Below are 576716 nucleotides of genomic sequence, written 5' to 3' on the forward strand. Positions count from 1 at the left end.
CAACCCGAAGAACACCATCCCAACCGTGAAGCACAGGAGTGTCAGCATCATGTTGTGGGAGTGCTTTGCTGCAGGAGGGACTGGTGCACTTCACAAAATAGATAGCATCATGAAGCAGGAAAATGATGGGGATATATTGAAGCAACATCTCAAGACATCAGTCAGGAAGTTAAAGCTTGGTCGCAATTTTTACTATTTTCTACATTGTAGAACAATGGTGAAGACATCAAAACTATGAAATAACACATATGAAATCATGTAGTAACCTAAAAGTGTTAAACAAATCAAAATATATTTTATATTTGAGATTCTTCAAAGTAGCCACCCTTTGCCTTGATAAAAGCTTTGCACACTCTTGGCATTCTCTCAACCTGCTTCACCTGGAATGCTTTTCCAACAGTCTTGAAGGAGTTCCCACATATGCTGAGCATTGTTGGCTGCTATTCCTTTACTCTGCGGTCCAACTCATCACAAAACATCTCAATTTGGTTAAGGTCAGGTGATTGTGGAGGCCAGGTCATCTGATTCAGCACTCCATCACTCTGCTTCTTGGTAAAATAGTCCTTACACAACCTGGAGGTGTGTTGGGTAATTGCCCTGTTGAAAAACAAATGATAGTGGGACTAAGAGCAAACCAAATGGGATGGTGTATCTCTGCAGAATGCTGTGATGTGCCTTGAATTCTAAATAAATCACTGACAGTGTCACCAGCAAAGCACCCCCACTTCTCCTCCTCCATGTTTCACGGTGGGAACCACACATGCGGAGATCATCCGTTCACCTACTCTGCGCCTCACAAAGACACGGCGGTTGGAACCAAAAATCGCAAATTTGGACTCATCAGACCAAAGGAAAGATTTCCACCAGTCTAATATCCATTACTCGTGTTTCTTGGCCCAAGAAAGGCTCTTATTATTGGTGTCCTTTAGTAGTGGTTTCTTTGCAGCAATTTGACCATGAAGGCCTGATTCACGCAGTCTCCTCTGAACAGTTGATGCTGAGATGTGTCTGTTACTTGAACTCTGTGAAGCATTTATTTGGGCTGCAATCTGAGGTGCAGTTAAATCTAATGAAGGTAACTCTGAGTCTTCCTTTCCTGTGGCGGTCCTACTCATGAGAGCCAGTTACATCATAGCACTTGGTTTTTGCAACTGCACTTGAAGACACTGCATTGACTGACCTTCATGCCTTAAAGTAATGATGGACTGTCTCTTTGCTTATTTGAGCTGTTCTTGGCATAATATGGACTTGGTATTTTACCAAATAGGGCTATCTTCTGTATAACAACCCTACAACTGATCAGCTCAAACGCATTAAGGAAAGAAATTCCACAAATTCACTTTCAACAAGGCACACCTGTTAATTGAAATACATTCCAAGTGACTACCTCATGAAGCTGGTTGAGAGAATGCCAAGACCATGCAAAGCTGTCAAGGCAAAGGGTAGCTACTTCGAAGAATCTCAAATATATATTTTACCTTTATTTAACTGGGCAAGTCAGTTAAGATCAAATTCAATTACGTCTCAGGAACAGTGCCCCTGCCTTGTTCAGGGGAAGAACGACAGATTTTTACTTTGTCAGCTCGGGGATTCGATCTTGCAACCTTTCGGTTACTAGTCCAACGCTCTAACCACTAGGCTACCTGCCACCCCATATAAAAATATACTTTGATTTGTTTAACACTTTATTGGTTACTACCCGATTCCATATGTGTTATTAGTTTGTCTTCACTGTTATTCTACAAAGTAGAAAAAAAATAAGAAAAACCCTTGAATGAGTAGGTGTGTCCAAACTTTATATAACTTACAAAATATATATATATATATATATATATATATATATATATTAGGGCATTCCGAAAGTATTCAGACCCTTGACTTTCTCCACATTGTTACATTACAGCCTTATTCAAAAAATGGATAAATAAAATAAAATAATAATCCCCCTAATCTACACACAATATGACAAAGTGAAAAAACAGGATTCTAGACATTTTTTTAAATGTATAAAAAATTAAAAGAAATATATTATTTACATAAGTATTCAGCTATGAGACTCGAAAATGAGCTCAGGTGCATCCTGTTTTCATTGATCATTCTTGAGATGTTTCTACAACTTGGAGACCACCTGTGGTAAATTCAATTGACAAAATTATTTGCGAAGGAACACACCTGTCTATATAAAAGGTCCCATAGTTGACGGGGCATTTCAGAGCAAAAACCAATCCATGAGGTCAAAGGAATTGTCCGTAGACCTCCGAGACAGAATTCTGTCGAGGCACAGATCTGGGGGAAGGTACAAAATAAATTCTGCTTTATTGAAGGGCCTCCATCATTCTTAAACGGAAGAAGTTTGGAAAAACCAATAATCTTCCTAGAGCTGGCCGCCCGGCCAAACCAATCAGGCCTTTACAGTAGAGTGGCCAGACGGAAGCCACTCCTCAGTAAAAGGCACATGACAGGCCGCTTGGAGTTTGCCAAAAGGCACCTAAAGGAATCTCAGAACATGTGAAACAAGATTCTCTGGTCTGACGAAACCAAGCATACAGCCAAAATGCAGGAGTGGCTTCGGGACAAGTCTCCGAATGTCCTTTAGTGGCCCAGCCAGAGCCCGGACTTGAACCCGATTGAACATCTCTAGAAAGACCTGAAAATAGTTGTGCAGCGACACTCCCCATCCAACCTGACAGAGCTTGAGAGGATCTGTAGAGAAGAATGGGAGAAACTCCCCAAATACAGGTGTACTAAGCGTGTAGATCGAGGCTGTAATCACTGCCAAAGGTGCTTCAACAAAGTACTGAGTAAAGGGTCTGAATACTTATGAATTTTTTTAAAATAAGGCTGTAACGAAACAAACTGTGGAATAAGTCAAGCGGTCTGAATACTTTCCAAAGACACTGTATTTATCCCCCCCAAAAGGTTGACCTCTTCTTAAAATTGTTAAATAAATGTTTAACTTCTATGGCTGCTAAAGAATTGGATCAGAATTTGTTTCATCAATAAGGCTGTAATTTGCTCAGTCAACTAACAGATTGGATAATCAGGCCACAAGCTTAACTGGTTCAGTGGTTATTTCAGAGGAACTTTGTCCCGCCTCTGACATCTTTGATCTCCATGGAAACAACTGTGCCCTTTGTGGCAGTAACTCAATTTTCTATAGCTACCGGTTCCATCTTCTCGCTCCCTGCAGTAGGCACCAACTCTATTTCAGCCTCCTCCACTGCAGCGCCATTCATGAGTGGTTTAGCATTTTCGGCTGTGTGGCTAACCGATTCAGGAGACAAAGAGGTTTGTTCAGGTGGCGTGCCTGTTGGACTGCCCTGATCTGCCAGAACCCCATCCATGACTGCCAACTGCTACAGAGGAATGAAAACATTGGAGAAATGTATTCAAGCCACCCGAGAAAGCTTTTACATGTGCCATTAGAAAAATCTATATCCACTTACTCTCTGGAGATCTGTCATTTTCTTCTCACCCTCTGCCTTTTTCTGTGTTATGGTTAACAGGTGATCCAGAATGGACTGCTTTGGCTGCATGCCCTTATCAAAATGATTATACATGCCACACCAAAACCTGTCAAATAAATAATGCAATTGGTATTCTATCAAATTAAACACAAATTCAAATGTTTGAAAAAAATACTCTGTACAGCTATTGCTCATGTACATTGACAATATATTGATTTGCTCATAGTGGAAAACTCAGGAAACCAATGAGAACTTACTTGAAATTCAACGGCAATGTGCTTGGCCTCAGAACCTCCCTCCCTAATGAGCATTTGTGCAGAGGATTTCTGTACTGATGGCGGTTCTCCCAGAGAAACGGCCAAACGGAGAAGGTCCTCTCATAAAGTCTGAAAATTTAAAGGATAAATTGTTCACGAACAGATTAAAACCTCCAAATCGGAAATTACTATTACAGAAAAGGAAATCAGATGTCTGCATAGGCACTGCAGTTTATTTCAGGGACTCCTCACCGCATCTCCTCTCGCTCTCTTTGGCAGTTGCCAATGAAATTTCCAAACTGGCAGGAGTAAACATGGTTGTGGATTTCCAAAAGGTACTTCTCGTTGTACTCAAATCCACAGGGGTACTGCTCCATGAGATTCCAAAGACATTCAATGAACTGGGTGAATACAGGGGACACCTCCTTGGGATCCCCATCCACATGCCCACACCTGCAACTCAATATTATATCTGTTATCTTCTTATGTCCTATGTACACCATGAAGATCTTATGTTAAGATTTATCTGGGTTTTAGCTTGTCCGATAGTTCAGTTGTTTTTGTCTCAAAGTTGTGTAATTTAGTAGACACCAACATGGTTAGATGATTAGCCTTGTTCCAAATATATTAGATGTTAATACCTTTGCGTGAATTTATGACCCATAGATATCCATTCTTTTTCTATCAAAACCTAAAATAAGAAATAAACAGAACGTGAGTTTAAATAGTGTTCAAATTATTATATTTTGTAGACGATAACTGTGCTGTCCAGCACACAAATACTCATATTGTCAAGATACTGTAAGCAAACCACTCTGTTCTCACCATGAGTCCCTTAATGGTACGATAGAAGGGGTCCAAGAGGATGCTGGCCAGAGAACACACCTGGGCTGTGCGATCCCAGCCATCTGAGCAGTGTACAAGCACACTAGCCTTATCCTCAGCCAAAGCCTTAGCAGAGACAAAGGATAGCTCAGAACCACATCATACATGCTAGTTTAAAAAACTAGATGGATACAGAGAAAAAAGGACAATTTGTTTTCATACATTTCTAAGGTTATAGGTACTAAATAAGAATGTGTTGCTGCGTTTATATTGAACTAAGAAGATCGCTACATGGCAGGATGTCTATTACCTTAGCAAGAAATACTCCAGCATCCATCACAGCCTTGATGTGACGCAGCCAACCAGAATTCTCCAGTCCCGTCAAGTAGTCACTCATTGTTGGAGACTTCATAGCACACACTGAAAACAGAAGATGAGAACTAAGCACCTTATAAACTTGACTTTGTCGAGCATGAACTTTGCCTGGTCTTTAGTCCATGCTGCAAAATGACTTTTCACTTTAGTAAATGATTAATAAGTACATCCGATGATTATGGTTCATCGTTTTAATGTGAGAGCAATGACAGTTACCTTCCAAAAGCTTCTGCAGACTGTTCCTCATGACATGGATATTCTCAATGCCCACAAACTGAAAGCGGATGTTTGAGTAGTTGTCCTCATTCTCGTATCCCTTCCCTGCTGCTCTATTGGCCATGGCATTCAACTGGGGAAAAAACAGGATGGTTCAGGTTAGGATGGGGCAAATGAAACATACAGGGGAAATTAGCAATACAATTATCTGAAAGCGTGTTTATTACCTTAGGCCTGGTATCCACCACATACATGAAGGTGCTTTTGGGATTAGCCCGGCTGATTGCCTGTAGCATCTCCTCATCTTCTACACATCGACCACTTAACCCGGACAGGGGCTGGCTACAGCGGCAAATGGCAGCCTGGTAGATGAGGGGGAAACCAAAACAGCTTCACCATGAAGTGCATTTGGAATGCCATTGTAATCATTAACCCTCCTGCTGTGTTCCGGTCGAATTGGACCGATTTACAAGTTCCCACAGAAAAATGTAGTTAATTTAATCTGATTGTCATAAGGTTCCATGACTTTGTCCACACCGGGCATCTGAACACACAAAATACATTTTGATAATTTTCATTACATTTTGTGTGTTTTATTTAACTTTTGTACACCTGTGGTGTTCCCGGTCAAAAATGACCAGTCATTAGAAATGAATGGGTGAGACTACAATTAATGTATAAAATTGAGTTCAGGCACATGCCCATTCATCAGATGGACACGCTTCCTCTCCCAGACCCCCAAATGCATGTGTGTTTGAACACACACACACACACACACACACACACACACACACACACACACACACACACACACCTCACTCCCCTTCTTGGCTTCCATGGCAACCCCCACAGGAACCTTTACCCAATAGAATCTTCCCCCAAACGGGAACCACACCTGTTGGCATTCTCACAAACAATTGCAACATTGTCTCAATAATATATTCAACTTTTCTCACAGCTCTGGTACATAAAGCTTTTTTGAGACCTTGCTCACGATTCATTCTGTGGCAGCACAATGACCAAACGATATACTGTGTGTGAGGCTCTTGACCATATCTTTGATCATGACACTGGTGGGGAGGAGAGTCCTCACCAGTGGACAATATGTTTCATCTGAGTATTTGTAGTCAAAATAATCCAAACATTATGCTTTTTTTTAATTCAAAAACTAGTTGTATGAGTTCAGGTCAATGAGGCCTACAGGCCATAAATAGCAAATAGAAGTTCAAAACATGTGAATGTTCACAAGAACTTAAGTTGATAAAAAGATCTAACAACATTAGGTGATAATATATGTATTATTATGGATTTTTAATCAGTTATAATGGGACGGTAATTTTGGACTGGGAAAACAGAATTAATTAACGTGAAACGAACACAACAGGAGGGTTAACAGATACAGTAAGTATAGCATGAGAGCAGAGATGAGACTGACCTTTGCATTAAATAAGGGAGAGTCTGAACTTACATTACTTTCCTTGTGGTAGTAGGAGAGAGTAGGAATGCGCCCCCTGCTCCTGAATTTGGCACTCCCAAAGACTGTGCCCTTGCTTGCGGTTTTAGGAATGCCCAGTTCTGAGTGATATGTGCTGCAAAGCTAAGCAATCCAGAGGGAACAAAACAATGTGTGCATGCATTAGTTGCAAATGCCTTTGCTTGATGAAAGAGCTAATGCAAAACTAAAGAATTGCATGGGGGAGGCAAGACAGCATTTGTTTGACAAAAAAACGAATCCAATAAAGAGTCTGAAAGGCATATGATTGCTTAACTTACCTCATAGTTCTTGTTGAGGTCTGTCATTTCCCAAAACTCATTGGGCAATCCCATTCTTTTGAAATCCATGGCTGAGTCAATAAAGCCCCAACCATTTCTTCTCTCATCATCATCTTGTTTTGGGTTGTAAAGAAAAGCATACAACTCTTCCACTTTCCCTATAAAAAAAATGTCCAATGTTACTGTAAAGACGAATTGTATAAATATTAACAGTGGATCATAATTGTGTTTTTCCCCGAAAGGGAGGAGGGTTGATCTGGAATGCTACTGTAAGTACCTGGTTGGGAGAGTCTGACCAGGGACTGATGAACATTTTGGCAGTCCCTCTCACTGGAAATGACAAAGTGAGCCACATGGAAATTCTTGCAGGAAATGTGAAGTGGGCATCCCATGGCTGTAAGAGGGAGTTTCTCTACTGTGGCTATGAGATGGTGTAACATCTGGTGAAGATGAGAGAGAAACCAAAAACTATTAATCTTGAGTCCTGGCTTTTAAGTTCCCTACCTTTCAATATTGGCAGAAACCCAGATAGGTGTAGACCTAATATTTGTGGCACCACCCATGCTACCAAGGGGCATATAGTTGCTTACACACCAACTTAGCCTACATCCTATCCAGTGCCTTCATATATGTGAACAGTGACGGTTTACATAGTATGGGAAAGGGCCATGGTTTGCTTTCATACCAGGCAATTACACCCCTTTGGCGCTCAACCCTTGCCATGCTCTCTGAGCAAGTGTCATACCCAGGTTTCCTTGCGAGTGTTACAGGAGGTCTCCACAAAGATTAGATGGGTTGCTGTTAGATAGAGAGTGCCAATGGCTGGCTTCTTTGCAGTGTATCGATCCAACAATTTCACTTCTTCCACCTGTCATTTCAAATAAAAACGACATTAGGACAGATTGAGTCACCACATGCCATTCTCTGAATAACAAATATCAACAGGTGAATATGAATGGCTGAGAAATAATTTCCAAGCACTCTTACTAAAACCAACACCAGGAAATCCTGGAGACCTAGAGGTTCCAACACAATGTGCTGACATGCAGGAATGTAACTTTAGTTAACTAGCTAGCTTACTTGCTGTTGCTTGTTGTGACTGTCCGTCTCATGACAACTATAGTAGCTAGCAAGCTAACAATCAAACATTACTAACTTAACAGTGTTATGTAGCTAAATCAGAGAGCAGGCAGATGATTCCGTTTAAAAACTATCCTATGAAACGTAACAGGCTAGATAACGAAGTCAGGTCATGTTAGCGTAGTTGCTAGCTAACTAACAATAGTTATTGCCAGTTAGCATCACTGGCTAACGTTAGCTAGTGGCCACCTACCTTTGGCGTTAAAATGTGCTCCATCGTCCAATGCCAAGAAATGGGTGCTGGTCTAAACAAGATTCATTTTTTTAAAGCGACTTTTTTCTTATTGTCGGTTGCTATTTCCCGAAGAAACTTTGCACATTCTGTAATTCTGCCTTCCTACCTAGCGCCAGCCAGCCTAGCAATAAAATTTTGGTACGTTCAAGGTCGCCTAATTTGTAAGGAACTTCCTCTACATTTGGAACTTTTAGCAGGGTCCTCCTGTTTCAAGCGAAATGTTACAAAGTTAGTAAAATTTTACAGTGTAGCAGTTTTCAAATTCATGTAGCCATGTGTCATTTGTGCTACAGTAGGACCATTTGCACATGAAAGAAATGCCTACCAGACACATGCATGACTTAGTAGTGTGCCTTTGTACAGCATGTGTATGTGTACAAAATGTCTGGACATCAATTACATGCATTTGCTGAGACAGCTAATTGGCTTTTTCAAACACACCCTCATCACTGTTCCATTTTTGTCAATTTGCTCTGATTTTAGCAAGGGTAAAATACCAAAGTTGTGCTGATGTGAGATATTATTGTACAGCTGCTAAATTGGTACTTTCAATTATATGAAATACAACGCTTGATTAAATCATAAGAACATCCTACTCTTGTTTATGCTTTTGTTGTAATCTCGATGTTGTTTTAAAAAATAATATAACCTAAAGCTTTAATTAATTATGTTTAGAAAATGTTATGAATGCTTTCAAAGAAAATCACTCACTGTATAAACCCCTTTTCAGTACATGACACATACTACGTCACGCACAGAAGCACGGGACTTTAGGACGCAGAAAGAAAGCCATCACCATCTGTACCCGTTATGTATAGCCTATATTTACGTAGTTATTACTTATAAACAACAAAAACGTTTTGGGGTTGTAATACGCTTGCAATGTTATTTGGATTATTGCTTGAAAAATTGCTCAGATTATATTTGGTTGTGATCTTTGCAAAATACCTATTTTGGATGCAGCAGTTGTTAGTTTGAATGCTAACGCTCATTGACAGGCTGGAAGCAAAGCTAGCCAAAGAGCCATTATACTGGTTTATTTGTATTTTTTTTGTAAAACACAGTTGATTTGCGATGATGACACAAACAGTATATTAAGTAGGACATTCATACAGATCTTACAATCTAATTATAATCTAAAAGTATTGTGAAATGCACTCATAAGCAACATTTAAATGTAGTTTTTTTTATTACCCTGGTGGTCTATGAGAACTCCTTGTTTTCTGAAAGCAAATAAACTATGCAAAATATGTTTTGCAAGTGATGGATCAAGTAGCCTGTAGTTTTGTAGACTTTTTGAATGGTCTTCAAGGAGCAAAAACATAGCGCAATGGTCTTCAGCGCAAAAACCTAATGAAAGGGCATCTGGTGGAAGTAAATTGATCCACCATTGTATAGTTAGTTGGCCATTCCTATGGGGGAGGTGAATGGGGATTTGGGGATATACACTGAAAATAAGGTCCGAGGTTAACACAGGTTTAGGAGATCTTATACCTTTTGTTCTATGAGATCATTATCAGTCAGTTAAAATTACTTTCATTAATTATTAAGCCTTTGTGTGCTTTATGTGCTTGTTTTGATTAAATGCTTTAAACATTCACAAAAAGTGATGTTGCAGATTAAGATACTTTCATTCAACAAAATGTATAAGATCTCCTAAACCTGTGTTTACCACAGACCTTATTTTCGGCGTTTATCCAAAAACAGTACAAAAAGCTTATTAATTTTCCCATCGGCTTCGGCCAACGAGCCATGGTGGAGTTAGCCGCCATTAGTCCCTAAAAAAAGACACCATTACTATTGCTCTGGAATGTCAAGATGGATATTTATAATGGGTGTGTTCCTCTGCCCAGGCGTTGCTGATGCATGCCAGATTTTACAGCGCCTGGATATAATATTTTAGATAGGCTACTGTATCAGCTAACCACATCATATATTATAGCAGACGGCACAATCGATGACTGAGACTGCCGCGCAGAAATATCCGCCCACAGAGAGAAGCACGAGATTGAACTTCACTCAACTTTCTAGAGCACTGGTCACCAAACGGTCGATCTCCAATGCATTGCTAAATCGATCGCCAAACATTTCTGTAAAAAACCCAACGATGAAGCCTTGTGTTCCTATTTGGTTTATTCGTTTTGGGCTCTTGGGGGTAGATGCACCTGATTCGACTGCCCTGCGCGCCAGGAAGGCAAACTGTTGACATTTTGAACCATTTCATGTGTCTGAAGGTATAAACTCTGCCTTCCCGGCGGGCCCAGAGAGCAAATCAAGTGCACTATAGGTGTTCAGCTGGCCAATCGAATTGCTCAGATTATCGTGTCTGCAGTATTGTAGCAGGCGTAAGAGAAAGCTACAGCAAAATTGATACTGTGATATTTCAAAACGTTTAAAACCATGACTAGAGAGACTGTCAACGAATACAGAAAATAGTTGCTGTTTTTACGAGTGAGTTCATGTTTAAATTCTTACTCAGCACAGTCAACACTTTGTATTCAACACTTTTATAAGCTATAAAATGTGCATTCTTCCTATTTCCACTCAGTGCTACAACAAGCAGTGCAGCAGTAAAGATTGAGTAGGAGAGTGTATCTATAGGCTTGTGCTGTTGTTATTATTAGCGGCTTGGGTCTTTTTTAATATCGATGAATATTTCACTTTCTCTGTTCATATGAATAAAAACATGAATTTGTGCACGAGGCAAAAATAATGCAGCGAGACTCGATGAGACTCGAGTCGCCCCATCAGCTGGAAGACGGTGTCCCTTTTTGGTCAGTGTCAGTGGAGGAAAGGGAGAGTGGAGGGATGTTGAGAGGCGGACCATCAGTCTGCTGCTCTCTCCCTAAAAGTAAAGAAACCTTAACAGAAAATGACTCAAGTAAAAGTGAGTCACTCAGTAAAATACTACTTGAGTAAAAGTCTAAAAGTATTTGGTTTTAAATATACTCAAGTATCAAAAGTAAATGGAATTGCTAAAATGTACTTAAGTATCAAAAGTAAATGTAAAAGTATAAATTATTTCAAGTTCCTTATATTAAGCAAACCAGACAGCAAAATGTTCTTGTTTTTTTATTGATGGATAGCCAGGGACACACTCCAACACTCAGACATCATTTAAAAACGAAGCATTTGTGTTTAGTGAGTCCACTAGATCAGAGGCAGTAGAGATGACGAGGGATGTTCTCTTGAATTGGAATTTTCCTGTCAAAATGTAACAAGTACTTTTGGGTGTCAGGGAAAATGCATGGAGTAAAGAATATTATTTTATTTAGGAAAGTTGTGAAGTAAAAGTAAAAGTAGCCAAAAATATAAATAGTAATGTAAAGTACAGATACCCCAAAAAACTACCTAAGTATGTCACGCCCTGATCTGTTTCACCTGTCCTTGTGCTTGTCTCCACCCCCCTCCAGGTGTCACCCATCTTCCCCATTATCCCCTGGGTACTTATACCTGTAGTCACTGTTTGTTTGTTGCCAGTTCATCTGGTTTATTCAAGTCAACCAGGGGTTTGTTTCAGCTCCTGCTTTTCCCTCAGTCTCTTTTTTCGCTTCCTCTTGGTTTTGACCCTTGCCTGTCCTGACTCTGAGCCCACCTGCCTGCCCTGACCCTGAGTCGAGTCTGCCTGCCGTCCTGTGCCTTTGCCCCTACTCAGGATTACCGACCTCTGCCTGACCTGGGCCTGGGCTTGCCTGCCGTACTGTACCTTGGCCCCACTACTCTGGATTATCGACCCCTGCCTGCCTTGACCTGTCGTTGTCCTGCCCCTGTTGCAATAAACATTGTTACTACAACATTTGGCACTTGGGTCTTACCTGAAACCTGATAAGTAGTACTTTAAAGTATTTTTACTTTAGTACTTTACACCACAGATGCAGGCACCTCAGCCCAGTAAAATAACAATAAAAGCAAATGATTTAAATGTGTGATAACTCAGCTGTGCCTCACAAGTAATACAACAATGGATCTATTACCGGTCTGATCATATAGCCTACCTCAAATGTTTAAATATAATTTTAAAAAATGGCCCGAACAACAATGCATTGGCAGGTCAATTCAAGCAAAGCCAATATACTGTGATAATGTATTGGGCCTATGGCTTCCTGCACAAACCTCATTGCTACAGTACTGTTTTTAATTGGTTAATGTTGCAACTGCTTACGTTTTTTTTAAAGTAATGTTAAAAAAAATCTGAGAGGTAGATCTCGGCTTGCATTTTGACTCAAAAAAGGTTGGTGGTCACTGTTCTAGAGTGTTTGTAACTGTAGTCTTCGTCCTCCTCGTCTGAGGAGTAAGAAATGTCGGACCAAGATGCAGCGTGGTAAGTATCCATTTTAATAATGATACTTGAAACAACAAACAAAAACAATAAACTGACGAAATAAACGAAAATGCAACAGGCCCGAAATAGTAAACACAGGAACACACGAACAGGAACAATCACCCACAATACAAAACAGGCTACCTAAATATGGTTCCCAATCAGAGACAACGACTAACACCTGCCTCTGATTGAGAACCATATCAGGCCAAACACATAGAAATAGACAAACTAGACATATAACATAGAATGCCCACTCAGATCACACCCTGACCAAACAAAACATAGAAACATACACAGCAAACTATGGTCAGGGCGTGACAGTGTTTCCTGTTAATACTATCAACGTTTCCCTTTACTGTGGCAATTGTGATCGAATCAACACAATATTATATATTAGCAACACAATAATATTTTCAATGCAACATACCGAAACAAAACAAACTATGCAAGAGATTTTGTTGTAGGCAGAACGCATCGGATTACGATTCTATTGCATTGACACACACTACTCAGCTCATACTCTACAGAGACCAGTGCGACATAAACAATCAGAGCTGCAGTAGGCCTATATGCAAATAGACCATTACATATATGGATCTGTGCCATTTACTTTGAACTGAACTGTGTTTACAGCATGAGCGGTCATGAGTAGATGCTTGTTTTGAAATCAAAGCGAGAGCTGCATGTAGCCACGTGTGCACATTTTGATCATATCCTTTGCTAGTTATTGAGTTATTAGCCCAGTTATAGATAATTTGTAGTCAGCAACAGGGGAATGATTGATTCCTACAAGAGCACAAAATGTGTGCATTTCTAGGCATCTTTGAAAAGCAAGTCAAGTAAAGAGCTTTTTTAAAATCTTAACTGGGCAGTGTTGTATTTTGAGACAGGCTTGAATAAGCTAAGTAGCCAATAGGCAAAGGGTAACATAATTTGTCCATTATATGTAATAATGGTATTGGAATAATAATGTATTTTATTTTGTAAAGTGTTTTCTTGCATCAATACAATAACATTTTCAGTCACCCCCTTGTCTGAAGGACAAGTGGATAAACAGGTTAATGTCACGTTCCTGACCTGTTTTTCCTTTTTCTTGTATTTATTTAGTTGGTCAGGGCGTGAGTTGGGGTGGGTTGTCTATGTGTTATTTTCTATGTTGGGATGTTTGTGTTCGGCCGGGTATGATTCTCAATCAGAGACAGCTGTCAATCATTGTCCCTGATTGAGAATCATACTTAGGCAGCCTGGGTTTCACGTGTGTTTTGTGGGTGTTTGTATCTCGTGTCTGTCTTCATGCCACACGGGACTGTTTTCGGTTTGGTCACGTTTGTTGTTTTTGTATGTGTAAGTGTTCAGTTTTACGTTCATTAAATAATGACTACTTTCCACTCTGCGTGTTGGTGCGATCCATGCTCCTCCTCGTCTGAGGAGGAGAACGACTTCGACAGCCGTTACAGTTAATGTCAAGCCCGCAATGTTTTTTTCAAAAGTCTCATGGAATGTAGGCCTACGTTGAACACTACACATTGGCTGCTACTGTAGGCTGAATGATAGAATAGCTATTTCCATGGTAAAATGATATGGGATGCATTTTCTCCATTGTTTTTGATGGTAGGCCACTGGTAGACCTACATTATGATGAAATAGCCACAGTAGCCTACATGGCCACTGTTAAAAAACTGTAACTTAAAGCTGGTACAGCCTCAGTGTTCACAGTAAACACATGCTGGCAGTTGCACAGAATTGTCACAACGTTCAAGCTTGCGCTCAGAGGACCTGAAATTTGCTCAGTGCCAAAATAAATTACAGGGAACATTGGTCATCATGTTATTAGCAGAGATTTGGTATAGCACAAAGAGATTAAATTGCAAACCATTAGCATTCAACTAACAATGCTAGCCAGTTTAGGATTTTGGATGCTAATTTGCAAGCTTGTTTTTACTGAGGCTGACTTGCTAGTAATGTCCCTTAACATTGCAATGGATTTCTCGGATGGGGCATATAGAATATGTATTATTTTCCCCTGCTGTATGATACATTTAAATGTAGAGGGTAGTGATCATTGAAATAAGAATGAATATAACAGGTGTCCCCATTTAAGAGAATGATGGCACAATGGGTGGACAGGCGGCCATTGCGAGTGTATCCATTAGAGCAAAGCAGGAAGTAAAAGCAGGAAGTGTAACCATCAATCTGTGCTGTGATTTGTTGAATCAACTCAAATTACATTTAAAAAAAATACATTCTATTGCATGAGCCAAATCAGTTAGCGTAATTTGAATGAACATTCTACAGTACCATATCAATTATTACATCACTGTCAAATTACCAGGGTTAGAGGTTCCAAACCCATTCTATTCATTCTTATTTCTATAGTAGTGATCCTATAAGGGCATAGAACATATATTGTATCTTGACTGCTATCAAGAAGAAATCTCTCTGAAACACTATTATTACAATACAGCAACAACATTTGATTAGGTTAGTTATGTGTTTATGATATAGAAAGCATACACAAAACAATGTCACTTTCCTTCAGCTCATCCCATATGAAAATATACTACAGTACTTAATATAGAATTCTGTAGTAAACTGTAGAATACTATACTACACACTGTAGTATCACTTGATCATGTGTAGTACTTACTATAAAATGTTGTAGTATAATGTAAAATACTAATACTACAGTATTATCTGAAAAAAACAATGTTGTAAATACTACAGTAATGTCCGCAAAAACACTAAATTGATTTTAACTGCCAATTCCCCTCCCTGTATGCCAATTTGTGCCACCCATAAGTGAGAAACCTACATACAAAGTATAGATCATATATATTTTTTCCTACAAGTTATTGTCACGCCCTGACCTTAGAGAGCCTTTTTATGTCTCTATTTGGTTTGGTCAGGGTGTGATTTGGGGTGGGCATTCTATGTTTTTGTTTTCTATGATTTTGTATTTCTATGTTTTGACCGGGTATGGTTCTCAATCAGGAACAGCTGTCTATCGTTGCCTCTGATTGGGAACCATACTTAGGTAGCCCCTTTCCATCCTTTCAGTGTGGAAGTTGTCTTTGTTTGTGGCACTATAGCCTTAACCTTCACGATCGTTTTTGTATTGTTTTTGTCGGCGTCATCCTAATAAAAAGGAATATGTACGCTCACCACGCTGCGCTTTGGTCCTCTTCATTTGACGGCCGTGACAGTTATAGAAAAGAGCAAAAGCTCTGAACTATCCATTCAGACCCCAGTCCTACCAACCTACAGGTTATGGAAAATTTTATCTTTTAGTATTTACCCATTAGGTTTCCTCAAGTAGAAAGCCTCCACTTGTATGTAAAAGATAATACAACTAAAACACTATGGTAAATACTACAGTATTTTCTGCAGAAATACTACAGTGAATACTACCGAATACTACAGTCCACAAAACACTACAGTATACTACAGTCCAAAAGCACTACCGTAAATACCAAAGCATACTGCAATCTGCAAAAACACAACATTAATTACAGTACTACAGTACATACTACACTATTCACTGTAGTGTTTCTGCTGACTTTAGAACCTAAAACCACTACAGTGAATACTAGTGAATTCTGCAAAAACACTACAGTGAATAATATAGTATTTTTAGTAAACAGTTGAGGGATGGAGCTGGAGAAATGTAACCACTCTCAATCTCTGCATGCAAGAACAGAGTAAAACAAGGTTATATTTTGTTTTTTGATGATGTAAGACAGTTGAACTCAGCTCGTGAAGCATTAATAAGTTGTATTCTTCAAGAATCAATGGGTACATATCATTAATTTAAAAGTAAGAAAATGGATGTAACAATCGCAGATTGAAAGAAAGAAAGTCTACATTGTAGCATTAAACACATCCTCCCTAAACTCCTCCTCACAATTTTTGTTTGCACTGAATGGAGAGGGGTATTCTACAAAGCAGGTTCAACGAGTTCGCCAGCTAATTTGCCTAAATTAAATAATAAAAAATGTACACAGTCTAACCATTATGTGCCTCACACGCAGCCATATGTGAACTATTTGATGCCTCCAGAGCACACAATGCTAATGGTCCAACAGTCTTAGATAGCCACTACATGTACAGACACCAACTGGTCTATTCCATCCCGCAGTCTACAATGCACACAGAATAGTTGTACACAGGTGTCACGATATGATGCGATTACACCTCTATAGACACTTTTTTTTGCCACATGACACAGAAACGAGCAGCAGTAAAATGGTATTTGGAAAACAAACATAGTTGATCATATTGGTGGACACTTTGCATCGTACAGTCATTTGTGAGTCCCCACTTGTTGTACTAAGAGTTATCTATGGAGAGAGTACATACAGTACATTTTGGTAACATGTTTATTATCCACTGATTTCAGTGCATATTTATGTGTAAATAAAATTATTTTCAGCATTTTTGTCCAAACTGATCCTATAATAATGATTCCAAACTGTCTAAAATCCCACCGTAATAAAGGTGACTAATACATAGTGTGACAATCATCCCATAGGCCTATATTGCCAAAATGACTCATGACATTGTAAAATTAATGCCATGGTAGAATGCTAGAACAATAGCCTTCCAATGTTTTGGGCTGCAAACAAGCTATATCTTCAGGATAGCCAGGAGATTTGGAGTTGAAGTATTTGTGATGTATACTATCCTATAACTTTTTAAAAGAGTGTCCTTGCTGGTGTGTGGGGAAAAACAGTGGGAGGGAAGGACAATCTCTTCACACAGAGGAGATTTTTTATTTATTTGTATTTTTTATTTAACCTTTATTTATCTAGGCAAGTCTCTTAGCCTACTAATAGATTGGTAGGCCTTGTCTCTTGAAAATTCGTTTGTGGAAGTGAGGGATAAGTAAATAGCATAAGAGGGTACAGCTGGGGACTGAGAGGATGCACACATAATCAACTACCTTATGACGGTCATTAGTGTTGTTGAGACTAAAAAAGTTTTTACATAGGCCTAACATTTCAGTTCAGCATGCACATCTTTAGATACAATGCCCACCAAACTTAGTTAATGTAATATACTTTGATGCCACACATGAGTCAGCCAACTCGTAGCTTACTTTTTTTGTTGTTTTTTTGTTGCTGAAAATAAATAAATACATAAATAACCAACTTGAATATACAGTTGAAACTGTTTCTGTTGATCAAAGTAACCTGGCTATATGAAGCGGTAGTGATGATCAATTCATTCTCGAGGCATTGTCAAATCTGATCGTCTGCACAGCGGGATAGTAAAAAGACGACCTGGAACGGCACCAGATTATTTCTTTTCCGTTTCACTGGCCTGCCCGGGTGTATGACTTGTTGCTAAGTTACAGTCTGTGGGAGGCAGACAAAAATGATGAAGGGAGGGGATGATGAATGATATTTAGCTATAGTAGCTTGCTAGCTGTGTTTATTATTTGCAGTAATGTTCGTAGATAGACTATAATAGCTAGCTCAATTTGGAACTTTCTGAACAAGACATCATAGCTAAGGTTAATAAATTCGTTTGCATTATATTTGTGGGTCGTTGATTTACCATAAATAAATGGTTTTGGAGCTGGCAGTGCCCGCAAATGCAGGCCCTTTGCTTCACCGCTCCATCCCGCACATTGAGCGTATTTTCCGGGTGAGGATCAGCTACGGATCCGCGGAGTCAAGCTGCGACAGCGCAAATGTCAGCACCAGCAATATCATAATAGTACGTGTCGCGGAGGGCAAGGAAGATGACTACACCAAGGCAAAAGTAAGATAACTTTGCTGGAACGCTACTGTTAATGTTTGCTTTGTGTTTTTTAGCTAGCTACCGGCAACGCGTTAGCCGCATAGAAGCGGTCAACTAGTTAGCTAGATAAGTCAGCTAGCTAGCTAACGTTAGTTGATCTACTCTGGACTGGTGTAGTTAGCTTTCACTACAGGCTAGTGTTTGCTGTTAACTAGCTTGCTTCTTACTGTATTCGCTAGGCTAATATTAAACTAACGTTAATCTCGCTTGTGGTGGATTTGGTAATGTATGACTAGAGCTTCATGTTTACATGTACGTTAACGTTAGTTATTGTTTTCTGGTAGGTAACGTTAGCTAGCTAGTAAGTTTAACTAACGTTACTGCCAACAACATTCTTAGCTAACGTTACTTTCATGAGGCACAATATTAACTGTTTTGTGCTCTAACAAGTGCTAGCTAGCTAAGTTAACTTGTTTGAGTATTTAAAAAATATATATAAATGACTTTTTTTACATAGCTGAAATAATGTTTCTGTTGGAAGCTTTCCAGCCAACTAAGTTAACTGGCTAAGCTAGTCTTTACATGTCTCAGCTACTAGCCAATGTCATCAGAAGGAAGAATTAACGTTAGTACTGTTTAACTAGGTAGATGTGTGTTGTATGGTAAACTATGGTTGTGAATTAACGTTAGCCTAGCTACCTTTTGCAGAAATGTTCCTGAAACAGAGCTTATGCAAAATAAACTATTCGAATCTAACGTTAGTTAGGTAGTTAGCAACGGTAGTTATCTAATCTTATTATTAATCGTTGGTGTCTATGTAATCAGCACTATGAACACTTCTAACAAATTCTGCACACCTAATAGCTACTTCAAAATACCCCTTATTTGACATTTTATGGGGTTTGACTTCCAGGACTTAGGCTACTCATAGTGTTGAACCGTTAATGTTGTGTGCTTCAGAACAATGTTCAGGTGTGTACCTCCATTACTGCAGCATATCTGTACTTTGCATCCTCGCTGTGGGGCCTCAGTTTGGCCAAGCATCTTAGTCCTTCTGACTGCACATGCTCCACTTGTTGCTATGATACAGGGCTGCACAAGCCTGTGCATGTGCAGTGCTTGAGTGGCCTTGCTGTGTCTCAGCCTGTGATGTGGAGGTGGAGAAAAAAAAAAGATGGGGCTTCTTTGTTGTTTCATGCTGCTCTGCTCCTCGACAGTTATGTCATTTTGTTCCAGGAAATTCCAACACATCAGTATTGTTGTGAGGTAGCTACCGGGTTTCCTGCAAATACACAAATGTCTGTGTTGACTTTGTGAGAACACCTATACAATATCTGCCACTTTTGTTATAGAATGGGTTAGCCTCTTCCCAATATGTTTTTTTTAAATATAATGTATAGCCTAGTTATTCTTATGGAAATAAACTACTTTGTCCTTAGGATGAAGTGCAGTAGTTGTGTACTGTCCTGACTCTCACTTTCTATAATAAGAGGTGGGTAAATAAGTATTATTTAGGCTATCCAAGGTTTTAAGCTGTTGTGCACATGTTCATTCGGACGTTAGCTGCATAAGGCTTATCATATGACTAAATCGTAGTAGAAAGACTACTAGAGATGGAAATTTCCTGTTAAGTGGTTATCAAATACCTATTCACAATGTGGAGGTTAAATCTGAAAATAGGATGATGCAATCTGTACAAAACTGGGGGAACGATGTAGCTATGAACTGAATTGTTTGTTTCTTGTGTGCAACTTATTACCTCTGTTTAACATTGTAATTCTCATATTTTTAGGCACGCTACGTTAATCGTGTTTGCCAGGCTGCCTAGAGAAAGATGGGCTCTGTTTTGTGTTAGTCGTGACTGCTAAAAAGCAGTTAGCTGATGACAGGGCTGCGTTGCTAGGCAACCCATGTCATGGGCTGAGCCTCTTGAAGCAGGAATGGAAGTAGCTATCTACTATCTATCTGCAAGACCTGGGAAGTACTGCTTTCAGTAGCACATGCATTTGGTGTCCAGTTTTTTTTTTTTAAGCACTTGCTTCTGTATGCATATTTGGATACAAATTAATAAAGGTTTTTAAATGCTCATGTAATCTCAAATGCATTTCAGTCTTTACATTCTGTCGATTTACAATGGATAAGATTGAGCTATTCATTATTTAATTTAGGGGCTCGAGTGGTGCAGCAGTCTAAAGCACTGCATCACAGTGCTAGAGGCGTCACAACAGACCCTGGTTTGATCCCGGGCTGTAATAGGGAGTCCCAAAGGGCGGCACACAATTGGCCCAGCTTTGTCCTGGTTAGGGTTTGGCCAGTGTAGGCCATAATTTTATATGGGGCGGCAGGTAGCCTAGTGGTTAGAGCGTTGGACAAGTAACCGAAAGGTTGCAAGATCGAATTCCAGAGCTGACAAGGTAAAATTCTGTCGTTCTGTCCCTGAACATGGCAGTTAACCCACTGTTCCTAGGCCGTCATTGTAAATAAGAATTTGTTCTTAACTGACTTGCCTAGTTAAATAAAATAAAAAATACATTTCAATATTTTATTTTATACAATTGCAACATTGGCACCATCATGCATTAGCTTGCACTGATCCAGCAGAGTTCTGAGACATTTTTACAACTCATTGAAACTCTGAAAATAAATACTTGGGCAAATGTTACCAGATATGATGATAATAGGGCTGCATTACGGTAGGCAGCTAATTGTTAAATTACACTTTCCATCCTTACCTTGGAAGGCCACTGTCTCTGCGCTGATCACCTGTGAGTGAGACAACGCTAGCTAGCCAATGGGAGCGTAGTAGAACGCCCCTCTGAATAACTGGGCGTGGTTTTGGCTTAACTGCTTTGGGAAAAGAAAGATGCACCCAGACTATTTGCATTGCCCCCCCCTCTTTTACGCTGCTGCTACTCTGTTATTATCTATGCATAAGTCACTTTAATAACTCCACCTACATGTACATATTACCTCAACTAACCGGTGCCCCCTGTATATAGCCTCGCTATTGTTATTTTACTGCTGATCTTTAATTTTTTTGTTACTTTTTATTTCATTTTTTATAAGGTATTTTTCTTAACTGCATTGTTGGTTAAAGGCTTGTAAGTAAGTATTTGACTGTTTATTCGGCGCATGTGACAATTTTATTTGATTATTTATATTTCAGTTTTTACTTTTCATGGGGAGTTCAGGGGCCTTAGATTTCCCCTAGAGAGGCATTGGGCAACATAGACTGAGCGTTGGCGGTAATCACCTGGTGCAGTTCTGAGTTCCGGTAGACCCTTGTATCACGCACTGTGCTGGGATAGGCACTAAATACATTGGTGAAAAGCATTTTGACGTCGCATAGAGGTGCATAGAATGGAACGACTTTCAGTTGACATGCAGTTTGTCTCAGTATTCTCGGGTGGCCTTGATGGGAATGTGTGTTCCGCAATGGCTCCGATCCCCCCCAGGGAACTTAGCTGCCTTTGTGATGCCACTGATGACTTCTCGTGCTCTGGCCCTTGAGAGATGAGATACAGCTACGATCACCCTTTGGAAGCAGGCTTCGACCGTAGATTTAGAGACATCTAAACTGATGCCGATTCCCCTGCATAAAGGAATATAATGTATATTATGATATTATATAGATTATGATGTAACTGTTATAATAACATAACGCTGAAGCAATTCAATCTTTGCCAACTAGGCCTATCAGTCATGATTTGAGATCAAATCCAAATGATGCTGCAGTAACATGCAGTTTGTCATTACCACCACAAGGCGTCAGAGCTACAATGTACCTTTTTAATGACAGTTGAAAGGTCATGTCAATATAATGTAAACAAGACTGATCGACCATCTAGCAGGATGAATTTCTGGTGAGTTTTATTGCAGATCGCTTGCTGTTTATTTTATAAAATATTTTGTGTAACAGTCTGGCCCTGTTACCCTGTTGTCTGAGCATTATGACAACTTTATTAAAGTGTTTGAAGTATCTACAGTTGAAGTCGGAAGTTTACATTTACTTAGGTTGGAGTCATCAAAACTCGTTTTTCAACCACTCCACAAATTTCTTGTTAACAAACTATAGTTTTGGCAAGTCGGTTAGGACATCTACTTTGTGCATGACACAAGTCATTTTTTCAACAATTGTTTACTGACAGATTATTTAACTTATAATTCACTGTATCACAATTCCAGTGGGTCAGAAGTTTACATACACTAAGTTGACTGTGCCTTTAAACAGCTTGGAAAATTCCAGAAAATGATGTCATGGCTTTAGAAGCTTCTGATAGGCTGATTGACATCATTTGAGTCAATTGGAGGTGTACCATTGGATGTATTTCAAGGCCTACCTTCAAACTCAGTGCTTCTTTGCTTGACATCATGGGAAAATCCAAATAAATCAGCCAAGACCTCAGAAAAAAATGTGTAGACCTCCACAACTCTGGTTCATCCTTGGGAGCATTTTCCAAATGCCTGAAGGTACCACATTCATCTGTACAAACGATAGTACGTAAGTATAAACACCATGGGACCACGCAGCCGTCATACCGCTCAGGAAGGATACGTGTTCTGTCTCCTAGAGATGAACGTACTTTGGTGCGAAAAGTGCTAATGAATCCCAGAACAACAGCAAAGGACCTTTGTGAAGACGCTGGAGGAAAGGGATACACAAGTATGTATAGTCACAGTAAAATGAGTCCTATATCGACATACCCTGAAAGGCTGCTCAGCAAGGAAGAAGCCCCTGCTCCAAAACCGCATAAAAAAGCCAGACTACGATTTGCAACTGCACATGGGGACAAAGATTGTACTTTTTGGAGAAATGTTCTCTGGTCTGATTAAACAAAAATAGAACTGTTTGGCCATAATGATCATTGTTATGTTTGGAGGAAAAGGGGTATGCTTGCAAGCCGAAGAACACCATCCGAACCGTGAAGCACGGGGGTGGCAGCGTCATGTTGTGGGGGTGCTATGCTGCAGGAGGGATTGGTGCACTTCACAAAATAGATAGCATCATGAGGGAGGAAAATTATGGGGATATGTTGAAGCAACATCTCAAGACATCAGTCAGGAAGTTAAAGCTTGGTTGCAAATGGGTCTTCCAAATGGACAGTGACCTCAAGCATATTTTCAAAGTTATGGCAAAATGGCTTAAGGACAAAGTCAAGGTATTGGAGTGGCCATCACAAAGCTCTGACCTCAATCATATAGAACATTTGTGGGCAGAACTGAAAAAGCGTGTGCATGCAAGGAGGCCTACAAACCTGACTCAGTTACACCAGCTCTGTCAGGAGGAATGGGCCAAAATTCCCCCAATTTATTGTGGGAAGTTTGTGGAAGGCTACCTGAAACGTTTGACCCCAAGTTAAACAATTTAAAGGGAATGCTACCAAATACTAATTGAGTGTATGTCAACTTCTGACCAACTGGGAATGTGATGAAAGAAATAAAAGCTGAAATAAGTAATTCTCTCTACTATTATTCTGACATTTCACATTCTTAAAATAAAGTGGTGATCCTAACTGACCTAAGATAGGGAATTTTTACTAGGATTAAGTGTCAGGAATTGTGAAACACCTTAGCCAAATACATTTCAACTCAGTTTATGTAAACTTCCGACTTCAACTGTAGGTCTAATTGTATGTTGTTGGTCTGTGCACGTGTATGGACTACAGTATGTATGGACTAACCCGGACGCTAACCCGGACACTGGGCCAATTGTTTGCCTTGTGATACAGCCCGGGATCGAACCAGAGTCTGTAGTGATGCCTTTAGCACTGAGATGCAGTGCCTTAGACCGCTGCGCCACTCGGGAGCCTCTGCCACATTCATGATTATTTTAAAATGGCACAACAATATTCACCTGAATGAGTCCTGATTTCCTAGTAACCACAGCACAATCATGAGCTGCTTGTCTGCTAGAATGAATGGCAAACAGACTGCCTGGTTGGTTATTTGGGTAGCTGTGTCCTCGCAGAGGGTTTGGAGGTGCCCCTTTTTAATTCTGATGTGCATTTTGAAGTCCTCATCAATGTACATACAGTACCAGTCAAAAGTTTGGACACACCTAGTCATTCAAAGGTTTTTATTTATTTTAAATGTTTTCTACATTGTAGAATAATAGTGAAGACATAAAAACTATGAAATAACACATGTAGTCATGTAATAACCAAAAAACTGTTAAACAAATCAAAATATATTATTATATTTGTGATTCTTCTTCTTCATCTTTTGCCTTGATGACAGCTTTGCACACTCTTGGCTTTCTTTCAACCAGCTTCATGAGGTTGTCACCTGGAATGCATTTATTACCTGGTATGTTAACTGCTCGGCCTCCGACCGCAAGGCACTACAGAGGGTAGGGCGTACGGCCCAGTACATCACTGGGGCCAAGCTTCCTGCCATCCAGGACCTCTATACCAGGCAGTGTCAGAGGAAGGCCCTAAAAATTGTCAAAGACGCCAGCCACCCTAGTCATAGACTGTTCTTTTTGCTACCGTACAGCAAGCGGTACCGGAGTGCCAAGTCTAGGTCCAAAAGACTTCTTAACAGCTTCTACCTCCAAGCCATAAGACTCTTGAACGGCTAATCAAATGGACTATTTGCATTGTGGCTCCCACCCCCTCTTTTACGCTGCTGCTATTCTCTGGTTATTATCTATGCATAGTCACTTAACTCTACGTACATGTACATATTACCTCGACTAACTTATGTACCTGTACCCCTTGTATATAGCCTCGCTACTGTTATTTTACTTCTGCTCTTTAACTATTTGTTCATTAAATTTTTTACTTGACACATATTTTTCTTAACTGCATTGTTGGTTAAGGGCTTGTAAGTAAGCATTTCACTGTAATGTCTACATCTGTATTCGGCACATATGACAAATACAATTTTTGATTTGATTCAATTAACAGGTGTGCCTTGTTAAAAGTTAATTTGTGGAATTTCTTTCCTTAATGTGTTTGAGCCAATCAGTTGTGGTATACAGAAGATAGCCCTATTTGGTAAAAGTCTATTTTATGGCAAGAACAGCTCAAATAAACAAAGAGAAACGACAGTCCATCAATACTTTGAGACATAGTCAGGTAACGCAAAACATTTAAGAACTTTTAAAGTTTCTTCAAGTACATTGCAAAAACCATCATGCGCTATGATAAAACTGGCTCTCAAGAGGACCACCACAGGGTTACCTCTGCTACAGAGGATAAGTTCATTAGAGTTACCAGACTCAGAAATTGCAGCCCAAATAAATGCTTCAGAGTTCAAGTAACAAACACATCTCAACAGGAACTGTTCAGAGGAGACTGCGGGAATCAGCCCTTCATGGTTGAATTGCTGCAAAGAAACCACTACTAAAGGACACCAATAAGAAGACTTGCTTGGGCCAAGAAACACAAGCAATGGACATTAGAATGGTGGAAGTCTGTCCTTCAGTCTGAATTTGAGTTGGACCGCAGAGTGAAGGAAAAGCAGCCAACAAGTGCTCAGCCAATTTCGGAACTCCTTCAAGACCGTTGGAAAAGCATTCCAGATGAAGCTGGTTGAGAGAATGCCAAGAGTGTGCAAAGCTGTCATCAAGGCAAAGGGTGGCTACTTTGAAGAATCTAAAATATATTTTGATTTGCTTAACAGTTTTTTGGGAGTTAGTACATGGTTACATGTGTTATTTCATAGTGTTGATGTCTCCACTATTATTCTACAATGTAGAAAATAGTACAAATCTATAAAAACCCTTGAATGAATAGGTGTCCAAACGTTTGACTGGTACTGTGTGTGTATGTACAGTGGGGAGAAGAAGTATTTAATACACTGCCGATTTTGCAGGTTTTCCTACTTACAAAGCATGTAGAGGTCTGTAATTATCATAGGTACACTTCAACTGTGAGAGACGGAATCTAAAACAAAAATCCAGAAAATCACATTGAATGATTTTTAAGTAATTAATTTGCATTTTACTGAGGGAAGACATGACACTGGAGAAGGATGTCAAACCTACATCAACCACAATATTCAATAGTTACCTGCAACAGACGCATCTGAGTGAACTACAGAGAACCCAAGCTGAGGATGAGTTGTGTAAATAGTAAAAAGAAAAAACGAATACAGACAAGGTGGACAAACAGAAAAGCAGCCCCACCAACTTCAACCATGCTAGCAAGACAGACAAGACCTCTTGATGGCGTATGGCTTGCTAATGAAGGGCAACAGAATAGTCAACAATGCAACAGGAAATTCTGGAGCAAGGACATCAAGGAATCACCAAGTGCATGGCAGCGCACGGCAGTCAGTTTGGTGGCCAGGCCTGTCTAAACCGATAAAGGAGACTGAGACAATGTAAAACTTGTGCAAAGGAAAGCTACAATGCGGCAAAACCTCTGACGCGCCTCTAAATAATAATAATAATTTGGTGGGTGCTTATATTTGTCCTATTAAACACATGTATTGTGTATTATACGCATGTGTGAATTGGAAATGTAATTCCCAACTCTCCCTGAGACATCCTCTGGGGAAAGGGTCACGACCAGGTTCAGCCATGATCAACAGTGACCTTGGCGCAATTAACCTTAAGTGCCTTGCTGACAGATTTTTCACCTTGTCAGCTTGGGGATTTGGACTAGCGACCTTTTGGTTACTGGCCCAACACTGGCTCTACCCTCACGACCACGACAGAAAATAACTTCCAATGGAAGAAGTAGTGGTGGACTACTTCTCTCGCTACATTGAGGTAGCCACTCTGACCACAACCACAACTGTTACAGAGAGGGTGAAAGCAATCTTTGGGAGACATGGGGTCCCTGAGACCATAGTGACAGACAATGGACCCCAATTCTCATGTGACAAGTAGTCCATGTTACCCCCAGAACAATTGCAAAGCAGAGCGGGCGGTGAGAACTGTGAAGGCCTTGCTGAAAATTGAGACGATCCTCACAAAGCGTTCATTGCGTACCATGCCACCCCTATGGCTCATGGTGCGTCCCCTGCTCAGCTGCTGATGTGGCGCAACATCAGAACTCTTTTGCCATTCAGTCCATCTCAACTCAAACCTGAGTGGCCAGACCTCAAGTCCTTTGAGAGGAAGGATAGGGATATAAAGGACAAACAAGCCGCCTGGTTCAACAGACGACGGAGAGCGCAGGAACCACCAAACCTTGTTCCAACGAGTCTGTATCAAGAAGGTCCCCAGCATTGGCATGGTCAGCAGCTCGGCAGACTCTAAAATCCTACAACATCGAGATGCCAACAGGCAGCCTGAGAAGAAACAGGTCTCAGCTACATGTCATCCCACAGAGCGTCCTACCAGACAACCCCACGACCACAAGTTCTGGTTGCATCATAAGACCTCCTTCGAGGATGAACTTATAGAGGCACGAGGGCCAGAATAACCCCCTACCACAGCTTAGAGTTTCAGGCTTCTGCCTTCTGGGGAAAAAAAGAGCTCCTGAAAAATAAATTGGTTAAAGCTGCAATATGTAACTTTTTGGGCGACCTGACCAAATTCACATTAAATGTGAGTTATAGATATGTCATTCTCATTGAAAGTGAGTTTAAGAAGTGGTAGTTCTGTTTTGTGCGTTATTTCTATGCTTCCATTCTTTAGTTTTTGCATCTTTTACTTTGGGTTTTGTACACCAGCTTCAAACAGTTGAATACAATATTTTTGGTTATTGAAAATATATTTCACAGCGGTACTTGCTTGTTTTGTCACAAAAAGAAATTAGTCAAAATATTAGAATTTTAGCAACCAAGAAATGGAGCGATTTCTGCATATTGCACCTTTTAAAAAATATATATTGTAGCGACCCGCACAGACAGCTGTGTGTTATGTGTTAGGCTAGTAGGTGGTTGTGTTGTACTGACCAGTACCCAGTGTTCGCGGGGTCCGACATGTCAATCAACCTGCTATCTGCCAATCACGGAAATGCCTGGAATGTTCTGATGCCGGGCATCCTGGCGGTTGGCGGAGTGGCGTGGTCTTTATGATCTAGTCAGGTCATTACAATATATTTTTAATTTAACCTTTATTTAACTAGGCAAGTCAGTTAAGAACACATTCTTATTTACAATGATGGCCTACACCGGCCAAACCAGGACGACTCTGGGCCAATTGTGCCCCGCCCTATGGGACCTATGGGACTCACAATCACGGCCGGTTGTGATACAGCCTGGATTCGAACCAGGGTGTCTGTAGTGATGCCTTTAGCACTGCAGTGCCTTAGATCGCTGCGCCACTCGGGAGCCCAATGTATCTGCCCTGATCTCAAGAGTTCTTAAAAAGTGTATTGATTTAAATCTGTCTTTACAAAAAGGAGGACATGTAATGGTGCGCATTAATACATGTATACAGTTCTACCACCTCTCCTGTGTCTTTCTTCAGTCCTAAACTCACAGTGGAGAGAGGGAGTGAGAGCTGGCAGTAAAACAGGTAGCCCTACTTTGCAGATACTTTAATTGCAAGAATCAGGATAATAGACATTACTGTTCACCAAATAAGGGTTTTAGAACCCAAAAATCTGCAGTAACGTGTAGCCTAATCACCGGAAATTACCTACCTGCGCAATATATGCTTTGGTAAAGAGGAAGGCGATGTCGGTGTATGTAATTTTTCGTTTTATCGTCCCAGCTCTTTCTTAACATTTACACATGCATTAGACATTAGTGATGGGGGAAAAATCAATACGATTACATATCACAATATTATTTTGGCATGATATTGTTTCGATAATTTGACTCTACTTTTTGGCTAGGTAATGTTAGCTAGCGCTAGTCAGCTGTACCTGGGACAAAACTACTGTATTTGTCATTCAATATCTTGTTCTCGATCTTCTTTTTAAATGGTGAGCCATCATGTTTTCAACACTTTTATTTCCATGACCGATACACTATATAATGCTCTCTCTTGTCTCTGCAGCAGACATATAGTGAGCAATATGTTTCGAAATTCAAATCGCAAAAAAATCGCAGGACGGAATCGCAATGCATATAGAATCGCAATACATATCGCATCGGCACCTAAGTATCGTGATAATATCATATCGTGAGGTCCCTGGCAATTCCCAGCCCTACATGCATTGAATTTTTTACTTTTAGGCAGGGATGACATTTGGCCAGTTTGGCGTTTTTATCGACAATCACCCTTTGTTTTTTTCCAGGATTACATAGTTTCCTTAACTTCGCCAGCTCACCGAAAGAGAGAGCATCTAACGTTGGCTCAACACAAACAGCTGGTTGCGCTGAAGCCAGTCATCGAGTATGACTCTCAGGCTGTGGTGGAGGTGAGGGAGCATGTGGTGGACATCTCCGGTGGCGAGAGGAACGTGATGACAGCATGGTCGATGGTGGAGAAGATCAAAATGGAGAAACACCCTTGCACGGAAGAGGCCTCTGAGCTGACTGAGGCCCAGCAGCCCAGTGGGGAGTCGGAGGAGGGGAACAGCTCAGAGAGTGAGTCAGAGCATCAGCTGCAAGTGAACAGCGGCAGCTGTAAGAGGAAGGAGCTCTTCAGTGCCACCAAGCCTCACCGCCAGCTCTGTCGCTCTCCATGCCTGGACCGGCCCAGCTTCTCACAGAGCAGTACTCTACCAGAGCTCCGCCCTGACGACACTAAGGCCGCCGCAGTCCTCAAACAGGCCAGTGACAAGGTGTACCAAACCAAGATGGAGTTTGCCTTGAAGCTGGGATACTCAGGTGAACAGGTGGAGACAGTGCTGAACAAGTTAGGGGCTGCTGCCCTCATCAATGATATTCTGGCTGAGCTTGTGAGGCTTGGTAATAAAGGTGAACTGGAAGTTCAAGCAAGCAGTAACACAGGCATGTTGGTCTCCCGTGGAGGCCCCTGTGTCAAAGAGGCTGTCAGTCCGGAGGTGTCACTTGAAGATGATTCCGTGGATCCTTATGATAATCTCAGGCCTATTGTCATTGATGGATCAAATGTGGCAATGAGGTAAGTCTCTATTAGAATGTGGCAATGAGGTAAGTCTCTCATTTTGTACCTTACATCGTGCAAAATTAGTTCTGAACCATCTGTTTTTGAATGGCTGTACTTGAATTACCTTTACCAGCAGACCTTTTTACTATGTGGTTGTTTTGTTTTGTAGCCATGGAAACAAAGAGGTTTTCTCTTGCCTTGGTATCCAATTGGCTGTTGATTGGTTTGTGGAGAAAGGGCACAAAGACATCACAGTGTTTGTTCCTGCCTGGAGGAAAGAGCAGTCGAGACCTGACGCCCCTATTACAGGTACTAAAACTCTACTACAATTAGCCACATTTAGACGTACAAGCCCGAGATATTTTCTAAAAAGGTTGTCTATGTTTTGGGGGGAGAGTGTGTGTGTGTGTGTTTTATCAACGTGTGTGACCATTGAGCGCAATTTTCCAGTGCAAAAAAAGCACCCACAGTGAGAAATTATTGTTACCATTTTAAATAGATAATTTTAAATGAACAATTATTTGAGTTTGGATTACGTTGGACTGCAATTTGTTTGTTTACAAATGTAATGGATATGAAAATATCAATGTGTAATCACGCAAACCACAGGTACATAGGCCTACAGAGTTCTGTGTAACAATTTGTACACTGCTGTTCTTGACTGATGTTTTAACTTTCATTTCACAGACCAAGACATTTTGCGGAAGCTGGAGAAAGAAAAGATCCTAGTGTTCACCCCATCTAGAAGAGTCCAGGGGAGGAGAGTGGTGTGCTATGATGATCGCTTTATAGTGAAACTGGCCTGTGACTCTGATGGCATAATTGTGTCAAATGACAACTACAGGGATTTACAGAATGAGAAGCCGGAGTGGAAGAAGTTCATAGAGGAGCGGCTGCTGATGTACTCATTTGTCAATGATAAGTAAGTCATCAAAGCCCTTAGTTACTTGGGTAATGAGTGTAATTAACTACACAATAACTAAGCATATTCCCGTTTTATGTTTTAGATTCATGCCACCTGATGACCCTTTGGGAAGACACGGTCCAAGTTTAGAGAATTTTCTCCGCAAGCGTCCTGTTGTCCCAGAGCACAAAAAGCAACCTTGTCCATATGGTAGGTAGTCTCAACAAATAATTATATTGTATTTTTGTGGTTGTACTGCTGATGTATATATTGTTTAATTTGTGCTCTCTTTTATATCACCTTAAACAGGGAAAAAATGCACTTATGGACATAAGTGCAAGTACTACCATCCAGAGCGTGCAAACCAGCCCCAACGGTCAGTGGCTGATGAACTGAGGGCGTTTGCCAAGTTGTCTGCTGTGAAGACAATGAGCGAGGGGGCCCTGGCCAAGTGCGGCACTGGACCCGCCACAGCTAAGGGGGAGAGTGGCTCTGAGGCTAAACGTGTGACCCCGAAGCGCCAGTCTGACCCCAGCATCCGCTCAGTCGCCTGCGAGCCAGAGGAGAGACTGTCCGCTGTCCGTAAGCCTGAGGCAAATTCTGTTCCTTCCCTTGTGTCTGCCCTCAGTGTGCCCACCATGCAGCCTGCAAAGAGCCATGCGGCTGGTGCCTTGAACACACGATCAGCCAGCAGCCCAGTACCCGGCTCCCTCCAGTTCACCCACAGCTCTCTGGAGCACATGTCTAGTGTACAGTACCCACATCCACCCATCCTAGTCACCAACAGCCATGGGGCTTCTGTCACTTACAGTGAACAGTTTCCTAAGTACGATTCTGTGAGCACGGACCACGGATACTACTCTATGCTTAGTGATTTTTCTAACATGAGCATGAGTAGCATGCACAACGTGGACAGCTTCTGTAGCATGGAGCATGAGCACGGGGTTTATCTGAGAAATCCCAGCCAGCATTGCCCTGAGCCCTGCCTCAGCCACTCTAACAGTGACTCCTTTTCCTCTTATGGGGAATTATACATGAGTTCAGTGGACAGTAGCCTGGATGAGAGCATGAAGGCACAGCAGTCTCCTGCACAGAGCAGACTCCAGGCCTTCTCCCATGGGGGATTCCACCACGAGGCCCTGACCCGGGTGCAGAGCTATGGCCATGAGGAGCCCAAGCAAGGTCCATGCAGGAAGCAGTCCATATCCCACCTGGCACCGCATGTCCAGCACCCTGTTGTTGGGGCCCGGTCCAGCTGCCCAGGGGACTACCCCTTACCTCAGAATGTCCTCCCGTCCCAGTCCTCGCAGCCGGGACGCTCCCTGGGCATGACACGTATGGACAGCATCTCAGACTCCAGGCTGTACGAGAGTAACCCCATGAGGCAGCGCAGACCCCCACTGTGCCGCGAGCAGCATGCCAGCTGGGACCCGCTGCCCTGTGGCAGTGAGTCCTATGGATACCATTCGTACCCCCTGAGTAACAGCCTGATGCAGCCGTGTTGTGAGCGGGTGATGGTCCGCAGCATGCCTGACAAGATGGAGCAGATCTGGAGGTCTCCGTGGGAGAACCCGCCTCAAGCCGAGCACCAGGAGCGCCATGTCATCCCAGAGCACCTGTACCAAACATACCGCAACCTCTGCAACATCTTCCCCGCTTTCGTGGTGCACTCTGTCATGGAGAAAAACCCTCAACTGACCGACCCACAACAACTCGCTGCCGTCATTGTCACGAAGCTGAGGTCTTGCCATTGAGTATTTATTTTATTTTTGAATCTACAATTGTCTGAATAGTATTAGTACTCTACATTTGAAGTAAGTTATTTGATTGTCATCCAAACAATTTGTCCTCATGAAATTCACTAATGACTCACTTTGACTGATGGTTCACTCAACTCACTTTGACTGATGGTAAGATATTGAATTTGAATGAAGTCGTCCATTTTAATACAGAGCAGAATTATTTCACTATACGTAGATCATATTGTGCATATCTGACATTGCTGTAAATACTACGTGACTTTGTTGTTTGTGCAATTATTATTTTTGGGTAAAAGACAGAGGGAAGTGAGTGCAAGCATACCTCAGAGCATGAACTTTCACGTTTAATGGCCTTATATCTGAATGACCTCACTGCTCCAGTCATTGTTTAACGGGTTTCAATTAATATCCTAATGTAGTTGAGTTCAGTCTCCTTTGTGTTTTAAATGTTAAGCACTAAGTATTTAGAATGATATATATTTTCTCAATCTCACTTTACAAAGCTACTATTTTGATAGAACTTGCGAGTGCACGTACATAAGCAAGCCAAACTACAACTGGGAAAGATTATACTTAAAACATCTGTGCACATATAAAACACATGAAAGCCATTTAAAAGACATTTCAAAGCTGCTGAAATAATGCCAAAAATTGAGAATGAACCTTGTCATTATAAAGCGATCGTAGTTTTGATGCAGACAATTGATTGGGTAGTAGTGTAACATCACATCAGTGTTGTAAGACTTAACTGTTGATGTATTGTATGGCTGGCTGTGTTGATTAGTTACCTTAATGTAACTGTTACATGGAAATGATTGGGAACACTTTTGAGCGTGTATATATTCTTGTCTTGCACCTTGGGACCTGGCATGTGACTTGATGGCACATCCAGTGTTTAACCTGACTTATATTTGTAATTACTAAGGAACTGGTGAAGTCTCATCTGCAAAATGCTTTAAAGAAAAGCATCAATTTCCTTATTTATGCTGAGAGACAAGCCATGTAAATGAACACATAAAACGAAAACATCTCTGAATGTTATTTGCCCAAAATATTTTTCGGGCTTTGTTGAGTTTGTTTTTTCATGAACTAAGAGCAGGCCATGTTGGGCCTCTTGTCTCTTCATGAGAAGGTGTGACACACTGCCTAAATGTTTCTTCCTGTGAAACACTCAGAAAGCGAGGCTGCCGTCAGGGTTGTTTCTGGCATTTGGCTTACAGTTTGCGTGCCTACCTTTCCCCACACTACTTTCCCTCAAGTTTGAAAGGCTTCATAATGGTAAAGAAATAAAGACCCCCCCCCACACTTACACTAAGTGACATAAAAGTGGAAATAGACTACTGAAATGTGAAATTTGTTGGTTATAATGTAATCTGTCACGGAATCATGTTTCTTTTCTCAGTGAGTAAAATATCATGATCTGAAATCAAGGTCTTGGGCCATATCCAATGCACATTAGAATTTAGTTTATTTTGACATGGCATGTGCATGTTTCATACTTTTGATGATAGCAGAAAGACCCCCCACCCTCGCCTTTTGAAGTGCCGCAAACGACAAAGCCTAAAATGTCTAGAAATGACATTTGTTTGTTGATACAAATTGTATCTATTTTTTGATTGTAAAATATATTTATGAAATGTATAGTATATTATAAAAAAATGTTTTATTTAAGAAGAAAAAAATACAATGCCATAATGTTTGTGACACTATGTGTCACTGGGAGTAGCCCATTGGTATGTATTATTTCTTACTGGGCACAGTAGTTTATTTACAGGGACACTTACGTGCTACATAGAAGTGCACAGATACCCTGTGTGTAGCTGTAAGCATTGTGTCCTCTCTCTTTGTGTGTGTGTGTGTGTATACTAAAATTACCACTCAATGTACAGTTTTAATGTGCTATTAAACTTGTTGCATTAAAGTTTTTTGCTGTGTTGTAACCCAAGCAGCTTGATAAAAATATATATTTTCTGCTCTTTTCCTACATTGATACCATCCGTATTTAAATGTATTGACATGTATACATTGAAAAACATGCCAAAATCTGGTTACATTTTAGTTGCTTCACAGAAAACTGAATAGATTGAAATGCCAGTCATAATTGCTTGGGTTACGAAACTTTGGGGGTTATTTGTTAAATTCTATAAAGAAAAAAGGATTTTACCCAGATAATACTATATTCAACTCTTAGTCTACTGACACAGTAAAGTCAAGTGACTGTGTGTCAGTATGATTAAGTGAGTATTTGAGACCGGTAATTTGTATTACCTCTGATTGGACAAGGGTAAAACGTGTGGAAAGGGATTTGATGAATAACCCTCTTTTTTTTGGTAACAAGATTATATCTTTATTGATGTATGGTTTACTTTGGTAAATCTGTCACTCTCACAAATGGCACTTGATCTAGCCTTAAGTATTTTAAAGCATGTGAGATATTGGTTTTAGTTATATGTTTCAACTGAGAAATGTTATTTTAGCCCTGAGCATTTGTAATTACATTTGAATTTAAAAGATAGGCCTATGTTTGTGATGACTGATTTCACTCTATCTTCATATTGGTGGTCTCAGCAACTAGGCTTGCGGTTGATTTTATTGTTGGAATTGAACACAGCAGATAGAGGGTTGAAAAGCTACAGATATTTTCAATGTGTAGATTAACCTTGAATCAATGTTCTAAATAGACCAGCTCACCTGAAATTGTAAATTCTCTTATACACCACAATAGCAATTCTCAGGTACTATGAGATTTACTGCGAATTACTTCAGAAACAATATTATTGATGTGTGCTATTACTATAACTGATAAATGCGCTTACAAAGTCAGATTTGTGAATAAGTTCAGGTCTCATGTCCTAAAGCTAAATTGAACTGTCTTGTATTGTGGTTTTGCAATGTAAAAGGGTTATAAGAGTGAGTTGACAACTAGGTCATGTGTTATGAGCTGCAGTAGTTTGTTCTATTCTATGTTGAATGAAACGCATTGCTTTTAAATTGTTTTAAGTAAGAAAACAATTACAAAAAGACAAAAACACTGAACTCTTTGGGTCTGTTGGCTCAAACAAAATGTAAGTCTCTATGACCAAGTGTGTTTGTTTCTTCAAATAAAGCAAAACTATGTTTATAAGGTGTTATTTTGTTGGCCCTATCAAGCATTTCATCTTCTTTCAGATGTCACATTTTTAACAGCATTTTGATATTCTACAGCAGTCCCTCATCCAAGGGCCAGCAGAGGGGTGCAGGATGGCTGCTGACAAGTCACCATTGTATAGTCACTGAGGAGAGCTTGCAAGTATCCAGCTCATGTCTGCAAAGTAGTGTACAGTGTACACTACTCTGTATTCTGTGCTTATGACAAATTAACTTTGATTTATATGCCACTAGATTTAAAAAATATATAATAATAAACTGTTCTGACTGACTATAATTCATAAGAATTTATCAATTGTAATTCAGATACATATTAGTGGCATAAAAGTGAAGAGGGGAACCTTATGTTTGCATTGATCTATTGCTTACTCATAGATGGGTTGGCTGAAAACGTCACAAACGATGTGCGTGCTTCCATGGGGCAGAGGTCAGCTGGTTGTGATTTTACTGGCTAAATTGATAGCAAGAATGATAAACTGCAATGTGTGCAATCGTAAGTGACTCGTTTCATCTTATTACTATGTCTTGTTTTGAGTGATTTCATGTCAATGTTAAAATTCGCTAGCTAGTGAACCAACAACTGTAACGATGTATTTAAAATATAAGTGCTCATTGTGCAAATGTATTTGTTTTCATTAAACAGTGGAGATGAAATATAGCTTACATGTTGTCAACAATGTAAGCCAGCCAACCTCATCTGTTTTGCCCCATGGTTGTGCACGCAATGTTTTTGTTGTTAAACAACCAACCCTTCTATATTTCTAGTTATATTTCTATGGAAGCCAACTGATTTAGAGTATAACTGATGTTTTGTTGTTTCTTAGCCTGCATGTGCATCGTGCTGACTTGTAATCTCCACCTGATGGTCAAACACGGTCATGGTAGAGAAGTCATTCACCATCAGGCCGGTCCTCGGCCTTGGACTTTCCCAAGTGTTCTTTCACTGGACTTTGTCTAAAGAGGCGAGAACACAAAATGCATTGTAAGATGATTATTGCTTATCAATACAATCCTATTTAAATATAATGAAATAACATGGAATCAGAATATCCAATCACATTCATGTTCTGCAAATTGGCATGACAACTGAACTGACCTGTGCAAAGTTGCCAGGGAGAACCCCTGAGTTCCGCGGCCCTCTCGGCCAGGACAAATGGGCTCAGGTACTCTTGGATGTCCTCCATCCTCTCTGGCTGGGCCTTGCATGGGTCAGACACGGTGCCTGGGCACATCGTGTGACCCTGGCATCTGGCCTGCAGCCGCAGCTTCTCATGCAGGCTCTTCAGGGTGTAGATACAGCTAGGTTGAGATACAGCTAGGCTGAGATACAGCTAGGCTGATCTGCGTGCTCAATGGAAGGATTATACCCTGAGTCTGCTCCCTGGGTGTAGATACTACTCAGTCTGAGTAGCTTCTGTCAGGTGTCCAAAGGCATCAGGTGCTCCATGTCCACCAGGATACCAAAAGTTCAAACAGTAAGTCATTTTCAAACATAATGGCAGAAAATATTTTTCATAAGCTGGTACAGCGCAGTAGAGAATACAATAAGTGATGTGTGTTTCTTCCTTGGTTTTGGCCTTTCTGCTGGAGCAGGTGAGGCATGGCCACACGGAGCGTTCAGACATGCTGCAAGGAGTTGCTGCCACCTCAGCTTGATACGATTCATGAAGATCTTGTCCTCCAGTCTGGCATTCCTTTGGCTTTTTTGATTCATAATGTTATCAGGTAAATCGGGCACTGTTTTGTCTTTAAATTTAGTTTATTATTCGGGTAGAACATGATTGTACAGTTGGCGTTGCGGAGGATGACCTCAGAGATCCACCCAGCAATATAGAAGGGTCTGTGTTTCTGGACTTCTTCAGAGAGCTGCTTCAGCTCCACAAACATTTTCTCCAGGAGGAAGTGAATAAAGAGCTGAGAGTTGAGAGCCTTCAGGAGGGGCAGCCAGAAATGCAGGACGACTCGAGGAAGGCCGGGAGCAGTGGGGTAGGCATTTTCTTAAAAAACTAAGGCATTCTTCTCTTAGTAAGGTAAGTGTGTATGGCTTACACTATTTTTGACATGACCCCAGTATTACTACAACATCCATTCATCAATAAATTAATCATAGAATTTACACAGATTTATTTTAAGAACTTTATTCGGGGAAAACAACCTAATCCCAGTCTTACCTGAGGGGTCAACACCAAGTGACTTCAGCTGTACAATGGTTGGAACCATGACTCCATCCTCCATCAATGCATATCTTAGTATTTCACTATGTGGGAAAAAGAACAATGAGGGCCTGGAGCTTTTCCATTTCAATACAATTATTATTTGTTAAATACAATCTGATGCAGTTTGTCGAGTTGACATAACTATTACAATACCAATGAATGTGTTAACTGACTCAGACTAGGGCAAAGTGCTTGATCTGAAGGATCCAGCTCATGTCTGCAGAGGGTGCTGGCCACAAGCTCTTCTGTTTGTCTTCCTCTAGAAATCCTTCAAATCAAATCAAATGTATTTATATAGCCCTTCTTACATCAGCTGATATCTCAAAGTGCTGTACAGAAACCCAGCCTAAAACCCCAAACAGCAAGCAATGCAGGTGTAGAAGCACGGTGGCTAGGAAAAACTCCCTAGAAAGGCCAAAACCTAGGAAGAAACCTAGAGAGGAACCAGGCTATGAGGGGTGGCCAGTCCTCTTCTGGCTGTGCCGGGTGGAGATTATAACAGAACATGGCCAAGATGTTCAAATGTTCATAAATGACCAGCATGGTCAAATAATAATAATCACAGTAGTTGTCGAGGGTGCAACAAGTCAGCACCTCAGGAGTAAATGTCAGTTGGCTTTTCATAGCCGATCATTAAGAGTAACTCTACCGCTCCTGCTGTCTCTAGAGAGTTGAAAACAGCAGGTCTGGGACAGGTAGCACGTCCGGTGAACAGATCAGGGTTCCATAGCCGCAGGCAGAACAGTTGAAACTGGAGCAGCAGCACAGCCAGGTGGACTGGTAGTCCTGAGGCATGGTCCTAGGGCTCAGGTCCTTCGAGAGAGAGAAAGAAAGAGAGAATTAGAGAGAGCATACTTAAATTCACACAGGACACCGGATAAAACAGGAGAAGTACTCCAGATATAACAGACTGACTCTAGCCCCCGACACAAACTACTGCAGCATAAATACTGGAGGCTGAGACAGGAGGGGTCAGGAGACACTGTGGCCCCATCCGATGATACCCCCGGACAGGGCCAAACAGGCAGGATATAACCCCACCCACTTTGCCAAAGCACAGCCCCCACACCACTAGAGGGATAACTTCAACCACCAACTTACCATCCTGAGACAAGGCCGAGTATAGTCGAACAAAAGCAATTTCGATCAAAAGAGTCCATATTAACAAAGGAAATTGAAGGACTAACAGTACAGTTAGATAACAATAAAAACGGTACCATAGAGGCACAGAATAAGTTAGAGGAAAAACAAAAAGAAATGGAGGAACTTATTCAAGAAAGATCCAGTGTAATATATTACAAAAATAAAGCGAACTGGATGGAATATGGGGAAAAATGCACCAAATTCTTTTTCAATCTTCAATATAGAAATGCTACCAAAAAAAACCAATTAAAACTTGTTACAAATGATTGAGTCACGCATGATTCACCAAATGATATTTTGAAAGAGGAAGTAAAGTACTTTAAGAATATATTTTCGTTTCAGGCTCCTCCATCTCCACTAACTGAAACTAATTGTATGGATTTTTTCCCTAATAATAATGTAAAATTAACATCTGTACAGAAAGACTCATGTGAAGGCCTAATTACAGAGGAGGAACTACTTGATGCAATTGGGGCCTTTAAGGATGGGAAAACTCCAGGACTGGATGGCATACCAGTGGAAGTATACAAACATTTTTTTGATATACTCAAAGGACCATTATTAGCTTGTTTTAACCACTCCTATATAAATGATAGATTATCAGACACGCAACAAGAAGGTGTGATATCATTATTACTGAAACAGGACCCAAGTGGTATATATAAAGATCCAGTCCATTAAAAAAATTGGAGACCTCTTACACTTCAGTGTTGTGATGCAAAAATCCTAGCAAAATGCTTGGCGCATAGAATAAAAAAAGTTTTGTCAGATATTATTCATCCTAATCAGACAGGTTTTTTACATGGACGATACATTGGAGATAATATAAGACAAGTACTGGAAACAATAGAACACTATGAAATATCGGGGACACCAGGCCTGGTTTTCATAGCTGATTTTGAAAAGGCTTTTGATAAAGTACGACTGGAGTTTATATATAAATGCCTAGAATATTTCAATTTTGGGGAATCTCTTATAAAATGGGTAAAAATTATGTATAGTAACCCTAGGTGTAAAATAGTAAATAATGGCTACATCTCAGAAAGTTTTAAACTATCTAGAGGAGTAAAACAAGGTTGTCCACTATCGGCATATCTATTTATTATTGCCATCGAAATGTTAGCTGTTAAAATTAGATCAAACATTAATATTAAGGGATTAGAAATCCAGGGCCTAAAAACTAAGGTGTCATTGTACGCTGATGATTCATGTTTTCTTTTAAAACCACAACTAGAATCTCTCCACGGCCTCTTAGAGGATCTAGATACATTTGCTATCCTCTCTGGATTAAAACCAAATTATGATAAATGTACCGTATTACGTATTGGATCACTAAAAAATACACATTTTACATTGCCATGTAGTTTACCAATTAAATGGTCTGACGGTGATGTGGACATACTCGGTATACAAATCTCAAAAGAAAGAAATGATCTCACTCCAATAAATTTTTATAGAAAGTTAGCAAAAATAGATAAGATCTTGCTACCATGGAAAGGAAAATACCTGTCTATTTGTGGGAAAATCACCCTGAATAACTCTTTAATCATATCACAGTTTACCTATTTGCTTATGGTTTTGCCTACACCTAGTGACCTGCTTTTTAAATTATATGAACAAAAAATATTCAATTTTATTTGGAACGGCAAGCCAGATAAAATTAAAAGGGCCTATTTATATAACGAATATGAATTCGGAGGGCAGAAATTATTAAATATTAAATCATTAGACCTCTCACTAAAGGCATCAGTCATACAAAAGTTATACTTAAATCCAAACTGGTTCTCTAGTAGATTGGTACGAATGTCTCATCCTATGTTCAAGAAGGGCCTTTTTCCCTTTATTCAGATTACACCTGCTCACTTTCGGTTGCTTGAAAAGGAAATAATCTCCAAAATATCTTTATTTTTTAAACAAGCCTTAGAAAGTTGGTTGCAATTTCAGTTTAATCCACCTGAAAGGACGGAACAAATAGTACAACAAATCTTGTGGTTAAATTCAAATATAGTAATTGATAAAAAAACTGTATTTATCGAAGAAATGTTTAAAAAATGTATAATTTTTGTGAATGATATCATAAATAGGACTGGTGGAGTAATGTCACACATGCAGCTAACACAGACATATGGAAATGTCTGCTCTACCCAAAATGACAACCAATTAATTGCAGCATTACCACAAAAATGGAAGAGGCAGGTGGAAGGGGATAAAAGTAAGGAACTTGTATGTCGGCCTTATATTAAAGAACATAAATGGTTAAAGAAAAGTGTGATAAATAAAAACATATACCAATTTCATTTAAGGACCAAAAAACTTACAGCTGTGCCATATAAATTGCAAAATAGTTGGGAAGAGATTTTCGATGTACCCATTCCATGGCACATGGTTTATGAATTGATACGCAAAACAACGCCGGATTCAAAACTTCTAATTTTTCAATTTAAATTATTGTACAAAATTCTTGCAACTAATAGAATGTTATATATATGGGGGATACAATCTTCCCAGCTCTGTAGATTCTGCTGTGAGGAGGCAGAGTCATTAGACCATTTATTTTGGTATTGCCCGCATGTAGCTCGTTTTTGGTCACAGGTCCAGGAATGGTTGAAGAATTGCAACATTTGCGTAGAACTAACGCTACAGATAGCAATACTGGGGGATTTGAAAAGCCATAGTCAATCAATCAATAATATAATAATTATTTTAGCAAAAATGTTTATTTTTAATTTACAATCCGTGGAAGCTATGAGAATAGGAAGATTCAAATCTTTTGTGAAGCATCACAGCACAGTTGAAAAATATATGGCAAATAAAAATCCGAAATGGATGATGTTGGAAGATAGATGGGAAAGGTTGAGTGGAGCTGAAGGGTGTGACTAATAACAAGATAAACAATGTAGGGCATACGGGATCTGTGAAATGTGTATAGGTGCGGAGCTATTGTGAAATAGCACAGTTACAAGTGGAAATCAAACTGGATGGACAACAGAAATAGAGGAAGGACTAAGAACAAACAAGAGAGAACTATTATAAAGTAGACTGTGTCTGTAAAATGTGTATAAGATGTATAAATTGAAGGTAAAAACAGAAATGTTTATCAGTTTACTCCAATTGGGGGATCGGTGGTAGGGTTTGCGGGGAATAATAATAAAGGTATACTCTTTAAAAAAAGTATGTATGTCTATGTAGGTATGTGTATGTATATATGTGTAAATGTATGCATACGTGAATGGATATATATATTTACCCCCAAAAATATGGGGGATTGGAAATGATGCAGACAATTACATTGGAAGCAACATTCTTTCCGCAATATTAAGCTGATCCACCCCCCAAAAGAAAAAAAAAAGAAAAAAAGAAAAAAAAAAAAGGCAGAGTATAGCCCACAAAGATCTCCGCCACGGCACAACCCAAGGGGGGGGGGGGGGGGCGCCCACCCAGACCGGAAGATCACGTCAGTGACTCAACCCACTCAAGTGATGCACCCCTCCTAGGGACGGCATGGAAGAGCACCAGTAAGCCAGTGATTCAGCCCCTGTAATAGGGTTAGAGGCAGAGAATCCCAGTGGAGAGAGGGGAACTGGCCAGGCAGAGACAGCAAGGGCGGTTCATTGGTCCAGAGCCTTTCCGTTCACGTTCACACTCCTGGGCCAGACTAAACTCAATCATATGACCTACTGAAGAGATGAGTCTTCAGTAAAGACTTAAAGGTTGTGACCGTCTGCGTCTCTCACATAGGTAGGCAGACCATTCCATAGAAATGGAGCTCTATAGGAGAAAGCCCTGCCTCCAGCTGTTTGCTTAGAAATTCTCGGGACAATTAGGAGGCCTGCGTCTTGTGACCGTAGCGTATGTCTAGGTATGTACGGCAGGACCAAATCGGAAAGATAGGTAGGAGCAAGCCCATGCAATGCTTTGTAGGTTAGCAGTAAAACCTTGAAATCAGCCCTTGCCTTAACAGGAAGCCAGTGTAGGGAGGCTAGCACTGGAGTAATATGATACATTTCTTTGGTTCTAGTCAGGATTCTAGCAGCCGTATTTAGCACTAACTGAAGTTTATTTAGTGATTTATCCGGGTAGCCGGAAAGTAGAGCATTGCAGTAGTCTAACCTAGAAGTAACAAAAGCATGGATACATTTTTCTGCATCATTTTTGGACATAAAGTTTCTGATTTTTGCAATGTTACGTAGATGGAAAAAAGCTGTCCTTGAAACAGTCTTGATATGTTCGTCAAAAGAGAGATCAGGGTCCAGAGTAACGCTGAGGTCCTTCACAGTTTTATTTGAGACGACTGTACAACCATCAAGATTAATTGTCAGATTCAACAGAAGATCTCTTTGTTTCTTGGGACCTAGAACAAGCATCTCTGTTTTGTCCGAGTTTAAAAGAAGAAAGTTTGCAGCCATCCACTTACTTATGTCTGAAACACAGGCTTCTAGCACGGGCAATTTTGGGGCTTCACCATGTTTCATTGAAATGTACAGCTGTGTGTCATCCGCATAGCAGTGAAAGTTAACATTATGTTTTTGAATGACATCCCCAAGAGGTAAAATATATAGTGAAAACAATAGTGGTCCTAAAACGGAACCTTGAGGAACACCGAAATTTACAGTTGATTTGTCAGAGGACAAACCATTCACAGAGACAAACTGATATCTTTCCGACAGATAAGATCTAAACCAGGCCAGAACTTGACCGTGTAGACCAATTTGGGTTTCCAATCTCTTCAAAGGTGGTGATTGATGGTATCAAAAGCAGCACTAAGGTCTAGGAGCGCGAGGACAAATGCAGAGCCTCGGTCTGACGCCATTAAAAGGTCATTTACCACCTTCACAAGTGCAGTCTCAGTGCTATGATGGGGTCTAAAATCAGACTGAAGCATTTTGTATACATTGTTTGTCTTCAGGAAGGCAGTGAGTTGCTGTGCAACAGCTTTTTCTAAATTATTTGAGAGGAATGGAAGATTCGATATAAGCCAATAGTTTTTTATATTTTCTGGGTCAAGGTTTGGCTTTTTCAAGAGAGGCTTTATTACTGCCACTTTTAGTGAGTTTGGTACACATCCGGTGGATAGAGAGCAGTTTATTATGTTCAACATAGGAGGGCCGAGCACAGGAAGCAGCTATTTTAGTAGTTTAGTTGGAATAGGGTCCAGTATGCAGCTTGAAGGTTTAGAGGCCATGATTATTTTCATCATTGTGTCAAGAGATATATTACTAAAACACTTGAGTGTCTCTCTAGATCCTAGGTCCTGGCAGAGTTGTACAGACTCAGGACAACTGAGCTTTGGAGTAATACGCAGATTTAAAGAGGAGTCCGTAATTTGCTTTCTAATGATCATGATCTTTTCCTCAAAGAAGTTCATGAATTTATTACTGCTGAAGTGAAAGCCATCCTCTCTTGGGGAAAGCTGCTTTTTAGTTAGCTTTGCGATAGTATCAAAAATACATTTTGGATTGCTCTTATTTTCCTCAATTAAGTTGGAAAAATAGGATGATCGAGCAGCAGTGAGGGCTCTTCGATACTGCACGGTACTGTCTTTCCAAGCTAGTCGGAAGACTTCCAGTTTGGTGTGGCGCCATTTCCGTTCCAATTTTCTGGAAGCTTGCTTCAGAGCTCGGGTATTTTCTGTATACCAGGGAGCTAGTTTCTTATGACAAATGTTTTTAGTTTTTAGCAGTGCAATTGCATCTAGGGTATTGCGCAAGGTTAAATTGAGTTCCTCAGTTAGGTGGTTAACTGATTTTTGTCCTCTGACGTCCTTGAGTAGGCAGAGGGAGTCTGGAAGGGCATCAAGGAATCTTTGGTTTGTCTGAGAATTTATTGCACAACTTTTGATGCTCCTTGGTTGGGGTCTGAGCAGATTATTTGTTGCGATTGCAAATGTAATAAAATGGTGGTCCGATAGTCCAGGATTATGAGGAAAAACATTAAGATCCACAACATTTATTCCATGGGACAAAACTAGGTCCAGAGTATGACTGTGACAGTGAGTAGGTCCAGAGACATGTTGGACAAAACCCACTGAGTTGATGATGGCTCCGAAAGCCTTTTGGAGTGGGTCTGTGGACTTTTCCATGTGAATATTAAAATCACCAAAAATTAGAATATTATCTGCTATGAGTACAAGGTCCGATAGGAATTCAGGGAACTCAGTGAGGAACACTGTATATGGCCCAGGAGGCCTGTAAACAGTAGCTATAAAAAGTGACTGCATAGATTTCATGACTAGAAGCTCAAAAGACAAAAACGTCTTTTTTTTGTTTGTTGTTAAATTGAAATTTGCTATCATAAATGTTAGCAACACCTGGCTCCAGGTCATCTATAACTCTTTGCTAGGTCAAATCAAATCAAATTTTATTTGTCACATACACATGGTTAGCAGATGTTAATGCGAGTGTAGCGAAATGCTTGTGCTTCTAGTTCCGACAATGCAGTAATAACCAACGAGTAATCTAACCTAACAATTCCACAACTACTACCTTATACAGACAAGTGTAAAGGGATAAAGAATATGTACATAAAGATATATGAATGAGTGATGGTACAGAACGGCATAGGCAAGATGCAGTAGATGGTATCGAGTACAGTATATACATATGAGATGAGTAATGTAGGGTATGTAAACATAAAAGTGCATAGTTTAAAGTGGCTAGTGATACATGTATTACATAAAGCTGGCAAGATGCAGTAGATGATATAGAGTACAGTATATACATATTCATTATATTAAGTGGCATTGTTTAAAGTGGCTAGTGATACATTTTTTATCAATTTCCATTATTAAAGTGAGCTGGAGTTGAGTCAGTATGTTGGCAGCAGCCACTCGATATTAGTGGTGGCTGTTTAACAGTCTGATGGCCTTGAGATAGAAGCTGTTTTTCAGTCTCTCGGTCCCTGCTTTGATGCACCTGTACTGACCTCGCCTTCTGGATGATAGTGGGGTGAACAGGCAGTGGATCGGGTGGTTGTTGTCCTTGATGATCTTTATGGCCTTCCTGTGACATCGGGTGGTGTAAGTGTCCTGGAGGGCAGGTAGTTTGCCCCCAGTGATGCGTTGTGCAGACCTCACTACCCTCTGGAGAGCCTTACGGTTGTGGGCGGAGCAGTTGCCGTACCAGGTGGTGATACAGCCCGACAGGATGCTCTCGATTGTGCATCTGTAGAAGTTTGTGAGTGCTTTTGGTGACAAGCCAAATTTCTTCAGACTCCTGAGGTTGAAGAGGCGCTGCTGCGCCTTCTTCACAACGCTGTCTGTGTGGGTGGACCAACTCAGTTTGTCCGTGATGTGTAGGCCGAGGAACTTAAAACTTTCTACCCTCTCCACTACTGTCCCGTCGATGTGGATAGAGGGGTGCTCCCTCTGCTGTTTCCTGAAGTCCACAATCATCTCCTTTGTTTTGTTGACGTTGAGTGTGAGGTTATTTTCCTGACACCACACTCCGAGGGCCCTCACCTCCTCACTGTAGGCCGTCTCGTCATTGTTAGTAATCAAGCCTACCACTGTAGTGTCGTCCGCAAACTTGATGATTGAGTTGGAGGCGTGCATGGCCACGCAGTCGTGGGTGAACAGGGAGTACAGGAGAGGGCTCAGGACGCACCCTTGTGGGGCCCCAGTATTGAGGATCAGTGGGGTGGAGATGTTGTTACCTACCCTCACCACCTGGGGGTGGCCCGTCAGGAAGTCCAGTACCCAGTTGCACAGGGCGGGGTCGAGACCCAGGGTCTCGAGCTTGATGACGAGGGTACTATGGTGTTAAATGCTGAGCTGTAGTCAATGAACAGCATTCTCACATAGGTATTCCTCTTGTCCAGATGGGTTAGGGCAGTGTGCAGTGTGGTTGCGATTGCGTCGTCTGTGGACCTATTGGGGCGGTAAGCAAATTGGAGTGGGTCTAGGGTGTCAGGTAGGGTGGAGGTGATATGGTCCTTGACTAGTCTCTCAGAGCACTTCATGATGACGGAAGTGAGTGCTACGGGACGGTAGTCGTTTAGCTCAGTTACCTTAGCTTTCTTGGGAACAGGAAATGTGGGAACAGCAGACTGGGATAAGGATTGATTGAATATGTCCGTAAACACACCAGCCAGCTGGTCTGCTCATGCTCTGGGGACGCGGCTGGGGATGCCGTCTGGGCCTGCAGCCTTGCGAGGGTTAACACGTTTTAATGTTTTACTCACGTCGGCTGCAGTGAAGGAGAGTCTGCAGTTTTTGGTAGCGGGCCGTGTCAGTGGCACTGTATTGTCCTCAAAGCGAGCAAAGAAGTTATTTAGTCTGTCTGAGAGCAAGACATCCTGGTCCGCGACGGGGCTGGTTTTCTTTTTGTAATCCGTGATTGACTGTAGACCCTGCCCCATACATCTTGTGTCTGAGCCGTTGAATTGCAACTCTACTTTGTCTCTATACTGACGCTTAGCTTGTTTGATTGCCTTGCGGAAGAAACAGCTACACTGTTTGTATTCGGTCAAGTTTCCGGTCACCTTGCCCTGGTTAAAAGCAGTGGTTCGTGCTTTCAGTTTCGCGCAAATGCTGCCATCAATCCACGGTTTCTGGTTTGGGAATGTTTTAATAGTTGCTGTGGGTACGACATCGCCGATGCACTTTCTAATGAACTCGCTCACCGAATCAGCGTATTCGTCAATGTTGTTGTTGGACGCAATGCGGAACAAATCCTTATCCACGTGATCGAAGCAGTCTTGAAGTGTGGAATCAGATTGGTCGGACCAGCGTTGAACAGACCTGAGCGCGGGAGCTTCTTGTTTTAGTTTCTGTCTGAAGGCTGGAAGCAACAAAATGGAGTCGTAGTCAGCTTTTCCGAAAGGAGGGCGGGGGAGGGCCTTCTGCGACGCGGAAGTTAGAATAACAATGATCCAGGGTTTTACCAGCCCTGGTTGCGCAATCGATATGCTGATAGAATTTAGGGAGTCTTGTTTTTAGATTAGCCTTGTTAAAATCCCCAGCTACAATGAATGCAGCCTCAGGATATGTGGTTTCCAGTTTACATAGAGTCAAATAAAGTTTGTTCAGGGCAGTGGATGTGTCTGCTTGGGGGGGAATATATACGGCTGTGATTATAATCGAAGAGAATTCCCTTGGTAGATAATGCGGTCGACATTTGATTGTGAGAAATTCTAAGTCAGGTGAACAGAAGGCCTTGAGTTCCTGTATGTTGTTATGATCACACCACGTCTCGTTAATCATAAGGCATACATATCCCCCCGCCCCTCTTCTTACCAGAAAGATGCTTGTTTCTGTCGGCGCGATGCGTGAAGACACCAGCTGGTCACTAGTGTAACCAGGGGGTGAGGCGTCATTTAACACAGTAAATTCATCAGGCTTAAGCCATGTTTCAGTCATGCCAATCACATCAAGATTATGATCAGTGATAAGTTCATTGACTATAACTGCCTTTGAAGTGAGGGATCTAACATTAAGTAGCCCTATTTTGAGATGTGAGGTATCACAATCTCTTTCAATAATGGCAGGAATGGAGGAGGTCTTTATTCTAGTGAGATTACTAAGGCGAACACCGCAATGTTTAGTTTTGCCCAACCTAGGTCGAGACACAGACACGGTCTCAATGGGGATAGCTGAGCTGACTACACTGACTGTGCTAGTGGCAGACTCCACTAAGCTGGCAGGCTGGCTAACAGCCTGCTGCTTGGCCTGCACACTATTTCATTGTGGAGCTAGAGGAGTTAGAGCCCTGTCTATGTTGGTAGATAAGATGAGTGCACCCCTCCAGCTAGGATGGAGTCCGTCACTCCTTAGCAGGCCAGGCTTGGTCCTGTTTGTGGGTGAGTCCCAGAAAGAGGGCGAATTATCTACAAATTCTATCTTTTGGGAGGGGCAGAAAACAGTTTTCAACCAGCGATTGAGTTGTGAGACTGCTGTAGAGCTCATCACTCCCCCTAACTCGGATGGGGCCAGAGACAATTACTCGATGCCGACACATCTTTCTAGTTGATTTGTTTCATCCTAACATCGTTGGTGCCGACGTGGATAACAATATCTCTATATTTTCTACACTCGCCAGTTTTAGCCTTAGCCAGCACCATCTTCAGATTAGCCTTAACGTAGGTAGCCCTGCCCCCTGGTAAACAGTGTATGATCGCTGGATGATTCATTTTAAGTCTAATACTGCGGGTAATGGAGTCGCCAATGACTAGGGTTTTCAATTTGTCAGAGCTAATGGTGGGAAGCTTCGACGTCTCAGACCCCGTAACGGGAGTAGTAGGGACCAGAGAAGGCTTGGCGTCAGACTTCGACCCGTTGCTTAATGGGGAAAACCGGTTGAAAGTTTCTCTCGGCTGAATGAGCGTCACCGGTTGAGCATTCCTACAGCATTTCCCTCCAGAAGCCATGAGAAAGTTGTCCGGCTGCGGGGACCGTGCGAGGATTTACACTAACGTTACTATCTGTACTTACTGGTGGCACAGACGTTGTTTCATCCTTTCCTACACTGAAATTACCCTTGCCTAACGATTGCGTCTGAAGCTGGGCTTGCAGCACAGCTATCCTCGCCGTAAGCCGATCGTTCTCCTGTATATTATGAGTACAGCGACTGCAATTAGAAGGCATCATGTTAATGTTACTACTTAGCTTCGGCTGTTGGAAGTCCTGACGAACCATGTCCAGATAAAGCGTCCGGAGTGAAAAAGTTGAATGAAAAAAAGTTCAGTGAGGGAAAAACAAAAAATATAAACGGTAATTAAAAAGTAAAAACCGTAAAGTTGTCAGGTAGCAAAGTAAGGTTGGCAACAAAACGCACAGCAACACATAAACAAGTCTGCAAGTTGTGACCGGAAATGACGAAAAATCAAACGTCTACACAACAAAAGAACACCGCAATGGTGACCAAGCTCACAATTCATGTTCTGGGACCGAATGTATAGATCATAGAATTGAAAAGAGAAGTATAGTCTATGATTGCTTTGAGCCCTATTGCGTCACAACCGAAAAACACACATGCCACCTGTTTATTGCACCCACCCTACCCCTCAACACAACTTAATGGCATCACAGTAAAAGGCTGGGATGAGTACACTACCATATGCTATACAAATTACTCTACAGTGATGTTAATAACAAAATGTCTCTCTTGAGAGGCCCTTGTGTATATGTAACGGATGTGAAATGGCTAGCTAGTTAGCGGGTACGCGCTAGTAGCATTTCAATCAGTTACGTCACTTGCTCTGAGACTTTAAGTAGGGTTGCCCCTTGCTCTGCAAGGGCCGCAGCTTTTGTGGAGCGATGGGTAACGACGCTTCGTGGGTGTCAGTTGTTGATGTGTGCAGAGGGTCCCTGGTTCGCGCCCGTGTCGGGGCGAGGGGACGACGTAAAGTTATACTGTTACATATAGATGTGGGAGAGGAGATGCTGTGACGACTAGAGAACAGACAGAACGTCTTGACCCTCTATTAATATAGTATATTGAGTTGAGTGCACAAGTCTCACAAATCATAGGAAAAGTGTTATGTGGTTATAAATGAATTACATTTATTGGTCACATACACATATTTTGCAAAAGTTATCATGGGTGTAGCGAAATGCTTATGTTCTTAGCTCCTACGGTACAGTAATACCAGGCTGAATCACATCCGGCTGTGATTGGGAGTCCCATAGGGCGGCACACAATTGGCCCAGTGTCGTCCGGGTTTGGCTGGGGTAGGCCGTCATTGTAAACAAGAATTTGTTCTTAACTGACTTGCCTAGTTAAATAAAGGTAACATTTTTTTTTAAACAATACATACAAATCCCAAAAATAAAAAGAAAGGAATAAAGAAATATAGAAATATTATAATGAGAAATGTCAGAATCTGGAATATAAATATAATGTGCCTTCAGGAAAGTATTCGTACCCCTTGACTTATTCCACATTTTTTGTTACAGCCTGAATTTAAAATGGATTAAATAGATTGTTTCTCACCCATCTACACACAATACCCTATAATGACAAAGTGAAAACATGTTTTTAGAAATGTTAGCAAATTTATTGAAAATGAAATATCTAATTTGCATAAGTATTCACACCATTGAAGCAATACTTTGTAGAAGCACCTGTGGTGGTGATTATATCCGTGTCTTTTTGGATAAGTCTCTAAGACCTTTGCACACCTGAATTGTCATAGATTTTCAAGCTGATTTAAGTCAAAACTGTAGCTAGGCTAGAACTAGAACATTCAATGTCGTCTTGGTAAGCAACTGCAGTGTAGATTTGGCCTTGTGTTTTAGGTTATTATCCTGCTGAAAGGTGAATTTGTGTCTGTTGAAAAGCAGACAAACAGGTTTTCCTCTAGAATTTTGCCTGTGCTTATAGCTGTATTCCGTATATTTTTATCCTAAAAAACTCCCTAGTCCTTACCGATGACAAGCCTACCCATAACATGATGTAGCCACCACTATGCTTGAAAATATGAAGTGGTACTCAGTGATGTGTTGTGTTGGATTTGCCCCAAACATAACGCTTTGTATTCAGGAAAAAAAGTTAATTTCTTTACCACATTTTTTGCAGTGTTACTTAAGTGCCTTGTTGCAAACAGGATGCATGTTTTGGAATATTTTCATTCTGTACAGACATCATTTTCCCTCTGTCATTTAGGTTAGTATTGTGGAGTAACAACAATGTTGTTGATCCATCCTCAGTTATCATATCACAACTATTAAACTCTGTAACTGTTTTAAAATCTCCATTGACCTCATGGTGAAATCCCTTAGCAATTTCCTCCCTCTCTGACAACTGAGTTAGGAAGGATGCCTGTACCTTTTTAGTGACTGGGTGTATTGATACACCATACCAAGCCTAATTAATAACTTCACCATGCTCAAAGGGATATTCAGCATTTATTTTTTAAATGTTCTATCAAAAACCTTCCTTGTCATTGTGGTTGAATCTGTGCTTAAAATACACTATTCAATTGAGGGACCTTACAGATATGCGGATGTGTGGGGTACAGAGATGGGGTAGTCATTCAAAAATCATGTTAACCACAATTATTGAACATGGAATGAGTCCATGCAACTTTGTTAAGCACATATTTACTCCTGAATTTATTTAGGCTTGCCATAACAAAGGATTTGATTAGTTATTGACTGAAGACATTTCAGCTTTTAATTGTTTGTTAATTTCAAAGATTCCGCTTTGACATTATGGGGAATTGTGTGTAGATCAGTGACACAAAATCAACATTTTAAAAACAGGCTGTAAAACAATTTTTTTTTAAATGGTGTGAATACTTTCTGAAGGCACAGTGCATTACAGCCTTCTTCTAAAATGGATTAAATAGTTTCCCCCCCTCATAAATATACACACAATACCCCATAATGACAAAGAAAAAACAGGTTTTTAAAAATCACATTTACATAAGTATTCAATCTCTTTACTCAATACTTTGCTGAAGCACCTTTGGCAGCGATTACAGCCTCGAGTCTTCTTGGGTATGACGCTATAAGCTTGGCACACCTGTATTTGTGGAGTTTCTCCCATTTTTCTCCGCAGATCCTCTCAAGCTCTGTCAGGTTGGATGGGGAGTGTCGCAGCACAGCAATTTTTAAGTCTCTCCAGAGATTTTCGATCGGGTTCAAGTCCAGGCTTTGGCTGGGCCACTCAAGGACATTCAGAGACTTGTCCTGAAGCCACTCCTGCATTGTCTTGGATATGTGCTTAGGGTCATTGTCCTGTTGGAAGGTGAACCTTCGCCTCTGTCTGAGGTCCTGAGCGCTCTGGAACAGGTTTTCATCAAGTCTCAATACTTATGGAAATAAGCTATCTGCTTTTACATTTTTAATATATTTGCAAAAATTCAAAAAATCTGTTTTCACTTTGTCATTATGGAGTATTGTGTGTAGATTGATGAGGATTTTTATTTATTTAATCAATTTTAGAATAAAGCTGTAACGTAACAAAATGTAGAAAAAGGGATGGGGTCTGAATACTTAATCATATCTCTGATGATTATATTTCGGATTCTGAGCCTCAGCCTGAACCTATCCAGGCTGTATCACATCCGGACGTGATTAGGCCGGGATAGGCCATCATTGTAAATAAGAATTTGTTCTTAAAGGATTTGCCTAGTTAATAAATTCATAATAAATTAAATTAATAAAATACACCTCCGAGGCCTTAGCACAAAAAAGACATAACGGTGCGCACTGCCTGTGCCACCAACAAATTAAACTGTGGCACCGTTTGGATTATCAGGATTATAAACACAAAATGTCATCACTGGATAATATACGCCATTTAGCACACACTTTTATTCAAAAGAGAGAGCAGGCCCTACATATAAAGCAGAAAAACAACATCACCAATGCACTCACCAGATTTTGTTGTTTGTAACATGCACATGCTCCAACTGATACCATTGCGTGAAGACAAAATCTGACTAACTGCTGTCGTGTCATATTGACACTTATATTCATTATAATGCCATTATTGCTTTTGTATATGATTTTCACTATTAATCAAGCACACTTGGCGCTTATACTGTAATGATTTTTAGGCTACTGATGTTTTCATAATTTGACCGAACATCTTGCTGACCATAGGTCTTGGTGGTTGGTGTTTCAACACATGCTTTCTGTTTGATAGTTGTAACAAAGGCAATAAAATATATTGAACACTTGAATTTGTGTTGTTTTTACATAATTTACATTAACGTAAACTAATAAAATGCTTTTGTGTTATTTGCTCAAAAAATCATATTCTACTGTTACCTAAGACCTTCATAAACACAACCAAATATTTATTTTTGCTTTAGCAAATATCACATGTATTAATTACACTGTTAGAATTAGCTTGAAGGGGCGGTTTTAGTTAATTTTTTATTTTTTATTGTGCAGTGTACAAATAAGAGGCAACGTGAAAAAAACGTTCCCTCCTATGGAAATCAAATGCCCATCCATTTCAGGTTCATGATAGAAATGAGCGGACCAAGGCGCAGCGTGCGTAGAGTTCCACATATTTATTAAAGTGAACCTTCAAACAATAACAATGATAAAACGAACGTGCAGTACGTAATGCACATTAGCACTAAACGAAACGATATCTTACAATGCAGGTGGGAAAGGGCCACACTAAGTATGATCCCCAATTAGAGGCAACGATCATCAGCTGCCTCCAATTGGGAACCATACTCACACCAACATAGAAATTAAAGACTAGAACACCCCCTAGTCACGCCCTGACCTAAAACACCATAGAGAACCCCGAGGGCTCTCTACGGTCAGGGCGTGACAATCCAGCTGATTCATTCTGCCTCCGGCCCTGCAATCACCCTACATTGTTGATTGTGTGAGTATTATTTGTAACAACGATTGCAAACAATACAGCTGCCAACCTGTCATGTGACATAATGTAACATTTGAATATTGAAACAAGTTAACAAAGCAATTCACATAGAGTTAGGACACTATGGCGATTCCTAACTCACGAGCGCTGTTCGATAAAGCAAAACCAGGTCGCCAGTGTGAAGTTATCCTGATCTGTCAAGTATCTGACATCTGACCAGGTTTGCTGTGCTTTCTAGATCGATGTGAGTGTTGTCGGCATACCAATATTTTACATCAAGGAACCGCTGTTTTTTTACCGGAAAACAGCGGTGCAACCTCAACTGAACACAAACTAGCTACAAGCTAAGCTAACGCAGATCAACTATTCTGTGATTATCTAACAAAATAGTCATTTTGCAACAGCATAACATTATATGAAGATCAAATACGTGTATCCCTTACCTAGCCAGACCTAGCTATCTAGCTGGCCGGCCGGACCTAGATTTCTGATATGCTGGAAGGCCAGCCGAAACTAGGTGTCTGACGTCTATATGCCCAGCCCGCCGGACCTAGCTTTCCAGCATGCCGGCCGGCAGGACCTAGCTATCTGGCCGGACGGCAGGAACTAGCTATCTGGCAGGCCAGATATATTTACATTTACATATTTCCGTTAGGGAACGCCTACTAAACGCCATTTAAAAAAAACTTTTGCAAAGGGTAAAGTCTACAACATGTAGTCCACTATGTAGTAATATTTCTTGAATTTTGAATAAAACCCCAGACTGCTATTCAATCATACAGTAATGAGGTGTAATTTATTCTCATACGTCTGCTGGCTGTTGTGGATTATAGGCCTATACAGGAAATCAAATATATTGTAGGCTACTATTATTATAGCTTTTGTACAGTACAGTCTATCTTACTGGTATCGACATCTGGCCCATATTTGTATGAGTGGTTAAAGGCCTATCCTATTTCTGTAATTATTTCAGTAGGTGTCCATATTTGTCCATGGGTCAGGGGAAGTGGAATGAGGCTGGATGCAATGAGGTATTTGCATACACAAAAATTCACTTCATATGAAATTCAGATGATTGTATTGCTTGAAAGTCGACTTCAATAGGCCTGTTTTTCATATGGGTGTTATACATGTGTAGGCCTGACTATGTGTCACAATACAAAACTCCTCTGAGGTTGAATCATTTTTGTAAAACTGTTCTTTATATTCAATCCATTATAGAAATTGAGCTCTAGATGTTTGTTGAAAAGAATAGGCAATAGGCAATGGCAGTTATCAAATAAACAATCCGGTGTGCCTGTCCCCGAAACAGTGTCGCTTAGGTGACTTTAAAAATTGCATTATTATAGCTTGATAAACTGGAGTAAAATTAAATGGCTACTTATAGTAGCCTAGCTGCCTAGTTTTAGGGTATGTGGGAAATTACATCAATCAGAATTCGGAGGGATATCCTGGCTTTAATTTATAGTCCAGGAATTTATACTGAACAAAAATATAAACGCAACATGTTAAGTGTTGATCCCATGTTCATGATTTGAAATAAAAGATCCCCAAATTTTTCCATACTGTCACGTTCTGACCTTTATTTCCTTTGTTGTGTCTTTATTTAGTATGGTCAGGGCGTGAGTTGGGGTGGGCAGTCTAGTTTTGTATTTCTATGTTTTTCCTATTTCTGTGTTTGGCCTGATATGGTTCTCAATCAGAGGCAGGTGTTTTGTGTTGTCTCTGATTGGGAACCATATTTAGGTAGCCTGTTTTGTGTTGGGTTTTGTGGGTGGTTGTCTTCAGTCTTTGTGTGTCTGCACCAGATAGAACTGTTTCGGTTTTCACGTTTGTTGTTTTGTATTTTTGGAAGTGTTCAGTTTATTGTCTTTTATTAAACATGATGAACACTAATCACGCTGCGCTTTGGTCCTCTCCTTCTTCCACAGACGAAAACCATTACACATACGCACAAAAAGCTTATTTCTCTCAAATTTTGTGCACAAATTTTTATTACATCCCTTCTAGTGAACATTTCTCATTTGCCAAGATAATCCATCCACCTGACCAGGTGTGGCATATCAAGAAGCTTATTAAACAGCACGATAATTACACAGACGCACCTTGTGCCGGGGACAATAAAAGACCACTCTAAAATGTGCAGTTTTGTCACACAACACAATGCCACAGATTTCTCAAGTGTTGAGGAAGCGTTCAATTGGCATGCTGACTGCAGGAATGTCCACCAGAATTGTTGCCAAATAATTGAATGTTCATTTCTCTACCGTATGCCACCTCAAACATCGTTTTAGAGAATTTGGCAGTATGTCCAATCGGCCTCACAACCGACCATGTGTAACCACGCCAGACCAGGACCTCCACATCCGGCTTCTTCACCTTCAGGATTGTCTGAGACCAGCCATCCGGACAGCAGATGAACCTGAGGAGTATTTCTGTGCTCCTGCCCAGTTATCAGTGGGGGGAAAAGTACCCAATTGTCATACTTGAGTAAACGTAAACATGTTATTATAAAATGACTCAAATAAAAGTGAAAGTCACCCTGTAAAATACTACTCGAGTAAAAGTCAAAGTATTTGGTTTTAGATATACTTAAGTATCAAAAGTAAATGTAATTGATAACATGTATTTAAGTATCAAAAGTAAAAGTATAAATCATTTAAAATCCTTTACAATAAACAAACCAGATGGCACCATTTAAAAAAATGTTTTTTAATTGACGGATAGCCAGGGGCACACGACGCCAACACTCAGACATAATTTACAAAGCATTTGTGTTTAGTGAGTTCGCCAGATCAGAGGCAGTAGATGACCAGGGATGTTCTCTTGAGAAGTGTGTGAATTAGACCATTTTCCTGCCCTGCTAAGCATTCAAAATGTAACGAGTACTTTTAGGTGTCGGGGAAAATGTATGGAGTAAAAATAACATTATTTTCTTTAGGAATGTAGTAAAGTAAAAGTTGTCAAAAATAAGTACGTAAGTACTTTACACCACTGCCAGTTATGTGAAATCCATAGATTATTATATCTTTTTTTTTTTTTTTTAACCTTTATTTAATCCGTAATCCATAGATCCATAATTTATTTATTTCAATTGACCGATTTCCTTATATGAACTGTAACTCAGTAAAATCGTTGATATTGTTGCAAGTTGCTCTTATATTTTTGTTCAGTATAGTTAAACTATTTACGTTTAACGGGAGTTTTACAAAGGCATAACGGGTCATGAGAATACAGGCGGAGTCTGCTGAAAACTACTTTTAGTATGTCTTCATTGCGTTGGGTGTGGTTTTTCAGTCACAGTGCTATTAGCAGGAAATCAAGCTCTGGACCACGACTTTGAGGCGAAACACAGAAATAGTAAAATACGAGTAGCCTTCTTTAGGTTGTGGGAAAAGTTTGAAATCAAACATTAACTGAACGTGACTGACGCTATTTCAGATTGCGCACCTTATCTAATGGACAAACGTTTTAGTTGACTCCATTGTTGCCATCATCCAATTCCTGACATCAGTGATTGAAGACCGAGAACTGCAAAAATGCCTAAAACGGTGAGTAATTTTTTTAGTGTTTGGGAACAGTTTATTTCCAACGTTCACATATACATAGACGTTATTTAAAACGCCGCTCTGGTCAAAATGTATTCCGGTCTTGTTAGGTCGAGAAAGATAATTTAGCCCATGATAGAAGGTCAAATGTTTGGATTGACTACACTATATGTCTTCATAAGCATCTATTCGACGCAATAAACTAAATTAGGATACTGAATTTGTCTGACTTTGTATCCTAAAGTAGCCTAGAGCTATGGGTTCCGAAAAAGTTTCGCGCGCATCAAATGAATGAAACGTTTATTGTCTAAATCGCTGTCACCTATATTTTCCCTGCAGCATCTCCAAAACTTGTTTTATTAACGATTTCAATGAATTGATAGCTTACAATGTTTCCCAGAGTTATTTTTTGTTAACCTATGTTTGTGTCAATTCTATTAACCGTTATTTTGTGTCAACCTATGCGCTATCGACAATCCCCCCTTCCTGGAACGTGATTGGCTTCCGAATGAACTTTAAAAGAAGTTGAATGGCGCTTCGTTGTGTTCATATCATCTCTATCCCTGTTCATAAACAATTGTCAGACATTTTTTACGTTATTATTCATATCAATGCGGCCTATTAGTTTGGGTTTTGTTTGCTGTGGGTTTACCGGAGGTTCCCATGGCCCATTCGTAGACGTTGTGTTTGTCTTTGTGGTACCCAGTAGTACAACAGCTAGCCTGACAGATGCACTCTTCAACAGTGAACTCCTATGGTAGTCTGTCCTATAGGATTGCTATTGAATGATGCAGGTCAGGTCACATGCAATCTGCTCTATCAAAATGTAGTCTATACAGAATCTAATAGTACTTAAAGTTTGATCTATGGCAAACCTTTGTTAAGTTTACCAGGCCTGTGTGATTAGGTTTTTCCTACATAGCCGAGCCCAGGGAAATTTAGTTCAATGTAGAATCCACTGAATCAGTTCTATTGATGTTACATTGCATTGCATCTGTAATTGATATCATTTCTACATTATCTTTATCAAGTATTTACATCAAATTAGGAACATTGAATATGCTATTCTGTGTAGCATAGGCCTACTACATGATTCGCAAGACAGAAAAGTAAGACATCAGGATTTAAAAAAAAATCACTGCGATCAAATGCGCCTCAGGTAATGACAGTAAAATAAAGTGCAGTGTTGTGACATTTAGCTTTTAAGACTTTTAACTCATGAGAAGATTATAGTTTTATTTATTTGTTATCTTTGTATTTGTATTAACATGTCATTCATGTGTCCCCCTACCATTAGTGTCTTCTTTTGGCATTGTTACAGTTTCCCAAGGAACTGTAATCTAGTGACTCAAGGTTTCTGAGATTACGTCAGTTCCTTTTTAGCTATTTCCTGGCCTGCAGTCTCTTGACACTGCCACTGAAAGCCTTATTTGGTGTTTCACAGTACAGACTCCCCCTTCTCCGCCCTGCACAACTGCAACTGCATGGTCCTCAGCCATCGTTTCAGCACTTGAGAGTCGTTCTAGTAATTTCAGCAAGCCATGACGCCCACCATCTCAGATTGTTCTGAAATTGCTTCTGTAGTTAGAAACAGATAAGACTGGCATTCCTGCAACATTATTTATTGCATTATTTACCATAACTTTAAGGTAGTTGATTGTCCCCGAATTAGCCCTTTTAACCGTATCAGTCCCGATACCCCAGCAAAACCCAGGCTTTTCATTCATCTGCAGCCCTTATATTTAGCCTCACAATGAAGTGTTTTACCATTTTCTTTCTAGGACAGCCAGGGTTTTTTATTTTTATTTAACCATTATTTAACTAGTCAAGTCAGTTAAGAACAAATTCTTATTTACAATGACGGCCTACCAAAAGGCAAAAGGCCTCCTGCGGGGATGGGGGCTGGGATTAAAAATACAAATAAATTAAATAAAAAATATGGGACAAAACACACATCATGACAAGAGACAACACAACACTACACAACATGGCAGCAGCACAACATGGTAGCAGCACAAAACCGGGTACAAACATTGTAGGGCACAGACAACAGCACAAAGTGCAAGAAGGTAGAGACAACAATACATCACGCAAAGCAGCCACAACTGTCAGTAAGAGTGTCCATGATTGAGTATTTGAATAAAGAGATCGAGATAAGATTGGGTTACTAGTAGAACGCAAAACAATTTGACATAAACAGTTGCAGTCATGGTCTGCCAAAGCAAAAACCTGATAAAAATACATTAATATGAATGCTGTAAGTACAGAAATAGTTTGCTCAGTGGGAAATTAATATCCAACCAGTCAGTGACAACTGTGCAGAGTTTATGACAGCAACTGTGAGCTTATTACAGTATTATGACACTCTGTCCTGAGATTTCCTATGGTGTTCTATGTAGAAGAACCCCTTACCTTGTAATAATTCTTGTGTAGCTTGTGAGCGTCATAGAGCAAACATGTTACACGTGCGTGTTTGTGAGATTATCAGCTTTTCATAGATAGCGTAATAGTTTTTAGCTCAAAGACTCAACAGGCATTTTTGTAAAAAGACCCCGCCCCGGGCTCCTTCGGGATCAGCCATTGTCTCACAAACACCTCTCTATCTCAGCCCCCAATGGATACAGAAGAAAAAGATGAATCCAATTGTACAACCAATAAGTCTGTAGCTCAAACACACAATGTTTAAAAGTGGTTAAAAGTCTTAAATCACGCCCGCACAATAGTGTGATTCATTGAATTAATTTATAGGATTCCCATAATATTTAATAATTATAGTACCCAACATCCGATTTGGATCAAACTTCTTCCTACTATTGAGTAAGACAGGAGGAATACAATAAAATAGCCACCAGTGGACACCCTACACCTATCCCACCCCAACAACCAGTATACAGTATAGTAGGTCTCTATGTCTGACAAGTAGTATGGAGCTGCAGCTTGGAGAATTACTTCTTCATCCTGTGTAATGTATTTCCTTTGAATATGGTGTTGTTGTTTTTTTATCCTGTTAAGAGAGATTAGCCATTGTAAGCCAGCAGCATACCACCCTGCATACCACTGCTGGCTTGCTTCTGAAGCTAAGCAGGGTTGGTCCTGGTCAGTCCCTGGATGGGAGACCAGATGCTGCTGGAAGTGGTGTTGGAGGGCCAGTAGGAGGCACTCTTTCCTCTGGTCTAAAAAATATCCCAATGCCCCAGGGCAGTGATTGGGGACACTGCCCTGTGTAGGGTGCTGTCTTTCGGATGGGACGTTAAACGGGTGTCCTGACTCTCTGAGGTCATTAAAGATCCCATGGCACTTATCGTAAGAGTAGGGGTGTTAACCCCGGTGTCCTGGCTAAATTCCCAATCTGGCCCTCAAACCATCATGGTCACCTAATAATCCCCAGTTTACAATTGGCTCATTCATCCCCCTCCTCTCCCCTGTAACTATTCCCCAGGTCGTTGCTGCAAATGAGAACGTGTTCTCAGTCAACTTACCTGGTAAAATAACGGTAAAATAAAATAAATAAATAAATATATAAAATTCGCATTAGTGTGAAAGTACCAGTTTTTGCCCACTAGGTGCCGCTGTTCCTCCTACCGCTACATCATTTTATCAATGTTGCTGGTCTTTTGTGTTTATTAAATGGAACACAACATTTTCTTTGCGACTTTGGGCAGAAAACAAATAGCTTTTGCTAATGATGAAAATAAATTGTGTAGTCATCCTCACAAGTCAAGCCAGTCCTCCATGAAAACATTTTACTTCCTCCATGAAACCATCACCAGATTCACAGGGAATACATTACATAAGGTGAAGACCAATCCTTCAAGGCTCAGCTCTATACTATTTGTTAGACATAGCGAACTGATACTGTATACTGGTTGTTGTGGTGGGTTTGGCATGTGGTGTGGTGTGTCCGGGGTTGGTCCGGGGTTGGCTTCCTCAAGTCTTATTCATTGTTGAGAATCAGATGTTAGGTGCTATATTTATTTAAGATTACTAAAGAATCCTATAAATTAAAAGGACAATTTGGGTGCAAATAGAGGTGCACTGATATAAAATTTTTGGCCGATATCCGATATTTTCCTTGACAAAAAAACAAATACCGATAACCGATATTTACAATTTTAGTGGCCTTTTAAGCATTCTAGTACAGTTAAATAGTTAACACACACACATGGACACAGCGGTCTAAGGCACTGCATCTCAGTGCAAGAGGCGTCACTACAGTCCCTGGTTTGAATCCAGGCTGTATCACAACCGGCCGTGATTGGGAGTCCCATATTGCGGCGCACAATTTGCCCAGCGTCGTCCGGGCCGTCATTGTAAATAAGAATTTGTTCTTAACTGACTTGCCTAGTTAAATAAAGTTTACACACACACACACACACACACACACACACACACACACACACACACACACACACACACACACACACACACACACACACACACACACACACACACACTGACCAAAAAGTAATTTTGTTGGCATTTACGTATGTCCCCATTACCAGTAAAACATAATCAAAACCTATTTCTTTCACTTATTTGCTGTGCTGTTTCGTTGTTCATTTGTTCAGTTTAGAGGTCGACCGATTATGATTTTTCAACGCCGATACCGATTATTGGAGGGCCAAAAAAAGCCGGTGCCGATTAATCGGGCGATTAATCAAAATAAATAAAAGGTATTTGTAATAATGACAATTACAACAATATTGTATGAACACTTATTTTAACTTAATACATCAATAAAATCAATTTAGCCTCAAATAAAATGAAACATGTTCAATTTGGTTTAAATAATGCAAAAACAAAGTGTTGGAGGAGAAAGTAATAGTGCAATATGTGCCATGTAAAAAAGCTAACGTTTAAGTTCCTTGCTCAGAACATGAGAACATATGAAAGATGGTGGTTCCTTTTAACAGGAGTCTTCAATATTCCCAGGTAAGAAGTTTTAGGTTGTAGTTATTATAGGAATAATAGGACAATTTCTCTCTAAACAATTTGTATTTCATATACCTTTGACTATTGGATGTTCTTATAGGCACTTTAGTATTGCCAGTGTAACAGTATAGCTTCCGTCCCTCTACTCGCCCCTACCTGGGCTCGAACCAGGAACACATCGACAACAGCCACCCTCGAAGCAGCGGTACCCATCGCTCCACAAAAGCCGCGGCCCTTGCAGAGCAAGGGGAACAACTACTCCAAGTCTCAGAGCGAGTGACGTTTGAAACGCTATTAGCGCGCACCCCGCTAACTAGCTAGCCATTTCACATCGGTTACACCAGCCTAATCTCGGGAGTTGATAGGCTTGAAGTTATAAACAGCTCAATGCTTGAAGCACAGCGACGAGCTGCTGGCAAAACGCACGAAAGTGCTGTGTGAATGAATGCTTACGAGCCTGCTGCTGCCTACCATCGCTCAGTCAGACTGCTCTATCAAATCATAGACTTAATTATAACATAATAACACACAGAAATACGAGCCTTAGGTCATTAATATGGTCGAATCCGGAAACTATAATCTCGAAAACAAGACGTTTATTCTTTCAGTGAAATACGGAACCGTTACGTATTTTATCTAACGGGTGGCATCCGTAAGTCTAAATATTCCTGTTACATTGCACAACCTTCAATGTTATGTCATAATTACGTAAAATTCTGGCAAATTAGGCGGCCCAAACTGTTGCATATACCCTGACTCTGCGTGCAATGAACGCAAGAGAAGTGACACAATTTCATCTGGTTAATATTGCCTGCTAACCTGGATTTCTTTGAGCTAAATATGCAGGTTTAAAAATATATACTTATGTGTATTGATTTTAAGAAAGGCATTGATTATGGTTAGGTACACATTGGAATAAGACAGTACTTTTTCGCGAATACGCACCGCATCGATTATATGCAACGCAGGACACGCTAGATAAACCAGTAATATCATCAACCATGTGTAGTTAACTAGTGATTGATTGATTGTTTTTTATAAGATAAGTTTAATGCTAGCTAGCAACTTACCTTGGCTTCTTACTGCATTCGCGTAACAGGCAGTCTCCTCGTGGAGTGCAATGTAATCAGGTGGTTAGAGCGTTGGACTAGTTAACTGTAAGGTTGCAAGATTGAATCCCCGAGCTGACAAGGTAAAAATCTGTCATTCTGCCTCTGAACAAGGCAGTTAACCCACCGTTCCTAGGCCGTCATTGAAAATAAGAATGTGTTCTTAACTGACTTGCCTAGTTAAATAAAGGATAAATAAAGGTGTAAAAAAATAAATACAAATTAGGCCAAATCAGTGTCCAAAAATACAGATTTCCGATTCTTATGAAAACTTGAAATCGGACCTAATTAATCGGCCATTCCGATTAATCGATCGACCTCTAGTTCAGTTGTTTCATTCTCAACCAGGATTTCTATGGAATGCCATTTGGGTCTTTGAATGTCAAAAAATATACACGTCAAATACCACTATTTGACGTGTCAAATAACGCAACATCTGTTTCAGTAGCTATAGTTAGCTAGCTAACTATTTAGCTAGGTGTCATCATCTAAAATAACCCTAGTTTATAAGACAGTTCTTATTTGATTAATGGTGGTCGGACCCATCTATGTGAAGCTTGCCACAATAAGGATTAGACATAATAGTGGACTTCAAAATAAAAGTATGGCATAATTCTACTATTTGTATTCATTTGCATTACTGTCAATGACATACTTTTACTTGGAAGGCAAACCGCAAATTCCACTGTTGTGCCTAATCCTTATTGTGGCTTGCTTCACAACACATAACCTGGTGCATTTACATTTACATTTAAGTCATTTAGCAGAGCGACTTACAAATTGGTGCATTCACCTTATGACATCCAGTGGAACAGCCACTTTACAATAGTGCATCTAAATCTTTTAAGGGGGGGGGGGGGGGGGGGGGTCAGAAGGATTGCTTTATCCTAAACAAGCTAGATGAAGCTAGCTGGCTGCTTATAACGTTAGCTTTGGGCAACAGAGTTAAGTTGCTGAATAGCTATTTATTTTCATGAACTGAAGTTCAACTTCAATAGGCGAACATCAAGTGGGAACCTAGCTAATACTTACAAGGATTCCTAAATCATTGCTAAAAATAATGAAAATGACTGCAGGTTCTACTGGTCATTGTTTTCAGGCTGGTTGTATTGGTGCTAGCTAGGTACCAAGCTAAAGCTAGCTACTCCAGAAGTTGCGGTTGAACAAATTATTCTTTATTACCAACGGGGTATTGTAACACATCGTGGCTGGTGTTTGCTTGTTTGCAGACTTTTTTTGTACAGCTTTGACAGTGCTACAGTATCTTTTTTGACACTCATAGACCCAAACGGTGTTCCGTAGTGTGTATGTCGTGAAGCTAATAGCAGTGACGCCATTACTGTGTAACTCCGGTAGGGCAAGATCTGAAAAATAGCTCACTTGGTAGTGTGTACCGGTGCTCGACCAGTCAGCGAAAGCCAACATCACCCACGACAGAGAACGGTTGATTGTCAAGGGCAATATCTTGGCTTTAATGGGTTTCGCCTTTGAGTTGTCTCGCTGAAATTTTGTTACTCGTTCAAATGACTGCTCGATCCACACAGCAGACATTGTGGGCTAGTTTAGGAATCCTGTGTTACACGTATAGCGCACCATTTTACGTGGCGTCATTACGTCATGTGCCTACGTTATATAGGTATGCACGTCAGCTTTGACATCGGTTTTGCACATCGGGGCGTTAAACTAGACATCGGCCGATACCGATGTTGGCATTTTTAGCTAATATCGGCCGATTCCGATATGTTCACTGATATACCGTGCATCCCTAGGTGCAAATCAATTAGCTTAATTTCTCAGAGATCAAATTATATTTAAATAAAATGCTAATCTTATTTGTCTCTAACTACAGAAACGATTTCAGCACAATCTGAGATGGTTGGTGTCAAGCCTCTTTCTTGTGCTTTTTTGATGTGGAATGACCCTTGATGTTTTTAAGCACTTCTACAGGTCACCCCATGTCAGAAACCAAGTTGACTCCTGTCTTGTTAACAGATTACCCAGATAATGTTATAGTACATATGTTATAATATGCTATTTTACATAAAATAAAACTTCTTATTACATTATAAGACCCTTTCATCAATAAAACGTTACTTGCACTCTGGTTAACTTTCCTTTTGATGTACCTTTAGACTATATAACTCTACACATCACTAAGAAATGTGTTGGTATTCTATGAGGTTACTTTCCTTCAGAAATATGATATTCTAATCAACAGCCATTTCTACTTCTTACCGTCCATGCAGTGAACTACTATATTGGCTTGAGTATAATTGTGTTAGCTGAAAAGTGTTAGTTCTTCACAAACAACAAGAAACAGAAACAAATGAAGTGGAAAGACCAGTGCTATGTAAGAAAGGGATTAAGCAGCTCTGTAAATGCACATAGCAGAGTTGAGATTAACAATTTGTAATAAACTAAGCCACAGGCGGTAGAGTGTGTGAAAGGCAGAAATTATGCAAACCTTTGGGGGCTTTAGCCCGTAAATGGAGAGTAACTGTGTGGCAGGTCTGGCACGTCTCTCCCTGTCTGCAGAAAACCAACCAGTGAGTTGTCGTTTGTTGTTTTTTGTGTTTTTTTGTTGTTGATTTTGTTGTAATTTTGTTTCTAACAAACCTTGTGTTTTACATAGGATCTCACCCTTGGTTAGCATAAAGCACTGCAGTATTACTTAGTAAGTGAACGATAATGATTCTGATAATGACCTTGTCAATATGTGCTGAAGTAGTTGCTTTTAAGATGTTTGAATACACAGGAGATGGCATTATCTGTGATTCATGAACCTGTTTAGAAAAAAGGATAAGTCATAGTACAATGAGTTTAACTGACTTGAATCTAATAGAGACTCACACATTCAACCTGAAAAATATCTACATAATTGAAAATGTAGTGATTCTGTAAAACTGACTTTAGTGGTAGTTTAGAACATGTTTGCTCTATGGAGAAGAGAGGTAATAGTTTGAGGCTAACCTAAATCTCAGAATTTCGTGAAATTAGAGTGAGCTTTTAGCTTCTACTTTGTGAATGGTTAAAATTCACCACAAAACAGATACAAGTATATGTTACCAAGAATCTCACCACATAGTACTGTATAGGGATTATTCATCAGTTCCTGATTTCCACATATTTAGGATTTTTAAAATCCCCTTCAAAGTTTATTTGTTTGTATTTCAATCATCATATCAGTGAAATATTTGGCTTTTTTGGCTTTGCCGAATTAAAAAAGACAGATGTCTCGAGGAGATAGTTAAAGGAGGCATTCCGAAATGTTGGAAATAATATTTTTTCTTTTCTCCCAGTTTATAATACTTTGCTGTCATAAAGTGTGCATACTTTACTGAAATACAGTCTATAGCTAAGGTTTTTTATAGCTTTGTTTTCTGCTCAGTATGAACAAACTCCCTTTACAAGACAGAAAAGGCATTGAATGTTCCGAAGGGCAAAATGGAAACATTAACATGTATCCTTGGTCCTGTTATAATGAGTGATGTTTTGCTGCTGTTCTAATAATAGTGTGTGAGAAGTTTTTTGAACTCTGGCCATGCGAGACCCACCCTTACCGGGCAGAACTGCACATTCTTAGTTCCCTTTTCATGTGAGAGATGAACTATTTTTACCCAGAAAAGTCACTTCTTAACAATGACTGGCAGCCAAGAACCTGTTGGCCTGAACTACACAATGAAATCATGTCTAATCGGTAGGCTATGTCATGTTAAGCAGTCTGTTTGGTTGGCTGGGAAAATAGACAGTATAGTGTAAGATTTAGGTGATTCATCAAATCATTAATGCAAATCCATTTTTAGCATAGTGACAGAGACACAATGTAGGCCTTACATGATCTTGTAGGGCAATTAACAAAGTTCAAAGAATCACTGAAGTTAGATTCAACTCACATTTGTGGTGTGACTCAGTTCATAGTTTATACCATAAAATAAATGGCTATGGTAATAGATAGTTATAGGCCCTAACTTGTTTACAAATATAAGTTGTCACTCATGGAATAGCCTTGTATCTTAATCATGGTGAAATATTTCCCAGTGCTCTGCAAATGCACTTAAAGCTTAATTTCACTGGCAAATGTTATGTTCATGTTGCCAAGACATGGATAGAGGAAATTATGAAATATCATCAGGCTAACCACTCCATAGAAAACTGGGCTCTGACTTTGTCAGAAATACACAGTTGCTTTATTCATCTCTCGCCCTACAAAGTTAGGTAAAATCTTTATGAGAAATGTGTCCCAGATATTGTTAAATCATACATTTAAAAAAAACAAGGAATTCAAATATGCACTGTTGAAGTAGAGTTGTGTTTGTTTGAAAACCAACCATGTCAAGGGTTTGTACTATTCACTTGTAGATGGCTGAATGTGTCTGGGTCCTAGTTAGTTCCTGCTCCTACAGACCTTGGCCCAGTCACAGCTCTACTATACAGCCCTCTTGTCTGTGTGACGCCGCCAGGCCTCATTCCAGCCAAAGCTTTACTCTCTCCAGCTCCCTGCTCTGTCCCACCGACCCGCCGGTGATGATAGGAAGTGGCAGGGTGACAAGTGGCCTGACCAGCGAATCGGGGCCTGCTGACACAGAGGGGAAAGAACGCAGCCCTAATCAGCCACACAACTGGAAAATAAGGCATGCTGTTGTGGCTCAGCTCAGGCGTACTGTCACCCCCCGTCCACTCCACACACACTGAAATACAGGCTGGCTGATTGTGCATTTACCTTTTTGAGAGGAAAGAGAACATGGGGCCTTGTCAATATAGCTGTATTAATCACTCTCACAGCATAGGAAATATGTTTAGGGTACACAGCAGGAGAAAGCTTGTATACCATAAAACATCATAAAACAGACATAAGACTTAAACACTTTTTTTTGCATTCCTTTTATGGTCATACTGGCTATAAGTCTGCTGTGAGTGTTGGGCCATGATGTACAGTGCATTCGGAAAGTATTCAGACCCCTTTACTTTTTCCACATTTTGTTACGTTACAGACTTATTCTAAAGTGGATAGAAAAAAATCCTCGTCAATTTACACACAATAACCCATAATGTCAAAGCAAAAACAGGTTTTTAGACATTTTTGCTAATGTATTACAAATAAAAAACATATCTTATTTACGTAAGTATTTAGACCCTTTGCTATGAGACTCGAAATTGAGCTCCGGTGCATCCTGTTTCCATTGATCATCCTTGAGATGTTTCTACAACTTGATTTGAGTCCACCTGTGGTAAATTCAATTGATTGGTCATGACTTGGAAAGGCACCAACCTGTCTATATAAGGTCCCACAATTGACAGTGCATGTCAGACCAAAAACCAAGCCATGAGGTCGAAGGAATTGTCTGTAGAGCTCCGAGACGATTGTGTCGAGGCACAGATCTTGGGGAAGGGGTATCAATAAATGTCTACTGCATTGAAGGTCCAAGAACACAGTGGCCTCCATCATTCTTAAATGGAGGAAGCTTGGAACAACCAAGACTCTTCCTAGAGCTGGCCGCCCGGCCAAACTGAGCAATCGGGGGAGAAGGGCCTTGGTCAGGGAGGTGACCAAGAAGCTGATGGTCACTCTGACAGAGCTCCAGACTTCCTCTGAGGAGATGAGAACCTTCCAGAATGACAACCATCTCTGCAGCACTCCACCAATCAGGCCTTCATGGTAGAGTGGCCAGACCGAAGCCACTCCTCAGTAAAAAGCACATGACAGCCTGCTTGGAGTTTGCCAAAAGGCACCCAAAGGATTCTCAGACCATGAGAACCAAGAATCAACTCTTTGGCCTGAATGCAAAGCGTCACATCTAGAGAACCTGGCACCATCCCTACGGTGAAGCATGGTGGTGGCAGCATCACGCTGTGGGGATGTTTTTCAGCGGCAGTCACTGGGAGACTAGTCGGAATCGAGGGAAGATCAACGGGGCAAAGTACAGATAGATCCTTGATGAAAACTTGCTCAGGACCTCAGACTGTGGCAAAGGTTCCCCTCCCAACAGGACAATGACCCTAAGCACACATCCAAGACAACGCAGGAGTGGCTTCGGGACAAGTCTCTGAATGTCCTTGAGTGGCCCAGCCAAAGCCTGGATTTGAAACCGATCGAAAATCTCGGTAGAGACCTTAAAATAGCTGTGCTGTGACGCTCCCCATCCAACCTGACATAGCTTGAGAGGATCTGCAGAGAATAATGGGAGGAACTCCAAAAATACAGGTGTGCCAAGTTTGTAGTATCATACCCAAGAAGACGTGAGGCTGTAATTGCTGTCAAAGGTGCTACAAAGGACTGAGTAAAGGGTCTGAATACTTACAGTACCAGTCAAAAGTTTGGACACACCTATTCATTCAAGGGTTTTTCTTTATTCATACTATTTTCTACAATAGAATAATATTGAAGACATCAAAACTATGAAAAAACACAAATGGAATCATTCATTAACCAACACTAGTGTTAAACAAATCAAAATATATTTATTTTTGAGATTCTTCAAAGTAGCCACCCTTTGCCTTGATGACAGCTTTACACACTCTTGGCATTCTCTCAACCAGCTTCACGAGGAATGCTTTTCCAACAGTCTTGAAGGAGTTCCCACATATGCTGAACACTTGTTGGCTGCTTTTCCTTCACTCTGCGGTCCAACTCATCCCAAACCATCTCAATTGAGTTGAGGTTGGGTGATTGTGGAGGCCAGGTGATCTGATGCAGCACTCCATCACTCTCCTTCTTGGTCAAATAGCCCTTACACAGCCTGGAGGTGTGTTTTGGGTCATTGTCCTGTTGAAAAACAAATGATAGTCCCACTATGCGCAAACCAGATGGGATGGTGTATCACTGCAGAATGCTGTTGTAGCCATGCTGGTTAAGTGGGCCTTGAATTTTAAATAAATCACAGACAGTGTTCCCAGTAAAGCACCCCACACCATCAAACCACCTCCTCCATGCTTCACGTGGGAACCACACCACACTACTCTGTGTCTCACAAAGACATGGCGGTTGGAACCAAAAATAAAACATTTGGACCACAGGACAGATTTCCACCAGTATAATGTCCATGGCTCGTGTTTCTTGGTTCAAGCAAGTCTCTTCTTCTTTTTGGTGTTGTTTAGTAGTGGTTTCTTTGCAGCAATTCGACCTTGAAGGCCTGATTCACGCAGCCTCCTCTGAACAGTTAATGTTGAGATGTGTCTGTTACTTGAACTCTGAAGCATTTATTTGGGCTGCAATCTGAGTCTGGTAACTCTAATGAACTTATCCTCTGCAGCAGAAGTACCTCTGGGTCTTCCTTTCTTGTGGCTGTCCTCATGACAGCCAGTTTCATCATAGGGCTTGATGGTTTTTGTGACTGCACTTGAAGAAACGTTCAAAGTTCTTGAAATGTTCCGTATTGACTGACATTCATGTCTTAAAGTAATGATGGACTGTCGTTTCTCTTTGCTTATTTGAGCTGTTCTTGCCTTAATATGGACTTGGTCTTTTACCAAATAGGGCTATCTTCTGTATACCACCCCTACCTTGTCAGAACACAACTGTTTGGCTCTAAAGCATTAAGAAGGAAAGAAATTCCACAAATTAACTTTTAACAAGGCACATCTGTTAATTGAAATGCATTCCAGGTGACTACATCATGAACCTCAGTGTTCCTGAGTGGCGCAGCGGTCTAATGCACTCCATCCCAGTGCAAGAGGCGTCACTACAGTCCCTGGTTGGGATTCCAGGCTGTATCACATCCGGCCGTGATTGGGAGTACAGTAGGGCGGTGCAAAATTGGCCCTGCGTCGTCTGGGTTTGGCCGGGGTAGGCCGTCATTGTAAATAAGAATTTGTTCTTAATTTAACTGACTTGCCTAGATAAATAAAGGTTACAAAAAAGTTGGTGGAGAGAATGCCACGTGTGTATAAAGCTGTCAAGGCAAAGGGTGGCAACTTTGAAAAATCGAAAATATATTTTGATTTATCTAACACTTTTTTGGTTACTACATGATTCCATATGTGTTATTTCATAGTTTTGATGATTTCTGTTTTTTATATATATTTGCACAAAAAAATGACTGGTATTTTGCTTTGCTTTGGGGTGTTGCATCATTATGCGGTATTGTATGTAGATTGATGAGGATTTTTTTTTAAATACATTTTTGTACAAGGCTGTAACGTAACAACATTTTGAAAAAGTCTAAGTTTCTGCATACTTTCCAAATGCACTAGTTGTCTGGACTGAGGTGATGATGGCTAACTCATCAGGTTTTGTATGCCTGCTGTTATATGAATCATTCTTCAATCAATTTGTTCATTTTTTTAAAATTCCAGTTTTGGTATCATGATTAAGATAACCCAGTACTAGTATATGTGTTGAATAACCCAAAGCTAGTATATGCAAGTGTTTTTCTGTACATGACCAGCTACTTTGCTCATTTAAATGAATCTGTAGATAGTCTTTCATCATGTGTTTCAACATTCCAGAGTTAAAAACCAAGTCTTTAAATAGGCTACTATTCCTTATAACACTTGTGTAATTACAAAAATGGTAGAGCTTGCTGTTACAAAAATGTTCGTATTAGAGCAACGTTTTATCATAATCACATATTAGCCTACAGTAAATGTCGAATGAGAGCAGAACCGTGAGATAGAGAGCTATCCTCTTTGCTTGCATGTACGTGTGTGTGGGTGTTAAAAAAATCTAAAAGAGAAATTGTGCTGGTGTAATCACATCAATCAAGTGATCTCTGAGAGGCAGGCAGGCAAGCAGAAATGTGATGAATTACAGGATGCAGTCTCAGTGAGCCGCATGTTGGGTGGCTCGCCCTCGCCTTGCGAGGCCCAGCTACCAGAGGATGTGGTTACTTCCTGTAGTGGAGCAGCTTAGTAGAGAAAGAGCTGGGGGAAAACATGTCCCCTTAGTATGCTACAACCAAAAATGTTTTTCTGCTGCAGCTACTCATTCAGAGAGGTATACTCAGAGGCTCAACTCTTTCATTTGACACAGTGCCAGTATAGTAGCTATATAGAGATTGTTTTTACTTCTGTGTAAAATCTTCTCCCAATAAATTCTGTTCAGTGTTCTGTTATCAAATTTCTGTTAGTGAACAAGGTTTAATGCATCATTAAGAGAAAAGACTGATATATTTTCCCTTTGGTTTCTATGGAGTCAGTGTGCCTCTTTTTCTAATATAAGCTGATAATACCTCCCTCAGTAGGTTTCCTGACATTATTATTATAACATTTTTGGGTGGTTTGAGGCTGATCAATAATTTTTGTCCCCTTGTGCAATCGCCTCTCTCCCATACCTTTGAAACATTGTTATTGTCTGCCCCACCCTCCCCTCTCTAGTGAGTAAGGGAGTGTAAATTAACATGCAAGTAGTATTTAATGGAATAGTATGAACATGCAAAAAGTATCTCGAATTAATACAAAAATGTTTCACGCTGCTTTGATAAAAGTTGTAGTTGAATATCAGCCTAAATCGTTGTATCAAATCAAATCAATTTATAAAGCCCTTCTTACATCAGCTGATATCTCAAAGTGCTGTACAGAAACCCAGCCTAAAACCCCAAACAGCAAGCAATGCAGGTGTAGAAGCACCGTGGCTAGGAAAAACTCCCTAGAAAGGCCAGAACCTAGGAAGAAACCTAGAGAGGAACCAGGCTATGAGGGGTGGCCAGTCCTCTTCTGGCTGTGCCGGGTGGAGATTATAACAGAACATGGCCAAGATGTTCAAATGTTCATAGATTACCATCCGACGATACACCCGGACAGTGCCAAACAGGCAGGATATAACCCCACCCACTTTGCCAAAGCACAGTCCCCACACCACTAGGGGGATATCTGTATTATGGTTGTATTATGGCTTTTGTTTACCGCCGTCGAAGTAGTATTTGGAACCTAACTGATGTACTATGATGCATTAGCTGCCTGCTCATTAATCTGTTCCACTGTGATATTTTGGTCACCATTTATTCTGAAACTATGTGTATCCACCCTGCTATAACTCAAAATCTTTCAAGAGATGTTATAAGTTACTCTGACAAAATGTGTAATCAAAAATAGTTTTTGCGAAGTTAGTGTGCTTATTTTCCTGGCCCTGTATTGTCATGTAGGTTCACTCCTGACCTGCTGTGAAAACCCTAATGCCTGGGGTCATAGGCAGATGATGGTTCATTCTAATGCCTATAAGGCCTATTCCCCATTGATCAATCAAAACATTACTTTTGTAGTTGCATAAATCACTGTAAGGAACTCTATAACAGTCTTTCTCAATCGGAGGCATCAAATTTCTAAGCACATTTGTTGTAAATCAGTTATACCATCACATGTAAAAAGTAATATTTATTTTGACCGAATTCATTGGTTGTCACTCATAGCGTACTAACTCTATTATTTTGGTTTCCTCAACAGATTAGTGTGCGAGTTACCACCATGGATGCAGAGTTGGAGTTTGCCATCCAGGCCAACACAACGGGAAAGCAACTCTTCGATCAGGTAAGAACATTGCTTGCTCTACTGAAACAAGGCAAATTACATGTTATTGCTGTGCTTTCATTCATTGCCAATCAGTGTAAATTGCAAGCAGGGGAATGGAAGCCCAGTTGTGGGACTGGAGTGGAGGGTCTATTTTAAGAGGAACTCTCACCCTCTCACTGTTCCTTTCATTGAGTCAAGCTGTGCTCTATGGCGTAGGCTCTAGTCTCTCTTCAGTTGCAGACAGAATGTTAGTCATAGAATCCACTGGCAGCACAAAGGAACTCCATTTCCAAGACAATAAAGGCACGCTTTGTCCTGTTAACTTTTCATTTGCACTTGCTTTCCAAGTGGGCAGAGTAATTTCCCCTGGTGAACATGTGCTCTCTCATTGAAATTACACCATTAGAAATACACTACATGACCAAAAGTATGTGGACACCTGCTCGTCGAACATCTCATTCCAAAATCATGGGCATTAATATGGTCCCCTATTTTATTTATTTGTATTTTTTATTTAACCTTTAACTTGGCAAGTCAGTTAAGAAAAAATTCTTATTTTACAATACAGTACACCCTTTGCAGCTATAACAGCCTCCACTCTTTTGGGAAGGCTTTCCACTAGATACAGGAACATTGCTGCAGGGACTTGCTTCCATTCAGCCACGAGAATTAGTGTCACACCTAGGGTTGTACATTTTGGGGAATATTCAGAGGTGGAAACTTTCCGTGGGAATTAACGGGAATATATGGGAAGTAACTGGAATATATGGGAATTAACAGAAATAAATGCAAATGAATATCAGTACCATTTAAATGTAGATGTTTTTTGCATTGGATATATTTATCATATCATATAGAGACAGAAACATAAACCTTTTACCTTATCATAAGTAGACATAATTGCAAATGATGAAATCCTTCCAATAGAAATAATTAAAAAAACATTTTAGTTACGAATTAAACTTTAATTAAGTGAGTTGACTCTTCACATGGGATGATTTCACTGAACAACAAAATAAAGAGAATATTGAATGATCCTCAATGATCCATTGTATCTCCCAAAAACGTTTTCAACATACATCTGTAAAATGATAGTCTAGAAACTAAAGCTTTGGTTGTCTTCCTCTCATGTCTTCTCCCTGGACCTCCTCAATGTCCACCTCTTGAACATCAGACTCTGAGGCCTCATGTTCACTGTCACTTTCCAACCCTGTTGAGGATCGCTCGTTGTCCGGCTCAAAAAGCCTCAAATTCGCCCGGATGGCCACCAATTTTTCAGCCCTTGTATTGGTCAGCTTGTTGTGTGCTTTGGGGTGTGTGTGTTCCCAAACAAGGACCAGTTGTGCTCTGAGGTGGCTGATGTTGGTGGGATTTGGAGGATGAATGTAGGCAACAGGGGAAAGAGCCTCAGATCCACAAAGTCCCTTCCACCAGGTGGCTGATGAGATATGTTGGCACGACTGCCATATTGCATCTCCATCACAAAGCCCTTGCTTGGAAGTGTACTTCTCCAGAATGCCAAGAACCGTGCCCTCATCCAGGTCAAGGTGGCGAGACACAGTAGTGATGACACCATAGGCCTTGTTGATTTCTGCACCAGACAGGATGCTCTTGCCAGCATACTTGGGGTCCAACATGTATGCTCCGGCGTGTATGGGCTTCAGGCAGAAGTCTTCACGCTTTTTGATGTATTTCAGAACTGCAGTTTCCTCTGCTTGGAGCAACAGTGGGCAGGGCACTACGGATTTCTTCTCTTACATCTGCAAGCAGATTCTGAACACCAGACAGGATGGCATTGTCTCCCTCAATCCATGCAATGGCTACTGCTATATGTTTCAGGAGTTTCAGGCTGCTTACCACTCTCTCCCAAAATACATAATCCAGGAAGATCCTCTTGATGGGGCTGTCCATATTGGCAGACTGTGATATGGCCATTTCTTGGAGAGACTCCTTCCCCTCCAGGAGACTGTCAAACATGATGACAACACCACCCCAATGGGTGTTGCTGGGCAGCTTCAATGTGGTGCTCTTATTCTTCTCACTTTGCTTGGTGAGTTAGATTGCTGCTATAACTTGATGACCCTTCACATACCTAACCATTTCCTTGGCTCTCTTGTAGAGTATATCCATTGTTTCAGTTTTCAGGGGCAGAGTCAATGCATGAGCAGCACAGCCAATGGGTGTGATGTGAGGGTAGGACTCCTCCACTTTAGACCAAGCAGCCTTCATGTTCGCATCGTTGTCTGTCACCAGTTAAAATACCTTCTGTGGTCCATGGTCATTGATGACTGCCTTCAGCTCATCTGCAATGTAGAGACTAGAGGTCGACCGATTATGATTTTTCAACGCCGATACCGATACCGATTATTGGAGGACCAAAAAAAGCCGATGCCGATTAATCGGCCAATTGTTTATTTATTTATTTGTAATAATGACAATTACAACAATACTGAATGAACACTTATTTTAACTTAATATAATACATCAATAAAATCAATTTAGCCTCAAATAAATAATGAAACATGTTCAATTTGGTTTAAGTAATGCAAAAACAAAGTGTTGGAGAAGAAAGTAAAACTGCAATATGTGCCATGTAAGAAAGCTAACGTTTAAGTTCCTTGCTCAGAACATGAGAACATATGAAAGCTGGTGGTTCCTTTTAACATGAGTCTTCAATATTCCCAGGTAAGAAGTTTTAGGTTGTAGTTATTATAGGAATTATAGGACTATTTCTCTCTATACGATTTGTATTTCATATACCTTTGACTATTGGATGTTCTTATAGGCACTTTAGTATTGCCAGTGTAACAGTATAGCTTCCATCCCTCTCCTCGTCCCTACCTGGGCTCGAACCAGGAACACATCGACAACAGCCACCCTCGAAGCAGCGTTACCCATGCAGAGCAAGGGGAACAACTACTCCAAGTCTCAGAGCGAGTGACGTTTGAAACGCTATTAGCGCGCACCCCGCTAACTAGCTAGCCATTTCACATCGGTTACACCAGCCTAATCTTGGGAGTTGATAGGCTTGAAGTCATAAACAGCGCAATGCTTGAAGCATAGCGACGAGCTGCTGGAAAAACGCACAAAAGTGCTGTTTGAATGAATGCTTACGAGCATGCTGGTGCCTACCATCGCTCAGTCAGACTGCTTGTCACGATCGTGTGGAGGATTGACGGACCAAAACGCAGCTTTAGGAAAATAAGCCATCTCCTTTTTATTAACGAAGAAGGCAAACGAAACAAAAAACACTTAAACACTAAACAAAACAAGAAAACGATCGTGAAGCTAAACAACGATGTGCACACACACTGGCTACAAACGTATCACATAGACAACTACTCACAACAAATGAAAGCCTATGGCTACCCTAAATAAGGCTCCCAATCAGAGACAACCGAAATCAGCTGTCTCTAATTGGGAACTCATTCAGGTAACCATAGACTCTCCTAGATAACTAAACATACATAGACAACGCTAGACACATGAACTCAACACAAACCCATATACTACACCCAACAACCCCTTTACCATAGAAACACCCAAAACCAACAAAACACAAACATTCCCCATGTCACACCCTGACCTAACTAAAATAATAAAGAAAACAAAGAATACTAAGGCCAGGGCGTGACATAACCCCCCCCTTAAGGTGCGAACTCCGGGCGCACCATTAACCAGTCTAGGGGAGGGTCTGGGTGGGCTTCCATCCACGGTGGCGGCTCCGGCTCTGGTCGTGGTCCCCACGTCACCACAGTCCCTAACCGCCTCCTTAGCTTCCTCCAAATGACCCCCCTCCACATTAACCCCACTGCATTAAGGGGCAGCTCCGGACTAAGGGGCAGCTCCGGACTAAGGGGCAGTACCAGGGTAAGGGGCAGTACCAGGGTCAGGGGCAGCTCCGAACTAAGGGGCAGTACCAGGGTAAGGGGCAGTACCAGGGTAAGGGGCAGCACCAGGATAAGGGGCAGCACCAGGATAAGGGGCAGCACCAGGATAAGGGGCAGCTCCGGACTGAGGAACGGCAGCTCCGGACTGAGGAACGGCAGCTCCGGACTGAGGAACGGCAGCTCCGGACTGAGGAACGGCAGCTCCGGACTGAGGGACGGCCCATGGCTGGCTGACGGATCTGGCTGCTCATGGCTGGCTGACGGATCTGGCTGCTCATGGCTAGCTGACGGATCTGGCTGCTCATGGCTAGCTGACGGCTCTGGCTGCTCATGGCTAGCTGACGGATCTGGCTGCTCATGGCTAGCTGACGGATCTGGCTGCTCATGGCTGACTGACGGATCTGGCTGCTCATGGCTGACTGACGGATCTGGCTGCTCATGGCTAGCTGACGGATCTGGCTGCTCATGGCTAGCTGACGGATCTGGCTGCTCATGGCTAGCTGACGGCTCTGGCTGCTCATGGCTAGCTGACGGCTCTGGCTGCTCATGGCTAGCTGACGGCTCTGGCTGCTCATGGCTAGCTGACGGCTCTGGCTGCTCATGGCTAGCTGACGGATCTGGCTGCTCATGGCTAGCTGACGGATCTGGCTGCTCATGGCTAGCTGACGGATCTGGCTGCTCATGGCTGACTGACGGATCTGGCTGCTCATGGCTGGCTGACGGATCTGGCTGCTCATGGCTGGCTGACGGATCTGGCTGCTCATGGCTGGCTGACGGATCTGGCTGCTCATGGCTGGCTGACGGATCTGGCTGCTCATGGCTGGCTGACGGATCTGGCTGCTCATGGCTGGCTGACGGATCTGGCTGCTCATGGCTGGCTGACGGATCTGGCTGCTCATGGCTGGCTGACGGATCTGGCTGCTCATGGCTGGCTGACGGATCTGGCTGCTCATGGCTGGCTGACGGATCTGGCTGCTCATGGCTGGCTGACGGATCTGGCTGCTCATGGCTGGCTGACGGATCTGGCTGCTCATGGCTAGCTGACGGATCTGGCTGCTCATGGCTAGCTGACGGATCTGGCTGCTCATGGCTAGCTGACTGCTCTGGCAGATCCTGTCTGGTTGGCGGCTCTGGCAGATCCTGTCTGGTTGGCGGCTCTGGCAGATCCTGTCTGGTTGGCGGCTCTGGCAGATCCTGTCTGGTTGGCGGCTCTGGCAGATCCTGTCTGGCGGGCGGCTCTAGCGGCTCCTGTCTGGCGGGCGGCTCTAGCGGCTCCTGTCTGGCGGGCGGCTCTAGCGGCTCCTGTCTGGCGGGCGGCTCTAGCGGCTCCTGTCTGGCGGGCGGCTCTGTAGGCTCATGGCAGACGGGCTGCTTTGCAGGCTCATGGCAGACGGGCGGCTTTGCAGGCTCATGGCAGACGGATGGCTCAGACGGCGCTGGGGAGACGGATGGCTCAGATGGCGCTGGGGAGACGGATGGCTCAGATGGCGCTGGGGAGACGGATGGCTCAGATGGCGCTGGGGAGACGGGCAGTTCAGGCATCGCTGTGCAGACGGCAGACTCCTGCCGGCTGAGGCGCACTGTAGGCCTGGTGCGTGGTGCCGGGACTGGTGGCACCGGGCTGGGGACACGCATCTCAGGGCTAGTGCGGGGAGCAGCAACAGGACGCACAGGACTCTGGGGACACACAGGAGGCTTGGTGCGTGGTTTAGGCACTGGTGGTAAAGGGCTGGAGACACGCACCATATAGCTAGTGCGTGGAGGAGGCACTGGTGGTACTGGGTTGGGGCGGGGAGGTGGCGCCGGAAATACCGGACCGTGCAGGCGTACTGGCTCCCTTGAGCGCCGAGCCTGCCCAACCTTACCTGGTTGTATGCTCCCCGTCGCCTGACCAGTGCGGGGAGGTGGAATAACCCGCACCGGCCTATGTAGGCGAACCGGGGACACCATGCGTAAGGCTGGTGCCATGTACGCCGGCCCGAGGAGACGCACTGGTGACCAGATGCGTTGGGCCGGTTTTATGACATACGGCTCAACGCTCAGTCTAGCCCGGCCGATACGTGGAGCTGAAATGTACCGAACCGGGCTATGCACGCGTACAGGAGACACCGTGCGCTCTACTGCGTAACACGGTGTCTGCCCGTACTCTCGCTCTCCACGGTAAGTACAGGGAGTAGGCGCAGGTTTCCTACCTGACTTCGCCACACTCCCTTTAAGGCCCCCCCCAAGAAATTTTTGGGTTGTACTCACGGGCTTCCAGCCTTGTCTCCGTGCTGCCTCCTCATATCGCCTCCTCTCGGCTTTAGCTGCCTCCAGCTCTTCACGAGGAAGGCGATATTCTCCCGGTTGTGCCCACGGCCCATTACCATCCAGTATCTCCTCCCATGTCCACGAATCCTGTGTAGGTGGGTCCTGTTTCCGCTTTCCATGCCGCTTGGTCCTGTAATGGTGAGTAGTTCTGTCACGATCGTGTGGAGGATTGACGGACCAAAACGCAGCTTTAGGAAAATAAGCCATCTCCTTTTTATTAACGAAGAAGGCAAACGAAACAAAAAACACTTAAACACTAAACAAAACAAGAAAACGATCGTGAAGCTAAACAACGATGTGCACACACTGGCTACAAACGTATCACATAGACAACTACTCACAACAAATGAAAGCCTATGGCTACCCTAAATAAGGCTCCCAATCAGAGACAACCGAAATCAGCTGTCTCTAATTGGGAACTCATTCAGGTAACCATAGACTCTCCTAGATAACTAAACATACATAGACAACGCTAGACACATGAACTCAACACAAACCCATATACTACACCCAACAACCCCTTTACCATAGAAACACCCAAAACCAACAAAACACAAACATTCCCCATGTCACACCCTGACCTAACTAAAATAATAAAGAAAACAAAGAATACTAAGGCCAGGGCGTGACACTGCTCTATCAAATCATAGACCTAATTATAACATAATAACACACAGAAATACGAGCCTTAGGTCATTAATATGGTCGAATCCAGAAACTATAATCTCGAAAAAACAAAACGTTTATTTCAGTGAAATACGGAACCGTTACGTATTTTATCTAACCGGTGGCATCCATAAGTTTAAATATTCCTGTTACATGGCACAACCTTCAATGTTATGTCATAATTACATAAAATTCTGGCAAATTAGTTCGCAATGAGCCAGGCGGCCCAAACTGTTGCATATACTCTGACTCTGCGTGCAATGAACGCAAGAAGTGACACAATTTCACCTGGTTAATATTGCCTGCTAACCTGGATTTATTTTAGCTAAATATGCAGGTTTAAAAACATACACCTATGTGTATTGATTTTAAGAAAGGCATTGATGTTTATGGTTAGGTACACGTTGGAGCAACGACAGTCCTTTTTCGCGAATGCGCACTGCATCGATTATATGCAACACAGGACACGCTAGATAAACTAGTAATATCATCAAACATGTGTAGTTATAACTAGTGATTATGATTGATTGATTGTTTTTTATAAGATAAGTTTAATGCTAGCTAGCAACTTACCTTGGCTTCTTACTGCATTCGCGTAACAGGCAGGCTCCTCGTGAGGCAGGTGGTTAGAGCGTTGGACTAGTTAACCGTAAGGTTGCAAGATTGAATCCCTGAGCTGACAAGGTAAACATCTGTCGTTCTACCTCTGAACAAGGCAGTTAACCCACCGTTCCTAGGCCGTCGTTGAAAATAAGAATGTGTTCTTAACTGACTTGCCTAGTTAAATAAAGATGTAAAATTTTTTTTTAAAGAAAATCGGAGTCCAAAATTACCGATTTCCGATTGTTATGAAAACTTGAAATCGGCCATTCCGATTAATCGGTCGACCTCTAGTAGAGACCGGTGTGCCTGTTGTCCCTTGTGTCTGTTCTCTTGTAGAATACTGGTTGAGGGGTGGAGATGATGTAATTAATTATTCATTGCCCACGAACATAGTGAGTGTTGCAACTGAGGACAGATGATTTTTACGTGCTTCAGCACTCAGTGGTCCCGTTCTGTGAGCTTGTATGGCCTACCACTTTGCAGCTGAGCCATTGTTTCTCCTAGACTTTTCCACTTTACAATAACAGCACTTACAGTTGACCAGGGCAGAAATTTGACGAACTGACCAGTTGGAAAGGTGGCATCCTATGATGGTGCCACGTTGAAAGTCACTAGGCTCTTCAGTAAGGCCATTCTTCTGCCAATGGTTGTATATGGAGATTGCATGGCTTTGTGCTCAATTTTATAAACCTTCCAGCAACGGATGTGGCTGAAATAGCCAAATCCAATAATTTGAAGGGGTGTCCACATACTTTAGTATATATATATTGTACATCGTGATTTTAAACTGCCTTGACTGAGGTTTGGTGATGGTGTGATGTGCAGGCGTGATGTGCAGGCAGTGGTGGTGTGTATAAACATTGTCTTCTTAATGGGAAACACCCCGACCAGGCTGTTGACACAGCCAATGTAAACACAGCAGATGTTTCTTGAAGGCATTCAGTTGTACAACTGACTAGGTATCCCCCTTTCCCTTTCCTTTCTCCAAGGAATTTAATGCATGAGTGGTTATCAGTCCCTAACCGTCTCAAACTTTTCTGCAATGCCTGTTTGTGTGAGGAGAGGAGAGGTTTTGGTCCCACCAGTTTTACAGTGGCTCTCTCAGACAGAAATATGTCATGGCTGTATGGCAGGCCAGCCTGGCCTCAGAGAATGTCTGTATTGTTTTAGCAAAAGTGCCAGACTCTTGAATCACCCCCAAGGCATCCATCACCAATGTTATTATGGCTGTTGTGTCATCCCTATTTCACTTCATGCTTATAATCACATAGATTTTTTGTTTCTCTTACATTTATTATGATAGATGTTTATATGAAGTGTGGACTTTGCTGTCCTGACATATCTATGTCAAGGCGGCCCACAGACCCCTCCCTGTAAGTGGCAGTTGGTGTAGTGGGCAATCTGGGCAGAGGACTAGATGACTCCCTCCACAGCCATTAGATAAGAGTTTCCACTGTATTTTTACTCGGTCTATCAGACAGTGAGCTGTAGTGGGCAGAAATTTTTATTTTACCTTTATTTAACTAGGCAAGTCAGTTAAGAACAAATTCTTATTTTCAATGACGGCCTAGGAACAGTGGGTTAACTGCCTGTTCAGGTGCAGAACGACAGATTTGTACCTTGTCAGCTCGGGGATTTGAACTTGCAACCTTTCGGTTACTAGTCCAACGCTCTAACCACTAGGCTACCCTGCCGCCCCAAATGCTGGAGCACAAAGTTTAACGTGTGACTCAATTCTTATTTCAATCTAGTTTTGATAATACATACAATGGGTGCCTTTCACTAGTTAGCCTAATAGATCCAAATCTTCTGTTTGTTTGTGTGTGAGTGTGAGAGAGAGATGATCTACTGATATAACAAAAAAAGAGTACCAATGTTTAGGGTAGAACATGAGGAGTTAAGTTATGTTGAGCTTAAACTGTTGTTCACCACGTAGGTCCAAGCAATTACTCCTAGGAAATGGCTGGCAACTGCATTATCCCTCAGGCCAGCATTTATTCATTTATATCCAATTTTGTGAATGAGTTCAGTGTGTTTAAAAATTCAAGCAGTTAGCTTACTATTTTAGCATTGTCGATAGGTTTAGCTTTGAAATGGGTATTTGATTCTGTATTTTTTTTAATCTGAAAATGAAATCAAGCACGTTATTCATTTTAAAGATAAAGATTCCTCTCCTTGTTCAGGCGGTGCTCGGCGGTCGGCGTCGCCGGCCTACTAGCCATCACCGATCCATTTTTCTTTTTCCGTTTGTTTTGTCTTTGGTTCATTCACACCTGGTTTTCATTTACTTTAATTTCTGTGTGTATATTTACTCCTGTTTCCCGCTTAGGTTTGTGCAGGATTATTTTCATGTTGCTCGTTGAGGTTTTCCTCAGTTTATTCACGTGTGCACAGTGTTGTAGGAAAGTAAGGAGCATTGTTTTTTCTCCTTCCGTGAGTGACTGTGTGTTCCTATGTCTTGGCTGTTTATTGGTATTGTACCTGACCCAATTTGGACTTGCCTATTGAAGACGCTACTTTGACATCTCTGCTCTCCTGCGCTTGACTACCTTATCTGTAGCGACTTTGTACTGAGGTAGCAAAGTTGAATATCTAAGTACTAAGCTAAGATGTTTCTGTATTTATTTCCTCAGTATAATTTGATATAACTGTATAGAAAGACTAAACTTGAGAGGATTAAATCTTCAGATTCTTTTAAATTAATGACTGAACCATCATGCACCATTACCTAAGTTAAAACCTGACCTGAAACAAGAATGTCATGTAACACTGTTTTCACAAACAATTTAACACAGTTAACCCCTGTTAAGAGTTGGGTTACATTTAAAAAAAATTGTGTGCCCTAAGGTTGTGAAGACAATCGGACTGCGGGAGGTGTGGTTCTTTGGTCTGCAGTACCAGGATACAAAGGGTTTCTCGACATGGCTCAAGCTCAATAAGAAGGTGAGCGCCTCCATTTAAACAAGGATATAGTGAACAAGGATTCCGTGCCACCTTAAGTAAAAGAGAAACTGCTCCTGGCGCCTCTACTCATCTTTGACCCCTGGCCCTAGGTGACAGCCCAGGATGTAAGGAAGGAGAGCCCACTGCTGTTCAAGTTCCGGGCCAAGTTCTTCCCTGAGGATGTGTCAGAGGAGCTGATCCAGGAGGCCACCCAGAGGCTGTTCTTCCTGCAAGTAAAGGAAGGGATCCTCAACGATGACATCTACTGCCCCCCGGAGACGGCTGTGCTGCTGGCCTCCTACGCCGTGCAGGCCAAGTACGCCGATTACAACAAGGAGATTCACTTGCCAGGATACCTGTCCAGTGAAAAACTGCTGCCTCAGAGGTGAGGCCTCCATCATCTCTAGAGTCTACATAACACCTTTTAATTGCACCTTCGTACTCTCTCATGTTTTTATGGTGTCATATAATTTTGTCTTTGTGTTTTTAGGGTCTTGGACCAACACAAGCTCAACAAGGAGCAGTGGGAGGAGAGAATCCAGGTGTGGCATGAGGAGCACAAGGGCATGCTCAGGTACTGAATCACACACACACATTACTTACTCACCCCTCCTAGCTCTGTTGTCCCTGGCCTGAGAAACATCTCTATTGGTTTCAATTGAAAGTTGAGTATCTCTGCACAGTAGGACATACCACATCATGGTGAAAATTGCTTAAGCTTCTGTCATAGAGTGAATAGATTTGCACTCTGAGAGCTTGATGATGTGAAAGCATGTGCTGTGATGTTTTGAAGCATCCTGACCATCAACTCCTATTAACAACTATGGCAGCTACCTAGCTGGAAGTCTTCAAATAACTTAACTGCTTGTGTTCCTTCTGTGCTTACTTTGGTGCATTTTTTAGATGTAAGTGGCGTATTTTCAAAACTCTTGAAGGCCCAGTGCAGTCAATAACGTGATATTCCTGTGTTATATGTACAGTATATTTCCACACTATGAGGTTGTGAAATTGTGAAAATAATGATAATGCCCTTTTAGTGTAAGAGCTGTTTGAAAAGACCGGCTGAAATTTCAGCCTGTTTTGGTGGGATGGAGTTTTGGCCTGCCTGGTGACATCACCAGGTGGTAAATTAGTTAATAGACCAATAAGAAAGAGTGTTCCAAATCTCTTTGCCAATAACAGCTAGATTTCAGTTTTTCCCTCCCCACTTAGACCACTCCCAGATTTTGTAAATTATTTTTACCATTTGAATTTAAATCAATCACAGTAATGTACTTAATTGTTACCCGGAAAGGATTTGATATTGAGATAAAAACGTCTGCATTGGACCTTTAAAAACTGGAAACTAGTGATGGGAAACCAAGGCTTTCTAAACCCTTTTGGGGCTTTCACCAAATTGTGGTGCCTTTTTTTTTATTACACTGATCTTTTAACACATTATTGACATCTGCTGAACAGGAATAAATTAGCGTTTTTTAAATGTTCATATAGACCTGTTTTCCCATTGCATCTATCAAAACTTTGTGGCGCAATGGATGGGTGTGAGTGTTGGTAAACTAAATTTTGTTAGAGTATGGGGTTTGCATCCCACATTCTACTTCCCCTATTTGCCTCCAGGTACGCTATGTTTTCTAAAACTCTGCATCCGTGGTATTATTTAGGATGCTGAAGACAAAAGATGATCATAGGCTACACTAAATAAAACAAATTATTTGAACAACAGTGGGAAGATGGGTTCACAGTAAATTATTTTTTAACTATAGCCAAGATTCAATCTTGTGCCTATGCTGGTGTCTTATCCCAAATCTCCCTACCTGCTGAGCTACCGTTTAGGTGCTAGAAACTGAAAAACATCTAAGTAAATTGGTAAATAAGGTGTCCAGTAGAGGTTGGTGTTTGAAAGCAACTTTGTATCAAAGAAAGCACCACGGCGAAATCAGTGGGATCTCGCATTTTGCAACAACAGTTTCGAAAAAGCATGTGATCAACCGAAGCTTCAGACGCCATTGATCATGTGGTAATGTTACTTTGAAATGATCCGTCAATGGTATATGCTTCGAAACTAGTAATAAATCAGTAGTGTGACGTTCGAAGCTTCAAACGTCATCATCACGTGGCATTGTTACTTTGATACAAGCATCGTTACATTGTGTCCAATCAGTAGTGCTTTGAAAACTGCATCGGAGCGTCGGACCTCTGGTATCAATCGTCCAATCACTACTCTAAACTGATAACACTTGTAATGCCCCCTATGTTATGTTCAGAACATTTGATTGTGTATTCATTGGAGTTTAACACATCTTTCACCCCTGAGTCATTCATGCAAAATCTAGGTTTTTCGTGAATCTTTTGTGAAATATCATGAGAGCATTTTACCGTAACTTGACATGCACATTTATTTGTTTGCAAACCACAATTTGTTTCATTTTAATCCAATGGCATGTTGTGAGCATGTTGAGAAATACATTTTTATTATCCTACTAGGGATATTGTTAAGTAGTTGGCTATGGTAAAAACAGAAGGAGTTTGAATGGCTGATGAGCTTTCTAAAACTCCCATCCATATAGAAATTAAATATGACATGAAATTACTCGGGATCTATATACAATGCCTTCGGAAAGTATTCAGACCCCTTGACTTTTTCCACATTTTGATAGGTTACAGCCTGATTGTAAAATTGATTAAAATGTCCCCCCCCCCCCCCCCCCCTCAATCTACACACAATACCCAATAATGACAAAAGAAAAACTGTTTTAGCGATTTTTTTTTTTCTTCAATTTTTTTGGCTGGAAATATGACATTTACATAACTATTCAGACCCTTTACTCTGTACGTTGAAGGACCTTTGTCAGCGATTACAGCCTCGTCTTCTTGGGTATGATGATACAAGCTTGGCATACCTATATTTTGATGTTTCTCACATTCTTCACTGCAGATCCTCTCAAGCTCTTTAAGGTTGGATGGGGAGCGTCGCTGCACAGCTATTTTCACATCTCTCCAGAGATGTTTGATCTGGTTTAAGTCAGGGCTCTGGCTGGGCCACTCAACTATATTCAGAGACTTGTCCCAAAGCCTTCCAGTCCCTGCCCCTGCCCCTGAAAAACCTTCCCACAGAATGATGCTGCCTCCACCATGCTTCACCGTAGGGACGGTGCCAGGTTTCCTCCAGATGTGACGCTTGGCATTCAGGCCAAAGAGTTCATTCTTGGTTTCATGAGACCAGATAATCTTGTTTCTCATGGTCTGAGAATCCTTTAGGTGCCTTTTGGCAAACTCCAAGCGGGCTGTCATGTGCCTTTTACTGAGGAGTGGCTTCCGTCTGGCCATTCTTCTATAAAGGCCTGATTGGTGGAGTGCTGCAGAGATGGTTGTCCTTCTGGAAGGTTCTCCCATCTCCACAGAGGAACTCTGGAGCTCTGTCAGTCACCATCGGGTTCTTGGTCACCTCGCTGACAAAGGCCCTTCTCCCCCGATTGCTCAGTTTGGCCAGGTGGCCAGCTTTTTCTTGGTTGTTCCAAACCTCTGCTACTGTGTTCTTCCCCAGGTCTGTTCCTAGACATAATCCTGTCTCAGAGCTCTATGGATAATTCCTTTGACCTCATGGCTTGGTTTTTGTTCTGACATGCACTGTCAACTGTGAGACGTTATATAGACAGGTGTGTGCCTATCCAAATAATTTCAATCAATTGAATTTACCACAGTTGACTCCAATCATGTTGTAGAAACATTTCAAGGATGATCAATGAAAACAGGATGCACCTGAGTTCAATTTCGAGTCTCATAGCAAAGGGTCTGAATACCTACAGAAGCAAAAAAAGTATGTGCACCCTTTGGAAATACCTGGATTTCTGTGTAAATTTGTCATAAAATTTGATCTGATCTTCATCTAGGTCACAACAGTAGACAAACACAGTCTGCTTAAACTAACAACACACAAACAATTATACGTGTTCAGGTCTTTATTGAACACACCGTGTAAACATTCACAGTGTAGGGTGGGAAAAGTACATTTTGGACATTTCCTCTTCAAAAAACTGTTTCAGTTCAGCAATATTTTTGGGATGTCTGGTGTGTTGATTTACTTCTGTGTTTTGGGTCATTGTCCTGTTGCATCACCCAACTTCTGTTGAGCTTCAATTGGCGGACAGATAGTCTAACATTCTCCTGTAAAAAGTCTTTATATACTTGGGAATTCATTATTCCGTCTGATAGCAAGTTGTCCAGGCCTTGAGGCAGCAAAGCAGCCCCACACCATGGCGCTCCCTCCACCATACTTTACAGTTGGGATAAGGATTTGATTTTGGTGTGTTGTGCCTTTTTTATCCACATATAGTGTTGTGTGTTCCTTCCAAACAACTGAACTGTAGTTTCATCTGTCCACAGAATATTTTGCCAGTAGCGCTGTGGAACATCCAGGTGCACTTTTGCAAACTTCAGACGTGCAGCAATGTTTTTTTTGGACAGCAGTGGCTTCTTCCGTGGTGTCCTCCCATGAACACCATTATTGTTTAGTGTTGTACGTATCGTAGACTCGTCAACAGAGATGTTAGCATGTTCCAGAGATTTCTGTAAGTCTTTAGCTGACACTCTAGAATTCTTCTTAACCTCATTGAGCATTCTGCGCTGTGCTCTTGCAGTCATCTTTGCAGAACGGCCACTCCTAGGGAGAGTAGCAACAGTGCTGAATCCAGGCTGCATCACATCCAGTTGTGATTGGGAGTCCCATAGAACGGTGCACAATTGGCCCAGCGTCGTCCGGGTTTGTAAATAAGAATTTGTTCTTAACTGGCTTGCCTGGTAAAATAAAGATTCAATTAAAAATAAATGAAGTTCAGATCAAATTTGATATTTAGAAATTTAGGTCATTCCAAAGGGTTCACATTCTTTTTCTTCTCACGGTATATAAATAAGGTATTTCTGTTTTGTTTTTTATATAAATGTGCAAACATTTCTAAAAACCTGTTTTCGCTTTGTCATTATGGGGTATTGTGTGTAGATTAATGAGGATAAACAAACATTTTTTTTAGATTAAGACAAATGTAAGAAAATATTGAAAAAGTCAAGGGGTCTGAATACTTTCCGAAGGCACTGTACGTCCATTCATTTTTTATAACTGGTACCGTTTACCTTCAGACAAGTCCCGTGGCACGCGTGCGTCAATAGACTATTAAGGATTCTGGAATAGTGACTCGAACAAAACTATTTATAAAGTGATATCTGATTAAATGTATGGTGGTGAAGTTGCATACCACAACACTGATCCCTGCAGACACTAAAGAGTGCATTCAAAATCTACTCAGTACACAATTGACAGAGATACTGCATGGTTGATTTCTGTATGACGTTTACCAGTGCGTGCTGTAGTAAAGTGGCGCTGTTTTGCTAAAAGTACATTTTGTCTTATGCCTAATTGTCTTGATGAAGAGAGTTTAGAACACTTTTTATGCAACTGCTACAGAACTAAAGAAATATGGGATCTGATGAGAAGTTTTGATTTTGATGTAGGTGTCTTCGATACTCATATAGAGGACAATACTAAATGATGGTGGACAATAATATGCATTGTGAACAATAAGATTTGGAAGACAAGCTGCATTGACTATGAAACAACTTTTTGTCCCCTCGAACTCTATTTTTAAACAAATCAAAACAGAACTAGGGCGGCAGGTAGCCTAGCGGTTAAGAGCGTTGGGCCTGTAACCGGAAAGTTGCTGGTTCAAATCCCTGAGCTGACATCTGTCGATGTCCCGTTGAGCAAGGAACTTAACCCTAATTGCTCCTGTAAGTTGCTCTGGATAAGAGCATCTGCTAAATGATTTAAATGTAAACTAAAAAGAAGAAAGCTGGCCTACAGAAACCTCCATGGACACTATTAAATCTGTAAACTATGTAATGTAATTATGAACGCATGTATTGATGTAGAAGCTAAATTGTATTTATATGAACTAGCCTATTATGATTGTAAAAAAAACTTAAATAAGTGATTTTAAAGATGTATGTTGGTGTAGCATGGGGTTGAATGCCATTTCTGCCCCATGCAACATTGTACAAGATCACCTTTTCCACATGACTTGACAACTGATACAGTATCGCCTTTCTCTCTAATTGATTCATCAATGAAATTCAGATTTGTGGAATATATTGCTATATACAACCATTTATTTCAGCAGTGCATTGTACACTACACTATAATTCCAAATGGTAGCACATACAGTGACTTGTTCCACTTTGTCCTATTAAAACACACTGGCTGATGGAGAATTATGATATAGTATTTACAGCCACATCCATATATGATTTGGTTTTACCTTCCAACATAAATTGATGTCAAATTGATACATTTATTTTACAGTGTTCAGCAGTTATCAAACTATATACATGTACGTAAACTAGGCACTACATCATTTTTGTTCAGTAGTTATCAGTTTAGAACAGTTTGATTAAGTGATAGTTAAAGGTATTGTTTACAAATGACAAGCAAATTATATCAAAAGTAATGTGAATATTACATTTTGAAAAGCAGATACCTAGATTGAATATGTATGCAAATTGAAAGAGTGATTTGGTGTAGTGAACAAATTACTTTGACTTTGTTATTTTGTACTCAATCAATTGAAAATGTACTTGTTTTTGAAACATCTGTTTTGATTTTTGTGCTTACAGTTGTGAAAATGTACCACATACTTGTGAACATTGCACGAGTCATTGAAAAAAAAGAAAGGATTTAATGTAATTTGTAATACTTCCACAGAGAGGATTCAATGATGGAGTACCTGAAGATCGCCCAGGACCTGGAGATGTACGGTGTCAACTACTTCAGCATCAAGAACAAGAAAGGATCAGAGCTGTGGTTAGGAGTGGACGCCCTGGGACTCAACATTTACGAACAGAATGATAAGTGAGTGAAATATACCCCACAGGGGTACTCAAACATATGGGACTGAAATATGTTAAACATATGCTGTACAAACTTAGGTACAATGGTTGTTTTCTGATTATGACTAAGTGCAAAATAGTGCAAATATCACTGTTTATATGTTATTTTTGCCTCAACAGGATGACGCCTAAAATTGGATTCCCATGGAGTGAAATCAGGAATATTTCCTTCAACGACAAGAAGTTTGTCATCAAACCCATTGACAAAAAAGCACCAGTATGTAACCACCTCTCTGTTATACAGTATCTCCTAGGGACAAAAAATAATTATTGTTGCCATAATTATATTTAGAAAGATTACTGGTATGGACTGGTCTCATAGATCAGACATAACATAGTAAACATACATCTCGGACACTGTAATTAGTATATGTTACATTTGGTATGGTTACATAAGTTACTTGAGGAAAAAACGAATGTCTAGCAACCCAAAGGTTGCATGTTCGAATCTCATCAAAGACAACTTTAGCTACTTAGCTACTACTTTTTAGCTACTTAGCATGTTCCCCTAATCTTAACCCTTTTAGCTAACCCTTTACCCTAACCTAACTCCTACCCCTAACCCCTAGCACCAGCTAATGTTAGCGTTAGCCACCTAGCTAACATTGGCCACAACAAATGGAATTCTTAACATATACATTTAGCAAATTTGTAACATATTGTACATTTTGGAAATTCGTAACATATTGTACGAATTGCAATTCGTTACATATTATACAAAATGGATGATGGACATCCACAATTTAATACATACCATACGAATGTAACAATTCATACTAAATGGAGTGTGAGATTTATGTATAAAATAATACGGAATGCTCTGAGACCACGTTGGATAGTCAAACATGCTTTCTCTTCTAGGACTTTGTATTCTATGCTCCACGACTGCGTATCAACAAGCGCATCCTGGCACTTTGCATGGGCAACCATGAGCTGTATATGCGTCGCCGCAAACCAGACACCATCGAGGTACAGCAGATGAAGGCCCAGGCCAGAGAGGAGAAGAACCACAAGAAGATGGAGAGGTCAGTGTCACCAGCACCACACACTCAAGCTACTGCTAACATGAGTCTATTTCAAGACATCAGACCTTTGGTTACTCCTGCCTCTGTATTTGTGTCGTCCTTGTACAAGCCCAACAGCAATGCTCAAAAAGAAAGCTGAACATGAAGGGCATTTGTGCATCAATTGATAGTTTCGAACATTAAAATCAGCAGACTGTTGTGGGTGTCAACTGGTGGCCACTGGCCACACATGAGGGTCTTTGTTATGAGTGGATTTTTCTTAAGAAAGTAGCCATCAGAACAATGACAGATCTATTTAGCTAATGTTTAGGTTGGCCTATTGTCTGATAAAGAAGGCTTGACAATGTTAGGAAGTTGTCCATGTTCCCTCCCTTCTATATCCCTGTTTACTCTACGGCCTCTGTCCACCAGGGCACTGCTGGAGAATGAAAAGAAGAAGAGAGAACTTGCTGAAAAAGAAAAGGAAAAGATTGAAAAGGAGAAGGAGGAGCTTATGGAGAGACTGAAACAGATTGAGGAACAGACAAAAAAAGCTCAGCAAGGTTGGAAACACCCTATTTCTGTAGTATGAACAAACTATTATCTTTACTCTTAAAGCTAGGAGTCTTATAAGTGTGGTTGTTCATAGCTTTTTATTGATTGTTGTCGAAATACACATAAGTTGTGTGTGTTCACCCAATACAATGTAAAGCACTGTAAGGCCTAATTTAATCTTTAGTCTTGTTGAGGTAAAACATATTTTGCAAGAGAGATTAATGAAGCCCTAGCTACAGTACACGTAATTCATTCTGTCTATCATCATTACTGTGTGTGCAGAGTTGGAGGAGCAGACACGGAGGGCCCTGGAGTTGGAGCAGGAGAGGAAGCGTGCTCAGGAGGAGGCGGAGCGTCTGGAGAAGGAACGCAGGATGGCTGAGGAGGCCAAGACCGCCCTGCTCCAGCAGTCTGAGAACCAGATGAAGAACCAGGAACACTTGGTGAGTTACACACACACACACACACACACACATTAATGAACAGCACACGCAGTGTCAGCACGTAGCATTGTGCTACAGAGTGATGAGCTGAGTAAAGTGATGATTATTAATTACTGTAGTTCATTCATTGGAATATAACACATCAATTATTATTTGTATTGTATATAAACATGTATTATCATGATAGTTCATAGTATTATTCTAGAAATAGTGAAATGTACGAAAATCATTGTTTAACTTCTAGTTTTCTAACTGTGGTAGTCTTCACATGGTTTGGAAATTAAAATAAGCTAACATCTGAAACTTTCAAATCCAAATTCATGGAAAGAAAGTGAAAATAAAAAAATTGTTTCCACAGGCCACGGAACTGGCTGAGCTGACCTCAAAGATCTCCCTACTGGAGGACGCCAAGCAGAAAAAGGAGGATGAGGCAACGCAGTGGCAACAGAAGGTGTGGTCTCAGCTACTGCTCTCTTCATTTACCTCCCCCACCTTCTCAAATGGTTTAGTCCCATGTGTCATTAAACTATAGTCAATGTTACAGTAATTCATCCATTAGAAAAAAGTAAAAATTAGGATGAACCATAGCCTAACATTAAAGCTTAGCCCTGATTTGCTGATCTGAAGTTATAGCAGTTGGGCACTGTTTGTTTTAAGATATGATATTTTGACTCCCTCTGGTGCAGGGCATTGCTCCATAGGAAGGGCCCCTCCTCTCCTCCCTGTGGGCATGGTGACTCATGCTGTGGTGTGGGCCTGGTTGTAAGGGGAGGGTTCTCTGTCTTTACGTTAGGGAAATCCTGTTTGCCTGGGAGGATATCTTTCACCCCATTGTGCTTTTTTCCCTATTTTAGCATTTGAAAGAAAGCAAATCTAAATGGCAGGTCCCAAATGTCCTGTGATTGTGCTGTCTAGAACAAACCCATTTTCATGCGATGGATTTATGATCTTAGACTGTCACTGATTTGGTGCACCTGTCACCCAGGGAATGAATGTTCATTTTGGGTCCATTAAGACTGTAGAATCTTATGGACGTCATATTTCTTCTGCCAGGGGGCAACAGCAAGAGGGCGCCGCCAGAGAGGGTCGCCTCGCTTCTAGTCCTTACGAAACTATGCAGTATTTTGTTTTTTAATGTTTTATTTCTTACATTGTTAGCCCAGAAAATTTTACGTTTTATTACATACAGCCGGGAAGATCTGTTTGATATCAAAGCGACGTCAACTTACCAACATTACGACCAGGAATATGACTATCCCGAAGCGGATCCTTTGTTCGCACCACCACCCAGAGCATTTGATGTGATCCTAGAGGCAACGTTGCCACAGAAGAGGTAAACCGAGTGGCCTCCTGGTCAGACTTCGGAGGTGTGCACTCCACCCACCGCTTCTGAGTATATTACTCGCCAATGTCCAGTCTCTAGATAACAAGGTGGACGAAATTAGGGCAAGGGTTGCTTTCCAGAGAGACATCAGGGATTGTAACATACTCTGTTTCACAGAAACATGGCTCTCTCGATATGTTGTCGGAGTCGGTACAGCCACAACGACGTCGGTACAGCGTTGCAACGACAGAAATAAAGATCTCTCTGGGAAGAAGGGCGGGGGTCTATGCTTCATGATTAACGATTCATGGTGTAATCATAACAACATACAGGAACCCAAGTCCTTTTGTTCACCTAACCTAAAATTCCTCACAATCAAATGCCGACCATATTATCTCCCAAGAGAATTCTCGTCGGTTATTTTAACAGCCGGGTATATCACCCCTCAAGCCGATACCACGACGGCCCTCAAGGAACTTCACTGGACTCTAAACCATATCCTGAGGCTGCCTTTATTATAGCTGGGGATTTTAACAAAGCAAATTTGAGAACAAGGCTACCTAAATTCTATCAGCATATTGATTCTAGCACTCATGCGGGCAATACACTGGATCACTGCTACTTTAACTTCCGCGGCACATACAAGGCCCTCCCCAGCCATCCCTTCGGCAAATCTGACCACAACTCCATTTTGCTCCTCCTGTCCTATAAGCAGAAACTCAAACAGGATGGACCTGTGACAAGAACTATTCAATGCTGGTCTGACCAATCGGAATCCACGCTTCAAGATTGTTTTGATCACACAGGCTGGGAAATGTTCCGGGCAGCCTCAGAGATTAATATTGATTTATACACTGATTCAGTGAGTGAGTTTATAAGGAAGTGCATTGGAGATGTTGTACCCACAGTGACTATTAAAACCTACCCTAACCAGAAACCGTGGATAGATGGCGGCATTCGCGCAAATCTGAAAGCGTGAACCACCGCATTTAACCATGGAAAGATGACTGGGAATATGGCTGAATACAAACAGTGTAGTTATTCCTTCCAAAAGGCAATCAAACAAGTGAAATGACTGTATAGGGACAAAGTGGAGTTGCAATTCAAAAGCTCAGACACGAGACGTATGTGGTAGGGTCTGCAGGCAGTCACGGACTACGAAAAGAAAACAATCCACGTCACGGACACTGATGTCTTGCTTCAAACTAAACAGCTTCTTTGCCAACTTTGAGGATAATACAGTGCCACCGACGCGGCCCACTACCAAGGACTGTGGGCTCTCCTTCTCCGTGGCCGACGTGAGTAAGACATTTAGAAGTGCTAAACCTAGCAAGATTGCCGGCCCAGACAGCATCCCTAGCCGTGTCCTCAGAGCATGTGCAGACCAGCTGCCTGGTGTGTTTACGGACATATTCAATCTCTCCCTATCCCAGTCTGTTGTCCCCATATGGCCAACATTGTTCCTGTAACAAAGAAGGCAAGGTAACTGAACTAAATGACTATCGCCCTGTAACACTCACTTCTGTCATGAAGTGCTTTAAGAGACTAGTCAAGGATCATATCACCTCCACCTTACCTGCCACCCTAGACCCACTTCAATTTGCATACCGCCCCAATATGTTCACATGAGATGAAATCGCCATCATCACATAACGCTGCCCTATCCCATCTGGACAAGAGGAATACCTATGTAAGAATGTTGTTCATTGACTACCGCTCAGCATTCAACACCATAGTACCCTCCAAGCTTATCATTAAGCTTGAGGCCCTGGGTCTCAACCTCGCGGTGTGCAATTGGGTCCTGGACTTCCTGACGGGCCGCCCCCAGGTGGTGAAGATAGTAAGCAACATCTCCACTTCACTGATCCTCAACACTGGGGCCCCACAAGGGTGTGTGCTCAGCCCCCTCCTATACTCCCTTTTCAGCCATGACTGCGTGACTCCCTCTGCTGTTTCCTGAAGTCCACAATCATCTCCTTTGTTTTGTTGACGTTGAGTGTGAGGTTATTTTCCTGACACCACACTCCGAGGGCCCTCACCTCCTCCCTGTAGGCCGTCTCGTCGTTGTTGGTAATCAAGCCTACCACTGTAGTGTCGTCCGCAAACTTGATGATTGAGTTGGAGGCGTGCATGGCCACGCAGTGGGTGTTGTTGTGGGTGAACAGGGAGTACAGGAGAGGGCTCGGAACGCACCGCTGTGGGGCACCAGTGTTAAGGATCAGCGAGGTGGAGATGTTGTTACCTACCCTCACCACCTGGGGGCGGCCCGTCAGGAAGTCCAGGACCCAGGTGCACAGGGCGGGGTCGAGACCCAGGGTCTCGAGCTTGATGACGAGTTTGGAGGGTACTATGGTGTTAAATGCTGAGCTGTAGTCGATGAACAGCATTCTCACATAGGTATTCCTCTTGTCCAGATGGGTTAGGGCAGTGTGCAGTGTGGTTGCGATTGCGTCGTCTGTGGACCTATTGGGTCGGTAAGTAAATTGGAGTGGGTCTAGGGTGTCAGGTAGGGTGGAGGTGATATGGTCCTTGACTAGTCTCTCAAAGCACTTCATGATGACGGAAGTGAGTGCTACGGGGCGGTAGTCGTTTAGCTCAGTTACCTTAGCTTTCTTGGGAACAGGAACAATGGTGGCCCTCTTGAAGCATGTGGGAACAGCAGCCTGGGATAAGGAATGATTGAATATGTCCGTAAACACACCAGCCAGCTGGTCTGCGCATGCTCTGAGGACGCGGCTGGTAATGCCGTCTGGGCCTGCAGCCTTGCGAGGGTTAACACGTTTAAATGTTTTACTCACCTCGGCTGCAGTGAAGGAAAGCCTGCAGGTTTTGGTAGCGGTCTGTGTCAGTGGCACTGTATTGTCCTCAAAGCGAGCAAAAAAGTGATTTAGTCTGTCTGGGAGCAAGACATCCTGGTCCGCGACGGGGATGGTTTTCTTTTTATAATCCGTGATTGACTGTATTGATTGATATTCCTTCTCCTGAATCAGTTCATACATACCATGAGTCATTAACATTTGTGGCTGCCCCCCTTAGGCCTGCATGGTGCAGGAGGACCTGGAGAAGACCAAAGAGGAGCTGAACAGCAAAATAATGGCATCACACATACAGGAGCCTATGCAGGCCGAGAACGAGCATGACGAGAACGACGAGACCAGCGACCAGGCCAGTGCCGAGTTCACGGGCGGCATCTCCTACAAAGACCGCAGCGAGGAGGAGCGTATGACTGAAGCCGAGAAGAACGAGCGCGTGCAGCAGCACCTGCTGGTGAGTGAGGGTTGCATCACTCTTTGTGATATTGTAGAGATTACAGGAATGGGGCCTATAAACATGTCCCGGTATGCCTGTGTTGTTGTGTGAGCCGTAGTGAGACTTGGCAGTAATGTTATCTTTCCTCTACCAGGCTTTGAGCTCGGAGTTGGCCATCGCTCGAGATGAGACCAAGAAAACCGCAAATGACATCATCCATGCGGATAATGTGAAAGCGGGACGGGACAAGTACAAGACCCTCCGGCAGATTCGGTCGGGCAACACCAAGCAGCGTATAGACGAGTTTGAGTGTATGTGATGTATCTTGTTTGCAACTACTATAACCCCCACAGCAGTGCCATACTTGGTCCATTCATTCTAGACTGCAGACCTGCCTCACACAAGCTACAGTGCCTTTTACCCAAACAAGACCAGAATACATATCAAAAAGCAACAAAAAAAGTACAGCAAAATGTATATGAATAATGGTGCACAAATCACATTACAAGTAATGTTATTCAGAATTATGAAAAGTGGATGTATCAGGGACATTTTTTATAGAAGAATGGTTTAAAGTGAATACAATTTGATAATACATTTTTCCAGCCTTTGAATTTGGGTTATAGATGGAGCGTGTTTTTATTGACTATAATTTAGTTATTTTTGTGATTCATCTCTCACACTGTTTGAAACTAAAAATGAACAAAACAACTCAATGCAGGACAGCTGCAATTACGTTATGGTTGGCCACATTTTAGGTGTCATTATTTCAGAGCAGGTTTGTTTGTTTTGAAGTGGACCTATTACTGTAAGCATTTTCCACAAATTAAGAGAACATCAAACTGTAATTAGATTTTAGTTTTTTATTATATTCTAATCTTAGGCATTTAAAGAGATTGTTGTCTTTCTAAGAGAAGGACATCTTTGTTTGGAAACTCAACAGTATTACTTTTACATAAGATTGTATTAAGTCCATATGAAATAAGCGCTGGAATACCACATGTTCCATTTTCAGAGAGACACATACCTCTGAATGACTCTTTATAGACCAAGTGTATCTGCTATTCCATATAGCCATGCACACTAGTAGCTACCATGATTAGGAGTTTCTTTTTGTATATCAATCCTTTGCTAAATATTTTATTATATGGAATTTGAAGAAATATGGTTCTAAGGCCTGCCTTGAAGGATTTATTTTGTAATTTGGATTTTTCAATAAAACAGGTTGATGTGTAAAAAGATGGATGTCTTATGAAATGTAAAGTTGTTTGCATGCTTCCCATCCGAAACAGTTCAAAATAGTTTGTGTATATATTATGACGACATGTTGTGACGTTTTGGTCTTCTGCAATGTTTGTTTTTTGGGCTGTTCGTGAACACAATTTTAGTTTCTTGAGGTAAACTGAAATTCGGTAACTGAAGTCTATGCGTCTTCATCATTGGTCAACAGTAGGGATTATTCAATCAAGTGTTTGTTGTCAGTCAGCGTGAGACAACTCGTTTTCATGCAAAACAAAATCACTTGAGAAATACTACAACAAACATCTTAGATGTAAAATTGCGCCACTAAAACCTTATTTTAGATTAATTTAGATTATTTTGAGGAAGTGTACACTGGCTACAGCGCCTCAAGAGGGACAACGAGTAGTGTAACGACCCTGGGTTTATAAGAGCGGATATAGACTCTGCCGCTTGAGCATGTTTTTGCGGCACAGTCGATTGCGCGCTGGACTTCGGGCTAGAAGGTCGAGGGTTCGAGACCTGCTCCCTGCCTGTTTCATTACATTATAAACCCAGGGTCGTTACACTACTCCCTCCTTTCAAAGAGCGCCTCCTCGCGTGACTTGCATCTCAACGTCAAATAGGAACGCGCTTACATGCCACGCGCCCATATTGCAGCTACTTTTCATTTTTCAAGCGAAGGTCTTTTAAGGGAGTATGCGAGGCACAGACGTTCACTTCGCCGAGCTGAGTTTGGCTAGGAGCAAACCGAACCTAATATGCAGATGTAGCCTTTTGTCAATTCAATTATATGCATGACTGGAAGCCACCAGCCAGAATCAAAACAAGGATGTTACAGTACAAGGCAGTGCTTTCTCTTCAGCAAACATTTGCTGCTAGTCTTCATTTCAAATGTCATTAAAAGCAGAAACGACACAGTTTGTGTCCCTTTTCCTTATTTTTTTGCATGATCTCAGAAACAGGAATTTTGGGCAAATGCCGGCTGGGCTGGTCCATATTTAGCCAAGTGGGAATGTCCAAATATGTGTTTTTGTGCAGATGTATCATTATTTGGCTGATAATTGGGGCCTCAATGAAAAGAAAAATGGTTTGTAATGTCAAATTTCGAAGTTGCTCCAAATGTCAAATTTCAACATGTTTTTGACACCGTGGGTTGACTCCTGCTCAGTATCATTCCATTTCTCCAAACGTCAATTTTTTTAGTTGCTCCAACCATCGAATTTAATAGGTTATGAGTAAAGGTTTTGGATAGGGTAAAAAAATAAAAAATAAACAAGTGTCAACCTGTGGGATCAAACACACAACCTTCAGATCCAGAGTCAAGCCTACTTGATGGTAATAGCGCTCACAGTTGCCCCTAGTGACCGGTTTGAAGGTATTTCCCGACGTCCTCGGGACATGGATAGACCTTCAATTTCAAAGTCGCTCTTGCCTCTGCCTGCACTGAAACATTCTGTGAGTAGCAGCCATAGACTGTAAAAGCAGGGCATATATTAGTGCATCTGATGTAGATTAGGGGAGATGGGGGGCTATACCGGGGATATAGGCTACTGCATGGGCGATTGGCCATCTGGCAAATCCAAGATGGACCATCTTTTTGTTTGAAAGGTATTTTTTTTATTATATCTGCGTGGTTTTCTCTGTTATAATATATATATTTTGAACATTTGCCGTGATCAGATGGGCCGGCTCGGTTTTCCGATTGGCTGAGCTGAGGATGCGCAAAAAAATCACATTCATAGTCAAACGCGCATCAGCTCAGATAATGTATCATAAAGCACGGAAAGGGAGTTTTCTTGAGGCCGACGCTGCTAAATATGTGACATTTTTATTTTCTAAAAGTTCTTATATTTTTTTATTTAATCATTATTTAACTAGGCAAGTCAGTTAACAAATTCTTATTCACAATGATGGCCTACCAAAAGGCCTCCTGCGGAGACGGGGGCTGGGATTAAAAAAAATATATAGGACAAAACACACATCACGACAAGAGAGACACCACTACACTACATGAAGAGACATATGACCACGTATGACCAGTTTGCAGAGGAGTAGAGTGCAGTGATGTGTCCTACAAGGAGCATTGGTGGCAAATCTGATGGCTGAATGGTAAAGAACATCTAGCCCTCGAGAGCACCCTTACCTGCCGATCTATAAATTACATCTCCGTAATCTAACATGGGTAGGATGGTCATCTGAATCAGGGTTATTTTGGCAGCTGGGGTGGAAGAGGAGCGATTAAGATAGAGGAAACCAAGTCTAGATTTAACTTTAGCCTGCAGCTTTGATATGTGCTGAGAGAAGGACAGTGTGCCATCTAGCCACACTCCCAAGTACTTGTATGGGGTGACTATCTCAAACTCTAAACCCTCAGAGGTAGTAATCACACCGGTGGGGAGAGGGGGATTCTTCTTACCAACCATATGCTCTTTGTTTTGGAGGTGTTCAGAACAAGGTTAAGGGCAGAGAAAGCTTGTTGGACACTAAGAAAGATTTGTTGTAGAGCGTTTAACACAAAATCAGGGGAGGGGCCAGCTGAGTATAACACTGTATCAACTGCATATAAATGGTTTAGAGAGCTTCCTATTGCCCGAGCTGTGTTGTTGATGTAAATTGAGAAGAGTGTGGTGCCTAGGATTGAGTCTTCGGGTACTCCCTTGGTGCAGGCAGTGGCTGAGACAGTAGATGTTCTGACTTTATACACTGCACTCTTTGAGAGATGTTGTTAACAATTCAGGCCAAAGACCCCTCAGAGACACCAATACTCGTTAGCCGGCCCACAAGAATGGAATGGTCTACCGTATCAAAAGATTCTGCTGATCCAAGTGCTGTGACTGTGTCTGTGCTGAGAAATTATGCTAGGTTTAGCAGTGACAGATCAGCAGCTGCTGCAAAAAAACGTGCAGTTGAGGTAGGGAAAAAACAGAAAGACACACATACTGACACAGATTAAGCCTACTGCTGCCAGTTGATATTTTTGCTGTATATTGTATGAAATAGTAGGCTAATTAACACGTAGGCCTAATTAGGGAACAGGGGATTTGGGAGAACACATATGACAGACACTAACTTGCAATAGCGTAAAAAGTTGTTAGATATACTTTAATAACACATAAGCCAATAGCCATCTTTTATACATTATATACGGTGCTACTGCTTTTTATTAAATACAAGCAGTGGCAACCCATCATTCAGGACAAGTGGGGCAGAGCCTGTTTTTTGTATTTTTGTTGCCTGCTTTCCATTTTATTTTGGCATTCATACATTTCACATATCACTTTGCAAACAATGCAGAAAAATGGAGTTAATAAAGCCGAATACAAACATGGTCTCTTTTTTGCTTTCTTGAGTGAGGCAGCTCCGAAATGCAGGTGTTTCAGCCTAGCTCAGTGCTTTTTGTGGTGGTGGAAAATACGGAGCGTAAGGGTTGGTAATGTTCTCTAGTTGCGCCGTGATTAGGTCAGTGTTCTGTCACTCATGGGGACACTACGTCACCGCAAAATCTACGGGGATAGCTAAAGAATTCAACTCCCTTGGGTGCTGCCATAGATTTACATTAGAAAAGGTTGAATACATTGGGCACGCTGTCAATCCAGGATGACTTCTGCAGTGTTCAAAACAACGAAAATTCAGAACTGCGAAATCTCAGACTTCAGTTAGTTCAAGACAACTGGGAAAATGAGCTCCAACTGGGAAAATACGTTTTGAACAGTCATCCAGCTCAGAATTCCAAGTCGTGAACCTGGGCCTATTTCTAGAGCTCAGACCTGAAGATCACTGACGTCATGATTTGACCTTGTTTTTCATAGTTCCCAGTTGTCTTGAAAGCACCATAAATCTTGAGAATGCCAGACTTTGAAGACAAAGTTTGTGCACAAAGGACCGCCACACCACCTCCTATTCAAGTGAGCACAGCACAACAAGGTGAGTCCAAAAAGGTATTGTATTCTGCTGCATAAATTATGTAATATGCCAGGGAGATATATATACTGTAGCTAAGAAAGTAATACTAAGTGTATGTTGTGTAGTAAGCTGTTAGTAGCCCATGTGCCTCACCCTAATCATTTGATCCCTTTCCCCCTCTTAACTTAGCCTACTGTTCTGACTTGGTGGTGCACATGTAGTCTATAGCCTGTTTCAGAGAAATGTAATCATTGAGAGCGTTTATTATCTGCTTACATGACCCCGTTAATTATCCTATGGTTCTGACTTGCTGTAGATGGAGAATACTGTAAGAACGGCCCATGTTTTGGATTCTTTCGCTGTACATTTCAAAAGTGCTAAACAAATAGTTATATTGCCTACGTCCATCCTAGCACGCTCATTAATGTCTTAATTGAAATTAATTATTACATTTTCAGGTCTCTCCAGAGATGTTCGATTGGGTTCAAGTCTGGGCTCTGGCTGGGCCACTCAAGTATATTCAAAGACTTGTCCCAAAGCCTCTCCTGTGTTGTCTTGGCTATGTGCTTAGGGTCGATGTCCCGTTGGAAGGTGAACCTTCGCCCCAGTCTGAGGTCCTGAGCGCTCTGGTGCAGGTTTTCATCAAGGATCTCTCTGTACTTTGCTCCATTCATCTTTCCCTCGATCCTATCTAGTCTCCCAGTCCATGTCACTGAAAAACATTCCCACAGCATGATGCTGCCTCTATCATGCTTCACCGTAGTGATGGTGCCAGGTTTCCTCCAGACGTGACGCTTGGCATTCAGGCCAAAGAGTTCATTTTTGGTTTCATCAGACCAGAGAATGTTGTTTCTCATGGTCTGAGAGTATTTAGGTGCCTTTTGGCAAACTCCAAGCGGGCAGTCATGTGCCTTTTACTGAGGTGTGGCTTCTGTTTGGCCACTCTAGCATAAGGCCTGATAGGTGGAGTGCTGCAGAGATGGGTGTCCTTCTGGAAAGCTCTTCCATCTCCTCAGAAGAACTCCGGAGCTCTGTCAGAGTGACCATCGGGTTCCTGGTCACCTCCCCGACTAAGGCCCTTGTCCTCCGATTCCTCAGTTTGGCCGGCGGCCAGCTCTAGGAAGAGTCTTGGTGGTTCCAAACTTCTTCCATTTAAGAATGATGGAGGCCACTGTGTTCTTGCGGACCTTTAATGTTGTAGACATTTCTTTGGTACACTACCCCCAATCACAATCCTGTCTCGGAGCTCTGCAACCAATTCCTTCGACCTCATGACTTGGTTTTTGCTCTGACATGCACTGTCAAGTGTGGGACCTTATATAGACAGGTGTGTGTCTTTCCAAATCATGTCCAATCAATTGAACTTACCACAGGTGAACTGCAATTAAGTTGTATTGAAAAAAAGGTGCTATCTAGAACCTAAAAAGGTTATTTTGGCTGTCCCCATAGGATAACCCTTTGAAGAACAATATTTGGTTCCATGTAGAACCCTTTTGGGTTCTATGTAGAACCTTTCCATGGAGGGTTCTATCTGGAACCAAAAAACTAGTTCTCCTATGGGGACAGCTGAAGAACCTTTTTGAAACCCTTTTTTTCTAAGAGTGTAGGAAAAAACATAGACACAGATGTACTGCCAGTTCCTTAAAATGTTGGCTCTATATGTAATAGCAATGAACACTTAGGAGTGACAGACAGAGTGAGACAGACAGCATGACACAGTGTCAAAGAGTGACAACAGAAGAGCACAAGGAGAAGCACAGACAGATAGAGACAGAGTGACTGCAGAGAAGATGCAGAGACAGACTACACTACAGGGAGGCAACAGAGGCACAGTTATAGTTGTGAGTTGTATCTCCAGCTGTGTTTTTACCTGTTGTATTTGTCTTAAAACAGGAGCTGGTCAAAAATAAGTGGTTAAAAAAAGAGGAGGACTATGTTTCACCGGTCCCTGGTACAGTAAAAGTTGATAAACGCTGTACTATAGTGTACTGCCTATGTTATGTGTCAGTAGCCTTACTACCTGTGTGTTTAAGTAGCGTGGAGTTGGGGTTTTGGTTGAATCAATGGCAATGTGAAACCAATACAATGTAACATATTATCAAACTCTGATTTGAATTATAGCTCAGAACTATGTGTGACAATGCCCTTAGAAATGTCTGGACCGATTTCTGGTCCCAGTCCATCCCTGTCTGCTTTCATTTTGGCCTGCATGTAAGAAAGCCCTTGAAATAAACTGAACAAAATATAAACGCAATGCAACAATTTCAAAGATTTTACTGTGTTACAGTTCATATGAGGAAATCTGTCAATTTAAGTAAATCAATTAGGCCTTAATCTATGGATTTCACATGACTGGGAATACAGATGTACAGATGTATCCTGGGCCTCAGGATCTCATTGCGGTATTTTTGTGCATTCAAATTGCCATCGATAAAATGCAATTGTGTTCGTTGTCTGTAGCTTATGCCTTCCCATACCATAACCCCACCGCCACCATGGGACACTCTGTTCACAACTTTGACATCAGCAAACCGCTCGTCCACACAACACCATACATGTGGTCTGCAGTTGTGAGGCTGGTTGGATGTACTGCCAAATTCTCTAAAACAAAATTGAAGACAGTTTATGGTAGAGAATTAAATTATCTGGCAACAGCTCTGGTGGACATTCCTACAGTCAGCATACCAATTTGCACGCTCCCTCAAAATTTGAGACATCTGTGGCATTGTTTTGTGTGACGAAACTGCACATTTAAGCGTGGTCTTTTATTGTCCCCCGCACAAGGTGCACCTGTGTAATGATCATGCGGTTTAATCAGCTTCTTGATATGCCACACCTGTCAGATGGATGGATAATCTTGGCAAAGGAGAAATGTTCACTAACAAGGACGTAAATAAATTTGTGCACAACATTTGAGAGAAATAAGCTTTTTGTGCGAATGGAACATTTATGACATCTTTTATTTCAGCTCATGAAACATGGGACCAACACTTTACATGTTCAATTTATATTTTTGTTCAATTTATATTTTTGGACACTAGAGGTCCTTCGTTGACCAAGAATTGAATTCAAAACTTCAGAAAGTGTTTAATTCTCAGCACGCTGTGGAATCTCAGAAAAGTCTTCTCTTGTTTGCATGTAGGCTACCAGAATACGTTAAACCCCTAAATCAAATCCTGTTTTAACACTTGGACAGATGACTTGTTGACTTACGGTTCAGCTCAATATAATGATTTGTATTAATTAAGAACCACTTCCTTTTCTTCCAGGAGTGGCCAAATACATCATGCATCTAAAGTATTCTCACATCAAACCAAATATGGCAACATATATTTAGGACACTATTTTCTGCAGCATAAAGAGATCTCTCCAGGCAAAATCTTTACGAAATATAAAATCGGTAACACTTTATATGAAGGGGGAATATAGTACATAACACCTTTATGATACCAGTCATACCACTTTTATGAGTGTTGCAGTATCATTCGTAACAACCATCACAACCCATTTATTCAACATCATTCATATTTTTTTATTTTTTAAGTTCCCTTGAATTAAATTGTATTCATCCTTTGTACAACAAAAATGTGGAAATTTACTGTCACAGTACCCAACCTCCTGACACATTATCAACTCAACAGGCTGGGAGAAGCACAGGGTAGGCCTTATAGCATAACCCTTGTAGTAGTGTAGGTGTTAAATGCCTTGCTCAAGGCCACAAGGGTGGTATGGAATGGCACCAGCCCTGGGTGTAGATCTTTTACATACATTAGCTAGCTGGGCTTGATTGAGCTTGCTTGGCACAATGGATCAATTGATAAGTCCCAAAAGTGCAAACCCCACCCGCCCATCTGGCAATCCAGGCAGGCTCAAGCAAACGCTAAAAGTATTTGAAAGATTTCAAGTACTATTTGAACCAAGGTCTGTCTTGTGGTAGGCAGAAGACCTGAGCTTGAACCCACCTAGTCAGTAACCTAGCAACCATCTCCTGTACCACCATCAACCAGGTTTTTTGTTGTTGTACTTTAATGAAAAGGGACTTTTATTTTAAAAACTTATGAATTATATTGAATAAATGCATGAATGATACTGCAACATTCATAAAGGTATCATGACTGGTTTTATAAAAATGTTGTGAATAACTTATGGATACCCTTCATATAAAGTGTTATCATCAAAGCAACATAACAACACAAACTATGTACGTTTACTACTTCTTCAATGGATGGTAAACATCCGTATGTTGGGGGGGGGAATTAAATATGACACAGAGAATGTTGATTCAATCATGCATTTTTACCTGGTAGGATGAGAGTAGTTGATCCAGTGTTACAGACACTGGTATATAGGTGCATAAGATGTGTGCATAAGATGTGTGCATAAGATCTGCACCCAGAAAAATACTCTCCTGTAGTTAATTTTTGTTTTGCAGTGAGTTGAATGGAAAAACATAACTGGAGATCATTTTTCAAGAAGCTGAAACACAGGGCTGTGTTATCTGATGTCTGTCTTTGAAGGTTATTGCATTCAATATCCTGCATCTCAGCCTGTTGTAGCATATATGGTAGCATGTGCATATTTCCACACGTCATTGGGCATCACATAGACACAGCTGTAATTTGTACGTAAATTATGTTTTGCTTATGCTGCCTCGTGTTGTTAACCTTTAGCAAATCTTGCTGTAATGAGTCTCCTATTTATGAGGGGAGAGGAGAAAAACATAAACATACTTCTATTAAAAGTCCATGCTTTGCCAATTTATTAAAATCACCGCCTACAGTTGATGTCCCGCAAAGTCAAAATATAAAGACTGTACTCAACTATAATTACCTAATGAAGTGTAAAATCAATGTTTTGTTAGGATGTTGTTATCATTGAGCAAGATTGTCAGGGATACTGAGAACTCCAGAGACCTTGGTCATGAAGGACAGGGTTGCATGGTAACAAGGACACCAGTGGCCATCAATGATTTATATACAGTACCAGTCAAAAGTTAGGACATACCTACTCATTCAAGGGTTTTTCTTTATTTGGACTATTTTCTACATTGTAGAATAATAGTGAAGACGTCAAAACTATGAAATAACACATATGGAATCATGTAGTAATCAAAAAAGTATTAAACAAATCAAAATACACTGCTCAAAAAAATAAAGGGAACACTTAAACAACACAATGCAACTCCAAGTCAATCACACTTCTGTGAAATCAAACTGTCCACTTAGGAAGCAACACTGATTGACAATAAATTTCACATGCTGTTGTGCAAATGGAATAGACAAAAGGTGGAAATTATAGGCAATTAGCAAGACACCCCCAAAAAAGGAGTGATTCTGCAGGTGGTGACCACAGACCACTTCTCAGTTCCTATGCTTCCTGGCTGATGTTTTGGTCACTTTTGAATGCTGGCGGTGCTCTCACTCTAGTGGTAGCATGAGACGGAGTCTACAACCCACACAAGTGGCTCAGGTAGTGCAGTTCATCCAGGATGGCACATCAATGCAAGCTGTGGCAAAAAGGTTTGCTGTGTCTGTCAGCGTAGTGTCCAGAGCATGGAGACGCTACCAGGAGACAGGCCAGTACATCAGGAGACGTGGAGGAGGCCGTAGGAGGGCAACAACCCAGCAGCAGGACCGCTACCTCCGCCTTTGTGCAAGGAGGTGCACTGCCAGCGCCCTGCAAAATGACCTCCAGCAGGCCACAAATGTGCATGTGTCTGCTCAAACGGTCAGAAACAGACTCCACGAGGGTGGTATGAGGGCCCGACGTCCACAGGTGGGGGTTGTGCTTACAGCCCAACACCGTGCAGGACTTTTGGCGTTTGCCAGAGAACAACAAGATTGGCAAATTCGCCACTGGCGCCCTGTGCTCTTCACAGATGAAAGCAGGTTCACACTGAGCACATGTGACAGACGTGACAGTGTCTGGAGATGCCGTGGAGAACGTTCTGCTGCCTGCAACATCCTCCAACATGACCGGTTTGGCGATGGGTCAGTCATGGTGTGGGGTGGCATTTCTTTGTGGGGCCGCACAGCCCTCCATGTGCTCGCCAGAGGTAGCCTGACTGCCATTAGGTACCGAGATGAGATCCTCAGACCCCTTGTGAGACCATATGCTGACACATGCACATTTGTGGCCTGCTGGAGGTCATTTTGCAGGGCTCTGGCAGTGCAGCTCCTTGCACAAAGGCGGAGGTAGCGGTCCTGCTGCTGGGTTGTTGCCATCCTACGGCCTCCTCCACGTCTCCTGATGTACTGGCCTGTCTCCTGGTAGCGCCTCCATGCTCTGGACACTACGCTGACAGACACAGCAAACCTTTTTGCCACAGCTTGCATTGATGTGCCATCCTGGATGAACTGCACTACCTGAGCTACTTGTGTGGGTTGTAGACTCCGTCTCATGCTACCACTAGAGTGAGAGCACCGCCAGCATTCAAAAGTGACCAAAACATCAGCCAGGAAGCATAGGAACTGAGAAGTGGTCTGTGGTCACCACCTGCAGAATCACTCCTTTTTTGGGGGTGTCTTGCTAATTGCCTATAATTTCCACCTTTTGTCTATTCCATTTGCACAACAGCATGTGAAATGTATTGTCAATCAGTGTTGCTTCCTAAGTGGACAGTTTGATTTCACAGAAGTGTGATTGACTTGGAGTTACATTGTGTTGTTTAAGTGTTCCCTTTATTTTTTTGAGCAGTGTATATTATTTTAAGTAGCCACCCGTTTGCCTTGATGACCGCTTTGCACACTCTTGACATTCTCTCAACCAGCTTCATGAGGTAGTCACCTGGAATGCATTTCAATTAACAGCTGTCTCTTGTTCAAAGTTAATTTGTGGAATTTCTTTCCTTTTTAATGTTATTTGAGCCAATCAGTTCTGTTGTGACAAGGTAGGGGTGATATACAGAAGATAACCCTATTTGGTAAAAGACCAAGTCCATATTATGGCAAGAACAGCTCAAATAAGCAAAGAGAAACGATAGTCCATCATTACTTTAAGATATGAAGGTCAGTCAATCCGGAACATTTCAAGAACTTTGAAAGTTTCTTCAAGTGCAGTCACAAAAACAAGCGCTATGATGAAACTGGCTCTCATGAAGACCGCCACAGGAAAGGAAGACCCAGAGTTACCTCTGCTGAAGAGGATAAGTTCATTATAGAGTTACCAGCCTCAGAAATTGCAGCCCAAATAAATTATTCACAGAGCTCAAGTAACAGACACATCACAACATCAACTGTTCAGAGGAGACTGCGTGAATCAGGCCTTCATGGTTGAAATGCTGCAAATAAACCACTACTAAAAGACACCAATAATAAGAAGAGACTTGCCTGGGCCAAGAAACACAAGCCATGGACATTAGACCAGTGGTCTGGAGTCCAAATTTGAGATTTTTGATTCCACCGCAGTGTCTTTGTAGGTGAACGGAGGATCTCCGCATGTGTGGTTCCCACCGTGAAGCATGGAGGAGGAGGTGTGATGGTGTGGGTGACACTGTCTGTGATTTTTTAGAATTCAAGACCCACTTAACCAGCATGACTACCACAGCATTCTGCAGCGATACGTCATCCCATCTGGTTTGCGCTTAGTGGGAGTATCATTTATTTTTCAACAGGACAATGACCCAAAACAGGGCTATTTGACCAAGTAGGAGACCAAGAAGGAGAGTGATGGAGTGCTGCATCAGATGACCTGGCCTCCACAATCATCTGACCTCAACCCAATTGAGATGGTTTGGGATGAGTTGACCCGTAGAGTGAAGGAAAAGCAGCCAAGAAGTGCTCAACATATGTGGAAACTCCTTCAAGACTGTTGGAAAATTATTCCAGGTGAAGCTGGTTGAGAGAATGCCAAGAGTGTGCAAAGCTGTCATCAAGGCAAAGAGTGGCTACTTTGAAGAATCTCAAATATAAAATATATTTTGATTTGTTTAACACTATTTTTGGTTACTAGATGAATCTATATGTGTTACTTCATAGTTTTAATGTCTTAACTATTATTCTACAATGTAGAAAATAGTAAAAATAAAGAAAAACTCTTGAATGAGTAAATGTGTCCAAACTTTTGACTGGTACTGTATATACTAGATGACTGTTAGGGTTTGCTGTTTTGAAGCCACTGCGCCTCCATCTTGGCACTCCCCCACTAGTGTAAATAATATTATAGAAATTAACTTATTAATGGCTACATTTGTTTTTGCAACGTTTATTCTATTACAGACACCTTAATGCATACTTTTAAATGATATGCTAAACATACCAATATTTTTTTTTATATATATAAAAATATTTTCCTTAAAGTATAATGTTTTGAAAGTACAAATGTTACTGTCCCCGTGACAACAAAAAATACTTAAATATATGTAATTCTGTCCTTGAAACATTTAATTGAAAAACTGTAGAATTCCATTCATTCCTATGGAGGACCGCTCCGGGCAGTACCAATATGGCTGACCGGTGGCTTCAAAGCCTCTCCATGGCCAAAACATAACATCAGCAATTCAGGGTTTGTATTCATCATTGGTTGCCATGCAAACCTGTCCTTAGACAAAATGTATTGACACAATACTGCTCTCACATTGAGTATGACATGTTCATCCACTCACAAAGCAGTTGGCTTAGTGGAATAACTTTGTTGTTAGACATGCATTTTCTAAAATGATGTGGTCAGATTTGCTGTGAGCTCGTAAAGGTCAGAGACACCCTCGGTGTGAGGACCATAATAAAACATTTCTTGACCTCGTAAGTTAAAGAACAATAAGGTAATTTGTTTAGTTGTTTGAGATTCTAGTTGCCTTCTCCTGCCACTGTGTACTTGCTCAAGGCACTTAACCCCTAAACTCCTCCAGGGGTGCTGCACTGTTGTTGACCCTATGGCTGACCCTGCTCCAACCTTTGTGCGGATGTGTGTATATTGTCTAGCCTTAACAAACATTAAGAGCTAACCCTGACCATTGTACAACCTAATGTGCTCATAATGTACTTGTATATACACATTCCTAGAGGATGATATGTGGGCCAGTTTTCTGTGAGCTCCTGTAAAAATGTGTTCCCTCCAGCAACAAGAGTAGAACTAATGAAATTATAAAACGTTACATTTTTGTAAGATATTCTAAAACTTAAAGCAGGTTTACAATGGCCACACATCATTATACAGACAGTAGATGAGACAGATGTTCAACATCTTGTAGGTAATAAAGTCTTATAGGTTATTCATATAGTCACATACAGGTGGCTGCTCCAAATGAAATTAAATTAGGTTTATAACTAAGTTTTCTGGAGAGAGATGGCATTCTTTTTTCAATGAAAAACAACAGCATATTCTTATGAGGAACAAATATCTCTCATCATAAGTCATTGAGGAGGCAAACTTGAAGATCTACGATGACTTACAGTTTGACCTTAGGGTTGATGAGACGTGTAATTCTTATAGATGTTAGCTAAACCATTCTCTGCCACCTGCAGAGCTGAGGTTAGGTTATCTATGCTAGGCCTTGGCTCTTCTTGTGGGCTGAGTTCTACTCAAGGCTGATGGTATTCACCAGAGGCCCCCTTACCACTCAGTCCACAATCGACACGCCACAGGCCAACATGGCAAGGTGTTTGCATCTCGGCTCCTTCCTTTTCACTAAGATGGTCAATACACCCCGTATCTCAATGGGAGTCAAAACTTGCCTCATTAAAATCTGGACCCCACACAGCCAAGGCAAAGCCATCAGCATCCACTCGGCCATACACTCCGACTCTGAAAATAACAGGTAAGTGATTTGAAATTGCTTATAGGACCATAACATTATCTGCTAAGGTTAGTTTATAGGTCTCTTGAAACCCTATATTTTATCATCTGCTGTACATTTTAATTATGTATTCATACTGTTCTTTCTCTGTTCTTACCCAGAGCCATATTATAGTGAGTACCTCTACAATGGGTGATAATATAATAACTGCTGATAAATGTTAATTCAGTTGGCTGAAGATGAAAATATTTTAATAGGCTTTGATACAATACATCCAGAAAGACCGCTAAATGTTCGACCTTTTCAAACATATTGATTAAGATAAATTATATGTAGTCTTTATCTGGAAAGTCATGGCTTATAACAAGCTCTGATTTTTACAGCTTGTCGGAGGAAAAAGTCATTATACACTTTATTAACCAAGATGGCATCAAAACCACCACTGCTGTTACTGAAGGACAGACCCTGTTGGATGTTGTCATAGACAAAAACTTGGACATAAGTGGTTTTGGTATGTAAACAGGAAAAATAGACAAGTAAAATATGAATATCTTTAGCAAATATGTATTTGTTGCATTTACAGTATAAATGCCATCTACTATCCAGGTGTCTTTAAGGATTTTCACATATGTCCCTTTATTGTCTCGTCTGTTGTTCTTCAGGTGCATGTGAGGGGACATTAGCATGCTCCACCTGTCATCTCATTTTTGACAAGACATTTTATGAGAAGATGGAACCAACGGTGGATGAGGAGATGGATATGCTAGATCTAGCTTACGGGCTTACCAAGACGTGAGTTTCATTTTGAAATGAGAAAGTGTCCTTCGCTGTCCTTCGCTTGTGGAAATGTTATGATTTACATACGCAATCACAGCTCAATCAAAACAGGCACACACAATAAATGTTGATTTAATCCGGTCCAAACAGAAACAAGTGATAGGGCCTCACTGTTGAACTGACATAGACACAACAAAGTGCAGGAAATTTGATAGTTCAGTAAAACAAATCTGGAGTAGTTTATATAAATGCTCTGAAATCATCTGTCTGCCTCTAATCTGCTTCTGATTGACAGGTCCCGTCTTGGTTGCCAGGTGACAGTGCAAAAGTGGATGGATGGTATGACTGTCCAAGTGCCCCAAGAGGTGAGGGATGCTGTGGGATCTAAAGGCAGCCAGTGATCCTTCATGCAACCTGCTACACCTCTCACCTCTCACCTACTGTACCAAGTCTAATCATCATCATAATCAAACATCTCCAGAAACATATCACTCAGGACCACTGACATGTATTACCCTTTGCTCTACCAATCAACTAGCTTCTGTTGGAGAATCGGTTGTAACAATTACACATTACCTGTACATTGCATACAAAATGGCCTGAAGTGGCATGCATTAAGAAGACATTCCTGTAATTATAAATAGTAAGTTATTAAATGTTACAAACATTGCCTGTAGTTCAATGACATGTCACCTAGCATGCTGGCTTTATAAAAGGAAACCATTGGAAATATGGAAGCACATTAAAGTGGACTATCTTTATTCAGCAGTTCTCTGCAAAGTGCCTTCAGAAAGTATTCACACTCCTTGACTTTTTCCTAAATGTGTTGTGTTACAGCCTGAATTTAAAATTGATTCAATTGAGATGTTTTGTCACTGGCCTACATCCAATACCCCAAAATGTCAAAGTGGCATTATGTTTTTTAAATGAAAAACAATTGTACAAATTAATACATTTTTTAAAAAGTTGAATGAGTCAATAAGTATTTAAATTCCTTTGTTATGGCAAGCCTAAATAAGTTCAGAAGTAAACATTTGCTTACCAAGTCACATAATAAGTAGCATGGACTCACTCTGTGTTCAATAATAGTGTTTAACATGATTTTTGAATCCATACCTCATCTTTGTACCCCACACATACAATTATCTGTAAGGTCCCTCAGTCGAGCAGTGAATTTCAAACACAGATTCAACCAAAAAAAACAGGGAGGTTTTTGAATGCCTCGCAAAGAAGGGCACCTATTAGTAGATGGGTAAAAATAAAAAAAGCAGTCATTGAATATCCCTTTGAGTATGGTGAAGTTATTAATTACACTGGTGTATCAATACACCCGGTTGCTACAAAGATACACGCGTCATTCCTGACTCAGTTGCCGGAGAGGATGGAAACTGCTCAGGGATTTCACCATGGTGTCAATTGTGACTTTAAAACAATTACAGAGTTTAATGGCTGTGATAGGAGAAAACTGAGGATGGATGAACAACATTCTAGTTACTCAACAAAACTAACCTAATTGACAAAGAGAAAGGAAGTAAGCTTGTACAGAATAAAAATTATCCAAAATATGCATTCTGTTTGCGACAAGTTCTAAATTAATACTGTAAAAAATGTGGCAAAGCAATTAGGTAAATGCGATATTTCTGTATTTCATCTTCAATAAATGTTCAAAAATTGAAACATGCTTTCACTTTGTCATTATGGTGTATTGTGTGTAGATTGGTGAGAAGTATTATTATTTTTAATTCCTTTTTAATTTAGGCTGTAACACAACAAAATGTGGACTAAGTCAAGGGGAATTAATACTTTTTGAAGGCACTTTCTAAACCACATAAAATTCCCTTTAAGTAAGTAAAACAAATGTGTTTTCATCCAACTACATTGTGTGAAATGTGACCCACTAATCTTTGTGCAAAACAATAAGTTGTTGCAATTAATAACCCTGCATATTTTAAATATGATGTCTAGAAAGTTGGGACTGAGAATGCATGGAAAAACATATGCAGAGAGTTTTGAGGAGAAATGTGATTTATTATAGGTGGTGCAATAAACATAGGCATATACAGGTTTGTAGCAACTGATAATGTAATAACTGCCAATGATGTAATAGCTGCTAATAATGTAATACATTTTGCATTCATAATGTAATAAATTGCCAATAACCTAATAACGTTATATAGCTAAAAAGCTTTTATTACATTATGCATTGATGAATACATTATGGAGTGGGTAAAAGTTTTTTCATTAATAGTGTAATAACTTTTAACCAATGATGTAATAACAACCTTACAAATAAATACTAAATCTATATTCACTCTTTTTCCTGCATATCAAGGGTCATGTGTAATAGCTGACTACACACCAAACCACATTCCTGAGTCGTTATTTGATATTACTAAGGGAATGTAACCAGTGGGCTAATGTTGGAGAGCTCATACTCATGTTTCTCAACAGACATAAACGGGCAGATCGTGGTATTTAAATCCTGACACACTTAGATATTGCAGATAATACAGTCCCAAAATGTTGTCGTATCTACCAGAACATGTAAAATGAAGCTGTGAAAGTAACTTTGTATTAAAACGTTTCTTGTACTGGTTGACCTGAAAAATAAAAATGTGTAACACTTCCATATGTGGCTCATAAGGGGACTGTAAAGGTAAATAAATTAAAGTAGTGGAAAAAAACACAGATTTTGGCCTTGGTCCAATGGGTTATGTGTGAGTGAGTGAGTGAATGAGTAAGTGAGTGAATCAGTCAGCCAGTCAGTCAGTCAGTCTGTGAGTGAATCAGTGAGTTTGTCTGTCTGTCTGACATGAGTCTGGTTCCATCTCCACTCTGTAAGGCAAAGTAGCCTGGTCAATCCTGGGATAAGGAGGAGTGAAACTCCTGTTGAATATTTTTTTGATCATTAGAATTTGGCTAATCACATGACTGCAAGGTTTGTCTTCAAATTGAGGAGTGTTGTTGTTTTTTCTCTCTGAAGACATTGGATGTTTATAAGGTCAGAATGGAAGTGTAATAGTTACACCCTCCCTTTTGTGGCAATGGATGCAAATACAAACTGTTCCTCAAGTGTGTTATTACAGTATTGTATTAAGTTATTACAATATAGATTTTTTTTACACACTTTATAATGTAATAATCGATAATAATGATTACATTAAGTGCAAAAACGTTATTACGTTATGCGTTCTGCATATTTATTAGTTTATTGGCAATTTATTACATTATCAGCATTACAAATGTAAAAATTATGAACCGCTATTACATTATTGGCAGTTATTTCATTATCAGTTGCTACAAGGTCTGAAAAGGCAATTATTTCCCCTCCTGATTGTTACAGTGATATGAAGGTTCACGCCATATTGGATTCTCGTTAACAGTTGCTGTTCTTAGTGTTCTAGGATAAAACATGCATAAAAACAGACAATGATTAAAGTGGTGCAGTATACATGCGTTATAAATAAAGGTTAAAATCCAGGCATGTCACATGATGGCACAAAACACAGGGTCCTAGTTATTACTGTATGTGTTTAAGACTGTTATACAGTGCATTCGGAAAGTACTCAGACCCCTTGACTTTTTCCACATTTTGTGACGTTACAGCTGTATTCTAAAATTGATTAAATCATCCCCCCCCCCCCCCCCAATCTTCACACAATACCCCATAATGACTAAGCAAAAACAGGTTTTTAGAATTCTTTGCAAATGCATAACAGAGAAAAAACTGAAATATCATATTTACATAAGTATTCAGAAGCTTTACTCAGTACTTTGTTGAAGCACCTTTGGCAGCGATTACAGCCTTGAGTCTTCAAGGTGCTACAAGCTTGGCACCACTGTATTTGGGGAGTTTCTCCCATTCTTCTCTGCAGATCCTCTCAAGCTCTGGCAGGTTGGATGGGGAGTGTCGCTGTACAGCTGTTTTCAGGTTACCTCCAGAGATGTTAGATCGGGTTCAAGTCCGGGCCCTGGCTGGGCTACTCAAGGACATTGGCTGGGCGGCCAGCTCTAGGAAGAGTCTTGGTAGTTCCAAACTTATTCCATTTAAGAATGATGGAAGCCACTGTGTTCTTGGAGACCTTCAATGCTGAAGACATTTCTTGGTACCGTTCCCCAGATCTGTGCCTAGACACAATCCTGTTTCGGAGCCCTACGAACAATTCCTTCGACCTCATGTCTAGGTTTTGCTCTGACATGCACGGTCAACTGTTGCACCTTATATAGACAGATGTCTGCCTTTCCAAATCATGTCCAATCAATTAAATTGACCACAGGTACCAAGTTGTAGAAACATCGAGGATAATTAATGGAAACAGGATGCGCCTGAGCTCAATTTCGAGTCTCATAGCAAAGGGTCTGAATACTTATGTAAATAAGTTGTTTCTGTTTTTGTTTTTAATACATTTGCAGAAATGTCAAAAAAACTATTTTTGCTTTGTCATTATGGGGTATTTTGTGTAGATTGATGAGAATAAAATACTAATTTAATCCATTTTAAAGTAAGGCTGTAACATAACAATACGTGGAAAAGTCAAGTGTTCTGAATACTTTCCGAAAGCACTGTATCAATGCATCTATATATATATCTATATATATATCTATATATATATATATATATATATATATATATATATATATATATATATATATATATGGAACACCTTATGTACACTGTGTGTGTGTGTATATATATACATATATATTATATATATATACATACATATATATACATACATACATACATACATACATACATACATACATACATACATACACACACACACACACAGTGTACATAAGGTGTTCCATATGGTGTTCACATTTTCCTGATTCTAACTTTTATCATTAAAGAAGAATTACAACATAAATCGCATTGAATAGTAGTGAGTTAAAAAAAATGTTTTTTGTTTTTGAACAGTTCAGTGCCATTTTGCACGTGTAAAATGGAGCACCTTATGCACACTGTGTGTGTGTGTGTGTGTGTGTGTGTGTGTGTGTGTGTGTGTGTGTGTGTGTGTGTGTGTGTGTGTGCGTGTGTGTGTGTGTGTGTGTGTGTGTGTATATATATACATACACACACAGTGTAAATAAGGTGTTCCATATATATATACATACATACATACATACATACATACATACATACATACCCACACACACACACACACACACACACACACACACACACAAGGTGCTCCATTTTTTTTAACTCACTACTATTCAATGCGATTTATGTTGTAATTATTCTTTAATGATTAAAGTTAGAATCAGGAAAATGTGAACACCATGCAATCGCTTAACATTATTTGGAACTCAGTTTGGATAATTTTCCATCTCATGTATTTAAATTTTTTACAGGTATTTTGTGTGTTAGCTGAACTATATTTGTAAAAGTGTTTGCTCGTATACAAATTGTGCATGTTATACCTAATTTGTCTCACATTTTTATTTTTCCCCTGACATATTATCCCTATCATCTTCTTGAGCATGTCACAGTCCCTCCAGTAAACACACACATGACATTGAAGGCAAGATGTCTGGTCCTTATTCATAGCTTCAGCCATTTGCTATACAATAGTATTAAGCATCCCCATTCAGTTGGAAGAGGTGCTCTGTCTGAGTGGTTTGCATAAATACCATTCATTTCCTCTAAGCAACAACCCACAGGACATTGCAGAGACTGTTGAAATTGCTTATCAAGCTGACTAGTTTGACAAAATTAACTGCAAGTACTAACCCATTGAGTCTTTACCATCTGACACGGTCTTACTCCCTTGCTTAACTTTCATTACACATTCATCATACATTTATCTGCATTCATCACTAATCCTAATTCCTGCATTTAATCTGCACCATTCTTCATTTAGAATTTAGCAAGAAATACGTAGATATTTACACACAAAGAGGGAGGTAAAGTAACCCTTGATTATCTACATTCTGATAAGCCATTATAAAACACCAAATGATGAGCATTTGTACAATCAGACAACTGATTCCTCACCGTGTGATAGCTTTGTGGCATTTTCTGTTGGTTCAGCCATTTTACTTTGCTACAGGAGTTTACTTACAAGTTTTTTTTTCAATTGCTTTTGCATCCGAGTTGCCATTCTTGTTGTCACTTGAGCTGAAGTATTCTCTCACAGTGTTTCTGACAGTTGCTGGCAGTTTTATTCTTATAGTGTGGCTGATTGTGGTTGCAGTATTGTGGCTGATTGTCCTTGCAGTTTTGGCATTGGTTTTGGATGATGTCTGGGAGAGAGGGGTGCATCCACCACCCAACTGTTCAGGAACCACCTCACCACAGTCAATCTCTGTTTTAGTCTTTGCTCCTTTCTCCTTGTTGTTGACAGATTGTCTGATTGACACAGACTGAAGGACCAGTGGAGTGTTTTGACCATAGAACACTGTCTGGGGTATGTGGACCTGCACACTCTGACTGAGCAGTTCCTCATTTCCCTGATGTTCTGTCCCTGTGTCAGACACCAGAGAGACTCCACACTCTTCCACAGATTGATCAGACTGTTTCTTCATCAGCATTCTGTTAGAGGTGTAAAATGTAATTTTTGTCCCCCTCACCTCTTCTTTGTTGACAGCCTGGTTGTTTGTTTTTCTCAGCTGTATGTGTGTAATGGATATTTCTTTGGTCTGGCCTTTTGACTCTGACGTCTCAAACACTTTATCCTTCTGGCTCTGGTGCACCTGCTCCCCACTCCAATCAGAGATAAAATTCTCACTGTCATCTGGTTGAGAGACAGGGCTTTGACGATTCTCACCTTTTAAACTACAGAGGCTTTGCGTACGCAACTGGTAGTCTTCTCTATTCTGAATGCTAATAGAACGGTAATGCTCCTTGTCTTCCTCTCCCTCATCATACTTATTATACAAGTCCAAAACCTCGGGTGCCTGAGCCACTGCCACTGGGAATGTCATGCTCCAGTCTTTTGGGAATTTCTTCGGGGTGTCTGGGGTGAGAGGGCGTAACCGTGCCGACATGCCGAACAGGAAGGGTAGGGAGCTGGGCTCGTTGGGAGAGGACACAGAGTCAGAGCAGAAGGAAAAGGCACTGTCTATGGAGCTCAGAGAGGAGGCAGATGGTGAGGTGGCTGTGGAGGACAGGCTGGAGAAACTGGACCTGTTGGACATGGCCAGCCTCTGGGCAGGATGCCAGAACCTAGAAGCTACCTGAGGGGACCTCCAGAAGGCATACCTAGATCTGCTGCCACCTACCCTGGGGCTCCTGTCCCCCTTTAGTAGTCCCTTAGCGTGGGGTTTGTGTTTGTGTTGGGAGTGGTCTGCACAGCCACACATCACTGCCGCATCGCAGCTGGACTGACGGGCAACAGGAGTGTGGATCTGGCTTTGGGACCCTGACTGGGGAGAAGCCAGAGACACACTGGGTTCTGAGGAGCAGCGGGCTGAGCGAAGACTCTGGGTCCCCATCAGGGAGCATATAGACCCACTGGAGAGTGAAGACATAAAGTCTAGACTTCCACAGCTATAAGCACTTTCCTCACTCACATGTAGCTTTTTCAAGGAGTCAACCTCATTCAGAAGGCCCAAATTCTCTTTCTTCTCTTTCAAGACCAGTTTCCCTGGAGACAGGAATAAAGGTTCCCTGTTAGGAGAGTGAAGTCCTCCTTGCTTCTCCCAGTCCAAATCATCAGAGAAGTAGAGCTGCTGGTAAGACTCCACTGAAAGAAAAAACACGTAAGGATCAAAGCGAGACCACATGGTTACCATGAAAATGCAAAAAAAAATAAAAATAAACCATATGTTATCTAACAAAGATCTCACCCATGACATTGTCTACAGTTCCTTGTTCACAATTTGGCTTAGTAAAAATGCACTCAACATCTTTACCAAAAATGGCTGGGGTGTTTTCAATGAGTAGTTGGATGAGAGCTGCAACCTGCAATGGAGACATGAAAACACATTGAGGCAGAAACCGTTAACAAATAGGAGATACAGGAGATGAACATACAATATCTGCTCATGCTAACTACAACACCAGAGTCATTAATGAGGTCCAATGAAAATTACTCTCAATTCAGTGTATTATTTCAATTTACACCAACAACAAAAAAACTTATACAGTGAGCTCCAAAAGTATTGGACATCAAATATTTGTTGTTGTTTTGGCTTAAGATTTGAAATGATTCAATTATTATGAGGTTAAAGTGCAGACTGTCAGCTTTAATTTGAGTGTATTTTAATCCATATCGGGTGAACCGTTTAGAAATTAGAGCACTTTTAGTCCCCCCATTTAAGAGGACCAAAAGTATTGGGACAAATCTACATTATGTGCATTATTAAAGTAGTAAAATGTTACGTATTTAGTCCCATATTCCCAGCACGCAATGACTACATCAACTTATGACTCTACAAACTTGTTGGATGCATTTGCTGTTTGTTTTGGTTGCGTTTCAGATTGTTTTGTGCCCAAAAGAAAGGAATAGTAAATAATGTATTGTGTCATATTGGTGTCACTTCTACTGTAAATAAGAATAGAACATTTCTACATTAATGTGGATGCTACCACGATTAGGGATAATCCTGAATGAATCGTGAATGATGAGTGAGAAAAGTTACTGAGGCATAAATATCATGGTAGCATCCACATTAATGTAGAAGTGTTGAGAAACATTATATTCTTATTTATGGAAAAGTGACTCCAAAATGACACAAAACATTATTTACCATTAATTTCTATTGGGCACAAAATAATATGAAACACAACCAAATCAAACAGCAAATGCATCCAACACGTTTGTAGAGTCACAAGCTTAATGCTTAATGCAATCATTGCGTACTAGGAATATGGGACCAAATACCTAACTTTTTACTACTTTAATACACATATAAGTGAACTTGTCCCAATACTTTCGGTCCCTAAAATGGGGGACTATGTATAAAAAGTGATGTCATTTCTAAATGGTTCACCTGATATGGATGAAAATTCAAGCTGACAGTCTGCACTTTAACCTCATAGTCCTCATATCCAAAGTGCTGGAGTACAGAGCCAAAACAACAACAAAATGGTCACTGTCCCAATACTTATGGAGCTCACTGTAGCTTATAACTTACACGTTGATGTTTTAAGAACTCTTGAGAACTGTTTTTATCTTTGTGATGTTTCACAGCAACACAAACGTCAAACACTAGATCAATGTTCTGACGTTTAATTGGCAGAAGAATCGCATTGGCCAAATTGTGTCGCAGACAAAATCATTTACCAGTTAGACATTTTTTGATCCTCTGCAAATTAGACTTAATTTATTTCTTAGCCTTGACATCATGTTGCCTTTTAAAATGATTATTTTAGCAATAAGCTACTGAAGAGATGAGGCCTATTCCAAAAGCTGTACCGAATAAGAAACCACTGGACACACACTGGTTGAATCAAAGTTGTTTTCATTTCATTTCAATGAAATGACATTGAACCAACATGGAATAAATGTTGAATTGACATCTGTGCCCAGTATGAACTGACAATTTCAGCATATATACATTGAATTGTATATTTTGCATAATCATTATATTATGCATTAATACATAAACTCAGCAATTCACTAGGGATTTATTACTGCATGTGTGTGTTTCATTGAAGCCTTAATAAAGTATTATATCTTTGATTATATTTATAAAATAGAATAATAGATAACATGCTCACTCTCATATTATTTTTCAGAAGTTGTCGGGTGCTAGATTCTCATAGTCCATAGCAATAGAGATGGTCAGCACACAATAAATAATCTTCAATAATTCATTTATTTATCTGTGTAAGAAATACAGAGAAATAAAAGAATACATTAATTATTAAAGATTATTTATGGTACTTATAAAATGTCCATAGGGTACTATTGTTGTTGGACAGGGGATCCCTAAGTAGATCTACCTTTTTATTGGACTGACTCTCCTCCTCTGGCCCAGTAGGCACGGGCAGCCACAGCATGTTGGGAGCGATACAGAGAGACAGGTTTAAAGCGTTCATCTGGTTCTCCTGTGAGCTCTCCTGGATGTGATAGAGAAGGGCGAACAGGTAGCGGAGCAAGGTAACATTATCCTCTGGAAGCTGGCTCAATAGCCTGAAGGGGACAGAAAATGGAGTACCATTAATATCCTAACGGCTAATTGAGGCCAGTAATGGAATGGGTGAGTGGCTGATGCACACAATGATTCAAACCTTGAAACCTGTGACTGGCAGAAAGGGGAAAAAAAGGACATATCAAAGAATAGTCTTTAATAGAGGTTAAATGCCCTCAATAGAATAGAAGAGCAGTGGTTTGCAATTCAGCTAAATTCATTAAATCATTTTGTGCATCTAGAATAACACACAGAATTGTATTGCTTGTTTTTTAAATTCCAATAGCCTTCTCAGCACTTCATGTCCTGTTTCAAAGTCATTCAATATCTGTTTTTTATCTCAATATCTTTGAAAAACACACATTAGGCACATTAGAGCAATTTCAACAACACGAAGAGAGATATTTATTGACGTGTTTTTCCCCAAGTAAATTTACTGTATGTACTGTGCAGAAGTACATACTAAAGACAGACAGACTAAAGAATGGTATATGAACAGGACTGAACACATTCACTAGGGTGTTATTCTGTTGTACAATTTTCAATATTGTTCTGTTTCTGCTCACTGTTACCCAAATGTTTCCTATCTAATCTATAAATCAATTTGTTACCCTGTTTTCTTTCCAATTTCATGGTATCCAATTGGTAGTTACAGTCTTGTCTGCAATTCCCGTAAGGACTCGGGAGAGGTGAAGGTTGAGAGCTGTGCGTTCTCCGAAACACAACCAAGCCACACTGCTTCTTGACACAGTGCCCACTTAACCCGGAAGCCAGTCGCACCAATGTGTCGGAGGAAACACTGTGCACTGCGCCCGGCCCGCCACAGGAGTCACTAGTGCGCAATGGGACCAGGACATCCCTGCTGTCCAAACCCTCCCCTAACCCGGACAACACTGGGCCAATTGTGCACCACCCCATGGGTCTCCCGGTCGCAGCCGGCTGCGACAGAGCCTGGACTTGAACCCAGAATCTCATGTGGCACAGCTGAATCTCTAGTGGCACTGCGATACAGTCCCTTAGACCACTGCGCCACTCAGGAGGCTTCAAATCCCATAGAATAGGTAGCCACCTATTCAAGCGGAAAAATCTCAATAAAACAATTGTAAGCAGATCCATTATATCAGAGGTGGGTGCAGAGGGTGGAGTCTTTTGTTTTATCCCTGCTCTAACACAATTGTCTCAGTTTATCAAGGACCATATGACAACTCCTTTATTTTAGCCACTAATCTATTGTTGGTAAACAAGTAAACAGATGTATGAATCTCTCACCCTTTTATCAACTCAATCTTGTCTTCAATATCATCAGCCGCCATGACCTCCATCCACTTTTCATATAGACCAGTACTTAGCACACTGCCAGGGATGTTGCGCAGAAAGTCCTGTTCATTCAAATATAAGTCCTAGCAATCAAAATCTATACAGTACAATATGAAAATGGTTATTTTTTTACTTTTGGTCCTCCATTTTAACATGTTACTGTTACTGCTGGCCATAAAATTTCAGTTTAAAATCCAATGCAGGCAAGTAAATAATCTAAAACATAAGTGAGACTTCAGAAAGCAATTACAGTGATGACTGATGCAGCAACAAACACAGACTCCCCCTCCAGCTCAACACTGTTGCCAGAGTTCAGTCTTTCCTTCAGTTCCCGGCATGTCTTAGCATTGGCTGAGCGCCGGAAGATCCCTGTGGTGGTGGGGCCCTCATGATACAACAGATACAGCATGTCCTGTATGGAGAATAGACCAGACATGTAGTAGTTTGCAGGCGCAATTACAAGCTGTGAATAATTTGCCCACCATGACTGATATTATCCTAATTTGCCCATCATGACTGGAATTATCCTCACTGCTTTCCCAGCAGTAGAGATGAATACTTTATCATTTTTCATATTTGAGGGGGATCACAACTCACCATGATGGGTCTGGGTAGGGTTCCATGATGACAGATGGAGGACAATGAAAGACCAAAGAGCTTGTGAGGAGTTGTGGGGGATTCAGGATATCCACCTCCTTGGCTGCCATGTCCTCTTCTCAGAGCCCAGTCTAACAGAGACTTCTTTCTCTTTATGTGTTTCTGAAAGGAATCTGTTGGAAATTATAAACAGCGCATTCTTTAGAAACTCTGAGTGACAGATAGGTGGTTGTCATTCATTCAAACCTGCTTTTAGCCAAACAAAAATATTAAAATGTCATTTTGAGTAACAAATCAACGCAATTCCCAGAGGGGAACACCAAAAAAATTATATATAATGTCAAATAAGGGTTATTTGGCTCGTAACGATAGCGGAACTCTTTTTGGTGCTACAGTATATACTGTAGAACCCTTTTCAAAGATTCTGAAAAGAACCATGTTCATAAGGTTCTATATGTAACCTTGTTTTGTGATGTAAAGAACTCTTTCTTAAGGTTCTATAAAGAACCATTACCAAAAGTTTCTATACTGAACAAAAAGATGAATGCAACATGTAAAGTGTTGGTCCCATGTTTCACAAGCTGATATAAAACATCCCAGAAATGTTCCATACGCACCAAAAGCTTATTTCTCTCAAGTTTACCGCACAAATGTGTTTACATCCCTGTTAGTACGGATTTCTTTGCCAAGATAATCCATCCACCTGACAAGTGTGGCATATCAAGAAGCTGATTAAATAGCATGAACATTACACAGGTGCACCTTCTGCTGGGGACAATAAAAGGCCACTCTAAAATATGCAGTTTTGTCACACAACACAATGCCACAGATGTCTAAAGTTTTGAGGGAGTGTGCAGTTGGCATGCTTACCGCAGGAATCTCTACCAGAGTTTTTGCCAGAGAATTGAATGTTAATTTCTCTACCATAAGCCACCTCCAAAGTCATGTTAGAGAATTTGACAGTACGTCCAACCGGCCTCACAACCACAGACCACGTGTAACCACGCCAGCCCAGGACCTCCACACGGCTTCTTCTTCTTCTTCACCTGCGGGATCATCTGGGACCAGCCACCCAGACAGCTGATGAAACTGTGGATGTGCACAACCGAAGAATTTCTGTACAAATTGTCAGAAACTTTCTCAGGGAAGCTCATCTGCGTGCTCGTCATCCTCACCAGAGTTTGGACCTGACTGCAGTTCAGCACCGTAACCAACATCAGTGGGCAAACCCCCACCTTCGATGGCCATTGGCATGCTGGAGAAGTGTGTTTTTCACAGATGAATCCCGGTTTCAACTGTACAGGGCAGATGGCAGAAAGCGTGTATGTAGTCATGTGGGCGAGTGGTTTGCTGTCGTCAAAGTAGTGAACAGAGTGCCCCATGTGGCGTGGGCTAAAGACAACGAATACAATAACATTTTATCGACGGCAATTTGAATGCACAGAGATACCATGATGAGAGTCCCATTGTCATGCCTTTCATCCGCCTCCATCACCTCATGTTTCAGAATGTTAATGCACTGTCACAAGGACCTGAACACAATTCCTGGAAGCTAAAAATGTCCCAGTTCTTCCATGGCCTGCATACTCGCCAGACATGTCACCCATTGAGCATGTTTTTGATTGCCCTGGATCGACGTGTACGACAGCGTGTTCCAGTTCCTACCAATATCCAGCAACTTCCCACAGCATTGAAGAGGAGTGGGACAACATTGTACAGTCCACAATCAACAGCCTGATCAACTCCATGCAAAGGAGATGTGTCTCGCTGCATAAAGCAAATAGTGTTCACACCAGATACTGACTGGTTTTCTGATCCACGACCCTACCTTTTTTTAAAGGTATCTGGGACCAAGAGATTCATATCTGCACTCCCAGTCATGTGAAATTCATAGATTAGTGACTAATATATTTATATATTTCAATTGCCTGATGTCCTTATATGAACTGTAATTCAGTAAAATATTTTAAATTGTTGCATGTTGTGTTTATATTTTTGTTGTTCTGTTGTTAGAACCCTATTCTGGTACTACACAATATATATATAATTTGTATGGTGCTGTAAAGTACACTTTCTTATTAAGGTTCTCTAAAGAACTCTTCTCAATTTCAAAGGTTCTATAAAAAAGTTTCTGCCATATAATATTGTTTTGTGTTGAATACAAAATCCATAGATGCTATTTTTGTGTTGGTTGACAAGTTGAATCAGTTGTGCTAGCACTGGAATAGATCAAATACATGGAATGGCAGGCTGTCGCCGAGGAGAGGTTTTGAAGAACTTTAATATCCTACAGTTTCTCTGAAACTTAGCTGAACAAGGACATGGATAATAGCTTTTTTTTTGTGCATCGGCAGCACAGAACGGCAGCGTCTGGTAAGCTCATGAGGGGGGGCGGTATGTGTCTCTTTGTTAACATCATCTGGTACGCAATCTCTAATATGAAAGAAGACTTGATGTTCTGCTCGCCTGAGTTAGAATACCTCATGATAAGCTGTACACCATACCAAGAGTTCTCATCTATATTTCTGGTAGCTGTCTATTTACCAGCACAAACCGATGCTGGCACTAAGATGCTGGCACGCATTCAACAAGCTGTATGAGGCCATAAGTAAACAAGAAAATGCTCATCCAGAGGTGGTGCTCCTAGTGGCCGGTGATTTTAATGCAGGAAAACTGAATGCCGTCTTACCAAATTTCTACCTTCGTGTCACCTGTGCAGCTGGAGGTGAAAAAACTCTAGATCACTTTTACTCTTCACACAGAGATGCTTACAAAGCTCTCCCGTGCCCTCCGTGTGGCAAATCTGACCATAACTCTATCCTCTTAATTCATGATTACAAGCAAAAACTCAAAACAGGGAGTACCAGTGACGCGCTCAATATGGAAATGGTCTGATGAAGTGGATGCCAAGCTACAGGACTTTTTCGCTAGCATGGACTGAAAAATATTCTCGGAACTCATCTGATGGCTTTGAGGAGTTTACCACATCAGTCACTGGCTTCATTAATTAGTGCATCGACCACGTCATCCCCCAAGTGACCATATGTACATACAGTGGGGAGAACAAGTATTTAATACACTGACGATTTTGCAGGTTTTCCTACTTAAAAAGCATGTAGAGGCGTGTAAATTTTTATCATAGGTACACTTCAACTGTGAGAGACGGAATCTAAAACAAAAATCCAGAAAATCACATTGTATAATTTTTAAGTAATTAATTTGCATTTTATTGCATGACATAAGTATTTGATCACCTACCAACCAGTAAGAATTCCGGCTCTCACAGACTTGTTAGTTTTTCTTTAAGAAGACCTCCTGTTCTCCACTCATGTGGACAACTACAAATACCTAGGTGTCTGGTTAGACTGTAAACTCTCCTTCCAGACTCACATCAAGCATCTCCAATCCAAAGTTAAATCTAGAATCGGCTTCCTATTCCGCAACAAAGCATCCTTCACTCATGCTGCCAAACATACCCTTGTAAAACTGACCATCCTACCAATCCTCGACTTCGGTGATGTCATTTACAAAATAGCCTCCAAAACCCTACTCAATAAATTGGATGCAGTCTATCACAGTGCCATCCGTTTTGTCACCAAAGCCCCATATACTACCCACCACTGCGACCTGTACGCTCTCGTTGGCTGGCCCTCGTTTCACACTCGTCGCCAAACCCACTGGCTCCAGGTCATCTACAAGACCCTGCTAGGTAAAGTCCCCCCTTATCTCAGCTCGCTGGTCACCATAGCAACGCCCACCCATAGCACGCGCTCCAGCAGGTATATCTCTCTGGTCACCCCCAAAACCAATTCTTCCTTTGGCCGCCTCTCCTTCCAGTTCTCTGCTGCCAATGACTGGAACGAACTACAAAAATCTCTGAAACTGGAAACACTTATCTCCCTCACTAGCTTTAAGCACCAGCTTTCAGAGCAGCTCATAGATTACTGCACCTGTACATAGCCCATCTATAATTTAGCCCAAACAACTACCTCTTTACCTACTGTATTTATTTATTTTGCTCCTTTGCACCCCATTAATGCTATCTCTACTTTGCACCTTCTTCCACTGCAAACCAACCATTCCAGTGTTTTTTTTACTTGCTATATTGTATTTACTTCACCACCATGGCCTTTTTATATTTTTATTTATTTATATATATATTTTGTTTGCCTTCACCTCCCTTATCTCACCTCACATGCTCATATTGTATATAGACTTATTTTTCACTGTATTATTGACTGTATGTTTGTTCTACTCCATGTGTAACTATGTGTTGTTGTATGCGTCGAACTGCTTTGCTTTATCTTGGCCAGGTCGCAATTGTAAATGAGAACGTGTTCTCAATTTGCCTACCTGGTTAAATAAAGGTGAAATAAAAATAAATAAATAAATAAATTACCTGTATTAACTGCACCTGTTTGAACCCGTTACCTGTATAAAAGACACCTGTCCACACACTCATTCAAACAGACTCCAACCTCTCCACAATGGCCAAGACCAGAGAGCTGTGTAAGGAGATCAGGGATAAAATTGTAGACCTGCACAAGGCTGGGATGGGCTACAGGACAATAGGCAAGCAGCTTGATGAGAAGGCAACAACTGTTGGCGCAATTATTCGAAAATGGAAGAAGTTCAAGATGACGGTCAATCACCCTCAGTCTGGGGCTCCATGCAAGATCTCACCTCGTGGGGCATCAATGATCATGAGTAAGGTGAGGGATCAGCCCAGAACTACACGGCAGGACCTGGTCAATGACCTGAAGAGACCTGGGACCACAGTCTTAAAGAAAACCATTAGTAACACACTACGCCGTCATGGATTAAAATCCTGCAGCACACGCAAGTTCCCCCTGCTCAAGCCAGCGCATGTCCAGGCCCGTCTGAAGTTTGCCAATGACCATCTGGATGATCCAGAGGAGGAATGGGAGAATGTCATGTGGTCTGATGAGACAAAAATAGAGCTTTTTGGTCTAAACTCCACTCGCCGTGTTTGGAGGAAGAAGAAGGATGAGTACAACCCCAAGAACACCATTCCAACCGTGAAGCATGGAGGTGGAGTATTGAGGGGAGGATGGATGGGGCCATGTATCGCGAGATCTTGGCCAACAACCTCCTTCCCTCAGTAAGAGCATTGAAGATGGGTCGTGGCTGGGTCTTCCAGCATGACAACGACCCGAAACACACAGCCAGGGCAACTAAGGAGTGGCTCCGTAAGAAGCATCTCAAGGTCCTGGAGTGGCCTAGCCAGTCTCCAGACCTGAACCCAATAGAAAATCTTTGGAGGGAGCTGAAAGTCCGTATTGCCCAGCGACAGCCCCGAAACCTGAAGGATCTGGAGAAGGTCTGTATGGAGGAGTGGGCCAAAATCCATGCTGCAATGTGTGCAAACCTGGTCAAGAACTACAGGAAACGTATGATCTCTGTAATTGCAAACAAAGGTTTCTGTACCAAATATTAAGTTCTGCTTTTCTGATGTATCAAATACTTATGTCATGCAATAAAATGCAAATGAATTACTTAAAAATCTTACAATGTGATTTTCTGGATTTTTGTTTTAGATTCCGTCTCCCATAGTTGAAGAAAAAATTACAGACCTCTATATGCTTTGTAAGTAGGAAAACCTGCAAAATCGGCAGTGTATCAAATACTTGTTCTCCCCACTGTACATATCCCAGCCATAAGCCATGGGTTACAGGCAACATCCGCACTGAGCTAAAGGCTAGAGCTGCCTCTTTCAAGGAACGGGACACTAACCCGACGCTTACAAGAAATCCCACTACGCCCATCAAACAAGCAAAGTATCAGTACAGTGGCTTGCGAAAGTATTCACCCCCCCTTGGCATTTTTCCTATTTTGTTGCCTTACAACCTGCAAGTCTCTTGGGGTATGTCTCTATAAGCTTGGCACATCTAGCCACTGGGATTTTTGCCCGTTCTTCAAGGCAAAACTGCTCTAGCTCCTTCAAGTTGGATGGGTTCCGCTGGTGTACAGCAATCATTAAGTCATACCACAGATTCTCAATTGGATTGAGGTCTGGGCTTTGACTAGGCCATTCTAAGACATTTAAATGTTTCTCCTTAAACCACTCAAGTGTTGCTTTAGCAGTATGCTTAGGGTCTTTGTCCTGCTGGAAGGTGAACCTCTGTCCCAGTCTCAAATCTCTGGAAGACTGAAACAGGTTTCCCCTCAAGAATTTCCCTGTATTTTGCACCATCCATCATTCCTTCAATTCTGACCAGTTTCCCAGTCCCTGCCTATGAAAAATGGTATTCTCGGGGTGATGAGAGGTGTTGGGTTTGGGCCAGACATAGCGTTTTCCTTGATGGCCAAAAATCAACATTTTAGTCTCATCTGCCCAGAGTACCTTCTTCCATATGTTTGGGGAGTCTCCCACATGCCTTTTGGCAAACACCAAACGTGTTTGCCAGCTTCCTTAGACTAACTAAATAACGTTTTACAGAGGGCAAGATACACAAAACTAATAGTATAATAGAGAAAACATGTGGATTCATATTTAGAAGCAACGTGGAAAGCAGTATTGTTATTTTTTATATATACAGTGGGGCGAAAAAAGTATTTAGTCAGCCACCAATTGTGCAAGTTCTCCCACTTAAAAAGATGAGAGAGGCCTGTAATTTTCATCCTAGGTACACCTCAACTATGACAGACAAAATGAGGGAAAAATCCAGAAAGTCACATTGTAGGATTTTTAATGAATTTATTTGCAAATTATGGTGGAAAATAAGTATCTGGTCAATAACAAAAGTTTATCTCAATACTTTGTTATATACCCTTTGTTGGCAATGACAGAGGTCAAACGTTTTCTGTAAGTCTTCACAAGGTTTTCACACACTGTTGCTGGTATTTTGGCCCATTCCTCCATGCAGATCTCCTCTAGAGCAGTGATGTTTTGGGGCTGTTGCTGGGCAACACGGACTTTCAACTCCTTCCAAAGATTTTCTATGGGGTTGATATCTGGAGACTGGCTAGGCCACTCCAGGACCTTGAAATGCTTCTTACGAAGCCACTCCTTTGTTGCCCGGGCGGTGTGTTTGGGATCATTGATCATTTGGAATGCCCACATGCAGGAATGCCCTGAATTTCCGGTCGCAATTGCACCCTTCTCTGGAGGAATTGTGTGCAACCTGCATGAGTGACAGAGGGTGGCGCTTGCTGTGTGTGGCCGAGGAGCATAAAGCAAGCGACCGCGGGAGACATCCTGTCTTGTTTGAACAGTGTAGAGAAGAGTGTTTTTTTTCCCACTGGTGCTCCCAAAATGAAACTCCAGGTCGCACAGCTAAATGACCACTTAAAGAGTCATTATGGTTGCACATAGAACCATCACCCTTACCAAATAACTCTTGAAGAACCTTGTTTTCTAAGTGTGCAGACACAGACAGGGACAATACAGCCACAAAGGCATACATGAAAAGACAAGGATGTGAGGAACTGATGTGTGGATACAGCCCTTCGACGTGGTATATTGGCCATATACCACAAACCCTCGAGGTGCCTTATTGCCATCATAAACTGGTTACTAACGTAATTAGAGCAGTAAAAATAAATGTTTTGTCATATCCGTGGTATACGGGAATGTTGGCCAATCAGCATTCAGGGCTTGAATCACCCAGTTTATAATCATGAATGAATGATGATGTGACCTGGATAGTCAAGTGGTTTTTAATAAGGCATCATGCAGAGAAATCACCATGCATGGTTTTTCAGATATACTTTCCGCATTTGTGCATAGAAATGACTGTGCAAAACAATTCAATTGGCATTTGAGAATACATGATTCATTATAAAGAGCAGCAAAAAGGTCATCTATAAAATAATTTGTATTGTTTTTTTCTCACAATTTTATGCTATGACAGAGAGACAGTATGCTATGACAGAGCGACAGTATGCTTTGACAGAGAGACAGTATGCTATGACAGAGAGACAGTATGCTATGACAGAGAGACAGTATGCTATGACAGAGAGACAGTATGCTATGACAGAGAGACAGTATGCTATGACAGAGAGACAGTATGCTATGACAGAGAGACAGTATGCTATGACAGAGAGACAGTATGCTATGACAGAGAGACAGTATGCTATGCCTCCAACAAGCAATGGAACATTTAGAACACTGTAATTATTCTAATTACAGGAAGGAGACTCTGATAACATCTGTAGAACTACATGTGCTAGCGTGACAGGAAGTTATTTACTATCTCCATTATGAATTAACCACTTCCGTAAAGAGAGCTAGATAATTGACGTGTAGAAAGTAGAAACAAAATGCACTAAAGAAAATTACATTGTTTACCCCTGTGGTGTATCTCGGGGGGAACTTAAAAATCAATACAGGCCAGCATCTCTTTCTCTATCTCTCTCTGTGAAAGTTAATGAATGATTCACCTGCTCGACCATGTCCTCCCCCTTCAGCCTTTAGCCTAAGGATGAAGCGAGGGCCGGAAGTGTCTTTAAGATGGTGATCAAGGTAGAGGCTCCCATCTACAGTCAGAATGTTGTTGGTGACTGCCGAGGCTTGGCAGTCCATTTCCCTCAAGGAGTTCAGGATAATACTGAAGGGATGCTCATGACCTGTCAGACACGACACGTGTAGATCAGTTTTTTTGTTGTATAGAATTGGAAAATGCATTCACTCCCTGCTGCTACCATTTCTGTTTAGTTAAGGAATAAGGCACAAAGGGGTGTGGTAATGGCCAATATACCACGGCTAAGGGTTGTTCTTACCCACGACGCAGCGCGGAGTGCCTGGAAACCACCCTTAGCCGTGGTATATTGGCCATATACTACAAACCCTCGAGGTGCCTTATTGCCATTATAAACTGGTTACTAACGTAATTAGAGCAGTAAAAATAAATGTTTTGTCATATCTGTGGTATACGGGAATGTCAGCCAATCAGCATTCAGGGCTTGAATCATCCAGTTTATAATCATGAATGAATGATGATGTGACCTGGATAGTCAAGTGGTTAGTGCTGCTGCTCCTGGTACATGTGCATAACGCTGTCACGGTACGACTGAATCCGGCTTATACTGCTCTGTGACCATTATCATTTTATCTTTCCTGGTAATCTGTCATTAGTTTACTATCTGTTCAAACAAACCCAACAAATCGAAAGGAGTGATTAAATTATATGGGAGATACATGATGAATCACAACCTCCTTATAATTACATGGGCTTAAAGACAAAGCAAATGTTTGATAAAAATGCTTGTAGTACCAGTCCTAAGCAAACATTTTTCAAACTGAGATCACCTACATTTCCCAGGGTCTATTTTTTCCAGTGTATCTCAGTTGGTAGAGCATGGTGCTTGCAACGCCAGGGTTGTGGGTTTGATTCCCACAGGGCACCAGTATGAAAATGTATACACTCACTACTGTAAGTCGCTCTGGATAAGAGTGTCTGCTAAAATATAAAAATGAGCATTGACTAAATTATATATTTTTCTACCAGCATTGACTTGAGAAAAATAGGTATCTGCCCTTTAGACAGAACAGCATGCGGTTGTATGAGACATTAATTCCAGACACACAAAGGCCCTCACGAATCCCTCTTCCGATCCCCAGGATTCCTAATATGCCTTGGCTTTGTGAGAGGCTCCTGTAGCCAGGTCGCAAGATTACAGTTTCAAGTCACAAACACTCTATGTGAACACACTAAGATGAGTACAGACAGAACCTGCCCAACTGAAATATTAGTTTGGGTAATCCTTTGACTAGACAGAAACTATGGTCTAAAATCCAAGCCAAGTGTGTCTTCATCCTGACTGTTTTGGAGGCGTGTTTCAGTGCATAGTGATAGTACTATCACATTTCCTCACCGATAAGAGGATATGGGGCTTCCTCTCTCCCTGAGACTACCCAGAGGCGGTAGTCAGTGGGTCTGCCCTATGGGAGTAGAAAAATTATGTTTAGGATGAAGAAAGGAAACTCGGAGTAATCTATAAGCCCAGGCATGGTCAGAGACAGGAAATGCCATTGTAAAGCATATAATGTTGTCAATGATCCTTGTGTTCCTTTTCTGATACTATTCCTGTCTTTTTCTAAAGATCTATGAGTAAACATGTAGGCTAGTGGTAGCAGAATTTGATCTAAATTCTAAAGAGTAAACATAAAAAAAGAAAAGAAAAAGATTTACAACAGGTGTAATATTGCAGAGCTTGGTAATAGTAATAATAATAATGATATATTACTCTATAATTATAGTAAAATGTTTGTCAATACATAATCCAAACAAAACATTTGGATTACGTCTAATAATAGAACAAAGACATAATGAACACAGAAATTGGTGGCAACAACTCACAGTGAGTCTAAATTGTTGGGTGAGGATCCTGATGACTTTGTCAACGTCACATGTATTGTCCACATTCACAGTCGTCTAGATTAAAACACAAATAATTCCTTCATAATCTTATAGAATTGGAAAATATTTTCTGAGGTTACTTGAATAAATGTTATGTTAACTAGAAATAGTCATACATGTAATCATATTTCATTTAGAATGTGAACATTTGGGGAAAATAATCAATAAGCATCCGAGAAGTAGCAGTAGTTGTAGATGAGTGAATTCTCTTACCATTGCACTATTTCCAATGTCCATGAGAAGAACCTTCATGGTGAGATTACTGAGATATTCCACTTCCTTGGATTTTGTGATGTGCCTGTGCCAAATAGCACGTGGCATATATTAGTGCTAATGTGGATGCATCAGATAGGTACAGTACATCATCCTATACATTTAATTTCAGAAATCATTTTCTATATTGTACATCTGGGTTTTGTGAGTATTTCCTTACCATTGTAAAGTGGAAAGCCACTTCTCCTTTGACTCCGATGAACTGATAGGGAAAACAAATGTCATATTTATTTCCCAAAATAGGAATTTAATTAAATGTCAAGTACTAACGAAAAATGATTAGATTGGAGTAGCCTACCTGAGAGTTACCACGTAATTGGTGGTAGGCCAGCCAATGACAAAGGAGTTCTTTGAGCACAGTTTTCTGTCTGCAACCTCTTCCGTGCAGGAAGCCAACCACATCTCACACAGCCTCACTCTCTCCTTCCGTTTGCGGCTTGTGGAAGACCTGCAAGACAACAGGTAAATACAACGATATCAGCAATCTATCAGGACAAATACAACAGTAATTGCAATCATCAATTCCACTTTATATTTTCATTTTGTTAAAGTGCCCCTCTCGTCCTAAGATAAATCTGTACAATTTACATAATGGAGAAAATGATATTAAGTCATTGTTAGTTCTCATCTATTCTATTCATCTTGTTCAGTAAGTGAACATTATTTTTATATGATGAGGACAAACTTTGATTTAGCGATGATGAGTGTGTCACTGAAGAGGAACAAGTGTCTCTCCTGGGTCTGCAGTCCAGTGCTGAGCTGCACGTGCTCTTCCATCACAAACTCTGCACTCTGGGACGTTAGGCTCTGGATCAGCGCTGCTCTTGGTGATGGGACTGGGACGGCATCCCTAAAGACAAAAAACACTCTGTAAAGGGAGCATCATGTCTCTGGCAATGAGACATGATACTGGACATTGTTTCCCATCAAACAGGCATTTACAATACGTTCATCACATCACACAAAAAACACACAGGGGTTACATAAAGTGCCTTCAGAAAGTATTCATAACCCGTGACTTACAGCGCATTCGGAAAATATTCAGACCCCTTCCCTTTTTCCACATTTTGTTGTGTTACAGTACAGCCTGAATTCCAAGGGGATGACATTTTTTTTTCTCACCCGTCGACACACAATACCCCATAATGACAAAGTGAAAACATAATTTTACAAATGTTTGAACATTTATTGAAAATGAAACACAGAAATATCTAATTTACATAAGTATTCACATCCCTGAGTCAATGGATGTTAGAATCACCTTTGGCAGCGGTTACAGCTGTGAGTCTTTCTGGGTAAGCTTTGTACACATGGATTGTACAATACTTGCAAAGTATTCTTAAAAAAAAAAATGTAATGTTGGTTGTCGATCATTGCTAGGCAGACATTTTCAAGTTGATTTAAGTCAAAATTGTAACTAAGCCACTCAGGAACATTCAACATTCAACATCTCCAGTGTATATTTGGCCTTGTGTTTCAGGTTATTGTCCTGCTGAAAGGTGAATTTGTCTCCCAGTGTCTGTTGAAAAGCGGACTAACCAGGTTTTCCTCCAAGATTTTGGCTGTGCTTAGCTCCATTCTCCATTCTCTTCTCCATTAATTTCTTTTTATCCTAAAAACTCCCTTGCCAATGACAAGCATACCCATAACAGGATGCAGCCACCACAATACTTGGAAATATGAAGTGGTACTCAATGATGTGTTGTGTTGGATTTGTATTCAGGACATAAAGGACACACATTTTTTCCGTTTTACTTAAGTGCCTTATTGCACACCGAATGCATGTCTTGGAATATTTTTTATTCTGTACAGGCTTCCTTCTTTTCACTCTGTCATTTAGTATTGTGGAGTATGCTGTTAATCCATCCTCAGTTTTCTCCTATCACAGCCATTAAACTATGTAACTGTTTTAAAGTTACCATTGGCCTCATGGTGAAATCCTTGAGTGGTTTCCTTCCTCTCCGGCAACTGAGTTAGTTGGGGCGGTTCCTCCTGCAGGCAGAGGAGGGTCGTTAAGTGATTGGAGCCACCTGGGCTCAGGGTATAAAGCTGTCACTAATCTCTCTTGCTCTCTCTCTCTGCTCCTCCAGGTATGCTTGTGGGTTGTGGTCAGTGAACACAGTTAAAGGGGTCAAACCAGAACCAACATAGACCTCGAAGTGCTGTAAAGCCCAAATGAGACCTAAAGCCTCCTTTTCAATTACAGAATAGTTTTTCTGATACTTATTAAATTTTCGGGAGAAGAAACTGACTGGACACTCAACCTTGTCATCATTCTCCTGGAGAAGCACAGCCCCAGCACCGATTTGACTGGCGTCTACCTGCAATTTGAAAGGTTTCCCAAAATTTGGTGCTGCCAACACAGGTGCCAAACACAAAAGAGTCTTAACTGCATCAAATGCCTCTTGACACTGGGTGGACCAGATAAATTCAGCCTTGGCCTTCAACAGATTGGTCAGTGGGGACACTACTACCGAAAAGTTTTTACAAAAAGCACGGTAGTACCCCGCCATTCCCAGGAAGCGCATCAGTTCTTTCTTTGTAGAGGGCTGTGGGAACTGCCTCACAGCCTGAACCTTGGCTTCCACGGGACAGACAAATCCCTGACCAACAACCTTGCCTAGGTATGTGACTGTAGCTTTGGCAAACTCACATTTTGCCAAATCAATACCTGTGTCCAACATAGACTGCATCTCTGTTTCCAGTTTTAGTCTCTTCTCCTCAGATACACGATCAAATCTGTGTTTGATAGGCTTAGCATCTCCGATGTCTATATCATGTTCAATTAAGTGGGTTTGTGATGGAGTGTCAGAAAACAAAACAGGGTAGTTTCTAATAAGAGCTACCAATTCATCACGTTTCTCAGAGTCTAAATGATCTACCAAAACCCCAAGGTTTTGCAAAGTCTGGGAGTTTTTCAACCGTCCTTGTAAGACCTCATTTGGCTTACTTGTACACTGACACGTATGACAAGTTTTAATAAACTGAGATACATCCCGCTTTAAACGTGGCCAGAAAAAATAACGAAGTATACGATCATACGTTTTACGAACACCCATATGACCTGCCACATCACCATGTGAAGTTTGCAACACTTTATTTCGCAAAGTAGTAGGTACAACTATTTGAAAGACTGGTTCTCCTAAACCCTTATCATAGTGTGGAACCCATTTCCTGACCAACAGCCCTTCAAGAAGAAAATAACACTGAGCACTATTCCTCACCACTGAATCAGGAACCACTTTATCAAACAGATCAGCCAAAGTAATATCGGCTTTTTGCTCAGCCATCAATGAATCTCTAGAACTAGTCAACTGTTCTGTCTGGAGTTTGACTGGCAACTCAAGACTTTCTGGCTTACTCTCAATCTCCTTACGAGAGGCTGCGCGGGTAACCGCACAAACTGGAAATATCTCAGGAGACACACAGTTCTGATCCGGAGATTCCCTTGCAGGGGACACTGAAGGTTGCTTCTTACAGATGTTTAATTTGCCATCTGCCCACACCTTACTACCTGCCAAGTCATTCCCCAAAATCATGTGTACTCCCTCTACTGGCAACTGAGGTCTAACCCCAACATCTACATCACCCTCTACCAGACCACATTTTAGGGTAACTTCATGTAAAGGACAAGAGAATGGAACTAAACCCATACCACACACCATTACACAACGGCCAGTATCAGACTCTTTAGAGAACGGCAAAACAGATTCCAGAATAAAAGAATCTAAAGCTCCAGTGTCTCTTAGGATCTTGATTTTAACATTCTTGTTGCCATCTACCAGGGACACTACACCATCTGAAATAAAGGCTGAAAAATCACAGCGGGAAAACTGAGAATCAAACTCAACTAGTGGCTGACACAGCTCACCCTGGTGGTCAGAGGCTGTAACAGGACTTGCCATCACAGCAGGTTTAACTTGAACTGACTGTTTTGATTTAAGCAGAGGACAATTTTTCTTCCAATGTCCTTCAACTAAACAGTAGCGACAGGTATTAGCATTAACCGGTGCTTTAAGTCCTCCAGACCCAAACTTCTGCTGAGGCCTTTGGAAAGATGCCCCCCAAAAAGGTGACCTACTATTCCTAGGAGTAAAGTTATTCTTATGGTACATATCACTGTTTGACTCAAAATGGCTTTTATGTGTTAGCCTGTACTCATCTGCAAGGATTGCTGCATCACTTGGAGACTTAACTTTACGTTCATTCATGTATGTAGCAACCTGGTCAGGAACAGAATTTTTGAACTGTTCTAACACAATCAAATTAGACAGACCCTCAAAAGTACTAACTTCAGAAGCTGTACACCAACGATTAAATGCAGAAGTCAAATCACAAACAAACTCAGAATAGGTTTGTGAATCTAACTTTTTCCTGTAACGAAAACGTTGACGATATGCCTCTGGCACAAGCTCGTAGACCTTCAGAACTGCTGATTTAACTTTAGCATAAACTTTACTGTCAGCTACACTCAGTGCTGCAAAAGCCTCACGTGCTTTACCTGTAAGTACACATTGCAACAACGTAGTCATGTCCAAATCTGACCAAGCTCTAGCTTCCGCAATACGCTCAAATAAAGTAAAGTATGTGTCTGGATCTAACTCATCAAATTTAGGCAACAAATGAAGATTCTGTGAAACATCAAACTGTGGTAGTCTTTCCGGTCTATTAGCATTTCTCAATCGCTCTATCTCTAATTGCATTTGCATTTGCTCTAATTGCATTTGCCTTTGCATTTGCAACAGTTCCCTCTGCTGCTCAAAAGTTAATGAAGGGCTAGCCTGAAAACTTGCACCCTCACTACTAGCAGACTGACCGCCAAAAACACCCATTTCCCTAAGACCCTGCTTTAAGCTAGTTTTAACAGTCTCTTTAATTTTTTTATCAACAATCTCAATCTGATAATGTTCAGCAATTTCAATTAACTGCTCCTTAGTACACAACTCTAAGGCTACCTCTGAAGGAGCTTGAACAAAACTACTCAAAATGGAAGACATTTTCCTCAACCAATACAACTATTACAAATGCTCAAAAAAAAACACAACTCACCTGCTGTCAATCTGGGTTCAAGGACAGGAGCCACACCCCACTATCCTCCAAAACTACTAACTAACTGGCCCTGGTCTTCGTGCAGTCACATGTGGTGGGGTTTTATGCACACAAAACCAGTGGAGTGGAAAAGACAACCAGAAACTGGCGGCCCTCCCATAACCACGGAGGTGCTCCCGAGCCGATGTAGGGGAAAAGGGAAAGGGATGCTCTACCCACGTTCACTGCCACCTAAAACAAAAACACCACAAGCCTCCTATGGACACTTGCTGATATGCCTGAACAGGAGAGGACTCCCACCTGAACAAAACCCAGAAAAAAACAGAGTGAATTGCTTAGCTACCAAGCTAACTGAACCAAAAGAACACATGGCTCTCAACGCTCTCTTCAACAAAATTGGCCCAACCAAAACATCCACTCAAACAAAAAAAATTGTCAATCTGAACTAAACTAACCCAAGTTAACTACTATCCCGGATGAGCCCCCACTTGTCACAAGCCGGCTCATAGCCTGTGACAAATGAGAGGACACGAACAACAGGTATAGGCCAATTCAAAAGTGTTCTTTATTATTAAGCAAACTATTAACTTAAACTAAGAAATAGGAATGAGGTGTGGTTGTATCATAATGTAAGGTGTATGTAAAGTGCATGGGTGCATGAATATGTGTGTGTGAACATGACTGAGTGAAAACTATGCAAAACTAAAAAGGAACAAACAAATCATGAGCATACCTGGAGGAGCAGAGAGAGAGAGCAAGAGAGATTAGTGACAGCTTTATACCCTGAGCCCAGGTGGCTCCAATCACTTAACGACCCTCCTCTGCCTGCAGGAGGAACCGCCCCCTGCACTGCAGAGGAGGAGCCGTGACACTATCCAAAGTTGAATTCATAATTTTCCCAATGCTCAAAGGGATATTCAATGTCTGCATTTTTTTGGACCTATCTACCAATAGGTGCCCTTTGTGAGGCATTGGGAAACCTCCCTGGTCTTATTAGAGATAATTGTGTGGTGTACAGAGATGAGGTAGTCATTAAAAAATCATCATCTTAAACACTATTATTGCACACCGAGTGAGTCCATGCAACTTATCATGTGACCTGTTAAGCAATTTTTACTCCTGAATTTATTCATGCTTGCCATAACAAAGGGGTTGAATACTTATTGACTCAAGATATTTCAGCTTTTCATTTTTTATTAATTTGTACAAATATTTCCAAAAACATAATTCCACTTTGACATTATGGGGTATTGTTCGTAGGCCAGTGACACAAAATCTCAATGTAATTTTAAATTCAGTCTGTAACATAGCAACATTTTTAAAAAGTCAAGGGCTATGAATGCATTTTACTTTGTAGATGAGGGGAGTTCTTTACTAATTAGTGACCTTAATTTATCAATCAGGTACAAGGAAGGAGCTAAAAACCTGCAAACACTCAGCCCTCCATGGAAAGAGTTTGTCACATGTCACTACACTCGGGACCCCGAGTGGCGCAGCGGTCTAACATGCTGATTCAAACATTGCACCTACACTCAGTGGCAGATTTAGGTATAGGCGACATGGGCAGCCGCCCAGGGTGGCATCTTGCCGGGGGCGGCACAGGGCGCCTGCACAAAAACATTTATATTAAAAAATTACAAATAATAATAATATTCGGAATGGTGACATTTGCACAATCGGTTTTCTATCGCTCATTTGCAAGTCACGTCAATAATATCATGTCACCGTGTGGGACTGTGGGTCAATTAACCTTGTCAGAGTGGGCACCCTGATTCTAGTTTGTGAGCTAGGTAGGCTACTGTCTGGGAAGGTCTCCCACTCTGAAGTACGAGATGGGGAAGGGGGCGGGGGTAGGTTGACCTCAGGTCTCCCCACTGGAAGTCCGAGGAAGGGGGAGCGGGGGAATCTATCAAATAGCGCACCTCTAACTTTGTACAGTACTAATGTAGTTGTGCAATTTAGTTTGTGTGTTTCTGTAGTATAGTGGAATCGTGGAATAATCAGGTTCTCTTCTTTATAAGTGTGTTATTCTATTTGTGTATTTGAGTGATATAGGATTTGTGCAATTTAGTTTTTTTTTTGTGTTTTTTTGTTAGCAATAGGGTAATAGTGTAATAATTTGATCTTTTTTATTTGTGTATATATATAATACAATTTATATATACAGTTTCCATTTGTCTTTGTTTCTTATTTTTGATATTTATGAGTCTTATTTTTGTATAGATTTTTATATTTAAATCCTTTCCCCCCCCTTTTTATAGTGACTGGCTACCTGCTTTTATTTGTGGCTTAGAATGCTCTGCAAGTAGCCTAGTGGTTAGAGCTTCCTCAGGTGGCAGTTAGCCTAGTGGTTAGAGCTTCCTCGGGTGGCAGGTAGCCTAGTGGTTAGAGCGTTGGGCCAGTAACCGGAAGGTTGCTGGATTGAATCCTTGAGCTGACAAGGTAAAAATGTTTTTTTCTGCCCCAGGAGCATGGCATTCCCTGGGTGCCAAAGACGTGGATATTGATTAAGGCCGGCTAGCAACAGCAAGCTAACTAAATTGGACAAATTAGCTTTTTCAAATTTTAATTTAACCTTTATTTTATCAGGGAGCCCTGAATTACATAAATTACTGTCACGATTTCCGCCGAAGTCGGCTCCTCTCCTTGTTCGAGGCGGCGTTCGGCGATCGACGTCACTGGCTTTTTAGCCATCGCCGCTCCATTTCTCATATATCCATTTGTTTTGTCTTGTTCCATACACACCTGGTTTTCATTCCATAATCACTGCATGTATTTAGTCCTCTGTTACCCTCCATGTCTTTGTGTGTAATTGTTTATTGTTATGTGGATATTGTCAGGCACCATACTTTTGTTATGTTCTGTGTTTTTGGCACGTTTATGTTATGTGCTGTCATTTTTGAACCGTAATTAAAGTGCGCCTGTTTACTACACTCTGCTCTCCTGCACCTGACTCCGCCTCCCGTACACACCCCTAACAATTACAGAACATACACACATCACATATAAATACAAAGAAAGAAAGTAAAATGCGGTCCTAAAATACAAACAAATTCATCAGTATTAAGTTGCTCAATCAGCTTTCTGAATTGCCCTAGTTGCACCAGAACATCACATTTAAGAACATTTTGAAGATTGTTCCATAAATAAGGTGAATGAAAACTAAAAGCTGATTTACTTAACTCAGTAAAGACCAAAGGAATTTCCAGAGTGTGGTAACTCGTATGTCTAAAGTTTAGTTATGATGTTAGGTGCAGTGGGGCTTTATGTAAAAGGACTTTATAAATGAAAACATAGTAATGTACATGACATCAAAGCCAGCCATCCAACTTTCTGTTTGAGAGTGCAGTGATGAGTACTAAAATTGTCTCCCGTAATAAAGTGCAGTGCGCTACATTCATATAGATGATGTTGCCATAGTCTAGGAGCGATAGGAACGTTGACTAAATAATCTGCTTTCTACTATTTAGCGAGAGGTAGGACCTGTTTCTTTCAAAGAAGACCATTTTTATTCTCAGCTTCTTAAAAACCTCTCTAGGGTATGTGGAACGGTAGCGTCTCACCTCGTCAACCACCAGTGAAACTGCAGGGCGCCAAATTCAAAACAACAGAAATCCCATAATAAAATTCCTCAAACATACATGTATTTTACACCATTTTAAAAATACACTTGTTGTCAATCCAGCCACAGTGTCCGATTTTAAAAAGGCTTTACGACGAAAGCAAACCAAACGATTATGTTAGGTCAGAGCCAAGTCACAGAAAAACACAGCCATTTTTCCAGCCAAAGAGAGGAGTCACAAAAAGCAGAAATATAGATAAAATTAATCACTAACCTTTGATGATCTTCATCAGATGACACTCATAGGACTTCATGTTACACAATACATGTATGTTTTGTTCGGTAAAGTTCATATTTATATCCAAAAATCTGAGTTTACATTGGTGCGTTATGTTCAGTAGTTCCAAAACATCCAGTGATTTTGCAGAGAGCCACATCAATTTACCGAAATAGTCATCATAAATGTTGATGAAAATACAAGTGTTATACATGGAATTTTAGATCCACTTCTCCTTAATGCAACCGCTGATTTAAAAAAGACTTTACGGAAAAAGCAAACCATGCAATAATCTGAGTACGGCGCTCAGACGACAAATCAACCCAAAGAGATATCCGCCATGTTGGAGTCAACAGAAGTCAGAAATAGCATTAGAAATATTCACTTACCTTTGATGATCTTCATCAGAATGCACTCCCAGGAATCCCAGTTCCACAATAAATGTTTGTTTTGTTCGATAATGTCAATCATTAATGTCCAAATTCCTCCTTGTTGTTTTGCGTTCAGTACACAATCTAAGCTCACGACGCGCGTGCATCTTTGGGATGTTTTTAACATAAATCTTCAATAATGTTCCAACCAGAGAATTCCTTTGTCTTCAGAAATGCAATGAACTCAAGCTAACTCTCACATGAACGCGCATGGTCAGCTCGTGGCACTCTGGGAGAGACCTTACTCAATCCCCTCTCATTTTCCCCCACTTCACTTCACAGTAGAAGCATCAAACAAGGTTCTAAAGGCTATTGACATCTAGTGAAAGCCTTAGGAAGTGCAACATTTCCACTGTATATTGGAAAAGCAAAGAGTTGAAAACCTACAAACCTCAGATTTCACACTTCCTGGTTGGATTTTTTCTCAGGTTTTTGCCTTCCATATGAGTTATGTTATACTCACAGACATCATTCAAACAGTTTTAGAAACTTCAGAGTGTTTTATCTCCAAATCCACTAATTATATGCATATCCTAGGATCTGGGCCTGAGTAGCAGGCAGTTTACTCTGGGCACGCTTTTCATCCGGACGTGAAAATACTGCTCCCTACCCAAGAGAGGTTAACTAACTCAACAATATACAGTGCTATCCAGATATTTGTAAGCGTGGACACGATATACAGTGCCAAATAAAATACAATTTAATTGGTCATATACACATATTTAGCAGATGTTACTGCGGGTGTAGTGAAAACGAGAGTGTGCAAAGCTGTCATCAAGGCAAAGGGTGGCTACTTTGAAGAATCTAAAATAAAGTATATTTTGATTTGTTTCAGACTATTTTGGTTACTACATGATTCCATATGTGTTATTTTATAGTTTTGATATCTTCACTATTATTCTACAATGTAGAAAATAGTAAAAGTAAAGAAAAAACCTTGAATGAGAACGTGTGTCCAAACTTTTGGCTGGTACTGTATATACAGTGCATTCGGAGAGTATTCAGACCCATTTACTTTTTCCGCATTTTGTTATGTTACAGCCTTATTCTAAAATGGATTAAATAAATATTATTCCTCATCAATATACATGCAATACCCCATAATGACAAAGGAAAAACAGGTTTTTAGAAATGTTTGAAAATCTATTAAAAAACAAAAAACAGAAATACCTTATTTACATAAGTATTCAGACCCATTGCTATGAGACTCAAAATTGAGCTCAGGTGCATCCTGTTTCCATTAATCATTCTTGAGATGTTTCTACAACTTGACTGGAGTCCACCTGTGGTAAATTCAATTGATTGGACATGATTTGGAAAGGCACAGATCTGTCTATATAAGGTCCCACAGTTGACAGTGCATGTCAGAGCAAAAGTCAAGCCATGAGGTCGAAGGAATTGTCAGTAGAGCTCAGAGACAGGATTGTGTCGAGGCACAGATCTGGGGAAGGGTACCAAAACATTTCTTCAGCATTGAAGGTCCCCAAGAACACAGTGGCCTCCATCATTCTTAAATGGAAGAAGTTTCGAACCACCAAGACTCTTCCTAGAGCTGGCTGCCTGGCTAAACTGAACAATCGGGGGAGAAGAACCCAATGGTCACTCTGACAGAGCTCCAGAGTTCCCGATGGTCACTCTGGTCTGATGAAATCAAGATTCAATCTTTTGCCTGAATGCCAAGCGTCATGTCTGGAGGTAACCTGGCACCATCCTTACCTTGATGCATGGTAGTGGCAGCATCATGCCGTGGGGATGTTTTTCAGCGGCCGAGACTGGAATACTAGTCAGGATCGGGGGAAAGATGAACGGAGCAAAGGACAGAGAGATCCTTGATGAAAATCTGCTCCAGAGCACTCAGGACTTCAGGTTGGGGTGAATGTGCACCTTCCAACAGGACAGCAACCCTAAGCACACAGCCAAGACGATGCATGAGTGGCATCTCTGGACAGACCTGAAAACAGTTGTGGAGCGTCGCTCCCAATCCAACCTGACAGAGCTTGAGAGGATCTGCAGAGAAGACTGGGAGAAACTCCCCAAATACAGTGTGCCAAGCTTGTAGCGTCCTTTTCCTGAAAACTCAAGGCTGTAATCGCTGCCAAAGGTGCTTCAACAAAGTACTGAGTAAAGGGTCTGAATATTTATGTAAATGTGATATTTCAGTTTTAAATTTTTTATACATGTAATCAAATTTAGAATAAGGCTTTAAACCTGTTATGGCTGCACGCTGAATATTGAAAAAACTGGAAAATGTGTGCACATTTTCAAACGGCCTCCTAAGAAACTTTTTATTTTCCAATATGCATATATTTACTACTGTTGGATAGATAACAGTCTGTAGTTTCTAAAAAGGTTTGAATTGTTTCTCTAAGTCGAACAGAAATATTTTTACAGCCATTTTCCCAGCCGAATTGAGTTTCCCAAAATGCGATGTGTCTCTTTAAGACCTTCTCTATAAAAGGCCATTTGACTTGGGACCATAGGGACACGTCAGAGGCGTACGTCAGACTGTAATGCGGAAGTGAGAATTGAAAGGGGTCGAATATCTCGTCCCTGGACTGAATAACAGAACTTCTTGTGAGACCTGCGCAGTTAAAATAAAAATCCGGGCGCGAAGGATAATTTGATCTCGGCTTCTGGAACAAGGTAGATAACTTTGAATATGATGCCTGACTACGATATTATTTGCTACATGTCACAAAATCATCCTAAAGTAGGTTTTTTCAATATACTTTAATTATATTATTGCAATTTATTCTGGACTTTAGATGTGAAACGACGGAAGAATTTTTTGAAGAAACGCTTTCTGGCGCAGCAATGCTACCGTGCTAGCTAACCAAAGAGGGAAATCATTCGTTCTGGAACCCAACTAAAGACTCTACTGGACATTGGACCCCGTTACAACATTCTGATGGAGTACCAAGAAAGATAAGACCCAATTTGGGATGCTTTTTCATATATATGTCGAACTGTTGAATGCTAACTCTGCTAACTATGCTAGGCTAGCGCTTGACTAGAATCAATGCTGCCTTATGCTAGCTTATGATGTTAGCTAATATAACGATATATTGTGTTTTCGCTGTAAAACACTTCAAAAATCGGAAATGTTGTCTGTATTCACAAGATATCTGTCTTTCATTAGTTATCCACCATATGTTTTTCTGAAATGTTTTATGAGGTGTAATTAGTAGCCGACGTTGGTGTATGTATTTTCTCTGGCTACTCCCGGCTGGATTCAGACTGTAGCTATGTATTAGCATTTTTGGGTAGCATCAATGTAAAACTGATTTATAGCTAAAATATGCACTTTTTATGAACAAAACATAGATTTATTGTGTAACATGTTATATGACTGTCATCTGAGGTCGTTTTTTCTGGGCTCTTTAGGTTGGTTTTAGTTTATTTCGGTTGGTTGTGCATGCTACTTCAATCATAATTCATACTTCATAATCATAATTCATACGTGTCTGTCCACTTTTGTATTTGGTGGTGAGCTAACATAAATATATGTGGTGTTTTCTCTGTAAAACATTTAAAAAATCGGACATGTTGGCTGGATTGACAAGATGTTTATCTTTCAAATGCTGTATTGGACTTGTTAATGTGTAAAAGTTAAATATTTTTAAAAAATAAATTTTGAATTTCGCGCTCTGCAGGGGTGTCATTTTCGGTCCGAGGTCGGGCTTGCACCCCAAACAGGTTAACGTAACAAAAAATGTGGATATGTCACGTTCCTGACCTATTTATGTTAGTTTTTGTGTGTTAGTTGGTCAGGACGTGAGGTTGGGTGGGCATTCTATGTTATCTGTTTCTATGTTGGTTTCGGTTTGCCTGGTATGGCTCTTGATTAGAGGCAGGTGGTTTGCGTTTGCCTCTAATTAAGAGTCATATTTAGGTAGGGCATTCTCACTGTTTGTTTGTGGGTGATTGTCTCCTATGTCTGTATGTATGTTCGTACCACATGGGACTGTAGCGTTTGTTTGTTTCGTTTCGATGTCGTCCGTTTCCTGTACGTAAGTTTGTTTAGTTATGTAAGTTTATGTTCAGGTTTCGTTCAACGTCGTTTTCTTGTTTTGTAGTTTGAAAGTGTTTTGTTTCGTTTCGTGTTGCCATCATCGTTGTTAAATAAAGATGGCTTATTTCCCAAAGCCTGCGTTTTGGTCTGAGGATCCTTCTCTCCTCACCTCATCCGAGGATGAGGAGAGCGTCACCCGTTACAGAATCACCCACCAACACGCTAAGACCAAGCGGCAAGGGAAAACGAAACGGAGTAAGGGACAGGAGAGAAAGGAGCAATGGACATGGGACGATGTTTTGGATGGAAAGGGTTGCTACACTTGGGAGGAGATCCTGGCTGGGAGGGATCGCCTCCCATGGGAACAGGTGGAGGCATTGAGGAGAGCAGAGGCTACCTGGGAGAGGAACCGGAGCTATGAGGGAACGCGTCTGGCACGGAAGCCGAAAAAGCCCGTAAGTAATTCCCAAAAATTTCTTGGGGGGGGGCTAGGAGATAGTGGGCCAAGGGCAGGTAGGAGACCTGCGCCCACTTCCCAGGCTTACCGTGGAGAGCGGGAGTACGGGCAGGCGCCGTGTTACGCAGTAGAGCGCACGGTGTCTCCTGTACGAGTGCATAGCCCAGTGCGGGTTATTCCACCTCCCCGCACTGGGAGGGCTAGATTGGGTATTGAGCCAGGTGTCATGAGGCCGGCTCAACGCGTCTGGTCTCCAGTGCGTCTCCTCGGGCCGGCATACATGGCACCTGCCTTACGCATGGTTTCCCCGGTTCGCCTACATAGGCCGGTGCGGGTTATTCCACCTCCCCGCACTGGTCGGGCAACCGGGAGCATTCAACCAGGTAAGGTTGGGCAGGTTCAATGCTCAAGAGTGCCAGTACGCCTCCACGGTCCGGTATTTCCGGCACCACCTCCCCGCCCCAGCCTAGTACCTTCAGTGTATACACTACGCACTAGGCTACCAGTGCGTATCCTGAGCCCTGTTCCTCCTCCACGCACTCTCCCTGTAGTGCGTGTATCTAGCCCGGTGCCTCCAGTTCCGGCCCCACGCACTAAGCTACCAGTGCGTCTCCAGAGCCCTGAACCCACTGTATCTTCTCCCCCTACTAATCCTGATGTGCTTGTCCTCAGCCCGGCGTCACCAGTGCCGGTACCACGCATCAGGGATAGAGTAGGCTTTGAGAATACAGTGTGCCCTGTCCCTGCTCCCCGCACTAGTAGGAAGGTGCTTGTCATTAGCACGGTGCCTCCAGTTCCGGCACCACGCACCAGGTCTACAGTGCGCCATATCCGGCCAGAGCCATCCGTCTCCCCAGCGCCATCTGAGCCATCCGTCTCCCCAGCGCCATCTGAGCCATCCGTCTCCCCAGCGCCATCTGAGCCATCCGTCTCCCCAGCGCCATCTGAGCCATCCGTCTCCCCAGCGCCATCTGAGCCATCCGTCTCCCCAGCGCCGTCTGAGCCATCCGTCTGCCAGGAGCCTGCAAAGCCGCCCGTCTGCCATGAGCCTGCAAAGCCGCCCGTCTGCCATGAGCCTACAGAGCCGTCAGCCAGACAGGAGCCGCTAGAGCCGTCAGCCAGACAGGAGCCGCTAGAGCCGTCAGCCAGACAGGATCTGCCAGAGCCGCCAACCAGACAGGATCTGCCAGAGCCGCCAACCAGACAGGATCTGCCAGAGCCGCCAACCAGACAGGATCTGCTAGAGCCGCCAACCAGACAGGATCTGCCAGAGCCGCCAACCAGACAGGATCTGCCAGAGCCGTCAGAGAGCCATGAGCAGCCAAAGCCGTCAGAGAGCCATGAGCAGCCAGAGCCGTCAGAGCGCCATGAGCAGCCAGAGCCGTCAGAGCGCCATGAGCAGCCAGAGCCGTCAGAGCGCCATGAGCAGCCAGAGCCGTCAGAGCGCCATGAGCAGCCAGAGCCGTCAGAGCGCCATGAGCGTCGAGAGCCGTCAGCCTGCCATGAGCGTCGAGAGCCGTCAGCCTGCCATGAGCGTCGAGAGCCGTCAGCCTGCCATGAGCGTCGAGAGCCGTCAGCCTGCCATGAGCGTCGAGAGCCGTCAGCCTGCCATGAGCGTCGAGAGCCGTCAGCCAGCCATGAGCATCGAGAGTCGTCAGTCAGCCATGAGCTGCCCTTCAGCCTGAAAAGGCTAGATACCCAGAACTGCCCATCAGTCCAGAGCTGTCTCTCTGTCCGGAGCTGCCTTTCAGTCCGGAGTTGCCCCTCTATCCTGATCTCCCTCTCTATCTTTATCTACCTCTATAGTCTTATCTATCCCTCTGTCTTGGTTTATCTCTCTGTCCCGGTATTGTCATTATTAGATTTGTTATTAGGAGGATTTTGTGGGGGAAGTAAGAGGGTGGACATTCTTGAAGGGAGGGGGCTAGGATGGATTATGGTGGGGTGGGAACCGCGCCCGGAGCCTGAGCCACCACCGTGGTTAGATGCCCACCCAGACCCTCCCCTAGACTTTGTGCTGGTGCGTCCGGAGTTCGCACCTTGTGGGGGGGGGGTACTGTCACGTTCCTGACCTATTTATGTTAGTTTTTGTGTGTTAGTTGGTCAGGACGTGAGGTTGGGTGGGCATTCTATGTTATCTGTTTCTATGTTGGTTTCGGTTTGCCTGGTATGGCTCTTGATTAGAGGCAGGTGGTTTGCGTTTGCCTCTAATTAAGAGTCATATTTAGGTAGGGCATTCTCACTGTTTGTTTGTGGGTGATTGTCTCCTATGTCTGTATGTATGTTCGTACCACATGGGACTGTAGCGTTTGTTTGTTTCGTTTCGTTTCGATGTCGTCCGTTTCCTGTACGTAAGTTTATGTTTAGTTATGTAAGTTTATGTTCAGGTTTCGTTCAACGTCGTTTTCTTGTTTTGTAGTTTGAAAGTGTTTTGTTTCGTTTCGTGTTGCCATCATCGTTGTTAAATAAAGATGGCTTATTTCCCAAAGCCTGCGTTTTGGTCTGAGGATCCTTCTCTCCTCACCTCATCCGAGGATGAGGAGAGCGTCACCCGTTACAGGATAAAGCCAAATGCACTGTATGGACACCATCCAAAGTACAGTATGCTTAAATCAGACTTATTTTTATGTGCTCTAGAGAACAACATATACTGAGTATTACCTGCATTCAGTACTAATTTCAGGTCATTAAAGTTTTCTGTATACAGTGAAGGCAGAATGTAGTTCAAATAGAGCCTAGGCCAATTGAGAAAAGCCTTTGAATTAGCAGTGAGTGATCAACAGTATCTAAAGCCTTTGACAGATCAATGAAGAGAACAGCACAATGTAGCCTTTTATCCATCCAGTTAACTTCATAATTTATAACTGTCACGTCTGCTCCCGCAGAGGGCGCCAGGCTGCCCTGCATCACACACTCTTATCATCCATTACGCACACCTGCTTACCCTCGTCACGCGCATCAGCGATATTGGACTCACCTGGACTCACTCATCCCCTGTTATTACCTCCCCTATATTTGTCAGTTCCCCAGCTCTGTTCCCCGCTTCTGCATTGATTTACTTTTGTTTGTGTTACTTGTTTGCTGACGCTGTTCCTGTCTCGTTCCATGTCCGTTCTTTATTAAATGTTTGACTCCCCGTGCCTGCTTCGTCTCTCCAGCGTCAATGTATGTGAGAAAATGCAGAAGCCAACACACAAAGCATCGGGGAGTACTGGCGTTCCGGTTGGTATGGTGTCATCGGCTCTGGGTCGCCACCGATGGAACCGGGGGTTCCCAGCCAGCTCGTCGGGCTTCCACGCCCTAGCTTGCTCGAGAGGTTTCCTTACCCCGGTTGGTTCTGGTGGCGCCTAACCCACGTTGGTCCTCAGCCGGATCGTCAGTTCTTGTTCGCCCAGCCGGTCCAGGAGTTTTTTTTGTTTTGTTGGTGAAATTGGGGTCGATTCCGCCGCCGATGGAACCGGGGGTGCCTAAGCCAGCCCGTCAAGCTTTCACGCCCTGGCTGGCTCGAGAGGTTTCTTTGCCACGGTTGGCTCGGCAGCTTCCCATCCCACGTCACACTCCACCGGATCTTCAGGCGCCCTCTCTGCAGCGGGATTGACAGGCATCTTACCTCAGCCGGTTCGTTGGGCTCCCACGCCCCAATCGGCTTGCCCAGCGCCCAGGTCTCAGCCGGTTCGCCCAGGTGGGACTCTGGGTGGCACCCCAAGAGGGAGGGGGGGGGGGTACTGTCACGTCTGCTCCCACTCCCCCCCTCCCGGCGCTTAAGGGCACCAGGCTGCCCTGCATCACGCACTCTCATCATCCATTACGCACACCTGCCTTCCCTCGTCACATGCATCAGCGATATTGGACTCACCTGGACTCACTCATCACCTGTTATTACCTCCCCTATATTTGTCAGTTCCCCAGCTCTGTTCCCCGCTTCTGCATTGATTTACTTTTGTTTGAGTTACTTGTTTGCTGACGCTGTTCCTGTCTCGTTCCATGTCCGGTATTTATTAAATGTTTGACTCCCTGTACCTGCTTCGTCTCTCCAGCATCATTCCATGTGACAATAACTAAGGATGCAACAGAGATAGGGCTATGACCTGGTCTACAACCTGACTGATGTACATTTAGATTACATTTTAAAGATAAGAAAGTTCTTAGCTGAGAATTAATCAAGAATACAAATATTTTAGCTAGGCAAGAACGTTTAGAAATAGGCCAATAATTATTTAGGACACAAGGGTCACCACCTTTTCTTTGTGAAGGGGGAGTACACGGGCCACCTTCCAAACCTTGGCGATAGTACCAGATATAATCGTCAGGTTAAATATATGGGTTAATGATTCAGCAATAAGGGAGGCAGAGAGCTGCAAAATGGATCAAGCATATCAGCTCCCGCATCTAGCACATCACATATAGTAAATTGTTGAAATAAAAACAGAGATTCGCTAGAAGTTGACAGGTTAACCATGGAGTCAGCTAGAGGCTGGCAGAGGGAAGAGCAGTTGATTGACTGACAAAATAAAAATAAAAAAGCCTGAGATAAAACAATGATTTAAAGCAACACTTATAACATTCTTCTCAGTTGTGATGCCAGAGTCAGCCAGAACTTGCTTAGGCAGGGAAGAAGAAGAATTTGGACATTAAAGTGCATTTACTGTTTTCCAAAAATTTTAACATCTGTTTAGAGCGTTGGGCCTGTAACCGAAAGGTTGCTGGATCGAATCCCCGAGCTGACAAGGTAAAAATCTGTCGTTCTGCCCCTAAGCAAGGCAGTTAGGACCACTGTTCCCCGGGCGCCGAAGACGTGGATGTTGATTAAGGCGGAAGACGCATTTCAGTTGAAGGCATTCAATTGTACAACTGACTAGGTATCCCCCTTTCCCTTCCCTTTCTTAATTGTCTGAAAGATTGCCAGTCCACTACAGTCAGTTTTTCTTGCTATGGCTCAGGCGGCGCTGGACAGAAAATCAGGCCTGATTTTTCCTCTGAATGAGCTCAGAAAATTCAGAAGAAAACCAAGGGTTCGATCTATCTTTGACTCTGAATTGTTTCAAAGGGGCGTGTTTATCTGCCGGATGAATAAATATGGAAGATATATTTTCTAGAGCCAACTCAGGGTCAGGAAAACAGGAAATAGTGGCTAAATCAGTTCAACAAACTTTTTAATATGTATCTTCTTAATTAAATGATGATTAGTATTTTGCTGTTTTGTATCTCTAATACATACAATGGGACAATGATCACTGAGATCATATGCAAATACTCCACAAGACAAATATTTATGGAGGTTATTAGTAAGAATTAAATCAATCAATGAAGAGTTAACAAGATTTTTCACATTTAGCGATGTGGGTTTTGAGATCAATTGAGTCAAATAAAAATCAATGCATATACTGTTAAGTTATTAATATATTGAGTTGACCAAATCTCTGGACAAATCTTTTAGGAATCACTGTCACGCCCTGACCATAGTTTGCGTTGTTTGTTTCTATGTTTTGTTTGGTCAGGGTGTGATATGAGTGGGCATTTTATGTTGTATGTCTAGTTTGTCTGTTTCTATGTGTTTGGCCTGATATGGTTCTCAATCAGAGGCAGGTGTTAGTCGTTGTCTCTGATTGGGAGCCATATTTAGGTAGCCTGTTTTGTCTTTGTGGTTTGTGGGTGATTGTTCCTGTTACTGTGTTTCTGTGTTCTGTGTTCACGTTACGGGACTGTTTCGTCTTCGTTCATTTTGTCCGTTTATTGTTTTTGTTTGTTGTTTAAAGTATTCTATTAAAATGGATAATCATCACGCTGCATTTTGGTCCTCCTCTCTTTCGCCCGACGAAGAACGTTACAATCACAGTTTTAAGAGAAATATTCTTTAAAGTTACAGAGGGCTATTGCAAGAAATGACTTTTAACACTTTTTTGAAGAGTTAGAAATTTGGATCCTTTGCTCCGGACAAGGATAATTCGAAGCATAAAGCTGACAAGGAAATCAATAATATTGAAAGTATTTTGAAAATTCCCAAAACAAATCTTTTCCCAATAAAATTCCCCTAACTGTAAACGTTAAGCTCAAATAATGCAACAAAATATTTTTTCAATTATACAAATAAAGTTCTCCTGCCGGACAAGGATTGTCCAGACTTTAAAGAATCCCTAAGCTAATTTCCTGTCATTCAAAAAAATAAAAATGGTTTATGACGTGTTCATATGCTATCTGGGCCCCCAAAAGCTTGTGCAGGGTGTGTCCTATACCAGTGACTACAACGGAGCTACCAGTACCACCTGGGACTACCAGCACATACAGAAAGGTGTCAAATGACAATGATTGAGTTAGTATCAATGTTGAAATCTCTATGATCGTTGCTGCAAATGCAGAATCATGTACTACAGTGTTCATGACTATGAGACAAAAAAGGGCACAGTGAGGGAGGGAATCTAGATGTCTATAGAATTAAGTGTCGATTAATAGTGATCTTTTGTAAACAAAGCCAACCAAAAGGTAGATGGAGACTAAATTATCTTCATTTTTTTTGTAGGAGCTAAGGAGGAGCTAATCCGAGATGGCAAGAGCCCCACAGGCCGTATTTCACAGGGGTTGTTTTTGTTACTCCTCACTATTTAGCTGCTGTTACCATGATAGAGAAGCTCTGAGACCAAATAAAGGCAGGAATTCTTTGCAGATGGCAGCACTAAAGACCTTGGGACTGTGGAGTGCCGTGTGCGTTATGCGTCATTGAGACAGTGAGCTAGAGCAGGGCTTGGAGAAGAGAGGTTCAAACATGGAAACAAATTGCCAGCCCTTCCACAGCTCAAGAGCAGTACAAACGTCATTGGAAAAACTAAATAGATTAAAATGAGAGAATAGAAAACCACATCCATAGGCTATCCATAGGTCGTATATTTTCGCAGGAACTAATTGTGGGGGGGATTTTAAAAATGTTTGCCGGTGCTACAGACATTTATATCAGTCCACTAATACAGGACTAGTAAAGGCCCAGTGCACTACTTTTTTGAGAAAAAATAAAATAAAATAATAATAACAATTGCATGTTTTAGGGGGTACTGCAGCACCCTCAGCACTCCTACCTCCCGTGGCTATGGTCATATGGAGCATATGCATTCTTATGCTGTACACTAACAAAATATACTGTACCATATCATATCCAGTATGGCATAATGTCGTTCAATAACTCATGACAACATAAGCCTGTCACCAGTCTGCTTCTAGTTTGCTTTCTTGGTAAATGCAGTGACAGGGCCTGTGCAAAGCTGACAGTAATACAAATATTGTATCACTGAACAATTACAATTGCTGGAAAAACTTACATTTTTCTGTCAGATGAGACATTTATTATGGCTGAACCATGAGTAAACACAATCAGTCACTGACATGAGAAAAAATTGAGCTATGAAAACAAACACTATATATACAAAAGTATGTGGACACCCCTTCGACTATTTCAGCCACACCCATTGCTGACAGGTGTATAAAATTGAGCACACAGAAATGCAATCTCCATAGACAAATATTGGCAGTAAAATGGCCTTACTGAAGAGCTCAGTGACTTTCAACGTGGCACTGTCATAGGAGGCCACCTTTCCAACAAGTCAGTTCATAAAATTTCTGCCTTGCTAGAGCTGCCACGGTCAACTGTAAGTGCTGTTATTGTGAAGTGGAAACGTCTGGGAGAAACAACAGCTCAGCTGGGAAGTGGTAGGCCACACAAGCTCACAGTATGGGACCGCTGAGTGCTGAAGTGCGTAGCGTGTAAAAATCATATGTCCTCGGTTGCAAGACTCACTACCGAGTTCCAAACTGCCTCTGGAAGAAATGTCAGCACAATAACTGTTCATCGGGAGCTTAATGAAATGGGTTTCCATGGCCGAGCAGCCGCACACAAACCTAAGATCACCATGCACAATGCCAAGCGTCGGCTGGAGTGGTGTAAAGCTCACCGCCACTGGACTCTGGAGTGATGAACCAACGATTCACCATCTGGCAGTCTGATGGATGAATCTGTGTTTGGCGGATGCCAGGAGAATGCTACCTGCCCCAAATGGTCTGGGGATGTTTTCATGGTTCAGGCTAGGCCCGTGAGTTCCAGTGAAGGGAAATTAACGCTACAGCATACAATGACGATTCTGTGCTTCCAATTTTGTGGTAACTGTTTGGGGAGGGCCCTTTCCTGTTTCAGTATGACAATGCCCCCATTCACAAAGCGAGGTCCATACAGAAATGGTTTGTCGAGATCGGTGTGGAAGAACTTGACTGGCCTGCACAGAGCCCTCACCTCTACCCCATCGAACAACTTTGGGATGAATTGTAACGCCGACTGCGAGCCAGGCCTAATCGCCCAACATCAGTGCCTTACCTCCCTAATGCTCTTGTGGCTGAATGGAAGCAAGTCCCTGCAGCAATGTTCCGACATCTAGTGGAAAGCCTTCCCAGAAGAGTGGAGGCTGTTATGGCAGCAAAGGGGGAACCAACTCCATATTAATGCCCATGATTTTGGAATGAGATGTATGACAAGCAGGTGTCCACATACGTTTAAGAATAATGGAGGCCACTGTGTTCTTGAGGAACCTTCAATGCTGCAGAAATGTTTTGGTACCCTTCCCCAGATCTGTGACACATACGTTATGTAGTGTAGCATGAGTAAAAAGGGAAAACAAGTCTGGAGACAAGTGTGCAGACAGACAGACAGACAGACATATGGTTTGACATTATTCATTTGGCTGACCTGCTGTGGCCCTTTGGTTTGCTGAATGCCTTTGTGATGGCTGATTGGCCAGAATGTCTTCGCTGAAGTGCTGTCCTCATTTTCTGTGAGAAAAACATAGCTTTTCCAATCAGGGATGAAATAAACAGATCATTCATTCATGGAGCCAAAAGTGGCTCGGTAAAGGGGTAGTTCCTCCAAATTAACAACAACAGATGATTCCCTACCGTGAACGTAGTCTATGGAACAGGAGAGACTGTTTACATTTACATTTTAGTCATTTAGCAGATGCGCTTATCCAGAGCGATTTACAGTTAGTGCATTTTGTTATTATTTCATTACACATGACCAACCTTCAAAGCATTGGGTTGTGTTTCATAATGACTTGGTTTTCAATGACCTTCATCTATCTAATTTTACCAAGGAGAGCCTTGATTTGACCATGTACTGTAATTTATAACAACAACGCAGCAGGAAAATAAGTTTGCAGACAGTGGCAAAGAAGTAAAGAAATATGATCTGCAGACTACATTCTCTCCTGGCTATAATTGAGAAAATCTACGCATGAGACATCATACTGATGTAATTTGTAGTGAAGTCCAGCAGTCATGGTAAGCCTGATGTCTTTTTAACCAATTTTGCCCACTGGGTTGAGCTCTTGTAAAATAGTTAGTACCAGGAATTGATATCTGTAGGCCTACTCGGTACATGGTTAGTCATATATTTTTCTCATCATCCATGTAGGCTACTGCATCTCATAGAATACAATACAATATAATTGTAGCACTGCAAAAATAAAAGATAACATGTTTTTTCCATCAGTGATGGAAAGCAGAATGTGGTATAGTTGCATCTGTTTCCTGCCTCTTCTAGGCAGCTGTGGGGTGAAGGAAGCCCTCTCCACCACGTCAGTATTATTAGCCCATGGGGTAGAGCTACACAATGCTGCAGGGAGGTTCTAAACTCCTCAATGTTGAATCTGTGTGGTTGAGATATTGTGTTATGTGCTGTGCAAGTATTTTCTATGGTATTGCAAATCTATTTACATTTGATTTATTCACCTTCATTTTCTTTTTCTATTCTTAAATGAAAGCGGAAGTTCAATATTTTCTCTGTTTGTTCGTCCATCTGCATGATTACCATGTGCAATTTAAACCTTTCCTACTTTACAATCCAGCTGGTATGCAGTATAAGTGCACACGGATTGTTATGTAGAAGAATTCATTGGGTAATGTTTGTGTGGGTTTTCATAGTGTCTTCTCCAACCTTTTATATATACAGTGCATTCGGAAAGTATTCAGACCACTTGAATTTTTACACATTTTGTTACATTACAGCCTAATTCTAAAATTCATAAAATAGATTTGTTTTCTCATCGGTCTACACACAATACCTCATAATGACAAAGCAAAAAAAGTTTTTATAATTTATTGCAAATTTATGCAAAATAAAAATGTTGAAATATTTCATTTACATAAGTATTCAGACTTTTTACTATGTACTTTGTTGACACACCTTTGGCAGCGATTACAGCCTTGAGTCTTCTTGGGTATGACGCTACAAGCTTGGCACCCGTGTATTTGTGGAGTTTCTCCCATTCTTCTCTGCAGATCTTCTCAAGCTCTGTCAGGTTGGATGGGGAGTGCACAGCTGTTTTCAGGTCTCTCCAGAGATGTTAGAACGGGTTCAAGTCCGGTCTCTGGCTGGGCCACTCACAAGAACATTCAGAAACTTGTCCCGAAGCCACTCCTGCGTCGTCTTGGCTGTGTGCTTAGGGTCATTTTCCTGTTGGAAAGTCGCCCCAGTCTGAGGTCCTGAGCACTCTAGGGCAGGTTTCCATCAAGGGTGTCTCTGTAGTTTGCTCCGTTCATCTTTCCCTCAATTCTGACTAGTCTCCCAGTCCCTGCCGCTGAAAAACATCCCCAAAGCATGATGCTGCCACCACCATGCTTTACCGTAGTTATGGTGTCAGGTTTCCTCCAGATGTGACGCTTGGCATTCAGGCCAAAGAGTTGAATCTTGGTTTCATCAGACCAGAGAATCTTGTTTCTCATGGTCTGAGAGTCCTTTAGATGCCTTTTGGCAAGCGGGTTGTCATGTGCCTTTTACTGAGGAGTGGCTTCCGTCTGGCCACTCTACCATAAAGGCCTGATTGGTGGAGTGCTGCAGAGATGGGTGTCATTCTGAAAGGTTCTCTCATCTCCACAGAGCAACTCTGGAGCTCTGTCAGAGTGACCATCGGATTCTTGGTCACCTCCCTGACCAAGGCCCTTCTCCCCTGATTGCTCAGTTTGGTCGGGCGGCCAGCTCTAGGAAGAGTCCAAACTTCTTTCATTTAAGAATGATGGAGGCCACTGTGTTCTTGAGGAACCTTCAATGCTGCAGAAATTTTTTGGTACCCTTCCCCAGATCTGTGACACAATACTGCCGTCTCGGTGCCCTACGGACAATTCCTTCGACCTCATGTCTTGGTTTTGCTCTGACATGCACTGTCAACTGTGGGACCTTATATAGACAGGTTGGTGCCTTTCCTAGTCATGACCAATCAATTGAATTTACCACAGGTGGACTCCAATCAAGTTGTAGATACATCCCAAGGATGATCAATGGAAACAGGATGCACCTGAGCTCAATTTCGAGTCGCATAATAAAGCATCTGAATACCTATGTAAATAAGTGTGAGAAAAAAATATAAATATTTTCTGAATGCGCTGTATACAGTGCCTTGCAAAAGTATTCATCCCCCTTGGTGTTTTCCTATTTTGTTGCATTACAACCTGTAATTTAAATAGATTTTTACTTGGATTTCAATGTAATGGACATACACAAAATAGTCCAAATTGGTGAAGTGAATTGCAAAAAATAGCTTGTTTCAAAATTATTCTACAAAATAAAAAACGGAAAAGTGGTGGGTGCGTATGTATTCACCCCCTTTGCTATGAAGCCCCTGAATAAGATCTGGTGCAACCAATTACATTCAGAAGTCACAAAATTAGTTCAATAAAGTCCACCTGTGTGCAATCTAAGTGTCACATGATCTCATGATACACTTGTTCTGAAAGGCCCCAGAGTCTGCAACACCACTAAGCAAGGGGCACCACCAAGCAAGCGGCACCATAAAGACCAAGGAGCTCTCCAAACAGGTCAGGGACAAAGTTGTGGAGAAGTACAGATCAGGGTTGGGTTATAAAAAAATATCCGAAAATATGAACATCCCACGGAGCACCATTAAATCCGTTATTAAAAAAATTGAAAGAATATGACACCACAACAAACCTGCCAAGAGAGGGCCGCCCACCAAAACTCACGGTCCAGGCAAAGAGGGCATTAATCAGAGAGGCAACAAAGAGACCAAAGATAACCCTGAAGGAGCTGCAAAGCTCCACAGCAGAGATTGGAGTATCTGTCCATAGGATACTTTAAGCCATAAACTCCACAGAGCTGGGCTTTACGGAAGAATGGACAGGAAAACCCATTGCTGAAAGAAAAAATAAGCCAACACGTTTGGTGTTCGCCAAAAGGCATGTGGGAGACTCCCCAAACATACGGAAGAAGGTACTCTGGTCAGATGAGACTAAAATGTCGCTTTTTGGCCATCAAGGAAAACTCTATGTCTGGCCCAAACCCAACACCTCTCATCACCCCGAGCACACTATCCCCCTACTATACCACTATGGTGGTGGCAGTATCATGCTGTGGGGATGTTTTTCATCGGCAGGGACTGGGAAACTGGTCAGAATTGAAGGAATGATGGATGGTGCAAAATACAGGGAAATTCTTGAGGGGAAACCTGTTTCAGTCTTCCAGAGATGTGAGACTGGGACGGAGGTTCATCTTCCAGCAGGACAATGACCCTAAGCATACTGCTAAAGCAACACTCGAGTGGTTTAAGGGGAAACATTGAAATGTCTTGGAATGGCCTAGTCAAACCCCAGACCTCAATCCAATTGAGAATCTGTGGTATGACTTAAAGATTGCTGTACACCAGCGGAACCCATCCAACTTGAAGGAGCTGGAGCAGTTTTGCCTTGAAGAATGGGCAAATATCCCTATGGCTAGATGTGCCAAGCTTATAGAGACATACCCCAAGAGACATGCAGCTATAATTGCTTCAAAAGGTGGCTCTACAAAGTATTGACTTTGGGGGGGTGAAGAATTATGCACGCTCAAGCTTTCTGTTTTTTTCTTATTATTTCTTGTTTGTTTCACAATTAAACATCTTCAAAGTGATGGGCATGTTATGTAAATCAAATGATACAAACCCCCCCAAAACTAAATTTTAATTCCAGGTTGTCAGGCAACAAAATAGGAAAAATGCCAAGGGGGAGAATACTTTTGCAAGCCACTGTATATACAGTATTGTGTAGGGTGTTGCATACAATTTCAACCTTGGATTTTCAAGCCGAGTGATGAAAAGAGACCACAAACAAACCCATTAACATGTTAAGTGAGAATAATACATTGAGACTGCCATTGTTGATATGATGCTTTCAGAAAGTGTTCACACCCCTTGACTTATTCCACATTTTGTTGTGTTACAGCCTGAATTCAAAATTGATTAAATTGATATTTCTCACCCATCTACACACAATAACCCATAATGACAACGTGATTTTTTGTTGTTGTTGAAATTTTAGCAAATTTATGGAAAATTAAATACAGAATATCTGATTTACATAAGTATTCACACCCGTGAGTCAATACATGTTTGAATCACCTTTGGCAGTGATTACAGCTGTGAGTATTTCTGGGTAAGTCTCTGAGCTTTGCACACATGGATTGTAAAATATTTGCCCATTATTCTTTAAAAAATTCTTCAAGCTCTGTCAAGTTGGTTGTTGATCATTGCTAGACAGCCATTTTCAAGTCTTGCCAAAGATTTTCAATCTGATTTAAGTCAGAACTGTAACTAGGCCACTCAGGAACATTCAATGTCATCTTGGTAACCAACACCAGTGTATATTTGGCCTTGTGTTTTAGGTTATTGTCCTGCTGAAAGGTAAATTTGTCTCCCAGTGTCTGGTGGAAAGCAGACTGAACCAGGTTTTCTTCTAGGACTTTGCCTGTTCTTAGTTCTTTTCAGTTTATTTTTATCCTAAAAAACACTCCATAGTCCTTGCCGATGACAAGCATACCCATAACATCATGCAGACACCACCATGCTTTGCTTGGATGCTTGGATTTTCCCCAAACATAACGCTTTGTATTCAGGACATACATTTATTTCTTTGCCACATTTTTTTGCAGTTTTACTTTAGTGCAAACAGAATGCGTGTTCTGGAATAAAAAATGTGTCATTTAGTTTAGTATTGCGGAGTAACTACAATGTTGTTGATCCATCCTCTGTTTTCTCCTATCACAGCCATTAAACTCTTTCATGGTGAAATCCCTGAGCGGTTTCCTTCTTTTCCGGCAACTGAGTTAGGAAGGACGCCTCTATCTTTGTAGTGACTAGGTGTGGAGGTACACCATCCAAAGTGGAATAGACAATGTCAGCTTTTATTTTTTTACCCATCTACCAATAGCTGACCTTCTTTTCGTAGCATTGGAAAACCTCCCTGGTCTTTGTGGTTGAATCTGTGTTTGAAATTCACTGCTCAACTGAGGGACCTTACAAATAATTTTTATGTGTGGAGTACAGAAATTAGTTAAACACTGTCATTGCACACAGAGTGAGTCCATGCTAATTATTATGTGACTTGTTAAACTGATTTTTACACCTGAATTTATTTAGGCTTGCCATAACAAAGGGCTTGAATACTCATTGACTCAAGACATTTCAGCTTTACATTTTTAATACATTTGTAAACATTTCAAAAAATATAATTCCACTTTCGCATTTTGGGCTATTGTGTGTAGGCTAGTGACACAAAATCTCAATTTAATCAATTTTAAATTCAGGCTGTAATAAAACAAAATGTGTAAAAAGTCAAGGGGTGTGAAGGCACTGTACATCTACATTGCAGGACGTGTTATATAAAAGCCTGATACAGCTTTCAGCTTGGTTTACAGAAATTAATACAAAACATTTATCTACATTCTAAACATTCATCAAGTCTTTGACAAATTACTTTGATGATGTGCGTGCATCCTAACACACACACACACACACACACACACACACACACACACACACACACACACACACACACACACACACACACACACACACACACACACACACACAATGATTTGAGATTGCACAGTACCTAATGTAGAAAGTGAAATAAAATGAAGTAAGAAGAACTTACCTTCTCCTTCTCTGGAATCCTTGATTCATTGCAGTTTACTTTGGAGTAGGAGCCAATGCTTTGTTGAGGGGTCATCTTTTTAAGCCCAGCAGGTCACAAACGCTGTCAGTGTAATGTCCCGGTGCACTTCGATGCTGCCGTTCACTACAGAGGAAAGTTTTTAAAGGTAGCAAAAAATCATTGTCACACTTTGTTGGACAAAAGAATTTGCTTGTACTGAGAGCCCTCTACAGTGGTACCGTAAGAGGCACCCTTTTCCTGCCCTTTCCCAAATCTCACTGCTTTCTGAGCTGGGCCTCCCTCTTTCCTCCTCACTGACTAAATAAGGATATCCCATCCCAGTCTCCTCACACAGTAGCCAGTGTGCAGCCCACTGAGGATGGGGCAGACAGTCGGTCAGGAGGACCTTCTCAGGTTACACTTTATTATCAAGCCTTCACCCAGGGGGCACTAAGGAGGGAGTTGTGGTGAGTTGAGGCTGCACAGTGCTCTCAACCTCTTCCTGTGGTATGACTGAGGTTGGAAAGGATTCAAGTTCCTAATGCAACAGGTACCGCTCATTGTGTTACACTAGTACAGCCCATTAAGGTTGTTTGGCACCTAAACGACGTGTGATTGTACAAACGTTAGACCTACCTTTGACCTTCATCAATGCATCAATTGAAATATAGAAAATATATTGTAGCTTGGTATCCCTTACAGAAAAACCACATGAAAATCACATGATTTCATATTAAATTTCACATGTGAATCCATGTGTTTTTGGAACACTTCACATGTGGTCACCAGAAATTCCAGTGTTTTTTCCTTAAAGGATCAAATAATTTATTCCCAATTTAAGTTTACACTAAAGCCAAAATTAACAGTAAATTCAATTTTAACAACAAACTAAACTTTCCAAGTAAACCTTAGGCAAACTACAGTTACAGCTAATGAAACCTCATGTTTCAGCATGATAATGCACATCCACATGTTGCAAGGACCTGTACACAATTTCTGGAAGTTGAAAATGTCCATGTTCTTCCATGGCCTGCATTCTCACCAGAAGTCACGTATTGAGCATGTTTGGGATGCTCTGGATCGACGTGGACGACAGTGTGTTCCAGTTCCCGCCATTATCCAGCAACTTCGCACAGCCATTGAAGAGGAGTGGGACAACATTTCATCGGCCACAATCAATGGCCTGATCAATTCTGTGCGAAAGAGATGTGTTGCCCTACTTAAAATAAATTAGGCACTAATGAATTTATTTCAATTGACTGATTTCCTTATATGAACTGTAACTCAATAAACCTTTACAATTGTTGCCTGTTGCGCTTGTCACGTGTGCTCCCTCTCTGGCCTCTAGTTCACCAGGCTGCTCATTATGGTGCACACCTGTCACCATCGTTACACGCACCTGCGCGTCTTCAGACTCACCTGGACTTCATCACTTCCCTGATTACCTTCCCTATATATGTCACTCCCTTTGGTTTAGTCATTGTTTCTTTTTAATTTCTGTGTTTCTTGTTTTGGATTATGTTTATTAAAACACTCACTCCCTGAACTTGCTTCCCGACTCTCAGCGCATCAGGGAGTGTTTTGGTGGGAATGTTGTGTCCGGGAGCCGTTACAGGCTTTCATGCCTCAGCCGGATCGCCAGGCTCCCCTGCTACAGCTGGCTTGTCGTGCTTTTATGCCTTCACCAGATCGCCAGGCTCCCCTGCTTCCACCGGCTCATCAGGCTCTCATTCCTCAGCTGGATTGCCAGGCCCCCATGCCTCAGCCGGTCTGTCAGGTTCCCGTGCATCAGCAGGGGTGACCGGTCTGCTCCTGATCCTCGGGATCGTCCCTTTGGTTGCCGTCCTGCGGCTGGAGCCGATACGCGCCGGGGAGGGGGTACCGTCACGTATGCTCTCTCCGGCGCTCTAAGTCGCCATGTGTCAGGTTTTGGCCAGGACTGTTCTGGTTTTGGTCACTAGATGTCCCCATTGCACCTTTTTTGAACCTTTTGTTTTTTCCTTGCTCTAATTATTGTTTGCACCTGTATGTCGTTCCCTTGTTAGTATTTAAACCCTGTGTGTTCCTCAGTTCTTTGCTCAGTGTTTGTATGTTAGCACCCAGCCCCAGCCCAAGCCTTGTTGTGAACATATATTTTCTCTTGTTAGATTTTCCAGAGGTTCTCTGGTTTTGTTCTTGTGTATTTTGGATTAGTCTTTTGAGGTTTGTTTTTTCACTTGCTGTTTTTACCACTTTGTGGATTTTCTTTGTATTTTGGAAGATATCCATTTTTTCCCTTTTGGCTTTATTTTGGACATTGTGGATTTATATTCTTTGCCTGAATATCTTGTTCTTTTATTAAACCCCCATCTTTAGTACTGCTGTGTCTGCCTCATCTTCTGGGTTCTGCCGATTTATTAGTGACTGTTTCTCGCACCGGGTCCTGACACCATGCTCCCGCGTTTCAGCCGGACTCACAGGTTTCCCGTGCCTCAGCAGAGGTGACCGGTCCTTTTGGTCGGCGTCCTGCAGCTCGATCGGGCACGTCGGGGAGGGGGTACTGTCAGTGTGCTCCCTCTCCGGCCTATAGTTCACCAGGCTGCTTGGTATAGCACACACCTGTCACCATCGTTACGTGCACCTGCGTGTCATCAGACTCACCTGGACTCCATCACTTCCCTGATTACCTTCCCTATATATGTCAGTCCCTTTGGTTCCTTCCCCAGGGGTCATTGTTTCTGTTTCATGTCTGTGTGCTGTTAGTGTTTCTTGGTTTGGATGATGTTTTATTTGATTAAAACACTCACTACCTGAACTTGCTTCCCGACTCTCAGCGCATATCGTTACAGCGCTTATATTTTTGTTCAGTGTATATTATATTATTTGCATGAATGTCATGGTGCGGCCAGTTTATTATGTACACCACCCCATTCACTAAAATAGTTTTCTCCTACAGACAGTGAGTCACGTGGCCTTGGCTTGCTATATAAAGCGGGCAGACAGGCATCTAGTTACTGTTCGATTAAACGTTAGATTGACATAAGCGACTTTGATCGTTGGTGCCAGGTGAGCCGATTCCAGTATCTGCCATTATTGTCCATCTGTCTGTGTGGTGCGCACATTTGTCTATCTCTTTGAACACACTGACAGTGTCATTGTGCAAAATAGTATGCAGCATCATCATCAAAAGTTCAACATTCACCTTCTGCTACCATTTCTGTCAAGCCTTCTATGCATACAGTTTGAAGCATACGTTCGATAAATCCAACGTACAGTATGCACCACACCAAACGCAATGCTGCGAGGAAAACACAGCGTTTCATTGAAAATTCATGTAATTCTGGTGTACCAAAATGCAATGTTGCTGTCGGTATGATCGAAGTGTTACACTTCATGTGTAGCCAGTTGATTTGATAAACATTTTGTGTGTTGAAAGAAATTCCTTCCCCAAAACATTCTCAATTAAATGTTAACTGCAAAGTAGGTTTACCTGGCAGAGTAAGTATATCATTTGCACCTATTATTTGTTATTTGCAAACTTTGCTATGAAAGGAGCAGCAATAGTACAGAACCATCAATAGACCGTCTAGATCAGGCCTGGGCAAAGGCCGGCCCTGGGGCTGTATGTGGCCCGCAACCTGATCCAATACGCCCCACAGAATCATGCTCAGATCACATAAAGAATTTGCGATAGTAATGTTTTTCAAAACGTATGTTATTCAAATTAAAAGCCCTATGAATACTCGCCTTTGTGTAATGATTTAACTCCCACCGCTCGTGGGACATTTATTTTGAAGACACGTATAAATAACAACTGCACGAGGACAGACAGTGACTGACAGGCTGACACACATGACACAGTTACAAATAGAAGCTAGCAAGAAATTGCACAAAAATTTGTTTTTCAAAGAAAAGGAAAGCAGACAATGAATGTAGGCTGGACATTGAAATATTTCTTTATTGAGGAATCAGGGAAAGCTGTGTGCTTAGTGTGCAACGAGAGCATCGCTGTCTTGAAAGACTACAACTTGCCCCGACACTTCCAGACAGCATGTAGAGAAATATAGGAATATGTCTTCTAAGCAGAAAGCAAGTGTATCGAAAGAGTTGCTTTCACAGCTGCAAGAGCAGCAAGGACTTTTCACAAAACTGCATTCAGCAAATGAGGGAATAGCGAGAGCTAGCTATGTACTGACCCACAACATTGCTTAACATAACAAGCCATTCGCTGACTCTGCACCAATACTTTGCCCTGACAAGAAAGACCTGTTTGAAAATGTTTCCCTGTCATGACGAACAGTGACACGGCATGTTGAGGACATCGCAGAGAATATGGAACAACAATTGAAAGACAGGTGAAATCCTTTACTTTATTTCTCCTTGGCCCTGGATGAGAGCACGTGACACGGTGCAGATGTCGATATACTTACGAGGCATAACCCCAGACTTTGAAATTACAGAGGCACTTACTTCAGTGCAGTCAATGAAGAGCACAACCACGTGGCAAGATTTATTGGAGGAGGTTAATAAGTGTGTGGCAAAGCTGGGACTGAGTTTTGAAAAGTTATCCAATTTGACCACTGACAGGTGCCCAAACTTGACAGGAAAAAATGTTGGCCTTTTGAAAAGGATCAAGATCAAGTAGCTGAGCTGCACCCAGATCAGAAAATTATTTTCCTGCATTGCATTATTCATCAGGAGGTACACTGAAAATGAGCCATGTTGTGGATACAGTCACTAAAGTGGTCTTCATAGAGCAAAATCTTAAAACCACAGGCAGTTTGTCTCACTGTTGGAAGAGACAGAGTTGGGTCATGCAGATCTGTGAAAGGGCAGTGTGGAGTGCAATAGAGATTTCATCATCTGTGGATCTGTTGGTGCAGTATCCAACAGTGAGACAAATTGGAGCGGGTCTAGGGTTTCTGGGATAATGGTGTTGATGTAAGCCATGACCCACCTTTCAAAGCATTTCATAGCTACATACGTGAGTGCTATGGGTCGGTAGTCATTTAGGAAGGTTACCTTAGTGTTCTTGGGCACAGGGACTATGGTGGTCTGCTTGAAACACTATGCTGGTCTGCTTGAAACATTACAGACTCAGACAGGGAGAGGTTGAAAATGTTAGTGAAGACACTTGCCAGTTGGTCAGCGCATGCTCGGAGTACACGTCCTGGTAATCCGTCTGGCCCAGTGGCCTTGTGACTGTTGACCTGTTTAAAGGTCTTACTCACATCGGCTGCGGAAAGCGTGATCACACAGTCGTCCGGAACAGCTGATGCTCTCATTCTTGTTTCAGTGTTATTTGCCTTGAAGCGAGCATAGAAGTAATTTAGCTCGTCTGGTAGGCTCGTCACTGGGCAGCTCTCAGCTGTGCTTCCCTTTGTAGTCTAATAATAGTTTGCAAGCCCTGCCACATCCGACGAGCGTCGGAGCCGGTGTAGTACGATTCGATCTTAGTCTTGTATTGTCGCTTTGCCTGTTTGATGATTCGTCAAAGGGCATAACGGAATTTCTTATAAGCTTCCGGGTTAGAGTCCCGCTCCTTGAAAGCGGTAGCTCTACCCTTTAGCTCAGTGCGAATGTTGCCTGTAATCCATGGCTTCTGGTTGGGGTATTTATGTACAGTCACAGTGGGACGACGTCCTCGATGCACTTATTGATAAAGCCAGTGACTGATGTGGTGTACTCCAAAAATGCCATCGGAAGAATCCAGGAAGATATTCCAGTCTGTGCTAGCAAAACAGTCCTGTAGTTTAGCATCTGCTTCATCTGACCACTTTTTTATAGAGCGAGTCAGGAGGATAAAATTATGGTCAGATTTGCCAGATGGAGGGCAAGGGAGAGCTTTGTATGTGTCTTTGCGTGTGGAGTAAAGGTGGTCTAGAATTGTTTTCCCTCCGGTTGCACATTTAACATGCTGATAGAAATGAGGTAAAACTGATTTATGTTTCCCTGCATTAAAGACTCCGGCCACTAGGAGCACCACCTCTGGATGAGCGTTTTCCTGTTTGCTTATGGTGGTATACAGCTCATTGAGTGCGGTTTTAGTGCCAGCATCGGTCTGTGGTGGTATGTAGACAGCTACGAAAAAATACAGATAAACTCTCTAGGTAGATGGTGTGGTGAACAGACATTTTCAGTGAGGAAATATAACAAGTCAAGGCACAGATCATCTCTTACTGACTCTCACCTCTCAGCAATCCTGTGCATAGCGACATCAGAAACTATACCTGACTTCACTACTCTAGTCAATGCCCATCAGAAACTTCACTCCTCATACTGATTAAGGAAGTTTAAATGTAATGTTGAGCTCTCTCTCTTTCTTGTGTTTTTCGGCATACCCGCTAACACAAGAGTTCTGTCCGTGGTGCTGAATGCACAGTGTACTTTTCCCTCCGTGTAGTTCATTGCATGTTTAATAATGAAAATACCTACCAAAAGGAGAACATGGATGTGGTTTATTTCTGTGCATGTTAAAAAAGTAAACTAAGTAGCAAATCTGGACGCGATTTACAGTAGACACAGTTGAAGTCCGAAGTTTACATACACTTGGGTTGGAGTCATTAAAACTCGTTTTTCAACCACCCCACACATTTCCTGTTAACAAACTATAGTTTTGGCAAGTCGGTTAGGCTCATCTACTTTTTGCATGACACAAGTCATTTTTCCAATAATTGTTTACAGACAGATTATTTCACTTATAATTCACTGTATCACAATTCCATTAGTTCAGAAGTTTACATACACTAAGTTGACTGTGCCTTTAAAGAGCTTGGAAAATTCCAGAAAATTATATCATGGCTTTAGAAGCTTCTGATAGGCTAATTGACATAATTTGAGTCAATTGAAGGTGTACCTGTGGATGTCTTTCAAGGCCTACCTTCTAACTCAGTACCTCTTTGCTTGACATCATGAGAAAATCAAAAGAAATCAGCCAAGATCTCAGCAAAAGAATTGTAGACCTCCACAAGTCTGGTTCATCGTTGGGAGCAATTTCCAAACGCCTGAAGATACCACGTTCATCTGTACAAACAATAGTAAGCAAGTATAAACATCATGGGACCATGCAGCCGTCATACCGCTCAGGAAGGAGACGTGTTTTGTCTCCTAGAGATGAACGTACTTTGGTGCGAAAAATTGAGGAGTGGAAAAACATTGCCTGGTCCAACAAATCCTTGCTGATGACAGAATCAGGATTTGGCGTACAGTAGCATGAGTCCATGGCCCAATCCTGCCTAGTGGCGGTGTAATGGTGTGGGGAATGTTTTCCTGGCACACATTCGGTCCCTTGATACCAATTGAGCAACGTTTCCATGGCCTGAAGAATTCAGGCTGTTCTGGAGGCAAAGGGGGTCCGACCGGTACTAGATGGGTGTACCTAATAAATTGAGTCTATGTTCATGTCATTGTCACCAATCACCTGCAATCGATTCAATCAACTGCAATCAATTCAATTCAAATGCTAACTAGCTATGCTTACCATAACACAGAGTTACAGTATCTAGTTAGCATGCTAGATAGCCCGACTGCGAACAATACATCCAAAGTAAGTGTTTGCAACAATAGCAGTCGAGTTTCATCTTCGCGACTGTCTTGAACAACAGTCCAAGCAACATATAAGTTATGTTCATGTAATTGTCACCAAGTAATTGCAATACACTCAAACATAATTAGAATTTAGACGCTAACTAGCTAAGCTAACCATAACACAGAGTTACTGTATCTACTTAGGGAGAGGCTATACGGACACGTCTGATGCCCAAATTGATAACATATGTCAGGCAGTTGAGAGTCAAGTGGAGATGAATGGATTTAGTTCAGTCAGTTCTTCCGTCAGTCATCCTGATAAGCCTAGTTTATGCTGGCTAGCGGGCAACAACAGCAGCAATGCGCTAGTTAAAACTTGTAAAAGAAAGTTATGTTTATTTCAATGGGCAAGGGATTAGTAACTTGTACCATTGCATTTTTTTGCCACCAGGCGTGTCCATATAGCCTCTCCCTTCTAGTTATCATGCTGGCTAGCCCGACTGCGACATTCAAAATAATAGTGCTTGCACTAATAACAGCCAAGTTATCTTAGCGACTGTATTAAACAGTCCAAATAACATCTAGGTCTGTTAGAAGAACACAACATTTATTATGAAATTTACAGGCCAGTCATTACGGAATTCTAGTCTCTCAGCCTGTTTAATTGCCTTTGGTGCTCATGTTAGCATTGCTAGCTAGCTAGGTAGCTAAACCTGCTGCATCTGAAATAAAGTGTTTTCAATGATACCAGACAAATACAGCCTCGGCGACTGTCCAAGCAACCATCCAACAACATTGAAGGCCTATTGTAACTAATAAAAAGCATAACATTTACAAGCATTTCAATATGAAAATATAGGCTATTTGGGAAAGGACACAATTGCTGCCGGAGCTGCAACTGGATGGAATCATGGTAGTTTGATCCTTGAACAACAGAAAAATATTGGAGCAAGCTGGCTATAAATATCATAGGTTTAAAAATATACACATGTTATTAGACAAAGACAACCAGAGAAACATATAGCAGGGAGTTGATCAGAAAACTACAGACGGGTTACATAGTTAGCTGTATAGACGGATTATATAGTTAGCTGTAAATTAAATTTCTTGTTAGTCATCTCAGGGATCCTACTTGAAAATGTCACAGAGAAGCAATTTCTGGATTTGCTCATCACTAAGCAGTCAATAGACATGAAATCCTAAAATTACACTAAAATGGTGTAGGACATCACTAAATAATTTATAACAACCCAAATGGTAAAAGTGGATGCGTTGTCCTTTAAGTATTTACTTCAACCAAACAGTCAGTGTTTTAAGAGAGGGAAGTGAATGTTCTGAGGAAGTGTTTTTTCTTTGAGTTGTTAACTGACTGTTCGCACTCACACACCCTGTGAAATGAAGCTGTGAGTTTATTTATGTATCTCTGACACATTAAAACCTACAAATGTTCAGTTGTCATGGATGAAGCTGCTTAAAACGTTGGCCATTCATTTTTGCCATTTTGTAGACACGCCTCAAATAAGGGAATTATATAAGTTAAAAAGCAGGCAACTGAAAGATACTACAGTGGAAGCTGTTAACCTGTGCCTGACTACACATTAATTTTGACAGTTGTATGATTGCGGAATCATTAATTTAAAAAAATCACCAGGATAATAAGCAGGGTAATTCTGTAGCTATTGTGGCCTTCTATGGTTCAATATACAGTGCATTCGGAAAGTAATTTTCACATTTTGTTACGTTACACCTTTATTCTAAAATCGATTTAGAAAATACACACAATACCCCATAATTACAAAGTAAAAACAGGTTTAGACTTTTTTGCAAATGTATTAAAAATAAAATCTGAAATATTACATTTACATAAGTATTCAGGGGGCTCCCGAGTGGCGCAGAGGTCTTAGGCACTGCATCGCAGTGCTAGAGGTGCCACTGCAGACACCCTGGTTTGAATCCAGGCTGTATCACAACCGGCTGTGATTGGGAGTCCCATAGGGCGGCGCACAATTGGCCCAAAATCGTACGGATTTGGCCAGTGTAGGCCGTCATTGTAAATGAGAATTTGTTCTTAACTGACTTGCCTAGTTAAATAAAGGTTAAATATAAAATTCAGACCCTTTAGTCAATGGTGGTCACACCAGTTACTGACTGGTTTTCTGAACCACGCCACTAAAGGTATCCGTGACCAACAAATGCATATCTGTATTCCCAGTCATGTGAAATCCATAGATTAGGGCCTATTGAATGTATTTCAATTGACTGACTTCCTTATATGAACTGTAACTCAATAAAATCTTAAAAAATGTTTCATGTTGTGCTTATATTTTTGTTCAGTGTATATTATATTATTTGCATGAATGTCATTGTTATGTTCCTGACCGGTTTTCTGTTATTTTGTATGTGTTTGACGGTCAGGGCGTGAATTTGGGTGGGTAGTCTATGTTGTGTGTTTCTATGTTTGTTAAGGGTGACCTGATATGGCTCTCAATTAGAGGCAGGTGGTTTTCATTTCCTCTGATTGAGAGCCATATTAAGGTAGGTGTTTTCACACTGTTTGTGGTGGGTGGTTGTCTCCTGTGTCTGTGTTATGTTACGCCACATGGGACTGTTTCGGTTTTGTTTGTTTGTTTGTTCGGTTTATGTAGTCTGTTCCTGTTTTCATGCGTTCTTCGTTATATGTAAGTTCTTATGTTCAGGTGCGTCTACGTCGCTTGTTGCTTTGTAGTTAATCAAGTAGAGTTCGCTTTGTGTCTTGTTTAAATAAATAATATGTCATCACACAACGCTGCATTTTGGTTCAATCCCTGCTCCTCCTCTTCGGATGAAGAGGAGGAGGAAAGCCGTTACAGAACCACCCACCAGAATACGATCAAGCAGCGTGAGAGGAACCAACCACAGTGGCAAAGAAACCAGTACTCGTCGACATGGGAGGATGTTTTGGACGGCAAGGGTTGCTACACATGGGAGGAGATCCGAGCTGGAAGAGATCGCCTCCCATGGGAACAGCTGGAGGCGAATTAGGAGAGCAGAGGCAGCCGGAGAGAGGAACCGGAGTTATGTAGGTACACGGCTAGCACGGAAGCCCTTGAAGAAACCCCAAAAATTTCTTGGGGGGGGGGGGGCTAAGAGGTAGTGGGCCAAGGGCAGGTAGGAGACCTGCGCCCACTTCCCAGGCTAACCGTGGAGAGCGGGAGTACGGGCAGACACCGTGTTACACAGTAGAGCGCACGGTGTCTCCTGTACGTGTTCATAGCCCAGTGCGGGTTATTCCACCTCCCCGCACTGGTAGGGCTAGATTGAGTATTGAGCCGGATGTCATGAAGCCGGCCCTACATATCTGGCCACCAGTACGTCTCCTCTGGCCGGCTTACATGGCACCAGCCTTACGCATGGTGTCCCCGGTTCGCCTACATAGCCCGGTGCGGGTTATTCCACCTCCCCGCACTGGTCGGGCTACGGGGAGTATTCAACCAGGTAAGGTTGGGCAGGCTCAATGCTCAAGGGAGCCAGTACGCCTACACGGTCCTGTATTTCCGGCGCGGTCCGGTACCTCCCCACCCCAGCCCAGTATCACCAGTGCCTACACCACGCACCAGGCTTCCAGTGCGTTTCCAGAGCCCTGTTCCTCCTCCACGCACTCTCCCTATGGTGCGTGTCTCCAGCCCAGTGCCTCCAGTTCCGGCACCACGCACTAAGCCACCTGTGCGTCTCCAGAGCCCTGTACGCACTGTTCCTTCTCCCCGCACTCGCCCTGAGGTGCGTGCCCTCAGCCCGGTACCTCCAGTTCCGGTACCACGCACCAGGCCTACAGTGCGTCTCAGCCAGCCAGAGTCTGCCGTCTGCCCAGCGGCGCCTGAACTGTCCGTCTGCCCAACGCCGTCTGAACTGTCCGTCTGCCAAGCGCCGCATGAACTTCCCGTCTGTATTGAGCCTTCAAAGCCGCCCGTCGGTACTGAGCCTTCAAAGCCGCCCGTCTGCCATGAGCCTGCAAAGCCGCCCGTCTGCCATGAGCCTACAGAGCCGTCCGCCAGACAGGAGCCGCTAGAGCCTTCCGCCAGACAGAAGCCGCTAGAGCCTTCTGCCCGACAGGAGCCGTCAGAGCCTTCCGCCAGACAGGAGCAGCCAGAGCCTTCCGCCAGACAGGAGCAGCCAGAGCCTTCCGCCAGACAGGATCAGCCAGAGCCTTCCGCCAGACAGGATCAGCCAGAGCCTTCCGCCAGACAGGATCAGCCAGAGCCTTCAGCGAGCCATGACCAGCCAGAGCCGTCAGCGAGCCATGACCAGCCAGAGCCGTCAGCGAGCCATGACCAGCCAGAGCCGTCAGCGAGCCATGACCAGCCAGAGCCGTCAGCAAGCCATGACCAGCCAGAGCCGTCAGCGAGCCATGACCAGCCAGAGCCGTCAGCGAGCCATGAGCGTCCAGAGCCGTCAGCCAGCCATGAGCGTCCAGAGCCGTCAGCCAGCCATGAGCGTCCAGAGCCGTCAGCCAGTCATGAGCTGCCCCTCAGCCCAGAGCGGCCATTTATCCAGAACTGCCCCTCAGTCCAGAGCTGTCTCTCTGTCCGGAGCTGTCCTTCAGTCCGGAGTTGCCCCTCTATCCTGAGCTACCTCTCTATCCTGACCTACCTCTCTGTCCTGAGCTATATCTCTGTCCTGAGCTACCTTATCCCGGTGCTGCCCCTTGTCGCGGTGCTGCCCCTTATATTAAGGTTACCATGTAAATTAAGTGGGTGTAAAATGAGGGTGGTCATTCTAAGGGGGAGACGTAAGCTGGGATTGACTATGGTGGGGTTGGGACCTCGCCCAGAGCCTGAGCCACCACCGTGGTCAGACACCCACCCAGACCCTCCCCTAGACTTTGTGCTGGTGCGCCCGGAGTTCGCACCTTAAGGGGGGGGGGTTATGTCACGTTCCTGACCGGTTTTCTGTTATTTTGTATGTGTTTGACGGTCAGGGCGTGAATTTGGGTGGGTAGTCTATGTTGTGTGTTTCTATGTTTGTTAAGGGTGACCTGATATGGCTCTCAATTAGAGGCAGGTGGTTTTCATTTCCTCTGATTGAGAGCCATATTAAGGTAGGTGTTTTCACACTGTTTGTGGTGGGTGGTTGTCTCCTGTGTCTGTGTTATGTTACGCCACATGGGACTGTTTCGGTTTTGTTCGTTTGTTCGGTTTATGTAGTCTGTTCCTGTTTTCATGCGTTCTTCGTTATATGTAAGTTCTTATGTTCAGGTGCGTCTACGTCGTTTGTTGTTTTGTAGTTAATCAAGTAGAGTTCGTTTTGTGTCTTGTTTAAATAAATAATGTCATCACACAACGCTGCATTTTGGTTCAATCCCTGCTCCTCCTCTTCGGATGAAGAGGAGGAGGAAAGCCGTTACAGTCATGGTGCGGCCAGTTCCTTATGTACACCACCCCATTCACTCCTACAGACAGCGAGTCACGTGGCCGTGGCTTGCTATACGGTATACTCTACACAAATAATATAAAACGCAACATGCAACATATGCAACGATTTCTTCCCATGACTGGGCAGGGGCGCAGCCATGGGTGAGCTTTGGAGGGCAGGCTCACCCACTTGGGAGCCAGGCCCAGGCCCAGCCGATCAGAATCTGTTTTTCCGTGCAAAAGGCCTTTATTACAGAGACATACTCCTCAGTTTCATTAGCTGTGTGGGTGGCTTGTCTCAGATGATCCCACAGGTGAAGAAGCCAGATGTGGAGGTCCTGGGCTGCCGTGGTTACATGTGGTGAGGCCGGTTGGACGTACTGCCAAATTCTCTAAAAACACGTTGGAGGCAGCTTATGGTAGAGAAATTAACATTACTGCAGTTAGCATGCCAATTGCACGCTCCCTCAAAACTCGAGACATCTGTGGCATTGTGTTGTGTGGCAAAACTCCACATTTTAGAGTGGCCTTTTATTGTCCCCAGCACAAGGTGCACCTGTGTAATGATCACACTGTTCAATCAACTTCTTGATATGCCACACCTGTCAGGTGGAGGAATTATCTTGGCAAAGGAGAAATGCTCACTAACGGGGATGTAAACAAATTTGTGCACACAATTTGAGAGAAATAAACTTCTTGAACATATGGAGCATTTCTGGATCTTTTATTTCAGCTCATGAAACATGGGACCAACACTTTACATGTTGTGTTCATATTTGTGTTTAGTATAATTAAGTACCAAGAAAATTACTTGTGTTGTTGAATCTGACATGTTCACACAAACACGACCCACACTCTATCACCAGGGTATTGAGTCCCTGTAATGTTATTGCATTGCATTGAAAAATAGTACTTCAATGACTGCAAACGAATAAGCAATCTATTGTTTGTCACAATAGCTGTGGACTGAACAGTGAACACAGGGGAATGAAAAACATAAACAGTGTGCTTTTACTTTCATCAAGAGATAAAATTCGCTTTCCACGCCATATGCATGGATCTCTGAAACTGAATTGACAAAGTGACTGAAATAATGGAATACTTTGTCAAACTATGCAATTGACCTTAACTAAATTTCAAACTGCCAACTGAAGCGTTTCACAACCATGACATGTTGTCACTTTGGTTTCAGATATTTCCTGCTAGCTAGCCTTGACGCTATCTTCCTCATTTTAGCTTCCTCTTTGTGTCAAGGCTTAGTTATTAACGATCAGACGTGTTGTCAGATGCGCAGTATCATCAGCGTCTCTGTCCCTGTTTGGTCAAAGGAGAGAACTCGACGAAGGATTCATTGGGGCATACACTAAACATCCACCTTTTCAACTAGAGGTCCGGTCACAAAGGTATGACATCATATTGTTTCATGGTTTTATTGATAATTCAGTCAATTGACATAACAAATCTGTACAACTTTGGAATAGATTATACAGTATAATGTATTAATATTTCCAAATGTAATGGCTCTTTGGCTATTGTTTGTATTGGATTTGTGGTTTCACAAAAAATATCAATGGAACTGTTATCTACCCTAAACAAACATTTGATAGTGGGAGGTCCTGGATACTCCACTGGTTACAGTAAAGTACAACAAAACAAAAAAAGGTAATCAGGACAAAACATCACCTGGAGCTAAGAGATAAATGTTTGGTCAGGGAATATTTTAATGTTTAAACATTACACAAATGTCCATTATTTCCTTACTACAGGCTCCTCGTCTGCAACTGTGAGAGAAGGCCCCCCACTTAGTGTATTTGACAAGCTGAGTTGGACACTCAGTATGACAGGGTGTCAGTTTGTCAAATACCCCAAGTGAGGGGTCACTTGTCTGCTGAGCATCTCCCACCAGACTGACTTCAAAGAAGATCACTTCATAAACCTTCAAGTGACTTTCACTGTTACCCCGTTAGACTTTCTCAGGCAAAACATTTGATTGTGTGAAAATGTACTGTGATAGTGTACATGATCCTGCACTGTCACTAATGTCTCATGTATTCGTGTAAGTTTGTATGATGACACTTGGTACACTGTGTAACAAATGTGTGTCCCTGTATTAAATACTGCATAAGTACTGGGTAAACTTGAGGTCCCTAGCATATGTAAAGACGATGTGTATAGACAAATACATAGAAATGGAATAGAGATTGCATTTCTATAGGTAACGTTTCATCAGGTTTCTAAGCACTTTTTGTATGCCTAAATTAAGTACATAAGGGTGACTGACCCACTACCGATGTCAAGTAATCACTGGGTGACAGACTGGCACGGTGAGCGATGGCACATTGCTCTACAATGCTCAGCACAAATTGGTTATCATGGAAGAAATTAAAGGAGAGTTTCTTCTAATATGAAACAAAAGGTTGCTTTCAATTAAGGGAGATATAGAGCAGTTGGAGATATATCACGTATTTATAGGGCGGCAGGTATCCTAGAGATTAGAGCCTTAGACCTTAGCCAACGAGGTGAAAAATCTGTCGACGTGCCCTTGAGCAAGGCACTTAACCCTAAATGCTCCAGGGCTGCTTTTGATAATGGCAGACCTTGGCTGTGACCACACTCTAAGGGTGTTTCAGGGAGAGATGGTATATGCACATTTACAATTCACACATGCATATTAACGTGTGAAATTAATGTGTGAAATAGGACAAATATAAGCACACACCAAATTTATATTTAATTTGCAATCTATGCTTTTACAATGCCTATTATTATTATGTTCAATAACCTGCCTTTGGATACTTCTGTAAAATACCACCCTTTATCTGTCAGACCCACATGCCTTCCTGTGCTCACAAAGCCACATGCGCTTGAGTAAGAGCGGATGTCTGTACTGTCTTGTGATTAGATAGCAGTGTTTGACTCATATACTGCATAGCAACGGCAGTCAATAAATATGGATCGATTGACTGATTTATTTTGAAAGAAATAACACATTAAAGCAAAATTTACTTGTTTCCAACGTGGTCCCAGATGGAATATACAAAATGCAGATAAAACACATAAAACAACAGTAATCCCAACAGTACATGGAGCTATCTATCACCCATCATTATCATTTGTCATCAACACTGAATATCATTGTAATCTACGGACATGGTACCAAAACAACCCAGTATCACTACACTATACACTGAGTGTACAAAACATTATGACTACCTGCTCTTTCTATGACAGACTGACCAAGTGAATCCAGGTGAATGCTATGATCCCCTATTGATGTGAATTTTTACATCCACTTCAATCAGCTTGACGAAGGATTTTTAAGCCTTGAGACAATTGAGACTTGGATTGTGTATGTGTGCCATTCATAGGGTGAATGGGCAAGAAAAATGTAAGTGCCTTTGAGCAGGGTATGGTAGTAGATTCCAGGCTCACCGGATTGTGTCAAGAACTGTAATGCTGCTGGGTTTTTCACACCCAACAGTTTCCCATGTGCATCAAGAATGGCCCACCACCCAAAGGACATCAAGCCAACTTGTGGAATGCTTTCAACACCTTGTAAAGTCCATTCCCCGACTAATTGAGGCTGTTCTGAGGACTCCTGTGTGAACTAGGGCTTTACTACTCCTGTATGAGGACAAAAAATGTAACAAAACCAAATATGGGACTGAGTCACAAAATTCAACAACCAAGACCTTACTCATTATAGCTTATTCAGTCATTATCATAATTTCACTTTAATGGGAATAGTGTTGCTTGCCACATTGTGATAAAGAAGCAGATGCATTCTGTCACATGTTTGTTTATTATTAATTTGTCAGTTGCAGATTTAGTGATTACTCTACTCAACACTCCTTTTATTCTGGTAAATTACCTCAGCTAAATAGAACATGTCACAGATATGGGCTATACCTGTGTATGACTGTTAGTTGTTTTTAAGTGCATCATTTCTGTACAGTCTTTAAAGCCACAGTCTGTATTTTTCTGTAATTATAAATAATGAAATATATTTAGATTTTGCAGAGTTGGCTTTGACCTATAAAGACCTTATTAAGATTAGTAACCTACAACTGTCTTACCCTACCAAAATACCAAGGACCTAGAACCTCAACTTGTTCATATTTTTGTTGTCACTGGAGAATTTCTTCACACATATAGCATCAAGAAGTCCCTGTTACAGCTCTCAATTTGAGTCCCTGTTACAGCTCTCACTCTCTACTGTTACACTGGTGGCAGAGTTGGGATTTGTCCCGTCTTTCTCAGGCATCAGGGAAGTGTTCTCTGGTTCAAAGGTTGGGTTTTGTGCTTGAGGACTCTTCTCCAGAGAGGGGGAATACTGTAACAGGTGTACAGTATTTGAATGTTGTACTGCCTCACAGAGGTCCAGGTTTTTGTGGTAGACTGCAGACTGTTAGGCACTCATCTCTGCACCATAGGGGATACAGTTCAGTCCCCCTTACAGCTTTCACTCTCTCCTGTTAAACTCTATCACCACTTGTATCTTTTTCATAGAGGTGATGAATTAGTCTTTGATTAAATGCAAATCAACTGCATAATGATCAGCATGACATCTGTGCCCTGGGGGTGTACGGCTACTGTGGCCAGATTATCTAATTGACTTATTATAAAAATTTGTCTGTGCACTGTTGATTATGCACGTTTGAACAATTTTTTCATCGGATGATCATCCAAATTGGCATAATTGTAAGTGTTGGCTACCCCTTGTTTTATATACACTGCTCAAAAAAATAAAGGGAACACTTAAACAACACAATGTAACTCCAAGTCAATCACACTTCTGTGAAATCAAACTGTCCACTTAGGAAGCAACACTGATTGACAATACATTTCACATGCTGTTGTGCAAATGGAATAGACAAAAGGTGGAAATTATAGGCAATTAGCAAGACACCCCCCAAAACAGGAGTGATTCTGCAGGTGGTGACCACAGACCACTTCTCAGTTCCTATGCTTCCTGGCTGATGTTTTGGTCACTTTTGAATGCTGGCGGTGCTCTCACTCTAGTGGTAGCATGAGACGGAGTCTACAACCCACACAAGTGGCTCAGGTAGTGCAGTTCATCCAGGATGGCACATCAATGCGAACTGTGGCAAAAAGGTTTGCTGTGTCTGTCAGCGTAGTGTCCAGAGCATGCAGGCGCTACCAGGAGACAGGCCAGTACATCAGGAGACGTGGAGGAGGCCGTAGGAGGGCAACAACCCAGCAGCAGGACCGCTACCTCCGCCTTTGTGCAAGGAGGTGCACTGCCAGCGCCCTGCAAAATGACCTCCAGCAGGCCACAAATGTGCATGTGTCTGCTCAAATGGTCAGAAACAGACTCCATGAGGGTGGTATGAGGGCCCGACGTCCACAGGTGGGGGTTGTGTTTACAGCCCAACACCGTGCAGGACGTTTGGCATTTGCCAGAGAACACTAAGATTGGCAAATTCGCCACTGGCGCCCTGTGCTCTTCACAGATGAAAGCAGGTTCACACTGAGCACATGAGCACATGTGACAGACGTGACAGAGTCTGGAGACGCCGTGGAGAACGTTCTGCTGCCTGCAACATCCTCCAGCATGACCGGTTTGGCGATGGGTCAGTCATGGTGTGGGGTGGCATTTCTTTGTGGGGCCGCACAGCCCTCCATGTGCTCGCCAGAGGTAGCCTGACTGCCTTTAGGTACCGAGATGAGATCCACAGACCCCTTGTGAGACCATATGCTGACACATGCACATTTGTGGCCTGCTGGAGGTCATTTTGCAGGGCTCTGGCAGTGCACCTCCTTGCACTAAGGCGGAGGTAGCGGTCCTGCTGCTGGGTTGTTGCCCTCCTACGGCCTCCTCCACGTCTCCTGATGTACTGGCCTATCTCCTGGTAGCGCCTGCATGCTCTGGACACTACGCTGACAGACACAGCAAACCTTTTTGCCACAGTTCGCATTGATGTGCCATCCTGGATGAACTGCACTACCTGAGCCACTTGTGTGGGTTGTAGACTCCGTCTCATGCTACCACTAGAGTGAGAGCACCGCCAGCATTCAAAAGTGACCAAAACATCAGCCAGGAAGCATAGGAACTGAGAAGTGGTCTGTGGTCACCACCTGCAGAATCACTCCTGTTTTGGGGGGTGTCTTGCTAATTGCCTATAATTTCCACCTTTTGTCTATTCCATTTGCACAACAGCATGTGAAATTTATTGTCAATCAGTGTTGCTTCCTAAGTGGACAGTTTGATTTCACAGAAGTGTGATTGACTTGGAGTTACATTGTGTTGTTTAAGTGTTCCCTTTATTTTTTTGAGCAGTGTATTTATAAGGAAGTGTTTACTTTATGAAAACTCGGATTGTTTTGTATTACTGTAACATATGTTCTGTTTTTCAGGCCAGATTTGTGAAAAGCACATGGGTCTTTGGGAAGACCATATGTCATGTCAGCCGATTCATGCAGTACTGCTCTGTCCATTTGTCAATGCTGTCCCTAGTGTCATTTGCCCTAGACAGACATCAAGTAACTAACTTACTGTACATGCTTACTTTCTTCCTTTACAAAAGATCCACATGGAAAATCACTACCATGTCGGTAGATTACAATGATATTCAGTGTTGATGACAAATGATAATGATGGGTGATAGCTCCATGTACTGTAGGGATTACAATGTGTTTTTGTAACACTTCACATGATAATATTTCACATGTGGATTTTGTGATCACAACCTTTCCCGTGTTAATTCAAATTTTCATGTGAATATCTTTCACGACATTTCACACGTGATGCCCTGCAAACAAAAATTAGACATTAGGATACACACAGTGTTTTTTCAACTTGCATATTTGATACACATTGTGTATGTTTATTTATACAGTAATTATTATTCAGCATGTCCTCACCTACCAAAATCAACTATTGTGTACTTTAGCAGGGCTTCCCTTCCTCCTGGGATTTGAACTCACAACGGCATTCCGATCTTGCTGCTTCGCCACCATGTCTTTTTCGATGACCGATTTCACCTGTATTCCTACACTATGGACTTCAAAGTAGATGTCAGCTTTGTTAAAAACACACTCAAAACAAACGATTATATCATACTGATTCAGAAGTACCATTAAACCAAAAGAATAGGCCCAACCAACATTAGGCAACTATACTGAAAACCCTAACATTTCTGAAATAACTAAATGAAATCCATGAGAGAAAAGTCATAACAACAAAAATAGCAGTGCAGATGGCACTCTTTCTGCTAAGTGCAGTGATGTATTATACGTTATAAATGTGTGGAGGAATGCTATAGACTATGTGGCGCAGCAGAAAGAGCAGTATACCATAAATCCAGAAGAGTTCAAAACCCAGGTGGGGCTGTTTTAAAATGTTGGTACTAAGTGATCATATTGATTAAAGTTTTGTACACTATTTTAGCTGAAAAGCATACAAATTACTTTAAAATCCCCATACCATTTCATTCCCTCACAAAAAACACTTTAAAATCGCATTTTCACAGGTGAAATTGATTTCAATGATATAATGAGTGATAATGAGTGGAATGAGTGGAAAACAGTATATAAACTCAGCAAATAAAGAAACGTCGTCTCACTGTCAACTGCGTTTATTTTCAGGAAACTGAACATGTGTAAATATTTGTATGAACATAACAAGATTCAACAACTGAGACATAAACTGAACAGTTCCACAGACATGTGACTAACAAAGGGAATAATGTGTCCCTGAACAAAGGGGAGGGTCAAATTCAAAAGTAACAGTCCGTATCTGGTGTGGCCACCAGCTGCGTTAAGTACTGCTGTGCATCTCCTCCTCATGGACTGCACCAGATTTGCCAATTCTTGCTTTGAGATGTTACCCCACTCTTCCACCAAGGCACCTGCAAGTTCCCGGACATTTCTGGGGGGAATGGCCCTAGCCCTCACCCTCCGATTCAACAGGTCCCAGACGTGCTCAAAGGTAATTGAGTTCCCGGATCTTCGCTGGCCATGGCAGAACACTGACATTCCTGTCTTGCAGGAAATCACGCACAGAACGAGCAGTATGGCTGGTGCCATTGTCATGCTGGAGGGTCATGTCAGGATGAGCCTGCAGAAAGGGTAGCACATGAGGGAGGAGGATGTCTTCCCTGTAACGCACAGCGTTGCGATTGCCTGCAATGACAACAAGCTCAGTCCAATGATGCTGTGACACACCGCCTCAGACCGTGACGGACCCTCCACCTCCAAATCTATCCCGCTCCAGGCCTCGGTGTAACGCTCATTCCTTCGACGATAAACGCGAATTTGACCATCACCCCTGGTCAGACAAAACCGTGACTCGTCGGTGAAAAACACTTTTTGCCAGTCCTGTCTGGTCCAGCGACGGTGGGTTTGTGCCCATAGGCGACGTTGTTGCCGGTGATGTCTGGTGAGGACCTGCCTTACAACAGGCCTACAAGCCCTCAGTCCAGCCTCTCTCAGCCTATTGTGGACAGTCTGAGCACTGATGGAGGGATTGTGCATTCCTGGTGTAACTCGGGCAGTTGTTGTTGCCATCCTGTACCTGTCCCGCAGGTGTGATGTTCGGATGTACCGATCCTGTGCAGGTGTTGTTACACGTGTTCTGCCATTGCGAGGACGATCAGCTGTTTGTCCTGTCTCCCTGTAGTGCTGTCTTAGACGTCTCACAGTACGGACATTGCAATTTATTAGTCACTTCACCCCCACCTACATGTACAGATTACCTCAACTAGCCTGTACCCCGGCACACTGACTCGGTACCGGTGCCCCCTGTATATAGCCTCATTATTGTTATTCTTATTGTGTTACTTTTTATTATTGCTTTTTATTTTAGCCTACTTGGTAAATATTTTCTTCTTCTTGAACTGCACTGTTGGTTAAGGGCTTGTAGTAAGCATTTCACGGTGAAGTCGACACTTGTATTCGGCGCATGTGACAAAGAAAGTTGGATTTGATTCATGTAGTTTGAGAAGTTTGATTAAGTGATAGTTAACTGCATTGTTAAAAAATGACAATTATATCAAAGTGCAATGAATATTGCATTTTGAAAAGCAGCTACTTAGCTTGAATATGTATCCAAATTGAAAGTGTGATTTGGTGCAGTGAACAAGTGACTTTGTAAATTTGTTTGTTCACGCTTAGAAAAAAGGGTTCTTCGGCTGTCCCCATAGGAACACCCTTTTTGGGTTCCAGATGGAACTAAAAGGGTTCGACATGGAACCAGAAAGGGTTCTTCAAAGGGACATCCGAATAACCATTTTACCTCCGAATGACCCTAGATAGCACCTTTTTTTCTAAGAGTGTTGTACTCAATTGAAAATGTGCTTAGAGTTTTGAAACATGAGACATATTGATGACTTTTGTGCTTAGATTTGTGAAAATGTACCACATACTTGCACCAAATGGCACAAAATTGATTGAGAAAAAAAACTGTAATATCTTTTCACCTCACATGTCAATTGTAAATAATTGATAAATACTTTCTGTGCATTTACAATTTTCTATGGTCTGTGGTTCATTCATTTTAACATCATCACATACCACATCATGTCTCGATGTACTCAATTACTACATTGTAGGCGTACATTGTTTTTCTGATTGGTGATGAAAGGTCTAGGCCTACATGCACAAAACTACCTGACCAGCCTATGTAGGCACAATACAGTAATAGCGTATATTTTATGAAGTGGTTTGTAATGATGGTAAAAGGAATGAATCCTGCCAAAAAGTGCTTATTTCCCATGTTATTTGATCAATAACAATATTTTCTTTGATGTGGATAGTAATTACTATTTGGATTGTTATCAAGTGAATGGAAAGAATCTGATTTTATGGATTTTTGGGGGGCAGAATGTGAATGTATTTGCAGTTTTGAAAAGGCAACTACATTTTGAAAATGGATTTACTGTTTGCATTACACTGTTTAAAACATATACATTGTTCCAAGAATTTTTTTTCAAGCAGCTGAGAAAAACTAATCTTACTCATGCCACCTGGTGCATAATATTGTGAACTACCTCACATTTGACTTTATCATATTTTTACCATGGTAGGGACCTTATTAAATCATACTCCAGTCTCCTTTCACCTCATGTATTTACCTAACAAAAGGCACATCACAATAGATGGTGTAGGTATGACATGGCACAAGTGTGGGGGGTGGACCTTTGCTCTTTTGTCCTCTTGTTCCCGCAAATAAGGGCGAAGGCCCATTTATTTTTATTTAACTAGGCAAGCCAGTTAAGAACAAATTCTTATTTACAATGACAGCCAAACCCTAACCCGGACAATAATGGGCCAATTGTGAACCGCCCTATGGGACTCCCAATCACAGCCGGTTGTGATACAGCCTGGAATCAAATCAGGGTCTGCAGTGACACTTCTAGCACTGAGATGCAGTGACTTAGACCACTGCGCCACTGGAGAGCCAATGACATTTGACCAACTCTTTTAATGGCACTATCCATGAGATGTGCAGTTGTCTAAAAAACACCATTTTGCTTCCAATGAATTTTTTTTACCCTTAAATGTGTGTACATTACTGTATTTATACTTGAGATATTGGTTTTCAACAGCAAAAGGTTCCAACTCCAAAAATAGCTGGAGTGCGTCTTTCGGACCTCTTGGCGTAACGGTTAAGGTGTTAGCTTGACAGTCAGTGGACCCAGTCAGTACACGCGAAGGACTTGGTATAGAAAAGCTTGGGGCACATTCTCCCAAAAGAAGAGTAGTGACCTTAACGCAACCTCATCAAGAGGTTCGGACCTCTTGGTGTAATGGTAAGGTGTTGTCTTGACAGTCGGGTTAGCCCCAAAATGTGCTACAATGTTATGAGTTAAAGAGACAGAATCATTTTAATATTTTCATTGGAGCACCAACTAGAAATGTCATATCACAAGTTAAGACAGCCTTATTTTTTATCATATAGCATGTTTCTCAATCTCAAATTAGATGGTCTTACTTGGAAGTCAGCTTTGTAGTAGTTTACAATTTGTACTGTAACAAAAAACACAAGATACTTTATATATATATTAGCATGGTAAACAAATAATTATTTTGGTTGCAAATACAAGTTGGTTGTCTCATTGACGTGTCTGAAAACATGATATTTAATGTAATGCAAACAGAGAACATCAGAGAGCTGCATCAGCTTGTTTAGGACCATAATATAGCTGTATTTGACCAGACAGGAAATGCATAGTAACTATGTCATAAACATAATTTCAATTTAAAATAAATCAATATCCTGTCTCCTTCAGATGTACAATTATTGTACTTTTTCTTATTTTTGACTGTGGATTGTGATGTCTTCCGATCAATTTCTTGTAAATTGTATGCTATACTTGTTTTGAAAGTAAATTAACATTGCTGGGAAAAAACAATGTTTCATAACAAAAATATTTGATAATGTTACACAATGTAGATACCTTGCGAAAATTAGGCTTAGTAGAAATGTCAGTAGTGCGGCATTAGTCCTGCTTTTCAATTTTGCCTTGCAGAAATACAGCAACTGGCCCTGGTTTTTGTTGAAATGTGTCTATGACCATATTCTTTATTATGTACAGTAAATGCGATTACTTACTGAAATCATCTGCTCCTGACAAACTACATAGTAACAAAATAACCATGAATCTGAATGTAATTTTTTATTTTGTTTATAAAAGTCCAAGACATGTATAAAAAGTAAAACTAATACAACTTGATTCATTCAGTAGACAAATTAAGACTGTTTGTACAGTACTTAAGCATCTAAAATGTATCTTCTGACAAACTTTTCAAATATGAATGCATTATTTTCCTGCATAGCATTTGCTGCATGACAAAATAATTGAAACGTACAGTGGCTTATATCACATTAACATTCACATACACTACATGTGAAACCAGGTAAAAAATGTAATATAATCCATTCAGAATTATAAACAAATATTTACACATCACCACCCGAGAGTTTGAGCAATTTCATTGTTCCAGGTAAGTTCTAGTTCAGTAGTACGCATACTGATTGTGTCAGCCCTCTGGGCTGTATTGGCAGAAGAGTTGTTAGTATTAACAGTAAAATGTGCATCCTGTGACCTGGCGCTGAGTCTGGCTCTGCATGGCATATTCACACAGCAGGAGCAGAGTGTCGAGCCGCTGCAGCAGGTAGAATGTGTGGAGCAAGTCAGGTACTGTTAGCAGAGTGCAGGAGGAAAGGTACCGAAAGACATGATCAAACCCGCACAGGCCTTTGAGCAACTCGTGAGGTACGCCCATCTTCAGCGCCACCTGCTGGTAGTTCTGTACTCCTGGGAATGTTGGGTCCAGCTTCAAAGCCAGAGAATCCACCAAGGCCTGTGGCAGCCTGCCTAGATGGACACCTGGATGGAAGATACACAGGCCAATGGGGAAATTATGGCATTAAAAAAGCAGAGCTATAACACAGTACAGATCCCACTGCCCACTGCCCACCTACAACTGTTTAACCTCCCACCAGAGGTGAACTATTCTGTTATGCCGTTTCTACATTCAACATTTGAAAATGTCTCGTGGACAGTGACAGTGTGCAAATTGTATTCTACTATTCTAACTTGCAACAGTAGTTGAGACTCCGACTGAGTTCCAAAATAATTCATACAAATGTATCTGAGAGCCTTCAAAAGGGGTCAGTTGCCCATCCCTGCTATAAAGGGAAAAATGTTCTCTTCTTGAAAATTTGCCAGTGGTGCCAAGTATGCAGCTAAGTTTCTTGGTACAATGATAGTCTATTTTTCCATGTGGCCTGTAGAACAGTAAGACAATGTATATTGGACTATACCTCTTGGCCAAGACAAAGGAAAGTTTTAAAACTAGCCAGACTTAATGAAAAATGACTTTTAAAAACTACTCCTGTTAGAAATGGCTACATTAACTTTAAAATCCAGAACCATCCAGAACAAAATTGTGGTTCTGTGAATATGTATCTCTACTGAATCCCTAGCCACAACAACAACTGAACTTCACCTAATACAAATATGTGTATTGTGGTCTTTTGACAATCCCCAATGTTTCATTTAGTTTCTGTTGGATGTGCTCCAGCATTAAAATAGGCTTTAGATAGTCAACTGAAGAATATCCCACCTTGCATGATTCGGATACAGTTCTTCAGCAGGCTCAGTGTTTCTTCCATCTACACATAGAAATATTATGAATACATTGTTGCTTTGTTCAGGGAAATATCCTCTACTAAATGAGCGAAGCTGTAAACTTAATTTGGCACATCTAGCTAATTATGTGTGAAATGACAAGTGTGAAAAATATCTTTAAAGGCATCCAGTATCTTGCCTATACTAAGAGGATATCACAACTCATATTTTATGAGATCAGTGTGCGTGCCACACCTTAAATAGTAAAATTAAAGGTGACATTTGCTTATAATATTTGCTGTATGAGCATAAAAGACAGCTAAGTCTAGTGACTGGTTACTCCAACTCTCTACTGCTGAGTAAAAGGTCCTCTGTGTGAGAGGAACAGGTGACACAGCCCTGTCTTTCCTAAGGGTAATTACCGCATTACTGCTGTAGCAGGGTTGATGACTGCTGCTCCAACAGCTGTCAGTTTGCTCCTCTGGGCAGGCAGATGGACTCCCCAGTTGTCTTCCTCCTGACCCATCTCCGGAGGGGCCATCCTTAATCTCGGATATCACAGTAATCCCCAGGCTCACAGAGCTACAGTCTGGGTCTGTGGCACTGTGGAGGGCTGCAGTGCTGTGGAAGTCTAGCTCAGTGCACTCCACTGGTACATGCTGATGGGGAGGGCTATCCTGCAGCTCAGAAGCATCGTAACCCTTACTGCTCTGCAGGGGCTGGAAAAAGGACCCTGCCTCAGACTCCCCAATGTCTACTGGACCCACAGGGGTCTCCATTGTGATTGAGACATCACTGCTGATTGAGGATGGCTCAGAGGATATCTCAGAGGATATCTGAGAGACCAACCCAGAGGAGCAGTTACTGCAGGTGGAGTTACGCACCAGTGGCTGGGTCTCCAGCAGGTTGATTTGGTCCTGAGTTTTAAGGTCAGGGTTTCGTAGAACGAACCCCAGAGGGACAGTCATGTCCACATTGGACTGCAGTCTGGCCAACGTGTCTGCAGTGGTGGTAGAGTTATCACATGCACCTGTAAGAAGACACGTCATCAGATGGTAACATTAGTACCCCAACAAACCCCTAATGAACCATGGATTCGCAAATTTACTATAATATGAGTCAATTAGGGAATGTTTATCCCATTGTGCTAGTGGAAATTGGCCTATATGGATGAAATAATATGTCATTTAGCAGACGGTTTTATCCAAAGTGACTTACAGTCATGCGTGTATACATTTTACATATGGGTGGTCCCCAGAATCAGTGGTGTAAAGTACTTAAGTAAAGATACTTTAAAGTACTACTTTGGTAGTTTTTTTTAGGTATTTGTGCTTTACTTCACTAATTGGGTACTTTTTCCACCACTGCCCGGGATCAAACCCACTACCTTGGCGTTACAAGCACCATGCTCTACCAACTGAGCTACAAGGGACCCATAGAGGCAAATTGAAATGATTTGAACAGAATAACCCACACAGCGCTGTGAAGCGGAGAACCTGAAGTCTGACGTCATGTATAGCATGTTACTGTACAACCGCTGCATTCCAATTTAGGCGCTTATCAATGACAAAATCTGCCATATTCAACACATATATGAGATGACAGGGGCTGTGAGTGGAAAGGGTTAAAGCTCTTATTCATCATGTGTTATGTCTGTTGTAGTAATATATATACTATATACACAAAACATTAAGAACATCTGCTCTTTCCATGACATACAGTAGACTGACCAGGTGAAAGCTATGATCCCTTATTGATGTCACTTGTTAAATCTACTTTAATCAATGTAGCTGAAGGGGAGGAGACAAGTTAAAGAAGGATTTCTAAGCCTTGAGACAATTGAAACATGGATTGTTTATGTGTGCCATTCATAGGGTGAAAATATTGAAGTGCCATTAAACGGGGTATGGTAATAGGTGCCAGGCGCACTGGTTTGGGTCAAGAACTGCAACGCTGTTGGGTTTTTCCTGTTCAACAGTTTCCCGTGTGTATCAAGAATGGTCCACTACCCAAAGGACATCCAGCCAACTTGACACAACTGAAGGTATTCCTAATGTTTGGTATACTCAGTGTAAATAATGTGCTGTTCAATACATCATGGTGGGTGCTGTTCTACTCTTATAGTTACCCGAGTCCTGGCTTTGCTGCTCCAGATTCAGCGTGACCACGTTCACTGGGGATGCTGCACACTCCATGTCACTCTGACTTGTGCTTTGAGGAGCCAGGCATCCTTTCAGAGAGAGAATATCATTCATGAGCTAGACGAGGCACAGTTTGAGGAGGATTACCTGTACCCTGCATGTTACTATAAAAGCGATTCTAACAAACACATTGACAGAACCCACATTATTGCAGTTTCATCAGTAGTTGTGTGAACATCTCATGCAACAAACACTTCATTAAATGAGATATGTGTGCAGATCATGAGATACCTTTAAATATTTTCTTTAGTAAGGTATGTCTGAAGTATATAAACAAGGCAGCGGAGAGGAAGATTGTCATGGTAACCAGGGCAAAAGAAATTGTGGTGATGACAGCAGCATTTTGGGCTGGGCCTTCTGGGCTCCAGACTTTTCCCACATCCACTCTTCTGCTTCCTGCAAAATAGAAGGATTGAGGTTGGTGCTGCATAAGGCTGAGCACATGCTTACACACACAGCATTTATTTCATGTTTTACATTTCTGACTTTGATACATTGGCAAATAATGACAGTAACACTATTCTATGAATAGAATATTACAACAGTGTTGTAATTCTTGAATATCTCGTAACCCAAACAATGCATTCTCTACGGCAACAGATCTCAAAATAAAAACATGGGTAATTATGTTTCCAGTACATGGAGGAAATTTCCGAATATAACAGTACACAACTGACTCATTCAATAATGAGTGGTTCTGAAGTGGTTTTCCTTTCTCAGAGTCCTGGGCCAAGCTTTTCTGAGACTTACGGCTGCACTGCTGCTCAGTGGTGGAGGGACCACACGGCATGCACTCTAATTCCTGCAAGCCATCCATCCGTGTCTTACTGTAGAATCTGCAATTAGATCAAATTAAAGCAGGAAAAAAAGTTGGAAATAGTTGTATTTCAAGTAAACAAGCTAATAAAACTCCAAGTCCACATGTTCTGGATGGAGAGCTTTTATGACTTAAAAGCACAGCTACGTCTTAAGTAAAGATCTGTAGATACTATACGTAAGAATGCAATTAGATAATGTACAGGTACAAACCCTGGCAAGCACTCCCCACAGATAGCATTGCTCTTAGAGGTGCACAGTGACTTCTGGTGCCTGTTTATGCGTTTACACGACTGGCAGAATTTGCAGTTGTGGTAACCTCGGCCCTCTTTATAAGTCTTGACACTACAGGGGATGCAAGAAGCCGACCATCCACTTCCATAACCACAGTCCTGGCGGGAAATAAGAATCAAAATATACAGTGCACATTAGACCTGTTTACAGCTAAGGATTTCACTGAAGTAAATTTGTTAAGATAGTTGCAAAACAGAAATATAAATTAATATGATAATTAGATGTCTAGATTACAAAGTACATGACAGTTTCCCCTTCCAATGACCACATGGGGTTATTTTAGGTCATGGGTAAACCTCCATTGGCAAGCTCTTCCCAGCTAGCAAATTTGGTTCCTTGGAAGTTGTGGGAACGTATGTTTTCAGTTTCACATTGGTTGAGGTAAAGTTAAATGTTTTTAAATGCCCTGAGAACAGAAGTGAGCATTTAGCCTGTTCTGGGAATGTTTATTTTGAAGTTTTGAGAGTGTTTTACTCTGGTTCCTTGAACGTTTTATTAACGCTCTGAGAACAGAAATTCTAGGTTATTTTGAGTTAAAAAAAAAAAATCCTTAAAACTTTCACTGAATGTTTCAATAAAACTTTTAATAACACTGCTATCTTATTTTGGGTACACTTTTTTTTAACTGTAAGCACAGATAGGACACATGCAAATTAATTTCTTTAGGCATTAATCATGCAAACACATTTCTTTTTTATTATGACAAGGCATCAGTGAGATTCAAACCTATAATCTTCTGTTCTCTATCCATGGAATTAGTCTTAGGCACCACCAGGATGGGGATAGCAAGACATGTTTTTTTACCCTTACAAAGTTGTTCAATTTAGTCTATTCAAACAGACCCCATTTCTGAGGAAACAAGCACTCATTATGATCAGGTGTGGCCAATTTGTGGGCGCGGCCAACACACCTTTACAATCTTAAAATAGAGGATAGAGAGAGTGTTGTTGATAATGTAAATGTTTTTAAATAACATTCTTAGAATGTTCTCTGAACAGTCTGTAATACCTACATGTTTCAAGCAGACCACCATAGTCCCTATGCCCAAGAACACCAAGGTAACCTGTCTAAATTACCATTGCCCTGTAGCACTCACATCTGTAGCCATGAAATGCTTTGAAAGGCTGGTCATGGCTCACATTAACACTATCATCCCAGACACAATAGACCCACTCCAATTCGCATACCGCCCCAACAGATCCACAAATGACATAACCTCTATTACACTCCACACTACCCTTTCCCACCTGGACAAAAGGAACACCTACGTGAGAATGCTGTTCATTGACTACAGCTCAGCGTTCAACACCATAGCGCCCACAAAGCTCATCAATAAACTAAGGACTAAACACCTTCCTCTGCAACTAGATCATGGTCTTCCCCAGGTGGGGAGGGTAGGCAACAATACATCCGCCACGTTGACCCTCAACACAGGGGCCCCTCAGTGTTGTGTGCTTAGTCCCCTCCTGTACTCTCTGTTCACCCACGACTGCGTGACCGCGCATGACTCCAACACCATCATTAAGTTTTCCGACGACACAACGGTGGATGGCCTTATCACCTACGATGATCAGACAGCCTATAGGAAGGAGGTCAGACAAAAACTTCTCCCTCAACGTCACCAGGACAAAGGAGCTAATCGTGGACTACAGGAAACGGAGGGCTGTGCACGCCCCCATTCACATCAACAGGGCTGAAGTGTAGCAGGTCGAGAGCTTCATGTTCCTCAGTGTCTACATCACTAAGGATCTATCATGGTCCAAACACAACAACATAGTCGCGAAGAGGGCACGACAACGCCTCTTCCCCCTCAGGAGGCTGAAAAGATTACTCTTTGTAAATAGCCTCATTATTGTTGTTTTATTGTGTTACTGTTTTTTGTATTATTATTTTTGCTAATCTTTTCTTTCTTTTTAACTTTGCATTATTGAGAAAGGGCTCGTAAGTAAGCATTTCACGGTAAAGTCTACACCTGTTGTATTCGGTGCATGTGACAAATAAAAAACGATTTGAACATTGCTAAACTTTTTCTTGTGGTTTTTATAGAAAGTTTTCTTAACGTTCTTGAAACAATCTGAGAACATGTCTTTAAATGGAACCGTGAGGAAATCTGTAAGAAATGTTACGCTAAAGTACTGCAATTCCCACAGAAGAACATTGTTTCGTAACTTTCTCTGCGCTATGAGAACATTCCCAATGTCAAACCTGTTGGAGAACGTTACTAGAACATTAGCAAAATTTAAATTAAATGTAACCATGTTTGAACTTTTAGGAAACGTTCTGTTAAAGTAATGAAATACCAAGTAAATCTAGTTTTGTTGTCAAATTTCTTAATGTGCTGAGAATGTTCCAAAGCCAAGCAACTATCCTACACCATTTCCAGAAAGTTGTGGGAAGATTGTATACAAAAAAAAACATAGTAGAACCACTTTCTCACCAAGCTCTAAGAAAAATATGGTTCTCAGAACGTCATCTTGTAGCTGGGTTAGTAGGCCTGCCAAGTGGACTTGTAAACTTGGAACAAAGTTCTCTCTGCCAGTGGGATTCTTTTAGAGTGAGAGATTGCCACAGACAAACCAAACTCTTTGTGGTTTCATAGTAATGTTAATTACAAATCCCAGTTCTGCAGTAATTTTTGTTGCTCAGATGAGCTGATAGGCTACTACACATGGCTGCAGTGGAAAGGAGATGAATCAGTGTCTGTGTAGCCAGCACCAGGCCTATCTATATTTTGACCTTTGTAAAAATCCAGTAATTTCTCTTTCAATATTCCTGTATAGTTTTATAATACCCACCTCTGACAGCTCTTGTCCCGGTCCACATTGCAGACAAGGGTGGCAGTCCCCACTCAAGTAGTACTGGGTTTCAGAACAATCCATGACAGCAATGTAACTAAAATAAAAATATGCATAATAGTTTATAGCTCAGTAGTTAGCCCATTTTGAAATCTTTATAATGAACAGTGATTAAAATGGAAACAAAATGCATAGGTTGCTGTTTCTTAGCCACTGCATAGAATATTGAATCAAATATATTGCTTGTGCACATGTTGAACCAATATCCTATCACTTGATGTCACTAAAGAACACAAAGAATGTAGACAACAAAACACAACAAGAGGATATACTGTTACAGGCAAAGGATTTCTAAATCTTAAATCAGATAGAGGATGGATGGAGCCTATGTGTTGTATTGAGGGGTAAAAACCTACATAATAATATTGAGAAAAAATACATGCAGAGGTTTTAGCATAACTTGTCCTCTACTTTAACTTACAACACTGCTACTAATATTGACGAAGAATTACTAAACTGTTTTATGAAATACCACAAAGCAAAAAAACACTACGGTTGGACAACTCAGACATTAGCAACTGGAAAGATGATTCATGACCAGCAGTGCGCACCGCATTACAAGCCAATAATAATTTCCCGCCCTGAGTATCACATCAAATGATTCAAAGTTTTTAAAAAACAACGTTTTACCTCAATCCATAAGGTTGTCGAAAATACTTTAGGGCACCTTTTTCTATCGTTTTCACGAGTCTATACTTGTGCACGCTATCGATAGTCTATGCAGTCCCACTTCATCCGATCTGGACATGCCCTGACATGCCTCACGGGCTGCGCGTCTGGTGGCCAAAACCAGCATCAGTGCGCACTAATTAGGTAACTTCTGAAATTGTGCTTGCAATTATCGGATAGGGAATATGGCCCTGTACTTTTGTTATAGTGGTCCTGGATATTGGCTAATTACAGAGAATAAACACATGGTAGTAGACTGACTGTCTGTCTGCCTACAGTAGCCTATCTTTCTGTGTAGCCTGCCTGTTATGTCTGTCTGTGTAATAGCAATGTAATAAACTGCAATGTAATAGGCCTATACTAATATGTGTAATAGATATGGATTGTATAGGATAGTAGTTTAATAGGTTGTCTCTGTGTAATCACTTATTTTACACCTGCTACTTTAGTTTACTGTGTATTTAAATAATCAAAAATAATTCAATTAAATTGATTTTGTGACAACAATTAATACATTTCCATTTTTTTTATCTCTATTAGAGAATTATGGCAATTTTTGACACAGTATGAAAACTAAACCTACAATTTTTAAGATGTACTTTTCAGTAGGATCAAAACTGTTGTGACATAATACCCTTTCCTCATACATTTACAACAAAACACACCAGCATGTAGGCCAGTTTGGGACAAAGTGTTTTACCTTCATCCAGAGTAGCCTAAACCTCTGTCAATGTTTGATACTTCTCTCAGTAGTGTACTTTCAATTTGTGCCATCTCCATTGTTTACTACTAAATTCTTCCATGCTGTGCCAGGCTGACCTGATTACTGCTTGTAACATATTATCTTTTTCCAAGCAAAGCACTGTTCAGTCTACATACTTATCATCACAAAGGACAGGGAGTAATCAAACATTAGAGTGTGGGTTGATTCATATTACATCAGCTTTCACACAGTTTTCATAAATCCCTCAAACTAACCTTTGGGGTACAGAGAATGCATCAATATCCTCCTATTGTAAGAGGAACTCAAAATGCTCAATCCTCTCATTTTACCTGTAGACTAAATCCTTTATTTTAAAGGTGCCAGACAATGTTGAAATGACTCATATCACATACTGTAGCCCAGTTGATGTTTATCAGTTGTGGAGGGCGATGTGGAGAGGAGCCGAGCAGGTCAGAGTGGTAATGGAGGTGAACTGTGTTGGTGTAATGAGTAATCTTTACTTTAGACCTGAAGACTCCCATCATCTCCTTAGAGCAGCAACTAGGCAGAGCAGTCGGCTAACACAACATTATGTAAGTCAAGTAAATATCGGGGTCTGATTGTTGAATATGCCTTGCATAATCTTTAGTTCTTAGACATATCTTCTCAAGAATGTTATGGGAAGCAAAGTTTTGTTTGTTGCCAATATGTATGTTTTAGCTGTTGGACAGGTGTTGTTATGTTTTGTGAGAACTAGAGAATTCCATTGGACGAGGAAACAGAGGTCATGCACAGACAGTCCACCTCAGACTTAGATGTCATCGTTACAGTTGGAGCAGCCTTCTCTATTCTAGTAGACAGCAAGATAGAGAATTCACTCACATTCATAATCTCAACAATGTGCAGTGAATGTTGTGATGATGATATTACACTTTCGTGCTCATTGCAACATCATTTTCCTACCATAACATTTTGTCTTTTAAGAATGCAATACACAAATGATGATACATATTCCTCATATGCTGATTGCAATTTAAGTGTGTGAATGTATGCAACTAGTTTGATTATGTAAGTGATGTTACTTTCTACCACTGTATCCGACCATGGAAAGCAGCTCCTACCACTGTTTCAGAGTGTCTGCAATGTCTCCCTTTAACCCAGCCGGGTGACTGGCTCATTCACTGTGCTTCTCCTATTCTGAAGAAGCATTCAGACCAGCTAATAAAGTGAGTGGCAGACTTTGTATAGTGTGTGGAATGTTATTTTGTAGCTAATTAGTTTATTTTGGTTTTCAAATATTGCTGTTGTTAATAATAATACGCATTTTTCTTCCCAACTTCAACAATGTTTTAAATAATTTTACTCAAGATTTTAGTGGGGAAAACATTTTCTCAACACACAATGTTCTTTTGGTGTCAGGAAATAGTTGAAGACATTATTTCTACAACCCAGACTGTCACCCAGTGCTCACCAACAGGTTTATGTCTAGTCTACTGTCATGTGGTGTTAAGAATGGATTATTTTACTTTGTTTCCCGCCAAAGGACAGGCATTATTTTTGAATATATAAGTAAGTCGATTTCAAAGGATCACTCAAACATGTAGCCATATTTTGCTAAGTCGAGGCTTCTCTATCCAACCATAAACATAAGCCATCAATCAATTGTGGCCATTTTAACGATGCATCATAACGTTGTCTTAGCCACTTGGGAAGGAATCTCGAGTGCTGATAGGAAACAGCCAGTGGTCTTTCACCTAGTGCTGTGTACTTTAAGAACTGTTTTTTGTTCCAGTGGGAGCTGGCCCTCCGAAGGCCATGAATGACTGCCAAACACAGACAGGCAGACACAGAAATGTGTAAGATAAGAACCCTGACTGAAACATTTAACATCTGCAGCCAAAGGGAAAAAGCTATGTTTTTTTAAAGCACATTTTGTTGCTTGCCCAAGTAACCTCACCAGCTCCCCAGGTGACAGACTATCACTGGTTTATTCTCAGCTCCTCATCACCACAGGAACATCAGCCAATCAGATGGTATATGGGACAGGAAATAGGAATTTTCCAGTGTCCTGATAGTATTTTAACCTGCTAACATGTTTTGTCTTAAGTGGTTTCAAGGGTGTAAACAGATCATTACAGTAATCATCCCATATATTCCGAAGCCTAAACAACTTTCAGAAAATTACCCACAAAATGATTGCAGTTTATACAAGTAAGATAGGATGTGCTATTGTCTGATATACAGTATTAGTCAAAAGTTTGGACACACCTACTCATTCAAGGGTTTTTCTTTATTTTACTATTTTCTACATAGTAGAATAATAGTGAAGACTTCAAAACTATGAAATAACACATAAGGAATCATGTAGTAACCAAAAAAGTGTTAAACAAATCAAAATATATTTTATATTTTTCAAAGTAGCCAGTCAGTTATGAACAAATTCTTATTTACAATGACGGCGTACACAGGCCAAACCCGAGCGACGCTGGGCCAATTGTGCGCCGCACTATGGGACTCCCAATCACGGCAGGTTGTGATACGGTCTAGAATCGAACCAGGGTGTCTGTAGTGACACCTCAATCACTGAGATGCAGTGCCTTAGACCGCTGTGGCACTCGGGGGCTTCATGAAGTAGTCACCTGGAATGCATTTCTGTGCCTTGTTAAAAGTTAATTTGTGGAATTTCTTTCCTGCTTAATGCCTTTGAGACAATCAGTTGTGTTGTGACAAGGTAAGGGTGGTAGCCCTATTTGATAAAAGACCAAGTCCATATTATGGCAAGAACAGCTCAAATAAGCAAAGAGAAACGACAGTCCATCATTACTTTAAGAAATGAAGGTCAGTCAATGCAGAAAATTTCAAGAACTTTGAAAGTTTCTTCAGGTGCAGTCGTAAAATCCATCAAGCGCAATGATGAAACTGTCTCTCGTGAGGACCGCCACAAGAAAGGAAGACCCCGAGTTACCTCTGCTGCAGAGGATAAGTTCATTAGAGTTACCAGCCTCAGAAATTGCAGCCCAAATAAATGCTTCAGAGTTCAAGTAACAGACACATCTCAAAAGCAACTGTTCGGAGGAGACTGCGTGAATCAGGCTTTCATGGTCGAATCGCTGCAAAGAAACCACAACTAAAGGACATCAATAATAAGAAGAGACTTGCTTGGGCCAAGAAACACAAGCAATGGACATTAGACCAGTGGAAATCGGTTCCAACGGCCGTGTCTTTGTAAGAGTAGGTGAACAGATGATCTCCGTATGTGTGGTTCCCCACCAGGAAGCATGGAGTAGAAGGTGTGATGGTTTGGGGTGTTTTGCTGGTGAAACTGTTGTTGATTTATTTAGAATTCAAGGCACAGTTAACCAGTATGGCTACCACAGCATTCTGCAGCGATACGCCATCCCATCTGGTTTGCGCTTAGTGGGTCTATCATTTGTTTTTCAACAGGACAATGACCCAATACACCTCCAGGCTGTGTAAGGGCCATTTGATCAAGAAGGAAAGTGAAGGAGTGCTGCATCAGATGAACTGGCCTCCACAATCATCCGACCTCAACCTAATTGAGATGGTTTTCTCGATGAGTTGGACCGCAGAGTGAAGGAAAAGCAGCCAACAAGTGCTCAGCATATGTGCGAACTCCTTCAAGACTGTTGCAAATGTATTCCAGGTGAAGCTGGTTGAGAGAATGCCAAGTGTGCAAAGCTGTCATCAAGGCAAATGGTGGCTACTTTGAAGAATCTAAAATATATTTTGTTTTGTTTAACACTTTTTTGGTTACTACATGATTCCATATGTTTTATTTCATAGTTTTGATGCCTTCACTATTATTCTACAATGTAAACTAAATAAACAAAAACCCTTGAATGAGTAGGTATGTCCAAACTTTTGACTAGTACTGTACTTGTCCATCCTTATTACTTTAACAAAGAAAATATGCCTATGTTGTCTTCGTTTTGGTCAAATGAAGGGCTTTTTAGTGTCTGGACTGTCAGCAGACAGTGCATAATAAAGGGCACAAGTGTCTTTGAAATGTACTATAACAAGACAACGTTACCCCTGGGTGGATTTATACTCCTTTGTTGCAGCATGCCTGTCACTGCAGAGTTAGTGGTTAATGTTGTACAAATCCAGTAAAGATATTGTCTACTTCATTTCTGCTTTTACCACATTAAATCTCTGAGATACTGTATGTGACATACTGTAGATCATCCACTGGCACAGTGAACACTGACCAGAAGCTGTTGATAAATTCTAGTGTTCCATCTGACTGCATCTCCTTTATTCTCATAGGCCCATTGCAGACAATGATTGGCACAAGTGTATTTACACAAAAGGTCCACAGTTCTTACAAACCAGACATGTTTGATGTGGCTTGGCAGGAATAGCCAAAAGTTCAGTAGAATATCAGACTTCTTCTCTTTTGAAAGGAGTGGATGGTGGATGGCTACCGTACCGATGATGTTAATATTTAATCTGTGGGTAGCCTCAGAGTATGGCACAACACAACCACAGATTGACACCAGAAAATGCAGGGGGCCCCACTTGGAAAAATGATATTCCCAAGTTAATGTTGTGTGTTCATATTCAGTAAATTTTAGGTCCTGCAGGCTGTCTTGACACATAATAATGTCATGAAAGCACATTCTAATAGTGTAAGAGGTCCTTAGTTGACACTAAAATGTTGTATTCTATACCCATTGGAAGATTTAAAAAGGTGTTAATTTGTTTGATACAATTACAGATTTTCTCAGGTGACCCCATTTCAATTTCAAGCGACCCCATGTTTGGAAACCACTGCTTACAGGAAGGGTGGCAGTAAGCCACTGGTTACTAATAGCTCAATGCACTGCCCTTTAACATTTCACAAACACAAGTTACCTCTGTTGCTGGCGCTGGTGACCTGCAATACCAGAACCAAACTGAAGAGTTCTCAGTAGCCTCCATCATGGGTTGGTGGAGTATATTTTGCCTAAAATAATGGAATTACACTGTACCTGCTTATAACAGGCTGAACTGAGCAAAATCGTTGACGTTCAGCAGAATCCTGCTTATCTTTTAAGAAGTTTATGAAGCCAAGCTTTTAATGATATCAGACAACAAATCCCTTATGGTTCAAGAGTCCTAAAACAAGACGTCCCTTTGCCAAAAGCTACCTGCCAGGTGTTATGCAGCATACAATCACAATCCTTTATGGGAACAGTCACCAGAAATGTGCATTTGTTTATGAAAAGAAACAACAGAAGTTGAGTAGGAAATGACATGTGAGTAATGGTAAGTAAAGTGAATGGTGATGGGGGAAAAAATAGTAAGGTATCTCAATATCATCAGCTAATAAACTGTAAATACTTGGTAATCTCTTACTAAAAATAGATTGATTAAAATGTTTATCCATATTCAAACATACTAGTGGCTTGTTGACGTTTTGTAAATATGTACAAAGCAGCATCACAGACAGATGTTGGCTTGGAAATTCTACCACACAGTTGGAAAATCCCAAACTAGGTGGAGCTTATTAAAAAGGAGTAGAGTATGGAAGCCTAGTAGTCTTATTATTCACAAACATTAGAATAGAAACAGGGGAAGAAAATACATTTAACGTGAGCTTTCTTCTGTCCTCTTTTTCAATGGTTATGTCTAAATAGCCTACAGGCATTTGGCCAACATCCTCTGTGGATTAGGTTGGATAATGTGAAATGCTGTACATGTATTACAGTATAACTCTGGTTAACTCCAGTTAACTCTGAATATCTAGCTGTCACTTACTGAAGCCTGTTTGTTTTATCTTTGATTTTTCATAATACGTGAAGCCCTGATATTTTCCAGTAAACCTATTTCAGTAGTACGACTGTATGGAAAAAAAATGTATTACTCTGTTCTCTGTTTGTAACCTTGAATTTTGAAAATAAAAAAAGAGCGTAATGCTTTAGCCTTGGCATTTCTCCTCTTGGAAACCTTGCCTTTTTCCTCTCTCCCGCTCCCACACATTCACTCCTTTCCCTTCACCCCGTTTCAGCTGGCCAGCCTTACAATGGAGAACAAAAATCACTGTCTTACATGAGCAAATACATTACTCTTTTTCCTGTCAGATACATCATACTGAGCTAAATTGAGAGAAGTGAGATGAATCCATAAATACATTTAAAGGGTACAGAGAGATGGAATTTCCGTTGACACACTGTTTTTGATTAAATGTGTGAATAACAATGTCTTTATAGCCTATTACCGTAGGGATCCACAGAAATCTAGATACTTCGCTGGAGCTGACATTCTAACCAGTGCATAAGAATGCCAGCGGAGCAAGACAAAATGCAATTTAAATTCACTTTTTCACTACAGACAGTAACATATTTTGGATTGGGGAATAGAAAGCGGTCAGTCTCAATGAGCATTTTTAGAAAGGAGGAAACCAGAGTGCTGTCACCTTATCTTCAATGTGTGAATTGTGCTCCATAGTTCCCATGTTCCACTTGGATAGTTTCAAATATAAAACAACCACTGAAGCGGTGAAGTTTCTAGAATTTTTTTTTGCCAATGAGAAAATGGTCTCATGAGGTAAAAAGCACCAGTGATTTCTTTATGAAAATTACCACATTCAGGTCCCTAAATACTATGATGTCAGAATTACCACATTCAGGTCCCTAAATACTATGATGTCAGAATTACCACATTCAGGTCCCTAAATACTATGATGTCAGAATTACCACATTCAGGTCCCTAAATACTATGATGTCAGAATTACCACATTCAGGTCCCTAAATACTATTGTCACGCCCTGGCCATAGAGAGGCTTTTATTCTCTATTTTGGTTAGGCCAGGGTGTGAATAGGGTGGGCATTCTAGTTTCTTTATTTCTATGTTTCCTTTTCTATGTTTTGGCTAGGTATGGTTCTCAATCAGGGACAGCTGTCTATCGTTGTCTCTGATTGGGAATCATACTTAGGCAGCCTTTTTTCCTTTGGTGTTTCTGGGTAGTTGTCTGTGTTAGTGGCCTGTATAGACCTAGTCAGCTTCACGTTCGTTTTTTGTTGTTTCTTGTTTTGTTGGCGACATTTAAAAATAAAGGAACATGTACGCTTACTACGCTGCACCTTGGTCCGGTCATTTCCACCCTGAAGACGATCGTGACAACTATGATGTCAGAATTACCACATTCAGGTCCCTAAATACTATGATGTCAGAATTACCACATTCAGGCCCCCCCCCCCCTCACACACACAAACGCTTTCAAACTCACCACATACGGTGCTACTAACTATTATCTATCCTGTTAACTAGTCACTTTACCATTACCTATCCAGTATGTATTTTACATACTGTACAGTGCCTTTAGAAAGTATTCTTACCCTTTGACTTATTCCACATTTTGTTGTGTCACAGCCTGAATTCAAAATGTATTAAAATACAGCAATGTGTCATTTACGTACACTACCGTTCAAAAGTTTGGAGTCACATAGAAATGTTCTTGTTTTTGAAAGAAAAGCTAATTTTTTGTTAATTAAAATAACATCAAATTGATCAGAAATACTGTGTAGACATTGTTAATGTTGTAAATTACTATTGTAGCTGGAAAAGGCTGATTTTTAATGGAATATCTACATAGGCGTACATAGGCGTAATCCAAGTTTATCATTTTAAAAGGCTAATTGATCCTTAGAAAACCCTTTTGCAATTATGTTAGAAAGAGTGGGAGGCCCCGGTGCATAACTGAGCAAGAGGACAAGTACATTAGAGTGTCTAGTTTGAGAAACAGGGAGTTCCTCTGTTCAGTGTCTGTGTTCTTTAAAAAATATATATTTTTTAATCTTCTCTTTTTATTGGCCAGTCTGAGATATTGCTTTTTCTTTGCAACTCTGCCTAGAAGGCCAGCATCCCGGAGTCGCCTCTTCACTGTTGATGTTGAGAGTGGTGTTTTGCGGGTACTATTTCATGAATCTGCCAGTTGAGGACTTGTGAGGCATCTGTTTCTCAAGCTAGACACTCTAATGTACTTGTCCTTTTGCTCAGTTATGCACCGGGGCCTGCCACTCCTCTTTCTATTCTGGTTAGAGCCAGTTTGCACTGTTCTGTGAAGGAGGTAGTACACAGCATTGTACGAGATCTTCAGTTTCTTGGCAATTTCTCACATGGAATAACCTTCATTAGCCTTCAACAAGAATAGACTGACAAGTTTCAGAAGAAAGTTCTTTGTTTCTGGACATTTTGAGCCTGTAATCGAACACACAAATGCTGATGCTCCAGATACTCAACTAGTCTAAAGAAGGCCAGTTTTATTGCTTCTTTAATCAGGATGACAGTTTTCAACTGTGCTAACATAATTGCAAAAGGGTTTTCTAAGGATCAATTAGCCTTTTAAAATTATTAACTTGGATTAGTGTCACGACTTGCGCCGAAGTTGGCTCCCCTGCCTGTTCGTGCGGTGCTCGGCGGTCGTCGTCACCGGCCTACTAGCCGCCACCGATCCCTTTTTCGTTGTCTGTTGGTTGTGTCTTATTAGTTTCACCTGTGTCCTGTTGTATGTGTTTGATGAGCGTCCTTATTTATAGTATGTGTCCCCGCCCTTGTTTTGTGCGGGATTGTTTTGTGTTACGTGTGTTGTTAAGGTAGAGGTGTTTATGTTCTGGACCTGCACCCTGTGTTTGGGCTTGTGGTTTTTCTGTGTGCCGTATTAAAGTGCACCTTTTTTCCCTGTGGAACTCTGCACCTGATTCCTTCCTCACCCGCCTAGTCCCGCGTGACAATTAGCCAACACAACGTGCCATTGGAACACAGGAGTGATGGTTGCTGATAATGGGCCTCTATACGCCTATGTAGATATTCCATAAAATATCAGCCGTTTCCAGCTACAATAGTAATTTACAACATTAACAATGTCTACACTGTATTTCTGATCAATTTGATGTTATTTTAATGGACAAAAAATGTGCTTTTCTTTCAATAACAAGGACATTTCTAAGTGACCCCAAACTTTTGAACGGTCGTGTAAGTATTCACACCCCTGAGTCAATCATTTGTAGAAGCACCTTTGGCAGCGTCTTTCTAGGTAATTGTCTAAGAGACTTCCATACCTGGATTGTGCAACATTTGCCAATTACTATTTTCAAAATTCTTCAAACTCTGTCAAATTGGTTGTTGATCATTGCTAGACAACCATTTTCAGTTTTTGTCATAGATTTTCAAGTAGATTTAAGTCACAACTGTAAGTCGGACACACAGGAACATTCACTGTCTTCTTGGTAAACAACTCCAGTGTAGATTTGGCCTTGTGTTTAGTTTATTGTCCTGCTGAAAGGTGAATTCATCTCCCAGTGTCTGGTGGAAAGCAGACTGAACAAGGTTTTCCTCTAGAATTTTTCCTGTGCTTAGCTCTATTCCATTTATTTTTTATCTTGAAAAACTCTACAGCCCTTAACGATTACAACATACCCATAACATGATGCAGACACCACTATTCTTGAAAATATGGAGAGTGGTACTTAGTAATGTGTTGTATTGGATTTGTACCAAATACAACACTTTGTATTCAGGACAAAACATTAACTGCTTTGCCAAATCTTTTGCAGTATTACTTTAGTGCCATGTTGCAAACAGGATGCATGCTTTGGAATATTTGTATTCTGTCCAAGCTTCCTTCTTTTCATGCTGTCAATTAAGTTATTATTGTGGAGTACCTACAATGTTGTTGAGCGATCCTCAGTTATCTCTTATTACAGCCATTATACTCTCTAACTGTTTTAAAGTCACCATTGGCTTTATGGGGAAATACCTGTATTGACTGGGTGTATTGATACACCATCCAAAGTGTAATTGATAACTTCAACAATGCTCAAAGGGATATTCAATGTCTACCAATATGTGCCCTTCTTTGCAAGGCATTGGAAAACCTCCCTGGTCTTTGTGGTTGAATCTGTGTTTCAAATTCACTACTCGACTGAGGGACCTTACAGATATTTGTATGTGTGGGATGCATAGATGAGGAAGTCATAACAAAATCATGTTAAACACTATTATTGAGAGTGCATGCAACTTATTATGTGACTTGTTAAGCAAATGTTTACTCTTGAACTTTTTTAGGCTTACCATAACATAAGGGGTTGAATACTTATTGACACAAGACATTTCAGCTTTTCATGTTGAATTCATTTGTAAACCTTTCGAAAAACATTATTCCACTTTGACATTATGGGGTATTGTGTGTAGGCCAGTGACAAAACAGTCTAAATGTAATCCATTTTAAAAACAGGCTGTAACATAACAAAATGTAGAAAAAGTCCAGTCACTGTAGCTTCCTCAATTAACCATGTTATCTTTACTCTTTATTGTTGTCCGTTATTCACTGCGTATTTATTCCTCGTGTAACTATTTCTAGTTTTTTAAAATCTTTATCTTTAACTCTGCATTGTTGGAAAATGACCATAAAGTAAGCATTTCATTGTTAGTCTACACCAGTTATTTATGAAGCATGTGACAAATAACATTTTATTTGATATTAACTTAACTTCAATGGTCTGTTTCATCTGGGTACTTAAGGGTGAGTATTTGTGGCAAAGTAGCCTATTATAAGTGAATCAAGAAATGGATGAACACCTTTGTCTCTAGTTAAGAGCAATAAATAACAGTTCCCTCCAGAAAAAGGCATCCATTTAGGTGTTAGAGTGACTGAATATTTAGGAAAATAAAAGGTGTTCATTAGTAAGTCAAAATGAAAAGTACAATTTAAGTGAATGTGGGTGTCAAAATAGTGTCAAGTAGGTAGCTAGTGGGCAATTCCACCAATATAGTGCCTTATGTGTAATTTCGTTAAAAATAAATGTATATTTATTTCACTTAATTTTTACATTGTCATGAAGAGCACATTCAACTTCACAAAAAAAGACCTTTTCCTATTTCAAAAGGTTAAATGGAAGCTTGTTGAGTATAACAGTGAGGGGCGATTGAATGCAAGCTTCACAAAATGTTTTAATTGCTAAAATATTTCTGACCTATCTATCTATTGGTAACAGGATTGCCGTGTTATGCTTGACCCATTTAGATTTCCACCACAAAACACCAGACAATGGCCAAAAATGTTAGAAGTAGCTCACCTGCTTTTACCCTATAATTTGACTATTAGATGTTGAATGTTCCTTTTGAAAAAGTTATTTAAAAAGGACTAGTTTCACCATATTAAAACGAGACTTCAGTTCATGTAACAGGGTAGACAAATGTAAATGAATCACTAATCCTCAGAAATGACTTTGCGAAGCAACAAAGTAACTAGGGCTCTACAATGATGGTGAAAACTTGAGGAAGTTGTTGGGTTAATGTTTAAAATCTTCCTACAAGTCGGAAAACACTCCCTAACACTTTATCGAGTCTTAATTCATATTAACCATCAGATGTATTGACTTTTCCATGTGGTCTATATTAAAGGGTACTTCCTTTCAATATAATAGGCTTTTAAAATGTGATATTTAGTAACACAATTTCAACTTAACATTTTAAAGGGACACAAAACACACTCTATTCGTGGAACAGCCCTAGTGTAAAACTGGGCATTTTGTTCCCTATTCTAAATTGGTAAAAACGAATGTACTAATGGTCTAAGTGTGTACTAAGTATAAATAGAAATAGCTTGATTAGCAACAGAACTTGTGGCTCTGGTGCTGCAATGATAGAATTACAGATATGTCAAACCAATGTCTTGCCACCTGCTTCTTGATTGTACATCTTAGCCATTCACTCTTCAGCTGTGTGGTACAAGAGGAAGAGGTTGTTGCCTCCAGAGGGTTCCCCTTTAAAAACAGAATTAAAAGTAAACCTAATATATTATCCAGCATGCTACTGGCAGCCTAATGAGCACAGACCTCAGTCACACATATTTGTTAGGAAACTGGACTGTCCCCATAGAGATGTGGTCAGAGAGTAAATGGGAGGGGGTGGGGGGTGGGGTCCAAAATAGGGGAGGGTTGTCAAACTACCACACAAAAACATTCAAAGCTGCGTACATTTTTTATATGAATTGACAAGAACAAATAGGAATTGCTGATAGGCATTAGAGAGGACAGGAGCATCATTGCTCTTATGTAAGAACAGTTGTTTAGAGACAATACAATTATCCTACATAGACTAGCCTACAACACCACAATGCAATGAATAATTGCATTATTGTTTTCAAGTGAGTACAACATTCTACTCTAGGCTGCTGTGAAAACAGCGGCAAAAGCCCAGTGATTTGAATGTTTCATTGATTTGGATCAGTTGTGGGTCTATTCTCGACAGTTTATAAGACCTAGGAAGGCACAGTAGCCTCTGATACTGAATGTGCTGTCTGTTGCAGATCATCATTCTCCCAAGTCGTGGTATAATAATGTGGCCACATATGCTCGTGACAGGCCCAGTTATTCAGGAAAGATTAACACATGCTCTGCCTCCTCTCCAATCCTAACGGCTATTCCTTGGGCACCTAGAATCGAACGCTTCAATATAGCCTAAATATTTATAATTTATCTAATTAATTACTTTTTATATGTTTATTTTATTTTATTTTATTTCACCTTTATTTAACCAGGTAGGCAAATTGAGAACACGTTCTCATTTACAATTGCGACCTGGCCAAGATAAAGCAAAGCAGTTCGACACATACAACAACACATAGTTACACATGGAGTAAAACAAACATACAGTCAATAATACAGTGAAAAATAAGTCTATATACAATATGAGCAAGTGAGGTGAGATAAGGGAGGTGAAGGCAAACAAAATATATATATAAATAAATAAAAATATAAAAAGGCCATGGTGGCGAAGTAAATACAATATAGCAAGTAAAAAATAACACTGGAATGGTTGGTTTGCAGTGGAAGAAGGTGCAAAGTAGAGATAGAAATAATGGGGTGCAAAGGAGCAAAATAAATAAATACAGTAGGTAAAGAGGTAGTTGTTTGGGCTAAATTATAGATGGGCTATGTACAGGTGCAGTAATCTATGAGCTGCTCTGACAGCTGGTGCTTAAAGCTAGTGAGGGAGATAAGTGTTTCCAGTTTCAGAGATTTTTGTAGTTCGTTCCAGTCATTGGCAGCAGAGAACTGGAAGGAGAGGCGGCCAAAGGAAGAATTGGTTTTGGGGGTGACCAGAGAGATATACCTGCTGGAGCGCGTGCTACAGGTGAGCGTTGCTATGGTGACCAGCGAGCTGAGATAAGGGGGGACTTTACCTAGCAGGGTCTTGTAGATGACCTGGAGCCAGTGGGTTTGGCGACGAGTGTGAAGCGAGGGCCAGCCAACGAGAGCGTACAGGTCGCAGTGGTGGGTAGTATATGGGGCTTTGGTGACAAAACGGATGGCACTGTGATAGACTGCATCCAATTTATTGAGTAGGGTTTTGGAGGCTATTTTGTAAATGACATCACCGAAGTCGAGGATTGGTAGGATGGTCAGTTTTACAAGGGTATGTTTGGCAGCATGAGTGAAGGATGCTTTGTTGCGGAATAGGAAGCCGATTCTAGATTTAACTTTGGATTGGAGATGCTTGATGTGAGTCTGGAAGGAGAGTTTACAGTCTAACCAGACACCTAGGCATTTGTAGTTGTCCACATATTCTAAGTCAGAGCCATCCAGAGTAGTGATGCTGGACAGGCGGGCAGGTGCAGGCAGCGATCGGTTGAAGAGCATGCATTTAGTTTTACTTGTATTTAAGAGCAATTGGAGGCCACGGAAGGAGAGTTGTATGGCATTGAAGCTCGCCTGTGGCATAAACACAGTCACAATGTTTTAATCTGATTAGGCTACTTCAGTGCTTTACCTGGACCGAAAATAGGTTTTGGTACTCATTTTGGGTGCCAGTACTGTTTATATTTAGGGGCAGGAGCTCCACAATACCTTTGAGCTAATATTCTATAAGAGGAACAAGAGCTCAAGCAGTAGAAGATTTGAGGTGCAGGTACTCAGCTCCAGTGAGCTCCTGCCCAAGTCAAGCACTGGTCTACTTCAAAAGTCTCCTGTAGTAATGCGCAATATTCATCCAAAAATATAATTCCAGCATCCTCAAATTGGCTTGACATTAACCAGGTTTCCCCTCCAACGATTTTATGTGAGTAAAGTAGCCGACATGTCTGATACAAAATGTCACCACATCATGGGAAAGCATGCAGTTCATTCAGCTACAGATGAAATAAGTTGTGCACAGTGATGAGGTTGATGCTCCTTTCAAACAATATCATTCAGCTACAGATGAAATAAGTTGTGCACAGTGATGAGGTTGATGATCCTTTCAAACAATATCATTCAGCTACAGATGAAATAAGTTGTGCACAGTGATGAAGTTGATGCTCCTTTCAAACAATATCATTCAGCTACAGATGAAATAAGTTGTGCACAGTGATGAGTTTGATGCTCCTTTCGAACAATATCATTCAGCTACAGATGAAATAAGTTGTGCACAGTGATGAGGTTGATGCTCCTTTCAAACAATATCATTCAGCTACAGATGAAATAAGTTGTGCACCGTGATGAGGTTGATGCTCCTTTCAAACAATATCATTCAGCTACAGATGAAATAAGTTGTGCACAGTGATGAGGTTGATGCTCCTTTCGAACAATATCATTCAGCTACAGATGAAATAAGTTGTACACAGTGATGAGGTTGATGCTCCTTTCAAACAATATCATTCAGCTACAGATGAAATAAGTTGTGCACAGTGATGAGGTTGATGCTCCTTTCAAACAATATCGAGGGTCTAATTCTGGTGACACGATGATCGATGCTGGGCTGCCTTTTGACAAATAAAAGTACTCTTGCAGTTTTGTACATAATAATCTTGTCATGTAGTATCTGCAAGATGTTGGCTAGAGAGCACGTGGCAATACCAGAGTGGGCATATTCGTTATACCTATGCAAAAACAAATGTGACAAAACCATCAGTAGGCCTAGAGTTGAAAATGTGATGGAAACCCATTTAATTATTTATTTTATTCGTTACATGGGAATGACCTGAAGTTAGTACACATAAAACTATGTATTTACGCACAGACTTTTATCTGCTACAAGTCAATTTGATGTTAACGACTCTGATGGGAAAACGTGCCATTGTTTCCCCTAGCTGGTAATTGCCGGGTATTTAGCTGATAATTTTATTTAAGGCAGTGAAATTAAATTATAGAGGGCCAAATTGTCCAGGAAAGGCTGTCTATCATAGCCCACACCCCACATTTTCACTTCAGAACCATTCTCTCAAATCTTGCATACAGGTGTGCCTTGCATGCAAGTGTGCCTGCTTAAAAGAGCAACAGAGGAGCCTTGGCCAAGGTTACTGTTGATTGCGATGATGGAGGCATTTTTCATTAAAGAAAAACAAAAGTTTGAGAAAAAGAGTATGCCTATAGTGAAAAGCCTGCAAGGGGAATTTAATATAAGTTTTCATATTGTAGTGGACTAAAATGAGAAGAATGCAGGCTACCTTATTTAGAGCCTATTTCTGTCATTTGTTAGGTATGGTAGGCACTTGCCTTTGCTGGTAATTGCTGCAATATAGCCTGTACAAAACTTTTGTGAAGGTTTAAACCAGTTCATAACTGCTTTGTTTCATTCTGTTGAGCCATTTTCTTTGGCCAAATTAAGTTCCTGGGAGGACAGACGCTGGGAGATGAGAAACAAGTACAGGAAGTGAATATTTAATAAATAACCGACATGAAACACAACAAGGACAGCGTCTGGGCAGGGGGAACAAAACAACATTAAATGCTAACACCGGGATCAAACTGAGGAATGGACAGATAAAGAGGAGGCAATTAATTAAGTGACGGAGTCCAGGTGAGTCCAATGAAGCGCTGATGCGCGTAACGACGGTGAGAAGTGTGCGTAATGATGGGCAGGATGGCACCCTCGAGCGCCAGAGAGGGGGAGCAGGAGCAGGAGCAGGCGTGACAGTTCCAACTGTAATACTGTGTTTGCCTCCTCATATTTTCCCTATAAACAATGGTTTGACATACTTTTGATATTACCCTAATAACGTTTAGAAGGTTTGGTGTGGCTATTGTTAAGCATTAGCTACTGCAAGCCGATGATATGAAGGTAGTGTGCACAGGTGCTCCAAGTGACTTCGACAGTTGAACTTGAGGTGAGGAAGAATGTTTCAGGAATACCAGAGTTACTCCTATAATCTAACAATATAAAGCTAATCTTGACACAAATATTCGGACCGAAAATGTACGAGTTGGCCTCCAGTACATCTATATTTGTGCAGCAGACGCAATAGCCATCTGACAAAGAAATGCATGTTGTGTCGTAGCATGCTGCCAGCATATCTCACTCTCTCTACCTCTCTGGGACTAGGCCTAAGCTTCTCTCCTTTCATATAGGCTATATCTTTTTTAAATATTAAAATCATACAGTAGACATCTAAGCCTATAGGCCTATGCATGATTTTCCCTGATGCATTTAGTGCTCAAATCTCAGACAGCTGAACCGCAAGGTAGACAATTATTGTTTTAGGAAAGTAGCCTAAAAACCAATAAAATAAAAAGACTATAAAGTTTTGCATATGCTACACATCAAAACACAAATAATAGTATTTTTGTAGTTTGTTATTGGCTGTTTTTAAGGACAAATGTGGCTAATTTTGCCAATATCCCTGCTTTATTAAAATCTTGTCCTGCACCAACATTTTTTCTAAAGGAAGCCTTGAAATGTGCATATTGTTTTATGCAGATTCAAGAATATTTGCTTGAAAATCGGACGCCAATTGGATGGAAACCTATAGACACCTTAAAGACTCTGGCAAGTGTGCTAGTTCAGTGTCACTTTGATTATCATGGTTTACCATGGTTCACTAGAAGCCCCAAACATCTAAAGAATAAGCTACAGACTAGGGTTAAATATTTTCTCGGTTTTTACAAATGTTCCATCCCGAGAATAATCCCTTTCCTCCCGGGTAACCCAGTATTTCCCACCCAAACTGGAAGTGTAATTTTAAAGCATATAAAGCATTTTATAAACTGGGTGGTTTGAGCCCTGAATTCTGATTGGCTGAAAGCCATATATATCAGAACGTATACCACGGGTATGACAAAACATGTAGTTTTACTGCTCTAACTACCTTGGGAACTAGATTATAATAGCAATAAGGCTCCTCTTAGGTTTGTGAAATATGGCCAATATATCACGGCTAATGGCTGTATCCATGACCTCCGCTTTGCGTCGTGCATAAGTACAGACCTTAGCCGTGGTTTATTGGCCATATAACACACCTCCTCTGGCCTTATTGTTTAAATCACATGTCTGGATTTGATTAGAGCTTTGATCGGCATTAAAATTAAAGTCTGACGCTACCAGAGCCCATGCTCAAAAAAGCCCAAATTATTGCACAGTTATCCAATACATAGCCTATGATATAGGTTATTTCACATTACGCGTGACAGAAAAACATAAAAACCCATAGATGTAGCTCTGTAAAAAAAAATAGATGACCACCAAAAGCCAGATGGAGATGTGTAAATTAGACATGCATTCAGTCCTTATATTAGTATCATATACTGATTTTTTTAAATCACCACAACACTACTTAATTTAATTTCTTCACCATGACCCTTATTTGCATCCTGTAGGTAGGGGTAATGAACTTGTAAAAAAATATATAATTTATATATAAACTCAGCAAAAAAAGAAACGTCCTCTCACTGTCAACTGCATTCATTTTCAGCAAACTTAACATGTAAATATTTGCACGAAGAAGATTCAACAACTGCGACATAAACTGAACAAGTTCACAGACATGTGACTAACAGAAATTTAATAATGTGTCCCTGAACAAAGGGGGGGACACATTATTACTGACTGCTACGTTCAAAATCAAAAGTAACAGTCCGTATCTGGAGTGGCCACCAGCAGCATTAAGTACTGCACTGCATCTCCTCCTCGTGGACTGCACCAGATTTGCCAGTTCTTGCTGTGAGATGTTACCCCACTCTTCCTCCAAGGCACCTGCAAGTTCCTGGACATTTCTGGGGGGAATGGCCCTAGCCCTCACCCTCCGATCCAACAGGTCCCAGACGTGCTGAGATCCGGTCTCTTCGCTGGCCATGGCAGAACACTGGCATTCCTGTCTTGCAGGAAATCACGCACAGAACGAGCAGTATGGCTGGTGCCATTGTCATGCTGGAGGGTCATGTCAGGATGAGCCTGCAGGAAGGGTACCACATGAGGGAGGAGGATGTCTTTCCTGTAACGCACAGCGTTGAGATTGCCTGCAATGACAACACGCTCAGTCCAATGATGCTGTGACATTCCACCTCCAAATCGATCCCACTCCAGAGTACAGGCCTCGGTGTAACGCTCATTCCTTCAATGATGAATACAAATCTGACCATCACCCCTGGTGAGACAAAACCGCGACTCGTCAGTGAAGAGCACTTTTTGCCAGTCCTGTCTGGTCCAGCGATGGTGGGTTTGTGCCCATAGGCGACGCTGTTGCCGGTAGTGTCTGGTGAAGACCTGCCTTACAACAAGCCTACAAGCTTGCCTCTCTCAGCTTATTGCGGATAGTCTGAACACTGATGGAAGGATTGTGTGTTCCTGGTGTAATTCGGGCAGTTGTTGTTGCCATTCTCTACCTGTCCCGCAGGTGTGATGTTCAGATGTACCGATCCTGTGCAGGTGTTGTTACGTGGTCTGCCACTGCGAGGACGATCAGCTGTCCATCCTGTCTCCCTGTAGCGCTGTCTTAGGCATCTCACAGTAGGACATTGCAATTTATTGCCCCGGCCACATCTGCAGTCCTCATGCCTCCTTGCAGCATGCCTAAGGCACATTCACGCAGATGCGCAGGGACCCTGGGCATCTTCCTTTGGTGTTTTTCAGAGTCAGTAGAAAGGCCTCTTTAGTGTCCTAAGTTTTCAGAACTGTGACCTTAATTGCCTGCCGTCTGTAAGCTGTTAGTGTCGTAACGACCGTTCAATAGGTGCATGTTCATTAATTGTTTATGGTTCATTGAACAAGCACGGGAAACAGTGGTTAAACCCTTTACAATGAAGACTTGTGAAGTTATTTTGATTTTCACGAATTCTCTTTGAAAGACAGGGTCCTGAAAAAGGGACGTTTCTTTTTTTTGCTGAGTTTATATATATACAGTTGAAGTCGGAAGTGTACATACACTTAGGTTGGAGTCATTAAAACTTGTTTTTTCAACCACTCCACAAATGTCTTGTTAACAAACTATAGTTTTGGCAAGTCGGTTAGGACATCTACTTTGTGCATGACACAAGTCATTTTTCCAACAATTGTTTACTGACAGATTATTTCACTGTATCACACTGTATCCAGTTGGTCAGAAGGTTACATACACTAAGTTGACTGTGCCTTTAAACAGCTTGGAAAATACCAGAAAATGTCATGGCTTTTCGAAGCTTCTGATAGGCTAACTAACATAATTTGAGTCAGTTGGAGGTATACCTGTGGATGTATTTCAAGGCTTACCTTCAAACTCAGTGCCTCTTTGCTTGACATCACAGGAAAATCAAAAGAAATCAGCCAAGACCTCAGAAAAAAAATGTGGGCCTCCACATGTCCGGTTTATCCTTGGGAGCAATTTCCAAACGTCTGAAGGTACCACGTTCATCTGTACAAACAATAGTACGCAAGTATAACTAGTCCTATATCGACATAACCTGAAAGGCCACTCAGCAAGGAAGAATCCACTGCTCAAAAACCGCCATAAAAAAGCCAGTCTCTGGTTTGCAACTGCACATGGGTACAAAGATCGTACTTTTTGGAGAAATGTCCTCTAGTCTGATGAAACAAAAATAGAAATGTTTGGCCATAATGACTATTATGTTTTGAGGAAAAAAGGGGGAGGCTTGCAAGCCGAAGAACACCATCCCAACCGTGAAGCACGGAGGTGGCAGCATCATGTTGTGGGAGTGCTTTGCTGCAGGAGGTACTGGTGCACATCACAAAATAGATGCCATCATAAGGTAGGAAAATTATGTGGATATATTGAAGCAACATCTCAAGACATCAGTCAGGAAGTTAAAGCTTGGTCGCAAGTGGGTCTTCCAAATGGACAATGACCCTATGCATACTTCCAAAATTGTGTCAAAATGGGTAAGGACAACAAAGTCAAGGTATTGGAGTGGCCATCACAAAGCCCTGACCTCAATCCTATGGAAAATTTGTGGGCAGAACTGAAAAAGCGTGTGCGAGCAAGGAGGCCTACAAACCTGGTTGTTACACCTGCTCTGTCAGGAGGAATGTGCCAAAATGCACCCACCTTATTGAGGGAAGCTTGTGGATGGCTACCCAAAACAGTTGACCCAAGTTCAACAATTTAAAGGCAATGCTACCAAATACTAATTGAGTGTATGTAAACTTCCGACTTCAAATGTATATACACAATACCAGTCAAAAGTTTGGAAATACCTACTCATTCAAGGATTTTTCTTTATTTTTACTATTTTCGACTTTGTAGAATAATAGTGAAGAAGTCAAAATTACAAAATAACACATATAGAATCATGTAGTAACCAAAAAAGTGTTAAACAAATCAAAACATATTTTATATGTGAGATTCTTCAATGTTCCCCATAACGACAAAGCATTAATATTTTTTTTTTAATTTTTGCAAATGTATTCAAAACAAAAACAGGAATACCTTATTTATATTCAGACCCTTTGCTATGAGACTCGAAATTGAGCTCAGGTGTATCCCATTTCCATTGACCATCCTTGAGGTGTTTCTACAACTTGATTGGAATCCACCTGAGGTAAATTAAATTGATTGTCAGTGCATTTCAAAGCAAAAACCAAGCCATGAGATCAAAGGAACTGTCCGTAGAGCTCCGAGACAGAATTTTGTCGAGACACAGATCTGGGGAAGGGTACCAAAAAATGTCTACAGCATTGAAGGTCCCCAAAAAACACAGTAACCTCCATTATTCTTAAATGGAATAAGTTTGGAACCCCCAAAATCTCCAAGTTTGTAGCGTCATACCCAAGAAGACTCGAGGCTGTAATCCTTGCCAAAGGTGCGTCAACAAAGTACTGAGTAAATGGTCTGAATACTTATGTAAATGTAATATTTCCATTTTTTTTTATATACATTTGCAATCATTTCTTAAAACCTGTTTTTGTTTTGTCATTTTGGGGTATTGTGTGTAGATTGGTGAGGGAAAAAAAACTATTTAATACATTTTTGAATAAGGCTGTAACGTAATAAAATGTGGAAAAAGTCAAGTGGTCTGAATACTTTCCGAATGCACTGTACATATAACCTGTACAAAAACACTTAGAAGGTGACACATTTGAAGTTCTGGGCCAATTTGACTTAAATTTTGAATGTAACAGAAATGAAACAATGCTTTAACTATGATGGTCAGAGTGATGTAAGAAGAGTTTCCCAATGATGCTCACAGTATGAGCAAAACTGATCTGAAGTTGAGCAAAAAATATATGATGACTTACGATGTGAGATCACAGACAATCTGATATATTTATGACTTTTTAAGTGCATCAAACATTTGGCATTGGAACAGTTGGGGTTATCCAAGGGGAAAAGCCTCAAAAGACCTTTAAAAAAGAATATGTAGGGGATAGATCAGCTTTGAAATGTGCAGATATGTAGAATTGCAATTATATCAGATAGCATTGCTTCCATCATTTGTTGCTTGCAACACAAATATAAATGCAACATGTAAAGTGTGGGTCCCATGTTTCATGAGCTAAAATAAAAGATCTCAGAAATGCAAGCTTATTTGCTCAAATTTTGTGCACAAATGTGTTTACATCCCCTCCTTTGCCAAAGATAATCCATCCACTTGACAGGTGTAGCATATCAAGAAGCGGATTAAACAGCATAATCCTTACACAGGTGCACCTTGTACTGGGGACAATTAAAGGCCACTCTAAAAAGTGCAGATTTGTCACACAACACAATGCCAGATATGTCTCAAGTTGAGGGAGCATGCAATTGGCATGCTGACTGCAGGAATGTCCACCAGAGCTGCCAGAGAGTTGAATGTTCATTGCTCTACCAATATCGTCTTAGAGAATTTGGCAGTACGTCCAACCAGCCTCACAACCGCAGATCAGGTGTAACCACGCTAACCCAGGACCTCCACATCTGGCTTCTTCACCTGTTCTGAGACCAGCCACTCAGACAGCTGATAAAACAGTGGGTTTGCTCAACTGAAGAATTTCTGCATAAACTGTCAGAAACCGTCTCAGGGAAGCGCATCTGCGTGCTTGTCATTCTCACCAGGGTGTTGACCTGACGGCAGATCGGCATCGCAACCGACTTCAGTGGGCAAATGTTCACCTTCGATGGCTACTTGCAAGCTGGAGAAGTGTGATTTTCACAGATTAATCGTGGTTTCAACTGTACTGGGCAGATGGCAGTTTGCTGATGTCAACATTGTGAACAGAGTGCCCCATGGTGGAGGTGGGTTATGGTATTGGTAGACAGAAGGTAAGGTCAACAATTACAATTGCATTTTATCGATGGCAATTTCAATGACAGAGATACTGTGACGAGATCCAGAGGCCCTTTGTCATGCCATTCACCATCACCTCGTGTTTCAGCATGATAATGCACAGCCCCATGTCGCAAGGATCTGTACACAATTCCTGAAAATGTCCCAGTTCTTCCATGGCCTGGGTACTCACCAGACATGTCACCCATTGAGCATGTTTGGGATGCTCTGAATCGACGTGTACGAAAGTGTTCCAGTTCCCGCCAATATCCAGCAACTTCCCACAGCCATTGAAGAGGAGTGGGACACATTTCCACAGGCCACAATCAACAGCCTGATTAACTTTATGTGAAGGAGATGTGTCTCTCTGCATGAGGCAAATGGTGGTCAAATGGTGGACTGGTTTTCGATCCACACCCCTACCTTTTTTAAAAAGGTATCGGTGACCAACAGATACATATCTGTATTCCCTGTCATGTGAAATCGATAGAAATGTATTTATTTTGATAGACTGATTTCCTTATATGAACTGTAACTCAGCAAAATCTTAGAAATTATTGCATGTTGTGTTGTGTTTCAGTGTACATGATGCCACCTTTACACTTACAGGGTAGGTACGGTATGATGGGTGTAAAATGAAGCTGTTTCTTTTACTAGGTAAATACCAAATACTTTCAGATTTATTGCAGTGCAATATAATAAAGTAATCTACTTTTTTTAAAGTGGAAACATTTCACAATTAAGACAAGCAGACAACTCAGAGAGAAGTATATTGAATGAAAATCAACCAGAGGTAAGTAAAAACACATTTGTATTCATGCACACTCATAATCATACAAGCTAGCACAACTGCATTATTTTATTTGGAAACCCAACTTCCTCGCTAAACACCGTTCATTTGAATGGATGGCTAATCCAATCATAAATAACGATATTCTAATTCTAGTTAAAGTAAAAATGCTGACTAAATGACAACATGTAAATGTTCATATCATGATAATCAATGTGTACTCACAAATGACTCTATAAAGAGAATGATGTCTATGGATTGTGGTGAGCTTGTGCATCTTCAGCGAGTGTGTAATCCGCCTCTACCATCATTCATATTAGCAAACGTGCAATCATTGGATAATAAAATGGAGGAGCTCTGATCAAGACTATCCTACCAACGGGACATTAAAAACTGTAATATCTTATGTTTCACGGAGTCGTGGTTGAACGACAACATGGATAACATACAAATGCCTCCGCTAAGACAAGGGGTGGCGGTCTGTGTCTATTTGTAAATAACAGCTGGTGGACGAAATCTAATATTAAGGTTGTCTCAAGGTTTTGCTCACCTGAGGTAGAGTATCTCATGATAAGCTGTAGACCACACGAATTACCAAGAGAGTTTATCTATAATTTTTGTAGCTGTCTACATTCCACCAGAAACCATTGCTGGCACTAAGACCGCACACACTCAATGAGTTGTATACCGCCATAAGCAAACAAGAAAATGCTCATCCAGAGGCGGTGCTCCTAGTGGCCAGGGACTTTAATGCAGGGAAACTCAAATCCGTTTTGCCTAATTTCTACCAGCATGTTATATGTGCAACCAGAAGAAAAAAAACTCTGGACCACCTTTACTCCACAAACCCAGATGTGTACAAAGCTCTCCCTCGCCCTCCATTTGGCAAATCTGACCATAACTCTATCTTCCTGATTCCTGCTTACAAGCAAAAACTAAAGCAGGAATTACCAGTGACTCACTCAATACGGAAGTGGTCAGATGACACAGATGCTAAGCTACAGAAGTGTTTTGCTAGCACAGACTGATATACACAGACTGAAATTCTCCCGATGACATTGATGAGTACACCACAGTCACAGGCTTCATCAATAAGTGCATCGATGATGTCGTCCCCACAGTGACCGTATGTACATACCCCAATCAGAAGCCATGGATTACAGGCAACATCCACACTGAGCTAAAGAGTAGAGCTACCGCTTTCAAGGAGCGGGATTCTAACCAATTTATATATTTTTGAAATCTAAATGTCATGCTACAGACACTTTTTTGCAATTTCACTTGGTTTTGAGAAATTTACCCCACTCGTGATACACTTCGACATTGCTCGTTCTACAGTATGGGTGTCAGGTTTTGGCCAGGACTGTTCTGGTTTTTGTCACTAGATGTCCCCATTGCACCTTTTTTGAACCTTTTGTTTTTTCCTTGCTCTTTTATTGTTTGCACCTGTGTGTCGTTCCCTTGTTAGTATTTAAACCCTGTGTGTTCCTCAGTTCTTTGCTCAGTGTTTGTATGTTAGCACCCAGCCCCAGCCTTTTTGTGTGAAACATATAGTTCTCTTATTGGATTTTCCAGAGGTTCTCTGGTTTAGTTCTTGTGTATTTTTGAGTAGTCTTTAAAGGTTTGTTTTTCCCTGCTGTTTTTACCACTTTGTGGAGTTTCTTTGTATTTTGGAGGATATCAATTTTGTGCCTCTTGGCTTTATTTTGGACGTGGTGGATTTATATTCTTTGCCTGAAGATCTTGTCCTTTTATTAAATATTATCTCTAGTACTGCTGAGTCTGCCTCATCTTCTGGGTTCTGCCAACTATTAGTGACTGTTTCTCTCACCGGGTCCTGACAATGGGGGCTACAGATGAAGGACAGCCACGAGCTGCCCAGTGATTCAAGCCTACCAGACGAGCTAAATTCATTCTATGCTCCCTTCGAGGCAAACAACACTAAAGCATGCATGAGAACATCATCTGTTCCTGGACGACTGTGAGGTCCCGCTCTCCGTAGCCGATGTGAGCAAGACCTTTAAACAGGTCAACATTCACAAGGCCGCAGTGCCAGACGGATGGACATGTACTCCGAGCATGCTTTGACCAACTGGCAAGTGTTTTTAATGACATTTTCAACCTGTCCCTGACCCGAGTCTGTAATACCAACATGTTTCAAGCTGACCACCATAGTCCCTGTGCCCAAGACCACTAAGGTAACCTGCCTAAATGACTACCGACCCGAAGCACTCACGTCTGTTGCCATGAAGTGCATTGAAAGGCTGGTCATGGCTCAAATCAACACCATTATCCCAGAAACCCTAGACCCACTCCAATTTGCATACTGCCCCAACAGATCCACAAATGATCAAATCTCTATTGCACTCCACACTGCCCTTTCCCACCTGGACAAAAGGAACACCTATGTGAGAATGCTATTCATTGACTATAGCTCAGCTTTCAGCACCATAGCACCCACAAAGCTCATCACTAAGCTAAGTACCCTGGGACTAAACACCTCTCTCTGCAACTGGATCCTGGACTTCCTGACGGGCCACCCCCAGGTGGTAAGGGTAGGCAACAACACATCTGCCGCGCTGATCCTCAACACGGGGGACCTCAGGGGTGCGTGTTCAGTTCTCTCCTGTACTCCCTGTTCACCCATGACTGCATGGTTAGGCACGTCGCCAACACCATCCTTAAGTTTGCCGACAACACAACAGTGGTAGGCCTGATCACCGACAACGATGATACAGCCTATAGGGATGAGGTCAGAGACCTGGCAGTGTGGTGCCAGAATAGCAACCTCTCCCTCAACATGACCAAGACAAAGGAGATGATTGTGGGCTCCATGAAAAAGAGAACGACCCCATTCTGATCGACGGGCGATAGTGAAGCAGGTTGAGAGCTTCAAGTTCCTTGATGTCCACATCACCAACAAACTATCATAGTCCAAATACACCAAGACAGTTGTGAAGAGGGCACGACAATGCCTATTCCCCCTCAGGAGACTGAAAATATTTGGCATAGGTCCTAAAATCCTCAAAAAGTTCTACAGCTGCACCATCGAGAGCATCCTGACGCACTACCATCATTTTGACCGCAAGACACTACAGAGGGTAGTATGTACGGCCCTGTACATCACTGGGCCAAGCTTCCTGCCATTCAGGAACTCAATACCAGGCGGTGTCAAAGGAAGGCCCTAAAAATGGCCAAAGTCTCCAGCCACTCTAGTCATAGACTGCAAGCGGTACCGGAGTCTAGGTCCAAAAGGGTTCTTAGCAGCTTCTACTCCCAAAACCAAAAGAGCAGTATTCACGCTAACCTGTTCCAACTGGACAGGATTTAGAAAAGTGGGTGCCAACTAGACCGCAGTTAGGCAGACACACACAGAGAGTCAGAGAGAGAGCGAAAGAGAGAGAGAGCGAAAGAGAGAGAGAGCAAAAGAGAGAGAGAGCGATAGAGTGAAAGAGAGAGAGAGAGAGAGAGAGAGAGAGAGAGAGAGAGACTGAGCCAATAAACTAACTGGCTAGTGTTTCCCATCAAACTAGATAATCTTCCAAAAACACTCCAAAAAGGCAAGTAACCGGAAACAGAAAAGGTTTTGTTTTCATAAATTCCAGCCACTCTAGTCATAGACTGCAAGCGGTACCGGAGCGCCAAGTCTAGGTCCAAAAGGGTTCTTAACAGCTTCTACTCCCAAGCCATAAGACTCCTGAACAGCTAATCAAATGGCTACCTGGACTATTTGCACCCCCCACACCCCCATTTTTACGCTGCTGCTACTCTGTTATTATATATGCATTGTCACTTTACCTCAACCTACATAAAACATATTACCTTGACTAACCTTTACATTGACTCTGTACCGGTACCCTCTGTATATCGCCTCGCGACTGTTATTTTATCGTTGCTCTTGAATAATTTGTCATTTTTTTCTGTTTACATTTTACATATATATTATGTTTTTTCAGTGTATTTTAGTAAGTACTTAACACTTATTTTTCTAAAAACGGCATTGTTGGTTAAGGGCTTGTAAGTAGGCATTTCACTGTAAGGTGAAATTGTGACAAATTCCATGTCCTTGTTGGATAACAACACCCCTATCACAACATGATCAACATAGATGCATCTCTACACCAATATAAACATGGTGTTTATTGGCTGTCTACCATACAAGTCCAAACAGCCACTTCTTTTCTATTTTTCTTTATCATATAATTTAAAAATATATATTTTATAATTTAGAAAATAAAGTAGCCACCTAAAAATCAGAATTTTTGAAAACAGAGGGAAAATCTCTTACATCCCAATACGGCAAAACATGCAGTCAAAACAAAATGTGCGCCAGGTCTACACACTGGTGAAACACAGAACACAAATATCTTATTGACTGCCCACCCTTGAAAGACAGTCCACCAACAAGTTATCGTTACCATGAACGTGTCTGATTTCAAGGGGAAACTCCTGCAATATAAGACTCCAGTGAAGGAGTCACCTATTTGTGGAGCTCGTATTTTGCAGGAAAATGAGAGGGTTATGAGCAGTATAGACCACTAGAGGGGTAGAGACCCAACACATACACCTCAAAGTGCTATAGAGCCCAGATTAAAGAAAGCCTTTCTTTCTCGATGGTGGAGTAGTGTTTATGATAGGAGGCCCACGTCTTTGAAAAGTACCCCACTGGATGTTCGAGCACCAGCTCCTCTTGATACCATTTGAAAGGAAACACTTTGAGGTTTGTGGAAATGTGAAATTAATGTAGGCGAATAGAAAACATTAGATCTGGTAAAAGATAATACAAACAAAAAAACATGTGTTCTCAAAACAGATGTTTGAATCATTTTTGAAATGCAAGAGAAAGGCCAGACATTGATGTAGGATTCTAGGTGTAATTTAGATGTTGTCCACAAGATGGCGGCAGTGAGTGCAACATTTCAGACTGATCCAGTGAAGAATTACATCACTACACAATATTTTGGATCAAATCTGCCAGGAGTTTGGTCAAATGTGCCAAAATGGTCAATTTATACGTTTTCAAGTACAAAACTATAAAGAACATACAAAAATGCTATGGTATTAAAACATTCAAGTTTACACTCTCCCAGGAATGTCATACATGATAGATCATTAGCTTTCCTACAGAACAGACACTAACCATACACACAGCTAGATGGCCAGATGGGTTGGGTGAAGAGCCAGAGACAGAAGTGGGGTCAAACTGTAGAACTCAGTTCCTACATTTGAATATAAAAATGTATTTTATCAAACAAAACTAAGCTACATTTTATCTCTGGGACCCTCAGGATGACAAATCAGAGCAAGATTACTGAATGTAAGTACATTATTTACCTTCAGATGTGAATATATCAAACCAGTTGCCGTGATAAGTGTTTTGTTGTTGTGCACTATTCTCAAACAATAGCATGGTCTTTTTTCGCTGTAATAGCTACTGTAAATTGGACACTGCAGTTACATGAACAATAATTTAAGCTTTCTGCCCATATAAGACATGCCTATGTCCTGGAAAATTGGCAGTTGTTTACAACGTCATTCTAGTCACATTAGTGCATATTGAGCAACAGCTGTCCTGGTCATCTGTCCAATGTCATCTGTGTACTGTACAAAGAGAACGGACGATGGAAATTGATGCACCGGTGCGGAGACTAAGAGTCTTTGTCTTCTGCCTCTTGAAAGTCAGGGCTCCAACAGAAATAATTTTGGGACTGGTCAAATATGTAAGCAGGGCAACAACCTGGGCAAAGTTTTTGCAAAATGCCTAGTAGGGTGAAATGCCTTTGGAGGCCATCCCAGAGAATCGGTGCAGCTCCTGACGAGAAGTTGGCTCAAAAAGGTTATTGATGGCCTCCACTTTTGCCAGGACTGGTCTGACTTTTCCTTGCCTCCACACTTTCCGGAGATGCTTCAATGTTGCTTGGCCGATTTTAATAATTGACAAACAGACTCCTAATGTTCTGAAGATGTCCTTGCCAGGTGGCGCTAAATACCACCACATCGTCCAAATACGCGTGTAGACCGTGTAGTATGATCTGGCATTTCGTAAACCGAACGGAAGACGAAGGTAGAAAAACAAACCGTCAGGACTGACAAAAGCAGACAGCTCTTTGGCGTGCTCAGAGGGACCTGCCAATATCCCTTCAGCAGATCGAACTCGCTAATGTACTTAGCAGCACCAACATGGCTCACACAATCGGCAACCCTGGGCAAAGGGTACAAGTTTGACTTAGTGACGGCATCAAGTGTGCGAAAATCAGAACAAAATGCAAATACGCATCTGGCTTAGGTACTAATATACAGGGCAAACTCCACGGACTGTTGCCTTGTTGTGCAATGCCATGCTCAAGCATGAACTCGCAGAGTTTGCTCGATAGGCATGCTGTTCCCATGCGAATTCAAGATGGCTTTCTGATTCTTTCACAATTTGCGGAACTGTTGTCTGTATCCCTCTGGGCACAAACCCGAAGGATAGCAGCTTTAACAGTGTCATAATCAGAATTCTGATCATGAGAAAAAGCAGAATACACTTTCTGAGCTTTTCCCACAAGAACAATTTGGAGGAAAAGTGATCAGATATTTTGCGGCAATTTTAGGGACGTGGCAATCCGCTCAAACAGAGCAAAATACATGTCCACCTCCATTTCATTGAAAGGCAGTACAAGCCGGCTTTTCGACCAAGGTCGAACTCTGTTGAGGGTGCATCATGGCCGGAGTGCTTCCAGTTCTTGTGCTGCTTTGGTGGTCTCCAATTTTTTCTGTTTTAAATTAAACTAATGGCCAGATCAAGCTCTAATTTATGTTGCTCCAATCTGTCCCCACACTCTTTCCTTATGCTTGAGTTGCAATTTATGTTATCATTTTGCATTTAGTTTTACCTCCCGCAGTTGCAGGTCTACGGGACTCACCCCACTGCCCGTAGCAACCTTTTCATCAGCCTCAATCTTTGACAGGATTCCCTTCTCCACCAAAACAGCCTCAAGCTACTCTATTGCTTTTGACTGGGAAGGTGCTATACTGATGTCAAAATGCTTAACAATGTGGATACCTTGGTACATCGGTCTAGTACTTCCCAATTGGGTTTTCCCTTAAATGCTTTCCACTTCAAAGTCCATGGCTTTATTTACGCTGCAACTTTCCACTGCTTCGAAGTGACTTGAGCGACAAGCAAATGAGCCACTGACAACCAAAACACAACAGCTGGGGTTTTAAAATGGGTTATTAAAGGCATCCATGGAGGGGTTCTACTGAGTGCTGGCCAAGCAACTCCAGTTGGGTCTTAAAAGATCCACACCATGGATACCCACTGAATTTGCCTGATATCAGACAACATAAAAAAAGCACACCAATTTAGGATAGGGAGTGAAAACAAAAGTGGGGAAATCTCAAACAAGGGAAAACACAAACGTAAAGGCTCTGTTCAACAACCTAAAACGGAAAAGCTAAACAGAAGTGTACCTCTTTCAACATCTATTTTTCCAACAGAAGCACAAGGCCAGCAGCCCTTAAATATCAGCTGTGCCAGCACAGGTGAAATACCTTCTGACTAACGAGGACAACGGGTGCAACACCTCCTGATCAACAAGGGTAATTCCAATCAATATGCCACACCCAAAGAGAACCAACCTTGAAATCAAACATGAAAAACTTTTTAATTTTATGAGCAATACATTTGACCCCTATTTGTGCATCACGACATTGAAGACTTTTTAAGAGAATGGGTCTTTGTACTGTTCCTCGGCTCCTGCTTCACATTCTTAAAAAAAGTGGAGGTCCTAACTGACATAAGACAGGGAATTTTTACTAGGATTAATGTCAGGAATTGTGAAAAACTGAGTTTAAATGTGTTTGGCTAAGGTGTATGTAAACTTCCGACTTCAACTGTACATAAATCACTACTTTATTTTAAGAATGTGAAATGTCAGAATAATAGTAGAGATAATTATTTATTTCAGCTTTTATTTCTTTCATCACATTCCCAGTGAGTAAGAAGTTTACATACACTCAATTAGTATTTGGTAGCGTTGCCTTTAAATTGTTTAACTTGGGTCAAACGTTTCGGGTAGTCTTCCACAAGCTTCCCACAATAAGTTGGGTGAATTTTGGCCCATTCCTCCTGAGAGAGCTGGTGTAACTGAGTCAGGTTTGTAGGCCTCCTTGCTCGCACACGCTTTTTCAGTTCTGCCCACGAAATTGAGGTCAGGGCTTTGTGATGGCCACTCCAACACCTTGACTTTGTTGTCCTTAAGCCATTTTGCCACAACTTTGGAAGTATGCTTGGGGTCATTGTCCATATGGAAGGCCCATTTGCAACCAAGCTTTAACTTCCTGACTGATGTCTTGAGATGTTGCTTCAATATATCCACATCATTTTCCTACCTCATGATGCCATCTATTTTGTGATGTGTACCAATCCCTCCTGCAGCAAAGCAACCCCACAACATGGTGCTGCCACCCCCGTGCTTCACGGTTGGGACGGTGTTCTTCAGCTTGCAAGCCTCCCTCTTTTTCCTCCAAACATAACGATGGTCATTATGGCCAAACAGTTCTGTTTTTGTCAGACCAGAGGACATTTCTCCAAAAAGTACCATCTTTGTCCCCATGTGCAGTTGCAAACCGTAATCTGGCTTTTTTTATAGTGGTAATGGAGCAGTGGCTTCTTCCTTGCTGAGCGGTTATGTAGGTTATGTCGATATATGACTTGTTTTACTGTGGATATAGATACTTTTGTACCTGTTTCCTCCAGCATCTTCACAAGGTCCTTTGCTGTTGTTCTGGGATTGATTTGCACTTTTCGCACCAAAGTACGTTCATCTTTAGGAGACAGAACACATCTCCTTTCTGAGCGGTATGATGGCTGAAGTGATCCCATGGTGTTTATACTTGCGTACTATTGTTTGTACAGATGAACGTGATACCTTCACGCATTTGGAAATTGCTCCCAAGGATGAACCAGACTTGTTGAGGTCTCCATTTTTTCTGAGGTCTTGTTTGTTGACAAGAAATTTGTGGAGTGGTTGAAAAACGAGTTTTAATGACTCCAACCTAAGTGTATGTAAATTTCTGACTTCAACTGTAACTGCGGTGCGGTGTCCCCCACACATTGACACATTGACTCTGTACCGGTAATCCCTGTATATAGTTCCGGTATTGTAATTTAATGCTGCTCTTTAATTATTTGTTATTCTTATCTCTTACTTTTCAGGGGATTTTCTTAAAATTGCATTGTTGGTTAAGGGCTTGTAAGTAAGCATTTCACTGTAAGGTGTGTTAAATTCAGCGCATGTGACAAATACAATTTGATTTGATTTGTTTTTTGGATGAAAATGTAATTGAATGGCCTGTAAAGACACACTTAGAAGCATCCCATACGATAAGTGGATCCCCTGAACCTATATTTTGCAAGAAAAAATTATTTTGTTTTTGTTAAGAATATACTGTCAGTCAATATCCAATATCCCCATCCTCGTGAAAAATCTGTCATAGTTACACTATACGCTGATTGTCCGATCACATTTGATCTTCCATCAATACTTAAAAATTTTCAGCACAATAGAAAAAGATACCAGAAAATAATCGATCTGACTAGCTTTTTCTTTTTAAAATAATTTTCTTACCCCCTTTTCTGCCCAATTTCATGGTATCCAATTGGTAGTAACAGTCTTGTTTCATTACTGCAACTTTCATCCAGACTCGGGAGAGGCAAAGGTCGAGAGCCATGCGTCCTCTGAAACATAACACAACCAAGCCAAGCCGCAATGCTTCTTGACACAATGCCCATCCAACCCGGAAGCCAGCCGCACCAATGTGTCGGAGGAAACACCGTACACCTGGCGACCGTGTCAGCGTGCACTACGCCCAGTCCACCACAGGAGACGCTAGTGTGCAATAGGACAAGGATATCCCTGCCGGCCAAACCCTCACCTAACCCGGACGACACTGGGCTAATTGTGCATCGCCCCATGGGTCTCCCGGTCACGACCAGCTGTGACAGAGCCTGGACTCAAACCCAGAATCTCTAGTGGCACCGCTAGCACTGCCATGCAGTGCCTTAGACCACTGTGCCACTCGGGAGGCCCTTGAAGTATATCTTACAAGGTCCGGGTTTTTAAGCGTTCATATATCAACTAGTTCCAATGTGTTCATAATATTTGCGATCATTTTGAGCACCTGAGGGTGATAGTTGGTAGTATGATTACCTTTACAGTCTATAGATGTACTTAATACTGTGTTGTAGTCCCCTACCATTACAATATAATTATTTATATCTTGGAGACTAACACAATTATTACAAATATTTTCAAAGAAGTTCGAGTCGTCATTATTCGGTCCATATATTCAAGTAGTATATTCAAGATGGATTATCTTCCTGTGAGGATATATTTTAATTGATTGCACCTCAAGATTTAAATGCATTTTGATTAGGATGATGACACCATTTTAATTTCTTAACATTTTAAATGTATTACCATCTCACTCTTTTTCCCTGGCCACTTCGTCCTAAGAGAATGATTGAGTTTCCTATAGACAATAAATATGGTAATATTTCTCCTTTAGCCTTTGCTCTTCTTTTCATATTATCAGCCGAACCGTTTGAACTTTAGCTAGCTATACTCTATTCACCAATTACCATGATGCGCTATATTTTGAGATACCCACCACTATCAAATACCATTTTTATATAATTATCCATATTTACCAATACTTACCAGAATCAATACCATAATCCATGTGTACTTACTGGGTTAAATTGACAAAGAACATCAACTGTGTATATAGCTTTTTAGAACATAATACGTGGAATGATACAGGAGCTAGTATACTGTGCGTGGGATGGTATTTTTCAATGACTTGTGTGAGAATACCACAGTTGATTTGAATTATTCACAGTATATGAAAAGGGGACTTTTGTGAAAAGAGGACTTTTAAATGGAAAATAATGTACATGTACCGGCACAAAATTCAGAACATCTCATTAAACAAATACTACATATTGTCACGGCTGTTGAAGGAACTGGACCAAGGTGCAGCGTGGTGAGCGTACATTTTCTTTAATAAATCAAAATGACGCCGAACAAAACTATAAACATTACAAAAACAAACCGTGAAGCTCAAAGGCTATGTGCCCTAAACAAAGTCAACTTCCCACAAACACAGGTGGAAAAAAGAGCTACCTAAGTATGGTTCCCAATCAGAGACAACGATAGACAGCTGTCCCTGATTGAGAACCATACCCGGACAAAACATAGAAAATCATAGAAACACAAAACATAGAATGCCCACCCCAACTCACGCCCTGACCAAACCAAAATAGAGACATAAAAATTATCTCTAAGGTCAGAGCGTGACACACATGGTGTCGGGACAAAGCTGTGGACATCATACAGCAGACATGATGAAATATAGTTATTTGAAGTCAATCACATAATTAATTACAAATTATAGTGCATGCATTGTAGCTGGTTATATTGTGTATGTTTCAGGGGGGTCTGGATAGTCCATGGACTCAGCTGGAGAAACAAAATATGATTATTTTAATAGTTTTTCAATCATATAATTGTAATTCATAGATGAAAGCTCTTCTTTATTCACTGATTTAATCAGTACTCCCTGTTGGGTTATTGCCTGCATATTTCATATTTTGCACATAATAGAACTCCCTGTTCTTAACTCTCAGGCAAAAAATTGTGGAGGACTATACATATTTGAACAGTCAGTTTAGGTATAAACTGGAGCAATATTATCTAATGACAGTTTTTCTTTCAATCACTTTTGCAAAATGTTCAGATGTAAATGATATATTTTCTAAACTCTAAGTCCAAAACTCTAAACTGATAACACATGTAATGTCCATGTTCAGAATCTTTTGATTGTGCATTCAAACATCTTTCACCCCTGAGTCATTCAGGCAAAATCAACCTTTACCTTGAAACACCATAAGAACATTTAGTTTAGCTCCCAATATTCAGATAATGATAGGCTCATCATTTAGGCATTTTAACTTCCATTTAATCCAATAGCAAAAACTACAAGATACACATTTCAAAACTGTTATTTTTGAATTGCTGAATAGAAAGAATTGTAGATAATAAATATAATTGTCCATAGAGTATTTGTCTATAACTTGACATGCCATTTAAAAAAATATATAATTTGTATCCAATGGCTGGTTGTGAGCATGTTGAGAAATATGTTAGTTTAAGGTTTCATTATCCTTATACAGTACATACATAGGACAAATAATCAGAAAGATCATTAGAAATTTTGACCTAGCCTAGAATAGATGGGTGCATAGCTGCGGGGAGTAGGGGTGCTGAGGGTGCTGCAACACCCCCTGAAAAATCTGAAAATAAATAACAAATATTAATTTAAAAAAAAAGATAATACTGGGCCTTTAATAGTCCTGTATTAGCGAACCGATATAGCCATTTGCAGCGAAGCATGGGAAAAAAGATTTGTCCAGCCCTCCCCCTCCCCCTACCCCAAAATTACTTCCCGTGTCTATGGATGGGTGGGGTTGTGATGTTGTATAGAAAGTTAATGGAGTTGATAAATATGATGATACATAATTTAGTACTTGTTTAAATATTCAGAATTTCGACAATGAACTCAGTTTGCTATTTAAAAATACCCTATGTAGTGCATTGACCAGAGGGCTAAATTTCACATACTTGTCCACTTTGGGGTGGCAAAGTCTAATGATGGTTTTCATTAAGGTCCATGTCTGTGGATTATATTCTGGAATGATAGCCATTCCAAAATGTAATGCCGGGCGGCAGGTAGCCTAGTGGTTAGAGCGTTGGACTAGTAACCAAAAAGTTGCAAGATTGAATCCTCGAGCTGACAAGATAAAGAAATCTGTCGTTCTGCCCCTGAACAAGGCAGTTAACCCACTGTTCCTTGGCTGTCATTGAAAATAAGAATTTGTTCTTAACTGACTTACCTAGTTAAATTAAAATTAAAAAATATATTTATCGGAGGTAGATAAATGTGGCTATGACTGCATTATATGTTATGACCCTGATGCGGTTAGTAGGGTCAACAGGATCAGGGTATGAAATGTAATTTTGTATTTTCAGGGAACACTTTTCTCAAGCTAAGGCTATTTGATAAGTTAAGAACTTCATAATGCAACACATTAAGGTATGAAACAACTGGAATGGTAATGACATCTATGGGCCCACCTTGGGGTGTCAAAGGTCATGCATGCATGCATTTTGGGGTATATCGCGCCATTGTGGGCAGTATTGGGATGTGCTCTATTATCACATGGTACCCTGTTAAATACACCAAATTTTACAGAACAAGGAGACCCATTTGGGAGACCCAAGAACTTTTAACTATATAGAGTCGTCATAGATTTTGTCAATAATCAGTCCCAACAACCTATTTTCAAGCCACCATTAATTTCAATGGAAAGGAACTGCATTGATTTTGCATGTCCATAACTGAATAAATAATTGGTGTAATAAGACCAATAATGGCTTAAAATGTGTATTACAACAAGGAAACCCAACCCAAAATTATGGCCTAAGTATGTCAGTTATACAATTGAAGTTGGCCAAATTAGCCAAATGCATTTAACTCAGTTTTTCACTTTATTTTAAGAATGTGAAATGTCAGAATAATAGTAGAGAGAATGATTTATTTCAGCTTTTATTTATTTCATCACATTCCCAGTCGGTCAGAAGTTTGCATACACTCAATTAGTATTTGGTAGCATTGCCTTTAAATTGTTTAACTTGGGTCAAACGTTCCAGGTAGCCTTCGACAAGGTTCCCACAATAAGTTGGGTGAATTTTGGCCCATTCCTCCTGACAGAGCTGGTGTAACTGAGTCAGGTTTGTAGGCCTCCTTGCTCGCACACGCTTTTTCAGTTCTGCCCAAAAATGTTTTAGAGGATTGAGGTCAGGGCTTTGTGATGGCCACTTGAATACCTTGACTTTGTTGTCCTTACGCCATTTTGCACCCCACAACATGATGCTGCGGCCCCGTGCTTCACGGTTGGGATGGTGTTCTTCAGCTTGCAAGCGTCCCCCTTTTCCTCCAAACATATCGATGGTCGTTATGGCCAAACAGTTCTATTTTTGTTTCAGACCAGAGGACATTTCTCTAAAAAGTACGATCTTTGTCACCATGTGCAGTTGCAAACCGTAGTCAGGCTTTTTTATGGCGGTTTTGAAGCAGTGGCTTCTTCCTTGCTGAGCAGCCTTTCAGGTTATGTCGATATAGGACAAGTTTTACTGTAGATATAGATATTTTTGTACCTTTTTCCTCCAGCATTTTCACAAGGTCCTTTGCTATTGTTCTGGGAATGATTTGCACTTTTCGCACCAAAGTACGTTCATCTTTAGGAGACAGAACGCGTCTCCTTCTTGAGCGGAATGACGGCTGCGTGGTACCATGGTGTTTATACTTGCGTACTAATTTTTCCAACAATTGTTTACAGACAGATTATTTCACTTAATCACAATTCCAGTGGGTCAGAAGTTCACATACACTAAGTTGACTGTGCCTTTATACAGCTTAGAAAATACAAGAAAATGATGTCATGGCTTTAGAAGCTTCTGATAGGCTAATTAACATAATTTGAGTCAGTTGGAGGTGTACCTGTGGATGTATATCAATGCTTACCTTCAAACTCAGTACATCTTCGCTTTACATCATGCAAAAATCTAAATAATTCAGCCAATTACCTGAATAGGCCGCTCAACAAGGAAGAAACCACTGCTCCAAAACCGTCATAAATAAGCCAGATTACGGTTTGCAACTGCACATGGGGACAAAGATGGTACTTTTTGGAGAAATATTCGCTGGTCTGATGAAACAAAAACAGAACTGTTTGGCCATAATGACCATCGTTATTTTTGGAGTTAAAAATAGGGATGCTTGCAAGCCGAAGAACCATCCCAACCGTGAAGCACGGGGGTGGCAGCACCATGTTGTGGGGGTGCTTTGCTGCAGGAGGGACTGGTGCACTTCACAAAATAGATGGCATCATGAGGGAGGAAAATTATGTGGATATACGGAAGCAACATCTCAAGACATCAGTCAGGAAGTTAAAGCTTGGTCGCAAATGGGTCTTCCATATGGACAATGACCCCAAGCATACTTCCAAAGTTGTGGCAAAATGGCTTAAGGACAACACAGTCAAGGTATTGGAGTGGCCATCACAAAGCACTGACCTTAATCCCATTGAAAATTTGAGGGAAGAACTGAAAAAGTGTGCGCAAGCAAGGAGGCCTAAAATCCATACTCAGATACACCAGCTCTGTCAGGAGGAATGGGCCAAAATTCATCCAACTTATTGTGGGAAGCTTGTGGAAGGCTACCCAAAAGGTTTGACCCAAGTTAAACAATTTAAAGGCAATGCTACCAAATACAAAATGTTGTATATGTAAACTTCTGACCCATTGGGAATGCGATGAAAGAAATCATTCTCTCTACTATTATTCTGACATTTCACATTCTTAAAATAAAGTGGTGATCCTAACTGACCTAAGACATGGAATTTTTACTAGGGTTAAATGTCAGTAATTGAAAAAGCTGAGTTTAAATGCATTTGGCTGAGGTGTATGTAAACTTCTGACTTCAACTGTATATCACGCCAGTGTAAATTGCTAAATTGTAATTACTTCGCCACTATTAGCCTATTTATTGCCTTACCTCCTTACATCATTTGCACACACTGTATACAGATTTTCTATTGTGTCAATGACTGTACGTTTGTTTATCCCATGTGTAACTGTGTTGTTGCTTTTGTCGCACTGCTTTTCTTTATCTTGGCCAGGTCGCAGTTGTGAATGAGAACTTGCTCTCAACTGGCCTACCTGGTTAAATAAAGGTGAAATAAAAATAAATAAAAATACAAGTGGCATCCATCATTCTTAAATGGAAGAAGTTTGGAACGAACAAGACTCTTCCTAGAGCTGGCCGCACAACCAAACTGAGTAATCGGGGGAGAAGGGCCTTGGTCAGGGAGGTGACAAAGAACCCGATGGTCACTCTGACAGAGCTCCAGAGTTCTTCTGAGGAGATGGAAGAACCTCTCCCAGGGACTGGGAGACTAGTCAGGATCGAGGGAAAGATGAACGGAGCAAAGTACAGAGAGATCCTTGATGAAAACCTGCTCCAGAGCGCTCAGGACCTCAGACTAGGGCGAAGGTTCACCTTCCAACAGGACAACAACCCTAAGCACACAGCCAAGACAACGCAGGAGTGGCTTTGGGACAAGTCTCAATGTCCTTAAGTGGCCCAGCCACAGCCCGGACGTGAAACTGATCTAACATCTCTGGAGAGATGTGAAAATAGCTGTGCAGCGACGCTCCCCAGCCAACCTGACAGAGTTTGAGAGGATCTGCAGAGTACAGGTGTGCCAAGCTTGTAGTGTCATACCCAAGAAGGCTCGAGACTGTAATCATTGCCAAAGGTGTTCAACAAAGTACTGAGTAAAGGGTCTGAATACTTTTGTAAATGTAATATTTCTTTTTTTTTGTCATTATGGGGTATTATTGTGTGTAGATTTATGAGAATAAAAAAAAAATCAATTTTAGAATAAGGCTGTAACGTAACAAAATGTGTAAAAAGTCAAGGGGTCTGAATCCTTTACGAATGCACTGTAGGGCCTACTGTATACGGTGGCTTTAGAAAGTTTTCACACCCCTTGAATGTTTCCACATTTTGTTGAGTTACAGCCTGAATTTAAAATTGATTAAAATTAGATTGTTTGTCACTGGTCTACACACAATACCCCAGAACGTCGAAGTGGAATTTTTTTTCTCTAAATGTTTACAAATTAATTAAAAACTGAAATGTCAATAAGTATTCAACCCCTTTGTTATGGCAAGCCTAAATACGTTTAGAAGTAAACATCTGCTTAACAAGTCACATAATAAGTTGCATGGACTTACTGTGTGCAACAATAGTGTTTAACATGATTTTTGAATGATCGTACTTCATCTCTGTATCCCACACATACAATTATCTTTAAGGTCTCTCAGTCGAGCAGTGAATTTCAAACACAGATTCAACCACAAAGACCAGGGAGGTTTTCGAATGCCTCACAAAGAAGGGCAGCTATTTGTAGATGGCTAAAATAAAAAAAAGCAGACATTGAATATCCCTTTGAGCATAGTGAAGTTATTAATTATACTTTGGATGGTCACCCAGTCACTACAAAGTCACCCAGTCACTACAAAGATACAGGCGTCCTTCCTAACGCAGTTGCCGGAGAGGAAGGAAACCGCTCAGAGATGTCACCATGAGGCCAATGGGGATTTTGAAACAGATACAGAGTTTAATGGCTGTGATAGGAGAAAACGGAGGATGGATCAACAACATTGTAGTTACTCCACAATACTACTAATTGACAGAGTGAAAAGAAGGATGCCTGTTCAGAATAAAAATATTCCAAAACCTGCATCCTGTTTACAATAAGACACTAAAGTAAATCGGCAAAAATCTGTCCTGAATATAAAGCATTCTGTTTGGGGCAAATCCAAAACAACAACACATCACTGCGTAACACTATTTTCAAGCGTGGTGGTGGCTGCATCATGTTATGGGTATGTTTGTCATCAGCAAGGACCAGGGATTTTTTTATGAGAAAAATAAACCAAATACAGCTAAGAACAGTGAAAATCCTAGAGGAAAACCTGGTTCAGTCTGCTTTCCAACAGACACTGTTAGACAAAGTCACCTTTCAGCAGGACATTTACCTAAAATATAAGGCGAAATATGAGTTGCTTACCAAGACAACATTGAATGTTCCTGTGTGCCCCATTACGATTTTGACTTAAATCATCTTGAACATCTACAGCAAGACTTGAAAATAGCTGTTTAGCAATGCTCAACAACCAACTTGACAGAGCTTGAAATATTTTTGAAATAATAATGTACAAATATTTTACAATTCAGGTTTGCAAAGCTCTTAGAGACGTACCCAGAAAGACTCACAGCTGTAATCGCTGCCAAAGGTGATTCTAACATGTAGTCAATCAGGGGTCTGAATACTTACCTAATAAAGATATATTATTGTTTTATTAGATTATAAATATTTTTCTTACATATGTTATAATTTTTCTTCCACTATGACATTAGAGCGTATTTTAGAGCGTATTTTTTTAATCCCACTTTGTAACACAAAAATATTTAGAAAAAGTAAAGGGTTGTGTATACTTTCTTAAGGAACTGCATGTATTGGTTAGTGGCTGCTGACAGTTGTCGAGGGCATAAGCAATGGTCCAATTGCTAAAAGGCAGGATTTTTTTCTAGCCACCAATTGCATCATTTTTATTACATTTCTCAAGCAACCACTGATCTAATGGCTACAAGATATATTTAATCAAATAATCATTTTAAAATCATGATGGTCAGGGACGGAAGAGATTATAATCACCAATATTCCTTTTTGGAGGTAATTTGTGTTTACCTAAATCTTTGTGTTAAATTGCTGGGACAACTCAACAAATGAGAGAGCACACCTTTCCTCTTAGCATGCTGAGTATTGCTACAGAACAGACTATTACAGGTGGAACCTATCAAACCAATATGCTACCAGATTTGTATTTTCTTTGACTTGTATTATTTCCCAGTATGACCAATTTCCGTAAAACACATATGCAGTTATGCTATTTGTAACATTCTTGTTTCAATGATGAGTCAGTTCAGGTAAATAATTAGATCTGATGGCAAAAAATAACAAAATCCCATGGTTTTTAACATGAGGTCCACCCAATAGAATGTTTCATTGTTGTTTGATACAGTCATTTTCAATGAGCATGTGAACATTCCAACTTGTCTCAACATTCCTTTATCAGCCTGCGAACATTCTATTGCATAGACTCCCATACAACAATATATATAAAAGTGTGAAAAACAAAAAATGCTATTCTTTTGGAGTGGCTATCATATATCATATTTGATCAGGAGCTTGTGGGCAATAATTTAATACCATCAAACCTTTGTCATCACAAAGTGGCCAAATATTTCTGCTGGCCCATGGACTAATGTGGTATATCATTATTTGTGTTCTATGGGCTTAATAGAATTATTTACTCCCAAACCATCCTTGCCTGGAGGTGCTGAATTGTGTATCTATTAGGCCTACACTATCAATGAAATGAACCTGTGCAAGAATGTTCTTTTAATATTTGTTGTGTGTGTGCTCATTTTCTCTTTACATGTGTTTTTTTTTGACACATTAGATCACAGGTGTCAAACTCATTCCACGCGGGGCCGAGTGTCTGCGGGTTTTCGCTCCTCCCTTGTACTTGATTGATGAATTAACATCACTAATTAGTTAGGAACTCCCCACACCTGGTTGTCTAGGGCTTTATTGAAAGGAAAAACCAAAAACCTGCAGACACTAGGCCCTCCGTGGAATGAGTTTGACACCCCTGCATTAGATGAAATGTACATAGTTATTACATTACATAATCAAAGGGTGTTCATATAGGTAAGTCATTATGATGTTTGATAAGGAATTATTACATGTTTTGTTATACAACAATCTATGTTTTGGGAAAGACATATATTGGCCCATGCACTCTGCATTTAGGAAAACCCTTTTGAGGGCGCATGTTGGACCAGTTATGGCCCAGTTGGGTGGATTCTTATCCCAGGTGGCACTAATGCTGTTGCTCTTGTTGCTCTTGTGAGTGAAACTTCACCTGCTACTGCCTAAGGAGAGTGGTTGAAAGTTGTTTTGGATAACTGTGTCAGCGATGTAAGCCTGTGGTGGTGGCTGTTGTAAACGCCATGTATTTTTAGTAGCTACAAGCATTGCATGATGAGCAGTGATGTATCATCATGCATAATGGCAAAATTAGACCTGTGCTCTGCCACTGCATGTCCACTACACTGACTCAGCCAACTCCAACCTTTTTATTATAGGCTACGTGGGTTGGTCCCGATTTCAACCCTATCTAAGTAAGTAATTGCATGATTTTCATATTTAATATTCACATTGACTGTCTAGCCTACTCCTATCGATATATTTTGAATGACTTTATGTATGCCTACTGGCCTTAATCCAAGGAATGTATTATTTCGTCACTAGGGAATGTTGCCAAACTCACAGGCTGAAGGCAAAAAGGAACTCAAGGACTTTGGAAGCGAACTTCGTCCATACACAAACTTGCAGCAAACCAAACATTCTTAAAACCAAGCATTCAACTGTTCTATCGGGGTGTTCAGTTGTTTGATGACTTTTGTTGGTGCTTCACTCGTTTGTAGGCTATAACCTTTAAATTAATATTAAACGTTAGGATAGGCCAACTAGAGGAGTTTCATAGGTGAAACAGGCAGCGCTTCTCTCCGGCAACGCATTTGCCATATTGGACACAGACAATTTTTATCATTGCACACTCTCTCAAGAGGAAGAAAAAAGACGATTATAGTCCATCGACAGAACTCCTTTTCGCCTTCATGAATGGTGAGCGCAAATCTGTCATGAAGGATATTTCTGCTGACTATATGTCAAAATGTATGGATCCGTGAGCAAAATGTTAATCAAATGTTTTATTTATGAAATAACGACATATTCGTTTTCATAAACGTTTTTATATAAACTGGGTATATAATGTGTGGTTTAGGCTACAAACTTCTGACAAAAGACTGCTAAATTACGCAATAAGGCAATCCTCCTATTTTTTAGGCTCAGTCCTATTATTGCCTGACTGTTTTGTTAACTGGAATAGGGCTATGACTTTAAATTCTTATTAATGTGGCCTATTTGATAAATTCCGTTTTCTTAAACATTTTTTCAACTCTGACGGCCTATCAGCGTAAACGCCGTTTTTTGGACTATGGAGATTCCAGTTGGATTAGGAGGAGTTTGTGACTCCCCAAACATAGTTTTTCGCGGACCTTTCCAAAACGTTTTCCACAACGTGAAAGCTACACTGCCTAGTAACACTACTGTCACCGAAACCTTGGACTTTTCTAGTTCGTACAGTTTCATGCAGAATAAACACCCCTGGGAGATGCGCCAAACTAACCGGCAATCACCCCGAAAAGAAATATCGTCAGGGACGGCTCGCAATTCTGACATTGAAGTGAGGGAAGATGACAGCATTAGTTTTTCCAGAACACTCGAATCGGATGCAAGTCGTATCCATTTTGCCAAAAGCTCAACAGGAAACAAAACCGGGTTTTCCTCTGTGAACGAATCAGACTATCCAAACGCGAATGGATACGGATCCTGTCGCTCTGGACCGTTAGCCTGCAACACTAAACAACAGTGCTGTCAACCAGCTGTGCCCCATCACGGAGTGGAGTTAAGTCCTAACAGTTACGCCCGTGTGGCGAACAGTTGTTCCAATTCTGCCTGCACCACCATATCAGAAACGGCGAGGGAGCTCTGCAACGCTGTCTCTGTGTCGCTGGGATTGACCATGGACTTGAATGAGATGAATGACCTGGGACCAAATTACGCACCATCCAGTGCAAATGACCAAAGTCAAGGCAACTATTTGTTTCAGGTGCCTCTATTGAATTGTTCTGGAGCTGAAGAAAACGTCTCCATTACAGAATACAAATGCCCTAGTGAGCGCAATGCCAGGCCACTACAAAGTGATAAACGAGTTGAGATGTTTAAAAGTTCCCCAGCAAATGACCTTACAGAAGAAGTGGCGACCATGGAGCACCTTAGCTCCAGACATCCATCCACAGATGAACAGGACTTTAGACTGAATGAAAAGAGTGATGACCCGACTTCAAAAGAAACAGAGAATTCTTTGAATACAAGAGCACGCTCTGCATCTTGTCATTTTGACCCACTGTTGCCAGCACACTTGGCACACTTCAGTCAAACTGACCCAGACAGATTCTCGTCTCATGTCATCCCAGCACATGTCTGTGAAACTGGAGAAACAATGGAGGACAAATATGCTGACTACTTACAACAACAGTACAGTGTCAAGATAAAATATGAGGCCATTAGTAATGAACCTGCCGGAACGTCATGGGGCTATCAGTACAACAGGTATAATGACAATGACAACACACAATATGGACCGAGGCAGGGTATGAATCCATACAGTGCGGGACCAGACTCCGCGTTCATTTGTAACCCTTATGAATATGAGCGGGGTGGTGGTCTGGTGCGCAGAGATCGGCCAACTTCTGAGCAGTGGTACCCGGGCGGGATGCTAGGGAGGATGCCCTATCCCAACTCCCCGTACTTAAAGAATGAGGTCGGGGACTGGCTGGATGTCTCTTACACAGATGCCAGGTAAGAAGGTCATTAAAACTCACAAATTCACAAACACTTTACATTACAGTGCCCTTATTAAGGGGTAATTAACCTACATGTTTAAATGTAGTGTAACAAAGCAATCTTTCACCTGTCACGTTTTACAATGTTATGGGCTGCATAATTCTTCATTCCCTCTTCCAACAGACTATCACAATGTACTTACTCTATAGTAGACTACTGTTATATTTATTATGTATTTGATCAAAAACAAAATCAACGACCCCATTGTCAAATGGTTATATTGCAAATGATATAGTGCTGTATTGTATTATCTTCATGAATGTACAACATCTGGAGTAACAATGACTTCTGCATGAGTTAGACCACTATTGATTCTGAAAAGGATAGCTGTGAACAGTGTTGAAGGAACAGAAAAAAGACCACATTTTACCAGTTCAGATTTTTTAAACATAGAGGAATTGCAACGTTTCACTTCAATATCTTCATGATCACACTCCAGTCAGCTTTGGGGTCTCCCATTGATGCATATGTCTTTCTCTCAGGGACTTTGCAGACAAGGCAAACAAGGGGACTTGTTAGGCACTTGTTCATTGTCATTACAGCAAATAAAGATGTTATCCGCCTACTTTGTAGCCTACTTTGAGCATCTATAGTTATACGCTCTGACTAGTGTATGCCCAGAGTGCTTGTCAGTTTTGCTTTTTTAAACAGGACGTTCTAGGCTTCATGTGTGTATATCTTTTTCCTCTGATTTAATTGGACACAAAGCCACAAGCCACATGATTTAAGTATTTGTTGTGTACAGTTCCATGGAACAATTCTCAACAGTAAAATAGTACATTTGTTAGGCTACTTTGAAAATGAACTGTTTCCAACATAAATTTGGTCAACCTGCATGTAGAATGTGCAACTAATATCATGCAAAATCTCTGCAAAGCAAGCATTGCATTTGTAGTGTCTATATTACACTGAGTACGGTCCTTGAGCACATGTTAGTTGTCTTAATGTTTTACTCACAGTGGTTTGGTGCTTGTGGTAGTTGTAGTAGGATGGATAAAATGACGTGCAAGAGAGCCCTTAATGGACCAAGCATGGTCTGAAGTTCCGTGATCAGGATCATTGCGCAATACTAGAATCCCATTGTTTACTATTCAATATCTGGTTTTACATATTGTTTACGTTTGAGAAGCAGGAATCTCAAATTACCAGAAAACAGGAATTTTACTTCCTTTCTGAGCTAATTTTTTGCAAATATCTGAGCAAATGTTCATGTTGCTCTCACCTGGAGGTTGACACACTCATTTAACGTCCTGCTCTTTATTTCTGAGGAAAGGTTGCTAAATGAGAGCTGTAACTGTATAGTGTAATGTATATGGTGTACATCATTTTCATTCAACAGTACTGTATGTGCTCAGAAATTTGCCCAGAGAGGTAGTCAAAACAATCTCAACTTTAAAGGGGAACTGTAATGTTTCAAGAACTTATCATGTAGCCTACAGAGTAAGAGGAAGACATTATATACAAACTAGATGCTCTGTGAAGATTGACTTCTAAGGGTCAGTAACAATTCAATGAACAGACTTTCTTCTTTTACACACAAGACATCACATACCCTAACACTGAATGGAGGGAGAATCTGTTATCGGTCTGGTCATAATGTTTTTTATTTCACTCCAAAAAAAGCTACCGATGTTCATCGGTAGTAAAAGCTACTCCCATATATTCAGAACAAGAAATGCTATAAAATCATGTTTACAGTATAAACTGTTTACTAACATGATCATATGAGACGTGGACCTCTATTCATTTAAATTCAGGAAATATCTAAAACAAATTTCTTCCTTCCTGCCCTGTGAGAAATCTTTCTCTAAATCAGACTGATTTGCAGTTCAAATGTGGTTACACAATATACAGTAATCACATAATAATACAGTTGGACACATCCATTCCTTCTATAAAGCTTGTTAAAGTAAAATACTAATTGTATGTACCATTTTTAAGCATGAGAAATGATCATGAAGATATTAAGAAATCATTTTTAGATGTGGGTTGAGAGACATGTCTCTGTCTGCAACTTGAAACTCAGCAATACAGCAATTATGTTCAACCAGAAGACAAAGAAGCATCTCTATAATATCTGTTAAAGGGAGAATTATTTCTCAATTTCAGGATAATAGTGCATATTTGGTGGCCTTACTTGTTGATTAATTTTGCCCTGTAGTTTTCTAATTTGCTATTTGCATTTACAAGATGTTTCTAAGATATTGAAGTGGTATTGAAATTATAATCAAACAATTCCATGTATTGTAATGGGTAGCAATAGCATCAGATTTGCAGGTTTGCGTGTATTCCTCATTTCCACATTGTCAGAAATATGTACATTTAGGACTACTTTGATTAATGTCATGAGATAGAGATAGTTCTATATAAGGTAACTATGGTGACGTACTTTACTGTCCGTTTGACAGCAGCCCAACATTATTCATACACATGGCCTTATTTTAGAATCCCTTTGTCTTTCTTGGAGAGCTCATCTGTATACGTTTTAACATGGTCGAATAGGCCCATTATAGCTCATCCCTAGCTTGAGTTCCCATGTGAATTTCATTGTTTATTGAATTACCCCCCATAGACAAAATAGTATTGTCTCTGTCAGAAAATGCTTCACAGTGTGGCATTGACACGTACATTGTTCTGGGCTGCAGTATAACAGCAGTAACTACAATTCAACCAAACATAGACCTAATACATCACATTGAGTGCTTTTAAGAGTGGTATTTTTGTCCATATAAACAGTAACCCCCCCCCTTCTTCTGGTGTACATTGTGTGTGTACGTTCCTAGAAATATAGCCAGCTTATTACTGTGAAGGTACAACCAGACCATGTATTTTCAATTACACATGATGTTCTTGTGTGCGGGCGGCAGGTAGCCTAGCGGTTAAGAGCGTTGGGCCAGTAACCGAATGCGCGCTGGTTTGAATCATCAGGCCGGGAAGATGTAAACATCTGCCATTCTGTCCATGAGCGAGGCAGTAACCCCCAACAACAACTGCTGCCCGGGCGCCAATGATGTCGATTAAGGCAGCCCCCGCATCTTTCTGATTCAGAGGGGTTGGGTTAAATGCAGAAGACACATTTCAGTTGAATGATTTCAGTTGCGCAACTGACTTGGTATCCCCCTTTCCTCATTGTAATAGCTTCCTCGGTTGGATAATTTTATAAGAAATATACTGTATGATCCAAGGGTATATATTCTTTTAATAGACTAGAACTACACTATATTTACAAAAGTATGTGGACACCCCTTCAAATTAGTCGATTCGGCTATTTCAGTCACACCCGTTGCTGACAGGTGTATAAAATCGAGCACATAGCCATGCAATCTCCATAGACAAACATTGGCAGTAGAATGGCCTTACTGAAGAGCTCAGTGACTTTCAACTTGTCATCGTCATAGGATGCCACCTTTCCAACAAGTCAGTTTGTCAAGTTTCTGCCCTGCTAGATCTGCCCCGGTCAAATGTAAAAGTTGTTATTGTGAAGTGGAAACGTCTAGGAGCAACAACGGCTCAGCCGCAAAGTGGTAGTCCACACAAACTCACAGAAAGGGATGGCCGAGTGCTGAAGTGCAAAGCGCGTTAAAAAACCTGTCTGTCCTCAGTTGCAATACTCACTAACGAGCTACAAACTGCCTCTGGAAGCACGGTCAGCACAAAAACTGTTCGTCGGGAGCTTCATTTAATGGGTTTCCATTGCCGAGCAGCCGCATACAAGCCTAAGATCACCATGCGTAATGCCAAGCATCGGCTAGAGTGGCGTAAAGCTCCCCGGAGCAGTGGAAACATGTTCTCTGGCGTGATGAATCACACTTCACCATCTGGCAGTCCGAATCTGTGTTTGGCGGATGCCAGGAGAACGCTACCTGCCCCAATGCGTAGTGTCAATTGTAAAGTTTGGTGGAGGAGGAATAATGGTCTGGGGCTGTTTTTCATGGTTCGGGCTAAACCCCTTAGTTCCAGTGAAGGGAAATCTTAATACTACAGCATACAATGACATTCTAGACGATTCTGTGCTTCCAACTTTGTGGCAACAGTTTGGGGAAGGCCCTTTCCAGTTTCAGCATGACAATGCCCCCGTGCACAAAGCGAGGTCCATACAGAAATTATTTGTCGAGATCGGTGTGGAAGAACTTGACTGGCCTGCAAAGAGCCCTGACCTCAACTCCATTGAACACCTTTGGGATGAATTGGAATGTCGACTGTGGGCCAGGCCTAATCGCCAAACATCCGTGCCCCGACCTCACTAATGCTCTTGTGGCTAAATGGAATCAAGTCCCCGCAGTAATGTTCCAACATCTAGTAGAAAGCCTTCCCAGAAGAGTGGGGGCTTTTATAGCTGCAAAGGTCTGAACAACTCCATATTAATGCCCATCATTTTGAAATGAGATGTTCCACGAGCAGGTGTCCACATACTTTTGGTCAAGTAGTGTTTCACCAACCATGTTACATAGATGTTACAGAGGGTAAAGGGTACAGTGCCTATAGAAAGTCTACACCCCTCTTGGATTTCTTCACATTTTGTTACAAAGTAAGATTAAAATTGATTTAATTGTCATTTTTTTGTCAACGTTCTACACAAAATAAACTAATGTCAAAGTGGAAGAAACAAACAAAAATGTGTTTAAGATTAATTAAAAACTAAACACTAATATACCTTGATTACAGCTTTGAGTCTTCATCAGTAAGTCTCATAGAGCTTTGCATACCCGTATTGTGCAATATTTGCCCATTATTCTTTTCCCAATTTTTCAAGCTCTGTCAGGGTTTTGGGGATAATGACTAGACTGCAATTTACAAGTCTTGCAATATATTTTCAAGCAGATTTTAGTCTAAACTGTAACTTGGCCACTCAGGAACATTCACTCTTCTTGGTAAGCAACTCCAGTGTCGATTTGGCTTTGTGTTGTAGGTTATTATCAAATCACATCAAATCAACCATCCAGTTGGCCATCCGGTTGGCCATTTTGATTAATTGTTCAGCAGTCTTATGGCTTGGGGGTCAGTCTATGACTTTTGTGACTGGAATCTTTGACAATTTTTGGGCCTTCCTCTGACACCGCCTAGTATATAGGTCCTGGATGTCAGGAAGCTTGGCCCCAGTGATGTACTGGGCCGTACACATTACCCTCTATAGCGCCTTACGGTCAGATGCCGAGCAGTTGCCATACCAGGCAGTGATGCAACCGGTCAGGATGCTCTCGACGGTGCAGCTGTAGAACTTTTTGAGGATCTGGGGACTCATGCCAAGTCTTTTCAGTCTCCTGAGGGGGAAAAGGTGTTGTCGTGCCCTCTTCACAACTGTCTTGGTGTGTTTGGACCATGATAGTTTGTTGGTGATGTGGACACCAAGGAACTTAAAACTCTCGACCCGCTCCACTTCAGCCCCGTAGATGTTAATTGGGGCCTGTTCGGCCGTCCTTTCCCTATAGTCCACAATCAGCTCCTGCAGAAATTCCTATTTCATCCTGCTGAAAGAGGAAGTCCTCTCCCAGTGTCTGGTGTAAAGCAGACTGAATCAGGTTAGGATTCCTCTAGGATTTTGCCTGTACTTAGCTCCAGCCCGTTTCTTTTCATCCTGAAAAACTCCCCAGTCTTTGCAGATGTCAAGCATACCATTACCATGATGGAGCCACCACCATGCTGAAAATAAGGAGGCAGTTACTCGGTGATGTGTTGTGTTGGATTTGCTCCAAACATAAGGCTTTGCATTTAAGCCAAAAAGTGTATTTCTTTGCCGTGTTTTTTGTTTGTTGCAATATTAGTTTAGTGCCTTGTTGCATACATATGCATGTCTTGGAATTTTTTTATTCTGTATATTTGTGTTCTTCTTTTCACTCTGTCATTTTGGCCATTATTGTGGAGTCACGACAATGTTGTTGATCCACCCATCACAGCCATTGAACTCTGTCGCCATTTTAAAATCACCAATGGCCTCATGGTGACATCCCTAAGCAGTTTCCTTCCTGTCCTTTAGCTCAGTTCTGAAGGAAGACTGCATCTCGGATGTGTCTGGGTGGTTTGACACATCGTCCATCCATATACATCCTCCACAGCATAATTCTTTACTTGACCATGCTTAAAGAGATATTCAATGTCTGATTTGTTATTTTTACCCATCTACCAATCACTGTTCTTCTTTATGAGGCTTTAAAAAGCTCCCTGGTCTTTAGTTGAATCTGTGCTTGAAATTCAATACTTACATTTAACATTTAAGTCATTTCGCTGACGCTCTTATCCAGAGCGACTTACATTTTACCTTTTTATTTTTTATTTAACTAGGCAAGTCAGTTAAGAATAAACTCTTATTTTCCATGACGGCCTAGGAACAGTGGGTTAACTGCCTTGTTCAGGGGCAGAACGACAGATTTGTACCTTGTCAGCTCGGGGATTTGAACTTGCAACCTTTCGGTTACTAGCCCAACGCTCTAACCACTAGGCTACCCTGCCGCCCCACATACTTGACTGAGGGACCTTACAGATATTTTATGTACAGTATGTGGAACAGAGGAAAGGGCAGTCATTCAATATAACTTGATATATAACAAAATATCATTTCTTAAGCCACATTTGACTTCTGAACTCTTTTGGGCTTGCCTCAACAATGGGGATGAATAGTTATGCAGCGACTCTATGGTAGTTATTTAATTAGTATACATTTTTTTTCACTTTGACATTATGGAGTATTTTGTGTGGATCAATGACACAAAAATTACAATTAAATCTATTTCAATCCCACTTTGTAACACAACAAAATATGAAAAAAGTTAAAGATATAGACTTTCTATAGGCACTGTAAATGTTACAATTGGCCAGCAATAATATATATCATGTATATTCTCAATTAAGAATATATACTGTAGTTCCAAAAAGGTCAGTACAGTGAGTAAATATGAACATGGAAGTGTTGAAAAACAAGATAGACCTCAAAAGGGCTTCTTAGGCAAAGGGTCAATTAAGTTGTCCATTTCTGTTGCAGCAATTATGCTCTGTTTGGTGTGAAAATAGATTTTTGCCTTACTCAGCAGTCACTGACACCTAACACTTGTATATGTGGGCTGCTACTTACCTTTAGCTGTCATCACCATGCCTATTTGCATATTTTTCACTATTAATGAAGATGCAGTTCTACATTTTTCACATTATCGCAGCCAACCGCGTTTCCACCCAATATCACACAGGCGGTATAGTTCTTTACACTGTAAATTTCAGGTTTAAAATAACAATACAAATAGTTACCACCACATTACATTGACCATATTTACTTAACATTTCAGGGTGAGGGTTTGAGTTTGTAGTTACATTGAAAAATAACTACAACACCTGTTCTTTCCATGACATAGACTAGACATAGACCAGGTGAGTCCAGGTGAAGCTATGATCCCTTATTTATGTCACTTGTTAAATCCACTTCAATCAATATAGATGAAGGGGAGGAGACAGGTTAAAAAATGATTTTTAAGCCTTGAGACAATTGAGACATAGATTGAGTAAGTGTGCCAGTCAAGACAAGAGATTTAAGCGCCTTTGAACGGGGTATGGTAGTAGGTGTCAGGCACACCGGTTTGTGTCAAGAACTGCAACGCTACTGGGTTTTTCATGCTCAACAGTTTGCCATGTGTATCAAGAATGGTCCACCACCCAAAGGACATCCAGCCAACTTGACACAACTGTGGGAGGCATTGGAGTCAACAACGTTTTTGACACCTTGTAGAGTCCATGCCCTGACGAATTGAGGCTGTTCTGAGGGCAAAATGGGGGGTGCAACTCAATATTAGGAAAGTGTTCCTAATGTTTGGTATACTCAGTGTATATGCCACTGACTTAGAAGGGGCAAAATTAGACTTAACACAACTCAATATTAGGAAGGTGTTCTTAATGTTTTATTCACTCAATAATTCCTACATTCACTATTCAAAACTAAGAACAAAACTATTCAAAATCATTATGGCATTGTTTTTATACACTCCAATACAAGCGAGTGGCGGCATGTGCGCACTTGTGCTCTTTTTGAGAACAAAGGGCTGGATGCACTAATGGTCAGTAGGCCACTGCTGATGTTGATGACCTAACCATCTGATCCACTCATGGTGAATTTACCTGAGATTCTAAATTACTCTCCAAATTGCACCTTAAGCGTGCAAGTGCTGTGCTAATGACAATTCATATGTCAAAGTCACACACCACTCCCAGTGTATTATCTGGATTCCACAGTCTGAAATGTCTAAGTGTTATGATGCAAGATTTATATCAGATCTGGAACTTACAAACCATATGGCTATTACAGTAGCTCCAATTGGCTTATGGGCTACATTCTTCATATCAGCCCTCCTCTACTCCAGCCAATAAGCTTACATAAAATACAGAATATCTTATTTTGCTCATATTGAGTAGTCATTCACCTAGGCTACATTTCATCGGGGGAAATGTTAGATGTCTGGGTTAGATGGGGTGGGTACAAAGAACATCTGCAAAATGCTGTGGGTACATGGCAGGTCTGTGACAGAGTGAACGGTAATTTCTGAAGGAATACAATACAATATAAAAGTTGGACTTTTTGTTTGGTTTCTTGTTTGTTATCCTCAATGATTTTAACAATACAATTTATATGTGGAGATTTTTCTGTGTTGTCAAAATTGTCAGAACCAGTCTGGGTGAAAGGAATTCCACTTTTCTAACCTTTTCCGTTTCCCCCCTGCTTTGCCATGCCATGCCCCAGTTTACATTCATATTCTTACGCCATGTTGACATCCACAGGATATGCCATCAACGTATTAATGTTCAGAAGTATTATCATCATCACATATCCTCATTTTGGATTTCCAATAATTCCAATTAATTCCTTAAAGGTTTATAGCTAAAGTGGATAAGAGCAGCATAGAGTAACATTTATATCCTTGCATTGATTACATTAATAATTTCATCACACATTTGAAGTACCTACATTTATTACTGATTTATGATTAACCAGATCAGTCACTCTCAATATCTATGGATTAATTAACCAGTATTTCCCCTTGTCATGCAATCCTATGCATTTTGCTGTGGCTAATTCTGTGTTGGTATGCTCAAATAGTATAACAAAACCCTTCGGGACCCCAATCAGGGCCCCTGGGCATGTGCCCTGTGTTCCCCGTCAGTAATCCAGCCATGACAAAAATACTCTTAAATACATTATTTTTTAGAATGTTCAATTCTCCTTCAGTGTCTTGCTTTTATTTGGGTGATTTCTAGTTCTCAAAGATTATATTATTTAAAAATATATAGTTTAATTATCTTTTCTACATACTTCCTGTCTGGCTTTAGGAACAATTTAGTGGTGCGCTGCTGCTTAGTGAATATATGGGAAACACTGAATTACTTCAATCTTCCAGTAACATCAGACCAGGTCATCAGAACAGAATTATACTCATCATATTAAGGCACTGAAACTGAGCTTTGTGCTTTATTCTCTAACAGCTGGCTTTTCTGGCTCTAGATTCTGACCAAGAGCCAGTGGGCATTTAGCCTACTGCTGATACTGTAGAGAGGACTGTTTTGCTGCTTGGTTATAAGCTTTGTCCTTGTGTTTTTTACATAGAGCCTTGACACCTAACGCTATACGTCATTGAGGTATAGTTATGTCTGTACACACTGTCCAATCTCTTCCTGTGCTGACAGCTGCAGTAGAGCACCCCTCTTGCCCCCCTTGGCCCTGGCACTGCTGTTCACACCTTTCCCACACTCTCAAGTCATCACACCCTCTGCCCAGCTCTAATTAGAAATCAGATAAATTCTTACCCAGTTTGGTTCACCCGATGAGGATCTCACTCAGAAACTGTGAATCTGAGGGAGAAAAGTGAAAATGCTTAAATAATCTGGAACTGTGAATCAAATGAACTTTTCACAAATTCTAAAGAACCACACAAATAGGGTATACACTTGATGGCAGTAGTATTGGACATAAGGCCTCAATGTGAGGAGTCGTATAGAATGCCAGCCAGAGGCAATCACGTTTAATTTTGATCAGGGACCATGGTCCAGATTGGGTGTCAGCTTTTGTGTGGGGTGTTAAGTGTCAGTGGCGTATACACTGAGATACCAAACATTAGGAACACCGTCCTAATATTGAGTTGCACCCCCCCCCCCCCCCCTTTTTGCCCTCAGAACAGCCTCAATTTGTTGGGGCATGGACTTTACAAGGTGTCAAAAGCGTTCCATAGGGATGCTGGCCCATGTTGATTCCAATGCTTCCCACAGTTGTGTCAAGTTTGCTGGATGTCCTTTGGGTGGTGGACCATTCTTGATACACATGAGAAACTGTTGAGTGTGAATCAATCAAACCTGTGCGCTTGGCACCTACTACCATACCCAGTTCAAAGACGCTTAAATATTTTGTTTTGTCCATTCACACTCTGAATGGCACACATATACAATCCATGTCTCAATTGTCTCAAGGCTTAAAATCCTTTTTTAACCTGTCTCCTCCCCTTCATCTACACTGATTGAAGTGGATTTAACAAGTGACATAAATAAGGGATCATAGCTTTCACCTGTATTCACCTAGTCAATCTATGTAATTGAATGTATGTGTTTTGTATAGTCAGTGTATATCACCATGTTTATTTTTTAGCAAAAGAACAACTTGCTTAAGCGACGTGCCTTTCATAATGTTAGCAATTGTTCTGTGCTTGTAAATTTGTCATATAATGACAATCAAGCTCTGCTGTTACACTATTGTAGTTTTGATTAATTTGAATATTCCATTAGTCCATTCTCAATGGTTTCACCCCTGAAGGAAAAATTACAGGCCTCAAGCATTAGGTTATGGTCACTTCTGTTAAAATGTCAGGAAACAACTTATCAGAGTGGCAAAAGAAAAAGGCAGAGGGTAATAGGAACACATGTGCTCATTGAATGATGCTGTTGAGTAATTCTGTACTGTTTGTGTGTTTGTTTGTGATATTTCTAAAAGCCTTTAATATGTTCCTAAAGGTTTGAGGGTGGCAGAGACCACATGTTCCCCATGGAGTTCTTCTTCCCGCCCCAGAGGACCTGTCTGATCTGTGCAGATGAAGCATCTGGCTGCCACTATGGAGCGCTAACCTGTGGCAGCTGCAAAGTGTTCTTCAAGAGAGCTGCAGAAGGTAAGACTTGATAAAGTAATATGCCATTGCACCTCTCCACACAGAAGAAAGAGCAGAGCATCAATGGTGGAAATGGGATCCATAAACCAGATCCACCTCTCATGCTTTTTGGAAATAATGTATTAGATATAATGATGCCATAAGAAAAATTGTTCTTAATCTCTATGTATTTCAGAGGAAAATACCCAAGGTCCATAGTATTGACATGGTTTATTTGGAATATGTCCAAACCAATCTATGTAAATTTTTTACAAAATTGCCAGAAGTTACATTCATCCTAGTCTAACCATCTGGGAAATCCTCATATGGAAAGTCATTACATTTTTTCAGTGAATCAACCTGTGAGTCATATGACATATGAAATCCTGTTTCTGAGAAAAAGCTTGATTATGAGCAGGGATGGGCACAGCTAATCGAATATCCAGATATCTGCCCTGACATCGGTATGCTACTTTTCCAACTTCAAATAGCAATTACAGTCACACACCTAACAGAGTTTCTACAAGATCTGACACAGATCAATAAAAAACAATCACCAGAAACTCCCAGCGCATAAACAGGTTAGTTGTTTAGCAACAAAACTGACATTTGCGCAACTATGGGGCAAAACAGACAGTGTTGGCTTAGATTGTTGACAACATGTAAACTACACTGAACAAAAATATGAACGCAAAGTGTAAATGTAAAGTGTTGGTCCCATGTTCCATGAGCTGAAATAAAAGATCCCAGAAATGTTCAATACGCACAAAAAGCTTATTTCTCTCAAATTTTGTCCACAAATTTGTTTACATCCCTTTTAGTGAGCATTTCTCCATTGCCAAAATAATCCATCCACCTGACAGGTGTGGCATATCAAGAAGCTGATTAAATAGCATGATCATTACTAGGGTTGCACATTTTGGGGAATATTCAGAGGTGGAAACTTTCAGTGGGAATATATGGGAATTAATGGAAATATATGTAAATTTATATGAATACCATTTAAATGTAGATGTTTTATGCATTGGATATATTTACCATATCACATGGAGACAGAAACATAAACCTTTTACCTTATCATAAGTAGACATAATTGCAAATTATTAAATCCTTCCAATAGACATCAAAAAATCTATTTAGTTACGAATTGAACTTTAATTAAATGAGTTGATTCTTCACATGGGATGATTTCACTGAACAACAAAAGAAAGGGAATATTGAATGATCTCCAATGATCTATCGCATCTCCCAAAAACGTTTTCAACACACGTAAACTGATAGTCTAGAAACTGAAGCTTTGGTTGTCTTTCTCTCAGGCTTCCATGTCTTCTCCCTGGACCTCCTTAATGTCCACTTCTTGAACATTAGACTCTGAGGCCTCATCTTCACTGTCACTTTCCAACCTTGTTGAGGATGGGTCGTTGTCAGGCTCAAAAAGCGATCCACAAAGTCCCTTCCACCAGGTGGCTGATGAGATATGTTGGCACGACTGCCATATTGCATCTCCATCCCAAAGCCCTTGCTTGGAAGTGTACTTCACCAGACTTCCAAGAACCCTGCCCTCATCCAGGCCAAGGTGACGAGACACAGTAGTGATGACACCATAGGCCTTGTTGATCTCTGCACCAGACAGGATGCTCTTGCCAGCAAACTTGGGGTCCAACATGTACGCTGTGGCGTGTATGGGCTTCAGGCAGAAGTCTTCATGCTTTTTAAAGTATTTCAGAACTGCAGTTTCCTCTGCTTGGCGCAACAGTGAAGTGGACAGGGCAGTACGGATATCTTCTCATACATCTGCAAGCAGAGTCTGAACACCAGACAGGATGGCATTGTCTCCCTCAATCCGTGCAATAGCTACTGCTATAGGTTTCAGGAGTTTCAGGCTGCTTACCACTCTCTCCCAAAATACATCATCCAGGAGGATCCTCATGATGAGGCTGTCTATATTTGCAGACTGTGATATGGCCATTTCTTGGAGAGACTCCTTCCCCTCCAGGAGACTGTCAAACATGATGACAACACCACCCCAACGGGTGTTGCTGGGCAGCTTCAGTGTGGTGCTCTTATTCTTCTCACTTTGCTTGGTGAGGTAGAGTTCTGCTATAACTTGATGACCCTTCACATACCTAACCATTTCCTTGGCTCTCTTGTAGAGTGTATCCATTGTTTTCAGTGCCATGATGTCATTGAGGAGCAGATTCATTGCATGAGCAGCACAGCCAATGGGTGTGATGTGAGGGTAGGTCTCCTCCACTTTAGACCAAGCAGCCTTCATGTTCGCAGCATTGTCTGTCATCAGTGCAAATACCGTCTGTGGTCCAAGGTCATTGATGACTGCCTTCAGCTTATCTGCTATGTAGAGACCGATGTGCCTGTTGTCCCTTGTGTCTGTGCTCTTGTAGAATACTGGTTGAGGGGTTGAGATGTAGTTAATTATTCCTTGCCCACGAACATTCGACCACCCATCAGAGATGATTGCAATACAGTCTGCTTTCTCTATGATTTGCTTGACCTTCACTTGAACTCTGTTGAACTCTGCATCCAGCAAATTAGTAGATTAAGCATGTCTGGTTGGAGGGGTGTATGCTGGGCGAAGAACATTCAGAAATGTCTTCCAATACATATTGCCTGTGAGCATCAGAGGTGAACCAGTTGCATACAGAGCTCAAGCAAGACATTCATCAGCATTTCTCTGACTACGTTCCTCCATTGAGTAAAAAAACTTCTGATTCCAGGAGGACCATGAGCTGTTACTATCGATAAGGTGTCTGATTCATAATTTTCACCTCGAATAGAAGTAGAGGGACTTTTGTCAGAGGTTGCTTGTTGTGAGCTCGGAGGGAACTTTGTGCACTTGGCCAGATGATTCTACATCTTTGTTGCATTCTTCACATATGATTTGGCACAGTATTTGCAAATGTACACAGCTTTTCCTTCTACATTAGCTGCAGGGAAATGTCTCCACACATCAGATAGTGCCCGTGGCATTTTCCTGTAAAGATTAGGAAAAAATTAGTTAAAATAAATACAATTCCATATACAGATACATAGTTAAGCAGTTAGATTAAACAACTCCTTTGTAAGGTAAATGTTATAAAAGGAAACATGTATGGAAACAGGTGAATTAACACTCTTCAGTTAGCAGGCTCAAGCAAGCTAAAACCCACATGGTAACAAAAACTAACTAGCAGAAATTGTTAACAAGTTAGAAATTATTTAAACACACTTTGCTGTAGGCTACTATTTACTAGTTAACAAAAAATAATGTATGTCAGATAAAATATATTCACCCCACCCAGTATTTTAATCAAAACTTACCAGAAAGCATGTAGTCCTTGGCTCAGACAGTGTGGGCTCAATAGCATCTCATTAGTGTGCAAGATCTTGAGAATCAGCTGTACATGTGATGGAAGAGTGCACTTCACATGTGATGGAAGAATGCACTGAGCATGCAGAGGGTTGCAATTCCATTGAATTGGGGATAGTTTAAACAAAATATGCACATCGTGCACCGCTCCCGAGTATACTACTCGCCAATGTACAGTCTCTTGACAACAAGGTAGACGAAATCAGAGCAAGGGTTGCCTTCCAGAGAGACATCAGAGATTGTAACGTTCTTTGTGTCACGGATACATGGCTCACTCGGGATACGTCATCAGAGTCGGTACAGCCACCTGGCTTCTTCACGCATCGCGCAGACAGAAACAAACATCTCTCTGGTAAGAAGAAGGGTGGGGTGTATGCCTTATGATTAACGAGACGTGGTGTGATCATAACAACATACAGGAACTCAAGTCCTTTTGTTCGCCTGACCTAGAATTCCTTACAATCAAATGCCGACCACATTATCTACCAAGAGAATTCTCTTCGATCATAATCACAGTAGTGTATATCCCGTCCCAAGCAGACACATCGATGGCCCTGAAATAACTTAATTTGACTCTATGTAAACTGGAAACCACATATCCTGAGGCTGTATTTATTGTAGCTGGGGATTTTAACAAGGCTAATCTGAAAACAAGGCTCCCTAAATTTTATCAGCATATCGAATGCGCGACCCGGGCTGGAAAAACCCTGAATCATTATTATTATAACTTCCACGATGCATATAAAGCCCTCCCCCACCCCCCTTTTGGGAAAGCTGACCACGACTCCATTTTGTTGCTCCCAGCCTATAGACAGAAACTAAAACAGGAAGCGCCTGTGCTCAGATCTGTTCAACGCTGGTCCGACCAATCGGATTCCACGCTTCAAGATTGCTTCGATCATGTGGACTGGGATATGTTCCGCATAGCGTCGGACAATAAAATTGATGAATACGTTGATTCGGTGAGTGAGTTTATTAGCAAGTGCATCAGTGATGTTGTACCCACAGCGTCTATTAAAACATTCCCCAACCATAAACCGTGGATTGATTGCAGCATTTGCGCAAAACTGAAAGCGAGAACCACTGCTTTTAATCAGGGCAAGGTGACCGGAAACATGACCGAAAACAAACAGTGCAGCTATTCCCTCCGCAAGGCAATCAAACAAGCTAAGCATCAGTGTAGAGACAAAGTAGAGTCGCAACTCAATTGCTCAGACACGAGAGGTATGTGGCAGGGTCTACAGTCAATCACGGACTACAAAAGGAAAACCAGCCACGTCGCGGACCATGATGTCTTGCTCCCAGACAAACTAAACAACTTCCTTGCTCGCTTTGAGGACAACACAGTGCCACTAACACGGCCCGCTACCAAAACCTGCGGGCTCTCCTTCACTGCAGCCAACGTGAGTAAAACATAAACGTGTTAACCCTCGCAAGGCTGCCGGCCCAGACGGCATCCCCAGCCGTGTCCTCAGAGCATGCGCAGACCAGCTGGCTGGTGTGTTTACGGACATATTCAATCAATCCTTATCCCAGTCTGCTGTTCCCACATGCTTCAAGAGGGCCACCATTGTTCCTGTTCCCAAGAAAGCGAAGGTAACTGAGCTAAATGACTATCGCCCCGTATCACTCAGTTCCGTCATCGTGAAGTGCTTTGAGAGACTAGTCAAGGACCATATCACCTCCACCCTACCTGACACCCTAGACCCACTCCAATTTGCTAACCGCCCCAATAGGTCCACAAACGACACAATCACAATCGCAGTCACACTGCACACTGCCCTAACCCATCTGGACAAGAGGAATACCTATGTAAGAATGCTGTTCATCGACTACAGCTCAGCATTTAAAACCATAGCACCCTCCAAACTTGTCATTAAGCTCGAGACCCTGGGTCTTCACCCCCCGCCCTGTGCAACTCGGTCCTGGACTTCCTTACGGGCCGCCCCCAGGTGGTGAGGGTAGGTAACAACATCTCCATCCCGCTGATCCTCAACACTGGGGCCCCACAAGGGTGTGTTCTCAGCCCTCTCCTGTACTCCCTGTTCACCCATGACTGCGTGGCCATGCACGCCTCCAATTCAATCATCAACTTTGCAGACGACACTACAGTGGTAGGCTTGATTACCAACAATGACGAGACGGCCTACAGGGAGGAGGTAAGGGCCCTCAGAGTGTGGTGTCAGGAAAAGAACCTCACACTCAATATCAACAAAACAAAGGAGATGATAGTGGACTTCAGGAAACAGCAGAGGGAGCAGCCCCCTATCCACATCGACGGGACAGTAGTGGAGAAGGTGGAAAGTTTTTAAGTTCCTTGGCGTACACATCACGGACAAACTGAAATGGTCCACCCACACAGACAGCGTTGTGAAGAAGGCGCAGCAGCGCCTCTTCAACCTCTAGAGGCTGAAGAAATTTGGCTTCTTACCAAAAACACTCACAAACTTTTACAGATGCACAATCGAGAGCATCCTGTCGGGCTGTATGACCGCCTGGTACAGCAACTGCTCCACCCACAACCGTAAGGCTCTCCAGAGGGTAGTGAGGTCTGCACAACACATCACCGGGGGAAAACTACCTGCCCTCCAGGACACCTACACCACCCGGTGTCACAGGAAGGCCAAAAAGATCACCAAGGACAACAACCACCTGAGCCACTGCCTGTTCACCCCGCTATCATCCAGAAGGCGAGGTCAGTACAGGTGCATCAAAGCGGGGACAGAGAAGCTGTTTTTCAGTCTCTATCTCAAGGCCATCAGACTGTTAAACAGCCATCACTAACATTGAGTGGCTGCTGCCAACATACTGACTCATCTCTACATACCCTACATTACTCATCTCATATGTATATACTGTACTCTATACCATCTGCTGCATCTTGCCTATGCCGTTCGGCCATCGCTCATTCATATATTTTTATGTACATATTCTTATTCATTCCTTTACACTTGTGTGTATAAGGTAGTTGTTGTGAAATTGTTAGGTTAGATTACGTGTTAGATAGTACTGCATGGTCGGAACTAGAAGCACAAGTATTTCGCTACACTCGCATTAACATCTGCTAACCATGTGTATGTGACAAATAAAATTTGATTTGATTTAAAGACCTAGAATTGCCTTATGTGTATCCCACAAAAAAGGTTCACTGTTATAAGCTAACTTTTTTGATGAATTCAACCAAAATGCCCCCAAATTTTCCCATGAAAATTTCAGAAAAATGCAAAAAAGCTCCCGACCCTTTGCAACCCTAATCATTACACAGGGGCACCTTGTTCTGGGGACAATAAAAGGCCACTCTAAAATGTTTGGTCACACAACACAACACAATGCCACTGTGTGCAGTTGGCATGCTGACTGCAGGAATGTCCACCAGAGCTGTTGCCAGATAATTAAATGTTAATTTCTCTAATGTAAGCCTCCTCCAATGTTGTTTTAGAAATGGCAGTACGTCCAACCGGCCTCACAACTGCAGACCACGTGTTTGGCGTCGTGTGTGTATGGCATCGCAGACCACAACGATGGCAAATTGTCGATGGCAATTTGAAATCGCAGAGATACTGTGACAAGATCCTGAGGCCCATTGTCATGCCATTCATCCGCCACCATCACCTCATGTTTCAGCATGATAATGCACAGCCCCATGTCACAATGATCTATACACAATTCCTGGAAGCTGAAAATGTCCCAGTTCACCAGACATGTCACACATTGAGCATGTTTGGGATGCTCTGGATTGATGTGTACAACAGCGTGTTCCAATTCCCGCCAATATCCAGTAACTTCGCACAGCCATTGAGGAGGAGTGGTACATGATTCCACAGGCCATAATCAACAGCCTTATCAATTGCGAAGGAGATGATCTCAGCTCACTGGTCACCATAGCAACACCCACCCGTAGCACGCGCTACAGCAGGTATATTTCACTGGTCATCCCCAAAGCCAACACTTCCTTTGGCCGCCTTTCCTTCCAGTTCTCTGCTGCCAATGACTGGAACGAATTGCAAAAATCACTGAAGCTAGAGTCTTATATCTATCTACATTTTTTTAAGGTATCTGTGACCAACAGATGCATATCTGTATTCCAAGTCATGTGAAATCCATAGATGAGGGCCTAATTAATTTATTTCTATTGACTGATTTCCTTATATGAACCTTAACTATTTGAAATTGTTGCATATTGCATTCATATTTTTGTTCCGTATATAGTTTCCAAATGATTATTGAAAACATCTTTAGCGGTCCTATGTGTAGCTGGTGTAGGGAGTCAGGCGCAGGACAGCAGATGTGAGTAATAAAGTACTTTACTCAAAAAATACAAATATACAAGGCAACAATAATAGCCCACAAACACGGACCGAATTACAATAAACAATCACTCACAAACACAGGGGAACAGGGGGAACAGAGGGTTAAATAATAAACAAGTAATTGGTTGAGTGAAGCCAGTTGTGATAAGACAAAGACAGAACAAATGGAAAATTAAAAGTGGTTCGGCGGTGGCTAGAAGGCCGGTGACATCGACCGCCGAACGCCGCCCGAACAAGGAGAGGGACCGACTTCGGCGGAAGTCGTGACAACATCAATACATTTGCACAATGAGCACTGGTTTTCTCTCAAATACATCGTTAAAGTTATTGGTTAAATAGCTAGTGAATTTTTGCCATATTAGCATTGACATGAAATCGGTCAAAACACCTCAAAACAAGACATGGTATCAAGAACAAGATAAAACTATCTGAAACGAGCCACCTATGATTCCTCACATGGCAGCTTCTTGTTGCTAGCTATCTGACCATTCAGAATCTTAACAAAGCACAGCTTCTGGCCACAAAGCACGGCTTCCGACGTTGTCAGCCAACCCGTCTAATAGCATTGGCTTAATCGGCTTAATCACCAATCAATCATCTCCAACAACATCTCCCCCCTAACCCTTCCCGTACGTGTCTTGTGTACCTCTGTTTACGGAGCCACACCGCGCAGTTGTGTGATTCGCTAAAATTAAACATGACGAATATAGAATTCTATGGTCACTCCCACTAAGGACAACTTTTAATTGTTGATAACCAAGACTTATATGTGCGGTGCGCAATAGCCTGGGGACGAGGTTAACACAAACATTACGAGCTACCAAGGCAAGCTAATCAGGCCTTTACTGACAATTAGATCTCATTAAAACCTCTTAAACTGATGCCCTCTGCTGGCATTTTCTAAACGATGCATAATATTGAATACTACATTTTGGTTTCGAAAAACTATAACTCCTACGAACACATGCTTAGTACTGTTAGAAAAGTAAGACCGAGATACAACAGGCCAAAACCCCCTGAAATATGTTTTTTTCGTTTTTGTCCCCCAGTGGGGACAATTGGGACATAACACATTTGAATATCCAGGTTTTAAATAAAATATGTCACCAATTACAGTTAAATGGATAAAGTGATTTTTTTTAAATGATACATTTTTCCCCCAGATCTTTTACCTAATGGTGGCGCTCTATACATGTACAAATTCCCATAGGAACACAGGGCTTGTGCTACTTGTCATGCCTTCATTTTGCATCTTACAGGAATTATGTAAAGTACATATGAGGAGAAAGCTGAAGTCTCTTACTATCCATTAATGTAAATATATTTCCTGTCTGATTTCGAGTTTGTCCACTACATAGTATTAGGACGTATTTTGACCACTTAAAACAAGTTACGTCTGGTTTGGGTAGTGAGTCACTGTGCCAAAATGGCTAAATGCCCTAAGCAATCAGAGCTTTCAAGTTATGTTTTGTATTTTTTTGTAAGACAGACTGGGTGGACTGAAGTACCGGGTCCAAAACAACCACTCAGTAATTAACCAACAGGTTAATTACTATTTCAAAATGATTTTGATGTCACACTGTTTCAGATGCAATATATTTTCTCTTTAATTGACCATAATCTGTAATGAAAATAACAGAAAACACCATCTATAAATTCTGCCTTCCAACTCCTACTCTAGGTATTAATTTGTTTGGTTCAGTATTTTCCTTTCACTATTGAAATGTGAGCGGAAGCCCCATAAATGCCAACAAACCATGCCCTGTAAAATTACAGATTTGATTTATTCAATGTGCTACTCAAAGAGCATATCAATTGACTCTTCAACGAAAGAGCTTTTATAGTCCAAGCTCCTGCTTTTTATGATCACCACACTGGACATGACAAAACCTATGACTGTTCCGGTCAGGGGTTGGAACCCAAATTAATTTCCAATCGTTTCGAACAGAAAAATATTTTTTTTCCACTGTTCCGACCAGCAAAATAAAGTTCTGAACCGATTCGAACCCCCAAAAAGTACCAATATTATTATTGATTTCCATTCCTTTTCATGCCTCTGAAATATATATATTTTTAAACATTTAGCTCTACATTAAATTACTTCACAAATCAGTGTAAAAAAAGTACGTCTTACCTTTTTGTTAGTATCATTACCTAGCATTGAAAAAGTCAATCCAGTCTTCTCTAATTAAACATCTAATTTCGGGAATTACGCTTGTAACGTTGTCAATAGGCTACAGTAACCTATGCTTCATAGGGGGAGGGGCAGGTAGCACGCACGCACGCACACACACACACACACACACACACACACACACACACACACACACACACACACACACACACACACACACACACACACACACACACACACATACACACACACACACACACTGTAAAAGATTTCCAGGTGGCAGGCAGATGCTGGAATAACTTCCTGAGCGACAGAGTGAGGGCTTTGCATAGGCGCTTTGTTGTGGGACTGGAAATAAATGCCCGGAACGTAAAATAACGTTATTAACCGGTTCCCATGCTTTTAAAATAACAGTTCCGGAACAGTATAGATCACTTTCGTTTTTGGTTCAGGTTCTGTTCCTCAATTTTTTTTTGTTATTTTCCGGTTTTCGGTTCTGTTTCCTGAACCGGTTCCAACCATTGGTTTCTGTGGTAATCATTTATGACTTACAACCATGTTACAACCATGATGTAACTTTCCTCCTCATTCAAAATAAAATTTTGTATTCTCTTATTCTTATCTCTGTTTGTCTTTGTTAGGTAAACAGAAATACCTGTGTGCCAGCAGAAACGACTGCACCATCGATAAGCTGAGACGGAAGAACTGCCCATCATGTCGACTGAGGAAGTGTTTTGAAGCTGGGATGACCCTCGGAGGTAAATACAACTATCATGTCAATTATTAAGTCAATGAGAATATAAAGTACTTAACGATCCATCCGCCCACCCACTGATCGATTATCATGGACAAAGGTTTGTGTATGTGAAAAACATTAAGAATACCTTCCTAATATTGAGTTGCAACTAGGGCTGTTACGGTGACTGTACTACCGCCACACCGGCAGTCACGAGTAATAACCTCAGTCAAATTCCATCTGACCGTTTAGTAACGGTAACTAGGCTTCTCCAAGCTCTGATGCTGCTGATGGTCATTAGTAGCCTACCAAACTTGCTAACTGCCTGGTACTCAGGACTTTGTCCCTCTAATCACTCTGACATCAAAGCAAATGTAATCAAAAATCTAATCAAACACTTCATGAGAGCTCATGAGCTCATGTTGCACAACATTTCTATAGGATATGCAATTGTGTGAGAAAACAGAGTTTTGATGACCTCTTTTAAAAAGAGGAGGATCCAATCAGCTTTCTATAGGCTAGGCCTACTATATTTATTTCTCAACTTTCCTAATATTAAGCACATTGCTTTGCTTTACAACAGGAGTAAAGCCTACCTGGCTGGCATGAAAATGAACCATGGGAAAAGTGTCCTCCATTCGCTATAAAAGTGCATAAAAAGTACATCATTTTTTTTCCCCTGCCCACGTTCTGAGACAGGTGCATGATAATGGTCCATTCTAAATCAAAACTAATTTCACACATATATTATTTAGTATATTTAAATACAATATTAAATCAAGAATAGTCTGATGGGTAACAATATTAGCCTATCACCTGTGAATGATATTTCACTTGAATGATGCCCAGCTTGTGTGCAATAGAGCAAGAAACAGTGCATGCTTAATTTCTGCAACTTTTTTCAAATCATAGTCCCACACCTCATGTAGCCTAGCCCATAGGCCTAAATGTTTTGATAAGGTTTGTATCACAACTAAAGTGTCCAAATAACTTCTTAAAATTAAGCACATTAATCTGCTTTACAACCGGTGTAGAGCCTAATTGGCGTGTGAGTTTCAAGTATGGGGAAGATAATTTTCACCATAAAAATGCACTTTTATAATAAAGCATTACATGAATAATCGCATTTGTGGTCACTTTTGAGAATGGTGTTTTCCCGCTAATTGATTCCATTTTGGAACATTCATGCTTATAGCCTATGGCCGTGTGTATATTGCTGTGCTTACAATGTGAAGAAATAGCCTAATAGTTCAACATTTTAAGATAAACGTTCTGATCTGTTGCATCAGCCTCATTGCTTAAAAGAAAGTAAACATTTTTTTTGCAAAAATAAAGAATTCCACTTTTTCTCTGGATACGATCTTGTCTCATCGCTGCAACTCCCCAACGGGCTTGGGAGAGGCGAAGGTCGAGTCATGCGTCCTCCAAAACATGACCTGCCAAGCCACACTTCTTAACACCCGCTCGCTTAATCCGGAAGCCAGCTGTACCAATGTGTTGGAGGAAACACCATTCCACTGATGACCGTTGTCAGCCTGCAGATGCCCAGCCCGCCACAAGGAGTCGCTAGAGCGCGATGAGCCAAGTAAACCCCCCTCGACCAAACCCGGACAACGCTGGGCCAATTATGTGCCGCCATATTGGACTCCCGGTCACGGCTGGTTGTGACACAGATTGGAATCAAACCCCTGGCTGTAGTGATGCCACTGCAATGCAGTGGTTTAGACCGCTGCACCACTCGGGAGGCCCAGCCTCATTACTTTTTAAAGGTTATTTGATGCGAGTGGTTGTATTAATTTAGGATCTATCACATCCTACAACTTATTTATCGCACAGAAGGACAAGGTGACCAATAGAATAGGTCAACTTTTGTACTATGGGGGATAGTAGATTGACATAGGCTAGTGCTTCTTCTGTTCGTTAAGCCTACTCGTCTTGTTGGCTGACAAAAAGTAAATGTGGACAGTTCTTATAACATCTTAAATATGCGCCTCGGATTTCGATAAGAAGGACGTGCGCAGTTGAGTCCCCGATGTATCTGTCTTTACTTGTAGCCTTCTTCAGAGCTGAGATAGATGCCTCTGAGAAGAACCCAATCACATGACGGGCATTGGCTAATAAGAATTGCGATATCTGAGAGAGGCATGTGAGTGAGAGGTGCTTTGGAACACACAGCTGGGAGAAGGGAATTATAATTATTGTAATCAGCCCAAGGGCACAATGGCCACTGGCTGTAAAAAGCATGGATTCTAGGGGGATGCCGCCGGGAAATTCGAGGCTTTTATCAAGTGGTGGTCAAATTGTGAATGAGAGACTGATGAAGTGTGTGCAGCCTGTGCAAGAAACAAAGCAGAGCTCATGCCTTTCGTGCAACTTTTTTCAAATCATCCTTAGTCGCATCATACAGCATCATGTTTGTATCACAACTAAAGTTGCATAAATAACTCTAAATTAAGCATATAGCAAGGCCTGTTTCTTTGTTAACCACTCAACACAGAATAGCCGCATGTGCGCACTCCCTCAGAAATTGTTTGGAGAAAACATCCTTTCTATTTCATTCAGCTATGTTAAATTGAATAGTTCATATTATAAAATAATATAAAATAATGCCACAGAATTCTAAGCAAATCTTGTCTGCTAAATTAACTAGTATAGCCCATATCCATATGGCATAGCCAGATCAGGGCCTAACATAAGAACAGCTCAGAATATGCTATTCGGTTCTTCTGAAATATACTACATTTTCTTCATATCATGTTTCTTTAGACTTGTCTAAAAGAAATAATGGACTTATTGTGATGGTGTAGGCTATATTAAATGGATTTATTAGACTTATTAAAATGTAGATGTTCCAAAGGTCTGCATCAGTGGCTTGTAGATTATGCGTGGAAGCCAGGAGATGCTAAATGTGCTTATGTTAATTAATGGTCAATTACGTGAGACCGGCAGTTATTTGCTTGACCATCATGGGCTGACAAAATTTCATGACTGCCACAGACCTAGTACCCTCAGAACTGCCTCAATTTGTTGGGGCATAGACTCTACAAGGTGTCAAAAGCGTTACACAGGGATGCTGGCCCATGTTGACTCCAATGTGTCCCACAGTTGTGTCAAGTTGGCTGGATGTCCTTTGGGTGGTAGACCATTCTTGATACACATGGGAAACTGTTGAGTGTGAAAAACACAGCAGCAGTGCAATTCTTGACACACTCAAACTGGTGTGCCTGGCACCTTCTACCATACCCCGTTAAAATGTACTTAAATATGTTGTCTTGCCCATTCACGCTCTGAATGGCACACATTCACAATCCATATCTCAATTGTCTCAAGGCTTAAAAATGATTCTTTAACCTGTCTACTCCCCTTCATCTACACTGATTGAAGTGGATTTACCAAGTGACATTAATAAGGGATCATAGCTTTCACCTGAATTCACCTGTTCAGTCTATGTCATGGAACGAGCAGGTGTCCTTAATGTGTTGTACACTCGGTGTATATACAGCATGAGCACATTTCTCATTTTAGGGCATACAACTGAACTACAGGGTTCAACTCAGCATGGATGATTTTTCTGCAATGCTCCCTTTCAGTCTAAGTACCTGATTTCTTGTGAATGTTGCAACCAGTACTACACATCTTAGCCAGCTCTCTTGAATCGCTGCATCACAAAGGGAAATACTACTGCTAATCAAGCCTCTGACTGTGCCACCAGGCAATTTAGACCTATTTCATTCACTTTCCCTTACAGTCACCCAGAGCTGTTTGTCGTATTAGGTCTCAAAGATGGACATGTGCTGGACAAATTTCCGTTCTTGTGTTCAATTTTCACTCCCTTCCATTTTCTCATTCTGTTAACGGTGAAAATTGCACAGAGAAGCACAAAGCTGACATGAGACATGTGAATTAAAGGAGCAGAAATGCTGGTAATTTAGCCACCAGACGCTGACAAGCCCATGGGGGAAAATGCGATGTGATGCTGTGATTGTCAGGGAAAGGCACCTCTATTCCAGTTGCAGTTAGAAAGTGCCTTCCTTCCCCTCAAGCACTCCTCTCATAGATTTTTTATGTGCACAGGTAAGTTTGTGACAGTAATTTGAAAGCTCAGACGAAGGCTTCAAATGTGAAAGATTCTTCTCTGATTACGGACTAACGCATTGGTTGAATTTGTTTTACTGCAAAATGGAAGAGACTAGTTAAGTATCATTGCATGGAGGTTTTCTTTTGGAATGCAGAATTCCATATTACGTAATTACTCTCAAAACTGTAAATACTTCTCCAAATAGAACATTGATATGGCAGTTAATTTTACAGATCCACTGAAGCTATTTAATTTAGCAGAGGTATATTGAAAGAGAAAAAGCATTGAAAATATAATCTGGGTGTCATTTTCCTGCTCCTAACCTTCCCATTTGCAGCTAAAAAAAGATGTATATGGTTACAGGACAGACTTTCTATGTCGGCTGAGGCCTAGTAATCAACCCTGGGATTAAATGTGTTGTGTCTAGTAGGGTACAGTAACAGTGAAGGCAATTACACCAACTCCTGGAATATTAGAGGTGCCTCCTGTTTCCCGATTCCCACCCTCCATTCTCTTGCTAAAAAAAAGAAGGATGATTTGAGACTTGAACCTTTTCCCAAATTCCATTTGAGCTTTAAACGTCCTCTCTGCATTTGCCTTTGTGCAGTGCAAATCCCATGATTAATTACATGTTTTTGAGGAGTTCGTTCAGTGCATTCGGAAAGTATTCAGACCCTTTAACTTTTTCAACATTTTGTTATGTTACAGCCTTATTCTAAAATTGATTACATTTTTTAAAGTATCATCAATCTACACACAATACCCCATAATGACAAAGCGAAAAAGGTCTTTAGAAATTTTTGAAAAAGAAAATATTTATTTACATAAGTATTCAGACCCTTTGCAATGAGACTCTAAATTCAGCTCAGGTGCATCCTGTTTCCATTGACCCTCCATGAGACGTTTCTACAACTTTTTTTTTTTATTTTTTTTTATCCCATTTTCTCCCCAATTTTCGTGGTATCCAATCGCTAGTAATTACTACCTTGTCTCATCGCTACAACTCCCGTACGGGCTCGGGAGAGACGAAGGTCGAAAGCCATGCGTCCTCCGAAGCACAACCCAACCAGCCGTACTGCTTCTTAACACAGCGAGCCTCCAACCCGGAAGCCAGCCGCACCAATGTGTCGGAGGAAACACCGTGTACCTGGCCCCCTTGGCTGGCGCGCACTGCGCCCGGCCCGCCACAGGAGTCGCAGGAGCGCGATGAGACAAGGATATCCCTACCGGCCAAACCCTCCCTACCCCGGACGACGCTATGCCAATTGTGCGTCGCCCCACGGACCTCCCGGTCGCGGCCGGCTGCGACAGAGCCTGGGCGCGAACCCAGAGACTCTGGTGGCGCAGTTAGCACTGCGATGCAGTGCCCTAGACCACTGCGCCACCCGGGAGGCCTCATGTTTCTACAACTTGATTGGACACCTGTGGTAAATTCAATTGATTTGACCTTATTTGGAAAGGCACACACCTGTCTATATAAGGTCCCACAGTTGACGGTGCATGTCAGAGGAGCCATGAGCTGGTAGGAATTGTCCGTAGAGCTCAGAGACAGGATTGTGTTGGGGCACAGATCTGGGAAATGGTACCAAAAAATGTCTGCAGCGTTGAAGGTCCCCAAGAACACAGTGGCCGCCGTCATTCTTAAATGGAAGAAGTTTGGAACCACCAAGACTCTTCCTAGAGTTGGCCGGTCACTCTGACAGAACTCTAGAGTTCCTCTGTGGAGATGGGAGAACCTTTCAGAAGGACAACCATCTCTGCAGCATTCCACCAATCAGGCGTTTATGGTAGAGGCCAGACGGAAGCCACTCCTCTGTGAAAGGCACATGACAGCCCGCTTGGAGTTTGCTAAAAGGCACCTAAAGGACTCTTAGACCATGAGAAACAAGATTCTCTGGTCTGATGAAACCAAGATTTAATTATTTGTCCTGAATGCCAAGCGTCACGTCTGGAGAGACCTGAAAATAGCTGTGCAGCAACGCTGCCCATCCAACCTGACAGAGCTTGAAAGGATCTGCAGGGAAGAATGGGAGAAAGTCCCCAAATACAGGTGTGCCAAGCTTGTAGCAACATACCCAAGAAGACTCGAGGTTGTAATTGCTTCCAAAGGTTCTTCAACCAAGTACTAATAAAGCTTCTGAATACTTATGTAAATGTGATATTTCAGTTTTTATTTTTAATACATTTTCACACATTTCTAAAAAACTGTTTTAGCTTTGTCATTATGGGGTATTATGTGGAGATTGATTAAGGAAAAAATCAATTTAATACATTTTAGAATACGCCTGTAAAGTAACAAAATGTGGGAAAAGTCAAGGGGTTTGAATACTTTCTGAATGCACCGTATACACACTCTCTGACAAAACTTTGTGCAGGAAAGTAACAAGCAAGTACAAAAGATTTTAACTATCTGCTAGCATATAATAGTTCCCCATTATCTTCATTAAAATGTGTAAAGATATAAAATGTACTGTTAGACAATTCAGATCATTGTCACGTTCTGACCCTAGTTCTTTTGTATTTTCTTTGTTTTAGTTGGTCAGGGCGTGAGTTGGGTGGGTTCTATGTGTTGTGCTTCTATGTGGGGTTTTCGTTTGGCCTGATATTGTTCTCAATCAGAGGCAGGTGTTTGTCATTGTCTCCGATTGGGAGCCATATTTAGGTAGCCTGTTTTGTAGTGTGTTTTGGTGGGTGATTGTTCCTGTTATGTTGTTCATGTTCGTGTGTTCACTATTTCGGGACTGTAGCGTCTTCGTTTATTTCGTTTGTTTATTGTTTTGTTCTTTCTTAAAAGTATTCGAAATAAATATGAATACTCACCACGCTGCATCTTGGTCTGACATTTCCTACTCCTCAGATGAGGAGGACGAAGACTACCATTACAATCATAGTAATGTTAAGACATGAAACCCGAACAATAACTACTTGCTAGCATGCCTAAACATAAGCCATTCCAGTTGTTAGTTACTCAAGTTTGTTTATGATATATTTAGTTTTATCGGGATCAATTCCATCTAAATTATCTTATTTTATGCATAATGTAGTTATATTTTGTGTTATGTAACATTGTTATATTTAATTCACGTACACTTGTTGGCCAAGCACAAGTTGTACTCTGTGGAAACAGATGAATATACTGCAACCACCATACAATAAATGATTCAAACCTCATTCAAACCAGGAAGAGCTCAATTTGACTATTTTTTGCTATACCTACAAATCAGAAATAATTCCAAATACCATGTGTACATATCTTAATTAATAGATATCCTCTGCTCGTCTGAGTCATTACGTAAAGATTTCGGAAATCAGTATACTGTATATTTTTATCTTTCCTCTAAATTAGGACTAAGTTATTTGCAGAGAAAATGAACTAATGTCATGTCTTGTATGGATGCCTCTGTTTGTATTGGCATCAGTTTGAAGGGGGCGTGGATCTTAAGGGCAGCTCAACCTGACCTACTTACTATTGTATGTGTTATCCAAAGATCAGTGCCAAGATACCACAATTTTTAATATATTTGGGAATGTTTTAATTATTTATCTTTATCTAAATTACAGGAAGGTTTACTTATTACATCTGAAATAGAATGTCATGATTTACCATCATATTAAGATTCAGCTACTGAGGCACTGTTCATTACTCAGATTGAGAAATAAATTAACAATAATACTGGGATCCAAGGGTGAACTGATTGTTCACTCTACATTTCCTTGAGCTAATTTTATTTAGGAAATAGTATTATTGAATGTCCACCACCAAATGTATTGCCACTTTAATTTGTAGTCCCCTCTGCACGATGCATTGTTGTCACGTAGCACTATGAAAAGCACTTTGAAAGCATGCATAGTGCATGGGACCATAATTAATTTGTGGTCATGATAAGCTAGCTATAAAGATGAAGTCACTGGGCCACTCTGCACTGACAGGTATTAAAGGTATATATTTTCTATTTTGGTCAAAGTTCTGCAGTCCCGTCCATAATAAGGTACATCTGTGCACCTGTTCTAGAAGAGATCATTGGTGACCCCATAATTCAGGTGATCCCTTCTGCACCATCAGGATTTTACTTCCAGGTTACCTGGATGTTAATTGCATACACCTGTATGGTTTCCATTTAGATAATAATGACTGTATCTCTGTAAAGCCAGATGGAACTTTTCAACATAATGATCTTACCAAAAGGAAAGTTAAAAAAAGAAAAATATATATATACACTACCGGTAAAAAGTTTTTGAACACTTACTGATTCAAGGGTATTTCTTTCTTTTACTATTTTCTACACTGCAGAATAATAGTGAAGACATCAACACGATGAAATAACACATATGGAATCATGTGGTAACCAAAAAAGTGTTAAACAAATCAACATACAGTAAAATGTATATCTGAGATTCTTCAAATAGCCAACCTTTGCCTTGATGACAGCTTTTCACCCTCTTGGCATTCTCTCAACCAGCTTCACCTGGAATGCTTTTCCAGCAGTCTTGAAGGAGTTCCCACATATGCCGAGCACTTGTTGGCTGCTTTTCCTTCACTCTGTGGTCCGACTCATCCCAAACCATCTCAATTTGATTGAGGTCGGGGGATTGTGGAGGCCAAGTCATCTGATGCAGCACTCCATCATTGTCCTTCTTGATAAAATAGCCCTTACACAGCCTGGAGGTGTGTTGGGTCATTGTCCTGTTGAAAAAACAATGATAGTCCCACTAAGCCCAAACCAGATGGGATGGTGTATCGCTGCAGAATGCTGTGGTGGCCTTGCTGGTTAAGTGTGCCTTGAATTCAAAATGAATCACAGACAGTGTCACGAGAAAAGCACCCCCACACCATCACACCTCCTCCTCCATGCTTTTACGGTGGGAAATACACATGCGGAGATCATCCGTTTACCAACACCGCGTCTCAGAAAGACACAGAGGTCGGAACCATAAATCTACAATTTGGACTCCAGACCAAATGACAAATTCCCACTGGTCTAATGTCCATTGCTTGTGTTTCTTGGCCCAAACAAGTATTTTCTTCTTAATTGGTGTCCTTTAGTAATGGCAGATGTGTCTGTTACTTGAACTCTGTGAAGGATTTATTTGGGCTGCAATTTCTGAGGCTGGTAACTGTAATGAACTTATCCTCTGCAGCAGAGGTAACTCTGAGTCTTCCTTTCCTGTAGCGGTCCTCATGAGAATCAGTTTCATCATAGCGCTTGATGTTTTTTGCGACTGCACTTGAAGAAACTTTCAAAGTTCTTGAAATTTTCCGGATTGACGGACCTTCTTAAAGTAATGATAGGCTGTATTTTCTCTTTGCTTATTTGAGCTGTTCTTGCCATAATATGGACTTGGTCTTTTACCAAATAGGGATATCTTCTGTATACCACCCCTACCTTGTCACAACACAACTGATTGGCTCAAATACATTATGAGGGAAAGAAATTCCACAAAATCATTTTTAGGAAGGCACACCTGTTAATTGAAATGCATTCCAGGTGACTACCTCATGAAGCTGTCATCAAGGAAAAAGGTAGCTATTTGAATTTGGAATTTCAAATATAATATATATATATTGATTTGTTTAACACGTTTTTGGTTATTCCATGATCCCATATGTGTTATTTCATAGTTTTGGTGTCTTCACTATTATTCTGCAATGTAGAAAATAGTAAAGAAAGAAATACCCTTGAATGAGTAGGTGTTCTAAAACTTTTGACTGGTAGTGTATATGTTTTTTTGTCACATACAGGAGTTCCAGTGTGCAGGAAATGCTTCCACTCACCATTTAGAATTTTAAATGTTGATTTTCCTCTTTGCGCTATACCCCCGGTAAACAAATTTTCCAAAAACAGCATAACACATTACAAAGTAAACTATAGCAATCCTCACGCTAAAACATTTAAATAATTTTTTGCTGTGTTGAAGTACATCCATACTAATACTGTAACAATACAGTAAATGATTGCTACATTTGTACGCTGCTAATATTGTCATCAAGGTGTATCCCTGTGACATGGTGTGTCCACTGTCTCTGCCTGACCTTACCAAATGGCCTGCTCTGCCCACTGTTGCCATGGTCATTGATTCGCTAGCCAAGGTTCCAGCCTCCCTCTCACATTGCTTACCTAGTTACAGTTGAAGTTTGCATACACCTTAACCAAATACATTAAACTTATTGCCTTTTAAATTGTTTAACTTGGGTCAAAAGTTTCGGGTAGCCTTTCTCACAAGCTTCCCACAATAAGTTGGGTGAATTTTGGCACATTCCTCCCGACAGAGCTGGTGTAACTGAGTCAGGTTTGTAGGCCTCCTTGCTCGCACACGCTTTTTCAGTTCTGCCCACAAATTTTCTATAGGATTGAGGTCAGGGCTTTGTGATGGCCACTCCAATACCTTGACTTTGTTGTCCTTAAGCCATTTTGCAACAACTTTGTAAGTATGCTTGGGGTATTGTCCATTTGGAAGACCCATTGGCGACCAAGCTTTAACTTCCTGACTGATGTCTTGAGATGTTGCGTCAATACATACACATAATTTTCCATTTTCCTCCCTCATGATGCCATCTATTTTGTGAAGTGCACCAGTCCCTCTTGCTGCAAAGCACCCCCACAACATGATGCTGCCACCTCCGTGCTTCACGGTTGGGATGGTATTCTTCGGCTTGCAAGCCTCCCTCTTTTTCCTCCAAACATAATGATGGTCATTATGGCCAAACAGTTCTATTTTTGTTTCATCAGACCAGAGGACATTTCTCCATGTGCAGTTGCAAACCGTTTTGGAGCAGTGGCTTCTTCCTTGCTGAATGGCTTTTCAGGTTATGTCAATATAGGACTTGTTTTACTGTGGATATAGATACTTTTATACCTGTTTCCTTCAGCATCTTCACAAGGTTCTTTGCTGTTGTTCTGGGATTGATTTGCACTTTTCGCACCAAAGTACGTTCAGCTCTACGAGACAGAACGCTTCTCCTTGAGCGGTATGACGGCTGCGTGGTCCCATGGTGTTTATACTTGCATACTATTGTTTGTACAGATGAACGTGGTACCTTCAGGCATTTGGAAATTGCTCCCAAGGATGAACCAGACTTGTGGAGGTCTACAATTTTGTTTCTGATATATTTGGCTCTTCTGAGGTCTTGGCTGATTTCTTTTGATTTTCCCATGATGTCAAGTAAAGAGACACTGAGTTTGAAGGTAGGCCTTGAAATACATCCACAGGTACACGTCCAATTGACTCAAATTATGTCAATTAGCCTATCAGAAGCTTCTAAAGCCATGACATCATTTTCTGTAATTTTCCAAGCTGTTTAAAGGCACAGTCAACTTAGTGTTTGTAAACTTCTGACCCACTGGAAATGTGATACAGTGAATTATAAGTGAACTAATCTGTCTGTAAACAATTGTTGGAAAAATGACTTGTGTCATGCACAAAGTAGATGTCCTAACCGACTTGCCAAAACTATAGTTTGTTAACAAGACATTTGTGGAGTGGTTGAAAAACACGTTTTAATGACTCCAACCTAAGTGTATCTAAACTTCCGACTTCAACTGTATCTTCCACAACTGGTATGTTTTTTTTATTGGTGGAACATTTGGCTCTAATTGCATCCATGTGTCATCTTTTAAGCATTTGGAACAATTATGGTAATATTCAAGATACATTTCTTCCTGTCCTGTGGCTGGGTTTCTATGCATGGCTTGGCTAAATTATGATTAAACAATGCTCAAGTATTGGCAGTACATGATATGTTTTGGGGATCAATATGCCATGATTTCTCCACCATGCTTCCAATAATGTATTTAACGCGAATAAGCTCTGAGAAGGTTTAAAACAGGTGTTCACATGTATATCATTGCTGGATGGGTCTATTCTGGGCCTGGGCTCATAAAAGCGATATGCCAAGCTAGAACTGAAATTGTTCTCAGAGCCTTGACCCAGTGGTGATAATGATGGCCAAGCCCGTTGAGGCACACACTAAGCAATATTATAATTGTTGCTAATTTATTCTAATTCATGACACATGTGTCTAATACTGTTATTATTATTACTGTGCACGTTTTAAGCATAACGCCCTTTGTTAATGCCACAAATACAAAGCCTGAGAAGATGAAGCCTCAAGTTCTCATGATTGTATCCAGGTTAGAGCTACTATGCATGCGCCACATGTTGAGGGACATCAATAGTCCTTCCTTCAGGGGCTTCTTAAGCCTGGGATCTGTGGAGAAGCAGAGTGAAGATCCCATTTATAAGCAAATCCCTTATCCTGAACTAAACTTCTGACCTGAGAAGTAACTATGCACAGGAAAACTATTCTCACCTTAGACTTCAACAAAACTTTGTAAAAGCAGCGAGAATGTATCCTACCATTCAGTTAGAGTATTTGAAATGCCTATAGGTTATTGATCAGATAGTTAGGAAGCAACTATTTGCATTTCTCTGTCACTCACACTCCTACACAGGTGCCAAGCATATAGAGGCAGCTGAAATAACAGTGTGAACCTAGAGCTCAGCAACTTCAGAGTGTTGGTGTTATCTGGCAGAAATAATTAGATTGAGTGAATGGTGGGTTATATACTTGTCTAGTCTGTGACTATAGTTATACAATTGTTGGTTAGGGCACAGATTGTTTGTGATAATTATTTCACTCGGATTGACTGAGTTAGGGCAGGAGATGTATCACGTCAGTAGGCTACAATTCAAAGGCATGGATAAGACTTGTTCAGTTTCTCAGTGGAGGGTGTCAACAGTCAAACATCTGCCAGAAGCTGAAAGTAAAGCCTCCCATCTCCATCCTCCCCGGGATATAAAGTTGTAGTTGTATTGTTAGTTAAGAAATAATATTTAGATACGTTGCCTAACCCATCTGTATCTTTAGCAGTTCACTTCGGATTGTATCCAAATGACTCACAGTTTAGGTGCTTGTTGTTGATTGTGGGTACACTACTGTACCGTATGCTTACACAAATTATTGCGCCAATTAAAGCAGAGTTCTGTACATCAGAGAGAGGTCTTCTTTTTATTCAACATGATTTAGGGCAAGAACATAACATGATTAGATTTTGATGAGTAAGAGATACACTGGCCTTTCATTTATCCCATGCTTCTCTACCAGATGAGGCCCATCTGGTCAAATGTATTTTTAATGGGATTTTATTTTGGCAGTACCTATTAGAAGACCACGCTGTTCTAGCCTGTTAGTCTCTTACTCTATTCCTGTTGTATTGCACAAAATCATTGCAAAACTGGAATTGTTGTTTACATGGAAACATTCTCCACTTCCATAGTAACCTGAAATGAGATTAGATAATGGCAGACGTTTAAGATCAGAATGTGGAACGTAAACAACTAATAATCCAGACCTTAATTTTCACATTTCAGAAAAGAATGCTGTTTTGCCACAGAACCTTCCTGATACTAGCTTTGTTGGATCAAGGCCCTGAATTGAAATGGACCATAACCCCATCGCAGCTGCAGTACCATAGTACCATACGATAACGTCACTCACATTTAAGGAATTCTAAGCTCTCTTATATCATAATTAAACTAAAAAGTAGGCTTTTCACTATAGCTTACAGTGTGACATCTTATTACAGTCTCCCCTGTCAAGAGTATGCTCTCCCTTGGTACGTCGTACTTTATTATGTTTAAACTTGAATTATTCTCATGTTTTCGCTTCCTCTACCACAGGTGATTCTTGAACCTGAATGTCTTTAAAGTTCAAATCCGCATTAGGGGAAACAGGGCTTCTGTTCGCCTCCAGCGTCTTTGGTATTGTTTTGTTTTGTTGATGAAACGGAGAGGAGCCTCCAGCAGTGTGGTAAAATACGTTCTATACGGAAGAGTATTAGGGCTGAGCAGAAAAAAAATAAATGCTGATGCACTTAGATTATTCTTTTTTTGTATGGATACTATAATACTTGAAAATATCAACATTTCAAGAATCAAGTCGAAATTGTGAGAATAAAATTGCAGTAATATTTCAAGATTAAAGTAGGAGATTTGGTTTATTGCATGCTTCCCTGGCTCCCTGTTGCTGTGTGCCACCATTGAGTTAGATGACCTGGTGAAACTATATTTTAGAATTGGCGTTAGTAACAAAGAAATCCTTGCTCTTTTAACACAAAATTACCATATTCTTATAAGTATTAGGATCTTGAAGATGTTGTGCTGCTGCACATTGGGTCTGTTCAGAAGCAGGAACCACACGGATTTGGAAGAGGTATTGGCCAAAGTGAAATCAACAGAATTGAACAGATACATATTAGGAATTGCATCATTCCTCCTCCTCAGACCTGACCCCTCACCTAGTCAAGTTTTAACCCTGCAATAGTCAAGTGTCACCCCTGCTCCTCTTCAAGCCTCACCCCTCCCCTAGTCAAATATCAATCCTGCACTAGTCAAGTGTCACCCCTCGACCTCAACCCTCACCCCTCCCTTCAGGGCCAGCTCTAGCCTTTTCGGGCCCCTAGGTGAGATTTGGTTGGAACCCAAAACGAATTGTTTTAAAGTTAATTTCCTGCAATTCTACACATTTTGTCATGGGGCGGAGAGAACATTTAGCAGTTTTAAAGCACATTTCCTGCAATTCTACACATTTTGCCATGGGGTGGAGAGAAATTGTTGAAGTTTTAAAGCTAGCGGCCGCTTATGTCGCTTATGCCTGGAGCTGGCCCTACCTCCCCTAGTCAAGTATCAAGCCTGCACCCTCTTCCTCAACCCTCACCCCTGCATTTGTCAGGTATCACCCCTCTGCGTCATCTCTCTCATCTGTGCATCAGTCCGTTCTCACCCTTGCATTACACCACATTCTTTCTTTCTTTTTAAGTTATACTAAACAAAAATATAAATGCAACATGTAATGTGTTGGTCCCATGTTTCATAAGCTGAAATAAAAGATCCAGAGATGTTTCATACGGACAAAGAGATTATTTCTCTAAAATGTTGTGCATAACATGATCATTACACAGGTGCACCGTGTGCAGGGGACAATAAAAGGCCACTCTAAAATGTGCAGTTTTGTCATACAACGCAATGCCACAGATGTCTCAAGTTTTGAAAGAGCGTGCAATTGGCATGCTGACAGCAGGAATGTCCACCAGAGCTGTTGCTAGAGAATTGAATGTTAATTTCTCTACCATAACCCTCCTACAACGTCGTTTTAGAGAATTTGGCAGTACGTCCAACCGGCCTCACAACCTTAGACCACTTGTAACCACGCCAGCCCAGGACCTCCACGTCCGGCTTCTTCAACTACGGGATCGTCTGAGACCAGCCACCCAGACAGCTGATGAAACTAAGGAGTACTTCTGTCTGTAATAAAGCCCCTTTGTGGGAAAAAAAAAATTCTGATTGGCTGGGCTGGCTCCCCAGTGGGTGGGCCTATGCACTCCCAGGCCCACCCATGACTGCACCCCTGCCCAGTCATGTGAAATCTATAGATAAGGGCCTACTGAATTTATTTTCAATTGACTGACTCCCTTATAAGGGAAAGGGAAAGGGGGTATCTAGTCAGTTGTACAACTGAATGCATTCAACTGAAGTGTGTCTTCCGCATTTAACCCAACCCCTCTGAATCATAGAGGTGCCTTAATTGACATTTATATGAACTGTAACTCAGTAAAATCGTTGACATTGTTACATGTTGTGTTTATATTTTTGTTCAGTGTACAATGAGCATGTCTATTTGCCAAAATACATGTCAAGTCAAGCAATTACAAATCAAATCAAATGTTATTGGTCACATAAACATATTTAGCAGATTTTATTGCGGGTGTAGCGACAATATCTTAGGAAAATTATATATTTACATATAAAAACTAGAGGACCTCACTTGCTTGCTAGTTATGTTATTTTATTTACAGGCTAGCTAGCACGTAAATTAGATGAGGTAGGTCTAGTTACAAAGCAATGAGTTATAGCCAATTAATTTGCTTACATTTAGGAAATACGTTTGAAATGTTCATGGATACCTTTAAATTATTAAACCAACCAATGTTATTTAGTGATATTAAGCTATGGTGGTGTACCACAATTCTAAGATTGTAATAGGTTGGCCCAGATCCAGAAAGTGGAGTTGTTGTGTTTACATGCAGCCACTCAAGAACATTTACTGGCTTCTTGGTAAGCAACTCCAGTGTAGATTTGGCCTTGTGTTGTAGGTTATTGGCCTGCTGAAAGGTGAATTCCTCTCCCAGTGTCTATTATAAAGCAGACTGAAGCAGGTTTTTCTCTAGGATTTTGCGTGTGCTTAGCTCCATCTGGTTTCTTTTTATCCTGAAAAAACTCCCCAGTATTTGCCGATGTCAAGCATACCCATACCATGATGCAGCCACCACCATGCTTGAAAATAAGGAGGCAGTTACTCAGTGAAGTGTTGGATTTGCCCCAAACATTAGGCCAAACATTTTATTCCTTTGCCATGTTTTTTTGCAGTATTACTTTAGTGCCTTGTTGTATACAAGATGCATGGTTTTTATTTTGTATATTTTTCTTTTTCTTTTCACTGTCATTTAAGTCATTTTTGTGTAGTCAATACAATGTTGTTGATCCATCCTCAGTTTTCTCCCATCACTGCATTTGAACTCTGTAACTATTTTACAGGTAAGATCCCTGAGTAGTTTCATTCCTGTCCTGCAGCTCAGTTCAGAAGGACAACTGTATCTTTGACGCATCTGGGTGGTTTACAACATAATCCAAAGCATACTTTTTAGAGATATTTAATGTCTGATCACTGCCCTTCTTTATGAGGCTTTCGAAAAGCTTGCTGGTCTTTGTAGTTTAATTTGTGCTTGAAATGCAATGCTTGACTGAGGGACCTTAAAGATGTTGTACATTTGAAGTCAGAAGTTTACATACACTTAGGTTGGAGTCATTAAAACTAAATTTTCAACCATTCCACAAATTTCTTGTTAACAAACTATAGTTTTGGCAAGTCGGTTAGGACATCTACTTTGTGCATGACACAAGTCATTTTTCCAGCAATTGTTTACAGACAGATTATTTCACTTATAAATCACTGTATCACAATTCCAGTGGGCCAGAACTTTACATACACTAAGTTGACTGTGCCTTTAAACAGCTTGGAAAATTACAGAAAATGATGTCATGGCTTTAGAAGCTTCTGATAGGCTAAATGACATCCTTTGAGTAAATTGGAGGTGTACCTGTGGATGTATTTCAAGGCCTACCTTCAAACTCAGTCCCTCTTTGCTTGACATTATGGGAAAATCAAAAGAAATTGAAAAAAATAAAAATAATTGTATACCTCCACAAGTCTGGTTCATCCTTAGGAGTAATTTCCAAATGCCTGAAGGTACCACGTTCATCTGTACAAACAATAGTATGCAAGTATAAACACCATGGGACCATGCAGCCGTCATACCGCTCAGGAAGGAGACGCATTCTGTCTCCTAGAGATGAACGTACTTTGGTATGAAAAGTGCAAATCAATCCCAGAACAACAGCAAAGGGCCTTGTGAAGATTCTGGAGGAAACAGGTACAAAAGTATCTATATCCACAGTAAAACGAGTACTACCTCGACATAACCTCAAAGGCCGCTCAGCAAGGAAGAAGCCACTGCTCCAAAACCGTCATAAAAAAGCCAGACCATGGTTTGCAACTGCACATGGGGACAAAGAGGAGAAATGTCCTCTGGTCTGATGAAACAAAAACAGAACTGTTTGGCCATAATGACCATCGTTATTTTTTGAGGAAAAAGGGAGAGGGTTGCAAGCCAAAGAACACCATCCCAACCATGAAGCACGGGGGTGGCAGCATCATGTTGTGGGGGTGCTTTGCTGCAGGAGGGACTGGTGCATTTCACAAAATAGATGGCATCATGAGGAAGGAAAATTATGTGGATATATTGAAGCAACATCTCAAGACATCAGTCAGGAAGTTAAAGCTTGGTCACAAATGGGTCTTCCAAATGGACAAACACCCCAAGCATACTTCCAAAGTTGTGGCAAAGTTGCTTAAGGACACTAAACAAAGTCAAGGTATTGGAGTGGCCATCACAAAGCCCTGACTTCAATCTCATAGACAATGTGTGGGCAGAACTGAAAAAGCGTGTGCGAGCAAGGAGGCCTACAAACCTGACTCAGTTACACCAGCTCTGTCAGGATGAATGGGCCAAAATTCACCCAACTTATTGTGGGAAGCTTGTGGAAGGCTCCCGAAACGTTTAACCCAAGTTAAACAATTTAAAGGCAATGCTACCAAATACGAATTGAGTGTATGTAAACTTCTGACCCACTGGGAATGTGATGAAATAAATAAAAGCTGAAATAAATAATGATCTCTACTATTATTCTGACATTTCACATTCTTAAAATAAAGTGGTGATGTATGTACAGTTGAAGTCGGAAGTTTACATACACCTTAGCCAAACACATTTAAACTCAGTTTTTCACAATTCCTGACATTAATCCTAGTAAAAATTCTAGTAATTCTACCATTATTCTGACATTTCACATTCTTAAAATAAAGTGGTGAATCTAACTGACCTAAAACAGGGAATTTTTACTTGGATTAAACGTCAGAAATTGTGAAAAACTGAGTTGAAATGTATTTGGCTAAGGTGTATGCAAACTTCTGACTGTATATGCTTTGATTGAAACAAAATACAAGAAAGGCTAAAAGTTTGTTAACATCCCAATCTCCCAACCGCATAATTATTTACCAAGCCATTTCAGGCAATCAATCAAGTTAGAGTAGCTTGTCTAAGGGAAGGGGAAATGGGATACCTAGTCAGTTGCTCAACTGAATGCATTCAACTGAATGTGTCTTCTGCATTTAACCCAACCCCTCTAAATCAGAGAGGTGCGGGGGGCTGCCTTAATTGACATCCACGTCATTGGTGCCCGGGGAGCAGTTGTTGTTAGGTGGTTAACTGCCTTGCTTAAGGCCAGATGGTAGATTTTTCATTTCATTAACTGTCCCAATGCTCTTAAAGGAAAAGTCCACCCATCTTTTGGTACAAAATACAGAAATCATCCCCGTATTGTGCGTTTTGTAGTGTCATCATACAGGAATGATTTCTGTATTTTGAAAGTTACATATCTTGAAAACTTGACAAGCAGAACATTTTGTGACTATGTCAACAATGGACTAATGAAACAAATACCAAAAGATAGTATTTGGGTAGAATTTTCCTTTAACCGCTAGGTTACTTGCTGCCACTAACTTTCTTAGTTGGCATGCTTGCTTGCAATATTGCTAGACTATTGCTAGGCAATATTGCTAGACTTTAGAAAAACAATCAATTACTAAATGTACTGAATAAGACTCACCTTCATTACTTTCAATCTTTTACACAGATTTTAACAGAGATGGAGAGAAGTATATTTTGTTTCTTTCAAAAAGAAACACCAGTCAGGATGACACAGACAGCTCAATAGGTATGCTTAGATATGCAGAAAAATAGTTGGTTTAAATGTCATCTGTCACTTTATGATAATATCATGATATTTGTGTATTAATTATGATGGCACTATACAGTATGTATAGAGTATCTATATATATATCTATACAGTATGTACATTGATAGTGTGTGTTATGATCCCATGTACTGTGCTGTAATTTGAATGTCATATCCTAGGCATGTTAGCTTGTTGATTTACAACAGTCAGAATGACACCCTCTGGAATGTGTAGAATAGAATTAAGCATAATGATTATGGCTCTAGCAGTGTATATATTTTTATTTATTTCATCTTTACAATAATTGTAATACTTTTCTGATTTAATCTCTTCAGTTTGTGTTGGAAAGAGAAGGGCTAATACTGAATAGAAAAAAGTATCCAATCAGAATTGTCTTAGGTGGTCTCTGGGTAGAAAAATCGAGCTAGCTCAGCCAGCCATTAGCTAGGCCTTCAGCGCCATGGAGTGCACAGGTATTACGTTTGCTGTTCTTTCAGCACCATGAGCCTGTCACCTTGGATGTGACAATGTTGTTGAAGCTATTGGTGATAGTGTGATAGTGGTGTTGGTTACCATACATTGTGTAAGCAGTGCATGCTGTGTGTCATGTTGTGTCCATGCTGGTTCTGTCTCTGTGTGTGCAGGAGCCCAAAGCGCGGCCAGGCCTATTTGATTCATTCATAATGTCATCAAAAATCATTGCTCCTCCTTCACTACAACTAGAACGGTCTGACAACAAAATATATAAAGTCGGTCGCATTAAGAGATACTATGTTTTCTGTTATTTTTTAGATTTTTGATTTTGATACAACGTATTGGAAGATTTTTGGTCCCTCTGATGGCCTAGGTCCTATAGTCACGGTTTGCCACTGGGCTCAAGATTGGGGGAAAAGCTGTTTCAGGGGTTTACAAAATGCTAAATTCTCCAACCTATGTACATGAGACACAGCCGCACTCCCGGACCATCCCCCTCAATCCTCACATACTTTGTGCCCACTCTAAAAGGATGGGTGCATGACGCCTCTCTACCTCAAATTGATTCATATATACACTAGATGACTCCCAGGGGGCAATATTTTGAAACCACCGTCACTCCATTTTGGCACCATTGTAGAAAATATTTTGGAAGCTATAGAAATGCATTTATTAATGTCTACATTTGTTTAACCACATTTATTATATTACAGACACTTTAATGCATACTTTGAAATTATATTATGTGAGGTAAACATAAAAATAAAAATTGAAAACATATATAATTTTTCCCCCATAAAGTAAAGTTTTTGGAAAGTACTAGTGTTACTGTTCCTACTACAACAACAAAAATACTTGAATACATGTAATTTTGTCCTTTAAAATGTTAATTGAAATACTGTAGAATTCCATTCAGTTGTAAAGAGGACTCCTTCTTTTGGGGAGTGCCAATATGGCCGACCGATGGCTTCAAAGCCTCTCATTGGCCAATGCATCAGCAATCCAGGGTTTATATATAAACTCAGCAAAAAAAGAAATGTCCCTTTTTCAGGACCCTGTCTTTCAAAGATAATTCGTAAAAATCCAAATAACTTCACAGATCTTCACTGTAAAGGGTTTAAACACTGTTTCCCATGCTTGTTCAATGAACCATAAACAATAAATGAACATGCACCGGTCGTTAAGATACTAACAGCTTACAGACAGTAGGCAATTAAGATCACAGTTATGAAAACTTAGGACACTAAAGAGGCCTTTCTACTGACTCTGAAAAACACCAAAAGAAGATGCCCAGGTTCCCTGCTCATCTGAGTGAACGTGCCTTAGGCATGCTGCAAGGAGACATGAAGACTGCAGATGTGGCCAGAGCAATAAATTGCAATGTCCGTACTGTGAGACGCCTAAGACAGCGCTACAGGGAGACAGGACAGACAGCTGATCATCCTCGCAGTAGCTGACCACGTAACAACACCTGCGCAGGATCGGTACATCCGAACATCACACCTGCGGGATAGGTACAGGATGGCAACAACAACTGCCCGAGTTACACCAGGAACGCACAATCCTTCCATCAGTGCTCAGACTGTCTGCAATAGGCTGGGAGAGGCTGGACTGAGGGCTTGTAGGCTTGTTGTAAGGCAGGTCCTCATCAGACATCACCGGCATCAAAGTCGCCTATAGGCACAAACCCACCGTCGATGGACCAGACACGACTGCAAAAGTGCTCTTCACTGCTGAGTTGCGGTTTTGTATCACCAGGGTGATGGTCGGAGTCGCGTTTATCGTCGAAGGAATGAGCGTTACACCGAGGCCTGTACTCTGGAGCGGGATCGATTTGGTGTTGGAAGGTCCGTTATGGTCTGGGGCGGTTTGTCACAGCATAATCGGACTGAGCTTGTTGTCATTGCAGGCAATCTCAACGCTGTGCGTTACAGGGAAGACACCCTCCTCCCTCATGTGGTACCCTTCCTGCAGGCTCATCCTGACATGACCCTCCAGCATGACAATGCCACCAGTCATACTGCTCGTTCTGTGTGTGATTTCCTGCAAGACAGGAATGTCAGTGTTCTGCCATGGCCAGCGAAGAGCCCGGATCTCAATCCCATTGATCGCGTCTGGGACCTGTTGGATTGGAGGGTGAGGGCTAGGTCCATCCCCCCCAGAAATGTCCGGGAACTTGCAGGTGCCTTGGTGGAAGAGTGGGGTAACATCTCAAAGCAAGAACTGGCAATTTGGGGCAGTCCATGAGGAGGAGATGTACTGCAGTACTTAATGCAGCTGGTGGCCACACCAGATACTGACTGTTACTTTTGATATTGATCCCCCCTTTGTTCAGGGACACATTATTCCATTTCTGTTAGTCACATGTCTGTGGAACTTGTTCAGTTTATGTCGCAGTTGTTGAATCTTGTTATGTTCATACAAATATGTACATATGTTAAGTTTGCTGAAAATAAACGCAGTTGACAGTGAGAGGTCATTTCTTTTTTTGCTGAGTTTAGATCATTTGTACCTCCTCATGTTGTTGTTTTTGGCACTGAGCATGTACAGTGCATTTGGAAATTATTCAGACCCCTTGATTGTTCACCCTTATTCTACATTTATTTTTATTTTTATTCCCTCATCAATCTACACACATTACCCCATAATGATAAATATAAAACAGGTTTTTAGATATTCTTGCAAATGTATTAAAAATAAAATACAGAAATACCTTATTTACATAACACTGAAGCCAAACCGGATGCGTGGGTGCGTCATCGTGCATAAATGTATTTTGTCCCCCCCACACCAAACGCGATCACGTCACGCAGGTTAAAATATCAAAACAAACTCTAAACCAATTATATTAATTTGGGGACATGTCAAAAAGTATTAAACATTTATGGCAATTTTGCTAGCTAGCTTGCACTTGCTAGCTAATTTGTCCTATTTAGCTAGCTTGCTGTTGCTAGCTAATTTGTATTGGGATATAAACATTGTGTTGTTATTTTACCTGAAATGCACAAGGTACTCTACTCCACCAATTAATCCACACATAAAACGGTCAACTGAATCGTTTCTAGTCATCTCTCATCCTTCCAGGCCTTTTCTTCTCTTGACTTTATATTGCAATTGGCAACTTTCAGAAATTAGGTGCATTACCGCCACTGACCTCGTTCGTCTTCAGTCACCCACGTGGGTATAACCAATGAGGAGATGGCACTTGGGTACCTGATTCTATAAACCAATGAGGAGATGGGAGAGGCAGTACTTGCAGCTCAGCGTCAGAAATAGAACTGACTTCTATTTTGGCCCTTGGCAACGCAAACACTCGTTGGTGCGAGTGAGCAGTGTGGGTGCAATAATTGAATAATATAGATTTCTAAATGTATTCTGCAACGCTCGCACACGCGATGCGAGTGGTGTAGTCAGCCTGTAAGTATTCAGACCCTTTGCTATGAGACTCGAAATTGAGCTCAGGTGCATCCTGATTCCATTGACCATCCTTCAGATGTTTTTACAACTGGATTGGAGTCCACCTGTGGTAAATTCAATTGATTGGACATGATATGGAAAGGCACAGACCTGTCTATCAGGTCCCACAGTTGACAGTGCATGTCAGAGCAAAGACCAAGCCGTGAGCTTGAAGGAATTGTCCGTAGAGCTCTGAGACAGGATTGTGTTGAGGCACAGGTGTGGGGAAGGGCACCAAAGCATATCTGCAGCATTGAAGGTCCCCAAGAACACAGTGGCCTCCATCATTCTTAAATGGAAGAAGTTTGGAATCATCAAGACTCTTCCTAGAGCTGGCCACCCGGCCACTGAAATTGAACAATCGGGGGAGAAGGGCCTTGGTCAGGGAGGGGATCAAGAACCTGATGCTCACTCTGCCAAAGCTCCAGAGTTCCTCTGTGGAGATGTAAGAACCTTCCAGAAGGACAACCATCTCTGCAGCACTACACCAATCAGGCCTTTATGGTAGAGTGGCCAGTCAGTAAAAGGTACATGACAGTCCGCTTGGACTTTAGGTGCTTTGGGCAAAGGACTCAGGCTATGAGAAATAAGATTCTCTTGTCTCATGAAACCAAGATTGAACTCTTTAGCCTGAATGCCAAGCATCACGTCTGGAGTAAACCTGGCACCATCTCTACGGTGAAGCATGGTGTTGGCAGCATCATGCTGTGGGGATGTTTTTCAGTGGCAGAGACTGGGAGACTAGTCAGGATCGAGGGAAAGATGAACGGAACAAAGTCAAGAGAGATCCTTGATGAAAACGTGCTCCAGAGCACCCAGGACCTCAATCTGGTGTGAAGGTTCACCTTCCAACAGGACAAAGACCCTAAACACACAGACAAGATAACACAGGAGTGGCTTCGGGACAATCTCTGAATGTCATTGAGTGGCCCAGCCAGAGCCCAGACTTGAACCCAATCAATCATCTCTGCAGAGACTCAAAAATAGCTGTGCAGCGATGCTCCCCATCCAACCTGACAGAGCTTGAGAGGATCTGCAGAGAAGAATGGGAAAACTCCCCAAATACAGTTGTGCCAAGCTTGCAGAGTCATACCCAAGAAGACTTGAGGCTGTAATCACTGCGAAAGGTGCTTTAACAAAGTACTGAGTACTTATGTAAATATGATATTTCAGTTTTTTACATTTGCAAATATGTCTAAAAACCTGTTTTTGCTCTGTCATTATGGGGTATTTTGTGTAGATTGATGAGGAAATACAACTATTTAATCAATTTTAAAATAAAGCTGTCACGTAATAAAATGTGGAAAACTTCAAGGGGTCTGAATACTTTCCGAATGCACTGTATTTGGAAATTGAAAATCAAATGATTTTGAATAAATTAGTGCAAGGGTGAGGGATGAGAAGGAGAAGTGAGGCCTAACTAGAGTAGGGGTGTAAACTGACCAATGCAGGGGTGACGAGGGTTGAAGAGGAGGGGTGACGCCTAACTAGTCGAAGGTTGATACTTGACTAAGTGAGGTCTGAGGAGGAGGAATGACGGAGTTCCTAATATGTATTTACTTTTTTGCCAAAAACATTATCCAAGTACCATCACCGTTTATTTATTTTTCTCTTCACTTGTCCCTAATACTCTTCTGTAGTTCTATTCCACATGCAATGATGTCCATGGGAAAGAAACTGTGTTCGTTTTTTGCAGTAATTTCTTTTTTGTTGTAATATCTCAAACAGATGTGGCAGTTTCACCAATTAAGGATTCTTCATTGGTGAAACTGCTTTAAAAAGAAACTGTATAAAAATAAAAATAAGAAAAAGTGCTTTTTGGTATTTTGCGAATGCCTTGGTGTGCACTTATTATGGCCAGATGTACTACTTGGGTCAGATTGTAAAAATAAGATACTTGGTAATATTAGTAAAGATAAAACTTAAAACTCAGTATCATGGTTAATCTTCAAAAATAGTAGTTGCAAACTTTGCCCTTGTCCTTAGCCTCCACATCGTATCTACCCAGGGCACTAGCTACATCTATAACAACTTGATGCATATTTTTCCAACATAGTTTCAAGGAACCTGCTTCTGTTGATCAATTTCAAAATGTTGCTACTGTAGCTTCATGTTAAGCTGATTTGATTAAAGATGGCTGACATCTAGTTCATCATGCCAGCTCACCTTACTGCTCCAGCATTACAGAATAGAGCCCATTTCTTGTGGTTGTGTTGAGGAAGCTCTAGCTGTTTTCCGTTGGAGAAAGAGCACACTAACAGTGTTGTGCTCAAGCTGAAGTAACATGACCTTGTTTTTCACCAACTTTTACCGAACTGAACTGAACTTTAATCTGAGAAAGCAGGAAACCAATGAACTCAACATGCAATATTATGAGTCTTAATTTGTCCCCCATATAAAGCGCAAGGAAATGTTTTGCATTGTGAAACTGTTTTGTGTTGAAGCAGACTGGTTATATTGCATCTTGATAAGGAGATAACGTTTTAGTCAGGCTCCTACTCAAATTAGTTTTTTAAATGTCCGCCATTTTTGCTCTGGAAACAGGCTGTTGAAAACATGCTGAACTTTTGGTCTTTTTGACCCTTCCAAAGTGGAAGTTTGTGTTTTGGCATGTTAGCAGGTGTCTCTCTGTCTCATGTTTTTTACTGACAACACAGTGACTAATCTTGGCACCTTGGAACAGTATTGCCATTATTTTGGTGAATTACAAATGTAATTTTTATTAAAATTACATAATTTAAATTGTGAGTGTATTTGGTAGTATGTGTGGATGGGGGGAGCATGCTTTTATATACGTGTTCTTGTGTGTTTCTGAGCCGCATGTATTCAGCTGTATATGAGAATATACAGTTGAAGTCAGAAGTTTACATACACTTAGGTTGGAGTCTTAAAACCCGTTTTTCAACCACTCCACAAATTTCTTGTTAACAAACTAAAGTTTAGGCAAGTTGGTTATGACATCTACTTTGTGCATGACACAAGTTATTTTTCCAACAATTGTTTACAGAGATTATTTCACTTATAATTCACTATATCACAATTCCAGTGGGTCAGACGTTTACATACACTAAGTTGACTGTGCCTTTAAACAGCTTGGAAAATTATGTCATGGCTTTAGAAGCTTCTGATAGGCTAATTGACATAATTTGAGTCAATTGGAGGTGTATCTGTTGATGTATTTCAAGGCCTACCTTCAAACTCAGTGCCTCTGGGAAAGTCAAAAGAAATCAGCCAAGACCTCAGAGAAAAAATTGCAGACCTCCACAAGTCTGGTTCATCCTTGGGAGCAATTTCCAAACACCTGAAGGTACCACGTTCATCTGTACAAACAATAGTATGCAAGTATAAACACCATGGGACCACGCAGCCGTCATACCACTCAGGAAGGAGACGCATTCTGTCTCCTAGAGATGAACGTACTTTGGTATGAAAAGTGCAAATCAATCCCAGAACAACACCAAAGGGCCTTGTGAAGATGCTGGAGGAAACAGGTACAAAAGTATCTATATCCACAGTAAAACGAGTCCTATTTCGACATAACCTGAAAGGCCGCTCAGCAATGAAGAAGGCACTGCACTCCAAAACCGCCATAAAAAGCCAGACTACGGTTTGCAACTGCACATGGGGACAAAGATGGTACTTTTTGGAGAAATGTTCTCTGGTCTGATGAAATAAAAACAGAACTGTTTGGCCATAATGACCATCGTTATGTTTGGAGGAAAAAGGGGGAGGCTTGCAAGCCGAAGAACACCATCCCAACCGTGAAGCACGGGGGTGGCAGCATCATGTTGTGGGGGTGCTTTGCTGCTGGAGGGACTGGTGCACTTCACAAAATATATGGCGTCACGAGGAAGGAAAATTATGTGGATATATTGAAGCAACATCTCAAGACATCAGTCAGGAAGTTAAAGCTTGGTCGCAAATGGGTCTTCCAAATGGACAATGACCCCAAGCATACTTCCAAAGTTGTGGCAAAATTGCTTAAGGACACAAAACAAAGTCAAGGTATTGGAGTGGCCATCACAAAGCCTTGACCTCAATCCCATAGAAAATATGTGGGCAGAACTGAAAAAGAGTGTGCGAGCAAGGAGGCCTACAAACCTGACTCAGTTACACCAGCTCTGTCAGGAGGAATGGGACAATATCCACACAACTTATTGTGGGACGCTTGTGGAAGGCTACCCGAAACGTTTGACCCAAGTTAAACAATTTAAAGGCAATGCTACCAAATATTAATTGAGTGTATGTCAACTTCTGACCCACTGGGAATGTGATGAAATAAATAAAAGCTGAAATAAATAATTCTCTCAACTATTAATCTGACATTTCACTTCTTAAAATAAAGTGGTGATCCTAAATGACCTAAGACAGAGATTTTTTACTGTGATTAAATGTCAGGAATTGTGAAAAACTGAGTTTAAATGTATTTGGCTAAGGTGTATGTAAACTTCCGACTTCAACTGTACTTTGCTAATTTCCCTCACAATCTGAACTGTCATTTATGTACAGTTGTATCATGCATTTGGCAATTGTTAACAGCTACACCAGATATTACACTATTCTTCTACCATTACTCATCCATGTTCCATTTCTTGACCATATGTAGCACGTAAACTGAAGAAGATTGGACAGCTGAAGAGCCCGGAGGAGGATCTGCCCACCCAAGGCCCCACTGATGCCATCCAGTGTGTCTCTCCCCAGTCCGGCCTGACCTTCCATTCCCAGCTGGTGTTCCTCAACATCTTGGAGTCCATCGAGCCAGAGGTGGTTAATGCGGGACATGACCATTGCCAACCGGACTCAGCTGCACTGCTGCTCACCAGCCTCAACGAACTTGGGGAGCGCCAACTGGTCAAAGTGGTCAAGTGGGCCAAAGGCATGCCAGGTACAGTACTGGAATAGAAGAATCATACAAAACATATTTCCATGTGATCCTTAGAAGATATCATAATTTGATTTATAACAACTTTGCAATGGCATTGCAGCAATTTGCAGGCAGTGACGGCATTAAGAATTCATCAGAGACATGTCTTGATAATAATCCATTTCCATGTGGTTTTTCATTTTCTTCTCAGGTTTTCGGAATCTGCATGTGGATGACCAGATGACAGTAATCCAGCATTCATGGATGGGGGTGATGGTGTTCGGCTTGGGATGGAGGTCCTACAAAAATGTCAATGCCAGAATGCTCTACTTCGCCCCAGACCTTGTTTTCAATGAGTATGTGCAGCTATGTGATACTGAATTCAATTATTTCTGTGAAATTATCTTATTACCCCCAGGGCCACAACTCAGTGTTGTCCCATTATGTTGGTGGAGATTTCCTACAGTGGCTTCTGTCTGTCATAAGTACGGCAGATGCCAATTTTGTTCCCTCTATGTCTGTCTTGCTCCTTGTCCCTGTCGCTCTCATTTTCTCTCGCTCTTTCTCTCTCTCTACTTGCCTCTCGCTCTCTCTGTCTCTCTCTCACCGATATGTCTAGAATTCCATGTGCACACGGGCTTACAAGCCTGGCTTTCAGTAACATTTATATTTAATTTCCTTATTTGGTGTTCTTTAGTCACATGATAAGCCCTGAGGAAGATTCGATTTTTTCAGCATTACATCACCTATGGTGCAGGTTTTAAGAGAAGTAGTGATATTTAGTTCAAATCTGAATATTACGGGGTACGCAAGTATCGTAAGTGACTAAGGTAGTTCAATGGTATTTAAAGTGTCATTACTAGGGTTGCATAATTCTGGGAACTTTCAATAAATTCTCTAGTTTTCCCAAAATCAAGGTTGTAGGGTTCCCAGAATTAGGAGGGGATAAGCAGGAAATCTGGAACCCAACAACCAGGATTTCTGGAAAACCAGGGCATTTATTGAAAGTTCCCGGGATTTTGCCACAATAGCCATTACTGAGAAATATGTACAGATACAACAGTGCAGAAAATTGTGGAGATATTATTACCCTGCCATGAGGTAAATTAAATATTTTATTATTGGTAATATACTGTAAATGTTACAACTAAAGCACCCTTATTATCATTAGCTAGGTTTCCATCCTATTGGTGACAGATTTTCATTCAAATATTCTAAAATCCGCATAAAAACAATATGCGCATTTTCCCACCAGAGATGTGTTTCCATCAGATTGACTTGTTGCAGATAAAAGTCTGTGCATGATGACATAGTGCACATAAAAATACATTTTGCGGTTAAATCCCATGTACCAAATAAAAAATACCAACACATTTTCAACTCAATTCATGGTTTTCTCACAAAAATGTTTGTATTATATAGCGTGTGCCCATTATGTTATTGGCACGTGCACTCTAATCAATATATTACATGAGATTATTATGGACAAAAGAGTGAGATTATTTTTATTTGTCAAATGGCAGCCAAGCGTTGATGGTCATGACTCCCAAGTTTACTTCGATATAATGTAATATATCAATATTTGCGCATAAAAGCATTTCCACCGACATTTATCGTATAATTAATTTTACCGACACAAAAAGATCCCACCTTGTCTAGCGTATTGAGTTTTGTTGACATTTGGAAAGTTAACCGAAAAATTCTCTGTTTCCAATAGGCCTGTCATGACATTTTTTATCCAATATGTACTTTACTCACATAAAAAGGTTGGATAGAAACCTGGTTAGTGATCCATGTAGCTAAGTAAGTATATTAACATCTATTACTGTGAACTATGTCTGTAAATTATTTATACATTAGATGTACAATGTCATCATAGAAAATCATGTAATCAGGTCACATTTTCAGTTTGTTTGAAAATAATCCTGGGCAGCATTCAGTACCAATCACTGTGATTCTGTATTATCAGACCACACTCAACCCAGCAGGCAAAACTAGTTGAAATGACATCATTACAAACAGATTTCATCCAGCTTTGCCCGCTGGGCAGTAGGTCAAAGGTCACATATGAGCATATAACTATGGTCATAAAGAGGGAGGATTACAATTGTAATCATTGCAACAGTTTCACATAAGGGTCTCACTCTCTTACCCTCTCACCTATTTGCCCCCTCTATCTTTATCTCTCACAACAACACGCTCACAGATTATCCCTCTCTTAATATATTCCCGATAAACTCCCCAACCCCGCTCTGATTTTTCATTGGCTCATTCTCTTTATACTGTATCTCACCCTGACCCTCACTGCCCCACTCCCTCCTCTCTTCCAATAATGGCACCGGATGGGATGGCTGTCATTTTACGGGCTCCTAACTAACTGTGCTATTTTTATTTTTATTTTTCGCATTGTTTATAACTCATTTTGTACATAATGTTGCTGCTACCGTCTCTTATGACCGAAAAGAGCTTCTGGACATCAGAACAGTGATTACTCACCTCGAACTGGACAAAGATTTTTTCTTTAATGAGTCCGAACGCAAAGGATATACTGCTTTGTCGTGCCTTGTAAGAATTTGCAGACGAGTAGTTAAACCACCACTACCCTACGTATTATTTGCCAACGTGCAATCATTGGAAAAGAAACTGGATTATCTATGATTAAGGCTATCCTACCAACGGGATATTAAAAACTGTAATATCGTATGTTTCACGAGACGCGGCTGAACGATGACACGGATAATATAGAGCTGGCTGGCTTCTCCTCGCATCGTCAGGATAGAGCAGCTACGTCTGGTAAGACGAGGTGCGGGGGTGTGTGTCTATTTGTCAATAACTGCTGGTGCGTGGTGTCTAATATTAAAGAAGTCTTGAGGTATTGCTCGCCTGAGGTAGAATACCTCATGATAAGCTGTAGACCACACTATCTACCAAGATAGTTCTTATCTATGTTATTCGTAGCTGTCTATTTACCTCCACAAACCGATGCTGGCACTAAGACAGCAATCAATGAGCTGTATTAAGACCATAAGCAAACCAGAAAATGCTCATCCAGAAACAGCGCTCCTAGTGGCCGGGGACTTTAATGCAGGCAAACATAAATCTGTTTTACATCATTTCTGCCAGCATGTCACATGTGCAACCAGAAGAAGAAAAGAAACTCTAGACCACCTTTACTCCACACACAGAGATGCATACAAAGCTCTCCCCCGCCCTCCATTTGGCAAATATGACCATAAGTCTATTCTCCTGATTCCTGCTTACAAGCAAAAACTAAAGCAGGAAGTACCAGTGACTCGCTCAATACCGAAGTGGTTAGATGACACGGATGCTACACTACAGAACTGTTTTGCTAGCACAGACTGGAATATGTTCCGGGATTCATCCATTGGCATTGAGGAGTATACCACCTCAGTTACCAGCTTCATCAATAAGTGCATTGACGATGTCGTCACCATAGTGACCGTAAGTACATATCCCAACCAGAAGGCATGGATTACAGGCTAAATCCGCACCGAGCTAAAGGCTATGGCTGCCATTTCAAGGAGCGGGGCACTAATCCGGATGCTAATAAGGCATCCAGCTATGCCCTCAGACAAACCATCAAACAGGCAAAGCGTCAACACAGGACTAATATTAAATCCTACGACACCTGCTCTGATGCTCATCGGATGTGGCAGGGCTTAAAAAACAATTACAGACTACAAAGGGAAACCCAGCTGCGAGCTGCCCAGTGACGCAAGCCTACCAGACTAGCTAAATGCCTTTTAAGCTCGCTTCGAGGCAAGTAACACTGAAGCATGCATGAGAGCACCAGCTGTTCCGGACGACTGTGTGATCATGCTCTCCGTAGCCGATGTGAGAAAGACCTTTAAACAGGTCAACATTCACAAAGCAGCGGTGCCAGACGGATTACCAGGATGTGTACTCAAAGCAGGCGCGGACCAACTGGCAAGTGTCTTCACTGACATTTGCCTGACCGAATCTATAATACCTACATGTTTCAAACAGACCAACATAGTCCCTGTGCCCAAGAAAGCGAAGGTAACTTGCTTAAATGATTACCGCCCCGTAGCACTCACGTTGGTAGCCATGAAGTGCTTTGAAAGGCTGGTCAAGGCTCACATCAACACCATCATGCCCTTTCCCAACAGGACAAAAGGAACACCTATGTGAGAATGCTGTTCATTGACTACAGCTCGGCGTTCAACACCATAGTGCCCACAAAGCTCATCACTAAGCTAAGGACCCTGGGACTAAACACCTCCCACTGCAACTGGATCCTGGACTTCCTGACGAGCCGCCCCCAGATGGTAAGGGTAGGCAACAACACCTTTTCCACGCTGATCCTCAACACTGGTGCCCCTCAGGGGTGCATGCTTAGTCTCCTCCTGTACACCCTGTTCACCCACGACTGCGTGGACAAGCATGACTCCAACACCATCATTAAGTTTGCTGACGACACAACAGTGTTAGGCCTGATCACCGACAACGATGAGACAGCCTATAGGGAGGAGGTCAGAGACCTGGGAGTGTGGTGCCAGGACTACAACCTCTCCCTCAATGTGAGCAAGACAAAGGATCTGATCGTGGACTCTCAGAAAAGGAGGGCCACACACACACATCAACATCAAAGAGGCTGAAGTGGAGCGGGTCGAGAGTTTCAAGTTCCTTAGTGTCCACATCACCAACAAACTATCATGGTCCAAACACACCAAGACAGTTGTGAACAGGGAACGAAAACACCTTTCCCCCCTCAGGAGACTCAGGAGATTTGGCATGGGTCCCCAGATCCTCAAAAGGTTCTACAGCTGCACCATCGAGAGCATCCTGACCGGTTGCAACGACGCCTGGTATGGCAACTGCTCGGTATCTGACCGTAAGGCGCTACGGAGGGTAGTGCGTATGGTCCAGTACATCACTTGGGCCAAGCTTCCTGACATCCAGGACCTATATACTAGGCGGTGTCAAAGGAAAGCCCAACAAATTGTCAAAGACTCCAGTCACCCAAGTCATAGACTGTTCTCTCTGCTACCGCATGGTAAGCAGTACCAGAGCGCCAAGTCTAGGACTTAAAGGCTCCTTAACAGCTTCTATCCCCAAGCCATAAGACTGCTGAACAATTAATCAAATGGTCACCGGACTATTTACATTGATTCCGCCCCCCCGTTTATTATCTTTGCAAAGTCACTTTACAAATGACCTCGACTAACCTGTATACCCGCACATACCGGTACCCTCTGTATATAGCCTCGTTATTGTTATGTCATTTTCTTGTGTTACTTTTAGATTATTATTTTTTTTTTTACTTTAGTTTATTTAGTAAATCTTTTCATAACTCTATTTATTGAACTGCATTGTGGTTAAGGGCTTGTAAGTAAGCGTTTCACGGCAAGGTCTACATATACCTGTTGTATTCGGCACATGTGACAAATACAATTTGATTTGATATGATTCTCTCTCGTCCCCAGCCATCGGATGCACATCTCCAGCATGTTCGAGCACTGCATACGGATGAGACACCTCTCCCAGCAGTTTGTCCTGCTGCAAGTCACTCATGAAGAGTTCCTCTGCATGAAGGCCCTGCTCCTCTTCAGCATCAGTGAGTGTTGCTGCCCAGCCCACTTAAAATAATGTAGAGAGCCTCACATTGTGTATTTCCTTTTTTCATTAAATTGATTTCCAAGCAATGTCCTAGTCAAAGCCATTTTCATAATACTGTCGAAATGATCCAGTACAATCAGAGATAGCTTTGATTTATAAAACCAAACAGTGTATTATCAATAGTTGAGCAACAGAAATGCAATATTGTGGACAAAACAACAATACCGTTGCTTGTCTCCTTCGCAGTTCCAGTCGATGGTCTTAAGAGTCAGAAGTACTTTGATGAATTGCGGCTGACCTACATCAATGAACTTGATCGCGTCATTAACTATGGAAGGAAGTCCAACTGCTCTCAGAGGTTCTATCAGCTCACCCGCCTCCTGGATTCCCTCCAACCGGTGAGAGACAATGTGCATCCTCAATAACTGTATTTGATTTATTCTGTTGTCATAGAATGTATCGAGCCTTAATGACAATCTTAAATTACAGTACTAAGATTTAATGACATATTTTATCTAAGTGATAAAAGTCTAACTTTGTCATGTTTAACTAAACAAAAACAGATAATGCGACAGAATTGTAATGGAGTGGGTAACATGTGTGCTATCTCACCTTATTCGCTGAGTGCTCTGCTATATATGACAATGACTTCAAATGAGCCAAGTTCGAGAACATTGGGAAACGATGGCATTCCTCTTTTTTGAGACGTCACCTCATTTCACGTTTTCGGCAGTTATGCCTTCATCAGAGCATCAAGAGATGTGCCAAAGCCATCGTTCTTTACGCAAGTGCCTAGGTGATAATTACAATTGTCCATACCGTTGTGAGGGCAGTGCATAGTGGTATTCAAAACATTAGCCAACAAACAATTGTTACAATATATATATAGAAATACATATACAAATATACAGCACAAATACACAGATCAGCACAATAAATTCAACAAATAGCATTTAGGTATTCATGATGATGTAGGAAATTTGAGATATTTTCTTACAATTAATTACTTCCTAGTGCACAATAAAGACTACAAAAGTAGATGCTTTGGGGTATAAAAAATGTACGTCTGGATAGAAATATTGCGACTGAATGTGGGAAAATATACATGAGCATACAAATGACAGCGCGGCCAAATAGTCTACAAGAATAATCTGAATGAGAACTCATTGTTTAGACCAGGGTTTCCCAAACTTGTTCAATCACAATCTTTCTATGCAGATGTTTATTTCCCATACCCCAATGCATCTATTTTTGTAAGCTTTATTGTGCATTAGTTAGTAACTAATTGCGCCAACATATCTCAAATTTCCTACATCATGAATACCTAAATGCTATTTGTCGAGTATATTGTGCTGATCTGTGTATTTGAATATGTATTTGTATATATAGTAACAATTGCTTGAATACCACTATGTACCACCCTCACACAGGCAATTGTAATTAACACTTATGCATTTGCATAAAAACGATGGCTTTGGCACATCTCTTGATGCTCTGATGAAGGCATAACTGCCGAAACACGTTAGCCTGCCCGGACAAAAATATAAAGGTGAAATGAGGTGACGTCTTAAACATTTTGGAGTGGCGCCGTTTCCAAATGTTAATTTGAAGTGACAGAATTGTAACTTTGTATTTTCTCTGTCCATCTCTCCAACAACCAGATCGTGAGGAAACTCCAGCAGTTTACATTTGATCTGTTTATCCAGGCCCAGTCTCTGCCCACCAAGGTCAGCTTTCCAGAGATGATTGCCGAGATAATCTCAGTGCATGTGCCAAAGATCCTGGCAGGCTTGGCCAAACCAATCCTTTTCCACAAGTAGCAAGTAGCAGGATTTGCCATCCTCCCGAGAAAATCTGATCCGATCCAAGCTGACTCTATAACCCTACAGAGCCAGGGCTCTTGGTTTCTCTGCCATTGTTTTCTCTCTCTCAGCTACTTTTCTTTTTTATCGAATAGCTCAACGTACCATTTTTAAATCATTACATCATCACAGTAGTTTAGCTGCTTATCAGACATAATTGAGATCATTTTCTCAAATAGGCAGCAAGGTTTTAGCATTTATATCAAGAGTTGCAAGGTGTCACCGTGTTGACGGCCCTATCTGTCCTGTATTTCAAGAACAAATATCACACAAGACCAGTGGGGTTATGTCAAATGTAAGAAACAGAAGAATACCATTCGTTGACTGAATGAAAATAAAACGAATAAAACTAAATAATAAAACTAACAAATGCAGAAATTGTTAAAAATATCTATGCATATCTTTACTTTTGGAACTTTCATGAGATTGTGCTATGTTCATTTAAAAAACAACTACCAAAAGGAATGTGGAATTAGTCGTTTACAGCATACTCACATACATACACAATAGTCTATCTGTATTTACTAGCTAAATTGCATATATATATATACAACGCATACATCACTACATTTATTGTACAGTACTTACAACTTTCTTGCTAGTTATTTAGTCAGTGAACAAACAATACATTCTAATGGTACGTCATAATTTCATCTGATTATGGGAAATGTTGTAATAATTCACCCAAACGTGACTTAGTAATTATAGACACACAGAGTGAGACAATTGCAAATAATACATTTTCAGACATATTTAGTGGCAGTGGATCTTTAAAAGTATACTATGAAGATATAGTATGAAACCTGCTACAACTTGGCTGCACATTCTGTCTCTTCATGTAGTATCAGGAGGCCAAATGATTTGGTCAAACGGAGCATACCCATAATCTCTCAATGCTGAAAATGCTCTTATAAGGTTTAACATGGCCTGAATATTTTCATTATTTAGTTCATGCTCCATGTGTTTGTAGATGTTAGAATGCTTCGATCTTTATTGAAAACAATGCATGCCAGGTGTACATTTTGCAAGTTCAGTGCAGCTATGATAGTTATTGTGTTCAGAGTAATCTCCAATCTGCCATTCTACCTGTAAAAGCATGTTGACATTTCATTAGTTTAGATTGAGTCAAGTCAAATATTACCGCTTTTTTCACATTATTTCTTATTAAGACATCGTCTTTTCTTGATGATTCATTCTGGTTTTGCAGTTAAGTGCCAAACAGGGACATTTTATTCTCTGCACTAGCAAAACATTCTGACATTACACCATTATTATACCAAAACAAGTCTTTTTATACAATAATCTGTACTTTTGCTTGTTTCAAAAAGTAGTGAAAAACCACAAAAACAATCAAGAAAAGCTCTGTTATAAGATCCATAACATGCAAACTATGTTTAAACTAAGTGAGTGTGGTCTTTTTGTTCAGATACCTCAACAAAAATGTCAACAGGTGCTAAACTATGGGATTCAATGATAGCACGGGATAGTCCCTGACTTTGCTTTTATATGCCAACTGTATCTTAAATTGCTACATCAAATCAAACCGTTTCATATTTTAGACTAGGTGAAATGCATTGTCATATTTAGAAATTAATTTAAATGCCTTTAAAATGCTGAAATCTTCATGCAAATATCTGGAAAACAGCAAAACTCCAGAAAGGTCACATGTTCATGGCCTCGACATCTGATTGAACAAATGGTGGTTCAACATTGGCTGAACCAGTAATGTTAAATGGAGTTTGCTGGGAAGCATCTTGACGCTCTAAATACTATAGGCTGTGGAAAGAATGGGTTGTCAGAATACACTTTACGTTTGACAGCCACAAGCACTATGCAATTACTTGCAGGTGTTTACCCATTTATAACAACACCATAGCTGCTTAATTAGAATATATGACTCCAGACTGAAACCTAGGCCAAGTTGAAAGTGCTTTATAGAAAAAAAGTGACTGTTAATATTTGTCCCTAAATAGACCACATCAAACCTACAACAGGTAGCACTTACTGTAATCAATTAGTGTTACAATACACATGCTTCTCAGATTTTAAGCAGTGATTGCTTGCACCTTTCTTTGCCTGACACCATAAAAATGTCCAGGGATGAATCAAAAGATAATTTGACAGCAGTAGTTTTTGTTGTTGTTCTGTCACCATAAATGGCAATAACATGCATCCTTCACAACAATTGCACTCATTCTCAGACACATGCATGTGACGCATGCAAGAATGGAAGCGTTAGAACTCCAGTCTACTCTGGGCATGCAGAAAACCAGTCAATTATAGTGCTGTTATATATTTCTTCAATAGCTTGTGCATAAAAATCCAAATCAACTGTATACATTGTGACTTAAATCCTTTAACGCATATTACCATTAGTCAATTGAGACCATAATCAAATGCATTTGTACAAATGTAAGTTCAAGTTGTTGTTGTTCTTGTGTTGTGAGGAACTTTACTTGTTGACCACCATAATTCTTATAAATGTACTGCAATAATATGGATCTCAATTCAATGAAACCACATTGCAATATTCAAGCAGTAGCACAAATCTAAACATACCTTTTCCGTTATAAACAAAATGGCAAAATGGTTTTGGTAGAAACAGCAGGTAGTGCTTTCAGTTTTCAGACACGTGTGCATGACAGCAGTTGTGTAAACAAGGATACTGCATAAATATTGCTATGGCAGATTTAATTGAATTCGGCCCTAGGTTACAATTGCCCATCTGAAAACATCTGATCTTTTCTCGTCGTAGAGACATTGGCTATGCCTACATAAAAGCAATAAAACAATTAATTTGAATATTGATAAGAAAATGTTTTAATACATCAGATGACAATTTGTAAAAGTCATGGGCTCATACTTTACATTGGTATTGTCGTATTCCTTTGTTAATCATCTTGATAATAAAATATCCTCATTACAGGGTTTTCCTTGAAAGAACATCCCAAATCAGAGACCTTAAATCAGCAAAAAATATTTCTATGAGTAGTAATTCAATATTAAAGCCATAGATTTGCCTTAAAAAGCATAGAGATTTTGTACCATATATTATTTTAGATTAATATATGGTACAATTGTTATGATTCAATTGTCTGTAAAGTAAAATTATCAGCAGTTGTGTCTACCATACTGATTCCACATTACTTAACTTGAACTCTGAGGTAAATGACAAGGTAAATGAGTTGGTAAAATAGTTTCTGATTTAAGGAAAATATCACAAAGATAAAGCTATTTCTCTTCATACAGCCAGTAGTCATGCTCTGACTGCTTTGTTTATCATATAAAACATTTTCAACATGCCTTTTAGATTGACTTGGAGAACAGAATTGCACTGCCAAGCAATAAACAATTTGCCATAATAAACTTTACTTTAAATGTACCATGGTAGACCAACATTGAATCATAATGACAAAATCTATTTCAAGAAAATCCAGTTCCTAGAATTGATGCTTTCATACTGTTGTTATTAGTGGTAATGCTGGTATGTAAAATGTTATATATAAGTAAATTACATCACAAGTATATTAAAATGTCAAAATGGACACAGCTGTATGTATTTATAAACCATATTAGCCTGGTTTTGTGTAAATGGTACAATGACTTTGTGCACATGTAACTGATTTTAAAAAATTATTGGGAAATCAATTGTTAATGCTTTTTAACTACCTTCTGTAGTATTGACGATGTACTCTATGTGTTTTGTGCGATTTTTTTTTTAACTGCAAACTTGCATAACTTTTTAAAGATATTTGAGGCAATTCTGACCATCAAAATGATGTTACCTAATATTTGAAAGTTTGTAGTATTTCTACAATTTATCATGTGAAGTGACTACTAGTGAATGTGTCATTATTTAAAAATGCCCCACCCCCTCCACCCATAATCTGTAAATTGATTGTTCATTTTCAGCTATTGATATGAATTGTGTCAGATAAGTCTTAGTGTAAATCGGGTTTTGTTTGTTTGTGTTCCTTTGCATATTATTAAAAACGATAAAAAATGTAGTGTGTGTGAACTTTATTTACATACTGAAGTTATTTTATGTTAACTTTCCTAATATTTTTCTAAAATCTCTGAAGCCATCTTGTGTGCACCAGCTAGCGATCTACTCAGTTTATTTTGGGGGATGAAGTAAAAATATGAGCTAATGGAAACAGCTGATTCAGACCATCCCCACTACAGAACCACTATGAAAATTCTGGTTAAAATCCCGCCTCCACTTCAAGCACTAACTTGATTCATCAAAATAATTAGTGATGATGCTCTTCACCAGAAGATGTTTGTTCCCCTATCTCAGATTAAGCAAATATCGCCAACAGATGTCAACATTTACGTTTATGTTCTGTCATGAGAAATTAGCTATTGACCAGCACCCGCCTACATTATTTCTTTTTTTACCCAACCTCACCAATAAACACTTCATGTGCAGTAATTAGCCTAAACATTTCTCAGAAAGACATTTTGGTCATTCTTGCATTTTTTTTTTAAATGCATTTGGGTACATCTTCCCATACTAAATCAACTAATATGTCAGCTTAATGATTTCAATGTTTAACCATTATGATAACATTGTGCCACCAGTAGGAGTAGTAACATCAATGATGGTAACATCAATTACACATTTTTGGTAATTGAGGACTTTCTTAAATTGAGTAACACCAATAGCTAGGTTTCCATCCAATTGGTAACAGATTTTCATGTGAAAATTCTAAAATACTCATTAAGAAAATAGGCACATTTTCCCACCAAATGGTCTTGTTGCAGATAAAAAGCATTGGAAATGGAAATGAGCATCAAGCTCATCACCGTGCACTTTCCCCACCTTGTGAAGTTCATCATAATGTATTTAATCTGTAGTCTAATAAACTGCATGGTTTCCCGAGTTGTAGTGGGAGGACCACACGACATAACATTGCGTGACTCCAAGTTGATTTCCCAAGTTATTATATCAATATTTGCTCATAAAGGCGTTTCCGTCGCCATTTCTCACATAATTCATTTTACCGATCTCACCATATAGAATGAACAAATTATCTGTCTGCATTTATAGAATTGTACCGAAACCTGTTGTTTCCATCACAGCTGTTATTATTATTATTTTTTTTTAGATATGTTATGACTTTAGATGGTATGAAATACTAAAAAAGTGGTTAGCTAATAACTTTCTTTAATATACACTGAGTATACAAAACACTAAGAACAACTGCTCTTTCCATGACAGACTGACCAGGTGAATCCTGGTGAAAGCTTTGATCCCTTATTGATGTCACTTGTTAAATACACTTCAATCAGTGTAGATGAAGGGGAGGAGACAGGTTGAAAAAGTTTTTTAAGCCTTGAGACAATTGAGACATGGATTTTGTATGTGTGCCATTCAGAAGGTGAACGGGCAAGACAAAAAAGTGCCTTTTAACAGGGTATGGTAGTACGTGACAGGCACACCGGTTTGTTTTTCATGCTCAACAGTTTTTTGTGTGTATCAAGAATGGCCAACCACAGAAAAGGACATCCAGCCAACTTGAAACAACTGTGGGAAGCATTGGAGTCAACATGGGCCAGCATCCCTGTGGTGGGGTGGAGGGGGTTTATTCAGTGTGCCCAACACCAGATAGCAGTTTAGCACTGGAGGGAATGCTCAAGGTCAGTGTATATCTTTGTAATAAGTGATTGATTTTCAAGGCAGTAACACCAATGGCATCAAACTTGTGTACAAATATTATATTTGTAAATATATATACAGTACAGGTCAAAAGTTTGGACACACCTACTCGTTATAGGGTTTTTATTTACTTTTACTATTTTCTATGTTGTAGAATAATAGCAAAGACATCAAAACTATGAAATAACACACATGGAATCAAGTAGTAACCCAATTTTTTTTTTTTTTTCAAATCAAAATATATTTTATATTCTTCAAAGTTGCCAACCTTTGCCTTGATGACAGCTTTGTACACTCTTGGCATTCATGATGCTCTCAACCAGCTTCATGAATAATTATTTACCAACAGTTTTGAAGGAGTTCCCACATAGCACTTGTTGGCTGCTTTTCCTTCACTCTGCAGTCCAACTCATCTCAAACCATCTCAATTGGGTTGAGGTTGGGTGATTGCAGAGGCCAGGTCATCTGATGCAGCACTCTCCTTGGTCCCTTACACAGCCTGGAGGTGTTTTTGAGGTCATTGTCCTGTTGAAAAACAAATGATAGTCTCACTAAGCACAAACCAGATTGGATGGTGTATTGCTCCAAATGCTGTGGTAGCCATGCTGGTTAAGTGTGCCTTGAATTCTAAATATATCACTGAGTGTCACCAGCAAAACACCCCCACACCATCACACCTTCTCCTCCATGCTTCATGTGGGAATCACACATGCAGAATGCTTTTCCAACAGTCCGGTTTAATGTCTAATGTCCACCGGTCTAATGTCCATTCCTTGTGTTTCAAGTCTCTTCTTCTTATTGGTGTCCTTTAGTAGTGGTTTCTTTGCAGCAATTCGACGATGGAGGCCTGATTCATGCAGTATCCTCTGAACAGTTGATGTTGAGATATGTCTGTTACTTGAACTCTGTAAAGCATTTATTTGGGCTGCAATCTGAGGTGCAGTTAACTCTAATGAACTTATCCTCTGCAGCAGAGGTAACTCTGGGTCTTCCTTTATGTGGATGTCGTCATGAGAGCCAGTTTCATCATAGCGCTTGATGGTTTTTGCGACTGCACTTGAAAAAACTTTCAAAGTTCTTGAAATGTCCCGGATAGACTGACCTGCATGTCTTAAAGTAATGATTGACCGTTGTTTCTCTTTGCTTATTTGAGCTGTTCTTGCCATAATATGGACTTGGTATTTTACCAAATAGGGCTATCTTCTGTATACCACCCATACCTTGTCAAAATACAAGTGATTGGCTCAAATGCATTAAGAAGGAAAGAAATTTCACTTTTTTTTTAACAAGGCACACCTGTTAATTGAAATGCATTCCAGGTGTCCACTACATGAAGCTGGTTGAGAGAATGCCAAGAGGGTGCAAAGCTGTCATCAAGGCAAAAGGTGGCTACTTTGAAAAATCTCAAAAATAGAATATATTTTGATTTGTTTAACACTTTTTCTGTTACTACATGATTCCATATGTGTTAATTCATTGTGTTGATGTCTTCACTATTATTCTACAATGGTGAAAGAAATCATGGAATGAGTAGGTGTGTCTAAACTTTGACTGGTACTGTATATACAGTGCATTCAGGAACGTGTTCAGACCCCTTGACTTTTTTCACATTTTGTTAGGTTACAGCTTTATTCAAAAGTTTTGTTCTTTCAAACTACATACAATATTTTTCCCACTTTTGCTTCATTAAATAGTACCCACAAAACACCAGTCTCAACGTCAACAGTGAAGAGGCGACTCCGGGATGCTGGCCTTCTAGGTAGTTGCAAAAAAAAGCCATATATCAGACTGGCCAATAAAAAGAAAAGATTAAGATGGGCAAAAGAACACAGACACTGGACAGAGGAACTCTACCTAGAAGGCCAGCATCCCGGAGTCGCCTCTTCACTGTTGACGTTGAGACTGGTGTTTTGCGGGTACTATTTAATGAAGCTTCCAGTTGAGGACCTGTGAGGTGTCTGTTTCTCAAACTAGACACTCTAATGTACTTGTCTTCTTGCTCAGTTGTGCACCGGGGCCTCCCACTCTTCTTTCTATTCTGATTAGAGCAAATTTGCGCTGTTCTGTGAAGGGAGTAGTACACAGCGTTGTACCAGATCTTCAGTTTCTTGGCAATTTCTCGCATGGAATAAATAGCCTTCATTTCTCAGAACAAGAATAGACTGACGAGTTTCAGAAGAAAGTTCTTTGTTTCTGGCTATTTTGAGCCTGTAGTCACTCTGAGGAAGGCACAGTGATTCCGAAACGTTGGTAAATACCCATGAAATGGCTGTAAGATTATACATGGAGTGTGTGACTTTCTTTATTTTGATAGTTTATAGTTTATTCGCCGTTAGTCAGCACCTCCACACAAACTATTATTCTGGGTGTGCGCTAGCTCATGTTTTTTTATGAGCCTGTAATTAACCACACAAATGCTGATGCTCCAGATACTCAACAAGTCTAAAGAAGGCCAATGTTATTTCTTCTTAATTCAGAACAACAGTTTTCAGCTGTGCTAACATAATTGCAAAAGGGTTTTCTAATGATTTTAAAAATTTTAAAATTATAAACTTGGACTAGCAATCTCACACAAATTATCAATGAACCTACCAGGTACAACCCCAAATCCGTAAACACGGGCACCCTCATAGATATCATCCAAACTATCTCGCCCTCCAAATACACCTCCGCTGTTTTCAGCCAAGATATCAGCGATCACTGCCTCATTGCCTGCATCTGTAATGGGTCTGCGGTCAAACGACCACCCCTCATCACTGTCAAACGCTCCCTAAAACACTTCAGCGAACAGGCCTTTCTAATCGACCTGGCCGGGGTATTCTGGAATGACATTGACCTCATCCCGTCAGTAGAGGATGCCTGGTTATTCTTTAAAAGTGCCTTCCTCGCCATCTTAAACAAGCATGCTCCATTCAAAAAATGTAGAACCAGGAATAGATATAGCCCTTGGTTCACTCCAGACCTGTCTGCCCTTGCTTGACCAGCAGAAAAATATCCTGTGGCGTTCTGCATTAGTATCGAATAGCCCCCGTGATATGCAACTTTTCAGGGAAGTTAGGAACTTCAGGGAAGTTAGGAACTTTTTCAAACAGAAGTTTGCATCCTGTAGTATAAACTCAAAAAAGTTCTGGGACACCGTAAAGTCCATGGAGAAAAAGAGCACCTCCTCCCAACTGCCCACTGCACTGAGGCTAGGAAACACTGTCACTACCGATAAATCCACAATAATTGAGAATTTCAATAAGCATTTTTCTACGGCTGGCCATGCATTCCACCTGGCTACCCCTACCCCGGTCAACAGCCCTGCGCTCCCCTCAGCAACTCGCCCAAACCTCCCCCACTTCTCCACCTAAATCCAGATAGCTGATGTTGTGAAGGAGCTGCAAAATCTGGACCCCTACAAATCAGCCGGGCTAGACAATCAGATTACCGACCATTTCGAATCTCACCATACCTTCTCCACTATGCAATCTGGTTTCAGAGCTGGTCATGGGTGCAGCTCAGCCACGCTCAAGGTCCTAAACAATATCATAACCGCCATCGATAAGAGACATTACTGTGCAGCCGTATTCATCGACCTGGCTAAAGCGTTCGACTCTGTCAATCACAACATTCTTATTGGAAGACTCAACAGCCTTGGTTTCTCAAATGATTGCCTCGCTTGTTTCACCAACTACTTCTCCGATAGAGTTCAGAATGTCAAATCGGAGGGACTGTTGTCCGGACCTCTGGCAGTCTCTATGGGGGGGCCACAGGGTTCAATCCTCGGGCCGACTCTCTTCACTGTATACATCAATGATGTCGCTCTCGCTGCTGGTGATTCTTTAATCCACCTCTACACAGACGACACCATTCTGTATACCTCTGGCCCTTCTTTGGACACTGTATTAACTAACCTCCAGAAGAGATTCAATGCAATACAACTCTCCTTCCGTGGCCTACAACTGTTCTTAAATGCAAGTAAAACTAAATGCATGCTCTTCAACCATTCGCTGTCCGCACCAGCCCACCCGTCCAGCATCACTACTCTGGACGGTTCTGACTTAGAATATGTGGACCACTACAAATACCTAGGTGTCTGGTTAGACTGTAAACTCTCCTTCCAGACTCACATTAAACATCTCCAATCCAAAATTAGATCTAGAATCGGTTTCCTATTTCACAACAAAGCATCCTTCACTCATGCTGCCAAATATACCCTCGTAAAACTGACCATCCTACCGATCCTCGACTTCGGTGATGTCATTTACAAAATAGCCTCCAACACTCTACTCAACAAATTGGATGCAGTCTATCACAGTGCCATTAATTTTGTCACCAAAGCCCCATATACTACCCACCACTGTGACCTGTATGCTCTCGTTGGCTGGCCCTCGCTTCATACTCGTCACCAAACCCACTGGCTCCAGGTCATCTACAAGTCTCTGCTAGGTAAAGCCCCGCCTTTTCTCAGCTCACTGGTCACCATAGCAGCACCCACCCGTAGCACGCGTTCAAGCAGGTATATCTCACTGGTCACCCCCAAAGCCAATTCTTCCTTTGGCCGCCTCTCCTTCCAGTTCTCTGCTGCCAATGACTGGAACGAACTGCAAAAATCTCTATAGCTGGAGACCTCCCTCACTAGCTTTAAGCACCAGCTGTGAGAGCAGCTCACAGATCACTGCACCTGTACATAGCTGTAAATAGCTGCATCTGTAAATAGCCCGTCCAATCTACCTCATCCCCAAATTTGAGTTGATTTATTTATTCATCTTGCTCCTTTGCACCCCAGTATCTCTACTTGCACATTCATCTTCTGCACATCTACCATTCCAGTGTTTAGTTGCTATATTGTAATTACTTAGCCACCATGGCCTATTTATTGCCTTACCTCCCTTATCCTACCTCATTTGCACTTGCTGTATATAGATTTGTCTACTGTATTATTGATTGTATGTTTGTTTATTACATGTGTAACTCTGTGTTGTTGTATGTGTGGAACTGCTTTGCTTTATCTTGGCCAGGTCGCAGTTGCAAATAAGAACTTGTTCTCAACTAGCATACCTGGTTAAATTAAGGTGAAATAAAAAAATAAAAAATAAAACACAACATGCCATTGGAACATAGGAGTGAGGGTTGCTAATAATGGGCCTCTGTATGCCTATGTAGATATTCCATAAAAAACCAGCCGTTTCCAGCTACAATAGTCATTTACAACATTAACAATGTCTACACTGTATTTCTGATCAATTTTATGTTATTTTAATGAACAACCTTTTTTGCTTTTCTTTCAAAAACAAGGGCATTTCTAAGTAACCGCAAACTTTTGAACGGTAGTGTGTATATATATATATATATGTATATATATTTTTTAATAGCCTTTGTTTTTATTTAACTATACAATATATTAAATACTTTTGTTTACTCTCCAGCATTCAAAATAATAGATATCTCTTAATTAACCCCAAAAACATGTAGTAGTAGCTAATAATATAATAACCGCCAATAATGTAATAGCTGCACATAATGTAATAACTTTTGCATTTATAATGTAATAAAAGGTGCTAATGTAATACATTGCCAATAATGTAATAAATATGCTGAACGTAATAACGTTTTTGTGCATAATGTAATAATTATTTTTATGCGTTGATCATTACATTATGAAGTGGGTAAAAAACAAACATAAATTGTGTCATAACTTTAACTTTTTTTTTTACAATAACTTTATTGTAATAACAACCAATCAAACATGTAAAACTAAATGGACTATTTATTTTCATGCATATCAAGTGTAATGCTTCAGGAATAGCTGACTATACACCAAACCACATTCCTTAATCCTAGCTCTGAAGCTTACTTTCACAGTAATATCAAGACACTCAATTGACACAATTGACTCCCCAATACACACCCAACAGCCCCTGCCCCCCCCCCCCCAATATAATCAAATGCAATAACTCCTAAGATGCTGTTAATTGTTAAAACAATGTTGAAACAATCCAAGACACTTTCAACAATTGTTTTTATGAAAAATATTTTATTTAATCAAACATTGTTCAACACTTAACAATCACAGTTTTATTCAACAAATGTGCCACTATTTTAACTTGTGCTCAAATCTTTAATGAACCAAAATCTTTAATTAACCAACATATTAATCTTATAAAACACTTAACCAAACTTTTCTCCACAATTAACAATTAACTAAAAGGTTATCCATGGGGATTTGGAAAAACAAAAATGAACAAAAAGGTTAGCCATCTGGGAATAGTCCTCTCTGACGGTCATAGGGGTGGTGTTGGTAGTGTTGGTGGGGACACTTAAGGCGGTGTGGGTGGGGCTACGCGCTGCCTCATAACTATTTTTCTACTGTATGGAGACAGTAGCCTGGTCAATCCTGGGATAAGGAGGAGTGAGAATTTTGAATATTACTGCGAGGTGTGTCTTTTTTTCTTGATGACACTGGATGTTTGCAATGTCAAACAAGTCTGCTTTGGCAATTAATGCAAATACAAAGTGTTCCTCAAGTGTGAGATACTGCATTCCATTAAAGAGAGTGTGATTTTAGGTTGTTATTACATTATTTGTTTACGTTATTACACTATAGATTTTTTAAATCTACTTTACCATGTAATAATCAGCATTATTACGTTATTACATTATGCGTTCATGATATTTAGCACATTATTTATGACAAAAGCAGCATTTATAACATTATACATGCACAAGTTATTACATTTTTAGCAGCTATTACATTATTGCCAGTTATTACATTATCAGTTGCTACACGTCACTACAACTCTACCCCTGTCCAGGGTTATCGTCGGATGGGGCCACAGTGTCTCCCGACTCCTCCTGTCTCAGCCTCCATTATTTATGCTGCAGTAGTTTATGTGTCGGGGGGCTAGGGTCAGTTTGTTATATCTGGAGTATTTCTCCTGTCTTATCTGGTGTCCTGTGTGAATTTAAGTATGCTCTCTCTAATTCTCTCTTTCTTTCTTTCCTTCTCTCTCTCGGAGGACCTGAGCCCTAGGACCATGCCTCAGGACTACCTGGCCTGATGGCTCCTTACTGTCCCCAGTCCACCTGGCCGTGCTGCTGCTCCAGTTCCAACTGTTCTGCCTGCGGCTATGGAACCCTGACCTGTTCACCGGACGTGCTACCTATCCCAGACCTGCTGTTTTCAACTCTCTAGAGACAGCAGGAGCGGTAGAGATACTCTGAATGATCGGCTATGAAAAGCCAACTGACATTTACTCCTGAGGTGCTGACCTGTTACACCCTCGACAACCACTGTGATTATTATTATTTGACCCTGCTGGTCATCTATGAACATTTGAACATCTTGGCCATGTTCTGTTATAATCTCCATCCGGCACAGCTAGAAGAGGACTGGCGATAAGCTGTACTGCTACATGTATCATTTCCACTGTTTATCGAAATCTCCCTTTTCTCAAATTCTGACTTTCTTAAAAAGGTCATTTGGGAGCAGCAATGTGTGTGTCATTTTTTATTCAGTATTATCTTGCCCTGGATCTGAGTTATAGTTGTTTTTTTATACAGTATTATCTTGCCCTGGATCTGAGATATAGTTGTTTTTTATACAGTATTATCTTGCCCTGGATCTGAGTTATAGTTGTTTTTATACAGTATTATCTTGCCCTGGATCTGAGTTATAGTTGTTTTTTTGTGTTATAGGGATTTGGATATGATCACACTAGTCCCTTTTGCTCCACTTATTAACCATTCTGATTCCACTTTTCATTGCTATTGAGACAGAGTGGAAAGAAAAAAAAAATGTTACTTTATTTTTCAATGTTTACCTAAACCATGCTGATACATGGGAAATGTTTCTTGAAAAACTCATTATAGAATGCATATAAGGGATAAAGAAAAGGAAAATGTAAACATTAGATAAGAAATGACAGGACATTGAAGAGCATATTGGTTTTATACAATCATATAATTTTGATGAATACAGTTGTTGTTCCTGTAAGAACAAATTACAGACACGGTCAAGCAGGTCAGACACATACAAGTAAATGTATGTTTCATGGTTCAAATGTTCACAGAAATAAAATGGGAGTTGAGACTCAATTTAAAGATGAAAAATCTCTGGGAACACCAATGACAAGATCTTAACTGCGCTGTCAATCTTTCACAAATTATTCTAAGACAGAAATCCTTAAAGACAACTAAATAAAATGCTCATCACCTTCCACACAACCCAGGATTCCTAACAATTCCCTTCACTGCTTAAACGATTTATTAAAATGTCCTTTTCACAACATTCCACAAATGAAACATTCATTAATGAATCAATTAAAATAAATCAATAAAGACAAGTTATCCGAATGTAGATAGAAAATATATATTTTTTAAAGGACCCACGTTAAGTGCAAAAAAGGTGGTTAAAAACATGTTAGATAAAATGGTTTCCTCCATAGTAAGTGTTGCTAAAGTTCAGGTAGGTAAATTACAGTCCTCACATCTGTGATACATTGACATTTTAATACATATTAGCTTTGCATAAACCTCCCCTCTTAATATAACGCATTCTTAAAATGACATAGTAATCTTCATTGTGAATTAATTTGCAAGTCTTTGAAATGGTACAAGCCACAAACCGGTTTAACAGTTGCTGGTCCTATGTGGGTTGTGTACCCACACTGGGTACACTGTACAGTACCTGCCAATGTAATTACTATGTACAGTTGAAGTCGGAAGTTTACATACACTTAGGTTGGAGTCATTAACACTAATTTTTCAACCACTCCACAAATTTCTTGTTGACAAACTATAGTTTTGGAAAGTTGGTTAGGACATCTACTTTGTGCATGACACAAGTCATTTTTCAGGAAATGTTTACAGACAGATTATTTCACTTATAATTCACAATTCCAGTTGGTCAGAAGTTTACATACACTCAGTTGACTGTGCCTTTAAACAGCTTGGAAAACTTCAGAAAATTATGTTATGGCTTTAGAAGCTTCTGATAGGCTAATCGACATCATTTGAGTCAATTGGAGGTATACCTGTGGATGTATTTCAAGGCCTACCTTCAAACTCAGTGACTCTTTGCTTGACATCATGGGAAAATCAAAAGAAATCAGCAAAGACCTCAGAAAAAAAATCGTAGACCTCCACAAGCCTGGTTCATCCTTGTGAGCAATTTCCAAATGCCTGAAGGTACCACGTTCATCTGTACAAACAATAGTACGCAAGTATAAACACCATGGGACCACGCAGCCATCATACTGCTCAGGATGGAAACACATTCTGTCTCCTAGAGTTGAACATACTTTGTTGCGAAAAGTGCAAATCAATCCCAGAACAGCAACAAAGGACTTTGTGAAGATGCTGGAAGAAACATGTACAAAAGTATCTATATCCACAACAAAACGAGTCCTATATTGACATAACCTGAAAGGCCGCTTAGCAAGGAAGAAGGCACTGCTCAAAAAACGCCATAAAAAAGCCAGACTAAGGTTTGCAAATGCACATGGGAACAAAGATCTTACTTTTTGGAGAAATGTCCTCTGGTCTGATGAAACAAAAATAGAACTGTTTTGAAGCACGAGGGTGGCAGAATCATGTTGTGGGGATGCTTTGCTGCAGGAGGGACTGGTGCATTTCACAAAATAGACAGCATCATGAAGATGGAAAATTACGTGGATATATTGAAGCAAAATCTCAAGACATCAGTCAGGAAGTTAAAGCTTGGTTACAAATGGGTCTTCCAAGTGGACAATGACCCCAAGCACACTTCCAAAGTTGTGGCAAAATGGCTTAAGGACAACAAAGTCAAGGTATCGGAGTGGCCATCACAAAGCCCTGACCTCAATCCTATAGAAAATTTGAGGGCAGAACTAAAAAAGCGTGTGCAAGAAAGGAGGCCTACAAACCTGACTCAGTTACACCAGCTCTGTCAGGAGGAATGGGCCAAAATTCACCCAAGTTATTGTGGGAAGCTTGTGGAAGGCTACCTGAAACATTTGACCCATGTTAAACAATTTAAAAGCAATGCTACCAAATACTAATTGAGTGTATTTAAACTTCTGACCCACTGGTAATGTGATGAAATAAATAAAAGCTGAAATAAATCATTTTCTCTACTATTATTCTGCCATTTTACATTCTTAAAATAAAGTGGTGATTCTAACTGACCTAAGACAGGGAATTTTTACTGGGATTAAATGTCAGGGATTGTGAAAACACGAGTTTAAATGTATTTGGCTAAGGTGCATGTAAACTCCCGGCTTCAACTGTAAATGGTGGTCTTAGTCACACTACATACATGTCACTACTTAATAAACATTCATGTTGGAGTGTTGTATGAATGACAGTACCCAAATGGAAATGGGGAGATGCCAACCATCAGTTTCAACAAAATAACAATGGCAAAAACTAGGACTGCTGAGCCTTCAAATAAACCAGTGCTAATTTGGCTTCCACTATCCAAAATAATTTAGTTACGAGTTCTTAAAGCTGAGATCTGAATAAGGTGAAACAGCATCAATGGTCGCCCCAGGCATAGATCTTATTTGTTTTAACTATGAAGAGGATAGTAGCATCTAGCATCGTGGTAAAAACAAGTCGTTGTACATACTGTGCTGTTCTATTGTGTGTGCAATGATGTCCGAAGGGGGGGAAAAACTGTGTTGGTTGTTGAAGTGTCTTTGTTGTTGTAATATCGCAAATGAACATGGCAGTTTCACCACTACGAATTTAGGGATTCCAGCTTTGAGGGTTCTTAAGAACATGGGAATGGTTGTGATTTTTTGACAGAGACACTTTCCCTCTAACAGCATCTAACATAGTGTGACAGAGAGTGGATCATTATTCGTTACTTATTATTTGCTATCATGGCTGGTACAGTAGGACTTTAAGCTTAACCAAATGAATTATGGTATTCAGCACATCAGAATTCCTGTGGTCTGTTTTCAATCATCAAAGTGCATCATGAACAGAAGGAGTATAGTCAACAGTCCTATCATATAACTCAAATCAAATAACATTTTATTTGTCACGTGCAAAATACAACAGGTGTAGACCTTACAGTGGAATGCTTACTTACAAGCCCCTAACCAACAATGCTTTAAGAAGTTAAGAAAAATAAGTGTTAAGTAAAAAATAGATAAGTAAAAAGTTGAAAATAAAAGTCACAAATAATTAAACGGCAGCAGTAAAATAACAACTGAGACTTAGAATCTGCACCTTTGGCTCTCAGTTTTGCTTTAAGATACTACAGTAGTTAACAATATTGTGCTACAACCGAGTCGCTTGCTTTCATTTCAACCTGTTACAGTAGGGTACTACAGTATAGCCTACATGTATGTGAATCCAAATGGTATTAGGTAGCTACAGTAGCTTGTTTTCGAGCAGTTTAAAAGTCAAATAACTGTATACTGGAACTAGCCACTTGGACCAGGATTCATTTAGTTAACATTACATAATTTAGTTAACGGGTAAGTTGTTTTTGTTTAAATTATATCATTACAGGGTTGATCCCATAGAATGTATAAATATCGATCCAGCTGTCAAAATCTCCAAGATTTGGATCAGACAGACATATAAAAGGCCTCCTTTAATAAACAGATTGTTTTCATATCTAGACTGGAGCTCCTTTATCACAAATTAAACAACATGTTAATTGGGTCCCTTATAGCAACAAGCAGGAGGGTGTCCACTGACAGGACAAAATGCACTCTGTTTCCTTTGTTCCACTACAGTACAGTATGTGTCCAGATACTCACTGCAGTTCCACAGGTCAGTGACAGGAGTAGAGGCCATGGAAACAGACTCATCAACTTAAATTCTAAGAGAAAATAAAGAGTGGTTTTGATCACAAAAGTACAAGGAAAATTATTTAAAAAACAAATGTGGAGAGGGCCCGGGCATTTACTTCTGGTTTAAGGGCAACATTTGTTCATAAAAGCTTAGCAAGGCCTATTTCAAACCAGTAACGTGTTTGAAACCCAATTCCAGGTATACTGTACGTATGAAGCTGAGCTATTATCTCAACTATCCCTAAATCGCTTCTGCAGTAGCTCAGTCAAACCATTACTCTCCCTCTGTCTGCTTGTTCACAAAGTGTAAGAGGGGAGGGGGTGAAATCACAGGACATCATACCTCCTCTTTCACATTGAGTAAAGTAGATGCTGGAGGTGAGACCGATGAGCTACATGAGGAAAGCAGAACAACCCATTAAACATGAAATAAGCAATGTCAGATACAATATTATTTAAAAATACATTTAGAATTTCTCCAACAGTTACAGTTGGCAAGCAATACTATTGTCTACATTAACCTGCCAGCTTCAAAGAACATCCCTCTACGTTATTATTCTGCATTTGCTTTACCCGCCTGGCTTGTGTATACAATAATTATTTAATTATTAAATACTATTATAATTGATGATTGAAGTTTATCATTACTGTATATACAGGTAACCGCCAAAATAAAGGAAACACTCCAGTAAATTAGGGATAGAAAGTATATTGAAAGCAGGTACTTCCACACAGGTGTAGTTCCTGAGTTAATTATGCAATTAACATCCCATCATGCTTAGGGTCATGTATAAAAATTCTGGGCATGCCATTATTTTGGCTACCATGACAATGCCCCCATCCACAGGGCACGAATGGTTACTGAATGGTTTGATAAGTATGAAAACGATGTAAGCCATATGCCATGGCCGTCTCAGTCACCCAATCGCAAAATAATTGAACACTTATGGGACATTCTGGAGCGGAGCCTGAGAAAGCGTTTTTCACCACCTTCAACACAACACTTAGCATCCCTCCGATAGAGTTCCAGACACTCGTAGAATCTATGCCACGGTGCATTAAAGCTGTCGCCCTATTAAGACACTTTATGTTGGTGTTTCCTTTATCTTGGTAGTTACCTGTAACAGCATACAATGATTTACTGGATTTGATCCAAACGGTCACTGAGACTACTGATCATTTGACATTTGAGGTTGGCCTCTATGCTAAATTTAGGACAAAACAACAGCCATCCCATCGGTGCCTGAGCTTTATTTATTCTGAAACTCAAGTGGTTCTTTCAAGGTTTAACTCATAGTTACCAGGTCACACCTGACACCAGGAAAACACAACATCACTCATGGCTCTATTTTAACAAACCTAACGCAATGTTGAATCTTAGCACTGGCGGTAGCACTTTAGGTTCAGTGGTATAAAAAATATTTTCAATATTTTTACAACTGGAATTATGGGCGCAGTAGATGAGAGAGGCAGGAAAGGGCTGGGTTTTGATGAATAAACAAGTTGTATGTGTTGATGATTGACTCTTCACTGACCAATCGGAACGTGCTCCATAACTAAATATGCGTTTTCTTGAAGTTGTGTATTTACAGTCTTATGTATTGCGTTGGAATCAACTCCAATTCAAATGTTAGTACATTATAGGCCAGTTAGTTAAAAATAGCCTACAGAAACAAAATGTATGTAGGCCTATCCCATCTTTTCTAAATATGTTGAACATGTAAGAAGCCTAATTGTATAGCTTCAATATGGAAATATACTGTTAAACATAGCATTCACATTGATATAGGGGCTAGGCCTATAGTAAATTGAATTATGTCTGCCATGTCTGAGCCATGGACATGCCAAACGTTGTCAATAAGCAAGATTAAATTCACTATTGATAAGGCTTCAAAAGAGAGTGAATATTTGTAATCAAATGAAACAAGTTGTTTTAAATAGGCTATGTCTTAATACAGTTACAGGCACTACAATTCAAGATGGCACTATCCATACCTCTAATAAACCTGGTTCATTATCAAAATCCTAAAAATAGAGATGTTTCTATATTAAATGCACATGTTTAGTATTAGTGGATGGAATTTCTTTGCTTAGTTTACTTCCTAATGTGTTTCCATTCCCCTTTAAAAATAGTTTATTTTCTTGTCTCTACACTTTACATTTTAGCCTCAAGGCAAAAGCAGAGTTAGCCTACTAATAGCTAACAAAATCTCTTCACCAAGTAATGCTAGCCAATCAAAAATGAATGATTACCCCTCTAATACGAATATAAAAGTACTGTAGGCCTAACTTACCACAAAACATGTTTAATTTTGATCAATATCATGCAAATCATTAGGCTTCATGTGGCAAAAGCAAATTGCAACTGAAAACGTGGGTATAATTCACCGGGAGTTGAGATGTTGAGCAGATTTATATGGAAGCCCATTCCCGCCACACAAAAATAAAGGTTGCGTTTCTTCATTTGTGCCATTTTGTGTCGATTTCCATCTATCTATGCTGCAGCGGGCCGCTGGTAGACGTGTGGCGAGCAGGCATTTGCCCCAGCACTTTGATTTGGTTTAATAAAAAATATTGACACAAAAGCGTTGAAAAGAGGGACAAAGCACTGTTGTTTAGACTGATTCGCCTCATGATTTGTTTGACAGGATGTTCATGTTTTCATCCTCCCTAGGGTTTTTCCAGGATTTCATATTTTTTAAATATTTTAAACTTTATGACCGGATAAAAAAAAATATTCACATCAAAGCCCATATAAAACAGTTTTTATTTACAACTGGTTTATTAGTCATACCACCACTCTCGGATCTGTTGTGCCACCTTTGAAATCACCACACAATGTTACAAATTAAAAAACATTCTATTCGTATGAATATTGACTTGCGCAGTTTTACTTGCATATCTCAACATTTTGACATACATATCTAAACATTTTGAGGTAGTGCTCGAGACGTGATAATTTCACAAGTTTACACAACAGTATTGTCTCTAGAGAACCGATACCTCTCGAGAACCTGTCGAAAATGTCCCTTTGCTATCGTCATAGTGAAAAAGGTCTAAGAGGACTATATATTTTAAAAGATGAGACATTGAGGATTATAAATACTTATGTCACATGAGCAAGTCAAACACCCGTGAGTCGAAATATGAACTTCACATTTCATGTCATAAAACATATACAGTGTCAATGTTTATGATCACAATGTTTGATGTACAGTTACCAGATGACATGGCATCATACCCTGGGTTGTTCTGAACAGAATCATGTTTGTCTGTGAAGAAAATGTACCGTGGCACACGCACCTGAATTCCCTCATAACTCCTTTCTATCCGCACCAAAATTACGTTATGTTTCTCTGAATTGCATTGTGAAAACCTAACACTGATATATCGTATTTTATAACTTTGGATTGCGTAAACAACAACAGTAACTTTGTGATGGCAGGGATGCAGGGTTGTGTTCCAAACAAAACTACTACAATTGTGCTTGCTCTAGTTCCTTAATGGCAAGGCTAGGAGAGCTCAAAACAGCACCTTATAGTTGAAGACTGTTCTTTGAAAAGGGCATTGAAATTACTTAGGAAATGTGCGCTCTTTGGAGAGGTGTGTGGCCATTTGGAGACACCAGTTAGTACTCTCACTCAAATCCTTGTAATTATTTTGTCTTATGTCGGACCTACAACACATTTTCGAGGAATACTCTTATCATGTTACTGAATGTATCCAAAGCATTTTCAGATTTCGTTATAAACAATTATGTCAACGTACAGTAAATCTAAAATGCACATAAAATCAACAGTGTAATGTTTGGATTCAGCTTTGTGTCAGGTGAACTGTTGTGTCCTCACATTTGGTCTGATAATTCCCCCATAATCTCCAGTGTTCCCTTTCAATTGCTACTATATTCTTCTGTACGAAACGTTTACATTTATCCCTATCTGTATAGGCCAATTCCCACGAGTCTAAAGGGTTAAGGGGAGGTTAGGCTATGCATTTCACTACACCCGCAATAACTGCTAAATATGTGTATTTGACAGATAAAATGTGATTTGATGCTTGGTTTTGTATAAAAATAAACAAAATGGGCAGAAAACAATTGTTATGTTTTACTATATTGGATCACTCCATTATATTGGTATCACTCCACAGTGGAGGGATACATCCGAGGTGAGGATTTACAGATTTACGCCCGTGTACACCTGTGTCACGGCTGGGGTCCGCCCCTATATATAGACCCCATGGCCGCGACACCCGTTCTTTCATTTTCTCGGCGGACGTCTGTACGGTTTGAGGTACAAACTTTCTGAAGTTTGCTTGGTAAGTCACTGGTAAGTGTAATATAATGCGTAGAAGTATACTCACTGGCTGTTTACAGCCTGGAGCAGCTGGCCACATGACCAGCCCCTCCTCTTGAGTGCTCCACTCGCTGCGTGCGGTTGATCTGCATCTTCCGCCCATGGTTTGTCGTGCTTATATTTCTTTAGTGTTACACTACGACTCTGTGTGCATCTGTCACGGCCGTCGTAGGGAGGAGACCAAGGCGCAGCGTGGAATGCGTACATTCTATTTAATATAAGAATGAACACTGAACAAAACTAACAAAACGAACCGTGAAGCTATACAAAGAGTGCTGAACAGGCAACTACACATAGACAAGAACCCACTAAACCAAAAGGGAAAATGGCAACCTAAATATGATCCCCAATCAGAGACAACGATAAACAGCTGCCTCTGATTGGGAACCAATTCAGGCCACCATAGACCTACATATACCAAAACCCCTAGATATACAAAACCCCCTAGACAATACAAAAACAAGCATACCCACCCTCGTCACATCCTGACCTAACCAAAATAATAAAGAAAACATAGATAACTAAGGTCAGGGCGTGACAGTACCCCCCCCAAAGGTGTGGACTCCCGACCACAAACCTGAACTTATAGGGGAGGGTCCGGGTGGGCATCTACCCTCGGTGGCGGCTCTGGTTCTGGACGCCGCCCCCCATCTTTACACTGATCCCTCCGCCTTTGTAGATCCGGACTGTGGCCCGTCGGCGGACGCTCCGGACTGGGTACCGTCGGCGGACGCTCCGGACTGGGTACCGTCGGCGGACGCTCCGGACTGGGTACCGTCGGCGGACGCTCCGGACTGGGTACCGTCGGCGGACGCTCCGGACTGGGTACCGTCGGCGGACGCTCCGGACTGGGTACCGTCGGCGGACGCTCCGGACTGGGTACCGTCGCCGGAAGCTCCGGACTGGGTACCGTCGCCGGAAGCTCCGGACTGGGTACCGTCGCCGGAAGCTCCGGACTGGGTACCGTCGCCGGAAGCTCTGGACTATGGAAGCGCACTGGAAGCCTGATGCGTGGTGCCGGAACTGGTGGTACCGGGCTGAGGACACGCACCTCAGGGTGAGTGCGGGGAAGAGGCACAGGCCGTACTGGACTGTGGAAGCGCACTGGAGGCCTGTTGCGTGGTGCCGGAACTGGTGGTACCGGGCTGAGGACACGCACCTCAGGGCGAGTGCGAGGAGCAGGAACAGAACACACTGGGCCGTGGAGACGCATTAGAGATCTGGAACGTAGAGCTGGCTCAATGCGTCCTGGCTGGATGCCCATTCTAGCCCGGCAAATGCGAGGAGCTGGAATAGATCGTACCGGGCTATGAATGCGAACTGGAGACACCGTGCACATTTCTGCATAACACGGTGCCTGACCAGTCACACACTCCCCACGGTAAGCACAAGGAGTTGGCTCATGTCTCCAACCTGACTCAGCCAATCTCCTCGTGTGCCCCCCCCAAAAACAATTCTTGGGGCTGCCTCTAGTGCTTGCCTTGTTTATATTTCTCCTCATAATATCGCCGTTCCGCTTTCCTCTTTCGGAAGGCAATATTCCCCAGCCTGTGTCCAGAGTCCTGCTCCATCCAGTATCTCCTCCCAGGTCCATTTCCCCATGAAACGCTGCTCCTCCTTTTCACGCTGCTTGGTCCTTTTATGGTGGGTTCTTCTGTCACGGCCGTCGTAGGGAGGAGACCAAGGCGCAGCGTGGTATGCGTACATTCTATTTAATATAAGAATGAACACTGAACAAAACGAACCGTGAAGCTATACAAAGAGTGCTGAACAGGCAACTACACATAGACAAGAACCCACTAAACCAAAAGGGAAAATGGCAACCTAAATATGATCCCCAATCAGAGACAACGATAAACAGCTGCCTCTGATTGGGAACCAATTCAGGCCACCATAGACCTACATATACCAAAACCCCTAGATATACAAAACCCCCTAGACAATACAAAAACAAGCATACCCACCCTCGTCACACCCTGACCTAACCAAAATAATAAAGAAAACATAGATAACTAAGGTCAGGGCGTGACAGCATCTATTAATATATTGGTGGCTCTTGCGGCCACAAACTGTATTTACCTTACACAATTTGCCGACTGGCTTGTTTTGTGAATTGCTTTAACATGCTGTCCCCACGCCTATAGGCGTGGGTTCTCTGCTAATTACTATACATGGGTTCTCTGCTAATTCCCCTACAGGTTTTTTTTGTTCTTTCTCTTGTTCTTTCTCTGCAGAATGTAAGAGTATGGTGGTGGGCTGCCACAACGTTGAGACATTAACTTTGGAGTTCCTTAACATCATACGGTGCTGTTTTTTTTCTGCTTGGATATTAAACCTGCTAGGTAAAATCGCAGTTGGCATAAAACAAAAACAAAAAAACACAAATCAAATCCATTACCTGGTTGCTGTTTTTTTGTCTGCCTGTTTTTCCCACAGGGGCCTTCCCCTGGGTTTGCAGAGGTACTGGGTAATTTATCCCTCACCGGGTTCCTATTCCTCCGGGCGGGTCACAACATAAGGTCTCCCAGGGCGTCGGACCCCTGCTCCGTGGCCTTCTTGGCTGAGCTTATGTCTTCCCTTTGTGACAGGTGTCAACCGTCACCGCCCTAGGGACGTGCCTGGGGGACCCATGCACTCAGGGCGCCAGAGGAGAGTCGGGCCCCAGCAGGTCCCCTGACACACCCTTCCCATGCCGCTTCTCCCGGTCTCAAAGGGTAAAGTGGGAGGAGTGTGTGGATCCCCATGGGTGTTGTCCTCAATGCTCGAGGGGTACTGACTCCAATTCCGGTGCCGGCCTCCGTTCTTCAGGGGCCTTCGTGTCACCACGGTGGCCGACCCCCTGAAGAAAACCCTGCGGCTGGAGATTTCCTCACTCCTGGACAAGGGTGTCGTCCGTAGTATTGAGACATCAGAACAGCTAGGTGGGTTCTACTCCACTTATTTTGTGGTCCCAAATAGAGACGGAGGGTTTCGACCGATTCTGGACCTCCGCAACCTCAATAGGTACTTGAAGGTACTGAGGTTCCACATACTGTCCCCAGACCGCGTGTTGCAGGGACCAGTGGTTTGTGATGCTGGACATGATGGATGCGTACTTCTATGTTCCTGTTCACCCAGCTCATTGGCAGTACCTCTGATTCGCTTTCGAAGGGACGGCTTACGAATTCATGGTTCTACCCTTCGGTCTCTCCTTGGCACCCTGCACTTTCACCAAGTGCATAGGCACTGTCCTGGCACTTCTCACGTCCCGAGGATTGTTGATCCTCAATTACCTGGACAATTGGCTGATTGTGCACTGACCAGGACCCAGGTCCTGTCAGACAGAGACGTGCTCCTGACACACATCGGTTTGCTGGGCATTACTGTAAACGACAAGAGTCGTCTGACGCCCACCAGAGTGTGGCCTTCATTGACATGGAACTGGACTCAGTCCTCATGAGAGCACGCCTGCCCACCAGAAGGGTCAGGCAATCTTATCTTGCCTCGACTACTTTCGGCAGGGGCATCCGCCCTAACCTGCCAACGCCTGTTGGGCTTGCTGACAGTGGCCTTGTTGTTGATTCCCCTGGGCCTGCTCCATCTCCGGCCTCTTCAATGGTGGTTCAACTTCCACCAGCTGCACCCAAAGCGCCACAGTCACCGCCAGCTATGGGTGACCACACAGTGCCTCAGGGCATTGTTGAGGTGGCGCTGTCACTCCTTTCTCTCAGGTGGGGTGGAGATGCTGAGGATGTACCGCCATGACCTGGTCAGCACAGACGTCTCCCAGATCAGCTGGGGGGGGGGGGGGGGGGTGTGTGACCAAGGGCAGGTGTCATGCAATAAAATGCAAATGAATTACTTAAAAATCATACAATGTGATTTTCTCCATTTTTGTTTTAGATTCCGTCTCTCACAGTTGAAGTGTACCTATGATAAAAATTACAGACCTCTACATGCTTTGTAAGTAGGAAAACCTGCAAAATCGGCAGTGTATCAAATACTTGTTCTCCCCGCTGTACATCCCCAGGTGGTGCAGCACCTTTGGGACAAGTTCGGGAGGGTGCAGGTGGACCTGTTTGCCTCCCTGGACAATGCACACTGCCCCCTGTGGTACTCCATGTCGGAGCCACCAGGGCCTCTGGGCTTGGATGCTCTGGCTCACAATTGGCCAGGGCTGGAGCTTACACATTCCCCCCTTTTCCCCTGATCCAGGCTGTGCTGGACAGGACCAGGATGGCAGAGCATCGTCTGTTTCTGGTGGCCCCATACTGGCCCAGACAACCCTGGTTCAGCCTTCTCCTGTCCCTGTTGTCTGGGAGGCCTTGGCAACTTCCCCTGAGACCGGAGCTGCTGTCTCAGGTCGGGTGAACTCTGTGGCATCCGAGGCCGCACCGCCTCAGTCTGTGGGCTTGGCCACTGAACGGCACCAATGGTCTATTTTAGGACTACATGAGGGTATAATGAACACCATACAGAGCGCAAGGGCGCTGGTTACAACCGCGGCATACCAGTTGCGCTGATGGTTGTTCTGCTCTTGGTGCACTAGTATTGAGGTTGTGCCCGAGTCATGCGGGGTGCAGTATGTCCTCCAATACCTGCAGTCTCGCTTGGATGAGGGCTTGGCAGCCTCTACACTGAGAGGGTATTTGGCCGCTATATTTGCCTGCCATGCGGGGTGGATGGGCAGGCCAGTGGGACGCCATCCCTTGGTCTCCAGGTTTATGAAGGGGGTTTGTCTCCTGGGTCCAGCTAGGACCAGCTGGGATCTGTAAGTGCTCTTGGCAGCTTGGCAAAGCTGCCTTTCGAACAGTTGGAGTCTGCCTCCCTGAAACACCTCTCTATGAAGGTGGTTTTCTTGGTAGTGATTACTTCCATGAAGAGGGTGGGTGAGCTCCACGCTCTTTCAATAAGTTCTGAGTGCTACAGGATGGACCCTGGGGAGAGAAGTATATCTCTCCGCCCCAACCCTTCATTCCTGCCGAAGGTCCTATCAGACAGTCATGTGAACATCCCTTTTTATCCTATCTGCTTACGACCCCCCCGGCAGTGGTGGGGGAGTCTGGGCCTCCCTCTGGCATGCTGTGCACTGTGAGGGCACTGGCTGCCTTTGTGGAGCGGACACGGTCAGTGAGAACAACAGACCAGCTCTTTGTCTCACTGGATCGTGGACACGATACCGCCTGGCTGGCAAGCCAGTGCTGGGATCTGTGGTGGCATATTCAACACGAGGTGTGGCTGCATCCTGGGCTCTACTGAGAGGAGTGCCCCTCGCTGATATCTGTGCTGCGGCCAGCTGGGCACCGTTGCTAGGTACTATCGGGTAAATGTGGCACCTCCCTCTGCGGTTGGTTCAGCAGTCCTGGGCTGGGACTGTTCCGCTGGTTGGCCAGGTCCCTCTAGCACCGACTAATCTGGTACGGGTATACCAATATATTGGAGTGATCCAATATAGTAAAACATAACGAAGGTTACGTATGTAACCACGGTTATGTGAGCTATTCGGATCACTCCAATCCTCTATGGAGCTAGAGGCGCCTCAAAAATTATGTAGAGAACGTATGTCGCGGCCATGGGGTCTATATATAGGGGCGGACCCCGGTTGTGACACAGGTGTACATGGGAGTAATTCTGTAAATCCTCACCTCGGATGTGTCCCTCCGCCGTGGAGTGATACCAATATATTGGAGCGATCCATATAGCTCACATAAGCGTGGTTACATACGTAACCTTCGTTTTTATGTTTTGAAATACGAGATTGACTGGCACAAAAAGGTACATTCCATGGGCACTGCTCTCATAATCCATGCTATTACTAACTGTGTTACCATTAAGACCCGCTTTTTGTGGGTCTTAAAACATCCCATTAGCACTGCATGAAATCGTCAATTTTGCGCTTGTTTTTAAGGACACACCTGAAATATTGCCACCACTTCCACCTCAGCGCAAGCGAGCTGATGTTAGACTGGTAATTTGCTGAACCTGGCATAAGGGGTGGAAAATGCCAGTGTGTTTGACACTTGCGCCTCCTTAGCGCCAGGCGAAAATAGAGCCTAATCATGAGCTCAATCACTTGTTAAAGCTTGTTCGTGGGAAAGACATGTAGGTCTGTGGCAGTTAAAGTTGGGGGCTTATCACTTTAGTCATACAAGCATGGACATAGTTGTATGGCCAAGTATGGATAATTTTCAACATTCATTTGAGATCATTCGAGGCAACCTCTCAGCTCCTCTTTAATTATAAACGGCCAAACAAGCTGAGACCAGGGACAGTGACTACTTCATTTTTAAGAGCAAGTTACTTTCAATAGTTCATCTTTAAAGTGAACTCATTGATTTATTTCTCAGCCATCAGCATGAAGCATAATGTTTAAACAACTTGGCTTTGGAGCATGTTGAGACCTTGCCAACCATGGCAGTAACCACTGCCATCTCATCATGTAACATGCATATCTTGCTGATTTACTCTACATTAGGATTTCATGGAGCAAAGGGGCATGTAGAGATTGAGTTTATTTTCAAACCTACCTTCCAAATTACCTTGAAGCATTCTCAAAAAACTTGGCTTTGGAAGCAACACTGGAAAAAGAGTAACAGAAAGACAGATTAATCCCAGATGATCCCTGAGACATGTTGGTCTTACAGCATACCAAACACTGCTAGAGTACAATGACAAAAGTTATGGGCAACATTTTCTGCCCACTAAACAGCCCTGGCAATGTGAAAATGACATGTTACTTAGAATAGGATGTTACAAAACAACTGTAGTATTTGAAATAGACAGGTCACCTAATACAAAATGAGTTAGGAATAATGCAGCTTGTGATCTCATTACCTACATCTGTGGAGCACACTGTTAACTTGAGATCCACATAAATGATTGCCACAATCACATGGACATTGTAAAAGAGTACTACAGTACTAAATACTACAGCATTACCGTGAAAGTATTATTAGTAACCTTGTTTTTCTTTTGTGCATTTTAGCTGTATTTAGTGGGCAGAAAATATCTCCCTAAATATATTATGGCATTGCACGGCATACCCCTTGTAAAACAACAGGGGCAGGCATGGACAGAGTACAAGGGTCAATGGTGAGTAGCAAAATATAGGTTATTTTGTTGCTACAATGTGATATCAAATAGGACACTGAAGCTGAAATCATAGCAGGGAATTTCGGAATTGACTAGTGAATAATAAGAAAATACATTGACTAAGACTTCATGTACACTCATTTACACCTTTCCAGAAACAAGTCTCTCACCGTTGCCGCTTGCTATAGACCACTCCTGCCCCCAGCTGTGCCCTGGACACCATATGTGAATTGATTGCCCCCCATCTATCTTCAGAGCTCATGCTGCTAGGTGACCTAAACGGGGACATGCTTAACACCACGGTCATCCTACAATCTAAGCTTGATGCGCTCAATCTCACACAAATTATCAATGAACCCACCAGGTACAACCCCAAATCCGTAAACACGGGCACCCTCATAGATATCATCCTAACCAACTTGCCCTCCAAATACACCTCTGCTGTTTTCAACCAAGATCTCAGCGATCACTGCCTCATTGCCTGCATCCGTAATGGGTCTGCGGTCAAACGACCACCCCTCATCACTGTCAAACGCTCCCTAAAACACTTCAGCGAGCAGGCCTTTCTAATCGTTCTGGCCCGGGTATCCTGGAAGGATATTGACCTCATCCCATCAGTAGAGGATGCCTAGTTATTCTTTAAAAGTGCCTTCCTCACCATCTTAAATAGGCATGCCCTATTCAAAACATTTAGAACCAGGAACAGATATAGCCCTTTGTTCTCTCCAGACCTAACTGCCCTTGACCAGCACAAAAACATCATGTGGCATTTTGCATAAGCATTGAATAGCCCCCGTGATATGCAACATTTCAGGGAAGTTAGGAACCAATATACACAGGCAGTTAGGAAAGCTAAGGCTAGCTTAATCAAGCAGAAATTAGCATCCTGTAGCACAAACTCAAAAAAGTTCTGGGACACTGTAAAGTCCATGGAGAATAAGAGCATCTCCTCCCAGCTACCCACTGCACTGAGCCTAGGAAACACTGTCACCACCGATAAATCCACTATAATTGAGAATTTCAATAAGCATTTTTCTACGGCTGGCCTGGCTACCGCTATCCCGATCAACAGCCCACCACCCCCCACAGAAACTCGCCCAAGCCTCCCTCATTTCTCATTCACCCAAATCCAGATAGCTGATGTTCTGAAAGAGCTGCAAAATCTAGACCCCTACAAATCAGCCAGGCTAGACAATCTGGACCCTCTCTTTCTAAAATTATCTGTCGAAATTGTTGCAACCCCTATTACTAGCCTGTTCAACCTCTCTTTCCTCTCATAGATTGGAAAGCTGCCGCGGTCATCCCCCTCTTCAAAGGGGGAGACACTCTAGACCCTAACTGCTACAGACCTATATCTATCCAACGCTGCCTTTCTAAGGTCTTCGAAAGCCAATTTAACAAACAGATCACCGACCATTTCGAATCCCACCGTATCTTCTCCGCTATGCAATCTGGTTTCCGAGTTGGTTATGGGTGCACCTCAGCCACGCTCAAGGTCCTAAATGATATCATAACCGCCATCAATAAGAGACATTACTTTGCAGCCGTATTCATCGACCTGGCCAAGGCTTTCGACTCTGTCAATCACCACATTCTTATCGGCAGACTCAACAGCCTTGGTTTCTCAAATTACTGCCTCGCTTGGTTCACCAACTACTTCTCTGATTGAGTTCAGTGTGTCAAATCGGAGGGCCTGTTGTCCGGACCTCTGGCAGTCTCTATGGGAGTTCCACTGTGTTCAATTCTCTGGCCAACTCTCTTCTCTGTATACATCAATGATGTCGCTCTTGCTGCTGGTGATTCTCTGAACAACCTCTACGCAGATGACACCGTTCTCTATACCTCTGGCCCTTCTTTGGACACTGTGTTAACAAACCTCCAGACGAGCTTCAATGCCATACAACTCTCCTTCCGTGGCCTCCAACTGCTCTTAAATGCAAGTAAAACTAAATGTATGCTCTTCAACCATTCGCTGCCCACACCTCTCTCGTTGGCTGGCCGTCGCATCATACTCGTCACCAAACCCACTGGCTCCAGGTCATCTACAATTCTCTGCTATGTAAAGTCCCACCTTTTCTCAGCTCACTGGTCACCATAGCAGCACCCACCCGTAGCACGCGCTCCAGCAGTTATCTCACTGGTCACCCCCAAAGCCAATTCTTCCTTTGGCCACCTTTCCTTCCAGTTCTCTGCTGCCAATGACTAGAACGAACTGCAAAAATCACTGAAGCTGGAGACACATATCTCCCTCACTAGCTTTAAGCACCAGCTGTCAGAGCAGCTCACAGATCCCTGCACCTGTACATAGCCCATCTGTAAATAGCATATCCAACTACCTCATCCCCATACTGTATTTATTTATTAATCTTGCTCCTTTGCACCCCAGTATCTCTACTTGCACATTCATCTTCTGCACATCTACCAGTGTTTAATTGCTATATTGTAATTACCTCGCCACTATTGCCTATTTATTGCCTTACCTCCCTTATCCTACCTCATTTGCACATACTGTATATAGACCTTTCTACTGTATTATTGATTGTATGTTTGTTTATTCCATGTGTAACTCCGTGTTGTTGTATGTGTCAAACTGCTTTGCTTTATCTTGGCCAAGTCGCAGTTGTAAATGAGAACTTGTTCTCAACTAGCCTACCTGGTAAAATAAAGATGAAATAAAATTTTACAAAATTAAAAACTCTTGACTATACAACCCAACTCCAAAACAGAATAACACATGTTTGGAGAGGAGTAAACCAGATAGACAATGTTGGCAACAAATGCAGTCAATGGAATTGGTATGTGTGGAGGGTTCATTAGGAAAAGGGGATACAACTTCATGTGATATTTCAATTTGACAGGGGAAACATTTAACAAGGGACTTACAGGGACTGGAAGAAGACCAAAAGGAAACTCATAGCTAACATTTTGTGATTGTTCTCTTGATTACAATTTGAATCAGTCTGGATGGAGTGTCTGGGTCTGAGTTCTAAGATCTACTTACTACGACGCTGGGGTGTCCTCGCTGGGGGCTGCAGTGGGGCTCTTGTGGGGTGCAGGGTATCGGCTAGGGGGGTCAGGGGGTCTGGTTGGAGGTCTGCAGATGGCAGGCTTCTCAGCTAGAGACCTCGTTTTTATCATGCCGTCACTTTTTGCTGCAATGTAAGGAAGGAAAATCTTAGGTAAACTGTTGTAAAATGTAGATTCAAAATGAAAAAAGCTAACAATGTATGAAAAGCCACTTTCCAATTTCTCTTCTCATTGCACATGATATGGCATCAATATCCCAGACCAGCTAGGCACTGTGGTTAAGCCACATATAAAAGTCTAGAATTCATAGTGTGTTTGTGTTGTGAGATGATGTAGTAGGCTAGATTGTTCTGCTACCTTCTCTGATGACTGCAACACTTCGAGGAGGTGGTCTCCTACATTGGAAGGACTGCGCTCGGTTCACAGTGACTCCTGTCTCACCATTGGCTGTTGCATCTGACCTCTGACCTCCGTCTTGTAGCTTAGCGACAAGTTTGGCAACGTCAGAGTCTGAGTGTCTGTCCTGGCGGGTGGATGGCTTGGGCAGGAGGGCCTGCCTTTGAGTGTCCCTATGGAGCCGTGGAGGGGCGGTAATGGGTTTGGTCCTTTGGAGAGGTGTGGGGCTCGTTGGGGTGTCCCCGCCAAAATCCACCCCCTCTGGTCTGCTGCCATTCTGCCTGCTGCCTTTCTGCTCATCTGTGACAAACAGTTTCACAACATAGTTAAATCAAAATACAAATAAAGTGCAACACATTTTCATCATAGCCCGATTCCTGTACCACCTTCTTGTGGTGGGTTTATTGGTTAAAGAACATGCAGGTAATTCCCCACAGTCATAATGCAGAGGTTGCTGCTTTACAACGGATTTAGAACTTGATATGATCATTACTTCTCCTGAGCTCCTACCAATCACATGTAGCATACTGCTACTATACATGTGGTATATGTGATTTAACCATGTTTAACTAATACAAACAAATGACCCACACAAACCAAGATATATTATTTTAATTAGTACTTTCATTCATTCATGCATTCTGAGTATTATGAAAGCAATGTCTAATGTGGGCATTTGGGCAGATTTATTAAATAATGGAGAGAAAAAACAAAGCATTTTGTGGATTAATATAGTCTGTGATCCAGAGAAAAATTATGTTTTTAGGAAAGAGGATTGCATATAACAATTATCTATTCATCTAGGAGATTAAAAAGTAAACAGACGACTTCGGTGTACTCTTTGTCTCATCTCGAGTCATGCTGTTGGCCAGGTTTCCAGTGGTACATGCACTATTCAAATGCTGCGATGGATTCAGACAGGTGGTAGTTACTTGTCATGCAAAGCGGAGCTGGTTATTTGGTAACTCCACGCAGGAACTCAGAGAATAGCAATAAATAAAATACCACACAATGAGGGGAGGACACGTAGCAAGTGCTCCACATCTATCCATACCACAGTAAATGAAAGGACTGACTCACACAGAGACATTTAACACAAAGTTACAAGAGGTATAAATTACATGATTTAGCCTGAAGCAAAAACTTCCATTCAGTGAGCACACAAGACCTCCATCTGCCTCTCTAAGTGCAGTTAACAAATAAAAAGTATGGTTAAGCTTGGCTTAGGAAGAGGTCGGAGTAAGCCAACATCTAGATATGACATGACATTTTGTTATGTTTATTGTTTCCAATTCAACAAAATTGCTTTTAACTTGATAACATAACTCACACTTTTCCCTCAGAGGGCATGCAATGTAAAGATCAAACATTTAGAAATAAAAGTACATGCTGTATTCTGGCTCCCGAGTGGCGCAGCGATCTAAGGCACAGCATCTCAGTGCTAGAGGCGTCACTACAGACCCTTGTTCGATTCCAGGCTGTATCACAACCGGCCATGATTGGGAGTCCCATAGGGCGGCGCACAATTGGCCCAGCGTTGTCCAGGTTAGGGTTTGGCTGGGGTAGGCCATCATTGTAAATAAGAGTTAATTCTTAACTGGCTTGCCTAGTTAAATAAAGGTTATATATATACATTTTTTTATCATTCTATGCTAGCAATTCACAAGTACTTAGGATTCACACATCAGTAATACTGTGTCCAGAATAAACATCAGCCACCTACTGTATAAATCACCTTACTCATACCAACTGAACACTGTAATAATCTAAATATAATCTGCTTTCGCAGGACAAGGGATGGTAATGATAATAATGGTTATGGTGATGATGAGGAGGATCGTGATGATTAAACCAGAGGCAAATAATTACTCTCAGTGTTCTGGAGCTGGCCACAATTAACTGCTAGGCAGATGCGGAGCGGACGCTTGGCGATGGTGATTGGTTGCCGTTTCCTTGGGGTGATCCTTGGAGGAGGCATCGGTGGGGCTGTGGAACTCTCATCTGGTGCGCTGCAGAAGATCTGTAATCACACCAGCTCATCTAAAAGGACTTACATTTAATATACATTACATTATACTTGAGAATACGCATTAAATAGTATCTAGATCAGTGGTTCCTAAACTGTGCACCTTGTGCATTCTACTAATCCAACTTTCAAGAGTAAGTTGAATGACCGACTCAGGCTTTCAACATACTCTTGAAAGTTGTAATAGTAGAATACACAAGGTGCAATTTCGAAAATGGGTAGTACATCATCAGTTTTCCTCTTGTCATGTCAGGCATTGCAGACCTTTGAAAGCCATTTATAACTTGTCAGAAATGTCCAGATCAAGTAGCCCATGTCAGCTGACATTTTTTCTTTTTAGCTAAGTTGTTCCCCAATGATGGAAGAGAGCCCCCCCCCCCCCGAGAGAAAAAGTGTTTTGAGATTCACTGATCGAGAATGTACCATGGCCTACTTGAATGTTTATGATGCCACAGAGCATAAAATAACCATCACATGACTCTTGACCTCTTTGCAAGGGAGGAGCGGTAAATTAATCTTTCAAATTCACCTTGGTATAGTCCTCAATGAGAATCTCAACAACAATGTTCTGGAACTTTATATCCAACATGGCTGCCACAGTCTCCTCCTTTGCCCTCATCAGGGTGGGGCCAAAGATCACACCCATGTTGGAGGGAGTCATCAGGTTGTCCCCACTGTTACCGCAGACACTGTCAATAGCAATCCAGACAAGTTCGTAAACAACATGACTCTCTAAAGACATGTCCAATAGGAACAAACATCTCTCAAATAGCGAAAAACTTAATGCCAGTTAATGTCAATTTATAATTGCACAACTATCATAAATGAATGAACAGGATATTGATGATATTGGAGGACTGGACATGTATTTCCCAATTGAAAAGTACATTACAAGTGCTATACATAGATACAAGTTTCTAGGTCCGATACAGTAATCATCTGAACAGATGCCAGTTAACCCCTTCACTGGGCCCACGGGCAACACAACAGATATGTAATTACACCACAATAAAAGGCCTAAATAAGAATAACCCTTGTAACTGCATCAGTTAGGAGGCAAGGCACAGAGGCTGCAGCACAACTTACTTGACCAGGTGTTGGATCAGTAGGCTTAGCATTTCTCGATTCTTCTCTGGGAGTTTGTACGTCAGGCAGTGGATTGCACCCAGTCGATCATCTAGATTATCCGATTCTAAGAGACGAGAAATACTTTTTACATGCTCAATAATTTCTATATTATCCTCAACTGAGACTGACCTAAACATCACTGCTTTTAGGGCATTTATCTGTTGCCGATTTTACACAATCCATTATGTATATATGGGGTGTTAATTAAACATGCATAGACATTGTGCATGAGCAAATAAATCAGCAAAGGCTAATCCCAGTCAAAACATTTCAGGGGTCCAGCTCCACACAGCTGCATTGTGGTGTAATGTGAAACGAGGACCTCATTCAGTTGAACAATAGGTCTCCTGGGGCATGGGGGCTTGTCTCAGTTAAGAGGATTAGAGCTGGTGTACAACATACCATTACAATGATTTTACCATTTAATTATGGCATTTTCAAATACAAAATATGGAGTTTCACACACCCACTAGGATACTGTGGATCCAGTCTGTGGAGAAACGGAACACAAAAGAAGGCAGGGGACTAGAATCACCCGCAGGAGAACTGAATAAGCTATCTGGAGGTTGGAACTTCTAATTGATTGGAAAGACCTAATAAAAGAAAATGCATTTGTTCTTTGTTATTGCTTATGTAAGGAACACACAGATGTGTGCCTGTGTACTTTTTTTCTTCCCTTTTATAGCTGTAACCCAGCCTGTAGAACTTGAGAATGAACTCACTCTGATGGAGAACAAATGCACAATGAATTAACTCTACAGAGAGCATTTGGCAAACACACGACAAGATGTGGAAGTAAACAACCTGTTGCTCAGCTCCCAAAGCCAACCTTAAAAATGTAATGACTTGTACAATACAAATGTACAGTAGTGTCAGACAAAATGTGTCCTACAAAAACATGCCCTCACATGAGAAGGAAACATACGTTTTATGTGCAATGAGACTATGCTAAAGATCTATAAATCTGACAACAGAATTCCATCAGTTTAGGGGACTGGTGCAGTTTCTTTTTAAATGTGTAAGCCATATGCAAATCAGATAATATTTAATCTTGAAGTGGGTTTCAGTAATTGTTTCCCCAATGTTGTTTTTAAGTCAGTAAGTGCGAAAACACGTCTTACTTGCTGCTAAGATGAGGTCCCTGTTGAGACCGTAGGTCATCAGAGGCTCTGCTAGACTCCTGTGGATGAACACACGCGATCAGGTAAACAAGTACAGTACAAATACTCCAACACTTACATCATACCCTAAAACACCCTTTTTAACAACTGCTACTCATGTATTGCTCATGTACTTTCAGCATCAACAAGTGCTACTCATTCTGAATGAATGAGTGTTCACTGGCAAATTTCTCTTTATCAACATTTTTATTTCCTGATCTGAAATTAGATTTATCAGCGCAGTGTTAAGGCATGAGAGACCAAAGGCCTTGAGCAAGCTCCTTCAAACAGCTGCCTGGCCTCTTCCAAGCGTGGCAAAAAGACATGTGAGTAAATCATCATGATGGGTATTGGGGGAGGATAAAAACCTGGCCTTGAAGCCAAAAGGCCTTGTAACGGAGTACTTCAAACAGCAAACAATTATACTAGGCTCATGGAGCAGAGAACAACCTCTCATCCTCAGCCAGCATAGATTATTACAAAGTATCTCTAATCATTAGACATAACTAACTTGAAACATAAATTGAAACATAATATTTCCATATACAGAATATACAGTCTGGAAATGCCATAGAACTGCAAAATGTACATACTATACTGTGCATAGTGTACACTTCACGAAATACAGAGCCGTATTTAATTTTATATGGCTCTGATGTAGAAGCTGAGTGCTAATGGGCTTCAGACAAAGGCTGGTGTAACATAATTCTATTGAACTTGTTGTTCCAGAGCAGCTGGCTCTTGTGTGTCACCTGCTGGATGATTTAAGAGGATGGGAACACACCTGAGATAAAACTTCATGGCACTGGTGATGGTTTTCATGTCCCAGTCAGCGCTGTGGAAATCCACATCCCCTGGGCATTTCTGGTCTACAGAGAGAGGAGGGAATCAATTAAAAACAAATATGCAGTAATGGTCAAAATAAAATATATAGCTATATATATAAAAAAATAACTGGCAAGTTATCTACAGTAGGTCCAGACAGTTGAAATATCTGAATATATTGGTCTAGAGTTAATTAAACTATTTTATTAAAGAGCTTATTTGTCTCAGATTATTTATTTATATGCAACCATTAATTGTAATCCTTCATTCAAAAAGGCAAGTAAATATAACATTTCAATGTTTCCACAACATCATTATAGAGGGCTTAAATATCGGATCAATTAATTGTCATCCGCCTTAGGGGCGAGGAAATTACTCATAAACTAGTCCATAAATTAGAAATAAAACAATATTTACTTAGTACTTTTTAATATTGTTTCAAATCCTGTTGTGTGTGCCAGTGAAACAGGTAAATTTAACAACTTAATCATTTTATTCTGCTTCAAAACAGCCCTTCTGTTTCTATGCATTCCTCAATCCCAACTCAATAGAGAGCACAGATGTTGACTGGGTAATTTCCTCACCAAAAAATACATTTAAAAGCTTCTGGACTTGGATGTTGCTGCCAACAGTTCTGTACACTCCTTCTTGTGTGAGTCCTGTAAAAGAGAGCAGGAGATGGAGAGAGTGGATGGGGTTGAGGTAAAAGGAAACTAAAGGGGGAGTTTCCTCCAGAGAAATTCCAAGCAGTGGAAATGTACAGGCTGTTCCTCAGTGCAGGCCTGTCTGAACTGGAGTGAAAATGGGAACGTAGCAGACACCGCCTTGACAACGCTAGCCTACGTCTCAACCTCTTTCAAATGAATGATTTGCTTCACTGCTCCAGTGGACAGCTGGAGTTTATGTTATTATATGATGCCTGCATATCTTACTGGTTGTGAAAGATACAGGGAGCATATCATAGTGCTGGTGCTTCACCAAACTCATAAATACAGACTGAGTGTATTTTTACTAAATTAAAGTAGAGTATAGAAGAGTGAATTAGGGAGGGCTGAAGTGAGAAGGCCCATGGAATCTAAAGAATTTAAGCTGCTTGAGAAATAGAAACAGTTGAATATGAGGTGACCACACTGTTAAAAGTGTTCTGATGCCACATGTGAATAGACTCCCTCTGGAGTATACCTTTGTTGCCTACCTGCAAGCATGATTATTAATAAGCTATGCACAGTACTGGTGCGTTATTAATAGTTCCATTGATGTAAATAAAGTAAAACAGCTCATTTAGTACGGACTGAAGTACTCTACTGTAAGGACGTTTATTATGTTGAGCTACATGCCAAAGTTATGCTCTCCTGGCCGGACGTCACATTGGAGCCAGTGTGTTTTTATTTAGTGCTGGCCTTTGGTGAGAAGGTTCATTCAGGATAGCAGTGAGGCTTTAGCAGATCTCATTCCAAACACAACTCATCTCTGCCCTCTAAAGGGCAATGAGGCAAACTGACTAGACTATGACAAAACTGGCATGAAATCTGATCCGAGACATACAAAGAGAAAACACATGGTGTGTACTGGAACTTTCTGGTAACTTTACCTTCAGTTTCAACAAAGTTGATGCATTTTCTCACAAACTTGAATCCAACTTCATTCAATTGCACTGTGGAAGGCAAGTAACATTTGTTAGATTTCACAAGCAGTGGCACTACATACAAATGTGTGTGTAAGGATGTTCAATGAGACGAATACATTTTAATTCACTATAATATACTGCAGTAAAATACAAAAAAAGAACACTGGTAATGGTACATACTTTCAGCTTGCTTGTGAATTGGGGAATGATAAATCTGGAATGAAAGGAAAATGTAAGACACCAAGAAACAGAAATATATGTGGAGCTTTCTGTGGCCATCATAAATTATCTGTATGATGCTGAATATATGCTATTATTATAAAGAGATGCTGCTTTTATAATCATATTATTGTTTATCAAAACCAAAGTAAACAGCAAGATGAGGACTATAAACACAATGCCTTTACAGTACAGAATAACTTTTGGACCAGGGGGGTTGTATGGACCCTCCAGTAGGAGGCAGCAAAGAAACTCACAGGCTCTTTTCCGTACATGGCCTCCATCCACAACTTCCTGTTGGCCTCCGAAACTGCCTGGAGTGTGACAGGTGTGTTTCTATAGTTATAGGAACAAGTGTCACAGTTAGGGCATATATTTCATTTATTTGTCTACAGTTTTGTTACATGAGACCCATAGTCCAAATAAAAATGAACTTAAATCTACATATAACTGCCAAAAAAGAGGAAACACTTGAGCATAAGGGATATAAAGTATATTGAAAGCAGGTGGTTTCCACCACCATCAACAAAACCACAACATTATGGAATTTCTCATGTAAGAATGGTGTCGCATCCCTCCAATAGAGTTCCAGACACTTGTAGAATCTATGTCAAGGTGCATTGAAGCTGTTTTGGCGGATCGTGGTGGCCTAACACCTTATTAAGACTCTTTGTTGGTGTTTCCTTTTGGTAGTTACCTGTATTTGTCTGCCCTGATTGATCAACATTTTATGAACTGGTGTCTGACATCCCTCGGTCTGATATGAAATGTCAGTGTATGGCTTGTGTCCCTCTGCTGTGCATATTGTACAGAATGTTTTGCTTGTATACATATGAGTTCATGGTGTTCCCTTCCCCTGAAATCACTGAGTTTGCCATCTGCTTCCAGCAGGATATAGAGGAGCCTGCTGCCAACTGATTGTTTGGGCTAGAATCCACTCTGTACCCACACACTTAGTTTCCTTGTAGACCACCTGTTCACCTCACTGCTCAAACTTGTTTATCCCACAAGGCATGTATCATCTAATACAAAGTCTACCTCATCTCGAAGTCTCAAAGTGGAGCATTTATACTAACCTCTCGTAAGTTTCAATATCAAAGCAGAAGCGCTTGTCTATGGACTCTGTCTTTCTGCGGAAGCAGGATTTAAGCTTCAGCTCTGTGGGGCCCTGGAAGAAACCATGATAGTGTGTAGTTAAGGTGGGGGGGAGAGGACTAGAGAGAATATCTACATTAAAGCTTTGGAGAAAGTTAATAAAACAGTAAAAACACAAGCAATATATGAGCGCATGTGCATTTAAATAATTCCATTGAGTCTGATCAAATATCAGAGATGTGACAAATAGTTGTTCAAGTGTCTTATACAGATTATACGACCCATTTTATGACCTACCTGTTTGGTTGCAGGTTTTGGTTCAGCAGGGACCATGACAAACAGCTTGCTGTCTTTGTGATACTTACAGTAGTACTTCACCCATGACACACCCAAGGCCCCTGAGAGAGCAGTTTATCATGTCAGGTCAGGGCTTATTGAATACAACATGTTGAGAGGAATGTAGCAGGTTTACAAACTAAAGCATGTATACTTACACTTCTCCTGAGAGTACAAGTAGCCCTCAATGACTGGTTGGCTGTGCATTTTACCAATTTGGGTTTGCTGCTTCATTCTCTTCATCAGCTCCTCTATCTCCTCACGAGTGCTCTCAAAGTGGTTCCGCGTCTGCATATCACATCAAAACACACTCAGACTCACGGTCATGTTGGATGGTTATTGGGAAGCCCTATGACAGCTTCCTGGAGTCCTAACTAGACCCATCACCATTAATATATCTATCGCCTCCAGGTTTAGGCATCATCATTATTGAGTCTCATTTAACTAATGTTGTCATTACCATCGGTAGCTACTCACATTCTGCAAGCTGAGCTGCAGCTCCTGCTTATAGGGCATGAAGTCCTGAGTCATCTCCACCGTCAGGTTGTTGAGTGTTAGGATACTGTGAAGAAATGCCAGCACCTGTTCATTGAAAACAACCCAACATAAAACCGATTATTAGTATATTGATAATTATTCAAAAATGGTCCGTTCACTATATTCTTATAATGGGCGAATTAATTTTATAATACTTAATGAAGTGAAGTGTAAGAGTTCACCTCCGTACTACAGTAGCCTTGCGTACCAGACTTCTAGACTCTCATAGCTGATCAAAGGCTGTTCTTAACACTCACTCATACCGTACTCTAACACTGACCTATTGCTAATCTAGCCATTGGTTCAAATGAGAAATCAAAATCAATGAGATTGTGAGTAATTATTTCCTAGTGTGCCATGTTAGACTTGCCTGTCTCAATGTGCAATGGTGTTCAGAGGTAATTATGGTTGTTCAGGATGTGTGCCACTGATCCACTGTGGCCGTATCATTTAATAGCTTACACAGGCAGCGTCTGTCTGTCTGTCTGTCTGTCTGTCTGTCTGTCTGTCTGTCTGTCTGTCTGTCTGTCTGTCTGTCTGTCTGTCTGTCTGTCTGTCTGTCTGTCTGTGGATATCCGTGCAGCAACACAGGGAGGTGTAAACAGGAAGTGTGGACGACCGAGAGGAAGAAAACACTCACAGGCTCCACCACATCAAACTTCTTCCTGTCCTGCACCTGCTGGATCTGATACACATATTCCACTGACGACTCATAGAAGTTCCGCCTCTCTTTGTCCAGCAGCTCGTCAGCCTTTGGAGGAATGAAATGGTGATTACAAAGCAGCTTGTTTCCGAATAGTCTTAATATTTGTTGTTATTGGCTAAACTTTAAGCCGGTGAGCTTGAGCCAGTTGAGCTATCCAATTAGGGAGCATTAGAATAAAATATTCACATTTTACAAACAAAACTTTTAATCCCTTCAGAGTTCCATTAAACTCTTTACAGGAAGTCTCTGTTGAGGGATTTCCACCAACCTCCTGCAGCTGAGTTTCCTTCTTCTTAGCTGACAAATTTAGATGTTTATCTAACTGAGAGTAATATTTTTCACTCTCTTTCTCAAACTTCTTTCTTCTTTCCTAAAAGATAGACAGAAGTTTATTCAATTAATTACACAATAATTCAACAAAACATTTGAATTGTTTTTCAGTGTGAGAATTCATCATGTGGCAACAAGAATAATAGCAAGATCATAATGTCATAATAGTAACAGTTTGGCTTGCTCCCAGACAGACTAAACAACTTCTTTGCTCGCTTTGAGGACAATACAGTGCCACTGACACGGCCCGCTACCAGAGCCTGCGGACTCTCCTTCACTGCAGCCGACGTGAGTAAAACATTTAAACGTTTTAACCCTCGCAAGGCTGCAGGCCCAGACGGCATCACCAGCCGCGTCCTCGGAGCATGCACAGACCAGCTGGCTGGTGTGTTTACGGACATATTCAATCAATCCTTATCCCAGTCTGCTGTTCCCACATGCTTCAAGAGGGCCACCATTGTTCCTATTCCCAAGAAAGCTAAGGTAACTGAGCTAAACGACTACCGCCCCGTAGCACTCAATTCCGTCATCATGAAGTGCTTTGAGAGACTAGTCAAGGACCATATCACCTCCACCCTACCTGACACCCTAGACCCACTCCAATTTGCTTACCGCCCCAATAGGTCCACAGACGACGCAATCGCAACCCCAATAGGTCGACAGATGACGCAATCGCAACCACACTGCACACTGCCCTAACCCATCTGGACAAGAGGAATACCTATGTGAGAATGCTGTTCATCGACTACAGCTCAGCATTTAACACCATAGTACCCTCCAAACTCGTCATCAAGCTCGAGACCCTGGGTCTCGACCCCGGCCTGTGCAACTGGGTACTGGACTTCCCGGCGGGCCGCCCACAGGTGGTGAGGGTAGGTAACAACATCTCCACCCGACTGATCCTCAACACTGGGGCCGCACAAGGGTGCGTTCTGAGCCCTCTCCTGTACTCCCTGTTCACCCACGACTGTGTGGCCATGCACGCCTCCGACTCAATCATCAAGTTTGCAGACGACACTACAGTGGTAGGCTTGATTACCAACAACGAAGAGACGGCCTACAGGGAGGAGGTGAGGGCCCTCGGAGTGTGGTGTCAGGAAAAGAACCTCACACTCAACAAAACAAAGGAGATGATCGTGGACTTCAGGAAACAGCAGAGGGAGCACAAGATTCTCTCGATTGTGCATCTGTAAAAGTTTGTGAGTGCTTTTGGTGAGAAGCCGAATTTCTTCAGCCTCCTGTCCCGTCGATGTGGATAGGGTAGAAAGTTAAGTTCCTCTGCGTACACATCACGGACAAACTGAATTGGTCCACCCACACAGGCGGCGTGGTGAAGAACCTCAGGAGGCTGAAGAAATTCGGCTTCTCACCAAAAGCACTCACAAACTTTTACAGATGCACATCTACTGCATCTTGCCTATGCCGTTCTGTACCATCACTCATTCATATATCTTTATGTACATATTCTTCATCCCTCTACACTTGTGTGTATACGGTAGCTGTTTTGAAATTGTTAGGTTACTCGTTGGTTATTACTGCATTGTCGGAACTAGAAGCACAAGCATTTCGCTACACTCGCATTAACATCTGCTAACCATGTGTATGTGACAAATACAATTTGATTTGATTTGAGTTTGTACATGCACATGTTGCTCCACACAGCCATAACTGGCCTTGATCAGTTGAGATCAGTGTTTCCCAACTCTCTCCTGGGGGACTACAAAACAGTCCACAGTGTTGTTCTCGCCCTGCACTGAACCCTCACACACCTGATTCAACTACTCAAGGGGCTCTACTTTTGTCTGGCACTAAGGCGGTACAAGTGTCAAAACACACGTTAGCTGGCAATTACAGCATGTAAAAACTGGCACTCTGGCATTTTCCAACCTTTGCCCCAGTATCATCTCGCTTGCACTGAGGTGAAAGGAGTGGCAATATTTGAGGTGTGTCCTTAACAACTAGCGCAAAAGTGACAATTTCATTCAGCGTAAATAGGGAGATTTGACTCAACAAAAGTAGGTCTTAGCGTTAAAGCGTTTGGTTATGTAATATCCATGACGCACAGTGCCCAAATGCTCATGAAACAACAGAAATGTGCTCTTTGTGCCCGTGTACATATCAATGAAGGCAGTTTTTTTTCTGCCCAATGCATTCACCAGTACCCAATACTATCAATAAAAGGTTTGGCTCATGAGACCGCTTTGAAATAAATCTTAATCAAAATAGCCCGTGTGAAATGGGGTCAAGAACAATGCATATAATTTTCTGGGTAACAATTAAGTACCTTATTGTAATAGAGTTCCATTAAAATGGGAAAAAATAGCTTTTTAGCAACAAAAAAAATACTTTTCTCAAGCAAGAATTTAGCTAGGACTGTCTCTGGGACCTATCTGAATGGGGAAGGGAAAAATGAAAATTAGCTGTTATTGGCAGAGAGGTTTGGAACTCTTTGCTGCTATTGGTCTATTGACCAATTTTCAGGATGGTCATATCAGCATGGACAGCCAAAATGCCACACCCATGCAAACCTGCTGGTTAGAAGGTCCTGTGTAGATTGTGTTTCCAAACAGCAACTATTAGGAAATAACACTGATCAAATGAAAAAATGAATTTTGACTGCATTGGGCCTTTAATAAACGGACGAGGACACAAATATTCCGTGCCTCCAGCCGAATTGGAGTTGATGACAACGCAAAGGCAGTCAATAACATACACAACTTGAGACAACCACATGAAGTATTAATCCTTGGAACAAGTTGATTGGCCAGTGAATGGTCAAGCCCTTGTCCCACAACTCCTACCGACAACTTATATATGAATCAAAACCCAGCCTTTTCGCAGCACCGTCACCTATTGTTCCCATAATTCCTGCTGTGAAATTAGAAAAAATATTTCTGACACACCCCCGGACCTATAGCGCTACCGTCAGCGCTAAGATTTACCATTGCGTTAGTTTGTTAAAATAGAAGGTTTGGGCGTTGAGTATTAGTTGATTAGATGAATCAGGTCTGTTAGTGCAGGGCTATAACAAAAATGTGGGCTGTCTGGACATCCTCAAAGACAGAGTTGGGAAACCCTGGTGTAGATAGTACTGCCAACACGCTTGGGATGCCAAGCAGTTGTTTGAGCTAGCGTCTCAGCTGAGGTCATCTGCAGTTGATTACAGATGCCAAAGCACTACAGTCCACAACCTAGACCATAGCTTACTTGGCAAATGGAAGAGAGTCACACAAATATTTAGTTGGATAAAGGCAATCTACCACTTCTTGAAAGCAATGTCCATGTATTTAGTACAAATGCTGAGACTAATGTGTGTTAGATAGATCTGGACACACTACATAATTTCAATGTGGTTGAGATGTTGATCAATGGGATTACAAATTATACTCACCCTCTTAAAAAGACAGTTGAATTTCCTATGTGTTATCACTATGCTTTCAACTATCTAAAAGCACAACCAAATTCCCATGGAAAACAATGTTTGATTTTTGGTTTAGTTGTCACCCAAATGTCTATCACTGTGCTTTCAACCATTTAAAAGCACAGCAAAGTTCAAATGGGAATACAATATCAGACATTTTGTTTATTTAGACAACAGATTAATGTGACATTGCTGTGATTCATCTAAAAGCAGAACCAAATGACTGGCATTGCAGTTGAGATGACATTAAAAGTACATGGTGCAAGTGATCAATGCCATTTGAGATTCAGCGCAGATTGTTATAGCAATGGTGAAGATCTCCACAGACCTGTGATGACTTATGAATGTGATCTTGAACATAGTATATATGATTACATAAGACCTTTATAGTTTTAGTAACCTCAACATGTGGCCACAGATGTGTTACTCGTTTTAAGGTAGAATATTACATTCCTTTGTAAGATAATTTAGGTTAAGGAAACTATTTACTGCATTACAAAGGTAATATTAAATTGTGTTTGGTTGACAATGCAACCAAATATCAACATTTAAAGGAGGAGATGTATCTACTGCTTGGATATTTCCATCTGAGCCACTGACTTTAAATGCACTATAAATAAAGTGTAACTTGAGTTAGTCCTATACTTTCACTTACAGTGAGCTCCAAAAGTATTGGGACAGTGACAGATTTTAGTTTTGGCTCTGTACTCCAGCAGTTTGGATTTGAAATGATACAATGACTATGAGATTAAAGTGCAGACTGTCAGCTTTCATTTGAGGGTATTTTCATCCATATCGGGTGAACTGTTTAGAAATTACAGCACTTTTTGTACATAGTCCCCCATTTTAGGGGACCAAAGGTATTGGGACAAATTAACAAGCTTAGTATTTGGTCCCATATTCCTAGCACGCAATGATTAATTACATCAAGAAATGTGGGACTAAACACTAAACTTTCGACTACTTTAATACACATAAGTGAATTTGTCCCATTACTTAATAATTCAATATCACATTAAATTTGAAATCAACCAGAGCTTGAAACCCTAGACTGTTTATTTTAAACAATTCTGGGTTGAATTCAAACAATTGTTATTGATGACTTTGTAAAATGCTACATAGGTCTAAATATCATCATTGCTGAAGTATGGCCACATTTCATTTGCTCAGTTTTAATTTATTTTATTTAACTAGGCAAGTCAGGTAAGAACAAATTCTTATTTACAACCCGGACAATGCTGGGCCAATTGTGCGCCGCCCTATAGGACTCCCAATCACGCCCGGTTGTGATACAGCTAGGAATCGAACCAGGGTCTGCAGTGATACCTCTAACACTGAGATGCAGTGCCTTAGACCACTATACCACTCAGGAGCCCAAACCAACCTGGACTCAGGGGTAGATGTAACATAGTACATTTAAATCCGTTACACTCCAATTAGTATGATATGTTACGTTTTGTATGGTTTGTATTAATTTGTAGATGTCCATCATCAATTTTGTTTGTTATGTTACGAATTCCAATTCGTATGATATGTTATGAATTCTAATTTGTTGTGTCTAATGTTAGCTAGGTGGCTAACGTCAGCAAGGCTAGAGGCTAAGGTTAAGAGTTAGGTTAAAGGGTTAAGGTTAGGGTTAAGGGGAAGAGTTAGCTAACATGCTAAGTAGTTGCAAAGTTACCAATTAGTTAAAATTCTAAAGTTGTCCGCAATGACATTCGAACACGCAATATCTATAAACGTATTTTCCACTTTGATTCCATATCACAATACGTTGAAAAATTACGTTGATTCAACCAGTTTGTGCCCAGTTGGAAGCTCCTTCCTCCAGGACATGTCTTTCTACATTTATGTAGTTGGACACTAGTGGTGTTACTACAGCACATCCACTGACTTTGGCAATTTATTCACTTAATCTAAATGCTCAATTCAATCAACCTGCAATGCAGTAGGACCAAGTATAGATAGAAAGAGTACATTTGAATAGTCTTTGCAATGGTAAAAAAGTTTAAAGTTGATCAACTGGGTCAGTTTATGGTGGGACTGGGTAGGTACACTAAAAACAAATACATTGTGTTTGACTGAATGTCTTGCTGAATAAGTAGGTTGGTGTCATGAGCTTCGCACTGAATTTTCACAACAAGCAAATCTGGAGGAGATGGAGGAAGGGGAAGGGGGCCCGTGTCACCTCAGCAGCACATGAGCGTGATTTATATGCGCTGCCAAAACTCAGATCCTGTTTATCTCCCATCTAGTTAAAGTGAAAAAGTGCTACATGGGCACATGACTGTTCAATGAAAAGTAGGTATACTCAACAATCCAATCCAACAACCAATATTTGTCAAATGTAAATACTGAAGTATCCACCGCACTAAATACTATAAATAAATTAATATAAACATAAATATGAACTCACCTTTGTCACTCCTATTTGCTCCTTGCGAAACTTCTCCAGTGGCTTGATAAGCAGATCACAAGCATTCTGAACCTGAACGAGGAAAAAACATGAAACATTGAGTGTTCTGTTGGCCATTTGGCAAAAGCATTCCATGCATTACATTACAAACATGCAAGATTAGTTATGATAAGAAATTGGATGAAAAAGGTAACCAAGCAATTAGAAGCCTAGAAATGAACCGGGAATTATCTTGAACTCCAGCAGGTGTTGCTCTTCTTCCCCTCAAAAAGAGCATCAGCTGTAATTATAGAGTAGCTGTGTTTTTTAAAAATCCGTAAAGCATCCAGAAAGCCCAGTATAACAGGATCTGCTGCTTTTCACTGCACACTGATAATGCAGTATCATGACATCATTATTTATATTGCACAGGCCCAAAGGAGGACAAGACCAGAGACAGAGTTCACCCCAGGAAGCCAGTTCCAGTTGGGGTTTCTCTTATTTCCACCTCTGGTTGTATGAGGGTCAAAAAGGTGCTGCTGATAACCCACCAGCATCATCCTGTCATCCTCCACTTCCTGTAGGAGACCAGCAAACTCCTGGAAAGACTCCGCTGTAGACAAAGAGAAAGATAGATATTAGGTTACATATCATAACTAGGACACATGTACATAACTACATATTCTTTAACCTTGGACACTGTTTTGACAAAAAGGTAATGTGTTATCAAGACATTCTAGCTGTGTGCTGGTGTCACAATACATTTACAGTATGTCTTGTAATGTCACATTACATTATGGTGTGGCCTGTGTTATGTAACTGTATAGTGAATATATTTGGCAGAGTTCTTTTTTACCCCATTAATAGTGTAATTAATGGGGTAAACATGTTCCCTAGAAGATGACAGGTTAATATGCACTGAACAAGGGAGGAAGTGAAATCAATAAAGGCTTTGTGCCATCACCAACAACAAAAAAGAACTTCCTAATTCAATGAAGTCAATTACACTGAAACTTTGAGAAACATTAAGAAATCTATTGCCAACCAGTCAATGCTGGGGAGAAAAGTAATAAGGCTGACTAGACTAGAGCCATATAGAGATATGCAGAATATGGCTTTCAGGCTGACCAATACAGTAAGTGTATGTATGACAAAGCACTATATGAACTTACCAATGTTCATTTCATCATCTGTCAGAGAATCACCAATGAAGTCGAACTGGAACACACTGAGTGTCTGGGAGAACTTCTGCACTGCCACTGAATAACCTTCATAAAACACACATTACACTTTATCGACACAATCAACATAATAACAGTAGCACTTTACATTTAGATATAAAAGGATAAAGGGTGTAATTAGGACATTATCAATTAAATTGTGATATTTATTTTGGTGATTGCCAAACATGGAGCTTATATGTGATTGAACTGTCATCATTACAGTTCAGCCATAAATAAATAAGCACAGTATTTGGAGAGCAACCAAACAGAAAAGGTATGTTTGAGGAAGTCATGCTGCCTGGAATAATAAGAATAAGGAGGCCCACCTACTTCCTCTTAGACAACTCTTGGTTTGGGCTAACTCAGGACTATTGTCAACGTTAGAGACATGTACTGGTTGGTGGTTCCCATGACTAGCCCAGACAGGCAGCATGATAACATATCAGATAGTGAAATTCAGCAACCAAAAACTATCAGAAATACAAATAATATACTTAAGCAATAAAGTCCGAGGGGGTGTGGTATATGGCCAATATACCACTGCTAAGGACTGTTCTTAAGCACGATGCAACGCAGAGTGCTAGGACACAGCCCTTAGCCGTGGTATATTGGCCATATATCACAAACCCCTGAGATGCCTTACTGCTATTATAAACTGGTTAACAACGTAATTAGAGCAGTAAAAATAAATGTTGTCATACCCATGGTATTTGGTCTGATATACCACGGCTTTCAGCCAATCAGGATTCAAGGCTCGAACCCCCCAGTTTATAAATAATCTATTTTCAGCATTCTAATGAGTGAAGACAGTCATTACATTAGCATAGGTGTGTCAAATTCCTTTTACCTCAGGTGTGCCAATGAAGAGGCAGAAAATATCAGACAGACTAGTCCAACAATAACATAGCCCATCCTTTCATTCAAAGGCAATTCTGTAATTTGGGTTTTCAATTCTTTATAGAAAGTCAACCTCCTCACTTCAGTGATTAAAAAAATACATGATATACTATACTAGAGGACTTGTGTTTGCACCAAGATGGGTGTTGGGGGGAACTCTTATTTCAGCTCCTAATACCTCTCTTCAAGTGACTCCCAGTTATCACCAAAACAGAATAAGTGGCATATCCTATACTCAGCAACACTGCATCTCTCCTTACAATGACAGTTTCTGTTTTCGAGATAAAAAGCTTGACTTTTGTGAATTGGGCTACAGAACGGAATCTCGGTGGGTCTAACAATGCAAATACTGTTCCAGTAAATTTGGTCCTATACCAACAAAGGCAGCGGTACTCATGGAGAACATCCAAGAGCTGACGTTTTGGATTAGCACAGTGGTACTTTGGTGACACACTGAGGCTAGCCTTCAGTAAACCATTGGCCCAGCTTCAATTTGGTTTTAAAGTATATTTAGTTTGTATGTGTCCCGCACCTGCATCACTGCGTGGTAGAACAGTGTCATTGTACAGGCAAAAGCCAGTGTGACAAGTCTGCTGAAACTGCAAGAAAGAATTATCAGCAACCCTACCAACATAACTTTTCTGGACAGCTACCACACATATGCTGAGGATGGCAAACAAAATAGCAGAGGACCCCTCCCATATGCTAAACTCAGAGTTTGTGCTCCTGCTGTCCAGGAAGCGCTACAAACTTCCCTGATGCAAATGAACTAGGTACAAAAACTAATTTGTGCTACACCCACTGACCCTTAAGAACAAATAAGGACATTAGGGGCTGACTCACTCATTCAGGAACGTGCAATAATGAAAAGTGATAAGCAAAATGTAACTGTGTAAAATAATCATGGAATCATTGACATTGAAATTATAGGGTTGTGCAATAACATTATGCGCAATGCTCAGGGACCGTGGACAGTAAGGGGATGTGCTATATTGAGTATATGAGGGGAGGGGGGGGGGCACAGCTATGTAATGTGGAAGGGATGGGTAAGAATCCTTAAGCTGCACTTTTTATGATCTGCAAAGGCAGCATTTTCTCCTTATATGTAGAGTAAAATATCACATGGCAGTGGTTTTGGTGGAGGAGAAAACAGGAAGGAAAAGAGACAGGACCATGGCACGGATAAGGCACAGCACGACAACAATGAAAAAATGTTGTTTATGCTACAGGTTCATGTTGCTTATGCAGTTGCGTCGAACAAGGAATCACGGAGGAAGGCCAATGTTCACTTACGCTTGCTTAGCATGTGGTTTGGGTTTGGTTATTGACTGTGCAAACGTCAGGTCATATTTTTTGTATGACTGAAACAAACATTTAAGCCTACCTAAAATGCTCTGTGGATTTTGACTGACTTTATGAAGCACAGTAAAAGTGTCACATGCGCAAGTCAGCATAGGATGAGTCATACATACCAGAGTTCACCATTGTTAAGTTACACTATAACTGTAGGTTGTCTGTATATTAGGTCATGATTTTTTTACATGTTCTGTTAGTTACATAATTGATAGTCTGCCGTCACAGCCCACTGTCATCCACAAATTATTTATCAAGAAAAGTAACATGTTAGTTAGGCTGATAAACTGGTTGAAACTGTTAGCTTGTCATTCAGCTGCTAGACAAATACTGAACTTGTGTTACTGTAAAATTTTGTTAAATCAAAATTGAACAGAAATCAATACCAATACAGTCATATTAGGTCACTATTTGGCACACAATTAATTGGCAATGTTTTTCCATTGATGATGTTATGGATCTGTTCACACTCAGGTATTTTTATAGGAATCCATCAGGAGCTTCAACAGATTATAAACTGTCTGGTTCGAGCCCCGAATGCTGATTGGCTGACAGCCGTGGTATATCAGACCATATACCACGGGTATGACAAAAACATTTATTTTTACTGCTCGAAATACGTTGGGAACCAGTTTATGAAAGCATTAAGGCACCTGGAGGGTTTGTGATATATGGCCAACATACAAGGCTAAGTGCTGTATCCATGCAGGCATTCCGCGTTGCGTCGTGGTTCGTATATATGCACAGCCCTTAGCCTGGTATATTGGCCATACTACACCCCCTCGTGCTTATTGCTTCATTATATCATATCAAAGCAGGCTTTGTTTTTTGGAAACAATTGCTCAACTAATTTGTATGTTGGCTGTGTCTAAACAATGCAGGTTCCTCTTCTTCGACATACTACATAGAAAAACATTTAAAACCCACAAACAGTCTATATAGAAAATAGTAAAAAGGGTGAAGAAAGAGAGAAGCTTACCCTTGATTGCATTGATTACACTGTTGCCGTCTTTGATTACATCTTTGAGAAATTTGCTTGTTCTTTCCAATTCTAATTCATAGCATTTTAGTCTTTCTCTAAAATCCGGACTGTCCTCATAGCAGTCGCTGAACTCAAGAGGAGGATGCCCCATTGCTTATTTTTGGAATGCTGTACAGTAGCCTAGATGTTTAAGTTAGAAATCTGAATTAATGCATCGAATCAGTGCAGAACATTGTTGATAACATTTCCAGATTGAGATTTGAATAGCCCACTCCTCCAGATATGAATGCTGTCGAATCCTTGGACCCGTGGCACACAGTGAATCTTCTTTAGTTCCTTGACGCATTAATTCATTAGGTAAACAATGTTAGCTGATTCTTGTTACAATGTATTTTCGTGTCTATCTGGGTCTGTGTTGCCAAGGACCTCCTCCTTTCACACCCATAGTATAATTCTTAAAGGGACAACTACACCAAATATTTTCCATATTGTAATATTTTACTTGTAGTTACCAAATATTTTCCATATTGTAATATTTTACTTGTAGTTATTGTCTCTTACTTCATATCAATTTGACAAGTCAAGACAATATACTTTGATCCCCGAACCCCACATAGCGCAGCGCCCATGCTCTTGAAAATTGCAACGCAAACCCCTCCATATTGGCATCAAACATCCCATTATTTGTATCAGTCACTGTTTATACTAGTATTGCATTCTAACCGGAATATATTCCTTTTGAAAAGGTGCTAATCTTAGAAATTCTGGAGATCATGCAAACATAAAAGTGTGTCTAGTTTTTGTACGTTTTTTCTCTCCAGCATGTAGCCAGTTATCAAGCCACGTGACATCATGGTCAAAGCATGACGTCTCATATCCGTCTGGACAGAGAAAATGGCGGAAGTGGATGAGTTAAGTAAACCTATGGTAAGAATAAAGTACATAATGTAACTACCGGTATTATTGTACAACAGTGTATGAATTCTTTAATATCTTGTTTTTCATATTATACATGAACGTTCTATTAAGCGTTTCTGATGCCAATATTAAATACTATTAGCTAGTATGGGAATGTCAACATGGGTGTTCAAGTTAGCTAGCTAGCTGTTAGCTATTGTAGTTAAGCTAACGTTAGGTAAACGCGTCAACACAGAGAGAGCGAGAGAGACAAGCACTCCAATGAAAGTCGGTGTTCGTTTCTGAAAAGTCACTGTCCATGCAAAAGTACTAAATGGCTTCCAAAACCTGAGGGAGAACTATAGCAACTGTAACGCTAGCTGTCTAATGTTAGCTAGTTAGCTAACTGTGTAACTAACGTTACTAACGTTAGCTAAAGTACAGTAATTATATTTGCGCTTGCTAACAACATGTAATAAGACTGCAGTGAATTATCACGACGAAAGTGCATTGGCTAAATGCCAAAAATCGGTTGTTGTCATTATTGAGAAACAAGTATTTATGTGTAACGTTATCTGTGTTTAGGGTGTCAGGTAGCCTAGTGGTTAGAGCGTCCGAGCTGACAAGGTACACATCTGTCGTTCTGCCCCTGAGCAAGGCAGTTAACCCACTGTTCCTCGGGCGCCGAAGACGTGGATGTCGATTAAGGCAGCCCCGCACCTTAAATTCGGAAGACACATTTCATTTCAATGCATTCAGTTGTACAACCCCTTTTCCTGTTATTATCTCCAGTTTGCAGGTCTGTCAGATGTATCCATATCAGGAGACATCCCTGTTGAGGGGGAGATCAATGTGCCTGTTGGAACCCCCAGTCATGATGATGAATACTCCACACTGGATGAACCTGTCAAAGACACCATAGTAAGATTTCCCTCTTCATGCCATACTGTGCACACTTCCATCTTACATGACCCCTTTTTAATTTGGCTTACATTATATGTTAAAGGCCCAGTGCAGTCAAAAATTTGATTTTCATATGTTTTATATATATTTCCACGCTATGAGCGTTGGGATAATATTGGGACAATTATAATAATGCCCTTTTAGTGTAAAAGCTGTTTAAAAAGACTGCCTGAAATTTCTGCCTGTTTTGGTGGGAAGGAGTTTGTCTCCCTGGTGATATCACCAGGTGGTAAATTACTGTTGTTAACAGACCAATAAGAAAGACAATTGTAAACCTCTGTCAATAACTGCTAGTTTTCAGTTTTCCCCTCCCCATTCAGACCCCTCCCAGACAGTCCTAGCAAAATTCTTGCTTGAGAAATTGGTCTTTGCCAAGAAGCTATTGTTGTTTCATTTTGACCATTCCAATTGAAATCCATCACTATGACCATGTTTCCATCCACAGTTTTTAATGCAAGTAAAGTCATACCATATATATTTTTTAAATCACTACAGATGTGATGGAAACGGGTAGATTCGGTACATTTAAAAAAAAAAAATGGCAACAGATCATTTGTTTGTTTGACATGGTGGGATCTTTTTGTGTCTGTAAAATTAATTATTCAAGAAGTGGAGGTGGTGGAAGCGCCTTTATGCGCAAATATTGATATAATAACCATCATATCGAGGTAAACTTGATATGGTGTGTGGTCCTCCCACTATGACTCGCGGAAACCTAGGCTACAGATTAAATAAGTTATGATGAACTTCACAAGGTGGTGAAAGTGCACAGTGATCTTGATGCTCCTTTCCAATAAATATTGAGGGTCTGATTCTGGTGACATGATGATTGATACTTGACTACCGTTTGACAAATAAAAATATTCCTTATCCATAATGATCTCATCATGTAGACTAGCCTACCCACACAGCCTACCCGCACTGTATCTGTGAGCTGTTGGCAAGAGTGCACATGCCAAGACCAGAGTAGACACATTTGCTATTCAACACAACAGTTTTCGTAACAACTATCAGTAGAGTTTTGTCACTTTAGATTTTTCTTCGGTACATGATAATGTAAGAGTACATTTTGTGTGCACTATGTCATCATGCACTGACTTTTATCCGCAACAAGTCAGTTTGGTGGGAAAATGCACATATTTTCTTTATACAGATTTTTGAATATTTACATGACAATCTGTTGCCAATTGAATGGAAACCTAGCTAGTAATGTACTTAATTGTCACCCAGAAATGATTTGATATAGGGATAGAAACGGCTGCATTAGACCTTTAAAACCTCTTCTAAAATCCCTCTCATGTCTCAATTACAGTTACGAGATCTGAAAGCAGTGGGGAAAAAGTTTGTTCATGTGATGTATCCTAAGAAGAGTTCAACGCTACTGAGAGACTGTGAGTACTATATACTTTGAAAGATTAATTAATCTTTTATACTATTCCAACACAATAAATTGGTATTACATCATGTGACCTAGCTGTACTTTACTTAGTGATATCTATCCAACACGTACAAGAATAACAGTATGTATATAACAAACATGATTTAAACTGACATTTGTAATAGTACCTAGGAAAATGTGACAAACTAAATGTGCCAGGTGTTTGGTCATCACTACTTAACATAGCCACAAAGTCATAATTATGGCTTTCAATAATTTCCTTTTTTCCCCCCAATCATTTCTTCTTTTTTTTCTGATTTTAAACCTAACCTTAACTCCATTGTTAACCTTATGCCTAAATTTAAATTAAGACCAAAAAGCTAATTTTTGTTTTCATAAATGTTTACGATATAGACCATTTTGACTTTGTGGCAGTGGTAACTAGTGAAAACCCAGGTGTTCTAGTAATATTATTTTAACTTCCTCCTGTACTACCTAGACAAATGTGACAATGGTAATTGTGTTTGATGTTCTAGGAAGATTGTGATAACTTCCTCCTCTTTTCCAGGGGACTTGTGGGGCCCATTATTGCTCTGTGTGACACTGGCTCTGTGAGTATTCGTGTTTCAATGTAGTAGCAGAATATGACTGATACTTTTTTAAAGGGGCAATCTGCAGTTGCTACATCCATTTTTGGACTTATAAATGAATCATATGTACCCATTGATTCTTGAAGAATATAACTTAGAAATGCCTCATGAGCTTGGTTCCACTGTCATACCCCATCAGAACCCAAAATGTAAACTTGTTTTACTCCAATGTTTGTAAACAAAGTAAATGTAAGCAAACACTATATAGCCTCAAAATATGGTTAAAACGATCATTTTAATGTAATAGATGGTCTTTGTATCCATAGCCCTGTATATGAATTTGAGAATGGTTGCTTTTCTCCAGCCCCATCCCTTTAGCTTTTTACTAAAATGGGGGCAGGTAAAATTATTTGTTATTGTTTCAAGTGTTGATTGCCATTTAAGAATGAAAGACAACTGGAAAAGGATGTGCTATGGATTTATAGTGTTTCTTTCCTGTTTTCAGGATGCTGCAGGGGGGTTCAGTTGACAGTAAGGAAGATGGAGGTCCCCAGTTTGCAGAGGTGTTTGTGATCATCTGGTTTGGATCTGTCATCATCACACTGAACTCAAAGCTGCTGGGAGGCACCATGTACGTATCCATCATTTACATCTGCCCAACTTTCTAGCCAGCTTCCAATCATTATAGTCAAATTAAAAATGCTTTTGAACATGCAAGTACTGTAATATGATTAGTTCCTTGAGTTGAATTTTATTTATTAATTGAAAACTTAGAAATATGTGCATTTCAAATTCCTGTTTTTCTTTCCTCTAGATCTTTTTTCCAGAGCCTGTGTGTGCTAGGCTACTGCATCATGCCTCTGACTGTGGCAATGGTTGTCTGTAGGCTGGTGCTGCTGGGTGGGTCTGGGTGGGTCAGCTTCATCGTCCGACTAATTGTGGTCACAGCATCATTCAGTTGGTCCACGTTTGGTAAGGAAAGTCCTTTTCATAAGGAGACAACTATATTACACGTCTTATTTGGTTGACTACGTTTATTGGTGCCAACACACCTCTACAAACACATTGACTGTTTGCAGTCATACTGACTTACAGTAGGTGGAGCTGTTGCATAAAGATTAAACCTGTTCAAGTGTTCCTCATAACATTAGTACTACATTTTAATAGATTATACAGTCTAATCTTTATTATAACCTGGGTTGTTCGATCCCTGAATTCTGATTGGCTGAAAGCCGTGGTATATCAGACTGTATACCACTGGTTTGACAAAACATGTATTTTTACTGCTCTACATTGTTAACCAGTTTATAATAGCAATAAGGCTCCTCGAGGCTTTGTGATACATTGCCAATATACCATGGCTAAGGGCTGTGTCCAAGCAACCCTTAGCCATTGTATATTGGCCATAAAACACACCTCCTTATTGCTTAATCATAAAACTAGTCACTGATAACATGTAACTGAATGTATGTATATTATTTTCCCCCAGCCTCTACAGCTTTCTTAGCAGATAGCCAGCCTTCTAATCGCAAAGCTTTGGTGGTGTATCCCGTCTTCCTCTTTTACTTCGTTATTGGATGGATGATTCTCACGTTCTCACCGTCTGCGTAGCAGTGGACTTGTCTCTAAACTGAACTTAACACAATCCTTTTGGAATAGAAGGATACAAATCAACACCATGTAATTTGTGGAAGACGAGGACCATGATGTGTTGGGGGTACTATTGGGGTAAAACGTTGTGCATTTTCCTTTGGTGCCACAAGGAAAATAGTGAGATTTGACCAAAGTGCACAGTGCTTTGCCTCTTTCTTTTTTTGTTTCCATTATTGCTAAGCTCAGCTAAGAAATACAGTGGAGTACAATGCATACAAAAGAGTCAAAGTGAGGCTTTTTTGATATCCTTACAGGGACTATCTGCTTGATTAAACAGGCTCTCTGTGTCTCCCATGAATAGATGACTTCTTACTAGTACACTAGCAGGAGTAAAGGGGACCATGAGATCTATATTCTATGTGACATGGTCCATTTACCTATATCACTGACTAATATGTGATGCCAGTGTGTATGTATACTGTACACTGCCTTATGCCTAATTTTCAAAATTTCTTAGGTTTCTGTTTTATTTAGATTATTTACAAGTAGTATTCTCATTTAGAAATTAAGATTTGATTATCCAAGGATAGTAAGTGGCAGTGTTGCTCAATTTTCATATGAGCAACATTTAAAATTATGTACAGTAGGTGGCTGTAGTTAACATTTTCTGGGGAAAGTTATGTTATTATATATTTATAAATGCCCTGTTCTCTCTCAGTAATTTAATATAATTCTATTAAAACAGAAATGTGAATATAAACTGTAATTCTCCAAAATCTGAATAATTTGTATTTGGTTCTATAATTGTTTTTATTTTTTATTTGGTTCTGTAATATGGTGCAAAATCATTTTTTCTGTTGTTCAGATGCCAGTCAAGATCTTTGTGTAGCATGAATCACAAAGTACACCTTAAGTACAGTGATCAAATGTATTGTACATGGGGGTAATCGCTCTGCCATTTACCACTTACAATTGGCCATTGGTCCTTGTGGTTAGCTGTTACCTAAAATATCTATCCAGGTGTACTAAGATCGGGCATGTGTCAGGAAAGCCTGGGCAGAGAAACAGGCCCATTTAAAGGCGAGTTTAGACTCAACTACTCAATATTACTTGTAGATCAGTCAGTCACCATTTACCCATGATGCATCACGGTTTTATGCTCTCGAACAAGGCCACTGATCACATCTGGTTTGCATCGTGATTTTTAAACATCTATGAGAAGGCAAAGGTTAGTAAGCAAAAGTAAGTTTATGTTGAAAAGGTGAATTTCCCCCTTAAAACTGACAAGAGGCATCACGCAGAGGGATTCCTGGCTTGAAGATATTGGGCTTTAGTGGTAAGTTTTAGGGGTAAGCCGGAAGTAGTTTACAAGTAAAGCCGGAAGAGGCACATATGCATCTGCTGTCGGATGACTTCTTCTGTTTCTAGGAAATGCGTCAGTGGCTGACATGGGATTCGCCTTTGCCGACGAGGTGGATGGTATTGAAATTCCACTTCTACACAAAGCTGAACATGATCAGCATGGTCCAAGGAATGAATATCCTGATAAAGAAATTAGACACCAGCCCAAGCTCTAACATTCACAATACTTGTTTTGTATCTGTGATGGTTTTCTCAAAATATAACCAGGAATTGAGTGCATAGGCTACTAGAATGAGAACATGTGTTATTGCATTATATGGGATATGCTCTTTTCTTTGTCATTACTTTATGCCTTTGTACCTTCCTCATTATTTGTGATTGCGCAACATGGAATTGTAACAGATGTGATTAAATATGGTCCACAAAGATTCTTACTGTATGGTAATTATTGCATGTCAGCATCACTACAGCCTGCAGTGTATTTATTTAATTCTCAACCTTTAGTAAGCATGTAAAGAACACGGTTGTATTTAATCACATGAAGGACAAAACACACTGTACAGAAAAGGATTAGACTATACATGTACATCACTTCACATAATTTACTGGGTAAACAATATGAAAAGCAGTCAAATGCACTTGGTATTGACCCCACGACTGGTGTCGGGTAGTTTCTCATTAAGGGACGGTGTCCTGGACACAGATTAAGCCTCTAAAATTGCCTGTGTAGAAATCCCCTACAATAACCCATACATATCCTACAATATCTATTCCATTTTATTCACACATACTAGACAATCAACAAATTTGAATGTTTGGTGACATTATTACAGACAAGAAAAATTGTAGGCTATAACATAGCACATTACATTACAGTAACATTGAGATAGCTATTTTGTTGCAAGTAGGATATTTCATTTATTCATGTGGATCACATGAAGGCCTATGTGATTTGATTGTAAGGATATAGAGCCTGTAGAGCCCTTTGCTTCCAAAAATCCCAGAAGGTTGTCTCCCACAATGCTTTGGTTCCGACTTCAATTTGCTGTTGGTGAGGAGCAAATTTCCAGTCGACTGCAGTAGAAATTTCATGACCTTTGATCACATGGTTTTGTAAAGGTCATACCAAAGACATACAGTCGACATGTAGTGTTTCTGATTTTGAACTGTTCAAATATAGGGATTTGGAAGAATAAAAGTCCTTGCCTTGGTATGTGTTTTTCATGTCACTAATAGTATAACTCCAATGTGTGCAATAAGAACCGAGGACTACAACAGCAGCAGTTTAACTAAAAAGCATGTTTGCATATAATACAGGTAGTTAAATAACCTCTGTGAAACTTCTTTCAGCAAACAGCATTTTCCACCGCCATCAACAAAACACCAAATGATGGAAATTCTCGTGTAAGAATGGTGTCGCATCCCTCCAATTAAGTTCCAGACACTTGTAGAATCTATGACAAGGTGCAGTGAAGAAACTTTATGTTGGTGTTTCCTTTATTTGGCAGTTACCTGTAGCTTGTCTGCAAAAACAATCTTAACCTCTTGCAAATGTTTCTGCCTGCATCATGAAGTTTGTACTTATATAAGACTGTAACTACACCTAAAATAAGTGAAGGGAAGAAAATGCATGTTCCCTTTTCTGTCAAATTAGTAGTTTTCCGGAAGCTACTTAGGCTACACGGTGCTGAGTTACACTGACTAATCACAGTATTGTACATTTTCATCCACTTGTATTTTGGTAATAAAGTGTGAGAAATCCCTCAAGGAGTATTTTCTAAAGTTATCTCAATGACATATTGCATTCAGTGTAGTCTACAGAACATGTTTCAGTTAGATGGGTTTTTCTCTCCACAGTTACTGAAGTTCCCACAAATACCCGAGCCACCCTCTATTATCTGACACTCATCTAAAGTCCTTGATTGGACTGAAGACCATCACCAACAGAACAAAGACAGCATAGATCCCACTAAAGCATTTTAATTGAAGTTATTTCCCATCACCATCTCACCACCATTATATAAGTCCACTAAAGCTTTAGAGGGATCTTTGTAAAATGAACTATATTGGCCAAGGAAGCGATAGTTTGATATTCTTGTAGAAGACAAAAAAGCAGGTAAGATTGCCACTTCCCCTGAGTCGAGAAGTCAGGCTTAGCTGCCTGCCTAGCAGACACTTTTTCTATTGTATCTGTCTATCAAATCACCCGCTATTAATCTGTTATAACAACCTCAACAGTGTTCTAGAAATGTCACTCAAGCAGCACTGTCCTTTTGTTGAGTGGACAGGTACATTTAGGCGTAGAGAGAGGTGTGTTCTATTACCAATGGGCTTCTCTTATAGCAGACAACACACATACACATTGTATCATTTGTGTAATGAAAACAAAGACATGTAATGAATGCACGTAGTATAGAACATTTCCAAAAGGCACTGTGATGAATTCCAAGAGCACTTGAGAAATTTTAAGTATGACTGGCATGTAATCCCTACCAGGTCAAGTGTTTTCTGATGAATGACCATGAATATATTGACGATGAATATATCCCCACAATATAGAACAAATCCATTATTGTCATTGTTGACAGTTCATTATTTATTCTGCATTATGCTTGTCAGTCTGTAAGGTGATAGCTTCTCTTTGCATTCATGATAATACCACAAACAATAAACTTGTGTTATGTATTCTGCATGTAGTCAAGAGTGAAAACCATCTGATTGAAGGACATTACCAGCCAATTCAAATTCAATCAAATGTATTTTATAAAGCCTGTACATCAACAGTTCAAGGGTTCCATGCGGACTCTATTAAATTGGAACCAAGTTTATGTTATTGTTGTGGATGGAAACACCATATTATGCAGTCTTTGAGCTTTGTTGACTTAATATATTGGAAATCTAAAAATCTAAAATATTCAGATCTTGTTACCTATTAGCCTGAGACACATGTTGATCGGCATGCTTGTCTCCTCATGACAGGTCTTCATGACAATATTAATTAAAATATGTTGTGCGCTATCCTGGAAAGTAGAAAACACAGTACTGTTTATGACATGAGCAATAGAAATATAACAATATTGTCCATTGTTCAGTTGTCAATCATCCCATGTGTGGGTATAGCATGTTTCCAGAGGACATTCCTTGGTCAGCGCACATTGGGACCATTGTGCATTCTACGTCAGTCAAGAGATGCTTGCTTTTGTGTTCACCATCATTTAATTTAGTAAGTTTAGCCTTTTCCATTACTGGGGGCTGGGAGGATTATGGTCTTAAATTCCTTAGAACTGTCATGTAATCCCTTCAGTATTTCTGATTCTCTGTGTAGGTCAAGAAGGGAAGCACAGTGTGAGTGTGAGTGTGAGTGTGAGTGTGAGTGTGAGTGTGAGTGTGAGTGAGTGTGAGTGAGTGTGAGTGAGTGTGAGTGAGTGTGAGTGAGTGTGAGAGTGAGTGTGAGAGTGAGTGAGTGAGTGAGTGAGTGAGTGTGTGAGTGTGAGTGTGAGTGTGAGAGTGAGAGAGAGAGAGAGAGAGAGAGATTATACTGTATGTTGTTTTTTGAGGGGCCCTTTTTTCCAGAACCAGTGTCCAGTGATTCAGTCCATTTGTATGCATCAACCATAATTTGGAACAGGCTTGTGCTACTGCTGTGATTTACTGTCCCAAGCCCTGCCCACTTCCCCCAGCCTGCCTCTTGATATTCTGCCTCCCAGCTACAGCTCTAGAGCTGGCTGTGGTGGACACTGAACAGCCATGCAGGACCCAGCACATTTGGCCCCCCTTTAACCCCACATCCAGGACCTGTGGCCTTTCATAGGACACCTGGCACCTGGCATTGTTCAGCTGTTTGTGCTCATTGTTTGGAAGGGCAAAAGTAAGATTTTTTTACATTTTTATGTAAACAATGTTTTGGAATATTGTTTGAAATACATGTATCGGTAAGGACAATAATTAATGTGATAGAGAGCATCTGTTTTTAAATGTACATTTAAGTATTTTTGATACTCCATATTGAAACATCACTTATTTGAAACATCACTTATTTTTTATAAACTACACATAGTTGCAGTTGTATACTTTTTTTCAGAAAGAAACTAAAGTATGAGAGTTCTCATAACTTGCTTACGGTTTCATAGTAGTAGTCGTTCATCATGTAAGTGACTCCCAAAGTAACAGACTTTCCAGTCAGTTGGAAGTGGGTGTGGGAATGGAGTGAATGCTGGCTTGTTTTCAGTGAGCATGCTCTCAAGGATGTATTACCCCAGAGTTACCGCAGCAACGGGATTCAAAAGTAGCTTTTCACAAGAGTTCACATGGAGCCAATCATGCTTATTTTAGAAAGTTCTGACATCATCAAAAATCAAAGGAACTACATAGAATAGTGGTATCAAGGCACAAGGCGAGACCCAGATGCAGACACAGGAGGCAGAATGTTGGAGTCTTACAATGTTTAATAATAAAAAGGGATAGGCAAGAGAATGGTCGTGGACAGGCAAAAAGGTCATAACCAGATCAGAGTCCAGGAGGTACAGAGTGGCAGAGAGGCTCGTGGTCAAGGCAGGCAGAATGATCAGGCAGGTGGGTAAAGAGTCCAGAAACAGGCAAGGGTCAAAACCGGGAGGACTAGAAAAAGGAGAATAGCAAAAAGGAGTATGGGAAAACCACACTGGTTGACTTGACTAAACATACAAGACAAACTGGCACAGAGAGACAGGAAACACAGGGATAAATACACTGGGGAAAATAAGCGACACTTGGAGGGGGTGGAGACAATCACAGGAACAGGTGAAACAGATCAGGGTGTGACAAGTGGTTCCTTTTGTTGAGTATAGATGTCAGTCGAGTACATTTTTAAAGTTTTACTTAATTTGTCTAATTTTACTTCAAGAATGTTGGCCCTATGACTAACATGACAAAGTTGTAACCTAAATAATGTTTTCTAACAATGTATTCCCTTACAAAAAAAGATTTCAGTTTTGAAACTGCAGTAAAAGTGCAGTAACTGCAGTCGACTGTGGTATTTTGGACACATTTATGGCAGAATAACTGCAGTGTAGTGCAAAATTACTGCAGTAAAAAAAAACGGTTATTTTGGATGCAGTATCTGCAGCATACTGCAGTTGTACTACACTCCGACTGCAATCTTTTTTCGTAAGGGTTTACACCACATTTCAAATGGCATATCATATGTTTGAAAATAAATAAGGAGTTACTGCATTTGATGCTGCAAAACATTACATCTTAGCCCAAGTATGGAAAATTAGATGCACTATTTTCCTTCTTTCAGGTGATGTCCTCATCATGGGGCTACAAGAATGGAGGTAAGGATAAGAGACTGACTATCATTCAGATGAAATTGATTTAGGATCTGAGCATTGGGAGCAAAATATGTGCATCTCTTTTGTTGTCGTTGGACATGTTGTCTAATAGGTTAGATGTTTATTACCATCAGCTGGTCTTCTGGAATAAAAACATAGGCATTCAATTGCAGTTAGTAGCACTAGTATGGTAATCTCAGAGGAGCATTTCATTTGCACAGTAGTGTGCACGAAAAAGAGGGGTTGCCACTATTTAGAAAGTGGCAGTCACGTGGAGTACAGAAGTATTTCAGAAGATCAATTGTTGCTCATCTTCAAATTAAACCTACACTGCTGTTTTAAATCCGCCAGGCATCAGGATTTGCAGGACAATTGTAGCCAAAAACGTCATATCCCACACCACACTAGAGAGTGGATATAGGCTACGCGTCGTGTGCCATGCCCTTCTTGGAAGGTGTGGGCCTTCATATGTACCTCAGCGTTGTAGGGCTACATGTAAATGTTCAGAGGGAGCGCTTTCGCAGCGGGAAAGAAAGATCGCTGAATTTGTTTTATCTTCATCGAATACAGGACATAACTACAAATGACTTCACGGACTATGCCTACATCTCGAAATGGGCCTAGGTCAAGATGTTTTAAAGTCAAAATAAAGTTATCATGGACAAGGGTTTCTGCTGAGAATGTATAGTAAAATTCCCCAACTTTTCCAACTCAAGACTACATGAATAAAGCGAATGCTTTATTGCGAAGGAATTAAGGAACACCCACCCGTTGTAGGTAAATCATAAAATAGGCTATGCCTAAATCTATAATATAATTTGGTTAATCTAGTATTAAAATAGACTACCACTGCAAACTGTGCTGTTTGTTATCCTTATTTAATATACACTATGATATATTTAAGCAATAAAGCAGGATGGGTGTCACGACTTCGACCGAGGCAGGCTTTCCTTCCCGTTCGGGTGGCGGTCAGCGTCACCGGCCTATTAGCTGCCACTGATCCTTTTCTCCCCCCTCCCTATGTGTTTATTGGTTTCACCTGTTTTGTATTAGGGTTAATTAGTTGGGCTTATTAGTCAGCCGGCCCGCACGTTTCTTTGTGAGGGATTGTTTGTTTGTAAGTAGTGGTGTTGGGTTTGTGCTACGTGTTTTCTGGACTGTGTTCCTTTCCCCCCGTGTTTGGGGTTGGTTTAGTAGTACACCCAGTGTGTTAGTAGGGTGGCCTAGTTTGTCCGTGTTCATTAAAGAACATTTTGTATTGCCACCTGCTGTTTCCTGCGCTTTGACTCCACACTCCGACACCCAGGCCTTACAATGGGGTGTAGTATATGGCCAATATATCATGGCTAATGGCTGTTCTTAGGCACGACGCATTGTGCCCTTAGCCGTGGTATTTTGGCAATATACCACAAACCCCTGAGGTGCCTTATTGGTATTATCAACTGGTTATCAACCTAAATAGAGCAGTAAAAATACATGTTTTGTCATACCTGTGGTATACAGTCTGATATACCACGGCTGTCAGCCAATCAGCATTCAGGGCTCTAACCACCTAGTTTATAAAAATCTATATATAATAGACTTGAAATGTAATCTTTGAAAGGCCACTATGTGGATGATACTGGATGATATTTATGTAGCCAATATGTGGGTCATATAAACTCACTGATTTCTGACTTTTGTCTTAAAATGTAGGCTATCAATTGTGTGTTGTTTCAGTAGCCTAGATATACTGAAATGTGTGTAGAAAACACATATTATGACTTTTCTTTACTGCCAAGCTCCACTCAACAAGTGGTTGCAAAGCCTGATCCAACCTATTAATTTAAGTTTACTTTAGTTCCTGCATAGGGATTGTACACCACAGTGTAACCTACAACAGAGGGCTGTTGAAGACAGAGTTATAAACTATATTAAAATATGTTAACATAGTGAAATTGCCTATTAGGCTACGGATTGAGAGCTTCAAGTTTCTCGGTGACCACATCACCAACAAACTATCATGGCCCAAACACACCAAGACAGTTGTGAAGATGGCACGACAACGCCTATTCCCCCTCAGGAGACTGAAAAGATATGGCATGGGTCCTCAGATCCTCAAAAAGTTATACAGCTGCACCATCGAGAGCATCCTGACTGGTTGCATTACCGCCTGGTATGGCAACTGCTCGGCCTCCGACCGCAAGGCACTACAGAGGGTAGTGTGTATGGCCCAGTACATCCCTGGAGCCAAGATTCCTGCCATCCAGGATCTCTATACCAGGCAGTGTCAGAGGAAGGCCATACAAATTGCTATAGACTCCAGCCACCCTAGTCATAAACTGTTCTCTCTGCTACCACACGGCAAGCAGTACCGGAGCACCAAGTCTTTGTCCAAAAGGCTTCTTAACAGCTTCTACACACAAGACATATGACTGCTGAACAGCTAATAGAATGGCTAGCCGGACTATTTGCATTGTCCTCCCACACATATTTTTACGCTGCTGCTACTCTCTGTTCATTATCCATGCATAGTCACTTTAACTCTACCTGCAGTACAGTTGAAGTCGGAAGTTCACATACACCTTGGTCAAATACATTTAAACTCAGTTTTTCACAATTCCTGACATTTAATCCTAGTAAAAATTCCCTGTCTTAGGTCAGTTAGGATCACCAATTCATTTTAAGAATGTGAAATGTCAGAATAATAGTAGAGAGAATGATTTATTTCAGCTTTTATTTATTTCATCACATTCCCAGTAGGTGAGAAGTTTACATACACTCAATCAGTATTTGGTGGAATTGCCTTTAAATTGTTTAACTTGGGTCAAACGTTTCGGTTAGCTTTCCACAAGCTTCCCACAATAAGTTGGGTGAATTTTGGCCCATTCCTCCTGACAGAGCTGGTGTAACTGAGTCAGGTTTGTAGGCCTCCTTGCTCGCACACACTTTTTCAGTTCTGCCCACACATTTTCTATAGGATTGAGGTCAGGGCTTTGTGATGGACCCTCCAATACCTTGACTTTGTTGTTCTTAAGCCATTTTGCCACAACTTTGGAAGTATACTTGGGGTTATTGTCCATTTGGAAGACCCATTTGCGACCAAGCTTTAACTTCCTGACTGATGTCTTGAGATGTTGCTTCAATATTCCTCCCTCATGATGCCATTTTTCTTCTTTATATTTTTTATTTATTTTAATAAATACTAAGTAAGTAAGTATTTCACTACACCTGTTGTATTCGGCGCACGTGACAAATACAATTTGATTTATTTTGATGTCCAGATGATTTACAACTATCTCTTGTAATTGAAGGGTTGTTTGGTCTAATCAGCAGGCTCCAAATAGGAAGCTACCCCGGGAACCCAGCCATAACGCAGCCTTCAAAACACTATTGTCTCATGAGCTGCAGTAGCTGTGGTATATCATGTGTATTTTGCTAACAACAGGAAGACATGCTTCTCATATTGTGAAATGCAACAACACGAGCAGTCCCTTTTGTGCAACTTTTTTTTCATTATCTTTGTGATTTCCTCTTATCCTATTCATTTGATCCCATTTGAAACCAGTTGTATAGTAGAAAGAGCTATATGGTCTTAATAAACCAACAGCTACTGTCCAATTTCAGACTCAGGATTAAGGTTTACTGGCCATGATTTCCCTAGAGACAGCCAAGTGCCATTACTAACATAGTGAGGGGTTAAGGCAGTGTTTTTTGTACTTTTAAAATATTTCAGAGCTTCTAAAAAAGCACAAATGTAAAACAGATTAGAAGTGTCTCCTTTTAACAAATACTTTGATTATGTTATTGCTACTTTCAGTGCACAGAAGCCTGCTGAGGGGAGGACAGCTCATAAGAATGACCAGCATGGAGCGAATGGAATGGCGTTTCAGTGATACCTTCAATGTTTAGGAAAGCATATGTGAGTGAATTACACTCTAGTTTCATGCATAGGACTCTATGTCAGAAAGCAAATGTACATTACGGCAGGCCTACTTGTAATTGCAAGGGCTTTATCATGTGAGCACTAATTTAAGCATCTTATTTATGGTAATGCTCTTTTTCTGACAGGTGAAAGGTGATGGAAATCCTTTGGAGATGCTGTTGATGATTGTCCCTATTCTATACCGGTCTTGTGAAAGTGTTTCTCCTCTATAATATCACTGAAAAAGCATGTTCAATCCTCACAGGATTTTCACAAATTCTCATGTTTTATAGTCGGTGGTATGATTCAGTGGTTAGGGCAGAAGATGCACAAAGTAAGAAGTACAAATCCTGTTGAGATGAAATTGGAATGAGAGACTATCTGATGCATTGTTTGTTCAGCACTAGCTCACGCTGTCTTCAGGTGCCCTCAGACAGAGTATTAAAATGCATAGACAGACACCCAGCATGTTTTAAATGAAGGTGTTGTTTTAAAACAAGGGTGAAAGAAAGTTTTGTGCAGCCGTGTGGTGGACACACAGCATCACAGGGGCCCAGATGCTATTTGAGGAATGACAATGGTGGTGAAGTATTGGGCACATATCATCCTGGTTGTCACACCCTGATCAATCTCACCTGTCTTTGTGTTTGTCTCCACCCCCCTCTCCAGGTGTCGCCTATCTTCTCCATTATCCCCTGTGTATTTATACCTGTGTTCTCTGTTTGTTTGTTGCCAGTTTGTTTTGTTCATCCCTGAGCCTGCCTGACCATGTTCGATTTAATACACTTTTGTTACTTCGACACTGTCTGCACCTGGGTCTTACCTTCAAACCTGATAGTACGAATTGGCTATGACTGACCCAGCAGACTCGGGCCAGCGGTGCAACGCTCCCAAGGAGCCACCATCGGTAGGCACAAGGAATTACTTCGTGGCCTTATGAAGGGGGTCCAAATGTTGGCTGAACACCATGACCGGGCGTTGGACATTTTGCTGGAGCAATTCCGCGGGTTGTCTGGGAGGCAGCCTACCACAGTGGTAACCTCACAGCCCTTCAGTAACTTAGCAGTTAGCAGCGCCATCTCATCGGTCACTCCAACTTCTCGGGAGCCCCGCTTACCTTCCCGGAACGCTTCAATGGAGAGCCAAGCACCTGTCGGGCGTTTCTAGCTCAGTGTGCCCTTGTCTTCGAGCTTCAGCCTTCATCCCTCCCTCGGATCACTCCAAGATAGCCTACCTCATCACGCTGATGTCCAGGAGGGCTCTCACCTGGAATACTGCTGTATGGGAACAACAGCCGGGCATATGCGTTAGCCTTTTAGGAGGTTTGTGGGAGAGGTGAAGAAGGTTTTAGATGCCCCGTTCTCCGGGAGAAAAGCTGCCCAGAAGCTAATACAGCTTTTGCAGGACTTCCACAGTGTGGCAGACTATGTGATGGATTTCCACACGTTGGCAGCGGTGAGTGCTCGGAACCAGGAAGCTCTGTTCGATATGTTCCTGCACGACGTGTCAGAGGAGGTCAAGGATGAGCTTGCTGCTCGGGCGTTACCTATGGATCTCGATTCCCTCATCGCTTTGACCATCCGAATTGATGGGCGTTTACGGAAACGACAGAGGGAGAGGATATTCGATTTCACTCGCATGTACAGGGAATCCACCTTGCCTCCGAGTCATTCCTGAAGTCCCCGATGGTCCTGTGGCCGAGAGAACCCGAGGCTTCCCAACGTCCCCCGAGAGTCGCCAAAAGACGGCTGAGTCACCTCTTCCCGAGCATATGCAACTAGGCAGAGCTGGGCTGTCGCCAGCGGAACGACAATACAGGATCAACATGAAGAGTTGTCTGTATTGCGGGACTCTTGGTCATTTTGTGTCCTCTTATCCTTTAAATGACCAGGCTCACCAGTAGGAGCGAGTACGCTGGTGGCCCATATGGAGAACTTTTCAGTTTCTCTTGCTCAAAACCCTTTTCATGTCATTCTGCTGTGGGGAAACCAGTCTAAATCTCTCTGGGTCCTCATTGACTCTGGGGCCGATGAGAACTTTTTGGACGCCACACTGGCTTCCGAGCTGAACATCCCCACTTAGCCCCTCTCCATTCCCATGGATGTTGAGCGTAGGACAGGCGCGCTATAGCCCGGATCACTCATAATACCACTCCCATCAACCTACGGTGTCTCTCACAGCGAGACTATTCAATTTCTACTCATCAAGTCTCCTCAGATTCCTGTGGTTTTGGGATTCTCCTGGCTCCAGCAGCACAATCCCCTCATCAACTGGTCTACTGATGCAATCATGGGCTGGAGTCCATTCTGCCACGCCCATTGTCTGAAGTCTGTGCAACCTGCCCCAGACCTCTCTGCCATTCCCGCAGAGTACCAGGACCTTCGGGAGGTGTTCAACAAGGCCCGGTCCACTTCGCTTACGCTGCACCAACCATATGACTGCGGGATTGACCTTCTCCCTAGCACCACTACGACCGGGGATGACTGTACTCACTGTGGGGTCGGAGACCAAGGCTATGGAGACCTACATTGGGGACTCCCTAGCTGCAGGATTTATCTGTCCTTTGTCCTCTCCCGCCAGCGCAGGGTTCTTCTTTGTGGAGAAGGACAAGACCCTACTGGGGACTCAATGACATAACGGTGAAGATCCGCTACCACTCATCTCCTCTGAGCTGCTCCAGGAGGCCACCATATTTTCCAAGGCGGATCTATGGAACACCTACCACCTGGTGTAGATACGGGAGGGGGATGAGTGCAAGACCGCCTTCAACATGGCCAGTGGCCACTACGAGTATTTGGTCATGTCATTTGGCCTCACCAATGCCCCTGCTGTGTTCCAGGCTCTCACCTCTCCCAAGATTCCGTTCACATGGTCCCCTGTTGCTGACCGGGCATTCCGGGACCTCAAACATCTCTTCACCACTGCTCCCATCTTGGTTCATCCTGGTGGAGGCCAATGCTTCTGATGTAGGAGTGGGGGTGTTCCTGTCCTAGCATTCTGCCCTGGACCAGACAAACGGATGTTTGTGCCTGGTGCAGTATGCTCCGCGGTCCTGAAGTGGGCCCGTTCCTCCAGACTGACCTACCACCCGTGCTCCTGTCGGAGATTGGCTTTTGTGTGACAGCGCTTTTGGTGGCCTACCATGGTCCCTGATGTCTCCGCATTCGTTGCTGCTTGCACGGTTTGTGCACAAAGCAAGACTCCTCAACAAACTCCGGCTGGTCTCCTCCAACCTCTGCCTGTCCCTCAACGTCCCTGGTCTCACATCTCCCTGGACTCTGTCACGGGTCTTCCCTCATCTGATGGCAACACCGCCATCTTGACGTGTGGTGGATCGGTTTTCCAAAGCCACCCACTTCATTCCTCTCCCCAAACTACCCTCTGCCAAAGATACGGCCCAGCTCATGGTGCAGCACATCTTCTGGATCCATGGACAACCAGTCGACATGGTCTCTGACCGGGGCCCTCAGTTCTCGTCCAAGGTTCTGGAAGGCGTTCTGCACCCTCATTGGATTGTCAGCCAGCCTGTCCTCCGGGTTCCACCCCCAGTCCAACGGCCAGTCGGAACGAGCCAACTAGGACCTAGAGACTACTCTGTGCTGCCTGGTCTCCGCCAACCCCAACACGGGGAGCCAGCAGCTGGTGTGGGTCAAATATACCTGCAACACCCTTCCCTGCTCTGTCATGTGCCTATCTCCTTTTGAGTGTTCCCTGGGGTATCAGCCCCCGCTCTTCCCTGAGCAGGAAGAAGATGTCAGCATACCTTCTGCCCAGATGTTTGTCTGCCGCTGTCGTTGTACCTGGAGGAGAGCCCGGTCGGCCCTCAAGACCACCTCCAGGTATCAACGACAAATGGATCGCCACTGGACCCCGTCTCCCCGGTATCGTCTCGGGGCAGAAGGTATGGCTGTCCACCCGGGATCTGCCCCTCGGGGTGGAATCCTGCAAACTCTCACCCCGGGTTATCGGCCCATTTCCCATCTCCAAAATCATTATCCCCATCTTCTGTTGCCCTGGACCATTTGTATACATCCTACCTTTCAGGTGTCCAGAGTTAAACCCATGTCTCACAGCCTTTTGTCTCCTATTTCCAGGCCCACCCCGCTTCCCCATCTCATCGACGGCTAACATGCTTACGCGGTGAGGAATCTCCTGAAGGTTCGACCTCGGGGCAGGGGGTTCCATAACCTGGTTGACTGGGAGGGTTATGGCCAAGAAGAGAGGTGCTGGGTCCCCGCCAGAGACATCCTGGACCCAGGCCTCATCGCAGATTTCCAATACCGACACCCTGGTCAACCGGGTATGTGCCCGGCCTGTTGCCAGTTCATTTTGTTCATCAAACCTACCAGCGTTTTTCCCCTTGTTCCTGTCTTGTCTATAGTTCCTGTTTTCTAGTTTTGACCTTTCTGCCTGCTTTTACCCTGAGCCTGCATGCCGTCCTGTACCTTTTCCCAACTACTCTGGATTACCGACCTCTGCCTGCCCTGACCCTGAGCCTGCCTGCCGTCCTGTACCTTTACCTGCCGTGTTTAATTTAATAAACTTTTCTTACTTCGACACTGTCTGCACCTAGGTCTTACCTTCAAACCTGATACTGGTAGAGGAAGAGACTATAAATCGTGTGTGGTCCGGCATTTTCTATGATTGATTTGTAGTTACTCATTCTGTTGCATTTATTTTCCAAAATTGAATTTGAGGTGCAGCTGCAGGTTTAGGACACGTGAGCAATGTGACAATTTGTGCATTTTTTTGTGTGTTTGACTAGTACCGTGTAAAATAGCAGATTTATTTGCACTTATCTAACTTATTATGCAATGAAAAAGATCAGTGAAGCAGACACGTGTTTAGGAGGATTATGACATGTTATAGTTTCCCAGCCTCCACTAACAACCCATTTCCTGAGAGATCAGCTCTTCTGTACCACACCTTTTCCCTTTGCTGTCTGTGTTACATATTCACTGTAGTTTCCCAGAAGTCCATACTTCCCTCTGAACCCATCTGCCTGTATGTAAGGAAATGTCTGTCATGGATTAGTCATATAAATGGAAAATGAAGAGAAAGTTCCAAACTGCTTCTGAACTTTGATCTGATCATGAATATCAGGCACTAATGGCTTTACCTCGGCTAGAACTATCAGATCTGAAAATACTTATGAAGAGTATCCCATCATATAGTGTGCTATTGCGGAGCTTTATGTGGAAGGTTAAACTTTGTTGCTCTACAATATGGTAACAGCGAGATCCGTTGGCCTTGAGAGCTCGACCTCTCAAAAGGCAAAGATACTGTACAGACCGGGACAGAACAAGTAGAAGGAAAAATGAGAAGAAGAAGTATGTCATTTAACACCCCAAACCCCACCCAAATTAAAATAAAATGTTACATTATCGCAGGTGTCACTAAATGCATATGTTCCTAGCTCCAACAATGCAGCAATACCTAACAATATAAAAGAATACACCCAAATTGAAAAAAGAAAGGAATTAAGAAATATAGAAATGTTAGAATGAGCAATGTCAGAGTCTGCAATATAAATATACAGTGCATTCAGAAAGCATTCAGACCACTTGACTTTCCACATTTTGTTAGGTTACAGCCTTATTCTAAAATGTATTCTAAAATGTATTAAACTGTTTTTTCCCCTCACATTTACATAAGTATTCAGACCCTTTACTCAGTACTTTGTTGAAGCACCTTTGGCATCGATTACAACCTTGAGTCTTCTTGGGTATGGCGTTACAAGCTTGGGGAGTTTATCCCATTCTTCTCTGCAAATCCTCTCAAGCTCTGTCAGGTTGGATGGGGAGCGTTGCTGTACAGCTATTTTCAGGTCTCTCCAAAGATGTTCGATCGGGTTCAAGCCTGGGTTCTGGCTGGGCCACTCAAAGACATTCAGAGACTTGTCCCGAAGCCACTTCTGCATTGTCTTGGCTTTGTGCGTAGGGTCGTTATCCTGTTGGACGGTGAACCAGAAATGTTTTGGTTCCCTTCCCCAGATCTGTGCCTCTACACAATCTTGTCTCGGAGCTCTAGTGACAATTCCTTCGACCTCATGGCTTGGTTCTTGCTCAGACATGCACTGGCAACTGTGGGAAAGGAAAAGGGGGATACCTGGACTATAAACAGGTGTGTGCCTTTCCAAATCATGTCCAATCAATTGAATTTACCACAGGTGGACTCCAATCAAGTTGTAGAACCATCTCAAGGTTGATCAATGGAAACAGGATGCACCTGAGCTCAATAGCAAAGGGTCTGAATCGTTATGAAAATAAGGTATTTTTTATTATTTTTTGTAAACAATTAACAAACATTTAAAATCTGTTTTTGCTTTATCGGTGTGGGGTATTGTGTGTAGGTTGCTGAGAATTCTTAAAAAATATATATATTTTAGAATAAGGCTGTAACGTAACAAAATGTGGAAAAAGTATTTTCCAAAGGCACTGTATATGTATATGCATGTGTGTATAGACATCATGGACAGTTTATGAAAAGAAAATGTGTGTACAGCAGTAGCTATATAGGATGAGCCTTGACTAGAATACAGTATAGACATATGAAGTGGGTAAAACAGTATGTAAACAGTGTTCAATGACTATGTACATATAGGGCAGCAGTCTCTAAGGTGAGTACCGGATGGTAGCCGGCTAATAACAGTGACTAAAGTTCAGGGCAGGGCACTGGGCGGAGGCTGGCTAGTGGTCACTATTTAACAGTCTAATGGCCTGGAGATAAAAGCTGTTTCGGGTGCTTGTTGTGGCCCAATGCCATATTTTAGACACTTTATGTTGGTGTTTGTTTTATTTTGGCAGTTACCTGTACGTTGTTTACTCTCGTCAAATTTGGCTTGTTGACTTGTTTCAAAAAAGTTGGTTGTCTGAACAAAGCTCACACAGGCTACAGTACATAATGTTTGGTTTGAGATAACATTTGTGACAGCTTCAGGGATACAATGAGTGTACAAAACATTAGGAACACCTGCTCTTTCCATAACATAGACTGACCAGGTGAATCCAAGTGAAAGCTATGATCTCTATATATTGATGTCACTTATTAAATCCATTTCAATCAGTGTAGATGAAGGGGAGGAGACAGGTTAAAGTAGGATTTTTAAGCCTTGAAAATTGAGATAAGGATTGTGTGTGTGTGTGTGTGTGTGTGTGTGTGTGTGTGTGTGTGTGTGTGTGTGTGTGTGTGTGTGTGTGTGTCATTCAGAGGGTGAATGGTCAAGACAAAACAATTTATGTGGTTTTGAACGGGGCATGGTAGTTGGTGCCAGGTGCACCAGTTTGAGTGTGTCAAGAACTGCAACACTGCTGGGGTTCTCACACTAACAGTTTCCCGTGTGTATCAAGAATAGTCCACCACCCAAATGATATTCAGCCAGACCTTGTAGTGTCCATGCCCTGACGGATTGAGGCTATTCTGAGGGCAAAAGGGGTGCAACTCAATATTAGGAAGGTATTCCTAATGCGTTGTACACTCAGTTTAGCGTTAATAGCTTTTTCAACAGTGTCATGGATTTTATAAGAAAGCTATTTACTGAAGTCTTGTCGGTGAAGCAGTATTAGTCCTAAATGTAGGCTAGTTACGACAAATATACAATTGCGCCATCAGTTGGAGTTTGAAAGGAAGAAAGGAATTATCTTTCTGTATTAGTTGTGGTTGTTAAGGCCATTTGAAGAGTTTGTAATTCATCCCCTCACTAGCTCAAATGGTATGGCCCTCCTGGAAGGGGGTGGGGTGTTTGAGGTGGGACATTTGTTCAAGAGGAACCAGATGGTTTTCAGCATGAAAGGTGTCAGGAAGGCCAGGTTATTTTAGGCTGGTACGGTCGTTCACATATAGAATAGTGGCCATAACTTTGGAGTTCATGGCTTCTGTTTTCTTAATTTATTTTATTTTGCCTGCTTGAAACGTATTTTTCTTGGATTTGTGTAACTCTAACTCTCAATCACTTCTGGAATCTGTACACTTTTGACCACTACAAGGCTACTGTTGAGTGTTTTGTGCTTCAATGCTCTTTTAATTTGTTAATTAATTAATGGTCGAATTCAGTTTCAACAACTGCTTGGAAAAAATGGTGCGTATGAGACTCCCCTCTGAATAGCTGATACAATTTTTAGCTAGTTTATTTACAAAAGTATATTATGGAGTCCCACTGAGAGAAAGAGAGGGACAATTTAGACGATATGATTGATACATTTCTTCTTACAAAAGCTTATGATGTGCTTTGCAAACATCACATGTACTGTCTTCTAAAGAAATTGTCTACTTTCATCAGTACTTTCATCCATTTCTAAATAGTTTGTATTTATTTTTAAAGCCAATTGTAGTGAAAAATGAAACAGCTCTTTACCTTATGTTTGTGGTATATTATAATGCCGCAGGCTTAACACTAATGTTAAAGCCATCCACTGCGTAGAGAGAATGATACCTTTGAACTCTGCGTTGTTCCTGATGTCACCACACACGCTCAATCCTGCTGGAATTTTAATCAAATAGAAATGTACAGTACAACTTGTTGGTCGTGTGGGCTTTGAACCCTTGGTGATCAATGGCTCACATTGTAGTTGCTTAGCCTTCTATTGCAACATTTGGTTTGAAACAATGGCAGCCTTACATCTCCTGTGAACAAAACAAATTATTCCGTTTTGAAGGAGAAATGGGAACGCAGGGATTTGTGGTTACTTGCGAGAATATCCCCTCTCTATCTTGGGACCACAGTGTTATTCTTGTGTCTATGGTAAAGCACTGATTAAAACATTTGCATTAATTCAGTGAATTATTCAAGTTGTCCGAAATGGAAAGTTGGATTTGGTTTTAAAAAGAAGGCATTGTTATAAGTTGTATGAAAAAAGGCACAAGCATTGAATTCTTCTATTTGGAGATTTTTATGTAATATGTTGGGCTCCCGAGAGGCGCAGTGGTCCTGGTTCAATCCTGGGCTGTATTACAACCGGCTGTGATCGGGAGTCCCACAGGGCGGCGCACAATTCGCCCAGCGTCGTCCGTGTTAGGGGAGGTTTTGGCTGGGGTAGGCTGTCATTGTAAAATAACAATTTGTTCTTAACTGACTTTCCTATTTAAATAAGGTTAAATAAATAAAAAAACAAAAAATGTGGAACTGGCACCACTGCAAGGCTTTTTAAGCCATACCATGGGCGCAACTTTCACTGGGGACAGGCAGGACATGACCCCCTCCCTCCCACCCCCCACATTCTGAAATTGACACCATAGAGCGTGCGGACAGGCTGTGTGAAGGCAAGCTTTGCTTATAGGACCAGCACGGGAGAGATGAACAGAGGCAGCTGCTTTCTGTGTTGCGTTTTTTCTCTGAGGTGTAAAAGCAAGCAGTGCAGAAACTGGCTACTCTTTAGTTGACTGATCTAGCTGGCAAGGTAACTGCTGTTTGACAGAAGTAAAAATATTCCCAGTGCTGAGCTAGTAGTGTAACTGACATGTTACGTTTGCTAATGTTTCATCCAATCTTGACTGAAGTTAATAAACTACTAGCAGCTAGCTAGTAGCTACCACAGCCAGGTCAGCTCTAGCTAGCCTCTAGCTGTCTATCAGGTAGCAGTATCTAAAAGCTGTTGTGTGTATGGAAATGTTATGTAGCCTTCGTTTTGTCCCGTTTCAACATAAGTACATTTGATGATGTACCATTAGCTAGAGCCAGCCAAAAGTTGGCTAACGTTAGCTAGCTAGCTCAATAACTTTAGCTATTAATTTCCCCTCAATCACACTAGACTTAAATAAAACAATGAAACCAGCATCTTTACAATTGAAGACCAATATTCTGACGTTTTTCGTCACAATGTGAGTTTTTATTAGTCAGTACAGCAATGTAACGTTATTGAGCTCTCAGTTTCCTTAGCTAATTCCCTACTTTTCACACCGACACAGTATAAACAGCTCGATAGGCTTCACTGTCATGGTGCACAGTAAGTACACAACACTGTGCTGATCATGTCTTAGCAGGATTAGATGGTGACAAGTGTAGGGTCAGACAGCCAGGGAAGACCAGTCTATGGAGCTCAGGTGAATTAAAAAATATATATATTATAACAATCAGTGAATGGATACAAAGTTCCATCTTGAGTTGATGGCTACAGTTTGGGATCTGGGAATAATGGTCATGTAAATTATTGAACCATTTCTATTCTATAGTGCATAAATGTACACCAAGGTAATTGTTTGTCATGCATCATCTGAGTAGGATGAGGTGGTGACAGGGGTCTCATCAAGGTCAGGCAGCCAGGGAAGCCAGTCTGTGACGGCGCAGAGGTGAACTTTTTCAGATACAACACTTCATTCTCTCTGTGCAGCAAACACTGGATAAGCAAGAAGCTTCAAAGATTGAAACTATTTTTAAGGCAGTCTGACAAACCTCTAAAGTTGATTTTCAAACTGTATCAAGAGTTGATAGAGGCTTTACCCGATGGTACAAAACATGTAAAACAAAAATGTGAGGAAGACCTGGGAGACGCTATAGGTGATGATGATTATTATGATGATGAACGGATACAGATACTGTATGTCAGTCATGTGCATATAATCTCAGACATAAATTACTGCAGTTTAAGTGAAACTGAATATCATGCACTCAAAAATGGCCTTATTCTGCTGAAAACACAAAGGGGTACATATTTGCATATGTTATGGTCTTGTGAAGGCTGGCTGAATTATGGCAAAGAGTGTGTTATTTTATCTCAGCATGTCATATTCTCCCTTCTCCCTGTTTTTGTTTGCTTGGAAATGTTGATACTGGAGACAGTTATCAGAAGAAACTGTGTAACCTAGCATTTACAGCAGCTAAGAAATGCATTGCCTTTAATTGGAAGGTAGGTTATCCTCCCACAATGGATGGAAGAAATGTCAAGTGATTTATCACTAGATTTGATTTATTACAAGATTAAGGGTATACTGTGCAACTTTCATAAGGTCTGGATGCCTTATGTGGAATACTGTTCAGCAAAAGGAGTCTTGAAAACATGCCTACGTCAGGGGAGATACCTATTTAGGCAATTCCTAGCTGCTGGGCTGCTCAGACCTGGCCCTGGGGGTCTGCCGTTGTGTTGGTTGTCACTCTGACCTTGGCCTAACACACTTGAAACCAATAATGATCCCCTATCTGAGTGGGCTGTGTTTGGTTGGGGCGCTGCAGGGCCGTGGACCCCTAGGGGCAGGACGGGGTGACCCAGCTATATTGTGTGCAAGTAAAAAGAGCTATACAGGACTATTAAGCCTATGATAGGAATGATATGGAGGATGTACTGTTTCTGTGTGTTAATGTGGAGGTGTATGTGTTTTTTTTTTTACTTTTGTTTTCCAAAACGCTTCCTTGAGACATTACAGAACAAAAAAAAGATGGGAAGGAAGTTGTTGGGGAGAGAGCTGAGTTATTAGATACACTGGTGGGCGTGCAGGTGGCTCGGCCTGGCTGGGTGGTCTGGCTGAAATTTGACAAGAGGATGTCAAAATCAAATCAAAGTTTATTTATCACGTGCGCCGAATACAACACCTTACAGTGAAATGCTTACTTACAGGCTCTATCCAATAGAGCAAAAAAGGTATTAGGTGAACAATAGGTAGGTAAAGAAATAAAACAGTAAAAAGACAGGCTATATGGAGTAGTGAGGCTACATATAGACACCGGTTAGTCAGGCTGATTGAGGTAGTATGTACATGTAGATACGGCTAAAGTGACTATGCATAAATGATGAACAGAGAGTAGCAGTAGCATAAAAGAAGGGATGGCAGGTGGTGGGTCTTAAAGATAATCAAAAGTTGTCTTTGTACTTTACTTGTTAGAGTTGTCAATTTGTTAGGCTACTGGTTAAATGTGCAACACAATATTGATTATTGAATTATCCTAGATCTAGTTCAGTCTTATCAATCGCTTAAACATTTTTAATACTGATCTCTTACCTAGCCTGATGCCTGTATGTCACGATCGTGTGGAGGATTGACGGACCAAAACGCAGCATTTGGAAAATACGCCATCTCTTTTATTGATGACGAAGGCAAAACGAAACAAAAACACTTACACACTAAACAAAAAACGATCGTGAAGCTAATCAAACGTAGTGCATACACAGGCTTCAAACGTATAACATAGACAATTACCCACAATCAAATGAAAGCCTAAGGCTACCCTAAATATGGCTCCCAATCAGAGACAACAGAAATCAGCTGTCTCTAATTGGGAACTCATTCAGGCAACCATAGACTCTCCTAGACAACTAAACCAACATAGACACAGCTAGACACATGCACTCAACACAAACCCATACACTACACCCAACACCCCCTTTACCATATAATCACCCAAAACCGACAAAACACAAACAATCCCCATGTCACACCCTGACCTAACTAAAATAATAAAGAAAACAAATAATACTAAGGCCAGGGCGTGACACTGTAGGTGTTTTTGCTTACTTTTTGTTGTTCTAAATAGATACCGCTAGAAGGGCCATGGGCCATATTAGATTGTGTAGAAATGCAGAAAATGAGCTTTAGAATACTCCCAAAAATGGGAGGACCCCCACACTTCTAAAACCAAAGGCGTGCCCCAGGGCCATACACAATGTTGTCTATTTTATTTTCTGGTTTCATGGTCCTCAGAAATTCCCTGAAGTACAACAGTCAGAGAAGAACATGATCATAAGATAGCACATAAATGATGTGTTATATAGTAATTGATGCTCTCAGCAGCACAGAGAACACACTATCATAAAATATGTAGATCCTCTCAGGACACTGTGGTTTAAACCCAGTGCTGTGGATTTCCTGTCGGCCATCAGCCTCCCATCCATCCTACCCCACCCCGTTCCACCATGGCTCTGTTTCTCCGTGGTGTCAAACATAGAAGCAACACCTCCACTACCAGAGACAGACACATTTCCTGATCAGTACTCTCTCCCCCAACCCAAAGCAGAACGGCCACCGACCGTTCTGACCATTTTCTCACCTCACACTCAGATGGGGAAACAGCATCTTGCTCTGTGGTTAACTTTCACTTCACTCTAGAAAAAATAAGACCACACTGCTCTCTCATAGAGACCCACATCTCCTCTGTCTAACCTTCCAGTCAACCTGTGAAAGACAGGCAGGCAGGCCTCCTGCTCACCTCTCACGTCCAGAATGACAGTCCTCCATTCTGTTCCCCTTGGACCCCTGAAGAGACAGCCACATTTACATTCAGACAGTCATAAATCTAATCAAGCATAGCAACAAGTCTCATAAAAATGCTCAATGACCTGATATATTGGGTATTTTTAGATTACTTTGATTATGAAACACAGTTAGGCTAACATAAGCGAAAGCTCCATATGCTGGCAACTAAAAGAATTTGAGCCAGTAACGCCATGATTGACGTAAATTTGCTGATGAACGAAAAGCCTGTAGTTGAAGTGTCTCATACTGTAATATGATTTATACGAATGCAGCGACCTGTATTTCTTTGTAAAGATCTGCTGCCAATTTAATATCTTCAATCATCACTTGTAGAATTACAATATGGCATCCATATTATATACTTAATTATTGTATGGCTGTAAAGCTTGTGCACTGTAGATAGTGGCAGTGAAGTACACAAGTCAGAGAAGAACATGATCAGTGTTCCCTTGTAAGGAGCTCTGAATGAAGATGTGTTAAGACTCCCCAAGTCTCAGCTGTTCTGGTGTCTGATGGTGTCAAGGTTCAGAGGGAGGCTTTAAGACTCAGCATGAGGGAAGGACTAGACTCCAATTGGCAGGTGGCTCAATTGAACACCGTAGGGAAGGAAAAACAGATGGTAGCGCTGGTCAGGATGCTGCACTTGCCTCAAGGCAAATCTGTTTGAAGTTTCAACAGCCTTCCAGCTGCTTCTCGAACTGATCACAGGGAAGGGACAGTGGATGTTTAGAGATGAGAGGCGGGATATGGAATAGTGTACTATTTTGGTGAGGGAGCTTTCTGACATAACAATAGGAGATTCCTGTAAACGTCAGTCACTGTAGTATTTGTTTTGTTTTTGGGTGTCTTAGGTTTTGACTTTCCCTTTGGAAATGAATCATGTTACTTAATGACTCCACAGCAGAGACGATTCTGCTAGTTTGGCTTAAATATGTGATAGAAACCCATGAATCCATTATGAGGACATGAGGCTAACCAAGTCTCAATGGTGGAAGTGTATCTCATGTAGCTATTTTAGTTTCAGTGGGGGGTTTGTACTGGTTTAATCTGTTTCCAATGAGTGATCCCAATGAGTCTGCATTTACAGTACCCCAGACCTTTTCCTGGAGCCAGTTTGCTGTATGGCAGTAAGGGAAAGGAGATCTGCATGGGAAGGAACCCACACAGCTCACTCTACAGGGCTTTCAGCTTGAAACTCATTAATTAACTACAGGTTCCTTACAACTACTCTAATCATCTCAATGATGATATGGGCCACACAGAGTTAGTTCATTTCTCCCTTGATAGAAATGTTGATGTCCTGAATAACTGAGTAGACTGGTAATTTGGCAGTTGTTCAGATACAGTTCTATTCCTTCTGAAAGTTGGTGTTGTGAAGACGTATTTCACAATTTTCCAGTTACTGCTGGAGTTTCAGGCTTTCCCTGGTGGAGAGCACAGTGAAACAGTAATGTTGCTTGGGAACACAGGCCTCCAGTTATGATATTCAGTCTGAGCTTGGGGAGTAAGGGAGTTAAGGAATGTCGCAAAGAGGTGGAGTCCCTCCGAGAGGAAAAGAGAGGGCCAATTTAGACAACTTACAGTAGACTATAGTACAGTAAACTGATGCTAGAGGTCTTTGGCTCATTGGTTACCCATACAAAAAAGTAATATATGGCCATATTTGGCCTTATATATAAAAGAATGTGACTTAGATTTTAAAATACATGATCATATATTTCTATAATCTATATAAATCTCACAACCCCATACAACAAAATATAAAAAGGGTAAGTATTTCATCACGCAAAATGAACTGAAAACATTCTTTTTTTTGTTCTATGCATTTATTGCTTTGAAATGCATTCCAGAAAATGTAGAGTTACAAAGAAAAAGCCATATCTCAGACTGGCCAATAAAAACAAAAGATTAAGATGGGCAAAAGAACACAGACACTGGACAGATTAACTCTGCCTAGAAATCCAGCATCCCGGAATCGCCTCTACACTGTTGACGTTGAAACTGATGTTTTGCGGGTACTATTTAATGAATCTGTCGGTTGAGGACTTGTGAGGCGTCTGTTTCTCAAACTAGACACTCTAATGTACTTGTCCTCTTGCTCAGTTGTGCACTGGGGCCTCCCACTCCTCTTTTATTCTGGTTAGAGACATTTTGCGCTGTTCTGTGAAGGGAGTAGTACACAGTGTTGTACCAGATCTTCCGTTTCTTGGCAATTTCTCGCATGGAATAGCCTTCATTTCTCAGAACAAGAATAGACCGACAAGTTTCAGAAGAAGTTCTTTGTTTCTAGCCATTTTGAGCCTGTAATCGAACTCACAATTGCTGATGCTCCAGATACTCAACTAGTCTAAGGAAGGCCAGTTTTATTGCTTCTTTAATCAGGGCGACAGTTTTCAGCTGTGCTAACATAATTGCAAAAGGGTTTTCTAATGATCAATTAGCCTTTTAAAATGATAAACTTGGATTAGCTAACACAACGTGCCATTGGAACACAGGAGTGTGGGCCTCTCTACGCCTATGTACTGTAGATATTCAATAAAAAATCTGCTGTTTCCAGCTACAAAAGTAATTTACAACATTATCAATGTCTGCACTGTATTTCTGATCAATTTTATGTTTTTTAACGGACCAAAAATGTGCTTTTCTTTCAAAAACAAGGACGTTTCTAAGTGACACCAAACTTTTGAACGGTAGTGTATATACTTTAAATCAATGCGTAAATCTCACACGTAGGGATGAATTATTTTCTAGATGCATTTCGTGTTAGGCAACCTTAGGACTACTTAGTTGTTTCTTGTATATACTGTAGATGATACTTGCAATCTCCTTTTGAGATTAGATTGAGATGACGTAGACTAGTGTAGGTTTATCATTTGTGATGGCAGATAGTCTAGCGGTTTAGAGGCTTCGGCCAGTAACCAAAAAGTTGCTTGTTCTGAATCCCTGAGCCAATAAGGTGAAACATTTGTCAATTTGACTTGAGCAAGGCACTTAACCATAATTTCTCCTGTAAATCACTAGACAGAGTTTCTGCTAAGTGGCTAAAATGTGATGTACACATTTTGAGAATGCACCGAAACGTATAAGAATATTTATTTTCGTACACTATAGTTGTGACTGCTCATAAGGCTATGGAATCACATTGTATTCATAAAACATGGTTTAGATATTGTTTTGATCCATATCTGTAGATTAGATTATTTTAGGTTGAGTCTTCCAAGGATTTACTTTGGGAATTCCTTATGCCTGTTGTCACCAGCAGGAGGCAGAGGAGCACAGCGGTTTGCATCTTTTCTACCCTTAAATTATGTTTTTAGTGTTTTGTGTGGTTTGTTCTATTGTTTTATTACCATGACTACAAGTATCACTGAAATAATGCTCCAATAACATATACTTAAGCAATAGTACATGAGACCATGACATTTGTATCATGGCTCTGGTGTGGTCATGGCCTCCAGTGTATTGTTGCTTGTATTGTTGCTTTTATACAACGGGTTATCAGCATTAAAAATCAAGATTATTTCCCAAACTATTTTTTCTTTTACAAAACATGACGGATACATTCACTAACACTGGTTGTCAAGTGACATTTTAGGGGCTCTTTGGTCGTTAGTTATTTTTGTATTGACTGCCATGTAAAGCAAAACTACCTAAGCGCTGGTTGATAGTCCCAGAACCTTGATTTCTAGAGAAGCGGTCCATGGTTCAGAAAACAGCGCACGTCTGGTCTATGCATAGGAAAATTGAATGTCAGATCGAAACATTGTATAGAGGCGCTGTCCTTGGATCTGAAAACAGCGCTGAAACATTGTAGCAAAGACATTGATACAGCGGATCAGAATAGAAACCACAATGACCCTTTTTTTTAGATGGTCACAGAATCGACAGCTATTTGTGATACACATACATTGCACATTTCCATTCAGTGTGTAATTAGTGAAGTAGTTGTCTAACGCCAAGGTCTCAAGCGCAGCTGGACGCCATTTCTCAGGAACAACTGCCTTGTCACACGCAGCTGTTAGGATGTTACTACATCTCCTGTTTCAGAGGAAGACCATCTTCCATGAACTGTATTGTTTTTAAAAGTGACTTTGAGATTCTGTATGAAAAGCGCTGTACAAAAAATAAATATTATTTAAACTTTTTTTTGTTACCAGGTGGTTGTCTGAACCAACCACATTGCTATAAGGCCACATTGACAATCTTCCGGAGGTAGTAATGTCAGTTTCTCCGCATATCCCACCCAGACTTATTTAGATTCTATGAATTTATTTTAGCTTGTGTCAAGCCAATGTCATGCACTAGCAGTGACAGTACTGGTAAACTGGAAAGTGGTAAAGCCAAATAAAATGCTAAACCAGTTCTAGATAAGCATCTGTATGTGCATTGTGGTCTTTCATTTGGCCGTCACCATTGCCTTCCATCAAGCTCCCCGAATCTGGTTGGAGAAATATGTAAAGTGATAGTTTTGCGGAATTTCTAGCTTTGTGTAACAAGTCAGGTCATTACCACCTAACTCTTAATTTAGAAGTCATTAGGTTGTAACAGTAGTACAATACATTGCGTATCTTTGTGTTTTGTTTTTTTCCTTTTCAGAACTGGAGGCTAAAGAAGCTTGTAATTGGCTGCAGGCAGCTGGATTTCCGCAGTATGCCCAGGTCTATGAAGGTAATAAATAATTAAGTAATGACTCAAACAAATTATGGCAATCATCCATTGTTATCGCCAGTAAGAAACTGCTAGCCACTGGCTGCTAACAGCTGAGAACTGCTAGCTAACTGTCAATCTCAAAAACGGTCAACAACTTCGGGAGTACAGACCCCCAGAAATCTTCAAACTGCCGAAAATACACAGAGGATAATAATTACTATGTCAAGAGACAGTGTTTTTGTTTTTTAAATGGCATACTTAACCAAAATAAATGTGACAGAGTTTGCAAATGCTAACACATTAGTGCATGAAATTAAGTTAATTCAAATGCTGGATGCGAATGCTGGAATTAAACAATTAACTGTCACGTTCCTGACCTGTTTTCTGTTGTTTTGTATGTGTTTAGTTGGTCAGGACGTGAGCTGGGTGGGAATTCTATGTTGTGTGTCTAGTTTGTCTGTTTCTATGTCAGCCTAGTGTGGGTTCTCAATCAGAGGCAGATGGTAGTCGTTGTCTCTGATTGAGACTCATATATAGGAGGCTTGTTTTGTGTTGGGATTTTGTGGGTGTTTGTTACCTGTCTCTGTGTTTGTGTTCCGCACCAGATAGGTCTGTATCGGTTTTCACGGTTTGTTATTTTGTATGTTGTTTGTAGTGTTTCACTTGTTCTTTTATTAAACATGTTGAACACTAGCCGCGCTGCACTTTGGTCCTCTACTTCACCCCTGGAAGAAAACCTTTACATTAACTATGCAAATGAGCAAAGATTGTGTGCATTAAGGAAATATACGCCTGTCTCTAATAAGCTCCTGTTGTGTTAAGTGATTTTAAGCAAATAAACGCACAGGCTATTAATTGAAGTTTTATGTTCCACCAAGTTAATATGACCACTATGGTCCAGAGAGACTTGTTGTGTTTGGTTAGCTCCTACAGTACAAACAAAGGTTTCCATCGTTTAACTTTTAGCTCATCAGTGCATGTACTATAGTGATATGAAACAATCCACATTTGCTGCTATATACACTGCTCAAAAAAATAAAGGGAACACTAAAATAACACATCCTAGATCTGAATGAATGAAACATTCTTATTAAATACTTTTTTCTTTACATAGTTGAATGTGCTGACTACAAAATCACACAAAAATGATCAATGGAAATCAAATTTATCAACCCATGGAGGTCTGGATTTGGAGTCACACTCAAAATTAAAGTGAAAAACCACACTACAGGCTGATCCAACTTTGATGTAATGTCCTTAAAACAAGTCAAAATGAGTCTCAGTAGTGTGTGTGGCCTCCACGTGCCTGTATGACCTCCCTACAACGCCTGGGCATGCTCTTGATGAGGTGGCGGATGGTCTCCTGAGGGATCTCCTCCCAGACCTGGACTAAAGCATCTGCCAACTCCTGGACAGTCTGTGGTACAACGTGGCGTTGGTGGATGGAGCGAGACATATTGTGCCAGATGTGCTCAATTGGATTTAGGTCTGGGGAACGGGCGGGCCAGTCCATAGCATCAATGCCTTCCTCTTGCAGGAACTGCTGACACACTCCAGCCACATGAGGTCTAGCATTGTCTTGCATTAGAAAGAGCCCAGGGCCAACCGCAACAGCATATGGTCTCACAAGGGGTCTGAGGATTTCATCTCGGTACATAAAGGCAGTCAGGCTACTTCTGGCGAGCACATGGAGGGCTGTGCGGCCCCCCAAAGAAATGCCACCCCACACCATGACTGACCCACCGCCAAACCGGTCATGCTGGAGGATGTTGCAGGCAGCAGAACGTACTCCACGGCGTCTACAGACTCTGTCACGTCTGTCACATGTGCTCAGTGTGAACCTGCTTTCATTTGTGAAGAGCACAGGGCGCCAGTGGCGAATTTGCAAATCTTGGTGTTCTCTGGCAAATGCCAAACATCCTGCACGGTGTTGGGCTGTAAGCACAACCCCCACCTGTGGATGTCGGGCTCTCATACCACCCTCATGGAGTCTGTTTCTGACCGTTTGAGCAGACACATGCACATTTGTGGCCTGCTGGAGGTCATTTTGCAGGGCTCTGGCAGTGCTTCTCCTGCTCCTTCTTGCACAAAGGCGGAGGTAGCGGTCCTGCTGCTGGGTTGTTGCCCTCCTATGGCCTCCTCAACGCCTCCTGATGTACTAGCCTGTCTCCTGGTAGCGCCTCCATGCTCTGGACACTACGCTGACAGACACAGAAAACCTTCTTGCCACAGCTCGCATTGATGTGCCATCCTGGATGAGCTGCACTACCTGAGCCACTTGTGTGGGTTGTAGACTCCGTCTCATGCTACCACTAGAGTGAAAGCACCGCCAGCATTCAAACGTGACCAAAACATCAGCCAGGAAGCATAGGAACTGAGAAGTGGTATGTGGTCACCACCTGCAGAACCACTCCTTTATTGGGGGTGTCTTGCTAATTGCCTATAATTTCCACCTTTTGTCTATTCCATTTGCACAACAGCATGTGAAATTTATTGTCAATCAGTGTTGCTTCCTAAGTGGACAGTTTGATTTCACAGAAGTGTGATTGACTTGGAGTTGTCATAGTCATAGTTGAGTAAAAGTAAAGATACCTTAATAGAAAATGACTAAAGTGAATGTCACCCAGTAAAATACTACATGAATAAAAGTCTAAAAGTATTTGGTTTTAAATATACATAAGTATCAAAAGTAAATGTAATTGCCAAAATATACTTAAGTATAAAAAGTTTCAAATTCCTTATATTAAGCAAAACAGACAGCAAAACATTTTCTCTTTTTATTTATTTACGAATAGTCAGGGGAACACTCCAACACAGACTTCTTTACAAACGAAGCATTTGTGTTTAGTGAGTCCGCCAGATCAGAGGCAGTAGGGATGACCAGGGATGTTCTCTTGATATGTGAGTGAATTTAAACATGTTCCTACCCTGCTAAGCATTACAAATGTATCTAGTTACTTTAGGGTGTCAGGGAAAATGTATTGAGTAAAAAGCACATTATTTTCTTTTGGAATGTAGTGAAGTAAAAGTTGTCAAATATGAATAGTAAAGTAAAGTTCAGATACCCCAAAAAACTACTTTAGTAGTACTTTTGTATTTTATTTTTACTTAAGTAATTTACACTACTGGGTAGAGTTGGCTTAAATCGGGGTAGCAGAATATATACCTGATTCTTAAGCTATATGTCAGTTATGATGCAGAAGCTGACACTGGGTAATGATATTTCCCTCAGCTCAGTAGTCTTCTTATCAAGCTGTCCCCATGCCAAGCAAACATGATAATTGAATATGCTGCTTTCACCAGGTTGAAAGCTAATTTTAATTGCAATAACTGATTATTCTTGTCTGCATCACTTTTAATTTGCTGGTTGTAGCTATTCCCATTCTATGGAGCATGAACTCAACATGTAAATCATAGATCAAAGTTTGGCAAATTTGAAAAGGCCCAAGGTTCAATGTTAGTGATACATCACATGAATTAGAAATAAAGAAGAAGAAGAAGCTATAGTAAAATAATTCTGATTGAAAGATTTAGTGTTGGTGGTAATGTTAACAAATAATCTCCTTTCGCTACTGAATTTTATTCTCAACCTATCTTAAAACCTCTACAGAGTACCTAACCCGGATCCGGGAGCACCCCCCACACCCCCCACACTGATTAGCATCGCTAGCATAGCGTCACAATTAAATAGTAGCATCTAAATATCATTAAATCACAAGTCCAAGACACCCAATGAAAGACACAGATCTTGTGAATAAAACCACCATTTCAGATTTTTTAAATGTTTTACAGGGAAGACACAATATGTAAATCTATTAGCTAAACACGTTAGCAAAATGACACCATTTTCTTACTCCAACAGTTTCTTACTCCATCAGGTGCTATCACCAATTCGGCTAAACTAAGATATTGATAGCCACTAACCAACAAACAAATTCTTAAGATGACAGTCTGATAACATATTTATGGTATAGCATAGTTTTTTTTTTTTAAATGTGCATTTTTCAGGTATAAATCACAGTTCTACATTGCAGCTGCAATCTGATATAGTGCTGATGCAGCTAGAACAATTACAGAGACCAACGTTATATAACTAATTACTTGTCTTAAAACATTTCAGAAAAAATACACAGCGTACAGACATTGAAAGCCCAACATCTGGTGAATCCAAACAATATTTCAGATTTTTTAAATGTTTTATAGCGAAAACAAAATGTAGCGCTAAATTAGCATAACCAGGCCAGCCAGAACCAGCTGGACGCGCCCGACCAGTTCACATGCACGACAGATATATGAAATAACATCGTAAATTGGGTCTTACTATTGCTGGTCTTTCATCAGAATGTTGATCAAGGTGTCCTTAGTCCTGATGAGTCGTTCAATCCATTCACAATGGCAACTTCCCCTCTTCATTTAGCCTGGGTACTGGTCGACTGGCACGGCCCCTGTCCAAAGTTAAAAAACTCAAAGAACGGAACACGGCAAAACTCCCGAAAAAATTCTAATAATCTGATTAAACTATATTGAAAAAACATACATTACGGTGATATGGTCACATGTATCAAACAAACTTCGAGACGGAGATAGTTTTCATCCGTAACGTCAGCATAACAAAAGTCAATGGCTTCTCTAAAACGCGCATCTCAGGAAACCGGAAGTTGTCGGTCACGCTAAAGAAATAGGTCTTATTTCACGTCAGTACAAGATAAACAAAAAATTTCTCCTCTGACGTCTTCCAGACACCCAGAGGAAGAAGAAGGAAGTGTGTTTCGGGTCATAGGTGGCGTGACCATATATAGGCAGAGCGTTGAAGCGAGCATACACATCTTGCAATCTTCTTCTGGATCAGGGAAAGTGCTGTGAAATGACCTGTGTTTCACTCACAGACAAAATTGGAACGGTTTTAGAAACCATAGCTTGTTTTCTATCCAATGGTATATGGTTATATGCATATAGTAACAGCAATAATTGAATAAGAGGCAGTTTTATCTGTAGAGGCAATTATGCTAATGTGAAAACAGCACCCCCTGTATTCTCAAGAAGTTAATCGTTTTTGAACTTTGTTTAAAATGCTAGGAATTAGTACTCATCAGATGTAAGGGAAGCACCCTCACCTAACAGTATAGCCACTGCAAAGGAAGTAGAGAGAAACAAAAGCTTGAAATGAGAAGACTCAGGAATGTTGTGTGACACACAGTTTTTTTTCTCTAACATACCCATGCACACAAAATAACCTCTCGTAGAGCCACACAGAATTAACCAATCAATCACACCCATTCAACATAGCGCACTGCGGCACCGAACCCCCGAGCTCAAGCAGTCCCTCAGCCTAAGTATCCCAGACGCTTGCATTAAAGACCGGTTTCATCAAACTGTTGTCAAAAAGATTAGCCAATACCATCCAGAGTCATGGAATATATCTTGATCAGTAATGTGAAGACTTGTCAAACATGATTGTTTTGCTGATTTAGTCGTAACTATTTAAAGCTGTTCAGAATATACAGTTGAAGTCGGAAGTTTGCATACACTTATGTTGGAGTCATTAAAACTCATTTTTCAACCACTCCACACATTTCTTGTTAACAAACTATAGTTTTGGCAAGTAGGTTAGGACATCTACTTTGTGCATGACACAAGTAATTTGTTCAACAATTGTTTACAGACAGATTATTTCACTTATAATAACTGTATCACAAATCCAGTGGGTCAGAAGATTACATAGAAGGGTGTAATGGCTTTAGAAGCTTCTGATAAGCTAATTGACATAATTTGAGTCAATTGGAGGTGTACCTCCAGGTCCCGTGTAGCTCAGTTGGTAGAGCATGGCGCTTGCAACGCCAGGGTTGTGGGTTCGATTCCCACGGGGGGCCAGTACAAAAAAGTATGAATGTATGTACTTGTAAGTCGCTCTGGATAAGAGCGTCTGCTAAATAATGTAAATGTAAAATGTAAAATGTACCTGTGGATGTATTTCAAGGCCTACCTTCAAACTCTGTGCCTCTTTGCTTGACATCATGGGAAAATCAAAAGAAATCAGACACGACCTCAATAAGACCTCAACAAGTCTGGTTTATCCTTGGGAGCAATTTCCAAACGCCTGAAGGTACCACAATCATCTGTACAAACAATAGTACGCAAGTATAAACACCATGGAACCACGCAGCTGTCATACCACTCAGGAAGGAGACGCGTCTGTCTCCTAGACATGAGCGTACTTTGTTGTGAAAAGTGCAAATCAATCCCAGAACAACAGCAAACTACCTTGTGAAGATGCTGGAGGAAACAGGTACAAAAGTATCTATATCCACAGTAAAACGAGTCCTATATCGACATAACCTGAAAGGCCGCTCAGCAAGGAAGAAGCCACTACTCCAAAACAGCCATAAAAAAGGCAGACTATGGTTTGCAACTGCACATGGGGACAAAGATGGTACTTTTTGGAGAAATGTCCTCTGGTCCGATGAAATAAAAATATAACTGTTTGGCCATAATGACCATTGTTGTGTTTGGAGGAAAAAGGGCGAGGCTTGCAAGCCAAAGAACACCATCCCAACCGTGAAGCACGGGGGTGGCAGCATCATGTTGTGGGGGGTGCTTTGCTGCAGGAAGGACTGGTGCATTTCACAAAATATATGGCATCATGAGGATGGAAAATTATGTGGATATATTGAAGCAACATCTCAAGACATCAGTCAGGAAGTTAAAGCTTGGTCACAAATGTGTCTTCCAAATGGACAATGACCCCAACCATACTTCCAAAGTTATGGCAAAATGGCTTAAGGACAACAAAGTCAAGGTATTGGCGTGGCCATCACAAAGCCCTGACCTCAATCCTATGGAAAATTTGTGGGCAGAACTGAAAAAGCATGTGCGAGCAAGGAGGCCTACAAACCTGACTCAGTTACACTAGCTCTGTCAGGAGGAATGGGCCAAAATTCACCCAACTAATTGTGGGAAGCTTGTGGAAGGATACCCAAAATGTTTGACACAAGTTAAACAATTTAAAGGCAATGCTACCAAAATATTAATTGAGTGTATGTTAACTTCTGACCCACTGGTAATGTGATGAAATAAATAAAAGCTGAAATAAATCATTCTCTCTACTATTATTCTGACATTTCACATGCTTAAAATTAAGTGGTGATCCCAACTGACCTAAAACAGGGATTTTTTACTAGGATTAAATGTCAGGAATTGTGAAAAACTGAGTTTAAATGTATTTGGCTAAGGTGTATGTAAACTTCCGACTTCAACTGTATGTATTGCCAACGACTGCAGGCAACATGTCTCTCAAAATGAATGTCTGCACATGCCCTGTGGAATGAATTTTATATTGGCCTCAGCCAAAGGCGTCTTTGATGTTTCAAAGAAAGAAATGGTTTTGATCTCAGAGGTTGGTCATGTTTTCCTAGAACCTGATCAAATCACTCAACAGTATAACCTACCCGCAAAACATACAGTCATATACTTTGACATGGCCGTATGCTGTTATTCTGGTGTCTCTGGTGCAGAGAGAGTAAAGTTCCCATTGTAATAGTGTCAAAACACACAGGTATTAACATATCCATGTCTCTTGATCTACAGCGGCACTGTTTCCGTTAGACATCTCCTCTGTGAAAAAAGACCACGAGTTTCTGGACCAGGATTCACTGAAGTCACTATGCAGGTAAGACATTACATTTCCAGTACCTTTCACGTCTGCATCCAAGTTTCATACTATGATTAATGCCGAAAAAACAAGCTTCTGACAAACAGTTCCGCCAAATCTTTTGCCAATTTGCAGCAAGCTCATCTTTTCATATGTAAAAAACTGTTGCAAATTTGCAGTGACTTGTGAACTTCTGGCAAACAATTCTGGGAAACTTCTAGCAAAAATTGTACTGTTTGCTGCAAATTATGAATATGCTAATTAAATCAGGGGTTTGGTTGCTTTGTGTATTAACATTGAAATGTCAAATATACATGACCAAATATAACTTTAAATTAACTTGCTTCTCACAGAGTAAACTAAACATACTAAATATACTAAACAGTATGTATTCAATGTCTTTATTGATAAAGATACATCCAAAACAACTGAAATCATCAGCATGCTAATAGAACAAGAGCAAAGACTGAATGGTTCCCAAATAAATTGTTTATTTAATATTTTTGGTAGCTACAACATGAGACAAATGTGAACATTATGGGGGATGTTGACCTTAGGAAGTTTAAACAGGCAACTACAGAATTGACATGGCCCAAGTGATAACAGAGCAATGAGCTTTCAACCAATAGACAGGGGATTTTAACTAGGATTAAATGTCAGGAATTGTGAAACACTGAGTTTAAATGTATTTGACTAAGGTGTATGTAAACTTCCGACTTCAACTGTATGTATTTTTCAGCAAGGAAACAATGTTTCTGCCTTGTATAAATGCTATATAAACAAATGCAGCTAGCATAAACCGCGATTTAGGCCTACTAAATCTACCTTTTAATGTGTGGTCAACTGTTCCTATAGAGCCACAGTATACAATATTTGTCTCCAGCCAAGCTTCAAAACAATTGATTCAAATTAATTAACTAATTATTATCTTCACTCTAGACTGGGGACTCCATCATAAGGAGACAGTTGTCTACTAGCTGTCTCTTCTTCCTGACCGAGGTGTATAAGGCTTAGGTGAAAGAAAAGCAACATAAAATTGTTTATGCCTAATATGGCAAATATTATTACTTATTTTTTAATTCATTATTGTTAAAATACATTTCAAAGCCATGCATTTGAGATTCCTTGACCTAGTGCACATACATGTCTCTGTCCTCGGTTTGATTGAAGGCCGCAATCAGTGTTTATGACTTGTAACTGAGTGCTTCTAGAAAGAGAGAAGGAAGAACACATGATCAAGATGAGCTAGTTTAAAACAATGAAAGATCGAATTGTTACAAACAAATAATTAATAGGCAACATTTATGAGAACAATACATGCATTTAGTTACCTTATCAAGCTTGAAGAATACACACAAATGTATCACCCCAAAAAATATTGAGTGAGTGGTGCATCACAAATATCTTTCCAGTGTCACGTTCCTGACCTATTTCTGTTAGTTTGTTGTATGTGTTAGTTGGTCAGGACGTGAGTTTGGGTGGGCATTCTATGTTGTCTGTTTCTATGTTGGTTTAGGGTTGCCTGGTATGGCTCTTAATTAGAGGCAGGTGTTTGGCGTTCCTCTAATTGAGAGTCATATTTAGGTAGGTTGTTTCACAGTGTTCGTTGTGGGTGGTTGTCTCCTGTGTCAGTGTTTGTCGCACCATACGGGACTGTTCGGTTTGTTTTGTACATCGTCATTTTGTGTAGTCTATTTTTCCCTGTTCGTGCGTTCTTCGTGTTGAATGTAAGTTCGTCGTCCAGGTCTGTCTACTCCGTTTGTTATTTTGTTAATCATTCAAGTGTATTTCGTTTCGTGTTTTTTCCGTCTTGTTTATTAAAATTATGTATTCACAACCCGCTGCGCCTTGGTTCCATCACTACTCGTCCTTTTCGGTTGAAGAGGAGGAGGACAACCGTTACATCCAGGGTGTTGATGCCTCCTCTTCCCAAAGCAGCCTCTTCCAACACCACGGGTAGGGGGTAGGGTATTCATTTTCAAAAGTGAAAAAGTATATCCCTAAAAATATAAGGCAAATCATTAGTAAGCTTGTGTAAAATCTGATAGCTAATGTTAGGTAGCTAGCTAATCACTAGCTAGCTAGCTAAGCGCATGTCAGTTAGTGGTTTACAGATTGAAACTGGTAACGTTATCAATAAAATGTGTGTCACCCTATGCCATAAAACATGACATTGCTAACTAGTAATCAATTAGCTAACACAATTTCAAAGTCTATTAAGAAGTTGAACAAGTTAGACACTCACCGGACAACTTCGGAAGGTAGCTAGCTACATAGCTTGGTTTCCATTTTCCAACAGATTTTTATTTCCCCCCAGACTACTTGTCAATGGTTACTGGTCTTGGAACTCATGTGTCCGCCAGAAACGGTTTCTGGTAAACTGTTTGCCGCTAGTGCCAATAAATACTGGTTTGCCACAGATTCAAATAGAATCTAGAGAGAGAAAAAAACTCAGCCGAACTAGTTACTAGTGGCAATAAATATTATTGTGGCGAAATGTTTGCCGAAGATTCACCACTAGTGGCAACCTTCTTGCAACATTTTGTGGCACACTATTTCGTTTGCAGCAAATTTGCCACAAACTTGCAAGAAGTTTGCCTCAATTTATTTTTCAGGGTATGCATTGCTGGTAATGATTTTGCATTTAATTAAATTACCCTTACCGTACAATTTCTGCTCCTATGAGGAAATCTAATTCGCATAATACAAAGATCCCCATCAAAATCCGTCTGTTTAAGCTAGAGATATGTTTTTTTGTTGCATGGGCTGCGTCTCAAATTTCCACATCTACTGATGTCGCCCTTCTGCATTTGCAGTGGAAGGTGGCAGAGCTAGAGCGGTGTTTGTCAGACCATGAGACATCCCAAAAATTGGTCTTCTCAGGAAAACATTTAGCTTCCGAACGGTTTGGCCTACAAAATATTATGACCAATATTGAAAGATGAGACTCTCACAAACACTCTAGGATGCCCACATGCCTAACAAGACTCGTCTGAAGTCTTGTTAGGCTTATTATGGAAGTACGGTATTCTTGTATCTCTCAGATATAGGACAGACACTTCAGAACAAACTTTGTTTTGATATTTTTTGGGGGACTATCTGATGTTCCATGTAGTGAATCTGTTATTCAATGCATTTCTATTGGCTAATTGCAGTAATACCAAATAAAATAAAAATCCACATTTTTTATAATATATTTTTTGTTATGTTAACGGGTCTCAAAATTCTAAATCAAATTGCTAAAAAAATCCTTGGTGTGACAAGATTAAAACAATTTAATATGTTATCTTAGAACAGTCATTAACTCGATCATCAGTTGCACAAATCTATGAATAAATTAACTCTGTTGAACAGCATTCTGGTGTATGGGCAAACTATAATTTGAGTTGATAGGATTTCTCTCTTTCTCTCTCTGTGTGTGTGTGTGTGTGTGTGTGTGTGTGTAAGAGCAGTAGAAATACATGACTGAGTTGCCAATTAAATCCCACAATCGCTTAAGCTCTGAGAGTCACTACATGCTATCAGGTTCTCCTCAGAGGAGTAGCTATGAATCCATGTTCCCAGAATACAAATATACTTAACAAAATATAGGACAGCTGGGCATTCTAAAAAATATTGAATTGATAATTTTTTGAGAACATGGCATGTGTGACTAATAAAATAATTCTCAAGATAGCGCATTTCTTATGAAAATATAATGATGTTGTTACATTGATTACCATTAAGCAGCGACATGTTTAAGATAATTTTTGGAAAAATATTGTGAATGTCATAGCTTGTCTTCGACACCAGCATAAATAATGAAGGTGAAGAGGGGCCCTTCGATATGATACGATACAATAATGATGAAAAAATAAGATAGACAAACTTTTTTACTGTCTTCAAGTTCCAACTATTGAAACTTTGAGCTGTATGAGAAAAGTTGAACTGTTGTCTATCTTCAGCAAAAAGTCATGAATCAAGCAAAATTAAGTTAATGGTAGACCTTCTGACTCTTGACATTTTTTGACATATCACTTGGGGAAAAAAATCTAAATAAACCTGTTAGTGAAATGCCTCACACATAGACTCATTTAAATCTGTGGTGCAGCAATTTACATGGTGTGAAATTCACTCTGGGGTGGAGTGATGTAAAAATAGAACAGCCTGGCTACAAGGCCTTCATGTCTGCATAGTCTTGCACTGAATTATGTTCTGTTCCAAAGATAAGTCATGCATTTTGATCCATCAAAGATGTTTGAGCCTCCTTGAATTCCAATTTTGGGGGGTGGGGGATTTGCATATGTGTTTTCATTTACTATCAAGTCCCATCGCATGGGCCCTAAAATAACCCCTTAAAAATATAAATATATACATGAGATGCAAACTGATCTGGAACACAATTACTAAGGGATGCCAGGTATGTATGTGGTCCTTAAAACATACCGGAAATATTACACATTATGCGAGATATGGCGGTGGAAATGCTTTAATGCGCAAATATTGATAGAATAACCCTCACATTGAAGTGTTTTTGGAGTCGCGCGATGATATGCTGTGTGGTCCTCCCACTACGACTTGGGAAAGCATACAGTTTAATAGGCTACAGATGAAATAAGTTATAATGAACTTCACAGGGTGGTGAAAGTGCATGATGATGAGGCTTGATGTTACTTTCCAATAAATGTCGAGGGTCTTATTCTGGTGACATGATGATTGATGCTTGGCTGCTGTTTGACAAATAAAAATGATCTCACTCTTTTGTCCGTAATAAATTCATCATGTAGCAAATACCAGGCCGTATGTCATCATGCACAATTTGATGGAAAAACTTCTCTGGTGGGAAAATGCGCATATTTTATTCATGCAGATTTTTTTAAATATTCACCAGAAAATCTGTTGCCAATTGGATGGAACCTAGCTACTGACATGAAAAACAGAATGATTTGTTTTTGTGAATTCAAATTTTTCTTATCAATACCTACGAGTTGAACTACCTATCTAGCCAACGATATGTCTCTCTTTCAGGTTGTCATTGTTAAGAAATTTGAAACACAAAACAGTTTTTATAGATGGCTAGCTTATTTTGATTGGCACTGCACTTGTAAACAACCCAGAAACATGGATATTTCCCATGTTTATTCATTTGATCACTTTCATTTCCACATAGGAGGCTGTCAACCTTGAACAAATGTGCCTCTATGAGACTGGAGGTCCATTTTCAGTGCAAACAGGTGAGTAGACCTGTATATGTGATCTGTCTCTGTTTTTTGTGTGCAGGCCAGTCAATAGATCCACTGCTATTGTTACATGCATCTGACTTTCACAGTATATCTGAGTTTGCTGGATGGCATTGTACACCGCTCAAAAAAATAAAGGGAACACTAAAATAACACATCCTAGATCTGAATGAATGAAATATTCTTATTAAATACTTTTTTCTTTACATAGTTGAATGTGCTGACAACAAAATCACACAAAAATTATCAATGGAAATCAAATTTATCAACCCATGGAGGTCTGGATTTGGAGTCACACTCAAAATTAAAGTGGAAAACCACACTACAGGCTGATCCAACTTTGATGTAATGTCCTTAAAACAAGTCAAAATGAGGCTCAGTAGTGTGTGTGGCCTCCACGGGCCTGTATGATCTCCCTACAACTCCTGGGCATGCTCCTGATGAGGTGGCGGATGGTCTCCTGAGGGATCTCCTCCCAGACCTGGACTAAAGCATCTGCCAACTCCTGGACAGTCTGTGGTGCAACGTGGCGTTGGCGGATGGAGCGAGACATGATGGCCCAGATGTGCTCAATTGGATTCAGGTCTGGGGAACGGGCGGGCCAGTCCATAACATCAATGCCTTCCTCTTGCAGGAACTGCTGACACACTCCAGCCACATGAGGTCTAGCATTGTCTCGCATTAGGAGGAACCCAAGGCCAACCGCACCAGCACATGGTCTCACAAGGGGTCTGAGGATCTCATCTCGGTACCTAATGGCAGTCAGGCTACCTCTGGCGAGCACATGGAGGGCTGTGCGACCCCCCCCAAAGAAATGCCACCCCACACCATGACTGACCCACCGCCAAACCGGTCATGCTGGAGGATGTTGCAGGCAGCAGAACGTTCTCCACGGCGTCTCCAGACTCTGTCACGTCTGTCACGTGCTCAGTGTGAACCTGCTTTCATCTGGGAAGAGCACAGGGCGCCAGTGGCGAATTTGCCAATCTTGGTGTTCTCTGGCAAATGCCAAACGTCCTGCACGGTGTTGGGCTGTAAGCACAACCCCCACCTGTGGACGTCGGGCCCTCATACCACTCTCATGGAGTCTGTTTTTGACCGTTTGAGCAGACACATGCACATTTGTGGCCTCCTGGAGGTCATTTTGCAGGGCCCTGGCAGTGCTCCTCCTGCTCCTTCTTGCACAAAGGCGGAGGTAGCGGTCCTGCTGCTGGGTTGTTGCCCTCCTACGGCCTCCTCCACGTCTCCTGATGTACTGGCCTGTCTCCTGGTAGCGCCTCCATGCTCTGGACACTACGCTGACAGACACAGAAAACCTTCTTGCCACAGCTCGCATTGATGTGCCATCCTGGATGAGCTGCACTACCTGAGCCACTTGTGTGGGTTGTAGACTCCGTCTCATGCTACCACTAGAGTGAAAGCACCGCCAGCATTCAAACGTGACCAAAACATCAGCCAGGAAGCATAGGAACTGAGAAGTGGTCTGTGGTCACCACCTGCAGAACCACTCCTTTATTGGGGGTGTCTTGCTAATTGCCTATAATTTCCATCTGTTGTCTATTCCATTTGCACAACAGCATGTGAAATGTATTGTCAATCAGTGTTGCTTCCTAAGTGGACGGTTTGATTTCACAGAAGTGTGATTGACTTGGAGTTACATTGTGTTGTTTAAGTGTTCCCTTTATTTTTTTGAGCAGTGTATATTATCATTGTTTTATATTCCATTTTACATGCTCAAGTAAGTCTATATTTACTTTGCACGTATACATAGCACTTGTCAATGTAAATTATCCATGTTAAAAAATGCACTCTAAATGTTGTCTCATCTGATGCAGAGTGAATATTCTGAGGAGGATGACCTGTGTGTCATCAGTGACCGCTGGGCTTTCCAACGAGAGAGTAAGACGTGGTCGCGACTGCGTACCCTTTCCCCGCACATCTCCCCCAGCGTGGAGGTCCTCTCCTCCACCACCCTGCTCCCCATGAGGGCCTCAGCCAGTAGCGAAAGCATCATGAGTGACTTCAGTAACCTGGAGGTCACCTCCACCCACAGCAGTAGCAGCCTGAGTGTGGAGAGTGCCAGAGAAACCACGTCCAGCAGGGGAACCCCCTTCAGTCAGGTCACCAGCACGGCAGAGCCCTACACCCTCACCTCCCACCATGAATCCCGTGGCTCCCAATCTCTCAACGGACCCACCCTGAGCAGTGAGGACCAAACTGCATTTCCCAAAGACCTGTTTACTGTTCCTGTCTGCAGAGAGAAGACCAAGAGATGTTCCAAGACCTTCCTGAGGAGAATGGAGTTGTTCAAGAGAAAAGAGAAAGAGAGGGAAGTAACAGATGGCCAAGTTGTGACCACTCGGCTGCAGCTCCCATTAACCCCTGGCAGTTTGCATTGCACTCCCAATGAAAGTCTACCTGGTTTAAAAAAGAACACTACAGGTAATAGCAGTGTAAATTACAGCGGAAAGGCCCATACGATCTGTCGAATTACAGCCAGTAGGTTCCCAGTTGTGGCCAGAGCTAAGGTGAAGAACAGTTGGCTCTATCTAGAGGACTATGAGATGGGAGGGTGGAAGGGATCTAAACAGGTTAGTCAGAAGAGTGGCTATGGAAATGGAATAGATTGTCTGGTTCATCTGCCAATGGACCACAAGTCAGGAACATTCCCCAAATCCCTATCCATCGAGAGCCTGTGCACTACTTCCAACTTTCACGAGCTGGGTGGATGGCAGATGGAGGACGTCAACCTCTCCTTGGGCAGCAGTCAGGATTCCCAGAACTTCAACATGTTTCCTAGAAGAAGGAACTTGTGTTCCTCCATGGGGAGCATCTAGGACAATATGCCTGAGGCTAGTGGCAGTTCAGATGAGTTGAGAGAAAAGGTATTTGAGCTGGATGATATCCTTCAACATGTCCATGGCCTTCAGCAGAATATAGACCAGTGGTGTCAGGAGCTCAATGACGAGCATGAGGAGGAGGACAATGACGAGACCAGAGAAACAGCATGCTCCTCCAGCCTCCATTTTGAGGAGCAGTCGATGTCAGATGTAGGCACAGTGGCCAGTGACTACGACAGCACAGGAAACTCATTGAATGAGGTGGAGGATGTTGAGATGAGAGAAAGGAGGGACTCAGGAGTGGGCGCTTCCTTAACCAGGCCAAGCAGGTAAACATACACTCAGCTGCCAGTTTATTAGGTACATAGTACCAGGTCAGACCCTGCTTTGCCTCCAAACAGCCTGAATTCTTTGTGGCGTGGAAACGTTGCTCAATTGGTATCAAGGGACCTAACGTGTGCCAGAAAAACATTCCCCATACTACTACACCAGCAGGTTGACACAAGTCAGGATGGGCCATGGACTCATTCTACTTATGCCAAATCCTGACTCAAATCAAATGTTATTTGTCACATGCTTCATAAACAACAGGTGTTTCACTCAGTGAAATGCTTACTTAGAGGCCCTTCCCAACAATGCAGAGAAAAAAGAGAAATAGTAGAAAACATTTAAAAAACTATTTTTAATAGAAATAAATAAATAGAAAAAGTACCCAATTGTCATACTTGAGTAAAAGTAAAGATACCTTCATATAAAAAGATTAAAGTAAAAGTCAACCAGTAAAATTCTACTGGAGTAAAAGTCTTAAAGTATTTGGCTTTAAATATACTAAGTATCAAAAGTAAATGTAATTGCTAAAATATACTTAAGTATCAAAAGTAAAAATAATTTTAAATACCTTATGTTAAGCATACCAGATGGCGCCATTTTCTTGTTTCAATTATTTATGCATAGCCAGGGGCAAGCTCCAATACTCAGACATAATTTACAAAAGAAGCACGAAGAGTGTACAAAACTTTCATCAAGGCAAAGGGTGGTTACTTTTAAGAATCTCAAATATAAAATATATTTTAATTTGTTTAACACTTTTTTAGTTACTACATGATTCCATGTGTTCCATGTGTTATTTCATAGTTTTGATGTCTTCACTATTATTCTACAATGTAGAAAATATTAAAAATAAATAAAAAATATTGATTCAGTAGGTGTATCCAAACTTTTGACTAGTACTGTAAATGTAGTGTCACTGTGGGGACGACGTCCTCAATGCACTGAAGCCGGTGATTGATGTGGTAAACTCCTCAATGCCATCGGATGAATCACGGAACAGTCTGTGCTTGCGAAACAGGGCTGTATCTTAGCATCCGCCTCATTGGACCATTTCTGTATTGAGTGCGTCACTGGCACGCCCTGTTTGAGTTTTTGCTTGTATGTCTGAATCAGGAGGTTAGAGTTATGGTCAGATTTGCCAAATGGAGGTTGAGGGAGAGCTTTGTATGCATCTCTGTGTGTGTAGTAAAGGTAATAGAAATGAGGTAAAACAGATTTCAATTTTCATGCATTAAGGTCACCGGCCGCTAGGAGTGCCGCCTCTGGGTGAGCGTTGTCTTGTTTGCTTATGTTCCTATACAGCTCCTTAAGTGCGGTCTTAGTGCCAGCATCGGTTTGTGGTGATAAATAGACAGCTACGAAAAATATAGATCAAAACTCTCTTGGTAAATAGTGTGGTCGACAGCTTATCATGAGGTATTCTAACATTACAGATCGCACACCAGTTGTTGCTAACAAGGAGACACACACCCCCTCCTCTGAGCTTCCCCGACGCAGCCGTTCTGTCCTGCCAAAGTATAGAAAAGACAGCTAGATTTACACTGAGTGTACAAAACATTAAGGACACCCTCCTAATATTGAGATATTGAGTTGACCCCCCCCACACGATGGACCATTCTTGAAACACACAGGAAATTATTGAGCGTGAAAAAGCCAGCAGCATTGTAGTTTTTGACACAAACTGGTGTTTCCTACCATACCCCGTTGAAAGTCACTTAAATATTTTGTCTTGCCCATTCACCCTCTGAATGGCACACATACACAATCCATGTATCAATTGTCTCAAGGCTTAGAAATCCTTCTTCAACCTGTCTCCTCCCCTTCATCTACACTGATTTGAAGTGAATTTAACAAGTGACATTAATAAGAGATCATAGCTTTCACATGGTTTCACCTGGTTTGTCTATGAAATTGAAAAAGCAGGTGTCCTTAATATACCATGTCCTTGTTCAACCACGACTCTGAGAAACATAGGATTTTACAGTTCTTCAGATCACATTGATAGTCTCGAACGGAGCTCATCCAGTTTATTCTCCAGTGATTGCACATTTGCCAATAGAACGGAGGGTAGAGGTGATTTATCCTCTATCCGATGTAGTCTCACCAGGTCTTCCACACGTCAGCCTCTATAGCGCCGTCTCCTTCGAGTGTCAGGGATTTGGGCCTGGTCCGCGATAATCAATGTCTTTTAACCGACTCATTGAAGTAGAAGTTCTCGTCCAAATAGAGGTTAATGATAGCTGTTCTGATGTCCAGAAGCTGTTTTCGGTCATAGGAAAAGATGGCGGAAACATTATGTACAAAAGAAGTTAAGATAAGCGCAAAACATACTCAAAATTGCACAATTGGTCAGGAGCCTGTAAAATGTCCGTCATTCCCTCCGGTGCCATCAGAATAATGCAACAGGAACCAGGAATCGTCAGACCAGGCAATGTTTTTCCACTCCTCAATTGCCCAGTGTGTCACATCTGCTCCTGCTGCGCTCTCTGGTCTTCGTCCTGTGTCTTCTTGACCTGCACGTACTATCCCTGTACACTCTCTCTCTCTCCCTCTCCCTCTCTGTGTGATTGTGTGGTTGGAGACAGGTGTGCTGGAGTCAGAGTAGATCCCTACCAGTTGCAACTTGTTCCATAATGAAGACCTCTACAAATACTCAGTCCTGCCACTTCCGCTCTGCCAGATTGTAATCTCTGCTCATTACCGCTCTGTCGCTGGCTCCTGTTCCACATCTCACCACCCAACTACCTTGCTCTGGATTTTACTCACCACCACTACCTTGGATTCCCCTCAGGACCTGTTTACCCTGTTCTACTCAGCTAATTCCAACCTCAGTCTCCATGTCTGGTTTTTCTGCAACTCATCCGAGCTTACCCGGATCTGCACTCCATATCTCCCTGTGTAACAATGAATATTTGGTTCATTCATCCCTGTTTCCTCATCTGAGTCTGCTCTTGTGTTCCCCTGTGTCGCTCTGCTTAACACAGTGTTGGTGATCGCGTGCCCAATGGAGCCGCTTCTTCTTGTTTTTAGCTAATACGAGTGGTACCCAGTGTGGTCGTCTGCTGCAATAGCCCATCTATGACCATGACCGACGAGTTGTGCGTTCCGAGATGCAGTTCTACACACCACTGTTGTACTGTATGTTTGTGCAACACCTGTTCGCTTGCACAATTCTTGTCATTCTCCTTCGACCTGTCATCAAGAGCTGCTTTCGCCCACTGGACTGCCGCTGATTGAATGTTTTTTGTTTGTCACACCATTCTCGGTAAAACCTAGACACTGTCATGCGTGAAAAGCTCAGGAGGCTGGATGTTTCTGATATACCGGAACTGGCGCGGCTAGCGCTGATGATCATGCCTCACTCAAAGTCACTTAGGTCACTCATTTTCAATCGAACAGTAACTGAATGCCTCGATGCCTGCTTTATATAGCAAGCCACGACCATGTGACTCACTGTCTGCAGGAGCGAACCATTTTTGTGAACGGGGTGGTGTACCTAATAAACTGGTCACTGAGTGTACATTATTATACACATTATGTTATAAACATGAAGATAACATGTTCAGGTTCATCCATATTTTTACAACATTTTAAATAGCTCTTGAAGTTTAGACAGAGTATAATAGTAAAGACACATGAATGAAACAATTTAACCGTCTCTAAGAAATACCACAAATGGATGCTCATAGCATCTCTATCGATCAACATTCACCTTTATTCCCATTACATTTCCCCTCTCTCTAGGAAGCTACGGTGGTATAGTTTCCAGAACTCTCACAGGCCGAGCCTGACTTCATCCTCCCAGGAGATGAACCGCCAGTCAGCCACTCAGCTCAACCTGCTGCAGAAGTTCTCTCTGCTCCGGCTCACTGCTATCATGGAGAAGTACTGCGAACCCAACAAACATGGCTGGAGCTGGTGAGTGGAGGGCCCTTGGGAACTGGAGAGTGGAGACTGAAATTGAGATAAAGGCCAATACGTAGGGAAGTGCACTCTATTATACTGACCTTTGATATGCATTTAACCAGGGAATGAAAGGTTCATTTCAAGAGATTCATGTTTCCAATTACTCAGAAGCAAGTATTGCTTTGTTTGTGGTCAGGATGTTGCTTTTTAAATTAATTGTATTAATTGTTCCATATGGCAAGGCCTTTGATCAACATGTCTGCAGCTAATGTATAGGATTATAACAGTTACATCTGCTTTTCATAAAGATGGCTGTTAAAAAGTTTGATTTGAACAATTTCACAATCGTCTCTCGTTCAGGCTCTTATTTCCTATTCGGATGACTCATGCTTCTCCAAAATAAATCACATTTTCCTACATAAAGAAACTAGGTAGCCTGGCGGGTAGGAGCGTTGGGCCAGTAACCACAAGGTTACTGGATCGAATCCCTGAGCTGACAAGGTAAAAAATCTGTCATTCTGCCCCTGAACAAGGCACTTAACCCACTGTTCCCCAGTCGGCAGATGATGTGGATGTCGATTAAGGCAGCCACCCACACCTCTGATTCAAATGCGGAAGACACATTTAAGTTGAATGCATTCAGTTGAACAACTGACTAGGTATCCCCCTTTTCTTTGCAATGGCCATTTTAGGACACACTCAGTTGTCAGCAGTGAATTAGCAGGTTTTATTCTCCATACTAAAAGGTTCCAACTTTAATGTATCTCCCCTCTTGTACTGTCACCCAATTAAGCTTCTTCCCTCAGCTGAAAAAGCATTATGTGAATATTCAACAGACAAAATGGAAACCGTTAGACCAAACAGTTTTCATATAAAAAAAGACAGAGGTCCAGGGAAAATATCTAATGTTACCTGTGGTCAGGCACGTGCACAGATAGTCTACCTGTGCTTGAGCACCTGCCCCTTGCCCTCCCACTCACCAAGTGCAGTTTTGGGAGGGAATATAGTTTTTTTTGTATACAGTTTTTGTTGTTATTCTGATCCCACTGCCCGCAAGTCGTTGTCATGTCATCAAGTACGCCACCCCCCCGCCCCGGACCCCGTCAGTTGATTGCGCCTGTTGATCTTGCCCTGGATCTCCCGCATGATCGGTTGCATCTGTTTCCCGGTATACCGGGCGCGCAGGTATCCAAACATGTCTTGAGATGCGTGAGTGTGTGTAGCAAGCTACCTATTTTAAATATCAACAGTACTGCCACAGCTGCAGCAGAACATTTGATTTAACACTTGATAACTTTTGATTTACATCATCATCAATATTCGTTCTGGTTGGCTGATATGTGCAGCAGAGAGAGGCAGAAAGACATAAAGAGGAGCTGCACCTATGACCCAACTCCCTCCTTTCTTCAGTTGGGAGTTGCACATGTGTGTCAGCAGCAGCCACAGCGGTAGTCGACTTTAGCTAACCACCATATACTAAAATATCCACACAGGCTACTAGCCAGCCAGCCATATATCATGAGTTGAAATATTATGAATATTATATTATTAAGTTATTATTTAGGAGCACTGAAGATGAATCACAATCAATAAAAAAGCTATTGAGCTAGCTAACTAGCAGATGTGCATCAGTCATCAACATTTATGATCAGCGATAGCCCACCCTTTTTGCCCGATGTCATTCATGTCTTTAGGAGGCAACTAGCTTGATTACAATTTTGGATTAGGGAGTGGGTTGTTGCGGAAATAAATAGGAATATGCCCCAAAAAAATACATCGCTACAGAGGCTGTTAGTATGCTATGAATTTCGAGATATGAATTATTACATGTATTTCAGCTAACAACCTACATGCTGATATCTACATGAAAAGATTAAATCTAATCCCCCATTTCCTCCGTTTTGGCAGGTAAATTCCTAAGTTTATGAAGAGAAGTAAGGTCCCTGACTACAGGGACAAGCAGGTTTTTGGTGTCCCGCCAATCATCAATGTCCAAAGGAGTGGGCAACCCCTACCCCAGAGCATCCAGCAGGCCATGCGCTACCTCCACAGCCAATGTCTGGAAAAGGTACATTCACTCTCATCCCCTCAAAGTGATCACATGTTCCCTCATGCTACATTGTGTGTATAACCTTATAACTTTAGTATGTGTTCCACTAGATATATTATGTTATTTCCATTGTAGTGAGATTTCATGTACTTGGTGATACATTATATATGATAATGCATTGAAGTTTATGAATTATGCTAATACATCAGTGACATTAATAAAAGTTTTTCTCTACTTTTCCTGTCAAGGTTGGCATTTTCCGTAAGTCTGGGGTGAAGTCTAGGATCCAGACTCTGCGTAAGCTGAATGAAAATTCTCCAGATCATGTGAGCTACCAGGGCCAATCAGCCTACGATGTGGCCGACCTGCTGAAACAGTACTTCAGAGACCTGCCTGAGCCTGTCCTCACCACCAAGCTCACTGATACCTTCCTGCAGATCTACCAGTGTGAGTCAGTGGCTCTAAGTCAGGGAGGGCAACTAGCGGCCTGTGGCCTCCCTCCCTTTTGTAGGCCCGTGGATCAATTTACAAAAGCGGCCCCACCGACCCCCCCCCAAAAAAACGTTACTGTTGAGAGTTAGAATAGTGCAATTTTGAAAGGTAGTTGTGCATCAGTAGTTTTTCTCTTGTTATGTCAGTCACTGAAAGTCACTGGGGACCCTCATGAGGAGTTCACATTTTTTGTAGCCCCAAAGTTGCCCATCCCTGCTCTAAGTGCTCCCCACCCACTCTGGAAAGCACTGAACTCCAGTGTCTACTTACTCCTCAGATTACCCCTCAGCACCTAATTCTCAGATTTAAATCATTGACTAGATCGTCTCCTCTGAGAAGTCAATCAGCTTATTGAGAGGCATAATAATGATACAGTACTCTATGATGTCCCCCAGCTAGGATTTTTCAGCTGCAGTTAGGATTTATAGAGGTTTTACAAACATGGCATTAAGTCATCGTCTAGATTTGATGTCTGGTTGTAATCTATATGGAATGTCTACTGCTATAATTACCAGGTTCATTCAGATGTCATCAGTTTCTTCATTATCATGCTAAGATCTTAAAACTTAATAAAATAAAGGAGAGCTGCACACTAGGATCTCAGATGCAAAAATGTAATGTCCAACGTTTCAACAGACAAGCTGTCTTCATCAGGGTATAATGACAAACACTGCGGGGCGACTCATTTATATAGTGTCAAAAGACACACACAGGTGTCTGTAATCATGACCGGGTGTGGCCTGATATCATTGGTTAATTCTCATATATTAAAATGGCATCTTAAAATGAACAAAACAATTGACGTTCAGACACCAGCTTTAGTCTGTGTTCTCGGTCAAATTACCATCTTACACATCAGAACATCAGAGATTCCAAAGATGGTGATGGTATCTGTCATGTGTATTTTCCAGGTGTCCCTAAGGACATGCGTCTTCAGGCAGCCCAGGCTGCAGTCATCCTGCTGCCTGACGAGAACTGGGAGGTCCTGCAAACCCTGCTCTACTTCCTCAGTGACATCGCTTCTGCTGAGGAGAACCAGATGACAGCTGGGAACCTGGCCGTGTGCCTGGCCCCCTCCATCCTGCACCTCAACGTCTCCAAGAAGGAGGGCACCTCCCCTAGGTATGTACTGGTATGCGTGTGTATCATGGCATGTATTGATTTGTTTTGGCGTGTGCTGCATGGCACTTAATGCCTTTGCAGCTGGATCATTGTTTTTAAATGACTCCCAGAGCTCCCTCTCGTGTATTAGCTTGCACTCCTACATCCATCACCATTAGGGAACCTGAGTGCTTTAGTGGCTCCGCTATACCCATTCTGATTGATGACTCAAGTCAACATTTTGTACAAACAAAACTACCTAGGACTGACAGTGTTGGACCAGTTGTTTTCCTCTGGGTTAAAGAAATGCCCCAACATTCTGCTTATTATCATCCTCATGGATGTGTCATGTCAAAATGGAGCCCAAACAAAACTACAGAGGTCAGACAGTGTTGGACCATTCATTTTCCTCTTGACTATTTCCTCATCACAATGCTGCATATTGACAACATTGTACTGTGATTGAATTTAAAGCTTAGAGGATGACTGTGACGTGTGTTGACAGTGTTCCATCTTTCTGCCAGATTAATCCACCGAAAGGGGGCAGGTGGAAAACCAGACCACAAGGACCTGAGTGAGAACATGGCTGCCAGTCAAGGGCTCAGCCACATGATTGTGGAATGCAAGAAATTATTCCAGGTATTATACAGAATAGTGCATCTACAGTCCTTGAAGTAAATTATCTCTGTTCTGAATAGCATGATCTTTCAGGACAATCAGTCTCTAACAAAAGACCATCCAGCTGCATTGACTATTGTAAAAAAAAAAAAATGTGACTGGTTTATTTTTAAGAACGATTTGTTTTAGAATGACTGAAATAATCATGTTTTCACAGTGTACCGTACATAGAATAAATGTGATATGGAATATGAACTTGATGTACTTTCAGAGGAATTCAGTAGGCTACACTATACATTCATGAAAACCGCTATATACATCTCTCTAATTCATTTAAAAAATAACCCAATTGCCCTCTTATTTGATGTGACAGATCCCTCATGAGATGATGTTGCAGTCGCGGAAGTCCTACGTCGCAGCAGATGCCCAGTCACTCCCTCTCTGCGGCCTGGGCCTGAACATGAAGGGCAATCCTGTGGATTACAGAGCCTACCTGGAGGATAACATCCAAGCTGTACTGAGGGAGGCCATAGCAAAGAGCAAAGGATGGCACAGTGCCCCAGGCCCAGAGAACACAGAGCTGACCTACAAGAAGGTACGGCTCAGTGACTCTGCTGCATGCTGATACTAATGTTGTCTGTTCTCATATAAGAGCAGAATTTACTGCTCAATCATACTAATATTAGTTTTTCCTGCAGGCAGAAGAGCCTCTAGCCTTTTGAGGGTCCTAAGCAAGATTTGGTTGGGGGGGCCCTTCCACCTTATGGGCAAAACATTTTAGTGCATTTCAGTGTTGAAGTTAATTTCCTGCAATTCTACTCATTTTGCCATGGGGTGTAAAGAACATTTTGCAGTTTTAAAACTAATTTCATGCAATTTTACACATTGTCCATGGGCGGAGAGAAAGTGTTGCAGTTTCAAAGGTAATGTCCTGCAATTCTACACATTTTGCCATTGGGTGGTGAGAAATATTTGCAGTTTTTAAGCTAATTTCCTGCAATTCTACACATTTTTCATAAGATATCCGAGTGAGAGTGACTAACAAAATCAATGGGGGCCCCCTGGAGGTCAGGGCTCCTGGGCACATGCCCTGCGTTCCCGGTCGGTAATTTGGTGATGTTTACTATAAGGTTTAGATAGCTGACTAGACTACCTTAGCAATCAAAAAAAATGTAGTTGACATAGGCTAACTGAGTGACCGTCAGTGACTGACATAACGAGTGGAAAACTGCTAATTCACTACCGCATTTCACAATTGCACCTTGCACCTTGTATTCTTCTTTTCTAACTCTTAACAGTAAGTTGAGAACTTGACTGAGTTCCATTAAAAATAGCAACAAATAATAATAATCAGCCCCCTGCACCTCTCTGATTCAGAGAGATTGGGTTAATTGCAGAAGACACATTTCATTTGAAGGCATTCAGTTGTATAACTGACTAGGTATCCCCTTTCCCTTTCCATAATAATAATATTAAATAGATGACTATTTATATATATATATATTTATGACAATTTTTCAACATCACAAAATATATTAAATATTTTATTTCTAAATGTTTTGGGTTGGGGGCCCCCTAGCGATCATTCAATCACAGGAGCATGTTTGCCAATTTTTTTATTTTGACGAGAAATTTTGAGTTTGAATTTTGCCCTACATTGTCACGACAGTATGGCCTTCAATCTTTGTATGACTGGAAAATGAATTTACCATTTGGCATAGCTTCTTTTGCTGTTGGAATGAAGTGAATCCTGTCCACTTTGAAGAGTGAAGGCACGTTAGCTAGCTTGTTAAAGCTACAGTATACGGTCCAGTCCTGAACCATAAAATCACAGTCCATTTGTTCTCTTCAGGTAGGTGATGGCCATCCCATCCGTCTTTGGAAAGTGACCACAGAGATCGAGGCCCCTCCCCAGACAGTGTTGCACAGAGTTCTACGTGAGCGCCACCTGTGGGATGATGACCTACTACACAGCCGTGTAATCGAGGCTCTAGAGGACAACACAGAGGTGTATCACTTTGTGACAGACAGCATGGCACCTCATCCCCGCAGGGACTTCGTAGTGCTGAGGTACGCATGGCGGACGAGAATAGCTGTTTAATAATTGTCTGTCTTGCCAGGTGCTCTATCCAAGGCCTCATTGGGAGACATGGACTGAAGGGCAGTGGCCAGAGACCAATCATTCTTATGTCTGCCCTTTTCTCAGGGTTAGTCAACATGTTGTTGATTCAGTAAGGTGAATTGTTAAATCTTCAGGCTGTTGATTGAAACCAAAGATGACAGCAATGACCCTTGCTGTATTTTTCTCCTGATTAGGCGGTGGTGTAGAGACCTTCCTCGGGGCCTATGTCTGCTAGTGTCCTCCTCTGTGGACCATGACAACGTTCACCTGGAAGCGGGGCTACGAGCAGTGCTGCTAACCACACGGTTCCTGATTGAGCCCTCTGGGATGGGCCGGTCCAGGCTGACCCACTACTGCAGAGCGGACCTCCGGTATGAAACCAGCTATGCATTCATTTCTATTGGACACCATGTTTTTGTGATGATTTAAATGGCTAATTGATGCCTACGCACAACATGTTGACCTCGAGTTCATGCAATTAATTTGCACCTTGCCATTTAAACATAGTCATAATTACCATGAAAATAATTATGCAACATAGATTTGTTGTGTGAAAGATAATCTAAATGTGAATGCTATTGATATGTCTTTCTGAGTGGGTGAACCTCCGCTGTTATTGAAGTATGTAACTGGATCAGAATGTCTTTTTTGCCCTTGTGTTGTCATTGTTTTCAGGGGACGATCACCTGCGTGGTACTGCAAAGTGTTTGGCCATCTCTATGCAGTGGAAGTTGCTAGGATACGGGGCTCCTTCCCTGTGCTCACAGCGAGAGGAACAGAGACAAAGCTTTGAACTCTGAGATGGCCAGACAGCCCACCTCAGACACGTGCTGCCTACAGCTCACAATTACTCAAATGTAGAGTGCCAATCTGTAGCATTATGTTACATCTATCTGACAAACTCCCCACAGTGTCATCAACATAGGACTGACAGGATGTGGACTCTTAGATTGTTCTGATGTCCCATTAGGGGCCACTGTGGGATTGGTAGCAATATTCTAAACAAGTCTATGCATTAACTCACGATAACATATTCAAAAGTACTCTGAAGTAAATAAAATAGTTTATATATGCAAAATCCATTCCTGTTTGTTCTGTACGCTATGCAATTTGTGATAAATTCACAGAGCTACTGTATTTTACTACTGTGATTCGCTGCGTCTCAAACATAAGATTGGCACCTTACCTTGCTATTTGAATAGCTAAACCCAGTATTGATGATGCAAACATACTTAGATGTTAGAGAGAAAAGGGTTGCTTACTGAGACACCTTAGTGGGTGCTAGGGAGCTTTCTTATATCTCCTAGATATCGGACAGACAGACACTTCAAAAACGTATTCCTTATGATATATTTTTTTGACTTTCTGTTTTGCCATTTATTTGTGTGTTACTCAATGTATTTCTATGGGTTATAGTAGTAAAGGCCAAATTCAATATTTTATAAAAAAAATACTGACAGGGGTCATTATACTGACAGGGGTCCTAAAATTCGAAATCAAATAGCTAAATGATCCATGGTATGACCATCTTAAAACAATTCCATGTTAGCTTAGTAGACCCCCCCTCCCAGGCGTTACTTCGGCTGTACATTCTCATCAACTGCTTGTATTACTCAAATGTTTATCATCACACACTGTATGATAAACATCTCAAGAGGGGGCTCTACTCTGGACTTCCTGTTATGTCTCTTCCTTTTACTCCTATCTTTATAAGTCTAACTGGTTAACCTCCTCTCACTTTAATTTAGCTGCTGAGCTCTAGGGATCAGTCTTCTTCCCCAGATCTTCAGAAATTTTAAAATAGGAACAGAGACATTTTTTTAAAATAGGCAAATATCTTTTCACCAAGGCCCAAACTATAAGATATAAGCGTGGAGCTCAAACGTTAGAATAAATCAAACTTTGATGTCAGTTAAATATATATTCATGGGTAATTTGCTATAGAATGGGAAAGGATTGTAGCATGCTCCACAGTGGACAGACAGCTCAAGCTTTAGGAAACGTTAGTGTAGCTTGCTGATTTGCTGTAAGTGTGGCAGGTAGCCTAGTGGTCAGAGCGTTGGGCCAGTAACCAGAAGTTTTCTAGATCGAATCCCCGAGCTGACAAGGTAAACATCTGCTGTTCTGCCCCTGAGCAAGGCAGTTAACCCACTGTTCCCTGGGTGCCGTGGATGTTGATTAAGGCAGCCCCCTGCACCGCTCTGATTCGGAGGGCTTGGGTTAAATGTGGAAGACACATTTCAGTTGAAGGCATTCAGTTGTACAACTGACTCGGTATCTCCCCTATCTATTGTGTCTCAGTAATCAGTGTTTTATTTATGTCTGTATGATTGAGTCCTATGAATGTGACTACCAGTATGTAAGTGACTATAAGTGTCTGTACAGAATGTAACCATGGTCCATGGTCATATTTTTCTGTTGGGCATTATGTACAGGGATGATGTTTTGTTTGATCTAATCTTAATCCGAGTTATGCAATGACTGAATGCCTTTAACCTTTTTCAGTGTTTTCTTATGCCATATGCTTTACATACAGTACATACACTAGTAACCAGTGCTCCTAACTGGAATTACGCCCATTGAATAATTTAAACAATTGTGTGGAAACAATAACCATAAACACAGTTCTGTGAACTACAGTGCATTTTTAACTTAATCATTTTTTTGTAACACATAACAGGCTGTTATACTTATCATTGAAGCAGTTGTAAATAACTTAACATCTTAGCCCACAACGTCTTTGTCTCATCTATTACTCTTTATTCTCCATTTACTACCTATTTGTATTACACGGCTCTGACTGTAAACATATTACAAAAGCAATAGATCTTGTGATATGTGTATTCTCTCCCTAAATCCCCCGGCCCCTTTTTCACCACCATAATTTGTATTCTTGTTTATTTTCTTGTCACAGTTGAGCTTGAAGCAAGCTGTATCACTGCATCAGTATGTGAAATTTACCAAATGTCACACACTAAAACCTGAAACATATCACTAATTTACACCGTTTCAATTCCATATTTGTTGATTTTTTTATTATACATTTCTACAATGCATGTGCAATGAGTTTACAAATCATTAAGAACAGATGCTCTTTGCATGACAGACTGACCTATGTGAATCCAGGTGAAAGCTGTGATCCCTTATTGATGTCACTTGTTAAATCCACTTCAATCAGTGTAGATGGAGGGGAGGAGACAGGTTAAAGAAGGACTTTTAAGCCATTGAGACAATTGAGATGTGGAATGTGTATGTGTGCCATTCAGAGGGTGAATGGGCAAGACAAATTAAAGATTAAAGTGCCTTTGAATGGGGTATGGTAGTAGATGCCTTGCAGAGACCTGTTCTGAGGTCAAAAGGGGAGGGGGGGGGGGGGTGCAACTCAATATTAGGAAGGTGTTCCTAATGTTTGGTATACTCAGTGTAATTTGGGTAGGGAAAATACGTTGATTCTGCACATCTGTGTTTACAGGAACTGTACATTATGTATTCACACAAAACATTTGGCAATAAATTGGTTCCCAGAGAATTTGTTCTCTTGCTGGTAAAGAATGATTACATGAATACATCACTCTCCCTATCAAATACATAAGAGCATGGATAGCCAACCCTCCTCCTGGAGAGCTACTCGGTATGCAGGCTTTGCTCAAGCCCTGCTAAAACACACTGATCCTATTAATCAGATGATCTGCAAGATCTTGATCTGAATCAGGTGTGTTCCAGAAGGACTGGAATAAAAGCCTGCATACCCAGGAGGGTTGGCCAGCTCCCTGACTGAGAGGTTCCTTTTTGTTAAGGAGGAGGGCTGGGGTTCTGGTAGACTTCAGATACTTTTTGGGAAGTTTCCCTGAGCCCAGTCTGTTTGCACTTGGCCTTCAGGCAGAGTTTCAGTCTCTCCTGGAAGGAGCTGGTGGTGATGGTGTACAGGATGGGGTTTAGGGCACTATTGATGGGCAGGATGAAGATCACCACCCATAGAACGATCGTTCCTGGAGGAAAGGGAGGATGAGGAGGAAGGGGATGAGGCCACAAAGATTAAACAAAATTATAGCAATTTAATAGTAATCATACAACCACATGTATCTGGTTTACCTGCTATTTCCACTTGTAAAAGAGAGAGGATCTTTAGGAGGAATATAGGTGTCCAACACATGGCATCTGTGAAAACAATGAAGAAAAACCTCTTGGCTATAGAGACCTCCTTGTTGTAGATGGACTGTCTTGCTGTCTTAGCAGTTTTCTGTACAGAGTAAAACATGCTGGTGTAGGAGAAGACGATCATGATGAACGCAAAGAGATTCAACCCTGAAAGATAAAATGTGAAATACATGCTTTCATTACACTACAATATACCATCCTGATATAAGCATTGAATAAAACAGAATTATGTCAGCAAAACCATAATCAGCATAAAGCTATTGCAAAATCCAAGGCCTGTGGAATTGTATCCTCGTCGTTATATTGTCCTCATTATCTTGCAGGAATCAGCCCTGATGGTGGGGATTCTATGTTCCTCTTACCCAGAAATATTCCAGTGGAGTAGCATCGGGCACCTGGTTTCTCCATCTCGTCTGAGTGAAGTGGAAAACACACTCCATTCCTGCCGTAGTAATTCCCAAACGTCTGCTTGTCCCAGAGGGGAATGACGGCGATTAGGAAACCCAGGACCCAGATGAAGATGAGGTAGCAGAGTGTCTGTTTACGTCCGGCTCTGTAGTTGTGGAAGGGGAACACAATGCACAGGTACTTCTCCAGAGTCATGTAGGTCAGAAGCATGACTGACACCTCAGTGGACAGCATGGCCAGAGAGCCAATCAACTGGCACTGCATGCTCTCCATCCACAGCTGGGCGTGTCTGTTGTACTCTCCACAGTATTTGATGTCGAATGCACCAATGAAGAACAGGTATACTCCCATCAAGCAGTCAGCACCTAACAGATATGATGGATTTCAGGGCACTTAGTTCATATACATAGCTTTTCATGAGATTAGTTGTTTATGCACTGTCTGCTGCTCAATGTATCTCAAAAAACAATTAGTTAGCTAAGTACAAGTTATGTGAAGTGATTGCTGCCCTCATTGTGTTGAGGTAGTCTACTCACAGCACAGTGATATGATGGCCATGGTGTGGTGCTGGTTTTCAGATGCAATGCAAGACCGCAGGCATATCACAAAGACGTTGCCAAAGCAGATGATGAAGGCCACCACCCACACAAAAACGCGAAGGATGATGTTCGCAAGAAGATTCTCAAATGTTGAAATCCCGTCAGTGTTTGGCTTACAACTTCGCACATTAGGAGAGTAGCCACAGTATTCAAATTTCTTAAAATAACTGGGTAAATAAGAAAACGATGATAATATCACAATGAATCAATTTTGAACAAACTTCCTTCTGAAGTTTTATTATTGATCATGTTGACAGTTTCACTTTTATATTGATATGGTTGACAGTTGACAGGTTTGTTTAGGGTATACAGTATGCTTTGTCAGAGAATAATTAGCTGACATATGGATGTAGTTAAATACAGTGCTGAATTGGCCTCTGACCAGGCTTTGGTACTTTGTATGCAGTGTGGACCTGACCTGTGCTGATTAAACATTATTGTTGATTGAACATTATTTGCAGTAACAAGACCTCACTACACACCAAGAAAGATAGCTGTTCATTTTAGGCGTCAATTTGCTGTATAGTGGCCTAATTAAGCTTGTATAAGCTGCTAATAAGTAAGTAGCTTACCAGACACTTTCAAATAGTCCTGTATTATGCATGCATACAAAGCCATGAATTCATTAGTTGTTGGCAGGTAATTGGCAACAAATGTTTAGACATTTACTCATACTATATTTAGCCCGTTTTTGCCCTCTAGGCCTACAGTAAGCTACTTAGAAATTATGAAATTCCAATTAGCAGCTTCTACAGGCTTAGTGCCTTGCTGTTTATACAGTATGGACACATGAAATTAAATGTCGATGACATAAGAATAATAAATGAAGACATAAGATATACCGGTACTCACATATGGGCCAAGTTCCTAAGAGAGCGAAACATCTGAATACTGATGTTTGGTATGTCGACCTCCTCTATACTCCTGAGGGGAAACAGAAAGTCACTATTTCTCAAATTCCCTAAAACTAGCAAACCATGGTACATAAGTATGAAATACGTTACTTACAGAGATTGCAAATTGACAAACATGTCAAACTGATCATCATAGATATGAGTCAGAGGGTTATTTGAGATGTTCCTGAGTGAAAGGGGGGGACATCAATACAGGGCAGGTTATATCACTTTGATTTATTGCACCTCCACTCTGTGGTCAACATGGCCTCAATGCCAGATCGATGAAAAGTAAAGTTAATAAACTGAAACTCAACAATATAAAGTTGTACTTTTGGCCTACTTGATCGTACAAAGCGGAGAACATCTTTCAAAACAATAAATATATCAGGGCTTGGATGCAAATAGTCATTGGATATACTTACAACTGTTTTAGGTTTTGAAGATTTGTAAATATAGTTGGTGAGAACTCCTCAATTTTGTTTAAAGATACGTCCCTGGAATGACAAAGTTTAATTTTATCCATTGACAAAAAATAGTTTCAACAATGAAATACATTACTGCATTTGGACATATTACTACATTATTTGACCCATGTAATGTTGTGTGAAGTAGAGTTAACTCACAAGTCTATCAGGTTTGGCATGCCAGAAAATATTCCCTCCTCAATAGTTTGTATTCTGTTTTTTCGAAGAGCCCTGCAAAATAAATGTTTCTCTAAGTGATCATTACTTTTCAAGAACAGTCCCTACAAGACCAATGACATTACTTGAATAGTAGTAGGTCCACAGTCATTTGGATACACTGCTTGTTAGATTTGATTTAGAATTGTAATTTGATAGTAACTTTACTGTACGTATTTCTTAAAGGAATGATGTACTATTTATACAGTATGAAAGCAAAACAAACGCTCTACTCCCACTAATACCTATCAAACTCAATTTGTGTTACCTGTCTGTTCAAATTTGATTTATTGATTTTACTCATTCCTCACCAGATGAAGTCCAGCCCTGCCTCAATAATTCAATACACTTAAGCTGACATCACAGGATACATATTTAGCACTTAGGGTTGGATGAGTCAAAGAGCCAGAGGATTTCCAGGCTCTCAACCACCCATGGCCTCCCCTATCACCTTCAATTGAGAGAGCTAATGCACCCCATGTATATCAGATTGGAATTTTGCTTTCCTGACTACTCATTATTCTCACCATCACACATGGACTTAGAAGCAATCGCCAGTGATAGAAACGGCCAACTTAATTTGTGTAGGCTCCAATGGTTTCTCTCCCTCAGACTGAATTTCATTACCAGCTGCAGTAGTGCAGATGCTCCAGACTGAAGTATATAGCTTTAACATAAGCACCATTTCCCAGTTCTAGTTTTACACCAGAAAATGTCCCCTTAGAGTATGGCAGAATTGAATTTGAAATATAAATCCTATGAAAACCGAGCATGTGTCTTTTTTCATTGCGTTCATCTCTCGAGTGCAGATGGAATTGTTTCAAATGCAATTATTGACAGTAAGGCATTCTATCAAATTGGATTTGGTACAAAGATGAACAAATACTGTAAAGAAATTTAGGAAACTATATAGTTTAAATTCAACAAAACTCACAATACTGTCAGAGTAGTGCAGTTTTGAAAGCTGGAAACCCACAAAGATGATATCTTGTTCCCCTCCAGTTCTCTGTGAAAAAAATGTCAGATCATTCTGGCATTAATGAATGATATTTGCATTGGTATCTGGTAGTTGATAAACTACATGAAAAACTACATAAATTTCACTTCTGATCTCATGTGAAGTTAATGTAATAAAGTGTGGTCACAAGTAAAAGCAACATGAAACTACATGTAAAAACATTTAAGCATGTGAAATAAATGTGACATGGGGATGCAAAATTTCCACATGTGATAACATGAAACTACACATGACAACATTAGAACGTTTTTTACATGTGAAAGTGCAAATTCAATTTTCACGTGAAAAATGTTCATGTGTTCATATGTTTTTCACATGTGAAGCTGCAAACTCCACATGTGAACCTGCAGTTCACATGTGAGGTGAAAGCATGTTATTCTCCTCACATGTGAAAAGATGGTGTTAACATATGGTTTCAGATGTGAAGAACTGACCTCATTTGTCTTTTGTTATCATATGTGAACATTTCTGCTCAACATTTGAACACAGAAAGTTTTTCAGATGAAAATCCATATGTGAAACTTCATGTAAAATATCATCATGTGAAGTGTTCCAAAACCCCATGGTTTCACATGATTTCACATGTGAAATCGAGATTTTCATTGAGAAGTCATGTGGTTTTTCCTTATGGGTAATAATGAGTTTGTCAAAACAGATATTGTTGCAGAGTGATTATGGCTAACAGAGTCATAAATAATACACCTGATTGTGAGAAAACATGATTTAGAGTTGTCAAATACAATCAAATATATTATCCATCATAATGGGTTAGATGTTATTCTGTTGTTACTTACAGCCAGTTTAATCTAGGCATTTCCTGGCAGACAGATTTCTTGGGGATGGATTCTAGGGAATTGTTCAGCAAAGACCTGCAGCCAAATTAAATTACATTTAAAGAGCGTGTTGGTTAAATGATGACGTGTATCTCATGAGATCTTAATTAAAGTAATAAGCACAGTGGCACGATACTTACAGGAAAAATAACGATTTCAGCCCCTCAAACGAGTTCTGTCTCAGAGATGCTATTCTATTTTCATCAAGAATCCTACACCCATACAGACCAGAGGAAAATATATCAATTTATTTGTCACACTAAACCCTATAATTGTCACATTACTTTAGAAAAAAATCTATAGAAAGCTTCTGCAGCTATACTGTTGTAATTACTGTTGTCAAAGAGAACAACGTTAATGAGCATTAGTACATGGGCCATGATATCATACCATCATGTATCATACCTGAGGATTGTTAGCTACACCATAAATGTCACACTGTATCATACTTTATGCTCATTGCTTTCTTTGGAAAATAGTGCAGCACAAACAAGATTCTGAGGCATTCTCTGCGGCATTTCATAATAAAGGTGGCTTTAAAGGGATAGTTCAAGATTTTAGCAATTAATCTGATCCCATAGACTTCCAGTCATTACGCTATTCTTCGTTAGCAATCGCGCCAGAAACTACCTCCAACTTCCTTCAAACTACACACAGAGACATAAAAATGGTATCCATCAGTTTCCTGATTCTGGATAAGTAGAAAAAATAACTATCCCTCAAACTATCCCTTTAAGGTCACTGAAAACAACCGCCCAGTGTAGCACAGTTTCCAACCAGATATACAGGTGTTTTTGTATCAATTAAATAAATACTGTCTACAATCTCATGAATCCCACTGAGGCACTGAAGGATTTCCTAATGAAGGTATCTTAAGGTCACTGAAAACATCCTCCCCCATGTTGACTTACAGCCACTCCAGGTTCCAAAGGTCTTCAAAAATGCCAGCCTTCAACAACGTAATCCGATTCTGACTAAGAAATCTTATCACAGCAGGCCAGTTTTACAGGGAGGGAAAACACATCAAAAGAGATAAGGAGGTAAATGTAAAGATAAAAGCCATATATTAATATTTGATATGGGACAACATAGAGTAAATAAAACAATATTGTCAAAGTGCAGATATTCAACTGCTTGCAAATGTGGAATGAGGTAAGGTAGGGTAACATCCACCTGTTCCTCATGCAAATTCTATCTGAGTGTATAGGGACAGAGCACTGACACATTTTCCATGTCGTTGTTTGTTTTCCCCAGCCCTACAACCTACACCAATAATCAGGAATGCAGAGGAGATACACTAACATAAAGCTGTATGTGAAAAGGAGGAGTTGATTTCCTGTCAACTATCCAAGGCTAGCTGTCAGAGAAAATGGAATACAAACATTAGGAACACCTGCTCTTTCCATGACATAGACTGACCTGGTGAAGCTATGATCTCTTATTGATGTCACCTGTTAATTCCACTTTAATCAGTGTAGATGAAGGGCAGGAGACAGGTTGAAGAAGGATTTTTAAGCCTTGATATAATTGACACATGGATTATGTATGTGTGCCATTCAGAGGGTGAAAGGGCAAGACAAAATATTTAAGTGCCTTCGAACGGGGTATGGTAGTGTCCCCCCCACATTCTGAAATGGCCTTTTTGACCCCCCCAGTTGTATAATTGGAATGTGATACAAAACTAGGACTCGGTGTGCTTTAGGACCATGCGGACACCTCCGAGCAGTTAGGTAGGCTGTTTGTAGTGTTTATCCGACTGGGTAAAAAATATCTGACTGGGTGAAAAAAAAAATATAGATATATAATATTATGTGGTGCTGGTTATATATTATGTGGTGCTATATATATTATGTCCCCCCCACTTCTAAAACCAACGTTATAGTAGGTACCAGGCGCACCGGTTTGAGCATGCTGGTTTTATTTTATTTTTACCTCCCTTTTTCTCCCCAATTTCGATCTTGTCTCATCGCTGCAACTCCCCAATGGGCTTGCGAGAGGCGAAAGTGGAGTCATGTATCCTCCGAAACATGACCCGCCTAACACTCTCCTTAATACCCGCCAGCTTAACCAGGGAGCCAGCCGCATCAGAGGAAACACCGTTCAACTGGCAACCGGAGTCAGCCTGCATGGCCTGCCGACCATAAGGAGTCGCTAGAGCGCGATGAGCCGAGTAATGCCCCTCTGGCCAAACCCTCCCCTAACTGGGACGACGCTGGGCAAATTGTTCGCTGTCCTATGGGACTCCCAGCCATGGCCGGTTGTGGCACAGCTCGGGAATTAGACCGCTGCACCACTCGGGAGGCCCGCTGCTGGGTTTTTCACACTCAACAGTTTCCCGTGTGTATCAAGAATGATGCACCACCCAAAGGACATCCAGCCAAGTCGACACAACTGTGGGAAGTATTGGAGTCAACATGGGCCAGCATCCCTGTGGAATGCTTTCAGCACCTCGTAGTCCATACCCCGACTAATTGAGGCTGTTCTGAGTAGGGGGTGCAACTCAATATTAGGACGGTTTTCCTAATGTGTAGTACACTCAGTGTATAATCTCCAGGATGCCCTGATTCATAATGACTGTCCTCTGTGTGAATCCTGAAGGAGGTGGATGAAGGGGTTTCATGTGTTCCCTTAATTACAGACCAGACGGATTTATGTCCACTAGACCTGGGCACTTCACACGTCTCAGGATTATATCGGAAGATGACTACAGTATCTGAACCTGAATGTATAAACACTTCTCAAGGAAGCGCCAGTAAATGGGTCAGTGTATTCACTGATTGGTTTTCTTTGATTTCAAGGAGCTAAACACACATACTACAGTACTACATTCTACATAATGTTCAATAAAAAATTGCATGAAGTATGATGTACTAAGGACAACAATTTGTGGTGATGTAGGGATATACACATGGTACCACAGGTCAGACGGTGGCCCATAATGAATTAGGACATACAGTCTTCTTAGTGAGTAGAGTCCTGAGAATGCCTGCTTGGAGATTCTGTTGATCCTGTTGTCTTCCAGGTGTCTGTGGAATATAAATATATTGTTAAAGGTTTAAATGACAAAGGCCTGGTTTAATGAGAAAGAAAATAAGATCTCATCAATGATCTTACACCTGTTGTATTCGGCAAAGGTGACAAATAATTGAATTTGATTTGTAGTCTATGAGACAAATCTACATGATGATTGTCAGAGTGAGGATAAATATATTGAGTATTATCATTATGTTAGTATAAGACGAACACAACTGTTTTAATTAACAATTTAAATGTAAAAGTACGGCTGCATCCTACCTTTTCATAAGTATGGATGAATAGACAAATGTACTGAATTAATACGTTTTTTCAAACTATGATTATTTTGTGTAATTTTATTGCTGATTTTTAATCTGATTTATGTCTACTAGACCTGGACGCTTCACACGATTTTCATTTGTCTGCATTCACATTAGACATACAACTTGAATTGCATCCATTTAAAGATCCTGAACAGTCATCCTTTTCCCCAAGAAAAATAGCATCTGAGTTATCTAAACCTCACCCATAATATTTGTTCCCGTTTAAGAAATAGACCAGTTCAAATAACACAAATTGTAAAACAGCATATTTAGATTTTTGGTGGGTGAGTTAAAAATGGAGAAACAACTGGATGCATAAGCTAGGTTAAATGTAAAATACTAGGTCAACTCCAGTAGAATGGAAACACTTAACATACTCAAAACAAGGAAGCCATGCCTAAACACAGCTATATCAACATCCTTCTTGTCAATTTAACAGGTAAATTGTGAGGAGAACATTTACCACTGCATTCAGTCAGAATCCCAGAGTAAGAGCCCATTTATGCTTGATCCGAAAATGTGGTCGGAGGCGCTGTATGGATGTTGTGATGCAATTGTGAAGCTCCGGAGGTACGCAGAGGCCAAATTGAGCTCCGTATTGCATCGTCGTGCGCCTCTCAAATCTTTTAACAATGCGGAGGGCTCCGTATAGTTCTGCATTGACATGATTGGTTGACGGTAGGGGAGGGCGTGAGGTCCTGTATAAACACAAACTCACTTCCTTGACAACTTACATTTACATTTAAGTCATTTAGCAGACGCTCTTATCCAGAGCGACTTACAAATTGGTGCATTCACCTTATGACATCCAGTGGAACAGCCACTTTACAATAGTGCATCTAGATCTTTTAAGGGGGGGGGGGGGGGGGGGGGGGGCAGAAGGATTGCTTTATCCTAGGTATTCCTTGAAGAGGTGGGGTTTCAGGTGTCTCCGGAAGGTGGTGATTGACTCCGCTGTCCTGGCGTCGTGAGGGAGTTTGTTCCACCATTGGGGTGCCAGAGCAGCGAACAGTTTTGACTTCCTTCACAACAGCTCTGTGCTGCTCGGAGAAGCCCAAGAAGTATGAATGCCCTGACTTCTGTAGAGGCCGTATCACCCTAAATGCTGCATGGCCAATGCAGACTGCGGAATGACCATGTAGCGCCTTTAAGCAGGAGGATGACACTAAAAGGTAGCAAAAACAGTACACGACAACACTTTTAAGGTGCTTACAGACAGGCCACGGTAAGTACGGAGGTCTCATAGACTTCAATAAGGCGGCAGGGCAGTTCTGCAAGGTGGTGCAAGGCTTGCAAGTCTTGAGCGGCCGCAGCGCATGATTGACCAATGAGCAAAGTTAATCTTGTTAACCAATCAAACAATGTTTTAATGACAACATTCGAGCTGTCAACAACCCGGGACCGCTGGTCTCACGTTTCATTTGTCGTTTACCATAGCCCATGTGTAAGCGCCTTTAAATGTGTTACTGAGTCTAGATATTATCAAATCAGGAGAATAACAAGTGAAGGAAGCAGCATAGAGAAAATGGTTGAAGGTAGGGTGGGTTTATAGAGATGGCGAGTTCCAAAGTGTCCGAAGTTGAGGGACTGTGCAATTGGAATTCTGACTGCAGGAATGTCCACCAGAGCTGTTGACAGAGAATGTAATGTTAATTTCTTTGCCAAAATGTTGTTTTAGAGAATTTGGCAGTACGTCCAACCGGCCTCACTACCGCAGACAATGTGTAACCACGCCAGCCCAGGACATTCACATCCAGCTTCTTCACCTGCGAGATTGGCTGAGACCAGCCACCCGGACAGGTGTTGAAACTGTGGCGGCGCAACCTAAAAATGTCTGCACAAACTGTCAGAAACCATCTCAGGGAAGATCATCTCCATCCTCGTCGTTCTCACCAGGGTCTTGAGCTGACTGCAGTTCGACATTGTAACCGACTTCAGTGGGCAAATGCTCACCTTTGATGGCCACTGGGATGCTGGTGAAGTGTACTCATCCCACGGATGAATCTGGGTTTCATGGCGTTGTGTGGGCGAGCGGTTTGCTGATGTCAACATTGTGAACAGAATGCCCCATGGTGGCGGTGGGGTTATGACATGGGCAGCAATAAGCTTCAGACAATGAACGCAATTGCTTCAGCATGTTTCAGCATGATAATGCACAGCCCCATGTTGCAAGGATCGTACACTATAGTTGTGGCTGCCCAAAAGGTTATGGAATCACATTGTATTTGTGGTTTAGATATTGTTGTAATAAATTACTGTATATGGTTGGTTCAGGTTCTTGGTCACCTCCCTGACCCAGGCCCTTCTCCCCCGATTGCTCAGTTTGGCAGGAAGAGTCTAGAAAGAGTCTTGGTGGTTCCAAACTTCTTCCATTTAAGAATGATGGAGGACACTGTGTTCTTGGGGACCTTCAATGCTGCAGACATTTTTTGGTACCCTTCCTCAGATCTGTGCCTCGACACAATCCTGTCTCGGAGCTCTACGGACAATTCCTTAGACCTCATGGCTTGCACTGTCAACTGTGGGACCTTATATAGACAGGTTTGTGCCTTTCCAAATCATGTCCAATCAATTGAATTTACCACAGGTTGACTCAAATCAAGTTGTAGAAACATCTCAAGGATGGTCAATGGAAACAGGATGCACTTGAGCTCAATTTCGAGTATCATAGCAAAGGGTCTGAATACTTATGTAAATAAGGTATTTCTGTTTCCTATTTTTAATAAATTTGCTAAAATTTCAAAAAAACAGTTTTTGCTTTGTGGGATATCGGGGTATTGATGACGCCTTTAAGCAGGAGGACGACAAAAAAAGGTTGCAAGAACAGTACACCACAACACTTTTAAGGTGCTTACAGACAGGCCATGGTAAGCGGCGGAGGTCTCATAGACTTCAATGGGAGTAGGGCGGCAGGGCAGTTCTGCAAGGTGGTGCTCGCTCCTGTGAGTGGTGCCAAAAGATTAAATTAGCTGAAGTCTTGAGCGGCCGCTGCACATGATTGATGATTTTTTATAGTTTTTATTTATTTAATCCATTTTAGAATAAGGCTGTAACGTAACAAAATGTGGAAAAAGGGAAGGGGTCTAAATACTTTCCAAATGCACTGTATATGCCCACATAAAACACACAAGTAATATACATATACTGTATATGTAACACATATAACTTTTCCGTATGGGACCATGGGGCATAGAAGGCATAGTGTGGAATTAGGGGTAGCTACTCAGATGGTTAGCCATGGAATAATTATAAAATGGGGTGCTGGTGTGCTTCTGCACCCCTTTTAGTTCGTTGTCACAAATATCCAGCCCATGTCCAGTCCTACTCAGTGTCTCAGTGTGTGTCCATCAACGTCATTCCGTCTCAGTTGCAGCATTCAAATCGTGGTCATCGTGTGTCTGTGAATCACATCATTAAAGACGATGAGTGATCACAGCATTTCCACAGAGCCATACACAATACAACTTCAGCATTGAGGACAGCATTTTGTTGACAGCATGGGGGTTTACACTCTCTACTGTCTGTGAATGATGGAAGAATCTTACCCCAGCTGTGGGTCCATTTGAGTGTGTGTGGCAGTGGTGGAAAAAGTACCCAATCGTTATACTTGAGTAAAAGTACAAATACCTTGACAGAAAATGACTCAAATAAAGGTGAGTGTCAGCCAGTAAAATGCTGCTTGAATGAAAGTCTAAAAGTATTTGTTTTTAAATATACGTAAGTATCAAAAGTAAATGTAATTGCTCAAATATACGTAAGTATCAAAAGTAACAATAATTTCCAATTCCTTAAATTAAGAAAACTAAACGGCACCATTTTCTTGTTTTTTTTGTATTTATTTACTGATAGCCAGGGCCACACTAACACTCAGAAATAATTTCCAAACAAAGTATGTGTGTTTAGTGAGTCTGCCAGATCAGAGGCAATAGGGATGACCAGGGACGTTCTCTTGATAAGTGCATGAATTGGACCATTTTCCTGTCCTAAGAATTCCAAATTTAATGAGTACTTTTGGGTGTCAGGGAAAATGTATGGAGTAAAACGTACATTCTTTTTTTAGGAATGTAGTGAAGTAAAATTTGTCAAAAATATGTAAAGTAAAGTACAGTAAACACAAAAAAATTACTTAAATAGCACTTTAAAGTATTTTTACTTAAGTACTTTACACCCCTGATGTGTGGTTACTTAGGCCTGCACATCAACCAGTACTGCTATTTGAATGTCTTCAGAGAGAAGCATGCGTTATATATCAATACCATCTAAATGAATCCCTCCCACAATTGTACCCATAGTACAGAATAATATCTTCAAAGAATGGACAGCTTCAGATCTCAATGGCAGGAGTGTGTATAAGCTTTTGTTCCAGCCTAAAAATCATAGCCTATCGCCGTGATTAGTTATGTTGATCATGGTCAATAGATTACGTTGATCAAATGTTAGAGCTGGGCTGAGACAAAACCCTACACACTCCTGCTCTTCAGGACTTCCTGCAATGACTGAAATAGACCAAAGAAGGAGAATAGTGTTCCAGGTTGAAACAGCTTACCTAGTTGAAAGGTTCAGGCAGACCCATTGGTTCTGGAAAAGAGAAGGTGCAAATAAGGTTTGTAATTTGGCATCAATAACATGACAGTAATTCTATCTCAAAAACAAAAAATACACTTAAAACTCACCATAGCAGGTAGGACTAAATAAGGTTATGTAATCTTGCCTACTAGGGCTGGGAATTGCCAGGGACCTCACAATACGATATTATCACGATACTTAGGTGCCAATACGATATGTATTGCGATTCTATAGAGGGCTTGCAGTTGCATCACCTAGCAACCGCACCAGACACCATGTTAGAAGATCAGTCAGTCCTCCAATCAGAACCTATTCAAGTAAGAAAATATATTTTGAAAATGATAGCTACAGGAACTGTGTGTGCAGGCTAACTCAAATGAGCTGCTAACGTAACGCTAGCTAGCGAACTTTACATACTGTATAGCTAGCCAAGTGAATTAAATATCACCATCTAGTTTACTTCATATTAGCTAGTTAGCTACCTATGTTGATGTATTTATTGTTCTAACTCTAAATGCATTTGTAGCTAAGTAGCTAGCTAGCTAACAGCCATGTAAGAAGGTGAAAAGATTAGCTAGAAGTTCCAGCTGTCAGAGAGAGTAGGCTACTCTGGATAGGGCAAGTACCTTTGTGGGAGAACATTATGATGTTCCAGTCCCTAGCAAGAAAAACTGAGGACAGAGAGATACAGTGCATTCGGAAAGTATTCAGACCCGTTCATCTACATTTTGTTACGTTACGGGGGGCACAAGTGATGGGTGCACACAAATTATGTATACCGTATACAAATCATTGGTGCCCACCAGTGGAGGCTGCTGAGGGGAGGACGGATCATAATAATGGCTGGAACAGAACAAATGGAATGGCATCAAGAACATGGAAATCGTGTGTTTGGTGTATTTGATACCATTCCACTGATTCTTACCACGAGCCCGTCATCCCCAATGAAGGTGCCACCAATCTCCTGTGGTGCACACACATGCAACAGCCAGCGAACAGACAATCTGACAACACTCTGAATTTTCAAACAACGCTGAGCGCAATCACACTGGTGGCAATGCACCCTAAAGCCAATTTATGCTTGATCTGGAAATGTGATTCGGAAGCTCCGTATGGAGGGTTTGACGCAATTGCAGAGCCTCTGGAGTCTTGCGAAGGCCAAATCGAGCTACATACCGCATTGCTGTGCACCTCCCAAATTTTGCAACTATACAGAGCTATATGGAGCCCTCCGCATTGACGTAATTGATTGACGGTAGGTGGGGGAGGGGAGGGGGGGGTCCTGTATAAACACAAACTCACTTCCTTGACAACTTCCTTCACAAAAGCTCTGCTCTGCTCCACGAAGTACAAGAAGGTTGAATGCTCTGACTTTTGCAGAGGCCGCATCACAGTAAATGCTGTATGGCCGCTGGAGACAACAGATTGACCATGCAGAGCCTTTCAGTATAGAAAGTGTGAGGCAATTTCTGAACCTTCCGAAGGCTTGAGAATGCCAAATTGAGCTCAGTACCGCATCGCTTTGCTCCTCCCACATTTTGTAACAATGCAGAGGGCTCCGTATAGCTCCGCATTGACATGATTGGTTGACGGTATGTGAAGGCAGGAGGTCCTGTATAAACACAAACTCACTTCCTTGACAACTTCCTTCACAACAGCTCTGCTTCAGGAAGCGCCAGAAGTATGAATGCTCTGACTTCTGCGGAGGTACACTGCCAGGGCTCTGACCTTCACTCTATAGGCTGTCTCATTGTCGTCGGTGATCCGGCCTACCACCATTGTGTCTTCTCCAAACTTAATGATGGTGTTGGAGTCGTGCAAGGCCAAGCAGTTGTGGGTGAACAGGGAATACAGGAGGGGACTGAGCACGCACCCCTGTTGTTGCCTACCCTCATCACCTGGGGGCGGCCCATCATGAAGATTCAGTTGCAGAGGGAGCTGTTCAGCCCCAGGGTCCTTACCTTAGTGATGAGCTTGGATGGCACTAATTAAATCAAATCAAATCAAGCTTTATTTATACAGCACATTTCAGACATGGAATGCAACGCAATGTGCTTTACAGAAAAAAAACAAATAAAAAACAATGAAAATATAAGCTGAAATATTTACACAAAAAACAAAAGAATGACAAACTGAACGACTAAAAAGGAAAAGCAAAGGAAAAGCAAAGCTAAAAATATGTTTTAAAATATTTCCGGATTATGTCTACAGTTTCGGCCCCCTTCAGGTTCTCGGGCAGGATATTCCAGAGGCTGGGGGCATAATAACGAAAGGCTGCCTCTCCATGCCTCTTGGTCCAAGGCTTTGGCATAGTTTAAAGGCCAGTGCCAGAGGACCTGAGGGACCTACTGGATACACAACTTAAAAGCATGTCAAACATGTATTGGGGTGCACAATCGTGGATTGATTTAAAAACCAATAGAATATTTTTTTTATTAATTCTAAAACTCACAGGTAGCCAGTGCAGAGACCTTATAACCGGTGTAATGTGTGTAATGTGTGCTCTGTATGTTTTGCAGTTGACTAATGGTTTTCTTGGGTAGACCAGACAGGAGAGCATTACAATAGTCAAGCCTGCTTGTAATGAAAGCATGGATGTGTCTCTCTATATCAGCCTGAGAGAGAAATGGCTGCACCTTGGCAATGTTCCTCAGGTGGTAAAAAGCTATCTTGGTCACATTCCTAATGTGTGATTTGAAATGTAGTTAACAATCTAAAATAAAACCAAGGTGTTTTACCTGGTGTGTTATCTTTATTGTCCATGAATTAAAACGTGTGGCTAGATTCTCTGTCTGTGCTTTGGCTCCAAGTACAGTGGTCTTGTCTTGATTTACCTGGAGGAAGTTGTGAGCCATCCAAGTATTTAAATTACTAATACAGTCTAATAATTTATCTGTGCAGCTAAAATCCTCTGGAGACACAGAAATGTAAAGCTGTGTATCGTCTGTGTAGCAGTGAAAATCCATGCTGGCTTTCTGATAACACTGCCAAGGGGTAACATATATAAACTGAACCATGCAGGACCCAAAATCGAAACTTGTGTAATGCCACATGTCATGTACTGTATTTTCTCTGAGTTAAGTTCACCAAGGTGACCAAAAACTGTTGGCCGGTTAAATAAGTCCGAAACCAATTTAGAACTGGACCGGAGGTGGTGTTGAAAGCTGAGCTGTAGTCAGTTAACAGCATTCTCACATACTGTAGGTGTTCCTTTTGTCCAGGTGGGAAAGGGCAGTGTGGAGTGCAATAGAGATTGCATCATCTGTGGATCTGTTGGGGCTATATGTGAATTGGAGTTGGTCCAATGTGTCTGGTATGATAGTGTTGATGTGAGGCATGACCAGCCTTTCGAAGCATTTCATGGCTTCAGATGTTAGTGCTACAGGGCGGTAGTCATTTAGACAGGTTACCTTGGCTTTCTTAGGCACAAGGACTAGAGTGGTTTGCTTGAAACATGTAGGTATTGCAGACTGGGTCAGAGAGAGCTTGAAAATGTCAGTGAAGACACTTAGAGCATGCTCTGAGTACCCGTCCTGGTACGCATCTTACGAGCGTCAGAGCCAGTGTAGTAGGTTTTCGATCTTAGTCCTGTATTTGACGCTTTGCCTGTTTGATGGTTTGTCGAGGGCATAGTGGGATTTCTTATAAGCGTCCGGATTAGAGTTCCTGCTCCTTGGAAGCAACAGGTCTAGCCGTTAGTTCAGTGCGGATGTTGGCTGTAATCCATGGCTTCTGGTTTGGATATGTGTCACGCCTGCTCCCGCTCTCCCTCTCTGGCACTCAAGGGCGCCAGACGACCTATCATTACGCACAACTTTCCCCTTCGTTACGAGAACCTGCGCCTCATTGGACCCACCTGAACTCTATCATTATTTGATTACCTCCCCTTTATCTATCTGTTTCCTCTGTTTGTTCACTATGTCTGCATTGATGTTGTTACTTTGTCCCCTGTCCAGACGCTGTTCCTGTCCTGTTTTATGTCCGTTATTCACTAAATGTTCTCCCTGTACCTGTTTCCTGTCTCCAGCGTCGCTCCTTACAGAATGCATATACCAAAATTGGAAGCATCAGGGAGGCCTGTTTTTTTGTTGGTGACGTCGGGTCCGGGAACTGGGGGTGCCTCAGCTAGCTTGTCGGGCATCCATGCCCTAGCTGGCTCGAGAGGTTTTTCTTGCCCCGGTGGGCTCGGCAGGCGCCCACCCCACGTCCTACTTCGGTGGGCTATCGGGCTCCCATGCCTCAGCCGGTTTGCCAGGGTCCCACGCCTCTGCCGGTTCGTCGGGCTTCTACGCCCCAGCCGGCTTGTCCATCGCCCACACCTCAGCCAGTTTGTCAGACTCCTACGTCTCAGCGGGATCATCAGGCTTTCACGCTTCTACTGGATCATCAGGCTTTCACGCCTCCACCGGACCATCAGGCTCGCCCAGGTGGGATGCCGACGAACCGGCAGAGGCGTGGGAGCCTGATGGTCCGGTGGAGGCGTGAAAGCCTGATGATCCTGGGGGGCCGGTGGAGGAATGGGCGATGGACAAGCTGTCTGGGGCGTAGAAGCCCGACGAACCGGCAGAGGCGGGGGAGCCTGGCGAACCGGCTGAGGCGTGGGAGCCTGATGATCCTGGGGGGGGAGGGGGGTACTGTCACCCCTGCTCCCGCTCTCCCTCTCTGGCACTCGAGGGCGCCAGACTGCCTTTCATTACGTGCACCTGTCCCCTTCGTTACGCGCACCTGCGCCTCATTGGACCCACCTGAACCTGAACGCTGTTCCTGTCCTGTTTTATGTCCGTTAGTCATTAAATGCTCTCCCTGTACCTGCTTCCTGTCTCCAGCGTTGATCCTCACAGATATATACATATGATCACTGTAGGGACAACGTTGTCGATGCACTTATTAATGAAATGAAGCCGGTGACTGATGTCGTAAACTCCTCCATGCCATCGGATGAATCCCGGAACAGTCTGTGCTAGTGAAACAATCCTGTTTTTAGCATCCGCTTCATAGGACCACTTCCGTATTGACGCATCATAGGTACTTACTGTTTGAGTTTTTTCTTGTAAGCAGGAATCAGGAGGATAGTTATGGTCAGATTTGTGGAGGGCGGGGAAGAGCTTTGTTTTCCATCTCTCTATGTGGACTAAAGGCGATCGAGAGTTTTTATCCCTCTAGTTGCACAGGTGACACGCTGGTAGAAATAAGGCCAAATGGATTTCAGTTCTCCTGCATTAAAATCAATCTGTCCACTAGGAACCCTGCCTCTGGATGAGCATTTTCTTCTTTGCTTATGGCCCTATACAGCTCGTTGAGTGCAGGCTTAGTGCCAACATCGGTTTGTGATGGTAAATAGACAGCTACAAAAAATACAGAAGAAAACTCTCTTGGTAAATAGTATGTTCTACAGACGTCAAACTCAACTCTGGACCTTGAAGCCAGTTCCACTGCATTTTTTCATTGTTCCCCTGTCACGACCTAACCTTAGAGAGCCTTTTTATTTCTCTATTTGGTTAGGTCAGGGTGTGATTTGGGTGGGCAATCTAGTTTTCCTATTTCTTTGTTTTGCCTGGTATGGTTCCCAATCTATCGTTGTCTCTGATTGGGGATCATACTAACGCAGACTTTTTTCCAACCTTAGTTTGTGGGAACTTGATTTTGTTAGTTGCTGTATAGCCTGCAGAACTTTACGTTCGTTTTGTATTTTGTTGGTTTTTGGTGTTCATTTTAAAATAAAGTAAGATGTTCTCCTACCACGCTGCACCTTGGTCTCATTCCAACAACGGACGTAACATCCCCTCTAATCAGGGTGTGTGAAATTCATTATCAGGTAGAACAGAACCAGCAGGCTTCGGACCTCGTAGGGTAAGAGTTGAGTACCGCTGGTCTATAGCTTATCATGAGGTATTATTCTAACTCAGGCGAGCAGAACCTCGAGACTTTCTTCATATTAGAGGTCGCACACCAGCTGCACACCCTCTTCTAACCAGACTCTGCCATTCTGTCCTGCCGATGCATAGAAAAAACAGCTAGATGTATATTATCCATGTCCTTGTTCAGCCATGACACAACTCCGATGTAAAGTGTTTTTTCTCCAATTTGCCAGAATGTCACGTGTCCTATTTGTATCAGTACACTCATAACAACCTAATCCTTACGAAACTTCTATTCGATCAAACAAGCCACATGTAGAAAATAAGCCTTTCCATTTTTTGTTAACCAAATTGGACACTCATTGAACGCCATAGAAAAACTCCTCGCTTGCTGAGAGACAAAAACAAAGAAAACAGATTTTCAGAAAACAGATTTTGGGCCCAGTTATCCCTCTCGCTTTGCCTCATCCTCTCTGTTGAAAGTCAATGCTGCCACCAGGAGGCGCCTCACCTCCACTGGACCTGAAGGTTTCTTACAACTTTGACAGTGCTCTGTCATTGAGATCAGGACAACAACATTAACCCTATCAGTCCATAGATTTCAGCAAAAATGTACTTTTATTTATCTGACTTTGCTATTAGGATTGCTATTTTACCAGTAAAATATAGCTAGCTAGATAGCTAGATATGTTCCCCATAGCTATAATTATTAGCTAGCTAGATAGATAGCTAACTACATGGCTAGAAATTTTCATTGGGTATCTGTTTCTGTGATATGTCATGTTTCCTAGAAATAGTAGCTAAGCCTGCTGGCTGTTGATTGTAGTAAGTAATGTTGACTAAGCATGAAGCCTAACCCTTATGATGATAACTAGCTAGCCTCTCAGCCAAGCTTTTTGACTTGAATGTAACTGTCAATGATGTTATGTACTGTTAGTGCACGCATAGGTCATGGACTCAGTTCATTCAGGAATTACATAACTTTCCTGCCAGTGATGCAACAATGCCAATATGGTGATTTAGAGTTACAGTTAGCTGGTGTTCGAAAGCCTAGTGTTTCCATTCCCCTTTAACCACACCCCTCTGCAAACAGACCTTCTGCAATGATTATTACAAGGCGGTTCTTCTTTAATAGAAGAAGACGTTACCATTTGTGTATTAAAATGAATGGCTAAATGTGATGTTGCATACATCCCCAATAATATGGCTTCCTGAATTCAAGTTTTTGATTAACCAAACTTTATCAATGTACAAGCAACAGTCATTTTTCATGCTTTGGTCATCCTACTTTACTTTGATCTGGTTTCTTCCAAATATCATCCAATTTGAAGAAAAACATGGTTTTGACTATTCAGGTCCTTTAAACAGATTGAACACAAACTTAACAAATAAATAAATACTTGTCACTTTACAATTTAGAGTTAAGTACAGAAAAAGAAGGAAAGGTCAAAAAGAGGGAGTCACACTTACAGTCTCTCAAGGTGTTTGTAGCGGATGAACTGGTCTGGTTGGAGAGCTGTTATCTGGTTGCTGTTCAGCTCACTGAAGATATAGATAGCTGCTAGTTTGACTGTGCATAAACCACGTTTCCATCCACAGTTTTTATGCGAGTAAAGTCATACCGTATAAAAAAGGAATCATGACAGCTGTGATGGAAAGAGGAAGATTCCAGCATAGGGCAACCTGTCATTAGCATCTGGCTCTGTGGAGCATTCGGAGATGAGGCCTACCCCAAACTATTCAATCAAATTCTATATTGCATGTTGTCATTCGGTTACAGTGCATTCGGAAAGTATTCATACCCCTTGACTTTTTCCACATTTTATTATTTTACAGCCTTATTCTAAAATGTATTAAATAAAAAATCCTCATCAATCTACACACAGTACCCCATAATGACAAAGCAAAAACTGTTTTTTTGAATTTTTTTGCAAATGTGTTACAAATAGAAAACAGAAATAACTTATTTACATAAGTATTCAGACCCTTGCTATGAGACTCGAAATTGAGCCCAGGTGCATCCTGTTTCCATTGATCATCCTTGTGATGCTCCTACAACTTGATTGGAGTCTACCTGTGGTAAATTCAATTGATTGGACATGATTTGAAAGGCACACACCTGTCTACATAAGGTCCCGCAGTTGACAGTGTATGTCAGAGCAAAAACCAAGCCATTGGTTCGAAGGAATTGTCCGCAGAGATCTGAGACAGGATTGTGTCGAGACACAGGGGTACCAAAAAATGTCTGCAGCATTGATGGTCACCATGAACACAGTGGCCTCAATCATTCTTAAATGGAAGAAGCTTGGAACCACCAGACTCTTTCAAGAGCTGGCCGCCCGGCCAAACTGAGTAATCGGAGGAGAAGGGCCTTGGTCAGGGAGGTGACCAAGAACCCGATGTTCACTCTGACAGAGCACCATAGTTTCTCTGTACAGTAGAGATGGGTGAACCTTCCAGAAAGACAACCATCTCCGCAGCACTCCTCAAATCAGGCCTTTATGTTAGAGTGGCCAGACTGAAGCCACTCATCAGTAAAAGGCACATGACAGCCCGCTTGGAGTTTGCTCAAAGTCACCTTTAGACTCTCAGACCATGAGAAACAAGATTCTCTGGTCTGATGAAACCAAGATTCAACTCTTTGGCCTGAATGCCAAGCGTCACGTCTGGAGGAAACCTGGCTCCATCCGTACGGTGAAGCATGGTTGTGGCAGCATCATGCTGTGGGAATGTTTTTCAGCGGCAGGGACTAGGAGACTAGTCAGCATCGAGGGAAAGATCAACGGAGAAAAGTACAGAGAGATCCTTGATGAAAACCTGCTCCAGAGCACTCAGGACCTCAGACTGGGGCAAAGGTTCACCTTCCAACAGGACAACGACCCTAAGCACTGTCATGACTGGCCTGTTTGGGTCAGGTTACCGTGGATCACACTCCTACAAGAGACATTTGTCACACATCTTCCAGAGGGGGAGAGATCGAGAGGTATGGAGGTGGGGAGTTTTATGACACCTCCTGCCCATTGTAAATCTTAAGGCAGCAGACTAAATCCCTTTGTCCTCTCAGTATGGAGGAATGGAATGTATGATGGGCCTATGGAGAACCTACCTCAGAACAGTAACATGCAATAAATGAACTTTGGGACAATATGTTTCGTCAGACAAAATGGTGGTAATGACGATAGATGGAATATGAAAACGAATGTTGTTTTCGTTATGTTATTAAAAGTTAAATGACGACGTTATAACAAAAACATTGTAACGTGAAGAGTTTTCACAATATGTACCTGATGTTTGCATAATGTACTTTGTGTAGAAAATGTCCAGATCAAAGAGAGTGTTTTTGTAAAGATGAAATGTGAAGTTAGTTGTCTAAATTGGATCTGAGTAAAATCCAGACTTTGCCTCGTAACTAGTTCTGCCCAGAGAACTTGCCCTCAAGATGGAAACTCCCATTTCTGACCCGAGGGTATAAAACATGTGAGTTAAGAATTAGCATTATGACCACGAGCTGCAGCCAAGGTCCGATTAGTTGTAACCCCAAAACGCAACACGAGGTTGAAGAAGACAAAGGAACCTTTTAATAATCTATGCTACGGATGAGTAGTTATGTCTAAGAGGGGGAATTCAAGCATCACCACCAGGTTATTCTTTCTAAGGAATCGTGTGTCTACACTGCTTTCATTCCCACGCTGGAACCACCTATATGGCCGATTAGCCGTCCTCAGAAGACCCCTCTTTTGGAACAAGCGCGAGGAAACAGACCACTAAGAGAAAGGGCACTGATGTCGTGTGGACAATCAGAGAGTTACACCCAGTAACAACACACACGAGTGTCGCCATCAGAGGAGAAGTCGGAACTCGGTCCATGAAGACATACCCCATCGGAGACCTTTGACACGTAATTACATCATTATATTCTGACCCGTAAGAGCCGGCAGTTCGGGGCCAGGTTAGGGTTAAACTAAGCATAGTTTACAAATGTACCCAAGTGTGCTTTTCTCTCGTCCACTGTCTCTTTCTCTCTCTATTGAAATCCCCATTTTGTGTAACACGTGTAATATTGTGTTAGGGACCTGTTTCATCGTACTAAATTCTAATCAATAGCCCAGACTGTGTGTATGTGAATCTTATATTTTAATTTTAGCTTGTTAGTAAATAAATAATCACCTCAATTGGTGTGGTACGCACTTATTTAGTGGGACTCGGGTTTGTGCAGATTATGCGATGTTCAGAATGAGACTGTAGAGGAAATGTATTAATTAGCGACTGTTGTACAATCGATATTCTGATATTCTTAGAGTTCATTTGAGAAATAGAAACCCAATAAAGCCAAACTTTCCCATGTTGTCACAGGTTACTGAGTTAATATTTACCTGATTCATTTAATCACGTAATTATAAACAGTTAATCATTTGATGAACAGCAGTCTTCACGTTAATCAATCCAACGTCACAACAGCACACTGGCAAAACAATGCAGGACTGGCTTTGTGACAAGTCTCTGAATGTCCTTGAGTGGCCTCCCAGAAACCGGACTTGAACCCGATCTAACATCTCTGAGAGACCTGAAAATAGCTGTGCAGAAACACTCCCCATCCAACCTGACAGCGCTTGAGAGGATCTGCAGAGAAGAATGGGAGAAATTCCCCAAATACAGTTGTGCCAAGCTTGTAGCGTCATACCCAAGAAGACTCGAGGCTGTAATCGCTGCCAAAGGTGCTTCAACAAAGTCCTGAGTTAAGGGTCTGCATACTTATGTAAATGTCATATTTCAGTTTTGTATTTGTAATACATTTGCAAACATTTCTAAAAACACGTTTTTGCTTTTTCATTATGGGGTATTGTGTAGATTGATCAGGGGGAAAAAACGAATCAATCAATGTTAGAAAAAGGCTATAACAACATGTGGAAAAAGTCAAGGGGTCTGAATACTTTCCGAAATACTTTCCGTTAGCCTGTAACTGATTGAACTTCACAATGTGGTGAAATTGCACGTGATGAGCTTGGTGCTCTTTTCCAATAAATATTGACGGTCTTATTCTGGTGACATGATGATCCATGGTTGACTACCCTTTGATAAATAAAAATATTCTCACTCTTATCCATTATAATCTCATCATGTAGACTAGCCTACCCACACAGCCTACCCGCACTGTATCTGCGAGCTGTTGGCTAGAGCACACGTGCCAAGACCAGATTAGGCACATTTAACGCAACAGCTTTTGTGACAAAACTATTGGGAGAGTTGAAAATGCGATGGAAACACATTGAACTATTCGGTACATGAATACTTAAGCGAAAAAGTACATTTTATGTGCACTATGTCATTACAAACAGATTTTTATCTGCAACAAGTCAGTTTGGTGGAATCACACCACTGGTGGGAAAATGCACATATTTTCTTTATGCAGACTTTTGAATATTCTCATGAAAATCTGTCGCCAATTGGATGGAAAACTAGCTATAGATGTACACATTTTGTCCTGACATTTTGTCCTGATTATTCTACAATGTAGAAAACAGTAAGAATAAAGAAAAACCCTTGAACGAGTAGGTGTGTCCAAACTTTTGACTGATGCTGTATATGTGTATACAATATAGTATAGCCTTCCCAATACCAATCGCTGTGCTCTAGGGTTAGACTTTCCAAGGGCAGGAATCCAATATACTCACAGAGCTGTTATATTGGAAGACACAGCTGGGACGCTGAGTAGACCCTTTTTGTTACAGTTTATTCTCCTGCCCTCACAGAAACATACCTCTGGGAACACGCCCAGTACTGCAGGACAGAAGCACAGAAGACATGCACAGACACGCAGTTGTCCCACATAGCATTTCCTGAAATTACTGTTTGATATAATTCCTAAAAGTTTCTTAGAATTGCTTAAATTATTTATGTTATTTACAGTAACAGAAGGATGTGAATGGATGACCTCAAAGCATGATTTCATATTTAAAATGGGTTGACACATTTTTTGCTTTAGTTCAGGTTTAGTTAAAGTATTATCAATTCAAAGCAGTGCAACATTAGTTAGGCTATGTAAATAGTTGCATTTGCATCAGAAAATTTTACTCATCAACTCACTGCATTCCTTGGAATCTTCAACATTTTTCTTCATAAAGGCATCAAAAAGATGTGGCCACCCGCTGTTATCCACTGTACAGGGACACATTACAGTGAATGTTTTTATTTTTGTGCATACATTATGTGTGTGTTTTTGTGTGCAACTTAAATGTGTGAAGTTATAGACATACAGGTAACTGCCAAAAGAAACACTAGCACATAACGTTGGGCCACCACGAGCCACCAGAACAGTTTCAATGCGCCTTGGCATAGATTCTTTCAAGTGTTTGGAACTCTATTGGAGGGATGCGACACCATTCTTCCACGAGAAATTGAAAAAAGTCTATACTTTACCCCAGGATACCCATTATGGGTGGTAACTATAGAAACAAGGTAGCTTTATTCACGTCGGGGGAATTTAGCGAAACAAGATTGCTATATTCATGTCAGCAGAATTTAGTGAAAAGTGTCACCCTATTGTTATTGCGTTTCCATTTTAGTTTTTGTGTGTTGTACTTGCATTCAGTAGTGTCTATGAATCACATGATTATGAAGGCCTAAATATATGAAAGCGTGTATTCTTATTTTTTATTTATGTAGCTCTGGCCTTGTGATGTACTTGTCTATTAATATGTATTATGTCATGTTTTATGTTTTATGTAGACCCCAAGAAGAGTATCTGCTGCATTAGCATTAGCTAATTGGGGATCCTAATAAAATGCTAAATACCATAATTTTGTGTTTTGTTGATTAATTAATTACTTATTTAACTCAGGAGCCACACCTGTGTGGAAGCACCTGCTTTCAATATACTTTGGATCCTTATTTACCCAAGTGTTTCCTAAAATTTGCCAGTTAACTATATGTTTGTTCATGTTTGGTGTGACTAGATCCCTCAAACTCAACTCTGGACCTCGAAGCCAGTTCTCCTGCTTTTTCATTGTTCCCCTCTAATCAAGGACTAATTTAAACCTGGGACACCAGGTGGGTGCAATTGATTATCAGGTAGAACAGAAAACCTGCAGGCTCTGGACCTTGTAGTGTAAGTGTTGAATACCCCTGGACTAGATGCTTGATGACTATCTCAGAGCAGATGCATTGCAGCAGAAATAATTGTCTTCTAAATGCTATCTTATTTCCACCACCCCTGCCCTCCCTCCCACTTCAACTAGGGAGGCAGGTACCCTAGTGGTTAGGGCCAGTAACTGAGAGGTTGCTGGTTTGAATACCCGAGCCGACAAGGTGAGCCATTTGTTGATGTGCTCTTGTGCAAGGAACTTAATCCTAATTTGCTCCAGGGACGCTGTACTACTAAGGCTGACCCTGTAAAACAACACATTTCACTGCACCTATCTGGTGTGTGACAAAAACATACTGCACAATGTCATGACGTTGCCTGCTTGGGTATTGCAAACCCCATCCCCATCTCCCTGCCTCTCCCTTTCCTCCTTCAACCCATGCTGTGATCACAGAGAGACGTCGTAAATTTCTGAGAATCTCCTCATGGCCAAACAGTATTAACCTGTTGAGGATGGGGGCGCTGTTGAGACTATTTATGCTAATCGTGTAATTTTTGAAACGGCTTTCCACAAAATCCTTGATCGTACAATATGCATATTATTATTATTATTGGATAGAAAACAGTCTATAGTTTCTATAGGAGTTGAAATTTTGTCTCTAAGTGGAACAGAGCCCATTCTACAGCAATTTCCCTGACATGGAGTCAGATTTCAGAAATTTTGGCCACTGTTCTGGAGTCAGTTAAAAGGGCACTGTTATTGCTATGACTATACGGACACTGCTTACGTCTTCCCCTGGATGCCTTTACGTGATGACGATTTGAATGGGGTCGATTGCGCGTTCACAGGCCCTATAAATAAAAAAACCCTGTAGGTAGGAGCTCCTTTGCAGCTGCGTAATGCGCGTGGAGGACATCGACCTGCTATTTTTCCAAGCGTTAGTTTAGCCTGTTATATTTTTCCGGTCATGTTTTTACTCGTTATAGGAGTTAAAAACATCATAAGGTAGTTAATTTAAAGCGTTTTATAGCAATTTATATCCGTTTAGTGCGATTTTGGGACATTTATTTCTTTAACGCTGTGAATAGCTGGGCACGCTTCCAGTTCATCCCTAACACAGTTGGCATTTCCACATGGCAAGAGGACAGCTTTCCACCAAAAGACGATTACTCCCAAGAAAGGATCCTTTGCCCAAGATACTGATGGAAGAACAGCTCAAAGTAGGACATTTTTATTATGATAAATCGTGTTTCTGTCGAAAAATTTTAGTGGCTTAGGACGCCATGTTTTTTGACGTAGCTTCGCTTGGCGCAAACTGTATTGAAAAGTAAGGATAAATTAAAAAATGTAATTCCGCAATTGTATTAAGAATTAAATTGTCTATCAATCCCTGTCCACCCTATATTTTTTAGTCACGTTTATGAGTATTTATGTATAAGAGTAGATCACTGTCTAAGTGGCGCAAGGACATTTTCTGACCAGCTGAGCTACATTTCACATTGTCTAACCATGATTTTGGTGGCTAAATATAAACGTTTTCGATCAAACTCTATATGGATTGTGTAATATGATGTTACAGGAGTGTCATCTGAAGAATTCTGAGAAGGTTAGTGAAAAAATTAATATATTTTGGCGATGTTGACTTTTATCGCTCACTTTGGCTAGAATCAATGCTGGGCTGCTATGTGCTATGTGCTATGCTAATATAACGATTTATTGTGTTTTCGCTGTAAGACACTTAGAAAATCTGAAATATTGTCTGTATTCACAGGATCTGTGTCTTTCGATTCGTGTATGCTGTGTATTTTTACGAAATGTTTGATGATTAGTAAGTAGGTAAACACGTTGCTCTAAGTAGTTTTTCTATTCCATTTGTGACGGTGGGTGCAATTGTAACCTATGCCATCTACCTGAAATATGCACTTTTTTCTAACAAAACCTATCCCATACCATAAATATGTTATCAGACTGTCATCTAATGAGTTTTTTTCTTGGTTAAGGGCTATAAATATCTTAGTTTAGCCGAATTGGTGATAGCTACTGGTGTTGGTGGACAAATAAAAGATGGTGGATTATGCTAATGTGTTTTTAGGTAATAGATGTACATCTTTACATATTGTGTCTTCCCTGTAAAACATTTTAAAAATCGGACATGTTGACTGGATTCACAAGATCTGTGTCTTTCATTAGCTGTATTGGACTTTAATGTGTGAAAGTTAAATATTTAAAAAATATATTTTTTTTGAATTTCGCGGCACTGGTTTTTCAGTGGGGGTGGGGGGGGAGTGCCGCTAGCGGCACACTCATCCTAGAAAGGTTAAGAGAGAGGGTAAACTTTCAGGACAAAGGAATTCTCTTCCACCTCACAGAACTTGAGATACGAACATATTTCATATTCCTGCAAAAGTATAAAAGATCGGTGGGGAGTCCAGCTATTAACATGCCCGTTTGTCCCCATATGGGAAACTCATGAGAGACTGTGGGACTACATTACCATACCGCTGTTTATATAATAACCTCAGATATGAGGTTTACATCTGTTTGTTGTATAAAATGAATGAGTGAGTATGATACTGTTTGTATAATTGTGTAATATGATTTTGGACTGTTAAATGAACAAAAATACAAATCCCGTTTGATTTGAACTAAACCCGAGGACTAAGCCTGAGCCAGTTGTGTCAGACATCCAAGGACAGCCCCTCTCTGCTATCCGAATAAAAGCTCAACTCTGAGAAATTACCATTGAGACCATGTTTCTCTCCATGGGGAGAACGAAGGTTAAGTACCATTGCTGAATCTTTAACCATACCACGTGGTTAAACTCTTAGATGAAGAAGTCCTTGATATTGACTACTAGTCTGCAGCTAGGAATTCGGTATCATTGAACGCGAAGAAAGACAACCGCCGAAACATCCATTCTATAACGAATGTCACTCTGAACTATCCACAATAACCGAGACAGAAGGAACTCCAACCAAAACAAACTTCGCTCCAACGATCAAGACGACACACACCGAGCGTAACTATATATATATTGATTGCAATTGTTCCCGAATGAGTGAGCGTTCATGTGTAAGGATTAGCATGTCAATTGTTATAATTGTGAACTCTGTAGTGAATTCTTAGTCGAACGCAACTTTCCCTTTGTCTAACAAGCCGCTATGCCGGTTCAGCCCACTAGGGCATATTTCTCCCATCATTTCATGTAACTATTTTTAAGTTTGATTGTTTGTTTATGCATTTCTGTGAATTAATTAGTTAGTAATAAATAAATGATTTAAGACAATTGATGTATGGATGACTCATAGTGAAGACTGGGTTCGTGCAGATAATCAACAATTTACGACATTTGGAATGAGACTAACGTGAGGTAAAAATAAATAAATCATTAATCAGAAGACTATTGTTCAGATATGAAAATATCTGAAAGGTTATATTTGTCATGTTTTGTCTTTGATCTTCATGTCTTGTCCCTGTGCTTCCCTCTGCTGGTCTTATTAGGTTCTTTCCCTCTTTCTATTTCCTCTCTCTCCTCCTTCCTTTTTCCCTCTCCCGCTCTCTCTCTCTATCGTTCCGTTCTTGCTCCCAGCTGGTTCTCATTCTCCTAACGACCTTATTTACTCTTTCACACCTGTCCCCTATTTTGCCCTCTGATTTGAGTCCCTATTTCTCCCTCTGTTTTCTGCTTCTGTCTTTGTCGGATTCTTGTTTGATGTTTGCTGTTCTGTGTCCTTGTTCCGCCCTATCGTGTTTTTGCCTTCATCAGATGCTGCGTGTGAGCAGGTGTCTAGTGGTCGCGTCTCCAGTCGTTCATCTCTACTGACGAGAGGATTTCAGTTTTCCTGTTTTGTTTTTACCTTAGATATATCAGGAGTATCGTTTTTGTCTAAGACTGGAATAAAGACTCTGTTTCTATTTCGTCGCTTTTGGGTCCTCCTTCATCAGCATAACAGAAGAATCCGACCAAGAATGGACCCAGCGACTATGGATTCTCTCAACACTACCGTCAAGTTCCAGGGAGCAATGCTCGGCAGACACGAGCAGGAATTGTCTGCTGCTCGTCATGCCGTTGAGACCCTGGCCGCTCAGGTCTCCGATCTCTCAGGACAGTTTCAGAGTCTTCGTCTCGTACCACAAGCTACTTCCTGGTCTTCCGAGTCTCCGGAACCCAGGGTTAATAATCCACCATGTTACTCTGGACAGCCCACTGAGTGTCGCTCCTTTCTCACCCAGTGTGATATTGTGTTCTCTCTCCAGCCCAACACATACTCTGGAGAGAGAGCTCGGATCGCTTACGTCATATCACTCCTTACTGGGCGGGCTCGGGAGTGGGGCACAGCTATTTGGGAGGCAAGGGCTGAGTGTTCTGACGTTTATCAGAACTTTAAGGAGGAGATGATACGGGTCTTTGATCGTTCAGTTTTTGGGAAGGAGGCTTCCAGGGGTCTGGCTTCCCTATGTCAAGGTGATCGATCCATAACGGATTACTCTATAGAGTTTCGTACTCTTGCTGCATCCAGTGACTGGAACGAGCCGGCGTTGCTCGCTCGTTTTCTGGAGGGACTCCACGCTGAGGTTAAGGATGAGATTCTCTCCCGGGAGGTTCCTTCCAGCGTGGACTCTTTGATTGCACTCGCCATCCGCATAGAACGACGGGTAGATCTTCGTCACCGAGCTCGTGGAAGAGAGCTCGCGTTAACGGGGTTTCCCTTCTCCGCATCTCGACCATCTCCTTCCATCGGCTCAGAGACTGAGCCCATGCAGCTGGGAGGTGTTCACATCTCGACTAAGGAGAGGGAACGGAGAATCACCAACCGCCTTTGCTTCTATTGCGGTTCTGCTGGACATTTTGTCATGTCATGTCCAGTGAAAGGCCAGAGTTCATCAGTAAGCAGAGGGCTACTGGTGAGCGCTACTACTCAGGTCTCTCCATCAAGATCCTGTACTACCTTGTCGGTCCATCTACGCTGGACCGGGTCGGCTGCTTCCTGCAGTGCCTTGATAGACTCTGGGGCTGAGGGTTGTTTTATGGACGAAGCATGGGCTCGGAAACATGACATTCCTCTCAGAGAGTTAGGGAGGATCACACCCATGTTCGCCTTAGATGGTAGTCCTCTCCCCAGTATCAGATATGAGACACTACCTTTAACCCTCACAGTATCTGGTAACCACAGTGAGACCATTTCTTTTTTGATTTTTTGTTCACCTGTTACACCTGTTGTTTTGGGTCATCCCTGGCTAGTATGTCATAATCCTTCTATTAATTGGTCTAGTAATTCTATCCTTTCATGGAACGTTTCTTGTCATGTGAAGTGTTTAATGTCTGCTATCCCTCCTGTTTCTTCTGTCCCCTCTACTCAGGAGGAGCCTGGTGATGTGACAGGAGTGCCGGAGGAATATCATGATCTACGCACGGTCTTCAGTCGGTCCAGAGCCAACTCTCTTCCTCCTCACCGGTCGTATGATTGTTGTATTGATCTCCATCCGGGGACCACTTCTCCTCGGGGTAGATTATTCTCTCTGTCGGCTCCCGAACGTAAGGCTCTCGATGATTATCTGTCTGCTGAAGGCATTCAGATGGATCCCGCTACGGTCCAGGATGTCAGCGATTGGCCTGTTCCTAAGTCACGTGTCGAGTTACAGCGCTTTCTCGGTTTCGCTAATTTCTATCGGCGTTTCATTCGTAATTTCGGTCAAGTGGCTGCCCCTCTCACAGCTCTGACTTCTGTCAAGTCTTGCTTTAAGTGGTCTGGTTCCGCCCAGGGAGCTTTTGATCTCCTCAAGAAGCGTTTTACATCCGCCCCTATCCTTGTTACTCCTGACGTCACTAAACAATTCATTGTCGAGGTTGACGCTTCAGAGGTGGGCGAGGGAGCCATTCTGTCCCAGCGCTTCCAGTCTGACGATAAGGTCCATCCTTGCGCTTACTTTTCTCATCGATTGTCGCCATCGGAACCCGAGGGGATTCTCCCTGAAGGGCGTGTTGTCGGGTTGACTGTCTGGGGAATTGAGAGACAGGTAAAGCAAGCACTCACTCACACTGCGTCGCCGCGCGCTTGTCCTAGTAACCTTCTGTTCGTTCCTGTCTCTATTCGTCTGGCTGTTCTTCAGTGGGCTCATTCTGCCAAGTTAGCTGGTCACCCCGGCGTTCGGGGTACGCTTGCTTCTATTCGCCAGCGGTTTTGGTGGCCTACTCAGGAGCGGGACACGCGCCGTTTTGTGGCTGCTTGTTCGGACTGCGCGCAGACTAAGTCAGGTAACTCTTCTCCTGCCGGTCGTCTTAGACCGCTTCCCATTCCTTCTCGACCATGGTCTCAGATCGCCTTAGACTTTATTACCGGTCTGCCTTCGTCAGCGGGGAGGACTGTGAGAGCCGCCAATAAACGTAGGATTAAGAGTCCTAGGTATTGTCGCGGTCAGAGAGTGTGGCTTTCCACTCGTAACCTTTCCCTTACGACAGCTTCTCGCAAGTTGACTCCACGGTTCATTGGTCCGTTCCGTGTCTCTCAGGTCGTTAATCCTGTCGCTGTGCGACTGCTTCTTCCGTGACATCTTCGTCGCATCCACCCTGTCTTCCATGTCTCTTGTGTCAAGCCTTTTCTTCGCGCCCCCGTTCGTCTTCCCTCCCCCCCTCCCGTCCTTGTCGAGGGCGCACCTATTTACAAGGAACGGAAGATCATGGACATGCGTTCTCAGGGACGTGGTCACCAGTACTTAGTGGAGGGGGAGGGTTTCGGTCCTGAGGAGAGGAGTTGGGTTCCATCTCGGGACGTGCTGGACCGTTCGTTGATTGATGATTTCCTTCGTCGCCGCCAGGGTTCCTCCTCGAGTGCGCCAGGAGGCGCTTGGTGAGTGGGGGGGTACTGTCATGTTTTGTCTTTGATCTTCATGTCTTGTCCCTGCGCTTCCCTCTGCTGGTCTTATTAGGTTCTTTCCCTCTTTCTATTTCCTCTCTCTCCTCCTTCCTTTTTCCCTCTCCCGCTCTCTCTCTCTATCGTTCCGTTCTTGCTCCCAGCTGGTTCTCATTCTCCTAACGACCTTATTTACTCTTTCACACCTGTCCCCTATTTTGCCCTCTGATTTGAGTCCCTATTTCTCCCTCTGTTTTCTGCTTCTGTCTTTGTCGGATTCTTGTTTGATGTTTGCTGTTCTGTGTCCTTGTTCCGCCCTATCGTGTTTTTGCCTTCATCAGATGCTGCGTGTGAGCAGGTGTCTAGTGGTCGCGTCTCCAGTCGTTCATCTCTACTGACGAGAGGATTTCAGTTTTCCTGTTTTGTTTTTACCTTAGATATATCAGGAGTATCGTTTTTGTCTAAGACTGGAATAAAGACTCTGTTTCTATTTCGTCGCTTTTGGGTCCTCCTTCATCAGCATAACAATATTGGGAAATTATAACTTTGTAATCTAATAACTTTCCCTGGTGCCCTCGAATTCATAGTTAATTAGTTACGTTATTACTCAAGTGATCGCGTAATCCCTAATTACAGGAATCTTTGATAAAAACTATAAGTCTTCAATTTAATGATAGCAAAGACACGACAACAATAGCCATCTGTCTACACTCTTGTAGCTGCTGTTGTTCAAGGCTCACCGCAGTTCTCCTCATCAGCTCCGTTAGCACAGTCCTGGACCCCATTGCAGTGGTAAAGCTGGGGCAGGCACACAGACAGGTTGCCACAGGGGAACTGGCCCAGTGGACAGACAGGGTAGAGGCTGCTGTCTGTGGAGGATTTTAAAGGAGACACTAAAACATCTCTGATTCAATCCAAAAATACCTTAAAAGCCTTTTCGAGTAGCATGGACGTATTTCTAGCATCAATGGATAGAAGTAATCAAAAACAAGATAATGAAGTCAAATAGAAAATAGAGAAATGAAGACATATGAAATGAAAAATGTATGATACATTGAAACATTGTATGAGCACAATGGCTTTGTAAATGGCCTGCTTGGGGGTAAACAAGTACAGCTAAGTGCACTTATTTGTCACTGTCATATTTCATGTAGAGACCATAGGTTTAGTCTAAATTATGCAAGATATTTATTAGCTGAGTACCTATGGTTAAGTACAGTGATTAAATAAAATAAAATTAATAGGCTTTTTGAAATATAACAAATTCACAGTCCTACGTTAAAGACGTTGAATTAATAGATTATACATGACATCTATGATGATAGTTTTGCCTCCTTTCCAAGATGTCTGAGTTCATGATGCTGTCAGGTCACATGACTGATGGAAGCTGTGCTTAGAACTCTGACTGATCTGCCACCACTCGTGTGACCTCACATCCTCATGACATCACGCAGGTCCCCCTGTGTTCCCCCACATTCCCTATGGTGGCAGTGGAACAGCTCCGGGGTTGGATGAAGTTTTTTTCCTTAATTATTACAACATTTTGTCCACATTTCATCTGTATCTAAAAAACAAGACATTATAAAAGTCAACTTTACAGTTCATTGGTTTGTATTTGTACATTTGAATGAGTTACCCAAGGGAATGAAGCCATTAGACAGTTTCACACTTTTACTACTGTATGTTTAATTTTACACAATGTACATCCTACATGTGATGCTCTGCATAATCACAAGCAAAACACCACTCCATGGGGTAACTCTTTCAACTGTTTAATTTCACTCATGCTCAAAGGGTTAGTTCAAATGCTGACTTGAATATTGAAATATACACTTAGCATTAAAATGTGCAACAAGGTTAATCTAAACCAAACAGATATAGCAAATAAATTGCTACAAAAAGCAAACATTGCAACAAGTGGCTGCTTGCTTGTAATCACACTGTGAAAATCTCCACCCACCTGCTGCTTGGGTGAACCACCACCAATGAATATGTGTATGATATTTGAATCTGTATCTAAATTGGTGTACGTCTACTCTAGAGAGACCCCATTGTGTTCAGGAATGCTATGTGGCATTTTGTCATACTTAAATAAATAATAATAATTTTTAAAAAATACAATAATAAATATATACATTACCAGTCAAAAGTTTGGACAGACCTACTCATTGAAGGGCTTTTATTGATTTGTGCTATTTTCTACATTGTAGAATAATAGTGAAGACATCAAAACTATCAAATAACACATATGGAATCATGTAATAACCAAAAAAGTGTTAAACAAATCAAAATTGATTTTAGATTCTTGCAAGTAGCCACCCTTGGCCTTGATGACAGCTTTGCACACTTGGCATTCTCTCATCCAGCTTCAAGAGGAATGCTTTTCCAACAGTCTTGAAGGAGTTCCCACATATGCTGAGCACTTGTTGGCTGCTTTTCCTTCACTCTGCGATCCAACTCGTCCCAAACCATCTCAATTGGGTTGACGTTGGGTGATTGTGGAGGCCAGGTCATATGATGCATCACCATCACTCTTCTTCTTGGTCAAATAGAAAACCAAATGATAGTCCCACTAAGCGCACACCAGATGGGATGGCGTATCGCTACAGAATCCAGAGGTAGCCATGCTGGTTAAGTGTGCCTTGACTTCTAAATAAATCACAGACAGTCACCAGCAAAGCACCCCCACACCATCACACCTCCTCCTCCATGCTTCACGATGGGAACCACAAATGCGGTGATCATCCGTTCAGCTACTCTGTGTCTCACAAAGACACGGCATTTGGAACCAAAAATCTCAAATTTGGACTCATCCAACCAAAGGACATATTTCCACCGGTCTAATAGCCATTGCTCGTGTTTCTTGGCCCAAGCAAGTCTCTTCTTCTTATTCGTGTCCCTTAGTAGTGGTTTCTTTGCAGCAAATTGACCATCAAGGCCTGATTCACACAGTCTCCTCTGAACAGTTGATGTTGAGATGTGTCTGTGACTTGAACTCTGTGAGGTGCAATCTGAAGTGCAGTTAATTGCCGATTTCTGAGGCTGGTAACTCTAATGAACTTATCCTCTGCAGCTAAGGTAACTCTGGGTCTTCCTGTCCTGTGGTGGTCCTCATGAGAGCCAGTTTCATCATTGCACTTGATGGTTTTTGCAACTGCACTTGAAGAAACTTTCAAAGTTCTTGAAATGTTCCACATTGACTGACCTTCATGTCTTAAGGTAATGATGGACTGTCATTTCTCTTTCCTTATTTGAGCTGTTCTTGCCATAATATGGACTTGGTATTTTACCAAATAGTGCTATCTTCTGTATATCACCCCTACCTGACAGACTGTCTCAAACACATTAAGAAGGACAGAAATTCCACAAATGAACTTAACAAGGCACACCTGTTAATTGAAATGCATTCCAGGTGACTACCTCATGAAGCTGGTTGAGAGAATGCCAAGAGTGTGCAAAGCTGTAATCAAGGCAAAGGGTGGCTACTTGAAGAATCTCAAATATAAAATGTATATTTTTGATTTGTTTAACACTTTTTAGGTTACTACATGATTCCATATGTGTTATTTCATAGTTTTGATGTCTTCACTATTATTCTACAATGTAGAAAATAGAAAAAATAAAGAGAAACCCTGGAATGAGTAGGTGTGTCCCAACTTTGACTGGAACTGTGTATAACCTTTATTTCAACAGAGTCATCTCTTTCACAGATAATCCCTGCATACACATTAATATAGATCAATACACATCAATATAAAGTACACACATCACTATTCACATCAATACACAAAAAGCAAAACACATTCATAGAAAACAAACACATTTTTCAGTAATAATGTGCTCAATGAGCTTTTTGAATTTCCCTAGAGACACCAATTCATCCAACTTTAGAGAGCCTTGGAGACCATTCCACAAGCAAGGTGGAAAAAAACTAAAAGCTGATTTACCGAACTCAGTGGAGACTGGGTCTGGTATCTCGTACGTCTATAACAATGACGTAAGGTACGGAGGAAGTTCGTGCTATAGGGCTTTAGAAACAAAAAGAGTGCAATGCATCGATCTACGACACTTCAGAGAGGGCCAGCCTACTTTCTGATACAGAATACAATGCTGTACTGAACCTATCGTCCGTAATAAAGCGTAGTGTGCTATGATAAACTGCGTACAATTGCTTCAATACAGTGGCAGCTGCATTTATATATTTGAACAATATCGCTATAACCAGTCTATAATCAATAAGTTTACTGCTATTTAATGAAAAGCATGGCCTATTCCTATAAAAGAAGCACATTTTAATTCTTAATTTCTTAACTCAACAAATGTCTTAACAAATGTCTTAATCCTTAAGAGTCCATTGACGTACCCATGCGTCAATATAAATAACAGAATAAAACATTCCCCATCAAAATATGTCAGTTTAATAAGCTAAATATATAAAAGAATTTGCATGGGCTGCATCTCAAATCCACCACATCTGCATATGTCAGACTTCCACATCTACGGTGGAAGGTGGCAGAGTTACAGCCAATGACATATGTAAACCCTGGATTATATAATGGATGTTATACTGGAACTCTTAATTTCTTAACTAATTCATCAAATTTCTTAACTAATGTGTTAACTATCTCACTTATTGGACTAATGCAAAACAAATATAATGTAATGTTATGGGTCAATGCCCCCATTCTACTCAGGAGGGATATTCATATATTATTTAGTAGACATTAACAGGCAATTCAAACCTGTGTATGTTATCACAAATAAGGTGTACTTTCAGTGCCATCCAATAGCACTTTGATTCCCTTTCCTCATTTTCACTAATGAGAATGACATGATTCATAGAAGCAGGATAATCATTGATTATGTCAATGTCTGAATCCCAGTCTATACAGTTATTATCCTATTATTGATACCAAAATTAAATGACTTACCTATGACAGCTGTCAGAGAAAGATAACCGAAGATGCATAGAGGGTGCATTATAGGAGCAGTAACGAGATGCATCTCTCTTTTCGTAATCCTGATCCAAGTGATCGCAAGTGGGAATGAGGCTCCACTGCACTGACTCCACCAGCTTTTGGTGTCAGATCTCTCAAACACATAGCCTCTTGCATTTAAGTGTGTGCTGCATACACACACTCTCTATCTCTCATTTTACTCTCTCTCACTTATTCACTCACTTACTTGTTCTCTGTCTCTCACATACATACACACACACACACACACACACACACGGCTGAACATTCGCTTATACAATTACTCTGCCAATGTGGAAAAAAAGAGAACAATACAACAATAGCCATTATTGGTTATTGATCATCTCTTGACTACGCCCTGCCTGGGTACTGTACATTGCATCTGTCTGATCAATCACTGTTTATACCTTGGATTGGTGCTGAGATTTCAGGTGCAGCTCATACAGAAAATTGTTTCATTTATTGTCTGGATGAAATCCAATATCTGATTCCAAAACTAAGTGAGGTGATCACGGTGTGTCATCATAGAAAAGACAGGAGTGCAATGAAACCTTACGATTCTCTCTCAACTGAGAAACAATTGATAATATCAATAATATATATATTTTTTTTAACTAATCTAAATCTATATTTTTGATGGAATCATATTATTCACCAGATGCAAGAATGAGAAACCATGCCTCTTGCATCAGCTGAAATTCCGTTTCAGATTCAACACAAATATACTGTACAGTATTTCAAACGGAACGTACAGAGTGCTTTGTATTTCTGTATTTTTTAGCTACTTTATTACAAAATCTGACATTACAATTGGGTTTACAATGATTTTTTACTGTAGTTCTTTTACTTAAACACCACCACCTATCAGGAGTGCTGGGCAGGGCACATTTTTACATGCCTTTAGATATGACATCGGTTATGTCGACGTAATCATTCATCAACAAGCTAACTAGCAGCATGCTAAAGAAGTAAACCAAAACCTTCCCTTGTATTTTGAGTAAATATTTGAGTTTTCATTTACCCCATTTGATTTATCTAGCTTACTTTAGGAACAATGCCGAAGATCATCTCACAAAGTGCTGTTTGTTCAGACACCCGAGATCGAGAGGAATATGATGATGGAGAAAAGCCTCTTCATTATTATTGTTTGTGTGGGCAAATGGTGTTGGTTCTCTGTGAGGAGCTAGCTATCTATTTAGCAGCTATTCAACTAGCTAGCCAAGTTGCCTAGCTAGCTAACGCTCATATTCAAGCATTCATAAACAACGTTTAATCAATGTGTGTAGTAGTATTATGCGTAGAAATGTCTGTATTTTTTCTGTAATCAAGAATAAATTGGCAGAGAGCTAGCTAGCTAGTTTTAAACACACTAACGTCCTGGGCCCGGTTTCCCAATAGCAATGGAATTTAAGATTATGAAGATTAAATCATTAAAGCCAATTTATGCTTGATCTGGTAGGGCGATCCAGAGGCTCCGTACAGAGGGTGTGACCCAATTGCAGACCTTCCGGAGGCTTGTGGAGATCAAATCGAGCTCCATAAAAGCCAATTCATGCTTACTCCAACAATGTGAGCTGGAGGCTCCGTATGGAGGGGTTGACACAATTGCAGAGGCTTGCGGAGTCCAAATCGAGCTCCGTACCTCATTGTCGTGCGCCTCTAAAATTTTGTAACAATGCGGAGGGCTCCGTATAACTTCACATTGACGTGATTGGTTGACAGTAGATGGGGGCGGTACATCCTGTATAAACAAGCTCAATTCCTTGACAACAAACATGGAGAACTTTGACGAAAGGCTATCAGAACAAGCACACAAATAAAAAACATATTTATGGTACCTTATCAGGAATTTTAAAGACAAACATTTGTTTGAACTCCTGGAAAAAGATCGGGGAGGTTATGGGGATAGATGCGGTTAAGAGGTCAATGGAATGCAGACCGTGGGGGATAGGATGCTAGATTGGAACACATTCACAAATCTGATCTAACAAAGTTGGTATTTGTCAAATCCGTCATGATTAATGTTCCACAATGTGGTTACTAAAATCCGATCTGGATATATTTGCTTGTTTTTGCTGCATAACATTTAGAAGTTGACTGCTAAAAGCTAACTCCGATTCGTTAAAGCTGGTAGCATAGTTAGCATAGTAGGTTGTGGTAGTCAAAGTGGTTTTTAACTGTAATGCAGTTTATTTACGACAGTGACATGAATATGTATTGGGGTTGACATCCATGCAAGTATTCTACTCTGATTTTTACCTCAACATAGTGGGAAATACATATATATACAGTAGCCTAAATGTAGGCAAATTTTGCTGGGGAGATTTGGGAAGGAGATGCAGGTGGGAAAAAGGTGCAGTCTTTTTACTTCTTGCTATCTTGACTGAGCTCCTATGTCAAGAACTGGGAAACGGGCTCTAACATCTCAGAAGAGTTAAGGTCTTGTCTTTTCATTCAGCCAGTTGCTTGTAACTAGCTGGATAGCTATAGAGATTAGCCCTGAATCACTACTGTAGGAGGGGTGCGGTGCAGACCAATTTATTGGCTGCTTATGACAGCTCCCCGAAACGCAAGAAGTATGAATGCTCTGATTTCTGCTGAGTTCGCATCTCAGTAAATGCTGTATGGCCACTGCCATTGTCGGATTGACCATGCAGAGCCTTTTATGCACATTAGGCTAGACATGAAATGTACGGAAAGACTCGTACAGCATTTACTGTGATACTGGCCTCTGCAGTGGTCAGGGCATTCATACTTCTTGCGCTTCACGGAGCAGAGCTGTTGTGATGGAAGTTGTCAACAGGACCTCCCGCCCCCAACTACCATCAACCAATCATGTAACGCAGAGCTATAAAGAGCCCTCCTCATTGCTAAAACATTTGGGAGGCGCAAAGTTATGCGGTACAGAGCTCAATTTGGCCTCTGCACGCCTCTGGAGGCTCCACAATTGCATCAAAGCCTCCACATGGTGCCTCCAGCTCGCATTTCCAGAGCAAGCATAAATTGGCTTTGAGTGTACAAAACATTAGGAAGACAAAATCTTTTTTGCCAAAGCTGAGATGCATAAAATATGTTTTTGGCCGCACTAAAGATGTCCATATCTGTCCGCTAATACTAGTAAAGGAACCAGTACACTACTTATGTAAAAAATATATCTCATTTTAATATGAATATATATTTTTTATTATGATTTCTCAGGGGGTGCTGCAGCACCCTCAGCACCCCTACGTCCCGCGGCTATACTGACAAATACTGTTGGGTGCAACTGTGATAAAGCCGGTTAAAACAGTGTACAGTAAGTGTATATTTTGCATTTATGAAATTATTTTGATGTGATATCAAAGTAAAGGGCTTTATGTTTCTAGAACCATATCGCAATTGAGAATCGATTCACGTTTAGATTGAGTATTAGGCTGTCAGAGTCAGTCTACCTCTGAAAATAACAATAAGTATTCTGAATCAGGGGAGGATGGAAAACAATCCACACCTTTTTTATGCATGTTTTTATAGTATTTTTTATTATTCAGATTTCGATCTACAAAATAAACTAAAATAATTGTTTTAAAGTGTGGATTGTTATCCATTCTCCCCTGATTCAAAATATAACAAATCCATTGCCATGGTATGCTTGGCTCAATAGCTATTGATGAGATAAATCCATATCCAATACAAAACTAACTTTACCTCAGTGCCGAACAGAACCATATACCTACCGTTTCTCTGAAAAGATGGCTAAACAATGGACAGATTTGATTAATCTGGCCCGGGGTACACCGGGCTATGGCCCTTCCTATGACGTACAATATATAAACCCTGGATTGCTGATGCTATGTTTTGGCCATGGAGAGGCTTTGAAGCCAAAAGTTAGCCATAATGGTAATACTCAGGAATTAACTCTTCCATAGGAATGAATGGAATTCTACAGTATTTCATTTAAAGTTTCAAGGACAAAATTACATGTATTCAAGTATTTTGTATTGTAGTGTGGACAGTAACTTTAAAAAAATTATACTTTAAGGAAAATGTTTTTATATGTTTTATTGTTTTTATGTTTAGTTCACATAATTTAAAAGTATGTATTAAAGTGTCTGTTAGAATAAATGTGACAAAAACAAATGTATACATTAATAAATGCATTTCTATAGCTTCCAAAATATATTTTTTCAATTTTTGGGGAGTGCCATGATGGAGGTGCGGTGGCTTCAACACAGCGCCCCCTGTCTGTCATCTAGTGTATATATACATCATTGGGCCCGTCATGTCATCGGGCGAAAGCGAAGAGGGAGGAGTGCCCTTCTCAAATCGACCAGTAATCTGCCCGGCTTGGCATGTTGTTATCAAGGCAGCATGGTGTATCGTTCATAAAATAAATGTTTATAAATGTAAAGTAAAAGTTTTCGTTACGAAGGCACATAAAGCGATTTTATCAAAAGCAATCACTTTTGCATGTGAAAACACAGAATCATACTCAAAAAACAGTTTCACTCTTTGTGTCTGTGTGTGTGCGTTTTAGAGATTTAACTTTGAGTTGTTTAATTTAATCTCCAGCCTTGATGTCTATGCAAGTCATTTATCCAACCCTGAAGTGATTATGTTGCTGGCTGGATGAACAGGTGCTCAGAAACAATGTAGATGATTACACATTGTCTGTTTAATTTTCTTCAGAGAGAAATTGCTGACTCATGTGCCCAGATTGCTAAAGTGATTGAGAAGCAGTTGGAAAGAAAGAGGATGAGCAAGAAGAGACTACAAGAGCTGGTGAGGATTCCAATCCCACTTCTGGCAAGTGATTGAGGATTTCAGACACAGTTGCTCAGTGTACACACCAACAGAAAACTGTATTCTGTGTTGGTCATACACGTCAAGGTTATACATGTAACGTTTCAACCTGCAACTAGTGCCAAATGTCAATTTCTGGTGAAGGTGCTGCTCTGTTTGAAACATTTGATGGCTTCTTGCCAGGTAGAGTAGCAGAGTAGCTTGCTTTTGACTGACCCAAACTTCTGTCTGTCTCTAGGGTGAGTGGTGCATGATAATGTATGCTGTGCAGTAGACACCAGTTATCAAGCTTTTCACTTACAGCAATTTCCAGAGACAAACGTTGGATGAATTTCTGATGTTCTCTGTTTCATCCCTCAGCAGCAGTGGCAGTTAACGGCTTCATATCTCGCATCAAACTGTTAACAGTTGGATTTCATTTGGTTTGATATGATCAAAAGTATTTTAATATTAATTTAAACTATGCAAGAGAAATTGGTGATTTGGGAGATGATGCGTCAGGTGGACATACAAGACATTTGTGACACTGACAGGCACTGACAGGCACCACTTTACCACACTGACAGATTAATTCAGAATGCTATAAAAGGTTTTCATGATGTATCTTACTGATGCTGTACAATAAGACAACTGAGATCAGCCTGTAAGTGGTTTCCAAACATGTCTATTAATGAGCATAAGGCAAATACAACCAACCATAATCCCCAGACAGGATTATACCAAGAGGACTGCATGAATTTTAAGTACCCTCTCTCTGCATGAGAGGAAACAACCCTTGTTGAGCAGCCTATTGTTAATGGAAAAGGTTATCCCTACTCCAGCTGGGTTGGACTGGGACTCTTTTAAAAAGCAATGAGGATGTGATGCTCAGGAAGCCAGTCATGCACAGGTAATGAGAGCTGAGGAGGGCGTCTTCTCATTGTAAGTCTGAAACTCGGAGGGATCAAGTCTAAATTACTACTCTACACCAGAAATTGTGGATTAATAATCTTATGTTTTTGATTAATCCCTGAAACCACTTCAGATTGTCTGGCTGTGTAAACTAATGCAGTAGGATAGGACTCATAGAAAAATAATTGCTTCAGGGTTATCCAGAGTTTGTATGGATAAAGGAAATTCACAAGTCACCTCACCCAATTAATGTGGAAAGATGATTGTTTAAGAGAATATTGCTTTTGAAAACAGACCGTATCCACTATTTACAGAACAGCCACAGGTTTAGTCATAGACTGTATAATGTGCCAATTTACAGGACATAGTTACAGTACATGCATAAACTTACAATTGGCTTATAAAAAGTATCCCCAAAGTATAAAAACCTACAATGTTACAATACATGTGATTATGATTGACTAAATAATAAAACAGATATTGACAGATTTATAAACTTTATTTTGCAAACATGTGCATTTAGATTTTTTGTTGTTGAGTAATTTATGGGATTGAAGTGTTCAGGTAGCAGCCTGTTTGAAATATGAGTTTCTACACATGGTAAGATTTGACGTGGCAGAAACAGATGAAGAATTTACAGAGCTGGATTGCCACCTGGTGGTGTAAAGAAGTACATCCATCCCTGTAATATATATATATATATATATATATATATATATATATATATATATATATATATATATATATATATATATATATATATATATATATATATATATATATATATATATATGTTTTACCTTTATTTAACTAGGCAAGTTAGTTAAGAACAAATTCTTATTTTCAATGACAGCCTAGGAACATTGGGTTAACTGCCATGTTCAGGGACAGAATGGCTGATTTTTACCTTGTCAGCTCAGGGATTCAATCTTGCAACCTTTCGGTTACTAGTCCAACGCTCTAACACTCTAACCACTAGGCTACCTGCTACCCCAATATGAGCAATGTGTAGATCAGTATTTAACATGTAACCAAACTACAGTAAGATTGTTTTATCCTCAGCCAAAATGTTAAGTGCATTTAGCAGCATATTTTTCGGTAGGCCTATACCCTTCTTGTCTCCATATATCTACCAGCAGCAGACATCTCCTAAGCATATCCCAAATTATGAAACATTAATCATAGAACGAAAGCAGTCTGGGCAATTCCATGTTGACAGAGTGACACTGAGACTCCAGTTTTTCACTTTAAAATGTATGTCAAACAAAAAACAATCATTGCAAATTTAAACTCAGCAAAAAAAAGAAATGTCCCTTTTTCAGGACCCTGTCTTTCAAAGATAATTCGTAAAAATCCAAATAACTTCACAGATCTTCATTCTAAAGCGTTTAAACACTGTTTCAATGAACCATAAACAATTAATGAACATGCACCCGTGGAACGGTCGTTAAGACACTAACAGCTTACAGACGGTAGGCAATTAAGGTCACAGTTATGAAAACTGAGGACACTAAAGAGACCTTTCTACTGACTCTGAAAAACACCTAAAGAAAGATGCCCAGGGTCCCTGCTCATCTGTGTGAACGTGCCTTAGGCATGCTGCAAGGAGGCATGAGGACTGCAGATGTGGCCAGGGCAATAAATTGCAATGTCCGTACTGTGAGACGCCTAAGACAGCGCTACAGGGAGACAGGACGAACAGTTGATCGTCCTCGCAGTGGCAGACCACGTGTAACAACACCTGCACAGGATCGGTACATCTGAACTTAACACCTGCGTGACAGGTACAGGATGGCAACAACAACTGCCCGAGTTACACCAGGAACACACAATCCCTCCATCAGTGCTCAGACTGTCCGCAATTCGCGTTTATCGTCGAAGGAGTGAGCGTTACACCGAGGCCTGTACTCTGGGACGGGATCGATTTGGAGGTGGAGGGTCCATCATGGTCTGGGCCGGTGTGTCACAGCATCATCGGACTGAGCTTGTTGTCATTGCAGGCAATCTCAACTCTGTGCATTACAGGGAAGACATCCTCCTCCCTCATGTGGTACCCTTCCTGCAGGCTCATCCTGACATGACCCTCCAGCATGACAATGCCACCAGCCATACTGCTCATTCTGTGTATGATTTCCTGCAAGACAGTGTCAGTGTTCTGCCATGGCCAGCGAAGAGCCCAGATCTCAATTCCATTGAGCACGTCTGGGACCTGTTGGATCGGAGGGTGAGGGCTAGGGCCATTCCCCCCCAGAAATGTCCGGGAAATGCAGGTGCCTTGGAGGAAGAGTGGGGTAACATCTCACAGCAAGAACTGGCAAATCTGATGCAGTCCACGAGGAGGAGATGCAGTGCAGTACTTAATGCAGCTGGTGGCCACTCCAGATACGGACTGTTACTTTTGATTTTGACCCCCCTTTTTTTCAGGGACACATTATTCAATTTCTGTTAGTCACCTGTCTGTGAAACTTGTTCAATTTATGTCTCAGTTGTTGAATCTTGTTATGTTTATACAAATATTTACACATGTTAAGTTTGCTGAAAATAAACGCAGTTGACAGTGAGAGGACGCTTCTTTTTTTGCTGAGTTTATATGCACAAGAAAATTTTACAAAAACACAATTACTTGAAGAACAGTGCAGATGCTCAGTTTGGTAAGAGGATTAAGGTTTGTGCTGTTTGTGCTGTCATTCTGTTACCAACCTTAGAGATGTATGTTTTGTTTAACTTTTATTAGTTTACATTTTATTATAATTATTTTATTTTGTACAAATATGTGAAATAACTCAGTTCTGCCTAGAATAGATACATTTCCCAGCAAATATGTGAGTCCAAGAACTGTCAGCTGTATAAGGAGGAACAGGGGTATGTTGAAATAAGAACTGTGGTGTTCAATACTGACAAGCTGTCATTCCTAACTTAATGGGGTATGTTAAATTGATCTGTTTTTATAGAACATGGGCTTGCCGAGGGGAGGAGAATGCATTATTGTCACCTTATAGCCACCCCAGCTGTAGTGACCAAGCTGGACATCCAAATTAGGTCATTACGATTGAATTACATTCTACATTTTGGAGACTTGTTTTACCGTTATGCTTTTATGTTCTGTAATTGTTTAATTTATTTATTGTTTTTGTGGGGTTTTACTATCCTACTGTGTTGTTACCTGTGGCAGTTGATGATTCTTTGATACTATGATGATCCTACTTTTCTTTACAACTGCTCAGCAGCATGTAATTAATTGTAATATTTTTATCTCACAATTCCCCTTGGTGGCAGCATTAAGTCAAAGTTGTGTTCTGGATATTGATGAGCCTGTTCAAGGTTGAGCTGAAATTCTCACCCAGTTTAGTTTGCGTTTAGTGTTCAAAGTGTTATCCAACCAAATAACTATAATGTACATTGAAAAAAGAGTCTTTGCAATGAAGTAAAACAAAATATAATTATGTTGGAATAGAAAACTCTACACATTATGAAAGAACATCAGGGCTAACCAACAGTGTTGTCAATCCTAAATGGCAGGGAAAAATGTTTTGCAGCATTCGGTACTCAGCAGGATTTCCTAATTACGTACCGATAATTGGCATGCCTGCAAATTCCAAACACAAGTAAGTTTTAAACTACATTTAAGCTTGAATGTGCACTAATTTGTCTTGATTAGAGTTGCAAGAATATGAGAACTTTCCCAAAATTCATGGCTGATTCATGGAATCAGGAGGGAAAAGAAGGAAATCCACAACCTCCAACCAGGATTTCTGGAAAACCTCGGAGTTCGAAAAAACAACAACTTGAAAACCTTATTCTTGTTTGCTTGGGTAAAAGCACCCGGGCCTTTATAAGTAACTTTCCCAATTCTCTGTATAAACAAGTAAAGGGGTAACATCATTTTTGGATCTGCGTATTCAATTTAAGCAAATGTATTTTGCATCGATTCTAAACAACTGCTTCATTAGACAATGTATACTTGGAGTTGATTCATAATTCTACACAATCTGATGATATGAAAATCACAAGGTTTCATACACTATAGGTTGCTTTTTACAGTATATAGTGTTATAGTGTGGTTTTGGTGATAGTTCTGTCTAATGGCCACTAGCACTACTACAACACCATTACCTCTGTGACCGTTTCAGTCAGTAATTCTCTGCTCTGCTGACTTTCATGCATTTGTTATTTACTTTCTCTCCCTACATTATTCTCCTCATCCCTGGGGAAGATCAGTTCTTATTCTATCTATCCTGCATTACAGGAAATAGTCATATCATCTATGTGGAGCGATGCTGCAGTGTATTAGTTGTGGGGATGATACTTCAGAGAAATCTGACACGACGTCATTTTGCCATTACTGGCATGCATTACATATCAGCACCAGGACATATAGACGAGATTACATCTAGGCTACACTGCATGACCTACAGGTTGAATATCAGATCAATTCAACAGGGACTTGTGAAGTGGGTTAGGCAATGTATATAATGGCTGTTAAACTGTGAAGAAAATACTGAAATCATGCCATAGTGTTAAATTGATGTACATTGATGTGTGACTGCCTCCAAATTTATCCAGTCCAGGTGTATGTGAGTCCTGCAGTTTTCCACGTTGTGTTCAAATGATTACGATTGTAGAAACAGTTAAATTGAGATACAGTATATTTGGAGTGTCAATCAGAATCACCTTTATTCACCAGGTATATCTACACATACCCATAATTTGGCTTGGTGATATGGTGCTGCTAGTGATAGACAACATTTAGAGACAGAAAACAGACAGCAAAGTTTAAACAAAGTTCACATACAATATATTCAACTAGGTAGAGTGAGCATAAAGCTACAAGAGAATGAGCAGATATACAAATATACAGTGGGTATACGGTTGATATACAGTGGATGTACCAATTTACATTATCAGTATGAATATATACAGTTGAAGACAGAAGTTTACATACACTTATGTTGGAGTCATTAAAACTTGTTTTTCAACCACTCCACAAATTTCTCGTTAACAAACTATAGTTTTGGCAAGTCGGTTAGGACATCTACTTTGTGCATGACACAAGTAATTTTTCCAACAATTGTTTACAGACAGATTGGCACAGCAGTCTAAGGCACTGCATCTCAGTGCTAGAGACATCACTACAGACCCTGGTTCAATTCCAGGCTATTTCACAAGTGGCTGTGATTGGGAGTCCCATAGGGTGGCTCACAATTGGCCCAGCATCGTCTGGGTTAGGGTTTGGCAGGGGTAGGGCGTCACGGTAAATAATAATTTGTTCTTAACCTACTTAGTTAAATAAATAAAATTAAAAATATCTTGTTGTTGGTGTCCCACCCTTCTTCTTCCAATTCCAGTGATATGATTTGCTGACACAAGTTCTGAATAACTTTTCATTGGATCTGTAAACTGTCCATTTGTTTCAGCAAATTATACAGCTGAAATTTCATGACCAGTTTGGAGATTCAGTGAAAAGTTACAGTGCCTTCAGACAGTATTCACACACTTTAACTTTTTTTTGTCACTGGCCTACGCACAATACCCCATAATGTCAAAGTGGAATTATGTTTTTAGACATTTTGACAAATTACAAATGAAAAGCTGAAATGTCTTGAGTGAATAAGTATTTAACTCCTTTAATGGCAAGCCTAAGTAAGTCCAGGAGTAAAAATGTGCTTTACAAGTCACAAAATAAGTTGCATGGACTCTGTGTGCAATAATAGTGTTAAGCATAATTTTGAATGACTACCTCATCTCTGTACACCACACATTAATTGTCTGTAAGGTCCCTCAGTCGAGCAGTGAATTTCACACAGATTCAACCACAAACACCAGGGAGGTTTTCCAATGCATCGCAAACAAGGGCACCTATTGGTAGATAAAATTGTTTTTAAAAGCAGGCATTGAATATCCCTTTGAGCATGGTGAAGTTATTAATTACGCTTTGGATGGTGTATAATTACACCCAGTCATTACAAAAGATACAGGCATCCTTCCTAACTCGGTTGCCGGAGAGGAAGGAAACCGCTCAGGGATTTCACCATGAGGCCAATGGTGACTTTAAAACAGTCACAGAGTTTAGTGGCTGTGATAGTAGAAAACTAAGGATGGATCAATAACATTTTATACTGAACAAAAATATAAACACAACATGTAAAGTGTTGGTCCCATGTTTCAGTGTAACATGGTTCATCATTCCATTCAATGTAATAATGTGACAGAGGTTGGTAAATGACATAAAACCCTGTAATATGATCTTGAATGTATACGAATGTATTAAGAAGCATGTAATAACACACAGTGGCTTGCGAAAGTATTCACTCCCTTGGCATTTTTCCTATTTTGTTGCCTTACAACCTGGAATTAAAATAGATTTTTGAGGGGTTTGTATCATTTGATTTACACAACATGCCTAGCACTTTGAAGATGCAAAATATTTTTCTTGTGAAACAAACAAGAAATATGTCACGTCCTGACCTTAGAGATCCTTTTATTCTTTATTTGGTTAGGTCAGGGTGTGACTAGGGTGAGCAATCTATGTTTTCTATTTCTTTGTTGGCCGGGTATGGTTCCCAATCAGAGGCAGCTGTCTATCATTGTCTCTGATTGGGGATCGTACTTAGGCAGCTTTTTCCCACCTGTAGTTTGAGGGATCTTGTTTTGGTACTGTGCTGTTTAGCCCTACTAACCTTTACGTTTTGTTTGTATTTGTTGTTTTTCAGTGTTCATTGAATAAAGTAAGATGTACGCCTACCACGCTGCACCTTGATCCGACCATTCTTACAACAACGAGCGTTACAAAATTAGACAAAAAAACAGAAAACTTGAGCGTGCATAACTATTCACCCTCCCAAAGTCAATACTTTGTAGAGCCACATTTTGCAGCAATTACAGCTGCAAGTCTCTTGGAGTATGTCTCTGTAAGCTTGGCACATCTAGCCACTGGGATTCTCCCCCATTCTTCAAGGCAAAACTGCTCCAGCTCCTTCAAGTTGGATGGGTTCCGCTGGTGTACAGCAATCTTTAAGTCATAACACAGATTCTCAATTGGATTGAGGTCTGGGTTTTGACTAGGCAATTCCAAGACATTTAAATGTTCCCCTTAAACAACTCAAGTGTTGCTTTAGCAGTATGCTTAGGGTCATTGTCCTGCTGGAAGGTGAACCTCCGTCCCAGTCTCAAATCTCTGGAAGACTGAAACAGGTTTCCCCCAAGAATTTCCCCCCTGTATTTAGCACTATCCATCATTCCTTCAATTCTGACCAGATTCCCAGTCTCTGCTGATGATGCTGCCATCACCATGCTTCACTGTGGGGATGTTGTTCTCGGGGTGATGAGAGGTGTTGGGTTTAGGCCAGACATAGCGTTTTCCTTGATGGCCAAAAAGCTAAATTTTAGTCTCATCTGACCAGAGTACTTTCTTCCATATGTTTGGGGGAGTCTCCCACATGCCTTTGCTTATTTTTTTCTTTAAGCAATGGCTTTTTTCTGTCCACTCTTCCGTAAAGCCCAGCTCTGTGGAGTTTACGGCTTAAAGTAGTCCTATGGACAGATACTCCAATCTCTGCTGTGGAGCTTTGCAGCTCCTTCAGGGTTATCTTTGGTCTCTTTGTTGCCTCTCTGATTAATGCCCTCCTTGCCTGGTCTCCGTTAGATTTGGTGGACTGCTCTCGCAGGTTTGTTGTGGTGCCATATTCTTTCCCAAGTTTTAATAAAGGATTTAATGGTGCTCCATGGGATGTTCAAAGTTTTTGATATTTTTTTATAACCCGACCCTGACCTGTACTTCACAACTTTGTCACTGACCTGTTTGGAGAGCTTCTTGGTCTTCGTGGTGCCGCTTGCTTGGTGGTGCCCCTTTCTTAGTGGTGTTGCAGACTCTGGGGCCTTTCAGAACAGGTGTATTTACAGTTGAAGTTGGAAGTTTACATACACTTAGGTTGAAGTCATTAAAACTTCAACCAGAAATTTCTTGCTAACAAACTATAGTTTTGGCAAGTCGGTTAGGACTTTGTGCACGACACATTTTTCCATCAATTGTTTACAGACAGATTATTTCACTTATAAATCATAGTTCTACAATTCCAGTGGGTCAGAAGTTTACATACACTAAGTTGACTGTGCATTTAAACAGCTTGGAAAATTCCAGAAAATGATGTCATGGCTTTAGAAGCTTCTGATAGGCTAATTGACATCATTTGAGTCAATTGGAAGTGTACCTGTGGATGTATTTCAAGGCCTACCTTCAAACTCAGTGCCTCTTTGCTTGACATCATGGGAAAATCAAAATAAATCAGCCGAGACCTCAGAAAAGATGTTGTAGACCTCCACAAGTCTGGTTCATCCTTGGGAGAAATTTCCAAAAGCATGAAGATACCACGTTCATCTGTACAAACAATAGTATGCAAGTATAAACACCATGAGACCACACAGCTGTCATACCGCTCAGGAAGGAGCCGCCTTCTCTCTCCTAGAGTTGAACATACTTTGGTGCGAAAAGTGCAAATCAATCCCAGAACAACAGCAAAGGACCTTGTGAAGATGCTGGAGGAAACAGGTGCAAAAATATCTATATCCACAGGAAAACGAGAGCTACATCGACATAACCTGAAAGGCATGGAAGCAAGGAAGAAGCCACTGCTCCAAAACCCGCCATAAAAAAGACAGACTATGGTTTGCAATTGCACACGGGGACAAAGATTGTACTTTTTGGAGAAATGTCCTCTGGTCTGATTTAACAAAAATTGAACTGTGTGGCCATCGTTATGTTTGGAGGAAAATGAGGGAGGCTTGCAAGTTGAAAAACACCATCCCAACCGTGAAGCACGGGGGTGGCAGCATCATGTTGTGGGTGGTGCTTTGCTGCAGGAGGGACTGGTGCACTTCACAAAATAGATGGCCTCATGAGGATGGAAAATTATGTGGATATATTGAAGCAACATCTCACGACATCAGTCAGGAAGTTAAATCTTGGTCGCAAATGGGTCTTCCAAATGGACAATGACCCCAAGTATACTTCCAAAGTTGTGGCAAAATGGCTTAAGGACAACAAAGTCAAGGTATTGGAGTGGCCATCACAAAGCCCTGACCTCAATCCTACAGAACATTTGTGGGCAGAACTGAAAAAGCGTGTGCGAGCAAGGAGGCTTGCAAACCTGACTCAGTTACACCAGCTCTGTCAGGAGGAATGGGCCAAAATTCACCCAACTTATTGTGGGAAGCTTGTGGAAGGCATTTGACCCAAGTTAAACAATTTAAAGTCAATGCTACCAAATACTAATTGAGTGTATGTAAACTTCTGACCCACTGGGAATGTGATGAAAGAAGTTAAATCTGAAATAAATCATTCTCTCTACTATTGTTCTGACATTTTCTGAAGAAAACCACAATTTCCAAGGTTTTGTCTGTGTTGAGTTTCAGGTTATTGCAACTGCACCAGGCCACAAGCCGGATGGCCTCACCACAGTACATGGACTCATCGCCGTAGGTGACAGTGATGTAAATGTCTGTTAGAAATTTAGAAAGGAGTTGCAACAACACAGGAGGTTGGTGGAACCTTATTTGGGCAGGACTGGCACGTGTAATGGCTGGAGTGGAATAAGTGGAAAGGTATCAACAACATCAAAGAATACAGAGCTATTGTTTGAGGAGATTGCACAATTATGAGCTTGAAAATGTATTAATAAACCAATTAGGCACATTTGGGCAGTCGAGATACAGCACTTTGAACAGATATGCAATGGTTCGCTGGATCAGTCCAAATCTTTGCACATGCACTGCTGCCATCTAGTGGCCAAAATCGCGCCTGGGCTGGAATAAAACATTATGGCCTTTCTCTTGCATTTCAGAGATGATGGTACAAAAAAAACATGTTTTTTCTTTGTATTATCTTTTACCAGATCTAATGTGTTATATTCTCCTACAATAATTTCACATTTTAAAAACTTCAAAGTGTTTCCTTTCACATGGTATCAAGAATATGCATATCCTTGCTTCCGGTCCTGAGCTACAGGCAGTTAGATTTCGGTATGTCATTTTATGAGAAAATTGAAAAAAAGGGTCCCATCCTTAAGAGGTTGGCAGAGCAGTGCTTTATTATGGACAGACTTCTCCATAATAAGAATAAGACTTCTCCATAATAAGACTTCTCCATAATATCTTAACTGCTGTTGTATCAATATGTTTTGACAATGACAGTTTACAATCCAGGGTTACTCCAAACAGTTTAGTTACCTCAAAGCTCAATTTCCACATTATTTATTACAAGAGTTAGTTGAGGTTTAGGCTTTACACAAAGCAAGTGGCATGTCGTTAGTAAAGATTGAAAAAAGTAAGGGGCCTTGACAGTTGCCCTGGGGAATTCCTGATTCTACTTAGATTATTTTGGAAAACCTTCCATTAAAGAACTCCCTCTGTGTTCTGTTAGACAGGTAACTCTTTCCCACAATATAGCAGGGGGTGTAAAGCCATTACACATATGTTTTACCAGCTGCAGACTATAATCGAGAATATCAAAAGCCACACCGAAGTCTAACGAAACAGCCCCCACAATCTTTATATCATCAATTTCACTTAGCCAATCATCAGTCATTTGTGTAAGTGCTGTGCTTGTTGAATGTCCTTCCCTGCAAGTGTTCTGAAAGTCTGTTGTCAATTTGTTTACTGTAAAATAGCATTGTATCTGATCAAACACAATTTAAAAAAAACTTAACTAAGGTTTGGTAAAAGGCTGATTGGTCGGCTATTTGAGCGAGTAAAGTGTGCTTTACTATTCTTAGGTAGAGGAATTACTTTTGCTACCCTCCAGGCCTGAGGGCACACACTTTCTAGTAGGATTAAATTGAAAATATTGCAAATAGGAATGGCAATATTGTCAGATATTATCCTCAGTAATTTTCCATCTAAGTTGTCAGACCCCAGTGGCTTGTCATTGTCGATAGATAATAATTATTTTTTCACCTCTTCCACACTCACTTTACGGAATTCAAAATTACAATGCTCGTCTTTCATAAATTGGTCAGATATACTTGGATGTGTAGTGTCAGCGTTTGTAGCTGGCATGTCATGCCTAAGTTTACTAATCTTGAGCAATAAAAAAAATATTAAAGTAGTTGGCAATATCAGTCGGTTTTGTAATGAATAAGCCATCTGATTCAATGAATGATGGAGCTGAGTTTGCCTTTTTCCCCAAAATTTCATTGAAGGTGCTCCAAAGCTTTTTACTGTTATTCTTTATGTCATTTATCTTTGTTTCATAGTGAAGTTTCTTTTTCTTTTTATTCAGTTTAGTCATCTCAACCACTTGAGGAAGTCTTTATAAAATAATTGCCTCCACGTTTCTATGGTGATATTTTGGCTATGTCTTTGAACCAAGGTAGCCTCACAATATGAAGTAAAACGTAAAGGTAAAAAAAATAAAAAATAAGGAACAGGAAAATATTGAGATGCTAATGATAGGCCTAACCGTCTTTTGGTAGATGGAAAAGCTTCCCCATAACGTTCTCAATTTAATGTTAACTAGCTACAAAGTAGCCTATGCCTACCTAGCAGAATGATATCATGATTGTTTGCATCAATCCAACGGCAATTTGTTTTGTAAGCTTCATCTAATATGCTACATAAAACCACTAACCAAACAGTGCTAGGTGCCTGTGCACTTGAATTAAAGGGTAACTACACTCAAACTATTTCCTAATGTGATTGTTATGGACTAAGAACATCCAATTGAGTTGTTTTCTATTAAAACAAGTGTGACTTTGAGAGCAAAGACCTTTATAACTCAGTCGACAGCCTCATTTATCTTTTCAATATTAGGCCTACTATTAGCCTACTTGCACAGTGCAGCTTGGGTTGGCCTGCCTGTGAAAGACCAAGATGGGATTTATAGTTTAAGGTCATTCACAGTGTATGTCTCTTTTTCTCATAGTATTTTTTACAGAGGGAACCTTTACTTCGCCGGGCGGGCCATTTGGGAAATCATTGGCAAAATTAGAGTATGCCCTCTTCTCCAGGCACCACCACTCAAGGTCCTAAATGATATCATAACCGCCATCGACAAAAGACAATACTGTGCAGCCGTATTCATCGACCTTGCCAAGGCTTTCGACTCTGTCAATCACCACATTCTTATCGGCAGACTCAACAGCCTTGGTTTCTCAAAAGATTCCCAATCTGACCCTCAAACCATCATGGTCACCTAATAATCCCCAGTTTACAATTGGCTCATTCATCCCCCTCCTCTCCCCTGTAACTATTCCCCAGGTCGTTGCTGCAAATGAGAACGTGTTCTCAGTCATCTTACCTGGTAAAATAACGGTAAAATAAAAATAAATAAAATAAAATAAAAAGACTGCCTCACCTGATTCAACAACTACTTCTCAGACAGATTTCAGTGTGTCAAATCGGAGGGCCTGTTGTCCGGACCTCTGGCAGTCTCTATGGGAGTTCCACAGGGTTCAACTCTCGGCTCTTTTCTCTGTATATATCAAAGATGTCACTCTTGCTGCTGGTGATTCTCTGATCCACCTCTACGCAGACAACACCATTCTGTATATTTCTGGCCCTTCTTTCGACACTGTGTTAACTAACCTGCAGACAAGCTTCAATGCCATACAACTCTCCTTCCGTGGCCTCCAACTGCTCTTAAATGCAAGTAAAACTAAATGCATGCTCTTCAACCGAACACTGCCCGTACCTGCCCGCTCGTCCAGCATCACTACTCTGGATGGTTCTGACTTAGAATATGTGGACCACTACAAATACCTAGGTGTCTGGCTAGATTGTAAACTCTCCTTCCAGACTCACATTAAGCATCTCCAATCCAAAATTAAATCTATAATCAGCTTCCTATTTCGCAACAAAGCATCCTTCACTCATGCTCCCAAACATTCCCTCGTAAAACTGACCATCCTACCGATCCTCGACTTCGGCGATGTCATTTGCAAAATAGCCTCCAACACTATACTCAACAAATTGGATGCATTCTATCACAGTGCCATCCGTTTTGTCACCAAAGCCCCATATACTACCCACCACTGCGACCTGTACGCTCTCATTGGCTGGCCCTCGCTTCATACTCGTCGCCAAACCCGCTGGCTGCAGGTCATCTACAAGTCTTTGCTACGTAAAGCCCCGCCTTATCTCAGCTCACTGGTCACCATAGCAGCACCCACCCATAGCACGCGCTCCAGCAGGTATATCTCACTGGTCACCCCCAAAGCCAATTCCTCCTTTGGCCGCCTTTCCTTTCAGTTCTCTGCTGCCAATGACTGGAACGAACTGCAAAAATCACTGAAGCTGGAGACACATATCTCCCTCACTTTAAGCACCAGCTGTCAGAGCAGCTCATAGATCACTGCACCTGTACATAGCCCATCTGTAAATAGCCCATCCAACTACCTCATCCACATACTGTATTTATTTATTTATCTTGCTCCTTTGCAACCCAGTAACTCTACTTGCACATTCATCTTCTGCGCATCTACCATTCCAGTGTTTAATTGCTATATTGTAATTACTTCGCAACCATGGCCTATTTATTGCCTTACCTCCCTTATCTTACCTCATTTGCACACATTGTATATAGACTTTTTTTCTACTGTATTATTGACTGTATGTTTGTTTATTCCATGTGTAACTCTGTGTTGTTGTATGTGTCGAACTGCTTTGCTTTTTCTTGGCCAGGTCGCAGTTGTAAATGAGAACTTGTTCTCAACTAGCCTACCTGGTTAAATAACGGTTAATTATTATTATTTTTTAAATACACCACGGTGCCCATTTGATAGTAGGCCATTCTAAATAAAAACTAATTTAGCATATTAGTAAAGACAAGATTCAATTGAGAATAGTCTGATGGGTGAAAATATGATCACTTGATGAGAGAACAGCCTGAGGCAAGGAACAGAGCCTATAATCAATAGCCTATATTCGCATCATGCACCCCATAAATATTTTGATTTCTAAGGCATTCTATGGTTTGTACCAATCACAACTAAAGTTGCCAAATAATTCTAAATCTAGTGTATAGGACCTGTTTCAAATGATCACTTTTACAATCAACATAGCCACTTCATATGCCCTCTGGAATGTGAAAAATATCCTTTCTATTTTATTCAGCTAAGTTCAATTATATTCTTCTTACTATAAAATAATATAAAATAATGGAACGGGACATATAAGAATTTCTTGTCTGCTAAATGAACAAGTCTACAGTCCATGGCATGGTGTATAGCCAGATAACATGGAGTAGGCCAGGGTTTCCCAAACTCGGTCCTTGGGACCCCAAATTGTGCATGTTTTGGTTTTTGCCCTAGCACTACACAGCTGATTCAAATAAACTAATCATCAAGCTTTGATCATTTGAATCAGAATTTGTGAAATGCTAGAGTAGGCCAACTCATATTCTGTTCTTCTGAAATACATTTTCTTCATACAGTATTTCTTTAGACCTGCCTAAAATAAATTATGGATTCATTGTGATGGTGTATATTCAACTGATTTATTAGACTTTTTCAAATGTAGACGTTCCAAAGGCGCGCATCAGATGCTTGTATGTGGCTTGAATGCCTGGAGGCCTGGAGATGCGGAACATGTTTAGGTTAATTAACGGTCAAGTACCGTGAGACTGGAAGACTTTTGCATGACAATAACCGGCTGACAGAATTCATGACCGCCACAACCCTAGGACAATGAGCACTCAGATGAGCTTCCCTGAGACAGTTTCTTACAGTTTGTAGGTGAAGAAGCCGGAAGTGGAGGTCCTGGGCTGGTGTGGTTACACGTGGTCTGTACTTGTGAGGCCAGTTTGACGTACTGCCAAATTTTCCAAAAAATGTTCGAGGCAGTTTATGGTACAGAAATTAATATTCAATTCTCTGGCAACAACTCTGGTGGACATTCTTGCAGTCAGCATGCCAATTGCACTCTCCCTCAAAACTTGAGACATCTCTAGCATTGTGTTGTGTGACAAAACTGCACATTTTAGAGTGGCCTTTTATTGTCCCCAGCACAAGGTGCACTTGTGTAATGATCATGCTGTTTAATCAGCTTCTTGATATGCCACACCTGTCAAGTGGATAAGTGGATGGATTATCTTGGCAAAGGAGAAATGCTCACTAACAGGGATGTAAACAAATATGTGCACACAATTTGAAAAAAATAAGCTTTTTGTGGATATGGAACATTTCTGGGATCTTTTATTTCAGCTCATGAAACATGGGACAACCACTTTATATGTTGCGTTTATATTTCCGTTCAGTGTATACTACAATTATCTTGTACCACCCATATAGTAAAACACAATAAGTGAACGTAACAATTTTCAGTAGAGATGTCCTTCGCGTTGGCAGATGATTGAGAGGACAGGAACAGTGGGGTTCTCTCTCATGATACCCTGTGGAAATAATGGCTCACTGATGTGGTTAATACAGACGGGCACCAGTCTGCTGCCTCAGTGACAAATGGCCATTTCAGATGGTGGAGCCGTCCGGGTCTGAGCGCATCCCAATCATGCGAGACGGGCACCTTGTTGTGATACACAATTAATCCTCTCATTACTTGTGTGATCAGGCCTGCCCCACCGAGGGGCCACACATTATGATCTGATTAGAGAGCAGTAATTGGGGGAAGGGATCACATGCTCCTTTTGTTTCAATGGGAGGGTGAGTTCCTGGTTAACACTACACACTTTCTATCAGAACAGTGAGTCTTAGGAAACAGACATATACACTCGGTCGGTTACATGGTACAAATTACTATATATAATGCAGTTGCAGTAAAATGTCATTAATTAATGTTGATTATTGTTAGAATAGGCCTACATAGAATGTATAGAATAGGCAGGCCTACAGTAGGCTACTTTGTCTGAATACGAAAATGTATTAGTATGGCTATATGAAAATAAAGGAAAGAATTGCAGTCAAAGACAACTGCTGTTATTGCATGCAGTATGTGCACTGTACTGTCTTTTGACAGTTATTTTGTCTGTCTCTATATATTCTGCTCTTAATGCAAGCACATTTATCATGTCTCTTGTCAAGTATAATTAATATTTTTATGACGTGTGTAGGTATATAAAAAAATAATAATAATTGGAAATCAAAACATTACGCGCTTCCCTTTCTAAACTGCCATGAATATGTCATATCAAAAGATAAGAAAGCCTTTGAGAAAAAAACAGAGACTCGACAGATCCAACGACATATGACTGTCAGACATGGCAGATGTCTCTACAAGTCCCAACGGACCATTTACCCTTCATTGATTTACACCCTAAGTTCAAAAGGGCTTTCTGTTATAAGAAGATGAGTATCATGTAATTGCTTATATTGAGTATGTTTCTGGCACTAAGTTAACCCCTCAGCCCTCATGAATAGTCCAACGTGATGGGAGGTTTCCCTGATATTACAAATAAGACATTTTCTCTACTCACAACTAAATTAAGGCATCGAATAGCTTGTTTGCCATGTCTTATGATATTTGGCTCGCTGCTGAGATCCCCATAGTCCTATGAAACCTGCCTTCCAGCACCCCAGGACACTGACTGAGCTACAGCTCATGGGAGGTTTGGATGGTGGACTGGATGCCCACAACACCATCAATTATCTGCCCATGTAATTAATTAGTCTGCAGTGGATTCTCTACGCCATAAAATAACTCTGAAATTAAATTTGAATGCCTGTCTGCTGCATCCCTGCCTCCTGATTGTGTTCACTCTGCAGAACAGATAAATTAATCAAATAAATAATTATCTTTAAAAGTGAGCACAGGCCAACTACAAAACACTGAGTAAACAATAGCTTACTAGGCCTTCAACTGTATAAAAACAACAACTGATTCAAATGATCATTTGCTCGTAGTTTTTAATCTACCAACCTTTAAACATTTGGTCAGATTTCTGAGCCAAGTTGCGTCTATGTATCTGAGTGAAAATGCCAATGAAACAAAAAACATCAGAGAGGAACCTTGCTCAGATCCCTTGCGTAAGCAAACTGTTTATTTAGAAGTAAATAGACATGCAAGTTTTGGATTACAAGTTGAAGTGGCAGGCCTTTTGTGCTTTCCATTGAGGAGCATTTGTGTGGAAGTGATACTTCCTGACATTGGGCCCACATGAACTAAGTTATGTGAAATGGACCTCATCAGCACCAATCATATCAGCTCCTCTGAGACAGTGGGAATGCAAGCTCTGCTAGCAACCTAGTTGGGTTCTTAAAGAGACAAAGGCACATTTTGTTTAGGAAAAACATTTAAGAGACCTTACGCTAATAAGGTGCCCTTATTATTAATTCATAAAGCCTTTATAACAGCTATATAAAGCATACCATCTGACATAAGCTGTCATAAGTCATTTTAAATAATTATGAATAACGACATAAGATGTTATAAAAACGAGTTATAATGGGTTTTATAGATATTCATCCTGTTGTCCTATACTCTAACGTAAACTGTTTTTAATAACAATTGCTATTACACAGTCTGCATGACAACTTATGTCATATGTTATTACATGCTACATAAGAATCGACATACCAAATTATATTACAGGGTGTTATGTAATTTACCAACTTCTGTATCACATTATTATATTGAATGGAATAATGGACATCATAACCATGTCATATGCCATTATAGAGTGCGCGCAGACACCTTACAGTGCATTCATTTGAGGTGTTATAAAACAGTTATGAATGTGCTTATACCACAGGACGACTTGAGAGTATCATAACAACTGACCATTCAAAGGATAAAAATAAAAATAAAAAACATGGGAAAATGGGAGCACAGATGTCCATGTAAAAAAATCCTAAGTACAAGACAAACTGCTCTGAGTTGTACAAATTAGACCACGTCCATATATAAAAAAGGACACAATATAATACCAAAGATGATAAAACATAACGGAAGCAAATATCATTTCACAACAAAATCAAAGTTGCAGGGACACAACAGGATTTGTGACAGCTGTGAAAAAAGGAAGATGAGCAGGCTACAGCAACAACGACAGCTATAAAAGAAATTGGTAGTTATTCGGGTAAATAGCTAGCTAACTAAGTAGTTGATGGTGCACTTGCAACATGTAGATCTCCAAGAACAGAGTTGGAGAGACCTGCTCTTCACAATCCAAATATATTGCCTCTAGCTAGCTAGCCATTCAGTGAAAAGTTACAGTGCCTTCAGACAGTATTCACACCCTTTAACTTTTTTTTTGTCACTGGCCTACGCACAATAGCCCATAATGTCAAAGTGGAATTATGTTTTTAGACATTTTGACAAATTAATTACAAATGAAAAGCTGAAATGTCTTGAGTGAATAAGTATTTAACTCCTTTAATGGCAAGCTTAAGTAAGTCCAGGAGTAAAAATGTGCTTTACAAGTCACACAATAAGTTGCATGGACTCTGTGTGCGATAATAGTTTTAAGCATAATTTTGAATGACTACCTCATCTCTGTACACCACACATTAATTGTCTGTGAGGTCCCTCAGTCGAGCAGTGAATTTCACACAGATTCAACCACAAACACCAGGGCGGTTTTCCAATGCTTCGCAAACAAGGGCACCTATTGGTAGATAAAATTGTTTTTAAAAGCAGGCATTGAATATCCCTTTGAGCATGGTGAAGTTATTAATTACGCTTTGGATGGTGTATGAATACAGCCAGTCATTACAAAAGATATAAACCCTGTAATATGATCTGGAATGTATACGAATGTATTAAGAAGCATGTAATAACATACCTTGGCTTGCGAAAGTATTCACCTATTTTGTTGCCTTACAAGCTGTAATTAAAATAGATTTTTGGGTGGTTTGTATCATTTGATTTACACAACATGCCTAGCACTTTGAAGATGCAATATTTGTTCTTGTGAAACAAACAAGAAATAAGACAAAAAAACTGAAAACTTGAGCATGCATAACTATTCACCCCCCCAAAGTCAATACTTTGTAGAGCCACCTTTTGCAGCGATTACAGCTGCAAGTCTCTTGGAGTATGTCTCTATAAGCTTGGCACATCGAGCCACTGGGATTTTTTCCCCATTCTTCAAGGCAAAACTGCTCCAGCTCCTTCAAGTTGGATGGGTTCCGCTGGTGTACAGCAATCTTTAAGTCATAACACAGATTCTCAATTGGATTGAGGTCTGGGTTTTGACTAGGCAATTCCAAGACATTTAAACGTTTCCCCTTAAACAACTCAAGTGTTGCTTTAGCAGTATGTTTAGGGTCATTGTCCTGCTGGAAGGTGAACCTCCGTCCCAGTCTCAAATCTCTGGAAGACTGAAACAGGTTTCCCCCAAGAATTTCCCCCCTGTATTTAGCACTATCCATCATTCCTTCAATTCTGACCAGTTTCCCAGTCCCTGCTGATGATGCTGCCATCACCATGCTTCACTGTGGGGATGGTGTTCTCGGGGTGATGAGAGGTGTTGGGTTTAGGCCAGACATAGCGTTTTCCTTGATGGCCAAAAATCTCAATTTTAGTCTCATCTGACCAGAGTACTTTCTTCCATATGTTTGGGGGAGTCTCCCACATGCCTTTTGGCAAACACAAATGTGTTTGTTTATTTTTTTCTATAAGCAATGGCCTTTTCCTGTCCACTCTTCCATAAAGCCCAGCTCTGTGAAGTTTTCGGCTTAAAGTAGTCCTATGGACAGATACTCTAATCTCTGCTGTGGAGCTTTGCAGCTCCTTCAGGGTTATCTTTGGTCTCTTTGTTGCCTCTCTGATTAATACCCTCCTTGCCTGGTCTCCGTGAGATTTGGTGGGCTGCCCTCTCCTGTCAGGTTTGTTGTGGTGCCATATTCTTTCCAAGTTTTAATAAAGGATTTAATGGTGCTCCGTGGGATGTTAAAAGTTTTGGATATTTTTTTATAAACCAACCCTGACCTGTACTTCTCCACAACTTTGTCCCTGGCTTGTTTGGAGAGCTTCTTGGTCTTCATGGTGCCGCTTGCTTGGTGGTGCCCCTTTCTTAGTGGTGTTGCAGACTCTGGGGCCTTTCAGAATAGGTGTATATACAGTTGAAGTTGGCAGTTTACATACACTTAGGTTGAAGTCATTAAAACTTGTTTTTCAACCACTCCACAAATTTCTTGTTAACAAACTATAGTTTTGGCAAGTTGGTTAGGGCATCTACTTTGTGCATGACGCAAGTCATTTTTCCATCAATTGTTTACAGACAGATTATTTCAATTATAATTCATTGTATCACAATTCCAGTGGGTCAGAAGTTTACATACACTAAGTTGACTGTGCCTTTCTTCTTGCGAATATAGGGGGTGCTGTTTCGACTTAGCAGAAATCGGGCTCCAGATTAAACGGCTTCCTACTCAATTCTTTCTCGTACAATATGCATATTATTATTATTATTGGATGGAAAACACTCTCTAGTTTCTATAGCCGTTGGAATTTTGTCTCTGAGTGAAACAGAACTCCTTCTACAGCACTTTTCATGACAGGGAGTCAGATTTCAGACATCTTGGCCCCTGTTCCCAGGTCGATTGTAAAGTCCCTGTAAATGCTATGGAGAAACACACACTGCCTACGTCTTCCTCTGGATGTCAGTACGTGGTGACGCTTTGAATGGAGTCGATTGCGCAATCAGGGCCTCTATAAAACACCAAAGACCGGAAGTAGCTTTCTTTTCCTGCCCGCGCCTGACGCACGATGGACATCAGACTTGCCTCCTTCCAAGCTGTTGTTTAGCCAGTAATATTTCTCCGGTCATGTTTTTACTCGTTATAGGTGTTAAAAACATCATAAGGTAGTTAATTTGAACCGTTTTATAGCAATTTATATCCGTTTAGGGCGATTTTATGGCATTTCTGTGTAATGCACTTTGAAGCGCTGGGCACTTTTCGAGTGCATGGTGAACGTTAGTGGCCATTTCGACCGGACAAGAGGAGATCTTTCGACCAAAAGACGATTAGACCGGAGAAAGGATTCATTGCCCAAGATTCTGATGGAAGAACAGCTCATAGTGAGAACTATTTATGATGATAAATCGTGTTTCTGTCGAAAAATGTTAAACGCTTATGCCGCCATTTTGTTTGGTATAGCTTCGCTTGGCGCAACCTGTATTGAAAAGTAAGGATAATTAAAAAAATGTAATTCAGCGATTGCATTAAGAATTCAATTGTCTATCAATCGCTGTCCACCCTGTATTTTTTAGTCAAGTTTATGAGTATTTATGTATAAGACTAGATCACTGTCTAATATGGTGCCCGACATTTTCTGACCAGCTGGGCTACTTTTCTCATTGTCTAACCATGATTTTGGTGGCTAAATATGCACATTTTCGAACAAACTCTATATGTATGTTGTAATATGATGTTACAGGAGTGTCATCTAAAGAATTCTGAGAAGGTTAGTGAAAAAATTAATACATTTTGGTAGTGATAATGCTATCGCTCTTTTTGCCATGAATCAATGCTGGGGTAATGTTTGCACATGTGCTATGGTAATGTAACGATTTATTGTGTTTTCGCTGTAAGACACTTAGAAAATCTGAAATATTGTCTGGATTCACAGGATCTGTGTCTTTCAATTAGTGTACGCTGTGTATTTTTAACCTGTTGGGGATGGGGGCGCTGTTTAGACTATTTATGCTAATGTGGCTAATTTTTTAAACGGCTTCCCACAAAATCCTTGATCGTACAATATGCATATTATTATTATTATTGGATAGAAAACAGTCTATAGTTTCTATAGGAGTTGAAATTTTGTCTCTAAGTGGAACAGAGCCCATTCTACAGCAATTTCCCTGACATGGAGTCAGATTTGAGAAACGTTGGCCACTTTTCTGAAGTCATTTAAACGGGCACTGTCGTTGCTATGACTATACGGACACTTCTTACGTCTTCCCCTGGATGCCTTTACGTGATGACGATTCCAACGGGCTCGATTGCTCGTTCACAGGCCCTACAAATGAAAAAAACCTTTAGCTAGCAAGTCTTTTCTTGCTGCGTAACGCGCGTGGAAGACACCGACCCTCTCCTGTTCCAAGCGTTAGTTTAGCCTGTTATATTTCTCCGGTCATCTTTTCACTCGTTATAGGAGTTACAAACATCACAAAGTAGTTAATTTAAAGCGTTTTATAGCAATTTATATCCGTTTAGTGCGATTTTGGGACATTTATTTTTGCAACGATGTGAAAAGTTGGGCACGCTTTTCAGTTCATCCCGAACGTAGTTGACATTTCCACATGGCAAGAGGACAGCTTTCCACCAAAAGACGATTTCTCCCAAGAAAGGATCCTTTGCCCAAGATACTGATGGAAGAACAGCTCAAGGTAGGACATTTTTATTATGATAAATCGTGTTTCTGTCGAAACATTTTAGTGGCTTAGGACGCCATGTTTTTTGACGTAGCTTCGCTTGGCGCAAACTGTATTGAAAAGTAAGGATAAATTAAAAAATGTAATAACGCAATTGTATTAAGAATTAAATTGTCTATCAATCCCTGTCCACCCTATATTTTTTAGTCACGTTTATGAGTATTTATGTATAAGAGTAGATCACTGTCTAAGTGGCGCAAGGACGTTTTCTTTACCAGCTTGTCTACATTTCACATTGTCTAACCATGATTTTGGTGGCTAAATATAAACATTTTCGATCAAACTGTATATGCATGTTGTAATGTGATGTTACAGGAGTGTCATCGGAAGAATTCTGAGAAGGTTAGTGAAAAAATTAATATCTTTTGGCGATGTTGACTTTTATCGCTCACTTTGGCTAGAATCAATGCTGGGCTGCTAATTGCTATGTGCTAAGCTAATATAACGATTTATTGTGTTTTCGCTGTAAGACACTTAGAAAATCTGAAATATTGTCTGTATTCACAGGATCTGTGTCTTTCGATTCGTGTATGCTGTGTATTTTTACGAAATGTTTGATGATTAGTAGTTAGGTAAACACGTTGCTCATTGTAATTATTCTAGTCCATTTGTGATGGTGGGTGCAATTGTAAACTATGCCATATACCTGAAATATGCACTTTTTTCTAACAAAACCTATCCCATACCATAAATATGTTATCAGACTGTCATCTAATGAGTTTTTTTGTTGGTTAGGGGCTATAAATATCTTAGTTTAGCCGAATTGGTGATGGCTACTGGTGTTGGTGGACAAATAAAAGATGGTGGATTATGCTAATGTGTTTTTAGGTAATAGATGTACATCTTTACATATTGTGTCTTCCCTGTAAAACATTTTAAAAATCGGAAATGTTGACTGGATTCATAAGATCTGTGTCTTTCATTAGCTGTATTGGACTTTAATGTGTGAAAGTTAAATATTTTAAAAAAATATTTTTTTTGAATTTCGCGGCACTGGTTTTTCAGTGGGGGGGGGGGGGGGTGTGCCGCTAGCGCCACGCTGATCCTAGACAGGTTAACCTGTTGGGGATGGGGGCGCTGTTTAGACTATTTATGCTAATGTGGCTAATTTTTTAAACGGCTTCCCACAAAATCCTTGATCGTACAATATGCATATTATTATTATTATTGGATAGAAAACAGTCTATAGTTTCTATAGGAGTTGAAATTTTGTCTCTAAGTGGAACAGAGCCCATTCTACAGCAATTTCCCTGACATGGAGTCAGATTTGAGAAACGTTGGCCACTTTTCTGAAGTCATTTAAACGGGCACTGTCGTTGCTATGACTATACGGACACTTCTTACGTCTTCCCCTGGATGCCTTTACGTGATGACGATTCCAACGGGCTCGATTGCTCGTTCACAGGCCCTACAAATGAAAAAAACCTTTAGCTAGCAAGTCTTTTCTTGCTGCGTAACGCGCGTGGAAGACACCGACCCTCTCCTGTTCCAAGCGTTAGTTTAGCCTGTTATATTTCTCCGGTCATCTTTTCACTCGTTATAGGAGTTACAAACATCACAAAGTAGTTAATTTAAAGCGTTTTATAGCAATTTATATCCGTTTAGTGCGATTTTGGGACATTTATTTTTGCAACGATGTGAAAAGTTGGGCACGCTTTTCAGTTCATCCCGAACGTAGTTGACATTTCCACATGGCAAGAGGACAGCTTTCCACCAAAAGACGATTTCTCCCAAGAAAGGATCCTTTGCCCAAGATACTGATGGAAGAACAGCTCAAGGTAGGACATTTTTATTATGATAAATCGTGTTTCTGTCGAAACATTTTAGTGGCTTAGGACGCCATGTTTTTTGACGTAGCTTCGCTTGGCGCAAACTGTATTGAAAAGTAAGGATAAATTAAAAAATGTAATAACGCAATTGTATTAAGAATTAAATTATCTATCAATCCCTGTCCACCCTATATTTTTTAGTCACGTTTATGAGTATTTATGTATAAGAGTAGATCACTGTCTAAGTGGCGCAAGGACGTTTTCTTTACCAGCTTGTCTACATTTCACATTGTCTAACCATGATTTTGGTGGCTAAATATAAACATTTTCGATCAAACTGTATATGCATGTTGTAATGTGATGTTACAGGAGTGTCATCGGAAGAATTCTGAGAAGGTTAGTGAAAAAATTAATATCTTTTGGCGATGTTGACTTTTATCGCTCACTTTGGCTAGAATCAATGCTGGGCTGCTAATTGCTATGTGCTAAGCTAATATAACGATTTATTGTGTTTTCGCTGTAAGACACTTAGAAAATCTGAAATATTGTCTGTATTCACAGGATCTGTGTCTTTCGATTCGTGTATGCTGTGTATTTTTACGAAATGTTTGATGATTAGTAGTTAGGTAAACACGTTGCTCATTGTAATTATTCTAGTCCATTTGTGATGGTGGGTGCAATTGTAAACTATGCCATATACCTGAAATATGCACTTTTTTCTAACAAAACCTATCCCATACCATAAATATGTTATCAGACTGTCATCTAATGAGTTTTTTTGTTGGTTAGGGGCTATAAATATCTTAGTTTAGCCGAATTGGTGATGGCTACTGGTGTTGGTGGACAAATAAAAGATGGTGGATTATGCTAATGTGTTTTTAGGTAATAGATGTACATCTTTACATATTGTGTCTTCCCTGTAAAACATTTTAAAAATCGGAAATGTTGACTGGATTCATAAGATCTGTGTCTTTCATTAGCTGTATTGGACTTTAATGTGTGAAAGTTAAATATTTTAAAAAAATATTTTTTTTGAATTTCGCGGCACTGGTTTTTCAGTGGGGGGGGGGGGGGGAGTGCCGCTAGCGCCACGCTGATCCTAGACAGGTTAAGAAATGTTTTATGATTAGTAATTAGGTAATACACGTTGCTCTCTGTATTTTTTCTAGTCGAGTTGTGATGGTGGGTGCAATTGTAAACTATGATTTATACCTGAAATATGCACATTTTTCTAACAAAACCTATCCTATACAATAAATATGTTATCAGACTGTCATCTGATTAGGTTTTTTCTTGGTTAGTGGCTATCAATATCTTTATTTGGCCGAATTGGTGATAGCTACTGATGCAGTAAGAAAATGGTGGAGTAAGAAAATTGTTGTCTTTTGCTAACAGTGGTTAGCTAATAGATTTACATATTGTGTCTTCCCTGTAAAACATTTTAGAAATCAGAGATGATGGCTTGAATCACAAGATCTGTATCTTTCATTTGGTGTCTTGGACTTGTGATTTCATGAACATTTCTTTTTATGATATCCCTGTAACTTTAGGCTAGGCTATGCTAGTCAGCTTTTGTGTTGGGGGGGATCCCGGATCCGGGTTTGGTAGGCGTTAGAGGTTAAACAGCTTGGAAAATTCCAGAAAATGTCATGGCTTTAGAAGCTTCTGATAGGCTAATTGACATCATTTGAGTCAATTGGAGGTGTACCTGTGGATGTATTTCAAGGCCTACCTTCAAACTCAGCGCCTCTTTGCTTGACATCATGGGAAAAACAAAATAAATCAGCCGAGACCTCATAAAAAAAATTGTAGACCTCCCTCCACAAGTCTGGTTCACGCTTGGGAGCAAATTCCAAATGCCTAAAGGTACCACGTTCATCTCTACAAACAATAGTATGCAAGTATAAACACCATGGGACCACACAGCCGTCATATCGCTAAGGAAGGAGACGCATTCTGTCACCTAGAGATGAACATACTTTGGTGCGAAAAGTGCAAATCAATTCCAGAACAACAGCAAAGGACCTTGTGAAGATGCTGGAGGAAACAGGTACAAAAGTATCTATATCCACAGTAAAACGAGTCCTATGTCGACAAAACCTGAAGGGCCGCTTAGCAAGGAAGAAGCCACTGCTCCAAAACCGCCATAAAAAAAGCCAGACTACGGTTTGCAACTGCACATGGGGACAAAGATCTTACTTTTTGGAGAAATGTCCTCTGGTCTGATGAAATAAAAATAGAACTGTTTGGCCATAATGACCATCGTTATATGTGGAGGAAAATGGGGGAGGCTTGCGTGCTGAAGAACACCATCCCAATCGTGAAGCACGGGGGTGACAGCATCATGTTGTGGGGGATGTTTTGTTGCAGGGGGGACTAGTGCACTTTATATGGCAACATGAGGATGGAACATTATGTGGCTATTTTGAAGCAACATCTCAAAACATCAGTCAGGAAGGTAAAGCTTGGTCGCAAATGGTTCTTCCAAATGGACATTGACCCCACGCATCCAAAGTTGTGGCAAAATGGCTTAAGGACAACAAAGTCAAGGTATTGGACAAAGCCCTGACCTCAATCCCACAGAAAATATGTTTGCAGAACTGCAAAAGCATGTACGAGCAAGGAGGTCTGCAAACCTGACTCAGTTACACCAGCTCTGTCAGGAGGAATTGGCCAAAATTCACCCAACTTTTGTGGAAAGCTTGTGGAAGGCTACCCGAAACATTTTACCCAAGTTAAACAATTTAAAGGCAATGCTACCAAATACTGAGTGTATGTGAACTTCTAACCCACTAGGAATGTGATGAAAGAAACAAAATCTGAAATAAATCATTCTCTATTGTTGTAAAGCAACAAAATAGGAAAAACACCAAGGGGAATGTGTCAGAGATTCAGTACTTCACTTTGATCCATTTTATTTTGGCAGAGGTCAGTCACCAGAGGACATTGAAGTAATAGTATGTCGTATGGTTCTAGGAACAAAGGAAACAAGTGACAGTTATCAACATAACTCCACAATAAGCTATAATTACCACAATTCATCAATACACATGTCCCATATAACGTTACTCAAAAGGGTGCTATAAGTAGCAATAGTGAAATGGCTTAAACTTAAGTGAACAACATGCAAAACGCTAAGGCTAGGCAGGGCAGTACAGCATCAATGTTCAAGAACTATAGAACAGGGCTTTTCAACTGGTAGCCTGCAGGCCAGATCCAGCCCTTTTATTAATTTAGACTGGACCTTTGATCAATTCTGGACGTTAATAAAAGATCTGCAAACAAATTCGCGCCAAAATCCGATGTTCAGTGCCAAAATGACAAGCGCTAATGTGATTGTCTATAGTGTGGTTTCTAGCAGTTTTTAGTGGTTTCTTGAGCCTATGTGGCATGTTGATTCTGTTTTCTTCATGATTTTGAACGGTTTAAGCTGCAAAATATTATGACCACATTCCTGCAAGCTACGAGTCTTAGGAACACGTGCGTGCCTGTTACGTCTGTTGTTGGAATGAGACCAAGGTGCAGTGTGGTAGGCGTACATTTTTCTTTTTAAAAATGACACCGAAAAACAACAATATAACAAAAACGAAAGTAAAGCTATATGCAGTGCAGAAAGCAACTACACACAAACAAGATCCTACAACTGAAGGTGGGAAAAGGGCTGCCTAAGTATGATCCCCAGTCAGAGACAACGATAAACAGCTGCCTCTGATTGGGAACCATACTAGGCCAACAAAGAAATAGAAACATGGATTTGCCCACCCAAGTCACACCCTGACCTAACCAAATAGAGAATAAAAAAGGCTCTCTAAGGTCAGGGCGTGACAGTATCCACCCCCCCCCCCCCCCCCCCAAAGGTGCGGACTCCGGCCGCAAACCTGAACCTGTAGGGGAGGGTCCGGGTGGGCATCTCATCTCGGTGGAGGCTCCGGTGCGGGACGCAGACCCCGCTCCGCTTGAGGCTCCCCCCACTTCGGAGGCGCCTCTGGTTTCGGGGATCGTCGCCGGGGACTCCGGACCGTAGATCACTGCTGGAGGAACTGAACCACCAATCGTCGCCGGAGGCTCCCGCCTGGGAACCGTCGCCGGAAGCTCCCGCCTGGGGACCGTTGCCGCAGGCTCCTGACAGGGACCGTCGCCGCAGGCTCCTGACAGGGACCGTCGCCGCAGGCTCCTGACAGGGACCGTCGCCGCAGGCTCCTGACTGGGGACCGGAGCTGGAGGCTCCAGACTGGGAACCCTCGCAGGCGGCTCCGGACTGGGCACCCCCGCTGGAGGCTCTAGACTGCAGACTGTCGCTGTAGACTCTGGACTGCAGACCGTTGCTGGAGACTCCGGACTGCGGATCATCGCTGGAGGATTCGTGCCATGGATCATCACTGGAGGCTTCGTGCCATGGATCATCACTGGAGGCTTCGGGCCATGGATCACCACCGGAGGCTCCGGGCCATGGCACATCAGTGGAGGCTCCAGGCCATGGATGATCACTGGAGGCTTCGTGCCATGGATCACCACTGGAGGCTTCGGGCCATGGATCACCACTGGAGGCTTCGTGCGAGGAGCAGGCACAGGACGTACTAGGCTGGAGACACGCACTGGAGGCCGGGTGCATGGAGCTGGCACAGGATATACTGGACCGTGGAGTGGCACTGGAGGTCTGGAGCGTAGAGCTGGCACAACCCGTCCTGGCTGGATGCTCACTTTAACCCGGCAAGTGCGGGGCGCTGACACAGGACGCACTGGGCTGTGCAGGCGCACTGGGGATACCCTGCGTAGAGCTGGCGCAGGATATACTGGGCCGTGGAGGCGCACTGGAGGTCTGGAGCGTAGAGCTGGCACAACCCGTCCTGGCTGGATGCTCGCTTTAGCCCGGCAAGTGCGGGGCGCTGGCACAGGACGCACTGGGCTGTGAAGGCGCACTGGCGACACAGTGCGTAGAGCCGGCGCAGGATATCCTGGACCGAGGAGGCGTACTAGAGACCAGGAGCGCTGAGCCGGCACAACCCATTCTGGCTGGATGCTCACTTTAGCCCGACAAGTTCGGAAAGCAGGCACAGAATGCACCGGGCTAAGGGTGCGCAGAACCGGAAAATATGGTATCTGAACCGTGACCAACTCCTCATCGTAATTACAGGGAGTTGGTTCTTGTTCCCACCTTTGCTCTGCTCGCCATCCCGTGTGACCCCCCCCCAAAAAAATGTTTTGAGGCTGCCTCTCGGGCTTCCGTCGTTTTCTTGATTCCTGGTTTCGTCGCCGTTCCTCTCTTGCTGCCTCCGCCTGCTTCCATGGCAGGGTCTTGTCCCCTGTCTTAACCTCCTCCCAGGTCCGTGATGTCCTCCACTCACTTTTCTGCCGGGCCCAGGATCCCTGCTCCTCCTGGCCATGCTGCTTGGTCCTTTGGTGGGGGGATCTTCTGTTACGTCCGTTGTTGGAATGAGACCAAGGTCCAGGTGGTAGGCGTACATTTTTCTTTATTAAAAATGACACGGAAAAACATAAAAATACAAAAACGAACGTAAAGCTAACATGCAGTGCAGAAAGCAACTACACACAAACAAGATCCCACAACTGAAGGTGGGAAAAAGGGCTGCCTAAATATGATCCCCAATCAGAGACAACCATGAACAGCTGCCTCTGATTGGGAACCATACTAGGCCAACAAAGAAATGACAGTGCCTTCCGTGTTCCTTTCTGATGCTCCCTTCAGACTGGAATTAGAAATGACCTGATTTTACAAATATCGTTGCATTATTTAGTTTTCAGATGATTTTAAAACTAACGAATTACTTTGAATAAGCATTTAATAGTTGTTTAAATAAAAAGGTTGAACCTCGCTCACATTTGAGCGCCCCTCCACTTCTTTCCTAGTTACTTTTAGCAACATTTCATTTAAAGAAAAGTGCTTTATTGGTGTGTGTATGTTGCTTTTTTATACAGTTATTCAGAAGAATAATCATGTGTGGAAAATATCCGGCTCCCCTGCAATTAAACTTTTATACATCTGGCTCCTGTAAGAATAAAGTTGAATAGCCCTGCTATAGAGCAAGTCTAGTACCATTCAAAAGTTTGGACACACCTACTCATTGCAGGGTTTATCTTTATTTTTACTACATTGTAGAATACTAGTGAAGACATCAAAACTGTGAAATAACACATATGGAATCATGAAGTAAACAAAAAAGTGTTCATATTTGAGATTCTTCAAAGTAGCCACCCTTTGCCTTATTGACAGCTTTGCACACTCTTGGCATTCTCTTAACTAGCTTCACCTGGAATACTTTTCCAACAGTCTTGAAGGAGTTCCCCACATATGCTGAGCACTTGTGGCTGCTTTTCCTTCACTCTGCAGCCCAGCTCATCCCAAACACGCTCAATTGGACTGACGCCGGGTGATTGTGGAGGCCAGGTCAACTGATGCAGCACTCCATCACTCTCCTTCTTGGATGAAATAGCCCTTACACAGCCTGGAGGTGTGTTTGTTCATTAGTGATAGTCCCACTAAGAGCAAACCAGATGGGATGGTGTATCGCTGCAGAATGCTGTGGTAGCCATGCTGGTTAAGTGTGTCTTGAATTCTAAATATATCAGTGACAGTGACACCAGCAAAGCACCCCCACACCATCACACCTCCTCCATGCTTCATGGTGGGAACCGCAAATGCGGAGATCATCCGTTCACCTACTCTGTGTCTCATATAGACACGGCGGTTGGAACCAAAAATCTCACATTTGGACTCATCAGACCAAAAGGACAGATTTCCACCGGTCTAATGTCCATTGCCCGTGTTTCTTGGACCAAGTAAGTCTCTTCTTCTTATTGGTGTCCTTTAGTAGTGTTGTCTTTGCAGTAATTTGACCATGAAACCCTGATTCATGCAGCCTGAGATGTGTCTGTTACTTGAACTCTGTGAAGCATTTATTTAGGCTGCAATCTGAGGTGCAGTTCTGAGGCTGCAGAGGTAACTCTTGGTCTTTCTTTCCTGTGACGATCCTCATGAGAGCCAGTTTCATCATTGCACTTGATGGTTTTTGCGACTGCACTTGAAGAAATGTTCAAAGTTCTTGAAGTTTTCCAGATTGACTGACCTTCATGACTTAAAGTAGTGATGGACTGTCGGTTCTCTTTGCTTATTTGAGCTGTTCTTGTCAAAATATGAACTTGGTCTTTTACCAAATAGGGCTATTTTCAGTATACCACTCTTACCTTGTCACAACACAACTGTCACGTTCATCGTTTGGATGAAGAGAGGAGGACCAAGGCACAGCGTGATAAGAATACATTCTTCTATTTAGTTAACGAAACAAAGAACAAGGCAACTTACAAGGCCACTTAGATATAGACATACAAACACCTAGACTAGAAAACAACCCATAAACATACAAAACCCCTAGACTAGAAAAACACATAAATCCCCCATGTCACACCCTGACCTAACCAAAATAATAAAGAAAACAAAGATACCTAAGGCCAGGGCGTGACAGTACCCCCCCCAAAGGTGCGGACTCCGGCCGCAAAATCTGACACAGAAGGGGAGGGTTCGGGTGGGCCTTCTTAGTCATTACCCGCTTTGGTGGCGCCTCTGGAGCGGGGTCCCTCGCAGCGGGTCCCGGACTGAAGACCATCATAGAGAGCGCCACTGGACGGAGGGGCGCCTCTGGACTGAGGAGCAGCTCCGGACTGAGGGGCAGCTCCGGACTGAGGGGTAGCTCAGGACTGAGGGGTAGCTCCGGACTGAAAGGCAGCTCCGGACTGAGGGGTAGCTCCAGACTGAGGGGTAGCTCCGGACTGAGGGGTAGCTCCGGACTGAGGGGTTCCATCTTCGGCTCCTCACGGTAAGCACGGGAAGTTGGCGCAGGTCTCCTACCTGAACTCGCCACACTCCCCGTGTTCCCCCCCCCCAATACATTTTGGGGCTGCCTCTCAGGCTTCCAGCCGCGTGCCGCGCTAGCTCCTCATGCCGCCTCTCGGCTTTCGCTGCCTCCAGATCTGCCTTGGGGCAGAGCGCTGTTCAAAGCGCTGTTCCTTCCTTTCACGCTGCTTGGTCCGGTTGTGGTGGGTTATTCTGTCACGTTCATCGTTTGGATGAAGTGAGGAGGACCAAGGCGCAGCGTGATAAGAATACATTCTTCTATTTATTTAACGAAACAAAGAACACTTAAACAAACTATGCAAAACAACAAACGAACGTAAAGCTATATATTAAACAAGTGCAGACACAGGCAACTTACATATAGACATACAAACACCTAGACTAGAAAACACCCCATAAACATACAAAACCCCTAGACTAGACAAAACACATAAATCCCCCATGTCACACCCTGACCTAACCAAAAGAATAAAGAAAACAAAGATACCTAAGGCCAGGGCGTGACAACAACTGATTGGCTCAAATGCATTTAGATGGAAAGAAATTCCACAAATGAACTTTTAACAAGGCACATCTGTTAATTGAAATGCATTCCAGGTGACTCCCTCATGAAGCTGGTTGAGAGAATGCCAAGAGTGTGGAAAGCTGTCATCAAGGCAAAGGGTGGTTACTTTGAAGAATATATAGTTCCATCTGTGTTATTTCATAATTTTGATGTCTTCACTATTATTCTACAATGTACGAAATAGTAAAAATAAAGAAAAACCCTTGAATGAGTAGGTGTGTTCAAACTTTTGACTGGTATTATACATAGTAAGACAAAACATCAGATGTACCACACAGTACATGTATACACCTAACCATATAGTACACGTATACACCTAACCATACAGTACATGTATATACCTAACCTTACAGTACATGTATACACCTAAACTTACAGTACATGTATACACCTAACCATACAGTACATGTATACACCTAACCTTACAGTACATGTATACACCTAACCATACAGTGCATGTATACGAAGCTATGAATCATCATATTTATGCAGTATAATGCGTCGTAAAAATCACTGTAGAAGAGCGACAACACAGCTTGTTCCTCAGTGCCCTGCTGGGAAACTCTGATGGTTGGCAATTAGGCTGTTCTACCCTTTGTGGGAAAACTTAATAAGGGACAGTGCTGTCTGCAGGGTTTCATATTGAAGGCCACAATTATTTCATTCTTTCTGACAACGTGTTATTGAAATCTCAGATTGTGACTGACATTCATCGATCTGGCTGTATTGACCTGCAGCAATATCCCTCGCCTACGCTGTTACATGACATTACCTGCTTTTCCTTCTTCTTGAAGTTTCAGCTAATAACAGCATTCTGTCCCCTGCCCCAGACTGTCCCTGTGGCACACTATGTTGGATCACAAAAAAGAGGATATGTGTTAACTACAGTAACTTAAAAACAAAAGGAAAGTGTCCCCAGCCCCACCAAGTCTATAGTCTAAAGTGGAAACAAGGCCCCATTTTATTAAGAAAGCTGTTCTCTCACACCCTGATCTGTTTCACCTGTCTTTGTGATTGTCTCCACCCCCCCATCCAGGTGTCGCCCATCTTCCACATTATCCATACCTGTGTTCTATTTGCCAGTTCATTTTGTTTTGTCAAGCCTACCAAGGTTTTCCCCTCTGTTCCTGTCTCGCAATTGTTCCTGTTTTCCGGGTGTTGACCTTTTCTGCCTGCCCTGACCCTGAGCCTGCCTGCCGTCCTGTACGTTTGCCCCACCTGTCTGGCTTACTGACCCATGCATGCCCTTGACTTGTCTTTTGCCTGTCTCTGTTGGATTAATAAATTGTTGTTACTTCATAGTTGTCTGCATCTAGGTCTTAACTAAAACGTGATGTGTTCAACCATTGTAATTATGAAATGCTAACGCATAATGAGCATCTTGCATTCCTGGCGCAGGGAGAACTACCAAAGTAGTATCTGTATACATATCTAGTTTGATACTAGAATTTCCATAAAGACAGCAATGACCATGAAGTCATGGCAATCAAATATAATAGTAAAAAAAATTGATTTATACATTTATCAACGGTTTGGATAAATATTGGACTTTGAATATTACCTGAATGGGTTTGCATTACTGATGAATTCTAATGTGAACTTTTCAGTATTTTTCAAATGTTGCTTTTACAGCTTATGTGCTGTTTTGCTAAAAGCCTGGTTTGTGGGCCTCCTGAGTGGCGCAGCGCTCTAAGGCACTGCATCGCTGTGCTTGAGACATCACTACAAACCCGGGGTTTGATCCCCGGCTGTGTCACAACCAGCCGTGACCGCAAGTCCCAAAGGGCGGCGCACAATTGGCCCAGCATTGTCCGGTCGTCAGTTGAATGGTGTTTCCTCTGACTCATTGGCGCAGCTGATTTCCCGGGTTAAGCAGGCAGGTGTTAAGGAGCACAGTTTGGCGGGTCATGTTTCAGAAGATGCATGACTCCACCTTCGCCTCTCCCAAGCCCGTTGGGGATTTGCAGCGATGAGACAAGACCGTAATTGAAATTGGGAGAAAAAGGGGGTACATTTAAAAAAGAAAATAGGCTTGGTTTGTACTTAAACAGATAATTGTACAAATGTATGCCATTGCCATTAGATGTGACCAAACACAGTACTGGCATATTATACTGTATGTTCCCTGACAATGACAGGTTAATAGAGAAGGGAACCAGGCAGCTGCCAGTGGAGCCTAGCTGAGTGCTGCTGATCAGGATGAGGGAATGATTGGATGAGATGGTTCTCCTAATGGATGTGAAAACATGATCTGCCTCAATATCTACTGTGTGAGCACATAGGAGGAAATGAATCTTCCACAGGAACACGGACTTAAGAGGAAAAGTAATCAAACCCACACTGATCGCAGGGGGCTCCTCCTTACATAGGTACTACAGAGACATAAAGTGAGTCTCTACAAGCAGACATGATCATTGAATGATACAGCAATATTAGACAGAAAATCTATTTTTACAATGGTACATGTGGAATAGGGGAAAAAGAAGTAACTCACTGTGGGAGGGCTTTATCCCTTCAACTGCACATTAAAGAAACAACCTGATTTAACACATTAGACTGTATAAACATCAATTTACAACAATTGACAAATTACAGCTATGATTAAAATGAACATATTTAGCCACAATAAAATTACTTCCTTTATCGAGATATTAAGCTACTCTGGGGCTTGGAAGATAACAGTTAGTGTTGGATTGACAATTACTCACGCTATTTGACACATTAGGAAGGGAAATTGTTGGGACCAATACAGTTAGATTAACTGTATTTTTGATGCACCAAGTAACAATCTCAAAAGCCTCCATCAATTTAACTCCTGAGAGAGAGTTAGTTTCTCAGTCTTAGCTGTTGTTTTATTCAATGATATCCTCAAATGTTATACGATAACCCTCATAATGACTAGACGTGCCTTGTGTCGTCTTACCACTTGCCTCGCTCAAACCTTCAAAAGGAACCTTGTTTTTGGTCTCTCGCCCTCAGGGCTATATTGAACTTTTTGATAAATGGGTGCCATAATTTCTCCTTGTACCTTTTTCTTTTCAAATTCATTTTTTTCCCCTGGGCAGACATGTAGCCTGAATGACCTCAGCGCAGGAACCATATCTGCTCAGTGCACTTTACACCTGATAGAGCATGCTCAGAAGTCCAACTCTCACTGCTCCGACCCGAAGGCCTTTTATGTCTTTCTCTCACTGTGTCAGGTCTTTCAACAGAACAGAGGTCCAGGTCACTGCTGTGGCTGCACCATGACCCTAAACAAGAGCAAAAGATTTGTTACACATTTCTATAATGTGAACAAATGTGAATAAATATTTTATAAATAATAATGTTATAGATTAATTGTAATTCTTATAAAATGTATAAATGTTTATAGATGTTCATAAATACTGAAACACACAATATGTAATTATTGCATTGTACATTATATATATATATTTTTTATTCATGCTTATTCATGACAGTTATTATTACATTTTACTAAGGTTTTTTTTGTCCAGGTTTTTTGTTTCACGTTGTGATCATTTTCACACACATCCCCAAAAAATCCTTATGGAGAACTTTTCATGTGCATCTCAATTTATTTATCTCCTGTGTTCAGACATAATCATAAAAAATATTCATTAAATTGCCCTTTTGAATTGTTCTTTTAAATCTCAAAATAGTTTGCAGACCAATAAATGCAAAACAAATATAAACATGTTTAAGCAAAAGTTGTATTTACATTTTTTTGTGTGATTGTAAGACACATCACTCCATTAAATTGGTTTGTTTTTCCTTTTCTTATTTTCGGTTTCTTTTGATTTTCAAGGATATCGGAACATGATATATATTTTTTTCCTTTTCCCTGTCTCTTCTCTAAATAATATTTTCCTCATTTCTGCCATCTAAAGGGAAAGCATTTTTGAGAGGACGCGTCACAACCTAATGAATTCCACCTGGCCTTTCTTTATCTGCTTGGCAATATACGTTTGAGAGCTGTGTTTTAATTTGTATTGAATAAACAATATGGGATTGTATATACAATAACGCTATAATTATACCCGCGGGTTGTATTTCCTCAAAGGAAATTAAGCGGGCATGGCATCCTAAATCTCAAAATGCAATGGAAATTACTTCCAGATTTTACTGCATCTCAGGGTTCATGGTCTCAGACCATGCTGCACAGTTTTCTCAAAGGCTTCGCATCACCCTCGGCAGATTTATTCTAACCTCTCATAGGGGCACAGAGAGGTTGGTGGAAAACTGTAAAAACACAATACCATATAGCCTTGAATTTGCATACGCAGTGTAAAAATGTCTCTTTAGATCTCATTGACACAGCTGACCCTATCAGGCTGTGGAGCACATCAAGGCGTGGCAGTCGTCTCAGGATTGTGAGGTCAACTGTTAGTCTTGGCATGCATGTGATGACCACAGCGAATGTGGCGTTCTCTGCCCAGGGGTTCAGAGCATATTTAGTGGTTTGTTTTAGCTGTCCCATCCCTCCCACTAAAGCTCTCTGGATTTTATGAGCTATACCCCCTCAGAATATACTGTATTCTGGTGATGAAAATTATGTTTTCATGTGATGTGGTGCTCTTTTGTTTGAATAACATAGCATACCGTTAGAGTTAGCTAACACTTTATTTTAGGGAATGGTTGTATCCCTATCACAGGACATGTATGGCTGCAGAATCCCACCCTTTTCACTATGCTCAAATATGCTGAAGCTTGTCCAAGAACTTTTCCATTTGAAATCACTGAGGAGACATTTTTGAGGCCAAGCTGCTGTTGTCCAAGCGAATTGTGTCAACAAAAAGATAATAAGTTATGAGCGCAATCCAGAGAAACCAAATTCCCAAATGATTTTATACTCCTACTCATCCACTCTAAAACAACAATCCACCATTGTAGAAGGGAGGGACCTTTGACTGTTTGAGCTAAGCAACAGGGGTAAGGGAGGGTGACAGAGCAATACGAGTCCTTTTTAGACAATATAATTCATTTACGGGCTTCATTTTGTTCTCCTGATTTGCTCTACTAAATGAGAATACACCTCTAATGCAGTAATACAACGCCAAATAATTTCTCAAACAATCATAATTTGCCAGTAATTTGTGTGATTTTCTTTCACACAGTTACTGTTGGTTCTTTCCCTAACTGTTGTACATGGTTCCTGCCACAAGGGGTAGATGTGGTCCTGTCATTGAGCTAGCAAGCCTCCTCTAGCATTAGTCCCCTCTGTCAATAACTGTCTTTCACCAAGCATTTTAGGTTGCAACAAAATACTTATTCAAAGTGTAATATGCAGGATTTGTAGATCACTGTGCTGAATGTACCTCTCATTGTTATGGTGTATATGCCCCTATAAATTGCATCACACCCAGACAGGATTTCTATCTCTTTTTATATAAATCTCATCCTTTATGAGCCTATAAGTGGGAAATAATGTCTGAATACTTGGCCCTGTGATTACACCACAGGTGAGCCAACCAGACTGACAGCATTTGCATGTGAAAGAATGATATTAACACAAAGAGCCATCAAGGGGAAATGGGGAATCCTTATCAGCTTTCATGGATATTAGTATGTTAATAAAATGGGCTCATTAATGAGTGTCGCCATTTTCTTTTTGTACTCAGTATTGACAGAGTAAAGAATAGGAGCAGACAGGGTGCTACCTCTGTACAATAGGTTGTCCATCTGTCAGCTAGTGAAGCAATCTCATAGTGACCTTGCCTTCAGTCTTTTTGAAGTGTTCATCATATTTATAACAGGCCATTCAGCAGACACTTTTATCCAAAGTGACTTACAGTCACACATGTCTACATTTCACATATGGGTGGTGCTGGGAATCAAACCCACAATTCTGCCATTGCCAGCACTATGCGCTACCAACTGAGCTACAGAGAACCACATTTGAGAGTGAAGCTGCGGGGGTTCTTCTCAGACTTAAAGAACATATTCCATGATACAGTATCTATAGTCTTATGTTAAAATAATCCCTTTAGCAGCAGTTGGACTTCAATCATCGACCCATATAGTGTACATAGATTACCCCTATAGTGCAGCCTGCAGGGCAAAGTTACTGCAGTTACGCTGCCGCTCCTTTCTAGGTATAATGTATGAAGTGAAAAGTTTTAGATCATATGAACAGGCTCATTTAAATACAAATGCTTTGGCCACATACATTATCTATGTCTGCCCTCTCCTGATGCCACACACATACAATGATGAAACATTATGATTTACCATTTGCATGCTTCCTCTATACTGTAGACATAAATATTACAGGAAAGAGCCTAGTGCTATGAGAATAACTCAGACTCATACTCCAAATTTAACGGGGACGTGGTGTGATGGCTTTTTACAAAGGTGTTTTATGCAAAGCTCTTGTCACATCTTCCTGTGTACGCATTTCAAGCTGTCAGTTTACAGAGGTGTTGGGTTCTCCACTGCTATTTATTGGACCAAGTAACCTGTGACCTGTCAAAGAATTCAGCCACACGTCTATATTGTAAATAACGAATGCTAAAGCTGACACCAGACAAGGATTTGCTATTTATCATACTTCACTTTAGATATTTGGGGAAAAGATGGGTTTATTTTTAAGGGAATGAGATGGAATAGAATGATGTGTCAATGTGATGTACATGCTTCGCCAAACAGAAGTTTCCCAAAGGAGGACATTTCTGTAGAAAGTATCAAAGTTTCTGTAGAATTTCTGTAGATAGTACCCCTGTGAGGAGGTCCAATATGGCCCGTGGGTGGTTTGAGTAAAAGTAAAAGTATAATAATACTCAATATACTTTAAAATCACTGAAACCAAATCAAAAATGTGTAGAAATTATAATGGACCTACATTCATACAGTTTCTTGACTGTGTCCATATCAAGGCACAAGGTGAGACCCAAACGCAGACACAGGAGGCAGATGGTTGGAGTCTTACAATGTTAATTAATCCAAATGGGTAGGCAAGAGAATGGTCGTGGACAGGCAAAAAGGTCAAAACCAGATCAGAGTCCAGGAGGTACAAAGTGGCAGACAGGCTCGTGGTCTTGGTAGGCAGGATGGTCAGGCAGGTAGGTACAAAGTCCAGAAACAGGCAAGGGTCAAACCAGGAGGACTAGAAAAAGGAGCAGAAAAGCAGGAGACTGGGAAAACAGCTGGTTGACTTGGAAACATACAAGACGAACTGGCACAGAGTGACAGGAAACACAGAGATAAATACAGTGGGGAAAATAAGCGACACCTGGAGGGGGTGGAGACGATAACAGGAACAGGAGAAACAGATCAGGACGTGATAGTCCAGCTCGCTAATAATCACAGAAATTAAAGCTAGACAGTCAGGGAGCATCAAAAATCCCCAAAACGATGCACTTTTTGACGGCAAGGCAATATAATACTGTACATTTTCAGTGCGGCCCTACGGACCTCGTTGAAAACCGAATGCAGCCCCCGGGGTAAAGTTAGTTTGACACCCCTGATTTAAGGACTTGACAAACTCAAGCCTTTGCTTCCTTCACAGTACTGGAATTGTAATCAAAACATGCCTGTTTATATTTATTTTAAACAAAGATACAAATGGCACATTTAACATGAGGTGACAAACCGTGCAGGACCTGGACAACGGGCATTTCTTGGTTCTGGATATGAATAGGCTAATAATACTGTCATCAAGGGTTTTACATTTAGGAGGATGCAAAAAGACCACTGCATACTCATTTACATATTTGTTACTGTGCCAGCTAATTGATAAAAGCTTATGAAAGCATGCACTTTCTCATTAGAAGGGATTTAATTTCCAAAATGTTTTTTCTCCATTTCAACCTGTCTCTATGATAACAGGATTAGCTTGGGAGTTAAGACCATTAGGGAATACCTATGACGTGAGCATTGGGCTTCTACTGTTGTCTCTGAAAATATGTCCTTTCAACTATTCACACAAACAGTATATGTTTCAGTAATCCCTGAACAGTTAAATTGCCATATAATGTATTTTTTTTCTTCTCAGGAATTTAGTTGCAATACAGCCTTAATGGTTCCCACTACAGGTGCTCTCAATAAAGTCATCATAACATTTCATTGATCTGTGGTGACCTTCCATTAAGTTTAACAGCAGCAGATGAAAATTGAGGAGCATCCCTGACAATGCATTTCATTGTTAGTTTTAAAGTGCCATAGTCCCAAAGGAAGGAAAAGCCACTCTGCCAGAATCATGACTGCGCGTTCAAAACGTCAATTTCCAGGACGTTGAGACAAGGGTGATGTGAACACTTATATCTTTTTAATCACACTGTACAGTGGGTCTAACCTTCAAAGCCATTAGAAAGTGCCACAGAGCATCCATGGATCCTCAGAGACTCCCACATTTCCTCAAATTCTCCTCCAAGTAAAAATCATTGGAATTACTTTTTTTTCATCCATTTACTGTGGAAAATTTAGTATTTTAAATGAAGGGAGACATGGTTTCAGAATGTGTCAGAGCCCATTGAGAGTTGCGCATGTTTCCCTCTCTTCTCATCGTATCGGTTTCAAGCCGTGTTTGTACATTAGAGGAGGCTATGCCAGTGGGCTCACAAATGCCCCAGATGTGCTAGTTTTTGTCTTAGGGTTTTTGGCATTGTGTCAGTATCAGTCATTACAGTATGTGTTAAGATGTCCCTGTGGTACAGTACCAATGTGTGAGCACCTGGAGGCATGTGTCAGAGCTGGTCTGTGATACACTGCAGTGCTCGCACGCTCACCCAAAGTATCACATCATCAAATATGCTAACCATGGCTTCCTAGATCCAACATACAAATGTGTGGCTGTTACCATGGCATGCAAGACCATTGTAGGCCTAGGTTGCTTTAGAACATCCATAATTTAACCATATTGAGTTGACAGTCGACATGCATCAGATGTGGGACACACTGTATAGTATGTAATTTCCATTGAAAAGTCACAATTTGCAGCAAATACAGTGGGTATAAAAAGTCCCCACCCCCTTTCAAAATGTTCACCTTTTGTTGCCTTACAGCCTGAAATGAAAACACATTACACTTTTCCAGGCTTTATTTACACACAGTAACCCACAATATCCAAGTGGAATAAAAAAATAACAAAAAACTGCAAATAATTAAAAGTAAAACAGTAAAATACCCCCCTTAGAATTGCAATTGCAAACTTGCTGAGGTATAACTAACCACCTTCCAGATCACAAATCAAGCTAATTGGCTTCCATCTGTGATCAATTGTAGTGACTTTGATTAATTCAGAATAAAAACAGTTGTTCATAGAGGACTCCACTGCTTAGTTGTGCAATTCAAAGCAAAGAATCCACTATGGGCGGAAAGGTACTTTCAAAAGATCTACGAGATAAAGTTGTGGAAAGGCACAAGTCAGGGAATGGATATAAAAAGATTTCAAAGGCTTTGTCTATCCCTCGAAGCACAGTTAAGACCATTGTTAAGAAGTGGAAGCGTATGGCACCACCCAGACCCTGTATAGCTCAGGCCGTCCCTCCAAACTGGATGACCGGGCAAGGATGAGACTGATCAGAGAGGCTACTAAGAAGCCATTGGCAACTTTGAAGGAGCTTCAGGACTTTATGGCAAGACGGGTCAATGTGTGCATGTGACCACAAAATCACAAGCACTCTAAAAATCTGGCCTCTATGGGAGGGTGGTAGGAAAAAAAACACTCCTCAAAAAAAGCCACATCAAGTCTTGTTTGAGCTTTGCCAAAAGCACATTGTAGATTCCAAGGCCAAGTGGCAAAAGGTGCTGTGGTCAGATGAGACCTTTTTGGCCTGAACGCAAAACGATATGTCTGGCGAAAACCCAATACATCTTTCCACCCAAAGAACACCATATGCCTACAGTAAAGCACGGCGGTGTCACGGCATTCATCGGAAGAAGAAGAGGAATCGTCAGACCAAAATGCAGCGGGGTACGTGTTCATCTTTAATCTACTGAACACTAAATACAAAATAACAATAGGAATAACCGAAAACAGTCCTGCAAGGTGAAAACACTAAACAGAAAATAACCACCCACAACTAACAGTGGGAAAACAGGCTACCTAAATATGGTTCTCAATCAGAGACAACGATAGACAGCTGCCTCTGATTGAGAACCACACTAGGCCAAACACCTAGAAATACAAAACATAGAACAAAACATAGAATGCCCACCCACATCACACCCTGACCAAACAAAAAATAGAAACATACAAAGCAATCTACGGTCAGGGCGTGACAGGCGGTGGCAGCATCCTACAGTGGGGGTGTTTCTCTTCAGCAGGGACTGGAGCACTTGTCAGGATAGAAGGGAAACTGGACGGTGAAAAATACCGACAGATTCTTGAGGAGAACCTGCAGCCCTCTGCCAGGAATTTGAAAATGGGAAGATGGTTCACGTTTCAACATGATAATGACCCAAAGCACACCTTTAGAGCAACCATACAGTGGCTGAAGGACAAGAAGATGAATGTCCTTCAGTGGCCTAGTCAGAGCCCTGACCTAAATCACATTGAGAATCTGTGGAATGACTTGAAGAGTGCAGTCCATTAATGGTCACCATGCAATTTGACCGAGCTTGAACAATTCTGCAAGGAAGAATGGGCAAATATTGCACAGTCTAGGTGTGCAAAGATAGTAAGAGACATATTCAAACAGACTCATGGCTGTAATTCAAGCAAAAGGTGGTTCCACCAAGTATTAACTCAGGGGGGTGTTCACATATCCAAATAGAGTAATTTACTGTTTTAATTGTAATTCCTTTTCAGAGTTTTTAGATATTTTTTTCACTTGGATATTGTGTGTGTAAATAAAGCTGGAAAAAGTCTGATTTTATGTGTTTTCATTTCAGGCTGTAAGGCAACAAAAGGTGAACATTTTGAAAGGGGGTGGTAACTTTCTATGCCCACCGTACCAATGTCACATTCAACATGTGCTTTAGAAAAACATGGTTATATTTTGTCAAAGTCCTGCTTTAAATGGAAACTAAAACATAGCATTTAATTTCATAGCATTTCCAACTCAGTCTACATTGAATTAATTAGAGTCTGTGCCAAAATCTGTCTGTGCTATATCCCTGTCATCAGATGTAAGAAACCACATGTAAATAATTATAGGAATTGGATGAAAGTACAATGTTGTGCAGTCTAGGAATTTATCTGTAATTATTCATTGGAAATCATCATTATTATGATATCCAAAGTTATTTGAGTTGATTTAAGCTTCAAAGTGCTGACGTCAAATGCAGTTTTGTTCTGAAAACATTGATCAGGCCATTCTTGAACTCTGACTCAGTCATGGGCTGTCTTTGATGTAGCTTTTAAACAGTAACCTTGACTGCACATTTCATTAACAGTTTAACAGGCTGCTAACACTTTTATATGCATCTTTTACCATTTTTGAAATTGTATCCATCTGGCACACAATTCATGATTGATAAAATTAAAAGCACAGTGTGGTATGTTTTCAACGAGCCAATTGAGACTGTCAGGTCTACCAACAAGTTTATTGCCAGAATGTATTCTTTAAATTAAAAGCAGTGTGTCATTTACCTAGTGCAGAAATGTTGATGGTGTCATTCATTCTCCCTGAAAAAGCAGTGCCTGTACACTTCATTCATATTTCCAAATGGTAGGATTTTCTCAGGTTTAATGGACGACCCTCTCACTTACTGTGTGACTTTCAAATTGAGACACGACAGCTGCAGGTAACTTCATTTAGACTCAGATGTCAGTGAAATGTAAGGAAATATTTTTCATTCGAGCGAAATAAAATAATTTCTTACAACCGATAGAATAGGATGACACTAAATATTTTACTCATTACTCGTCTTAACAACAACAATAAAAAAAGCATTTAGCGTTACAGTAATTGTATTATGTATAGTATCGTTCTTCCTCTGTGGTCGTTGAGCGTTTTGTAGGACACTAATGGAGCCATCCCTCTGGGCCAATTACCACTGGCCTGTTTGCTGCTTTGATGGGGAACAGAGATTACAAGAGCTCTCCAGATCAATAGGCTGCTGTGTTTAGCCTCCTATGCAGATGAGACCTTAAAAATCAGAGGAAGCTTTATACTTGTCAGGTGGGTAGCATATTGTATGATGATGTGTTACATGACTGACTATTAGATAAATATACGTTCATATCTTCAGGAAAATAATGGATACCTTTTTAATCATATTTTTCTCTGCTCACAGGACAATAGTGGGTAGAGAAATTCCAATTTCAATAATTATTCTCTCATCCATACTACTATGACTATTACAACATCCTACCACTTCTACTACAACATCCTACCACTGCTACTTTAACATCCTACCACGCTACTACAAATCCTTGTTAAAAGATGGCACCGAAGAACATGGCTGATGTTTTACATTCTCCCAACCAATTGTGCAATTTAGTTATATTTTTGCGTTTTGTGCAACTTACTTCTGAACTTATTGTGTGCATAATGTTGCTGCTACCGTCTCTTATGACCGAAAATAACTTCTGGAACTTCTTTAACGAGTCCGACAAGAAGGATATCCTGCTTTCACTGGAACAGGCCCAGATCCACGCCTTTTGCGTGAAGAAAAGACGCCGGAAAAGGGGACACAGATCAGGGATCCTTCTGAGAATCCGAAGGCGAGCGAGCAGACTCCCAGTGTCTTCCATTCTCCTTTCTAACGTGCAATCGTTGGAAAATAAAATTGATGACCTACTATTAAGATTGCCCTACCAACGGGACATTAAAAACTGTAACATCTTATGTTTCACCGAGACGTGGCTGAACGAAGAAACGGACAATATAGAGCTGGCGGGATTTTCCATGCACCGGCAGAACAGAGACGCTACCTCTGGTAAGACGAAGGGTGGGGGTGTGTGTCTTTTTGTCAATTACAAATGGTGCGCAATGTCTAATATTAATTAAAGAAGTCTTGAGGTATTGCTCGCCAGAGGTAGAGTACCTTATGAGAAGCTGTCGACCACACTCATGTGTATTATTCGTAGCCATCTATTTACCACCACAAAGTGAATCTGACACTAAGACCGCTCTCAACCAACTCTATAAGGCCATAAGCAAGGAAGAAAATGCTCACCCAGAAGCGGCGCTCCTAGTGGCCGGGGACTTTAATGCAGGCAAACTTAAATCAATTTGACCACATTTTTACCAGCATATGCAAACAGGGGGAAATAAAATCCTAGACCACCTTTACTCCACACACAGAGATGCATACAAAGCTCTCCCTCGTCCTCCATTTGGCAAATCTGACCATAATTCTATCCTCCTGATTCCTGCTTACAAGCTAAAACTAAAGCAGGAAGTACCAGTGACTCGCTCAATACGTGGTCAGATGACGCAGATACTACACTACTGGACTGTTTTGCTAGCATAGACTGGAAAATGTTCCGAGATTCATCCAATGGCATTGAGGAATAAACCACCTCAGTCATTGGCTTCATCAATAAGTGCATTGATGACGTCGTCGACACAGTGACTGTATGTACATATCCCAAACAGAAGCCATGGATTACAGGCAACATCCGCACCGAGCTAAAGGCCAGAGCTGCCGCTTTCAATGAGACTAATCCGGACACTTATAAGAAATCCCGCTGTGCCCTCAGACAAACCATCAAACAAGCAAAGCGTCATTACAGGATTAAGATTGAATCCTACTACACCGGCTCCGACGCTCTTCAGATGTGTCAGGGCTTGAAAACTATTATGGACTACAAAGGGAAACCCAGACGCGAGCTGCCCAGTGACGTGAGCCTACCAGACGAGCTAAATGCCTTTTGTGCTTGCTTCAAGGCAAGTAACACTGAAGCATGCACGAGAGCACCAGCTGTTCTGGATGACTGTGGGATAACGGTAGCCGATGTGAACAAACCCTTTATGCATAGGTAACAAACAAACAGCGGGGGGGGGGGGGGGGGGGTCAATGTAAATTGTCCGGTGGCGATTTTTATGAATTGTTCAGCAGTCTAATGGCTTGGGGGTAAAAGCTGTTGAGGAGCCTTTTGGTCCTAGACTTGGCACTCCGGTACCTCTTGCCGTGCTGTAGCAGAAAAAACAGTCTATAACTTGGGTGACTGGAGTCTCTGACAATTTTATGTGCTTTCCTCTGACCACGCCTACTATATAGGTCCTGGATGGCAGGAAGCTTGGCCCCAGTGATGTACTGGGCCGTTCGCACTACCCTCTGTAGCGCCTTATGGTCAGATGCCGGACAGTTGCCATACCAGGTGGTGATGCAACCGGTCAGGATGCTCTCGATGGTGCAGCTGTAGAACCTTTTGAGGATCTGGGGACCCACGCCAAATCTTTTCAGTCTACTGAGAGGGAAAATGTTTTGTCATGCCCTCTTCACGACTGTCTTGGTATGTTTGGACCATGATAGTTTGTTGGTGATGTGGACACCAAGGAACTTGAAACTCTCGACCCGCTCCACTTCAGCCCCGTCGATGTTAATGGGGGCCTGTTCGGGCTGCCTTTTCCTGTAGTCCACGATCAGCTCCTTTGTCTTGCTCACATTGAGGGAGAAGTTGTTGTCCTGGCACCACACTACCAGTTCTCTGACCTCCTCCCTACATGCTGTCTCATCATTGTCGGTGATCAGGCCTACCACAGTTGTGTCGTCAGCAAACTTAATGATGGTGTTGGAGTCGTGTTTGGCCACGCAGTCGTGGGTGAACAGGGAATACAAGAGGGGACTAAGTACACACCCCTGTGGGGCCCCAGTGTTAAGGATCAGTGTGGCAGATGTGTTGTTGCCTACTCTTACTACCTGGGGGCGGCCCGTCAGGAAGTTCAGGATCCAGTTGCAGAGGGAGGTGTTTAGTCCCAGAGTCCTTAGCTTAGTGATGAGCTTTGTGGGAACTATGGTGTTGAACGCTGAGTTGTAGTCAATGAACAGCATTCTCACATAGGTGTTCCTTTTGTCCAGGTGGGAAATGGCAGTGTGGAGTGCGATTGAGATTGCGTTTTCTGTGGATCTGTTGGGGCGGTACGTGAATTGGAGTGGGTCTAGGGTGTCCAGGAGGATGCTGTTGATGTGAGCCATGACCAGCCTTTCAAAGCACTTCATGGCTACCGACGTGAGTGCCACGGGGCGGTAATCATTTAGGAAGGTTACCTTCGCTTTCTTGGGCACAGGGACTATGGCGGTCTGCTTGAAACATGTAGGTATTACAGACTCGGTCAGGGAGAGGTTGCTAACGCACCTGCTGATATTGTTTTCCTATTGAACGTAACTTCTTTCCGTATGAAATATTATAGTTTAATTACATTTTAGGTTATCTGAGGATTACATAGAAACGTATTTTAACTTGTTGAAACAAAGTTTAGGGGTAGATTTTCAGATTCCTATCTTGGCATGTTGAACGAGTGGATTACTCAAGTCGATGGCGCCCACTAAACAGACTTTTTTAAATATAAAGAAGGATTTTATCTAACAAAACGTCACTACATGTTATAGCTGGGACCCTTTGGATGACACATCAGAGGAAGATTTTCAAAAAGTAAGTCAATATTTAATCGCTATTTGTGAATTTATGAAACCTGTGCCGGTGGAAAAATATGTTGATGTGGGGTGCTGTCCTCAAACAATCGCATGGCATGCTTTTCGCTGTAAAGCCTACTGTAAATTAGACAGTGCAGTTAGATTAACAAGAATTGAAGCTTTCAACCACGGGGACAGGTCCGGCTCAAAACCCAAAACACACTGGAAGGGGCTCGACCCAGTGGAAGAGTGATGTAAAGAGTTCTGGGCGTACTCTGCCCAAGGAAGGAAACGTGCCCACTCACCCTCATCTTGTTTGTCAAGTCAACCAATGTTTTTTGTATTCAGCTCCTGCTTTTCCTCAGTCTCTTTTTCTCGTCCTCCTGGTTTTTACCCTTGCCTGTCCTGACCCTGAGCCTGCCTGCCGTCCTGTATCTTTGCCCCTGATGCAGACACGGTCTCCATCTGGGTCTTACCTTATCCTGATACCATGGGTCAATAGAGTTATGGCCAATTTAGCTTTCATAAATGAGCAACAGGTTGTACTATTTTCCTTTTTGTTTTGTATGAAATGTAAATAGATTGATTGTTATAAGCACTGTATGTTTTACTAATGTCAGAATGACAAATTGGTCTGTGTGTTACGAATCCCGCCGAGGATGGTGCCTCTTCCCGTTCGGGCAGCGCTCGGCGGTCGTCGTCTCCGGTCTACTAGCTGCCACCGATCCCCTTTTCTGTTTTCCTTTGAGTTGGTCTAATTGGTTACACCTGTTTTGTGTTTAGGGTAGGGGGTATTTAAACCCAGTTGGCCCGCCGACTTTTGTGCGGGCTTGTTTTTCTGTTTGTGTTGGTGGTGTTTTGTATAGTGGATTTCAGTCCTATTTATGTTGGACAGTATTTTGACGCGCCCGTTGTTTGTGTGGCGTCGCCGTTTATGAGATTATTTCTGGGTGAAATAATAAATCCACTTGATTGAGATTACCCTGCTCTCTGCACCTGACTCCTTCATTTCCACCATCGGAATTGTGACACTGTGGAAGCAATCCATGAGTTAAAATATGTGTTGAAAAAACGCCCCATTCTCCATTTACACAACCCTACTGTAACGTTAGTATGTACCAGCATAACATTAAAATGTGAATGTAATTTAACATGCCATAAGTAGATACTATGAAACAAATTACGTTGACTTTTGGTAGGACAACTATGGACAGTACTGTAACTGTTGATAGTCATGTTTCATGTCCTTCGAGGTTAAAGAAGTCAGTATGTCCTCAGGAAGTGTTGAAAGCATTCTAAAACACAATAAACATACATTTTGGGGTCTTAAAACCCCAAGCAAATGTCTTACACACACAAATTGTTACCAAATTTTTCAAGCAGGAACATTAAATACACTCCCATCTGTTTATGACTTGGGCAGTGTCTGATATTTAGAGAGAGTCAATATAAACGAGTTAGAACTTATTAGATCCCCTGCTTCAATGTCATCCAAAAGTATAATAATTTCAATCACACTTTCAACAGACTTTTTAAAGAAGACTACAGCTTTTGTTTGAGTTGGCAGGTTAGATGCATGTACACTTTTTAGTTTATTGTGTGTAATGATAACCGACTGAAGTAATAGTCCAGTCCAGTCTTTTGCAAACATTGCTCTGTCATGTTAATGAAATGAATCATCCTAATTGCAATGGTTGTTGACCCTGCACAGACTTCATCCAGGCTTCCAACCAGAATTTATGAAGTTCAACTGAAGTTTCTATACTCAAGTTCAAACCCTGCATTTGTGTGTGTTTGTAAGAGTTTCAGTTATCCAATTTAACAAGTTATTATCCAGTATTTTCTAATGATCTTTTGCTAGCCAATGTGTTGAGCCAATGAAGTACCCTTCTCCAGTCAAACAATGCCTTGTCAGATTAAATGGATTTTTCTTGCCTCGCTCCCGTCATTCCTAAACTGGAGCACACAGAGGCCATTAGGAGCTACAGTTTGCAGGCTTTCATAAACCCCTGCAGCAATGAGTCGTTTTTTTGGGTTATCTTGTTTGCTTTGCTTATTATGAATAGTTTAGGGTCATGGTGGGAGGGGACACAAGAGAAGTATGCCATAGCTGCAGGGCAGATTTAACATTCCTAATGGAGCCTCAATGTGATTCTCCAACCATGCCCTTTCACAAATAGACAGCCTGTCCCTCTGTCTTTCAGTTCTCCAGATATCGCTTCTGTTTTGAGCGAATATTTTTTTGGGGAGTGTGTGTGTATGTTTCATCACTGTGTACTCTCCATTTCCTGCTTTCCTTTTCATACGAAGATCATTGACCCTGTAGAATTCCACCCAGGTTCTAGAAAGTTAATTCAGCACTTGAGGTCGTGCTGTGTTTCACACAGGATGCTAAAGAGCACACAGCTGCTTCACTTCCTGCCAGTGTATCAGGGACAAAAGAACCCTTAAGAACAATAGCTAATGTAATGCCACAGAGACATCTATATTATCTAGGGGAACTGTCCCAATAGACTGGAGTGGCTGGAAGGTTGTATGTATTTTATTCAGAGCCTGAGAGCAGCAGAACAACAGTGGGGTTCATGAAAATGGTTACTCCCTTTGACAATAACCCCATTATCTGTACACAATTAACAGCTGTTCAGGCAGACTTTACAGAAAGCATGAAGATAGTGTTGGTCTATTTTTCAAATGAATTATCTTACAGTTCCATGATTTTCCATATTCCATACAGTGCATTTGGAAAGTTTTCATTTTACTTTTCCACACTTTGTTACATTACATTATTCTAAAATGGATTAAATGACATGTTTCCCTCATCAATCTACACACAATACCCCACAATGACAAAGAAAAAACAGGTTTTTAGACATTTTTGCAAAATGCAAAAACCAAAAGATAAATACTTTATTTATACCCTTTGCTATGAGACTCAAAATTGAGCTCAGGTGCATCCTGTTTCCACTGATCATCCTTGAGATGTTTCTACAACTTGATTGGAGTCCACCTATGGTAAATTCAGTTGATTGGACATGATATGGAATGGCATACACCTGTCTATATAAGGTCCTACAGTTAACAGTGCATGTCAGAGCAAAACCAAGGCACGAGGTCGAAGGAATTCTCCATAGACCTGCGAGATAGGATTGTGTCGAGGCACAGATCTGGGGAAGTGTAGCAAAAAAAATTTTCAGCATTGAAGATCCCCAAGAACACAGTGGCCTCCATCATTCTTAAATTGAATCATTTTGGAGCCATCTTCCTAGAACTGGCCGCCCGGCCAAACTGAGCAAACGAGGGAGAAGGACCTTGGTCAGGGAGGTGACCAAAAACCCAATGGTCACTCTGACAGAGCTCCAGAGTTCCTCTGTGAAGATGGGAGAACCTTCCAGAAGGACGACCATCTCTGCAGCACTCCAACAATCAGGCCTTTATGGTAGAGTGGCCAGACAGAAGCCACTTCTCAGTAAAAGGCCCATGACAGCCCACTTGGAGTTTGCCAAAAGGCACCGTAAGGACTTTCAGACCATGAGAAACAAGATTCTCTGATCTGATGAAACCAAGATGTAACTCTTTGGTCTGAATGCCAAGTGTCACGTCTAGAGGAAACCTGGAACCATCCCTACGGTGAAGCATGATGGTGGCAGCATCATGCTGTGGGGATCTTTTCAGCGGCAGGGACTGGGAGACTAGTCAGGATCGAGGGAAAGATGAGCAAAGTACAGAGAGATCCTTGATGAAAACCTGCTCCAGAGCACTCAGGACCTCTGACTGGGGCGAAGGTTCACCTTCCAACAGAACAACAACCCTAAGTACACAGCCAAGAGCAGCTTCGGGACAAGTCTCTGAATGTCCTTGAGTGGCCCAGCCAGAGCCCGGACTTGAACCCGATCGAACATCTCTGGAGAGTCCTGAAAATAGCTATGCAAGATTGAATCCCTGAGCTGACAAGGTGAAAATCTGTTGTTCTGCCCCTGAACAAGGCAGTTAACCTACTGTTCCTAGGCCATCATTGAAAATAAGAATTTGTTCTTAACTGACTTGCCTAATTAAATAACGATAGAATAAAAATACCCAAGAAGAGTTGAGGCTGTAATTGCTGCCAAATGTGCTTCAACAAAGTACTGAGTAAAGGGTCTGAATACTTATGTAGGTTTCAGTTTTTTAAATATATTTGCAAAAATGTCTAAAAACCTGTTTGTGCTTTGTCATCATGGCGTATTGTGTGTAGATTGATTGGGATATTATTTTTTTATCCATTTGAGAATAAGGCTGTAACGTAACAAAATGTGGATCAAGTAAAATGGTCTGAATACTTTCCAAATGCACTGTATGGCTGGTAGCATGGTCCCAGTATGTTATAATTGAAGACAATAATCTGTGAAGTAGTGATTTGTATAAGGCTAATCAGTGTAACTTTCTCGGAATAGGCCTAGATTTGGGCAAGTGTCAGTGTTGTATTTACAAGCTGTGGAATTGTTTGAGGCGCTAATTTCATAGTTTTAAACCACACGTGCAGAATAATAATCTGTGTGATGTGGCAGTGACATAACTGGGCAGAGTTAGAGGGAGGGAGGGGCCAATAGGTCACAGCTCCGGCAAACAGCATATTGATTTCTAAAGGTTTCCATGGGTCATTATTTCAGCTCTAGTCATTATCCCTAACACCTAACTTTCACAAGGACTGTAGGGTATCAATGGGCATAGTAGTGGTACCTGTGTACTGTACAATAGATAGATTCAATAGATTCACTTGCTTCTGAGTTGATCGTTGAATGTGATATGATACCAACTTGACTACACTTCTGAAAACCTATGATATTATATCAATTTGATTTGGATCAGATCAACTGTAGGCTTTGAATGCATTGAGACATATACATAGCCTGATAGGTTATTTATCTGATGGACTTTGGTGTATCAGACACAGACACCTCTAATGAGGTGAGGCTTAACATTTGATCAATACCTCTGCTTTAATCCTGACCTTGATCCAGGGCACCATTCCAGGAGGATTGATCTAGTGACAGGGACAAAGCCCAGCCCAGAGTACACAGAGCTTCAGGGGCAATCACTATATCTGATGATCTTTGACATAAGTAACAGATACCATGATATATCTATAGGTGTTGTTGCTTGCATTGCTCAATGTACTTCAGATGAACTAGCCTATATAAGTGACATGATGTTTGCATTATGGATTCAACCATTAGTATTTTAAAATACATGTATTTTATCTTACTGAGGTGCAGTAAGGTCTACTTCCAGAATTATGAGTAATATCAACCACAGGAAGTAATCCCTCATCTGTACAGTGGCAGGAAACATCTGAAATCTTCCAAGTGCATGAAGGGCACATCTAAGAGGGACAGTCTTTTGTTTCTGTCTTTCCTGTCTCTCCTCTGTTGCTGATTGCAGTGTTGCATGTTACAGCCTCTCCACCATAAGCTGCATGAATTAATCTCCTGCAACTCCCACAAGTTACTGAGCTATCAGACCAGGAGGCTAATGACTACATGATCTGTCCTATATATCACACAACCAAAGAGGATGTTAACACAATACTTACTTATCCTCTACTCTCCCTGTGGAGAACAAGGATACACACCCACAACATGCTGACCTTGGTTGGTGTGGTGTGGTGTGGCAATTCAACTGACGCAGGCTTAATTTGTCACCATTTGCCGTGAGAATATTATAGGTAAGAGAACACTGCCCATCCTGTGATGCAAATGGCAAAGCGATCACTTATGACATTACCTTGGCTCTGAAATGCCAACTCCCAAACACTATGAATTCTAAACGCTTGCCAGAGTGATGTATGGAAGTACTTTAGTTACTCTCACTTGTATTTTTAGCACCGCTTGACAGTCTAGTGTTGAAGTCGTAAAGTGTTATTGTTTTTGTTAAGGCTCTTGTTTATCTTTCCTTGTTTCTTGCACTCAAGGCCTTGCAAGTCTCTTTGGATAAGCTGCCCAATAAAGAAATCCAAAGGTAAATAAGATAAAACATCTATCTATATGTTTATCCACTGAATGCTGTGTTTTCTCTCTGCCGAATTTGTGACAGGTATATTTTCTCTTTACAAAAAAGTATTGTACTGTATGGGCGGAAAATATGTCCTCAGAAATGAGGTACACATTTTAATTAGAGGGATACTTAGGATCAGGCAGAATCTATAACTGAAAGGCCTAATTTAGATGTTACATTGGTGAGCAATAGAATACAACAGAATATAATGATGGACATTTTCTGTTATATTATAGAAGCATAATGGAAAGTTCAACAGGACAGTTCTATTAAATGATATCAACCAACATAAAATGCTTGCTTGCATGACAATAGGTCAGAGTGCAGTTCAACCATGAGTAAGTACAGTAGAACCACTGAGACTAGTCTCCAGCTGAGCTTGGTCCTGAGCCCGTGATGCCTGTAGAAGCTAAAATAAGGAAATGACCTCGCTGGCAGCCCATGTGTGATAAACAGTCCCAGCAGCATGAGGGGGTTTCATGAAGCGAGATGAATTAGTTAGTTATATACCGTTTGTAAATATTATGAATCTGTTCAGGGTTTTCAGGTTCACAAGAAACACTTAACATATGGACTAGTCAGACAGTTACTATTTAATTCAGCATCTCGAAATGGACACAGTACACAATTATTTGAAACAATTTTCGCTTTTTGTTTAATGTAATTCCTGAATCATTTTATATCTCTGCATGAAGTGGCAAGATAATGAAACAATATGTCATTGTCTAACAGCTCTCCAAAGTATATTTTCAATATTCGATTTTCAAATCTGTTTGTTTGCTATGGCTAGCTAGTTAGCTGGATGGCTAATGTTTTCATTTAAATAATGCAGCAGCAGCTCCAACATTTTTGTTTCACCTGCCGGTTGGAAGGTGGAGACTGCGGTGTCTGAGATATCAGAGAGGCAGAGGGACTGTTTCCGACCACTGCTCATGTGTGGTTGATTTTCTTGCGCTTTACTGCAGCCAAAGCATCACCAAGGTGGGTGCTACAATGTCGGCAATGGAAGAGCATCTACCTATGGAGGAGAGGCTACTAGTGGTGAGAGCATTGGGCCAGTAATCAAATCCCTGAGCTGACAAGGTAAAAATCTGTCTTTCTGCCCCTGAGCAAGGCAGTTAAACCAGTGGTCCCCGGCCAAAGAAATTGCTGTCGATTAAGACAGCCCCCCGCACCTCTCCGATTCAGAGGGGTTGGGTTAAATGTGGAAGACACATTTCAGTTGAAAGCATTCAGTTGTACAACTGACTAGATATCCCCCTTTTCCTTTACTATGGAGGAACTGGGAACATCGGACAAAGCGATGGACCCTGATGAAGAGCTCCTGGCTTGTCTGACAGACTGACTTTCCCCCTGGATGTACTGTACCATCGATGCGCCTCCCGCTCAAGCAATACTGACTTTCCCCCTGGATGTACTGTACCATCGATGCGCCTCCCGCTCAAGCAATACTGACTTTTCCAAACTGCATCAACTCCATTTATTTTCCATCTTTAATTTGTTGTTCATTGATGAATGATGTATTTTGATAACAAAAGGACCACAATGGAAATAAGTTTGTAAACTTTTTGTGTTATCCTTGATGATTTTAAATGCATTGTATCCACATGTGTAGTTGAATTTTTATATTCATATAAGAGACATTTCCCATGTGGACTATTGCCTTATCCCCTGTCGACCTAAGGCCTAGCTTACATATCTTGGGGTTTTCTTCTGGGCATCCCTTTCCTTTGGATTATTATGTAGACTAACACCTCAAAAGTAAGGTTGGCGAGGCTCAGCACCAATATCTCAAGCCTCGGCTAGCCACATTAGTCCATGGGCCAGACCCCCACATTTCTCATATTGATTTTCTTGAAGGTCTATGTCCCTACAGTTGGAAACTGTGTGATACTGTAGCAGTGCAGCAATGGGAGATTTCTCTGTTATCACTCTCTTTCATCCCTCTATCCCATTCATTATTCCCATAGAGATTTTACTCTATGACAAACAATGTCAATATACAGTACAACAAATTATTGATCACGTATACCCTTTAATCATATATCATTGGAAAGCTTAGATTCACAGCTATCCATCAGACACATAACTTTGACCTCTAGGGTACATATCAGAATTACCTGTATAAATTGCTTTAAAAAATGGAACCTGATACATTTTAAACTTAGCTTGACAAGTGGTTTATAAGGTTACCTTTCAAATGATTTATAATATAACCAACTTTGAAAATGCCATCTACAACTATTGTTTAAGAATAACCCGTATTGTGCAACTGACTTTAGAATGTTGGAAGCTTAGCCATAGTCCCAGTCAGTTTTTGATAGAAAGTTGCGGCCCCCTCCCACCTGTGAGGAAAACAACCCGTGGTTACCTAGGTTACCCCATTGGCTCAAAGCAAAAACCTGACCTTTTTCAAATGCAATTTTCTTGTTGTCTGCTTGTTTTAGTCAATTACAAAACTACATTTAAGTACAACATGTCTAAAGATTACTTTTCAGCATTGCCTGCTCCTGAGTGTTTTCACTACTTAGAAAAACGTAATATTGTAGGGCTTCCCTCATGCCCTTTTTCATGACAATGCTAGCAGCCACATGAGTGTATAAGTATTAGCTACCGACTGGAACATTAAGCTAGCCAAAACCAATCATTCAAATTCATTTAAAAAGCCCTTTTTACATCAGCCGATGTCACAAAGTGCTATACAGAAACCCAGCCTAAAACCCCAAACAGCAAGCAATGCACGGTGAAGCACGTAGAAGCACGGTGGCTAGGAAAAACTCCCTAGAAAGGCAGGAACCTAGGAAGAAACCGAGAGAGGAAACAGGCTCTGAGGGGTGGCCAGTCCTCATCTGGCTATGCCGGGTGGAGATTATAACAGTACATGGCCAAGATGTACAAGCGTTCATAGATGACCAGCAGGGTCAAATAATAACAATCATAGTGGTTGTAGAGTGTGCAATAGGTCAGCACCTCAGGAGTAAATGTCAGTTGGTTTTTCATAGCCGATCATTCAGAGTTAGAGGCAGCAGGTGCAGTAGAGAGAGTGTGGCGAAATCCTGCACTTAAGTGCGCTGCCACTTTAAGAGTACATGAGCAGTAGGAAGGAGGAGATAAAAGAGCTCGTTAAGCTCTATTGGGGAGAGCTCTTGTTGGCGCGACAGTTTGGTTTGTGTGTGCTATGCTGCAGAGTGTTTTTTGTTTGTCTTCACCGTATGTGGTTGTACAGTTTTTTTGGATCAATCCTCGGTGTGATCGCTCGACGACGTGGTTGTTCTCATTTGGGACCGCGATGGTTATGGATCAAATGGATTAGTAGCAACGTTTGTTGCGAAGCGTTCAACTACAACCCAACATACCATCGGACAGTCAGACCGGATACCTGCACCCTCAAAACCACAGCTAAGCCCTCTCTTGTTCTCTTTCTCTCTTTCTCTTCACGCTATGTTCCAGTGCTTTACACTGAAACCGACTATTTACTAAGTACATTGAAGTTTCATTGGAGCTGGACTAGTGTGTATATGAACACCACACATTCATACCCTCTGCTCTCCTTCCCAGGAAGAAAATACAAACTATTGCAAATCCTCTGTGTGATGACTGGGTTCATTCATTATTATGTGAAGTTGCTGTTTATTTGCTCTGCCATTATTGTTATATGAGGTATGTTTGGTGGGGTTACCAAGAATTGTGGAAGGACTGATGTGATGTGGGATCTATAGGGTGTGTATTCTTTTTTCTCTCCGCTGGCTATCTGGTCAACAGGCTACACTCTAGGCAGTCTCTTCTCTTGATGTGTGTGGGTCTGGTAGTGGTACTCTCGCTGTTCTACTATTTTCCTTTCGGCAGGGTTAATACCTGCCTTCTTTACCTTTCTCTAATTAATACCGCTACAAGAGAGTCGAAAACAGCAGGTCCGGGACAAGGTAGCACGTCCGGTGAACAGGTCAGGGTTCCATAGCCGCAGGCATAACAGTTGGAACAGGAGCAGAAGCACTACCAGGTGGACTGGGGACAGCAAGGAGTCATCAGGCCAGGTAGTCCTGAGGCATGGTCCTAGGGCTCAGGTCCTCTGAGAGGAGAGAAAGAGAATTAGAGGGAGCATACGTACATTCACACAGGACACCGGATAGGACAGGAGAAATACTCCAGATATAACAGACTGACCCGACACAAACTATTGCAGCATAATTACTGGAGGCTGAGACGGGACGGGTCAGGAGACACCGTGGCCAACCAGGCAGGATGTAAACCCACCCACAAACAGACTATACAGCTACAAGTAGTGAGTGGAGTTTTAAACTGACAACATTAAACAAGTTAAATGTCTTACCTGTGATTAAATGTTTTCCACACACATAGTTATGTGTAGCCTACTTGGACACTGGGTTCCTACATTTCCCACTCTCCCACACCGAATAGCCTGAAGCCACAGGGTTCTTCTCGCAGGCTCTATTTCCCTATGTGGGGGCATTGAGAACCATACTGTAGGTCAGGACTTTTTACCTGGTTAGATGTACATTGAACAACACAGCAGCTTTTCACCATTGCACGGTGGTGGAAAATTGTGTTCAATATAGAAAGTATGCAGATCTCTCTAGTTGTTTTCCACCTTCTCACCATTAAATCGAGTTAACGAGGAAATCGACGCCTTTGCAGAATCTTGCAAGTTTACACAACAGCATTGTCTCTTGAGAATCGATACCTCTCGAGAACCTCTAGAAAATGTCAATGTGAAAACGGTCATTGTTTGTTTGCAATTAGCACATAATGTTAATTGACTGGGATCTGATTCAGTTTAAGGGTAATACCTGGATGCGTTAATCAGCCCCCTCCTGTACTCCCTGTTCACCCATGACTGAGGTGGTACGCACGCCTCCAACTCAATCATAAAGTTTGCAGACAACACAACAGTAGTAGGCTTGACTACCAACAATGACGAGACAGCCTACATGGAGGAGGTGAGGGCTCTGGGAGTGTGGTGCCAGGAAAAGAACCTCTCACTCAACATCTACAAAACAAAGGAGAGGATCGTGAACTTCAGGAAACAGCAGAGGGAGCACCCTCCTATCCACAACGACGGGACTGCAGTGGAGAAGTTGGATAGCTTCAAGTTCCTTGGCGTACACATCACTGACAAACTGAAATAGTCCACCCACACAGACAGTGTGGTGAAGAAGGCGCAACAGCTTCTTTTGAACCTCAGGAGGCTCAAGAAATTTGGCTTGGCACCTAAAACCCTCACAAACCTTTACAGATGCACAATTGAGAGCATCCTGTTGGGTTGTATCACCAACTGGTACGGCAACCGCACCACCCACAACTGCAGGGCTCTCCAGAGGGTGGTGTGGTCTGCCTAACGTATCGCCGGGGGCAAAATACCTGTCCTCCAGGACACCTACAGCACCCAATCTCACAGGAAGGCCAAAAAGATCATCAAGGATAACAGCCACCCGAGCCACTGCCTGTTCACCCCGCTATCATCCAGAAATCGAGGTCAGAATAGGTGCATCAAAGCTGGAGCCGGGAAATTGAAAAATAGCTTCTATCACAAGGCCATCAGACTGTTAAATAGCCATCACTAGCACATTAGTGGCTGCTGCCTATATACATACACTTGAAATAACTGGCCACTTTAATAAATGGAACACTAGTCACTTTAATAATGTTGACATATTTTGCATTACTCATCTCATATGTATATACTGTATTATATTATATTTTACTGTATCTTAGTCTATGCTGCTCTAACTTTGCTCGTCCATATACAGTTGGAGTCAGAAGTTTACATACACCTTAGCAAAATACATTTAAACTCAGTTTTTCACAATTCCTGACATTTAATCCTTGTAAAAATTCCCTGTCTCAGTTAGGATCACCACTTTATTTTAAGAATGTGAAATGTCAGAGTAATAGTTGAGAGAATGATTTATTTAAGCTTTTATTTCTTTCATCACGTTCCCAGTGGGTCAGAAGTTTACATACACTCAATTAGTATTTGGTAGCATCGCATTGCCATTTTGAGCCTGTAATCGAACCCACAAATGCTGATGCTCCAGATACCCAACTGGTCTAAAGAAGGGCAGTTGTATTGCTTCTTTAATCAGGGCAACAGGTTTCAGCTGTGCTAGCATAATTGCAAAAGGGTTTTCTAATGATCAATTAGCCTTTTAAAATGATAAACTTGGATTAGCTAACACAACGTGCCATTGGAACACAGGAGTGATGGTTGCTGATAATGGGCCTCTGTACGCTTATGTAGATATTCCATTAAAGAAAATGGCCGATTCCAGCTACAATAGTCATTTACAACATTAATAATTCCTACACTATTTCTGATTAATTTTATGTTATTATAATGGACAAAAAATTTGCTTTTCTTTCAGAAACAAGGACATTTCTAAGTGACCCCAAACTTTTGAATGTTAATGTATTTTGTTTCAAAGATCAAGTTTTGAAATATAATACGGTCTGAGAACAACAATATTGTCAGGCCAGACATATATCCAATATGCTGTGATAATGTATTAGGCATACTGCACAAACATCATTCCTGTAGGACTTTTATGAGTAGAGAAAATTGAAATACTGCTAGTTTTTAATTTTGTTAGCATGCTAGGCTAGGTAATGCTAAAGGTACCAATTGGATTCGACAACACTTCCGGTAGCTACTCACCCCAACGATAGTCATTCCATTTTCATGGAATCCAATTGGCTGCTACTTCATTCGCTAGCCTAGCATACTGACAAAAAAAGGACAGTTTTATTATAAACTATTAGTATTTCAATCTTCTCCATTCATCATTTTGTGATAATTAGGAGTGTAGCGCCATCTCCAATCCCTGGATTGAGGTACGTTTTTCATGCCTGTTCCCGGTGTCTACATTCTGGCATAGCACCATTTCGGCTAGAGAGAGAAGTAAGGAGCGTCTAGTTGGGTTCTTTTGGTTTACTCAAGCTATGAAAATCTGCACTGGTAGATATTCTCTAGCATTTCTGAGAGCCTTTGCAAGGGTTATACTACTGAAATTAGGATGCTAAGCACCATTTACAACAAATGTCTGTAAAGGTGCCTCAGTTCAACAGAGAATGTGGAGTAAATTATTTTTAAATAAATCTCAGAGACATACTGTACAGACAGCTCATAGAGAATGCGCAGAGCTTGAAACAATCTGATGTCAGACTGACTCTACATTATCTATTCAGCAGGGTATTTTACAGCAATCAGGAGTCTCAAGACCACATCTGCAGGCTTGTAGAGTTACTTGACCTGCAGCACACTGTAAAGGGGAAATATCCCATAGCCTAAGATCATTGATACAGGAACTATAGTGCACCAGTATTCTAGACTAGGGGGACACTGGGGACACTGACCTCACTTTCATATTGAGGAAGTAAGTAACCCATAAAACTTGTCTTGTGTATCATACATATTGAGGAAGTAACCCATAAAACTTGTCTTGTGTATCATACAGCTGTGACGCCTTCTCTTCTATATGCAAAAAAACATTGAGTGTACAAAACATCAAATCTGCAATATGTAACTTTTTTGGCGACCTGATCAAATTCACATAGATATGTAAGTTATAGATCTGTCATTGTCATTGAAAGCAAGTCTAAGAAGCAGTAGATCTGTTATGTGCGCTATCTCTTTGGTTCCCGTACTCAAGTGTAATTTTTGCTATTTTACTTTCAGTTTTGTACACCAGCTTCAAACATCTAAAAATACCATATTTTGGGTTATTGAAAGATATTTCACAGTGGTTTAGATGGTACAATGATTATTTACACTGATTGAAGTGGATTTAACAAGTGACATCAATAAGGGGATCATAGCTTTCACCCGGATTCACCTGGTCAGTCTGTCATGGAAGAGCAGGTGTCCTTAAAATGTTTTGTACACTCAGCGTACGTCTGTTATGGACATTGGTATTCAACAATGCTTCAGTGAACATAGGCTTATCCGTTTAGGGGTTTGCTACTGTATTAGCTTGAACAGCAGGTATACTTTTGTTCAACCTACATTGCATAATACATTGCTTCCCTTGACCCAGATAACTCTCTTGTGCTGACACTGTGTTCAGTGAAAATGTGCTGATGTTCCAATATAAAAGCATCCCTGTAGCATTTATGTAGTGCTAACCCCCAACAACGTTCAGTAAACCAGCCTCACCCAAAGACAAGGCCTTTGACATCCCACGTAATACTGACATGTTTGTCGGGAATACAGAAATGAACACAACTGGGCTATGCTAGAATGAATTCTGCTTGCCTCAAGCCAATGTTTCAGGTCAGAGTTACTACAAATTACAAAGGTGTTCAGAATATATCGTAACCAGGGCTTTTATAACAGTGCATCATAACCGAACTGTACTTGTGACCAATCCTAGCATTTACTACACAACATTTATTTCTATATTGGTGACAAAGGGCGAATGTCAGATTTTGACATTTGATGCGTGATTGCATCTGTTGTTCCAAACCCTCATTTGACACCTCCATAGAACAGTAGAGGCTGCTCAGGGCTGTTGCTCAGCATTGCAAGTGACAATAAATTAACTTAATGGTTGGCTTGTGTGTGAGGTCCTGTACTTCAGATTCCAGTGTAAATAAAACAATTTTTTTACTTAATCTGTGAAACTAAAGTGACCCAACTGCAGTTCCTGTTTATGGGAATTGTCCTCAGCAAGGACTCTTTTGAGACACAGCTGAATAATCAATGTTCAATAAGGGGTAAATATTGAACTTTAGATCACAAGGTTTTACACATCCTTTAATGTTCTGTCAAAATGCCTTTCATCCCCAGTATGTAATTGTTCTGGTTTGGTTATTTTCACATTAAAGCCTACTGATATTATAGGTTCAACTTTTATGCAAATCAAATGGTTACATATGGGTGAGATTCTGTGGCCAAATAAGTCTCCTAAATAACTTGTGAAATGGGCCAAAGGTTTGTCAGAAAGTTTTTCTCTCTACCCTTCATGATGTTCTCTTCCCTCTCTGCTGTTTCTGCCTACTCTGCAGCTAGAGTTTGTCATGCTCTGTGGGCAAGACTTTAATAACACCTTCCCAAAGTGCCTGGGTAAGAGTGCCTCTTATCACACTACTACACACACAACTCAGTTGAACCTTAGACTGCAGTTGTGACACTAAATAAATGTTCATGCTGAAAGGTTCTGTTTCCTAGCTTCATACAGTGTGTACCTTTCCAGCTAACTTCACACAGCCAAGAGACACCATGGTCCGCTAAAGAGAAAGGTAGAGGATGTATTTTAATTAGCTAATAAGGATAGAGTTTAAAAAAAACATTCTCTAGCCTGTCAAAAGGGGTTTAAACTGATTTGAACTTATTTTATTTCATTTATTAGAATTTCAGGACTCCAAGCAAACATACATATATATATATACTGTATTAACAGTGGATTCCAACCTTTGACCTTGTGACTACAGGGGAACAAAGCTTTTCGCAAACAACATCCTATAATGATCTGTGAAGAGACAGACGTGATATCACAGAGCTCTCGCAACAATTGATTCCAATTATCTTTGCAAAAAGACTAATGTGAACGTGGCATCAAGCTTACAGAGTTGAAGGCTTTCCAAACTAACTTCATGGTATATCTAAATCGTTCCAGAGAGCCTCTGAATTTCCAGTGGTTTTCCTCATGGGGGAAGTGTGAGCTGCAGCCAAGCAAATTGTTCTTCTGATGACTTCACTTCCCACTGGCTTTCTGTAGGGACAGTATTTTCTCTCCTTCATTCTTTGGCAAGAAGGTGATGTATCCCCCTCTTTCCCTTAAGGCTGGCAGATCACCAGTGAACGTTTCATTTGGGGTTAATATCGTCAGAACAAGTTACCCTCAAGTGAGGTTAGGTCAATTAGAGAACAACTTTGGCCGAGAATGAGAAGTCCAGAGGGTTTTTGAGCAATTTCCATGACCTGATCTTGTTTCTTTGTCAAAGGAGCTTTACGAATTAATGTACACCTTCATTTCAATTGGTTCACAATGGCTTGAAATGAGTTTTACAGCATATTGTAGTGGAGGAAATCTGGTTTGCCTGGCAGCTAAGTATAGGTATGATGCCTCCGCAGGTCTGGATTAGGACATACACGCAACAGAAGAATGAAAGTGAAAGGGAGAGGGAGCCATCCTTATCATTCTAACATGGCTAATTTCATTCTGGACAGAAACACTGTTGGAACAAATGGACTGTAACTCTATTTAACAAAATTGTAAGCACCACACCTATCCCTCACAGTGTAGCCCAGGAGCAGGACTGAAGTAGAACTTGTGTTAAACCTCCTGATTCTTAAACATCCAGTCTTCTTGTAAGGACAACTGGCTGGGCTGAATTTTCTCATTCACACACTTTTTAGATGAGTTTCCTGCTTATGTTCACTTCCTCAACTGTCACAAACCAAAGTGTTGGGTGTTTATTTAGATAGAAATTTGTCAAGCATAACAGATAAAAATGTACAAAGGAATTTTCTATGGGAAGTTTTATAAACAAAAGGATAGTCGTAAACAACAAAATGTCATCACTGTGTGTACGTACAGTAAGCTGATTAGTTACAACTTGTCATCGCTAATCTACCCCTCCTAAAGAGTTTGTCCTTAGAGAAAAAAAAGAAAAAAACTTGCCCTTTCATTGGTTGCATGTTTTCCGTTTTCTTTACATTCCCCAGTGTAAACTGTGATCTGAAGCATGCTAATGGAATTTGGCCACCTATTCACCCTGTCCCAGTAAAGAGCAGCCCGTAGAGGCTGATGCCAACACAGCTGTGTCTAACAACTTGTAACTGAACCCTAATGTGTACAGCTGTACTCGCCTTTAAACCCTAATGAGAGTGCAAGTGAGAATGCTACAACCAGTTACCAACTTGGAACAATTTTGGCACATGAACAAGGCTTTCCCTCAGTAATTAAATTAAGCATCTTTTATGACTAAATTGGTACAATGATACCACAGAGCCCCATCTCAGTATAGAGAAGTAAAATTATATTTTAAAGAGCCATATGCTGGGACTAGGAGGAATAGTAGTGCTGTATTTGAACTTATAATGGATCCCATTTAGCTGCTGCCTTGGCAACAGCTACTCTTCCTGGAGTCCGGCAATATTAAGGCAGTTATACAATTTTAAAAACATTACAATACATTCATTACAGAATTCACATCACACTAAGTGTGTGCACTCAGGCCCATAATCCACTAGCACATATCTACAACACAAGCCAATGCGTACATGTGTGTATAGTGCGTATGTTATCATGTGTGTGTATGCATGTGTCTGTGGCTATGTTTGTGTTGCTTCACAGTCTCCGCTATTCCATAAGTTGTATTATCTGTTTTTAAAATTTGATTCTGCTGCTTGTATCAGTTGTCTGATGTGGAATAGAGTTCCATGAAGTCATGGCTCTATGTAGTACTGTGCGCCTCCCATAGTCTGTTCTGGACTTGGGGACTGTGAAGAGACCTTTAGTAGCATGTTGTGTGGGGTTTGCATGGGTGTCTGAGCTGTGTGCTAGTAATTTAAACAGACAACTCGGTGCTTTCAAATATTATTATTTTTTAAACCTTTATTTAACAAGTCCAATACAGCAAATGAAAGGTACACATCTTGTGAATCCAGCCAACATGTCCAATTTTTAAAATGTTTTACAGCGAAAACAGCACGTATATTTATGTTAGCTCACCACCAAATACAAAAAAACACTAACATTTTTCACAGCACAGGTAGCATGCACAAAGCTAACCTAACTAACCAAGAACCAACCAAACTAACCAATAAACAACTTCATCAGATGACCGTCTTATAACATGTTATTCAATAAATCTATGTTTTGTTCGAAAAATGTGCATATTTCAGGTATAAATCATAGTTTACATTGCAGCTACAATCAGAAATTGCACCGAAAGCAGCCAGAATAATTACAGACACCAACGTCAAATACCTAAATACTCATCATAAAACATTTCTGAAAAATCGATGGTGTACAGCAAATTAAAGACAAACATCTTGTGAATCCAGCCAATATTTTTTTAAGTGTTTTACAGCGAAAACACAATATAGCATTATATTAGTTTACTACAATAGCCTACCACCTCCACATTCATTCATCAAGGCACGTTAGCGATAGCAATAGGCACGTTAGCGATAGCGAATAAACCAGCAAAAGATATATAATTTTTGACTAACCTTGATAAGCTTCATCAGATGACAGTCCTATAACCTGTTAAGGCTAGGGGGTGCTGTTGTCACTATTTATGGAAATCGTGTAATTTTTGAAACGGCTTCCTACAAAATTCTTGATCGTACAATATGCATATTATTATTATTATTATTATTATTATTATTGGATAGAAAACAGTCTATAGTTTCTATAGCCGTTGAAATTTTGTATCTGAGTGGAACAGAACTCATTCTACAGCAATTTCCCTGACATGGAGTCAGATTTCACACATTTTGGCCCCTGTTCTGGAGTCAGTTTTAAGGCCACTGTTATGGCTATGAATATACGGACACTGCTTACGTCTTCCCCTGGATGCCTTTACGTGATGACGCTTTGAATGGTATCGATTGCCCAATCACAGCCCCTATAAAACAAAAACACGTGTAGGTAGGAACTCTTTTCTAGGTGCGTCAGGCGCGCGGAGGACACCGACCTACTGTTTTTCCAAGCATTAGTGTAGCCAGTTATATTTCTCGGGTCATGTTTCTACTCGTTATAGGAGTTAAAAACATCATAAGGTAGTTAATTTAAAGCGTTTTATAGCAATTTATATCCGTTTAGTGCGATTTTGGGACATTTATTTCTGAGACGCTGTGAATCTCTGGGCACCGTTCCAGTTCATGCCGAACGCAATGTGCATTTCTACATGGCAAGAGGACAGCTTTCGATCAAAAGACGATTAGACCCAAGAAAGGATTCTTTGACCAAGATTCTGATGGAAGAACAGCTCAAAGTAGGAACAATTTATTATGATAAATCGTGTTTCTGTCGAAAAATGTTAATGGCTTAGGACGCCATCTTTTTTGACGTAGCTTCGCTTGGCGCAAACTGTATTGAAAAGTAAGGATAATTTAAAAAATGTAATTCCGCGACTGTATTAAGAATTAAATTGTCTATCAATCGCTGTCCACCCTATATTTTTTAGTCACGTTTATGAGTATTTATGTATACGACTAGATCACTGTCTAATATGGCGCACGACATTTTCTGACCAGCTGGGCTACTTTTCTCATTGTCTAACCATGATTTTGGTGGCTAAATATGCACATTTTCGAACAAACTGTATATGTATGTTGTAATGTGATGTTACAGGAGTGTCATCTGAAGAATTCTGAGAAGGTTAGTGAAAAAATTAATACATTTTGGTAGTGATAATGCTATCGCTCTTTTTGCCATGACTCAATGCTGGGGTAATGTTTGCACATGTGCTATGCTAATATAACGATTTATTGTGTTTTCGCTGTAAGACACTTAGAAAATCTGAAATATTGTCTGTATTCACAGGATCTGTGTCTTTCGATTAGTGTATGCTGTGTATTTTTACGAAATGTTTGATTAGTAGTTAGGTAAACACGTTGCTCATTGTGTTCTCAATTTGCCTACCTGGTTAAATAAAGGTTAAATAAATAAAATTGTAATTATTCTAGTCCATTTGTGACGGTGGGTGCAATTGTAAACTATGACATCTACCTGAAATATGCACATTTTTCTAACAAAACCTATCCTATACCATAAATATGTTATCAGACTGTCATCTGAGGAGGTTTTTTCTTGGTTGGTGGCTATCAATATCTTAGTTTAGCCGAATTGGTGATAGCTACTGGTGTTGGTGGACAAAGAAAAGATGGTGGATTATGCTAATGTGTTTAGCTAATAGATTTACATCTTTACATATTGTGTCTTCCCTGTAAAACATTTTAAAAATCGGACATGTTGGCTGGATTCACAAGATATGTGTCTTTCATTAGCTGTATTGGACTTTAATGTGTGAAAGTTAAATATTTTAAAAAAATATTTTTTTTGAAATTCGCTGCTCTGCCTTTTCAGTGGGGGTGGGGGGGGGTGTGGCGCGAGCGGCCCCCCGGGGCTAGACAGGCAGGTTATACATACACTTATGTTTTGTTCGAAAATGTGCATATTTAGAGCTGAAATTAGTGGTTATACATTGTGCTAACGTAGCATCTTTTTACCACAACGTTCGGATATTTTTCTGACACTTTTTCTGACACACATATTCTGACCAAATAACTATTCATAAACATAACTAAAAAATACATGTTGCATAGGAAATGATAGATACACTAGTTCTTAATGCAATCGCCGTGTTAGAATTCTAAAAATAACTTCATTACGACATCCAGCTTAGGTATAGCGAGAGAGTACCCAAAAGCTGGGCGCAAACGACTAGCACAACATGTTCGACAGATATATGAAATAGCATCATAAAATGGGTCCTACTTTTGCTGATCTTTCATCAGAATGTTGTACAAGGGGTCCTTTGTCGGGAACAATCGTTGTTTGGATTTAGAATGGCTTTTTTCCCTCTCGATTTAGCAAGCACACTTGGCAAGTGGGGCGAATCTCTCCATCGTCAACAAACTCAGAGAACGGAACATGGCAAAACTCCCGAAAAAATTTCAATAATCTGATTAAACTATATTGAAAAAACATACATGTGACAATATCATCGTAAAGTATCAAATAAAATCAAAGCCGGACATATTAGTCGTCTATAACGACAGCTGTACAGAAGGCAAATCCAGGTCCCTTCACGCGCTCTCCAGAAAACAGGAAACTGGTGACACGTCATACAAAGAACATTTATTCAAGCCCAGATCAAGTTACACACTCAATTTCTTCTCTCACTGCTTGTCGACATCTAGTGGAAGACGTATGAAGTGCATCTAAACTAATAAATATCAAGGACTTTAATAGGCAGCCCCTAGAAGAGTGCATCGATTTCAGATTTTCCACTTCCTGTCAGGAAGTTTGCTGCAAAATGAGTTCTGTTTTACTCACAGATATAATTCAAACGGTTTTAGAAACTAGAGAGTTTTCTATCCAATAGTAATAATAATATGCATATTGTACGAGCAAGAATTGAGTACGAGGCCGTTTGAAATGGGCACCTTTTATCCGGCTACTCAATACTGCCCCTGCAGCCCAAACAGGTTAACCTCTACAGAGTACCTAACCCGGATCCGGGAGCACCCCCCACACCCCCCACACTGATTAGCATCGCTAGCATAGCGTCACAATTAAATAGTAGCATCTAAATATCATTAAATCACAAGTCCAAGACACCCAATGAAAGACACAGATCTTGTGAATAAAACCACCATTTCAGATTTTTTAAATGTTTTACAGGGAAGACACTATGTAAATCTATTAGCTAAACACGTTAGCAAAATGACACCATTTTCTTACTCCAACAGTTTCTTACTCCATCAGGTGCTATCACCAATTCGGCTAAACTAAGATATTGATAGCCACTAACCAACAAACAAATTCCTAAGATGACAGTCTGATAACATATTTATGGTATAGCATAGTTTTTTTTTTTTAAATGTGCATTTTTCAGGTATAAATCACAGTTCTACATTGCAGCTGCAATCTGATATAGTGCTGATGCAGCTAGAACAATTACAGAGACCAACGTTATATAACTAATTACTTGTCTTAAAACATTTCAGAAAAAATACACAGCGTACAGACATTGAAAGCCCAACATCTGGTGAATCCAAACAATATTTCAGATTTTTTAAATGTTTTATAGCGAAAACAAAATGTAGCGCTAAATTAGCATAACCAGGCCAGCCAGAACCAGGTGGACGCGCCCGACCAGTTCACATGCACGACAGATATATGAAATAACATCGTAAATTGGGTCTTACTATTGCTGGTCTTTCATCAGAATGTTGATCAAGGTGTCCTTAGTCCTGATGAGTCGTTCAATCCATTCACAATGGCAACTTCCCCTCTTCATTTAGCCTGGGTACTGGTCGACTGGCACGGTCCCTGTCCAAAGTTAAAAAACTCAAAGAACGGAACACGGCAAAACTCCCGAAAAAATTCTAATAATCTGATTAAACTATATTGAAAAAACATACATTATGGTGATATGGTCACATGTATCAAACAAACTTCAAGACGGAGATAGTTTTCATCCGTAACGTCAGCATAACAAAAGACAATGTCTTCTCTAAAACGCGCATCTCAGGAAACCGGAAGTTGTCGGTCACGCTAAAGAAATAGGTCTTATTTCACGTCAGTACAAGATAAACAAAAAATTTCTCCTCTGACGTCTTCCAGACACCCAGAGGAAGAAGAAGGAAGTGTGTTTCGGGTCATAGGTGGCGTGACCATATATAGGCAGAGCGTTGAAGCGAGCATACACATCTTGCAATCTTCTTCTGGCTCAGGGAAAGTGCTGTGAAATGACCTGTGTTTCACTCAGACAAAATTGGAACGGTTTTAGAAACCATAGCTTGTTTTCTATCCAATGGTATATGGTTATATGCATATAGTAACAGCAATAATTGAATAAGAGGCAGTTTTATCTGTAGAGGCAATTATGCTAATGTGAAAACAGCACCCCCTGTATTCTCAAGAAGTTAACCAGCAAAACATAATGAGTAAATTGGACACACCTGAGTGTCGTTAACTTCTTATGGATAGGGGGTAGCATTTTCACGTTTGGATGAAAAGCGTGCCCAGAGTAAACGGCCTGCTACTCAGTCCCAGTTGCTAATATATGCATAGTATTAGTAGATTTTGATAGAAAACACTCTGAAGTTTCTAAAACTGTTTGAATGATGTTTGTGAGTATAAGAGAACTCATATGGCAGGCAGAAATCCAAACAGGAAGTGGGAAATCTGAAGTTGGTCGTTTTTCAACTCATTCCCTATTGAAGATACAGTCGGATATGGGTCGTGTTGCACTTCTTAAGGCTTCCACTAGATGTCAACAGTCTTTAGAACCTTGTCTGATTGTTCTACTGTGAAGTGGGGCCGAATGATAGGGGAACGAGTCAGAGGTCTGGCAGAATGCTTTGAGTTCGTGACGCTCGTTCACGTGAGAGCGAGCGCTGTCCCATTTGCTTTTCTGAAGACAAAGGAATTCTCCGGTTGGAACATTATTGAAGATTTATGTTAAAATCATCATAACAATTGATTCTATACTTCGTTTGACATGTTTCTACGACCTGTAATATAACTTTTTGGACTTTTCATCTGTACTTTCCGCTGGACTTGCACGCGCGTCGTGAGTTTTGATTTGTTTACCAAACGCGCTAACAAAAGGAGGTATTTGGACATAAATGATGAACTTTATGGAACAAATCAAACATTTATTGTGGAACTGGGATTCCTGGGAGTGCATTCTGACGAAGACCATCAAAGGTAAGTGAATATTTATAATGCCATTTCTGACTTATGTTGACTCCAACATGGCGGATATCTTCATGGGTTGTGTTGGTCTTTGAGCGCCGTACTCAGATTATTGCATGGTTTGCTTTTTACATAAAGTTTTTTTGAAATCTGACACAGCGGTTGCATTAAGGAGAAGCATATCTTTAAATCTGTAAACAACACTTGTATCTTTTATCAATGTTAATTATGAGTATTTCTGTGATTTGATGTGGCTCGGTGCAAATTCACGGGATATTTTGGAGGCAAAGCCAAATGTAAACTGAGGTTTTTGGATATAAATATGAACTTGATTGAACAAAACATACATGTATTGTGTAACATGTTGTCCCGGGAGTGTCGTCTGATGAAGAATATCAAAAGTTAGTGATTAATTTTATCAATATTTCAGCTTTTTGTGACTCCTCTCTTTGGTTGGAAATCGCTGTATGCTTTCTGTGACTAGTTGCTGACCTAACATAATGATATGTTCTGCTTTCGCTGAAAAGCTTTTTTGAAATCGGACACTGGTTGGATTAACGAGAATTTTATCGTTAAAATGGTGTCTAATACTTGTATGTTTGAGAACATTTGAATTATGAGATTTCTGTTGATTGAATTTGGCGCCATGCAATTTCATGAGCAGAACCCCAGTCCTAGACAGGTTAATGTGGCTAAAAACAGACCTCCATCTTCTGCTAGCTTGCTACCCATGACTAGCTGTCTGAATCACGAAGCTAGCACCAGTTAGCAAACACAATTCTACAACTCACAACCTCTCTTTCGCCACCGCCATCCGGCTTGGATTCTCTGTCGACACGACCACGTCTGGTCTGCAGACAAATACCCCATCCGCTGTGCCCTCAACCGGCCTCCGTCTGAGCAGACCCCCTCCGTCTGAGCAGACCACCCCCCCGGGCTACTAACTTTAAACGCCGCGGGCTAGCTTAGTGGAGGCCTCACTGCTCCATCTACGGCTGCCCCCTGGACACTATGATCACTCGGCTACATAGCTGATGCCTGCTTGACTGTCCATTAATTCACGGTACTCCATTCCGTTTATTTGTGTTTTATCTGTCGGCTCTGTGCTTTAACTCAGGATCTGTGTGTAGTTAATCCGACCCTGTCTGCCTGGTCGTCGCCATTTTTACCTGCTGTTGCTGTTAGCTGACTAGCTGCTGTTATCTCACCTGTTGTTTTAGCTAGCTCTCCCAATCAAGACCTGCAATCACTTTATGCCTTATTGTATGTCTCTCTCAAATGTCAATATGCCTTGCATACTGTTGTTCAGGCTAGTTATCATTGTTTTGGTTTGCAATGGACCCCGTAGTTCCACTCTCCATACCTCTGATACCTCCTTTGTCCCACCCCCCACACATGCGGTGACCTCACCCATTGAGACCAGCATGTCCAGAGATACAACCTCTCTTATCATCACCCAGTGACTGGGCTTTCCTCCGCTGTACCCGTGCCCCACCATACCCTGGTCTGCACATTATGCCCAGAACCTATTCTACCACGCCCATAAATCTGCTCCTTTTATTCCTTGTCCCCAACGCTCTAGGCGACCAGTTTTGATAGCCTTTAGCCGCACCCTCATCCTACTACTCCTCTGTTCCTCCGGTGATGTGGAGGTAAACCCAGGCCCTGCATGTCCCCAGTCACCCTCATTTGTTGACTTCTGTGATCGAAAAAGCCTTGGCCTTATGCATGTCAACATCAGAAGCCTCCTCCCTAAGTTTGCCTTATTCACCGCTTTAGCACACTCTGCCAACCCTGATGTCCTTGCCATTTCCGAATCCTGGCTTAGGAAGGCCACCAGAAATTCTGAGATTTCCATACCCAACTATAACACTTTCCGTCAAGATAGAACTGCCAAAGGGGGAGGAGTTGCAATCTACTGCAGAGATAGCCTGCAAAGTTCTGTCATACTTTCCAGGTCTATGCCCAAACAGTTCGAACTTCTAATTTTAAAAATTAATCTCTCCAGAAATAAGTCTCTCACTGTTGCCGCCTGCTACCGACCCCCCTCAGCTCCCAGCTGTGCCCTGGACACCATCTGTGAATTGATCGCTCCCCATCTAGCTTCAGAGTTTGTTCTGTTAGGTGACCTAAACTGGGATATGCTTAACACCCCGGCAGTCCTACAATCTAAGCTTGATGCCCTCAATCTCACTCAAATCATCAAGGAACCCACCAGGTACAACCCTAAATCCGTAAACATGGGCACCCTAATAGACATTATCCTGACCAACTTGCCCTCCAAATACACCTCTGCTGTCTTCAATCAAGATCTCAGCGATCACTGCCTCATTGCCTGTATCCGCCACGGGTCCGCGGCCAAACGACCACCCCTCATCACTGTCAAACGCTCCCTAAAACACTTCTGCGAGCAGGCCTTTCTAATCGACCTGGCCCGGGTACCCTGGAAGGATATTGACCTCATCCCGTCAGTTGAGGATGCCTGGTCATTCTTTAAAAGTTACTTCCTCACCATATTAGACAAGCATGCTCCGTTCAAAAAATGCAGAACCAAGAACAGATATAGCCCTTGGTTCACTCCAGACCTGACTGCCCTCGACCAGCACAAAAACATCCTGTGGCGAACTGCAATAGCATCGAAGAGCCCCCGCGATATGCAACTGTTCAGGGAAGTCAGGAACCAATACACGCAGTCAGTCAGGAAAGCAAAGGCCAGCTTTTTCAAGCAGAAATTTGCATCCTGTAGCTCTAACTCCAAAAAGTTCTGGGATACTGTAAAGTCCATGGAAAACAAGAGCACCTCCTCCCAGCTGCCCACTTCACTGAGGCTAGGTAACACGGTCACCACTGATAAGTCCGTGATAATCGAAAACTTCAACAAATTTCTCAATGGCCATTTCTTTCCATTTCTCAATGGCTGGCCATGCCTTCCTCCTGGCGACTCCAACCTTGGCCAACAGCCCCGCCCCCCCCCGCTGCTACTCGCCCAAGCCTCCCCAGCTTCTCCTTTACCCATATCCAGATAGCAGATGTTCTGAAAGAGCTGGAAAACCTGGACCCATACAAATCAGCTGGGCTTGACAATCTGGACCCCCTATTTCTGAAACTGTCCGCCGCCATTGTCGCACCCCCTATTACCAGCCTGTTCAACCTCTCCTTCGTATCATCTGAGATCCCCAAGGATTGGAAGGCTGCCGCGGTCATCCCCCTCTTCAAAGGGAGAGACACCCTGGACCCAAACTGTTACAGACCTATATCCATCCTGCCCTGCCTATCTAAGGTCTTCGAAAGCCAAGTCAACAAACAGATCACTGACCATCTCGAATCCCACCGTACCTTCTCCGCTGTGCAATCCGGTTTCCGAGCCGGTCACGGGTGCACCTCAGCCACGCTCAAGGTACTAAACGATGTCATAACCGCCATCGATAAAAGACATTACTGTGCAGCCGTCTTCATCGACCTGGCCAAGGCTTTCGACTCTGTCAATCACCATATTCTTATCGGCAGACTCAGTAGCCTCGGTTTTTCTAATGACTGCCTTGCCTGGTTCACCAACTACTTTGCAGACAGAGTTCAGTGTGTCAAATTGGAGGGCATGTTGTCCGGTCCTCTGGCAGTCTCTATGGGGGTACCACAGGGTTCAATTCTCGGGCCGACTCTTTTCTCTGTATACATCAATGATGTTGCTCTTGCTGCGGGCGATTCCCTGATCCACCTCTACGCAGACGACACCATTCTGTATACTTCCGGCCCTTCCTTGGACACTGTGCTATCTAACCTCCAAACGAGCTTCAATGCCATACAACACTCCTTCCGTGGCCTCCAACTGCTCTTAAACGCTAGTAAAACCAAATGCATGCTTTTCAACCGTTCGCTGCCTGCACCCGCACGCCCGACTAGCATCACCACCCTGGACGGTTCCGACCTAGAATATGTGGACATCTATAAGTACCTAGGTGTCTGGCTAGACTAAACTTTCCTTCCAGACTCATATCAAACATCTCCAATACAAAATCAAATCTAGAGTCGGCTTTCTATTCCGCAACAAAGCTTCCTTCACTCACGCCGCCAAGCTTACCCTAGTAAAACTGACTATCCTACCGATCCTCGACTTCGGCGATGTCATCTACAAAATAGCTTCCAATACTCTACTCAGCAAACTGGATGCAGTTTATCACAGTGCCATCCGTTTTGTTACTAAAGCACCTTATACGACCCACCACTGCGACCTGTATGCCCTAGTCGGCTGGCCCTCGCTACATGTTCGTCGTCAGACCCACTGGCTCCAGGTCATCTACAAGGCTATGCTAGGTAAAGTGCCGCCTTATCTCAGTTCACTGGTCACGATGGCTACACCCACCCGTAGCACGCGCTCCAGCAGGTGTATCTCACTGATCATCCCTAAAGCCAAAACCTCATTTGGACGCCTTTCCTTCCAGTTCTCTGCTGCCTGCGACTGGAACGAATTGCAAAAATCTCTGAAGTTGGAGACTTTTATCTCCCTCAACAACTTCAAAAATCTGCTATCCGAGCAGCTAACCGATCGCTGCAGCTGTACATAGTCCATCTGTAAACTACCCACCCAATTTACCTACCTCACCCCCCATACTGCTTTTATTTATTTACTTTATTGCTCTTTTGCACACCAGTATCTCTTCTTGCACATGATCTGATGATTTATCACTCCAGTGTTAATCTGCTAAATTGTAATTACTCGATTTATTGCCTACCTCATGCCTTTTGCACACATTGTATATAGATTCTCTTTTTTTTTCTACCATGTTATTGACTTGTTTATTGTTTACTCCATGTGTAACTCTGTGTTGTCTGTTCACACTGCTATGCTTTATCTTGGCCAGGTCGCAGTTGCAAATGAGAACTTGTTCTCAACTAGCCTACCTGGTTAAATAAAGGTGAAATAAAAAAATAAAAAATGTCTCTAGGACGCTCTCTGCCGCCCTCTGGTGACAGGAGGAACCATGACAATTTATCTCTGTTTCATAGTGTAGTTTCTTCTTCCTTTTATTCAGTTAAGTCACATGATTTCTCAATTTTCATTACGTTTGCCAATCGGTTGTGCAGCCAGATTTATTTTCCATTCCTTTTGCCTCATCCCTCTCAACCATACAATTTTTTAATTCCTCATCAATCCGCAGGGATTTAACCGTTGTTACAGTCATTTTCTTAATGGGTGCCTGCTTATTAGTAACTGGGATAAGCAGTTTCATAAATGTGTCAAGTACAACGTCAGTTTGCTCCTCATTACACACCATGGACCAACAAATATTCTTTACATCAACAACATAGAAATCGCTACAAAACTTATTGTCTGACCTCTTATACACTATATTAGGCATGGTCCTTGGAACTTTGGTTTTCCTAGATACGGCTACCATATTGTGATCACTACATCCAATCGATCTGGATACTGCTTTCAAGCACAATACTGCAGCATTAGTAAAGATGTGATCAATACATGTTGATGATTTCATTCCTGTGCTGTTTGTAGCTACTCTGGTAGGTTGACTGATAACCTGAACCAGGTTGCAGTCACTGGTTACAGAAGCTTTTTCTTGAGTGGGCAGCTTGATGAAAGCCAGTCAATATTTAAATCACCTAAAAAATATACCTCTTTGTTGATATCACATACATTATCAAGCATTTCACAAATATTATCCAGATACTGACGTTTAGCACTTGGTGGTCTATAGCAGCTTCCCACAAGAATTGGCTTTAGTTGAGGCAGATGAACCTGTAGCCATATTACTTCAACAATATTTAACATGAGATTCTCTCTAATCTTTACAGGAATGGGGTTCTGAATATAAACAGCAACACCTCCACCACTGGCATTTCTGTCTTTTCTGTAAATGTTATAACATTTTATTACTACCACTGTGTCATCAAAGTTATGAGTTTCAGAGATAGTCAGAATATGAATGTCATCTGTTACTAGCAAGTCATTAATTTCATGCACCTTGTTTCTTAATAAGCTACATATGTTAATGTGGGCTATTTTGACCACTTTCTGGGATGCTTGCTTGTTTTCATTGTTTTACTGGAAAGCTTAGCAGAAGTAGATATTCTCGTGTTATTTATGTATCAGGGGATTATGCCACAACAATCCTATAGCAGGGGTGTCAAATAATATGAATGTACTTATTTTAAGACAATTATTGATGCCATAAGTCAATGGTAATACCTGTCAATGATTTTTCGAGACTGATATAATGATGATGTAGATGGTTTGACCATCCAGATCTGTTTACATTTGATTGATATCCAGATACAATGGGTCCCTGATTACCTCCGGAGGTGGTCAAGAAGATCTGATCACAATCAGATCACAATACAGCTTTTACTTGTCTACACCTATCTTAAAATGTGGGCACAATCAGAATGTGGACAAGATCAAGACAGTGGATGCATGTTAGAACCAGGTATACTGTAAATGGGGTTATGGAAGACATGAAGACCACATTGAGAGGGGTCCATCTATGAACATGATATGGCTCTAAAAACAAATCTTGGTTCCTACTGTGCTTCCATCCCAACAAAGAGTTGGACTTCATCTGAGTTCAACAGATCTCCTATGAATAACACCATGGGTTCCTGTGGGATTGGTTTCAGGCTGTGTTTAGTGAGTGATTCCTTCACAGACAAGAAGACTCAGTGCCTCAGAATTCAACAGGGCTGTCCACTGACAAGAACAGGCGAAAGAAGCTTCTGGTTCCAATTAAGAGCAGCAACTTGAAAACAGGAATCTGAATTGCTCTTGGTTTGCCTTGGTCTCTACAGCTCCCTCACTAAGTTCATTCTTGTGGCTGAGTATGCAAATGTTGGCATGTATTATTCCTTTAGGCCCGCTTTTTGCCAACTGTGTTCAGCTCAGCTCCCTGTCTTCTCATGATGCTGGTGCCTGGCATGTCTGCTAAACATTATTTTGGATGAGTATGCCTCCTCCTCGACACATTTATGTTCTACCCTATTAAAGATGCAGTCCGGGATCTTAAGCACTTACAAATTCGTAACATATTGTACGAATTGGAAACATATAATAAAAAATGTGTGTGTGTATATATATATATAAATCGGCAGTTCTCCCCACTGTATATATATATATATATACAGTACAGTGCCTTGCAAAAGTACTCATCCCCCTTGGCGTTCTTCCTATTTTGTTGCATTACAACCTGTAAGTTAAATGGATTTTGTGGGGGTTTGTATCATTTGATTTACACAACATGCCTACCACTTTGAAGATGCAAAAATTTTACGCAATTTTTTGTGACCCGTTTGGGCTCGTGAGCACTACTTTCAAAACTACTGGTTGAAATGTTATAACAGCTCTGGAGCATCACTTTAATTTCCAGGGTAATTTTGAAGGTTGGAACATACAGATCTATTTGTTAAACACGCTACTCAGCACCACAACGTGAAAATTAGACCTTGGTCTTGAATGAATAATGTCATTGTTAAGATTGTAATCGAAGAAGATAATTCTATTCTCTTTTTCCATATTTTTGTAGATTATGATAAATGAAAGAACCCAACAATTTAGTGCTCTCTTGGGGTACAATACATACCATATCTCTATTCGAAATGAATCACTGTAATAGTTTTGTTTATTTTAACTTTCAATATATCAATTTCTGTCCACACTGACGAGACATTTGTTGATGGAAATATTTTACTAAGTATTTGAGCATAACATCTCCCTTTGGAAACTTTCTTCAATTTATAACACTGCATGCGAAGTAACCAATTCTGTCTCTCTGACCACACCCTTGAAAACACAAAATATTTTTTAATCTCCTCATGTTTATTCACCAATGAAATATACAATAACCAATCATGTGTGACAGTTTATAAAGTACCAGAGACACACATACTGTATACAGCATCTATTTATAAAGTACTGCATTTATTCTAGACAATTTTCTTTTGTCTGTTGTGGACACAAACAAAGCTTTTGTAAGAAGAATCCCTTTCCAGATGAGTAGTTACAATATCACCATAATTTGGATAAGAGCAGTTTGATTTGTAAGATTCTGTTCTCTGAATCTGAATTTGGGCTTTTCAGGAAGCTAAGCCATGAATGAGTTCAGAGGCATCCCGAACAGGAAATTGTTCACCCTGGAAATGAAAACCACTCAAAAAGTAATTTCAGAGAGGAATTTCTGGCTTATGGAAGATTTCCTATCTGCCGTACACATTTGCTTCATTCCATTTAAAACCTGTTCATGTGTTGGGTTTATAATAGTTGGTGCAGTCTAATGTTTATTTATGTAGACACATGGAAATTGGACATGTGTAGTGCAGCTGACTACCCTTGATTATGGCAGATTGCACAGCCTACTTTGTCAGTGTTTCTGTCCCACTTTTGCTGAAACACATATTTACATAGTTATTACATAATTTTTTTTACAATGGAGTTGGTCTGATTGCACATTTATTTTCAGATCAGGGTATGAAAATGTAAACGTAAATAAAACAAAAGTATCAGATTATGTGCCTTGATAGATTTGCCCCAAATCTCTCTGGATTTACTACAGTAAATGCTTTGTACTGAACAAGCATTTCCATTTTGGCTAAGGAACTATACATTTGGGCTATTTCCTAAAGTTGCCCAAAAACATATTGATGTAATGAATCCAGGGATTTATGGGGACATTACCTGGGCTGCTCTGTACCTAATTACAGCCAAAGGTAATGCATTACTAATAACTCGACAACCTGTCTCAGGAGCAGCACATAACAGTGATTTAAAAGGTCTGATAAGTCTCATATTGGCACATTGAAGCTTTACAACTAAGGACAAAGACATTAAGCCAAAATGAGATAATGAACATTGGTCCCATATCTATGCACAACTTGTAAGTCTCTCTACTACCGGTAATGAAAAGTGTGTTGTCATAAAATATGTTTCTCAGGGTGATTGGGTCTCGAAACAAAGAGAGGCTGTGAAAATGATTTCTGACAATAGTCCTTATGGTTCTCTGTCTCTCTTAGCTAGTCTGACTGGATTCAAACAAAAATGATTTATTGCCTTGCATGCATTGCCCCTCTTGTGTGGTCAATCACTTGACAAATACAAAAATTACTTCTGTCATTCCAAGAGAAAGAAAAATAAGATTGCAGTTGTTCCAATCCAACCTCTTGTTACATGCACTAATAATAAATATTCCAATCAGAGGCAACACCAATGATTTCAAGTGGCTCCTGTCACAGACTCATGTGACTGGAAAGGAAAATGGGCATATATTCATCCTCAAAATGAGTAGTTTTTGCAAACTATCTATTTCTCAGATTATTGGTCATATGCTTATTATAAACATGATCAACTATACAGTGTGTAGGCCCTATTCGGATGTTATTGCATCCTGTTTTTGCATTACATTGCTTTTTTTGTTGTACAAGACAAAGTATTTCGAAGGGCAATGTTGTTATTCTGTTTCAATCTGATTAATGTCACTGGTCAGGTAGAGACTAGGCCATTTACATTGAAATGCCAGAATGTGAGTGATGCTCGACTGTTTTCTCTGGATATGGAAACCCCTGTATTTGCATTCTGTTGATGTTGGGGTATGTGTGACATTTTAATAATCTATCAGACTCAAGTGTCAAGACTCTGCTGGCAGCCAACAGAGAAATGCTTTTCTCAACACTACTATACATTAACATTGGCAAAAGTTGCCATGCTGATAGAATAAAGTAAGGCCCCCACACTCCTGTCCTCCAACACATACTGTACCTTTATTGGTTGTTGACAACGTTTCTATCCAAATGGAAATGTGCCAGGTATACCTCATTTCTGAAGAACACAATCACAATGCCTTTACAAACGTCAACATATCTAATGCTGGAAACACTGTAACATACAATATAGACCTCATATACTGTACCAGACGTGACTATATGTTTCAAAGTGAGTAGAGAAAATAGTTATTAATTACAATAATTATAATAGCTTTCTTGGAAACTATTGACATTTCACTACCTTTCCATTAGATTGCCATTATAAAATAGGTTTTATGTAATGTATGTGTTTAATATTTCATGGCTTTTGTGTGCCGTTGTGCACACTAGCTACGGTAGGAACATCCATTCCTTACACATAATAAAGCCTTATACAGCACATCCCCCTGTAGGTCAGAGCCAACACTGAGCACCATGAAAGTATAATACATCTCACCGCTGCTAGTAATAGAGTGTTCTAATCTCCTGGGGAAAACAGCCCTTGCCACACATGGTCAAAGAGAGAAACCTGAGATAACTATGTGTTTATAAATGAGAGAGGGGAAGATAATTCTCATTATAAATGTAAAAATTCAAACAGAGGCATTTGCAAACTCATTAAGTAATTATGACCCCAGCAATCTTCTAACATTAACACTTATAATTCACACTACAACTTCAGTGGCCAACTTGTATTTTCCTTGTTTGAAAAATGTCAGCTGCCCATGTGATCAATTCGAAACAACAAACATGGTCGTCACGCGATGTTCCCCTGGGGCTGTTAGTGTAAGAGCTGTCGCTCTCCTCATCCTCAGATGAGGTGAGGAGAGAAGGATCTTCTGACCAAAATGCGGAGTCTGGGAAATATGCCATCTTTATTATAAATTATAAACGATGCAGATGGCAACACGAAAACTAAACAAAACACTTTCAAACTACAAAATAACAAAACGACGTAGAACGAAAACCTGAACATAAACTTACATAACTGAAACGTAAACTCACGAACAGGCAACAGACGACATCGAAACAAAACGAACAGCCAAACAGTCCCGTTTGTGAATATACATCGAAAACGACACGAAGACATCACAGGAGACAATCACCCACAAACACACAGTGATAATGCCCTACCTAAATATGACTCTTGATTAGAGGAAAATGCAAACCACCTGCCTCTAATCAAGAGCCATACCAGGCACACCGAAACCAACATAGAAACAGATAACATAGACTGCCCACCCAAAACACATGCCCTGACCATAAACACATAAAAAACAACATAAAACAGGTCAGGACTGTTACAGTACCCCCCCCTCAAGATGCGCACGCCGGGCGCACAAGCACAAAGTCCAGGGGAGGGTCCGGGTGGGCAGTTGACCACGGTGGTGGTTCCGGCTCAGGACGCTGTCCCCATACCACCATAGTCACTCCCCTCTTCTTTCTACCCCTTCTAATGCCCACCCTAACACTACCTTCCCCTAAATAAACAGCTAGCACCAGGACAAGGGGCAGCACCGGGACAAGGGGTAGCACCGGGACAAGGGGCAGCACCAGAACAAGGGGCAGCACCAGGATAAGGACCATCACTGGGACAAGGGGCAGCACCGGGACAAGGGGCAGCACCGGGACAAGGGGCAGCACCGGGACAAGGGACAGCACCGGGACAAGGGGCAGCACCGGGACAAGGGGCAGCACCGGGACAAGGGGCAACACCGGGACAAGGGGCAGATCCCGGCTGAAGGACTCTGGCAGGTCCTGTTTGGACGGCTCTGGCAGGTCCATGCTGGCTGACGGCTCTCGACGCTCATGGCAGACTGACGGCTCTCTACGCTCATGGCAGGCTGACGGCTCTCGACGCTCATGGCAGACTGACGGCTCTCGACGCTCATGGCAGACTGACGGCTCTCGACGCTCATGGCAGGCTGACGGCTCTCGACGCTCATGGCTCTCTGACGGCTCTGGCTGCTCATGGCTCTCTGACGGCTCTGGCTGCTCATGGCTCTCTGACGGCTCTGGCTGCTCATGGCTCTCTGACGGCTCTGGCTGCTCATGGCTCGCTGGCGGCTCTGGCAGATCCTGTCTGGTTGGCGGCTCTGGCAGATCCTGTCTGGTTGGCGGCTCTGGCAGATCCTGTCTGGTTGGCGGCTCTGGCAGATCCTGTCTGGCTGACGGCTCTAGCGGCTCCTGTCTGGCTGACGGCTCTAGCGGCTCCTGTCTGGCGGATGGCTCTGTAGGCTCATAGCAGACGGGCGGCTTTGCAGGCTCATGGCAGACGGGCGGCTTTGCAGGCTCATGGCAGACGGATGGCTCAGACGGCGCTGGGGAGACGGATGGCTCAGATGGCGCTGGAGAGACGGATGGCTCAGATGGCGCTGGGGAGACGGATGGCTCAGATGGCGCTGGGGAGACAGATAGCTCTGTAGGGAGGAGAAGGAGAGACAGCCTGGTGCGTGGTCTAGGCACCGGCTGCGCTGGAGAGGAGGAAACAGCAGGAGAGAGAACCCGGAGAGACAGCCTGGTACGGGGGGCTGCCACCGGAGGACTGGTACATGGAGGTGGCACCGGATATACCGGACCGTGAAGGAGGACACGTGCTCTTGAGCACCGAGCCTCCCCAACCCTACCAGGTTGAATGAACCCCGTAGCCCTGCCAGTGCGGCGAGGTGGAATAGCCCGCACTGGGCTATGCAGGCGAACCGGGGACACCACCTGTAAGGCTGGTGCCATGTACACCGGCCCGAGGAGACGTACTGGAGACCAGCTACGTTGGGCCGGCTTCATGGCACCCGGCTCGATGCCCAACCTAGCCCTCCCAGTGCGGCAAGGTGGAATAGCCCGCACTGGGCTAAGCACGCGTACTGGGGACACCGTGCGCTTTACCGCATAACACGGTGTCTTACCAGTACGACGCCTTCTACCTCCACGGTAAGCACGGGGAGTTGGCTCGGGTATCCTACCCGGCTTTGCCACACTCCTCGTGTGCCCCCCCCCAAGAAATTTTTGGGTCTTACTCACGGGCTCCCAACCGCGTCGTCGCGCTGCCTCCTCATACCAGCGCTCCTGGGCTGTGGCTGCCCTCTTCTCCTCCTTAGGACGGCGATATTCCCCTGGTTGAGCCCAAGGTCCTCTACCGTCCAATATCTCCTCCCAAGTCCAGAAATCCTTATTGCTCCGTCGAGCATTCCCATACCGCTTGGTCTCTGTATTTTGGTGGGTGATTCTGTAAGAGCTGTCGCTCTCCTCATCCTCAGATGAGGTGAGGAGAGAAGGATCTTCTGACCAAAATGCGGAGTCTGGGAAATATGCCATCTTTATTATAAATTATAAACGATGCAGATGGCAACACGAAAACTAAACAAAACACTTTCAAACTACAAAATAACAAAACGACGTAGAACGAAAACCTGAACATAAACTTACATAACTGAAACGTAAACTCACGAACAGGCAACAGACGACATCGAAACAAAACGAACAGCCAAACAGTCCCGTTTGTGAATATACATCGAAAACGACACGAAGACATCACAGGAGACAATCACCCACAAACACACAGTGATAATGCCCTACCTAAATATGACTCTTGATTAGAGGAAAATGCAAACCACCTGCCTCTAATCAAGAGCCATACCAGGCACACCGAAACCAACATAGAAACAGATAACATAGACTGCCCACCCAAAACACATGCCCTGACCATAAACACATAAAAAACAACATAAAACAGGTCAGGACTGTTACAGTTAGAGAGTGTCTTGGCTATGAATGGTCAGATTAAATACGTCCGTTTTTTTTGTTAAAGGACGTTGTGGTTAGTGTGTCTTTTGAGGAAAATGTACTTTGAAAATCAACAAAGGAAGGACAATAATGATGATGTTGATAATCTTAATGCCATTGTTTATCTCCAAACCAGACAATGTTTCTTCTTCTGCAACATACAGTTTTGATATGTCTGAATGATATTGCAGATCCGATTATATCAAATACACCTGAGCAGTGAGCAGTTGATATTTCTCAGAGTTAAGGTTTCCTGTTACTTTGCTCTAGAGGAAAGGAAGAACTGCCTATTTGAACCCAGTCCCTTCTCTGTATTCTGCAGTCACAGCATTTTTTTAAACTTTTGTCAAGATCCTGACATAATGAGGTGTCAAGCTACAGTCTCCACGCAAAGGCACTTAGGAAGCCAACTGCTGCTCTACTATAAAACCCTAAAACCAACTGGATCCGGGTATTCTAAGAGGACATTTACTAATGGGTAATTCCATGGTAACAGAATTGCGCAGATTTTTCACTTAAAATGTATGCCAAACAAAACCCTTGAGTTCAAAGTTTAACAAATCATACAACCCTATGCACAATGACTACTTTTAACAATCTACACTCTGAATTTTACAAAAACACATTTACTGGAAGAACCTTGCAGATGCTAAATGAATTTCCAAAACCATCTGCTCCGAATGAGGATTCAACGATGTCTGCAGAAAGAATGGGTTGTCAGCTATGTCATGACACATAGACTTTTAAAAAATCTCTTTCGGTTCTGGAACTACAGTAAGTGAAGTGAATTTACACCCGGTGACGGAATTTTGGTAACAGAATTTCATCATGGGTCCCTGTTCTGTACTACACAGAAATGCATAATTATGGATATGGATGTCCTTCTCTTCATGCTTATGTATCCTAAATAGGTACACTATGGTATAAATATGCAATATCCTCCTTTGCATATTTGGGTATTTAAAAAATATTTTTATTTATTTAACTAGGCAAGTCAGTTAAGAACAAATTCTTATTTACAATGACAGCCTAGGAACAGTGGGTTAACTGCCTTGTTCAAGGGCAGAACAACAGATTTATACCTTGTCAGCTCGGGGGTTTGATCTAGCAACCTTTTGGTTACTGGCCTAATATGCTAACCACTAGGCTAACCTGCCTCCCCAAATGAGCTCTGCCCTCAAACAAGACCAAATTTGGTTGGTCCAGACGGGACCAAATCTGGACCAATCATAGACGTCTATGTTTCAAAAGTTTGAACATGAATGTACAGCACAGTAGAGCTCAGTAGAGTAGAGTACAGTACAGTAGAGTACAGGAGAGTAACGTATAGTTCAGTACAGTAGAGTACAGTAAATTATAGTGTATTCAACTCTAGTGTACTGTACTGTACTGAACTACAGTGAGCTCAAAGTATTGGGACAGTGACAATTGCTTTGTTGGTTTAGCTCAGTACTCCAACACTGGATTTGAAATTATACAATGACTATGAAGTTAAAGTGCAGACTGTCAGCTTTAATTTGAGGGTATTTTCATCGATATCGGGTGAACCGTTTACAAATTATACCACTTTTTTTTTTTTACATAGTCCTCCCATTTTCGAGCACCAAAAGCATTGGGACAAATTTACTTATGTGTAATAAAGTACGAAAAAGTTTAGTATATGGTCCCATATTCATAGCATGTAATGACTACAATTAGCTTGTGACTCTACAAATTTGTTGGATGCATTTGCTGTTTGTTTTGGTTGTGTTTTAGATTATTTTGTGCCCAATAAAATTAATGGTAAATAATGTATTGTGTCATTTTGGAGTCACTTTTATTGTAAATAAGAATAGAATATGTTTCTAAACACTTCTGTATTTATGTGGATGCTACCATGATTATGAATCCTGAATGAATCTTGAATAATGATAAGTGAGAAAGTCACAGCCGCACAAATATTATACCCCCAAGACATGCTAATCTCTCACCAGTAAAATAACAGAGGAGGTTAACATATTTTTTTTGTGTGTGGGGGTGGTATTTATGTCTCTAACTTTCTCACTCATCATTATTCACGATTCATTCAGGATTACCCTTAATATGCTCAAAATAAAACGGACAGTCTGCACTTTAACCTCATAATCATTGTAACATTGGAGTACAGAGCCAAAACAAACTAAAATAATTCACTCTCTCATGACTCTGGAGCTCACTGTATACTGCTCTGCTCTACTGTATTGTACTGTACAGAACTATACTCTGCTCTGCTGTACTGTACTGTACAGAACTATACTCTGATCTGCTGTACTGTATTGTACTGTACAGAACTATACTCTGCTCTGCTGTACTGTATTGTACTGTACAGAACTATACTCTGCTCTGCTGTATTGTACTGAACTTACTCTGATCTGCTGTACTGTATTGTACTGATGTATACTCTGCTCTGCTCTACTGTATTGTACTGATGTATACTCTGCTCTGCTCTACTGTATTGTACTGATGTATACTCTGCTCTGCTCTACTGTATTGTACTGTACAGAACTATACTCTGCTCTACTCTACTGTATTGTACTGTACAGAACTATACTCTGCTCTGCTCTACTGTATTGTACTGATCTATACTCTGCTCTGCTCTACTATATTGTACAGAACTATACTATGCTCTGCTCTACTGTATTGTACTGTACAGAACTATACTCTGCTCTACTTTATTGTACTGTACTGATCTATACTCTGCTCTGCTCTACTCTACTGTATTGCACTGTACAGAACTATACTCTGCTCTGCTGTATTGTACAGTACATAACTATACTCTCTTTATTTTATTTTATGTACTCTACTGTGCTGTACTGTACAAACTTGTGAACCCAACTATGGTTTGTGACTATTCTGATTTCCCATTGTTGCCAATTCAATTGCAGAATTTCGATATCAGTAAACACATAATGAATTGATAGATCTACATTTACTTTTTACTTCTGTGAACTTACATTATCCTCCATCCTCATCAGGGATAGAATATATCTTAAAGATATGTGAGTTTTTGATAATAACATTTCAAGGTACAAGGCAATGTTTCTTAAACTTACAGAAGGCAGAAATATGTCACCTAAACTAAATATGAGTGTTGATATTAGTTGTCAGGGGTCTTTACTTCAACATTATTGTGTTTTGATGTATTTCTAATACCTTCTAAGACTTGTTCTGGTAGATTTTGTCTAAGACCCCTTTTCCATCTGTTTGACCAGAAATCAAGGCCTTTGATAATTCCAAGCTTTCAGGATGGAAAATGGTTGGAAAATGTATATATCTGTTAAATTGACACCCAATTTGATATGCTCTCATAAACTTCACATGTTGGTAATCATGAGTCCTTTTTACATGGAAATTACCTAAATACGTGTGTTTTTTTTTTTTACCCAAATTCAAGGTTCACAAATAAACTATCAATTATTCAAAGAATGCAGTGGCAATGTAAGTAGAACTAGGGGATCAATTCAGGACCAGGGAATCTACCACCAAGTAGCTTATTTTCATGATAAATGTATTAGCACTGAGCAGCAAGATGTGGTCCCAGGTAGCCTTTGCATTATACAGTATCTGACAAATGTAGGTGTGAATGCTCAAATTAATCATATCTGTATGGTTAAATCCCATTGCTTGCTTTCAGACAGTGAAACTGATTGTTTACCGCACTTTCAGCGAAACAATGATGTCGGAAATAAGAGGGCCTCTGATCTCCACCTCTCCATTTAGTCTCCATCTACTATAATCAAATATCTGTTGTATCATGTGCACTGCACCCATTTGTATCACATGACTTGACAGAAGGTCATTTTCTGCAGGATGTGCAGTGGAATTAGATAATCATTCTGCATGAATCTCTTTTCTATTTTCCTCCCATCTTGACCTCAGCGAACCCTTTCATAGATTGCCACGTAGATGTAAAGCCTTGAACACCATTTTCAAATTGCCGACATGCTGACTGTTAAACAGTGATCAAGTGTGTAACAAAGTCAGCAGGTAAGCTAGTAGAAAGGAAAGAATCTCTTTCTCCCAGGAGATTGTGTAATTATATGGTCTCTGGTTATGTGACAAAGGAATTCTGTCCTCGACTCGGAGTTTAATATTGTGTTACCCACATTGCGGTGAGTAAGAAACTTAATTATCAGGCTACATTTGCACATTTCACAGCCATTGCCCTGCTTATCACAGTTTATTGAACAATGATCACCCTTGAGATGGCAAAAAAAGTGGTTCATTTTGCTCTGTAAGATTGGCTACTGAACGCTCTTCCCAGAACAACTTTCTAATCTCCTGTTATGGTATGTGTAGAATTATCATTATCAACTTTAAACTCCCTAAGGTAAACATGTAGTCAGAGGAGAGGTGGTGATCTAAGGAGGTTACACACTATTTAATACTTCATAAGGGAGGACCACCACTGAAATGATGACAGGGTGCCTTAGCTCATCGTGAACATTTCGCCAAGATAAAATGAAAGGGTTATTTTCGGTGACTAGGCACTTAAGAAAGTGAAAACATGACTCAACCTAGACAGAAAAAAGTCTATGCAATGTCAATGCACCTAGAGTTTCTGATCCACATGTGGAAGTAATAATCTGTCCGCAGCAAAAATAATAATAATAGTCATTATGCCACTTGAAATATTACCAAGGGCAAGGAATCTTGAACCTGTGGCAAAAGCCCATGGGGGCTTTGTCCTTTTGTAATTATCAAGGCCACTGCTCTTTGATACACTCCTCCACATTAACCACTGCTTCAGGCAAGTGTCACACGAAACATCCATCAGATTATAGTAGACTATTTTGCAGAGAGCCTTCCAATGTGTGTGCCATTTTTTTATCCCCCCAATCCAATGAGCAAATATTTGGTGAACAGCTGATAGATGTTTCTATCCCATTATGTTGTCACCCAACCAGATACCTTAATGTTAAGGTCTTTACCAGATATATTTAGGAGAGAGTTAAACTACAGTTTAGTTTACAAAAACATAACCAGGAAGAGGTAAATTAATCATAAATCAAAAGCTGCCAGAGTCATTTTGGCGACCCAACACAGGTAGGTATGTAAATAAGTATTGTAAGGGAACTTGTGTAACGATCGTCGTATTGTGGAAGAGAGGAGGACCAAGATGCAGCGTGATGATAATCCATATTTTAAATAGGATATTTAAACGACGAACAAAAACAAGAAACTGACAGAAGGAACCGAAAACGCTACAGTCCTGAACAGATGAACACACGAACAGGAACAATCACCCACAAACAGTGAAAACAGGCTACCTTAATATGGTTCCCAATCAGAGACAATGACTCTGCTTGAGAACCATATTAGGCCAAACAACAAACCCAACATAGAAACACAAAATATAGAATGCCCACCCAGCTCACGTCCTGACCAACTAAACAAAGACTAAACAAAGGAAATAAGGTCAGGAACGTGACAACTTGCTTCTACTTATGCCCACAAAATTCACAATACCAGTCAAAAGATTGGATACACCTACTCATTCAAGCGTTTTTCTTTATTTTCTACAATTTTCTACATTGAAAAATAGTAGTGAAGACATCAAAACTATGAAATAACCCATATGGAATCATGTAGTAACCAAGAAAGTATTAGACAAATGAAAATACATGATAGATTCTTCAAAGTAGCCATGCTTTCCCTTGACAGCTTTACACACTTTTGGCATTCTCTCAACCAGCTTCACCTGGATGCTTTTCTGACAGTCTTGAAGGAGTTCTCACATATGTTGAGCACTTGTTGGCTGCTTTTCCTTCACTCTGCAGTCCAACTCATCCCAAACCATCTCAATTGGGTTGAAGTTGGGTGGTTGTGGAGGCCAGGTCATCTGATGCAGCACTCCATCCCTCTCCGTCTTGGTCAAATAGCCCTTACACAGCCTGGGGTTGAGTTTGGTCATTGTCCTGTTGAGGATAGTCCCTCTAAGCACAAACCAGATGGGATGGCGTATCGATGCAGAATGCTGTGGTAGCCATGCTAGTTAACTGTGCCTTGAATTTGAAATACATCACAGACAGTGTCACCAGCAAAGCACCCCCACACCATAACACCTCCTCCTCTATGATTCACGGTGGGAAATATAAATGCAGAGATAATCCGTTCATCCACACTGTAACGGTCGTTCTCCTCCTCTTCGTCTGAAGAAGAGGAGGAGTAGGGATTGGACCAAAGCGTGGAATGTGGACATAATGAAGTTTATTAAAGTAAAGACGAAAACCGAAAACACTTCAACAAACTACAAAATAACAAACGAACGTAGACAGACCTGAACTATGAGACTTACATAAATACACAAAGAACTCAGAAACAGACTAGATACACGAACGACAAAACGAAACAGTCCCGTGTGGTGCACATACACGGAAGACAACCACCTACAACAAACAATGTGAAACAACCTACCTATATATGATTCTCAATCAGAGGAAAACGACAAACACCTGTCTCTGAGAACCATATAAGGCTAATTCCCAATGACCTAAACATAGAAAAACAAAACATAGAATGCCCACCCCAACTCACGTCCTGACCAACTAAACACATACAATAATAACAGAAAACAGGTCAGGAACGTGACACACACCGCGTCTCACAAAGACTTAGAACCAAAAATCTCCAATTTGGAGTCCAGACCACTGGTCTAATGTCCATTGCTTGTGTTTCTTGGCCCAGGCAAGTCTCTTCTTATTATTGGTGTCCTTTAGTAGTGGTTTATTTGCAGCATTTCGACCATGAAGGCCTGATTCACACAGTCTCCTCTGAACAGCTGCTGTTGAGATGCGTCTGTTACTTGAACTCTGTGATGCATTTATTTGGGCTGCAATTTCTGAGGCTGGTAAATCTAATGAACTTATGCTCTCCAGCAGAAGTAACTCTGGGTCTTCCTTTCCTGTGGCAGTCTTCATGAGAGCCAGTTTCATCATAGCGCTTGAGCTGTTCTTGCTATAATATGGACTTGGTCTTTTTACCAAATAGGGCTATCTTCTGTATACTACCCCTACCTTGTCACAACACAACTGAAGGAAAGAAATTCCACAAATTAACTTTTAACAAGGCACACCTGTTAATTGAAATGCATTCCAGGTGACTACCTCATCAAGCTGGTTGAGAGACTGCCAAGAATGTGCAAATCTGTCATCAAGGCAAACGGTGGCTACTTTGAAGAATATAAAATATATTTGGATTTGTTTAACACTTTTTTGTTTACTCCATGAGTTCCTATGTGTTATTTCATAGTTTTGATGTCTTCACTATTATTCTGCAGTGTAGAAAAATGTAAAAATTAAGAAAATCCCTTAAATGAGTAGGTGTGTCCAAACTTTTGACTGGTGCTGTATATAAAATGCTACAATTTCAATGCAACTTTTTTGATAGGCTGTGTCAAATCTAAATTCAAAATGAACACCAAAATGGTCAAACTAACTTTTTTCCCTTCAAGTAGCTGAAGTGCACGGGGTGAGGTATGAGTCACGGTTGAAATCGACACCGCAGGGGTGGCCGTTGTGGCCGGAAGCAAGATGAAATATTCTATCAATTTTGAGCAAGACAAAAAAGTGTTGCCATGATTATCATGTAAAGAAAAGTGTATGAATATTTCATAATATGCAAATGCCATTCAGTGTTAAGTATTGAATTCCTTCCAGTTTGGTGATGGGAATTTGATCCTGAGAGAATGTTCTATCATCCATCACCTGAGACGGTGAGCAAGGCAAGGAGGCCTCATTATGGTATAAAGACGGCTGAACAAAGTCCTGGCAGGCAATTAACACAAGGTCCTGGCAGGCAATTTACAGTTAGGGGTAATTTGTAATCTATTGAGAAGGTCCACCCACATGGCAGGAAGGAAACTCTATCTCTATTGGCCACCAATGAAACCTCATATCTCACCTTGGAACAGGGGGTTGGGGAGCCTTCAATGCTGTGAACTAGACATAAAGCCTGATGCCTAACTTTAGAAACAGTGTGTGTACATTGGACTTTCATGTGAATCATACATTGATATCAATGGGAACTGTATGTCAAAATTGGAGTGATACACATGTTCCTAATTATAAGATTCACCACAAAGAGAGTTGGGGAAATAAACTGATTTTACCAGATGCGTAGGCATACGGATAGAACAAATTTTGTTCAAATACTGTTGAAATGTAGCCTACTGTAGTTAGTGACTATTGTATTTGAGTGTTTAATTAGATCATGCCTCCCGCTGGTCTGATTTATCTTCAGTTGACTTATTACATTTCCAGATGTATCAGTGCAAGTTTTAATATTCAACATCATTCACAGTTATCCCCATTAACTTTTACATCCTTAGCTTTTTAACACAAATTAAAAACCTAAGAGATAGTGACCAAGCCTTTTTGACCAACAAAACAACTTCCAATCAAAAACACTCTATGTCCTAGCAAAATTGCGATTTAAAAAATGATTTTTTTTTAATATTTCAAAAACAATCAAATATGTGATTCTCAACCCGTAATCCTTTGAGAAATAATGTATTAGGATGTATGAAAGCCATTTCTGTTGGATTATAGCTGCCAAGTAGTGGGGATTTGGTCGGCATTTGTGCCCTGGTTTCTTTTGTTTGAAACATGTGAGAGAACCTGTAATCAGGGCGATCTTAAATGCTCAAGGGAGTGGACCCCAGCCCAAAGTGGATTTGTCCATATCTCACTACAATATCAACTCAAGATGAATGGGAGGTCGAGACTGTGACGAAACTTGAAATTAGTGCATCTTGCTAATAAACCAAATCTGGTACACATTACCCAAGAGTTAAACTGTAGGCTATTTCACAAATTCACTTCTTCATGAACCAGAGAGTACTTTCATTGGCCACTGCAAACAGAGGGATGTGGGCTTTTTCAGTAAACAAACAATATTTTTTTTGGTTTGAACACTGTATATTCATAACAGCACACATCCATTGCTCATTTGTTTTTTTAAATATACTGTATATGTAATGTGTAAATATATAAATCAATGTATCAACTTATAATTTATCATATTTCAGAGTCCTTTCCTTTATTGTCTATGTAGTCTAAGTCTGTGTATGTGTCTGTTTAGTAAACATAGTGACAGTATCATTGTACATTTTCCAACGTAGTGCTATTCAATCCAAAGGTTAGCATGGAACCATGAAAGCACTTCCCTGATGTGTTGCTGTAGTGGGGCCTTGAGTGACTGTCATCTGGTGAGTGAAATCAAAGTGGATGTGTGTTGTTTTTGGAGAGAGGGCTGAGAATTAATTTACAACGTGCAACTATGCGATCATCTCAACACTGTTTTCCAATCCCTCAATGAGATCCATATGGTCCGTCCAGGTTTTTTTCTGGGTGACAGCTTCAGGAACCTCTGCTTGTGTCTAAGTTGTGTTGCTGTATTCTATTTTTCAAGTGTATTCTACTCCATCTCTGACTGAGCAGAGGATCAAAGACGAAGGACTGGTCTCATTTGTTCACTATTGGTGTCTCCGCATTACTTTAGCTAAGGCTACAGTAAGATAAGATGGGGATATTGGGATTGGCAGGTAAAGGAAAATTGCAATCTTGAAATTGAATTAGGTGGGCTGAATGTAATGCACAATGACAGTTGCGTTCAACACAAAAATATCCATGATATTCCAGAGTCCTTTGGTTTCAGGAAGTAAGGCATTGTGACATTCCATTCCAGACATTCTTTGCGCTGCAAGGGGGACAGCGCTGAACACTATACGTTGACACAAATGTATATTATTTTATACAGCATATATACAGACTTAGCTACTGTTGACCTAATAATATAAAAATGGGTCGAAGGACAACAAAACAAAGCCCAAGTTGTTGCAATGTTTTCTCCTCTGTTGTCAAACTGCCTGAAGGCAACATATAAACTACAAACAAAAACAAAACAAGTTGTTGATAAATTGTATCAACATTGTGCTTTAAGATAATACAGGGTTTGCCAAGAAAGTGCACTTAGGTGAAGCATTGTGTTTGACTGTAATCCCTTAGAGAACTTGAATTCCTACAAACAAACGGAAAAATGTACAATGTTGAAACATGGTCCTGGAATGTGATGAGACAGACACAGGTGAACCCTAGTTTTGTCTGGAGTGATTATATCAAGAGGTAGATACAATTACATACAGTATGGCCAGGAGTTTTGGGGCACTTTTTGAGGCACTGTGCTTTTACTGGTATTTCTAGCATTGTCTATTAGTGTTACCGAAGGTAGGAAATCCGAGGGAATGTTCTGTGAATGACACAAGCTATATCAAATCAATCAATCAATCAATCAATCAATCAATCAATGTCTGGCAGTGCGTGTGTGTTTGGCGGGGGATTGCCTAAGCCAGGGGAAGCGTAAGTCTGTGAATCTTAAAAGGACCCCCCCAGAAGAAGTTGCCACCACTATTTCGACGTAATTTGCTTTCCTAGAGAGGATATGCATGTTTAGGCTCCACCTCTGAAGAATGACGAAGGCTACTTATACATATTCACAAATTAGGTGTGGGAATTTCCACGTGGAGTTAATAAACATTAGATGTTTTACATTTTACATTTGCCATTTAGCAGACTCTCTTGTCCAGAGCGACTTATAGTTAGTGCATTCATCTTAAGATAGCTAGGTGGGACAACCACATATCTCAGTCATAGTAAGTACATTTTCCCCAATAAAGTAGCTATCACCAAAGTCAGTGCTAATAGGGGGGAAAAGTAAAGAGCAAGTGTTAGCTCTCATGAGGCTTTTTTTTTGGGGGGGGGGGGGGGGGTTTGAGATTATTTAAGAAACTCTTTGAAGAGCTAGGGTTTCAGATGTTTTTGAAAGATGGGCAATAAATAGGGCAACAAATACGGCACTGACAGCTGTCAATGTAGCTATCAATCTTGCTAACCTTGTCTAGTTTGCTTATGTTATCTATTGTTGCTGTTTTTTTAACTATACTGTCTTCAGAAGTTTAGCCAACTTGCTCTATGGCTGGTTCTGGAGATGGATTTCTCTTAACCTCTACAGGATCAGTGTCTTCTCCGCATGAGCAAACGTAGGCTAATACGATTAGCATGAGGTTGTAAGTAACAAGACCATTTCCCAGGACATAGACATCTGATATGGGCAGAAAGTTTAAATTCTTGTTAATCTAACTGCACTATCCAATTTACAGTAGCTATTGCAGTGAAAGAATACCATGCTATTGTTTGAGGAGAGTGCACAGTTATGAACTTGAAAATGTATAATTAACCAAATATGCACATTTGGACAGTCTTGATACAGCATTTTGAACAGAAATGCAAATAAAAAACTGTGGCCAAAATCTAAATTGTGCTTAACCTGGAATATTACATTTTGGCCTTTCTTTTGCATTTCAAAGATGAGGGGGGAAAAAAGAAAAAAAAATACATGTTTTTTCTTTGTATTATCTTTTACCAGATCTAATGTGTTATATTCTCCTACATTCATTTCACATTTCCACAAACTTCAAAATGTTTCCTTTCAAATGGTATCAAGAATATGCATATCCTTGCTTCAGGTCCTGAGCTACAGGCAGTTAGATTTGGGTCATTTTAGGCAAAAATTTTAAAAAAGGGTCCGAACCTTAAGATTTAGGGAAAAGTTTACTACAGATGGAAACCACTTCGCCATCTATTGTTATGTCCAAAGTTTTGGCATCGTCCATAAACTCTGGCTGCGAATTCGCCATAGAAATAGTGTCACGACTTCCGCCGAAGTCGGTCCCTCTCCTTGTTTTGGCGGTGTTCGGCGGTCGACGTCACCGGCTTTCTAGCCATCGCCGATCCACTTTTCATTTTCCATTTGTTTTGTCTTTGTTTTCTACACACCTGGTTTCTATTCCCCAATGTTCATTATTTTAACACTTTGTTTCCCTCATGTTGGTGTGCGTGTTTGTTTATTATGTTCAGGTTGTATCTTTATGGCTGGTATTGTTCGCCGGGTTCGTTTTTATGCCCGTTATTTACGAGTGACCGGTATTTTCACGCACCTTTAGTATTTGTTTTATACTGGTGCAGTTTGTGGAATAAACTACCTTGTACACTCATCTCTGCTCTTCTGCGCCTGATTCCATGCACAGCCTGACAAATCGTTAGAAATTATCGTATGAAGCTCCAGTAAAATTATAGGTTACAATGATTTCGCTCATGATCATGCAAGCCGCAAATGACACAATTGCGCAGCTAAAACCTCATTGGCAAAAACATCCAAATGAATTATAGATTTCCTTATATTTTTCTTAGATTCATTCGGACTATTTTAAGGAAATATTACTGATTTTGTTTCAATGGTGTCTCATGGGGTGTCACGACTTCCGCCGAAGTTGGTCCCTCTCCTTGTTTGGGCGGCGTTCGAAGTCACCGACCTTGTTGCCATCGCTGATCCTCTTTTCATTTTCCTTTGGTTTTGTCTTGTCTTCCATCACCCCTGGTTCCAATCCCATCAATTACATGTTGTGTATTTAACCCTCTGTTCCCCCTCATGTCCTTGTCGGTGATTGTTTATTGTAAGTGCTTGTGCACGTCTGTCCTGGTGCTCGGTGGGTTATGTACCCATTTATTTTATTATTCTGTTTTCCGGTGGGTTTTGTTAAATAAACTGCGCCGTTGGAAACACAGTTATTTCTCTCCTGCGTCTGACTTCTCTGCCGCCAGTTCGCACCCCTTACATGGGGACAAACATCAGTAACTGCTATATCGAACCACACCCCCAAGACTGAAATCTTGTTTTTCTTAATGAGCAACAGAGAAACATGTGGAATTGGTGCATTCAGTCACTCTTACACTGCCCCTAATTGACCTATATTTAACTACAACTTGAGTCTGTTGGAGAGGAAAAGCTTGAGCAATTTCAGATGTAGAATCACTGATCTACAAATAGTATTCCCTGCCAAATAATAGGGGTAACACTTCATTTGGATAATTAATCTGAATATGCTCTAAAGACGATCAGTAACATTTCAACTAACTACAGTTTACGTATATACATAGGTATGTGGACATCCCTACAAAATAGTGGATTTGGCTATTTCAGCCACACCATTGCTGACAGGTGTATAAAATCAAGCAAACAGCCATGAAATCTCCATAAACAAACATTGGCAGTAGAATGGCCTTGCTGAAGAGCTCAGTGACTTTCAACGTGGCACCGTCATAGGATGCCACCTTCCCAACAAGTCAGTTCATCAAAATCTTCCCTACTAGAGCTGCCCCGGTCAACTGTAAGCGGAAACGTCTAAGAGCAACAGCGGCTCAGCTGCGAAGTGGTAGGCCACACAAGCTCACAGAACGGGACCGCCGAGTGCTGAAGCACGTAACGCATAAAAATAATCTGTCCTCGGTTACAACACTCCAAACTTCCTCTGAAGCAACGTCAGCACAAGAACTGTTCGTAGGTAGCTTCATGAAATGGGTTTCTGTGGCCGAGCAGCCGCACACAAGGCTAAGATCACCATGAGCAATGCCAAGCGTCGGCTAGAGTGGAGTAAAGCTCGTCGCCATTCGATTCTGGAGCAGTGGAAACGCGTTCTCTGGAGTGATGAATCACACTTCACCATCTGGCAGTCCAACAGACAAAAATGGGTTTGGCAGATGCCAGGAGAACGCTCCCTGCCCCAATGCATAGTGCCAACTGTGAAGTTTGGTGGAGGAGAAGTAATGGTCTGGGGCTGTTTTTAACGGTTCGGGCTAAGCCCCTTAGTTCCAGTGAAGGGAAATCTTAACGCCAGAGCATACAATGATATTCTAGACGATTCTGTGCTTCCAACTTTGTGGCAACAGTTTGGGGAAGGCCCTTTCCTGTTTCAGGATGACAATGTCCCCTTGCATAAACTAAGGTCCATAAAGAAATAGTTTGTTGAGATTGGTGTGGAAGAACTTGACTGGCCTGCACAGAGCCCTGACATCCACCCCATCAAACACCTTTGGGATGAATTGGAATGCCGACTGCAAGCCAGGCCTAATTGCCCAACATCAGTGCCTGACCTCATTAATGCTCTTGTGCCTGAATGGAAGCAAGTCCCTGCAGCAATATTACAACAACTAGTGGAAAGCCTTCCCAGAAGAGTGGGGGCTGTTATGGCAGCAAACAGGGGACCAACTCCATATTAATGACTATGATTTTGGAATGAGATGTTCAACGAGCAGGTGTTCACCTACTCTTGGTAATGTAGTGTATTTTGCCTTAACCTTAATAGAGATATTTCACAATAGTGAAAATGAAGTACGCTGCAGTTGTTTATGTTTGTTTATTTTTCAGAATGAAATTCAAATAAATGACAAATAAATGAAAGAAAATAATTCATAATCATAATTCATAATTTTGTAGAATTGTAAAGTTTGAAAAAAATATCTGAAATGTTTCCATCCCCCAACATCTCCAAATAGGCCTACTCCCAGACACCTGCAGTCATGCAACAGCTAGAGATAGAGGAGACAGGGTAGATGTTCCAGCATGGTACAGTAGGTTGAAGGGAATGTAGCATATGAATAATTGGGTACGGTGAGGGCATTGGTTGAACATGTGATATAATTAATCACTGTCTGTCCAGATAAGACATTGCTCTAGTTCCTGCTCAAACAAACTAGTGACTTCACTGCCTGAGCACTCCTTTTCACAGCCCCAGTCTGCCCAGTGATACCAGACATGGGACCTGGAGGTACGGTAGTGGAGCCCCTGTCATAGAGGTACAGTATAGGGCAAATTTGTTAAAATAATTATGTGGCCTGTCAAGCTTTTCACATTTTATCATGTGTGTGAGTATGTACTGTATGTGTTTTCCATTACACACACCTCGCATATATCTAATAGCCATACTTTTGATGGAATAGTACCATGCCAATCCAGTAAGGCACTGGCAGTAAGCCTGTGTCCTGACAGGAACACCTCTTCACCAATGGGCATCAAGTCTTCACCATCCCATGCTGAGAGCTGAGCTCCATCTGTGGTTTGTGTGAGCATACTGTCTTGTGCACACAGTGCCAACCAAGCATTCATCTTCCCATCTGGCTTTGTTATGGCCAACCTCTTCATGAACATTGATGAACCACTTTGATGCAGGGATTGACAGGGTTAGGATTAGTACAGAAGAAAACATATGAGCTAAAAGAATGTAGTGGAGATAGTGTGTGCATGCGCATATTCATGTGTTGCATGTTTCGTCACAATATTGTTTTGAATGTTCGTTTTCAACTGATGCCCGACTGAGCATTCTACGTAATGCATCGTCAATGGGCGCTGATGAAGATGTCATCAAAAGTGCATTACAGTGGCTTGGAAATACAATGACATTCAAAAGGAGACACAATCTTTTGTCATCATTTGGATGTCACCAAATTGACTTTAGATTAAGTAAAACATTAGAAAGCTAGCTAAGATTGAGGGGATGCTACCAGATTTTAGCTAGCTAATGTTAGCATTGCTAGCTTTTTTTGACGAACTTTGTGTGAAGTAAATTTAACGACATGGTAATGCTGGCAAAGTTGTTTCCTACTAAATATTTGACTACTTTAGCAATGTCATCGTATTTCTAGGCACTATAGTTTAATTTAGACTAAACTGTAGCCTCCATCCAGAATGACTGGGCTTATCACCACTTTAGGGCTTCACTATGGTGGGCAACTTGAGAACGTTCATAACAATGGCATGACACGACCGAGTGACTGAGGTGCAACCTATGAATACAGTGTCTATGCGTGAGTGTGTTTGAGGTTGGTTGTCGTTTGCTCAGACCTCCAATGCTGTTAGGAGTGGGATCATAGCTGTGGAGGTCTAAGCTAAATATTACAAATGGAATGACTATTGCTTGTCATCATTATTATTTCACATTCAATTCCAAGAAATCAAATTAATTTACATATGGCTTTTTCTTTGCAACTTTGCAATGTTGAGACTGGTATTTAATGAAGGTGCCAGTTGAGTACTTGTGAGGCATCTGTTTCTCAAACTAGACACTAATGTACTTGTCCTCTTCCTCAGATGCGCACTGTGCACCCACTTCTCTTTCTATTCTGGTTAGAGACAGTTTGCACTGTTCTGTGAAGTGAGTAGTATACAGCGCTGTACGAGATCTTCAGTTTCTTGGCAATTTCTCACATGAAATAGCCTTCCTTTCTCAGAACAAGAATAGACTGACGAGTTTCAGAAGAAAGGTATTTGTTTCTGGCCATTTTGAGCCTGTAATCGAACCCACAAATGCTGATGCTCCAGATACTCAACTAGTCTAAAGGAGGCCAGTTTTATTGCTTCTTTAATCAGAACAACAATTTTCACCTGTGCTAACATAATTGCAAAAGGGTTTTCTAATGATCAATTAGCCTTTTATAATTATTAACTTGGATTAGCTAACACAACGTGCCATTGGAACACAGGAGTGATGGTTGCTGATAATGGGCCTCTGTACGCCTATGTAGATATTCCATACAAAATCAGCCGTTTCCAGCTACAATAGTCATTTACAACATTAACAATGTCTACACTGTATTTCTGATCAATTTGATGTTATTTTAATGGACAACAAATGTGCTTTTCTTTCAAAAACAAGGACATTTCTAAGTGACACCAGACTTTTGAATGGTAGTGTTTATATACAGTATATATCATAAATAGAAGTAGAATAAAGATAGTTCCTTATCCACATCCTAACAACATGTTAACAACATGTTACAAGAGCAATTACAGTGTTACCCTATTCTCATTAGATGCTGCATGTCTAGGTATACACATTATGACCATCCATTAATTAATGTTCCCTTTCCCTTACCCAGCTTAACATCATCTCTCAGAATGACTGATTGGCGGGGCTACAGTGGTTGGTGTGCGTGTAGTAGGACCTGATGTGGGATATGCTCTAAGACCCCTCGACTGTGCACCCAGGCAATGGGATTGTTACTCTTCTACAATAGCACACTGTCAAAATGATATCACTGGGTTATTTGTTTCTAAGGGAAGCCGTCTGTACTATACAGGCATAATGTGTCTCCCCATAGTGTGAAAAATAGATGTTAAAAAACTAACTGATGCAACAAAATGTCTTTATCTTCACATTGTGGGAAACAGATGAAGACGAATGGATGTGTTAACAGCCCACACACAAATATGACTTCATCATATAGGCCACCAATGCATCAGGTACTTACAGTAGCAGGCTATTGTCTTTAACACTATGAAAAATGATTTTAATATTAACACACAACAAAGACAATATGCATTTATGATTGTATTAAGCATCCAGTCCATAGGAGCTTCCTACACATTCATAAAGAAATGGCATATTGATGTCTTACTATAGGTTACTTGTCAGTGTTAACAACACGATAACTAAAGAATGTCAATACAATCTGTAAAGTGTGTAATGGTTGAGTCATGCCGTACTGCTCTTGACACTCTTTACTCTAGAATAAGCATGTGCCAGTCAGTGGGGAATATAATTTATAATTTTCATCAATGGAAAGGTTAGAATAGGGAGAGAAGTCGTTGCATTTTAACTACTATTGACAGACAGTACACAGCACTTGAGTCAAACACATCTGAAGGGTTGAAGGGTTTATCACGGCTGAAACATGTAGGCCCAGATGTTAGCTTCCTCCTCAATTTCCTGTAACCCCTACTGTGATGTCATCACTCAGCATTCCTCACAGTAATGGCAACCACTTCATAATGCTTAATGCCCCTCTCCATTTTGAAAATGAGTCAACTGAAGCACCGTGGATAACGGTGTTTATATGGGAAACCTAAAATGTATTTCTCATACCGTAGTGACTATTCATTTGTGTGAAAATAGCCATAATGATAATAGTTCTTTAATAGCTGTTTTGGTTGTGATTTTAGATAATTAAACTGTCAGACTTGCCTGAATAAAAGGCCAATTACCTGCCTCAAAACAATTACATCTGACAGTGTGTTTAACAGGCAAGAGTTTAGGTCATTTTTTTGCCACTTGACTCCAGAGAATTTACAACCTTTTAAGTAGAATCATATTGTTTTAAATGTTTCAATAAGCTTTGGAAATGACTATTTTATGAAAAAGCCTGTCTGGAAATACTTTTTGTCCTACTTTTCATATCAAAGAAATATGGTGGGGGGAAAAAACATAAGACATTTACATACAAAAAGTAATCATCGCTTCAAAATTGATCTGAATAAAAACGTACAGTATATAATATGTAGTCATGCAAAGCACTTTCAAGGTCAAAAAGGGTTACTACCAATCTACAGTGAAGTTCATAGTCAAGTTTTGTAAGTATGTAGAATCACATTTGAATGTGATTTGGTCGTATTACTCAATGGGTTATAATTAATTAAAACCACTATAGGCATGTTAGGGCAAGAGAAAATATGTATTCCTTTCTGTGGCTAAGCTTTGAAAAGTCAGAACATTCTACCCTCTGTTTAAAATCCCTGTTTGAGATTAACATAAAGTTCTGATTGAATGTATAAAAGCTTTGCTGAGGAGGTAGCATACATACAAGACAAACACTATTGCCCAATGCTTGTCATCAACAGACATTATTACCTAATCTAAGGGGCAGAATGTTGTTTCTCAATATAATTCCAATCGTTCAACATTAAGCATCAATTTCACAGCTGAATACACACCCACCTTCCAGCTTCTTGCAAGGTTATAAAGGTCGACATTTTGCAAGTAATAAATACAGTAATCGAATTTAAATGACAGAAAGTGCTGTAATTGTATGTTTTAGAGGGACTTTAAATGCTCAAAACAGACTCAGCTCTATCCTTCATTATAATGGTCAGATATCACCAAACATGAAATTACCAGTCACAATATGTGTCTTGATTTGTCTGGTCCATCTGAGATTGGATGGGGATTTAAAAGAGATATAAAGACAAATATGTTGCTCTCCTATGGGTTCTTTATGCTGTGGAGCCTTCTGAATTTTTACCTGAAATATAACCTTCAGTCAATTCATCTTCTCTTGATGGGTAATTTTCTCCATCATTAAGCAAGGTCTCTACATTCAGCTATTACCAGATAGGGTCATTTATTTGGTGTTGTCTCGAGATATTGCCTCAAATTGTATAAAGCTTGAACCGTTTCACATGGTGAATCTTATTGAAAACCCATTCCTGTGGGTCAGTTGAGGACATAATCATCATGTGTATTGGTGCCTACATAAAGATGAGGACTATGTGTGCAGGTTGGCTGCATCCGTTCTTTAACTGTGGCTGGATTTATTCAGAAGAAGAAATAAAAGCCACTTTCACACGTAGATCCCAGACAAGAGTAAAAGTTTTACTTTCCTTTGCTCTAGGCCTAGAGTTATTGTGAACTTGAAATGACCGTAGGTTTCTGTTATTAATTTCACTGAAATCAAACATGCAAAAATCATCAAACAAACCAGCATTTTTTCTCTTGTACCAGCAAAGCTGACGTATTAACTGTAAAACCACCAGTGGGTAAATAATATAAAAAAATATTATAACAACCTTCTGAAATTGTCACGTTCCTGACCTGTTTTGTATGTGTGTGATGGTCAGGGCGTGAGTTTTGGGTGGGCAGTCTATGTTTTCTGTTTCTATGTTGGTTTTGGGTTGCCTGGTATGGCTCTTAATTAGAGGCAGGTGTTTTCCGTTTTCCTCTAATTGAGAGTCATATTAAGGTAGGTTGTTCTCACTGTTTGTTTGTGGGTGATTGTCGCTGTGTCTGTGTTTGTTGCACCACACGGTACTGTCTCGTCTCGTTCTTTCGGTCGTTCCTGTTCATGTGTTCTTCGTTTCATGTAAGTTCGTAGTTTAGGTCTGTCTAGTTCGTTTTGTTATTTTGTATATTTAGTCAAGTGTATTTCGTGTCTGTCTTCGTCTTACAATAAAGTATTATGTATTCATCACCCGCTGCGCCTTGGTCTACTAACTGTCCGAAAGACGACCGTTACAGAAATGTTAGGACTTTGTCAAGCTACTAGTTACCCTCATTTTTTAAATCATGATTTCTGTATCAATATGGAAGAACGTATGTTCCATGAAAATATATAGCTATGGACCCACCCCAGATTTTGCCACTGGGGGGTGTGACAGCCACTTTAACTTCTTTGGGCTTAAATCCCAAATCGATTTGACAACATCCGGTGAAATGGCAGAGCTCCAAATTCCAAAAAAATTACTATAAATATTAAACTTTCATGAAATCACACATGCAATAAACCAAATTAAAGCTACACTTGTTGTTAATCCAGCCAACGTGTCCGATTTAAAAAGGCTTTACGGCGAAAGCACACCATGCGATTATGTTAGGACAGCGCCTAGCCACAAAAAAACATACAGCCATTTTCCAGCCAAGGAGAGGGCTCACAAAAGTCAGAAATAGTGATTAAATTAATCACTAACCTTTGATCTTCATCTGGTGGCACTCCCAGGACTCTATGTTACACAATAAATGTTTGTTTTGTTCAACAAAGTCTCTCTATGTCCAAAAACCTCAGTTTAAATTGGCGCGTTATGTTCAGTAATGCATTGTCTCAAATAACATTTGATGAAAATGCAGAGAGCCACATCAAATGACAGAAATACTCATCATAAACATTGATGAAAGATACACGTTTTTCACATTGGATTAAAGATAAACTTCTCCTTAATGCAACCACTGTGTCAGATGTCAAAGCTTTTCGGCGAAAGCACACCATGCGATAATCTGAATACAGCGCTCAGCCACAAAAACAAGCCATACAGATACCCGCCAAGTTGTGGAGTCAACAAAAGTCAGAAATAGCGTTATAAATATTCACTTACCTTTGATCTTCATCGGAATGCACTCCCGGAATCCCAGTTCCACAATAAATGTCCGTTTTGTTCGATAAAGTTCATCTTTATGTCCAAATACCTCCTTTTTGTTCGCGTGTTTAGTTCACTAATCCAAATGCACAAAGCGCGGGCACTAAGTCCAGACAAAGTCAAAAAAGTTCCATTACAGTTCGTAGAAACATCTCAAACAATGTATATAATCAATCTTTTTATGATAAAAATCAATGTTTTTATCATAAATCTTCATTAATATTCCAACCGGACAATTCCGTTGTCATTAGAAAGGAAAGGGAACGGAGCACGCGCTCACGGCCACGCGCGATAAACAACTAAAGGCTTTCAGCTGAGCCACTTACTGTGAGTGGTCTTATTCTCTCCCCTTTCACAATAGAAGCCTGAAACAACTTTCTAAAGACTGTTGACATCTAGTGGAAGCCTTAGGACGTGCAATCTGACCCCATTTACACTGGATATTGGATAGGTAAAGACTTGAAAAACTACAAATCTCAGATTTCCCACTTCCTGGTTGGATTTTTCTCAGGTTTTCACCTACCATATGAGTTCTGTTATACTCACAGACATCATTCAAACAGTTTTAGAAACTTCAGAGTGTTGTCTATCCAAATCTACTAATGATATGCATATTCTAGCTTCTGGGCCTGAGTAACAGGCAGTTTACTCGGGGCACCTCATTCATCCAAACTACTCAATACTGCCCCCCATTCCCAAAGAAGATTAAAAAAGAAATACTCAAACATTTAAATACATATTTAGCTTCCAGTCACTGTCTTTAACCAAGTTGAGATTCTCATCTTTCGGATGCAATTGGAACTGAGTTGATAGCCCATAGTGTTCCAAAGGTAAAGCTAAAAGTCTGATGGCACCGGTGCCTATATTGCCTAAATCAGCCAAATTGGTGGCCATTTTAGGTTTTACCAGTATGTCAGATTAGCTCAATAATCAATTTCTCAGCCTCTGAGTATCACAGAAACACAACAAATTAATAACTGTCAAATGTTCATAAGACGTGGCTATGGGTGAAATTGATTTAAAAAAATGTCTGTTCAAAACATGAACGTCTGTTTTGAAACATAAAATTTGACTATAAATGTGTCAACATTTGAAAAAATCTATCCTTATTTTGGGGCATTTAAACCATTTACTTGTGTTACAAAAGATTAATAGAAGAAAAGTGTTACTATTTGACAGATCACTTTTTGCCGTCATTTCCAATTTGGGGTCAAAAATGACCCCTGTTGGTGCTTTAGTGGTCAAAATAGGTTGATGTTTTTAGGGTTAATGCAATTCAATAATGTATTTCACAATTGGGTACATCTGAGTAATTCAAAATGGTCACTGTTTATATAACTGAGAATGTGTGTGGAGTATACATGTGTACAGTATGAGAGACAACCTAGAGGGCCAGGGGCATTGAGGCAATGTTGAGTCAGAGGACATAACCTAATTTCCCCCCTCGCTACTGCCTGAACTCCCTGTTCCAAAATGACACACTTTTCTCTGAAAGAAAGTAGGCAAAAAATAGCAAAAATCAACCTTCGGTTGTTTCTGTAATCAGACAGGCGAGCTCTAATCGGCCGTCAGGCAGAAGCAGAGGCCCAGATGAAAGCCGCTTGCGATTGCAATTTAATTCCCTTCCATCAGATCAACTTGTACATCCAATGAAGTCACTTGTGGGGGCAGCCGAGTGCAAAGCTGGGCTTATGGGCAGGGCAGCTCTGCTCTGCCAACCAATAGGGACACAGACTAAGAGCTCCCCACACTCAACTTCAGTTAATATCTTGAAAACAAACCACCAACCTTCTATTAAAAATAAGAAAACATTGATTTGTTTTGTATCATTTACTGTGATAATGTAATGGGTTGTTTACTTAATCTGACATGATAAAATAAAATAATTCTGTCTGATGCGTTCCATTCTTTTTTTCTTTCCCTGTCATTTATCCCTCTAAAACTAGGTCAGTGCCCTCTATACTGAAAATGGAGGTCATTACTAGGGATACAGAGGGCTTCGAGAGATTTCCCTGTCTGTAGATCTGACAACATTGACTGTACTGATCGTATTACACTAATATCTGAATTTATAACCAACTTCTAAAAAATAAAATCTCAATTACTTGATTTTATACCTTTTAGTTTGGGATATGACTTTCAGAAAGACATTCTAAATGTAACCTTTTCTTATCTACAATGCCTTCAGAAATTATTCATACCCCTTGACTTATTTCACATTTTGCTGTGTTACAGCCTGAATTCAAAATACACTGCTCAAAAAAATAAAGGGAACACTTGAACAACACAATGTAACTCCAAGTCAATCACACTTCTGTGAAATCAAACTGTCCACTTAGGAAGCAACACTGATTGACAATAGATTTCACATGCTGTTGTGCAAATGGAATCGACAAAAGGTGGAAATTATAGGCAATTAGCAAGACACCCCCCAAAACAGGAGTGATTCTGCAGGTGGTGACCACAGACCACTTCTCAGTTCCTATGCTTCCTGGATGATGTTTTGGTCACTTTTGAATGCTGGCGGTGCTCTCACTCTAGTGGTAGCATGAGACGGAGTCTACAACCCACACAAGTGGCTCAGGTAGTGCAGTTCATCCAGGATGGCACATCAATGCGAACTGTGGCAAAAAGGTTTGCTGTGTCTGTCAGCGTAGTGTCCAGAGCATGCAGGCGCTACCAGGAGACAGGCCAGTACATCAGGAGACGTGGAGGAGGCCGTAGGAGGGCAACAACCCAGCAGCAGGACCGCTACCTCCGCCTTTGTGCAAGGAGGTGCACTGCCAGAGCCCTGCAAAATGACCTCCAGCAGGCCACACATGTGCATTTAAAGCAGATTTAAGTCAAAACTGTAACTCGGCCACTCAGGAACATTCACTGTTTTCTTGGTAAGCAACTCAATCGTAGATTTGACCTTGTGTTTTAGTTTATTGTCCTGCTGAAAGGTGAATTAATCTCCCAATGTCTGGTGGAAAGCAGACTGAACCAGGTTTTCTTGTAGGATTTTGCCTGTACTTGGCTCTATTGCGTTTATTTTTTATCCTGAAAAACTCCCCAGTCCTTAACGATTACAAGCATACCCATAACATGATGCAAACACCACTATGCTTGAAAATATGGAAAGTGATACTCAGTAATGTATTGTATTCAATTTGCCTCAAACATACAGTAACACTTTGTATTCCGGACAAAAAAATGAAATGCTTGCCACGTTTCTTTGCAGTATTACTTTAGTGCCTTGTTGCAAACAATATGCATGTTTTGGAATATTTTTTATTCTGTACAGGCTTCCTTATTTTTACTCTGTTAATTCTCTGTTAATTAACACACAGTCCCGTGTGGCTCAACTGGCTCAGTTGGTAGAGCATGGCGCTTGCAACGCCAGGGTTGTGGGTTCGATTCCCACGGGGGGCCAGTACAAAAAAGTATGAATGTATGTACTTGTAAGTCGCTCTGGATAAGAGCGTCTGCTAAATGACTTAAATGTAAATGTAATTCGGTTAATATTGTGGAGTAACTACAATGTTATTGATCCATCCTACAGTTTTCTCCAATCACAGCCATTAAACTCTAACTGTTTTAAAGTCACCATTGGTCTCATGGTAAAATCCCTGAGCAGTTTCCTTCATCTCCGGTAATTGAGTTAGGAAGGACGCCTGATGTGACCACCATTTTGACTCAAGCAGTGTGACACATCTCCTCGCATACAGTTGATCAGGCTGTTGATTGTGGCCTGTGCAATGTTGTCCACTCCTCTTCAATGGCTGTACAAAGTAGAAATGCTCAATAACAGGGATGCAAACACATTTGTGCTCAAAATTTGAAAGAAATACGCTTTTTGTGCATATGGAACATTTCTGGAATCGTTTATTTCAGCTCATGAAACATGGAACCAACTCTTTACATGTTGCGTTTCTATTTAAGTTCTGTATAAATCACTGCGACCCTTAACCAAGCTGCAGTCAGTTTTAGAATGGATGGCTAGCAATAAGCTAGTCCTAAATATATAAAAAAACAAAATGCATTGTATTTGGGGCAAATCACTTGATAAACTCTAAACCTCGTCTAAATCTTGTGGCAATTGACCAAGTTGAGGAGACTAAACTGCTTTGTGTAACACTAGATTGTAAACTAACATGGTCAAAACATATTGATTAAATCAAATCAGATTGTATTTGTCACGCGCGCTGAATACAACACGTGTAGACTTTACCATGAACTGCTTACTGATGAGCCTTGTCCCAACAATGTAGAGTTAAGAAAAATTTGATGATTAAAAAAAGGAAATAGTAAAACAATAAAATAACAATAACAAAGCTATATACAAGGAGTCAATGTGCAGTGGTATGAGGTAGTTAAGGTAATTGAGGTAATATGTTCATATAGGTAGGGGTAAAAGTGTCTAGGCAATCAGGATAGATAATAAACAGAGTAGCAGCAGCATACATGAAGTGTGTGAAAACATGTCTGTAAGTGTGTGTGTGTGGCGTCAATATGCATGTGTGTTTGTTTGTTTGTATGTGTATGTGTGTTGGAGTGTCAGTGTAGTATGTGTGGGTAGAGTCCAGTCAGTGTGGGGCCTCCCGAGTGGTGCAGTGGTGTAAGGCCGGGTAGCCTTTGGATTAACTGTTCAGAAGTCTCATGTCTTTGGGGTAGAAGCTGTTCAAGAGCCTTTTGGTCTCAAACTTGGTGCTCCGGCACCGCTTGCCATGCGGTAGCTGGGAGAACAGTCTATGACCTGGGTCTTTAAAAAGATGTATGGTCTCCCTCTGACACCGCCTGGTATAGAGGTCCTGGATGGCAGGGAGCTCGACCCCAGTTATCTACATGGCCGTACGCACTACCCTATGTAGCAACTTACGGTCGGAAGCCAAGCAGTTGCCACACCAAGCGCTGATGCGGCCACACACAAGGGGTAACCCAGACACATCACAGAGGCTATAAAGCTGAAGCATCCGTTTAGAATGTTTTCTCACAACCAAATATGATAATGAGAGGAAGTCCAGTCGTGGGTAGTGGGAGAGGATGGAACTAGATTTCTAATTCTGCTAATTTTCTCATCCATGAAACATCTGATCTCAATACATTTTTCTGTTCCCAAAACTAGAATCTGTTATGAACACAGTGCACAACACAACTGTGAAAAGGTTCTGAGGACGTCACAAAATGCCTTCATCAGTGCTCATCAAAAAATAATGGCGCAGTACTGGGCTTGAACTCATCAGGCTCAGTCAGTGCTCACTGCTTAGACCACTGCACCACAGCAGTTCACAATTATTATGCAAGCAGGGAGAGTAGGTAATGATACTTAATGGAAACAGCGCATTGTTTTTCATTTAAAGCCTGGCCCTGTATATAGTATGCTTACCTACTTTCTCGTGTTCTTATTTATTTATTATGTTTTATTATGTTTTTTTTGTATTACGTTGTTATTAAGTACTGCATTGTTGGGTTCAGAGCTTGAAAAAAATGAATTTCACTATACTTGTGCACATGACATTAACTTGAACTTGAAACACACCCACACACTGTAATATTGTAGTATTATACTGTTGTAATATTGTACATTTTGTATTATACATTTGTAACGGTGGAGCAGTGTGAATTAATATAGTGCACAATTACTGGGGTGATGTTTTGTTTTGATGTGTTTGTTTGTTGTGATGTGTTGTTTTGTTGTGAGGTATTGGTTTGTTGTGATGTGTTTTGTTGTGCTGGTTTGTTGTGATGTGTTGTTTTGTTGGTATGTGTTGTGATGTGATGTGTTGGTTTGTTGGGATGTGTTGGTTTGTTGGGATGTGTTGGTTTGTTGGGATGTGTTTTTTGTGATGTTTTGTTCCTGTTTGGACACCAGGAAGAGTGGTGGCTGCCTAGCTTCTCGTTTGATGATTTTTGCAATTGCTGGTGATTTTGGGATTAATCTGGGATGTTGTTCGGTATGTTTTTGTTTTACCGTATTTTGTGTTGTACCTGGCCTACAGAGGGCTGAATAGGTGTAGACTGGTCCCTCTGATTGGCTGGCCTGAGAAAAGCAGCTGATTAGGCCCACAGAAGTACTGTAAAGGTCATGTTTTATCCAATCAGGGTCGGAAAGGATTTGTCAATTATCATTTCCAGCAAAATGTTAACAATGGCAGTGAAAAATAGACTTGCAGAATGACAGAATTAAACATAGTTGTCAGGTGAGTTTGAAAGATGACTTTTGCAATAGCTGATCTCTGAAGGAATTCCTTCTTTCCTTGGCCAGTTGAGCTGAGTCTGTGATATTCTGGTCTCCAGGCCCTGAAGCGTCCTCATTGTTATTGCGCCAGATGAGGGATTGTGAGGGAAGCCTGCTTGAGCTCATTAATCTTAATTAAAGTTGCAGTGGATCACACAAGTCTCTTACTCAGACAGATCTGGAACAAGCCTCAGACTTCCCAGGTAGACTTCCGATACACAAGTGTTCATCACACACGTATTTACTTTAATCCACAGTGACCGTGTTGCTGTACATATGCATTTACGTGACTGGATAACATTGCAACACAATGTTTTCCTTTTAGTGTCAGACTGTATATGGAAATGAAAGAAATATACATTACTCAAATGTACAACCATGCCCATCATAACATTTCAATGAAGTTGCATTTAACATACTGTAATATTAAAAGTGTGGGTGGCTCAGGAGACCTGATTAGCAAAATATTTCTTAAAATAATAATCAAACTAGGGGCTGTGTAAGTACAAAATATCTTATAGAAACAGGTTGGAGACGAGTGTTGATTGCAATGTTTTCACATTCATCCATCATTGAATCCATTACCGGATTCCATTTTCTACACAGAGGTCAGCCTGTAAGCCCATACGTCTGAGGGATGTTGATAGTCATAAATCAATAGGTGTTTTTTTCCTGAGGTTTTGTAAAACATGTAGGGCACTGTGACTGGCCATAATGAAATTCCCTCTTTCAAAGTGGGCTCACTCTGATCAACACACAATGTTTTGTTATAGCTTCTGTCTTTTCAGAAAATAGTCAAGTCAACTTGCAATAGGTAACATATCAGTAAATCAGTCATGTTTATATTTAGTGTCTATTTATAAATATATATAATCTGTATTTATTTATTTACCCTATTACACTAATGAAAAATAAACTTTCAGAACCTTTTCGTGTCAATATCATGAAGATAACATGACACTTGTCATAACAAGGCAATGTGATTTAATGACAAGTAGGCATAGCAATACTGTCATGATGCATGGAATGGTAACGCTTTTTTATTACATTTTTTAAGCTCAGCATCCAAGTTCAGGACAGATACCATGACTGAGGAATGGTCACCTGTGAGTGGAAGATTAGGAGTGTTATGGCATAGCAGTCCACTCCACATACAAGACCTTCCCTTGTTAATAACCCCTGCGCCATGTGTTTTATTCAGTCTTCTTGACAATTTCTCTAATTAGTCTGAGGAAAATAACAGAGAAATTAGGTGTGACCTGTAATTGCTTTCAGATTTGGCCCAATACTCTTTCACCACTTCTAATAGTAATGAGGCCTTGGGTTGTGACTTCCACAATGACACAGTGTTTACGTAACAGGACTAGCAAAACCAATTTACCTGAAATGTAACATAACTGCAACCAGCTGCATCTTTAAATGGGCCATATCAAGACCACCATACCAGTGCGTTAGTTTAATCCTGACAACTGATGATGAATTAAAAGTTACAAAATATGGAATCTGTTTATGATTGTGTTTGTGTGCCATGGTAAATTAAGTACTTATAGAACTATATCATAACACAAAACACACAGCAGAATAATCGTTTAACTCGCTTTGATCAAAGAGAGCCTGACCCAAAGTGTTTTAGGCATCCTCAATTAGAGAGTCTTGCAGTGTAATTATTTTAGGGATACTTTTTAGTGTATGGAACGCATCATCTACAACGCAGCCTTAGTGATCCGATCACTCATTGGTGCATTCAGGTAATGTCATCTGAAAAAGGATGTTGGAACTATTTGGGACAGCATTTGTTATTTCCTTTTCTCATTGCATCTGGCAGTACCTATGGTGCTGTCTAACCCTGCACCTCTCTCCCAGTGGAACAGACATTGAACTCTGTGCTGTAGTGTTTGTAATTAAAGATGCAGTAGAGCATCCTGGTGGGCATATCAAAGTGTAAGCTGCACTTGCACTTGACTGGTCCCTGCCTGTTGTTGCTTTTGGCTGGATGATACAAGGCACATTTTGGTGCATACTAAATTTAGTCTCTCATTTGCATTAGGTATTGAACAATCTCTGCCATTTTTTATCCTTGTGATTCTTGTGTCTCCTGAGATGTGTGTAGGGAACTAATTCTAATGTCTACTATAGCAAATTAAGCAAGATACATGTTAAATATACCAATTAATGCAAAGTAAAGCTATATGTTACCTAAAGTTCCTTCAAGAAAAACAATACACAGTTGATGACTGCACTTAACATACCAACCCAAGACATACAGCCCTAAACGCTAGCTACAGTACTTACTTCATCTCAATCAATATATTATAGATGATACGCAATACATGCAATATGAACAGATTATTTATAATGTATATGTCTTTACAACAATCCTAAGCATTACTGAGTCCACTACATTTGTTGAGAGCTTTTAACTCAACATATAAATCACTCAGTTCCTGTATGACACTCAACTCACTTTTATTGTCACACAAATGTGTCACACTAAAAGACAGCAGCAGAAACATTGTTATTATACTAAAGAAAATCATGTAAAACCAGAGGGGTAAAGTAACTCATTACAAATACTCTCATTATTGTAATTTTGTACATTTTCTGAGTACTTTTTTTTAATGTTACTTCAGCTTGAGTAAAATTATAAAAAAATATTAAAGTAACAGTCCTTCTAGTTGAGTAGGATATTTCAGCACTGGTGAGTGAGTGAAAGAGGGAGTTTTTGAGGTGAGGGAAAGAGGGGGTGAGTGAGGGAAAGAGTGTGAATGGGTGAGTGAGTGAGCTGGTCAGCTTGTCCCATGGACAAGTAAAAAGTAACAGAAGGGTGAATGAGGGATTGAATGGGTGGAAGAATTAGACATGCTTATTTCTGGAGTCTTAAGTATATTGAAGTCTGGCAACTTTATTGTTTATGCAAATAAAATTGTTAATGTTCCAATGTTAATAGTATATTTTTGACAA

The 576716-nt window shown here is 41.1% G+C and overlaps 10 protein-coding genes, 1 long non-coding RNA gene and 2 pseudogenes across 26 annotated transcripts in view; 7 read left to right on the forward strand and 6 right to left on the reverse strand.

Annotated features, from left to right (window-relative positions):
* mtmr8 (myotubularin related protein 8) overlaps positions 1 to 8620 on the reverse strand; it is an 11068-nt gene extending 2448 nt beyond the window's left edge. The window contains exons 1-15 of the mRNA XM_055942723.1: positions 8247 to 8620; positions 7659 to 7781; positions 7191 to 7353; positions 6914 to 7071; positions 6609 to 6737; positions 5368 to 5502; positions 5141 to 5273; positions 4860 to 4969; positions 4550 to 4675; positions 4366 to 4415; positions 3977 to 4177; positions 3725 to 3853; positions 3447 to 3573; positions 3165 to 3356; positions 1 to 597 (exon numbers count right to left, since the gene is read on the reverse strand). The exon at positions 1 to 597 is cut by the window's left edge and continues 2448 nt beyond it. Of these exons, the coding sequence (XP_055798698.1) occupies positions 565 to 597; positions 3165 to 3356; positions 3447 to 3573; positions 3725 to 3853; positions 3977 to 4177; positions 4366 to 4415; positions 4550 to 4675; positions 4860 to 4969; positions 5141 to 5273; positions 5368 to 5502; positions 6609 to 6737; positions 6914 to 7071; positions 7191 to 7353; positions 7659 to 7781; positions 8247 to 8270 (1833 nt within the window). The 5' untranslated portion in view covers positions 8271 to 8620 and the 3' untranslated portion in view covers positions 1 to 564. The remainder of the gene's footprint in view (positions 598 to 3164; positions 3357 to 3446; positions 3574 to 3724; positions 3854 to 3976; positions 4178 to 4365; positions 4416 to 4549; positions 4676 to 4859; positions 4970 to 5140; positions 5274 to 5367; positions 5503 to 6608; positions 6738 to 6913; positions 7072 to 7190; positions 7354 to 7658; positions 7782 to 8246) is intronic.
* Positions 8621 to 17874: 9254 nt separating this feature from the next.
* zc3h12b (zinc finger CCCH-type containing 12B) lies at positions 17875 to 36062 on the forward strand. The gene is made up of 6 exons (XM_055942727.1): positions 17875 to 18375; positions 29499 to 30289; positions 30444 to 30583; positions 30962 to 31196; positions 31282 to 31388; positions 31488 to 36062. Exons 1-6 carry the CDS (start codon positions 18178 to 18180, stop codon positions 32930 to 32932), a joined length of 2916 nt encoding a protein of 971 aa, XP_055798702.1. The 5' UTR covers positions 17875 to 18177; the 3' UTR covers positions 32933 to 36062.
* Positions 36063 to 36905: 843 nt separating this feature from the next.
* On the reverse strand, positions 36906 to 38573 carry LOC129867842 (ribosomal biogenesis protein LAS1L-like; annotated as a pseudogene).
* Positions 38574 to 57981: 19408 nt separating this feature from the next.
* Positions 57982 to 99925, forward strand: LOC129868606 (moesin-like). 2 transcript variants are annotated; one of them, XM_055942729.1, is made up of 13 exons: positions 57982 to 58282; positions 74698 to 74781; positions 85080 to 85175; positions 85286 to 85560; positions 85666 to 85749; positions 91927 to 92073; positions 92232 to 92328; positions 92973 to 93136; positions 93548 to 93678; positions 93953 to 94113; positions 94472 to 94564; positions 98474 to 98704; positions 98841 to 99925. In XM_055942729.1, the coding sequence occupies exons 1-13, from the start codon at positions 58271 to 58273 to the stop codon at positions 99003 to 99005; spliced, it is 1740 nt and encodes a 579-aa protein (XP_055798704.1). In that variant the 5' UTR covers positions 57982 to 58270; the 3' UTR covers positions 99006 to 99925. The 2 variants fall into 2 exon arrangements, with proteins under 2 accessions (XP_055798704.1, XP_055798703.1); XM_055942728.1 differs by lacking the exon at positions 57982 to 58282 and adding an exon at positions 66788 to 66866.
* A 13444-nt stretch (positions 99926 to 113369) lies between these two features.
* Positions 113370 to 115312, forward strand: fdx1b (ferredoxin 1b). Its single transcript, XM_055942730.1, has 4 exons — positions 113370 to 113585; positions 113948 to 114075; positions 114227 to 114356; positions 114637 to 115312. Exons 1-4 carry the CDS (start codon positions 113419 to 113421, stop codon positions 114740 to 114742), a joined length of 531 nt encoding a protein of 176 aa, XP_055798705.1. The 5' UTR covers positions 113370 to 113418; the 3' UTR covers positions 114743 to 115312.
* A 4218-nt stretch (positions 115313 to 119530) lies between these two features.
* Positions 119531 to 165986, reverse strand: arhgap20b (Rho GTPase activating protein 20b). The gene is made up of 15 exons (XM_055942731.1): positions 165734 to 165986; positions 159504 to 159586; positions 137679 to 137843; positions 137292 to 137441; positions 137154 to 137195; positions 136934 to 137018; positions 136661 to 136735; positions 136176 to 136242; positions 134742 to 134927; positions 126339 to 126511; positions 125992 to 126153; positions 125694 to 125803; positions 124237 to 124426; positions 122136 to 122250; positions 119531 to 122032 (listed from the first exon to the last, which is right to left on the reverse strand). Exons 1-15 carry the CDS (start codon positions 165806 to 165808, stop codon positions 120402 to 120404), a joined length of 3309 nt encoding a protein of 1102 aa, XP_055798706.1. The 5' UTR covers positions 165809 to 165986; the 3' UTR covers positions 119531 to 120401.
* Positions 165987 to 179910: 13924 nt separating this feature from the next.
* Positions 179911 to 182414, forward strand: LOC129868610 (uncharacterized). Its single transcript, XR_008761782.1, has 2 exons — positions 179911 to 180029; positions 180393 to 182414. It is a non-coding gene; the product is annotated as an uncharacterized LOC129868610 (long non-coding RNA).
* Positions 182415 to 190250: 7836 nt separating this feature from the next.
* LOC129868613 (tumor necrosis factor receptor superfamily member 19-like) lies at positions 190251 to 254843 on the reverse strand. Of its 2 annotated transcripts, none has more exons than XM_055942740.1 (9): positions 254538 to 254843; positions 197830 to 197926; positions 194954 to 195132; positions 194675 to 194760; positions 194156 to 194320; positions 193852 to 193953; positions 192146 to 192753; positions 191719 to 191767; positions 190251 to 190979 (listed from the first exon to the last, which is right to left on the reverse strand). In XM_055942740.1, the coding sequence occupies exons 2-9, from the start codon at positions 197911 to 197913 to the stop codon at positions 190669 to 190671; spliced, it is 1584 nt and encodes a 527-aa protein (XP_055798715.1). In that variant the 5' UTR covers positions 197914 to 197926; positions 254538 to 254843; the 3' UTR covers positions 190251 to 190668. The 2 variants fall into 2 exon arrangements, with proteins under 2 accessions (XP_055798715.1, XP_055798714.1); XM_055942739.1 differs by lacking the exon at positions 254538 to 254843 and adding an exon at positions 198520 to 198849.
* LOC129868611 (androgen receptor-like) lies at positions 242560 to 306162 on the forward strand. 2 transcript variants are annotated; one of them, XM_055942732.1, is made up of 8 exons: positions 242560 to 244715; positions 255732 to 255883; positions 266315 to 266431; positions 294435 to 294713; positions 294904 to 295048; positions 300161 to 300291; positions 300540 to 300691; positions 301955 to 306162. In XM_055942732.1, exons 1-8 carry the CDS (start codon positions 243289 to 243291, stop codon positions 302111 to 302113), a joined length of 2562 nt encoding a protein of 853 aa, XP_055798707.1. In that variant the 5' UTR covers positions 242560 to 243288; the 3' UTR covers positions 302114 to 306162. The 2 variants fall into 2 exon arrangements, with proteins under 2 accessions (XP_055798707.1, XP_055798708.1); XM_055942733.1 differs by having other exon boundaries at positions 242566 to 242915.
* On the reverse strand, positions 294638 to 355127 carry LOC129868612 (oligophrenin-1-like). 5 transcript variants are annotated; one of them, XR_008761783.1, is made up of 24 exons: positions 354695 to 355127; positions 351415 to 351510; positions 350794 to 350855; positions 350264 to 350335; positions 344365 to 344466; positions 344031 to 344141; positions 343331 to 343435; positions 343012 to 343141; positions 342815 to 342915; positions 342499 to 342590; positions 341680 to 341758; positions 341384 to 341417; positions 341168 to 341230; positions 340161 to 340235; positions 339536 to 339620; positions 338713 to 338771; positions 337550 to 337655; positions 336993 to 337152; positions 336307 to 336457; positions 334399 to 334737; positions 334016 to 334166; positions 330450 to 330500; positions 319932 to 319980; positions 315732 to 319617 (listed from the first exon to the last, which is right to left on the reverse strand). XR_008761783.1 is itself a non-coding variant. In XM_055942735.1 (24 exons), the coding sequence occupies exons 1-24, from the start codon at positions 354846 to 354848 to the stop codon at positions 319606 to 319608; spliced, it is 2427 nt and encodes an 808-aa protein (XP_055798710.1). In that variant the 5' UTR covers positions 354849 to 355127; the 3' UTR covers positions 315732 to 319605. The 5 variants fall into 5 exon arrangements, 4 of the variants coding, with proteins under 4 accessions (XP_055798713.1, XP_055798710.1, XP_055798712.1 ...); XM_055942735.1 differs by having other exon boundaries at positions 330462 to 330500; XM_055942738.1 differs by lacking the exons at positions 315732 to 319617; positions 319932 to 319980 and adding an exon at positions 294638 to 294721.
* Positions 355128 to 355514: 387 nt separating this feature from the next.
* Positions 355515 to 361908, forward strand: LOC129868614 (protein YIPF6-like). Its single transcript, XM_055942741.1, has 7 exons — positions 355515 to 355624; positions 356387 to 356515; positions 357870 to 357948; positions 358504 to 358546; positions 359031 to 359156; positions 359340 to 359497; positions 360015 to 361908. Exons 1-7 carry the CDS (start codon positions 355592 to 355594, stop codon positions 360134 to 360136), a joined length of 690 nt encoding a protein of 229 aa, XP_055798716.1. The 5' UTR covers positions 355515 to 355591; the 3' UTR covers positions 360137 to 361908.
* Positions 361909 to 378488: 16580 nt separating this feature from the next.
* LOC129868615 (stAR-related lipid transfer protein 13-like) lies at positions 378489 to 417578 on the forward strand (annotated as a pseudogene).
* Positions 417579 to 417869: 291 nt separating this feature from the next.
* Positions 417870 to 456245, reverse strand: LOC129868617 (relaxin receptor 1-like). 9 transcript variants are annotated; one of them, XM_055942742.1, is made up of 18 exons: positions 456070 to 456245; positions 451879 to 452007; positions 443290 to 443361; positions 442878 to 442983; positions 438676 to 438747; positions 426398 to 426469; positions 424355 to 424426; positions 423584 to 423655; positions 423405 to 423479; positions 422527 to 422598; positions 421536 to 421607; positions 421335 to 421406; positions 421025 to 421096; positions 420869 to 420940; positions 419954 to 420183; positions 419372 to 419782; positions 418944 to 419156; positions 417870 to 418840 (listed from the first exon to the last, which is right to left on the reverse strand). In XM_055942742.1, exons 1-18 carry the CDS (start codon positions 456140 to 456142, stop codon positions 418644 to 418646), a joined length of 2154 nt encoding a protein of 717 aa, XP_055798717.1. In that variant the 5' UTR covers positions 456143 to 456245; the 3' UTR covers positions 417870 to 418643. The 9 variants fall into 9 exon arrangements, with proteins under 9 accessions (XP_055798717.1, XP_055798726.1, XP_055798725.1 ...); XM_055942751.1 differs by lacking the exons at positions 443290 to 443361; positions 451879 to 452007; positions 456070 to 456245 and adding exons at positions 429637 to 429721; positions 430107 to 430179; positions 431328 to 431359 and having other exon boundaries at positions 442878 to 442895; XM_055942750.1 differs by lacking the exons at positions 443290 to 443361; positions 451879 to 452007; positions 456070 to 456245 and adding exons at positions 429637 to 429721; positions 430060 to 430179; positions 431328 to 431359 and having other exon boundaries at positions 442878 to 442895.
* Positions 456246 to 576716: the final 120471 nt, after the last annotated feature.

Source organism: Salvelinus fontinalis, chromosome 13 (assembly GCF_029448725.1).
Source record: "Salvelinus fontinalis isolate EN_2023a chromosome 13, ASM2944872v1, whole genome shotgun sequence".
Lineage (NCBI taxonomy): Eukaryota > Metazoa > Chordata > Actinopteri > Salmoniformes > Salmonidae > Salvelinus > Salvelinus fontinalis.

What these genes read in the sequence shown, in the direction of transcription:
- zc3h12b (XM_055942727.1), top strand. Translation starts at nt 18,178, where the DNA reads ATGGTTTTGGAGCTGGCAGTGCCCGCAAATGCAGGCCCTTTGCTTCAC. An exon ending in GGATCAAATGTGGCAATGAG is followed by an intron (nt 30,290 to 30,443) that starts GTAAGTCTCTAT and finishes TTTGTTTTGTAG; the next exon opens with CCATGGAAACAAAGAGGTTT. An exon ending in AAAGCAACCTTGTCCATATG is followed by an intron (nt 31,389 to 31,487) that starts GTAGGTAGTCTC and finishes CACCTTAAACAG; the next exon opens with GGAAAAAATGCACTTATGGA.
- LOC129868606 (XM_055942728.1), top strand. Translation starts at nt 66,807, where the DNA reads ATGGAGAGTAACTGTGTGGCAGGTCTGGCACGTCTCTCCCTGTCTGCA. An exon ending in GAGCACAAGGGCATGCTCAG is followed by an intron (nt 85,750 to 91,926) that starts GTACTGAATCAC and finishes ATACTTCCACAG; the next exon opens with AGAGGATTCAATGATGGAGT. An exon ending in GACAAAAAAAGCTCAGCAAG is followed by an intron (nt 93,679 to 93,952) that starts GTTGGAAACACC and finishes CTGTGTGTGCAG; the next exon opens with AGTTGGAGGAGCAGACACGG.
- LOC129868613 (XM_055942740.1), bottom strand. Translation starts at nt 197,913, where the DNA reads ATGGATTGTTCTGAAACCCAGTACTACTTGAGTGGGGACTGCCACCCT. An exon ending in ACTAAAGAAAATATTTAAAG is followed by an intron (nt 193,954 to 194,155) that starts GTATCTCATGAT and finishes TCTCTCTGAAAG; the next exon opens with GATGCCTGGCTCCTCAAAGC. An exon ending in CCTGCTACAGCAGTAATGCG is followed by an intron (nt 191,768 to 192,145) that starts GTAATTACCCTT and finishes TTCTATGTGTAG; the next exon opens with ATGGAAGAAACACTGAGCCT.
- LOC129868617 (XM_055942742.1), bottom strand. Translation starts at nt 456,142, where the DNA reads ATGCATCTCGTTACTGCTCCTATAATGCACCCTCTATGCATCTTCGGT. An exon ending in ATGCCTAGATTAAACTGGCT is followed by an intron (nt 422,599 to 423,404) that starts GTAAGTAACAAC and finishes TTTTTTTCACAG; the next exon opens with AGAACTGGAGGGGAACAAGA. An exon ending in TTTACAAGTGGAAATAGCAG is followed by an intron (nt 418,841 to 418,943) that starts GTAAACCAGATA and finishes CCTTTCCTCCAG; the next exon opens with GAACGATCGTTCTATGGGTG.
- fdx1b (XM_055942730.1), top strand. Translation starts at nt 113,419, where the DNA reads ATGGCAAGGTGTTTGCATCTCGGCTCCTTCCTTTTCACTAAGATGGTC. An exon ending in TCCGACTCTGAAAATAACAG is followed by an intron (nt 113,586 to 113,947) that starts GTAAGTGATTTG and finishes TGATTTTTACAG; the next exon opens with CTTGTCGGAGGAAAAAGTCA. An exon ending in GCTTACGGGCTTACCAAGAC is followed by an intron (nt 114,357 to 114,636) that starts GTGAGTTTCATT and finishes TCTGATTGACAG; the next exon opens with GTCCCGTCTTGGTTGCCAGG.
- LOC129868612 (XM_055942735.1), bottom strand. Translation starts at nt 354,848, where the DNA reads ATGGGGCATCCTCCTCTTGAGTTCAGCGACTGCTATGAGGACAGTCCG. An exon ending in AGATGATGAAATGAACATTG is followed by an intron (nt 350,856 to 351,414) that starts GTAAGTTCATAT and finishes CTTTGTCTACAG; the next exon opens with CGGAGTCTTTCCAGGAGTTT. An exon ending in GAGGACACCCCAGCGTCGTA is followed by an intron (nt 330,501 to 334,015) that starts GTAAGTAGATCT and finishes CTCTTTTTCCAG; the next exon opens with TGTTGCTTCCAAAGCCAAGT.
- arhgap20b (XM_055942731.1), bottom strand. Translation starts at nt 165,808, where the DNA reads ATGACCCCTCAACAAAGCATTGGCTCCTACTCCAAAGTAAACTGCAAT. An exon ending in TGGCTTTCCACTTTACAATG is followed by an intron (nt 137,019 to 137,153) that starts GTAAGGAAATAC and finishes TATTTGGCACAG; the next exon opens with GCACATCACAAAATCCAAGG. An exon ending in TTGCTGCATCAGTCATCACT is followed by an intron (nt 125,804 to 125,991) that starts GTAATTGCTTTC and finishes TTGAATGAACAG; the next exon opens with GACTTTCTGCGCAACATCCC.
- LOC129868614 (XM_055942741.1), top strand. Translation starts at nt 355,592, where the DNA reads ATGGCGGAAGTGGATGAGTTAAGTAAACCTATG. An exon ending in CTCTGTGTGACACTGGCTCT is followed by an intron (nt 358,547 to 359,030) that starts GTGAGTATTCGT and finishes TCCTGTTTTCAG; the next exon opens with GATGCTGCAGGGGGGTTCAG. An exon ending in ATTCAGTTGGTCCACGTTTG is followed by an intron (nt 359,498 to 360,014) that starts GTAAGGAAAGTC and finishes ATTTTCCCCCAG; the next exon opens with CCTCTACAGCTTTCTTAGCA.
- LOC129868611 (XM_055942732.1), top strand. Translation starts at nt 243,289, where the DNA reads ATGGAGATTCCAGTTGGATTAGGAGGAGTTTGTGACTCCCCAAACATA. An exon ending in CTTCAAGAGAGCTGCAGAAG is followed by an intron (nt 255,884 to 266,314) that starts GTAAGACTTGAT and finishes TGTCTTTGTTAG; the next exon opens with GTAAACAGAAATACCTGTGT. An exon ending in CCAGACCTTGTTTTCAATGA is followed by an intron (nt 295,049 to 300,160) that starts GTATGTGCAGCT and finishes TCTCGTCCCCAG; the next exon opens with CCATCGGATGCACATCTCCA.